General features: G+C 45.1%; 2 protein-coding genes across 3 annotated transcripts in view; both read left to right on the top strand.

Annotated features, from left to right (window-relative positions):
• OTULINL (OTU deubiquitinase with linear linkage specificity like) overlaps positions 1 to 36,025 on the top strand; it is a 340,162-nt gene extending 304,137 nt beyond the window's left edge. Inside the window, exons 7-8 of the mRNA XM_078687595.1 lie at positions 26,123 to 26,392; positions 35,391 to 36,025. Coding sequence (XP_078543721.1) covers positions 26,123 to 26,392; positions 35,391 to 35,573 — 453 coding nt within the window. The 3' untranslated portion in view covers positions 35,574 to 36,025. The remainder of the gene's footprint in view (positions 1 to 26,122; positions 26,393 to 35,390) is intronic.
• Positions 36,026 to 208,770: 172,745 nt separating this feature from the next.
• Positions 208,771 to 573,282, top strand: OTULIN (OTU deubiquitinase with linear linkage specificity). 2 transcript variants are annotated; one of them, XM_078687593.1, is made up of 11 exons: positions 208,771 to 209,024; positions 315,288 to 315,533; positions 442,873 to 443,049; positions 469,795 to 469,995; positions 480,096 to 480,542; positions 497,348 to 497,412; positions 549,160 to 549,257; positions 557,868 to 558,011; positions 561,847 to 561,975; positions 565,142 to 565,411; positions 571,777 to 573,282. In XM_078687593.1, exons 2-11 carry the CDS (start codon positions 315,421 to 315,423, stop codon positions 571,972 to 571,974), a joined length of 1,842 nt encoding a protein of 613 aa, XP_078543719.1. In that variant the 5' UTR covers positions 208,771 to 209,024; positions 315,288 to 315,420; the 3' UTR covers positions 571,975 to 573,282. The 2 variants fall into 2 exon arrangements, with proteins under 2 accessions (XP_078543719.1, XP_078543720.1); XM_078687594.1 differs by lacking the exons at positions 208,771 to 209,024; positions 315,288 to 315,533 and adding an exon at positions 416,556 to 416,701.
• The last annotated feature ends 3,434 nt before the right edge of the window (positions 573,283 to 576,716 follow it).

Raw genomic sequence — 576,716 nt, 5'->3', positions numbered from 1 at the left:
AAATATGGATATGATTCTTATGCCTTTATAAGGATATTATTATTAATAGCCATACAAGGGCATACATTAGGAATATCGAATTAGGGTCCTAGATAGAAATACAACAGTATATACATGTTTTTTTGTAATATGACAATTGTAAGACAATGTTTTCACTTCTCTATGTGATTTAAATGGAAGAATCTGATTGAAAATATCAAATGAAAAGGTTTGAATAAATGAACCAGGACAAATATAAAGTATATATATTTGTCTCTAAAGCTCAAACAATTTAAGCTTTTTTTTTAAGTTTAGAGATTTAGGCGCTCCCCCAGTTGTATAGTCTGAGAAGAAGAAGCATAGATTGAAACCTTTTGAATATAGCTTGTAACTGAAGAACTGTAGATGGGTTTTGATTTGAAGTATTTTCAGATATAATGGTGAAAACAGATCCGTAGAGAATCTATTATCACTTTACCAAGCGTGTTCCCTTTGAAGCATATCATAAAGTGGGGGATCATTAGTTTGAAGAGGGTACTCCTACCAACTTAATAATACACCCTAGATATGTCAAAGTTCACACAGTTGTAGGAGAATCTCTGCTGAACTCCAGGTAGCTATGTCTCAAGCACCAGGCAATTCCCCATAGAAATGTGTTTAAGCACAAATACTACCAAACAACTTGAGAGTCAAGAACACAACACAATAAAGTTCCCAAATCAAATAGAAGAAGTCAGGAAAATGTTATGGCAAAAAGACACCAACATTATCAGAATTGGATAAGGATAAGGGGAGCCAGTGATAACATATTGAGGCGAAAATGACTAAAAGTCATGGTTCACAGTTGACTAGGACCTAGGTGTAATTTTAGACCAACAGCAATGGATTGAAGCTGTGGTAGCCCAAACATATTGCACCAGCCAACGTTTTTACCTTCTGACTTAGTCTGCTTATTAGTGTTTCAAACCCTTCAGTGTGGTGAGGCAAGAAGGTAAAACTGGCAAGGGTCCCCCAAAGTCAGATACTTTGCATTTGAGACCCCACTTAAGTTTTCAGTTTTGGGCCCAAGAGCTCACAGTGGGACAAAGTAGAGTTTTGTAGCTGCTGAGTTTGCTTCGCCACTAGGGTATATTTGCTATCAGATTTTGGGACTTGATAAAGCGTTTTGTGTATGCTACTGTGTCCATCAGGGTGGCATAGTGGATTACCTCCCCACCCTGATGGACTGACCGTCCACCAAATTTAAAGGTGAGTTTAAATGAGTCCTTTTTTCGTTCTCAAAATCCACCAGTAGACCAAGGTAGGAGGCCGCACATGGGCAGAGCTCCATGAGGCAGGATTGCTTCAAAACAAGCCTTTTTTCTTGAGAGCAAAAAGCTCTAACCAGAACAGGCCTGCATTTCATGCTCGCTGAGTGTGCAATATCCCTGGGTGATTCCTCAGCCCCTTGTCCTGGAGGTGACCAAGCCCCAAATTTCTCCAAATGCTGGGAAAGTTACCCCTGGTCGCTTCTGCAACCTTCAGATCAGGCTTATAGGTGTCTCTCCTGCAAGGACTCCTGCAGGGTTCAATTGGCAGTGAATCAATCAGAAAGGGATACGAGGGAAAAAGGCTATATAGGGCAGTCCCCCACTCAACGAATCTCAAACAAGAAGCCCTAATCAGCCTGCATGTTGTGAATCTCAGACTCAGTAATTTAAGGGGCCAAACCTCCTATTGGCTCACCAAGCGGCCAAATCAGGCCAAGTCTGCGTTTACAGGTCCGGACATGCCTTCAAACATAACAACAACACTGTGCACAGAGAATGACACATAAAGAAAATATGTGTGAAAGCAAGGAAAGTACCTCACGGACGTGACACCCGAGGGGGTTCCCGGTCTATGAATGGCCGGTCTACCCACTTCTCATCATCGGTTACTTTCCTTGCAAAGAGGATGAAAAAAGTGCAAGAAGATGTGCACCGAACAGAAAAGAGAGACAAGAAGGGAGTGTACAGATACACTACCCAGTAGGATAGAGACAAGTGTTCAGAAAAAGATTTCACAAGTACCTACACCCAACACCAACAAAACATTAAATCTGAAATAGTGAAGTTTGGCTGGCTGAATCAATTTTATTCTGGTGCTGCCAAACTGCACTGTTTAAAATAAGGTTAGATTGATACCATTCGATGTTGTAATTGGACCAACATGTTTCATTGCCTTCTCATTGGCAATTTCATCAGGGCAAATGGTTGGGTCTCTTATTCTTAATCCTCCATTTGGAAACCTTATGCTCGCAAATACTAGATATACCGTCGAGCATCAAACGGACGGCGTGTCAAAGGATCACTGGTCCGTCTAGGAGACTCCTCAGTGTGAGTCACCGCAGCCGAGTCCCTCCGGCGCTTCCGACGTCTCACCAGAGACTGAGACGTCGGAAGCGCCGGAGGGACTCGGCTGCGGTGACTCACACTGAGGAGTCTCCTAGGCGGACCAGTGATCCTTTGACATGCCGTCCGTTTGATGCTCGACGGTATATCTAGTATTTGCGAGCATAAGGTTTCCAAATGGAGGATTAAGAATAAGAGACCCAACCATTTGCCCTGATGAAATTGCCAATGAGAAGGCAATGAAACATGTTGGTCCAATTACAACATCGAATGGTATCAATCTAACCTTATTTTAAACAGTGCAGTTTGGCAGCACCAGAATAAAATTGATTCAGCCAGCCAAACTTCACTATTTTAGATTTTATGTTTTGTTGGTGTTGGGTGGAGGTACTTGTGAAATCTTTTTCTGAACACTTGTCTCTATCCTACTGGGTAGTGTATCTGTACACTCCCTTCTTGTCTCTCTTTTCTGTTCGGTGCACATCTTCTTGCACTTTTTTCCTCCTCTTTGCAAGGAAAGTAACCGATGATGAGAAGTGGGTAGACCGGCCATTCATAGACCGGGAACCCCCTCGGGTGTCACGTCCGTGAGGTACTTTCCTTGCTTTCACACATATTTTCTTTATGTGTCATTCTCTGTGCACAGTGTTGTTGTTATGTTTGAAGGCATGTCCGGACCTGTAAACGCAGACTTGGCCTGATTTGGCCGCTTGGTGAGCCAATAGGAGGTTTGGCCCCTTAAATTACTGAGTCTGAGATTCACAACATGCAGGCTGATTAGGGCTTCTTGTTTGAGATTCAATTGGCAGTGGCCAGCTGGGTCTTCCAACAGGCGGGAGACATTCCGCTTTTTGTATCCCTGTAGCAGGTTAGAGGAGTCCAACCACTTAACAGTTGGACAGCAGTTCCTCTCCCTAGGTGTCAGCAGAAGTGAGGAATCCTTGGACCTTCTAATTTCCAGCAACCAAGCCAATTTGTCTTCATTCGGGATGTTTCTTCTCTAGTCCAGAAATGTTCAGAGGAAGTGGTGTGCTACTCTGTGTACTAGCTGATTATTGGGCAATTCCCTACATCTAGTGCCAGCTGCTTTCTCACAGAATAGCCACCTAATTTTTCAGCACTTTGTTTTACAGTTTATGTAGACCTTCCTAGAATCCTGGAACCTAAATGATCCTAGCCTCCTTCAGCTCTAGGCGCCTTACCCTTCCCTATAGCCACTCCATTATGGAGATACGATGTCAGAGCTAGAACTGGCCTCATCTCCTTCTGGAGACTCAAAGTCTAGAGTAGCTCTTGGAATTGGTGGATGCAGTTCTTTACAGCCCCATTTGGAATTGCCACTTTAAAGGAAGAGGTGTGATGGCCGACCATCCTCTCCACGCCCAAATAGCTACTGCCTGCTAAGTGGCCAACATTTGTTTCATTTTCAGCAAAGAATGAGGTGTCCGGAGCACAAGTTAGGATGTTGGTGCGGGTATTTTAAGTCCCTACCTAATTTTAAAGAGGACAGACCTGTATTTAACCCGAGTGTGGCTCAGGGCATGTCGCTCTTATTCTATATGTATTAAAGATTTATAGTATTTCCTTCCATCTTAGGCTGCCCACTTGTGAAACATTACATGCATTACATTCTCTGGCACTGTGCCTTCCCTGACTATTTTTAGACCTTCTTGCATTCTTGACAGGAGGGGTTATCTTTAGCACACAATTCTTCAAGCATCCTTTTACTTCATCATTGAAAACTGCAGTTCTTTAATGTAATTGCAAGGCACCCACATTTGTTTAAAAATATCAGTGTGAGTCATGCAGTGATCGATGGCCTATTTAAACTTGAAAAAAGTTGCATGTGATTTCCAAACAGCAATTCTGAAATAATAAGGTTTTTTTCAGTGTCTTTGTAGGATTATATTTATTTGTTGTTTTTTGTAAGATAGTCGTGGTGAAGAGGCGGCTTCAGAGTACTGATAAAATATAATTTGATCACACACTTTATTGCACAAAGCCACCTTTTTTAAAGTATCGCAAGTAATTGTCTTTGACTTGATATCAACTTAATGAGCTCAAATTGTGAATGATAACTTTAACGGTGAATAGCTTGTTAAGTAATCTCTGCATTTCTTAACCAAAGTTTAATGATTATAACGCGAAGCCACGTTTGTTTAATATTGGATAATATTCAGGTCAATAAATATTTATAAATGCTTGCTATTCTTTTAGTTTGTATAATGCCAAAAAACATTTTATTTTTTGCAAATGCGGGAACATAAAGATGTCTATGTACATATGGTTTAGTTATAATACATACATTAAATTACATTCACGAAATCTAAAATACAAATACTTAATCTCTCAGCTTTAATTGTAAAACAGGTGCGTTCCTTTTATAGTGAGAGATATGACACGCCTCTGACGTCAATTCCTATGACTCCACTCCACGTGCCCTCATAGCGTATTGCTTATGCTGAGTAGTTCCTCATACGTTTTTTAGGATGTTGCCCCTGAGGTGTCTCAGCATTTGCTAACCATTGAAAGGCTGTGACCAGCTTGCTTGCCCTTTATAGATCAGCCCATAGGTGTTGTTAGATCCACTATTGCAAAGGTACAGACCTGGAGAAATCACTCCATATTAACTTTGTTGCTTAGGTTCCCGTAAAGATGCACAAAGAGGCACTGGTGTTCATGTAGGTAGCTCCTTTATGAGTAGTAAAGTGCAGTTGATGATAAATACCTGATTTGATTCCCGGACCAGGGGTTGGGCAGCTTCCTGCTCAGTCTCCTCCTCCAAGACATCTTCACATTCACACATACAGAGGATGGCGTCCCTAGCATTCCATATCAACCAAGCAATCCAGGCCCGGCAGCAGTGGGACAGAGAAGAAAAGGACCAGAAGAGCCTGCTATGCCACAGGTGTATGTGGCCATTTGCAATCCAGATACCGGATCAGAAAATACAGTTGAGTAGACTCATTGCTTTGTAGATGAGCATTACGGAGTTGTAAGTGGTACCATTGATGGCACGGGATTACCAGCTCAGTTTACCATACTCACCTGGGCCCATAAACATTCACACCTTGAACCAGTAATCCTGCTTGTCTTCCTGCCTATAAGAATTTTTATTTACTTTAGGACTTATACCTGTACACCATGACTTACCAAATGCTTGTCATCTGTGCTCTAAATCCTAAGGATCAAGGGAGTTAGAATAATAGGTAGATAATAACATTTACCTTCATGAAATAACCACAGACTCGGGTAAGTTTTAAACACGTTATCTATTAAAAAAAAATCAATCCGTGTGGTGGGGATTGAGTGGAGCGCATTTAGCGACTACTACCCCCTAATTTTAACATTCAAACAATGGGGTCGCTCCAAGCTCAGCCCCCCAATGGATAGTGTGTTGAAGGTAACTGATCAGGTAAGGCGGCTTAGATGGGCAAAGATTGACGGGGAAGCATTTTATAAGGAGTTAATGTCACAAGAGATGGCTCAGATTGAGGAATGTCTAGACCCCATGATAGAGGGGAGTAATCTGCTCGGGCCATTTAGCTCAGCGACCAAGTTGGTAGACGGTTTATTAAAGATAAAAGCCCCCAAGAGGAATAACCTGCAGCCGAGGTGGTTTGATAGCAAGTGTTCACAAGGCCTGAGAGACTTAAAATCTAGTCTAAAATTCAAACCCAGAGACAACGATAGAATAGTTCAGAGCAGACGGAAGTACAAAAATGCACTGAAACAAAGAAAGATCACCCTGCAAACGGAAGCCTGGGCAGAACTGAGAGAGGCGGGAGAAAGAAGGGATATGACCCAATTCTGGAGGATTGTTAATAACCCATGTTTTCAGGATAGCAACTCCCCCGGGATTGGGTCGAGCATTTTACCAGAGCAGTGGGTTTCACACTTTGAGGGATTGTATAACCATAAACAGGACACAGATATGGACTGGGCCGGGGATGCTCAACAGGGCCCAGGTATCGAGTTTTCCCTTGCAGAAATAACTGCAGGGATTCAAGGCCCTACACGTAATAAGGCGCCTGGCCCTGATGGCTCTCCACCTGATTTGTACCTGAGTAAAGTAGATCTTTGGGCCCCCATCCTCACCAGAGTGTTAAACACGGCTGGCCAGCATGGTTTGCCCCGCTCTTGGTCCACAGCAGTCATTGTCCCTATCTTTAAGAAGGGCAATAGGGACAACCCACAATGTTACGGACCGATTTCCCTGATAGATGTCTCAGCCAAAATTTTGGGTCGGGTAATCTTGCAAAGGCTCATGAACTGGACTGAAGAACACCACCTAATTACAGACATTCAGTACGGTTTCAGAACAGGGAGGGCCACAAGCGATCAATGCCTCAATCTTTATCTGCTGGTTGCTAAATACACTAAAGCCATCAATGAGGCCATGTACCTGGGCTTTATGGATCTAGCAGCAGTCTTCGATCATGTAAATAGGAACAAGTTATGGTACCTGATGAGGGACATGGGAATTGACCCAGGTCTGATTAATATCTTGAGTGAGCTGCACCAGGAGACAACAGCTAGGGTTCGTTATAACACGGAGGGGGGGAATACGGAATCATTTCCCTGTACAAGTGGAGTGCGACAGGGTTGCATTTTAGCACCCTTCCTGTTTTCGCTCTACATTAATAACCTAGAGCAAGCATTGCTGGCTTTCAACTCGGACTGCCCAAGAGTAGGATCGCGTCAAATACCGGTGCTTTTATACGCGGATGACGCGGTCCTGCTCGCTCGAACACTGAGGGGCCTGCAGTGCCTGATCGATGGTTTTGTAAAGTTTATGGGGACTTTGGACATGTCGGTAAACTTGAGCAAGTCCTTCGTGATGCTGGCTGGTACTAAACTGTGCAAAAGGTTCTCATATAAGATAGGGAACCACACATTAGAAAAGGTGAAGTCTTTCTCTTACTTAGGGTTATTGTTTGATGGAGCACTGCAATTCATATCCTTAGTGGAGGACCGTTGCTCAAAATTAATCTCTACAAACGGTGCCATAGCAAACTATGGACGTAGGTTGGGTGGTTGGTCCCCAGAACAGGTTCTGAACCTTTACAGATCAATAGGTTATGTGAGAGTAATGCATGGGTCAGAAGTGTGGGGCTATGTGAATGTGGAGCAACTGCAAGTCGAGGAAAATAAATATATGAAAATAAATATATGCAAAGGATCTTAAAAGTTTAAAAGTCCTTCAGAGTACCTGAGCTGCAATTGTACATAGCGAACTGGGGAGTCCATTCATCGAGGACCAGATTAAGCTAAGACCCATCATGGCATGGTTTAAAACCTGGTCAAATCCCGAGGCAGCCCTAAGTAGACAAATCCTGGAAGATTGCTTGCACAGGGACAAAAGGCTACATATCCCTTGGTTAAACTATGTTAATACCATGCTGGAGGCTATTGACCGGAAGGATCTGTTCATCAACCCTAACTCCATCTTACCCACGGATAAAATAAAAATTAAGACTCTTATCCGATCACCTCGTGAAGCGCAGATCAGTAGGGGAAATGTCCAAACAATCTGTAAGTGCCCTTAGTCTTATAAAAAATGAGGGCATGGAGCCATACCTGTATTTGGTATATAATATACATGATAGATTCCTAATGACCCGCCTTAGGTTTAACCTATTACCACATTTACGGGCGGATTCTGCAGGTTTCACACTGTCAATTGCGCAGAAGGGTGCCTGCGGCTGCGACAATAGGTCTCCGCAGGACACCCTTCATTTTGTACTTTTGTGCCCTTTTTTTAAGTACCCCAGGTGTAAATATTTGGTAAAAATTCAAAAAAAAGAAAAGTTTAGGCACGCAAAAACGGCTTTACTCTACCTGCAAAGAGCTAATGACCCATGGACCCTCAATTGTATTATGAACTTTTTGAGGCTTGCTGTGAGGTTGAGAAACACAAGAGGAGTCAGTTAATCAAGTAGTTTTAAGTATGTATTTTTATCTGCATGTATTGGTAATTCATGATGATTCTCAGATGTAGTTTAATTCTGTATTTTAACCTTGTAAATATATTTGTACTTTTATGATGCTTTTTAATCATCGAATAAAGAATTACTGACTGACTGACTGAAACACTTTATCTATGCAATATTTTATGAGTCAACAGCCGAAGTAGTGAATAATTATTAAAGCAATAATCTTGCAAGACTTTGAAGATATATTTTTAGACATTGGTACCAGGGAAGGGTGAAAATGGGAAACGGTACAAGGACATACCACACAGATTATATTTACCTAGAATAGTGCGAAGACCAACCCTGGCCATGGGCTGGGACAAGGAAAGGGCTCCCGGCTAACCAGGTGCCAGCAGGACAGGACAGGTGCAGAGCAGGACAAGTATTCTCAGCTAAGTGCAACACCAGCGTCACACTCCTCTCTGCGGTTACACTTGGACCCCGACTGGGTAAATCGATTCTTCTCCCTCAGTAAACCCCGATTCTTCTGTCAGAGTGCTCGGCCAGCCCCCTGCTCTCGATTCTCCTTCAGCATACGTTGGGTCAGTGACAGGTCTGTGCAAAGTCGGACAATCTAACTAACTGAACCTACCTGAGTTATACCATATCCAGGGTAATGTACCACCCCCCAGTGTTGCAAATTCGTGTATTCCCTTCATTTGATTTGTCAGAAAGGCGAGGAGAGGTCATCACACCATGCGAGTATGAGATAATTTCCATTCGATATAGTTGATCAATGTTCCCACCCATAATTTACTTTCCCATGATTTTATTCCACCCAGCACTTTTTATTTCATTTAGTATACCATGTTTAACAAATTTGCAAGTTGTCTTCCTCTCTCCGGGTCATGGGGAGAAGTTCCCAGGCGCATCGCGGGTAAGATGAGCTTTGGCAAGCTTTCAATGTCAGGGCTTCAAGGTTCTTAATGTCCGAGTGCGCATGTACAGCAGATTCAAAATTGAGTTTTCAGACACACTTCAGGCCCAAATACGAGCTAACAATGAATAAAGTCAAAGAGAGACATGTTAGAATACGAAAATAAATGAATGCACTGTATAACACTTATTTCTACTCTTACCCCATTACCTTATTTTAACTACAGCATTAATAGTTAAGCAGGACGAACAAAGTCTAGTTCAAGCAGAAGCAGGTGCATAAATGTGTGAGACATGAAACGGCCATCTTTGATACTAGTGTGCAGCTGCAAGTATTCCCACCAAAAGCAAAGATACATCACACCACGTAGATGTGGCAGATGCATGCGCAGAAAAGTTCTGCGTTTTCGGCGGCCATTTTTAGAGATTTGGATTACTGTTAGTTAAAGCACATAGGAAAGCTTCCCCTAGATACTAAAAATGTCTTATAATGCAAGTTTAGTATTCACAAAACATGTTGGTTAATACATTAAATGTTATTTCGAGAAGATTGAATCCGAGCAAGTTTCTTTATGTATGAAACCTTGCTCCATCACAATTTTCATCAAACCCACGTTGTCAGGCACATTCCTTTTTAAGTCAGCATATTCAGTTGACCCTTTTGGGTTGGCTATTCATTATGGAATCAACAACCCTCGTGTAAGCAACATATTTTCCTACATACACCACTACTACTTAGGCCAGGTAGCCTTACAGGACTCTTGTTCATACTTAAAACTGATTGCTCTAGGTCAGAGGTCTTCAAACTTGTTTGCTCTGAGCCCTCCAAAGCAAAATGTTTTGAAGTCAGGCCCCCCCTCCAAAATGTTATGGCAAGGATTGGGAGAAGGAGAGCTGGGGCTGAGCACAGGGGCGGAGCTCGTGAGATCATTTCATGGATACTTTTCTGTAACTCATAATCTACAATAATATACTTATAATAGGGCAGAATAATCAAACAAAAAAAAGGAAATTGAGTAAAAAATTGGGCTCTCCATAATTTGAGTGTTGTGAGCCTCTCACACTCATGAGTTCCAATGCAACTGCACTAATGATATATGTGGCCCTATGTGGCCCTCAGGAGCAGCCTATCTTATCTTTCACATCTTCCCCATCAATCAAGCTCTGTGATACTTTTTTAAATGTAGCACGGACTCGGGCCAAGGACACTGGAACACTTTTCATGAGCACCAGTTACATTGCATATGCTCAGATTCATTTTTTTTTTTAGACACTGGCCGATTACGTGATTTGCCCAGAATCACAGAAACTTCAGCTGACGCCAGGACTAGAACCAGGTTCCAAATTAGTCTCCTTCCTTTTAGAAAAGAAATGAGCACCAACGGGTGCTCTCACATTTTTGCAGCTCTATGCTACAGAGGAAAATTAACCTCCATACTCTGGTTTTCTCCAGGGAAAAAAGGTCATATTTATGATCCAGTGGATCCCTCAGACCTGATTCACTAATGATAGCTACTGCCTTGCGAAGTGGGCTGTTTTCTCTGCCCTTTGTAAAAAAAAAAACATGTGCCCCCATATTGCTACACCTCCCTTGCTGCCATCTGACGCTCAAACTAAGCTGTCTCCTCTTCTTTAAATTTGCCCTCCAGCGAGCCCTTGCTCCGAGGTCCAATACAACACTGGCTCAGCAAGTGTGCACTGGCCCCTCATTCAATCAAGGACGGATAGTAAAACAGCCATAATTGGGTTTAGTCAGGGGCATTGGAACTCTGGGATTTTGCAGCCATGGTGTTGTCTGTATAATTATGGATTTGCCAATGCCACATAATTCATCTTCTGCTGCATAATCTGTAGATTGTAACACAATTTGCGGTTTCGAGTTCAAAATGGTAACAAAGTATTAATTGTTGCCGTTCAGTAAAAGGTGCTTCGTAAAGGTTAACTGGTCACCTTTCTGTTACTTATTGCTTTACGTGGGCATAAAACCAGTATTGGTGAGTTGAAATGTACAACCACAATGTCACGGAATGTAAAAATTACAGAATAACGAAGTAATACTAACACAAAATGTGCTGTTTTATGCTATATAGTTAACCGTTTTTTGCTACATAATTTAGTCAACCCGGCCACATAATTTGGTCCTCCCCTGCCGCATAATTCTAGAGATTCTGGGTTTATTGGCCTCTCATACTGCTCAACTCTGCAAATGGTTTAGCACCAAACATAAAGGCTGCTTGGGAGCTAGTTTATCCTTAACTAATTGAGTCAGACATCTGCAGTGATTGTATTAGTTGACTGAGGTTTATAGTGTATAAGAATACATTTTCCGTAGATTAGTTAAATGTGCATTTTTTTTATTGAATGTATACGTGTGTTTTTTTCACATACAGTTGCCTGAATGTGAAAAGACTAAGCAGTTACTGAATACATTGTTCTTTTTTGCCACATCTTTGACCCCCTCACCCTACCCTACCTAATTACTGTGCCCCAGGGCTCTCAAGATTACAATTGAACACTTCCTATGCGCTTAACCCTTTGCATATAAATGCAGGCAACCTGGAAACACACCAGAGAAACAATGTAGCTGCTTCCAGACCATCTTCATTTACAAGTTCTTGCAGACACATTTGTGCTCTCCTGGGAACGCAGGGACCCCTGGGAGGCGCGGCACACAGTTTGAAGACCTATACTGTAGGTCTTCACCGTTATGAACTTCTGGAGTACAGGTGAATGCACAGCTGAATGCATGGAGAATTGGAAAAAGGAAGAGTTAACATGTCAGACAGACTGAGAATGAAACCTGATATTTCTCTTTGGTAGCAATTGTTGAAATTCCTGATATTCAGTCTGGGTTTGCAGCTGTAGCAGTTGTCTGGCCTTGTGTAACAGCTGCTGTCAGAGGCCAGGTATATAAAAGAATCTGCATAGCTGTGTTTGAACCCAATTCCAGCACCACAGACTGTATTATGTTATTGATAGATCACACTACTGACCCCAAGCGCTGCAAGCATCCTAGAGCCTTCCGCACAATTAGTACCACATTACCAAAACCAAAACTGCTGCTGGTAGCTAAAAAAGCTGGAAACAAAACTATAAACGGTACAATAATAACCATCATTCGCAAATCTAGTCGGTCTTGTGCTGGCTGCCATCAATTTGGCTTTGTGAAGGCTTTTTTGTTATAGTTTAAAAAAAAAAATCTTGTTTGTTGAGTTGTCAGGCCCTAATAACTGTTAAAAGATGGCTAAAATCAAAAATATGTTTTTGTTTTAAAAAGCACACTTTGCCAAAGTAGAATCCCCGTTCTCCATCTGCCAGCACTTTTGTTCTGCATCCTGCCATTGACTGCTGCATACACTGAACGACTGGTGTAAACATCCTACCTGGTCCATAGAGGGGACTTTGCAGTTCTTCCTTGCCACGTTGTTTGTTTTGGTGAAGCTACCCCCTGCGAACAGGCTTCTGCTCTCCGAATGTCCAGTGTTTCACGTTCCCATTCCATGCCCCATGCAATGTGAGTACTGCCACTTTGTGTGTGGTAGTTATCTATTTGCATGAGGAGCCCTGGAAACGAGGTGGATGAGCAAGTCCTTGATGTCCAGGGAACCCTCCAATACATTTAAGTAGGAAACCTGTTGCTATTGTTTTAGCTGCAATTGAGTGCTTGTTGGCAGTCACTGGGTACCTGATATGGAATTAGTTGTCTCTTTCAATGTTTATGGTTTTAAAACAGATATGAGTATTGACTTAGCTTGATTGAGAGCTAAATTGCTGTAAATATTTTTGTTTTTTGTAATGCCGTTTTGTCTTATGTCTCTGAATTGCATTGTTGTTCATCAATGCCTAAAAACTCTATTAAATTCAGGCATTTGTTTGCTCTGGAAATAAGAATGACAATGCAAATACACACAGAAATACAAAATGTTTGATGTTTCAAGTATGCAACTACCATATATGTAGCATTAATAAATGTAGGGACCTATTCACAAGGGTACATTTACACACATAGCCTTAATCATGTGTCAACTTAATACTGCACCTTGTAGTAACTTTACATGTTTTGCTGCTCATCCCTTTAGAGTATACATTTACTGCTAGCTCCAGACCTCAGTTTCTTCAAAATCATAACTGGGTTGGAGCATGCTAGCACAGGAGTTACAAGTGTAAAGTTAGTACTAGTAAGTTTTCACACATAGGCTAAGATCTTGATGTGGTAACGTATAGAGAAAAATAATAAAGTTGAATAATTATTAAAAATAAAAATACAAATTTAATGTAAAATAAAAATGTAAATTAACTCAGTTATTATTATTAACCTAGAACTAAAATAACATGTTAGTGCACTTTAACTAATCAAATTTAATGTTCGAAAATCGAATAAATAAAATATTAATTTAATTTATGAATATCACGAATATATGTTTTCATCCACCCTCATGATCGTCTGTATTATTAATTTAGAACATTTTGTTAAAATAATAACTTTTAATATTTTTAATAAAACCGTAAATGTTTCATTTAATTCTTTTTAAACTGAAAAACAGATATTTATGCATCTAAGTAAGAAATGTATGTGACAACATGTCCTATAGGGTGTTATTTTAAATCCATCCACCATTATTTTCTATTATGGGAGTGACCTTGTGTATTGCTGAAATTACTCTAATGCTGGAGTATATTTACTGCTGTTTTGGGTCTTTTTTGGCTGTAGTAACTCTGAAAGTGCAGTTTGCACATAGCAATTGGCTTACTCTTTTGTGGGTTGGTGTATGTATTTGCATGTCCCCTCCAAAACACCCTTTACGTTTTCCTATGGGCCTCCTTATCCCTTCCAATGCTGTTGCATTTAATAGTAAGTATTATTTATTTTCTAGCCACTCACCTACGTTCCATCCACATTTACTACTGAAATGTATACCTATATGTGCGAAGACTACCGCAATCGTGGCAGAGACCTCCGGATAGAAAAGATACAAGAGTCGGAAGCGAAGGTAGAGGTTTCCACACATAGGTGTGTGCGTAACATTTTGAAATATCTGAGTAGTACCATTGTAGTGCTATTAAACATTCTACACATGCACTTTATGAATTAGCCTCATAATTCTTAGGCAAAAACATTTTCTATAAAAAATATTGCTACCAGATATGGTCCTAAAGCCCATATTTACTAGTCACGTCAGACTTTACTGATCTAGAACTCAGCTGGGGCTAGCAATTCAAGGTAACACATTAGACATTTAAAATGGAAGACAAAATGAAGGTTACTCTGCAAAGTGCAATATACATAAAATGGAATAAATAAACAGGTATAAGTGGATAGATATTTACAAATCGCTGTAAGAATTAAAAAATACAAAAGCAAACGTTCTTTTATGCGAGTTTTTACAAAGTAAGACTGTCACTTTGAGAGTTTACTTCTGACTGCTTAAAAAGGGGCAGCAGAAATCTACATTGTGGCACAGTAAAAGCAGGGCACAAGGAAAGAGTATGATCCAAATTCTGGAAATACCTTTCCATGACCCTAATATTGCTTCAATTGGTAATTATATCCCCTTAGTAAAAATATGTTTTTCTAATATTATGATCTAAAGACGGGCATAGGTAATGTTTTATCCTACTTATAATTGCTGAATTGGCAATAATATTATTACCTTTAAGAGAATAATAAATTATCTATAGGAAAGTTCCCCTTTTTGACATGGTCACTTTCACTTTTTGCCTGGTATTCGATGAAATTTTGACTGAAGTGCACCGGGTTCCTGCTAACCATGTCTTCAGTGCCAGGACTCTTTCCCCAGAATAAAGTAACTTGCAATTGTTCTCCAATTAGCAAGATCTTTAGCATCCCTTTAAGTCCCTGGTACATGGTACCAATGGTACATAAGGTATGGGGACAATAGAGGCACCCAAGGGCTTTTTTACTGCTATTTTTATAACTTGATGAAATATTTTATTAGTGTCCATTTTTGTTTGTCCGCATTGTTTACTTTTATGGTTTTATAAACCAAATAAAGTATTTTTGGCTTTGACTTAACACTGGAAAAGCTGAACTCTAACCAAAAATGCCTGTAATGGGGTAAGAAAGTTTACAACAAAAAGGGTGCTTGATGTTCGAGACGGTAAAAGATACCTTTGGTGAATTCCGATGCTCATACACAAGTCCTTGCCAGTAGAGAGTGATGCATATCTGAGTGACAGGAACTCAGAGCACCCACTCATGATTGAGGGGAAATGGGGCTGATGGTTAGAGAAACAATAGAAACATTGTTGGTTCGCTAGCAGCTTCGCGTGTATTGATGATTCTTCAGATCGACATCGACTTGCACACAACCTCTCAGTACCATCTAGATAATAGGACATAGGAGACTGTTAATTCTTTGCAGAATGCCCTCCAACCCAAACCCCCACTCCAAACCAGGACTTACCAGGTTCTAGTTGTTCAAAAATACCAGTAAATCTCCAGTAACCTGGAGATCCTGAGAAGTGTATGAGTCAAGGTGGCACAGCGGACAAGCCAGAGGCATTTTAAGGGAGGAAGAACTAAAGGATCACACTAGTCGGGTAGGTAGGTCAGAGGATAACTCGCATGGTTAGACTGCCTTTTTTTTTTTTTACTTTTCAAATTTTTTTAATATTGCAAGAAGAACATCTTCATTGAATTTACATAGTATAACAAATACAGACAAGCTAAACAAATATATACTAACAAAAATGATATCTGAGACAGAGGAAAACCTTATAGAGTTTCAAAAGTATATTTTAGAAGATACAAACAAAAATATAAGCTGGTTTCTTCTAACATTTATATCCTACATTTCACAGTTCAAAGAAAGTACCCCAAATTTTTTCCTTTTTTATCAAAGCCTTGGGACCTCTAAGTCTTGCTAACGAGAGTTCCATTAAATTTATTTCGTTTATCAAAATCCACCATTCAATTACTTTCGGAGAATCCCTTGATATCCAGGATCTAGCTATGACTAGCCTAGCACAGGCATATACTATAGTTAATAGATCATTATACTGGCAATGAACATCTTGAATGTCTAATAAGATCAAATGTGCCGAAAGTGATGGAGTGATAATTTGTTTCCTAGTTAAAACATCTGTTACTCCCTTCCAAAATAGAGTTAGCTCTGGGCACGAAAAAAACATATGTTCAATGCCTGCTGCTTCCATATTACATTTCGGGCATTTTGTTCGATCATTTGATTGATTTCCTAATGTCCAGCTTGATATTCTTTGAGGAGTATAGTACAGCTGAGTAATTGTTCTATATAGCTGTAACCTCAGATTGGAAGATTGGACTACTTGGTTTATTTGACATAATGAAGATGATATCTGTATGGGGTTTATGTTTATTCCCAGTCTAGACGACCATTTGGCCGCTATTTTCCCACTGTCATCTGTTTTACCTGAGCTCAGATATCCATAGCCCAAGCTTATGTGTGATTTTATTTTATCCGAATATAAACATGCTAATGTATCTGAGTGGAACACTTTTTTAATTTTCATCTTACGAAGTACAAAGTCTCGTATTTGAATGTATTTAAAATACATATCATCGTTTAGTTGGAATAAGAGTTTTACAGTATCAAAATCTAGAAAGCCATTTGGACCATGAAAATTCCCCAAAGTACTAACGCCATGTCTGTCCCAGAGATTACCTGTCCCATCTGAGAAGAAACTAGGTAGTCCAGGGTTGTCCCATATTCTAAGCTCAGCGTTATAAAAAGAGATCTTGTCTATAGTCATAATTTGGTCCCAAATTTTCTATGTGTCTAGCTGTCTTGAATTTTACTCTTTTGAAGTAATTTGGGTCGTGTACACGAAATAAAAATGTATTGCAGTCAGGTCCTAGCATATACTGATGGTAGAATAACGAACTCTCGTTTTTCAACAAACTTCGTATGCGACGAAAAAAAGTAGCAAAAAAATATAACCTAAAATCAGGAAACGTTAAGCCTCCCTTTTCAATTGGTAATTCCAAAAGTTTCATAGATCTACGCGCTTTTTTGTAGCCCCACACAAAGCTACTACAAATACCTTCCAATTTCTTAAAAAAAAGTTTATTAAGTTGTAGAGGGATGGATCTAAATAAATATAAAAATTTGGGCAAAATCTTCATTTTTACTAAATTTATACGCCCCACTAAACTAAGCTGTATCTTGTGCCATTTTTTAGAGTTAAAGTAGTTTCCTTTAGCAAAGAATCATAGTTCATTGTTATTACCTTGTCGATATCAGCTGCCAGCTTAATTCCTAAATAAGTTGCGCTTTGGCATAGACCGAGAATAGGGTCCAAAGGTTTGTAATTGGCAATAACCTGCTTCTTGCTTACATTTAGTTTGTATCCTGACACGTCTCCAAAATTGGCGGCCTCATTTATTATTTCTGGAATGGCTCTAACTCTCCGTAGTAAATACAGCTATGTCATCTGCAAAGGCAGTTATTTTTAAGCTCATCCAGCCATGTTGTGTTGGACTGATATTATCTTGAGCGGAAAGTGCGTTTAAAAATGGCTCCAAAAATAAAGCAAAAAGCAGAGGCGATAAAGGGCAGCCTTGCCTTGTTCCACTCTCTATCAAAAAGTTTGCCGAGTCAGTTCCCCCATAACTGATCTTGGCCATTGGGTTGTCATATAGTGAACGTACCCAGTCTATATATTGGCCCTGGATACCGATCTTCGTCAACACCTCCCACAAATACTCCCACCCCACTCAGTCAAAAGCCTTTTCTGCATCTAACATGACCATTTCGAGTGGGGTGAGCGTAGTTGAGGCTACGTCGAATGCTGTAATTGCCGAATTGACATGGGCCGTAGTGTCTCTCCCCATCACAAACCCATGCTGCTGAATATTGACAAGGTCTGGCATAATAGGGGCCAAGCGATTGGCCAAACGTTTTGCAAACATTTTTGCGTCAGAGTTAATCAAAGAGATCGGCCGATAAGAGCCACATTCCTCCGGGGGTTTATTTTTCTTAAGAAAAAAACCTATTTTGGCTATTTTCCAAGATGTGGGAGCCTTTCTTGACTCCGCTATGGAATCGATTACTGACTCTAAGGGGCCGATTATGATGGCGGACGGACCTGAGTCCGTCCGCCACCATAGAGCAGGAGGGAACCTCCGCATTGCCTGCGGAGTTCCCTCCTGTGCAATTAGGATGTGACCGCCACCCTGGCGGTCACATCCTCTATTTTTACCATTGCGGCGGGTGCGGCTTTCAAGCTGCATCCGCCGCAATGGTAAAAATGCATACATTGCATTTGTATGCAGAAAGCGGCAGGCACCGTGCATACAAATGCAGGGGGGTACCATTGGTACCCCCCATGTGCACCCCCCACACCCCCTTCACCTAGGGGGCCCGCAACGGGCCCCCGCAGTGAAGTTACACATGCTTTTCCACGGCGGAAAACCTGCCGCGGAAAAGCATTTTTTAAATCCCTTCCTAATATGGCGGACGGTGTCTGAGAGACACCGCCACCATATTAGAGCTTTTCTGCCGCGGTTGTAAGCCAACAGCGGCGGAAAAGCTGCGGACGGAAACCAGGACCCACCAGCCATCCTAATGTGGCGGTGGGTCTTTGGTGTGTCCGCTGCGGTTTTTCCGCATCCTCCGGGCCGGCGGTGGCTTCCGCCGGCCCGGAGGATGCGGAAAAACCGCAATCATAATAGGCCCCTAAGAGTGGAAGTAGTTCCTGTGAACAAATTTTATATAGTTCCATGGGTATGCAGTCTTCTCCAGCCGCCTTTCCCAAAGGTAATGCTGAGATTGCCTTTTCTATTTCAGTTAATGTGATTTTAGAGCTGAGATGTTTCACGGTTCAATATCTCTTCGTATAGGCATATGTTTATTAAGATATTGAAATATTTTAGCCTTAGTTGGAGCGTTATCTGGCGTGTATAATTTTCGATAGTAATTAGTAAATTGATCTAGGATTTCTTCTGACTTATCGTAGTTACGTTGGTCTAAGCCTTTGATTATTTTAATCTTTGTTCTAGCTTTTTTATCAGCCGCCTTGTATGCCAGTACTTTGCCAATTCTATCCCCTCCTTCATATTGAGCCAATTTGTACTTATGTATTTTTGCACTATATCTTTCTCTTAGAGTCTTTTTAATAGATTATTGTAGTTTTAGCAACTCCATTCTTAATTCTTCAATATTTGTTTTTCCTTGTTTAGTCGCCTCTGCTAGTTGCTGCTCCATTATCAAGATATTAGAAGTGGATGTCTTTGTATCTCTACGATTTTCAGCATTTTTCCTTAAAATATGTTGTTGGGCAAAGCCCCTTATGCTACACTTACAAGCGTCCCAGACTGCGTTAATCGTAGCCGTATTAACATTCAGCTCTATATATTCTTTAATATGCTCTTTTAATAATGAGACAAAATAAGAGTCTATAAATAAGTACCATGGAAAAGTGAAAAGCCGTGCGATAATTTCAAATTCTAATAGTATCGGGTTGTGATCTGATGTGACCCTCGGGCATAATTCCATATTACAATTACCCAAAATTTGGTCAGTTGCCCATACCATATCGATTCGAGAGCAGGATCTATGGGGCACTGAGTAGTATGTGTAACCAGCTATATTAGGGTATTTTTGAGTGCCATATATCCTTCAAGTTATGCAGTCTACTAAGCTCAATAATTGCAGCCCTGACCTTACGCATCCTCCTTGGCGTACCTTGTCCAGTAGAATCTATTTTATAATCCATGACACAATTAAAATCCCCCATGACCAATACCTCCCCCTCCCACTCTAATAGTTCTATACTTAGCTGCTCATACAGTTTAGGATCGTCAGTATTAGGCCCATATACCAAACACAAAACAAGTTTCTTGAGTTCAAATTGAACCTGAGCAATTGCCCACCTACCCCGTGTATCTGATGCAGTTTTGATAATTTCAATCCCCAATCGCTTCTGTTTGAGTATAGCCACCCCCCTAATAGAAGCTCCCAAGGTTGTACAAACCACCAACTCGTACCTCATTTGAGACAGCAGTTTTCTATCTTGATAGCCAATGTGTGTTTCTGTCATAAGCGCAAAATGAGGTTTATACAAATCTACCTCCTCTTGTACCAATCTCCTTTTCTGTTTACCATTGAGACCAGCAACATTCCAAACAAGTAGTCTAATCATAAACATATCTAATATTCATGCATTTAATCTTTCTCTGTACACAGAATTTGACAATAAGGTATGGCTCGCTTTTGTATAGACCATTATTCCTTCTTGCAATAAAAAAAATTCTCCTTTTTTAACCCACCCTTGGCCACAAACCCTCCTACCCTTTCGACCCTACCATCCGACCCATAACCCCTCCCCCCAGTACCTACCAGGAAGTCTACCTCTATCTTCTGCTGCCGCTTGAGGGGCAGCCTATCCGAGAGGTCTCCCCAGGATCCCTGTCACTCCGTATTATTGTCATACGTAGAAGATCAAAAAACAAACCTGAGTGCCCTGTTAAGTTACAATAGACAATTATAGTTAAACGTAAATCTCTTTTTTACCTCTCTCAATCTCCCCTCCCCCTCTCTCTTTTTTCTTCCTTTCATTCCCCTCTCTTTATTAAGTGTTTGAATCCATTTTTGCAAGGAGTTGCTCAGCCTCCTTTACCTTGGTGAAAAAGTAAGTATTGCCAGCTTTCATAACTTTAAGGCGGGCCGGTTCTTGAAGATAAACTATTGCCCCCCGGGACTTAAAAGGATCAATCAGTTTACGCAATCCCCATCTTTTATCCATAGTGGTCTTGCTAAGGTCAGATTTAACAAAAAAAGTTATATTGTCTAATGTCACAGGGGTATTTGGTCTAGCTTTGATTGAGACCCCTTGTCTTAGCAGGTAGTTGCCGAAGTAGACCATAATAGGTCGTGGATATTTGCTCTCTTTATTCCTTAAAGTTGTAGGCAGTCTGTGTACCCGTTGAAGTTGGGAGTCCCAGTCCCAATCAGAAAGATCTGGAAATGGTCTTTGGAAAAGTTTGACCAAGTAAGCCCTGGCATCCGAACCCTCTGACCCTTCGGGTATTCCAAAAAGTCTCAAGTTCTGTCGTCTCTGTCTATTTTCCAATTATTCGACTTTATTCTGTAGTGTCCCTATATCTTCTTTATATTGGCCAGTTTGGGCTGAAGTGTTAGCCAGCGTCTCCTCTACTTCGACCACCCTTTGTTGTAATCCTTCGATCTCCTTTGTGACGCCATTCAATTTATTAGTTACTTCCTGCAGACAATTATGAACCTTAATATTATCTTCCCTTAGTGGAAGAAAATGTTGTTGTGTTTCTTGGCGTTGTGTATCATTAATGTTTTTAAAATTAAGTCCAGGGAGGAGGTATCAGAAGGTGTCTTAGAAAGGTTGGGGGATATAGGAAGTGATATAGTTTGCGGTAAAGTATCAGCAGTGTCAGCAGAAGCGTTGATCTGAGATGTCTCCAACAACCATACCTCTACATCTGGGTCTAACAAATCCACATTTTTGGAGGTGGAGTATTGCAGATTTTTGGAAATATCGGTTTCTGTAGCGGTAGTTCCTGAACAACACAGGGACATATTCTTAATCCCCTCCTTTGGTTGCATCCATTTAAGCAAAGGGGTTTGCTCTCTTGTCAATTTCCCTCCAGCGGTTGTTGATGCTAATATAGTAGTTAGCACAGCAGGTTTCAATTTTTCCCCACCTTTCTTTACTTTGATTCTTAACTTTCCCCATTTCTTGAGGCCCGAGGGGTTGTTTATAGAATAGTCTTTCTTTTCAAGCCCTCCCCCTTCCTCAAAAAGCTCCTTGTATTCATCATTGGAGTCATTCTCTTGTATTTGTAATTCCTCTGGTACCTCCGCACCATCGCTGTTGATTCTCTGCTCTCCCAGACTTAGATCTGATGTTGGTATTTGTACTGGTGTGAGTGCGAGTTTTTTTACTTGTACTTCAATTGGTGTTTTTGTTTGTAACTGAGAAGTTAATATTTGGGAGATAGTTGTAGTTATAATTTCATTTGTGTTTTCTGTATCTGTTATAACTTTTGTTGTATCCTTCGTAGCCATAGCCATAGTAGGAGCCACTGCCATTGTCACTGCCACCGTGGTTGTTCCTGTAGTAGGACATGTATTAGTAATCACATCTCCTTGCTCCACGTCTAGCGCCCTGTTTACTCTTTCTGATTCGCCCAGCTTCCCTATGAACACATCCAGCCCCTCTGATCCACACTTAAGTTTTCATTGGGTGTAACAGCTTCATAGGATATAGCCGCTTCCATTGTTTTATAAGTGACTGTATCGGTAGCAGCAACAGACAAAGATAAAGGGCACCTTGCACCATCTGATTCTAATTCTTTTTCCTTATCATCGTTTTTTGAGGTTTGCAAGAGTGTTTTATCTTTAGAAAGTGTAGAAGGGGTAGTGAGAGGAAAAGGGTGTAGGAGAGCAGGCAGTGGCTTACCAGTCCGTTTCTCTGCAGCAGCCGAGTTCTCAGGAGTTTTTAAAGTAGAGCGTGGCATCCTTGCTACTACCGCCGGCGAAATTGGCTTAATAGGCTTGAAAACCAGAGCCGCTTCTTCTGTATTACCCCCAGGGGGGCATCTTTCGCCACTCTATTCTGCCGCATAGGATTTTTTCGTGTCATCTGGGCAATGGCTTTTCTCCTCCGCACAGTTGCTGTTGCTTTCTCCTCCACGAGCAAGAGGTGAGCCTCTCTCTTCACCGGCAGCCAGCCTTCACCAGCCGAGCGTTGTCAGCTCGATTGATTACCTCAGTACGCCCCCGGGTTCGCACAGCCTCCGCGACCTCAGCAGACCGGCGCAAAAGAGCAATGAAGAAAAATAGGAAGCAGGCAGGCAGGCAGCAAAAAGAACAGCCGCGGCAGCACGACGGTCTGACAGACCCCCACCGAAGCACACCTGAGCACACCGGAGCCACGGAATCAGTAGGTCAGTGTAAGTGAATTGAAGAGAAGAGCCCGCTTCTCCACCACTTGCCGAACATATATTGATATAGAAGTGTAGAAATGTCACCAGAGCCTCCGAAATCTTCGTAAATCAAAGGGTAATTATTAGCGGTTTAAATCGGCGAAAAGTCGCCAGTATCTTTCAGAGTGCAGGAGCCTGCGGGAGTGACCTCTCGGCGGCGTCTTCAGTCCGCCATCTTACCTTCCCGGCTGGTCAGTCTTTTTTCAACGTATGGTTAGACTGTCAATGAAAGAGTGAGGTTGCCAAGCAAGGTAGACACTTCTGGGGTCACCAGCCATTGTGAACACAGCCAGTGATGAATGCGAGACAGAGCAGCAGATCAGCTGCAGAAGATAGGGGGCTCAGGAACCCTTCTCCGGCATACATATCCCACATTTCGAGTCCCCAAAGAAAAAGGAAGGGGTCCCAATTCCAGGATATCTCCTTACACAGTTTTTAAGATTTCTTTCACATATATTTGACTGTGCTGAATACCTATATTGTCAGTTAGGCACTGCAATTCCTAAATCAAGCCCAATTTATGTGGAGCTTCTCAGGTAATGGTAATTTCTATAAAAGGGTCGTTATGTGCCATGTTTTACCCACCATGCTCCTTTTCTCACAGGATGGGTTGCAAACCCTTCAGGAAGCATCACTTGACATCTCTCAGATACTGGCTGCAATTTTGGTGACTAGCTGTATTTGAGGGTGCACACACGATTACAGACCTGGACACATCACACTCTCTCTGTTAGCGCATTAGAACCAGCCTTTACCTCATGCACCCAGCACATGACTGATATTCTATAATATGGATTTCCTCTGATTACAAAATCCCTCTCCACTGAACAATAACATCCCCCTCCATTGTTCCCTGCACACCTAAATGTGGTCTTTGTGAGTTAGCACATTTTAAACCGAATAATTGCACCCTCAAGCACAACAGAGCACTAAAACGATATAATTGGGAAAGCGCTGGTAAACGAACAGCACTATAACACACCAGATCAGCATACACCACAGAAACACCCAGATAAATCCACTATATATATACCATACTTTCATACATATAGCATCTCTCCCTAATTATGAACCTGGGTTGGGATGCATAGATAGCGAACTCTATATTTCAGCTGAATATTGGACAGCGAATGGACAGCCAACCACAAAAACAAGAGAAAACATAGAAAAGTAATTTCGCGAATTTCCTCATGCACGCAAAAGACTACAATACAGCGTACAAAGAATATGCTTAATTCTATTTCGTAGCCAACGACGATAAAACGACATATGATTCACTGTTTTGTTAAATTTTTTTGTTTGAATCTCTTTTTTTTATTTTTTATTTATACATGTTATGATCATCTTATACAAAGATATAGTAGGAGATGTAATTACGGATATGGGCAATACAGACCATGCAAATTATGTTATGTTCGATGTAAAGTCAGGACTGAAGAGCAACAGTCTTCCTATTTCCTCAGACCTCTAACTACAGAATGTTATACACATGTCTGTAATAAAGCTATCAATATTGTTCCTTGGCTCAGTATAAATTGCAAAATTCAATTATATGAAAAACCTGAACAATGTTAATAAATGGAGTCGGTGATTCACAGTTTGTTTCAATGATCTCTCGAATTGGGCAAGTGGTATATAAACAAGAGAAAACCTTAAGCTTTTTTTCAACAATGGATTTAATGGTGGTAGATCAATATAGTGCTGTTTATTTTTTTTAGAGTTTTATATAGCACAAACTAGACCAGAGATATCGGGTATCAGAGCGCTTTACATGGGCACCAGTTTCGTTACAGATGAACACATTCATTTATGTTAGGCATGGTGAGATTAAGTGATTTCCCCAGAATCCCAGGATGTTGACCGTCGTTGCCAAGACTCGAACCCGGATCCCCAGGTCCGAGGTCGACCACTCTAGCCCTAAGTCTACATCCTCTGTTGAATGGTTATAAGGGACTGGTATACATCAGCTATTTTTTTGGCCCCAAACATCTCTCCTGATCTGTTTCAAGTTGCACTAGATTTTTTGCTTGTTTTAATGAACTTTTTGAGGGTCAACATGTTTATTTTAGACTAACTGATTAGTGATGGTAAATTATTGTGGGGCTAAATTGCATCCATTTTAAAACCATTGGATGTTTTAATGTGGGGGTGTCAGATCCCTACCGTCACTCAATTTGAGCTGAGCCCAGGTAACCGAATGTAGCTCAATTATTACATTCAAAAGTGTGCCGCCAATTTACCAAGGTGCTAGTTTTGGCCAAAGTTAGTTTACAAGAACGTGTGTCTCCAACGTTATTTGCAAGTGAGGTGGTAACCTCTGATCCTTATGTAAACTCAAGTTAGCTCAATTTTCAGATTTCCATGACTTGCTGTATCACTGTGCCTTGCAATTTTTAACTGACAAATTTCAGCGGGCCACACCTGTCAAAATTTGCAATGTAAATCAAGCTGTGTATTCCAGTTCATGTGAGAAAATAATTCTACATGAATATTTTCATTTTGCAGAGTAAACCTCTGAATGGCAGGTACTCACCCCATCCAGTAAATACCACACCTCAGGATATTTGTATTTATCAGGTACAGTAAAGATCCAACCCTTTCCCTGCCCACTCTGAATCGGGGCCTTAGTGTAAGACCGCACTGAGGTAGGGCTTCTTCTATATCCCAAATAGGATTAATCCAAAGTGCTGGGTGTGTCCTGTGTAAATCCTGGCTGCTGACAAGACTAGTGACTGAGGTCTGTTGTTACCATGCCAGGCATGCTCATGCTGTGGCCTGGTTTAAACTCAAAGTACAAAGACAACCAAGAGTGCAAACAAGACCAGCCGGTCTTCACGTGTTTCACAAGATAGCTTGACCAGACACAAATCACTTCTAAAGTGATCAAGAAATGTGCATGCCATTTTTTTCTTGTATATGGGGCTTGAGTTATCAGACATGTTTGTTTTCCTTTGTTTTAGTGGAGTGAAATAATTGGAGCCAAAGACCGGGAAGAAAGAGAAATGATGTGCAGCATCCTATTTTCTGACGAGGACAAAGAGTACAAACTTTATGAAGCTGTGAAGTTCCTCCTTCTGTACCTAGTGATGGAGGCCCATGATAACATGATGAATGGGCAGACCGTTCCCAGTTTCTTCAGTGTCCTCTTTGCTCGCGACACATCCTTGGATCCTTTAAGCTTCATGATTAACCACCTTAATCCAGTGGGGGACACAGGCGGTTTGGAGCAGGTACAGTCCATTGCAGTAAATTTTATTTAAAAGATGGTTGCTTGTGTGATTAAGTGTAGCCTGGTGTGGCTACTGGAAAGTGTGTCTAAGGCACTAATTGCAGGTGAGGTGGTAAACACTGGTCCTTATAAGGATAATTCCTATTTGTAAAGCATAAACATATCACGCCTTAGGGTTTCAAGGTGCTTGGGTCCCTCAGGGAGATTAATTGAGCTATTGCCCAGAGTCACATGATGCTGAGCTGAGCTGCCGCCGGGGATCGAACCATGAGCCTTGTGCTCTAGAGTCAGACGCTCTGGCCGCTATGCCACATTCTCCCTTCTGCATACTCCAGTTTGCTCAGAGTTTAGAATTCCGGTACTTGCTGTAAACACTGCACCCTGGGATTTTTAACATGACGGCGTGGTTCCGTCATAACCCCGCCCACTCGTTGATTCGCCCGCACAGGCGGGGATTTAGTGCTGTGTGGGAGGAGCGGCAGCGGCATGACGGCTCCACGCCGTCATGAACACACGCTTACCGTGACTCATGACAGCGTGGAGCCATCATGAGCTCCCAAGGGGTTAACTGACAAATTGCAGCAGACCGACACTGTTCAAAATTTGAATTGGAAATCAAGCTGTATATTCCAGTTGATTTGAAAAAACAATTCTACATGTAGATTTTCATTTTGCAGAGGAAAACTCAGAATATCATGTACTTACCTCCACCCAGGGAATACCACACTCCACAGTATCTGTATTTACCAGATGCAGTAAAGATCCCCCACTTTACCTGTCCACTCTGAATTAAGGCCTTAGTGTAAGACCGCAACTAAGAAATGGTTTGTGGTGTGCCATGAATATATTTGATACATAAAATACTGTAGAAAATGAAGGTTTCAACTCAAGTGTAGACGGTTATTCGCAAAGCTACATGATTCCTAAATTAGTAAGACAGATTGTGTTGGAAAAGAGGTATGATCACTATGCAAACGTACATTTATTTAATGTTAAAAAGAGATCAGTAACTGGGGCAAAAAGTGGTGTCTGGAACGACTTGAACCACTGCTTCTTAATCAGTGAAGTTCCTCTTGTTAGCCTTCCATTTCACTGTTTCTAACTTGTCTTTAGCATTTAAGAAGAGGGCCAAACTCCTCCTTATACCCCTTGCCAATTTTAAAATGCGGAGCCTTGAGCCGAGCCATCCGATCTGTGATGAATCCTACATGTGAAGACCTAAAACAGGCTGCACTATGCAAATGCTTCAAACATGGGGTGGAGCCTGTCACATGATTACCAATAAGGCACAGGGTCAGACTGATTTGCATATGGCCATGTCTGAACTGGGGTGGCGGAGTGAGCTAAAGAACAGTGATGGATTAAACCCAGATCAGTTGACTGGGGGAGAGTGTTTGTATTGTCAACGCTCCGTCCATCACCACCTTTGGTTTTTCTTTTTACATGATTACCAATCTCTTAAAGATCGTACTGGTCTGACTACTTGGGAATCCTCTCTGCTCCTATGGCTAGCTGGGAATATGACTTATCAACTGGTCTCTCTGTGGTCAAATGGTTAACTTGATTGAAATATGTCGGAAAATCTCCTGAAATTCCCATTTGAAAATATTTACAATTCTGTTATCTCCACCATACATATTTTCTCCACAAGGTTACATAAAATATTCCACAGGGTCCCTGACACATGTCTTAGACGTTCTGGTCCTGATGCAACATTTATACACATGGTGTGGTCTTTTACAGACTTACTTTCAACCTGGACAGACAAGATGCAGCTGTTGGACCCTAATATTTGTCTTCCGGGCCTTGTGTCATGACCCAAAAGTGAAAAGATTAGGTGTATGTTGACGGATCTGGCCCTTTTAATAGCTAAACGAGCCATTGCCCTTTGTTGGAAATTGCCACAGGCACCTGAAAGTTAAAAATGGAGAGTGGAAATCTAGAAGTGGGCTCAAGAGAAGGACGTCCCGATCGGCATCCTGCATCTCCGCCAGAAGAGATTGGTAGAGTTAACTGATTGGGAACCTATTTTGCTTAAACTTGACCAAAATCAGATGATAGACCCCCCTGATCTGTGTTGAATTTCTTCCTGACACATGAGGATATATTATGGAAAGGGCACACTGTCCCTATTTGTACCATGGTGCACACTTATGCAGTTGCCCCTGCCGCAGACAGTGCACCCTGTTAATGTTAATGTTAATGTTAAGAATGATTTGTAGAGCGCACTTACACCGATTGGTTTCATGGCGCTATAGGAAAGAGGCAGGATCCGTTACCCGAGAGAACATTAGTTGTAGGCTTGCTTATAGAGCCAGGTTTTAAGTGCTCTTCTGAATTTCATGAGGTCCGGACAAGCTTGGATATCCAAGGGTAGGGAATTCCAAACTCTAGGGGCGAGAGTGTCAAATCTACAGCCTCCTGTGCGCTTCCGTCTGAAAGAGGGGGTGTGGAAGAGTGAGAGGTGGGCAGAGCGTAGGTTACGGGCGGGAGTGTGCCTGACTATCAGATTGTTTATGAATTTAGGACTTTTGCCGTGCAGGGACTTAAAGATCAGACATCCCGTTTTGAAAGTGCACCGTTGAGACATGGGGAGTCAGTGTAGCTTCCTAAGTAGCGGGGTGGCTGGCTGCCATCTGGGTTGACTTAGAATCAATCTGGCTGCATAGTTCTGGACCATCTGCAGTCGCTTTAACAGGTAGAGAGGGATGCCCAGGTATAGGGAGTTGGCGTAGTCCAGATGAGACGGGACAGTGGCTATCACCACCTGGGTGAGGGGTTCTGGCGTGAGGAGATGATGGACCTTTCTGATTCTCCTAAGTTGGAAAAAAAACTTGGAGACTACAAGACCCACTTGTGTTTTCAGTGAAAGATCACTGTTCAGTGTGACTCCAAGTGTTTTTGCCAAATGTGAGGGAAGAGGTGGGGAACCCATCTCTAAAGGCCAGTAATGTGGGCCCCGGTACTTGTGGCTGTCCGCTGTGAGTACCAGCTCAGTCTTACCAGGGTTTAATTTAAGATGGTTTTGGTCCATCCAGAGTTGGATGTACCTCATGGTGGACTGGAAGTCGGTAATTGAGCTCTCAGTGTTGTCTATCGTGAAGAGCAGTTGTAGTTCGTCTGCATAGTTGAAGACCGTCACCTTCCTATCTCTGAGGGACTGAATCCGGGGGAAAATGTAAAGATTGAACAGGTGGGGGGACAGGGAGGAGCCCTGTGGGACACCGCAGGTGATTCTCTGTTTTGGGGCAACCAGGTTATTGAGACGGACGGCTTGGGATCTGTTCTTCAAGAAGGAGCTCAGCCAGCTGGCCGCTGTGTCCCGGATGCCGGCCTGGCTGACACGGTCGACCAAGATAGTATGGTCGACCGTGTCGAATGTGGCCGAGAGATCCAAGAGCACCAAGGCCTGCGGAGAACTGTTGTCTGCGCAGTCACGAAGTGTGTCCAGTACGGCAAGAACGACGGCTTCAGTCGAGTGCGCCGGCCGGAAACCTGCCTGATGGGGCTTGAGGTAGTTGGACTCCTCCAGGAAATCAGATAGGCATCTGGCTACGTGTGCCTCCATCACCTTTGCTAAAAAGGGGAGCAGGGAGATGGGGCGATAGTTAGACATACATGTGGGGTCGGCCCCAGGTTTTTTCAGGAGTGGCACTACTGTAGCCTCCTTAAAAGCTGTAGGAACTTGGCCAGATGATAAGGAGTTGTTCAGGAGGGTGAGGGCAGGATCTGGGAGAGCAGAGAGGCAATATTTTAGTACGTGAGGAGGACAGATATCCGTGGGGGCGCCGGATTTGACCTTAACAAGGAGCTCTTGAAATGTGTCCGTACTGATGGTGGGGAAGCTGTTGATTGTGCATTTGTTTTTGAAGGGAGCGGGGGAGATCGCGTTGGGAAGTTTGGGGATACTGGCTTTGATGGACGAAATTTTCTCCATAAAATAATTATTGAGTGAGTCGCAGAGAGTTTGGGTGGGGGTGACCCCGGGACGGATACTATCTAGATTGGTCAGTGCGTTCATGATAGTGAAAATTTCTTTAGATTTGTTATTTGAGTTGAGGATACGTAAGGAGAAGTGGGCAGCTTTAGCAGAGAGGATAGCCTTCATGTATTCTTTCCGGGCTTTGATGAATCTGAGCTTCATGTCTTGGGCATAGTTCCGACACCATTGTCGCTCAAGTTGGCATTGGGCCAGTTTCTGAGATTTGAGTTCAGTGGAGAACCATCTCTGGGCGTCTGCACGTCGCGCAAGTTTGACTTTTTTAAGTGGCGCATGTGTGTCGCTTGCTGCGCGCAGCCAGCCAGAGAGGTTAGCTTCACATATGTTAATGTCAGGGTGAGGGGACAGGATAGTGCCAGACATTGTCTCAAGAAATTCCGTTTTATCCAACGCGTTCCATTTCCTAGCCAAGCCACCTGCGACCGTCGTGGCTTTCTTGGTGGTTGAATGGGCTAATGTGAATTTAAGTAGGTAGTGGTCGGACCATAGGCAAGGAAGCGTGGCGGGGGTAGTGACCAACGAGGAGTTAGTCCAGATTTGATCTAGGATGTGTCCTTTGTGGTGGGTTGGCAGGGAAACCTGTTGGGTGAAGTTCAGGTTGGAGAGAAGATCAGTAAGTTCACTAGAGTGTGGGCCTTCGCGAGGGTCATTGAACCAGTAGTTAAGATCCCCAATAAGGAGGACCTAGCGTGGCCGATGATCAGGTTTGCAATCTGTTCGCTTAGAGAAAGGAGGTAAGACGGCATGTAGTTTGGAGGCCTGTATACAAGTACACAGACAATGGTGTTGCAGAGGGATTCTAGTTTAATTACTAAGTTCTCCGACTCCGGGAGGTTGAGGCAGGTCAGAACATTTACTTTGAGTTTGGAACGTATATTAGCTGCGACCCCCCCCCCCTCCAGGTTTGACGGGATGGCGATCGGCGTGGAGGATATAGTAGTCTGCGGGAAGTGCTGCCAGGATGTCAGGGGAGGAGCAGGTGTAAGCCAGGTTTCGGTCAGTAGGAGAATGTCAGGCTTGTCGGTGACCAGGAGGAGGAAGATGTCTAGTTGATGTTTGACAAGGGAGCGGGTGTTCCGGTATAAAATGGCTAGGGGTGGGGGCCTGGGCCTAGCCGGCCTGGGGGTGTTTGCAGTGGTGAGATTGGATTGGCCCTTGATTTCCGGGAAGGAAAATCGTTCTGCAAAAAATTCCCATCTTATTGGCCCAGCTACAGATATCATGGGGAGTGCGGGGTAGCTTACATTAGGTTTCTTGAGGTCGTCAGAAGAGTAGGTAATTGGGTGGGCAAAGTGGCTGGCCCCTGGGCCCGGCTGGGCGCGGACAGGCGCAGACGGCAGCGAATGATGCAAGAGGGAAGATTCCCCAGCTAAGGTTGCTTAACCGCATGCGCGCTAGCGCTTTTCCCGCTGCGATTTTTAAAAACCTGCGTTACGTGACGAGCTCAGCTCGTCATCCGCGTAGCGCAGGTTACGCCCTTGACGAGCTGAGCTCGTCATCCGCCCCGAAGGGGTTAAGAGCTCCTGGCCCCGCCTGAGACTCCGCCCTTATCCAACGTGATTGGCTGCAAGGGGGGAAGTGAGGGGGAATCAGCTGGGGTTGACAGAGCAGCCTTCCTGCGCACCGCGAGGAGATTATTTTAAAAGTAAGGCAAATTCTTCCATCAATTCACACATACGTTTTAAAAATGACAGTTTTAACAATTTTCAGCAAGCGTGCCTGAGTAGTATTCAATCGGCAGCGAGTGATGCCAGAGGGAAGATTCCCCAGCTACGGTCGGTTAAGAGCTCCTGGCCCCGTCCCGAGACTCCGCCCTTACCCAACGTGATAGGCTGCAAGGGGGGAAGTGAGGGGATCAGCTGGGATTGAGAGTGCAGCCTTCCCGTGCGCCGCGAGGAGATCATATTAAAAGTAAGGCAAATTCTTACATCAATTCACACATACGTTTAAAAAATGACAGTTTTAACAATTTTCAGCAAGCGTGCCTGAGTAGTATTCAATCGGCAGCGAATGATGTTACAATTAATGAACTGCCTCCAGGGCAGGTGCTGGCTCGTGCTTCCTTGAGGGCAGTGCATTAGTTAAAATTTGGAGCGGCTGCTTCAAAGGTGCTCTGTGTTTCACAGTGCAGGCGGCAACCAGCCTGCACTTTAAAGATGGGCCAGAGATCCCCCTGAGTGACCTCACCTTCCTACAGGGAGTTGTCTGGAGGGATCCATGGGACCCCCTTTCACCCCTCAGGAGGGCTGCCTTCAGGAGGTGTAGTGACAAAGAGTCACATTTTTGTGGCTTACTATTGGTGCACCTCCTAGGGACCTGCTTGCATCTATGCCTGCTTCTATAATATGGCATGGGCACAAAGGCAGAGATTCCCTCATTTGCATGAGGTCATACTCCCATGCAAACGAGGGAACACCTTCTCCCGATAGCACTGGCTCTACATGTACAACAACAATCTTTATGTTAAATGTGTTAGAGCAAGTCCCTCTCTCTGTGAAGGCTGATTGCCAAAAGTGGGGATGAGACTGCTTCGGAAATACTGTATGCCGACGATGCTGTCCTCATGGCCAGGACCTCCATTGGTGTACAGTTGTTACTGGAAAAGTTTTTAGTTTTTATAGACAATCTGGACCCAGCGGTCAATTTCACCAAGTCCTATATGATGGCAGCTGGCTTGTAGACGACTAGAACAAAAAACGTTCAAGGTGGGTAATCACTCTCTGCCCAAAGTACCTGCTTTTTCTTATCTGGGGGTCGTATTTCAGTCCAAGAAAACTAGGAAGGCCCTGAGCGATTATAAGAAAGATGAGTTTGTTAAGGCCAATGCTGATGTAGGTAGCTTTGCTAAGTTGCTGGGGTCCAGGCCCTCTAGATTCCTAACTGAGGTTTATCAGGCTGAGTCTCTAAGATTGTATATGGCAGTGATGTATAGGAATACACGAAAGTAGATAATTTCTAGTCCGTTAAAAATTTGTTCTTAAGGTGTGTGTTACGGGTTACCCAAAGCACCCCCCGCATTCTGTGTGCATGAGGAGTTAGGAGTAAAATTTATAGGAGATATGATCACTCTCAAGCCACAGTTATGCTGGATCAAAGTGTGGACTGGAGAGGAATCCCAGTTGAACAGGCTGATCCTTAGGGACTGTTTGTCTCTTGCCCTTGTGGGCAAGATCCCATAGATTGCATATGTCAAGGATACTTTAAGCAGCTTTGGTAGGGAGGATTTGTTTCATAGCCCTCAGTCCTTGCATATCTCAAAATTTAAGTGGGTAAGGACCATTTTTTAGAGAGTAAGTCGCTATACAGAGAGCAGTCAGAACTGATGACACCCATGGTACGGAAGAACATGTCGTTAAAAACAGTTCAGACAATGGAAACTTATTTATTAATTGTAAATAGGGAGAGATTTTTGTTGACTGGATGTAGATTTAATATGTTGCACTATCTTCTGGCTTCTCCTAGTGGTTGGAGGCCTTCTGGTTCACTAGGTCCTTGTGGCTGTAACAATGTGTCTCCGCAGGAAATCCTTAATTGTACGATATTTTGTCGCTATTTTAGGTTACCCAGGAGAATATTTATCACACCTCTAAAATCCCTGAATTTTGGACAAGTATGGCCTGGTCTTAGAAGGTCTGGGGAGGGTGGAAAGGCTATGGGGGGAAGGTTGCAAGATTGTCCAGAACTCCGAACATGATGACATATCCATATGGGCCAGTGTAGTAATCTCATGTATTGCTGGGTCTCTGGAATTCCCCGGCCTTTGGATAGGAAAACAACTGTCATATCTAAACCTGTGCATCCTTAACTATAGTGGATTGTGTGTACTGTAACTGAGCAGAATTTAACAGAACTTAAAAACAATTATGGCCTGCTCTTATGTTCCTCCAGCTCCTTTAATCTACTGAACAAGTTATTTTTAAAGTCTCCTGCTTGGAGATTCAGGTACTCTGTGCCCGATTAATTCTGTTGCTGCTGTTGGCTGACATTACTTAGGTGGTTTGGGGTTTGCGATTTTCATGGGGTTTTACTGTTGACCTTATGATTATATTTGTAATGTTTTTTATGTGGTGTGTACGATGTTTTATGTTTACGTATGTATTTTGATGCTATGTTCTTTAATGAATATGATTAGAATCAAATAAAGATTTTACACACTATCAATATTGCAGATGGGGCCGCACAAGCATCTACAGCTCCTTCTGTTATACCATTGTGCAAAGGGGCCCAAGAAGCCGTTGCAAATTTCCTTTGCACCCCAGTTCACAATGTATAATAAGGTCCCTGGTGTTTATGCATGATCCCTAGGGGCTATCAATATTAACTTTCTGAATAATCTGTTATCCTGATTCTCCTCAGGATTCTCCATCTGTTTCTTTTAACACTGCACCTTTAATCTATGGCTCTGGTGAAACTATAGAATTGAAAGTCTCACACCCTGCTGCTGTTGTACTCTGTTCATTGTTTCATATGATGCTCTGTTGTTGTGTATTGCATTGTCCATGCTCTACATTATTAAATTATAAATGCACCATTACGTAGTGTGTATAAAAGTATTAAAGAAAGTTGTTTAAAAAAAAAAATAAGGGCCAAACACCTGCTGCTTAATCTTGACCCTGCCCCAAGGGATTTGGCTTGACAGATCTTTACGTTGTACAGTTAACCAAAACAATAGTGACGTCAAGAAGACGCTAGCAAGGCAATGTAGGCTTGTAATGAAGCCCAAAAATCAGGACACTTATAGTATTGCTGTTTACAAAACAGTTGAATGTGCCAGAAGATAAAGTCACCTACTACTAAAGCAAATTCTCCCTAATATTCTGGGGCGCAAAATGTAGATCCCCATCAAAGCAGAGGAAGCATGTATTGGAAGTACATACTGAAAAACACCGTGAAAACTTGTCTACGATGTTTCGAAAGGCGTTCATCATGGTTAATACATATCAAAATACTATTCAATTATTGCCTCAATTAAGAAAGTGTGTATTTGTTTTTCCATCAGATTGAAATGTTTCTTCTTGGATATGCCTTGGAAGTGAAAATACGCGTGTTCAGGCTGTATAAGATTGACACGGATGAATTCCTGACATATTATCCAGAGGAGTATCCGCGAGAATGGCATCAAGTGTCTCTAGTGACTGAAGATGATCGTCATTACAACATTCCAATGTTTCATGAGAAATAAGACAAAGCAGAGAGTGCGCTTAATCCTGGGACCGCCTGTGTTCTGGGTCGCCAGAACTCCTGGGCGGAAATATGAAAGTAGCAGTCTCCTATGTCCTATAGGTACCCAAAGCCCTGCTTGGGTGCCAATGACTATAAGTAAACATCTCTGACTGCAGAATGTCGACTAGGTGCTGTTCTACTTGTGCGAAGACATCTAGGGGACATATTGGCCTGTCTCATATTTATGAAATCTATGAAGCAAATGCTTATAGACTGTGGTTACAGCTAATATTTTTGTGAGTTTGGGCAAAAACCCAGATCTAACTATCTACACAAATGTACATCTTGACTTTTATGAACATTTGTGTGGCTCCTTCATATTTCCTCCATCGTAAATGCTACAAATGCAGAGCTGAACAAAGGCGTCTGGTGTAAATTAGTTAAGATCTTTCAGAGCAAATCTTGGAGACTTTGAGATTTTGCATTTGATGAGAACACAAACAAAAGGCCCAAATCAAAGAGAGACATTGTTTTTTTTCTTTTCAAGGGGAAAAGACACCTATGTGAAACATTGAGACTTTTTAATGAAATAATTACTGTCCCTAAATAAATTCAATAATCACATAAGCATACAAAAGCTCAGCCACACAGATTAAAATAATTGTTCAGACCAAGATTTCTTAAAAGTGGGATTTACTCTGTGAAACACCAAATCTGTTTCTTCCTGTGGAAGTAATGGTGATTTCAATGGATATCTGATTTGGTTTATCTGTATTTCAATAAGAGATTCGGGATCTCATTTTGGGATAGATATTAATGGGAAATCCTCAGATGCAAGAAGCTGAATGCGGAGGAGAATCTATCAGTGGAACTTCCGTCAGTGTAGGGAGAGAACGGCGGATAAGATTCTAGCAGTTTCCTCTGCTAGATTTAGCACTTACTCCTAAATCAAATCATTTACAGTTACTACCCAACCTTTAATCAGGCCTTTTGGTGTACTATGGGGCACCTTTATTCAGAGGTCTTACTTGCATAATGTATGTTTATTTTATTTTATTTTGCTTTATAAAGATGTGTTGATTTATGTTGATATTGAAAAAGAAAAAAAAAAAACAATTTCTAAAGTACCAAAGAACTGGAGAGCATTCAACCAAAAAATAAAACTTTATATTGTTATTAATGAAAAGTAAATCTGTAATTTACAAAGTATGTGGATGGCAACTGGGTAGCGGATTCATAAATAAGGCAGCTTTTGCATTTCTTGATAAAACATACACGGAAAAAAGATACACAAATATTTACCCTCCCTAAACATTTCACAACCAAAATGTTACCTTTTTAAATCTCTAAATCTAGCCAAATTCACTTCTGACAAGTGTTTGATAGTGGCTTTGGTGCACTCCGAACTTTTCGTATGGAAATATTTATGGATGGTAGGCTTTTTGGCAGTCGACATTTTTAAATATAGTTTTGTACATATTTTCAGTCTGTTTTCACATGTTCCCTCACAAACGGATGTATGACATTACAACGCATGCTTTTACATCGCATGCTTTTACAACGCGGTTTTTACAAAGCATACCATTACAACGCATAGTGCTTTTAGGCGCTGGATAGTGAATTGTTTAATTTACTATTCCAACTCCAGTCCCCGTGGATAGTAGGGAAGGTGTTGGATAGTACATTAAACCTAATCCCTATCCTAGAGCGCCCCCCAGCGCAATGCGTTGTAATGGTTTGCGTTGTAAAAGTTGCGTTGTAAAGGCACGGTGTGGTAAAAGTTGCGTTGTAAAGGTTGTTTACCCTCACAAACATTTCCACTGTGCATCATGTAAAACCTGCATGGAGACGGTAATAAATCGTTCCCCACGCCCCTAATGGAACAGTTGCCTTGTCAAAATCATGGACCTTGGTTATGGTCACCTGCTATAAGAAAAAAAAATGATCTTTTCACCTCCAAAAGAGCATATGAAGAGCGACAGTGGTGTTTTTATGTCCGGTTTTATTGAATAAAAATAAGTCTGAATCTACCCCATTTCAGTTCCTGAATTAAGCTGGTTAAATTTACAATAAGGACAATTAGGACAAACAGTAAATAACGTTCCCTTAATTAGTTACTCTGCACTTTGCCCCCTGGGAGGGTTTAACCACATTTGCACTGCCTGTATATGGCCACTCCTTTAACTTTCCAATTTTGCATACGCAAATGAGGTCCTTTGCAGTTTCAACCCTTTCTACACCTCTCTTGTTGTCCGCGCATGCAGTTTTCATATACAAAGGCTATGCATAGGCCATATATTTGCCAGGGATGCCAATACTTTTGAAAATCACTTTTTTAATTATGTTCATGTTGTCCCTTTTGCATCTTGCACATTTTCTGTTCATTGTGCACCAGAAAAAAAGTTGTGTGAATCAGCCCGCAGCTATACATTCCAAGCAAGCTATATTGTTGTCTCATTTCACTGCTAGTTTTGCACTTGTAAAATACGCGCCCATGTCTGATTATGTGTATTGAATTCCGTCTCTTCTCTGTTGTAAATACTCTGCATTTTTGGTATGTACAACTTAAGCTTTATTTGGGTGTTCGTTCTTTAGTTACCAGAAAAACAAGTCTGTAAATGTTAAGACTAAACTTTCTTCGTCCTTATGCCATTTTAGTTTGTGGTGCTATAAAAAATGTGCCAGGTTCTCTGCATAAGTATATAATGTCATGCTTGTCAGTTGCCATGAATTGCTAAGTTAAGATGTTAATAAACAGCATGATGTATAAGTGGTCTCAAAAGCGTCTACCGTTGGCATTTGCTTTTTCCTTTCTTGACATTTTTCTTGAGTTCCCTCTTTACAAAGGCAACGAACCTGGCTAATTTGTCAACGTCTTTAAATTTCTTTGTGGAGCATATTCGGGCTACCTATAATGGTCAAATTTGTCCCGAAGGCGAATCTAAGGGCCATATTTCCGGCATTTCTCTCGTGATCATCCTGTAGTTATACCTTGAGACAAGTGATCCAGTGAAAACCACAAGAACTACAAAGACCTGTCATTTCACCGGGTTTATGTGGCTGTCTCTCGACCTTACTTCGCTAGGGAGAGCCAACGAACTGCAGAAGTGGAGAGTTTGGGGTTCGTGGGCAATATGTCTTGCAGCTGCTGTGGATGGAAGCCAATTGTTCCCAATTTCGTCACAATTTGTTTTCCCATTCTCCAGAATAAGAAAAATAATTGTCAAGACCTAGTCCGTACTCCCTCGGCAACCTGTAAAGTTACTTTCAGGCCCCCATCTTAATATGAACAGATGCTAAGTTTTTCTAAATTTGTGGACCAACATTTTATGGGGGTACGTCCATTCACCACCAAGTTTGTGTTTCTCTTTTTCCTGCACCTATTCTGTAGTGACATGCTTTTTCTAAAATACAATAGTACGGTCGCCGTTTTTTCAACTAGATTTTTTAATAATAAATATATTGTTAACTAATAAAAAAAGAACAATAAAGCTTTGATTCTGTACAATTTGTAAGTGAAAGAGGCGTTTTGGTTCAAGTCGTCATGGAGTAAGTAATTTTGATGTTGAATTCATTGTATGATTGTCACGAAGCGGAGCTTCCTGACTTAGACGAACTCCCTGACTCGGACGGACGGGGTGTCCTTGCTAATGCCTCTTCCTTTCCACCCCGTCCGCAGGATCCTTTTGACGTTTCCTGGATCTCCCCGGCTCTGCCTCAGGGGAGTGTACCTCTGTATCCAGACCCTGTGACGCTAGGGGCATGTCCACCTGCACTCGCCCAATCAGGTCAGACGACGTCACCCGATACTGACCAACCGGAGGAGGCGGGGGCGTTTAAGGAAGCTCCGTTCTGGATTGCCGGCGCGAAACCTTCGGAACGCCAGCTGGAACCCGAGGAGGACGCCACGGAGGAAGCCACGGAGGAAGACGGAGCCGCTGTCGTGGAACCGCTGCTGGGACCCCTGAAACCGAGTGACGACAAGCCAGGAGGCCAACGATACTACGAGCCGCCCCGCCACACTTCCAGGGGAGAAGTGTGGCTCCACAAGGTACGGGGGCGTTTTCAAGGGTTGTTCAAATCACGGGGTGGGACGGGGTAGTCTGAGGGTGGTCACTACCGTCGTATCTTGTCGGCCGCCTACACTCCCTGACTGATAGGTTTGGTGTTAGTAACCTGGTGATCCCTCACTACCCTTCCCTCCTCCCACATTTGTATATGTCGAGCCCAGCCCCTAACGTGGCTGTTTTTCTTTCCTTTTCTTTCCGAGTGAACTCCAGCCCTGTGGTCAACGCCCGCTTCCTCAAGACCGGAACCGAAGAGCCGGACCCTTCCCCAAAGGAGAGGACCCTCGTGCATTATTTGTTTCCCAAGAGACTGTCCTTATTATCCCTGAACTTGTCTCGGTGTTGTTAAACCGAATAAAAAGAGTTACAGACCTGCTTCAACTCGTGACGATTCTCATTCCACCGACCCCGTTCCCCACAAGTGGTGCCGTGACTCGGATCATCCAGTGAACCACGCCATCCGATACAAGATGGAGAATCTTTTGTCCCAAATGGAAGCAGACCGGACTGCGTTTTCCCAAGCTATTCAAACTCAGTCCGATAGTATCCTAAAATTGGCGGAAGGACAAACACAGTTGATGAATGTCATAGGACAGGGAAGAGCTACAGCCCCACCTCCAGGTACTGTCGTTCCATTACAGAAATTTAGCACAGGTGAAGACCCCCTTGCTTTCTTTTTGAACTTTGAAAGAGCGGCGAGAGCTAGTTCCTGGCCAGGTGATAGGTGGCCCTTCTATTTGGCACCGTTGCTGACTGGTGAAGCCCAGGCAGCATATCAGACAGTAAACCGGGATGGAACAACTGCATATGCGGCTGTGAAACAATACATCCTCGATAGGTTGGGGGTAGACGAAGAAACCCATCGATTAAGGTTTCGGCAAGAGAAGGGGTCACCAGGGGATCTACCCAAAACCCTGTTCTTTAAACTAAAGGAGTCTGCCGACTTGTGGTTAAAGCCAAATGATGGGAATCTCGACGCCATTATGAATAAAATATATCTCGAACAATTTATCGAGTCCCTTCCCTATAGTACACAAAGGTGGCTCAAACAACATGCGGGGATAACCTTGGAGCATGCTATCGAGATGGCTACTTGTTATGCCCGGGCTCAGGGTAAGCCGTACATGAAGGAGCCCGAAAGGAATACCAAAATCATTACACCTGTCAAAACTGAGAAACGGTTTCAAAAACCCACTCCTGAACCCCCGAAAATTCGGTTCCAACGACCAGAACTTCCCACTTCAGGGCCTCAATGTTATGACTGTGGTGAATGGGGACATATTGCTCGATTTTGTCGGAAGAAAAAAGACAGAGAAGACGAACCTATGGATGTGAGCTATGCTCCCAGGTCTATCCTGTATGCACAAGAAACCGGAACCACCTTCTATGTACGTGTCCTCTTAAACGGTACTAGTATACGAGCCTTGCTAGATTCCGGGTGCAAACATTCAGTAGTAAGGGAAGAGTTAGTAGACCACCACTCTCACATTCCAGGGAAACGGGTTAGTATCCGTTGTGTCCATGGGGACGTCAGGGACTATCCCGTAGCTAAAATCGCCCTTCATACACCTTCAGGAAAGAAAATGGAAGTCGTAGTGGGAGTTATGGCGGGTTTACCTGAGCCCATAATCATAGGGACTGATAATCCTTCCTTTAGTGCTTTGCTGTTGGAATCCTTACGACGTCTATCTCTGCCCCATGACACCTTGTTGGCCGCAGAACCTTGGGCCCGAGATACTCACTTCAGGACCGCCCAATTGAATGACGCAAGTCTCGCCAACGCATGGCAGGTGGCACGAAGTGGGCAGGATCCAACCACTAGAACGTATCCCACGTTTTTAGAAAAAAACGGGTTATTGTATAGGCTTGCCAAGGCTGACGCTGAACCCCAGTTGCTGGTCCCAATTGCCTTTCGAGAGCAGATACTGTTCTTTGGTCATGCCCATTTGCTAGCTGGCCATTCTGGGGTAGAAAAAACGAGCCAGTCTATACTACGACATTTTTTTTGGCCTGGTATTTATGCCCAGGTTCAGAAATACTGTCAGGAGTGTAGAATATGTCAGAAACGGAATCCATACACTCCACCTCCTGCCCCATTGGTACCCATGCCTATCATAGGGGTTCCGTTTGACCGTATCGGAATGGACCTCATTGGGCCCTTACCCAAATCATCCCGCGGGCATCTGTATGCCTTAGTTTTGGTTGATTATGCTACGCGGTATCCCGAGGCCTTTCCTCTCAAGTCAGCAACGTCAGTAGCAATAGCCCAGAGGCTTGTTGAAGTCTTCTCACGCATGGGCTTCCCGAAAGAGATCGTTACAGATCAGGGCACCCCTTTTGTGTCCCGTTTGATGCAGCAAGTGTGCAAACAGCTCGATATCAAACACATCAAAACCTCTGTATATCACCCCCAAACAGATGGATTGGTTGAGCGTTACAACGGCTCCCTTAAGTTGACACTAAAGAAACTGTTATCGGGTGATGGAAAGAACTGGGATCAGTTACTACCCTTGGCCCTCTTTGTACTGCGCAGTCAGAAACAATCCAGCTTAGGGACGTCCCCATTCGAGATGTTGTTTGGGAGATCCCCTAGAACGCTCCTCGAGATCACAAAGGATAGCTGGGAAACAGAAGGAGCACAAGAAGCTGAAGCCCTGTTGGATTATACTAGACAACTCCAGAGTAGGCTACATAAACTCAGAACCCTAGCTCACGAACACTTAGCGGTAGCACAGACTAAACAGAAAACCCTGTATGACCGTGGTACTAAGTGGAGAGTGTTGGATATAGACGATTGGGTTCTGATTCTGTTACCCTCTTCCACGCACAAAATGAGGAAGGAGTGGCAGGGGCCTTATAAAATCCTGAGGAAAATAGGACGTACCACGTATCTGGTACAGTTAGGAAGAGGCAAAACCCAAATGTATCATATTAACATTCTAAAGAAATGGTTAGGTCCACCCCCACAGTCAGTCAATGTGGTCTCCCCTGCAATTCATACTGAGCATACTGTTGATGCTGCCCCTGTGAATCCCGATTTATCATCGACCCAACAGGAAGAAGTCAGAAAACTACTTTTGTCACATTCAGCAGTTTTCTCTGATCAACCGGGTCGTACTCACTTAGCGGAACACAGCATACCTACTCTCCCAAATACAGTGGTGAAACAGAAGCCCTATCGTATTCCTGAGGCCAGACGTTCGGCTTTCCAAGCCGAAGTAGACGGCATGTTGAAGGCTGGGATCATAGTTCCTTCCCATAGCAACTGGTGCTCGCCAGTGGTGTTAGTACCGAAGCCTGACGGTAGCATCCGTTTTTGCATCGACTTTAGGGCCGTTAACCGGGTATCCAAACAGGATGCGTACCCTCTACCCAGAGTCGATGAATTATTGGAACGCCTTGGGGAGGCTCGGTACATTACCACCATAGATCTCACCAAGGGATACTGGCAAATTCCCCTTGCTCCCAAAGACATGGAAAAAACTGCATTTTCAACGCCATCAGGTCACTACCATTTTACTGTACTCCCCTTTGGTTTACATGGGGCGCCAGCTACATTTCAAAGAGTTATGGACACCCTACTGGTACCTCACCTACAATATGCGTCTGCTTACCTAGACGATATTGTAGTGTTTAGTAAAACCTGGGAGGACCATTTGTCTCACCTCAAACAAATATTGTCCAGTCTTGGGGAGGCCAGTCTCCACATCAATGCGAAGAAGTCCCGGTTTGCTTTCCAGCAGGTAAAATACCTTGGGTATCTTTTGGGCGATGGACAAATTAAGCCCCAGATGGAGAAAGTGGAAGCGATTAACGCTCTGCCTTACCCAACTTCAAAGAAAGAACTCAGGGCCTTCTTGGGACTGGTGGGCTATTACCGCCGGTTCATTGCTCTGTTTGCTAGCCTGGCCGCTCCTCTCACCGACCTCCTTGGGAAGAATACCAAATCTGCTGCTCTTCCTGCGCCCTCTCTAGCACAGTCTTCGGCTTTCCAAGCCTTGAAGGACGCTTTGACTTCCTCGTCTGTCCTCATTTCCCCTGACTTCCTTAAACCCTTCGTCCTCCAGACTGACGCTTCGGGGGTTGGCATTGGTGCGGTCCTTTCCCAGGAAGATGAGACTGGGGCTGAACGGCCCGTGCTCTTTATCAGCCGCAAGCTGTTTCCGAGAGAACAGGCATATTCAACGATTGAGAAAGAGTGTTTGGCTGTTCGTTGGGGTGTTGAAAAACTGAGGTACTATCTTGAGGGGAGGCCATTTGTGTTGTACACGGACCATGCTCCTTTGACTTGGCTTCAGCGCAATAGGGGGAACAATGATCGCATTTTGCGTTGGTTCTTGGCCCTGCAGCCCTTCCGGATCGAGGTCCGTCATCGTAAGGGTGCTTTGCAGGGGAATGTTGACTTTCTGTCCCGCTATCCGATTACCCCCGATCGGGTCAATCCTGGGGGTGGGATGTGTCACGAAGCGGAGCTTCCTGACTTAGACGAACTCCCTGACTCGGACGGACGGGGTGTCCTTGCTAATGCCTCTTCCTTTCCACCCCGTCCGCAGGATCCTTTTGACGTTTCCTGGATCTCCCCGGCTCTGCCTCAGGGGAGTGTACCTCTGTATCCAGACCCTGTGACGCTAGGGGCATGTCCACCTGCACTCGCCCAATCAGGTCAGACGACGTCACCCGATACTGACCAACCGGAGGAGGCGGGGGCGTTTAAGGAAGCTCCGTTCTGGATTGCCGGCGCGAAACCTTCGGAACGCCAGCTGGAACCCGAGGAGGACGCCACGGAGGAAGCCACGGAGGAAGACGGAGCCGCTGTCGTGGAACCGCTGCTGGGACCCCTGAAACCGAGTGACGACAAGCCAGGAGGCCAACGATACTACGAGCCGCCCCGCCACACTTCCAGGGGAGAAGTGTGGCTCCACAAGGTACGGGGGCGTTTTCAAGGGTTGTTCAAATCACGGGGTGGGACGGGGTAGTCTGAGGGTGGTCACTACCGTCGTATCTTGTCGGCCGCCTACACTCCCTGACTGATAGGTTTGGTGTTAGTAACCTGGTGATCCCTCACTACCCTTCCCTCCTCCCACATTTGTATATGTCGAGCCCAGCCCCTAACGTGGCTGTTTTTCTTTCCTTTTCTTTCCGAGTGAACTCCAGCCCTGTGGTCAACGCCCGCTTCCTCAAGACCGGAACCGAAGAGCCGGACCCTTCCCCAAAGGAGAGGACCCTCGTGCATTATTTGTTTCCCAAGAGACTGTCCTTATTATCCCTGAACTTGTCTCGGTGTTGTTAAACCGAATAAAAAGAGTTACAGACCTGCTTCAACTCGTGACGATTCTCATTCCACCGACCCCGTTCCCCACAATGATCTATTGTTTTTAAATCAATTTTACACTTACAATAACCCTGCCATATGTTGCTAGAGGTAAGAAGTGGCAGCCGACCAGGGGCGTTAACTTGGACAAAATCGTAACCGCAACATTATCTTCTGATTGTTCTTTCATTTGAATATCCTTTTGTTAAGGCACAGAGGACCCACACGTGCACCTCTCTTGGTTTTGAAAAACCAAGGACTTGTTGATTCAACAATGCAGCCTCTGGCCGTTTGGAATCCCACTCGAAGAAGCACACATTTTCACATTTGCTTATTCCTTTTGGAGCTCTATGGCCACTTTTACTAAAGTTTTGCACGCGCGGTCTTGCGAGCCAACATGACACAAAAGATACTGGGCCAGATGTACAACGGTTTTGCATACGCAAATGGGTTTGCGAACCCGTTTGCGCATGCAAAAACTGCATGGGGTATGTGCAAACCCTATTTTGCAAGTCACATTTTTTTGCGACTCGCAAAATAGGGTTTTGTGACTCGCTATTAGGAAGGGGCGTGCCCTTCCTAATAGCGTGCGCAACCCTATGTGCAGATGTTTTGTGTCCGCAATGGCCCCCTTCCCCTTTGCAAACACTGGGGAAAATATTTTTTAAGGGCAGGCAGTGGTCCTAGGGACCACTGACTGCCCTTAAATAATGAAACGAAAACGTTTCATTTTTTTTTTAATGCATCCTGTTTTCCTTTAAGGAAAACGGGCTGCGTTTGAAAAAAGAAACTGCTTTATTTAAAAACAGTTCCAGACATGGTGGTCTGCTGACCCCAGCTGGCCACCATACCTGGGAGGGCCTGCCATTCCAAATGGGGTCGCAAATTGCGAGAGGCTCGTTAATATTCATGAGCCTCTCTATTTACGACCCCATTGGGAATCGCTAACAGTGAGGAAAACACTGTTGTACATAGTAAATTGCGCAGGGCAAATTGCAAAAGAGTCTCAATTTGCGAGGCGCAATTTACTTGGTCGTACATCTGGCCCCTTGTCCATTTGCTTACTCATTGTGAACGCTGGTTTTCAGAGAGCTACTGTTAGGGGCAATTAAGTACATACTCTTATTTTTGTTTCTAGATGCATAAACCCTCAAGCCCTTATTTTCAGATTTAGTAAAAAGTGCACTAATCCCACAAATCAAAAATAGAATTACTGCGACCAATAATTGAACTATTGCTGCAATCATGAAAAACATGCCTTAACAGTGTTTCTTAGGGATACTGCTCGCTGCTGATTCCTTACCTTTAGAATATTCCCCAGGCGCCAGAGTGGATCTGGAAACTTGTCACACACCAAAAGGTGGTTCCATGCAACTCCGTGCCGTCTTCGTTCCTCCCCAGAAGAAATGGCGCAGAGCCACATAGAAACTACACCTCTGCACACAAATGTCACTTTCTTCCTCTCCGTGCCTTCTGACAAGGATCCAGAGCTCCCTCCCTCTTTCGCCAGCTGTTGACGATCCCCAAAACAAAATCCAGTGTGCAAGTGAACAATATCCCTCTCCAAAAACTACAGGTTTGAAGCCATGCGCTGACAGCCAAAACCAGAGCCAGTCATGGACCTGCATGAGGTGTGTCTTTGGTGCTTGGGTTCAGGGCACAACTCCAAGTCGTGCGAGGAGTGCATCCGGGATCGCTAAGCAAAGCTACTCATATTCGCTCAAAGACCTCATGCAAGTCAATGGCACAGACCAGCTCTCACTTCTAAAGCTGCTCCACAGAGAAGTTATGGTACAAATCCTCTGGCACTTCGAAGTCCAAGAAGAAGCATAAGAAGTCGAAGCAGGACTCGCACCCATCCAGCCACCCTCTATCTAAAGAGAAGTCGTGAGGGAGTAAAAGGGTCAATCAATCTCACTTCCTATCTCCAAGTGAAGAGACTACTCCATAGTTGATCCTGATGTACCCTGAGTTCCCTGGGCCTTTGGTAACGCCGTAGCAGATCAAGGCCTGTAAGGAGGGCATGCTGCACATCTTTGGCACTTTTCTGTCTTTCTCTGTTGTGCTTTTGGGCCCCAAGAATACGCAGGTGCTCCAAGTTGGATTCCATCCTAGGCACCATCTAATCCCCTTGCTTCCATCTCGGGTACAGCACCATCTCTGGTGCAGAATTTCACCCTGGCTCAGAGACCTGCATTGGTCCATTCTTAATCAACAACACCTACCCCGGAGAAGAAATGGGTCTGGCTCCGATGTTCGGCACCATCGGAGGTGCTCCGTCAAATCCGCTACAGTGCACCTGGTCTGCAAACATGCATGAGTCTGATCCTATGCAATTACTAATGCAGAGGCGTCCTCGGAGAGTCCACTTCCTGATTGGCACTGACTCTGTCCAGAGCTTGCCACCACTCAGAAGATGGTGGGGATGATTTACCCCCACTTTGATTATGCCAACCTTTGCATGGGCTTAATGTAGGCCACTGGGCTTGATACTTCCCTTGGCACAGGGTTGAATTTTCCTATTGAGCCCCAAAGAAGAGTGTGCTTCCTTCACTATACTTATTAGGTGAGCAACTGAAGCCCCGATTCTCCAGATGCTTTCATTTGAAGTCAAGACAAATGTTCCTACTGAGGGTTTGCATCCAGGCCCAGCCTCAACTGAGCCCTGCTTCCGTTCAATGAGGACCTTGTTGATACCTTAATGGACACTTGGTCCTAACTCTGTTCTTGCTCGCAGATGAAAAGAAAGGTGGCCAGACGCCATAGGCCATTTCTTGACTATCCTGTTTCTTTACCTGCAATCTACTCCAGAGAGTCCAGGCCTCCACCAGCAAGATAAACCTCAATTATTTCTCTAAAACCCCCCTCAGACAGGGAGTTGAAGTGGATTGAGATGTTTTGGAAACAAATGTTCTCTTCGTCCAGTCCAGTGTGGGACTCCTGTATGCTTTTCTGTCTCCGCCTCCCCAGAGCTAATTTCTGGAGAAGATTAACAGTACCTGAGCTCACTTCATCCTGGTGGCTCTGGATTGGGGCAGGAGAGCGTGGTACCTGGTACCTCTGGGCATGAGTGTATGTAACCCAATCAGGTTATCACTCTGGGAGGAGCTTCCATCACAGCAGCAGGGCAGGGCTCTGCATCTGAATCTTCTCAATCTACACCTCCATGCATGGAGATTGAAAGGTGGCAGTGGACTACATTCGATCTACCACTTGAGGGTGTTTATGTCAGCTTTGCTGACAGGTATACATCTACAAAGTATATTTACACCAGAAGCTGGGACAAATTTGGGGACTTTTGTGCCGTCCACAAAAATAGACCCTCTACAAGCCAAACTGTCTTTTTATTGTTTGTTTAGTCTTTGGCCCAGCAAGGCCTTGCAGTGGGCACTATACATTGTATTTGTGGGCCTTTTTGGTCTTTTTTTGCATCTGCTGGTCTAATCATCCTTGTTTATACCACCGGTGTGATGCGATTTATTAAAGGTTTATACCACAGGTTCCTTTCCAAATCCTTCAGGATGCCGCAGTGGGAACTTGGTCAAAATTTTTCTCATTTGCGCTCCCTTTGAGCCGATGCATAGCTGCTTGTAGTATCATCTGAGCTTAAAGACTGTCTTCTTCATTGCGTGCGCTTTACAAATCCAACACATTTACATTTACACACATTTACATTGCGATCACTTCAGCTCATCACATGAGTGAGCTCCAGGCCCGTTCAGTACATTCACTGGTTACTCCCTGAGTGTCCCAAACATATAAAGTCCTCAGTAAAGGGAGGGGTCAGGAGCAGAACACCTTTTTTACAATATGAGATTGTGAAGCTTTCTGTGTCCGGAGCTATGGTTCTTTTGAAGCACTTGATTGCCAAGAAGTCTTGCTCTTTCATTTCAAGAGCAGACCTATCTTCTACGTTTAGTCTGGAATGTTGCATGTCTGTAAATAGGTCTGCCTGGCCTGAGGAGATGTTGCTTTCACTGTGTAAAGTATTTGGAAAAAGGAGTGGAAGCAATGTACTTTTCCTGCCATCTCCGCATTATATATAACTTGGCTATCTATAGAGCTCCATCCATCATCTCTTTGTGTTTGCTTTGTTCACCTAAAGTTGGCAGTGTATTCCCAGACATGGGTCCCTTGCTCACTTTTCCACTAAATTCAAGCTAGCCTGGCTGATGAGGGGTGTTACCCCGAAACCAGTCCCAGGATGCTTATTTTGAGTCCAGGGAAGACCTGAAACTTTTCAGACACTCACCCCCAGGCCCCCAGGCTAATGGCATCCAGTGGCAAAGTGAGCAAAAGAACCCACGTCTGGGCATACCCTGCCAATTTAGGATGACCAAAGCAAACACAAGGAGATGATGGACAGAGTGCTGAAACTTTTCAGACACTCACCCCAAGCCACACATCTGGGTTGAATCCATCATCATTCTTTAGCTCACTTTGCCGCCCCAGTTCAGACCTAGCCATATGCAAATCAGTCTTGACCCTGTTCCTGATGGGAACAGTCCAGCCCGAACTGCCAAGTCAGGTCCTCCCCAGACCGGAAACAATCATCCATGGTGTGGCATGCAAAAAAAAATGGATTTAACACAGATCTGTGACTGGGGGTGAATGTTTGATTAATTCACCATTCTGTTCATTGTCCGTTCTTTTTGCATGTGCCACCCTAAGTGGGAAGGATATGCCCAGACTTGGATCCTGTGCTCACTACACCACCAAATTCACGCTAGCCTGGCTGATGAGGGGTGTTACCCTGAAACCGGTCCAAGTATGCTTGTTTCTGGTCCAGAGAAGACAGTGCCTGGTAGGTTGGGCTGTACTGTTTCCATGGGGAACAGGGTCAAGACTGATTTGCATATGGCTGGGTTTAAACTGGAATGGTGTGGCATGCAAAAAAATGATGGATTTAACCCAGATCTGTGACCGGGGGTGAATGTTTGATTAAATCAGCATTCTGTCCATCGTCTGTCCTTTTTACTTGGGAAGGACTTGCATCCTCTCCAACTGATAACCCATTTTCTTACAATGATTATATTTTGTTGTCGTAATGAACTGGGACTCACATTTTATTGTCTGACTCACACTGCTTGTCCATATTTCCACAATTCTTATTATGAAGTAAAAACTTCCTTGTTTTCAATTTAAGATTTAGCAACACTTGTAAACCATTGTAATCGTGGTTAAGTTCTTATGGATGTTTTGTTTGTATATATTCTTTAGAAACCATACTGTGGGTTGTATCAAAAATGAAATATGACAAGCTAACATATGCATGTTGAATAATCTGATGTTTAGAGCTCCAAGTATTTTAAAATGTTTAACCACATACATGATAACCAGGTTGATTTGTATTCTGTCTTCTGCAATAACTTTGCTCTATGGTTTATTGTGACCCCTACATCATTTTCTGTATGCCCTGCATCATTGTTATCTGTAAATAAAATGTATGATCATTGAAAGAAAATGGGTTATTGCAGACGATGCGAGTCCTTCCCAAGAACACTCACAGGACATGGAGCACCTCCACTTCCAGATCCATCCCAACGCAAATGCCACCCTCCAGGGCACCCTTGTTTACATACCTTCCAGACCATGCTCCCCTTCAGTGAAGCCATAGCCAACTTCATCATTCAACACGCTCTTGTCTCAATGGACTACACTCTCCTCTGTGACCTCAATTTCCACCTGGACATCCTCAATGCCCTCAAAACCTCATCCCTACTGGAGAACATCAACACCATCGACTCAAACAAATGGTCACATCTCCAACCTACTCAGCAGGACACACACTCAAATCCATCTTCTCCGCAATCCACAACATCTCTGTCAGCCACACCTCTGAGCCACAATGGATGACCACTCTCTGTCCACTTCTCCTTCACCAAGCCCCGGCAAGCCCTGGCAATCCTTGCAGAAGCTGGAGCAATGTTACTGAAGAGCAGCTCCCCACCTACAAATCCCTCTACAACTCTGGACTTGCATACCTTAACCACCGCCTCTCCTTCTATACTCCCACCAGACATCTATGCTCCCCCCATTGGACCCTGGCCACCATCCCACGGAACCACAAGACCATGGCTTGAGGATGATCCTTCTACTACCTTGCTGTGAATACTTAGAACTCCTTGCCTCTGCACCTCAGGCAAGCACCATCGCCGCCGCAATTCAGGAAGGACCTCAAGACCTGGCTCTTTGACAGAACTACAAATCCATCTCCCCCCCCCCCCACTCTGCACCTTGAGACCCTTATGGGTGAGTAGGCATGATTTATAAGAAGCCTGATTGATTGATTGTGCCTGTAACACCGATCAATATTTATTTAAAAAGTTATTTTCGCAATCACCGTCTTTGCCACACTGTCAACTACAACCACATCCATTAGAGTTTCCTTAGCCCTGAAGTCCATGCCACCCATACAATTCCTGCCACACAATGTATACATTTTACCCTCCTCTTCCCTATTATTCTCCCAATCATGGCAATATTTCCTTTTCCTGACAGCTTTTTCATCTCTTTTACTCTCCATATCTTTGTCACATGGTGTCTTTGGATATCGTTTTATGGTTTTCACACTCCTACTCCCTGTCACAATCTCTGTTGCTACACTCTCCTAATTATATCACCATATATATCCCTGTCATATTTGAGACTTTTATCACATCTTCTACATTGTCACCTTACAATTGCTGCCACAGATCTATTTTGTGTCCACCTTAGTTTTCTTTATCCTCTCAATATGTGTAATACAATGTGGCATTGTTACATTTCATTCTTTTACACTATATATTACTGTGCACTTTACAATTTTGTCATACTCCTAACAGCTATCAAACGTTAGTTTCCTATTACATTGCAGTCTTTCTGAACTTACTGAATGTTAGGAACCTACTTCTTTATATGACTCTTATAGCTTTTCAGACATTCTATATTATTCACTGCATTTATGTTTCTATGTGTTACTGTGTTAGCTGTGTGATGATTGTCAAATATCACGCCAGGGTTGCGTACTGGCACCTACACTCTTCAGTTTGTATGTTAATGGCCTGATAGACTTAATTGTGTCAGGGACAACGATGCCCCACGCCTGGCTACTGGTAGGGTGCCCGCTCTGATGTTCACCTTGTTGCTGTCGCGGACATCCATCGGGTATCCAGCGGGTTTTGGGCGGCTTTGTCTCCTTTTGTGCCTTGCGGGGATTGGAGATCAACTTGGAGAAAACCAAGTTCATGATCTTCAACCCCCCAAGGCACACCCGTCCAAACCCCACTCTGAATGGAACCCCACTTGAGCGAGTGAAGACCTTTATATACCTGGGGGTGACTCTGACTGAGCATTTTACATGGGACCATCAAGCCTCTAAATCCTCTCTGAGACTTGCACAGATCATGGGTGGTGTAGGTAGACTCCATAACGCCTCAACCTTTAAATCGGCTACCTCTGCCCTAGAGATATACAGAACACTGGTTAGGTCTGCTGCTTTGTATGCTGCCGAACTCTGGGGACATACTAATGCATGTAACATAATGAGAGTAGAACAGTCCTTTATGCGACATCTGTTTGGTCTCCCACAAAGCACACCTCTCCTACCATTACGTTTGGACCTGGGTCTGGAACCTATCTCTGACTTGGTGGCTACATGTCCCCTGCTCTATTGGAGAAGGCTCTGGTCTGTCCCGGAGCTTGAACCATTTAGAGCAGAATTCAACACTATTTGGGGACAGCTAAAGAGCAAGAATATACCTTGGCTGGTACATGTCAAGACTCTCTTTTATCAAATTGGCCTTCCCCAACTGTGGGACACACCGGAGGACAGCTGTATGAGGATGCAAAGGACTGTACTGGTGGCAGCTGTAAAATCGTACAATCTTAAATTGTTACATTGTTCTACCTCCCTGGGCAGACTGTCAACTGAGTTCCTTACAATAAAACTCGAATACAGGACGGAGGTGTTTCTGGACATGGTGCAGCCTCCACTAGCAAGAAAACTGTACATCCAATTGAGGCATGGCTCTTTACCGGTAGGGGCACTGACATCCAGATGGGCAAAAACGACAAATGCCAACTGCCCTGCCTGTAATTATGCCAGAGAAGACATTGTACATATCCTTTTCTTCTGTCCAGCATATAGTGAAATTCGTAAATGCTGGATCATCCCATTATGCAAAAATCTTGGTTTTCGACACTGTGCACACGCTTGTAGAGTGCTAACTTATGACACTGCCCCTCCCATTGTTTTTGCCGTCTCCCGGTTTCTATTAGGCATGTGGCGGAGAAGAACTAATTTTATCTACAAGAAATAGCGGATTGTTGCTTTTATCCTCTACTATTTCCTTTGATAACTAAAGTTTAATAACTTTTTAATTCTAAATGTATCTATGTTTTATTATTGTGCTTGTATATATTTTATTGCACTTTTATGGTCTCCGACCGAAATAAAGTTATCAAAGAAAGATTGTCTAATATGTGAGAAGGTGGCCTGTTATATGCTGTCCACTAGTTAAAGTAGGCACCATGTACCATTCCACGCGACCCTTATGATGTGTGAGGTCAAAGATAACCTTTAGGAAGCTATCCTAGTGGTAGCTGTGGAGAGCAATCTTCAGGCTTAATCTTGAAGGAATATAAAGCAGCTTTTTTTAACCAGAATATCACCTCCTTAATGAAAGGAGAACCACACAGTGTTGTATACAAATATGTAGACAAGACTAGGGCACAAAGAACACAATACTGAATCAATAGAACATTTGTAAAAAGCACTATATACAGCCGGCTCCGGGGGAGACAAACCATATACTAAACAAATGGTATAAGAATATCAACTTCACTAGACACAGTGCCTAGAGCACGCAGAATCACTGGGACCCCAAGGAACCACTCAAAGGAGTGACATAGGGAGCCCATGGAGGACGGGTGCAGTGAGGACACACGTATGTGTGCTCCATACAACTCTATGGGAAAGTCGCAGTTGTAATTTTACAAGTTAACAATACTTCTAAGAGGACTTCAAGCAAACCCTTTGGAACATAGGAGGTTCTAAGGCCAACCCACCAGTGAGTACCGAGGTACCCAAGTTACCTATCCCAGAGGAGCCGGGTGCATAGTGGTCAAGTAGTGTCGGAAACCTTCGTTGTTTCCAATGGAGGGATGCAAAGAAGTTCTGCTGCCAGGAGGGTGAAGAGTGTCCAGTGGAATCCAAGCCTGGATTCGAGGTGAGAAGAACCTGAAAGCTCGGTAGTCGAATGCCCACTAATGTCGAGTGCTTCAGGTCCTCAGAAGGGTTGCTTGACTCTGCAGCCACGGGGCCCAAGAGACGTCGAGGATGACCAAAGTCTGGAGGTGCGCTGACCCTCAAAGGATGTCGAGAGCTGAGGAGTTGATGTCGCGCTGGAGTACAAACAAGCCTTGGCAACTGCAACCCATGCAGTCAGAGGAAACAGGATACGGTGTAGACCAGCAAGCTCCAGGGGACTCTCCAACCAATGGAGAGTCAGGGCACATCTGGAGCATCAAGGTAACCCCAAGAACAAACAAGGTGACTCTCACCAGGACCCACGGGCCAACGGACCAGGGATCGCAAAGAGACCTCAAGCAAGTTTGCAAAGTACTAGCCCACACAACACTCGTGGAGTAGAGGCTGGAAATATTTGGTGCAAATACTGCTTGGGTTGCGGCTACACAGAGTCCAATGCACAAGCTTGGGAAATGTCAACAGGCATATGCAAGTGCAAATGTACACGGTGCACAGGGGTTCAGGTTGCACGGTCCCCACGAGGGATACTGATCTCAGAACCGCTGAGAGGGCAGATCAACCTTAGGGACCTTTGGAAACCCACTTCCTGTGCTGTTGAAATGTTTGGAGTCCTGAGGAGCTTGGGAGAAGCAAACCAGTCAAATGCGTATCAGTGCCTGCTTTTGCAGGGGAGTAACTCCTTTACTCCAAGGGAGATTCTTCAGTCGTCCAGCATCGTTCAGGCAGTCGAAGTACTTTGTTTCTTCTTAGCAGAATCATGTCCAGGTAAAATCTCAAGTCCTGTAGCTAGGTAACCAACTTTATACCCATGGGAAGGGGTGGAAAGATTCTGTGGAAGCTCCTAGGGGAAGGGCAGGACAGAGGGGTGACTACACCCATATCCTTTATCCAGTCTCGTGCCAGAGCAGGAGCCAAGGGCTCCCAGAAATGGTTTGAGCTGGACTATGCAGAGGGACAGCAAATGTGCCCCCAATGCAGACTTTCTGGCACTCTCAGAGTGCACCCTTCCAGCCCCAATACACTAAACCCTGTCTGGGAGGTAGTCACACCTCCCTGTGACAGGATGCCTATTGTCATGCCTTCCTCTGCTCGAGCTTGGCTCAGAAGCAGGAGAACAGAATCGTGTCTGTGGCTGGCAGCATCCATTTTGTGCTGCCCGGGCAGTGCTTAATTTGTGCCGGTGCTTTCCGGTGCTTAGCACCGGCACTTGTTTGATAGGGCCGGGTCTACATAACACCACCACCCGTCTGCAACTCTGCATCTGCATGACATACAATTGGTCATACTAGCAGGCAATGTGAATGTGAATGTCAGTCAGTATATAACATTAAATTACCTCAGGCTCGGCACTCATCACATATGTAATAATTTGCTTTAGGCGCCGCAGCGCAGTGGCGGATGGCCTGCGGCCCTTCCGTGTTGCTGTTGGTGGGCCACGGGCACAGGACACTGATTAGGCAAGGGGCTGGATTTGGTTATGTGCAGCGTGCAGGCAGCGTTTGAGTGTATTTTTTTCAGTATGCCACGCCCCGGCACACGTGCACGCACGTCCTCGTTCACATATTAGGGATTCACAGGCAGTTGGTTAGCCCGCCGTGGAGTACAGACAGTAGAAGGCATGGGCCGCCGATTGCAGAAAGGCAGGCAGGCCGGTGCCCAGCCGCCCACCTCCACCCAAAGTAATCGTAAGTAGCAACGCTGCTTTTTTAAATTTATTTTGGACTGGAGCGTGGTGAGTGGCGTTACAGTGTCTGCAACTTCAAATGAAAGTCAAGGGAGTGGTAGGTGTACGCTAGCTCCAGCTTCCGCTGGGTGATGAAGTCAGGCTCTCTGAGGTTAACTTTAAAAGCCTTGTAGGTATACCGTTTGCTTTTTATTCGGCCGGAAATACGTTTATTCTTTTATGTGATCTGTTCGTAAAGGTGTGCATATATCTTCAGTACCCCTGTTTACAATGTATATTGTACATAGGCTATACAAAAGCCAGCCCTGTCGATTTGGTCAATGTTTTTTTCATTTTGAACTATGCGCAACAGATTGCATTTTTTAAGTTGCACCAACGTACTTTTCTTTGATCGAATTTCACTTCTTGTCAGATGTATTCCTGGGAAAGCCAGTGGGTCCGCCTGATGGATTCTTGGGTGAAAGTTCAGCAAAGCTTTTATCTCTATGGGTAGTGTGAGCAAAGCCCTATAATGAGCACCACAACACGCTAAATCAATTACCATTCAAGAAACGTAAAGCCGAGTTGTCTTTCAGACCCTGCTCTCATAAATTCATTCCTTCCCAGCCTTATTCTCCAAGGGGTTCAAGTATTTCTGCAACAGGTGCTGCTTATCCAAAGGGGGTCCTGAGCACAATTGTTTGACAAATCGACATTAAAAGGACTTCTGATAGGAACTCTGGAGCAGGCCGTCAGAATGTTAAGCCTCTCCTTATTCTGCAGAAAAATCACCCCCACGTTAGCAATGCACTTCTATTAATTACGTTGTCTGCGAGTGGTGCCTTTCTACCACTTAAAGATAATGAAAATTCTCCAGCAAAACCCCCAAACCCTACAGGATAAGCCAATCAATGTATTGGTAGAATTTTACTCCGCAGTCTGCATGTATTTGAAAATGAAGAAATTTGGCTCGAATGTCTTATTTCCTGAGGCTAGGCTGCACCTGCCACTGATACCTGTCATCCAGCAGACCAGCCTTTTCCTGGCGCTGGCAGTCAGTAGAGAAGATGTTTGCATGTATCCCTCACCTGGGCCAGTAGGCCTCCCAGGCAGCATTGTGTCATGGCTGCAAGGCTGGGACCCCTTCCCCTAGGTTTGCAGCGGTACCATAAAACATGGCTCCGAGGCCTACTGGGTACCCCTACCATGGAATTGTACTTGCACACGGACAGTGCCGACTACGGAGGCATGATTGCTCAGGGCAGGCCTTGGAGAGTGGACTTCACAGCTCAATTGGTGGAAGTAGGTGGAGCTGAGAGAAGTGGGTGTGGCCTCCTAAAAAAAATTGAGCACCTGCATTTCATATTTTACAAATTAAGCACTGTGCCCGGGTCGAGAAAGCTGGTACCGGGTAGGCCAGTGACCCTCATTTGTCCCTTTGGAAGGGTGGAAACATACCTCCCACATGATTCCAAGGTGTTTGGCACCAAACACAACATGTGTCCAAGCAGCCGTTTTAAAGTTAGCATTTACTGCAAGGTTATAATGCACTTAAACATATATGTCTGGCTGCATAACAGACAACCCCAGAGAATGGTCCCCGAAGGCTGCATAGGGGCTCTGCTCCTGCAGCGGCACCCTCTCACATAAAACCCAGCACCCTGCCTACAGGATTGATAAGGTCTGCCATAAGGGTGACTGATAAGTATTTAAGTGTAATGATTTAGATAGATATAGTGAACCTATATCTTAAGTAAGTGATGCAAGCACCAGCTTACACAGTCTGTGGTAGCAGACTGGTTGTGTCAATTTGAAGGGCCTCTCAGGGGTGGCACAATACATTCTTCAGCCCATGGGAGGCCTCTGGGGTACCTATTGTCAGGCCTCCTCTCAGACGCACCCATACTGTTTGCGCCCTATATACAAAACCCTGCTGGGCACACAGAGAATGTTCAATTTCGTACCGCTCTTGGAGATCCTTGATTCATATGCGGAACTCCAAGATGGCCACCGACTCGAGAGACGAGTCGGCGGTCTAGTTGTTTGTCCTCTCGCGGTTGCATGCGTTCAGGTGAGGCGCGCGCTCCAATTCAACCGCGCACTTCACCTGAGTTCGCGGAGGAAGAGGTTCGTTTCTGCACTTCTGAGGAAGATAAGCTTGAATCCTGTCAGAATTCGAGAATTTCCAAGATCGAGCAATTACCGCAAGTTCGCTACCTTTGTAGAGCTCTAACCTTTCCTTCCCCCCTTTACCCTAAATCCCTTGAGCTCATTATTTTCTCATGAACAGTTGAAGAAAAGACTTACCATACTTTACTGAGGAATTCCCGTGATAAAATGACCGCGCATAATTCAGAGGAAGACAAGATGACAGATAAGTGAAAAGACTGAAGTTAGAATTGTATGAGAGAGAGCGTTAAATGATTTGAGGAGAAAAAGAGATAACAAGAATTGCTTAAAAGAAGTGTAACTACAAATTTAAGAGTTAAGGATAACACTTACCTTGTATAGAAATTCTTGTACAGTGGACAGATATTTCTAAGAAAGAGAAGATAGAAGTTACCAGTTAACAAGAAGAAAACAAAGACAACAAGGAAGAAATATAGAGAAGGTCAACAATAGTAAGAGATGGTAAGAATTTAGGAATATGAGTGAGTTTAAACTAATAGTCAGAACTAGTAAGAGTAATGTACATGTGTTTTACAGAAGCCAATCTCTGAAGACAATTGTTGATAGAAGAAGAAATATAACTAAAACATAACGAAGAGAGGCTTTAGACTTTGGAACATTAGGTAAGAAGAAATAAGGAGGTTAGGGGAAGCCAGGGAGAGTATGAAGGGTATTTAATTCTTTCTTTCTCTTGGTGTATTAGGACCAAGCTACGGTCATTAAACAGAGAAAAGGAAAAGACGGAGAGAACAGTTCCAGAGCAGTCTCTTCTTGGTTTATTATTTTATCCAATTCCCCCTTCCCCCCCACCCCTAGGTCCTTTGGGGTCAAGTATCTACTACTGGCTCTGAGTATTCTTGGGGTGGAGTCGGGAAAAAAGCTTCAGCCTGTTCCTGTGGAAGCTGTGGTAAGAGTTCACTCATAGTTCTGACAGAGTGAAGTGCCCACGTTATTAAATTGCACCTGAACAGGATGGCAGAAGGTATAAACTTGCAGACGGGAATGGTTCTGGAGGCCATTCAAAAGGAACTGATAGCGGTTAGAGAGGAAAATCAGAATCTTAAAAAAGAAGTAGTAAACTCTAGAAAAGAAACAGCAGAATTGGCTCAAAGAATGGGACAGACGTTTAGCACAGGATGGGAAAATTTAGAAACATCATCTGAAGGGTCCAACACACTAACCACGCAAGTTATTCATTCCCTGTCTCCGGTTATCCCTCTAGCCCCCCCGGAACGATTCAGTAGAGATCTCCAAAAGGCGCAGATATTCCTCACCCAATATTCCCTCCATTTTATGTGTCGCCCTTCTATTTTCCCTGATGCGCAGTCAAGAGTGGCCTTTGCCTTGTCATATCTAAGCGGTGACGCGGCATCGTGGTCGATGCCCTCAGTTTCCAGAGATGACCCAATTCTACAAAATTATGAAGAGTTCCAGAAGGAGTTCCTCCAAATTTTTGACAGGAGAAGAATATCGCAAGCAGTAGATAATGAGTTATTGGAATTACGTCAGGGCAATCAGGACCTAGTGGCTTACTTAGCTCAATTTAACAAGTTGGTAGTCGAAACCAATTGGCCAGAGAGCAAAAGAGCAGTGGTTTTCTATCGCGGACTACAGGATGAACTTAAGGATGTATTGGCACAAATGCCCAATAGACCTACTGAGATATCAGAGCTTGTGGATTTGGTCCTAGAGATAGATTTTCGTCAAGAAGAGAGAAAAGGTGAAAAAAGAAAGGAATTTAAATCAACAATACCCAGATTCGATCGAGCACGATCAGACTATATACGAACAGTGGAAGGGCAATCTAATCCTGAGCCGATGCAAATAGGAACTATACGTGTTCCCTTAACAAAAGAAGAGAAAGAACAAAGAAGAACGGAAAATGTATGTATGTATTGTGGTTCAGATGGACACTTTGTGAGAGGCTGTCCAAAGAAACCTAAGACTCAATTCAAAACAAAGGAAAACTCACAGCACCACCGGTAGGAGGAGTTGGACCGGTGGATGCTAATCATGAATCAACTCCGCCTAAGGAACACCAGTTGGCCAATACGCTTCAAGCCTCCTCACCACATTTGGTTCTGTCTATGGTGATTAAGTTTCGGCAAATTACCCTGACGGATGTGTCTGTTATGGTGGATTCTGGAGTCACCGGAAACTTTTTTGACCTAAAGTTTGCAGCGAAAATAGGGGTAAAGGCTATACAAAAGCTTATTAGTGAACCAGTAAGAGCAGTTGACGGCACCAACTTGTCGTCGGGACCAATTGTAAGCCATACTGAGCCGTTGCAGATGATATCTAGTGACGGGCATGAAGAAATTATTCAATTCAATTTAATCGATGCACCCCAGTTCAAGTTCATCCTGGGGCTACCATGGTTGACGGAGCACAACCCAACTATCCATTGGAGTTCCAGAACAATTGTTATGAATTCAGATTATTGCAAGAAGAATTGTTTTAAAAGTGAAGAAAAAATATATGAGAATAACCCTGCACACTCGTTGTGTTTAATGGGTGCGTCAGTATGTGTCATCAACTCTCATGAAATTCCCCAGGAATATCAAGACTTTGAGGATGTGTTCAATGAAAAAGAAGCAGAACAATTACCTCCTCATCGAGTCTATGACTGTGCAATAGAGTTGGAACCTGGCTCCAACTTGCCCTGTAGTCGAGTGTATGCTCTTACGGAAAAAGAACATCAACACCTAAAAGAATACATAGATAAATATTTGGCGAACGGATTCATAAGACCATCTAAGTCCCCGGTATCTTCACCTCTGTTTTTTGTGCCGAAGAAAGAGGGTGATCTAAGAACTTGTATTGACTATCGCGCTATCAACAAGATTACAAGGAAAAAACGTTACCCGCTCCCCCTCATTTCAGTATTATTGGATCAAGTCAAAGGTGCACAGATATACACCAAACTGGATTTTAGGGGAGCCTATCATTTAATCAGGATGAAAGAAGGCGATGAATGGAAGACTGCCTTCAGGATGAGATTCAGACTGTTTGAGTATCAAGTGATGCCATATGGATTGTGCAATGCACCAGCAGCCTTTCAGCACTTTATAAATGACATCCTAAGGGAATACATCGATCAATGTGCAATTGTCTACATTGACGATATCTTTATATACTCCGATGACACACGCAAACACCAAGAACAAGTGAGGGGAGTTTTGCAAAAACTCCGAGAAAACCGACTGTTTGTAAAATTGGAAAAATGCACCTTTCATGTCACAAAGGTGGAGTTCTTGGGATTTTTTCTTTCCCCGACTGGAATGAATATGGATGAAAGCAAAATACAAGCAGTAGCAGATTGAAAATCTCCCACCAGTGTGAAAGAAGTACAGAGCTTTATTGGTTTTGCAAATTTTTATAGGAGATTTATTGGAGAATTCTCTCAGAAGATCTTGCGCCTTACTAAGCTGTTACGAAAAGGTGTTCAATTCAAATATACAGAAGAAGCTGAGAAAGCCTTTAATTCGTTAAAAGAAAGTTTTACTTCAGCCCCAGTTCTTTTGCATGCCGATCCATCTGTACCATTTTATGTGGAAACGGATGCCTCTGACCAGGCAATTGGTGGTGTTTTGTCCCAAAGACATAAGGAAACTGGTCAACTACATCCAGTAGCTTACAGGTCAAGAAAACTAACCCCTGCAGAATATAACTACTCTATTACAGAAAAAGAATTGCTGACAATTAAGGATGCTTTCAAGGAGTGGCAAAAAGAAATAATGGGTGAACCAATTTACCTTTGTAGGTTTGGGCAATGAACAATTGAAGGTAAAGAGAAGCTACAAGGGATTTCGTTTGTTTGCTACTTAAGGTTAATTTTCTAGCACTAGTCTAAAGGGTTAGTTTGTGGCAAATCTGACCCAAATTTATCCATAGGATAACAACACAATTACTTAGATCAGTACAACATTCAAAAAACCAAAAAGTGGTAAGCAAAAGGAAAAGAACACATGGGAAATGTATATTTGAAAAGGTATTGTATTGAATAAATCACAATAATTAATTTACGGGGATGTAGTAAACAAATCAATGTAGGCAAAAAAACCTATGGATAGATGTACAGATAAATCCACAAATCAATACATAACAGTTCATCAACTCTTTTGTTTGTTAAAGTATAGCCAAGTCCACTGCTGAACAAAGGTATATTCTTTGAAAGGTAAATTTCGTTGGAGATGATGATATGGTCGACGTTTCGGTCTTTTGGTGCAGACGTCTATAAGACCATCATCAGGACTAATATATTTGCAAAGGTTGCCCCTTAACAAAGGGCCAGGAGTAGTCAGGCCAAAGGAACACTGAAGTACGTAAATCACCTCGGTGGTTATTTCTGGAACAAGACTTCTTATATTCCAGATCTTACCGCTGTGAACCGATGCTGTCGAGTGGTATCTTGTGACCGCCGTTGCTTGTTAAATCTAAATAAATCGGGTCTTCAGAAGTGGTGTTCTAACTAATGAAATATCGACCACCTACAGCGTAAGATCTGGAATATAAGAAGTCTTGTTCCAGAAGTAACCACCGAGGTGATTTACGTACTTCAGTGTTCCTTTGGCCTGACTACTCCTGGCCCTTTGTTAAGGGGCAACCTTTGCAAATATATTAGTCCTGATGATGGTCTTATAGACGTCTGCACCAAAAGACCGAAACGTCGACCATATCATCATCTCCAACAAAATTTACCTATCAAAGAATATACCTTTGTTCAGCAATGGACTTGGCTATACTTTAACAAACAAAGGAGTTGATGAACTGTTATGTATTGATTTGTGGATTTATCTGTACATCTATCCATAGCTTTTTTTGCCTACATTGATTTGTTTACTACATCCCCGTAAATTTATTTTTGTGATTTATTCCATACAATACCTTTTCAAATATAAATTTCCCCGTGTGTTCTTTTCCTTTTCCTTCAAGGAGTGGCGTCATTATCTTATGGGAGCCAGGCATCAAGTGACGGTTTTCACTGACCATCGAAATCTAAACTTCCTGAAATCTGCTAAAACCTTGACACCAAGACTGCTCAGGTGGTCACTGTATTTCTCTGAATACTATTTTGTGATTACCTACCGACCAGGAACTCAGAATGGAAAGGCGGATGCACTGTAAAGATTTGGAGTCGAAGACAAGAAAACGATGCAGGAGAATCTAACAACTATACCCAGTTCAAAAATAGTCTGTGCCACCACACCTGATACCTTTGGTGAACAGATTACTCAAGTCATGAGTTCAGAAGACATGCTAGAATGGGTCAAGGAAGAAGAAGGCAAAGAAATCCAGCAGCAACTGCCCTTATCCCAAAGGGGCCTTGTATGTACCAACAAAAGAATTACAGGATCAGGTGTTACATGAATGTCACGATAAAATCTTGGCCGGTCATAAGGGAGAGGCAAAGACAGAGGAATTAGTGAAGAGACATTATTGGTGGCAGTGAATGACTACAGATATCAAGAACTATGTTAAGACCAGTGAAATCTGCGCTCAGGGGAAATCAGAATGGCAGGCTAAAAAGAGGCTGTTACAACCCATTCCCACCCCTCCGGGTCCTTGTTATACAGTCACGATGGATCTAATTGTCGATTTACTCTCTAGTCAAGATTTCAATACTATTTGGGTGGTGGTGGATGCATTCACTAAGATGGCACATTTCCTAGCATTAAAAGGGGTACCAACTTCAAAACAGTTAGCTGGTCTTTTCAGTACTCATGTAGTCAAAATTCATGGAATACCTAAGGTCATTATCACAGATCGGGGTTCTCAGTTTATGTCCCATTTCTGGAAGGCTTTTTTGAGAGGATTGGGAATTGAAACCAGATACTCCACTAGTTATCACCCCGAGACTGACAGACGGACAGAGAGAGTGAACCAAGAGTTAGAGCAATATTTGAGGTTATTCCTGTGGAAGCAGGGTGGAGACTGGTCAGACTATTTGTAGGCTGCAGAATTCGCACACAATAATGCTAGGAGTGTCTTGACAGGGTATTCCCCGTTTTATTTAAATTATGGCAGACATCCCAATTCTACAGTAAAAGATGTTGAACTTTCTGTTCCAGCAGCTAAAGATCTAGTTACTCATTTAAAACAGATTCAATAAAATGCTTCCCAGAACTTAGAACAGGCAAAAAAGAAGTATAAAACCTACGCAAATAAGAAAAGGAGAGAAGGCCCTGGGTTGAAAAAAGGAGATGAGGTGTGGTTAAATACGAAGAATCTGAGGTTGAAAGGGAACAGAAAATTCCAGCCTAGATTTATAGGGCCCTATCCAATTGAGAAACTGGTAAATTCAGTAACCTATCGCCTAAAATTGCCTACTAAAATGAAAATTCATCCAGTGTTTCACGTTTCCTTATTAAGAAAGATATCACCAGGGTTACGAAAAAATTTGCCACCAAAATCCATTCAATTAGAGTCCGAAGAAGAATTTGAAGTAAAAGAGATTTTAGACTCCAGAAGACGTAATGGAAAGTTGTATTATTTGGTGGACTGGAAGGGCAATCATGGGAGGTTGCTGCGGATGTTCATGCTCCTCGGCTAGTGAAATCTTTTCACAAGAGATTCCCAACTAAGTCAGGCGAGAAAGGACCTCCTTTGTTGGGGGGTACTGTCAGGCCTCCTCTTAGATGGCCCCATACTGTTTGCGCCCTATATACAAAACCCTGCTGGGCACACAGAGAATGTTCAATTTCGTACCGCTCTTGGAGATCCTTGATTCATATCCGGAACTCCAAGATGGCCGCCGACTCGAGAGACGAGTCGGCGGTCTAGTTGTTTGTCCTCTCGCGGTTGCCTGCGTTCAGGTGAGGCGCGCGCTCCAATTCAACCGCGCACTTCACCTGAGTTCGCGGAGGAAGCGGTTTGGTTCTGCACTTCTGAGCAAGATAAGCCTGAATCCAGTCAGAGTTCGAGAATTTTCAAGTTTGAGCAATTACCACAAGTTTGCTACCTTTGTAGAGCTCTTTCCTTTCCTTCCCCCCTTTACCCTAAATCCCTTGAGCTCATTATTTTCTCATGAACAGTTGAAGAAAAGACTTACCATACTTTATTGAGGAATTCCCGCGATAAAATGACCGTGCAGAATTCAGCGGAAGACAAGATGACAGATGGGGGCGCTAGAGGGCGCGCTAGCTGAATGGCCGCCGACTGGTGAGGCTCCTGCTTCCCGAAATCCTGATCCGGCATTTATCCTGAAGACACTGGTCTGCCACCACAATTTACAGTGCTGAACTGTTGCTAAAGGTGACCCCAACACTCGGTGAAAGTTGGGAGAAAATCGGACATTACATTCCTGAGCTCAGAGCCCACGAACATCTGACCGGGAGCAGCGCTCGCACTGCAGGTCCCACTGCGACGGGCGGCCAACTGCAGGAAAGTCCGTGATCTGTCACGAGGAGTGTGGGCCGGACCCCTGGAAGCACGATCGGCCTGACAAGACTCCAGCCGGGGTGTGCGGTAAGAGCGTTTACCATCGCGGCCATCACCATATCCACTATCAGTATATGAGGCACTTCAGCAGAGGTGAACTTAAATGGCGCAATTCCCCAGGCCGGCTGTCCGCTCTGAGCGTTATATGTGCCTCGATCGAGAGTGCTGAAGCCACGCGGCTGGGCGCTGCAACGTAGGCTGGCAGGAAGAGCCCCATCGCTCCCCACGCTCTGATAGTACCAATGTGCAGTGCTGTCTGCCCCCCCGGGCTCCGTGAAGAACTGCTGACACCCGGAGCAGCAGCGCTCGCTGCAACGTTTACCAGCAGGCTCCTGAGCTGCTCCTGCTTCGCTCCTGCCGTGTTGATTAGGGATGACGGGCGAGGAAGCGGACATTTTGACCGGGCGCGAGTGTGACGCCGCACTGTGCAGACTGCCGGCTCCGGGACTGGCACGCGCATAAGAGACACACTCTTGGGCATTCCGGTGACTACCTTTGCTAAGTCTGCTATCGCCACTTGCCCTGACTGTGTGATTGCTTCCCGGAAAGATAGCGCCCGCCCCTTGCAGGTACCGAAACATCCTGTTCTAACGCCTGGATCTCCTATATCCTTGCCCAGGTCGCACCGAGGGACGGCTGGGATCTGCCACTAGCCCTTACTAAGGGCTGCTCCATCCTGCTGCGGGGCTCGGGGAAGCGCTGGGATAGCTGTACCGCTCGTCAAGCCCTGCTGGGGGTAGCGCCCATTGGCACCACTTGGCGCGAACCTCACTGTGTGCTCGCAAAAAATCAGTGGATCTGACTGACATATTAGACTTGGCCCCTCATAGATCTAAATCAACAGAGATTTACGTTCGCAGGAGTGACCTCTGGGTGTTGAATCTTTTTCCATACAATTGCCTGAAAGTGCAAGACGAACCCCCCCTCCTCTTATAAATGCCTGCAACAAAAGCTAAAGAAGTTCATCAACACCACTGGCACCTTCATCGCCCTCACTGAGTGAGCCAGCCAAAATAGCATACAACCTTCAGCTTTGTCTCCACAACACGTGTGACCTGCGCCTTCAGAAGCCATGGGTAAGCCAGACACATGTCAGCCCAGACTCTCCTTTGGCCAAGTGGCAAAAAAAGGCCCCAAGACGAACCCCACTAAACTGGAGCCGAAGGACACTGCCAGGCCAAGCACGACTGAATCCTCCGCAGACCTGGATTTGCAGCAAATCCTCCAAGAGATGGGGCAAGGCTTTGCTACGATTGTGGATAAAGTGGATCGCATGTCCTCCAGGATGAACGCCATTGTTCACAAGGTAGACCAACACGAGGAACGGTTAAAGGAAGCTGAACGTCGCATCGCAGACAATGATGATACCGCTGCTGCTCATGGCACACAGTTAGCGAGAATGGACAAACTCCTCCGTGTAATAGCTGCTAAGAACGAGGACTTGGAGGCCCGCAGTAGACGCAACAACATCCGCGTTACGGGCATTCCGGAGTCCACTGACACGGGGCGTATGGAGGACTATGTTGAAAACCTACTCAGAGATTCCATAGGGCCAGAATCCTTCTCTGCGCAATTTATTGTGGAACGTGCACACCGATTCCTTGGGCCGAAGCCGAAGCCGGGAGCGCCACCACGGCCCATTATTGTGTGCCTGCTGAACTATCGGGATCGTGATGCAGCCCTCCGAGCGGCACGCACTAAACGACAACTAGCCTATAAAGGGGTTCAATTTTCTATATACCCGGACTTTACACCAATAGAACAAGAGGAAAGACGCAAATTCATCGACGTCAAAAAGAAATTAAGAGCTGAGCAAATTGACTACGCATTACTCTATCCGGCGCGCTTGAGTGTAACACACCAGGGTAAATAACGCTTCTTCACTGATCCACACAAGGTCGAGGAATATTTACGCTCGCTTAGGAGACCCCGCCATGGTGGCACGGACCGGGACAGAGCTCGGAGAGATGATGCTTCAGCTGAAGAAGACGACCAATGAGTGACACTTGAGCTGGCTCTATTGTACCGCCGAATTCACTGGCTGACATTAACTGTGTTGACTCCTAAGTGTACCGAGCCTGGATCCGCTACCTTTACCACATGGCGAGAGGATCTTAATGGTAGTCCGGTGGTAATGTATTTCGGGGCCCGCTATCCTCCTCTGTGCGGAGCCATTGGGGCGACAAGGTGCGAAGGCTCGAGAGGAGGATGGCGGTGATGCGGCCCTCTGGTAGGACCCCCAATGGGTACTCCCCACTATTGTACTTTTTTGCTTGGGGTATGATTGGTTTCTTGTTTGTGGATAGGGGAGGGGGTGGATGAGGGTTAATGGCAAGTTGGGGTTGCTTCAGTGGGAGGAGGGTGGGATTCGTAGAACTGTGCGATTGGCTAATTGTATATTGAAGTTGACTATTGAAAGGTTATGGAATGCAGATTGGATATTGATGCAGGAGGGTGAGAGTAGGAGGACTGGATGCAAGGTGGATTTAGTACACACGTATTTGAGACTATACTATCGCTACAACAGAAGCGACACTTGGTAGCCGACCCTACATACACTTCCTTTTCCCAGGTTAACAGAGATCCCTTGTGACAACACGCTCACATTGCATCCCTGGCTGTTTCAGAAAAACACATCAGGCTACCACAACAATACAGACTCCTCATGACGGTCACTGACTTAAGCGTTCTCACATGGAATGTGCGAGGCCTAGGAGATCCGCAGAAATGGCGCCAGGTGCTGTCATACTTAGATCGACACTCTATTCACATAGCTTTCCTTCAGGAAACACATTTTAAGCCCCAAACTGTTCACACTTTCGCCAACAGATGGGCCCTACATACGGCCTTCTCCTCATATTCCACATACGCTAGGGGTACTGCGATTCTCATAAAAAAGGGCACACCATTCACCCTAGGAGGAACCAAACTAGATACCCAAGGACGGTACTGTATAATGTGGGGAAGACTGGGACGTTTAGCGGTCACCATGGTGTGCTGTTACGGCCCAAATACGGATGACCCCCAGTTCTTTACGGAACTGTGGGCAGCTATTGTTAGCTTGGGACCTCAACACCTACTTTGGGGAGGAGATTTCAACCTTACGCTAGATCCACCCATTGACAGATCACAACAGGCCCCCCACCATTACACCAAGGCGAGGGCAACGATGCTTGCGACGACTAGAGATCATAATTTGGTGGACGCCTGGAGGCACCTTAACATTGACACATACGAAGGTACACACTTCACTGCACAGGCAAAATCCTGTGCGAGGCTCGATTACGTATTTATTTCCCCACAATTTTGCCCTGCGCTTGTAACGGCGCAACACTTACCTAGGACTTATTCTGACCACTCACCTGTAAAGATTACATTGAGGGACACATTTTTTGGCCCTCCGAGAACTGCCTGGCAAATACAACCCACGATGCTTCTAGATAATGCATTTCAGGAAGAATTACGGGAAGAGGCTTTAGACTTTTTTAAACGCAACAAAGACTCAGTGAAGGAGGTGGAAACTATCTGGGATGCATTTAAGGTAACTCTAAGAGGCATCTGCATAGCCAAAGGGTCGGGGGTACTGAAAAGCATATTATCAAGACTTACTAGCTTGGAAACTGAGCTTAAACTCCTTGAAAGATCCCTGGCTGATAGTCCCGACGACGCGACTCTCTCTCAGATCTGAGACAAATTGACCAAATATACTGACGAAGCTACTAGAGAATCCAAATTCAGAGGTAAACACTGGACAGCCCGCCGCTATGGCGAAGGCGAACGACCTGGCAAAGCCCTTGCTGCAACGATTAAAATGACGCGACAACCTAATGTAATATTAGAAATTGGGGGACCATATGGAATGGTGTATAGAGACACTACACAGATTCTTAATGCTTTCGTGACGCACTACACTGCACTTTACACATCCACTAGAACTGGATATCTTCACCTACAGGACTATTTAGAGGACATATCACTAGGCTGGCTGAGTGACGCACAGAGAGCGGTTCTGAGCGCACCTTTTGAACTGGACGAAGTGCGTGATGCTATCATGCCTATGCAGTCGGGCAAAGCCACAGGTTTGGATGGGATTCCAATAGAGTTTTACAAAACCTATATTGACTTCATGGCCCCGGTGTTGTGGGAGGTATATGAGGATGCACCAGAAGTAGGCCATCTCCCCCCGTCCATGCGCATTGCGCTCATTACGTCGCTGCTAAAACCAGGGAAACCTGCGAACAATTGCGATTCCTACAGACCTCTATCCCTGCTTAATTGCGACGTAAAAATACTTGCTAAATTAATTGCCACGCGCATTAATCTTTTACTCCCTACCCTGATACTGCCTAATCAATCGGGGTTTGTCCCTGGTAGAGCGACTTCGCATAACCTGCGCACATTCTTCTCCGTACTAAATACAGTCCATGAAGACTTACCAATGGCGGCTATTTTCCTTGATGCCACCAAGGCCTTCGATTCACTGGAGTGGGACTATGTGTTTCAGGTGATGGAACGTATGGGCTTCCCGGTGATCTTTCTATCTTGGATTAAACTGCTATATGAATCACCTGTAGCCAAAATAACTATTAACGGCAAGTTGTCCGCAGAAATTCCCAACACAAGAGGTACAAGGCAGGGATGCCCCATCTCGCCACTGCTGTTCGCAATTGCTACTGAACCCCTGGCGGCGAAGTTGCGACAACCTCATAACGACAAGGCGTTGAGGTGTAACCAGAGACAGATATTGATATCAATGTACGCAGATGATATCACATTATATGTGCGGGATCCCAGCCATAATCTCAACGCTATTCTAAGGGAGTTCATCCGCTTTGGTAGGCTCTCCGGCATTCAGATAAACTGGAGTAAAATATGCTTATTCCCTCTTACGGCGGCCACACAAAAATTTACGCTGGACTACCCCATAGCCTGGTGTGACAGAGATTTCAAATATTTGGGGATTTGGATAACAAAAGACAGAGATGAACTACTGCGGGATAATTATGGCACGACCATGACCCGTATTATCGATTATATCACGAGATGGATCACCCTGCCCCTGTCTATGGCAGGCAGAGTGTCTTTGATAAAAATGGTGATATTGCCGCGGCTACTTTATCTATTCTTGAATATCCCTTTTTACCCTGGTAGATTTTTTTCCAAACAACTTAGGTCGGAACTTGTTCGTTTGGTGTGGGGTGGCAAGACGCCTCGACTCCAGTGGGACACACTCATTAGACCCTACAATAAGGGTGGATTTGGAATTCCCGATTTTGAATTATATTATTATGCTGCTCAAGCCCACTTTGCCTATTTTTGGTAAAACAGCCTCGATATATGCCCCAGGTGGCAGCGAAACACTGGCTAGCTCACCCTATCCCAATAGAAGGCTCACTATATGCCCCTCCTGAAGGTAGGGATAAAACACCCACAACAGTAATGAGCACGGTCCATGCTTGGGATCAACTGGCAAAAATATTACAGTCCGATATGCTTTACTCGCCTTTACTCCCCCTCGTCTACCACCCGGACATGCCATTACTACAGGAAACACTATTTCGCAAACTGCTTGAACACATACATATTACAACATGGGGAGATTTATACCATGTAGGTACTTTCCGCACTATAGAACATCTATATGATGGTATACAACCGTCCCCCTTGACACCTTCTTGTACATTAGACTACGCCAGGGACTGAAGGCGCTTACGCCGGCCTTTCCTCATGAGCCTCAGGCTTTCGCACCACTGCAACGCATTCTCCAGGATTACACGGCCAAAAAACTGGTGTCGATAATCTACAACACTGTACATACACTAAGGGAAACACCACCGCTTGCGGCTAAATCAAAATGGGATCGGGAATTGGGAGTTACCCTTACAGATAAGCAATGGGAGTTTTGCCTACAACACACTGAGCGAGTATCATCGAGCAGTAGATTTAGAATCATACATTACAAATTCCTACACAGATTATACTATACGCAGGTGCGAATGCACAGATTTCGTCTTCGCGCCGATGACAACTGCGACAGATGTCGTGCCCCAGGGGCTGACTTCTTGCACTTGGCATGGGACTGCGATGGTGTGCAGACCTACTGGCGTCAGGTGTTTGCGGTGATATCTGAGATAGAACCCTCCTCCATCCTAGCTCTCTTGGGCTACGTGGAACAGATACAGGCGATATACCGCAAATTTATCGCCTTGGCTTTCCTTGTGGCTAAGAGAAGAGTTGCGTGCAGATGGGGCAGGGGCAGGGCCCCTAAATTTAAGGACTGGCTACACGATCTCACATACTGTCAGGACCAGATTAACACATATTCTGAGCTGTTGCCGATCTCCTCAAGGCCGGCGGATATTTGGGCCCCATTGCAATGTTACCTACTAGACAGAACTGGCTCTTCTGACGCAATGCCACCACATTCAACATAAACGGTAAGCCCTTCCACAACGAAGCGATGTAAGTGCACGAGAGTGACATGTCACGGTGGGTGGGATTAAGATGCCAAAGTGTATGTAACCACATTCGCATGACCTGCTGGGCGCTACTGACCTGTATGCGATGACATGCATTGTTTAGCTTGTTTTCTCCATGCTTCAAACTCTCTACATCATATTTATCTAAATTGCCTCGTCTTACCCTGGCAGTGTCAGGAATGTTCCTATTAAATATATGCTGACGTTATGGATAATTCAAGATGTTGAAAGACTGTGAAGAGACTCAGAGATGAGCTTAACTGTTTATTGACTTATAATGGTGATATTCGATTGCTTCCCTATGTGATGTTTGACTAAATGGAGATAATGTTGTTTATTGGATGCAACGTGTGCATATGACTGCACCTTTGTGATGTATCGTTAATTACACCTAAAAATAAAGTTTTTAAAAAAAAGACAAGATGACAGATGAGTGAAAAGACTGAAGTTAGAATTATATGAGAGAGAGAGAGTGTTAAATGATTTGAGGAGAAAAAGAGATAACAAGAATTTCTTAAAAGAAGTGTAACTACAAATTTAGGAGTTAAGGATAACACTTACCTTGTATATAAATTCTTGTACAGTGGACAGATATTTCTAAGAAAGAGAAGATAGAAGTTAACAGTTAACAAGAAGAAAACAAAGACAACAAGGAAGAAATATAGAGAAGGTCAACAATAGTAAGAGATGGTAAGAGTTTAGGAATATTAGTGAGTTTAAACTAATAGTCAGAACTAGTAAGAGTAATGTACATGTGTTTTGCAGAAGCCAATCTCTGAAGGCAATTGTTGACAGAAGAAGAAATATAATTAAAACATAACAAAGAGAGGCTTTAGACTTTGGAACGTTCGGTAAGAAGAGATAAGGAGGTTAGGGAAAGCCAGGGAGAGTAGGAAGGGTATTTAATTATTTCTTTCTCTTGGTGTATTAGGACCAAGCTACGGTCATTAAACAGAGAAAAGGAAAAGACGGAAAGAACAGTTCCAGAGCAGTCTCTTCTTGGTTTATTATTTTATCCAATTCCCCCCTAGGTCTTTTGGGGTCAAGTATCTACTACTGGCTCCGAGTATCTTTGGGGTGGAGTCGGGGAAAAAAGCTTCAGCTGTTCCTGTGCAAGCCGTGGTAAGAGTTCACTCTTAGTTCTGACACCTATGCCCTGGGTACATGGTGTCATAGCAAAAAAGAAACTCCCTCACGACCTATAAATACTTTTATCACAGGGAATACCTCTAACCACAAAGGCATACATAAAACATATCTTCACCTTTTTTTGATTTTACTCATTTATTTTATTTTTAAAATCTTTTTTCATTTCTTTATATCCTTTTTCTAAGTACAAAAAATCATTGGATATGCATTGCACAAAAACTCATTGAAGATATCTATCAACAAATTCAGATTATCAGTATATATCTGGTACATAAATTCCACAAATTCATAAAAAACAAGAACAATTCTACTAAACCAGGTAGAGAGCCACAACACACATACTCACACATACATTCTAAACATACAACACATCAAAAACGGACACTAATCATCCTGTCATATTGTATCTGTTGTCCAATATGTGACCGTAGTCATTTGATCTAAATATGGAGAAAATGGCCAACGCGTTTCGGTGGAAGAACAGCAATGGAGACCACCTTCATCAGGACCCGCCAGAAACAATTCAATCATTGGATCTCTAGACCTGGATTTTGAATCTTTTTTATACAAGCTATATCTGTCACAATGTAGTGACTATCTCACTCTTCGTAGGAACACAGAGAAAATCCTTGTCATACTGGATTGACCTTATCGTGTCAACAATCTGATTAGACACTGTCACCTAAGTATACTTGATAGTGAGGGGAACTTTATTCATACTCTTCTTGTCAGAAGTCGGAGGAATTTATTACTTCTTATGTTGCACAAAAGACAAAAGGGACCCCGCTTGTTATATTCCTCATATGGGAGGGGCCCACTCTTCCAGCACAATTTGGAGAAAGCGTCACACTTCCTACTTGGTTGTATTTAGCGATACATTTCGTATGTTCTAGGCGCCACTGAATTTCTTTATAACGACAATATGCGAGATGCTTTTTCAAGACTTTTCTGGGTACATGGTGTGCCATATACTAGGGACTGATAAGGATACCCCAGAATCCAATCTTGAGTGTACGTAAAGTAGATGCATATCAATTTTAGAGAGAAAGCAGATAGACTGGGGTCCTGAATAGCAGGGCCCAGTCAGACTAGTCAAAAAACAGTGTGACATTAGCAAAAATTGGGGGTAACCATAAGAAGTAGATCCTACTTTCCTACAAGATGTAATAGTGTTTATGTTCTTGTACAGGTTTCAGTGCAATGCCTGCATTAGGCTAGAACCTTTGGTGCAATCTTCTTTTACTGTATTTATCCCTCTGTATGTTATCATGTAAGCTGTGGAATGAAGAGCAGCTGTTCCAGTAATTTCTTCTCTCTGGTACGTTCAGCCCAAAGCTTCGAGTACACTAGCCTTATTGGATATTTTACAGTGTGTACTTTGTGAATTGCAGACAGATTCTACGCTAATTAACTTTAATGATAAGTATGCTATTCTAAATCGTGTGTATACTAGTGGTTAATTGTTGTGGTGTGTTTAGTGCAAGAGGTTCCAGTATATCCAATTCTATATACCATGCATGTTGCCTTACAGGACAGATTGTGAGTTTAATGTTAGTTACGTTTTCATTTGAATTTCACAGACACAGTCTTAGTCAGTAAACGTAATGTTAGATTTCTTATAGTACATACTATGGAAGGACTGGTTGAGTTATTCTTCTTGGAAAACAAAAAGTTTAAAATGAACCATAGTAGTTTATTTATGTTGGTCTCATAGCTGCTCTTACAACCTTCTCGATTTTTTGTTTTCTCATTGTGTTTTTGAGTGACAATTATTCCTCCAAAAAATACATTCAAAACTAAAAGCAAACAAAAAGTTGTGTCCCCAAGAGAAAGCGGCCCATTTTGATGCTATGCACAATTAATTCAAAAGAAGCATTTGATGGACTGAATGCTGGACAATGCAAGGATTCACCCCCAGTCACAAGGATCTAGGCTTAATCCATCATTCTTTTGCTCACCACACCACCCCAGTTTGGACCCAGCCATATGCAAATCAGCCCCAACTGCCAAGCCAGGTCCTCCCTGGACTGAAAACAAGCATCCTGGAACCGGTTTCAGGGCATCACCCTTCATCAGCCAGGCTAGGTTGAATCCACAGTGAAGGCAAGCGATTAGTGAGGCAACACACAAAGTAGTAAAATTCAACTTTTGCCACTTTTATAAAATAGAACAGAAAGATACTTCAATTGCAGATGCTTTTTTTAATGAAGAAAACCATAAACAAACAGATGATTTAGTGTTTCCCTTACACGGAGATGCACATGCATCTCAGTTGAAAGAAGAAACATCTGTATCATATGAACAGCTTGTTCTTTCAATAGAAGCTGACCTTCTCTTGAATGAGGCATTACAAAAATGTCCTCCTGCACTTGTGTGAGTGGCAGTGTAGTGATGATTGCAGAATCCGATGATAGGCAATTAACATCTTGAGACTGTTATTAACAATGACCCATAGGCAATAGCAAAACAAAAGCAGAAACCTTTACAGACGTTTGATCCATGTAAAGTTGGAAAATGTTCCAACTTTTATGGAAATTTGTTAGAATGTTTGACTTTTAAAGTATATGACAGTACATTCACTAGTTAACTCTTCAGTGAAACAATTTCAAATATCATATGACATTCAAAATTAAGTTATTTGGACCTAAAGCAGAAATTGAAGTGTCCGCAGTTGAAGCAGATTCTGACAATCAGGTTATAAATTCAGAAAATGTACTTGACTCAAAAATGAAGAAGATTAATTCACATTCAGTTCTACTGAAACATCAAATACAATCTTTTTGTTGTTGCAAATTAAACAAATAAAACATCACATGCTAAGAAAGTAGAGGTCAACTTTAAAATTGAAAAATAATGAGCGATTTCTCTTAGCTGAAGATAATTGGATATGTCAGAAGGCAGCGTTTTCCACAAATACTGTATTATCAAATTGGATGACGATAAAATGTCTACATGAGCAATTTTCAATACTGTATACATTTCTCCCTTTCCTGCTGAACCTCCTCAGCAGCTAAATCTATACAAGATTATAACACTTCAAAATGTGCATCCTTTTCAGGCAATTGTGTGTCTTCAACCTAAAAGCACAACATTGCCACAGAACTACTGAAAGGTTAAAAGGGAATGTTGTTTATATTAATTTGAATTAGAAAGAAAATATTTAAATATTAGTTGCAAGTCTTCAAGTATACAAAGCAACGGTTTACCAACAAAGACAAGGACATCTGACAAGAACTTGTAAGTGTAGACAAAGTTAAGAAAGCTCTTCAGTACTTGAAAGTAGGAAACTGGTACTACAAAGATATCAACATTGATGATCATTTATCACTGGCTATAAGACAAGAGAGTCTGAATTTAGTTCCTAATTTGAAAAGCTAGATTCAGAGAAAGCAGACCATATATAGAAACGCTACATAATTCATACTGGGTGATGTTTTAGAATTATCCCAAAAAAGTGGCAAGCAAAGGGAGAACTGGTTATCATATGGGAAAACGTTTTAGAAGCTCATTGCAGATTTTTTTAATAAGAGTGCTAGTGGGTTTATAGAGAAAGTGTCCAGCAAAAATAGCATTTTGGAAAGCAACATCTTGCATCTCATGGCAAAACGACATGAAACAAAAGAGTATTGGTATCACTGAATTCAACTGCTTTCACTTGGTTTGTAATTCTGAGTTGTCAGACTATGCCTGGGATGACCCCTTTGAGTTTCCAAGGAGTGCAACATCAACTATTGCTGGCATTGCATTTAAGACCCCAGTGGGACCATGCTCAATGATTCAACAGATGTTCGTCAGTACATTACCCACCAATATCTATGCATTGAGCAATTCATAAGCCAACAAACGAATCCCCCACTTGATGAAGCTGAAAATTACTACTGGACGAAATATGAGCAAGCTAGAGGTGCACCTCACGTTTGCATGCTACTTTGGGTGAAAGGAGCACCCAAATATTGAGAACGCTGAGATGAGTTTGTCTTGACTTTTATTTAACAGTATGTGGCTTGTGAAATTAAAATCTCAGGAAAAAAGTGCTATGGCTCTAGACTCCGACATGTTGTAAGTACAGTCGCCCTAGGTGACTATCCAATGGGAAGTACAGCAACAGAAGCCAATTTGGATTTCCAAGGGCTGTATGTTCAAAAGGCACAGTGAACAGCTTCATGTCTGTTGCCAGATACAGTGGCACTGGCAGGTTACCAATAACCAATAGTACATTAAATAATGTGAGGCTCCAGTGTATTTCTGGTAATTTTGTCCAGGTGGAAATTAAACATAAATATTCCATTTGAACTGAACAACACCAAAGCGGTTGCTTACTGTGGGACTTCCTATACTATAATGCCTGAGAAAACAAAAAGCAAGATGTTTGGAAAGACATTTCAATGGAGAAGTCTGTATCTGAAAATTTGTGTAGCATTGGCCTTAAGAGGTTCTCATGTTTTGATATTGTGTCCTATGAAACCTGCGTCTGCATCAGTGGTTCTACGCTATATGAAAAGAGAAAAGTATTCTACAAAATAATCCTAAACTTTTTTTGCAGAAATTCAGCACTTGGGTCACAAAGATCCTGAGAGAACCTCAGTGAGAGACTTCAGTGGTTGTCTAGTGATGCACAGCAAGTCAAGCCTCATAAGTCATCATCTGCTATAATGTTGCACTACAGAGAAAAGGAGAGTTTTCTACATAGCTCTCTTGCCACTCTTGACACTACAGCATTTAGAAGAGCATCTTCCAATTGAACATTAATGTTATTAAAATGCCTTCAATGCAGAGAAAGGCAACATTCAGTCCTTCCTACTTACATGAAAGAGAAGCTTCAACAAGAACAATAGATTGCAGCAGAAGCTGGAATTAAACTATTGGGGCTATGCAATGCTCAGGTGTTGGAAGTTAGGATCTACTTGAAGAACTTCTCATTGAAACTGAGACTGCCATAGCTTTGAATAGGGTGGAAAATTCATTGGAACAAGACACATGAAAATATTTGATATTGAAGCTCTCTTCACTCAACTGAATCAAAAAGAAATTGTGATTTTACAAAACATCACTGAAACAGTGGACTATGGCATCTGGGATGAAACTTGCGAGAGCAACTGTACACATTTTAAGCCTAAACAGAAGTACATAAGTGTCTAAGCAAGTGCTGGAAAACGTTTCATCAGTCAAGTGCTCATAGTCTGTTTAGGTAAAAACAGGCTTTATGTTTTCATTTATTGCTGCTGAACCATCTAGGCTGACTGCTCACAGTATCAAAGAAATCACATAACATCATCTTTTGGTTATGCCAGTGAAAAATGAAAACAAAGTAAAGTAACATGAATTGTCTGGTGATGCTTGTCATGGAGTCCGCAGAGTCCTTTAGAAATTGAAAGAGATCATAATTGATGGTGTTATCATTGTGTAAAGCCTGATGTTAGCTTTCCTTCATCTGACAATACAAAAAGTTCTCAGATCCGATTATGATACAAGGCTCAATGTGTTATTAGAGATTTAGATCTTACAATAAGATCGACAATATAAAGAATTTCATCAATTAATACAGCTTAAAAAAGAGCTACAAAATGTTGAAAATTGTACAACACATTAATTCATTAACTGGGCAATTTATCATCTCAGTTACAGCTTTAGCTGTTAAAATACCATATTTTTTTAAAAAGCGGTTTTAAAAATCTGTTGATACATTTTTAAAATGGGACAAACAAATATAACATGGTCAATGATCTGTACATCACTTACATCATAAGGTACATATTCTTTCCTCTCAAACTGCATTCTGTCATTCATTGGTCACATGTTTTTAACAGTAAACATTTCAGCCTACATACCATTAAGCATCTTCGCAGTCTATGTTCCAGGTTCCAATGCAAATACACATGAGGGACTGCGACCTGACATGATTGAATAATACAATGAAAAGAGATTTTCCTCTACATATTTCTAAATCATTCTCACTGGAACAATTTTCATGGTATGTTTTAAGTGATTTTTAAGGTGAATATAGTTCATACATACTGTAATGCAGCACCTCCTGTCTAAAAGGAGGGGAAGGGAAGGGAGAGAACATTCTCCAACTGATGCCTCATCTAGAGAAACTGTAACACTGTTGCTTTCAATCTGTATATTCAAAGCATAGAGAGAAGGTATATATTCTTGCCATTCCATGCAAGTAATATTATTTAACTTGGGTTTAGAAAAGGAGCCGCTATTCTCCCCTATAATATTCCAAAAGGCTTTTTGATTATTACGTTTCACTGCTTCGGTTTTTTTACCCAGATGTTATCAGAAATAAGTATTTTTTGGATTCTTACCCACTTAGTTCTTCTTTTCAAGTGAAAGATCCAGTTTTTATGTTCCTTAGAGTAAAAGGTGAATTGCCATCTTTTCAAGTGATTAATAAACTTGTTAAAAACAACAAATTATTAAAACTATTTGACTGCCTCATGGATTATTTTACATGAGCAGCCTACCAAAATCAGGGTGACTCTCACAGATGTTTTTATATGCTCCTCAAATACATCTACGGGTAGCCAACCTAATGGGGAAAGAATTTCTGTAATTTTCTTTAACTTTACTGATAGCAACTGCTTATCTTTCTTAGTCCATAACATCTTCCCATTCACTTTTAGGGTTTGTGCAATCAATACAGCTCAGCCCCATACTGTACATTAATCTGGGCAGAATAGATGATTTATTGTGTATTCCTTTTGTATTGTGTATTTCTTTGCTATTTGAAATAATACTTGATGTATGTGCAAAAATAACTCATGTTAGTTCCTGCAACTCATGGGTTCATTTTTGGCAAAGCATGGCAAAGCATGGGCCCGCAGGAAATATCACGTTTGACATGTGCCTATGTTCCATGATTCATTTACTTAAATTGCACGTGGACACGTTCTCGTCCTTCCAACCAAACTGGAACCCCACCCAACCGGCAACTATAAAAGGCTCACAAATTTAATGAGACGCGCATGCGTTTGTTTTCACAATCTCGGCTTACCTGAAATCCTTTTTTGAAGCTCCCACACCAATCCAGACTTCGCTTTGATTTCCAAGGTCCTCATCTGTCTCCATGGCAACGCGGTGACTCTGCAGCTTCCTGGGCTTCAGTCCGGCTCAAAAAACGCTCCAATCTGAAACAGAAAGAAACATCAATACAAGTAAGGCATTTCCTTTTTGGCGCTCGGAGAGAGAGCGCATGAAAGACAAACAAGGTATTTGACATTTGATATTTTATTTTACCTACCTTCGTTTCTTGAAGTTGTTAAGGAAGCAATTCTGATTCCGATCCCAGTTCCATGCGAACAGATAATTCTAAACAAAAGAAAGAAGATAAGGAGTTGCAGACTTTAAACAAAAATAAAACAAAGACTCAGTTGAACATTTTCTAATGTGTACTTTTACATTATTTTAAATTAATTATAATATCATTTTAAGAGGCACAAGAATTATTGCAAAGTAAGTAAGACGCAATACAACAGATAAATACTAGTTGGTGATTATGTGAGAGAGTGACCAGTACCATTGTATTCCTACAGAAAAGAGTACATTTCTGCATAAGCAGCTATTACCTATTTAAGAGAAAAGTATTCATATGGTTTATGGAACAACGCATTTTCTCACAGGTATAATGTTGAGTATAATATTAGATAAAACAAGACGCAAATGACAATCCTATAGAATAGTCAATTTAATGTTATTATCTTTCACATATAGATGTTCGATCATTGAAGAACTGCAGTATAAAGTACCTGTTTACAAACCTCAAGTGGAGAAACAGTTGTATCGCCCCAGAGCGTTTTCTTTCTGTTTCTCTTTTTATTTTGTCCCATTTTCCCCCTTCCCCTGGAAATGTTTTCTTGTCAACCTGTCTTTTACTTATGGTTTAGACAGGCGTAGATTTCAAGGGACATAGAGAACGTTTGTCTCATCTGTCAAGTTGAACATCCTGGATTTCAGGTGAGTAGAGACTTAACAGAAGCGCAAGCCTTCACAAAAAATTAAGTTCTTCTTGAGAGATATGGACCAAGATAACGATCGTATTGATGGCCAAGCCATGGCTCAAGCTCTTAATGAGGACACAAGTCAAGAGCAAACAGTAATAAATATGTTACAAAAAAATTGCAATTTGAAATAGAAAGGTTAAAAGAGGAAAACACAGAATTGCGACATTAGTTGGTCCGATACAAACCAAGAGAGTCTTTATGGGACAACCACTTTCCGAAAGCTTTCAAAACCCCTTTAGAAACAGGAGCTAGGTCCAAGACACCGAACACTTTTATAGCATCAGATGCAGCATCATCAGCAGTGCATGTGACAATAGCGGTCCCTAATGTTGTGCCTTTAGCTGCACCAGAACGATTCTTTGGAAATATTGCCAAATTTAATGTTTTTATTAGTCAATGCCAATTACATTTAATTTGTAAACCACAAGTATTCCCTACTGATGCAACTAAGGTGGCTTTTGTACTTTCTTACCCAGGAGGCACCGCCGCAAATTATTCCATCCCATACACGGATAGGAACGATCCTGTTTTGTATAATTGGCCATTATTTAAAACAGCAATGACTAAATTATTCACCAAGCATACATATGTTCAGGCGATGATTTGAAGGATTCTCTGGCTCACATTGTAGAGTTACCCAATGATTGCTCAATCAATCAGACCTTTTGTAAAGCGCACTACTCACCTGTGAGGGTCTCAAGCCGCTGGCGGGGGGGCTGTTACTGCTCGAATAGCCAGGTCTTGAGTAGTCTTCTGAAGGCTAGCAGGTCCTGGGTCTGCCGTAGGAGGATGGGGAGAGTGTTCCAGGTCTTGGCGGCAGGGTGGAAGAACGATCTGCCGCTGGATTCAAGATAGCCTGGTAGAATGGTGATGGATTAAACCCAGATCAGTTGACTGGGGGTGAGTGTTTGATTTGCTCAAACGCTCCGTCCATCATCCCCTTTTGTATCGCTTTGTTCGCCCTAAGTGTGGCAGGGTATGCTCAGACGTGAGTCCCTTGCTCACTTGGCCACTGGATTCAAGATAGCCTGGCTGATGAGGATTATGAATCCGAAACCGGTCCCAGGATGCTTGTTTCCGGTCCATGGAAGACATGGCTTGGCAGTTCGGGCTGGACTGTTCCCATGAGGCACAGGGTCAGACTGATTTGCATATAGCCATGTCTGAAATGGGGTGGCTGAGTGGGCTAAAGAATGGTGATGGATTAAACCCAGATCAGTTGACTGGGGGTGAGTGTTTGATTTGCTCAAACGCTCCGTCCATCATCCCCTTTTGTATCGCTTTGTTCGCCCTAAGTGTGGCAGGGTATGCTCAGACGTGAGTCCCTTGCTCACTTGGCCACTGGATTCAAGATAGCCTGGCTGATGAGGATTATGAATCCGAAACCGGTCCCAGGATGCTTGTTTCCGGTCCATGGAAGACATGGCTTGGCAGTTCGGGCTGGACTGTTCCCATGAGGCACAGGGTCAGACTGATTTGTATATAGCCATGTCTGAAATGGGGTGGCTGAGTGGGCTAAAGAATGGTGATGGATTAAACCCAGATCAGTTGACTGGGGGTGAGTGTTTGATTTGCTCAAACGCTCCGTCCATCATCCCCTTTTGTATCGCTGGGTGACATCAATTTACAGGGCGGTCACCCACTGCCAGCACCCGGCGGTGGGTGACCGGCCAGGTCCATCCATGCCTGGGTGACATCAATTTACAGGGCAGTCACCCACCGCCAGCACCCGGCGGTGGGTGACCGGCCAGGGCTGGCGGTGGGTGACCGGCCAGGGCCGGCAGTGGGTGACCGGCCAGGGCCATCCATGCCAGGGTGACATCAATTTACAGGATGCTCAGCCACCGCCAGCACCCGGTGGTGGGTGACCGGCCAGGGCCGGCGGTGGGTGACCTCCCGCACCTGGTGGTCTGCGGTGGGCGCTGCAATGTGACTGTAAGGGGGGGTACCAACTGCCATTTCCACTTGCACATTCAAATGTATGTGTTAGCCTGCCCCGCCCCCGCGGAATGCGTGCTCCGCCATTGCGACGCCAGTGAGTGATTAATTTCAAATGATGCACCATCGCGGTAGCGCGCACATGCGGTTGCCGGTGTGTGACCGTGATGGTCCTTGACCATGCAGCAAATGTTATGCACAATTGCAGTATCAAGGATCATCTTCTGTGTTGGGGAAAGGCGTACCCGGATGGCGTGTGTACACACACTGCATGTCTCCGCACACATGTAATGTTTATAGTTGTACATGTGTGTCAGGACATGTCCGGAATACATCAAGAATCATTATGTCATGTCAATGGCCCGTGTCCACATGTGTCATTCATGTCCATTAGTTGCATGTGTGGTCATACTATTACCTTGCCAGTGGTTAACAAAGGCCAGTGATGTGAACCCAAGTTGCGTCAGATGTGCATGGCTATGTGTTGACGTCTTGGTTTTGAGGTCACACGTTTCTATTTGTACACATCTACACAGTACATCAAGGCTGTGTACCCACATTCAGAAGCTGTTGTGAGTGTGTGGTTTGTGTGTGCATGTAGCAATGATGGGGGTATACATGCATTCTGTGTATGCGTGTCGCCTGTTGTATGCCCATGCATGTCATGTGTGGATGCCCAGCATTGCAGGTGGGGTCATGGGTGCATGAAGACAAGGAGGGTGTGTTCCATGTTCGTGTTGTGTGTGCACATCCATGTGTGTCTGTGGGGACGCTTGTCCACACTTGGGCCCTCAGTCATGTGATGTTGGCTGTTTTTTCAACATGTGTGCACGTTACATTGGACATGTTTGCACACAGGATGTTGTTTGTGGGTGAACATTGTGGGTGTAGTTAGCTGTAGTGCCTTATATTTCGGTCACGTCACACATACAATCAGTGTCTGCAACATGTATTATTTGTATTGTGTAGGTCAAGATGTGGCACAGCTGTGCGGTGTTGGTCAATTGACATCTGCTTCCATCTACTCCCACACAAGAGGGCTCCAAATGTCCATCGACCATCCACTGTGCTGGAGGACATGATTGACAAGGAGGTGATCCGCAAATTCCGGCTTGACCGACGGAGATTCAAGTGTCTTGTAGCCCAATTGGAACCTCATCTGCAGCCACGCAGGCCATATCCAGGAGCTATTACACCAACAGCAAAGGTGATGGCAGCACTTCACTTCTTCGCAACAGGCACTTTCCAATACACAGTTGGTCATGCCGGGGAGACGTCCCAATCCATGTTCAGCATGGTACTGCGGGATGTGCTGGATGCCATGATGCATTACAAGGATGATTACATCCATTTCCCACGTCCGGCAGAGCTGGCTGCTGTGAAAGGTGACTTCTATGCCCTGGGCCAGATCCCCCACGTAGTGGGTTCCATTGATGGCACACATATTGGTCTGATTCCACCCCAGGCACGTGAACCCGTCTATCGCAATCGGAAGCACAACCATTCTATCAACGTGCAAATGGTGTGCCTGGCTGACAACATCATCTCCCATGTGTGTGCCAGATTTCCCTGCTCCGCACATGACTCCCACATCCTGCGAAGCAGCATTGTCCCCCAACTGATGGCTAATCTGCATCAAGAACATGCGTGGCTTGTAGGTGAGTGTGCTGTGATGACTACTGTGTTGTATGTGTGCCATGCTGTTCCCACCAATCCTGGTAATGATGTATGTGTCTGTCATCCCCCCACCTAGGCGACTCTGAGTACCCAAACCGTCCGTGGCTGCTAAGCCCCCTACGGAATTCTACTACCCCTGGTGAAATGCGTTATAATGAGGCCCATGGGAGGACACGTTGGGTGGTGGAACGTGGATTTGGACTGCTGAAGTCTAGGTTTCGCTGCCTGGATAAAACCGGAGGGGCCCTGCCATACTCACCAGGCAAAGTATGCAAAATAGTGATTGCCTGCTGCATGCTCCACAACCTGGCCTTACGCAATAATATTGAACTGATCATGGACCCTGCAGACCAACAGGTTGCTCCGCCTCACATCCCACCCATGTCCAATGATGAGGATAGTGGGGAGGAAGAAGGTGTGGACCAGAGGCGTCAGCTCATTGCTCGCTAATTTACTTGAATGTGAGTAACTACCTCTTGTGCTGCTGGTCAATGCGTGATGTATGCTTGCTGGTGATGTGTGATTGTGGTGTGTGAATGCTGCCTGTTCTGGTATGTTCTGTTCGCAAATGGGTGTGTGAGATGGTGTACATGCAATGCTCCCTGATGTGTATCCTGTGATCCACGTAATTAGTGATGAGTGTGGTTTGTGGGATGTTGCAGTACGGTGTGGTGTGATGGGTGTGATTCTGTTTCCTGACCTGTGGTTGTTGTTCTCTCATTATCCCTAGGTCACTCCCACAGAGGCATGATTTTCAATAACATTGATCCCTGCACCTGGTAATGACAACTAATAAGACAAACCTGGGTTTAAAACATGGAGGTCACACAGCATTGAGTGTTTACGTGGTGTTTATTTACAGGGTGTGGATTACTGTTAGTGCATATTTACAAATAGGTGTTGGGGGAAGTGAGAGTTGAAGGTCATGGCAGATGAAAACACCGTGGGAACACCACATTGTGTGATGTACACCTAGTCCAACAGACGTGTGCCAATGCTTGGCATTGTGGGGCAAGATAGTCCGCAGAGTGAATGGCAGGCTCAAGGAAGGGTGAAGTCAGTGGCGGCCTCTCTTTGAGCGGGTGGATGGTGCATTGCCACTGCTCTCAGCTGGATCCAGCCTCGGACGGCCACTCCGTCTTGGAGCCGGAGCGGAGCCAGCTGTGGGGGCAGGTTGTTCAGGGACGACCTCCCTGTCAGTGTCCTCAGGTGATGGTGGCGGTGGTGTTGGTGCCCTGTCCCGCTGGGCACTTGGGGGAGGGGGAGGTGGAGTGGCGCGGGATAACCACTCCCTCCAAAGAGCTGTTTGCTGCCCCATGAGGTCAACAATTTGGCCCATGCGGGTGTCCATGGACCGCAACAGCTGGCAGTTCTGTAGCAAATCTGGTGTGCCCGATCCGCCTGTGCCTGCGACCGCTCATAGGCGGCATGGACTCTGGCGATGGCATCCAGGGTCTCGGTCCCAGGATGGGGTGGGTCTTGTTCCCGACCAGATCTCCTAGCACCTGCACTCCTGTTTGTGAGCTGTGGCCTCACCTGTGTCCTCCCCGTCCACTCTCCCTGCTAGCCTGAGATGTCGATGGCCCATCATCGGACGATGGGTCAGGCAGGGTGGCACAGGCAGGAGTGGTGGTGGTGGTGGTGGTAGCTGCACAGCTCACAATGGCAGGTGTTGGTGTTGTGACACTGGCCAAGGTGGTGGAGGCAGGGATGTCCTGGGAGCCTGATGGCCCTGGGAGTGTGCTTGGGCCAGCATCGTCCTCTGCACCCGAGGTGTCCATGGGATCTTCACCAGAGAGTCCTGGCTGTGAGGGGGGAGACTGGTGCTGGCGGTTGCTGGTTTCGCCTGTCAAGTTGCGATCACCTGAGGGACAAGAATTTCAGAATCAATGCTGTGGAAATGACAGGTTTTTTGTTGTTACATTACAAATTACTATGGAATCAGGACATGGTTGTTGGTGTCATCATGTTGGTGTGGTAGACAGTACTGGGCATTATGGTGGTGTGGAGGTAGGGAGACAATACTTGGATATGTGTGGTCCGGTCCTGCTATTGGATGGTGCCCCTGTGAAGAGGGCTACCTACCTGTAGGTTTGAAGGAGGAGATGCACTGGTCAGCAAATGGTGGGCGGACTCCATCTTGCTCTGGGATGAGACATGGGGGCCTGTTGGGAGTTGAAGTGCTGGTCTCACACCCCCCCACCCACCACCAACCTCCCTGTAGACATGGGGGCCTGTTGGGAGTTGTAGTGCTGGTCTCTCACCCCCACCCTCCCTGTAGACATGGGCCTGTTGGGAGTTGTAGTGCTGGTCTCTCACCCCCCCACCCACCACCAACCTCCCTGTAGATATGGGGGCCTGTTGGGAGTTGTAGTGCTGGACCCACCCCCACCCTCCCTGTAGACATGGGGGCCTGTTGGGAGTTGTAGTGCTGGACCCACCCCCACCCTTCCTGTAGACATGGGGGCCTGTTGGGAGTTGTAGTGCTGGTCTCTCACCCACCCACCCCCACCCTCCCTGTAGACATGGGGGCCTGTTGGGAGTTGTAGTGCTGGACCCACCCCCACCCACCCTGTAGACATGGGGGCCTATTGGGAGTTGTAGTGCTGGACACACCCCCACCCTCCCTGTAGACATGGGGGCCTGTTGGGAGTTGTAGTGCTGGTCTCTCACCACCCCACCCACCACCACCCTCCCTGTAGACATGGGGGCCTGTTGGGAGTTGTAGTGCTGGTCTCTCACCCCCCACCCACCACCAACCTCCCTGCAGACATGGGGGCCTGTTGGGAGTTGTAGTGCTGGTCTCTCACCCACCCACCCCCACCCTCCCTGTAGACATAGGGGCCTGTTGGGAGTTGTGGTGTTGGCTGCTTTGACAACTTGCAAGCCTGGGAACGTAGGAGGCAACATTTGTGGGTGGTCATGGTGGGTGCATTTGAGCCCAGGACTTCACATTTGGGTGACTGTGTGGTCCACATGCATGGATTGGAGCCTGGGAGATGTGTCTTGGCAGTTGTGCAAGGCAGACCATGACAGTGTGATAGTGGTCATTGGTTTGTACTTACCAGCCTCAAGTCCCTCTTCGATTTCTTCCAGGCTCTCAGGGTGCAGTATGCCCAGCACCTTCTCCTCCAATTCGGCGAATGGTATAGGCTCCGGGGGAGTGCCGCCGCCAGTGTGTCGTGCCCGCAGGTGGTTCTTGGCCCTGATGCCTTTCACCCTTACCTTGAGGTCGTGCCACCGCCTCTGGATCTCGTGTTTGGTGCGTGGCACGGTCCCTGACGCATTCACTCTGGTCACTATCCTGTCCCACATGTTGGTTTTGGTTGCCAAGGTGGTCTGCTGGACTAGGGTACTAGGGTCATAAAATCCTGCGGAATCTCCCTGACTACTTATGCCGACGACACCCAATTGGTGTTGTCAATACACAACGATGGAATCTCGGTGGCAGCCAACTTCCAAATGGGAATGATGGCAATAAGCTCCTGGATGTCATCCAACTGTCTTAAACTCAATTCTGATAAGACAGAAGTGATGACATTCGGGAGGCTTCAACCCACCTGGTCCCCACAATGGTGGCCTCACCAGATGCGACAACCACCAGAACCTGTAACGAAGGTACGCAACCTGGGCGTTATCTTCGATAACAAGCTGTCATTTCAGCAACATGCTAATGCAGTGGTTTCTTCTTCCTTTCACACACTAAAAAGGATAAAAAAATTAATCCCATACCTTCCTCCTCATGCAGGCAAAACCCTGGTCAGTACTTTGGTATTCTCCAAAACTGACTACTGCAACGCACTGTTTCTCAATGCACAACAAAAGGTCCTCAATAAACTGCAAACAGTGCAGAATGCAGCAGCCAGGACACTGCTATCCATCCCTAAGTTTGCATCGGTCTCCCCCTACATCCGACAGCTGCACTGGCTGCCGGTGAGGAGCCGTATCAAATTTAAAGCATTATGCATAGCATATAAGGCTATCCATGATCACGGACCCCTATTCTTAAGAAGAGCCTTCCGACCGCTTGAACACACAAGAACCTTGCGGTCATCCTCAGCACATTTACTCATGGTCCCCCGTACAAGAAGGGCCAACTGGGGCGACAAACGCTTCTCAGTGGCAACAGCCATTTTGTGGAACACACTCCCTCTACACATCAAGTGTGCTCCGACCCTTCTTAATTTCAGAAATAAACTAAAAACCTGGCTGTTCCCTGCCTAAACCTCCCTACCCCCCCCCATGAGAGTTCTGCATCTACAGCGCCGAGACACCCAAGGGTATTTGCGCGCTCTAAAAATTGCCAAAATAAATAAATAAAAGATATGGTTCGACATGGATAATTTCATCCACCATGACCTTCAACTCACTGTCTGTGAACTTTTTTTTTTTTTGGGTGCCATGGTGTGTGATGTGCAAGGTGTTGGTGTGGTGGGGTGGGGTGTGCAGGTGTGTGGTATGTAGGGATGGTGTTGTGGGGGTTTGTGTGGTGGGTGTGTTGGTATGCAGGTTGTATGTGTGTTTGTGTGTGTCTGCTGTTTGTGCTATTCTGCCTCTTTGTTGCAGCTATGCTTTGATGCAAAGGATTGTGGTAATGGGAGGGATTCATTTTATACTCTGTGTGGTTGTTGTGTCCCAATGGTTGTTGCCAGTCAGGTGTTCTGTGGGTGTGGTGACTTGGGTGCTTTTGTTTGTGCTGGGGGGGGGTCATTGGGGCGTGTAGTTGTTGGGGGTGGGTGTTTCAGGTGGGTGTGTGTCCTGTTTAGTGTGTTTTCTATTTACTTCCGTCTGCCATTTTAGAATCGGTTTGACGGCAGGGATGATATTCGGTTGGTCCTTCCGCAGGCATGCTCCGTTTGTCGAAGCATTGTTTCCGCGGCGGTCGAGTAAGGTGGTGAGTTCCGTTGGGATGGCGGGGTTATCCTAATCGTGCGGCTGGACCCTCCGCAGTTATTGCGGCGGTTGGGCCTGTTTCCGCGATCAATTCATCCGCGGCGGAGGGTGTTTCTGTGGTACCATTCGCTTACGGCGGTCTTTGGTGTGATCCGTCCGCCGCGGACGGTGTTTAATGTGATCCGTCCGCCGCAGTCGTTTTTTGTTGACAGAAATATCATAATCGCAACCGCGGATTATCCGCGGTGCAGTCGGGAGTATTTTTGCCGCGACCATGGCGGACGGAACACGTTTCCGTCCGCCATCCTAATAGGCCTCCAAGTTTGGTTTATTCGAGTACTATTGTCATGCCCTTTGGCCTGTGTAATGCCCCTGCGGCCTTTCAATACTTTATAAATGAAGACTTAAATGAGTTTCTTGATATCTGTGTAATAGTATACATAGATGACATTCTCATTTATTCCAAAAATAAAAAAGAGCATGTACATCAAGTAAGAGCCATGTTAGCCAAATTACAAGAAAATCATCTTTTTGCAAAATTGGAAAAATGCATATTTAACACTGACACTATAGAATTTCTAGGGTATTTTTTTATCACCGCTGGAATCCTGATGGATCCTAAGAAAGTGAGTGCCATACTGGATTGGCCAGAACCGACTTCAGTGAAGGAAGTACAGAAAGTATTAGGGTTCGCCAATTTCTATAGGCGCTTTATACCCCAGTTTGCAGAAACTGTTGTACAGATCACAACATTATTGCAAAAAGGATAGGTTTTTTCATGGACAGACAAGGCAGCACAAGCTTTTACACAATTCAAAGACAAATTTACATCTGCACCATTACTGAGACATCCTGATCCTGAAATCCCTTTTTTTGTAGAGGCGGTGCATCACAGGTGGCAGTAGGAGGAGATCTCTCTCAAAGAGATACACATGATGGGCAATTCCATCCTGTGGCCTTTTATTCTAAAAAATGACTTCCCGCCGAGCAAAATTACACAGTAGCAGACACAGAACTGCTAGCAATCAAATTGGTATTTACTAAATGGCGACATTATTTAATGGGAACTAAATATCCTGTAACCATTTTTAGTAATCATAAGAATTAGCAATTGTTTAGTTCTGTCAAGGCACTTACACCTCGTCAAAATCTTTTAGTGCATTCGATTTTGTTATTACCTACAGACCAGGTGCAAAACAAATTCAATCAGACATTCTGTCACGACATGGACATACTTCTGAATCCAAGAAAGACATGACAAGTCCTCCTATTATTCCGCCTCACAAAATAATAGCACCCATTACACAAAAAGATTTCATGACCTTAGTAAGGAAGGAACACCTTAACTTAAGAAGAATGGCTAGCAAACCCAAAACACACTATTCAAAACGGTTTATTCTACCATAATACTCTTTTGTTCATACCCACTACTGAGGTACAAAAGAAGATATTAGAATGGCACCATGACTCGGCCTTAGCAGGCCTTCCTGGATATCAAAAAACTTTGGAAAACCGTAAGAAACAATTCTGGTGGCTTTCCTTGGCAAAGAATGTAAAAACGTATGTAGCATCTTGTCCCATTTGTGCCAGAAATAAATCTCTTCATAAAGCATCAGCAGGCTTATTACAACCTTTATCTACTCCCCCATGTCCAAGGCATTCTATTAGTATTAACTTCATTACCAATTTACCAGTGGCTAATGGTTATACAGCCATTCTTGTGGTTGTAGATTATCTGTCTAAAATGGCGTATTTCATTCCATTGCATAAAATACCAACTGCTGTAGAATTTAGTAATATTTTTATGGCAAACATAGTCCGTTTGCATGGCCTGCCATCCAAAATTGTCTCCGATCGTGACTGTCAGTTCACTTCCAGGATTTGGAAAGATCTTTGCAAAACCTAACAATGGAAATAGCCCTATCAACAGCCTTCCATCCAGAAACAGACGGGCAAACGTGAAGGGCAAATCAGACACTACTTCAGACCCTACGTTGCCTAATGACTGAAATCACTAGTGAATGGGATAAAGCTTTACCATTAGCAGAGTTCATTTATAACAACAGCATTCATTCAGCAACACATTGTACCCCATTTTACTTCTTAAATGGATATAATCCAAAGGCTTTGCCAATTTCTGTAGAATCTTCCCTTATACCTGCAGTCACTGATCGTTTCTAAAACTTGCTGGATATTCAAGAAAAAGCCAAAAAGAAATTAAATAACTATAACATTATAATGTAAAAACAGGCAGATAAACATAGAAACTCCGCTACATGTTACCAGGTAGGATATAAAGTCTGGTTAGCCACTAAAAATCTAAATAGTGTAGGCCCACGAAAATTGCAACCACGTTATATCAGACGGTTTCCCATAAATAAACTCATAAATCCTGTCACAGTTGAATTGGATTTACCCCCTGAATATTCAATGTACCCCACTTTTCATGTTTCTTTGTTCAAAATGTATAATCCTGAAACCCAACAAGAACACCCACCTCCTTCCAATCCCATTAATGGACATCTAGAATATGAAGTACGGCGTGTTCTGGACGCTAAAAAAATCAGGGTCCACTTCATTATTTAATAGCGGGGAAAGGTTATTCTGATGCTGAAAATTCATGGGAACCAGCTTCATTTGTTCACAATCCTAAATTGGTTAAACAGTTCCATTTACGATATCTACAAAAACTACGCCATGTAGAGCGTCCTTTGAGAGGAGCGACTGTTAGGGTTTGTGCAATCAACATAACTCAGCCCCATACTGTACATTAATCTGGGCAGAATAGATAATTTATTGCGTATTCCTTTTGTATTGTGTATTTCTATGCTATTTGAAATAATACTTGATGTATGTGCATAAAGAACTCCTGTTAGTTCCTGCAACTCATGGGTTAATGTTTGGCAAAGCATGGGTATGCAGGAAATATCATGTTTGACATGTACCTCTGTTCCGTGATTCATTCGGTGTTCATGACGGCTCCCAGCTGTCATGAGTCACAGTAGGCGTGTGCTCATGATGGTCGGGAGCCGTTGGAACGTTGTCGCTCTACCCATGCGTGATTAATTCCCCACCTGTGCGGGCAAATTAATCAGTGGGTGGAGTTCTGAAGGCTCCCAGCCGTCATGAGCACACACCCACCGTGATTTATGGTGGTCGGGAGCCGTCATGAGCACTGCGGGGCCACGCCCACCCCTAGCCCAACCCGCACCTCGGCAAAATGAACACCGCTGCGAAGTGGTTAAACTGCACCAGGACTTTGTTTCTGTTGAGCCATGTGCAGCACGTTCTCATCCTCCCAACCAAACTGGAACCCCACCCAACTGGCAACTATAAAAGGCTCACAAGTTTAGTGAGACACGCTTGCGCTCGTTTTCATCCCCGCTTACCTAAAATCCTTTTTAGAAGCTCCCACGCCGATCCAGACTTCGCTTCAGATTCCCATGGTCCTCGTGTGTCTCCATGGCAATGCGGTGACTCTGCAGTTTCCTGGGCTTCAGTCTGGCTCAAAAAACGCTCCGACCTGAAACAGAAGGAAATATCAATACAAGTAAGGCATTTCCTTTTTGGCGCTCAGCGAAAGAGCGCATGAAAGATAAACCAGGTATTTGACATTTGCTATTTTCTTTTTACCTATCTTCGTTTCTTGAAGTCGTTAAGGAGGCCACTCTGATTCCGATCCTGGTTCCATGAGAACAGTTAATCCTAAACAAAAGAAAAAAGATAAAGAGTTACAGACCTAAAACGAAAGTAAAACAGAGACTCAGTTAAACATTTTCTAATGTGTACTTTTACATTATTTTAAAATCATTTTAATTTCATTTTAAGAGGCACAAGAATTAATGCATAGTAAGTAAGATGCAATACAACAGATAATTACTAGTTGGTGTTTATGTGAGAGAGTGACCAGTACCATTTTATTCCTACAGAAAATAGTAAATTTCTGCATAGGCAGCGATTGCCTAATTAAGAGAAAAGTATTCCTATGGTTTATGGAACAACGCATTTACTCACAGGTATAATGTTCTGTGTAATATAAGATAAAACAAGAGGCAAATGACAATCCTATAGAATAGTCAATATAATGTTATTATCTTTCACATATAGATGTTCGATCATTGAAGAACTGCAGTATAAAGTATCTGTTTACAAACCTCAAGTGGAGAAACAGTTGCATCGCCCCAGAGCTGAATCTTGCAGAGGGTTTTCTTTCTGTTCCTTTTTTTTTATTTTGTCCCATTTTCCCCCTTCCCCTGGAAATCTGATCTTGTCAAACTGTCTTTTACTTACAGTTTAGACACGCGTAGATTTCAAGGGGCATAGGGAACATTCGTCTCATCTCTCAAGTTGAACATCCTGGATTTCAGGTGAGTTGAGACTTGACATTCACAGCACTAAACAACATGTGATCACTCACAGGAATCATGAAGGTGCATCATCAGGTTTCCCATTGTCGGTAAGAATGAGAATATTGTGGTCACTCCAAATATTATTTATCACTGTTAAACCTAAGGATCAACTTTATCATCATTAGACCTTCAGATTATTTATCACCTTTGGACTAATAACATAATCAATTATCATAGTTGACATTACTGTAAAATGAGTGGAATGTGCCGAAATATCACTTTGTAGTCTCCCATTTAGGACAATTAAATCATGTTCCCTGCTTGGCTCCAGGAGCAAGGACCCTCTTCGATTTGTCCAGGAGCAGAGAGGGAATATGGTGGCAGGTATGTTACGTGCCTCTTCCAGTTCTTTTTACACAAATAGAGAGAGTGAATGATTAGAGGCAGTAGCATTAAGATCTCCCATAAAAGCACTATAGAGATACTACTTGCTGCATAATCATGTTTATATAATGAAAGAACTCACATAATAAATGGTTATTTTCTTAACCTGGTAAGATATAAAGTTTGCCCAAAATAAATGGAACAAGCATTAGAAATGCAATAGGTGTCGGATTTATTTGAGTTAGAGGAATTGGCATTGTAAATGGCAATGTCTTTTCGCCATGTGTTATGGAGTGTATGTATGTAGTGTGTAATGGAATTATGTGGTTTGGATTGGAATTGTAGCAATGGTAGCATGCTGAGTTTTAGATGATTATGTTTAAAAGTAAAGTTTGCAATACTGCTATTGGTACACTAGTTAATTGTGGATTCGTTAACAATTGATGTGTGTAGTGATGGCTGTTGGAGTGCACTGATGGGTGGTGGTGTGTGCCTGGTGAAAGCGTGCACTGACGGCTGGTGGTGTGTGTATGCCTGGTAAAAGTGTGCAGTGATGGTTGGTGGTGTGTGTGTGCGCCTGGTGAAAGTGTGCAGTGACGGCTGGTGGTGTGTGTGAGCTTGGTGAAAATTTGGAGGTTGGACAGTATTATACCTCTACTTGTACTTTGTTCGCTGTTGTAACCTGCACACATGTCACTTTTTCCTCCTGTATTGCACAGTTTGCTACCTCTTGTATTTTTGTTTGCTCACAATTGTCCCTTTTGCGCCTTGTAACTTAACGTTTGCTGTTGCACTTTGTTCACTTGTAATTTTCTCCTCATGTATCATTACTGTTCCTATTGTTGGAGTTGGAGGGTGTAGTTGGAGAGTGGACTTGGAGGGTGTAGTTGGAGGGTGGACTTGGAGGGTGGACTTGGAGGGTGGAGTTTGAGTTTGAGGGTAGTCTTTGAGTTTGAGGGTTGAGTTTGAGGGTAGAATTTGAGTTTGAGGGTAAAGTTGAAGTTTGAGGGTAGAGTTGGAGTTTGAGGGTAGAGTTGGAGTTTGAGAGTAGAGTGTGAGGGTAGAGTTTGAGGGTAGAGTTTGAGTTTGAGGGTAGAGTTTGAGTTTGAGGGTAGAGTTAGAGTTTGAAGTTAGACTTTGAGTTTGAGGGTGGAGTTGGAGTTTGAGGGTAGAGTTGGAGTCTGAGGGTAGAGTTGGAGTTTGAGGGTAGACTTTGAGTTTGAGGGTAGAGTTGGAGTTTTAGGGTAGAGTTGGAGTTTGAGGGTAGAGTTGGAGTTTGAGGGTAGAGTTGGAGTTGGAGGGTAGAGTTGGAGTTTGAGGGTAGAGTTGGAGTTTGAGGGTAGACTTTGAGTTTGAGGGTAGAGTTGGAGTTTGAGGGTAGAGTTGGAGTTTGAGGGTAGATGTTGGAGTTTGAGGGTAGATTTGGAGTTTGAGGGTAGAGTTGGAGTTTGAGGGTAGACTTTACGTTTGAGTGTAGAGTTGGAGTTTGAGGGTAGAGTTGGAGTTTGAGGGTAAAGTTTGAGGGTAGAGTTTGAGTTTGAGGGTAGAGTTTGAGTTTGAGGGTAGAGTTTGAGTTGGAGGGTGGAGTTGGAGGGTGGAGTTGGAGTTGTAGGGGGTGTGTGGTGTTAGGTGTGTGTGTGTGTGTGTGTTGTGTGTGTTAGTGTGTGTTGCAGATGTGTGTTGGGGTGTTCCTGTACTGCTGGGACCAATGCTCTTGTACTGCTGGAACCAGTGCTCCTGTACTGTTCCATGCTTCTGTACTGCTGGGACCAGTGTTCCTGTACTGCTGGGACCAGTGTTCCTGTACTGTGTGTTCCGTGCTTCTGTACTGCTGGGACCAGTGCTCCTGTACTGTTGGGACCAGTGTTCATGTATTGTGGGTTCCGTGCTTCTGTACTGCTGGGACCAGTGGTCCTGTACTGTGTGTTCTGTTCTTCTGTACTGCTGGGACCAGTGCTCCTGTACTGCTGTCACTCGCTCTGCTGTCACTCTCTCTGCTGTCACTCTCACTCTGCTGTGTCTCTCACTCTGCTGCGTCTCTCACTCTGCTGTGTCTATCACTCTGCTGTGTCTATCACTCTGCTGTGTCTCTCACTCTACCGTCTCTCACTCTGCTGTATCTCACTCTGCTGCCTTCCACTCTGCTGTCTCTCACTCTGCTGTCACTCTCACTCTGCTCTCACTCTCACTATGCTGTCACTCTCACTCTGCTGTGTCTCTCACTCTGCTGTGTCTCTCACTCTGCTGTGTCTCTCACTCTGATGTCACTCTCACTCTCACTCTGCTGTCACTCTCACTGTGCTGACACTCTCACTCTGCTGCAACTCTCACTCTGCTGTCATTCTCACTCTGCAGCAGTGTGAGGCGTGCAGCAGTGTGTGGCGTGCAGCAGTGTGTGGCATGCAGCAGTGTGCGGCGTGCAGCAGTGTGCGGTGTGCGGCGTGCAGCAGTGTGCGGCGTGCAGCAGTGCGATGCGTGCAGCAGTGTGAGGCGCGCAGCAGTGTGAGGCATGCAGCAGTGTGTGGCGTGCAGCAGTGTGTGGCGTACAGCAGTGTGAGGCGTGCAGCAGTGTGAGTTGTGCAGAAGTATGTGGCGTGCAGCAGTGTGTGGCGTGCAGCAGTGTGTGGTGTGCAGCAGTGTGTGGCGTGCAGCAGTGTGTGCAGCAGTGTGTGGCGTGCTGCGTGCAGCAGTGTGTGGCGTGCAGCAGTGTGTGGCGTGCAGCAGTGTGTGGCAGGCAGCAGTGTGTGGCGTGCAGCAGTGTGTGGTGTGCAGCAGTCTGCAGTCACTCTGCACTCACTCTGCAGTCACTCTCACTCTGCACTCACTCTGCAGTCACACTCACTCTGCACTCACTCTGAAGTCACACTCACTCTGCTCTCACTCTCACTCTACACTCACTCTCACTCTCACTCTGCACTCACTCTCACTCTGCACTCACTCTCACTCTGCACCCACTCTCACTCTGCACTCACTCTCACTCTGCACTCACTCTCACTCTGCACTCACTCTCACTCTGCACTGCACTCACTCTCACTCTGCACTCACTCTCACTCTGCACTCACTCTCACTCTGCAACCACTCTGCACTCACTCTCACTCTGCACTCACTCTGCACTCACTCTCACTCTGCACCCACTCTGCACCCACTCTCACTATGCACTCACTCTCACTCTGTACTCACTCTGCACTCACTCCACAGTCACACTCACTCTGTACTCACTCTCACTCTCACTCTGCACTCACTCTCACTCTGCACCCACTCTGCACTCACTCTGCAGTCACAATCACTCTGCACTCACTCTGCACTCACTCTGCAGTCACTCTCACTCTGCACTCACTCTCACTCTGCACTCAGTCTCACTCTGCACTCAGTCTCACTCAGCACTCTGCACTCACTCTCACTCTCAGTCTGCACTCACTCTCACTCTGCACTCACTCTGCACTCACTCTCACGCTGCACTCACTCTGCAGTCACTCTCACTCTGCACTCACTCTGCAGTCACTCTGCACTCACTCTCACTCTGCACTCACTCTGCATTCACTCTCACTCTGCACTCACTCTCACTCTGCACTCACTCTCACTCTGTACTCACTCAGCACTCACTATCACTCTGCACTCACTCTGCACTCACACTCACTCTGCACTCACTCTGCACTCACTCTGCACTCACACTCTGCACTCGCACTCTGCACTCACACTCTGCACTCACACTCTGCACTCACTCTGCAGTCACACTGCAGTCACTCTCACTCTGCACTCACTCTGCACTCACTCTGCACTCACTCTCACTCTCACTCTGCACTCACTCTCACTCTGCACCCACTCTGCACTCACTCTGCAGTCACAATCACTCTGCACTCACTCTGCACTCACTCTGACTCTGCACTCACTCTGCACTCAGTCTCACTCTGCACTCACTCTCACTCAGCACTCTGCACTCACTCTCACTCTCAGTCTGCACTCACTCTCACTCTGCACTCACTCTGCACTCACTCTGCAGTCACTCTCACTCTGCACTCACTCTGCAGTCACTCTGCACTCACTCTCACTCTGCACTCACTCTGCACTCACTCTCACTCTGCACTCACTCTGCACTCACTCTCACTCTGCACTCACTCTCACTCTGTACTCACTCAGCACTCACTGTCACTCTGCACTCACTCTGCACTCACACTCACTCTGCACTCACTCTGCACTCACACTCTGCACTCGCACTCTGCACTCACACTCTGCACTCACACTGCACTCACTCTGCAGTCACACTGCAGTCACGCTCGCTCTGCACTCGCTCTGCACTCACTCTGCACTCACTCTCACTCTGCACTCACTCTGCACTCACTCTCACTCTGCACTCACTCTCACTCTGCACTCACTCTCACTCTCACTCTGCACTCACTCTGCACTCACTCTGCACTCACACACTGCACTCACTCTCACTCTGCACTCACACTCTGTACTCACTCTGCACTCACTCTCTGCACTGCACTCATTCTCACTCTGCACTCACTCTCACTCTGCACTCACTCTATGTGGAGAAGTGTGGCTCAGGGGTTAGAGGCGGCAGACCTGGAAGCTGAGATCGGTCCTGGACCAGGGTTCAATTCCCCGCCTCGGCGGGTCTTGGGCTAAAAAATTCCACGGACTCGATAATTCTCGCTCCGGTGCCTACTCGACTCACGGGTTCACACTCTGCGACTCTGGGCAATAGCTTGCTTAATCTCCACTACGGCCCCTCGCGGTGGGATGCCTGGCTTTCACCTTGTGGCTACCCTGCCGGGGATATCTCACAGGGGAATACCAGGACGGGTTCCCTAAGCAAGCGCCGTGAGACCGCTTTGCGGGGGTGATACGTGCGCTATATAAGAAACCACGTTTACGTTTTTACGTTCACTCTCACTCTGCACTCACTCTGCACTCACTCTCACTGTGCACTCACTCTGCACTCCCTCTCACTCTGCCCTCACTCTCACTCTGCACTCACACTCACTCTGCACTCACTCTGCACTCACTCTCACTCTGTACTCACACTCACTCTGCACTCACACTCTGCACTCACTCTGTACTCACTCTGCAGTCACACTCACTCTGCTCTCACTCTGCACTCACTGCACTCACTCTCACTCTGCACTCACGTTGCACTCACTGTGCATTCACTCTGCACTCACTCTCACTCTCACCATGCACTCACTGTGCACTCACTCTCTGCACTCACTCTCTGCACTCACTCTCTGCACTCACTCTGCACTCACTCTGCACTCACTCTCTGCACTCACTCTGCACTCACTCTCTGCACTCACACTCTGCACTCACACTCTGCACTCACTCTGCACTCACAACCAGGAGGTAGGGAGTCCATGCCCCTGCTTCCATCACAGCCTTAATTCGTCCCTATGCCCTGAAACATGCCCCGCGTCGTGTCACCGCACTGACATCCCCACAAGCACCCATCTCCCTCCCTCACCAGCACTTGTTTATTATTTTAATCAACGCGCCCCCAGACCCCTCCCAACCAACATTGCTCCGAAAGCAAGCACACTCCCACTTCCCGAGGCCCCTCGCCCTGCAGAACTTTAGTATCTTTAAAAAAAACAGTCTGGAAAGCATATTCCTCCCTTCTCGCAGCCCCCTCCCCAAACACATCATGGTGCCCGAAAAGCACTGTTAGGAACAGCGTGTAGAGACGGCCTGCCGGAGCGCGGGTTCCCCGAGCTGTGCCAGGTTTGCTCTGCCAGGGAAGGCTGATGTTTTAGTCGACACGAGCATCACTCGCGGTACAACGTTAGAAGTTTCCACTTAAACACAGCTGCCGAAAAGGGAAATGCAGACTCATACCACGTTGTTTCGAACATTTAATAACAAAAGATTGCTTTCACGATTCTCTTGTAAAAAAAAAAAAAAAAACGTGAGTGGTGCGCGCCACTTCGAGCATATGTCTTGAATTACCATGGCCATCACGGCCGCGATAATTCAAGATATATGGCCTTGAGTGCGCATAACAGACAGCAATAGGCCATGGGCAGAGCTACACATCCGCCCATGGCCTATTGCGTGTTCTGTTTTAAAACTAAACGCACGTAAAGGCCAATGAGAATGGACCTTGGGAATCCACAAGCACAAGCGTTGTGGAATCCAAGGTCCATTTTCAAAAGCCCTGAGAAAAGGACTCTGGGCTACGCCCACACTGCTTACGCAGTGTAGGCTAGGCCCGAGACCTAAAAAGAGCAGTGACTTAAATTCTGCTCTGGAAATTCAAAACAATATGATAAATTCTGTTGAAGATAATATACCTGATATATCCAAGTGAAGTGTCTGGACAGTAGTGTGGCTATACCACCACTAGTATGGCCTCTCTTTGACTTAATAGCAAGACGGCTAATCACATATTAATTTTCAACCTCAAAAGCAGCAGGTGTCCACGTTTCTTGTAAACCGAATACCACAGGACTTAATACATCCAAATTCTGCATTTTCCGCAGGTTATTCCACCAACCAGCTATATTCCATGATGCAATTTTTATGGAGTGGATCGCACAAATAAACACCTCCATTCTATACATTTAGGGATGTCACTTTTTCATTATTTAACCAACCTGCTACCCAAGCCCATGAGATACGTCATAATTTTTCAACCTCAAGACAGATTTGTAATTATTGAATGAAACCACCGTAGAGCCGGCTGTGCAAGAAAATAATGTTCATTTTGTATTAGTGGCCTTCTCTACCTGTAAAACAGAACATTCCTCAATTAGACTTGAAATAGTCAAATAATGTTTCCCACCCACAGGCAAGACCTTGGGCCAGATGTAGGTATCCAAATACCGGTCGGTAACGGCTGAAAATACCGATTTTCAGCCGTTACCGACCGGTATTTGGATACTGAGATGTAGGGCATTAAAAAACACAGATTCTGTAAATTTACCAAATTGGTAAATTACCGATTCGGTAGAATTACCGATTCTGTAAAATTACTGAATCTGTGTTTTGAGATATAGGTAGCACTGTAAACAGTGCTACAGGGCTTTAAGGATTCGTTATTTACCACCAACTATTAGTTGGTGGTAAATAACGAATTCCTTTGTAAATGCAAATATGTGCATTTACACCTGTGCCATGTGGCACACATACATGCCCTTAGGGCCCTTAGGGCATGTATGTGTGCCACATGGCACACAAGCACTAATCAGGGGTGCAACAGGGTGTCAAAGTGACACCCTACCACCCTTGAATTTTCGGTAATTACCAATTCGGTAATTGACATTCAATCCTATGGGCCTCCAGGCCCATAGGAATCAATGGCAAATATCGAATCGGTAAATACTGATTTGGTAAAAAATACCTAATTATTACCTACATCTAATTTACCGATTCTAAAATACCGAATCAGTCAAATTCGGTATGTTAGAATCGGTAAAAAAGATTTACCTACATCGAGCCCAGTTTTTAAGAGGGGAAGGTACAATATTAATTCCTTGTGACATTACAAAATTAGTTGTTCAAAATCAGATTCACAATAAATTTCGACCTAAATGTAACCCTTGTTTTCTTCTCTAATAGTGTGTCTAATAGTTCCACAAATTCTAACTAACTACTCCTTACCAGCTTAGGTTGGTTTATCTGACACAAGAGATTCAACAAAAGAGATCAGTTTACAAAGTAAGACTGATCCACAAATAAGACAATAACGTCCAAAGTTATGATTTCCTCCTTTCTCTTTTGTGCTTTAGTCTGGTAAGTTTGGAGATATTGAGGGCCATTTTCCACAACGTCAGATAATCTATGATGCACAAAAGCAGGTGAAGTTGAGTACAGAGCAACTGAAGAAGCTATTGTTTCCTTTTTAAATTGTTCGAGTCCCAATGTGGATAAGCGTTTGGTACAAAGTTCTGCAGATCAAAGGACATTATTTCAACCTGATTATCTAAGATAGTGTCTTTTTGGTCACATACTCCAGCTCCTTGGTGGTATTAACCTACTTAGTCTACTTGGATCACAAAGGTTCTCCGAAACCAAAAGTTGTCTGCGAATTCTCAATGACAGCAGTAGACTACACCCTTTCCCCAGGGTCTACTGAGGTCACAATAGAAGAATGTTCCCCAGGAACTTATACTTTTCTAGCCCCTTTTTGTTTAATCTTCCCTGCTTTCTTTTGGCTTTTTCCCCCATATTTTCTTTGTTTGGGAATTACGACTGGAACCAGTGGCTTTTCCACTGGCACTTCCGATTCTTATTTCATTTTTAAGAATTGGAAAAATGTTATATCCCATTACCATTGCATTGAAGAAGGGCAATATTTGCCTAAAGCTGCAGTGGAAAAAGTGAAGCCTCCATAATGAGGAGTTCACCAGTAAAGATGGATCTACTTCCGGCATTAATTTATGTGTGAGTGTTGCCATTTTCGATATTTGACAGCCAACTTGTAGTCCAATATTATTCTTTTGAGTAAAGATAACTTGGACAGTCTGCTTACCAACTGGTACATCAACCCCCCTCAGCTTTCATTGGAAGTTCTTTTAGGATTCCTGATAAGATGTCCAAAATATGATTTGAACTGTCTGTCGTTTTTCCATCAGATGTATAATAGAGGACAAAATTCTCACAAGACATTGGAGTGTTCTTGAGAAGCAGGCACAGTCACCAGGGGGATTCACTGATTGAGTTAAACATAATTCTGATGCCACAGATAGATGTAGCCCTGATGAAACATTAATACTAGGTGTACTACAAAGGAGTTCCATTGACTTTCTCTTTCTCTTTCTCTGTGATAATGACACTACTCTCTCAGAAATATTTGAACTTGACACAGAAGAAGTAGCTTTAAACAGTGACTTCTCCAGTAGAGTATATTCTACCAATAAAGAGGTGTCTCTAGAGTGGTCAACCTGTTGAATTGTCTAACTTTTGTCATGCAGACAATCCGATGGATCAGGTGTTTTCTTGCCACATAAGGAATCATTTACACCTTTTATAGGTAGAAAATCAGCTACTGCCTTCGGATGTTCTTTACCAGATCTCATGAAATAAAATGGAATGGTTGACTTCTCCTTTAAAATACCCAGATGTGGTGACGGGATTTAGCATGCGTAAATGGGTTTGTGACCCATTTGTGCATGCCAAATCCTTGTGTGCCATGTACAAACACTATTTTGTGAGTTGTAAATAAATTTCGACTCACAAAATAGTGTTTTGCAAGTCGCTATTAGGAAGGGGCGTTCCGTTCCAAATAGTGACCCCAAAGACATGTATGAATGTTTTTCAATGGCAATTGTGGTAGCAAAACACTCGCAAATTACCACCCTCTTCAAGAGGGTATGCACTCGCAAAAGGGGAGGGGTCCCCAGGGGACCCCTTCATCTTTGCAAATGCAGGAGAAGATATTGTTTCATTTTTCTTTTTTAAATGCATCCCGTTTTCCTGAAAAAAAAAACTTCTTTATTGAAAAGCAGTCCCAGACATGGAGGTCTGCTGAGCCCAGCAGGCCACCATCCCTGGGAGGAATAGCCATTCGTAATGGGGTCGCAAATTTCAAGTGGCTCATTAATGTTCATGAGGCTCGCATTTTGCGACCCAATTGGGAATCGGAATCAGTGTCTCTGAAACTGTTGTACATTCTAAATTGCGACTCGCAATCGAGTGCAAATTGCTAGTCGCAATTTAGAATTGTCGTACATCTGCCCGTTAATCCTTAATGGATTTGATTTGGTCCTTTGACAACACCTTGTAGAGATTAGTCTCCAATATCTTAATTTCTTGCTGTCACAATGTATACAGACAAATGTAGAATGTATATAAGCAAAAGATGACAGAACTAAGAACTAAACAGTTGAATCTGCTTTCCAAGACTAAGGTAATAGCACATGTCTCTCAAAAAACAGAACGCTTACTAAGAGGTCACCCAAGTTCTAATCAAGCTCAACTACGCTCAAACTCCTTCCCACCAGCTATGTATGAACAATCCTCCACTGCGACTAATGGCAAGAGAGAAGTATTTTGGATCCAATTCACTACCCGCAGAATGTTGGAATACCAGAATACTTGAAAAGGAGTGACAGTCAACCTGCAAGTCACACCAGCACATAGGCCGACCGCATCTCCAGGGGACTCTCCCCTTCCCTCATCCTAGTATGCTGATATAAGATGAAGACTTTAGAATGGCAAACAGCCCACAGCTGACCTTCCTCTTCCTACTGCAACCCCAGTTAGGCACTGAGTGAGCACATCCAAAATCCCGATCACTCAGCTCGGCTACTAGCTGCCAAGCTACCAGCCGCCCACTGCCTGTCCACCTGCTTGTGGCTCACGGCTCATGACCGCACCTTTAACTTCCTATCTTTGGGCTCTGGGGCTCAAGGATGGTGGCAATGGCTTGGGCTCATGCTCAGGCTTGGGCTTAACCTCTCTTGGTGGTCTCACTTAACCTCTCTTGGCGGTCTCACTTGACCTCTGTTGGTGGCTCTGGGATTCCGCCGCTTGTTGTTCGCATGACCATGGGCTGCTCTACTGCGCTCGTTCATGACACATCACATCCGTTCCGGGCATCTAATGTGCTGTCACTCACACACTGCTTGCTTGTCAGCCGTTGGTGCCGAACTTAGACCATACAGCAGCTATTAGGATAACTGTCACCAGTGCACAGCAGCCTGCTCCGGCCTCTGCTCTCACCAGCTCAGTACTTGATCAGGAGGCATTCCTTATAAATTAGTAGGTTGTAGGTTTTAGGCTGTAGGCTGTAGTTGGGCTGTGATTAGACTGTAGTTGGCCCCTGATGAAGTTGATTTGGGCTGCCTAGTGCTGAACACTGCCGCAGCTCTGAGGATAGATGACAGAAAGGATGGGAGATGGTTGGAGGGAATCAGGTTGAAAGTGTAAATTTTGGCAGGAGGGTGGTTAATTGTCGGCAGAGCGCAAGCCGCACTGGACTGACTCCGGCCACTTCCGTGCCCCTGGCAGTAAACTGCAGCCCCTAGGGCCTTGCATGACTCCCAACACTCTGGCCACCGGGGGGTTGTAGAGTATTGGTTTGGCAGCTTCTGCTAGCGGGCTAAAGGGAGATCACATCAGTGTACCAGCAACACTGGTGGACAAGAGCCAGGGGGGACTCGCCGAACAGATGACAGTAGAGCTCTTCCCTCACTTTCTGCCACCGAGGCTGGGCTATCTTTGCTCGCTAAACACATTGATATTGCTACCATCTTTCAGGGGTCAATGAGTGTAGAAAGCTCAGACATCAGAGATGTAAGCCCAAGGTAGAGGAGATTGGCGGCGTACCCAGATGCCATAAAAATCAGCTTAGCTCCTTTAAGTGAGTCGTGCCACCACTACCCTGGACCTCTCAGTGCCCTGCCGAATGCACAGGGCTGCGAGGCTCGTGCACTTGTGCTTCTGGTCAGTAATAAACATCCCATTGCCATGAACTTAACCAGGACAGCAACATCTACAAGTGTTCTCCTATTGCTGCAAAATATCTTCCAGAAGGTTTTCTTCAGCAAGGACAGCAAGCTGGAATGCAGTGGATGATATAGTAAACGATTCTCTTCCATTTTATTTTTGGGCAACAGACTCCTCATGTTGTGCTCTTAGGTCTTTTATGCATGGCAGTTTTACCAAAGCAGTATTTTCCTCTGTTTCCTCTCCTGAGCTTCTTGTCACACAAGGAGCATGTTAACTATTTTGAAGCACTTTTTTCCACTTTGCGTTTTAGTAAACGCGTGCATGATTGACTGTAGTTTTTGGAGCCTTACACTTCCATTCTTTGTAACCTTTGCGGGAGTAATTGGCAAGGACTTTTTTTTAACCAATCACAAAAAGTATTGTCCTTTGTGTAATCAAGTGTGGCAAAAAGGACATCCTGGATTGTATTCACTCAGCAACACAAGTCTTATAAAACACCTATTTGCTATAAAGCACTCTGAATATTCCAAAGACCAAAAGACAGGCAGATGAAGAAGCCACCCCAAGGCGTTTTGAAGTCAAGAGGAGTGTGACCCTCAGTTGCAAAAATGTGCAAACTTTTGCATAAAGTACTAGAAGTGAGTTAATTAGTAGAGCAGCATCTGCATGTGTTCTCTTCACTGATTGACCACCGGTATGCAAGAATAAACTCTACTTAAACACAACACTATTTAATGTAGTTTACAAAATGACCAGGCCTTTTTGCAGATGCCCCCTCTTTGGACCCATTTGGATTACTAGATGCTGATTTTTTACTCTGCCAGTGCACTGAAGACTGCTAACAAGGCCCCAGTGCCAGTGCTCTCTACCTAAAAAAGATGTGTGTGATTTGGTAACCCAAACTGGCAAAGGACTTTAACCCCCTTATAAGTCCCCTTTCTATGGTGGCCTGCCATTGCAAAAAACACTACGGTAGGGGGGGACCTAAGGGGAGTTTAAAGACCATGCTCTGAGTACAATCCCCAAGAACCTATCAACAACAGAAGTAACAGAGGGTCTCAAAATAAAGTGCCCGAAATTAACAACAGGTTAACCACAACCAAATGACCACAGTGATATACCACAGAAGTTCTCAGCAGAATGCGAGAAATACCCATCAGTCACCATACGGATCCGCCCTTCATCATTTGGGATTTTATCCGTACCACCCGTCTGAGAAAATCGGTGCCACACACAAAGGTCAACCCGGTGGTAAGGGGGTTCCTAAGTGGATGGTGGCAAAGACAGTGAGGTATGCCACTCGATGTTGATGAGTGGACACAAACACGGGACTGGGGTGTGCAGTGTAAAAAAGAGTGAAAGGGTGAAGAAACCAAACTGAGAGTGCATTAAAATTGGTTTGAACAAAGGCACTTAATAAGAATTTATTCGGTGTGTGCCTGACATACCAACGTTAAAAATCGATATGACCCAAGGCTGTCAAGTTATGTGGACGGCCTGGGGTGAGAAATGGTCAACTAGTTTCTGCAAATAAGCGACTTTTGTGTCATTGCGTTCATCAGGACCAACAATAAAATAAAACTACTGCACCAAGTGAATTTAATAAAGTGAAAGAAAGCACCGGGAGAACAGAAAAGTGAACATTATCACCTGAAAGCTCCGGGTGCCCTTACAGTCTGGGTTAATCCCTCGATCTGTAAGGTAGACTGGCCTCACCCCACCTGGCAGCGGCTCAGGGGAAGATGAAGCACCGCTCTCTCCGTCGGTACTTCGGGGCCGGCGTCCTGGCCGTCTGGAGAGGTGGACCTCTCCAGACGGCCAGGACGCCGGCACCCGGAGCTTTCAGGTGATAATGTTCACTTTTCTGTTCTCCCGGTGCTTTCTTTCACTTTATTAAATTCACTTGGTGCAGTAGTTTTATTTTATTGTTGGTCCTGATGAACGCAATGACACAAAAGTCGCTTATTTGCAGAAACTAGTTGACCATTTCTCACCCCAGGCCGTCCACATAACTTGACAGCCTTGGGTCATATCGATTTTTAACGTTGGTATGTCAGGCACACACCGAATAAATTCTTATTAAGTGCCTTTGTTCAAACCAATTTTAATGCACTCTCAGTTTGGTTTCTTCACCCTTTCACTCTTTTTTACACTGCACACCCCAGTCCCGTGTTTGTGTCCACTCATCAACATCGAGTGGCATACCTCACTGTCTTTGCCACCATCCACTTAGGAACCCCCTTACCACCGGGTTGACCTTTGTGTGTGGCACCGATTTTCTCAGACGGGTGGTACGGATAAAATCCCAAATGATGAAGGGCGGATCCGTATGGTGACTGATGGGTATTTCTCGCATTCTGCTGAGAACTTCTGTGGTATATCACTGTGGTCATTTGGTTGTGGTTAACCTGTTGTTAATTTCGGGCACTTTATTTTGAGGCCTGCCATTGCAGACTTCAGGAGCAGTGCAAACTGCTTGAACACAACTTTTCCCTCACCATGAGTGGCAAAGTCAATGCACTCTTTTTAATATATGACAGTCACCAGTAAGCCCAGGAGGTAGGGTGCATTATATTAAAGGAACGGAACCATTCTAATGCCGTTCCTGTCACCCCGACCTCTTCTAGTCTGGTCAGTAAGATGTCATAGTTGACCGTGTCGAAAGCGGCAGACAGGTTGAGCAAAATAAGAATGCCAGATTGTCCCCTGTCTGCCCGCAATCGAAGATCATCTAACACGGTCACCAAAGCAGTTTCTGTTTTGTGACAAGGACGGAAACCAAACTGGACATCATCTAACCTAGAGTTAGATTCCAGGAATTGAGACAAAGTTCTGCTGACCAGAAGTTTGATGATTTTAATCGGATATGGTAAGAGAGAAATTGGTCTATAGTTACCAGCACAGGTCGGGTCGAGTGTCGCTTTTTTCAAGAGTGGGGTAACCACCGCCAACACGCTGGTACTAATCCAGAGGTTAAAGAACTGTTACAAATCTGGCTCAAAATGGGAAAGAGCTCAAAACCCAATTCCTTCCAAAGTTTGTGTGGGAGAGGATCTTAAGGGGAACCTGATGCCACACCCAAAACAATTCTATTAAAGATCTCCTCTGAGAAAGGCTCAAAATGATTCAGGGAGGTCAGAGAATCTGACTCTACCCCATTTACCTTTCCTCTATTTTGTGGCCCATCAGTTTCCATGGTAAGGCCTTCTTTCCTAGAAACATTAGTCGCCTTCAGGCCATCAATGATATTGCTTATTATCTCCATAAAGAAAGTCGCTAAGTTGTGACACAACGCTTGAGTAGGCGGGATTGTGGATTGCGTACATTCAGGGACCGTCATATCCTTAACTATTTTGAAAGATTGTTATGGATTGATTTATAGAATTTAAGATAGTATTAGCGAAGTATTCTGATTTTGCTGAATCAATTGCCTTCCTATAGTCCACTATTGCAGCCTTCCATGAAGATTTATCCACATCCGAGTAAGCCTTCCTCCATTTCCTCTACGCTTGTCAGCAGATCAGTTTTAAGGGTTTAAGATGATCATTATACCAGCAGGCCGATGGCCTACCTGTCTTCTTAAAAGTCTTTATGGGGGTGATCTGTTCTAGCCTAATTTCAATCTGGTCACAGAAATCTATATAGTTGTCCTCCCCTGACCCCCCATTATTAAAATCCTTATCAAAGGAGAAAACCGGGGATGAAATGATCTTATTCTTTAAAAGTCCCTTCCAATCTCTACTCTTTAACGCCATTACCTCCCTAGTGGTTCAGCGTACATTTCTAGGGTCCAGTATCTGAAATTTGACCAAATAATGGTCGGACCAGCCGACCAGAAGGATTTCAACTACTCCCAAAGCCTGTGCTTTAGAGAAGATCAAATCCAGTGTGTCCCCCCTTATAGGTGGCTTCATTGATGCATTGGCCTAAGCTCAAGCTTTCACAAGATTGAATTAGATTACTGTAACCCAAATCCAGATTTCCATTCAGCCACAGGTTAAAGTCGCCCAGGATAATTAAATAAAAATGAGTAAAAGCCATATTGCAGATGCCATCCATCAGTCCCTGCATATGAGATGAGCTGACTGCTCCTGGGGGTCTATAACAAATAATGCTTACCAGTAAGCAACCTTTATGGTCTTTTAATGAGAAGCCCATAAGTTTTAAGCAGCCCTCTCATTATGACATCCTTCCTCACAAAATCAGCCTCAGAGCCAGCCATCTCCTCAAAATGAGGTATAGAGATCTTATCACTCACAGACTTACCAATCTGTCTTAATACTTCGCTGGAGTAGCAGATTTTTTGGGTAAAATCATCCTCTTCATCAAAACGGGCAGCATTGCCGCCGCCGAGCGCGGCCAGTGCGCTGACGGGCACAGACGGGCATGCCTTAGGCACGCCCGCTGCGCGGCCACGCCAGCTTGCTACTTCAGTAGGTATTGGGCTAAAAAAAGACTAGACTGCTGACCCTCAAAAGACAGCAGGTCTCTCTAACAGGCAGGCACCGCGAGGACAGTCAGCAGCCTGAACAGTAAAATAGTAATAAGCATAACGAAAATGTTAAAATAGTTGGGGAAGGTTTCTTTTATAAAAAAAGCAGAGCGCAGATGTGCAAATTAACAATCACCCCACCACACAGATCTAATCACGTAGCTATGCTGCACGGCCACGCCAGTGTGCTACTTAAGTAGGTATTGGGCTAAAAAAAGACTAGACTGCTGACCCTCAAAAGACAGCAGGTCTCTCTAACAGGCAGGCACCGCGAGGACAGTCAGCAGCCTGAACAGTAAAATAGTAATAAGCATAACGAAAATGTTAAAATAGTTGGGGAAGGTTTCTTTTATAAAAAAAAGCAGAGCGCAGATGTGCAAATTAACAATCACCCCACCACACAGATCTAATCACGTAGCTATGCTGCACGGCCACGCCAGTGTGCTACTTAAGTAGGTATTGGGCTAAAAAAAGACTAGACTGCTGACCCTCAAAAGACGGCGGGTCCGCTCTAACAGGCGGGCACCGCGAGGACAGCAGCAGCCTGAACAGTAAAATTGTAACAAACACAACGAAAATTTGAAAACAGTTGAGGAAGGTTTCTTTTTTTTTTTTTTAAAGCAGAGCGCAGGTGTGCAAATTAACAATCACCCCACCAAACAGATCTAATCACGTAGCTATGTTGCACGGCCACGCCAGCGTGCTACCTAAGTAAGTATTGGGCTAAAAAAAACTAGACTGCTGACCCTCAAAAGACGCCGGGTCCGCTCTAACAGGCGGGCACCACGAGGACAGTCAGCAGCCTGAACAGTAAAATAGTAATAAACACAACGAAAATTTTAAAACAGTAGATGGAGGTTTCTTTTTTTAAAAAAGCAGAGCGCAGATGTGCAAATTAACAATCACCCCACCACACAGATCTAATCACGTAGCTATGCATGGTTTTACAGGGAGGTTACTAGGTATCTCTGTGACCCCCAAACCGGAGGACTCAGGATGAAGAGGGGCCTGCTAGGGGCCCCCAAATTCAGTTTCCGACAGCCTTTTCGTATCAGACAGCCAGAGTAGGAAAGGCTGTCAGAATCCGACATCATAATCGGTCGGTCGGAAACACTGTCTGTAGAGCAGTAGGAATTGGCTCAGACCGACTCAGATTCTCCCAGTACCGGTCGGAACCAATTTGGAATGACTAAATGGTTTCCCTTCCAACCACAAGCATTGTAATTGGTCGGTCGGATTTGCTTCCAACTGAGTCAGTCGGAAGGGTTTCAACACATTCTAGGAGATTCTGACTGTCGGCCAGAGGCTTTCTGACCAACTTCGTAATGAGGCCCAAAATGTTTGCCTTGTAAATTGTAGAGAATGAGTTTCTATGATATCTTCGTGCTACCCCTAAAAGTGATTCAGTATATGTGTGCACACACAGAGTTGGGAGTTGCGTTTCTCACAGATCTAATAATGTTGCAGCCCATTTTACTATAGCATAAAGTCTGGACTTCAGAACATACTGGCTAAAATCATGCCATTATCAGGAATTGCCTCAAGTCGATGTTATATTTGCGCATGATGTGGTTGATATTTATCAAACGTTTCTTTCATGATTATATTGAGAACCCCGAGAACTTATCAGTAGAAAAGCTCTGAAAAATGAAGGTATGATGCACCCGGAGAATCCTAGATGACTATCAAAATTACAAAGCCAAGTGTTTTAAAAAATGAACTCATTTTAACAACGTTTGAAATGCAACCTTATTTTAAAGTTGTATCAAACCCTAGGCATAGGTTTCTCTTGACCCATTTAAGACTGACTAGTTTACCTAAAATTAATGATTGGTCTATAAACCTAATTAATTGTCCTTGCGATTGTTTGATGGCACAGAACACAATGCATGTAGTTCTTTTTTGTAAATGTTATTGTAATTTTAAGGAAGACCTACATTTTACCACTTTTACGTTCGCTCAATTTTACACAATGTCGCCTTGCTTATTTTTATTTGCAATCATTGCCTATGATGGATATCTGTTGCTGTATGTCATCTTTTTTGTGGGCTGTTTTTTATGCTCGAAAGAACATCTCTTCTGCCCTTGTTTAGTATTAGGGATACAGTGTAAAAGATATTAAGTGGCTTGTGATGTAATAACTTTTTTATCAATGTGTAAATGATTGTGCTTTTATAATTTTATTATGTAATCAAATAAAGTTTTGAATTGCTATGGGTGGCCAACCACTGCTCAGCACATCCTCTGGCCAAACACCATGAAGATTAGATGCAGAATCTGGCCTCTGGTGAGGATTGTTACCATACTAGGTCAACCTCTGCATTCATAGGCTATATGCCTGCCTGTGGGGATATATCTTTTTCAACTTTTTTCTGTAGGCTCCATAGGTGAACTTTTTATAAATGTAAGTTCTGTAATTGGATTTGTTTAATAGAATTTATTTGGCCATTGCAGGAACGTGGAGTAATATGTGGCAATGCTGGTTAGGCTTCATCATGCAATACTCTCACAATACCCCAAAGATAGTCTTTGGATTCACAATAATAAATACTTAGCTCAGTCCTGGTAGAGTAACATGTGTGTAATGATGGAAAGCTAGTAGTTGACGTGTAGCTTTGAGGAATATTTATTAGTCTTAGTTGCAGGATGGTATGCAAGTACAGTAGACCCACCATGAGCAGCCTGCCTGCTGCTCAGTTCATACTCCAACTATCACACCTCATCAGACAGGCACCACAGCAGTCCATTCATCATCACCACACCAACATTCCATGGGGGCCTGTTGGGAGTTATAGTGCTGGCCTCTCACCCACACCCACACCCACCCTCCCTGTAGACATGGGGGCCTGTTGGGAGTTGTAGTGTTGGCCTCTCACCCACACCCACCCTCCCTGTAGACATGGGGGCCTGTTGGGAGTTGTAGTGCTGGCCTCTCACCCACACCCACCCTCCCTGTAGACATGGGGGCCTGTTGGGAGTTGTAGTGCTGGCCTCTCACCCACACCCACCCTCCCTGTAGACATGGGGCCTGTTGGGAGTTGTGGTGTTAGCTGCTTGACCACATGCAAGCCTGGGAACGTAAGAGGCTACATTTGTGGTTGATCATGGTGGGTGCATTCGAGCCCTGGGGTTCACATTTGGGTGACTGTGTGGTCCACATGCATGGATTGGAGCCTGGGAGATGTGTCCTAGCAGTTGTGCAAGGCAGGACATAACAGTGTGATGGTGGTCATTGGTTTGTACTTACCAGCCTCCACTACCTCATCTATTCCTTCCAGGCTCTCAGGGTACAATGTGGCTAGCACCTTCTCCTCCCATTGGGTGTATGGGATTGGATCCATGGGAGGGCCACCGCCAGTGTGGTGTGCCAGCAGGTGGTTCTTGGCCCTGATGCCTTTCACCCTTGCCTTGAGGCCGTGCCACCGCCTCTGGATATCGTGTTTGGTGCGTGGCACGGTCCCTGAAGCATTCACTCTGGTCACTATCCTGTCCCACATTGTGGTTTTATTTGCAAAGTGGTCTGCTGGACTAGGGTACCGAACAGATGTGATTCTACACAGATGATTTCATCCACCATGACCTTCAACTCACTCTCTGTGAACTTGGGGTTTTTGTTGGGGGCCATGGTGTGTGATGTGCAAGGTGTTGGGGGTGTTGGGTGTGCAGGTGTGTGGTATGTAGGGATGGTGGTGTGGGGGTTGGTGTGGTGGGTGTGTTGGTGTGCAGGTTGTATGTGTGTTTGTGTGTGTCTGTTGTGTGTGATGTGTGCCTCTTTCTTGCAGCTGTGCTGTGCTGTGATGCAAAGGATTGTGGTAATGTGAGGGATTCCTTTTATACTCTGTGTGGTGGTTGTGTCCCAATGGTTTTTTGCAGTCAGGTGTTCTGTGGGTTTGGAGACTTGGATGCTCTTGTTTGTGCTGGGGGGTGTGTCATTGGGGCGTGTAGTTGTTGGCGGTGGGTGTTCCAGGTAGGTGGGTGTCCTGTTTTTTTGGTTTACTATTTACTTCCATCCGCCATTTTTGTTTCGGTTCGACGGCAGGGGTGATGTTCGTTTGGTCCTTCCGCAGCCAAGCTCCGTTTTTTTATGCTTTTTTTCCGCGGCGGTCGTGGACGGTTGTGAGTTCCGTTGGGATGGCGGGGTTATCCTAATCGTGCGGGCGGTCCCCCCACAGGACTGGCGGAGGTTGGGCCTGTTTCTGCGGGCGTTGCGTCCGCGGTGGATGGTTTTTATGTGGTACCGTCCACGTGCGGCGGTCTTTGGTGTGATCTGTCCGCCGCGGTCGGTGTGTGCTGGCAGAAAAATCCTAATCGTACGGGCGGTTTATCGGCAGTGCGGTCGGGAGTATATTTGCAGCGACCATGGCGGTCGGACAAGTTTCAGTCCGCCATCCTAATCGACCCCTTAGACCATACAGCAGCTTTAAGGATAACTGTCCCCAGTGCACAGCAGCCTGCTCCAGCCTCTGCTCTCACCAGCTCAGTACTTGATCAGGAGGCATTCCTTATAAATTAGTAGGTTGTAGGTTTTAGGCTGTAGGCTGTAGTTGGGCTCTGATTAGACTGTAGTTGGCCCCTGAAGAAGTTGATTTGGGCTGCCTAGTGCTGAACACTGCTGCATCTCTGAGGATAGATGAAAGAAAGGATGGGAGATGGTTGGAGGAAATCAGGTTGAATGTGTAGATTTTGGCAGGAGGGTGGTTAATTGTCGGCAGAGCGCAAGCCGCACTGGACTGACTCCGGCCACTTCCGTGCCCCTGGCAGTAAACTGCAGCCCCTAGGGCCTTGCATGACTTCCAACACTCTGGCCACCGGGGGGTTGTAGAGTATTGGTTTGGCAGCTTCTCCTAGCGGGCTAAAGGGAGATCACATCAGTGTACCAGCAACACTGGTGGACGAGAGCCAGGGGGGACTCACTGAACAGATGATAGTAGAGCTCTTCCCTCACTTTCTGCCACCGAGGCTGGGCTATCTTTGCTCGCTAAACACATTGAAATTGCTACCATCTTTCAGGGGTCAATGAGTGTGGAATGCTCAGACATCAGAGATGTAAGCCCAAGGTAGAGGAGATTGGCGGTGTACCCAGATGCCATAAAAATCAGCTTTGCTCCTTTAAGTGAGTCGTGCCACCACTACCCTGGACCTCTCAGTGCCCTGCCGAATGCACAGGGCTGCGAGGCTCGTGCACTTGTGTTTCAGGTCCGTAATAAACATCCCATTGCCATGAAGTTAACCAGGACAGCAACATCTACAAGTGTTCTCTTCACTAATTAACCATCACTCTAATGAGAGGTTAATGTGAACTTAAACACAACACTGTTTAATTTAGTTTACAAAAATGACAGTAAGAAACCAGGCCGTTTTGCAAATGCACCCCCTTACCTACTTGGATTCCTAGATGCTGTGCTTTTATCCTTTAAGTGAGTCTCGCCACCACTACCCTGGACCCCTCCATGCCCTGCTGGATGCACAAGGTTGTGAGGCTTGTGCACTTGTACTTCCGGTCAGTAATAAACACCCTGTGGCCACCACTGACCCGCTTCTGTCACTCTTGGTTACAGATATAAGAAGTGGAAACATCAAAGGATACAACTGATTCTGATAGACTATTTGGATGCAAATATGTCACTGTGTTTTGTGAACACCTTCTAAGAACATATTAGGATACTGTAGCAGTCTCACTAAAGTATGTATTATTCTCTATCTGGTCATGTGCTCATTAAAGCCTATTATGTCACTGTCATGGTGATGGAATGTGATGGTTTAAACTTGAAGGGACGGTTGTTAGTTGTCCCTGGAAGCTGTGGAGACAGAAAGTCATTAAACCAGATGTTCTCACACTTACCTGTCTCAGTTTGATTACTTCAGACACACTAAGTGGATGCAAATATCTATTTTTGTGTTTGGTGGCCTTCATCAGTTGACTACGATGAATGTGAAGCTAGTTTTCAGCAAAGTTACTACACAGATGTGTAACTCATTATGCAGCATTGAAAATGTAGACATTAGGTTAAATTAGGTTAAAATTAACTAAAAACATTACACTGGTTACAGATATAAGTTATGGAAAGATGATACGACGCATCCAGATTGGCATTCTCACAGAAGATGGCAGCTGAACCGAACTGGATTTTTATTGAACGCTATGTGACTTATGAAATTGCAAATACTAGCATATATCAACACACATTTATAGACAAAGCAAATAACATTTAAATGTTTTATCTAAACCATTACGTTGGTTCTTAAATTAACATTTTTGTTGATCTATAACCTATTATAATGTTTGGTGTTCTTATTGTTTTTGGGGGGGACAAAAGACAAAACTGCACTAGTTGGAAGTGACTAGTAATTGTAAAATAATCTAATATGGGAACAATTAAATGGGGTGTTTAGGAACTACAATAAGAAAAGCTGCCTTTTTAACTTTTTTATTTGTGCAAGTTTTTCATTTACATATAAAGAAATGAATCACTAAGTTCAGTATCTCTTACTCCCCTGTTCACCCTCCCCACTCTGATTCACACAGTATATAGATATTTCCATTCATTTTCAAACATCTGCAAGCAGTGCACGCACTGACAACACTAGAGCAGTGCAGACTGTAATTGTACACATTCCTGCCCCTAGAGCTGCCCGGTTTTGTTCCCCACAGCTTAAAACGTTTTCACATACCATGAAGTATAATCCAACTCTTTTGAAGAAAGACTCAATGACTTTCTCCTATTGCTGCAAAATATCTTCCAGAAGGTTTTCTTAAGCAGGGACAGCAAGCTGGAATGCAGTGGATGATATAGTAAACGATTCTCTTCCATTTTATTTTTGGGCAACAGACTCCTCATGTTGTGCTCTTAGGTCTTTTATGCATGGCAGTTTTACCAAAGCAGTATTGTCCTCTGTTTCCTCTCCTGAGCTTCTTGTCACACAAGGAGCATGATAACTATTTTGAAGCACTTTTTTCCCACTTTGCGTTTTAGTAAACGCGTGCATGATTGACTGTAGTTTTTGGAGCCTTACACTTCCATTCTTTGTAACCTTTGCGGGAGTAATTGGCAAGAACTTTTTTTTAACCCATCACAAAAAATATTGTCCTTTGTGTAATCAAGTGTGGAAAAAAGGACATCCTGGATTGTATTCACTCAGCAACACAAGTCTTATAAAACACCTATTTGCTATAAAGCACTCTGAATATTCCAAAGACCAAAAGACAGGCAGATGAAGAAGCCACCCCAAGGCGTTTTGAAGTCAAGAGGAGTGTGACCCTCAGTTGCAAAAATGTGCAAACTTTTGCATAAAGTACTAGAAGTGAGTTAATTAGTAGAGCAGCATCTACATGTGTTCTCTTCACTGATTGACCACTGGTATGCAAGAATAAACTCTACTTAAACACAACACTATTTAATGTAGTTTACAAAATGACCAGGCCTTTTTGCAGATGCCCCCACTTTGGACCCATTTGGATTACTAGATGCTGATTTTTTACTCTGCCAGTGCACTGAAGACTGCTAACAAGGCCCCAGTGCCAGTGCTCTCTACCTAAAAAAGATGTGTGTGAATTGGTAACCCAAATTGGCAAAGGACTTTAACCCCCTTATAAGTCCCCTTTCTATGGTGGCCTGCCATTGCAGACTTCAGGAGCAGTGCAAACTGCTTGAACACAACTTTTCCCTCACCATGAGTGGCAAAATCAATGCACTCTTTTTAATATATGACAGTCACCAGTAAGCCCAGGAGGTAGGGTGCATTATATTAAAGGAACGGAACCATTCTAATGCCGTCCCTGTCACCCCGACCTCTTCTAGTGTGGTCAGCAAGATGTCATAGTTGACCGTGTCGAAAGCGGCAGACAGGTTGAGCAAAATAAGAATGCCAGATTGTCCCCTGTCTGCCCGCAATCGAAGATTATCTAACACGGTCACCAAAGCAGTTTCTGTTTTGTGACAAGGGCGGAAACCAAACTGGACATCATCTAACCTAGAGTTAGATTCCAGGAATTGAGACAAAGTTCTGCTGACCAGACGTTTGATGATTTTAATCGGATATGGTAAGAGAGAAATTGGTCTATAGTTACCAGCACAGGTCGGGTCAAGTGTCGCTTTTTGCAAGAGTGGGTTAACCACCGCCCGTTTCCAACATGTTGGTACTAATCCAGAGGTTAAAGAACTGTTACAAATCTGGCTCAAAATGGGAAAGAGCTCAAAACCCAATTCCTTCCAAAGTTTGTGTGGGAGAGGATCTAAAGGGGAACCTGATGCCACACCCAAAGCAATTCTATTAAAGATCTCCTCTGAGAAAGGCTCAAAATGATTCAGGGAGGTCAGAGAATCTGACTCTACCCCATTTACCTTTCCTCTATTTTGTGGCCCATCAGTTTCCATGGTAAGGCCTTCTTTCCTAGAAACATTAGTCGCCTTCAGGCCATCAATGATATTGCTAATTATCTCCATAAAGAAAGTCGCTAAGTTGTAACACAAAGCTTGAGTAGGATTGTGGATTGTGTACATTCAGGGACCGTCATATCCTTAACTATTTGAAAGATTGTTATTGATTGATTTATAGAATTTAAGATAGTATTAGCGAAGTATTCTGATTTTGCTGAATCAATTGCCTTGCTATAGTCCACTATTGCAGCCTTCCATGAAGATTTATCCATATCGAGTAAGACTTCCTCCATTTCCTCTACGCTTGTCAGCAGATCAGTTTTAAGGGTTTAAGATGATCATTATACCAGCAGGCCGAAGGCCTGCCTGTCTTCTTAAAAGTCTTTATGGGGGTGATCTGGTCTAGCCTAATTTCAATCTGGTCACATAAATCTAAATAGTTGTCCTCCCCTGACCCCCCATTATTAAAATCCTTATCAAAGGAGAAAACCGGGGATGAAATGATCTTATTCTTTAAAAGTCCCTTCCAATCTCTACTCTTTAACGCCCTTACCTCCCTACTGGTTCAGCGTACCTTTCTAGGGTCCAGTATCTGAAATTTGGCCAAATAATGGTCGGACCAGCCGACCGGAAGGATTTCAACTACTCCAAAAGCCTGTGCTTTAGAGAAGATCAAATCCAGTGTGTCCCCCTTATGGGTGGCTTCATTGATGCATTGGCCTAAACTCAAGCTCTCACAAGATTGAATTAGATTACTGTAACCCAAATCCAGATTTCCATTCAGCCACAGGTTAAAGTCGCCCAGGATAATTAAATAAGAATGTGTAAAAACCAAATTGCAGATGCCATCCATCAGTCCCTGCATATGAGATGAGCTGAGTGCTCCTGGGGGTCTATAACAAATAATGATTACCAGTAAGCAACCTTTATGGTCTTTTAATGAGAAGCCCATAAGTTTGAAACCTTCGACTTCGTCAATATCCAATTGGGCGAAGTTCCGGGTTTCCTTAAATATAATCCCAACCCCACCTCCTCGTTCCCTGGTTCGAGGTTTGTGTTAAATTTTATACCCATAAGGGCAAGCCAGGCCTAAGTGCACCTCCATTCCCGGAAGTGTCCAGGTTTCAGTCATATAAAGGACGTCTAGGCAATGCGAGTCAATCAATAACTGGATCTCCACACAATGTTTGGGTATTGATCTAACATTAAGCAGCCCTCTCATTATGACACCCTTCCTCACAAAATCAGCCTCAGAGCCAGCCATCTCCTCAAAATGAGGTATAGAGATCTTATCACTCACAGACTTACCAATCTGTCTTAATACTTCGCTGGAGTAGCAGATTTTTTTGGGTAAAATCATCCTCTTTATCAAAACGGGCAGCATTGCCGCCGCCGAGCGCGGCCAGTGCTCTGACGGGCACAGACAGGCATGCCTTAGGAGCGCCCGCTGCGCGGCCACGCCAGCATGCTACTTCAGTAGGTATTGGACTAAAAAAAGACTAGACTGCTGACCCTCAAAAGACAGCAGGTCTCTCTAACAGGCAGGCACCGCGAGGCCAGTCAGCAGCCTGAACAGTAAAATAGTAATAAACATAACGAAAATGTTAAAACAGTTGGGGAAGGATTCTTTTTTTAAAAAAGAAGAGCTCAGATGTGCAAATTAACAATCACCCCACCACACAGATCTAATCACGTAGCTATGCTGCACGGCCACGCCAGTGTGCTACTTAAGTAGGTATTGGGCTAAAAAAAGACTAGACTGCTGACCCTCAAAAGACGGCGGGTCCGCTCTAACAGGCGGGCACCGCGAGGACAGCAGCAGCCTGAACAGTAAAATTATAACAAACACAACGAAAATTTGAAAACAGTTGAGGAAGGTTTCTTTTTTTTTTTTAAAAGAAGAGCGCAGGTGTGCAAATTAACAATCACCCCACCAAACAGATCTAATCACGTAGCTATGTTGCACGGCCACGCCAGCGTGCTACCTAAGTAAGTATTGGGCTAAAACAACTAGACTGCTGACCCTCAAAAGACGGTGGGTCCGCTCTAACAGGCGGGCACCACGAGGACAGTCAGCAGCCTGAACAGTAAAATAGTAATAAACACAACGAACATTTTAAAACAGTTGATGAAGGTTTCTTTTTAAAAAAAAGCAGAGCGCAGATGTGCAAATTAACAATCACCCCACCACACAGATCTAATCACGTAGCTATGCATGGTTTTACAGGGAGGTTACTAGGTATCTCTGTGACCCCAAACCGCAGGACTCAGGATGAAGAGGGCCTGCTAGGGGCCCCCAATTTCAGTTTCCGACAGCCTTTTCGTATCAGACAGCCAGAGTAGGAAAGGCTGTCAGAATCCGACATCATTATCGGTCGGTCGGAAACACTGTCTGTAGAGCAGTAGGAATTGGCTCAGACCGACTCAGATTCTCCCAGTACCGGTCGGAACCAATTTGGAATGACTAAATGGTTTCCCTTCCAACCACAAGCATTGTAATTGGTCGGTCGGAATTGCTTCCAACTGAGTCAGTCGGAAGGGTTTCAACACATTCTAGGAGATTCTGACTGTCGGCCAGAGGCTTTCTGACCAACTTCGTAATGAGGCCCAAAATGTTTGCCTTGTAAATTGTAGAGAATGAGTTTCTATGATATCTTCGTGCTACCCCTAAAAGTGATTCAGTATATGTGTGCACACACAGAGTTGGGAGTTGCGTTTCTCACAGATCTAATAATGTTGCAGCCCATTTTACTATAGCATAAAGTCTGGACTTCAGAACATACTGGCTAAAATCATGCCATTATCAGGAATTGCCTCAAGTCGATGTTATATTTGCGCATGATGTGGTTGATATATATCAAACGTTTCTTTCATGATTATATTGAGAACCCCGAGAACTTATCAGTAGAAAAGCTCTGAAAAATGAAGGTATGATGCACCCGGAGAATCCTAGATGACTATCAAAATTACAAAGCCAAGTGTTTTAAAAAATGAACTCATTTTAACAACGTTTGAAATACAACCTTATTTTAAAGTTGTATCAAACCCTAGGCATAGGTTTCTCTTGACCCATTTAAGACTGACTAGTTTACCTAAAATTAATGATTGGTCTATAAACCTAATTAATTGTCCTTGCGATTGTTTGATGGCACAGAACACAATGCATGTAGTTCTTTTTTGTAAATGTTATTGTAATTTGAGGAAGTGCTACATTTTACCACTTTTAAGTTCGCTCAATTTTACACAATGTCGCCTTGCTTATTTTTATTTACAATCATTGCCTATGATGGATATCTGTTGCTGTATGTCATCTTTTTTGTGGGCTGTTTTTTATGCTTGAAAGAACATCTCTTCTGCCCTTGTTTAGTATTAGGGATACAGTGTAAAAGATATTAAGTGGCTTGTGATGTAATAACTTTTTTATCAATGTGTAAATTATTGTGCTTTTATAATTTTATTATGTAATCAAATAAAGTTTTGAATTGCTATGGGTGGCCAACCACTGCTCAGCACATCCTCTGGCCAAACACCATGAAGATTAGATGCAGAATCTGGCCTCTGGTCAGGATTGTTACCATACTAGAGAGGGCAGTCAACCTCTGCATTCATAGGCTATATGCCTGCCTGTGGGGATATATCTTTTTCAGCTTTTTTCTGTAGGCTCCATAGGTGAACTTTTTTTAAATGTAAGTTCTGTAATTGGATTTGTTTAATTGAATTTATTTGGCCATTGCAGGAACGTGGAGTAATATGTGGCAATGCTGGTTAGGCTTCATCGTGCAATACTCTCACAATACCCCAAAGATAGTCTTTGGATTCACAATAATAAATACCTAGCTCAGTCCTGGTAGAGGAACATGTGTGTAATGATGGAAAGCTAGTAGTTGACGTGTAGCTTTGAGGATTCTTTATTAGTCTTAGTTGCAGGATGGTATGCAAGTACAGTAGACCCACCATGAGCAGCCTGCCTGCTGCTCAGTTCATACTCCAACTATCACACCTCATCAGACAGGCACCACTGCATTCCATTCATCATCACCACACCAACATTCCATGCAGAATGCTTGACTGGCTGAGCAGCCAGGACCCAAGGTAACAGGGGAAAAGCATGGATGCATAAGCAAGATATAACAATGTGTTAAGCATTTCAACATGGATGATAAGTAACTCACACGTCTTGAAAGAAATCAAACACCAATTTAAAGGAATAACGCAGATTTTGGTCTTAATTTTGACACCAAACTGAACAAGATCAGTGACATATAATCGGAGTTATGGATTTTAGAACAAAACATGAATCAGAGAAATTCAATACTGCAGAACTTTTGCATTGCTTGTCAATGGGAAAAAGTGGTAGTGACAATCAGTCACTTGCCGGTTGAGTTGGTGGAACTGATGGAAGGTAAAGGTGATGTGGGTCCCAGGACCAAGCCACAACAGTCAGTTTGATTTTACCATGTTGGAATTTTAAACAAATGTGTTTTCCCCTTTCTCGTCTTCTTTACTCTTACTGAGCACCATGGCTTTCAGACGCTCTCAATTTCTCAAACTATATCTATACTAATATAATAAAGAGAGAGCCCAAACCTTTGAGGCGGGTAATCTCAGGAACCACAGCACCAATCACAACACCCAATACAGCGTTGGAAAGGGCATTTGCAGCAGAAGGACATAGGCTATGCAGACTCCCACCATATACATTTAAAAGGTAAAAGAGCAGCGTCAGCAAAGTAGTCCCTTGTGGGCGTGTCTGCGTTGTGCTGTGGGCGTGTGCTGTGGGCGTGACAAACGCTGGGGGCGTGTGGTACGTTCCGCCCTTCATGCCATGTCTCGTATCGTGTGCTAATCCCACCCTGCTCCCTTTAAATACCCCTGCACCTCATAATCATAACCCACCCTTACTCCTTAAAATACCCCAACACCCTTAAACACTAACCCATCTTAACCCTATAAATATACCCTGTACCCCAAAACCCAAACCTATCCCTAAACCCTAAAAACACCCCTGTACCCCAAAACCCAAACCTAGCCCTGAACCCTATAAATACCCCTGTACCTCAAAACCCAAACCTACCCCTGAACCCTAAAAATACCCCTGTACCCCAAAACCCAAACCTAGCCCTGAACCCTAAAAATACCACTGTACCCCAAAACCACCCCTAAACCCTAAAATACCCCTGTGCCCCAAAACCCAAACCTAGCCCTGAACCCTTAAAATACCCCTGTACCCCAAAACCAAAACCTACCCCTGAACCCTAAAAATAACCCTGTACCCCAAAACCCAAACCCTAAAAATAACCCTGTACCCCAAAACCCAAAGCTACCCCTGAACTCTAAAATACCCCTGTACCCCAAAACCAAAACCTAGCCCTGAACCCTAAAAATACCCCTGTACCCCAAAACCCACACCTACCCCTGAACCCTAAAAATACCCCTATACCCCAAAACCCAAACCTAGCCCTGAACCCTAAAAATACCCCTGTACCCCATAACCCATACCAATCCCTAAACCCTAAAAGTACCCCTGTACCCCATAACCCAAAACTATATCTGAACCCTTAAAATACCCAAACACCCCAAAACATATACCTGAGTACCCCAAAACATATACCCCTATACCCATACTTACCTTATCCAAACATTAAAAAAAAAACATGCTTTTACCATTCATGCATTTACAACGAATTTCGTTGTAAATGTATGCGTGGTAAAGGCATATAAAATGTAATGCCATGCGTTATAATGGCATTGCGGAGTCATGGTACTTTCGTAATGAAAGTATGCGGAGTGATGGTATGCGGAAAGAAAGTTGCGGAATAATGGGTGTTTACCCTCCCCCCGGTAAGTACATTGGTGGCACAGAGGCCCACATCTCCAGAAAAATACTGATATTTTTTCACCAACCATTTGAAAAATGCACAGGTCTCTCTCATTGATGGCCAGCACCGACATACACTTTTAGAAACACCTCCGCCACAAGTTCTAGAATTGCGAACTTTAGAGCTGGGGAGCTACGTTTGAATCTCGGCATCAGCTCAACATCCTGTGATTCCAGGCAAATCGCTTTGTCCCCCTGTGCCTACCACAAATGAATGTGTTCTTCTGTAATGTAAATTGTGCTCATGCCATGTTGTCGAGTTCGCGCTATATAATATTGCAAGGAAAAATAAAGTAGGGAAACTCGAGTTCACACACTACTGAACGTGCACTCTTAAGTGCATCAGCAGTGCACTGTGAATCGGAGCGTTTCACAGGTTTGTCACAGATAAGAAATGCTATCAAAATGAAATCCTACAAAACAATATACTACTGGCCGGCAGCAATTCATACCCGGGCAAGGTCGGGACGGGCTGCTAGTATATATATATATATGGACATATTTGAAAGGATTTATAGGGCTATTAACATATATAAAGTATTTATAGACATGTTTAGGCACTTTTTATAAACTTTTAGAAATTTTTACTCTGCACATTTTTACAATGTTTTATGATTGATTAGAGGAACATTCCCTTTTTCGGTCGAGCCAAGCATTGCAGCGCATGCGCAATATTCAGTATGGTGTGGAAGCTTCGTGGAAGCTCCGCCCACTCTCCACCCACCTTTTCCATTGGCTTAGGTCCTAAACGCTTCCTTCTGATTGGTTTAGGCTTGTTAGTCCCGCCTCATGACGGACATGTCCTCATTTGTATCCTTCCATGGCTACTGGCCCCTTTACCCCAAGCAATATTTTCTTCCCGTGCCCCCCTCCCGCATAAATGCGAGTCCTATTGCATTGCAAATGCTTGTTATTGCAGTGAGTGCTCATTTTGTGGGCTTGTCCCGTTTACATTCTTTTTCTTTGGATAGTTGGGCTTCTATCCTTACTACACTTGCTGCTAGCTCTGCCCCGGAAATGACGGCGGTGTTGTTGCTTAGCGTTCTGGGATGGCTGGTCCCTCGTGCAGCACCAAGGCAGCTGCCTGTGTCTCTACTGCCAAAAGGATATCTAAGAGCAGAAGCCGCAGGTTTGGGCCGATTTCTCCTGTGAGCATTCGGAGATCATGAAGCCGTCAGTCACTGTCTTGACACGGGAGGGGCGAAGTAACATCCTCCACGCCGTGCAGGGTTGTGGGAAAGTGTTCTCTAACCCGCTGGCTCTCAATATCTTGTTAAAAGTCTCGGTGTTCAGGTGTGCTGTCTCCGTCTAATTACTAGTTTATGTTTATCATCTCAATATTCTCCAGTTCTGCCCCCCTCTTACTACATTTTTCTATCTACCTGTGTCCTGACCCAGCCGGGCTGTGCCATCCACCATGCTACATTACACTCATCCTCTTAACTCTCAGAGGTGGAGACCTGCGCCAGTCCTGCATTAACGAGCTGGTGGCCCTCGTTTCTCTAGTGTCCCCGTAAAACAACCTTTTTCAACTGTTTTTATAGCCATTAAGGATCTCTTCTCCCTTAATTTGTGTGACTCATGTCTAAAGACCCTTTTAAGTCAGTTATACGTTTACACTCCTCACTTCACTCGTTCTAAATACTGAAAGGAAAGGATGTAGTCTGATGGCTAGAGGTGCCGACTTTGGTGCTGGAAACCAAGTTTTTTTTACTGTATATGACTATTACATGTGAATTGTCACTTTTGGAACTAAAATAATGTGTTTAAGAGTCATTTTCCTGCCTAAAATCAGTCAAAATAGAAGCTTCCAAGTAGGAGGAAAAGTCTGTAAAAATCGAAATTTTGGTCACTGTGAGGCTTTAAAAAGTGGTTATTCAACGTGAGGCACGACCCAATTGACATTTTGCATCATTTTTTGTACAGTCCAAAACTTCAATTTTCTGATGAAAAACAATGGCCCCAGACCTGTGTAACTTTCTCCAAATGATTTTTTAATGTTTAATCTTTTGACTGTAAATCACTACAGCATGTGAATGATCACTTTTGGAACTAAAATAATTGTGTTTAGAGTCATTTTCCTTCCCGAAATTGGTCAAAATAGAAGCTTATGAGCAGGAGGAAAATACTGTAAAAAAGGAAATTTTGGTCACTGTGAGGCTTTAAAAAGAGGTTATTCAACATGAGGCACAATCTAATTGACATTTTGAATCATTGTTTGTACAGTCCAAAAAAATCAATTTTCTGTTGAACTTTCTTCAGATGGTCAGTAATGGTGATTTTTGAATGCTTAATCTTTTGACTGTAAATGACCTTTTCATGTGAATTATAACTTTAGGAACCAAAATAACTGTTTAGAGTCATTTTCCTGTCCGAAATCGGTCAAAATAGAAGCTTCTGGTTAAGAGGAAAGTCTGTAAAAATGGGAATGTTGGTCACATGGGAATACGCTGAGGACACTGCACTACGTGGGCCTTTAACGGATCCAGCACTACATCCACCTCTGGTAGCCTTACCCATGGAAGTGTTAGACAGAGATCCAACATGCATTCTTGTCCACAGAGCAAGCAGCGGAGAACAGGCAAAACACAATCAATCCAGACTGGTCGGAATGATAGGGACCAATACTCGCTTAGCTCCCGAAGTCGAGGTGTGCCCAGATGGAGTACCATGCGGTCACGTTACCGTCGCTCCAAGGCATTTTTTCCATCTTCTTTGTGACTGGGATGTCTATCGCGCAGGAGAACATTTTAAATCAGGCTTCCTACTTCCCACTACCAGCAGCAGGATTAGAAGAAGCCCTCCAAAAATGCTTCTACGGAGTATATAAAAGCTGGAATCACTCCAAAGACTGTCTGAAAGGTGCTTAACAGTCCAGAACCTATGGTCTTAAATAGGTGTACTATACCCTTTATATCAGACATGTTAAAGATACACTGTACCTTTTTTCCAAAATGGAAAGGGCAGTTAGTTCATACCAGTGCCTGTATCTCAGCTGAGGACTTTGCAACCTGAAGATCAAAAGTCTCTCGGGCTGAGGTTAGGGGCACATCTTTCTGTAAAGTGTGGCTTTCATTTGGCTCAGAGTATCAAACCGTATAAAGGAAACATTCAACGAAGGCCATAAAGGTGCCTCCCTGACTGTGTGGGTCTGTGGAAACAATACTTGCATACAGCAAGTAACCCTGGAACTTACTGTGACTAGATATGCGATGCCTGGAAGCATCCCCCAACAACCTTGATCATTCAGCATTAAGAAACTCCCATTTTAGCCAGCCTGAACACTGGATTCCTCACAGCAGCTGGGGACCCTTCTAAATGACAGAATAAGTTTGCCCCTGAACCATTACAAGCCCCATGAAACATAATATCCTGGCAAATGAGAGATCCACTCAATGAATTTCTCGCAGTCTGTACCTCTGAGAAACACTTCAGTGTCCCCATTCCTCCATCTAAATCTATACGGTAATCCCCAAGACACATGGATGAAGTCCTTACCCACGGCTTCATATCTGCCTACCTGGTAGTGTTCTAGTCAATATTGAAATTGGAAAGTTGCGACAGGCAATGTTGTATGGCCATGAATTAACCATTCTATGGACAGTGACTCTGCCACGGCGAAAGGTAATTGGTCTAATTTCTCAATGTGCAGCATTGTATATTTTGCATCTCTTTGTGCCATTCTCGTCTGTCTCTCTGATAGATTATATGTGGAGAATAGAGACGTACAGACGTACGTATGCTACCCTCATTGACCGGGCTAACAACAATTCCAAGGAAATCTTTGCCATTGTACACAGTTTCGTAACCCCCCCGAGCCCAGGAGGCGGTTGTCCCCTCTTCTGACAACTGGTGTAATACTTTAGTGAAGCACTTTAGGGATAAGATTACGGACATTCAAGAATCCTTTCTAAAAATCTCCAAGCGAACTTGACTGTCCCGCTGGGGAGTCAGGAGAGGGATTCAGCTCATCTTCTCTCGGCTTTTAGTCCGGTGGACTTATTGTCCTCGCTCAGAATTCTCGGAGCATTGAAATCGGGCTCACCTAAGGATCCTTGTGCGGCTAGGCTCTTGGCCGAGGTGTCTGATACGATCAACCCGGAAGTCAATCTACTGGTTAATCAGTCGCTTCGTGAGGCCTGTGTCCCGCCTTCTAGGAAGCAGGCTCTTATACTGCCTCTTCTTAAGAAGCCGACCCTGGACCCGTTGCTTCCTGCCAATTACCGGCCTATCTCGCTCTTGCCTAGTTTGGCTAAAGTGTGCGAGAAGGCAGTTACTTCTCAGCTTACCAATTATGTTGAAACGGCAGGCCTGCTGCACCCTGCGCAATCGGGGTTTCGTGCTTCTTTCAGTATGGGGTCAGCATTGCTGGAGGTGGCGGAGGCTATACGTGACTGCCTGGATGCCGGTGGGAGAGCAGCCTTGGTTATGCTGGATCTCTCGGCGGAATTCGATACGGTGCCCCACTCCCTCCTTCTAGCTCGCCTAACAGAAATCGGCATTGTGGGTTCAGCATGGAGCTGGGTTAGATCCTTCTTGGAGGATAGATCACAGCAAATATGGCTGCCCCCCTGTGCCTCGGCGCCCACGCCTCTGTCCACTGGTGTTCCGCAGGGGTCCTCACTTAGCCCCCTATTGTTTAACATCTATGTGACTCCGCTGATTTATCTGGCGGAGTCCTTGGGGGCTAAGGTGATGGCCTATGCGGATGATACGCAGCTTTTGTTCTCCTGGAAACGGGGTGATGTCTCAGTCAGTGCGGTGCAGCACTGTCTTTCTTCTGTGTTTTGTTGGTTGGCAAGTGCATAGTTGAAGTGTAATGAAGAAAAATCGGAGGTACTCCTGTTCGGCTAGTTTCCAGGGGATTTTAGAGCCAGGTTGTGGCCGCCTGACTATCCGCGCCCCATGTCAGAGAAGGGTCTTGCCAAGAATCTGGGGGTTTGGTTTGAGGAAAATTTAAATTTTGCAACCCAGGTGAATAAGTTAACAGGGACATGTTTTGGCACCCTGAACATTTCTGAGGAAGTTTCTCCCCCTCTTGCCTACCGGCGCCAAAGATACGGTTGTCCAGGCTCTGATCTTGTCCCGCCTGGACTATGCTAACGCCCTCCTGGTGGGATGTCCCGGTTATTTGACAAAGAAACTGCAGGTAGTCCAGAATGCGGCGGCCAGATTACTTCTGGGACTATCTTCAAGACAGAGTGTCCGCATCCACCTACTTCACCTGCACTGGCTCCCAGTTGAGTCCCTGCTCAAATTTAAAATGCTGTCCATTGTCCATCGGGCCCTGCATGGGTTGGGCCCGATCTACCTGCAGAATTGCTTTGTCTTTTACAAACCGGCTAGACAATTTCGATCCTCTGATCAGTTTTTCTTTTTTTTTTTTTTGCAGAGTTTTATATAGCGCGAACTAGAAACGAACCGAATCAGTTATCAGAGCGCTTTACATAGCACCAGTTACGTTACATGAGGACACACTTTCATTTTAGGCACGGGACAGATTAAGTGATTTGCCCAGAATCACAGGGGGGTTTTGGCGTCGTTACCGAGACTCGAACCCAGATACCCAGGTCCGAGGTCTAGCGCCTTAGCCGTTAGGGCAACCCCTCTTCCCAGTTCTTAATACAGAACCCTCGCTTTAATCGCCAGAGGCTGGGCGTGTGTTCTTTCACCCGCAAAGCAGGCCTAGCCTGGAACGCACTTCCATTGGCCCTTAGGAGGATGCAGGTCCCGGTATCTTTTAAGAAGAAATTAAAAACGTTGCTTTTTTGAGGTCATTTGATGAGAGTGTGGTAGGCTTTCTGGAACTAGCGCCGGGATACTTTGAGTAGCTGTGCACTCTACAAATTCAATATAACATATTGCCAGGGCACATGACCAGAGTGCAATTATTGTAGCATCCAGCTTAATAATACAATGGATCATAACTGTGACCGCCCGTGTTGTAAGATGAACAGATCCTGTTCCATTATATCTATAGCAGAAGATGCAATGCAGTTAATAAATCCTGGATGCCAGTGTGGTCATACCATTGTCAACCACAGCCAAAGCCTTTTCTAAGTCAACCCTGCCATCTCACCCAATGTCTCTGCAGCTTCCTGGTGAGAGATTTTCCAAATTTCATTATAGATAGTGTATAAGAAGCGTTTACGGTGTGGTTTCTGGGGACCTAGCAAAAATCCCTTAAATCCATGTCATCTGAGAGTAGGGACAAATGTTGTTTTTACCTGGGAGACAGTATTGAGGTTCTTAGCCAATCTAGGCACTGTAGGATGTCACCACCCCCGGATCTTCTTGTTGTACATAGCGTCAGTAAGGCCTATGAATACTAAACCATTCGGTGGTACCCTTGAATCTTGACTGACACCTATTTGTGTCAATAGGCCAAACCAACCATCCCTACCAATTGGGGCCTGTCGAATTGTATGAAACACCATGTATGATGTCATCTAGTGCACCCTCACCATTTGTTGTATAGTTTTGCCATCCCTCAAAGTGTGTAAGTGAGGTAATATGAGGTGTGTTCAAATCCCTAGTCTTGGCTAACCCAAGACAGGAAGTCTGTTGCATAGTGTTTTTCAGGAAGATAATTTGTTGTGGTATGAGGTATGCTCAAAATAGTGCCTCAGTTCCCTGAACCTGCCATTCCTTAGTACCCCAGACTGATTTTATGTCTATGGTGCCTTTCCTTAAGTGGAAACCCTGTTCAGACAGTTGGGCAATAAAGGATGCAGAGTATATCTGTTTCGTATTAGTAAGCATATTTTTCTTTGCAGATGTAGGTGCAAGCTTGTACAAATATGAGCGTGCATGTGATGTATTAAACCCCGAACAATAAGCAAACTTTTGTACAAATATTTGTGACCTACCATTTGGTGGCATTGGGCAATGTTCCCATTGGTGGTATGTGAAAGCATTATGTGGTGCACTTGTTTTCTGCAGAAAATGATTACCATAGTGTTGGTAACAATACATGGTGTCAAAACATTTAATTTTTGCAAAATACTGCAGTCAATTCTAAATCAGACAGCATACTATTTACAGTTTCAAAACCCCAATCGTCGGAGTATGTACTGGACGTGATGATATCATTTAAAGAAATTTTAAATATATGTGGTATTCCTAAAAGTTCAATGGGAGCAAATGCATCATATGAAACCCTGTACCAAACTATTTCGATCAGAAACTAGAACTGCTGTAATGTTCACATAGGACAGGTCTCTCTGTTCACAATGAGATGATGCATGAGGTTTCAGTATCAAGTTCACATGTGATACTGCAGAGTGTTCTGGGAGATAGTGTCCATTCATGAGCAAGAAAAAGGCTGTCACCAAATCTATCCAGAAGAGTAGGAACAGTATGCCTGTTGCTATCCAGAGATGTAGCCATGGTGAGACTAGGTATGTCTTTTTCAGCCAAAGGTAGAAATCATGAAGTTGTTCTTTGCGGGAAACTGGAGCTGGCGGTGACTCAGGTTCACTTGGATTTAGAAAAAAAGTGTTGAAATAAATGAAGTAGCCAGATGCAGTTTGATCTATCTTTGTAGCTCAGCAGGTTTTGTTGAAATTGCAGATGTCTCCTGTAAAGGCATATTGATGTAGATATCGGTGGTAGGCTGAAATTATATCTATGTTTCATTTGTACTTTGATATTCAATTTCAACAGGAACAAGTTCCATTTCATTGCTGGTAACTCCATTACTACGTATAGAAGACTATCCAGGAGCCCACGTGGCCTGCTATTGAATATCAGCCACATAGTGTGGTTTGATCAGATCAATGAAGACAAATCTGTTTTCTTTTTTACCAGCAAGAGGGGGAAGAAGTACTGTTCTAGTTCCTTCAACAGCCAGGACAGGTACACCCGTTCTGTATGATGGTCCAAATTCTTTCTTGTCCACAATGTTTTCTCTGACCAAATCCCTGACTTTTGGGATCCAGGCAGGTGTTGCCATTAATGAGTTTACTTCCCCAGTGGTGCTGCGTTTTACTTTGAAATTGCTTTGTAGTGCCCGGAATTCATTAAGTTCCTGTAAGGCAGCCTAACGGTTATCGATGTCAAATGGTTTTTCACCTGCCACTGTGCTGCCACAATCGAGGTCAGGTACCCATATTCTTGTACCAAATAGCACTTCATAAGGAGTACGGCCTCCTAGGGAACTTCTTGGCATGTTATTAAATGCCCACTGAACCCCATATAGGTGATTGACCCAACGGCCACCCAAGCCAAATACCCTTGCTGTTAAGGGTTGCTTTTCCCTTTGGATGATACAGAGAAGAGTACCCCAATTCTATAACCAAACTTCCCATTGCTTCCTTGTAAGCCTGAGAGCTAAACACGGGGCCATGGTAAGAATGTAATGTGGTAATTGCATATGTCCCTATGAAGACTCACAAATCCTTTATAACAGTTCAGGCGTCAGGCGTCAGCCGAGCGCTGAGGCCAAACCCACAGGAATCTAGAGCATGAATCCACTGCCACCAAGATATACTTGTAAGCCCCATCATACTGTAAGGGGCCGCAGTGGTCCAAATAGACTCAAGCGAGTGGTCTGTCTGATATTAGTAGAGGTATTTGCGGTGGACGTACTATGGTGGAATCCTTCATCTGCTGACATATGTCGCACTTAAGGACAAATGCTTTGGTCTGTTTTGTTAAACCTGGCCACCAATAGCATTGTTTCAATAGTGAAACTGTCACAGTAATCCCTGCGTGCGCTATGCAGCTAGAACAAAACCTAATCTGCGATCCATGTTTGGTATTACTCTATCGCCACTCCTGGAATTTGAGCATACAGAATACTTTGCGCATCTAACTTGTAGGAGTAAATGAGTGGAAAGTCTTTCAATACAGCTGAGCTGTATTTGCGTGAAGCAATGACAGATACCATTATCTGTCTGTCTATTCTCGTGCTAGAACGAGTAATTGCAGGTACGGCAGCAGTTTGCGCTGTCACATTGGCGGCTTCATCATCCCATTAGTTCCCTTCAACGTGAACGCCATCACGTTGATGACTCAGCATGTGTATTAAGTGAGCTCTTGGCAAGTCTCTTTTCAGTTCTGCCACTTGTTCCCACAGCAATTTGTGCTTTATTGTGCAACCTTTTGAGTCTTTAAACCCATTCTGGCCCCATTGTAAGACTGGACACAGTAAAATGGTTCCACACTATAAGTATGGGGAACTCCCCATCTGTATTTATCAGTGCCAGTAACAGGGCTTTCATTCTGCAAGCTGTGCTGTGCAGTCTCCCAGAGACTGCATCTTCGTACTGCTAGGATGGAACTTGCCTTACTGCATACGTCCTTTTACAGCTGCACAAGCTGCGCTGCGTTACTATTTACTTGCTATGGCAGGCAGAGCAGAACCATCAGTGTAAACAATGTATTCATACTGATTCAGATGCATTATTTCATTCGGGAGAGGATATTCTTGTTCGTACTGTAGAAATGATTGTGCTTTTAATGTAGAATCAACTTTTTAGTCTCCATCTGTTGCAGTGAGAGAATTAGCCCATTGTATCCATTGCAGATGTAAAGCTTTTCCATTTGGAATGCTTGCCTTTGTAACAGCCTCTAAGGCTGGTACTTGTGTTACGACAATTATTCGTTTCCCCTGAGCCCATGCTCTTTCTCTCACTACGGCAGTCTGTATGCTGTCAGAATTTTTACTGTAAAAGCAAAACGCATTTCAGCGTTTTGTGTGCAAGTGTGATTTGTATGGTATCAGTACTGTTTCACCTTCAGTGAAGGTCAGAAAAGTGTACCAGATTCACCCACCATTACACAGATCACCAGATTTGTGGTATTTACACGTGTATGTAGGTGTTTGGAAGTTATCATGTCAGCTTGTAAGGAAATAAGGATATCCGTGTGTTCCAGTGTCCAATATTGAATTGAAAAATCAGGTCTGATTACATCGTAGAAAGTTCTTACTTTTTCTGCGTAGTCCAAAATGTATGTTATGCCAAAATTTAGGAATCCCAAAATGGATTGTATGTTCTGCCAAAATTTAGGAATTCCAAAATGGACTGTAAGGTTTTCAGAGTTTTGGAGGTTGGAGCAGCGCACACTTTTCTAAAAAGTTAGATACTAGGCTTTTTCCTTCATTCAATAACTCGGATCGCAAAAATAGGACATTGAGGTGGGCTATTTTCGATTTTTGTTTTATTTAGTTTGTAGCCCTCAGAGGCGAATCCCATAATTATGTTGCTCACCCTGGTCAAATGATCCAATAAATTATCATCCATCAGATAAATATCTTCTATATAGGACAATGCCTCCTCATCAAAATTTTGAAGTAACTCTGTTGCCCTAGCTGAGAACAACCTGGGGCGATTTTCATACCCTTGGGGCAGTCTACAAAATTGACCCTGGGAGCCTAAGGCTGAGACTGCTGTCAAATACCTCCTTTCAGGCGCTATATTTTGGCAGAAGAATCCATTTGAGATATCTAGTGTTGTTTTGTATTTTCTCTGCACAATGTTATTCATTAATGTGGCACTGGGTGCATTCCGTACTGCAAATGTCTTTGAAGTTTCCTAGGGCAACTTCAATCTATGTTTAAAAATTCATCATGAAAATGGTTTCAAGAGAGGAGACCGTCACTCAATGTACAAAAATAAAAACATTTGTTTTATTAAATATTTTTTACATCAAATATAACATATATGACTTATTATAACAGAGAAATCACTATATAATTCTACATGCATACTGCACTCATTCTGCATACATACAGATCACATTGGTGTTTGAATTATTTAAAAAAAATTGTATCATTTGATTGGTAAAGATTGTGCATGGGTGGTGATACAGTATACCAATGTTGATCATAATGCATATATTGAATCGTTGTATGTGTCAAAAAGAGATGTGGCAGTAATTCATCTACATGCATTTCGGCAGTAGTCTGCCTTCTTCAGGAATGCCACTTCCCAAATATTTCTTTGTTAGGGATATAGTAGTCTGAAGTAGATAGGGTTTGTTCTCGATGGCGGGTTGTCACTTAATATGCGGTTCCCATTAAGTGATAAGAGTGAGATCCTAAATATATATAATCCAAGGAGCCAGAAAGGTGCTACTAAATGATGAACAGGTGTAATTTTATAGCGGGATTTCTATATCTCATTATTCTGTAACAAGATTTCTATTTGTAACCTGGTCCTGGATCAAATAATATAGTGTTCTGCACAGAGGAGGATGATCCTTCTAGTGAGACACGCTACTGCATCAACTCGCGCTTCTGTGTACCATCAAGGTGTCCACATGGTGTCCGGACTCATTAGTAGCAGGGGTCCTCTAATCTTTGCAATTCTGCAAATGTCTTTGTGCATGTATCCAAATGTCTATAGTCTAAAACTAGACGGTATGAATTGTCAGGCTTCATTACATGAAACAAAGTATTATTCATTGGAAAGGTACAATATTCTATGCCCCCCTGGTATTCAAGTTGATCTAAGATATCCCTGGCTATTTTCTTTGCTTCTTGTTTTATTGGGTACTGTTTCTGTGGAGTTGGAGTCGTTTTTACTGCGATTACATGGTGAGGTGACTCAGCATCCTACCCTACATGATTGGGGTATAATGCAGGACCTAATTCTACCGCCCACTCCTGCACTTATGAATATTTTAGTGATTTTAGAATAGGGTCAGAGAAAGCTGGTAAAATTGCAGTTACCCCTTTTAGGCAATCCATAACAAACTCAGGTAGCCAATCTTTTTCAGCCAAAAGGATGTCATAGCCATAAGTCAGGTTCTCCCAAAAGAGACCTTTAATTTGTCTATGTTTGTCCCCCTCCAGTTGAAGAGTTATTTAATGTAACTGATGTGGGACACTTACCCTTGTATCAGGTGTTTCCACCGTGATATGTTCATTCAACCTCGCTGTCACCAGAAATTCCATCAGGTTCTGGCAAGGTATTGTTACTTATTCTGCACTGTCTAGCATCGTCAGAACCCATTCCCCATTCAGAAGCTGAGTCCTCAGCAGCCTGGGCATTTCTTATTTTAAGGCCAGCTATTCCTTCTTTTAAATTGAGGTTTTCATTTTGGGTTATCTTCTTTTTTGATATTATAGTCCGAAGTACGATGTGTATCTCAGGACTTCGTACGTTATTCTGATCTGTGTTCTGACAGTCCTTCCCTCTCAGAGTTTTTTGATGAACCCTCAAAGGGACGAGAGGGAGGTGTATCAGTATCCTGATACCTATCAGGTTTTTTAATGTTATTACAATTCCTAAAGTTGTACATCCTTTCGGAGGGCTCCTGCTGAGGAGACCCACCTATTGATTGTGATCAATTATCTCTACTCTTTTGTTTTTTATTATCCCATTTATTTTTGGAAGAATAAAGTGCTTGTTTGGTGTCATCCTTTTCAATACCACCCATGAGTTGAGGTTTTGTTGCTCTAGCTCCTAAATTAACTCTACCTAATTCGGCATATGTATCTTCGATAATTTTAGGTAATTCATACTCTTGTTGTACAGGAGTGAAATCCCTCAAGCATTGGCGTATCACCACAGCTGATGCCTCCCCTTTTATGTTTGCCAACATAATCGTGGATGCTGGGGCAAAATTTCCTAACTATTTCATACCTAAGTTCAGAGCAGGTTCTGCTCCATACTCATTCTGTATCTGTCTAAATACATCTGGTATCACTGCCTTCGAACTTATACCATGAGTCTGGTATAGATTGCAGCGAAAACTGTACCCCAAGTGGTACAATCCTCTATCAGAGGAGCTATCCCTATTGGCAAGCTGTTAGAAATGGGGTAGCGTGGTGCAGAGCGGGCGGCCAAACTCCAGAGGACATGTGTGAAGCATCCACGCAGTACACACAGGCGACACACAAGGCACACCACAAAAAGAGACCACACCAGTTTGGGTGAAAACAATAAGTGTATTACCAGATCAACACAGTAGAACGTAATCACAGTGGCATGTAAACGGTGCCAGCCGGCACTGGGTAATGGGTTACTCGGATACTATTTACAGGGCAGCGCCCAACGGGCCGCTGCCCGAACCATCGCTGGTACAGTTCGGTGAAGGGAAGGGTGAAGGACAAATGAAAAAGGTAAATTCAACAGTCTCAATCCTGTAATGAAGATACCAGGCATAAACATTAGGCAGACTCCATTTACAGTGGCATAGCCTTAGCATGGAAAACATCACCAGAGGACATAATGATCCTGTCCTTAGACCTCAACATAGGCCTTAGGCACACTCCTTGGCATGACACATGAGCAGGGGCCCAGGATAACACATCAGGTCAGTACATGAACTCACTATGCGCCAGCCGGGAAAGCAAAACATTAGGCATGTTACACATTTAGCATGAAAGCAGCAGGCCTAGAGACACATGCGCCATGTTTGAATACACTCGTCGTAACACTAGCCGTATTACACACTAGGCAGGAAAACATCCGGTTAGGCAGGAAGCATGAGTATAAAGCCTCAGCCACCCCTTGGACATATCAGGGGCCTACATAACCTTTTCCAGATAGCTGGGGGAGTAGTCTAGGTCAGGGAAAAACTAAGGGAGTCAGAGGGTTACTAGCTAGGCTCGCCCTCCAGTCATTAAAGTCAAAAAAAGGTTTCTGTTTCCAGATACCTGAGAGCCTTGCTAGAGGAAAGGACAGCCACTACTCAATGGGGTTGGCTGTTGGGATAGTGTATCATATGTAACAAAGGAAAAATTGTTCCTTTTTTAGGTGTCCCCTCACTCACCGGGGTTGCCCCACGGTGACATGCTTCATCATTGGGGCCATCCCAGTCCTCTACGGGCTGGGGCGTGCTACGACTTGCGGAGTTACGTAGGAGCACTTAAAAGGACTATGTGTGGTGCATGTGTATTTGTGGGGAGTGGACTATGTGATGAGTTAAAAAATACCTGCCCAGTAGGTTACTAATAAACTTTATTCTGGCCTCTAGGTGGTAGTATTAAAAACGGGGTAGGGAGATAGGCTATCCTAAACTTAATGTGTTCAGAAGTACCTATCAACTCCTAAGTCGACATGTTTCGTGCATACCCCAAGCACTTCTTCGGGACTACACAGGGACCAGCCCTGTGTTCGCCACTCCTTACTCTGTCACTGAGATATTTACAAAAAGGGTTTTAAGCTGCAGCAAACTCTGTTAAGTGCATGCATTTATACCTACGTATTTTGTTCCAAAAACACGTGGTTCCTGAAAGATAGAAAACAACTTTAAAATTCAAGGGGTGGTTGGCCCCATTAGTTATCACACACAGTTTTTTACAGAAGTGATGTACTCTGTGAATTCGGACCCGGACTCATTGGCCGTGCTTGTTTTCATGCACGAAGACGTGATTGATTTCGTGCATTTTTCGAACGTGATTTTTAACAAAACACCTATCGCAGTGTCACACCCATACATTCAACAGTCATACACACTCATACATACTTTCTTATGAGACCTAACTGGGCCCCATGGAGTCGGAGGGGTATCGGTATCCTCGCAACTCTGATGAGAAAGAAATGGAGTTGTTAAGTCACCCAGTACTGTTCGTTTTCTAGGCATTTTCTCCGTTTCAAAAATCGGCATTCCTTCGTGCCCTATTCCACTTACTTGTGCTCTGGTTACCTCCTGTATTCAGGCACCTACTCTTTCTCCCTCCGGTCCGGATGTTATCGGACTGGAGGTTCCGTGTTGTTTAAATGCTGATGCCATTCGCGGTATCCCAGCGCTGTCGAGGGAACGCCCTTTGCGCACGCTAGAGCGTGTGTTTCTCTACCCGTGCCCCGTCTACGTGGCGGCCATCTTGGGGGTGTCGATCTTCGCTAATAGTCGGGATTAGGTGTCTAATGTGACTATTATCGCGTTACGACACCTCTAAATCAATTTAGGGTGATATACAAAGTACTTGCCATATTATCAGGGTTTTTACCCGCCGTGTTTGAAAAAAGTGGAAATAAGTTCAAAAATGAACCGATTGAACTGTCACCAATATCTCATGGTAGTTTATAGCTGGTAAAGTACAGTATTTTCAAGGGATCATAACCTTCCAGTGGTGGATTCAGCCACACAGGATAATATTTCATCAGTGATTGTACAGTTATTGCCAAAAAATGGTAAGAACTATATATACATGAGACTTCGTGAATTTCACATGTACCGGGTCTGGTTTTATAATGTTTACATGTGTCTTTTATGTAAACTGTCCCCAGGGAATGTCGTCATTCAATCCCACGATATGGGAGCGAAGTTTAAACACCCAGCGTTGCTCCTTTTCTAATAGTTTCTTTTCCATGTCAGCATGGGGTGGTTGGGTTTCCAGCACCACCCAGCGCATATCGTTGGGTGTGTGTGCTTTTTCCAAAAAGTGTGTTGTCATTTTGGTGTTCGAGTGTTTGCACCTAAAGTTGCTGCGATGTTCAACCATTCTGGTGTTAACCTTTCTGGTTGTCATTCCAATATAATGCAAATTGCACACACATGTGATCATGTAGACAACTCCTGATGTATTGCAGTTTGAAAACTGTCTTAACTCCCATTTGAGGCCTGTATTACAAATCACCTGTTTGGTGGTTTCAGTCAGGTGGCACACGCTGCAGTTGGAACATGGATGGTGTCCAGTTGGCAAGGGGTGCATACGTCGGACTGGGCCTTCCATAGATCTAGGGCGTGTGTGCACCATCAAGTCCTTCAGGTTTTTCCCTTTCCGATGACTGAACATTGGTTGGGTGATGTTAAGACCCCCGCTGTTCAGAGTTCTCCAATGTTTCTTCACGATCTTTGTCACCTGTTGTGAAGCTACTGTATACGTGGTGATGCAGATGGGCCTTCTTTCCAATGGATTTGATGGTGGTTCCTTAGGTTTGGGCTCCAACAATGCATCCCTGTGGTTATTGGATGCCCTTTTCTTAGCTTTCTGAACAATCTTTTTCGGGTATTGTCTCTGATATAGTTTGTCGCATAATTCCTTGGCCTGCATTTCATAGTCACATTTTTCTGAACAATTCCTTCTTAGTCTCAGGAACTGCCCAAATGGCAGGTTTTCACGGAGTTGACGTGGGTGGAAGCTCTCAAAGCTAAGTAGGCAATTTCTAGACGTTGGCTTAAAATGTGTCGTAGTTATTAGTGTCCCTTTTTCTGCCTTAATGTTTAGGTCTAGGAAGACTAGATGTTCACGGCTCATTGTGGAGGTGAACTTCAGGAAAGGGTCCTGGAGATTCAGCCAGTTTAGGAACACATCTGCCTCCTGCTCAGTTCCATTCCAGATGAGGATGACGTCATCGATGTAACGTCTCCACATCTGGATTTTGGTGGCATGGGGGTTGTCTGTATTCAGGATCTTTTTTGTCTCTAGCCAGTGCACATACAGTCCCGCCACGCTCGGCGCGAATGTGCTTCCCATGCTGGTTCCATGGGTCTGTTTGTATATAGTTTCCTGGAAGAGAAAGAAGTTCTCGGTTAGGGCAAGGCGGCAACATTCTAGCACTACATGCCTAGGTGTTTTGTAATCCCATTGGTTTTCGAATAGAATGTCCTCTAGGATCTGTAGGGTCTCTCTGTGAGGTAAGCTTGTATACAGGCTCTCTACGTCGAGACCTATTAGTATCTGTATGGAGGGGTCAAAAGGTAGGTCTTTTAGGAGGCACAGTACTGATTTTGTGTCCTGTAGGTATGTTACTGTCTTCTGTACCAAAGGTCTCAGGAAAGCGTCCGCAAACTTAGACAAAGGCTCAAGTATTGATCCTATGCCTGAGACGATTGGTCTTCCAGGTGGTTTTTCCAACCTTTTGTGGATTTTAGGGATAGTATAAAAATACGGGGTCCTAGGGTGTTTGTTTTCCAGGAAATCTGCCTCCTTTCTAGTTAGCCAGTCGTTGACCAGACATTCTTCCACCATCCCAGCTATCTCAATCCTTAGGCGTTCTGTTGGGTCTGCCCTCAGTACCTCATAATTTCTTTGGTCTGCCAGTAGTCTCATGCATTCCGTCTCATAGTCTTCTGAGTTTTGTATAACAATTGCCCCGCCTTTGTCGGCTGGTTTTATTGTTATTGTTGCATCGTTGGCTAGTTCAGCTATGGCTTCCTTTTCAGCTCTACTGGTATTATAAAAAGTATTCAAAGCCCTGGTGTCCAGATCCATTACATCTTTCAAAATTGCCTTTTCGAAAGCCAGTACCTCAACTGGTAGGCTATTCGTGGGGGGGGTGAAAGATGATTTTTTCTTTAGTCCTGTGTCACTAGTAGTTCCTATAGGTTGTGGTTTGTCTTTGAAAAAAACTTGTAATTTTATGCTGCGTACAAATTCCTTCAGTTCACAGTACAGCTTGAATTTATCCAGGGTTGTGGTCGGAACAAAACCCAAACCTTTTTCTAAGACTCTCTCCTGAGCTGGTGTCAAAATTTTGTCAGAGAGGTTTACCACTAGGCTTAGATGTTGCTGGTTGATGGAGGACATTCTATTCGAAAACCAATGGGATTACAAAACACCTAGGCATGTAGTGCTAGAATGTTGCCGCCTTGCCCTAACCGAGAACTTCTTTCTCTTCCAGGAAACTATATACAAACAGACCCATGGAACCAGCATGGGAAGCACATTCGCGCCGAGCGTGGCGGGACTGTATGTGCACTGGCTAGAGACAAAAAAGATCCTGAATACAGACAACCCCCATGCCACCAAAATCCAGATGTGGAGACGTTACATCGATGACGTCATCCTCATCTGGAATGGAACTGAGCAGGAGGCAGATGTGTTCCTAAACTGGATGAATCTCCAGGACCCTTTCCTGAAGTTCACCTCCACAATGAGCCGTGAACATCTAGTCTTCCTAGACCTAAACATTAAGGCAGAAAAAGGGACACTAATAACTACGACACATTTTAAGCCAACGTCTAGAAATTGCCTACTTAGCTTTGAGAGCTTCCACCCACGTCAACTCCGTGAAAACCTGCCATTTGGGCAGTTCCTGAGACTAAGAAGGAATTGTTCAGAAAAATGTGACTATGAAATGCAGGCCAAGGAATTATGCGACAAACTATATCAGAGACAATACCCGAAAAAGATTGTTCAGAAAGCTAAGAAAAGGGCATCCAATAACCACAGGGATGCATTGTTGGAGCCCAAACCTAAGGAACCACCATCAAATCCATTGGAAAGAAGGCCCATCTGCATCACCACGTATACAGTAGCTTCACAACAGGTGACAAAGATCGTGAAGAAACATTGGAGAACTCTGAACAGCGGGGGTCTTAACATCACCCAACCAATGTTCAGTCATCGGAAAGGGAAAAACCTGAAGGACTTGATGGTGCACACACGCCCTAGATCTATGGAAGGCCCAGTCCGACGTATGCACCCCTTGCCAACTGGACACCATCCATGTTCCAACTGCAGCGTGTGCCACCTGACTGAAACCACCAAACAGGTGATTTGTAATACAGGCCTCAAATGGGAGTTAAGACAGTTTTCAAACTGCAATACATCAGGAGTTGTCTACATGATCACATGTGTGTGCAATTTGCATTATATTGGAATGACAACCAGAAAGGTTAACACCAGAATGGTTGAACATCGCAGCAACTTTAGGTGCAAACACTCGAACACCAAAATGACAACACACTTTTTGGAAAAAGCACACACACCCAACGATATGCGCTGGGTGGTGCTGGAAACCCAACCACCCCATGCTGACATGGAAAAGAAACTATTAGAAAAGGAGCAACGCTGGGTGTTTAAACTTCGCTCCCATATCGTGGGATTGAATGACGACATTCCCTGGGGACAGTTTACATAAAAGACACATGTAAACATTATAAAACCAGACCCGGTACATGTGAAATTCACGAAGTCTCATGTATATATAGTTCTTACCATTTTTTGGCAATAACTGTACAATCACTGATGAAATATTATCCTGTGTGGCTGAATCCACCACTGGAAGGTTATGATCCCTTGAAAATACTGTACTTTACCAGCTATAAACTACCATGAGATATTGGTGACAGTTCAATCGGTTCATTTTTGAACTTATTTCCACTTTTTTCAAACACGGCGGGTAAAAACCCTGATAATATGGCAAGTACTTTGTATATCACCCTAAATTGATTTAGAGGTGTCGTAACGCGATAATAGTCACATTAGACACCTAATCCCGACTATTAGCGAAGATCGACACCCCCAAGATGGCCGCCACGTAGACGGGGCACGGGTAGAGAAACACACGCTCTAGCGTGCGCAAAGGGCGTTCCCTCGACAGCGCTGGGATACCGCGAATGGCATCAGCATTTAAACAACACGGAACCTCCAGTCCGATAACATCCGGACCGGAGGGAGAAAGAGTAGGTGCCTGAATACAGGAGGTAACCAGAGCACAAGTAAGTGGAATAGGGCACGAAGGAATGCCGATTTTTGAAACGGAGAAAATGCCTAGAAAACGAACAGTACTGGGTGACTTAACAACTCCATTTCTTTCTCATCAGAGTTGCGAGGATACCGATACCCCTCCGACTCCATGGGGCCCAGTTAGGTCTCATAAGAAAGTATGTATGAGTGTGTATGACTGTTGAATGTATGGGTGTGACACTGCGATAGGTGTTTTGTTAAAAATCACGTTCGAAAAATGCACGAAATCAATCACGTCTTCGTGCATGAAAACAAGCACGGCCAATGAGTCCGGGTCCGAATTCACAGAGTACATCACTTCTGTAAAAAACTGTGTGTGATAACTAATGGGGCCAACCACCCCTTGAATTTTAAAGTTGTTTTCTATCTTTCAGGAACCACGTGTTTTTGGAACAAAATACGTAGGTATAAATGCATGCACTTAACAGAGTTTGCTGCAGCTTAAAACCCTTTTTGTAAATATCTCAGTGACAGAGTAAGGAGTGGCGAACACAGGGCTGGTCCCTGTGTAGTCCCGAAGAAGTGCTTGGGGTATGCACGAAACATGTCGACTTAGGAGTTGATAGGTACTTCTGAACACATTAAGTTTAGGATAGCCTATCTCCCTACCCCGTTTTTAATACTACCACCTAGAGGCCAGAATAAAGTTTATTAGTAACCTACTGGGCAGGTATTTTTTAACTCATCACATAGTCCACTCCCCACAAATACACATGCACCACACATAGTCCTTTTAAGTGCTCCTACGTAACTCCGCAAGTCGTAGCACGCCCCAGCCCGTAGAGGACTGGGATGGCCCCAATGATGAAGCATGTCACCGTGGGGCAACCCCGGTGAGTGAGGGGACACCTAAAAAAGGAACAATTTTTCCTTTGTTACATATGATACACTATCCCAACAGCCAACCCCATTGAGTAGTGGCTGTCCTTTCCTCTAGCAAGGCTCTCAGGTATCTGGAAACAGAAACCTTTTTTTGACTTTAATGACTGGAGGGCGAGCCTAGCTAGTAACCCTCTGACTCCCTTAGTTTTTCCCTGACACGTTGCAGCGCGCAGCTGCGGGAGTGTTTTTAGACACCTATATAGTGACACACACCCGCGTTCCAGTCTGACACAAGTACCTACTGAAAAAGTTCAAGATGGCAGAGATCACAGGGCTCTCCTTTACAGAAGATGAGGCAGATAGAATAATAGCCTCCATGCTCCCCCATTCAAGCACTACCTACAAGGATACTAGTGAATCCCAACAGAGTTGGGATGAAATAACAGAACTTAAACGCAATCTAGTCAAAACCATAATACATGGGGTAATGATGAGTGAGTATCATAGGGCCAACGCAGCACCGCGCGGCCTTATAGTGAATAACGAACCTTTCATATTTCAAGATGACCTCGTTTTTAAGAAAGATTGGTCACTGATAAGCTGGCATTGCACCAGGGACTGGCTAGTCCTCATTGTAAAGACCGCGGCACGCAGAGCTGAGGCGTTGAAGGTGCAGATCCAGGACCTGGAAGTTAAACTAAAAACATACCAATCACCGGCAGAACTTAAGAAAAGGCTGGACGAGCTAAACAAGTCAATGACTGAATTCGAGATATCCCTGAAAGACACTAAGTATACTAAATTTTACAAAGATAAAAAAACTTTTTCTCATGAAAAGGTGTACCCATACATTAAAGCCGAGTATGTACTTTCTGGGAGGAACCCAGGTTACAACAGTGACAGCGGAGCCTCAGACACAGGATCCGACTCCTCTGATAACAGTTACAATCGCAACCAACCGCGAAATAAACGAGGCAGAGCGGGGAGAAGAATGAACAGGGGAAACAACTGGCAACCCTACCAAGGACCACCACCGCAGTTCTTCTATGGACCCCCTCCTTTTCAGCAACCATACCCACAACAACCTTTCCCATTTTGGGACAATGCCCAGATGTCAGGAATACCACAACAGCCTTTTTTAGGGAGGGGCAAAAAACCAGGCCGAGGCAAAACCAGAGGACAGCAAGTCCAATGGGCCCAACCTCTGGAAACCAACAGAACACACACAAGGAGCCAAGGACCGGTAACAACACCATCAACCAGCAACATCTAAGCCTAGTGGTAAACCTCTCTGACAAAATTTTGACACCAGCTCAGGAGAGAGTCTTAGAAAAAGGTTTGGGTTTTGTTCCGACCACAACCCTGGATAAATTCAAGCTGTACTGTGAACTGAAGGAATTTGTACGCAGCATAAAATTACAAGTTTTTTTCAAAGACAAACCACAACCTATAGGAACTACTAGTGACACAGGACTAAAGAAAAAATCATCTTTCACCCCCCCCACGAATAGCCTACCAGTTGAGGTACTGGCTTTCGAAAAGGCAATTTTGAAAGATGTAATGGATCTGGACACCAGGGCTTTGAATACATTTTATAATACCAGTAGAGCTGAAAAGGAAGCCATAGCTGAACTAGCCAACGATGCAACAATAACAATAAAACCAGCCGACAAAGGCGGGGCAATTGTTATACAAAACTCAGAAGACTATGAGACGGAATGCATGAGACTACTGGCAGACCAAAGAAATTATGAGGTACTGAGGGCAGACCCAACAGAACGCCTAAGGATTGAGATAGCTGGGATGGTGGAAGAATGTCTGGTCAACGACTGGCTAACTAGAAAGGAGGCAGATTTCCTGGAAAACAAACACCCTAGGACCCCGTATTTTTATACTATCCCTAAAATCCACAAAAGGTTGGAAAAACCACCTGGAAGACCAATCGTCTCAGGCATAGGATCAATACTTGAGCCTTTGTCTAAGTTTGCGGACGCTTTCCTGAGACCTTTGGTACAGAAGACAGTAACATACCTACAGGACACAAAATCAGTACTGTGCCTCCTAAAAGACCTACCTTTTGACCCCTCCATACAGATACTAATAGGTCTCGACGTAGAGAGCCTGTATACAAGCTTACCTCACAGAGAGACCCTACAGATCCTAGAGGACATTCTATTCGAAAACCAATGGGATTACAAAACACCTAGGCATGTAGTGCTAGAATGTTGCCGCCTTGCCCTAACCGAGAACTTCTTTCTCTTCCAGGAAACTATATACAAACAGACCCATGGAACCAGCATGGGAAGCACATTCGCGCCGAGCGTGGCGGGACTGTATGTGCACTGGCTAGAGACAAAAAAGATCCTGAATACAGACAACCCCCATGCCACCAAAATCCAGATGTGGAGACGTTACATCGATGACGTCATCCTCATCTGGAATGGAACTGAGCAGGAGGCAGATGTGTTCCTAAACTGGCTGAATCTCCAGGACCCTTTCCTGAAGTTCACCTCCACAATGAGCCGTGAACATCTAGTCTTCCTAGACCTAAACATTAAGGCAGAAAAAGGGACACTAATAACTACGACACATTTTAAGCCAACGTCTAGAAATTGCCTACTTAGCTTTGAGAGCTTCCACCCACGTCAACTCCGTGAAAACCTGCCATTTGGGCAGTTCCTGAGACTAAGAAGGAATTGTTCAGAAAAATGTGACTATGAAATGCAGGCCAAGGAATTATGCGACAAACTATATCAGAGACAATACCCGAAAAAGATTGTTCAGAAAGCTAAGAAAAGGGCATCCAATAACCACAGGGATGCATTGTTGGAGCCCAAACCTAAGGAACCACCATCAAATCCATTGGAAAGAAGGCCCATCTGCATCACCACGTATACAGTAGCTTCACAACAGGTGACATAGATCGTGAAGAAACATTGGAGAACTCTGAACAGCGGGGGTCTTAACATCACCCAACCAATGTTCAGTCATCGGAAAGGGAAAAACCTGAAGGACTTGATGGTGCACACACGCCCTAGATCTATGGAAGGCCCAGTCCGACGTATGCACCCCTTGCCAACTGGACACCATCCATGTTCCAACTGCAGCGTGTGCCACCTGACTGAAACCACCAAACAGGTGATTTGTAATACAGGCCTCAAATGGGAGTTAAGACAGTTTTCAAACTGCAATACATCAGGAGTTGTCTACATGATCACATGTGTGTGCAATTTGCATTATATTGGAATGACAACCAGAAAGGTTAACACCAGAATGGTTGAACATCGCAGCAACTTTAGGTGCAAACACTCGAACACCAAAATGACAACACACTTTTTGGAAAAAGCACACACACCCAACGATATGCGCTGGGTGGTGCTGGAAACCCAACCACCCCATGCTGACATGGAAAAGAAACTATTAGAAAAGGAGCAACGCTGGGTGTTTAAACTTCGCTCCCATATCGTGGGATTGAATGACGACATTCCCTGGGTACAGTTTACATAAAAGACACATGTAAACATTATAAAACCAGACCCGGTACATGTGAAATTCACGAAGTCTCATGTATATATAGTTCTTAGCATTTTTTGGCAATAACTGTACAATCACTGATGAAATATTATCCTGTGTGGCTGAATCCACCACTGGAAGGTTATGATCCCTTGAAAATACTGTACTTTACCAGCTATAAACTACCATGAGATATTGGTGACAGTTCAATCGGTTCATTTTTGAACTTATTTCCACTTTTTTCAAACACGGCGGGTAAAAACCCTGATAATATGGCAAGTACTTTGTATATCACCCTAAATTGATTTAGAGGTGTGGTAACGCGATAATAGTCACATTAGACACCTAATCCCGACTATTAGCGAAGATCGACACCCCCAAGATGGCCGCCACGTAGACGGGGCACGGGTAGAGAAACACACGCTCTAGCGTGCGCAAAGGGCGTTCCCTCGACAGCGCTGGGATACCGCGAATGGCATCAGCATTTAAACAACACGGAACCTCCAGTCCGATAACATCCGGACCGGAGGGAGAAAGAGTAGGTGCCTGAATACAGGAGGTAACCAGAGCACAAGTAAGTGGAATAGGGCACGAAGGAATGCCGATTTTTGAAACGGAGAAAATGCCTAGAAAACGAACAGTACTGGGTGACTTAACAACTCCATTTCTTTCTCATCAGAGTTGCGAGGATACCGATACCCCTCCGACTCCATGGGGCCCAGTTAGGTCTCATAAGAAAGTATGTATGAGTGTGTATGACTGTTGAATGTATGGGTGTGACACTGCGATAGGTGTTTTGTTAAAAATCACGTTCGAAAAATGCACGAAATCAATCACGTCTTCGTGCATGAAAACAAGCACGGCCAATGAGTCCGGGTCCGAATTCACAGAGTACATCACTTCTGTAAAAAACTGTGTGTGATAACTAATGGGGCCAACCACCCCTTGAATTTTAAAGTTGTTTTCTATCTTTCAGGAACCACGTGTTTTTGGAACAAAATACGTAGGTATAAATGCATGCACTTAACAGAGTTTGCTGCAGCTTAAAACCCTTTTTGTAAATATCTCAGTGACAGAGTAAGGAGTGGCGAACACAGGGCTGGTCCCTGTGTAGTCCCGAAGAAGTGCTTGGGGTATGCACGAAACATGTCGACTTAGGAGTTGATAGGTACTTCTGAACACATTAAGTTTAGGATAGCCTATCTCCCTACCCCGTTTTTAATACTACCACCTAGAGGCCAGAATAAAGTTTATTAGTAACCTACTGGGCAGGTATTTTTTAACTCATCACATAGTCCACTCCCCACAAATACACATGCACCACACATAGTCCTTTTAAGTGCTCCTACGTAACTCCGCAAGTCGTAGCACGCCCCAGCCCGTAGAGGACTGGGATGGCCCCAATGATGAAGCATGTCACCGTGGGGCAACCCCGGTGAGTGAGGGGACACCTAAAAAAGGAACAATTTTTCCTTTGTTACATATGATACACTATCCCAACAGCCAACCCCATTGAGTAGTGGCTGTCCTTTCCTCTAGCAAGGCTCTCAGGTATCTGGAAACAGAAACCTTTTTTTGACTTGGAGTAGTCTCGGTAACAGTAGTAACATTAGACCGGAACAGGTTAACAGGGGCAACATTTCCATTAACCCAAAAGCAGTGTTTGCAGGCGCATGATGCATTCAGATGGGCTGGAGGTATGTTAGCAGCAGGGCGTCACACCTAGCATTCGCATGGGCCACCTTGGGCATAAAGTGGGATACAGCAACCTGAGCATACACAACATTAGGTCCAACAAAGCAATGCGTTAGGCGGGAATCATGAGGCAGGGAATCCCCTTACGCTTACAACCAGCCGGGGAGCTATACCTGACATAACCTCAGCATTCAACCACCTTATGCTGTCAATCTTCTGGTGCCTCGCAAGTCCAGGCACTGTTTGCCCCCAATCGTTGCCACTACCCACTGTCCAGCGGGCAGTGGTGTCACGTAAAGTTAGTTCAGGGTCCAGCTGGAGACCCTATGGGCCCCACACACAGGTGGCTGCTGTTGCAGCTGCCCTTCCAGTCGGGCCAGCTGGGTACAGTAACTCAGGCCAGCCCGAAGAACATGGGGGGGTCCCTATTCGGCGGCTCTCCAATGACCAAGACCCCCACAACGAGCACTGGTCCCGGGGGGGCAACAACCCTGTGCCCCGACACACCCCCCGACCACAGACTGACTGAGCCCCCACTCACCGGGCCCTCCTGGGCTCTGCTCCTTTCGGCGGCAGGTGGGCTCTGCTCCTTTCCGCGGCAGGTGGGCAGGCTTCCCTTTCCAACCGGGAGTCCCACGGTTCACTTGCAGCACTTTCTTGGAGGGGGGGAAGGCTGGGTAGGCTCCAGCACCCCTAGAGCTTCCTCCGGCCCTGTTCCTGTTTCATGGGCAATCCCCCGTCACCGGCGATCTTCTTACTTCGCTGTCCGGCGTGGGGGCACTGACCGGCGGGGTTTGCTCCCGCTCCGGTCGTCTTCCACAAGCGGGACTCCCTCATCACCACGGGAGCCCCATCTCCTTCCAGCTAGGACCCGAGGTGGCCACCTTCGAGTTGGTTGTCCTCAAGAAATTAGATCTTGCTCTACGCTTCGTACCTAAGCCATTATACAATTTAAATAAGGAAGAACACCAAGCCTTACTTTCTCTCTCATCTAATGAGAAGTTAACCATCAAAAGTTGTGATAAAGGTGGTGGTATTGTCATTTTAAACTCGGCACAGTATGAGACAAAGATGCTTGAGATGCTCGATGACCGCGCATTTTACTGTCCTGTAAAATCTGTTTCCACCTTGAATCTATCAAAAGAGATACGATCTCTAACAAAGCAAGCCCTAGAAGATGGACATATTTCTGTCAAAGAATATGATTTTTTAAATCACAATGATGGAAAAGTGGCATGTGTATATGGATTGCCTAAAATACACAAAAATCAAAACAACCCCCCTTATCGTCCCATTGTCTCGACCATAGGAACAATAACAGAACCATTATCCAAATATGTGGATAATCTCCTCCGTCCATATATTCCAAATATTAAGTCCTATATCCAAGACACAGGACATATGATTGCCCAAACTGAGGGGTTGGTCTTCAATCCTGCACACAACTTATTAGTTACAATGGATGTAGAATCTTTGTACAGTAACATCCCAATAGCAGACGCCATTGATACCACTTCTTGGTTCATTGAAGAACAACACATCCCATGCTAGAAAACTTTTGTGTTGACCTGTCTAAAAATAGTTCTCACTGAGAAAATGTTTTGTTTTGGACCTCATACCTACCGACAAACAAAAGGAGTTAGCATGGGTGCATCTGTTGCACCATCTGTTGCTAACATATTCATGGCTGCCTTTGAGAAAAAATTCATTGAGAATGATATTGCTCCCTTTTTCGAATCTGTCTCCCATTGGTCCAGATATATCGATGATATATTCTTTGTCTGGACTGATGGGAGGGAAACTCTTGCAGAATTTACTGCATGGATTAATGCGGCTGACCCTAATTTAAAATGTATCACTCATGTCAGCGCAGAGAAGGTTGAATTCCTGGATATAGTCATTATGAACGACCGTGGAAAATTAAAAGTTGATCTCCACGTTAAACCCACTGCCAGGAACACACTTCTACATTACAAGAGTTTCCACCCCAGATCACAAAAGGATAGCATTCCTTTTTCGCAATTTCTGCGAGTGCGACGCAATTGCACAAATCTTGCAGACTTTGATAGGCAAGCCCAGATTATGAGATCGAAATTTATTGAAAGAGGTTACCCCCACCGGCTGGTGAGGCACTCTTACATGAGGGCTCGCTATTACGATCGGGATTGCCTTCTTAGAGTAAAAGAACCAAAAGATAACAAACAAGTGGTCTGTATTACTAAACACTCCACGGTGAATGCCAAAATTAAGCAAATAATTAGTTCTAGTTGGCACATCCTTAATAGTAACTGTACAATAGAAGAAACATTAGACAGACATTTGCACACAGAAGGAATAAAAACATTAAAGATTTCATTGTTCATTCTAGGTTCACAAATTCCACAAACCAAGCTAGTTTTGTCCAAAGATCTATCCTTACTAACAATCCTATTAAAGGAACAATGCCATGTTCCTCGTGCATATCATGCAAGAATATCATTGCAGGTGAAGAATTTGAGCACAATGGACACATTACAAAAGCTAAGGAGATGTGGAACTGTAGATCTTCTAATGTCATTTATTTCATACAGTGCCCATGTCTCCTTGGGTATGTAGGAGAGACGTCCAGAATGATTCAGACCCGTTTGACCGAGCATCGTTCCGCCATCAAAACGGGTAAAATGATTGCCCCCCTGGTGAAACATTTCACCGAACAGAAACATAGTCCCACGGATTTGAAATGGCGTATACTAGAAAAAATACATACTCCAGACTCGAAGGGTGGGATGCAAGTCAGAAAAAAGAGAGAGGTTTATTGGATTTTTGTTTTTGATACCTTTCGCAATGGCCTAAACAACGAAATTCCTTTGGAGAATGCGATATGCTAATTCTTTCCAGTTATCGTAGACTTACTGACATTATACAAATTACATGTCTCAGTACTCTTTTTAAGTCTGTATTCTGAGTACAAATTTTATGTCAAAGCACACTTTTTGAGCTTACATTCTTAGTCTGCTTTTTATAATGTCTTTTTCCTTTTATTCTGTTGTCTATGTCCATTATATATTTTTATTAGACATCCAGCTTGTAGCATATCATGATACATTGTTCTTCTATTGTGTCGATATTTGTGTTTTCAGTCTGTTTTCTTTTTCTATTGCCATTTTCGTATTCATTGTTTGATCCATCTCACGTAACAATCTGTTCGTATCAGACCAGAATACATTTCATTAAATAACATGTTTGTATCAGACTAGAATACATTGTTTCTTTCTTATGTCATTAACAGTGTTTATAATCCACTGTTTCTTTCCATTAGTTCTTCCGTAAACGTTTAGTCAGCAGTAGATCAAACTACATTGTCCTTTTATTATGTCGTTATCAATGTTCTTAGTCGGTTTTCTCTTTTTGCATTCTTTGCTATCATTGCAACATGACCCACACCTGGGATCTTGTTAACTTCCGGGTATATATTTTGGTGCGATATCGTCATGAGGTTGATATCGCCACACGCAAATCCTTCGGAACCCCGTTCCTCGTATTCGGACGCTAGATACACTCATCATTCTTTATCTCGGTAGGTGTTAGTATCCTCGTAGAATCCGTTTGGCTAAGTAAATGGGCTGCTCCTTGGTTTTTGGCATTATTTTTTATCGTTTTTGTCTTGTTTTATGCCAACAGAGAATTCCCCACATCAGGAGGTCTTTTCCAGATATTTAAAAGTATCGTCCTTTTTCTATATAAGGTACGTTACTACTACCTGTAATTATCCCAATTTCCAATGAGGGAACCCTTGAACACGCTGGGTTTTCTGACGATATACATACATGTGTATTTGTTCTTTATTTTTTAATAGATTTTAAAACGTCAACGTCAGCGTTCCGAATTGCGAGTGCGGTTGAATTCATCAGCTAATCAGGTACCTTGGATCCTAGCTTGAATTAGCCATTAGAGGCCGCATATTGCACACATGAAGAGGGTTCTAGCTAAATGCACATGTTTTTCTTTATAGAACTCAACCATATAAAACATCGTTGAAAAATTGAGCTAGGCTGATTTCGACAGTTGATCAGGTACTTATGATTGTAGTCCGAATAGGTAATCTATTAGAAGCTGCACATTTGATCCTTGAAGAGGCAATATATATTTCTCTCTAATGCACATGTTTCTTTTTAAAGAATTTTAGCCACATCAAAATATCCATGAGACATTTTCATTTCTACTGCCGTACTTGAGATAATTTCCGGTACGAAGGTAAATATTAGAAACAAAATATGAGTTACAAATACTATGTACCGTTATATATATTTATGATTTACAGTGCACTGATAGCAGCTATAATTTTTAACTTTGGGATGCACTTCTATGCAGCGTTCTTTGTATACAAACTTATCACTTATACTTATTCTCTATATCTAATCATGGTTTATTTCCGGTTCCCAGAATTACTCATTTTTCATCTAAGAGCCTGAGACCTGCATCCTAAATAAAATCATCGATAATCGTACTAGCTCTACATTACGTTTTAGAATAAGGTGAGCATAATTAGGAAATCAAGGGAGACATACGTTCCGCATATTTAAGTTAGAATCCTAATAGTATGCATAGCACCATCGACCTTATAAAATAAATTAGCATATTCATTAATTGTAGATTCTCCAATTTGCATCATATTTAAATTAACTTGTTCTCGATTATTTTGAGGCCTTGACCCAACTGATCGTCTAATAAGTGGTTCCTACACATTGATATTATGAGATCAAAATTATCCCTTTTCCCTAAATATTAGGTATTAGTTTTTATAATTGAGTTCAAAATTGTTTGTCCTTCCATAAAAGAAAGTGAACCTAGAGACACCGTGCCTTATTCCGATCTCTGTTAGTACTATCTATTTCCCTGTCTCTGATTATTCCCTCCAAGCAATTTTTTTTCCCCCAGAACTGGGTTTCCTCCCCAGCTCTTTAAATGTACAAGGAAATGGAAAACCCACTTTGGGTTTACATCATTGATGTATATTTGACATACGCATGAGGTTATCAGGACGTCACAGGTTTAGGTTATTTTTAATGTTATAGAAATGTATTTGCCTTTTACATTTTAAGTTTAGATGATAAATTTGTTCTTTTTATTTTTAGAATATACTGTGGCTCCTCCAGAAGAAGGCGCTGGTCGCCGAAACGCGCGATGAGAACAATATATTAATTCTGCCACTTTTTATATTTGTGATAATCTTGATAGTGGTTTGTCAATTGATTTATTTTAAGTTTGAATTTTCATGTATTGTGATGCATTTTTTCAAGGTCTTAATTCAGATTGTTCAGTCTAAAACCTTGGCTGTTTTTAATATGTATAATATTAAATGTTAGAAACTGATCCTGTGTAGTCCCACCTCTTTGTTATTTGTTAGCTTGTCATTTTGCAATACCATAGTGCCTAGGTTGTTTTATTTCATTCATTTTTCCCTGACCTAGGACTGGTACATTTGTTCCTTCAGGGGGTCCTTGTTACTTAATCATATACTTACCCACAGCTTGTCTGTGCAGGGCTGTTAGTAACTGCAATTTAGTCTTTGTTCCATTATTCACATGTTTATTCTTTGATACCATAGTTAATGTGATCCATTTCCTTGTTCATTTCCACTTTCAGGGTCCTTTTGCCTTTTGGCATTTTCTCCTTTTCTCCCCGTCACCATGGCCCTCAAGAAAACCTTTGGGTTCACTGACGAAGAATTTGAAATACTTGTAGGTACGTCCTCTGCATTTGGAAGTGCCACCAATGATTCTAACCGCAGTAATGATGATAGTAGGAAACTTACTGATCTTAAAAAGAAATTGAAACGCATTGAAGCCCATGGTGAGTTCATGCTGGCATATCTTCGGTTGGGTATTATTCCAATCGGTCTCCGTGTACGTAACATTCCTGGTCTGTTTGTACACCATAGGATCTTTTTAGAGAAATGGAGCATGATTGCCAGCAGATGCTCACGTGATCTCATGATCCTCATTGTAGAGACAGCAAAGGAACTAGCTGCTGAGGTTAGAAGTGAAGTAGAGGAATTAGAAGATAAAATCAAGAAAATAGGTAATGTTGAAGAAGCCCTGAAAAGAATTGAGGAGTGTAATAAAGAACTAGAATCCTTCTCCAATTATCTGGAAAAACGTAAGAATGACAAACTCCTAAAAGACAAGAAATTCTGTACTATTGATAATACATATCCTTATCTTAATATTGATTTTTATAAGCAGAATCACTACACAGAAGAAAGTAAGGGCCAACAACAGAGAGTTAACACCTTTTCTGAAACCTCAGAGTCTGAAAATGAAAATAATGAAGCTTATTATGAACCTGAAAACAATCATAACCAAGCCCAAGGAAGACGTAACCAAAGGCAGCCTTTTTTAGGAAACCGTGGGATGAATCGAGGGCGCCCGAGGGTACATTTTCAGAGAACAAACCGAGAGAATTACAATCCTCAGTATCATCACCAACAAGAGGAGCCCCAGTTTGTCCGGGAAACCAGGAACCGACAATACTGGAAGCCAGGAATGTAATTCCAATTTTTTACTTATCCAATACAGAATTAGATGATCCAAGTGTTAGGTTACTGTCTAAAGGACTTTCCTTTGTCCCTCATTCTACAGTTAATATCTTTGAACTTTACTGTGACATTATTTCCTTCATTAGAAAGATTTCTTTGAAAAAATTCTTTGTATCCAATCCATCTACTGATATTCAACATGTAACTACAAGACCTGTCAGTCTCCCCCCTACATTTAGTCCATCTCTTGAACAGCTAGGACCCGAGGTGGCCACCTTCGAGTTGGTTGTCCTCAAGAAATTAGATCTTGCTCTACGCTTCGTACCTAAGCCATTATACAATTTAAATAAGGAAGAACACCAAGCCTTACTTTCTCTCTCATCTAATGAGAAGTTAACCATCAAAAGTTGTGATAAAGGTGGCGGTATTGTCATTTTAAACTCGGCACAGTATGAGACAAAGATGCTTGAGATGCTCGATGACCGCGCATTTTACTGTCCTGTAAAATCTGTTTCCACCTTGAATCTATCAAAAGAGATACGATCTCTAACAAAGCAAGCCCTAGAAGATGGACATATTTCTGTCAAAGAATATGATTTTTTTAAATCACAATGATGGAAAAGTGGCATGTGTATATGGATTGCCTAAAATAACAAAATTCAAAACAACTCCCCTTATCGTCCCATTGTCTCGACCATAGGAACAATAACAGAACCATTATCCAAATATGTGGATAATCTCCTCCGTCCATATATTCCAAATATTAAGTCCTATATCCGAGACACAGGACATATGATTGCCCAAACTGAGGGGTTGGTCTTCAATCCTGCACACGACTTATTAGTTACAATGGATGTAGAATCTTTGTACAGTAACATCCCAATAGCAGACGCCATTGATACCACTTCTTGGTTCATTGAAGAACAACTCATCCCATGCTCGAAAACTTTTGTGTTGGCCTGTCTAAAAATAGTTCTCACTGAGAACATTTTTTGTTTTGGACCTCATACCTACCGACAAACAAAAGGAGTTAGCATGGGTGCATCTGTTGCACCATCTGTTGCTAACATATTCATGGCTGCCTTTGAGAAAAAATTCATTGAGAATGATATTGCTCCCTTTTTCGAATCTGTCTCCCATTGGTCCAGATATATCAATGATATATTCTTTGTCTGGACTGATGGGAGGGAAACTCTTGCAGAATTTACTGCATGGATTAATGCGGCTGACCCTAATTTAAAATTGACCACTCATGTCAGCGCAGAGAAGGTTGAATTCCTGGATATAGTCATTATGAACGACCGTGGAAAATTAAAAGTTGATCTCCACGTTAAACCCACTGCCAGGAACACACTTCTACATTACAAGAGTTTCCACCCCAGATCACAAAAGGATAGCATTCCTTTTTCGCAATTTCTGTGAGTGCGACGCAATTGCACAAATCTTGCAGACTTTGATAGGCAAGCCCAGATTATGTGATCGAAATTTATTGAAAGAGGTTACCCCCACCGGCTGGTGAGGCACTCTTACAAGAGGGCTCGCTACTACGATCGGGATTGCCTTCTTAGAGTAAAAGAACCAAAAGATAACAAACAAGTGGTCTGTATTACTAAACACTCCACGGTGAATGCCAAAATTAAGCAAATAATTAGTTCTAGTTGGCACATCCTTAATAGTAACTGTACAATAGAAGAAACATTAGACAGACCCTTGTTTGCACACAGAAGGAATAAAAACATTAAAGATTTCATTGTTCATTCTAGGTTCACAAATTCCACTAACCAAGCTAGTTTTGTCCAAAGATCTATCCTTACTAACAGTCCTATTAAAGGAACGATGCCATGTTCCTCGTGCATATCATACAAGAATATCATTGCAGGTGAAGAATTTGAGAACAATGGACACATTACAAAAGCTAAGGAGATGTGGAACTGTAGATCTTCTAATGTCATTTATTTCATACAGTGCCCGTGTCTCCTTGGGTATGTAGGAGAGACGTCCAGAATGATTCAGACACGTTTGACCGAGCATCGTTCCGCCATCAAAACGGGTAAAATGATTGCCCCCCTGGTGAAACATTTCACCGAACAGAAACATAGTCCCACGGATTTGAAATGGCGTATACTAGAAAAAATACATACTCCAGACTCGAAGGGTGGGATGCAAGTCAGAAAAAAGAGAGAGGTTTATTGGATTTTTGTTTTTGATACCTTTCGCAATGGCCTAAACAACGAAATTCCTTTGGAGAATGCGATATGCTAATTCTTTCCAGTTATCGTAGACTTACTGACATTATACAAATTACATGTCTCAGTACTCTTTTTAAGTCTGTATTCTGAGTACAAATTTTATGTCAAAGCACACTTTTTGAGCTTACATTCTTAGTCTGCTTTTTATAATGTCTTTTTCCTTTTATTCTGTTGTCTATGTCCATTATATATTTTTATTAGACATCCAGCTTGTAGCATATCATGATACATTGTTCTTCTATTGTGTCGATATTTGTGTTTTCAGTCTGTTTTCTTTTTCTATTGCCATTTTCGTATTCATTGTTTGATCCATCTCACGTAACAATCTGTTCGTATCAGACCAGAATACATTTCAATAATTAACATGTTTGTATCAGACTAGAATACATTGTTTCTTTCTTATGTCATTAACAGTGTTTATAATCCACTGTTTCTTTCTATTAGTTCTTCCGTAAACGTTTAGTCAGCAGTAGATCAAACTACATTGTCCTTTTATTATGTCGTTATCAATGTTCTTAGTCCGTTTTCTCTTTTTGCATTCTTTGCTATCATTGCAACATGACCCACACCTGGGATCTTGTTAACTTCCGGGTATATATTTTGGTGCGATATCGTCATAAGGTTGATATCGCCACACGCAAATCCTTCGGAACCCCGTTCCTCGTATTCGGACGCTAGAATACACTCACCATTCTTTATCTCGGTAGGTGTTAGTATCCTCGTAGAATCCGTTTGGCTAAGTAAATGGGCTGCTCCTTGGTTTTTGGCATTATTTTTTATTGTTTTGGTCTTGTTTTATGCCAACAGAGAATTCCCCAAATCAGGAGGTCTTTTACAGATATTTAAAAGTATCGTCCTTTTTCTATTTAAGGTACGTTACTACTACCTGTAATTATCCCAATTTCCAATGAGGGAACCCTTGAACACGCTGGGTTTTCTGACGATATACATACATGTGTATTTGTTCTTTATTTTTTAATAGATTTTAAAACGTCATAGTCAGCGTTCCGAATGCGAGTGCGGTTGAATTCATCAGCTAATCAGGTACCTGTGATCCTAGCTTGAATTAGCCATTAGGGGCCGCATATTGCACACATGAAGAGGCTTCTAGCTAAATGCACATGTTTTTCTTTATAGAACTCAACCATATAAAACATCGTTGAAAAATTGAGCTAGGCTGATTTCGACAGTTGATCAGTACCTATGATTGTAGTCCGAATAGGTAATCTATTAGAAGCTGCACATTTGATCCTTGAAGAGGCAATATATATTTCTCTCTAATGCACATGTTTCTTTTTAAAGAATTTTAGCCACATCAAAATATCCATGAGACATTTTCATTTCTACTGCCGTACTTGAGATAATTTCCTGTACGAAGGTAATTATTATAAACAAAATATGAGTTACAAATACTATGTACCATTATATATATTTATGATTTACAGTGCACCGATAGCAGCTATAATTTTTAACTTTGGGATGCACTTCTATGCAGCGTTCGTTGTATACAAACTTATCACTTATACTTATTCTTTATGTCTAATCATGGTTTATTTCCGGTTCCCAGAATTACCCATTTTTCATCTAAGAGCCTGAGACCTGCATCCTAAATAAAATCATCGATAATCGTACTAGCTCTACATTACGTTTTAGAATAAGGTGAGCATAATTAGGAAATCAAGGGAGACATACGTTCCGCATATTTAAGTTAGAATCCTAATAGTATGCATAGCACCATCGACCTTATAAAATAAATAAGCATATTCATTAATTGTAGATTCTCCAATTTGCATCATATTTAAATTAACTTGTTCTCGATTATTTTGAGGCATTGACCCAACTGATTGTCTAATAAGTGGTTCCTACACATTGATATTATGAGATCAAAATTATCCTTTTTCCCTAAATATTAGGTATTAGTTTTTATAATTGAGTTCAAAATTGTTTGTCCTTCCATAAAAGAAAGTGAACCTAGAGACACCGTGCCTTATTCTGATCTCTGTTAGTACTATCTATGTCCCTGTCTCTGATTATTCCCTCCAAGCAATTTTTTTCCCCCAGAACTGGTTTCCTCCCCAGCTCTTTAAATGTACAAGGAAATGGAAAACCCACTTTGGGTTTACATCATTGATGTATATTTGACATACGCATGAGGTTATCAGGACGTCACAGGTTTAGGTTATTTTTAATGTTATAGAAATGTATTTGCCTTTTAAATTTTAAGTTTAGATGATACATTTGTTCTTTTTATTTTTAGAATATACTGTGGCTCCTCCAGAAGAAGGCACTGGGAGTCGAAACGCGCGTCGAGAACAATATATTAATTCTGCCACTTTTTATATTTGTGATAATCTTGATAGTGTTTTGTCAATTGATTTATTTTAAGTTTGAATTTTCATGTATTGTGATGCATTTTTTCAAGGTCTTATTTCAGATTGTTCTGTCTAAAGCCTTGGCTGTTTTTAATATGTATACTATTAAATGTTAGAAACTGATCCTGTGTAGTCCCACCTCTTTGTTATTTGTTAGCTTGACATTTTGCAATACCATAGTTCCTAGGTTGTTTTATTTCATTCATTTTCCCCTGACCTAGGACTGGTACATTTGTTCCTTCAGGGGGTCCTTGTTACTTAATCATACACTTACCCACAGCTTGTCTGTGCAGGGCTGTTAGTAACTGCAATTTAGTCTTTGTTCCATTATTCACATGTTTATTCTTTGATACCATAGTTAATGTGATCCATTTCCTTGTTCATTTCCACTTTCAGGGTCCTTTTGCCTTTTGGCATTTTCTCCTTTTCTCCCCGTCACCATGGCCCTCAAGAAAACCTTTGGGTTCACTGACGAAGAATTTGAAATACTTGTAGGTACGTCCTCTGCATTTGGAAGTGCCACCAATGATTCTAACCGCAGTAATGATGATAGTAGGAAACTTACTGATCTTAAAAAGAAATTGAAACGCATTGAAGCCCATGGTGAGTTCATGCTGGCATATCTTCGGTTGGGTATTATTCCAATCGGTCTCCGTGTACGTAACATTCCTGGTCTGTTTGTACACCATAGGATCTTTTTAGAGAAATGGAGCATGATTGCCAGCAGATGCTCACGTGATCTCATGATCCTCATTGTAGAGACAGCAAAGGAACTAGCTGCTGAGGTTAGAAGTGAAGTAGAGGAATTAGAAGACAAAATCAAGAAAATAGGTAATGTTGAAGAAGCCCTGAAAAGAATTGAGGAGTGTAATAAAGAACTAGAATCCTTCTCCAGTTATCTGGAAAAACGTAAGAATGACAATCTCCTAAAAGACAAGAAATTCTGTACTATTGATAATACATATCCTTATCTTAATATTGATTTTTATAAGCAGAATCACTACACAGAAGAAAGTAAGGGCCAACAACAGAGAGTTAACACCTTTTCTGAAACCTCAGACTCTGAAATTGAAAATAATGAAGCTTATTATGAACCTGAAAACAATCATAACCAAGCCCAAGAAAGACGTAACCAAAGGCAGCCTTTTTTAGGAAACCGTGGGATGAATCGAGGGTGCCAGAGGGTACATTTTCAGGGAACAAACCGAGAGAATTACAAGCCTCAGTATCATCACCAACAAGAGGAGCCCCAGTTTGTCCGGGAAACCAGGAACCGACAATACTGGAAGCCAGGAATGTAATTCCAATTATTTACTTATCCAATACAGAATTAGATGATCCAAGTGTTAGGTTACTGTCTAAAGGACTTTCCTTTGTCCCTCATTCTACAGTTAATATCTTTGAACTTTACTGTGACAATATTTCCTTCTTTAGACAGATTTGTTTGAAAAAATTCTTTGCATCCAATCCATCTACTGATATTGAACATGTAACTACAAGACCTGTCAGTCTCCCCTCTACATTTAGTCCATCTCTTGAACAGCTAGGACCCGAGGTGGCCACCTTCGAGTTGGTTGTCCTCAAGAAATTAGATCTTGCTCTACGCTTCGTACCTAAGCCATTATACAATTTAAATAAGGAAGAACACCAAGCCTTACTTTCTCTCTCATCTAATGAGAAGTTAACCATCAAAAGTTGTGATAAAGGTGGCGGTATTGTCATTTTAAACTCGGCACAGTATGAGACAAAGATGCTTGAGATGCTCGATGACCGCGCATTTTACTGTCCTGTAAAATCTGTTTCCACCTTGAATCTATCAAAAGAGATACGATCTCTAACAAAGCAAGCCCTAGAAGATGGACATATTTCTGTCAAAGAATATGATTTTTTAAATCACAATGATGGAAAAGTGGCATGTGTATATGGATTGCCTAAAATACACAAAATTCAAAACAACTCCCCTTATCGTCCCATTGTCTCGACCATAGGAACAATAACAGAACCATTATCCAAATATGTGGATTATCTCCTCCGTCCATATATTCCAACTATTAAGTCCTATATCCGAGACACAGGACATATGATTGCCCAAACTGAGGGGTTGGTCTTCAATCCTGCACAAGACTTATTAGTTACAATGGATGTAGAATCTTTGTACAGTAACATCCCAATAGCAGACGCCATTGATACCACTTCTTGGTTCATTGAAGAACAACACATCCCATGCTCGAAAACTTTTGTGTTGGCCTGTCTAAAAATAGTTCTCACTGAGAACATTTTTTGTTTTGGACCTCATACCTACCGACAAACAAAAGGAGTTAGCATGGGTGCATCTGTTGCACCATCTGTTGCTAACATATTCATGGCTGCCTTTGAGAAAAAATTCATTGAGAATGATATTGCTCCCTTTTTCGAATCTGTCTCCCATTGGTCCAGATATATCGATGATATATTCTTTGTCTGGACTGATGGGAGGGAAACTCTTGCAGAATTTACTGCATGGATTAATGCGGCTGACCCTAATTTTAAATTTACCACTCATGTCAGCGCAGAGAAGGTTGAATTCCTGGATATAGTCATTATGAACGACCGTGGAAAATTAAAAGTTGATCTCCATGTTAAACCCACTGCCAGGAACACACTTCTACATTACAAGAGTTTCCACCCCAGATCACAAAAGGATAGCATTCCTTTTTCGCAATTTCTGTGAGTGCGACGCAATTGCACAAATCTTGCAGACTTTGATAGGCAAGCCCAGATTATGAGATCGAAATTTATTGAAAGAGGTTACCCCCACCGGCTGGTGAGGCACTCTTACAAGAGGGCTCGCTACTACGATCGGGATTGCCTTCTTAGAGTAAAAGAACCAAAAGATAACAAACAAGTGGTCTGTATTACTAAACACTCCACGGTGAATGCCAAAATTAAGCAAATAATTAGTTCTAGTTGGCACATCCTTAATAGTAACTGTACAATAGAAGAAACATTAGACAGACCCTTGTTTGCACACAGAAGGAATAAAAACATTAAAGATTTCATTGTTCATTCTAGGTTCACAAATTCCACTAACCAAGCTAGTTTTGTCCGAAGATCTATCCTTACTAACAATCCTATTAAAGGAACGATGCCATGTTCCTCGTGCATATCATGCAAGAATATCATTGCAGGTGAAGAATTTGAGCACAATGGACACATTACAAAAGCTAAGGAGATGTGGAACTGTAGATCTTCTAATGTCATTTATTTCATACAGTGCCCGTGTCTCCTTGGGTATGTAGGAGAGACGTCCAGAATGATTCAGACCCGTTTGACCGAGCATCGTTCCGCCATCAAAACGGGTAAAATGATTGCCCCTCTGGTGAAACATTTCACCGAACAGAAACATAGTCCCACGGATTTGAAATGGCGTATATTAGAAAAAATACATACTCCATACTCGAAGGGTGGGATGCAAGTCAGAAAAAAGAGAGAGGTTTATTGGATTTTTGTTTTTGATACCTTTCGCAATGGCCTAAACAACGAAATTCCTTGGGAGAATGCGATATGCTAATTCTTTTCAGTTACCGTAGACTTACTGACATTATACAAATTACATGTCTCAGTACTCTTTTTAAGTCTGTATTCTGAGTACAAATTTTATGTCATAGCACACTTTTTGAGCTTACATTCTTAGTCTGCTTTTTATAATGTCTTTTTCCTTTTATTCTGTTGTCTATGTCCATTATATATTTTTATTAGACATCCAGCTTGTAGCATACCATGATACATTGTTCTTCTATTGTGTCGTTATTTGTGTTTTCAGTCTTTTTTCTTTTTCTATTTCCATTTTCGTATTCATTGTTTGATCCATCTCACTTAACAATCTGTTCGTATCAGACCAGAATACATTTCATTAAATAACCTGTTTGTATCAGACCAGAATACATTGTTTCTTTCTTATGTCATTAACAGTGTTTATAGTCCACTGTTTCTTTCCATTAGTTCTTCCGTAAACGTTTAGTCAGCAGTAGATCAAACTACATTGTCCTTTTATTATGTCGTTATCAATGTTCTTAGTCCGTTTTCTCTTTTTGCATTCTTTGCTCTCATTGCAACATGACCCACACCTGGGATCTTGTTAACTTCCGGGTATATATTTTGGTGCGATATCGTCATGAGGTTGTATCGCCACACGCAAATCCTTCGGAACCCCGTTCCTCATATTCGGACGCTAGAATACACTCATCATTCTTTATCTCGGTAGGTGTTAGTATCCTCGTAGAATCCATTTGGCTAAGTAAATGGGCTGCTCCTTGGTTTTTGGCATTATTTTTTATCGTTTTGGTCTTGTTTTATGCCAACAGAGAATTCCCCACATCAGGAGGTCTTTTCCAGATATTTAAAAGTATCTTCCTTTTTCTATATAAGGTGCGTTACTACTACCTGTAATTATCCCAATTTCCAATGAGGGAACCCTTGAACATGCTGGGTTTTCTGACGATATACATACATGTGTATTTGTTCTTTATTTTTTAATAGATTTTAAAACGTCAATGTCAGCGTTCCGAATTGCGAGTGCGGTTGAATTCATCAGCTAATCAGGTACCTGTGATCCTAGCTTGAATTAGCCATTAGGGGCCGCGTATTGCACACATGAAGAGGCTTCTAGCTAAATGCACATGTTTTTCTTTATAGAACTCAACCATATAAAACATTGTTGAAAAATTGAGCTAGGCTGATTTCGACAGTTGATCAGGTACCTATGATTGTAGTCCAAATAGGTAATCTATTAGAAGCTGCACATTTGATCCTTGAAGAGGCAATATATATTTCTCTCTAATGCACATGTTTCTTTTTAAAGAATTTTAGCCACATCAAAATATCCATGAGACATTTTCATTTCTACTGCCGTACTTGAGATAATTTCCGGTACAAAGGTAATTATTAGAAACAAAATATGAGTTACAAATACTATGTACCGTTATATATATTTATGATTTACAGTGCACTGATAGCAGCTATAATTTTTTAACTTTGGGATGCACTTCTATGCAGCGTTCTTTGTATACAAACTTATCACTTATACTTATTCTTTATGTCTAATCATGGTTTATTTCCGGTTCCCAGAATTACCCATTTTTCATCTAAGAGCCTGAGACCTGCATCCTAAATAAAATCATCGATAATCGTACTAGCTCTACATTACGTTTTAGAATAAGGTGAGCATAATTAGGAAATCAAGGGAGACATACGTTCCGCATATTTAAGTTAGAATCCTAATAGTATGCATAGCACCATCGACCTTATAAAATAAATAAGCATATTCATTAATTGTAGATTCTCCAATTTGCATCATATTTAAATTAACTTGTTCTCGATTATTTTGAGGCATTGACCCAACTGATTGTCTAATAAGTGGTTCCTACACATTGATATTATGAGATCAAAATTATCCTTTTTCCCTAAATATTAGGTATTAGTTTTTATAATTGAGTTCAAAATTGTTTGTCCTTCCATAAAAGAAAGTGAACCTAGAGACACCGTGCCTTATTCTGATCTCTGTTAGTACTATCTATGTCCCTGTCTCTGATTATTCCCTCCAAGCAATTTTTTTTCCCCAGAACTGGGTTTCCTCCCCAGCTCTTTAAATGTACAAGGAAATGGAAAACCCACTTTGGGTTTACATCATTGATGTATATTTGACATACGCATGAGGTTATCAGGACGTCACAGGTTTAGGTTATTTTTAATGTTATAGAAATGTATTTGCCTTTTAGATTTTAAGTTTAGATGATAAATTTGTTCTTTTTATTTTTAGAATATACTGTGGCTCCTCCAGAAGAAGGCGCTGGGAGTCGAAACGCGCGTCGAGAACAATATATTAATTCTGCCACTTTTTATATTTGTGATAATCTTGATAGTGTTTTGTCAATTGATTTATTTTAAGTTTGAATTTTCATGTATTGTGATGCATTTTTTCAAGGTCTTAATTCAGATTGTTCTGTCTAAAGCCTTGGCTGTTTTTAATATGTATACTATTAAATGTTAGAAACTGATCCTGTGTAGTCCCGCCTCTTTGTTATTTGTTAGCTTGACATTTTGCAATACCATAGTGCCTAGGTTGTTTTATTTCATTCATTTTTCCCTGACCTAGGACAGGTACATTTGTTCCTTCAGGGGGTCCTTGTTACTTAATCATATACTTACCCACAGCTTGTCTGTGCAGGGCTGTTAGTAACTGCAATTTAGTCTTTGTTCCATTATTCACATGTTTATTCTTTGATACCATAGTTAATGTGATCCATTTCCTTGTTCATTTCCACTTTCAGGGTCCTTTTGCCTTTTGGCATTTTCTCCTTTTCTCCCCCTCACCATGGCCCTCAAGAAAACCTTTGGGTTCACTGACGAAGAATTTGAAATACTTGTAGGTACGTCCTCTGCATTTGGAAGTGCCACCAATGATGCTAACCGCAGTAATGATGATAGTAGGAAACTTACTGATCTTAAAAAGAAATTGAAACGCATTGAAGCCCATGGTGAGTTCATGCTGGCATATCTTCGGTTGGGTATTATTCCAATCGGTCTCCGTGTACGTAACATTCCTGGTCTGTTTGTACACCATAGGATCTTTTTAGAGAAATGGAGCATGATTGCCAGCAGATGCTCACGTGATCTCATGATCCTCATTGTAGAGACAGCAAAGGAACTAGCTGCTGAGGTTAGAAGTGAAGTAGAGGAATTAGAAGACAAAATCAAGAAAATAGGTAATGTTGAAGAAGCCCTGAAAAGAATTGAGGAGTGTAATAAAGAACTAGAATCCTTCTCCAGTTATCTGGAAAAACGTAAGAATGACAATCTCCTAAAAGACAAGAAATTCTGTACTATTGATAATACATATCCTTATCTTAATATTGATTTTTATAAGCAGAATCACTACACAGAAGAAAGTAAGGGCCAACAACAGAGAGTTAACACCTTTTCTGAAACCTCAGACTCTGAAATTGAAAATAATGAAGCTTATTATGAACCTGAAAACAATCATAACCAAGCCCAAGAAAGACGTAACCAAAGGCAGCCTTTTTTAGGAAACCGTGGGATGAATCGAGGGTGCCAGAGGGTACATTTTCAGGGAACAAACCGAGAGAATTACAAGCCTCAGTATCATCACCAACAAGAGGAGCCCCAGTTTGTCCGGGAAACCAGGAACCGACAATACTGGAAGCCAGGAATGTAATTCCAATTATTTACTTATCCAATACAGAATTAGATGATCCAAGTGTTAGGTTACTGTCTAAAGGACTTTCCTTTGTCCCTCATTCTACAGTTAATATCTTTGAACTTTACTGTGACAATATTTCCTTCTTTAGACAGATTTGTTTGAAAAAATTCTTTGCATCCAATCCATCTACTGATATTGAACATGTAACTACAAGACCTGTCAGTCTCCCCTCTACATTTAGTCCATCTCTTGAACAGCTAGGACCCGAGGTGGCCACCTTCGAGTTGGTTGTCCTCAAGAAATTAGATCTTGCTCTACGCTTCGTACCTAAGCCATTATACAATTTAAATAAGGAAGAACACCAAGCCTTACTTTCTCTCTCATCTAATGAGAAGTTAACCATCAAAAGTTGTGATAAAGGTGGCGGTATTGTCATTTTAAACTCGGCACAGTATGAGACAAAGATGCTTGAGATGCTCGATGACCGCGCATTTTACTGTCCTGTAAAATCTGTTTCCACCTTGAATCTATCAAAAGAGATACGATCTCTAACAAAGCAAGCCCTAGAAGATGGACATATTTCTGTCAAAGAATATGATTTTTTAAATCACAATGATGGAAAAGTGGCATGTGTATATGGATTGCCTAAAATACACAAAATTCAAAACAACTCCCCTTATCGTCCCATTGTCTCGACCATAGGAACAATAACAGAACCATTATCCAAATATGTGGATTATCTCCTCCGTCCATATATTCCAACTATTAAGTCCTATATCCGAGACACAGGACATATGATTGCCCAAACTGAGGGGTTGGTCTTCAATCCTGCACAAGACTTATTAGTTACAATGGATGTAGAATCTTTGTACAGTAACATCCCAATAGCAGACGCCATTGATACCACTTCTTGGTTCATTGAAGAACAACACATCCCATGCTCGAAAACTTTTGTGTTGGCCTGTCTAAAAATAGTTCTCACTGAGAACATTTTTTGTTTTGGACCTCATACCTACCGACAAACAAAAGGAGTTAGCATGGGTGCATCTGTTGCACCATCTGTTGCTAACATATTCATGGCTGCCTTTGAGAAAAAATTCATTGAGAATGATATTGCTCCCTTTTTCGAATCTGTCTCCCATTGGTCCAGATATATCGATGATATATTCTTTGTCTGGACTGATGGGAGGGAAACTCTTGCAGAATTTACTGCATGGATTAATGCGGCTGACCCTAATTTTAAATTTACCACTCATGTCAGCGCAGAGAAGGTTGAATTCCTGGATATAGTCATTATGAACGACCGTGGAAAATTAAAAGTTGATCTCCATGTTAAACCCACTGCCAGGAACACACTTCTACATTACAAGAGTTTCCACCCCAGATCACAAAAGGATAGCATTCCTTTTTCGCAATTTCTGTGAGTGCGACGCAATTGCACAAATCTTGCAGACTTTGATAGGCAAGCCCAGATTATGAGATCGAAATTTATTGAAAGAGGTTACCCCCACCGGCTGGTGAGGCACTCTTACAAGAGGGCTCGCTACTACGATCGGGATTGCCTTCTTAGAGTAAAAGAACCAAAAGATAACAAACAAGTGGTCTGTATTACTAAACACTCCACGGTGAATGCCAAAATTAAGCAAATAATTAGTTCTAGTTGGCACATCCTTAATAGTAACTGTACAATAGAAGAAACATTAGACAGACCCTTGTTTGCACACAGAAGGAATAAAAACATTAAAGATTTCATTGTTCATTCTAGGTTCACAAATTCCACTAACCAAGCTAGTTTTGTCCGAAGATCTATCCTTACTAACAATCCTATTAAAGGAACGATGCCATGTTCCTCGTGCATATCATGCAAGAATATCATTGCAGGTGAAGAATTTGAGCACAATGGACACATTACAAAAGCTAAGGAGATGTGGAACTGTAGATCTTCTAATGTCATTTATTTCATACAGTGCCCGTGTCTCCTTGGGTATGTAGGAGAGACGTCCAGAATGATTCAGACCCGTTTGACCGAGCATCGTTCCGCCATCAAAACGGGTAAAATGATTGCCCCTCTGGTGAAACATTTCACCGAACAGAAACATAGTCCCACGGATTTGAAATGGCGTATATTAGAAAAAATACATACTCCATACTCGAAGGGTGGGATGCAAGTCAGAAAAAAGAGAGAGGTTTATTGGATTTTTGTTTTTGATACCTTTCGCAATGGCCTAAACAACGAAATTCCTTGGGAGAATGCGATATGCTAATTCTTTTCAGTTACCGTAGACTTACTGACATTATACAAATTACATGTCTCAGTACTCTTTTTAAGTCTGTATTCTGAGTACAAATTTTATGTCATAGCACACTTTTTGAGCTTACATTCTTAGTCTGCTTTTTATAATGTCTTTTTCCTTTTATTCTGTTGTCTATGTCCATTATATATTTTTATTAGACATCCAGCTTGTAGCATACCATGATACATTGTTCTTCTATTGTGTCGTTATTTGTGTTTTCAGTCTTTTTTCTTTTTCTATTTCCATTTTCGTATTCATTGTTTGATCCATCTCACTTAACAATCTGTTCGTATCAGACCAGAATACATTTCATTAAATAACCTGTTTGTATCAGACCAGAATACATTGTTTCTTTCTTATGTCATTAACAGTGTTTATAGTCCACTGTTTCTTTCCATTAGTTCTTCCGTAAACGTTTAGTCAGCAGTAGATCAAACTACATTGTCCTTTTATTATGTCGTTATCAATGTTCTTAGTCCGTTTTCTCTTTTTGCATTCTTTGCTCTCATTGCAACATGACCCACACCTGGGATCTTGTTAACTTCCGGGTATATATTTTGGTGCGATATCGTCATGAGGTTGTATCGCCACACGCAAATCCTTCGGAACCCCGTTCCTCATATTCGGACGCTAGAATACACTCATCATTCTTTATCTCGGTAGGTGTTAGTATCCTCGTAGAATCCATTTGGCTAAGTAAATGGGCTGCTCCTTGGTTTTTGGCATTATTTTTTATCGTTTTGGTCTTGTTTTATGCCAACAGAGAATTCCCCACATCAGGAGGTCTTTTCCAGATATTTAAAAGTATCTTCCTTTTTCTATATAAGGTGCGTTACTACTACCTGTAATTATCCCAATTTCCAATGAGGGAACCCTTGAACATGCTGGGTTTTCTGACGATATACATACATGTGTATTTGTTCTTTATTTTTTAATAGATTTTAAAACGTCAATGTCAGCGTTCCGAATTGCGAGTGCGGTTGAATTCATCAGCTAATCAGGTACCTGTGATCCTAGCTTGAATTAGCCATTAGGGGCCGCGTATTGCACACATGAAGAGGCTTCTAGCTAAATGCACATGTTTTTCTTTATAGAACTCAACCATATAAAACATTGTTGAAAAATTGAGCTAGGCTGATTTCGACAGTTGATCAGGTACCTATGATTGTAGTCCAAATAGGTAATCTATTAGAAGCTGCACATTTGATCCTTGAAGAGGCAATATATATTTCTCTCTAATGCACATGTTTCTTTTTAAAGAATTTTAGCCACATCAAAATATCCATGAGACATTTTCATTTCTACTGCCGTACTTGAGATAATTTCCGGTACAAAGGTAATTATTAGAAACAAAATATGAGTTACAAATACTATGTACCGTTATATATATTTATGATTTACAGTGCACTGATAGCAGCTATAATTTTTTAACTTTGGGATGCACTTCTATGCAGCGTTCTTTGTATACAAACTTATCACTTATACTTATTCTTTATGTCTAATCATGGTTTATTTCCGGTTCCCAGAATTACCCATTTTTCATCTAAGAGCCTGAGACCTGCATCCTAAATAAAATCATCGATAATCGTACTAGCTCTACATTACGTTTTAGAATAAGGTGAGCATAATTAGGAAATCAAGGGAGACATACGTTCCGCATATTTAAGTTAGAATCCTAATAGTATGCATAGCACCATCGACCTTATAAAATAAATAAGCATATTCATTAATTGTAGATTCTCCAATTTGCATCATATTTAAATTAACTTGTTCTCGATTATTTTGAGGCATTGACCCAACTGATTGTCTAATAAGTGGTTCCTACACATTGATATTATGAGATCAAAATTATCCTTTTTCCCTAAATATTAGGTATTAGTTTTTATAATTGAGTTCAAAATTGTTTGTCCTTCCATAAAAGAAAGTGAACCTAGAGACACCGTGCCTTATTCTGATCTCTGTTAGTACTATCTATGTCCCTGTCTCTGATTATTCCCTCCAAGCAATTTTTTTTCCCCAGAACTGGGTTTCCTCCCCAGCTCTTTAAATGTACAAGGAAATGGAAAACCCACTTTGGGTTTACATCATTGATGTATATTTGACATACGCATGAGGTTATCAGGACGTCACAGGTTTAGGTTATTTTTAATGTTATAGAAATGTATTTGCCTTTTAGATTTTAAGTTTAGATGATAAATTTGTTCTTTTTATTTTTAGAATATACTGTGGCTCCTCCAGAAGAAGGCGCTGGGAGTCGAAACGCGCGTCGAGAACAATATATTAATTCTGCCACTTTTTATATTTGTGATAATCTTGATAGTGTTTTGTCAATTGATTTATTTTAAGTTTGAATTTTCATGTATTGTGATGCATTTTTTCAAGGTCTTAATTCAGATTGTTCTGTCTAAAGCCTTGGCTGTTTTTAATATGTATACTATTAAATGTTAGAAACTGATCCTGTGTAGTCCCGCCTCTTTGTTATTTGTTAGCTTGACATTTTGCAATACCATAGTGCCTAGGTTGTTTTATTTCATTCATTTTTCCCTGACCTAGGACAGGTACATTTGTTCCTTCAGGGGGTCCTTGTTACTTAATCATATACTTACCCACAGCTTGTCTGTGCAGGGCTGTTAGTAACTGCAATTTAGTCTTTGTTCCATTATTCACATGTTTATTCTTTGATACCATAGTTAATGTGATCCATTTCCTTGTTCATTTCCACTTTCAGGGTCCTTTTGCCTTTTGGCATTTTCTCCTTTTCTCCCCCTCACCATGGCCCTCAAGAAAACCTTTGGGTTCACTGACGAAGAATTTGAAATACTTGTAGGTACGTCCTCTGCATTTGGAAGTGCCACCAATGATGCTAACCGCAGTAATGATGATAGTAGGAAACTTACTGATCTTAAAAAGAAATTGAAACGCATTGAAGCCCATGGTGAGTTCATGCTGGCATATCTTCGGTTGGGTATTATTCCAATCGGTCTCCGTGTACGTAACATTCCTGGTCTGTTTGTACACCATAGGATCTTTTTAGAGAAATGGAGCATGATTGCCAGCAGATGCTCACGTGATCTCATGATCCTCATTGTAGAGACAGCAAAGGAACTAGCTGCTGAGGTTAGAAGTGAAGTAGAGGAATTAGAAGACAAAATCAAGAAAATAGGTAATGTTGAAGAAGCCCTGAAAAGAATTGAGGAGTGTAATAAAGAACTAGAATCCTTCTCCAATTATCTGGAAAAACGTAAGAATGACAATCTCCTAAAAGACAAGAAATTCTGTACTATTGATAATACATATCCTTATCTTAATATTGATTTTTATAAGCAGAATCACTACACAGAAGAAAGTAAGGGCCAACAACAGAGAGTTAACACCTTTTCTGAAACCTCAGACTCTGAAATTGAAAATAATGAAGCTTATTATGAACCTGAAAACAATCATAACCAAGCCAAAGAAAGACGTAACCAAAGGCAGCCTTTTTTAGGAAACCGTGGGATGAATCGAGGGTGCCCGAGGGTACATTTTCAGGGAACAAACCAAGAGAATTACTAGCCTCAGTATCATCACCAACAAGAGGAGCCCCAGTTTGTCCGGGAAACCAGGAACCGACAATACTGGAAGCCAGGAATGTTATTCCAATTTTTAACATATCCAATACAGAATTAGATGATCCAAGTGTTAGGTTACTGTCTAAAGGACTTTCCTTTGTCCCTCATTCTACAGTTAATATCTTTGAACTTTACTGTGACATTATTTCCTTCTTTAGAAAGATTTGTTTGAAAAAATTCTTTGCATCCAATCCATCTACTGATATTGAACATGTAACTACAAGACCTGTCAGTCTCCCCTCTACATTTAGTCCATCTCTTGAACAGCTAGGACCCGAGGTGGCCACCTTCGAGTTGGTTGTCCTCAAGAAATTAGATCTTGCTCTACGCTTCGTACCTAAGCCATTATACAATTTAAATAAGGAAGAACACCAAGCCTTACTTTCTCTCTCATCTAATGAGAAGTTAACCATCAAAAGTTGTGATAAAGGTGGCGGTATTGTCATTTTAAACTCGGCACAGTATGAGACAAAGATGCTTGAGATGCTCGATGACCGCGCATTTTACTGTCCTGTAAAATCTGTTTCCACCTTGAATCTATCAAAAGAGATACGATCTCTAACAAAGCAAGCCCTAGAAGATGGACATATTTCTGTCAAAGAATATGATTTTTTAAATCACAATGATGGAAAAGTGGCATGTGTATATGGATTGCCTAAAATACACAAAATTCAAAACAACTCCCCTTATCGTCCCATTGTCTCGACCATAGGAACAATAACAGAACCATTATCCAAATATGTGGATTATCTCCTCCGTCCATATATTCCAATTATTAAGTCCTATATCCGAGACACAGGACATATGATTGCCCAAACTGAGGGGTTGGTCTTCAATCCTGCACACGACTTATTAGTTACAATGGATGTAGAATCTTTGTACAGTAACATCCCAATAGCAGACGCCATTGATACCACTTCTTGGTTCATTGAAGAACAACACATCCCATGCTCGAAAACTTTTGTGTTGGCCTGTCTAAAAATAGTTCTCACTGAGAACATTTTTTGTTTTGGACCTCATACCTACCGACAAACAAAAGGAGTTAGCATGGGTGCATCTGTTGCACCATCTGTTGCTAACATATTCATGGCTGCCTTTATGAAAAAATTCATTGAGAATGATATTGCTCCCTTTTTCGAATCTGTCTCCCATTGGTCCAGATATATCGATGATATATTCTTTGTCTGGACTGATGGGAGGGAAACTCTTGCAGAATTTACTGCATGGATTAATGCGGCTGACCCTAATTTTAAATTTACCACTCATGTCAGCGCAGAGAAGGTTGAATTCCTGGATATAGTCATTATGAACGACCGTGGAAAATTAAAAGTTGATCTCCACGTTAAACCCACTGCCAGGAACACACTTCTACATTACAAGAGTTTCCACCCCAGATCACAAAAGGATAGCATTCCTTTTTCGCAATTTCTGTGAGTGCGACGCAATTGCACAAATCTTGCAGACTTTGATAGGCAAGCCCAGATTATGAGATCGAAATTTATTGAAAGAGGTTACCCCCACCGGCTGGTGAGGCACTCTTACAAGAGGGCTCGCTACTACGATCGGGATTGCCTTCTTAGAGTAAAAGAACCAAAAGATAACAAACAAGTGGTCTGTATTACTAAACACTCCACGGTGAATGCCAAAATTAAGCAAATAATTAGTTCTAGTTGGCACATCCTTAATAGTAACTGTACAATAGAAGAAACATTAGACAGACCCTTGTTTGCACACAGAAGGAATAAAAACATTAAAGATTTCATTGTTCATTCTAGGTTCACAAATTCCACTAACCAAGCTAGTTTTGTCCAAAGATCTATCCTTACTAACAATCCTATTAAAGGAACGATGCCATGTTCCTCGTGCATATCATGCAAGAATATCATTGCAGGTGAAGAATTTGAGCACAATGGACACATTACAAAAGCTAAGGAGATGTGGAACTGTAGATCTTCTAATGTCATTTATTTCATACAGTGCCCGTGTCTCCTTGGGTATGTAGGAGAGACGTCCAGAATGATTCAGACCCGTTTGACCGAGCATCGTTCCGCCATCAAAACGGGTAAAATGATTGCCCCTCTGGTGAAACATTTCACCGAACAGAAACATAGTCCCACGGATTTGAAATGGCGTATATTAGAAAAAATACATACTCCATACTCGAAGGGTGGGATGCAAGTCAGAAAAAAGAGAGAGGTTTATTGGATTTTTGTTTTTGATACCTTTCGCAATGGCCTAAACAACGAAATTCCTTGGGAGAATGCGATATGCTAATTCTTTCCAGTTACCGTAGACTTACTGACATTATACAAATTACATGTCTCAGTACTCTTTTTAAGTCTGTATTCTGAGTACAAATTTTATGTCATAGCACACTTTTTGAGCTTACATTCTTAGTCTGCTTTTTATAATGTCTTTTTCCTTTTATTCTGTTGTCTATGTCCATTATATATTTTTATTAGACATCCAGCTTGTAGCATACCATGATACATTGTTCTTCTATTGTGTCGTTATTTGTGTTTTCAGTCTGTTTTCATTTTCTATTGCCATTTTCGTATTCATTGTTTGATCCATCTCACTTAACAATCTGTTCGTATCAGACCAGAATACATTTAATTAAATAACCTGTTTGTATCAGACCAGAATACATTGTTTCTTTCTTATGTCATTAACAGTGTTTATAGTCCACTGTTTCTTTCCATTAGTTCTTCCGTAAACGTTTAGTCAGCAGTAGATCAAACTACATTGGCCTTTTATTATGTCGTTATCAATGTTCTTAGTCCGTTTTCTCTTTTTGCATTCTTTGCTATCATTGCAACATGACCCACACCTGGGATCTTGTTAACTTCCGGGTATATATTTTGGTGCGATATCGTCATAAGGTTGATATCGCCACACGCAAATCCTTCGGAACCCCGTTCCTCGTATTCGGACGCTAGAATACACTCATCATTCTTTATCTCGGTAGGTGTTAGTATCCTCGTAGAATCCGTTTGGCTAAGTAAATGGGCTGCTCCTTGGTTTTTGGCATTATTTTTTATTGTTTTGGTCTTGTTTTATGCCAACAGAGAATTCCCCACATCAGGAGGTCTTTTCCAGATATTTAAAAGTATCGTCCTTTTTCTATATAAGGTACGTTACTACTACCTGTAATTATCCCAATTTCCAATGAGGGAACCCTTGAACATGCTGGGTTTTCTGACGATATACATACATGTGTATTTGTTCTTTATTTTTTAATAGATTTTAAAACGTCAACGTCAGCGTTCCGAATTGCGAGTGCGGTTGAATTCATCAGCTAATCAGGTACCTGTGATCCTAGCTTGAATTAGCCATTAGGGGCCGCGTATTGCACACATGAAGAGGCTTCTAGCTAAATGCACATGTTTTTCTTTATAGAACTCAACCATATAAAACATTGTTGAAAAATTGAGCTAGGCTGATTTCGACAGTTGATCAGGTACCTATGATTGTAGTCCGAATAGGTAATCTATTAGAAGCTGCACATTTGATCCTTGAAGAGGCAATATATATTTCTCTCTAATGCACATGTTTCTTTTTAAAGAATTTTAGCCACATCAAAATATCCATGAGACATTTTCATTTCTACTGCCGTACTTGATATAATTTCCGGTACGAAGGTAATTATTAGAAACAAAATATGAGTTACAAATACTATGTACCGTTATATATATTTATGATTTACAGTGCACTGATAGCAGCTATAATTTTTTAACTTTGGGATGCACTTCTATGCAGCGTTCTTTGTATACAAACTTATCACTTATACATATTCTTTATGTCTAATCATGGTTTATTTCCGGTTCCCAGAATTACCCATTTTTCATTTAAGAGCCTGAGACCTGCATCCTAAATAAAATCATCGATAATCGTACTAGCTCTACATTACATTTTAGAATAAGGTGAGCATAATTAGGAAATCAAGGGAGACATACGTTCCGCATATTTAAGTTAGAATCCTAATAGTATGCATAGCACCATCGACCTTATAAAATAAATAAGCATATTCATTAATTGTAGATTCTCCAATTTGCATCATATTTATATTAACTTGTTCTCGATTATTTTGAGGCATTGACCCAACTGATTGTCTAATAAGTGGTTCCTACACATTGATATTATGAGATCAAAATTATCCTTTTTCCCTAAATATTAGGTATTAGTTTTTATAATTGAGTTCAAAATTGTTTGTCCTTTCATAAAAGAAAGTGAACCTAGAGACACCGTGCCTTATTCTGATCTCTGTTAGTACTATCTATGTCCCTGTCTCTGATTATTCCCTCCAAGCAATTTTTTTCCCCCAGAACTGGGTTTCCTCCCCAGCTCTTTAAATGTACAAGGAAATGGAAAACCCACTTTGGGTTTACATCATTGATGTATATTTGACATACGCATGAGGTTATCAGGACGTCACAGGTTTAGGTTATTTTTAATGTTATAGAAATGTATTTGCCTTTTAGATTTTAAGTTTAGATGATAAATTTGTTCTTTTTATTTTTAGAATATACTGTGGCTCCTCCAGAAGAAGGCGCTGGGAGTCGAAACGCGCGTCGAGAACAATATATTAATTCTGCCACTTTTTATATTTGTGATAATCTTGATAGTGTTTTGTCAATTGATTTATTTTAAGTTTGAATCTTCATGTATTGTGATGCATTTTTTCAAGGTCTTAATTCAGATTGTTCTGTCTAAAGCCTTGGCTGTTTTTAATATGTATAATATTAAATGTTAGAAACTGATCCTGTGTAGTCCCGCCTCTTTGTTATTTGTTAGCTTGACATTTTGCAATACCATAGTGCCTAGGTTGTTTTATTTCATTCATTTTTCCCTGACCTAGGACAGGTACATTTGTTCCTTCAGGGGGTCCTTGTTACTTAATCATATACTTACCCACAGCTTGTCTGTGCAGGGCTGTTAGTAACTGCAATTTAGTCTTTGTTCCATTATTCACATGTTTATTCTTTGATACCATAGTTAATGTGATCCATTTCCTTGTTCATTTCCACTTTCAGGGTCCTTTTGCCTATTGGCATTTTCTCCTTTTCTCCCCCTCACCATGGCCCTCAAGAAAACCTTTGGGTTCACTGACGAAGAATTTGAAATACTTGTAGGTACGTCCTCTGCATTTGGAAGTGCCACCAATGATTCTAACCGCAGTAATGATGATAGTAGGAAACTTACTGATCTTAAAAAGAAATTGAAACGCATTGAAGCCCATGGTGAGTTCATGCTGGCATATCTTCGGTTGGGTATTATTCCAATCGGTCTCCGTGTACGTAACATTCCTGGTCTGTTTGTACACCATAGGATCTTTTTAGAGAAATGGAGCATGATTGCCAGCAGATGCTCACGTGATCTCATGATCCTCATTGTAGAGACAGCAAAGGAACTAGCTGCTGAGGTTAGAAGTGAAGTAGAGGAATTAGAAGACAAAATCAAGAAAATAGGTAATGTTGAAGAAGCCCTGAAAAGAATTGAGGAGTGTAATAAAGAACTAGAATCCTTCTCCAATTATCTGGAAAAACGTAAGAATGACAATCTCCTAAAAGACAAGAAATTCTGTACTATTGATAATACATATCCTTATCTTAATATTGATTTTTATAAGCAGAATCACTACACAGAAGAAAGTAAGGGCCAACAACAGAGAGTTAACACCTTTTCTGAAACCTCAGACTCTGAAATTGAAAATAATGAAGCTTATTATGAACCTGAAAACAATCATAACCAAGCCAAAGAAAGACGTAACCAAAGGCAGCCTTTTTTAGGAAACCGTGGGATGAATCGAGGGTGCCCGAGGGTACATTTTCAGGGAACAAACCAAGAGAATTACAAGCCTCAGTATCATCACCAACAAGAGGAGCCCCAGTTTGTCCGGGAAACCAGGAACCGACAATACTGGAAGCCAGGAATGTTATTCCAATTTTTAACATATCCAATACAGAATTAGATGATCCAAGTGTTAGGTTACTGTCTAAAGGACTTTCCTTTGTCCCTCATTCTACAGTTAATATCTTTGAACTTTACTGTGACATTATTTCCTTCTTTAGAAAGATTTGTTTGAAAAAATTATTTGCATCCAATCCATCTACTGATATTGAACATGTAACTACAAGACCTGTCAGTCTCCCCTCTACATTTAGTCCATCTCTTGAACAGCTAGGACCCGAGGTGGCCACCTTCGAGTTGGTTGTCCTCAAGAAATTAGATCTTGCTCTACGCTTCGTACCTAAGCCATTATACAATTTAAATAAGGAAGAACACCAAGCCTTACTTTCTCTCTCATCTAATGAGAAGTTAACCATCAAAAGTTGTGATAAAGGTGGCGGTATTGTCATTTTAAACTCGGCACAGTATGAGACAAAGATGCTTGAGATGCTCGATGACCGCGCATTTTACTGTCCTGTAAAATCTGTTTCCACCTTGAATCTATCAAAAGAGATACGATCTCTAACAAAGCAAGCCCTAGAAGATGGACATATTTCTGTCAAAGAATATGATTTTTTAAATCACAATGATGGAAAAGTGGCATGTGTATATGGATTGCCTAAAATACACAAAATTCAAAACAACTCCCCTTATCGTCCCATTGTCTCGACCATAGGAACAATAACAGAACCATTATCCAAATATGTGGATTATCTCCTCCGTCCATATATTCCAATTATTAAGTCCTATATCCGAGACACAGGACATATGATTGCCCAAACTGAGGGGTTGGTCTTCAATCCTGCACACGACTTATTAGTTACAATGGATGTAGAATCTTTGTACAGTAACATCCCAATAGCAGACGCCATTGATACCACTTCTTGGTTCATTGAAGAACAACACATCCCATGCTCGAAAACTTTTGTGTTGGCCTGTCTAAAAATAGTTCTCACTGAGAACATTTTTTGTTTTGGACCTCATACCTACCGACAAACAAAAGGAGTTAGCATGGGTGCATCTGTTGCACCATCTGTTGCTAACATATTCATGGCTGCCTTTGAGAAAAAATTCATTGAGAATGATATTGCTCCCTTTTTCGAATCTGTCTCCCATTGGTCCAGATATATCGATGATATATTCTTTGTCTGGACTGATGGGAGGGAAACTCTTGCAGAATTTACTGCATGGATTAATGCGGCTGACCCTAATTTTAAATTTACCACTCATGTCAGCGCAGAGAAGGTTGAATTCCTGGATATAGTCATTATGAACGACCGTGGAAAATTAAAAGTTGATCTCCACGTTAAACCCACTGCCAGGAACACACTTCTACATTACAAGAGTTTCCACCCCAGATCACAAAAGGATAGCATTCCTTTTTCGCAATTTCTGTGAGTGCGACGCAATTGCACAAATCTTGCAGACTTTGATAGGCAAGCCCAGATTATGAGATCGAAATTTATTGAAAGAGGTTACCCCCACCGGCTGGTGAGGCACTCTTACAAGAGGGCTCGCTACTACGATCGGGATTGCCTTCTTAGAGTAAAAGAACCAAAAGATAACAAACAAGTGGTCTGTATTACTAAACACTCCACGGTGAATGCCAAAATTAGGCAAATAATTAGTTCTAGTTGGCACATCCTTAATAGTAACTGTACAATAGAAGAAACATTAGACAGACCCTTGTTTGCACACAGAAGGAATAAAAACATTAAAGATTTCATTGTTCATTCTAGGTTCACAAATTCCACTAACCAAGCTAGTTTTGTCCAAAGATCTATCCTTACTAACAATCCTATTAAAGGAACGATGCCATGTTCCTCGTGCATATCATGCAAGAATATCATTGCAGGTGAAGAATTTGAGCACAATGGACACATTACAAAAGCTAAGGAGATGTGGAACTGTAGATCTTCTAATGTCATTTATTTCATACAGTGCCCGTGTCTCCTTGGGTATGTAGGAGAGACGTCCAGAATGATTCAGACCCGTTTGACCGAGCATCGTTCCGCCATCAAAACGGGTAAAATGATTGCCCCTCTGGTGAAACATTTCACCGAACAGAAACATAGTCCCACGGATTTGAAATGGCGTATATTAGAAAAAATACATACTCCATACTCGAAGGGTGGGATGCAAGTCAGAAAAAAGAGAGAGGTTTATTGGATTTTTGTTTTTGATACCTTTCGCAATGGCCTAAACAACGAAATTCCTTGGGAGAATGCGATATGCTAATTCTTTCCAGTTACCGTAGACTTACTGACATTATACAAATTACATGTCTCAGTACTCTTTTTAAGTCTGTATTCTGAGTACAAATTTTATGTCATAGCACACTTTTTGAGCTTACATTCTTAGTCTGCTTTTTATAATGTCTTTTTCCTTTTATTCTGTTGTCTATGTCCATTATATATTTTTATTAGACATCCAGCTTGTAGCATACCATGATACATTGTTCTTCTATTGTGTCGTTATTTGTGTTTTCAGTCTGTTTTCTTTTTCTATTGCCAATTTCGTATTCATTGTTTGATCCATCTCACTTAACAATCTGTTCGTATCAGACCAGAATACATTTCATTAAATAACCTGTTTGTATCAGACCAGAATACATTGTTTCTTTCTTATGTCATTAACAGTGTTTATAGTCCACTGTTTCTTTCCATTAGTTCTTCCGTAAACGTTTAGTCAGCAGTAGATCAAACTACATTGTCCTTTTATTATGTCGTTATCAATGTTCTTAGTCCGTTTTCTCTTTTTGCATTCTTTGCTCTCATTGCAACATGACCCACACCTGGGATCTTGTTAACTTCCGGGTATATATTTTGGTGCGATATCGTCATGAGGTTGTATCGCCACACGCAAATCCTTCGGAACCCCGTTCCTCATATTCGGACGCTAGAATACACTCATCATTCTTTATCTCGGTAGGTGTTAGTATCCTCGTAGAATCCATTTGGCTAAGTAAATGGGCTGCTCCTTGGTTTTTGGCATTATTTTTTATCGTTTTGGTCTTGTTTTATGCCAACAGAGAATTCCCCACATCAGGAGGTCTTTTCCAGATATTTAAAAGTATCGTCCTTTTTCTATATAAGGTACGTTACTACTACCTGTAATTATCCCAATTTCCAATGAGGGAACCCTTGAACACGCTGGGTTTTCTGACGATATACATACATGTGTATTTGTTCTTTATTTTTTTTTTATTTATTTATTTATTTATTTTTTTTCCAAAATCTTTATTGCACCTTTGAATTTACACAGCTGTAGGCCTACAACCCGTCCGGGCTGGCCGCCATCACAATGATATAATCAACATGCAGTAATATTTACTTAAAATCCGGATGTTACGACATTTACAGTACATTACCACTGCTTTAGAAAAAAGGCACCACTCAATCATTGTTCTTTATTTTTTAATAGATATTAAAACGTCAACATCAGCGTTCCGAGTTGCGAGTGCGGTTGAATTCATCAGCTAATGAGGTACCTGTGATCCTAGCTTGAATCAGCCATTAGAGGCCGCATATTGCACACATGAAGAGGCTTCTAGCTAAATGCACATGTTTTTCTTTATAAAACTCAACCATATAAAACATTGTTGAAAAATTGAGCTAGGCTGATTTCGACAGTTGATCAGGTACCTATGATTGTAGTCCGAATAGGTAATCTATTAGAAGCTGCACATTTGATCCTTGAAGAGGCAATATATATTTCTCTCTAATGCACATGTTTCTTTTTAAAGAATTTTAGCCACATCAAAATATCCATGAGACATTTTCATTTCTACTGCCGTACTTGAGATAATTTCCGGTACGAAGGTAATTATTAGAAACAAAATATGAGTTACAAATACTATGTACCGTTATATATATTTATGATTTACAGTGCACTGATAGCAGCTATAATTTTTAACTTTGGGATGCACTTCTATGCAGCGTTCTTTGTATACAAACTTATCACTTATACTTATTCTTTATATCTAATCATGGTTTATTTCCGGTTCCCAGAATTACTCATTTTTCATCTAAGAGCCTGAGACCTGCATCCTAAATAAAATCATCGATATTCGTACTAGCTCTACATTACTTTTTAGAATAAGGTGAGCATAATTAGGAAATCAAGGGAGACATACGTTCCGCATATTTAAGTTAAAATCCTAATAGTATGCATAGCACCATCGACCTTATAAAATAAATAAGCATATTCATTAATTGTAGATTCTCCAATTTGCATCATAGTTAAATTAACTTGTTCTCGATTATTTTGAGGCATTGACCCAACTGATTGTCTAATAAGTGGTTCCTACACATTGATATTATGAGATCAAAATGATCCTTTTTCCCTAAATATTAGGTATTAGTTTTTATAATTGAGTTCAAAACTGTTTGTCCTTCCATAAAAGAAAGTGAACCTAGAGACACCGTGCCTTATTCTGATCTCTGTTAGTACTATCTATGTCCCTGTCTCGGATTATTCCCTCCAAGCAATTTTTTTTCCCCCAGAACTGGGTTTCCTCCCAAGCTCTTTAAATGTACAAGGAAATGGAAACCCCACTTTGGGTTTACATCATTGATGTATATTTAACATACACATGAGGTTATCAGGACGTCACAGGTTTAGGTTATTTTTAATGTTATAGAAATGTATTTGCCTTTTAAATTTTAAGTTTAGATGATAAATTTGTTCTTTTTATTTTTAGAATATACTGTGGCTCCTCCAGAAGAAGGCGCTGGTCGCCGAAACGCGCGTCGAGAACAATATATTAATTCTGCCACTTTTTATATTTGTGATAATCTTGATAGTGTTTTGTCAATTGATTTATTTTAAGTTTGAATTTTCATGTATTGTGATGCATTTTTTCAAGGTCTTAATTCAGATTGTTCTGTCTAAAGCCTTGGCTGTTTTTAATATGTATACTATTAAATGTTAGAAACTGATCCTGTGTAGTCCCACCTCTTTGTTATTTGTTAGCTTGACATTTTGCAATACCATAGTGCCTAGGTTGTTTTATTTCATTCGGTAGGCTTTAAAAACCATCCTCCACTGTAGCGTGGCACTCCTCCTGTACAGCAGCCTTTACTCCTGCAGTGGGGCTTTCCCTAGCCCCGGGGACAGCATAGAGGTTTCAGTTGGGTGCAGGGTCCAGCACGCAGGCCATGGTGGCAGTATCCCCTGGCAGCAGGTCCCCTCACATTCATGTCCCTGCTCTGTCTCAGCACATGGTGGCACAGCCTCTTTATTTATGAGCCCCTCACCCCACCTCCCAGACAATGCCAGTAGCTTCTAGAAGCTTCTGGGGAAACTGGTTCTAACTGGTTCAGGGGGAGGAGTAGAGCACCCTGGGTGCAAGGCTTTCCCTTCAAAAGCTGGGATGGCTGGGAACCAACAACTAGACTGCTAACCCACCACAGTAAGGTGGCACAACACACAGCCCAGTCCAACACAAGTGGATTGTTAGCATCCTGTGTTTTTCTTGAGGGCATGTGTGTGGGAACACTGCCTATAACTGTGTGATTTTCTGAGCTATCCAGAAAGGCATTTGCTTGTGTATGGTGGGCTTATACCAATAACTGTGTTCAGTGTTTGTGGGGTGATTTTAATTGCAGTCCCTTGTAGTTGACCTGCTGGTGTAACCCTTGTAGGTTGAAGTGTGAGTATATGTAGGAAAGTAGGATTTGCTTTAATGGTTATTACTACTTTTTGCATGATGTAATGCTGTTTCTGACTAGTCTGACTGTGATCCTGCTAACAGCACCCCAGAATCAGTGCTTTCTCCCCTAAATTGGTATGGTAAGTACTTAGGTACATTCCAGATTTGACACTGATGTACACTAGTCCCTAGTATATGGTCCAGGGCATAGGTACACCAGGGGACCCCTATGGGCTGAAGCATGCATTGTGCCACACATGGGAGACCACTTAATTTGCAACTACAGGCCTGCCTTTGCAGCCTGTGTAAGTTGGTACTAGCACCACTTACGGAAGATATAGGTTACCTGATGGAGATGGCTCTTTTTGAAGGGTTGTCCCTAAACTTTTGCTTCCTCTTCCTATTTTTTTCTGACCTGCCACATTTTTTCTGTTAGTTTTAGGTCTCTGGGCACTTTATCATTGCTGATCAGTGCTAAAGTGCATATGCTCTCTGAGTAACTTGTGTTATGGATTGGTTTTTCCTTGATTGGCATATTTGATTTACTTGTCAGTTCCTAGTAAAGTGCACTGAGTGTGCCAGGGCCTGTGACTCAAATGCTACTAGCGGGCATCCAACACTGATTGTGTCACCCACATGAGTAGGCCTGAAAAGGTAACTCAGACCTGCCACTGCAGAGTCTGCGCACAGTTTGTAACTGCCATGTCGACTTGGCAAGTGCACCCACTTGCCAGGCCCTACCCTTCCCTTTTCTTACATGTAAGTAACCCCTAAGGTAGGCCTAAGGTACCCCTGTGGGCAGGGTGAAATGTTTGTGAAAGGTAGGAAATGCCCTGATGTGTGTGGCAAGTCCTGATAGTGAAATACTGGCAATTTCGTTTTTCACTATGGAAAGGCTATCTGGCCCATAGGAAAGCATGGGAGGTAATTTATAACATCTTATAAATATAACTTCCCATTGGGACCAGGTAGAAAAATAAAGTTTAGTATGCCTGAACTCAGAATCTAAAGATACATCTTTTAGTAAAGGTGATTTTTACGTTCTGTGTTTGAAAATAGCACTTTTAGAAAGCAGGTGTTTTCTTGCTTAGCCATCCTGTGTGCCTCTGCTAGGATTTGTATTGATTGTCTGGCTTTGGATTGACAAGGTTCGGGGAAGTGCATTCTCTTAGACGGCCACCAGGGGGTTGATGGGTGTCCTGCCTTTCCTGAATGAGTCAGGGCTGGGCTGAACAGACCTGGGCTGGATTCAGAGTAGTGGGAGGAGGTTTCACTAGCACCTGAATAGGCCTGGTCTGCATTAAGAGTGGTGGAAGAGATTACCCTTGCACCTGAATAGGCCCTGTCTGCCTCTGACAATGCTGTCTCCACCTCCTGCCAGGAAGCTGCACCAGAGAGGACATAACTGGTTCTGGCTGGGCACAGACACTCTTTTCCTGAGAAGACAAAGGATTTGGGGCTATATAAAGTGGGTCCCAAACCCCTAAACTTTAGAACTCTTTTGGACCAAGATGACTGCCAAGAAAGAGAGCTGGAGAAGCAGTGAGGAGGAACTACAACTTTACTGAGTACTTTGCTCTGTTGGCCTGCAGTAGCTGCTTCTGTCTTGGGCAGTGAAAGGACTGGACTGGACTTTCTGCAATCTATTCGTGTAAGTTTCTCCATGGGCTTGAGGTAGAGCTCGACCCCTGTTCAAGAAGTCTAAGGAACAGCAAAGACTTCAAGTTCTTCTGCCCTCAGCACTGGGAAATGTGTGTTTTTTGCTGCTGTCAGGGGACACGGTAATGCCGTTTGCACAGGCACTCGATTAGTGGCTCCCGGGAGAACTACATTTCCCAGCAGCCTCGGCGGACGTCTGACATCTGACGCACCACCACACGTGATATCGGAAGCTCCAGGATAAGGCGAGGCAGCGGCAGAAGACGCTGCCGATTATTCATGGAAGTCCAGTTCGGTCGCTGGCCAATTTTTTCAGTTAACCTAGTTGGGTAAGGGTGCCATTGGCACCGCTTGTCTCATTATTCTAGTTGGATTACAGAAGGCTTATCTATACCTTCGGAGCACATCTCGTGTTGGTGCTCATAACCTGCTTTCCCTACGTTGGCGAGCTCATCACAGTTGCAAATGTCCACAGAGCTCTTGTGAGGGAAATAGAGGTACTATTGAATTTTGTGATCTTTGATTAACTTTATGCTTATACTCCTCTTGGCGGGAGGTTCTCCTTTGGTCTTCCCTGTTGGCGAGTCAGGATATTGGGCTCATGCAGTGAAGCAAACATTGGCCTTCTTAGTATTGGGCTAACGCTTTCGAGAGAGTGACTGTCAACTCTCAACTTGGTTCTTTTGTTTATCCTGGAAGTTTTCCTGGATACAGTTATTTGGATTTGCGTTGCTACACAGACTACCGTTAACTGATGGTACTACTGAAACTTTCTTGCTTCCCATGTTTGTGTCTTATGTAACTCACCATGTCTGCACCTTCTACTTTTACCCCCACAGGGGTGAAATAAGGCAGGTGATCCTTCTGAGCTAGATGCCCTCCTCATACTATATCAGGGTGGGTGTTGCATGTAAGAAAGGAAAGGTACACGTAACAGACGCATGAAGGTTAGACAGGTAGGATGGATTGTTAGCCTCATATATGTTTTTTGTGTTTTCTAGTATATGGTTTGAGGATTTGTGATTACATGCTCAGCACCCCTGTCAGCCGGGAACATTTTCTTTTTTTACAGGTCAGTGGAAGTATGGGTACAGTTGAGCATTGTGGGAGTAGGGAGATATTAGAAAGGTTTAGCTGGTAATTTGTTCTTTTGTATTTTACAGGTCTCCCTCCCCGCTGTCCCCATCCTTCCCTTCCCCTGCTTGACGACCATTTATTCTGTTTGTGTTCATATCCACTGATAACCGACGAAGAAAAATGGGGTCTTATGGAATTAAAGACCTACTTCGAGTTCAGTCCCCAACCTCAACATATGAACTAACCAGAAAAACCCGGGGTCTACTCAATTTCTACCAATCTACAAAAAGTATGACTACAGTGATTATGAACTACTGTCTACACAAAGAGAGTTGCAGAGTAGAAAAAGACCCTTATGAGTGGTTGGATTCCCATCAAACACGTAACCTTGATCAGACTTATCATCTGGGTTTCCATGCTTCCATCCACTTACTCTCTTGATCATAGAGGGGCCAACCGTGGATTATGCCATAAAGGGGGTCTAAAGAACAGACCAAGAAAAGCCAATCAGGTATACAAAGACCATGTAGAAGTGGTCCTTTCCAACGGTGTAAAGTGGGAATATTAAGTGCAGTGCAAAAAGTGTAAGTGAAATTTAAAAAGGATTCATACCAGAGAAATATCTTTATTACGGTATCTGCTATAATCCTAGTTAAAAACAGTGCATAAAGGCAGTTTCATACATCACTGCCTATTTATATGGTCAACATGTTTCAGCCTTTAGGGACTGTTAGTCCCTGGCTTTCATCAGGACCTACTTTTTAGTTTGCAACTACATATATATTCAATGTGTAATAAGTGCAAAAAATGAACCACAGAAGATCCTAAAATTATATCAATGAGGATTGGAATCAGTACAACCTCACATACCAAGTGTGTATCCTCTGTATCCACAGGGTATGAGTGCACCTGGAACAAAAAGATCATAAATAATAACACACAGAGTCACACCACAACACCAATTTCACGCAAAAGACTGGTAGATCATACTGAGGTGTAAAACATTTACAATCTCCAAATTACAGCAACCTTGTAATCCACAAAACAATAAATGTGTCTTGCTCACCCGTAAGATACGAGTAATGGGCCTCCCCTCGCCTGGAAACAACTCAGGTATGCGAGACCCCGCTCTATAATGTGTGGAGACAAAGAGGGGAGAGAGCAACAGTAAAGAACAAATCTTGTAGTGCATTTTTTGAAAGAGCCCCTTCCTGATAATTAAAATGCCACAGTTATACACCTACATTGTCATAAGTACAATGAAGTGGAGCAACTAACTAACACCTGTAGTGTATAGTATTACTTGGGCAATACGAAGGTCAAAAGTTAAAAAAGGGAGTAGAAGAAGAGTGGGGTTGGGGGGCAGAAGGACCGGCTTGAAAATAGGAGGTAAAGAAACAACATTCTAGTATGCAGGTCTACTGGAGTGAAACCCCTTTGATGTCATCTCAGGAATCTGTAGGATAGATCTGATGCCTGGGTCAGTGGTTCCCTGTGGCCGGTTTATGCATTAACGGAACCAGAAAACAAACACCTACGCCAGTATTTGGATAAATACTTGGCTTTGGGATTCATACGTCCTTCCAGTTCATCAGTGGCCTCTTCGTTATTTTTCATACCCAAGGCTAACGGAGAGCTTCGGACGTGTATTGACTTTCGCACCTTGAATGCCATCACCATATGTAACTAATACCCTCTCTCATTGATATCTGTATTGTTGGAGCAGGTGACAGGAGCTGTGGTATTCACAAAATTAGACCTCCGTAGAGCCTACCATTTGGTGAGGAAGCATTAAGGAGACAAATGGAATACGGCCTTTAAAACTCGGTATGGACTATAGTAGTATCTAGTGATGCCTTTTGGACTCTGTAATGCGCCTGCCGCATTTCAATTCTTACTCAATGACGTCCTATGAGCATATTTGGATTAGATAGTCGTAGTGTATATAGACGACAACCTGATCTATTCAGCAAGAGAAGAATATCACATACGGCATGTGGGATTGATTCTACAAGCCTTAAGAGACACCATCTATTTTGCAAAATTAGCAAATGTGAATTTCATGTTTCTATGGTCGAATTCCTAGGAGTGATGCTCACGCCCACTGGACAGAAGATGGCAGAACGGAAAGTGAGAGCAATCACCAAATGGCCATGTCCTAAGATCGTGAAGGACATTAAATGTTTTGTGAGGTTTGCAAACTACTATCGCCGCTTTATATCCCAATTCTCCAACAAAGCAGCACCCCTTATAAGATTGACTAAAAAAAATACCTCTTTCCAGTGGACCCAGGAGGAGCAGATGGCGTTCGACACTCTGAAGGAAGCGTTCATCACTGCTCCTATCTTGACACATGCCAATGCAGCCTTGCCATTTATCTTGAAGGCTGATGCCTCAGATGTAGCGATTGGAGCCGTGATCTTCCAAAGAGATGCCACTACAGGACAGATGCATACGGTGGCATTCATGTCTAAGAAACTGAACAGTGGCGAACAAACTATACCATAGCAGAGAAAGAATTGCTAGCTATAAAAGAAGCTTTCAGGGAATGGAGGCATTGGCTGCTTTGAGCTCAACATACCGTCACCGTGTATACGGAACACCGCAACCTCCAGTTTCTAAAAACTGCCAGACAGCTTACTCCCAGGTCATTAAGATGGATGGTGTTTTTTGAGGAGTACAACTTTATTGTAACATTTCACCCTGGAGTTATGAACAAAAAGGTGGACGCCTTATCCAAGCAAGAGTCCACAGTGGTATAATTACAAAGCCCTGAAAGAGAGCCCATAGACTCGAAGAATGTGATAGTAGTAGTCCACAGTGACACCTTTCTCAAAGACGCACAAGTTCAGGGTATCTGAGCATGACAATCACACAATCGCCTGTAAAAACTTTCGTGCTTCTACCGATCCAGGACACCCTCCTTGCCATCAAAATATGCTGATGGTCTTTAATGTTAGACCCTATATGCCTACACATCCAGTGTACCACCTTATTAATCAGCTGTGCCGGAGATTCCTCACATAAAGCAGTATGCATTGGAACGTCAGTCAGTACCACTGTATAAGGGCAGCATGCTGGCGAGAGATCTATAGCAATTAAACTGGGGTACTCCTGACAGCTAACAGAGATCTCTCCTTCATTTGATGTTGCCCAGTGTGCTCCCTTAAAGTCCTTTCCTGCCCTCTCTGCTGCGACATGTGGATACCCTCGGTCACTGTTTCAGCCTCCCTTAGCCCTAGGTTCCTATTGCACCCCCTCAGATTGAGTTGTCTCGAGATTTGGTGGGGTTTCATAAGCCGTGCTAGTGCCACAATTTCCAGCTCGTGAGTTACGAGGCCCTCCCATGGATTCCACCTCGACCAAGCCGCTCAGCACTGGTAATTCAGGGGCCAGGAGAACCCCAGCTGTGACTCGATTTCACACAATTACAATGACAGACCCCATGAGTAGTTGGTAATATACTTGACTTCTCTAGCTCCAGCAATTTACCCTCGATTAACATCAACTTGTTTAGGAGAGGGTTTAGGAGGACAGTCACCATTGTTTCCAATCTTTTCCAAAATTACGGTTTCCAGTCATAAGACTCAAGGCCGGTCCTTTATCGGGGATTTTAGTCATTGGCTGTTTCATTTTGGACTTTTGTTTTTGCTTCTGTCTTTACAAAGCACTTCCCCTCGTGAGTTTGGCAGGCGGCTCACAACTGCCTGCTACCAGTGCTCTTGCCGGGCTATCCATCCTACCCCTCACTGTGACTTTAGATCTGGTCACCACCTTGCTGGTAGCCACGCCTGACACGGTTACCGTGGGGGTAGTTTTGGCTAATACTGAAGGCACCCCATGCACAGTCGTTAAAGGAGCAGGGAAGTTATAAAAAGCCTCCTTGTTCTGGGTAGAATTGGTGCTGTTAGACTCATCTATATCTACATTGATAGTCTCTACTGCACTTATTGATGGTAAAGCAGCAGGGGCCCCAACTATATTTAGGCCTGCAGGTTCGGGGTGGATAGTCAGTGTTTTGATGTGACACCAGTGGTGATTTAGCCATGTTAATACCACCTAGTGATGATCTTTTTTGGGCTGCAAGAGAATCCAAGGAGAGTCTTTTCTCCGTTAGCTGAATTTGGTGGGTCAAAAGTGACTCAGCCCTGGTCAGGAACACATCCAGAGTCCCCACAACCCCACCTCCGGATAGTGTACCTGCAGCTTTACGTGTACTCATATTAGGCGATCGCCAAAGACACTCAGTAAGCTTAGTGAACGTCCGCGTAAAACTATATGTAGCTGTGCCTCTGTGCTGGAAGTTTGTACTCACTGTTAATCTTCAAATTAAAGGGTCCTGGTCCAGCCTGGCCTCCTCCGGTCACTGACGGGCAAGGACAGGCCTGCCCTTGGTCCTGCGCGCGTCCCATGCTGCGGGAGGCCGACTGGGTTCTTATCGTGCCTCCAGGTACGGGAGATGACGTCACAGCAGACGCCGCCCCGGGGATGCTGGGAGATGAAGTCCCCTGCTGGCTGTTCCCCTCACAGCAGTGAAATGCAGCAGTTTGCAGCCGTTCCTCTCACGGCGCGGTGCAGCAAACAAGGAGCAAGAGCTGATTGCTGTTCCCCTCACGTCAGACAGGAAGCAGGGCTAATACCGGTTCCCCTCACAGTGCGATGTGCAATGTACTGGATTCAGGCGTTCTAAGTGGATTACGGAAGGATTATCTATACCTTTGGAGCACATCTCGTGTCGGTGCTCATTATCTTCTTTCCCTACTTTGGCGAGCTCGTCATGGTTGCAAATGTCCACAGAGCTCTTGCAAGGGAAATAGAGGTACTGTTGAATTTTGTGATCTTTAATTACCTTTATGCTTATACTCCTCTCAGTGGGAGGTTCTCATTTGGTCTTCCCAGTTGGCGAGTCAGGATATTGGGCTCATGCAGGCAAGAAAACATTGGCCTTCTTAGTATTGAGCTAACGCTTTCGAGAGAGTGACTGTAAACTCTAAACTTGGTTCTTTTGTTTATCCCAGAAGTTTTCATGGATACAGTTATTTGGATTTGCGTTGCTACACAGACTACCGTTAACTGATGGTACTACTGAAACTTTCTTGCTTCTCATGTTTGTGTCTTACGTAACTCACCATGTCTGCACCTTCTACTTTTACCCCCACAGGGGTGAAATAAGGCAGGTGATCCTTCTGAGCTAGATGCCCTCCTCATACTACATCAGGGTAGGTGTTGTATGTAACAATTGAAAGGTACACATTACAGACGCATGAAGGTTAGACAGGTACGCTTGATTGTTATCCTCATATATGCTTTTGTGTTTTCTAGTATATGTTTTGAGGATATGTGATTACATGCTCAGCACCCCTGTCAGCCGGCAACATTTTCCTTCTTTACAGATCAGTGGAAGTATGGGTACAGTTGAGCACAGTGGGAGTAGGGAGATATTAGAAAGGTTTAGGTGGTAATTTGTTCTTTTGTATTTTACAGGTCCCCCTCCGCACTGTCCCCATCCTTCCCATCCCCCGCTTAACCACCCTTTAGTCTGTGTGTGTTCATATCCAGACTTGGGGCTGTTGAGAGGTGGACCCTTAAGAGCATCAGTTAAATCCTGAGGATACGTTCAGGCCAGGGACAGCTGCAACAGAAGAAAAAGCAACCCGCCGCAGCTGCCGGCTCCGTGTCCTGAAGGCACAGCAGAGGGCACCGCCGCATCGCGACCCTGGTCTCACCAACGACGCCATCTGAAGCTGCCACTGAGCCGCTGCTCGCACCGCGACCTGTGGGCACCGCCTCGCTTCACAACACCACCTTGGTATCCCCGATGATGCAGCTTCATGCTGACATCAATGCCGCTGCTTGCACCGTGGTGTGAGGGGACCGCTCGTAAAGTTACACAATGCACCACCCTCATCCAACATCGCAGACTTGGCCTTCCGATGCGATTGTGAGGTTACTCCAGTGGTGCGCAGTGTCCCTGAGGTGTATTGGGGAACTATCACAGGGGATCATATTCCACGTAGTAGGGGGGACACTCGGCTGACTCTAGATGAGAGATGCAGGGAGGGGGGTTCCCCCATGATAGAAGCCCTGTTAAGAGAGTATGGAAACCTGCAAGAAGAGTATGGGTTGAATGGGTTGAGGGACAGCACAGTCAGACACTGTCTCACCAGTCTTGTGAGAATGATGTGGGGTACTTTTATGAGACACTGAATGGTTGGGTGAAGGGTAGTATGGTTAACACCTGTGTGGGGGGGGGTGTGATTTAGTTGTTCGAGAGCATATTTTGAGTCCCTGTTTTCAAGAGCTTTGCCAACCACCAATGGAGTGTGACTTCTCTGACCCCAGGGAGCTTGCACTGGAGGCAGACCTTTTGGTAGATTCCAGAGGGTCTGGAGAAGCATCTGGGGTGATCCTGAAGGAGGTGACTTGGGTTTTCCCCGACCAGGTGAGGTAGGGGAGGTTGGTAGTCACCCAGATAGGTCCCAGTGTAGTGGGATAGGTGAGGGGTCCAACATCCTCTCTCTGAGGAGAGGATGTGGAGGTAGGTTGAGTCCAAAGGTGCCCGAGACCCCATCCCAGGGCCTGGTTGGCTCCATGAGGAAACATGAGGAGGGGAGGCCTAGGCTGTAACCCATGGCCAATCCATGAGGAGGATCCCAAGGTGTCAGGTGAACTGGGGGGGTACGACTGTAACCAGCGTGCCACTGGCAGCACCGCTCCAATTGGGAGGGTGCATAAAGTAAAGTAAAGTCCACATTTGTAAAGCGCACAATCACCCGTAAGGGTCTCTAGGCGCTGGGGGCCGTCGGGAAGATTAAGCGAGCTATTGCCCAGAGTCACATGGTGCTGGGCTAACCTGCCGCCGGAGCTGGGGATCGAACCGTGGTCCCCAGATTCCAGCGTCAGTCGCCCTGGCCGCGGCGCTACAAAGAAATGGATGACGGGGAATGCCATCCCCAGTGGAAGGGCCATTGGGTCAGGGGTACACAGCTGAGGTCAGAGCACCCCAGGACTGACCCTGGTAAGGCCACTTCTGGCCTGTAAGGTAGACAGGAGGCTGGAGACCAGCGCCAGGTAGACTCTTGCACAGCTCATGAGGAGTGTGTTTCCCTTGGGGGGTTGGTGTACTCCCCCAGATGTCCTGGGTTTCCACGCACAGGTCCAGCCTAAGGGTACAGACCCTGGGTTGGAGGACCAGGTCAGGGTGTCCCCCATACCTGGAGGAAGGGGCAACTGTTTACAGTGCTCCTGCTGGTTTGTCTTCTGGGGGCCACTCCAGGTGGGAGGATACAGAGCCCCAGGGAGAAGGGTCGGGTGTGGAGAAACCACCCAGTCCTATGTCCAGCCTCTGGGTACAGATCCTGGGCTGGCGGACCAGTTGCAGAATAGCATCCCTAAACTGGTGGGAGAATTGTGCAGACCACCTGCCACAGGTGCCCTGCCAATTCTGGAGTTGAGGGGGATTGCTCCCAGTAGGGGTATGCAGGGTGTGGAAGAGCCTACTCCCGTCTCCTGTCTAGCCACAGGGTACAGACCATGGGCTGGTGGTCCAGTGTCAGGGTGCCATACCTGACTTGGCAGGAGGAAGAGTGGAGAAAGGGTGCCAGGCACCTGGGGCTACCACCCCCCACTCTCTGATGCCACAGAGGTTAAGGAGGCCTGAAAAGGCATAAGGTCTGGCTCTCATCACTGACAGCTGTCAGTGGCCACTGTGGCTTGCTGTCCTGGTGGACAGAGTTGCCCCGGGAAGGGGGACAGGAGTCACGCCCTGAGGGTGGAATGCGCCACACCACTGTGTTGGCCATGCGGGTACTGTCTGCCTGTTGGCACACATCTGTGAGCAAAGTAAGTTTAGGCGCTGCACAGATGGGGTCCACAGGTGAGGAGAAGGATTCCCTATGGGTTAGCTTAGTGGGCCCTGAGAGTATGGATAGAGGGATCCAACTGGGTTCAGGGAGGCATAGAACGGGAATAAAACCCTGCTGTTGCGGGACAGGTTCCATGTTCTATCGCCCCAAGCAGGGAAGTCCACTGAGGTATGGATTGGTCTACCCTGGTTTAAGGCTGGAAGGGGGTTGTGTTGGAGATGCCCATTTTTGTAGGGTTATCCCCAAATATTTTTTCCTGACCTGCTGTTGTTGGTTTTAGAACTCTGGGCACTTTATCACTGCTGATCAGTGCTAAAGTGCATATGCTAATTGTGTTATGGATTGGTGTTTCCATCATTGGCATATTTCATTTACATGTCAGTCCCTAGTAAAGTGCACTGAGTGTGCCAGGGCCTGTAAATCAAATGCTAAGAGTGGGCCTACAGCACTGATTGTGCCACCCACATGAGTAGCCCTGAAAAGGTAACTCAGACCTGCCACTGCAGAGTCTGCGCGTAGTTTGTAACTGAGTGTCGACTTGACAAGTGTACCCACTTGCCAGGCCCTACTCTTCCCTTTCCAAACATGTAAGTCATCCCTAAGGTAGGCCCACGATACCCCTGTAGGCAGGGTGAAGTGCATGTGAAACGTAGGACTTGCCCTGATGCGTGTGGCATGTCCTGATAGTGAAATACTGCCAATTTAGTTTTTCACTATGGAAAGGCTATCTGGCCCACAGGAAAGCATGGGAGTTAATTTATAAAACGTATAAATATAACTTCCCATTAGGACCAGATAGAAAAATAAAGTTTAGTATGCCTGAACTCAGAATCTAAAGATGCATCTTTTAGTAAAGGTGATATTTACATTCTGTGTTTGAAAATACCACTTTTAGAAAGTAGGTATTTTCTTGCTTAGCAATCCTGTGTGCCTTTGCTAGGATGTGTATTGACTGTCTGGCTTTAGAGTGACAGGGGTTGGGGAGGTGCATTCTGTCAGACGGCCACCAAGAGGTTGATGTGTGTCCTGCCTTTCTAGAATGATTCAGGGCTGGGCTGAATAGACCTGGGCAGCATTCAGAGTAGTGGGAGGAGTTTTCACTAGAACCTGAGTAGGCCTGGTCTTTATTTAGAGTGGTAGAAGAAGATTTTCCTTGCACCTGAATAGGCCCTGTCTGCCTCTGACAATGCTGTCTCCACCTCCTGCCAGGAAGCTGCACCAGAGAGGACAGAACTGGTTCTGGCTGGGCACAGACACTCTCTGCCTGTGAGGACAAAGGACTTTGGGCTATACAAAGTGGGACCCAAAACCCTAAACTTTAGAACTGTTTTGGACCAAGAAGACTGCCAAGAAGAAGAGCTGGAGAAGCTGTGAGGAGGAACTACTACTTTGCTGAGTGCTTTGCTGTGTTGGCCTTAAGTGGCTGCTTCTGTCTTGGGCAGTGAAAGGACTAGACTGGACTTTCTGCAATCTATTCTTGTGAGTTGTTCCAAGGGCTTGAGGTAGAGCTTGCCCCTGTACAAGAAGTCTAAGGAACAGCAAAGACGTCAAGTTCTTCTGCCCTTATCACTGGGAACTCTATGTTTTGTGCTGCAACAGAAGAAAAAGCAACCTGACGCTGCTGCCAACTCCGTGTCTTAAAGGCACAGCAGAGGGCAAATCCACAACGCCACACCACAACCCTGGTTTCACCGACAATGCTATCTGAAGCTGACACCAATTCGCTGCTCACACTGTGACCTCAGGGCACCACACTCCTCTCCGCCTCACTTCACGACGCCACCTTGGAATCCCTGATGACACAGCTTCACGCCGACATCGCCGCCGCTGCTTGCACCGTGGTTCGAGGGCACCGCTCGTAAAGTTACATGACACACCACCCTCATCCCACAACGCAGCCTTGGCCTACTGATGTCAGCGCCATGGACTCCAGTTTGTCAGCCGATGACAGAGCTTCAGCAACGACAACACAGCTGTTTGCACCACAACATGCCAGCACCACGACGACCACCGCATCACTTCGCACCGCGACCCTGGTCTCACTGACGACGACATCTGGCACCGCCATCGAGCCGCTGCTTGCACCGCGACCTGAGGGCATCACACGCTGCACCGCTGCACTTCGCACGGTAGCACCCGATGCCCGCTGACGCCAGCGCTCCGGACTTCAACCGCAAGGAGTTTGAACTGCAATGCGAGTGACTTCAAGGCCCCGACGACTCCTGCACTGACCTCTGGAACCGACGCCTGTGGACGCTGTGCTTTCAGAAGCTCAATGAGAGGTTGCCAATACCCTGCATTTCTAAAGGTACTGTATCGCGGGTCTTCCGGACACTGTAGCTGGCCCGCGACACAGCGGTCAGCCAGAACCGTTTGGATTTGTTTGTTCACAACGCCGTGATAGCCCCAGAGGGAGTTATCGACTTCAAGGAACTGTTTTTCATCGTTATTTGGATAGCTGAAGATTTCTAAGTACTGTATTGAGGATTTTAACCGTTTTTTGTCTTGTCCTCAGTATATAAAAATATTGGATGTTTTTCTAAAATGGTGTGGTGTCCTTTTGTAGTGCTTACGCTGTATTACTGTTGGTTATGTGCAAATGCTTTACACGCTGCCTCTAAGATAAGCCTGACTGCTCGTGCCAAGCTACCAAGGGTGTGAGCAGGGGTGTTTTTATGACTGTAACTACCCTATCCTGACTAAACGGTCCCAACTTGGACAAGGTGCAAACCATTGCCAACTAGAGACTCCATTTTCTAACAATACTGGTTATCTAAGGTCACTGCGCTAAAACCTATAGGTCACCCTTAGAGCAGGCCTTTCAATCCTGAAGGCAGGGTGATTGGTTCTAAGTGTGAGGGTGCTCCTGCATGAGCAGGGTGCCTCTACGACCTACGGAGTCCATTTTCCTGGATTGTGAATGTGAAAGCCATATGACATATAAAGGGGCACCTCAACATTATGCGGGGACCATCTCGAAACGGGCTACAACGAATCCTATAATGTTTGATATCAAACATTTTGGAATCATACCCCCACACCGTAAACGGTGTGGAAGGTATGATTCCATGCACCGTACAGTTCCTTTGGAAGGCCCTCAGTGCGCCCAGTACCAGTCTTCCAGACCTGGACAGCAAGCCAGGGCTGCTGCTGGCTAGAAACATGTTTCTGCCCTCCTGCTGCTGAGGACCCAAGCTTGGGCAGGGGAAAGCAGAACAATAGGTATCCTGTCATAGGGAGGTGTTACCACCTCCCTAAGACCGGGTTAAGTATATTGGGGCAGGGTGGGAGCTTGCCTGCGCCACATAGTCTGCGTGCAGGGCACACTTGGGGCCCTCTATGCATAGTCCAGTTCGAACCAGTTCAGGGAGCAGTCGGCTCCCGCTCTGGTGTGAAACTGGATAAAGGACAGGGGAGCATCCCCACCTTGTCCAGCTCCTCCTTTGGGAGGGACCTCTGAATTGTCCCAACCCTTTCCTTAGGGTATTTAAGGGCTTACCTGTGGGTGGGTCCCTAGATTCTTCGTGGGACAAGATTAATTTCAGACACTACTTCTTCTTTGACTGTCTGGGCACTCTGGACTTTGCTCTGCGCATCAATTCAGCAACTAGGAAGACTTCTGCAGCTCCTGATGTCATTGCCCTATCGTCTGCTGCAACGCCCATGCCTGTGCCCTACTGCAACGTACATGCCTATGCACCATGCAGTAACCTTCCAAAGCCTGTGGGCATCCAAGACACCTGAAGGAATCTCCCTTGAAGTGAAGGAGTCCCTTCTCTGCATCCACAGGCACCACAACTAAGCTGACTGGTCTGCTGATCCTGAGCTACCATGGACTCTGAAAGGCTCAGCAACACAGGTCACAATTCTTCACATCTATCGAGGCCTGCCCTGTCCTCTCACCAAGTTTGAGGCCAGTAACCCTCATCAGAGCTGCAGGAACCAAACCCCTGTGCACCGTATTGACTTGTAATTGCAAAGGCTTGTTGGCTTCCTTCCATCAAGATCTTCGGGCTCCAAGTAACCCCAACCTAAAGCATCTACCAAGATCTTCCTCCTGATCGCATCTCTTGCATTGTGGGCTTGCATCTTTGATGAGCTGCTCAAGGTCCTCTAGTGCCTCTGGCTTATGGGTCCCCTTGAGGGTCATCTTCATATTCTTTGGGCTTGCCTGATTGCTCGGAGCCTGCCCTGACTTCCCTGCTTGTGGCGAGTCTCCTGGGCCTAGTTGGTCTCGACATTGCACCTTTCTCGACTTCCACATTGGTTGCAGTTGCCGAGGCTTTTTGTTGCTCCCGCCGGACACCCACCCCTCAGCTCTCGACATCCAATGTGGTACAACTCGTGTAAAGCTCCTGGTCTTCTACAGCATTGCCTGGTCTACACAGCAGCATAGCTAAGGCCACCATCAGCTCCCCTGCAGCACCCAAGATCGGTGGGCATTCAACTTCCGTACCTCCTGGTCATTCTTGAGTGGCATAGACTCTGTTCCTGCTGCTTGCAGGTTCTTCACATCTTGAATCCACCTTTGGGTTCCACCGGACACTTTCATCTTCTCCAGCAGCAGCATCTTTCTGAAGTCCTCCATTGGAATCGAAAGCGGTAACCGACACCACTTCACACCTATGCACCCGGCTTCCCTGGGGCAAGTACCCTGGTTCTCCAACCTTCTGTCTTCCACATGGTTTCTTCAGGGTCTGCTGGGAAGGGTCCTTATTCTTCAAAATTGCAACCGTGACTTACCCATTGACTTGTATTGATCACGCAGTCTTTTCCCACTTAGCACACGACCACTGTGAGGCTCCTAGTTACTTACCTTGGGTGGTTCCTTGGGTCCCCGACACTTCTATGTCTTCTGGGCACAGTCTAGACTCGAGTCGTGGTTCGCATGCCACTAATTTAGTATATGGTTTGGTACTACCCTGGTGACCGCTGTGTAGTAAGTGCTACTTACCTGTTTTGTATCGTAATGTATTGTGTGCATTGTGTATATCTCCAGGTAGGAGAAATCTGTGCGTGTTAGTGAGTGTCTTATAATAAATACATATTTTTATAACTACACTGTGTGGTTCTTCTTCACCTAATCTATACTTATAAGATTATCTTCTGGTAAATCAAGCTGCTTAACCTTCCTTCTGAACTAAGCATGGTGACTTCTCACCACAGCTACCACTTATAGACCTTTTTAAGGTTGTCTAAGACCACTAAAATCACCATAAGCGTTGTCTGGATTGGTGCAGGGTACCCACTTACATAAGTGTGCATCATATACCAAGTCAGCTTCTCACAGTGTTCTCATAACAAACTTTGTCAGATTTCTGTAAAGTTTTATTATTTCTTTGTGAAGTGGACATAAGTCTGCTACTGGCATTGTGTCAATGTCTGGATGCGGTGTGTAAGCTGCTAGGACAGGCCAAGTCGCTCCTTTTCTGCTGAGCAGACCGAGTCTTACTTTTTCTGTGGTGTGTGGGAGGGTGCCTTTAAACCAGTTTATGCTCCTGAAAGGTGAGGGGGACTTATATTTCCTCGTATCGACAATATTCTTCCGGTGTTTCATCTGGAGTGTAAGTATGCAAATTATTTGTGCGTGCATCTGCAGGTGTGAATTTGACCCAAGAATAAAATAATTCTGTCCTGAATGACTTGTGTGCCTCAATTACAATTGTTACAGTCCTAGCACCTTCTTGTACCCCTTCCCCTGCTGCATTTGCATGTAATGCTGGCACCGCCTTGTCTTCATCAGACATTGCTGAAAGAGCTTCAAGGTAACTGAGATAAGGTTCATGCACAATAGCAAACTATTGCCCACATGCATAAAAAAAAATTGCATTCGCAAACGGTGCGAATCGCAAAATTCGGCCGTTTGCGAATGCAATTCATAGATTTGGGATGCATTAACCTTTTTTGCATTTTTCGCAATTTAAGAAATCGCAATTTATTTGCGATTTCTTAAATTGCGATTGCATTTAAGAAATCGCAATTTTGCGATTTCTTAAATGCAATGCATGGTTTTTTTAAGTTAAAAAAATCGCAATTTGGAAGTGGTAAATTAACATGAAGTTAAACTTCATGCTAATTTACGAAAACTTTCAAAAATGCACAAAAGTGCATTTTTGAAAGTTTCATTTTAAACACACACATGCCCTTTGGGCATGTGTGTGTGAAAAATGTACTTAAAGTTTAATTTCAGGGGTGCAGGGGGGAATGCACCCTTGAAAATGCATTCTCATTTTGTGATTCCTTAATTGCAAATCGCAAAATGAGAATGCCTTCCAATTGATTCTTATGGACCTCTAGGCCCATAGGAATCAATGTAAAGGGATTCCTTATTTGCGAATCGCAAAATTAGGAATCGCAAATAAGGAAAAATAAGGAATCGCAAAAAAAATTGCGAATTTTTTATGCAATGCCGTCTGCGATTCCTTAATTGCGATTCCTTAATTTTCGCAATTAAGGAATCGCAAACGGCAACAATGATGCATGTGGGGGTATAATCCTTCAAGCTTGAATAAGCCTACAGTCAATACATAGGATATGCCTACTCAGCTGCTGCAGATCATTACCTTCCTACTCCAGACGTCTCTGGGTATATGTGAGTAGGGGTCTCTGAGAAAAGCACGACGGAACTACTCAGATTTGACTGTTAAATAAGAACCAAATCAACGTTGGCGGCGCCATGTCGTGTAGCTCCTAATCTATATAGGATCTGCGCGTTTAGACAACATAAACTGTGGGAGTGGTGTCCAGACCGTTTCCAGACACCCCCACCTGATATGCCCACCTGTATACCAGCTAGCTCACAGTGCCACTATGAACTCCTCTTACCAAGGAGAGAATAGTTTCTGGCAACGATCGAATATGACAACCCTGTCCCCTCTGGGATCATAGAAACAGTACAGACTTTTCGCTCAGTCACTCCTGCTCACTTTGACTCAGAAAGATAAACAGAACAAACAATGGTGATGTTTTCAATAAGCATTTATTGACCCAGCGTCATTCTAGTGTAAAATATGTGTGCTGCAACGACCATAAGACAGGAACAGATCATAACGATTATAAGCACCAATAGAGTAAATGGATGGTAGATTTCTACCATAGTGCTAAAACAATGGACATACGCAGGTATATAGATGCATGACAATACTAATGCGTACACCTATGATGCTAACCCTAACTAGATGTACATAAATGTACTTAGCAGGTATGTAGGTGTAGAGCCAAGAATCCCCCTAGGATAGAACCAATCCCATTACCTGGTGGGAAAAAAATGAAGGACCTTATCTTGGTCTGGAATGAACACCCCACAAGGGATGTCAGACCACTGCGTGCTTGAGTATCTGCGTGCAAGAACTTCAGCATCTCGCATCAGTGTGTCAGCATTGAAGTCTTTCTCCTCTGCCCGCCCCAGCTAAGATATGGTGTTTATATACCCAAAAGGTACCCTCAGGGGTTCTACCTTGCTATGTCATGTTGGCCAAGGATAACGAAAGTGATGACCCTTATACATAGTTATTATCAATGCTTGAAATGGACAAATATAAATACAGGAGAGTACCTCCTTGTTTCTGAGAAGTGCTTGTACTCCCCAATTAAAAGTATTACATTTCTCTTGGAAATGCCGAAACTCTCCCTCTCAAAATAAAACAAGCATTTACAATGCAACGGTCTCGGCATTGCAAAAGTTAGAGCTATTAGCATTGTACATGAACGCGATGTGATGCAGCCATTAAGAACATGACACACGAGGCCTCAAGGACTTATTTATAAAAGATTTAAACAAGAAAACTTTAAACAAACAGGTAGAAATGCACAGTAAGTAGCACAGTGTAAATGACTGGTGTGTGTGAGACCACTATATATCCAAATATTTTGTGACACGCTATTTGTATGATAAACTGGTGTGCATATCACCGATGCATGCACATTGAATAATAAGTATGGACTTACTGCTTGTAGATAAACAGGTGTGTAAGTCACTGCTGTAACTCCCAGCAATAATTTAATTCTGGCTCTGGTGTGCAGAACACCACAGTATATGCTACCAAATGGCTTGTGGCAAGCTGTTGATAAATTTAAAGGGTGTGCGTGTCACCGCCGAGCTTGTAACCAATAGCAGCACAATGTAATATTAAATGAAGACGTGGGTAACGCAGCTGATAAGCCAGCGTGACACTGTCATAAGGCTAGTAACACATTCTGCCTCTAAAACCTGGTAACGCGCTTTGCCTCTTTAAAAGTTAATTGCGGTACAAGATGATACCATACAGCCAGTCACATGCTCTGCCTCTTCAAAATGTAATCGGAGCAAGAAATGCTGAGCCTTTAAATTTATTAAACACCACCTCAGAGCAGACTCCAATAAGTGCACAGTGATCGCGGGGAGGGGGAAAAAGTGACGCGCCCCACATGCAAGTTTCAATTAACACAACTCTGGATTATTTGGCAAGTGAAATGCTGCCACAGCTTGCAAACGGGTAAAGTTCACGCTATGTAAAATCGCATAAATAAATGAGCCCAGCAGCCTCACCGGAAGTCAGGCAAATTCGCCTGTGACGGGGGCGGGGCTGCATCCGGACCGGAAGAGAAGGCGGAGTGAAAGCGTCTCGCGACGCCAGAAGGAGAGCGGAGTCCCTCAGAATTCACCTGGTAAGTTGAAAAGGGCTGGGGGGGGGCTCGGTTCCCTCGTTGTGTGTGTGTGTGCGTGCGCGTGTGTGTGTATGCATGTGTGCGACGGTGGGGGAGAGGGGGGGTGCACTCGTGTGTGTGTGCGCGCGTGTGTGTATGTGAGCTGGGGGGGGTGGGTGTCTGTATGTATGTGCGTGGGCGCTTGTGTGTGTGTATGCGCATGCGTGTGTGCTTCTCAGGAGACAGCGCCTGGCCGCAGCGCTCGTTCGCGTGCGCGTGTCACTTTGAAATCGCTTTCAGGGCGATGCGCGCGGCCAGGATTGTCTCCTGGGAAGCACACATGCCGACAAAAGAGCTTCGGCGGAGACGCGCTTCCGCGCGTTCAGCCGAGCCCTAAAAAGTGCTGGTACTCAGTAACGGACACTACCAGCCTATTTAAAGCACTGGTTATTATGCAGAAGACGGTAGTCCTGCTGATTCTGAGAATTCTCATGCATAATAAATTAGACTAAAGACACAATTTAGGTAACAGGTAAGTGGGCGCTCAGCATATAATTTTGGCTAAATTAAATTCTTATATTTATCTTTATTCTTTATGCTACTAGGCAAGAATAGGGAGGTTACCTAACTCCCTAACAAGTCTCCTAATTCTAGGGGATCACAAGAAAGAGATATTTCTTGCCGAGCACAAATTAATCACATAGCATAGATTACACCATATATGAGTTAAATTCCTAAATCAGGTATTTGCTCATCAATAGATATGACACTTAGTCCAGATTTATTCTCAGTTCAAAGTTTCTCAATTCACAATAGTCTTTATATTCAGAACAATCTTGCGAATAAAGTATCCAATTCGAGTCATCACATCATGGTTCAAAATTCTAATATATAAGTCAGCTCCAAATCAAATTTTCACAACGTAGTTCTATACTCTTAAAGTAAATCAGCCAAATGGATCAGCCAACACGTGTTTCGTTGTAACAACAACTTCCTCAGGGCTGTAATCCAAAGAGACAAAGTATAAACTAAAGAAATAGTTATACTTTTCAATCTTTTTATGGAAAAATTATATACATTCTAACACCTCCTAAGTGTAAGTAAAGCACAGAGTTACCAATACGTCAGTGCAACAAACATAAACTTCAATGTGGATCCCAGTGTCATAAAGTAAAGCACGTCATAAACATTAGGGTCTATTGCCATTCAACACTTCTCCATGTTTCTATTAGTAGACATTGTTCTAGATTCATCTCTCTAATATTAAAGAGTTCTGAAACAGTACGAGGGAGCCTTTAACTCCGCCATGGCTATCTTCGCCAATTGGAACATTATTTATTACTCAATTCTAAGGCACACAAGTACTAAGATTACCTTGCTATAGAATATATTATCCATAGACAAAAACAAGTCTTCCACGTCTTTATAACCAATTTGTTATATAGGTTATCTTCTAAGTCCTAAAAGATAAACGAGTATATCAGCATTATTCTATCTCTAATCTCAGATACTAGTAGCATATTATTGCCACCAAGGTTGCTTACCAGTCAGAATATGAGTCTTGATATTTATTACAATCTTGGGTAAAGTAACTTGTAGTCAGCACGACTTCATTTTCATAATTTCTTTTCTTTTTTGCATTCTATAAAATATAGATTTTAAAATTCTAAATTAAGAGATGTTCACCGTCGCTCTAGTGTAGAGCCGGTTTTTTCAAGGTTATAACTATATAAATGCTCACCCAATTAGAGAAAATGTATCCTGAGATTTCTTCAATCTTATTTCACAGTCGTCTTCAATTCTTTAATTCTGAGTTAAATTATAAAAACTATTGTTAGGTCTGTACTGACCTAACAATAGTTTTTATAATATATTTTATAGAATGCAAAAAAGAAAAGAAATTATGAAAATGAAGTCGTGCTGACTACAAGTTACTTTACCCAAGATTGTAATAAATATCAAGACTCATATTCTGACTGGTAAGCAACCTTGGTGGCAATAATATGCTACTAGTATCTGAGATTAGAGATAGAATAATGCTGATATACTCGTTTATCTTTTAGGACTTAGAAGATAACCTATATAACAAATTGGTTATAAAGACGTGGAAGACTTGTTTTTGTCTATGGATAATATATTCTATAGCAAGGTAATCTTAGTACTTGTGTGCCTTAGAATTGAGTAATAAATAATGTTCCAATTGGCGAAGATAGCCATGGCGGAGTTAAAGGCTCCCTCGTACTGTTTCAGAACTCTTTAATATTAGAGAGATGAATCTAGAACAATGTCTACTAATAGAAACATGGAGAAGTGTTGAATGGCAATAGACCCTAATGTTTATGACGTGCTTTACTTTATGACACTGGGATCCACATTGAAGTTTATGTTTGTTGCACTGACGTATTGGTAACTCTGTGCTTTACTTACACTTAGGAGGTGTTAGAATGTATATAATTTTTCCATAAAAAGATTGAAAAGTATAACTATTTCTTTAGTTTATACTTTGTCTCTTTGGATTACAGCCCTGAGGAAGTTGTTGTTACAACGAAACACGTGTTGGCTGATCCATTTGGCTGATTTACTTTAAGAGTATAGAACTACGTTGTGAAAATTTGATTTGGAGCTGACTTATATATTAGAATTTTGAACCATGATGTGATGACTCGAATTGGATACTTTATTCGCAAGATTGTTCTGAATATAAAGACTATTGTGAATTGAGAAACTTTGAACTGAGAATAAATCTGGACTAAGTGTCATATCTATTGATGAGCAAATACCTGATTTAGGAATTTAACTCATATATGGTGTAATCTATGCTATGTGATAAATTAGACTAGTTGTTGGAGAAAACCACACAACATTTATGCAGCACCTAACTAGTAAGGTCAGCACAAACCTGTTATGTAGTACGATGTCACGGTAAATATAGGTGAAAGGTTAGGTGACTACCCAAGCCTATATTAGGGTACATTATAAATCATAACAATATGCCAAGCCAGGGCTTTAAGTGGGCTGGGTTCTGCCGGCGCTGAGCACCAGCAGTTCTTACAAGCAGGTGCTGAGACAGGTCCCTATCGGCCTCTCCATCTTTACCTTCATGTGGAGAAAAAAAAAGCTTAGCTCTGCAATAGTACCATCCGTTACTGCTTTTGATATAACTTTAAAGAGACTAATTTTTTCAGTTTTATATAGTGCAAACATAAGCACCAGTTACATTACACAAGGACATATTCCTGTTCAGAATCACAGGATGGGGAGCAGATGTGAGGCTCGAACCTGTTTTCTCAGCTGGAAGGTTGGCTGCTCTAGCTTTAGCCACAACCTCTCCCACAGGAAGTGTAAATTTTTCATTATTATATACCAACAAAGTCTTCGTTGTTGCTCATTTATCTTATGCAACTAACAACCATTGACAAAGCCAATAGTCCCGGCTTGTTGTAGGTGTAATGTTACGTGCTGTATTATATATTTGGGTGCAAGTACCGAAGCAGCAAAACTCCAGTGGGGCTGCATACTATGCTGAGCACCTATTTTTAGCTTAAGTTTCACACCCTCAATACAACGGCCACGCCCCTATGAGAGACCCCTAGTTTTATCATCCCACTAAAGCCCTGTGCCAAACGTTTGCGATGTCTTATTTTGGTGAACGTGTACAGGGATAGGAAACCCAACAGCAGCTGCTGCTTACTAAATCAAATGTCGATGTTAGTTGCTGGTTTCCCAGCCCAGCAGGAGAGACCACGGGCTATGGGACTCTGATGTTTGTCTGTAGCCTTGAGTTTACAAGCAGCCTGCAACGGCTGCCTGGTGCCCGGCCTGCCTCTGGGGAGCGGAGGGCAAACGGTGCAAAGGTGAAGAGGCTCGAGGGACAAGGTACGTGTCCGTGCTGTCTGTCTGCGTGGTGCGCGTGCAATCTCAGCTCAGCTGCCATCCATCCGAGTAGCATTTTTCACGGCAAAAGGAAGCAGAAGAAGAGAAATCGAAAGTGAAGGACTGCCACTTCCTGTCAAAGTGAAAACAGAAAAAACAAGATTAAACGAGCAGCTCTGAGTGAGCACAGTGAGTTGAAAGGAGGGACGTTGTCCGAGGTAAGAAAAACGTTTCCTCCTATATGTGCTGTTTTCTTTGAGGCAGAGCGGCGTCTTTGATGAACTATTTATTTGTTCATATAACTCTCACACAGTCGGGCTCAGTTTCACAACATCTGTGAACGTGACTCACATTACATGCCAAACAACAGAGAGGGGTTTTTAGGCATATAGTTACCCTTATTTACCTGTTCGCTGGCATCACCGGGACTAATATTAATTATTTTACTTGCCGCCTTTAAGAAAAAAGAGTTTGCTTGTATTTGAGCAAGTACAGTGAAGGTTAAGAGAGTTTGCTTGTATTTTAGCAAGTACAGTGGAGGTTAAGAGAGTTTGCTTGTATTTGAGCAAGTATAGTGAAGGTTATCGCCTCGCCCATTTTCTGTACTGTCTTTCAAACATCGCCATTATGTCAGCTGTAAAATGTCACCTTTACTCCGAGCACCTTTGCGCAAGTGGGAATTCAGGTTGAAGATAAACTAGGCAGCAGCTCCCTTCTCAGCCTGTATTCAGAAAATTATAAGTGTGTTCTCTGCAACCCCCTCGGCTCCTCTTTTATGTATAGATGACAACTAAAAAGTGTTTTTATAATATGTGTGAAAATTACTTAAAACATCCTGCCACAAAATATATTTATTTCATTTTAAATTGGATAATGAAAAAATACCATTGGTCGTGCAAAAAGTATAATTTAAAAAAAGCAAAAAAAAGACATAAGAGAATTCAGTCAAAAAAAGAAAAAGAAAAGGAAATAGCGAGCCAAATGAGAGACAGAGGCCAAACAAGCATTGTTAATTCCAATAGGTCAGGCTATGAATGAAAGTTCCCTTTGTGATATTAATGGGTTTAGGCACTCAATAAGTAATTGTACATGTACTGTGTCACTCATCTTTGCTCTCATGCATACATTATTAAACCATTCACTGGCTCATTCCTGCATTTGTTCTCTGACTCAACCACACTTAAACACATTCAACAACATGTGCTCGATAAAAGAATACATGTGGAAAAAAGAAAACATGCTGCCGCCTAAACAATAAGGAAGCTAAACGTAGCATTGGGTGTCTGTCTTGCAGCGGTATTGTAAAAAGTCGATCATTGTTTTATTTAAAGTTCCAACATGATCTTCACATTTAGAACCAATATGTTGGTCATCATGGAATGGTAAACAATGATACACTGTGAACATCAGCATTCTATATTGTACTTCCTGGTTTAGAACAAGTGGCCACGTGGGATGTGGCGCACTGCAGATTACGGGACCGCCAAGTGAGCTATCCTTTGGCAAACCCATTAGCACTGTTGGAGAGCTGTAGTTTTCTTTTAAGAAACATTAAAATATAAAGAGAAGAAACTAAGGCATGAAAGGGAACTCTAAAAGGAGAACATTGAAAACTAAATGATTAACCAACTAGCCATGACACTGAAGCACACTTCTTTTTATGTGGATATACACATGTGTTCAGAAAATGCCACCATTCATAGGATAAGAGAGCATTTGACTGATGTGGACCGATCTATTATCCCATGCAGTACACTGTCATGGATGGAAATACAGTGTAAATGAAACTCAGGCAGACCAATGGCATACAAGAGCTGAATCAAAGGCCTTCTCCATATCTTTAATCATTTTTTTATCACAAGATCTTGTCAAACAGCCAAGAAGAGATTCTAGCAAGAATTGTTACAGTGCAAATCTTCTAACCCTAGGCTTGTCAGAGGCGGTAACCAACACCAAAATCCTTGCCTACAGTGGTAATCTGTGACATTTCATGTCCTGAGCTTAAGTTTTCCCACAAGGCAGCCATCAGGCACACAGTCATAACATTACATAGCACCCATGATTACAGTTGGCAAAGCAAAATATGATCTCTCATAAGAGAGCCTAACAAAGATTCTGACAGCGCAAATCTTCTATACCCACTGTTTATAAGAGTGGGTAAACATCATCAAACTCATTGCCTACTATTGTAATCTGTGAGATTCCGGTTAACAAAATACCTGTATGTAGGCTTTAATATAGACTAATAACAATCCACACCTAAAAGCTTATTGTTTAAACACATGGTTTTCACAATAAGTAAGTAAGGCTTACTTGCTTTTTTTATCGCTGTTCATTTCAAACAAATCACATCCAAGGAATCTGTCATGACTTTTCATAGTGAACCCATAAGGCATCTAGCCTTTACCAATGGCTTGACACTATAGACAACACAGGCTACCGAAGTGTGTGTAAATTGGCAATCATCTGGCATACATTTATAAAATTACAAATATGTACAAAAAAGTACAGTTGGCAAAACAATATGCAAACCCTCTCAACAGAGCCTTTCAAGAATCATCACAGCTGAATGCTACTCCCGCTATTGTCAGAGTTGGTGACAAACACCAAAACACTTGCCTACTACGGCAATCTGTGAGGTTACACGTACCCAAATACTTTTCTACAGCCTGTAACATAGTGATAGCAATCTGTGGTTAGTGGCTTGGCTTTCAATATGCTTTTCATCTTTTCACAATATATAAGCAAGGCTCATTGTCTTTGCAATAACTTTTCATAATACACAGACTGGACTTAAATCATCTGGAATAACATTTACCTTCACATCAACACAACCTACAGCTGTTATCAATGGTTTATCACCATAACCATCTCAGGCCTACTGTACTGAGTGTAAGTACAACAAAACCCTCACCTACTACAATAATCTATTAAATTCATGTTACAAAATACCTGCCTATGGGCAAGCACCTGATGGCACTCGCTAAGCTCTGCCGGCCAATGCCAATAGGGGGCTTTGGGCCTCTAACTTTGAGCTTTATTATACAGCAACCTAATTGCAGAAACAAGGCCACCATTGATAACGCCCAGGACGGGGTGCGACGCGGCCTAGACCTGCGGAGAGACTTTTCTCCTGTATGCAGTGGATAAGCCCCCGGGGATCTACAGTGCCTAGTCGCAGTGTGTGCGTTTGCAACAGCCAGCGGGGAGGCGCGGCGAAGGTGTGGGGGCTGAAGGGCCGGGGTGCTTGCCCGCTGTAGAGACTCGATCTGAGACCTGAGACGACCCCCCCCCCGGAACGGCTGGAGTATCAGACAGAGGTACTGGGTGGCCCAGTGGACTGTGCCTTGAAAGATCTGGAACGAGCTGCACATATCCGCGATACGGACTGCGGGCCCCCTTGGGCGTGGACGCAGAGCCGGGGTTGGTGCCTCTCGTTGAGGCTCAGAGGTGGTGAATTCCTTCGCACACTCCGGGGTGCCTGAGCGGACGTTGGCATAGAACGGCAACAACTGGGGGCACTGTAGGCAGAGGTCTGGGATACGAGACACGGGGAGATTCAGAAGAATCCGGCCCTGACCAAGGAGATCCCTGTGGGTGAGAGACAGCTCTGCTGGGCAAGATGGGCAAGAAGAACATGGACCCCAAGCCCCCCAAACAGGGCACCTTGGACCGGTATGCTGTGGCCCCTTCTGTGGCGGAGGGAGAATCGGCCGGAGCAAGATCAGACACGGTCCTCCTGATGAGCGCAATACAAGCGTCTTGTGATGCCATACAAGCGTCTCGTGAGGCCCTGGAAAACAAAATTGGAGAGGTGGGAACGGAGGTGACGCTCCTGCGGCAGGACCTCCGCAATCTGGCCGAAAGAGTGACGGCCTCGGAGACCAGGATAGGGGAGACGGAAGACATCATACAGGACCTGAAGAAGGGCCTGGTGGACCAGCAGGCCTCACATAAACAACTTTTGTGGAAGGTGGATGACACGGAAAATAGGGCGAGACGCAACAACCTCCGCTTCGTAGGCTTTCGAGAAGGACTTGAAGGGGCGAACATGGCAGAATTCCTTCACTCCTGGCTTCTTCGCACATTCCCAAAAGACAAATTCTCCACCTGTTTCGTCATTGAGAGAGCACACAGAGCGTTGCAGGTGAGACCTCCGGCCGGGGCGCGGCCACAACCAGTCATTGCCCGTTTCTTGAATTTCTTAGATCGAGACATGATCCTGCGGGAAGCTCGGAAGCTCGGGGATATTCGGCACGAAAATGCACACATAATGATCTTTCCGGACTATAGTCAAGAGGTACAGAAGCAGCGGCGCTCCTTTGACTCAGTCAAAGCCAAGTTGAGAGCCCTCCAAATACAATATATGCTGTTATTCCCTGCAAAGCTGAAGGTGATGTACAAGGAGAAAACTTATTTTTTTCACTCTCCAGAGGAAGCATGGCAGTGGCTGGAGGAGCGCCCTCCTCTGGGGCGGCAACTGGCAGGGGAGCGGAGACCACCGGAGCGGGACCGCCCTGAAGGAGGACCCCGTGGACCACCGCAGCCACAAAGAACGAAGCTGAGCCGAACCAACCGAGATGTGGCAGCTACCCATACCCTGTATCTGGATCACTGCGGAGGAGGCGGCGGAGTTCGGTCTCCCTTGACTCGATTCGCCTGACGAGCTCCCGCTTTCGCTGCCTGGTGGAGAAGACGCGATCGGAGGAGGTGGCCGAGCCAGGTGGTACTTCATCCTAGGGTGAAGACCTGGAGGGGCACTCGTTGCACTCCTTGGTGGCAGCCATAAAAGACATGGAACAGGGTCAGACGCAAGATTCCGCGGTCTCGCAGGGGGACCCCCAGGACTCTAATTCGTGATGAAGGGACTGTAAAGGTCAAGCCATGAGTAAACGAAGTGTCCAGGAGCATGCACATTGAACAACCCCCCCCCTATATTTGTTGGTTTGGACTGTACTGGATTGATTTTTTTCTCGTTTTACTTCCTTAATTGCATGCCTCTGATTATGTCCTCGAGTGAATCTCTTGCAGAGGTGTAGAGCAGGCGCATTACTAGTTGGGGTAAAGGAGGGGTGGGCGACAGACCTCCTTCACCTGGACGGCTGTATCTCTGTCTTTATGATGGTGATGGGTCTGGACGGGGGAATGGGGTGGGGAGGGGGGAGTTTATGGGGTGAACTAGCAGGAGGTTTGGGAGAGGGAGGGGAGGTCCAAGGGATTGTTTACGGGGGGGGGTTCATGGTTATGGTTATTTTTTCAGGCTTGTTGCAGATGGAATTGTTCATTATACCTGTACACCCTACACCGGGGCCCTGTGGCGCATGTCCTGACCCAGTTTGATGTCCCCTGAACTGGTGGGTGGCCCCGGGATGGAGGCGCACAACACTGGAACAGTCAAAATCCTTGCATGGAATGTAAACGGCTTGGGCACTAAGAAAAAACGAGGATTGGTTATGGCCTTTGTTAAAAGGATGGCCCCAAACATAGTACTACTCCAAGAAACACACTTACATGGGACACAATGTGGTTTTCTAGCTAGAGGGGCATATAAGGTACTGCCCCATGCGGGATTCACATCGGGCTCCAGAGGGGTGGCCATTTTAGTTAGGAAGTCCCCCCCTTTTACAGTCACAGACACTTGGACGGACACACAGGGTACATACGTGGGGATGACCGGGACGTGGAGACGTCAGAAGATTATTATTATTATTGTGTCTTTTATAAAGCGCACAGCTACCCCAACGGGGTGTCCCGGCGCTGATTGAAGGTGAACTGTCTCTGTGGGTGGGGAATTACGAGCAGAACAGAAAAGTTTTCAAGGATTTTCGGAATTCATGTTCCGAGTTACTTCTACGAAGATCCAGGGGCAGTTTATTCCATCTCTGAGCGGCTCCTAGCTCAAAGGTTTTTCCTCCCGCTCGGGCTTTTTTTAATCTTGGGGTGGTCAGCAAAAGTTTGGTGTTGGATCGAATGGCTCTCGAATTAGAGTAGGGCCGAAGAGTAGAACGTAGATGGGCAGATCCAAAGCCCTTAGTAGTACGATAGGCAAGTGTCATCGCCTTGAACTCTATACGTTTGCTCATGGGGAGCCAGTGCAATTTCCTCAAATATGGGGAAATATGCTGTCTTCGGGTGAGGCCACCAATTAATCGTGCGGCAGCATTTTGGACCATTTGAAGTTTCTGACAGAGGCTTTTGGTAAGACCTAGATACAGACCATTCGCATAATCAAGATGGGAGATAATGAGGGCGTGGACAATGGTTTTCCTGTTAGCACACGGTAGGTAGTTAATAAAAAAAATTTAAGGTTCTTATCTTGTAAAAACAGGCAGCTGAGACAATCTGGACCTGATTTCCAAAAGATAGTTTATCATCCGAGCGAACTCCTAAGTTTCTGACAGAGTCCTTTGGGGTGGGGGCTTGGCTCAGATCTTCCGGCCACCACAGGTTCGAGCTAAGTGGAGATGGCTGATTAAAAAAGAGCACCTCCGATTTACCTGCATTTAATCTTAAAAAGTTAAGGTCCATCCATTTTGCAATGTCTCTCAGGCAGGTTTTGAGGGGGTCAAAGGCACTGGAAGATGGGTCTTTAAACGTAAAGAGCAGCTGAATGTCGTCCGCATAGGACGTCGTTTTTATGCCTGTGCAAGAGATCAGTTCTGCCAATGGAGAGAAGTAAACATTAAATAGGAGAGGGCTTAAAGACGAGCCCTGGGGGACCCCCCATTTCAGTGGCCTAGGTGTTGAAGTGTAGGGAGGGGTGTGGACCTGTTGAGTTCGATTAGACAGGAACGAGCCGATTCACTTAAGGACCTTGCCCTGAATTCCAATGGCCCTCAGTCTATTCAGCAATAAAGAATGAGAGACGGTGTCGAATGCTGCTGATAAATCCAGCAGCACCAATACCGCCCTCGATCCCTGGTCTAAGGTCCAGCGCACAGAATCAGCCATCTCGATGAGGGCCGACTCTGTACTGTAGCCCTTGCGGAAACCATGTTGGGAGTCATGGTAGAGGCCATTGGGCTCGATGTAGCCGGCAAGTTGCTGATGGGCTAGCCTTTCTAAAATTTTGGCCGGGGCTGGGAGGAGGGATATCGGTCTGTAATTGGCCAGATCCTCTGGATCTGCATTGACCTTTTTTAAGATGGGGACCAGGAACGCATGTTTCCAAGCCTCCGGGTAAATCCCGGAGCTTAAAGAGGAGTTCCAAATGGAATTGAGGAAGGGGTTGAGAAAGGAGGCTAGTGCGTTATAGTGTTTAGCAGGCCACGGATCCCCTGGGGAGCCCGACCTGCATCTGAGTAGCTCTTGAAGGGAGGACTCAATTGAGATTTTAGCAAATTCTGTGAGAGCAGGGCCCACAGAGTGGAGCGCTGCCTGTGTCACGGGGAGGTCAGCCTCACCTCTAGTCGAAAAAGATGCATGGATCCGAGCAATCTTATTCTCAAAGAACTCTGAAAGAAGAGTACAGAGTTCCTGAGAAGCAGGTTGCTTACGGATCAGAGCTTGAGGATCAGTAAATGATCTTACTATCGAGAAAATTTCTCTAGGGGCATTACTAGCTTTATCAATCTTCTCGGCTAAGAAGATTCTTTTATGCTTTTTGATCTGTTTCCGATATTCCTTGAGGGCTTTACGATAATTAGATGTATTGTCACTGGAGTAATCCAAACTCCAACGCCTCTCCAGCACCTTACAAGCGGACTTTAATTGGCGTAATTCGTCCGAGAACCAAGGGGCAGCTGGGGAGGATCTGAATGTCTTAATCGGCCTGAGGGGTGCCAAGGAGTTGATGGCCTTACAGACCCATTCGTTAAAGTTAAAAATACGTGAATCCACGTCCACGGTCGGGGGAGGGTGGTCATCTTTAAGATGGACTTCAAGAGCAGATGATGTAATTTTGCTCCAGTTTCTGCCAAATTCCCTAGGGGTGGAAGGGGGTCTGTCCCTGCGAGTCATAAGGGTGGAGAATGGAATTAAAAAATGGTCTGACAATATGACTGGAATAGGGTCTTCAATTCTCATACCTGTGAGATTGGAACAGATTAGGTCCAGTGTGTGTCCGGCTCTATGGGTAGGATGTGTCACTAACTGGGACATGTCACAGGCGGAAAGGGTAGATAAAAGATTGGAGCTCATAGAGCAGGACGGGTCTTCTACATGCAGATTACAGTCGCCAAGGACGGTGTCATTGGCATAGCGGGTACAGGCTAGAGTGATGTATTCTAACAGTGCCTGAAGATGAATGGGGCTGGAATTAGGCGGGCGGTACAACAGCAGGCCCGCAAAAGAGACAGACGCTGAAAGGTTGATACAGAACGGGAGCCCCTCAATACAGTCAATTGGGTCAAAATGGTGGGAGGTGATGGTCCATTTATTTTTATGAATAATTGCCACTCCACCATCCCTTCTCCCGCTATGGCGATTAGCGCAAATAATACTGAAGCCATCCGGGACCTCCAGAGTGATCGCTGGGTTACATTCCTCGTTTAGCCAAGTTTCGGTTAAAAACAAAAAGTCCCAATCATTATCTAAAAGGGATTGCTGTATGTCGAGGGAATGGACCTGCAATTTATCAAGGCGGCCTTAATAGGTATTGTCAGGGTAGGGCCACGTGAAAGAGGCAAAGCAAGGGACTTATTGGGCTCCCGTAGATTCATAGAAGAGAACCCACAGTGCCTACAGGTTATCCGGGATTGGCGGGATCAGCTCGGGTGTGAGAGCAGCCCATAGGGAGAAGGGCAAGAATTTTCCACCGGGAATAAGTAAGTATGGTCTGGCTAGTGCAGCGGGCAGCGTGCCCGGCCCCGGCCGCGTTCTGGTCGCGGACGGGCGCAGACGGGCTTCCCTCTGCGCCCGTCGCGGCCGGGTGGGTGGGACCATTTTATGCTCTGGAGGGCGGGGGAGGTAAAAAACTAGACCTCCACCCCCAGCCTACCTCCAATATGGCCGCTGTGCTTCCTCTTCAGCGCCTAGTCGGCTGAGGGGAAGAAGACCTCCAATCATGTAAGCGTCAAATTGTAGGCAGGCAATGCTAAAAGATTAAAACAATGTGCTAAGTGGCAAGCAATATTTTAAAAAATCGGGTTCCTACGTCTCCGGCTTTCCGCCTCAGAGACTAGTATCACGGGACAATCTGAAGATCACGGTCCTGTCAGTGTATGCACCCCCTAGGTTGCAGGCTAGGACCCTTGCGGGGGTGGTTGACATTATTCTGAACACACCAGACACTTTACATATTGTGTGGGGGGGGGATTTTAATGATGTGGTACACCCCCCTCTGGATAGGTCTGGGGGACGGGTGGGCTCCTTGGTACGGTCCCCTTTAGCGCAGTTTCTTGACATGGTGGGGTTAACGGACGCTTGGAGATGGCTTCATCCGGATGTTAGGATGTACTCTTATTTTTCGGGGGTGCACAAGGTGTATTCCAGACTGGATTACGTCTTCCTACCCCGTCGTGCGCTTGATGTAGCTTGCCGGGCAGAATACTTAGCACAAGGCATCTCGGATCACTCGCAGGTGTTGGTGACCATGGGGTCGAGACTCGGGATGAGGAGTAAGAGTTGGAGATTGGCCGCCTGGGACCTCCAGAATAAGGACTTGTTGTGGGGATTAAGGGCAGATGTGAAAGTGTACCTAGCGGACAATTTGGGCTCAGTGCAGTCTGGGGTGACGATATGGGAAGCTCTGAAGGCAGTCATGCGCTGTAAAGTACCCAACCGGGTAGCAGCCGAAAAGAGAAGAAGGCAGGGTGAACTGTGTGACCTAGAGGCCCGCATTTTTTGGCGCGAGCAGCGCCATGTAATGAATGGGGGGGGGGCGCGTTCACTACAGCAAGTGCTAGATGCCCAACAGCAATATAGAGCCCTGACGGGTGACGAAGCCAAGACGCAGGCGCGAGCGACCTTGCACAGGCTTTATGACGTGGGGGACAAATCTGGGAAACTGCTGGCGTGGCTCAGCCATAGGGAGCAGGAGGCGAGGTGGGTAGACCAGGTGGTGGACACTGAAGGCCAAACCAGAAGAATGGATGAACAGATAGCACAGGCATTCGCAGTTTACTATGAGCAGTTTTACGAGGCTAGGGACCTAGGCTCGACAGACAAGATCTGTCAGTATTTAGACACAGTCGAGACCCCCAGTTTGGAAATGGAGGCCTGAGAAAGTCTAGAGGCAGAGATTACAGTAGCTGAGCTGAGGGAGGCAATAGCTAAACTGCGCCCGGGGAAGTCTCCTGGTCCCAATGGGTTCCCTGCGGAATTTATTTTTAAAACGGCGGACCTACTCACTACTCACATACTGGCTTTGTTCAAGGGCGATAGAGGAGGGAACGCTCCCCCTGACCTCCGTATGGCCACAATAATACCTATTTATAAGCAGGGTAAGCCGCCAGGGGAGTGTGCATCTTACCGCCCTATATCGTTGCTGAATGTAGAGGTAAAACTCCTAGCGACAATCCTGGCGTTGCGCCTGAGAAAGGTGATAACAGAGCTGATACACCTGGATCAGACGGGCTTACGGCTAGACAGGGTAACTAGACACAACTTGAGGAGGACTCATAACTGGCTGATGGAGTTGTGTGACCGCAGGGATCCCCATATATTTCTATCCCTCGACGCCGAAAAAGCGTTTGACGCAGTGCACTGGCCATTTTTAGACAGAGTGTTGCTGAAGTTTGGGTCCGGCCCGAAGTTCCGGAAATGGGTTAACCACCTTTATACCGATCCACGAGCGAGGGTCAAGGTCAATGGAGTGCTATCAAGAGATTTCCCTATAAGAAGAGGGACCCGTCAGGGGTGCCCTTTGTCACCACTTTTATTTGCTCTCACCATAAAAGTAGTGGCGTGTGAAATACGGCAGGATAGACAGATAACGGGTTTTAGGATTGACCCAGTTGATGAATACGAAGAGAAAATCTCGTTATACGCGAATGACATCCTGCTATACATCACAACTCCGGAGGTCTCGGTACCGTGTTTGTTCACTTTGCTGGGCCAATATGGGTCACGTTCAGGCTATACTATCAATTGGCACAAGTCGGTTCTATGCAATCCCAGGGGTGAGAGCATGGAACCTGCCTTGCCCGCGGAGCTACGGGTGACGACTGAGGGGTTTACATACTTAGGGATCTTTATGACGAAGGACCGCTCTATCTCGTACGCGAAGAATGTCCATCGAGTTCCCACAAATTTTGTAGAGGACGCGCTCAAATGGAAGGCCCTCCCCCTCACAACCTTAGGACGGGTGGCTATGTATAAAATTGATTACCCTACCACGGTTTCTGTATGCGTTGCAAAATGAGTACTTCCCCCTTCCTCGGCAGGTATTTCAAGAGATAAATGAGGGGCTCCGGGCACTGCTTTGGTTGGGGAAACAGCCCAGGATAGCCCTCGAGACCCTACAGAGGAACCAATATAATGGGGGGATTTCCCTACCCAATATTGAGGCATACTATTGGGCGGAACAACCCGCCGATAAATGACTGGCTTCATGCCCCGGTGGATCACCCCACATATAGATTGGAACGGAGAAAGCTGGAGCGTCGCACATGTCTACACTACATATATGGTGATAGGGGTAGAAAAACGCTATTGTCCGTGACACGGGTGACTATAGAGCTGTGGGACAGGGCGACAGGAAAGATTGGTTGACGGCACAAACCGTCGAGACAAACCCCGATATGGCACTGTACGTGGTTACGGGAGCTACATAAGTTGAGAGGGTTCGAAAGGTGGGACGACATAGGTATTTCGGTATTGGGTGAGCTGCAGAAACAGGGAGCTTTGAAATCCTTTCAGGTGTTAAGGGCGGAATATGGTTTGCACCACACTCAGTTTCTGAAATACGCTCAAGTACGCCATGCCTGGCATACGGTAGAGACGCTTTCGGGCTCCTTGCTGGCGTATGCTCCACTGGAGGGTTGTCTACTACAGGATCAGGATGGTTTCTCTGACTTACAAAACCCTGCTTAACAATATGCCGGACGGGCTGGTGAAATTAAAAATTACATGGGACTCAAACCTGGGGGAGATGGACACACTTGACTGGGAGACTGCCCTGATGCACCCTAGGGAAATGGCAATGAAATCACGTCTCAGACTCATCCAATTTAAAATTCTCCATAGGGTTTATTATGATAGGTATCGCTTGCATCGGATGGGACGGGCCAATGATCCTAACTGTCTACGCTGTGGGCATGCCCAGGAAAACTTTTATCATACCATCTGGGACTGTGGGATCCTTCGGAGCTACTGGGCTACGATACTAAGGGAGCTTGGTGAGATATTGGATACAACGTTACCATTGGAACCTAAATTGGTTTTATTGGGGATAACGAACGGAGTGGATTTGACCAGACCCCTTTTAATTTTTCTAACACTAGCCCTAGTGGTGGCAAAGAGGAATGTGGCCCGGGCCTGGGGAGCTCCAGACCCCCCGAGTTTAGACGAATGGAGGAGGGGAATGGATACTTACATGGCAGCCGAAAGGGTCACATATACAGCTAGAGGCTGCCCGAAGAAGTTTAATAGGGTGTGGGGGAACTGGCGACGTTACTATGGTTTTGATGGGGGGCTTTAAGAGAGCGAGAACTGTTCTGTTGGAAGCTCTGGCGCTTAGTGGTGGGATTTGGTTACAGCTGCATGCTTCTGAAGTAGATGGCATATTGTCGTGTGCAGATGAAGCGGTATGCTTTGTGCAACGCCGGAGATGGAGGGTGGTGGGTGGGGGATGGGTAGGGTACGATGGACAATTTTATGTGACATGCTTGCTATGTTTCTAGGGTTTGAAAATGCAAATAATATTTTTTTTTTAAACTGCATTTATCTCCTGATCCATGTTCCCCTGTTGTGTGCATGGGGGCCTGAGTATGTTGTGGAGTCAGGCTCCAGGGTAGGTCCTAGTTTGGGTGTTGGAAATCTCAGTATTGCATGGGACTGATGTTCATGAGTGGCACGGTCAGAGCTGCGGCCCTCCTGAGCGCCTCGCCTGCCGGGCCCCTCATTAAGATAGTTGATTGCCTTTGTCCTATTGCAGAGTGGCCTGGTCCCTCCCTGTCCAAGTGGTTTGTAGTGGATTGAGGGTAAGCATGCTGGTCATCCTCCCCCATTCCGGATACCATGACAAAGTGGAATTGAGGGCATGGGTGACACCTCATGATACTATGCTATTAATCTGTATAATACTGCTGATCTTGGCAGTTTGTTGACTGGAAAGTGACAAAAACTTTAATTGTGAAACTCCACTGTGTTTGCTCTAGATCAAGGCTTGGGTCCTAGACTGTTTGTTGTGATTGTATCACTTTTCATGTTTTCGAAATCAATAAAGATATGGAAAACAAACACCAGCCTACTGCTTTAGCACAGTGTAATAATCCATTCTTAAAAGCCTGTTGTGTAGCATATGCTTTTCGGATTAAGTAGGACAGGCCTCCTGGATTTTTTGTAATGTTTCATAAACAGATCAAACCTACGAAATCTGGCCTGACATTGCTCAATGAACCGATGAAGCCTATACCCTTTACTATGCCCAACCACAGCCTATTCATATGCACATAAACTGACAGCTGCCATCATGCATATTGTTATAGAATTACAAATACGTAGAAGAAGCAAAATAATATTTATCAGCAGAGCCTAACAAGAATCATCACATTGAGAACCCCCAGGGTTTGACACAGGGTGACCAGCAACAAAACCCTTGCCTCCTTCAGTAATCTGTGAGATTACAAGTAACATAATACTTGTCTGTAGCCTGTAACATGATGTGCTACACCAACTGTTAAAGACTTAATGGCTTTACCAAATGCTTTTCACTAAAAAGAAGCCACACCAATTGCCTTTGTCGTAACATTTCTTAAATAGCAGACCAGACTCATGGCATCGGATGTAACGTTTCCTAGTGTACCACTCACGCCTATAGCTTTTCACCATAACCAGCTCAGGCCTACAGTATACAGCACTTTTCCACAAGGTTACCATCACATACACAGTAAGAAAATTAGAAAAGTATACAGAATCATAGTTGACTAGGCAAAACACTATCCCTCCTAAGAGTACCTAACAAGGATCCTCATGGACCATACCTTCTATATCCATTATTTGTCAAACAGTGTAACCAGCACTAAAACCCTTGCCTACTATAATAATGTGTATGATTTAAACAAAATACCTATGTGCATGCTTTAATATAAATATAAAGTAATAACAAACTACACTTAAATGCCTATTGATTTTAACTTATGCTTTTCGCAATAAATACGTCAGGCCTAGTGCCTTTATGATACCACTTCCTAATAAACAGATCAGGCCTGGAGCCATGATCATTCTCGTGCCACCATAACCAAGTCAGTTCGGCTGTGTCAAGTATAAGCTTTTCTACAAGTCAAAGTGTGCAATACAAGCAATCTTTTTCGTGGATGAACACAAATTCGCCCATTCAAATCCTATACTCGGAAAGTAACATTTGGGTGAAGTGTATGCCCCTCTCTCAGTAGTACTCTGAAATCTCATTCTTTTTGATCACATAAGGTCAAGCAACAGCTGCACTGTCAATGCAGATCTAAACATACATGTACATTAGTGTTGCTGTAAGCATACCATAGTACTCATGAACACATAAATGCAATTTGAAGCATTAAGTTAACAATGGAAGAAGAAGATGCTGGTGATCCAGCGGTTCACCTACAACATATACTCCTCTACCATATACTCACCTGGGCCCATAAAACTCACTGTGGTAGAAACCGCTGGTCGGTTAAAGGGGTTTTCCGTTTAAATTCGCAAACTGTTTAGGATTAGTTTATTCAATACCTTTGTCCATCTCGACCTAACCTTCACAGATCAACAAGTTCTTTCCTCTGGTCGATGGACCATTAGTTGAACTAGTTGATGGTGGTAATTAACATAACTTCAACTTTAATTTATTATGAGTAAATAACCACAGACTCAGAAAGGTTTAAATCTTTAACTAAATTAAATGCATGTTAACAACTCAAATACACTGCTGTCACCTTCATTCATTGGAGAGAAAATCAATTCATAAATCACCATACATATGCCTCGGACTCATGCAATAATCAATACTCCGAGAGAAAGAGGACAGAGAGAAAAGAACATTCAGCAAATAATGAGTAATTATAGTTACCAAGGATAGTGTGGAAGACCAACCCCCTGGCCAAAGGGCTGGTAAGGGTCCCCTGGGATAGGTCAGGAGACAAAGACTTCAGGACAGGAATCAGGACAGGATAGTTGATCTCTCCAGTATACCGATGGTTGTGCCGCACCCCTCTCTGACACTCTCTTCTTACTCGAGATTCTTCTGCGATCTTCTCATCTATCCCAATTAAATTAGGATAGAAAGTTCTGCTTCAGATTCTGCAATAAGCTCCCTCCTCCCTTCACTGCACTCCTTCAATCCTTCATCAGCAACTCTAGCATCTCCTAACAGTCAGCTTCTCTCACCGACAGCAAGGCTTCATCATCTACATTCAGCAATTTTTCATCTGACTAACTAACTAAAGCTATCTTAATTATGCCTTTCGTTCTGAATATTTCACGCACTAAAGTTTCAATATTGTAAAAATATTAAATCTGATTGCTCAGGCAAGGGGGGTTCTTCATCACACCATACTTCCATGTCACTAAAATGAGTTCAACTATTGTTCGTAAACCCATCCCCGTATTCTGTATTCATAAATTTCGTTCCCATACACTAAGACTATCAACATAGAAACACTTTAAATTGATCATGAATGTCTTTCTTCATTGCTGAACTCTTCACCATTCTGTTTCCAGGATGTTGCTCTTGGCCTTTGGCTCCCATTCAACTGAATAGTCATGGCCTTCATGGCTTCACTCAGTAGGCATGTGTGAACTTCGCGTCACTCATTCAATACAGCTACGCAAGATAAGCCCAAATACGCACTAATGAAAAAAGTCAGAAGACAGATGTTACTTTAAAAAATAAAGTGTTTGCACTGTATGCCACCCACCTCTACTCTATCCCAGTTTATTTATTAATGTATTTTCCCCGCAATAGCATTAGTAAAAACCATTCAATTTAGTTCAACAAGCAGATGCCATGCACATGAGTCTTCAAGACTCCATTTTAGTATCTTCTGCTCATGCGCCAGAATTTCCTTCCAAGCGTTAGCACTTCATCGTACGTAGATGTAGTTGACGCATGCGCACAACAGTTTTCCCGTTTAATGTTGTAATAGTCCTTCTTTATTGTTATCCGCTTTAGTACACACGTAAGCAATCTTAGCTAAGCCGCGTGTTCATGTGGTGCGTATTAGTTTTCACAAAACATTTTAATTACTTTGTTAGTGAGTTAAACGAGTCGATTGCTTCCGAGCAAGTCGCTTTTCTACGAGTCCTTGCTCAATCACTGGTATTGTAATACATCCTTCAAGATTGCCGTCCACTATTTGTGCTGCTACCAGAAAAAAACAAACGTTATAAATTATCTGATTATCTAAGACACTTTAATTGCATTACAATGCCTGCCCCAAAAGCTCAAGGTCAGCCAGCCATTCTGCTTGTTGCTCAGGCAGCTGAATAAATAAACAAAATAATCACAGCTGTGTGGTGGGGAAGCACTTTTTTCTGTGGATGATCACAATATTTGCCCAAACAAAACATGTGCCCTTGTCTACCAATATGTGGATGGAGCTAAAGCCCCGCCATATTGTACACCTGAAAGTTCCTTTTTATTTTGATCACATTACACCAGGTGACTGTTGCACTTTGAATCCAGACCTAAAAAGCAACATTTTAAGTGAAATTATTGAGTTTATCTTGTATCTAATCAAATAATTTTGAACCAGTAGGCAAGCACTATCTGGCCCAGCTGGACAGCATTTTGCTTTTAAAGGCAATAAAGGCAAATTTGAGAGAGGCATTCAGGTAGTATGGACTGAAATGGTTCAGAGGAGGGTTTGGCAGGCAGTGTGCAAACGTGGGACAATTTAGAGGGCTCACAAAATGGTTACCCGGAGATAAAAGGGTTTTGTAGCATGAAAAAGGTATAATTCTAAGTCAGGACCAGAAGTGACGATTACACATTCTTTGTTCACCTATTTAACTTAGCAGCCTTTCACAAAGTTTAACAAACATTGGAATAAACTACATTTCCCAGGATTTCTTAAGAAGACATCCAAATCATCAAGCTGATCCAAGTCGCAGTCAGAAACTTCAGACATAGGAATAAGGAAGCCCTAATGTTCTTCTTTCTTCGCTACTCAGCAGCCAGTTATGGGCATTCTCATTACGAACCTAATGTCTGTACCCTTTCTTGGTTGGTTAGGATGCTTCCCCTCCCGCGATATCCCTCAACTGTTGTGTACTCCAAAGTAGGTCTGGGAACAACAATTTGCTGGTATAGAGGTGTAAAAAAGAAACATTCTGCGTATTTACTGTTAAGTGTTTTTTGTGGGATCTCATGTTCTTTTCCATGACCCTTTAATGGTTGAACACGCTACAGGTTACCACATTGGCACTCCAAGCAGAGCATAGCCAGTGGCATAACAGCACAACCATGAGGGTTTCTTCCTCAGTGCAGCGGGTCCTGGTCAGTGAAGGGCGGAGGCTGGGATCTGCAGTGACTTTGTGCAGCAGTCTAGAAGTACTACTGACGTGCAAAGAGCTATGGTGTTCTTCCTTTTTTAGCAGCGGGCATAGATTCCCATCTGCTGATGAGGAGTATCAGATACTTTCAACCCTCACAAACAATTTGCACCTGCAATGTTCATTTGTTTTTGGGTTATTTTTGGCATTTTCCTCACTTTCTCCCCTGGGTAAGGAGAGTGGTGGGAAAGAAGCACGCATCTCAGTGCCCAAGGACTGAAACAGCCCAAAATGCCTATGACAGGTTTGAGCAGTTGTTTTAATTTCCTTGTAGGCACCTGGGTGTGGCTTTGAAAGTTATCTGGCTCCGTCTGAATGGGGGGCCATCTTAAAAAAAGGCAACCTGGTTTATGATTGATCCTTTCTCCTTTTAAACAAGTTGGTGCTGCTTTAGAAGTTGCCTTTCTCCATCTAAATTGGACTCCATCTAAGAGAGATGCAGCTCTTTGTATACTCCTTTTATGATTTACCCTTTCTCCCCTTTGAGAAGTGTGTTTTTAGTTACCAGTATTTCACGCTGCACAGGCTAGCCTGCGATTTGCGAAGGGGGTTACTGGACCCCAGTTACCTTTAATTTCCCACACCATTTTTCTCGGTCAGCGCTGAAAAAGCATTGTGCTTGGCACGCCCTTCTCCATGACGTGCTATTTAGGGCATTTAAGAGTGCGTCTGTACAGCCTTTGAGAGGTTTGTACAGTGTTTTCAATTTTCTTGTAGACACCTTAGTGCTGCTTTTGGAGTTACCTGGCTCCGTCTGCATCAGACACCACCTTACAGAGAGGCAGCCCTTTTTTATAATCGTTTTATGATTTATCCTTTCTCCCCTTTGAGTTGTGTGTTTTTAGTTACCAGTATTTCGCATCTCGCACAGGAGCCTGCGATTTGTGTAAAGGGTTGCTGGACCCCAGTTACCTGTGATTTCCCCCACCATTTTCCTCAATCGGTGCTGCAAAAGCGGTATGCTTGACATTGTTGGAGAAGTCCTGCGAGTCACTTCTGACGTTTCCTCTTGAAGCTGCAAACTCCCAACTCCCTCCAGGATCAATTAACACAATCAGGAATACAACTCTGACTGAGTCAACTTTTCCCTAAGGGAAAGGGGAAGTGGAAGAGAAACTAACAACATATAAATAAACACTGGCTTCTGCTGTTGTTTCCCGAGAGAGTGCTCCAGGCCGTGATCTTCCTTATGGATGCGTTACTCAAGTTCCACGCAAAACTGTAGTACAAAGTTTTACAATTGATTACCCATCAAACTAAATTTCCTTAGCACAAGAAATAATTAGTCATTCCAAATACTGACCATTCTTTTAGTGGCCCTTGTTCACACTCTATCTGAAGTTGATTTTGCACAGTCTCAATTACAAGATACCTTTTGAGAAATATTACAAGTCAGTAAAACTTAACCCCCTAAAAATGAGTTAGTTTGTTAATTTGTATTAATGAACTGAACTTTTAACTTTAATGCAAAAGTCATACCTGAGACTTCTGTTAATCTTCAATTCCTTGGAAAATCTGCAGTAGGAAGATAATCATAACAACAACCTACTCCAATAAACAGTTGCACATTTAGGATTTTTCCCAGAAAGCTTTCTAGGAAAATTAACCTTTCTTTTTTGAGCCTTATTTCTAGATTCCTATTTACAATGTTTTAAAAAGAAAACTTTACAGAGAATGCACAAATGGAACTTGCTTTTGCCGCCAAGGCTTGTTTGTTACTCAGTCTGTCTAGACAATAGTCTCAATTAAATGTTCTTTAGACTATTAAATAACATTTCAAGTTGTTCTCTTGACTTGTCAAGGTTTGTTTTTTAAGTTAACTGGCAAACAAACTATTTGCCTTTTTCTTAAAGATTTGAAAGTTCAAAATTAAAGGAGAAACCTTTTCTTTCACACGGAGCTCAAATTGTTCTTCAGTTCTTAATTACAGAAGTAATTAATCTTACTGTCCTTTACTTGCTTCTACGAAGCACACTGGAGACTCGAACCGGCTTCCTGGGGATGTCCGCGTAACTCGATATCTCTGCTGACTGACACGGAGAGGAAACGTCGGGTCTTCGTCTTCAGAGAAACCCGCGTTTCCGCTGTCTTTCTTTAATTAAATAACGGGACACGACTTGGGGCTGATTTAAGGTTTAAGCTGACAGGGAATGCTGAATTTAGAATAGGGAGAGGGTCTTCAGGCTTTTTCACGAACCACAGGCTCAGGAATCAGAAGCGCCCGTTAGAACAGCAACGAGACGAAGCGCCGAGACGTTGGAAGAGATGCCCATTTAAAGCCTTTTCACTGTCACGAGAGCCAGCGCAAGCTCAATTCCATGACACCTCAAATCACTTGAACAGCGCGAGCCTTTCTCATGACGAGCTCACAATCTGACCCAGCAATAAGCATTGCCAAATGCAATTCAAAGGCTGCTATTTACATTAACTGAAATTAAAGGTTGCATACAAAAAACAATTCCAGTGTTTCTTTTAAAACAAATAATTGAACTTTCTTTTTTCATTGGTAATTTACAAAATCAGAATTTCTCTGAATTAAACAAGACGACCGGTAACACCCCTAACAGTTCCTCCCCCCAAAGGTCGTCTCACAGGTCGAGGTTGTCAGGATGTAAAGCATGAAAAGACCTAACAAGTCTAGGAGCATGAACATTCTTTTCTGGTTCCCAAGATCGTTCAGAAGGATCATAACCCTTCCAATCAACCAAATAAAACAAGGTACCCCGTACTCTCTTTGAATCTAAAATAGATTTAACCTCATATTCCACATGATCACCTATAACCACTGGTGGTGGAGGATTATCAGGTCGAGTAGAAGGTTCAAAAGGTTTCAAAAGAGATACATGAAATACAGGATGAATAGCATACTCTTCAGGCAAAACTAATTTTAATGACACAGGATTCAAGATTTTCTCAATTTGAAAAGGCCCTATAAACCTAGGTTTCAACTTTCTGGGACCTTCCAACGGAATATTTCTTGTAGATAGCCAAACTAACTGACCTTCCTTGTACAATGGAGAAGATTTACGATGAGAATAAGCTGTTCTTTTCATAGTTATCTTACTTTTAATCCACTGTTTTCTAGCCTTTTCCTGAATATCAATCAAAGATGTCAACCTGTCAGTAACTGCAGGCATGGATTGTTGTTCCTCAGGTAAAAGAATTGGAAGAGATCTAGGATGTTGACCCGTGAGAAAATAAAAGGGAGAACAACCTAATGCTGACTGTGTGGTGTTATTATAAGAAAATTCCGCCCAAGGCAAAACTTCATCCCAATGACCAGAAGAAGTTGTTAATAAACAACGTAAACCCTGTTCAACATGCTGATTAACCCTTTCAGTTTGACCATCAGTCTGTGGGTGAAAAGAGGAAGACAAAGCTAACTCAATTCCCAGTTGTTTGCTAAGTTGTGACCAGAATTTTGATATAAATTGAGGACCTCTATCGGAAATTATCTTTGAGGGAAGACCATGAAGTTTTACAATATGAGATAAAAACACAGTACTAAATTCTGCTGCAGTTGGAATTTTGTGTAAAGGAATAAAATGTCCCATTTTAGATAACAAATCAACCACTACAAGAACTGTAGTAAAACCATTAGATTTAGGAAGATCTGTAATAAAATCTAGACTGATAGTGTGCCAAGGTTGAGGAGGAATAACCATTGGATGAAGTAATCCCATTGGAACTGCATGTAAAGCTTTTTGTCTAGAACAAATTGGACAAGCTTTCACAAATTTCTGAATAACAGAAATCATTTTTTCCAACCAAAAATGACGCTGACATAAATCCAAAGTTTTATTAATACCAGGATGTGCAGCAATAGCCAAATCATGATTCCATTGCATTACCTTATCTTGTAAATTTTTAGTGGGGATAAATAATTTACCATTGTGAAAAAACAAACCCTCTCTGTTTGAGTTTCCTTTCTTAGATAACCACTCATGAATGTTATAAGTTTTTAATTCTTCCTTAATAGAATCTAAAAACCCTTCTGAATGAATCTCCGCAGCAATTTTCTCTTTAGGCAGAATACTTGGTGGTTCATTTACAGAAATTAAATCTTTTTCACAAACCAATCGTGAAAGTGTATCTGATAGCAACTGCTTATTTCCAGGTCGATATGTAATTAAAAAATCAAACTCACTAAAAAACTGTAACCATCTCATGTGTCTGGGAGTGAAAGCCTTCACCGTGGAATAAAATTGTACATTTTTATGATCAGAAAATACAGTGATAGTATGTTTTGCCCCCAAAAGATGATGTCGCCATTCCTGAAACACATCTTTAATAGCTAAAAGTTCACGTTCAGCAATTGTATAATTCTGCTCAGCTAACAAAAGCTTCCTTGAGAAAAAAGCAATTGGGTGTAAATGACCAGAAATTGAATCTTTTTGAAGCAACACTCCACCAATAGCTGTCTGCGAAGCATCAGCTTCAACAAAAAATGGCCTATCAGGATCAGGATGAACTAAAATCGGAGCAGAAGTAAAAGCCTTTTTCAAATAAGAAAAAGCTTGATCAGCTTCTTCAGTCCAAGAAAAAACCTTTCCCTTCTTCAGCAACTGAGTAATGGGAGTAACTATTTCAGAAAATTTTGAAATAAACCGCCTATAAAAATTGGCAAATCCTAAAATTCTCTGTGTGTCCTTAATTGAAGCAGGAATTGGCCAAGTTAAGATAGCTTCTACCTTTTTTGGATCCATATGGATTCCCTTAGGAGACAAACAATAACCAAGAAATTCCACCCTGGAGGCATTAAAAACACATTTTTCTAATTTTGCAAACAATGAATGATCTCTCAACCTCTGTAAGACCGCTTGAACATGCTGCACATGCTCCTCAGAATTTTTTGAATAAATTAAGATGTCATCAATATAAACTATGCAACAGACATCCAACAAGTCGTGCAAAAACTCGTTGATAAAATATTGAAAAGCTGCCGGGGCATTACAAAGACCAAACGGCATAACAGTGTATTCAAAAAGACCAAATTTCGTGCAAAAAGCGGTCTTCCACTCATCTCCTTCTTTAACACGAATCAAATGATATGCTCCTCTAAGGTCAAGTTTGGTATAAATACTGGAACCTTTAATTTGATTTAAAAGTACAGGAATCGGAGGTAATTGATATCTATTTTTAATTATTGCTTTGTTTACAGCTCTATAATCAATACAATCTCTGAAATCTCCAGACTTCTTAGCAACAAAAAAGAGTGGAGACGAGACTGGCGAAGTGGAGTGACGGATGAATCCAAGTTCTAAAAGTTCATCCAAATATTTCCTCAAATAATCGTTCTCTGGTTCCGTTAAAGCATAAATTCTGCTGCAAGGTAGAACAGCTCCAGGAACTAAATCTATTCTACTATCATAAACTCGATGAGGTGGTAATTTAGTTGCTTCAACCGGATCAAAAACTTTAGAAAAATTCTGATATTCAACAGGAAGCTTATTATTTTCAGAAGTCAAGGTAGCGCAAAAAAGAGGCATTACCGGATCTCTGGTCTCCTGATAGCAATGCAATTTACAAAAAGAAGATTCTAAGGTAACAGTTCTTTTAATCCAATCAATTCTTGGATTATGTAACTCCAACCAAGGAATACCCAAGATTACTCCAAAAGTTGGTGCATCAATCAGGTCAAAAACCACATTTTCAGTATGTCCATTGTCAGCCACTAAGGTTAACGGCTCAGTATTAAATCGAATCATCCCAGAAGATAATACTGAACCATCTACAGCTCTCACAGGCTCAGGTTCTTTCTTGGCAACAAATTTCAGATTTAATTTATGAGCAAACTCAATATCGAAAAAATTCCCAGTGGCCCCTGAATCCAAAAGTACAGGAATACTATGCCTTTGTAATGTGGTTAAAATAAAAACCATCCGTATTGTGAAATGTTTGGGAATATGTGTAGTTACATTAGTAACAAACTGAGAGATCTTAGAAGAAGATTTACTCGAGGAAACGATCTCAACTTTCCTCGAGATTTCTAGTTTTCCGACGGAGTTGATGAAAGGGTCTCTATCACTAGGGCTTTCTTTTTAGCAGGTTTAACTGTACAATCCTTAGCAAAATGCCCTGACTTGCCACAATATAAACACAAGTTACCCTTTAGTCTGCGTTCCTTTTCTTCTGGAGTTAAAGGTCCCTTAAAACCCCCCGACTGAACAGTTTCAACTAAAGAATTCTTAACCTCAGGCTCTTTTTTCTCAACTCTAAATTGTGAACTTCTAAAATCACTCCTCGTTTTCTCATTTTTAAGTTCACCCAACCGGTGATCAAGCTTTACTACAAGATCCTGAAATTCTTTAAAATCTTCAGGCAGATTAACTATATGTGCTAAAGAATCTTTCAAGTCATCCTTAAGGCCCCTATAAAACAAAGAAACTCTTTTCTCCTCGGGCCAATGTGTCTCGGGTAAAAGTCTATTGAAGGTTGTAATATATGAAATGAGATCCTTAGTCCCTTGACGAAGATTCAGTAACTCATTATCTGAAGCCTGAACTAAAGTATGTTTAGCAAATAAATTGGACATGGCAATTTTAAAATTTTGGAGATTATGAAGCAAAGGGTCATTATTATCAACCAACGGCATAGCCCAATTTGCAGCCACTCCCCCAAGATAAGAAATTATAAATGCTACTTTAGCTGTGTCTGAAGAAAAAATCTGGGGTTTACACAAAAAATGCAACTGACATTGACTAAGAAAGGTGGCAAATTTTCCACTATCTCCAGAAAATCTCTCGGGATTAGCCAATGGGACTGAAGCTGGGGTAACTACCGTGACTTGAACTGGTTGACTACCAGACTAATCTACAGAGGAACATGACTGTTGAGCATCAGTTCCAAACCTAGTTGGCGCTAAAACTGGTTTTCTTTCCTTGGTAGGATCCCTCCATACTGAAAACCCTGCCCTGGTTTCATCTAACTCCTGACGAAGCGATTGATTTTCCAATCGCAAATTCTCCAATTCCACATTCATTTTCTGTACCAACTGTGTTACCTGTGGAATATCCATGAGGGTGAGTTTACAACCCAAGAGGAAACGATTTTGTTAAAAGGTAGGCTTCGTCTTCTGTTGGAGAAGTCCTGCGAGTCACTTCTGACGTTTCCTCTTGAAGCTGCAAACTCCCAACTCCCTCCAGGATCAATTAACACAATCAGGAATACAACTCTGACTGAGTCAACTTTTCCCTAAGGGAAAGGGGAAGTGGAAGAGAAACTAACAACATATAAATAAACACTGGCTTCTGCTGTTGTTTCTCAAAAGAGTGCTCCAGGCCGTGATCTTCCTTATGGATGCGTTACTCAAGTTCCACGAAAAACTGTAGTACAAAGTTTTACAATTGATTACCCATCAAACTAAATTTCCTTAGCACAAGAAATAATTAGTCATTCCAAATACTGACCATTCTTTTAGTGGCCCTTGTTCACACTCTATCTGAAGTTGATTTTGCACAGTCTCAATTACAAGATACCTTTTGAGAAATATTACAAGTCAGTAAAACTTAACCCCCTAAAAATGAGTTAGTTTGTTAATTTGTATTAATGAACTGAACTTTTAACTTTCATGCAAAAGTCATACCTGAGACTTCTGTTAATCTTCAATTCCTTGTAAAATCTGCAGTAGGAAGATAATCATAACAACAACCTACTCCAATAAACAGTTGCACATTTAGGATTTTTCCCAGAAAGCTTTCTAGAAAAATTAACCTTTCTTTTTTTAGCCTTATTTCTAGATTCCTATTTACAATGTTTTTAAAAAGAAAACTTTACAGAGAATTCACAAATGGAACTTGCTTTTGCCAAGGCTTGTTTGTTACTCAGTCTGTCTAGACAATAGTCTCAATTAAATGTTCTTTAGACTATTAAATAACATTTCAAGCTGTTCTCTTGACTTGTCAAGGTTTGTTTTTTAAGTTAACTGGCAAACAAACTATTTCCCTTAAAGATTTGAAAGTACAAAATTAAAGGAGAAACCTTTTCTTTCACACGGAGCTCAAATTGTTCTTCAGTTCTTAATTACAGAAGTAATTAATCTTACTGTCCTTTACTTGCTTCTACGAAGCACACTGGAGACCCGAACCGGCTTCCTGGGGATGTCCGCGTAACTCCATATCTCTGCTGACTGACACGGAGAGGAAACGTCGGGTCTTCGTCTTCAGAGAAACCCGCGTTTCCGCTGTCTTTCTTTAATTAAATAACGGGACACGACTTGGGGCTAATTTAAGGTTTAAGCTGACAGGGAATGCTGAATTTAGGATAGGGAGAGGGTCTTCAGGCTTTTTCACGAACCACAGGCTCAGGAATTAGAAGCGCTCGTTAGAACAGCAACGAGACGAAGCGCCGAGCCGTTGGAAGAGAAGCCCATTTAAAGCCTTCTCACTGTCACGAGAGCCAGCCCGAGCTCAATTCCATGACGCCTCAAATCACTTGAACAGCGCGAGCCTCTCTCATGACGAGCTCACAATCTGACCCAGCAATAAGCATTGCCAAATGCAATTCAAAGGCTGCTATTTACATTAACTGAAATTAAAGGTTGCATACAAAAAACAATTCCAGTGTTTCTTTTAAAACAAATAATTGAACTTTCTTTTTTCATTGGTAATTTACAAAATCAGAATTTCTCTGAATTAAACAAGACGACCGGTAACACCCCTAACAGACATGCCCCTCTCCATGATGAGCTATTTAGTGCATTTTGGAGCGTGACCACACCCAGCGGGCGTGCCGCTGGTGTGCCCAAGGCGTGCCTAAGGTATTTGTATTTGTGTTTATATAGTGCATAAATCACCCGTAGGTCTCGCTTGGCAGGGTATGCTCAGACGTGAGTCCCTTGCTCACTTTGCCACTGGAGTCAAGCAAGCCCGGCTGAAGACGGCTGTAATGCCAGAAACCGGTCCTGGGAAGCTTGATTCCGGTCCAGGGAAGACATGGCTTGGCAGTTCGGGCTGGACTGTTCCCTTGAGGCACAGGGTCAGACTGATTTGCATATGGCCAGATCAATTAACTGGGAGTGAGTGTTTGTATTGTCAACGCTCCGTCCATCACCACCTTTGGTTTTTCGATGTTGAATCTAATAACATAATGGTCTGACCATAGAACGGGGACTATTTGATTGATCTCGACTTTTGCTGAGCTTGTAAATAGGAGATATAGTGCATGGCCTGCCTTGTGTGTGGGGCCAGTGGCTAACCTATTTCGTCCTAACGAGTTAATGCTTGTGATAAGATCACTGGTGTGGGGATCTTGAGTTAGTTCTGCGTGATAATTAAAATCCCCTAGTAAGATCAAATTACCGGAGTCCAGGACATGTGGGGCTATTATCTCCATGAGCTTGTTGATGAAGTTGGTTTTAGTGCCGGGCGGCCTGTAGAGGAGGGTAACTTCACATTGCTCCTTGTTTTCCGTCATTAGGGTGGGGAAGCTGGGATTTCCATCTAGATTTTCTTGCTCATCTCTAGAATCCCAAACCAGGTCGACTGAACCTTTTTCCCTGTTCTAGAAGAATAAAAGGAAAATTGACAACAGCTTTGAACGACTTCACCATCAAATCCAAATTAAACTCAAAGGACCACTGGCTACGAACTGAAGTTTCGAAGGTTTATTACAAAGCCAAACATAGCTGGACATACAAACATCTCAACAAGAGGTTCAGAAAATAAACTGGCACTAATACAAACTCATAACCAACAAAGTCAATTCGAGTACCATTAGGCAACCAAGAGCTGTCCCAGCTTGTAATTTGGACTGCATTTACAAAAAGAAAAATAAGATGATTAGTCTGTCCCTACGCTATTCTAAGGTTACATCCCTACAGCGGTGAAGACTTTCGAAGAAGTACATTCACTTTCTTCAGGTAAATAGTCTAACTGTCGCTCTAAGATGCTCCTTCTTACACCCTACTCTGCCCTAAGTTTCCCAAGACTCTCTCTCTACAGCTTTCTACATCCTGCTCCGTCCATTCCCTGACTAAGCTCTGCTCTCCACCCTCGGGAGCTGTCCCTAATACAAAATCCCAAAAACAGTTGACATGCCCAGAGGTACACCCCTCTGGCAGGTGAAGATCTTCGGAGTTTATCAGCCTGGCACCTTTCCATCCAGCGTCCGTTGGTGTGTCCTTGGGTCCCAGGCACCTTCCTCGCTAAATGTTGCACTCCCAAATTCTTTGGCAGCTTTTCTCCATTCGCGCTTATAATCCTAACTCCTAAACAATGGACTCTTCAACCTAACGAGCCTTGTGGCCTTGCACCTGCAAGCTGAAATACATGGGAACATCTCTGCAAACATTCGAAGTTACAATTCAACATTTTGCTGAGGACAGCTTCTTCCCCGAAGAGAGAAAATCTTTCCTTCTCGACTAAAGCTAACAACAAAAAAATACAGTTAGGCCTCTACTGGCTTTCACATGTCCCAGGCCTCTGCACGTTTAAAGACATTTCTAATACAACACAACATTACATTTCGTCACTATGGAATATTAATCCTGCTTTCAATGCAAGCACTACCCTTCATATTAGAAGCCTATATTAATTCACTCCTCAATAACCACGTATACATTTTAAAAGCATTTCATTAGTAATACGACATTTCACACATGATTATACTCCTACATTAGGTAACACGACATTTCGATTAGAACACTACATTAGTCTTTAATTTATAACCACATCACTACATATCGTGCTGATTCTTAGCCTACATTATAAGTCTAAACTACATTAGTAGAACCTCTAAATATGTGGGTGCTGACTACTCTGGATTATGGTTCACCCCTACAAATTTCAAGGGTGACGGTGCACATTTCACCCCAGTTGGCTAGGATTGTGTCGATGACATGTAATTTGGTATTTGTCCTATAGACAATTGCAATGCCCCCTCCTCTTTTCATGGTTTGGTCCAGTCTGAACATCTTGTAGTCAGGAGGCAGGGCTACAGAGATGTCAGGTGAGGATGAGTCTTGGAGCCAGGTTTCTGTCACAAGAAATAGGTCTGTTTTTTCAATATCTAGCATTGACCATATTTCTAGTGCGTGCTTAGGGAGGGACCCTGCATTGCAGTATAAACAAGTTAGGTGTTTAGGTATGTGCGATAATGGTTTGCCTTGGTTGTGGTTTGAGTTGCTGGGCGCAGTTATATATTGCCGACTAGGTTGGGAGTGTTCCTGATCTGGGGCATTTGTTTGCGAAGGACAGGGGGCAGTGTTTAATGAATGGAGCTCCTGACTCGTATATTGTAGTATGGCCATCTGCTATCAGGGAGAAACAGCTCAGGAATGAAAAATGAGCAAGGTGCCTGGCGACTGGCGAGGGTCAGGCGCGGACGGCGCAGACAGGTTTGCCTATGGTGCGCATTCGGCGCGCCGCTGCGCGCATCCGCTCGGCGCACTCGCTTTTGAGAAGGGAGTGGGCGGGACCGTAGCAGCAGTGTGTGGAACGCTGACCACACACTGCCCTTGCGTTCCACACAAGAAGGGAGTACTGCCTCGGCGGTCCAAATGGTGTTTTAGCCCCTCTGTTCAATCGGCACAACCCGCGACGGACCACGGGACACCAAGGACACTGGAGGTAAGGGCAGTAATGCGGGTGAAGGTGCAGGTATCCAGAAGGTGCAATGTGCAATTTATAATTTTAAAAGTTAAAATAAACAGCAGTCGGGCTGGGACTCGATAGGAATTTCCGCGCTAGGGCATGTTCTGAAGGGCACAACGCTTAAATCCTTTCAAGAACTTAGTGTGGAATTTTGTATGCCCCGAACGCAGTTCTTTAGATATCTACAGTTTCGGCATGCCCTTGCACCTGCACTGGAGGGTAAGACTCCTTGCCCGAATTCAGCCCGCTAGAGGCGAAGGTGTTCATGGGGGACTTGGGGGAAAAGAAAATATCCTGTATATATCAGACACTAGTCACGCACTGCTCTTCCAATCTGCAGACACTACGGGATCACCGGGTGAGGGATGTGGGGGAACTGGAGGAAGAGGATTGACGAGAAGCCCTTGAGTCCCCCAGAGGTGCGGCTATTGCCATGCGCCTGCGCTTAATACAGTTTAAGTACCTACATAGAGCTTACTATACAAGGGAGAGATTGTGGAGGGCAGGCCTGATTGAGTCTCCAATGTGTCTGAGATGTGACCATGAAGTGGGTGATTTCCTACATACAGTGTGGGGCTGTGATGGCCTGGTCAGATTTTGGACCGGGGTGTGGAACTGTCTAACGGAGGTGCTGGGATGGGACCTCCCTCGTACCCCAAAATTGGGACTACTTCATGTTCTTGAGGGGGTAGGTGGTAACATCTACAAGAGACACCTACTCCTACTGGGCCTTACAGTAGCAAAGAGGGATGTGGCTCAGGCATGGAAGGACCCCAGAGCTCCCAAAGTGGCTGTGTGGAAAAAAGGCCTTGATTTCTGCATGGGATTGGAGCGGCCAGTATTTCAAGCCAGAGGCTGCCCCAGGAAACACTATAAAATATGGAAAAGGTGGGCGGACTACAGGGGTCTATGGCTGGAACCTCCGGCACCGCTGGGAGACGCAGAGGGGCAGAGGTGATGGGAACATGGGGGCGATGCTATACACACTGTTTTATGCATAAACAAATTTGTTTTACAGGAACAGAGAGACGCTGTGCAGGGGGGCAGGGGAGGGGGTGGGCCAAGGTTGGGGGGAAGGGGGCAGGGGCTTGGAGGGCAAGTATTATAATGTTAAATGAATCGCTGACTATGCTGTACTGTACTTGCTGCAGCTCCTCCAGGGTACTGAGTGCTGTGTCTTCTATGCAATTTGTCAATAAAAAGAGTTGTTAAAAAAATAAATAAACAGCAGTCGCTATTAGTTAAAAAGCTGAGCGAGTCAGTGACCTGGAGGTTTGTTAAAATCACGCATTCGCTGCAGTCCTAAAAACTTGTCTTGGGGACTAAGGTTTATTTCTGTGCTGGTTTCGATGTGCTGCCCGTCTGCACCCGTCCGCTTGGACCGAGCCTAGGATCTATCCCCCTGGCCATTTGTAACTGCTGGGATCGCCCCTGAAGACCTATTCAAAGGATGCACTCTGAGCACTTAAACCTCCAGGTAACAACCGGAACTGTGCGTTTCTGAGACCCGCTGCACCAGAAACCATTCAATCTTGCTGCCACGTTTGTAGCACAAGAATTATTTACTTTGGAACCAAGGGGAGGACATATACAGACTACCAGAATAGCAGAAGGGATTAATAAAGATGAGGCACTGAGTCGCAAAGTAAGATATGCTTTGATCAAGGTTAGGTCATAGTTTAAACACATGCAGAATTTTCTGAGTTTATTGATGCACAACAAGCAATTTCGTTTTTATCACTAAAGCCTGGGCCGACCAGACCTCAGTCCCAGGGATTACAATGGCGGTACCTACAGTACCCCATTTTTAGACTAGATAGACCCCACAAAAAAGGAGGAGAAATAGCAGTTATTCTGCGTGACTCCTTCACTGCGGTATTTATACCAACTTCATCAGATGTGTACAAAGCTCTTCTGTTCAATATTGAACAAGTCGAAACATATTCCTTTAATGGACTTGTGATTTACCCCGCCAGGGCCCAGAAGCCCTTTCACCCATGTCATAGAGTCATTTTAGAATCCTCCACTACTAAATCAGATTTTACTCTGTTAGAAGAGTTCAACTTTCATCTTGAGAATAAGTTGGACTCTGATACAGAACTGCTGGTTGACAACATGAACTGCTTTACTTTTGTTCAACTAGTAGCCAGTCCTACACATTTGGTGGGGCATACACTAAATGTTTACCAACAATCCCTTTTTCTCATGCCCCACCATGCTTCCCTTAACCTGGACAGACCATAATGGAGTCCTCTGGGAAATAATGCTTCCCAATAAATCCCCTCTTACTAAAGTGGCCAAGAATTTTTGTTGTCTCCCATGCATTGCCGAAGCTGAGCTAGCTTCTTGCTGGCTCTAAGCCAGAAGAAACTCACAATATGAATACAATGTCTGTAAAGTTTTTAGGATGGCTGCATGCTGCGGTCACTTAATCGGCTCCTGCTCAACGGAAAACAATCAGAAGATGCAAGCCTAGCGTACCTTGGTTTAACACTCAAATCCTGTTTTGCAGTACAAGAAACTTTTATTGGCCAAAAAATCTGCCTTCTTCACTGAAAAAAATAAGCTGGCCAGTAATACAACATTTATTTTTTATAAACTACAATGAGTTCTGTTGGGCGAAACAATTTCTCAACAGGAATCAGGAATTGTGAAAAATGTTGACTGCTCAACATTAATAACAAAGGGTCACAAAATGATCCCTTTGAGGAAGAAAACAATCTTTTTTCTAACAAAATGCATCAAACAAAAAGAAAACTTCAAGCACAACAAACATGCTGTTTTTTGGTTAAATATATTAATTGTCATATATCCAACATGTTTATTTTTTTATATATAGCTGGTGGTCATAACACACATAATATATACAATCAATTACAAACACATATAATTAGTGAAAAATGATATAATCCCAGTGTTCACACACAAAACATGTTATACAATGAAAACATATAATGTCCTGTGCCCAAAGTTTTATCAGGTTATTCTAATCTCTTCCTTTTATATCATAGAATATCTGACATTCTGCCCTCTGTCCCACTCGTTTTGTGTCGTTCTGTCCTGTGTTCCACTCGTTTTTCCCTTGTTTTTGGTGCCCTTCTGCCCTCTGTCCCACCCGTTTTTGGTGCCCTTCTGCCCTCTGTCCCACTCGTTTTGTGCCTTTCTGTCCTGTGTTCCACTCGTTTTTCCCTTGATTTTGGTGCCCTTCCTCTCTCTGTCCCACTAGTTTTTGGTCTCCTTCTGCCCTCTGTCCCACTCGTTTTTGGTGCACTTCTGCCCTCTGCCCCACTCGTTTTGTGCCTTTCTGTCCTGTGTTCCACTCGTTTTTCCCTTGTTTTTGGTGCCCTTCTGCCCTCTGTCCCACTCGTTTTTGGTGCCCTTCTGCCCTCTGTCCCTCTCGTTTTTGGTGCCCTTCTGCCCTCTGTCCCACTCGTTTTTTGTGCTCTTCTACCCTCTGTTCCACTTATTTTTGGTGCACTTCTGCCCTCTGTCCCACTCGTTTTGTGCCTTTCTGTCCTGTGTTCCACTAGTTTCTCCCATGTTTTTGGTGCCCTTCTGCCCTCTGTCCCACTCGTTTTTGGTGCCCTTCTGCCCTCTGTCCCACTCGTTTTTGGTGCCCTTCTGCCCTCTGTCCCACTCTTTTTGTGCCTTTCTGTCCTGAATTCCACTCGTTTTTCCCTTGTTTTTGGTGCCCTTCTGCCCTCTGTCCCACTCTTTTTGTGCCTTTCTGTCCTGAGTTCCACTCGTTTTTCCCTTGTTTTTGGTGCCCCTCTGTCCCACTCGTTTTGTGCTTTTCTGTCCTGTGTTCCACTCGTTTTTCCCTTGTTTTTGGTGCCCTTCTGCTTTTTGTCCCACTCGTTTTGTGCCTTTCTGTTCTGTGTTCCACTCGTTTTTCCCTTGTTTTTGGTGCCCTTCTGCCCTCTGTCCCACTCGTTTTTGGTGCCCTTCTGCTCTCTGTCCCACTTTGTTTTTCCCTGTTTTAGTGCCTCTTTTACGTTCTGTTCCGCTCGTTTCCCCAGCGGCTGTGGCCTTTTGTTTAAGTACTTTAGCACACGCTGTGTTTGGAAACTGACTACCCTTTTGTTAGTAAACGCGGGGAAGACTGTGGCCTTTTGTTTAAGTATTGTGTATTACCTGTGAAGGGGCTCTGATTAACAGCAATATTTAAACAAAAGGCCACAGTAAGCCCCGCGCTCCCACATAACCACAAGCCCCACCACCCCACCCCGCCTCCTTACCTGCACTCCTTACGCCCGCTCCGCCGCCACCGCAATCAAAAGTGCCTGATGTTCGCGCCGCTTGCCTCTTTAAAGCGGCCGGGGGCGCGACTCTCCCGCAGGATGTCCTGTGTGCGCGCTCCACGCGAGGCGGTGCGCCGTGACGTCGGGGCAGGTGTGCTCGCGCCCTAGTGGGAACGTAGCCTGCAGCACTTCTTTTACAGATCTCCATTGAAAGCATCGACAAAACCCGACAGGAAAAGACACCTATGCACCCGGCTTTCCTGGGTGAGGTAACTCGAGTACTCCGGTGCTCCCGTGGGTATTGACACTCCAAGTGTCCTAGTTTAAAGGGGTTTTGTCGTAGTCCATCCAGAAGTGCCCTAAAACAGTAACTTTGTAACTTCTTCGTTCTCCATTATAAGTCAATGGTAACTCGCGACTGTGTTCACACACTGCACGCGTCTCCCGTGGGTCTCCTACTTCCTAACATTTGGTTGTTTAGTGTGGCCCCAGCGATTCCCTAGGCCCTAGGCCTATTCACTATTCCTGAAGTGGTTCTTATACCACTTACTTAGTATATGGTTTGTGAGGCCCCTAGGGCATAACTGTATTTGTGCAACTTATCGTATGCTAATTGAGTAACTTGTGAAGTACTTCGATCTCTGACCTCATAAAGAGTGCAGAGCGGTTGTGTTAGAAATAAATACATATATATTTGATATATACCTTGTGTGGTGTCCTTTCATTTGGTATTCAAGGGATTATAATTGGTAAAACAGCTTGCTTTACATGCTCTCTGAAGTCTTAGCCTATGACTGCTGGTCCATGCTACCACTAGGATAGCTTGTCTATAAGGTTGACTTTACAACCACCATCAATAAGGGTCGTTTAGACTGGTGCAAGGGGCCCACTAGAGTAGTGGACATCATATGCCAGGCTAACTTCTCACATTGGTGTGCAGCAGATGGGATAAGAGCTTGCTGTTGTTTTACCATATAATCATGAGATATCATTTGAAAGGGAAGTATGACGTTACAACGCAGGCTATTACAACGCCTGCCTTTACAACGCGGTTTTTACATCGCATACCATTACAACGCATAGCGCTTTTGGGTGTTGGATAGTGAATAGTTTAATTTACTATTCCAACTCCAGTCCCCGTGGACACTAGGGAAGGTTATTGGATAGTAAATTAACCTATTCCCTAGCCTAGAGCGTCCCCCAGCGCAATGCGTTGTAATAGTTTGCGTTGTAATGACCGCGTTGTAATGGTAGTGCGTTGTAAAAGTTTCGTTGTAAGTGATGTTTACCATTTGAAAGATCACATTAAGGTACCTGTAGGTACATATAAATCAAGTTCTTATAATACTTTAAGTTCTACTGAACTTAGCAGTTGTAGAGGAAAGGGCTTAGCACACCCTGACTACAGCTCCTAGAGAGGTTCTAGTAGGAAACCATTTAGTGTAGGTAGGTGCACACACCACAACTCACTAGAAAATGTCCTTGGAAGCAGGCCCTAGTGGACTTCTTCAAGAAGCCCCCCTGAGGGTGCCCTCTAAGTATGACTCATTCACTTTTAATGAACTTAGAAGCCTGTGTGCCGTCAGAAGATTGAGACAAGAACAGAGTCCAACCTTTAACCACCTGATAGACATCTTAGTGGCTCATGACATAGAAAATACATCAGACACAGATAACCATGGTAGTAGAGAGGGGGCCATCCATCCACAGAAGAGAATGTTGGGGAAGATCCAGCATTATCTGATGAGGAGGTGGATGCTGAACAGGATGAGGTTGATGAACCTATCCTGGGCAACACACGACTATCTGGGCGTGGAGAGGGCCTTGGTGGGCCCCCTCCTAACCTACCAAGTAGGCCTACCCATATGCACAGAAGGCACATGTCACTGTCCAGTGGCTCTGAGCATTCTGATGACTCAGTAGGATCTGATGCCTCTGCCCTAAGGAGGATGACTCCCCTTGAGAGGAGAGAGCATAAAACTAGGATGAAGGAAGTAGATCTTAGGATCAAGAGGCACTGGTGGCAGCAATATTCCTAGAGATAGGGAAAGGTCTCATGACCATAGAAACCTGAATAAGATTGTCCCTCCCTATCAGGTTGGGGATGACATCCACAAATTGATAACTGCTTTGGAGAGGGCTTGCAAAGTACATCAGGTACCCCAAAGTCAGTGGGCAGTAATCTTAAGGCTCTCTTTTGCAGACAAAGGTAGAGACAAGCTCCTGACAGTAAGTAAACAGGATGCTGACAACTACTATGTCCTGAAGAGTGCTCTGATAGATGGGTTTGGCTTAACCACTGAGCAGTACAGGTTGCTGTTCAGAGATACCCAGAAGACACAGACTGAGGACTGGACTGACTTTTTAGATTGTGCTACTAAGCTCTGGAAGGCTTTTTGCTGGGCAGTAAAGTTAATGACTATACAGGATTGTATAATTTGATCATGAGAGAACAAATACTTAACAACTGTCAGAACCAGTTATTGCATCAACACCTGATTGCCTCTGATCTGACCTCTCCCCAAGAATTGGGAAAGAAGGAAGACAAATGGGTCATAACCAAGGTGAAGCAGAAGGTACAGAACCAAGGTGGTGATCAGAAGAAGCAAGACCAAAAGGGTGGGGAGAAAGCAAAAGACCAGAAGTCTTCGCCAGGTCCCCAAAAAGCTTTTACTGGTGGGGGTCTCCAAAAGTCTAAAAAGAAAGAAGGTCCATAGAAACCATGGTGCAATTTTTGTAAGGTTAACACTCACTGGTCCAGTGACTGCACCAAAAAGGAGGCAGCTCCAACCACCATTGCCCCTAAGGCAAATGTTCCCCCTAGTACAGCTAATAGTAGTGGTTCTCAACAGAAGGGTGTAGTAGGGTTGACCCTGGGAACTGAGATGGATTCTGGCCTAGTCAGAATATCAACTCAAGCTATTCTTGTCTGTGATGTGGACATGGCTATGTCCTCTACTGTGAGCCCCAGTAACTTGGGTAAGTACAGACAGACTCCTTTAATTAATAACAAAGTGGCTCAGGCCTACAGGGACACATGTGCAAGTGTCACAATGGTGACACCCAACTTTGTGGACCCTGGACAGATCATAGTTGACAATTACCTAGTGACCAATGCAAGCAATGTCACTACCACCCATAGTATGGCAATTGTTAATTTCTCCTGGGGAGGGGTAACTGGCCTCAAAAGAGTTGTTGTTAGTTTAGACCTCCCTGTAGAATGTTTGTTTGGCAATGACTTAGAATCTTCAGTCTGGTCTGAAATGGAGTATAGGACTCATGCAGAAATGTTAGGTATCTCAGCACATGTCCTTGCTGTGACCAGGTCACAGGCCAAGAAGTGCAAACCTGAACAGGCCCTGTATCCTGAAACTATGGACCAGTTGCCTACCAGGAGGAGAAGCAGTAGGGTTAACGCAGTGCCTTCCCCCTTGCCTCAGACGAGGATCAGCCTTCCAATGAAGCTGATTGTGAGACTCAAGAAGGAACTGTCCTAGAAGAGCTTGAGCCTGATCAGGTTGAGTTTCTTGGGACAGGGGACCTTCAAGGGCAGATCTGGGGCAGGCGCAGTTGGACTGCCTTTCTCTTGAACCCCTCAGACAGCAAGCTGCTGCTGTGGCTGCTGGGAATGCCAATGGTACCCATGTAGTGTATTGGGATGAAGGGCTCTTGTATTAAGAGGCTAGAGACCCCAAGCCTGGTGCTTCCAGTAGGTTGGTCATACCTTTGTCATTCAGGGGCTTCCTTCTTACATTAGCCCATGATATTCCCCTTGCAGGACATCTTGGCCAGAACAAGACTTAGGACAGGCTTGTCCCTCACTTTCACTGGCCCCACATGTCAGAAGACACCAAGGAGTTTTGTCGCTCCTGTGTCACCTGCCAAGCCAGTGGCAAATCTGGTGGCACCACAAAGGCCCCCCTAATACCACTACCTGTGGTGGGGGTTCCCTTTGAAAGAGTTGGGATTGACATTGTTGAACCAATGGATCCATCCCCCAACAGCATCTGGGCACAGGTTTATTCGGGTGGTAGTGGATCATGCCACCAGATACCCAGAAGCTATTCCCCTAAGGACCACAACATCACCTGTTGTTGCAAGAGCCCTCCTGGGAGTTTTCTCAAGAGTGGGTTTTCCGTAGGAGGTTGTCTCAGACAGAGGTGCAAACTTTATGTCTGGATATTTTACTCCTAAGTGGAAGGAGTGTGGAGTGAACTACAAGTTCACCACACCCTATCATCCACAGTGCAATGGTCTGGTGGAGAGATTCAACAAGACCTTAAAGGGCATGATTAAGGGTTTACCTGAAAAACTTAGGCGAAGATGGGACATCCTTCTACCCTGCCTTTTGTTTGCTTACAGAGAGGTCCACACAGAAGGGGGTTGGCTACAGCCCTTTTGAACTTCTGTTTGGGCACCCTGTAGGAGGGCCCCTTTGTCTGGTGAAGGAAGGATGGGAGTTACCTCTCAAAGCTCCAAAGCAAGACATTGTGAACTATGTACTTGGTCTCCGCTCCAGGATGGCTGAGTATATGAAACAGGCATCCAAAAACCTTGAGGCTAGCCAGGAACTCCAAAAAGCCTGGCATGACCAAAAGGCTGTGCTGACTGTTTACCAGCTAGGGCAGAAAGTGTGGGTATTGGAGCCAGTGGCCCCAGCAGCACTCCAAGACAAATGGTCTGGACCCCACACTATTGTTGAACAGAAGGGAGAGGTAACCTATTTGGTTTTGATCTTGGAACCCCCAGGCAGAATTTTCGGAGTTTATTGATGCGCAACAAGCAATTTCGTTTTTATCACTAAAGCCTGGGCCGACCAGACCTCAGTCCCAGGGATTACAATGGCGTTACCTACAGTACCCCATTTTTAGACTAGATAGACCCCACAAAAAAGGAGGCGAAATAGCAGTTATTCTGCATGACTCCTTCACTGCGGTATTTATACCAACTTCATCAGATGTGTACAAAGCTCTTCTGTTCAATATTGAACAAGTCAAAACATATTCCTTTAATGGACTTGTGATTTACCCCCGCCAGGGCCCAGAAGCCCTTTCACCCATGTCATTGAGTCATTTTAGAATCCTCCACTACTAAATCAGATTTTACTCTGTTAGAAGAGTTCAACTTTCATCTTGAGAATAAGTTGGACTCTGATACAGAACTGCTGGTTGACAACATGAACTGCTTAACTTTTGTTCAACTAGTAGCCAGTCCTACACATTTGGTGGGGCATACACTAAATGTTTACCAACAATCCCTTTTTCTCATGCCCCACCATGCTTCCCTTAACCTGGACAGACCATAATGGAGTCCTCTGTGAAATAATGCTTCCCAATAAATCCCCTCTTACTAAAGTGGCCAAGAATTTTTGTTGTCTCCCATGCATTGCCGAAGCTGAGCTCGCTTCTTGCTGGCTCTAAGCCAGAAGAAACTCACAATATGAATACAATGTCGGTAAAGTTTTTAGGATGGCTGCATGCTGCGGTCACTTAATCGGCTCCTGCTCAACGGAAAACAATCAGAAGATGCAAGCCTAGCGTACCTTGGTTTAACACTCAAATCCTGTTTTGCACAGTACAAGAAACTTTTATTGGCCAAAAAATCTGCCTTCTTCACTGAAAAAAATAAGCTGGCCAGTAATACAACATTTATTTTTATAAACTACAATGAGTTCTGTTGGGCGAAACAATTCCTCAACAGGAATTGTGAAAAATGTTGACTGCTCAACATTAATAACAAAGGGTCACAAAATGATCCCTTCGAGGAAGAAAACAATCTTATTTCTAACAAAATGCATCAAACAAAAAGAAAACTTCAAGCACAACAAACATGCTGTTTTTTGGTTAAATATATTCATTGTCATATATCCAACATGTTTAATTTTTTTTATATATAGCTGGTGGTCATAACACACATAATATATACAATCAATTACAAACACATATAATTAGTGAAAAATGATATAATCCCAGTGTTCACACACAAAACATTTTATACAGTGAAAACATATAATGTCCTGTGTCCAAAGTTTTATCAGATTATTCTAATCTCTTTCTTTTATATCATAGAATATCTGACATTCTGCCCTCTGTCCCACTCGTTTTGTGCCGTTCTGTCCTGTGTTCCACTCGTTTTTCCCTTGTTTTTGGTGCCCTTCTGCCCTCTGTCCCACCCGTTTTTGGTGCCCTTCTGCCCTCTGTCCCACTCGTTTTGTGCCTTTCTGTCCTGTGTTCCACTCGTTTTTCCCTTGATTTTGGTGCCCTTCCTCCCTCTGTCCCACTAGTTTTTGGTGTCCTTCTGCCCTCTGTCCCACTCGTTTTTGGTGCACGTCTGCCCTCTGCCCCACTCTTTTTGTGCCTTTCTGTCCTGTGTTCCACTCGTTTTTCCCTTGTTTGTGGTGCCCTTCTGCCCTCTGTCCCACTCGTTTTTAGTGCCCTTCTGCCCTCTGTCCCTCTCGTTTTTGGTGCCCTTCTGCCCTCTGTCCCACTTGTTTTTTGTGCTCTTCTGCCCTCTGTTCCACTTATTTTTGGTGCACTTCTGCCCTCTGTCCCACTCGTTTTGTGCCTTTCTGTCCTGTGTTCCACTAGTTTCTCCCATGTTTTTGGTGGCCTTCTGCCCTCTGTCCCACTCATTTTTGCTGCTCTTCTGCCCTCTGTCCCACTCGTTTTGGTGCCCTTCTGCCCTCTGTCTCACTCTTTTTGTGCCTTTCTGTCCTGAGTTCCACTCATTTTTCCCTTGTTTTTGGTGCCCTTCTGCCCTCTGTCCCACTCGTTTTGTGCCTTTCTGTCCTGTGTTCCACTCGTTTTTCCCTTGTTTTTGGTGCCCCTCTGCCCTCTGTCCCACTCGTTTTGTGCTTTTCTGTCCTGTGTTCCACTCGTTTTTCCCTTGTTTTTGGTGCCCTTCTGCTTTTTGTCCCACTCGTTTTGTGCCTTTCTGCCCTCTGTCCCACTCGTTTTTGGTGCCCTTCTGCTCTCTGTCCCACTTTGTTTTTCCCTGTTTTTGTGCCTCTTTTACCTTCTGTTCCGCTCGTTTCCCCAGTGGCTGTGGCCTTTTGTTTAAGTACTTTAGCACACGCTGTGTTTGGAAACTGAATACCCTTTTGTTAGTAAACGCGAGGCAGACTGTGGCCTTTTGTTTAAGTATTGTATATTACCTATGAAGGGGCTCTGATTAACAGCAATACTTAAACAAAAGGCCACAGTAAGCCCCGAGCTCCCACATAACCACAAGCCCCACCAGCCCACCCCGCCTCCTTACCTGCACTCCTTACGCCCGCTTCGCCGCCACCGCAATCAAAAGTGCCTGATGTTCGCGCCGCTCGCCTCTTTAAAGCAGCCGGGTGCGCGACTCTCTCGCGGGACGTCCTGTGTGCGCGCTCCACGCGAGGCGGTGCGCCGTGACGTCGGGCAGGTGCGCGCGCGCCCTAGAGGGAACGTAGCCTGCAGCACTTCTTTTGCAGATCTCCATTGAAAGCATCGACGAAACCTGACAGGAAAAGACACCTATGCACCCGGCTTTCCTGGGTGAGGTAACTCGAGTACTCCGGTGCTCCCGTGGGTATTGACTCTCCAAGTGTCCTAGTTTAAAGGGGTTTTGTCGTAGTCCATCCAGAAGTGCCCTAAAACAGTAACTTTGTAATTTCTTCGTTCTCCATTATAAGTCAATGGTAACTCGCGACTGTGTTCACACACTGCACGCGTCTCCCATGGGTCTCCTACTTCCTAACATTTGGTTGTTTAGTGTGGCCCCAGCGATTCCCTAGGCCCTAGGCCTATTCACTATTCCTGAAGTGGTTCTTATACCACTAACTTAGTATATGGTTTGTGAGGCCCCTAGGGCATAACTGTATTTGTGCAACTTATCGTATGCTAATTGAGTAACTTGTGAAGTACTTCGATCTCTGACCTCAGTAAGAGTGCAGAGCGGTTGTGTTAGAAATAAATACATATATATTTGATATATACCTTGTGTGGTGTCCTTTCATTTGGTATTCAAGGGATTATAATTGGTAAAACAGCTTGCTTTACATGCTCTCTGAAGTCTTAGCCTATGACTGCTGGTCCATGCTACCACTAGGATAGCTTGTCTATAAGGTTGACTTTACAACCACCATCAATAAGGGTCGTTTAGACTGGTGCAAGGTGCCCACTAGAATAGTGGACATCATATGCCAGGCTAACTTCTCACATTGGTGTGCAGCAGATGGGATAAGAGCTTGCTGTTGTTTTGCCATATAATCTTAAGATATCATTTGAAAGGGATGTATGACGTTACAACGCAGGCTACTACAACGCCTGCCTTTACAACGCGGTTTTTACATCGCATACCATTACAACGCATAGCGCTTTTGGGTGTTGGATAGTGAATAGTTTAATTTACTATTCCAACTCCAGTCCCCGTGGACACTAGGGAAGGTTATTGGATAGTAAATTAACCTATTCCCTATCCTAGAGGGCCCCCCAGCGCAATGCGTTGTAATAGTTTGCGTTGTAATGACCGCGTTGTAATGGTAGTGCGTTGTAAAAGTTTCGTTGTAAGTGATGTTTACCATTTGAAAGATCACATTAAGGTACCTGTAGGTACATATAAATCAAGTTCTTATAATACTTTAAGTTCTACTGAACTTAGCAGTTGTAGAGGAAAGGGCTTAGCACACCCTGACTACAGCTCCTAGAGAGGTTCTAGTAGGAAACCATTTAGTGTAGGTAGGTGCACACACCACAACTCACTAGAAAATGTCCTTGGAAGCAGGCCCTAGTGGACTTCTTCAAGAAGCCCCCCTGAGGGTGCCCTCTAAGTATGACTCATTCACTTTTAATGAACTTAGAAGCCTGTGTGCCGTCAGAAGATTGAGACAAGAACAGAGTCCAACCTTTAACCACCTGATAGACATCTTAGTGGCTCATGACATAGAAAATACATCAGACACAAATAACCATGGTAGTAGAGAGGGGGCCATCCATCCACAGAAGAGAATGTTGGGGAAGATCCAGCATTATCTGATGAGGAGGTGGATGCTGAACAGGATGAGGTTGATGAACCTATCCTGGGCAACACACGACTATCTGGGCGTGGAGAGGGCCTTGGTGGGCCCCCTCCTAACCTACCAAGTAGGCCTACCCATATGCACAGAAGGCACATGTCACTGTCCAGTGGCTCTGAGCATTCTGATGACTCAGTAGGATCTGATGCCTCTGCCCTAAGGAGGATGACTCCCCTTGAGAGGAGAGAGCATAAAGCTAGGATGAAGGAAGTAGATCTTAGGATCAAGAGGCACTGGTGGCAGCAATATTCCTAGAGATAGGGAAAGGTCTCATGACCATAGAAACCTAAATAAGATTGTCCCTCCCTATCAGGTTGGGGATGACATCCACAAATTGATAACTGCTTTGGAGAGGGCTTGCAAAGTACATCAGGTACCCCAAAGTCAGTGGGCAGTAATCTTATGGCTCTCCTTTGCAGACAAAGGTAGAGACAAGCTCCTGACAGTAAGTAAACAGGATGCTGACAACTACTATGTCCTGAAGAGTGCTCTGATAGATGGGTTTGGCTTAACCACTGAGCAGTACAGGTTGCTGTTCAGAGATACCCAGAAGACACAGACTGAGGACTGGACTGACTTTGTAGATTGTGCTACTAAGCTCTGGAAGGCTTTTTGCTGGGCAGTAAAGTTAATGACTATACAGGATTGTATAATTTGATCATGAGAGAACAAATACTTAACAACCGTCAGAACCAGTTATTGCATCAACACCTGATTGACTCTGATCTGACCTCTCCCCAAGAATTGGGAAAGAAGGAAGACAAATGGGTCATAACCAAGGTGAAGCAGAAGGTACAGAACCAAGGTGGTGATCAGAAGAAGCAAGACCAAAAGGGTGGGGAGAAAGCAAAAGACCAGAAGTCTTCGCCAGGTCCCCAAAAAGCTTCTACTGGTGGGGGTCTCCAAAAGTCTAAAAAGAAAGAAGGTCCATTGAAACCATGGTGCAATTTTTGTAAGGTTAACACTCACTGGTCCAGTGACTGCACCAAAAAGGAGGCAGCTCCAACCACCATTGCCCCTAAGGCAAATGTTCCCCCTAGTACAGCTAATAGTAGTGGTTCTCAACAGAAGGGTGTAGTAGGGTTGACCCTGGGAACTGAGATGGATTCTGGCCTAGTCAGAATATCAACTCAAGCTGTTCTTGTCTGTGATGTGGACATGGCTATGTCCTCTACTGTGAGCCCCAGTAACTTGGGTAAGTACAGACAGACTCCTTTAATTAATAACAAAGTGGCTCAGGCCTACAGGGACACATGTGCAAGTGTCACAATGGTGACACCCAACTTTGTGGACCCTGGACAGATCATAGTTGACAATTACCTAGTGGCCAATGCAAGCAATGTCACTACCACCCATAGTATGGCAATTGTTAATTTCTCCTGGGGAGGGGTAACTGGCCTCAAAAGAGTTGTTGTTAGTTTAGACCTCCCTGTAGAATGTTTGCTTGGCAATGACTTAGAATCTTCAGTCTGGTCTGAAGTGGAGTATAGGACTCATGCAGAAATTTTAGGTATCTCAGCACATGTCCTTGCTGTGACCAGGTCACAGGCCAAGAAGTGCAACCGTGAACAGGCCCTGTATCCTGAAACTATGGACCAGTTGCCTACCAGGAGGAGTAGCAGTAGGGTTAACGCAGTGCCTTCCCCCTTGCCTCAGAATGAGGATCAGCCTTCCAATGAAGCTGATTGTGAGACTCAAGAAGGAACTGTCCTAGAAGAGCTTGAGCCTGATCAGGTTGAGTTTCTTGGGACAGGGGGACCTTCAAGGGCAGATCTGAGGCAGGCGCAGTTGGACTGCCCTTCTCTTGAACCCCTCAGACAGCAAGCTGCTGCTGTGGCTGCTGGGAATGCCAATGGAACCCATATAGTGTATTGGGATGAAGGGCTCTTGTATTCAGAGGCTAGAGACCCCAAGCCTGGTGCTTCCAGGAGGTTGGTCATACCTTTGTCATTCAGGGGCTTCCTTCTTACATTAGCCCATGATATTCCCCTTGCAGGACATCTTGGCCAGAACAAGACTTGGGACAGGCTTGTCCCTCACTTTCACTGCCCCACATGTCAGAAGACACCAAGGAGTTTTGTCGCTCCTGTGTCACCTGCCAAGCCAGTGGCAAATCAGGTGGCACCACAAAGGCCCCCCTAATACCACTACCTGTGGTGGGGGTTCCCTTTGAAAGAGTTGGGATTGACATTGTTGAACCAATGTATCCCCAAACAGCATCTGGGCACAGGTTTATTCGGGTGGTAGTGGATCATGCCACCAGATACCCAGAAGCTATTCCCCTAAGGACCACAACATTACCTGTTGTTGCAAGAGCCCTCCTGGGAGTTTTCTCAAGAGTGGGTTTTCCGAAGGAGGTTGTCTCAGACAGAGGTGCAAACTTTATGTCTGGATATTTGACTCCTATGTGGAAGGAGTGTGGAGTGAACTACAAGTTCACCACACCCTATCATCCACAGTGCAATGGTCTGGTGGAGAGATTCAACAAGACCTTAAAGGGCATGATTAAGGGTTTACCTGAAAAGCTTAGGCGAAGATGGGACATCCTTCTCCCCTGCCTTTTGTTTGCTTACAGACAGGTCCTACAGAAGGGGGTTGGCTACAGCCCTTTTGAACTTCTGTTTGGGCACCCTGTAGGAGGGCCCCTTTGTCTGGTGAAGGAAGGATGGGAGTTACCTCTCAAAGCTCCAAAGCAAGACATTGTGAACTATGTACTTGGTCTCTGCTCCAGGATGGCTGAGTATATGAAACAGGCATCCAAAAACCTTGAGGCTAGCCAGGAACTCCAAAAAGACTGGCATGACCAAAAGGCTGTGCTGACTGTTTACCAGCTAGGGCAGAAAGTGTGGGTATTGGAGCCAGTGGCCCCAGCAGCACTCCAAGACAAATGGTCTGGACCCCACACTATTGTTGAACAGAAGGGAGAGGTAACCTATTTGGTTGATCTTGGAACCCCCAGGAGCCCCCACAGGGTACTTCATGTCAACAGATTGAAACCATATGTTGACAGGGCAGACATGGGCTTGTTCATGGCTACAGATGAGGGACAGGAGGAGGAGAGTGACCCTCTCCCAGACCTGCTTTCTCAGAACCCTGATGATGGTTCAGTTGAAGGTATAGTCTTGGCAGGCAGCCTCACTGACCAACAGCAACAGGATTGCAGACAAGTTCTACAGTCCTACAGACAGTTGTTTTCACTGACTGCAAGTCAGACTACCTGGTGCACTCATGAAGTGGACACTGGGGACAGTCTGCCTGTCAAGAGTAAAATCTACAGGCAATCTGACCATGTCAGGGACTGTATCAGGACAGAGGTCCAAAAGATGTTGGAGTTGGAAGTCATTGAGCCCTCAGAGAGCCCTTGGGCCAGTCCTGTAGTCCTTGTGCCTAAACCTCACACCCAAGATGGTAAGAGAGAGATGAGGTTTTGCATGGATTACAGAGGCCTAAATGCTGTCACTAGGACAGATGCCCACCCAATAATAAGAGCAGATGAGCTCATTGACAGATTGGCTTCTGCCAAGTTTTTGAGTACATTTGACTTGACAGCTGGCTACTGGCAAATCAGACTACCTGATGATGCAAAAGCCAAAACAGCATTCCCAACTCCAGGAGGTCATTATCAATTTGTGGTAATGCCTTTGGTCTGAAGAATGCACCTGCCACATTGCAAAGGTTAGTGAACCAAGTCCTCTCAGGTCTGGATGACTACTGTGTAGCTTATCTTGATGATATTGCTGCCTTTTGCTCCACTTGGGAAGATCACCTGATCCACCTGAAGAATGTTTTGGAGGCACTGCAGAAGGCAGGCCTAACTATCAAGGCTACCAAGTGCCAGATAGGGCAGAGCAAGGTTGTGTACCTGGGCAACCTGGTAGGTGGAGGTCAGGTTCAACCATTGGAGAGCAAGATCCAGACCATAAAAGACTGGACTGCTCCCACCACCCAGACACAGGTCAGAGCTTTCTTGGGCCTGACTGGGTACTACAAGAAGTTTGTCAAAAGTTATGGGTCCATTGTGACACCTCTCAATGACTTAACTTCGAAGAAAATGCCAAAGAAAGTTCAGTGGACAGTAAGCTGCCAAAAGGCATTTGATGACCTGAAGCAGGCCATGTGCACTGTGCCTATTCTGCAAAGTCCAGACTACTCCAAGGAATTCATTGTTCAAACAGATGCTTCTGAATTGGGTGTGGGTGCTGTTCTCTCACAATTGAATAAAGATGGTCAAGACCAGCCAATAGCTTTTATTAGCAGAAGGCTGACCCCTAGAGAGAAACGTTGGTCAGCTATTGAGAGGGAGGACTTTGCTGTGGTTTGGGCCCTGAAGAAGCTGAGGCCATACTTGTTTGGTACTCACTTCGAGATTCAGACAGACCATAAGCCCCTCTTGTGGCTAAATCAGATGAAGGGTGAAAATCCCAAACTGCTTAGGTGGTCCATTTCCCTACAGGGGATGGACTGTACAGTGGAACATAGACCTGGGACTGACCATGCCAATGCAGATGGACTCTCCAGATATTTCCACTTAGAACATGAAGACTCAACTGGTCAAGGTTAGTTTAATGTCCCTGCGTTTTGGGGGGGGGGGGTAGGGTTGTGTAGGAGAGTGGGGTCTGCTTCCTATGGTCACCCCCACTTTTTGCTGTGATTCTCTGGTTTTTCTACTTTAGTGTGGCTGTGGACCTGCTAATCAGACCCACAGCCCAGCTGTTCTCTCTCTAAATTGATACCATGTACTTTAGGTACATACCTGATTGGGTATTGGGTCACCTTTGTGAGCCCCTGTATAGTGTACCATAGGTACCCAGGGAATAGGTGCATCCAAGGCCTACCAGGGGCTGCAGCATGTATTATTCCACCCATGGCTGGCCATCCAAACTGACACCACAGGCTGATCACTCAGCTTGGGTAAGGTGGTGTAATCACCCCTTACTTAGATATAGTATAACTAGATCTACCTTATATATAGACACATAGTAACCTATAAGTCACTCCTATGGCAGGCCTTAACAATCCTGGAGGCAGAGTGCTTGGTTTTGTGTGAGAGGGTGCCCTAGCATGAGCTGAGCCCCTCTGCAGCTTTCGGAACCATGTCCTTATAGCTGTTCTATGATATAGCCATACCATACACTCTTAAGTGCATTATAATCCTCGCGGTTAATGCTAACTTTGGTTTGGCTTTATCAAAACAACGCGTGTAAGGTGTCAAACACTTTGGAATACTACCCCCCCCCCCCGCCAATTCTAGCCACGGGGGTAGCATCCCACCCTTCTAGAGGGAAAAGACATGTATGTTACTGCTGTACCCGGTTAAAGTTAAACAGAGCCTCAGCATCACAAAATGGATGCTGCTGCCGCCGACACAAGTCTGACCTCCTGCAGCTGGGGGAAACTCCAGGAAGGGAGACCTGGACAATAGGTTCCTCCCCAGACAGCCTGTAGTGTATTGGGGCAGGGTGGGTTGAATGGAAAGATGTTTTTCCAGACACTGCCTGGGGCACACAAGGTGCTCCATGCAATGCCCGGTTCAAACCAGTTGCTGGGGCACTCCAGCCCCGCTCTGGCATGAAACTGGACAAAGGGAAAAGGGTGTAACCACCGCCTTCTCGGGTCCACCCATAGGAGGGACCTAGCAGGTAATCCAGCCCATTTTCTTAGTATAAAGATAGGTACTGTGTCCCCAGGACTTAGATTATCCTGGAACGAAACTCTGAAACGAAACTCTTGGACCTTCGACGTTCTATTTCGACTAGAAGACTGAAGACATCTCCCTTGTGGTCAAGGAGTGACCACCCTGTGCAAACAGGCACCACCAGTAACTTGCTGGTCTGCTTTGTCGACGCTCCCGACGGATCCCAAAGACTCAGCAACTAGACTCTCAGACTTCTCTGACTCCGACCCACATCCACAGCAAAGCTGAGACCCGTGGCGGACACGAGAGACGTAGGACCGGATACCCTGGACATCCTGCATTTTGCTAACAGTGCAACTACCGAGGCATCCTCGCAGTTGTGCATTGGGGTACGAGAAGCCCCAGACCCGAGCGCCATTTGCACTGAAGCTCAGCCCTCCACACTCCACGAGTGCCGCGTGGAGCCCGCTCTTGCATTTCAGCTCAATGCGTCTTCCCGGTTGCTAGCCCATTGGCTAGTGAGCCCCCTGAAGACAAACCTTTAAAACCAAACTGCTTTCCTGGTTGCTCCAGGCTTGCTTCAGCTTCCCTGCAAAGGAGAAGCTCCCCAGACCTTGCTGGTCTGACTCGAAGCCAATCTTCACTTCCTGCGTGGATTGCGTTTGCCAAGGCTTGTTGGGTCGAGTCCAGATACTGACACTGCAGTCAACTAGATCCTTCGTTGGACAGCTCGAATCCAGTTCCTGGTTATCGTCGACATCTCCTGGTCCTCGTGACTGCAGAGACAAGCTTCACCTCTTCACCTGATTTCATCGCAACATCGCCTGGTTCCTTCCTGGTCACTGGCTAGTGACCCAGACTCTGTCCCCTCTGCTTTCAGGTTCTTCAGTTCTTCGATCCACCCTTGGATCAACCCGGACACTCTTCCTTTGGCCGCCTGCAGCACTTCTTTTGCAGATCTCCATTGAAAGCATCGACGAAACCCGACACGAAAAGACACCTATGCATCCGGCTTCCCTGGGTGAGGTAAATCGAGTACTCCGGTGCTCCCGTGGGTATTGACTCTGCAAGTATCCTAATTTAAAGGGGTTTTGTCGTAGTCCATCCGGATGTGCCCTAAAACAGTAACTTTGTAACTTCTTCGTTCTCCATTATAAGTCAATGGTAACTCGCGACTATGTTCACACACTTCACGCATCTCCCGTGGGTCTCCTACTTCCTAACCTTTGGTTGTTTAGTGTAGCCCCAGTGATTCCATAGGCCCTAGGCCTATTCACTATTACTGAAGAGGTTCTTATACCACTTACTTAGTATATGGTTTGTGAGGCCCCTAGGGCATAACTGTATTTGTGCAACTTATCGTATGCTAATTGAGTAACTTGTGATGTACTTCGATCTCTGACCTCATAAAGAGTGCAGAGGGGTTGTGTCGTGTTAGAAATAAATACATATATATTTGATATATACCTTGTGTGGTGTCCTTTCATTTGGTATTCAAGGAAAACAGCTTGCTTTACATGCTCTCTGAAGTCTTAGCCTATGACTGCTGGTCTATGCTACCATTAGGATAGCTTGTCTATAAGGTTGACTTTACAACCACCATCAATAAGGGTCGTTTAGACTGGTGCAAGGTGCCCACTAGAATAGTGGACATCATATGCCAGGCTAACTTCTCACACTGGCTGTTCAGTGACAACTAGCTATTGTTTAGTTATCTATTTACCTGTCATTGGTAGTGCCAAGGCACCACCCGGCATACGATACGCTCTACAACTTATACAATTAAATAATAAAATTAAAATAAAGAATGAGAATGGAGCAGCTGTCGGAAGGCCGGATTGGCCTTGTTAAACATCAGCAAAGTATAGGTTTCTTGCAAGGTCCTGTTGTATGCTAGAAATAATTGATTGCAAAATGGCTCTGCTTTAGCTAAATTTGTGAAGTACCCCAAAATGAACCCTGCATAGCCAGGGGATAGGTGTAAGGACCGTTGGTCTATTGTATTCTATTCAGGGCACCACACAGGATACATCACTGATTGCACAGATGCACTGATCCAACTGGGTGCTGCATTTGTGCATACATGGCAGAGGCTGCATAGACACAGCCTGAAGGTCTTGACTCTGGGGTGGAAAGAAGGCGGCTCAAATGGGTTTGAAATAGCTACAGGTGGCTGAAGAGAGGTTGGGTTGAGATGAGTCATGGAGAAAAGCAGTGGCTCCACCGATCAGTGTAAAGAATAAATAAATCAGTTTCAGAGATCCCTGTTAGGATGGCTAGGGTTAAGAATATAAATGACTCAAAATGAATGCCAGACTGATACTGAACTTTTTTGATACTGGTCTGTGCAACGCCCTTGCGCTTTCCACTTATTTCCCTTCTTTCATGCAACCCACTGTGCACCCCAGAAGCAGTCAGTGTAGTATCCTCTATTTAAAGGCATACCGACTTTTAGAAAATTAAAAATAAACAGCTGGAGTATGAGAGCATTGAGGTAACTGAGGTGGGTTCAGGATCGGCCCGTAGATGTTAAGTGCAGATATACGGAGCCCCATTCCGCAGGCAGGTGTAGTTACTTATGACTTGCAGCAGGTGGTTGCTTGGGTAGGTGTGGTGGTGTGTCCTGAAGAAAGCCTTTTATTTTCTTTCCTTATTGTTCGCCATCTGCGGTGAGATTCTTGAGACGGGATGTGGAAAAGTGGTTGCGAGTGTAGGAGGAATTACTGCAGCAAATGAATATATAATTAAAATAGAATTGTGGCAAGAAGAGCACCTACTGGACTTGTGAAGAATGGAGAAAGAACTAGCATCAAATCACACACTTAAGTCTGGTAATGTCCATACTTTGTCTAAGACTAAAAAGGGGAGTATAGTATTACTTACAAACAAGGTGACAGGAGTTGTCAAATAAAGCAGGCTCCATAGATATCACAGTTGATACTTCAGCAGATGACAAGTTACTGCTGTTTGTGAAGAGAGAAGCAGATGCTTGATCACCTCTATCAAGCTCTCTTAGAAATGTTGTTACAAAACGTTTTATTCTTCTAAGGGGCGTAATCTAAACAAAGTTTATCATTTCCTGGTAGATAGACATGTATATCAGAGATTAGTAATTTAGGAGGGCCCTAGATTATCCTCATTGCCTTGCTTACGACATATAATTCATGATGATATTTTGGAATTCTCTTTTACAACAAATTGAGATAACTTTTTTATAACTGTTTCTAGGTTACCATGTTGCACCATCATTATCATCATCAAGCCTAAATATAAATCCAACAACTTCTTTGTTACTATTAGATGTGTTACTGTTGATGCAGGAGTACTTATAAGGCATTCTAGAGGCATTGGTAACAGTGGATAAACACCAACAGACTCACTCCAATCTTCTGCAGAGTATAATGGGTGAACTCCAAAAACAAAATATCCGTCTACCTCAACTGATAAGATCTGTAAATAAAGATCCAAGTATTGTTGATTGGAATTGTCTTAAGTAATGCTGAAAAATAGTAGAATGCAAGAGAACAGAATATATATTTTGTACTGCCCAGTGATTTTTAAACCCAGATTTTAAAATAATGATTGCACAAAATTATCCTCGAATTATCACTTGTCATTCTGGAGACAGAAAAGGAAACAGTTTATGTTAGCACAACAATGGAAGAAAGTGTCAACTGCCCAGACCTAAAAGGTCTAAAAAGAAACTCTTTACCCAAAAATAAACAAAAGTAACAACTACGATCAACACTGCCCTCCCCCCATCCCCCATGTGGGGCAACGAATGATGGAACGCCATCTAAAATTGCTAGGAAATCTGGAAAGAAGGCACTCCAGCAATAGTTATCAGATAAGAACAGCCTGTCTTTTATAAAACAAAATAACTTTACCAAAGTTTAGAAACAAACGCCCTTAAGCAAGAATGAATGTTGACAAATTAATAAAGACCCACATTTCTAAAAGGGGTTTTATACCTTAGTTAAATGAGCATGGCCCTTGTACAATCTGTTTATCCTTGAAGGGAAAAAGCAAGGAAAACGTCATCCTTTAAACAGATCAAGGCTTCTCTATTTGTTTGAAGTAACATTTGATTGAGGGAACATCAGTTAAGTTGAATTGAAAGCTGTGAGCTTTTTATAACAGAAGAAGCGAGGAAGTTAACAAAAGGGGAGTGTAATTCACCTTTTACTGTTAATTTAATGTGTAAGGTTGAGTTTGGCATAAAAGCTCTTGGCATAACGTGTGTAGATCGACAATAGAAGTCCATCCAGTAATTAGTAAAAGTGCCCATACACTAATTCAACATAAAGGTTTGGTTGAAAATCATGTATGCCTGCACTCACAACAGGTATTCAACAAGTGTCTCCCAACATCTGAGCAACTCGGTTTTTTTAGGGTCCAGACGAATGCAAATCGAGAGAATTTACAAATTGTTTTAGCTAATGACTTTGTGTCAAATTTAAGAACCCTATCATTTTGTGATCCTAATAACCGCTTTTCATCATTATCTAACCACATGGCTTATCTAATAAAGTTTGGTCCCAGACCTTGCTTTGGCAGACCCTGTCATTAAATTAGTTGTGAAACATCTAGGATGGAAGGCAAGGCAAAGTGAGGTCTCTAAAGGAGGAAGGTGGGCCAATGGAGAATTGGGACTATGTGTAAATTGCCCAGAGCTAACTGCTGGGTGCTTTGCATTCAAACGTAAAGTGGACAAAATCTCACCAGTGAGGTGCATGAATAGATTAAAAGGCACTCACTTCAAGATGCTAGGGGAATTGCCAAATTACTTTTGGCACTTCTGTATGGGCAAACTATGGGGTCCATTAGGATAGCGGACGGACAAAATCCGTCCGCCATCCTGTCGAGGGCAGGTACCGTCTGCCACAAGGGCGGAGGCACCGTGCCCCCAATTAGGATGCAACCGCCACAGTGGCGGGTGCATCCCACATTTTTAACATTGTGGTGGACGGTGCTTAAAGCACCGGCCGCCTCAATGTGACAAAAGCATGTCGTGCGTTTCACAGCACAACATGACAGGCACCGCGCGGTGCCTGCCATGTTGTGCTGTGAAACGCAGGGGGGTACCATAGGTACCCCCATGTGCACCCCCCCTTCACCCTGGGGGGTCGCAACGGGCCCCCAAAGCAGGAACCGTATGCCTTTTCGTGGCGGCATTGCCGCCACGGAAAGACATTCCCCTCAGGCCATCCTAATATGGCTGGCGGTGTCTGATAGACACCGCCACCATATCAGGCCTTTTCCGCCGCTGTCGCAAGGCGACCGCGGCGGAAAAGCGGCAGACGGTCTTCCCGTCCGCCACGGTCCCCCACCATTGTAATATGGCGGGGGTAAAAAGGTGGTGGACGGGCAAGGATGGCGGACGGATCGCCACGGCCTGCATGGCGGTGGCGATCCGTACGCCATCCTAATGGACCCCTATGTCCTTTATAGCGGAATTTCAGCAGGTCAGCTGAGTATAGTAGCGAACTTGATCTTAAGAATCTTGTTGCATGCCAGTGATTGGAGATTTCAAAAGTAGGTTTTGCTGACCTTTATGGAGTGGTGGGGCCAGTATGAGTTGATACTGTTTGCCTCTCACCTCAATCATCAGCTTCCCTGACCTTTCAGTTTGAGCCCAGATCTGGAAGCAGTAGAGATGAAAGCTTTTCTGCAGGACTGAGGAATAAGTTATAACTATGCTTTCCTGCCATTTGCAATGATATCAAGGTTGGAGGCTCAAGTACAGAGGCAATTAACACACTTAGCTTTAATGAACGGACTACAGAGGGCCCAGGTGTGGTTCCCAATGCCTCCGGAACTAGTTGTAACTTTATGCAAGGTACCCCAGCTGATGAACTAAGTGTTGCTCCATCTTATGGCTTGGAGGATTTTAGTGGTAGATGGACAGTTTGAGGGCTTTTAGCACAAGCTGGTAAATGTATCCTCAAAACCTGGGTGGCTCGGATGATGAGGTACTCTAGATCAGCCTGGTGTGGGTTCTTACATTGGTGTATTGTACAAGGCCTGAATCCCAAGGAGAATGACATTGTTCACATTTTAAAGTTCTTATCAGAGCTTGCTGGTGCTGGAATGGCTAAGAGGACCATTAATTTATTCAGTTGTGCAATGTCATCTGGGCATGTCCACGTGGGTGGTAAGCCTGTAGTTGAACATCCGATGGTTTGTAGGGTATTTTGTAGTATTCATCTCTCCTGACCTCTAGATACAAAATACTCCCAACTTAGTGTTATTAACATTGCCCTGAATGTGTTGCTGACAAGGGCACCAAATGAGTTCCTTTCTAGGAAAGTACTGTCAGGAAAGCTGGCATTGTAGCTATGCTTAGATTCATACTGAAGAGTGTCTTGTGTAAGGGTGCCAGATTTGTTGGGTAGAGTGTTTACCCTGAATGTGGAAACCTTTAACTTTGTGAATAAAACTACGTTTAACACCAGTGTGAGCATTACCTGACTTTTGCCATATACACCAACGTTGTGCTTGGTTCATTCTATTAGGCACTACAGGATATGACAAAGGGTATGAGACATGGACCATCTCCTTATTTGTATCAAGAAACCATCTGTAGCATTGTCTCATAGTATTGACATCTGGAGAAACAAAGGCTGTGTGATGTGGAATATCAACATGCGGGCTGCTGACTGGTCAAATGACTCAACCGTTAAAAGGTTTTATTTTAAACTTGTGGTGGAAGGAATTTCCTTGAAACTAAGTACCTCTTGAACATGCTTAATCCTTAGCTCCTTTTGACATGTATTGTACATTTGTTAGCTGGTGTGAAGGGACATTTCAATTAAGATCTCTTAAGTATATGGAGGTGAGAGTTATCCAGCCCCACAGTAAAATAATTTCCACTGTATACCCACCAGAGGTTATGTTGCTTATGACATAATTATAATTTGTATATTCTATGTGGTTTATGAAAATCATTTGTAATCAAATATTACAATGTTGGCTCTCTGTGAGAATTATATGTTGGCTGATGCAAGATAAGTGTACAGATGGTGTCTATCTGTCATTGGTAGAGAACATTATTTATTAGAGATCAGGGAGGTAACTTTGAAGATACTGGGGAACAATTTATGGGGTTAGTTTTGTGGTTGTTTTTTCAATCTATTTTGTTCAGCTGTAGGACTCCATTTGAGGGAGGAGGTAGGGTAAAAGGAAAGTGCCTGGTTTGGGTTTTTTCCTGGTTGGTAGGATAAAGAGCAAATTATTACATATATTGTGAGTGTTGAATTGGTCGTAAGCAGGCAAATCCAGCTCAAGAGATGCTGAACCGATAGGACATCATTTATACAAAATAAAGATGATTGTGATCAAGAAGTCAGTGGTGGGAGCAAGAGGAAAAAGACAGGGAGTCAGTTTGAGTAATTAGACTACTTTCTTTGGGCTATTCTTGGGCTGTTGGGGAGATTGTTCTTCCTGGGAAGTTAAAATGGTGGGTACGTTTGGAGATGTGTTATGCATTTGTGAGGTGTTATTTTTACGTATCATGTAATTGTTCAATGCTTTTGGGTGTGCAGACCAGTTCTATTAGTGTCCTTTTCACTTTAAATTGTTTGAGATGTTGTGGTTTCGCAAAGCCTTGTTCAACCTGCCCTCGGGATGGACCCATCCCAGGATCTGGCATGATTCTAAGCTGTGGTCGCCCATAAGCCCTACAGCTTTGTGCTCAACTTCTGGCACTTACCTCTTTAGCCCGCGAGCACACACAGGTTTTTTATCACACCGATGGTGAGTGGACATGCGATTCGTGTGGTGAGGGGTGCTCATGTTGATCACTGCATGTTTTCAGTAGCACCTTTTGAGGTCCATTCATTGTTGAAGACTATAAACAATGACATATATTGCAGTATATTTTACGCACAGTAAATGCCTTTAGTGTCTATTTTGGTAATATGGGTCATCTATTCGGGCAATTGGGCAATAGCATGGAATTTGCTCTGTGTGCTTATTATTCAGAAGTGCATATTACGGTGCTAACAGTGTGTATGGAAACACAACCTAGGTTTGACTTAGCCTCCATTTACTCGGAACGCCAAGTTTATGCAGTTGCCTCCTCCTGTTTCCACACCCTTCGCATGCTCCGCTGAATCTTCAGATGGATCCCAATCAACACCAGAAAGATTATCACACAGGCCCTCGTCACCAGCCGCCTCTACTCCAGCAACACTCTCTACGTCTGAATCCCCACCCAGCTCCTCAGAAGACTCCAGACCATGCAGACTCATACTAGACCTCTCCAAACTGACCCACATCAATCCACACCTCAGAAACCTCCAGTTGCTCCTCATCCAGAAGAGATGCCAACTCAAGATCCTCACACATGCTTACAAAGCTCTCCACGACCAAAGACCATCCTACATCAACCAGTGACTGAACTTCCATCTGCCAGCAAGACACCTGTGTTCTGTCTCACGTGCCCTCACAAACACACCCCTGCGTCTGACACAGCCGCAGTTGGGCCGCTCCTTGTCCTACATCACCACGAGGACCTGAAATGGCCTGCCTCTCCACCTCTGAACAGCACATCCCCAGTGCACTTCAGAAAGAAGTTCAAGACCTGGCTTTTCTACAGAGACAGTGCACCGTCCGTGCCCAGATACCCCTAGGGGTGACAGTGCTGCGCTTTACTAATACTGATTGATTGGCTTGGAGTCACACTGTACATTTTGGACTGACGTACTGTGATACTGCCAATCACACCCTGCTTGTTCAGTTGCTCTATGTGCGTACCTTTGAATGTGGATGGTTGTGCACTCTGTAATACTCGTCTCTGCAGACTGGGCATTCTTTATCCATTTTTAACAATACGTGGTGTGGACTGGTGCATTTGTTCCCTTATCTCTTCTGAGAGTGTTTGTCTTACCTATGGGGTAAATCTAAGGAATATAGGTGACTGTTAAGATTACCTCGAACGTGGATTGTCTATATACGAGGAATGTTGACTCACCTTGTTGGACAACACACAGGTCAGCATTGTTGCCTTATTACACTAAAGGCTCAATTTCTTTGATTTACTGGTTATAGTTAGACGGACGGCGCTGTTTACCGAGACTCACGTCTTTAATACGTCTGGGTCGAAACGTAGACATACCAATAGAGTTGTCTTTTACACTAATGTTAAATGATGATTCTTTGGGGGCATTGAACTTATTGGTGATTTATTGTGAGAAACCTTGTTGCTTTTCTGAACACTTATGTAAATATGTGAGTACTGTGTCACACACCGAGCACTTTCTTGCACATTGCGCCGTCTGCACAATTGAATAGCATTTGCTTTTTTATTATGAATAACACAGTATCATCAACCCAATTAAGGGCATTTTGTCTGATTAAGCCATTCCACCACCCTACCCCATTGTTATTAATTATCTTTGGTGGGCAGATCGTAGAATTAATGTCACCCATAGGACCATTTGAGAATATGGACCACCACGGCACCGTACTGAATGAAAATATGCAGTGGGGGGAAGACCCGATTGAACATTGGATCTTCTCGTGCCCGTTGGCTTCTGGCACTGTAGTGCTCAGGCAGCCTGCGACACCCCTCCTTACACAACTGGTAGGAGCTACTTTGAAGCACATTGGGTGCATGTCTGCCCTGGTGTCTGGCAAGCCCCACTCCCCAAAAGTTTCAGGTGCTTTAAGGAAGTGGTAGACCTTCTAAAAAAAATTAAAACCTTCTAAAACCTTTGTTTTTCATTAATATATTATTAAAGTCGAACTAGCAAATTAAATGGGGCACATGTCTTATAGCTAAGTCGCTTTTGTATGCTGCTGGATAGCGGTTTAAGAGGAACACAAAGCAACTAATTGAGTATTTCCGAATCAAATTAAAAATACATTGTGACCTAGACATTAGGGAAGCTGTAGACAGGGCTGCAGACGGCTATTTTACATTACAAATTGCAATATGATATCAGACTCCTGTTGCTGGATTCATTCTTGGTTTCCTCTGAAATTGATGAGGTTGGTAATGGAAAGGCCAGGAATAGAACACGTCCTGTGCAGTGTTCTCCCAGGAGGCATGCTGCAGCTTTGCAGGTTTATTAAATGCATGCGGAATTCAGTAAACATAGAAACAGTGACAACAACGAAAACACAAAATGCAAAAACTCCTCCGAGGCCAACCTGGAGCTACGAGCAGCTGTTCTTGTTGGGTCAAGATCAAAGCACCAGAGCGGCATTTTTGGACGACATATTGGTGTGGATGAGAGAAAGAGCGATGGATGCTCTTTATGGAAAGGCTTGAAGCTAATCCATTCCACAGTCGCACCTACATAGACTCGCTGCGGGGCCTCCCACCCCGCACCCCCCCACAGCCAGGCCAGTGCACCATCTCCTCATGTCAATAGTCCCCGTGCGTGTTTGTAGAAAAATGTAATGAAAGAATCTCAGGCGGGTGTCGTGTTTTAGGCATCAGGCACAGGCAACTAATTGTCTGCCAACAAAGATTCGGTGCATTGTTTAATGTAAAGACGGGATCAGCTGAAACCTTTGGGTTAAAATAGTAAAGGGGTTTTAACAGTGGTCGAAGTGGGGGGAAAAAAAGTAGGGGAACTGTGGGCAGAGCATCAGGGCGTGGGAATAAACAGAGGATTGGGTCAGTGGGCGGAGTCAGAGTTGTGGCTAGAAGGAGCAAAACATGCCAATTTTTAGAATAGTTGGTATTTCACTGACCAGTTATACCTTAACACGTTATTTAATGCAACCAATAGATACACGTTTATTTGAGGTTTAATATATGAATTATTGACATTAAAATACATTTACAATGTGGGTATTTTTTCAATCACAGAATGTCTAAAATACGCTTTTAAGTGGAAACATAAGCCATTTGTCTCCGAGCCATGCAGTTTCTTTCATCAGCACTTCTCTTCCCTTTTTCAAACCATTTCTGAACATAAGATTTGGGTTTAAATTCTATGACAGGAGACCCTACGTTATGGAGAGCACTATTGTTTATATCATTCTCTGCACCACGGTCAATGCAAAATTGTAGTCCTACATTTTGTATGTGCTTCACGCAACATGTCATGAAGCCAGCATTAGATACCTCTTATTTCCTGTTATTGTATCTAGACATAGCACACAAAAGTGAATATATACACCTAATACAACCCAGACATGTTGGTTTTGCAGATGCTTTAAGCAGTATGAGATACAACTATTATATTAGTAGTTGGTAATTACTACTCGAGGTAGTTAGCATTGAGAATTGCAAATGTATCAACTCTGGAATTATCAGTGTAGGAAGCTGGCTCTGTGTACACTATACCTTACTTTGGTAAAGTATATACAGAGTCCAGTGGATCCCCAAAGGCTTACAAAGGTAAAAGTAGATAATACCGTACACTTTATTTGTGGTAGTATGGGCGGGCAGTAATGCTTTATCAGAGGGTAGTGGTGAGCATTTATTGTACACACACAGGCAAGAAATGATAGCACACACTCAAAGAAGAAACTCAGACCAATTGTTTGTATAAAAACACTTCTTTTATTGTATTTTATTAAGCAGGACTTAGTAATGGAAAGTTGGTACAATGCTTAAAAACAGTTGTATTTACTTTTGGATTTCTTTGTGATTACTTTTTAGGTTACTTTTTCTACTTAATATGATATACGTAGAAATCACACTGGGACATTTCCTAGACAAAGGTAAGTAAAACGCTTTTACATTAAAAACACAGTTACTTAGGTTTCCATACACACACAACTGAACATTGACATTTTTCAGAGAAAAACAGTCCATGCAATCCTATGGAGGAAAATTTGGTTATCGGTTTGCAGGTAAGTAATCGGTCTTGAGGGCCTAGTTTCAGGGGATAGAACAAGGAATCCCAAGGGTCAAGAAAGAACTCAAAAAGCACCCTCAGCGGCATGAGGGCAGCTGGGTGCAGAGTGCTGATGTCCAATGTTAGCCTATGGGGCTAGGGGGGGCCTTTGGTTGGTGGCTGCTCACGGGTAGGCTACTCGGTCTTGGGAGCCAAGCTCCTAGGGTTACGGTCAGGGCTAAGGGGGTCCCAGGTCAGCACTAAGTCCACAACACGAGCAGTTGCCGGGGCGGCCGAGTACAAAGTGCTTAGGATGGGTCGGGAGCTCAATGCAATCCTATGGAGATTGCCTGTTTTGTTTTTTAGCTGCAGGCTCGGTCCAAGAAGTCTTCCAGGAGGAACCAACAGCTGGACAGGTAAGTTTGAGGGCTCAGAGATGTAGGTCCACCTCAGGTCCTCTTCTCCAGGGTGCAGGGCAGCCGGATGTAGGGGTACCTTTTGAGGTCGGATTTCACCTTACCAGGCCACTCAAGGTTGCGGGGGGGGTCTCCGTACAGAGGCTGCAGGCAATGTCAGGGAGTCCTGGAGTGGTCAACCCATGGAGGATTTGGACTCTGGAGCGCTGGGGGACCTTGCTGGGACTGGTGGGCTTCTTGGACTTGGGCAGAAGGCGACGGGTGGAGTGGTGGTTCCAGGCATCGGGTTTCTTTGTCTTCAGCAGGCTCAGATTCTTTCTTTGGGGATTCTTTTGAACAGAGTTGCTGTTCCCAGGATATCCTTTGTTGAAGGCAGTCAGTCCTCCCAGGGGTTCTGGAGGTGTCTGGCTGCAGGACAAGTATACTTCTGGCGCAGGACCTCTGGAAACTGCAGATGGGCTGGTAGGGCTGGGGCCAAGTCAGTTCCCCTCTGCTGTGCATCTTCTTTCGTCCTTCTTCGTAGGTTGTGGGAATCTCACTTCTGTGTCCAGGGCAGCCCCCAAATCACAGTATTTAGGGGGCATTTTAGGGGTCTCAGACTAGTAAACAATAGGCTACTGACCTTGGGGTGACTGCACCCTTGGTGTGATCACCCCACGTGGGGGAGTGGGCACAATCCCTAACCCTGATTGGAGAGGGCCTACCATCTACAGGAAGGCAGGCACTGAAGAGTGGGCTTCACCCCGCCTCCCCCACCTGGCGTTGCCAGAGGTGGGCACATCTTCTAGGCTGTCCTAATTTTGCCCGCCTGTCTTCCTGCCGAAAAGGAGGTGAGGCAGGAAGGAGGACTGCTCCTGATAGCAGGAGAGGCTGGAGGTGGCGTTGCAAAGGCGGCAAGGCCTTTGAAGCTCCCCTGCCACAGATGGCTCTTCCTGACCTGTGGGAGGTGTGAACTCCTCCATCCAGGAATCACTTTGTTTCTGGCCTCGGAGAGCGAAGGCTCCCACCCCAGGGGCCCAGAAACTTGTCTTGTGGTAGCAAGCTGGTTTCTACCAGCCAGGGAACCCACCAGAGGCCCGTTGTATTTCAGGTGGCATCTCTAAGATGCCCTCTGAGTGTAATCTAGAATAAATCCCACACTGGCATCAGTGTACCTTTCTGCACAAAACAACCCTTTTTCTATGTGTGCTGCACATATAGAAAGAGGAAAAAAACAGGGAGAAATAAAGATATTTCTCCTTGTTGTGCCTCCCTTGGGGAGGCATAAGATTTTGATGCATTCTCAGGTTAACAAGCCCTTGAAAATATGGTAATGTGTCAAAAACCATATAAGTTGAGTGGAAATACCCACTACAATGCATTCCTTGTGCAGAGTAAGGCAAAGCAGCGATTTGCGCTGTGTTGTATTACTCCATATTTATGAAACCATTCAATGCCAAGCAAAGTGGCATTGCGTGGCTTCATAAATATGATTTTCCATGGTGGAAGCATGACGCAAGGCCCTCGTAAATATGGCCATTAGTTTGGTGTGCGTGCAAATCATGCATTGCCGATCCTTGGTGAGTTGCACTACTACTGCTGGAACAAGGCCAATGGAGGCTCCAATGGGTAAGGCCGACTGGCCTCAAGTGTCCTGTAACCTCAATGACAATGTCTCTGTTCATCTAGGTTGTGCTGCTTTGTAGGCCCGCCTGCAAGACTGGAGGTGAACCTCAGTATAGATTGTGGTGGAGAGGCCTTCAAGGTTAACCCACACTGGCCTCCAATAAGGTCCACCTGCTGGTGCTAAGAGACAAGGGCTTCTATGATCTACGGTCCAGTGGGGAAATGTGCTCCCTCAGGATAGTGGTCTGGGTGACTGGTCATAATGCCTGATCCTGGTTCCCCAGTTCCAAATTTGGTAGCTCTGGTCACAGTTCAACATTCTCTCCCCCCTGAACACCTGTCTGCCCCACTGAGGGAAACATGCACTGCCTTCAGTTACAACCCAATTGTGCCCTGTTATAAATGCCTAGATGTGACTCAATTCAATTTATGCACCGCCTAGAAAAAATAATAACATCCTGGAAAAAGCAAACACTCATAGGGAATGCAAGATTTTGTAAAGCATGCGAAATATAAGCATGAACAACATGGTTACCTTAACTCTTTGATAAACAAAAGAAGACGGCCAGCAGTAGCCTACTGTCTGACGTTTGTGATAGAGTGGCACCTCATAGGTTTGTTAATACAACTCTCACACACCAACCTGGTTGGTGTCATGCTTCACCATCATTGGGTTCCAGCCAGGCAGCCGAATGCTACCTGGCTGTGCTGCGACACCTGGTTTACAGTGGAGCGGGTTGTTTTTTAAGGTGGTGTGATGTGCAAATATGTGTGTGAGTTTACTATTAAAAATACCTCCAGTGTACTACCGTTTTAAAGCACCAAGGTTAGGGAACAGTCTGCCACAAATTCCACCCTGGAGTCCTCTTCCTTTTCTTTTGGCGTCATCAGTCTGGGCGAGGGCGGGCCGCCGATGCATCCTGAGGTGACAAATTGTATTAGTCACAGTGGGTTGCAGGCAGGTAGCATCGTCTAATTGAGATGTAAATCATTGCAGCAGCAGGGGCATCATTGGAAGCCACTTGCTCATGCGGCTGGACGGCTCCTACAGTGTTGCTGGGCAGGCCCCTTCCCACAGACACAGAGGGGAAGGGGGAGGAGGTCCCACAACTGCCGAGGCCGTTCTCAATGTGCACCAAACAGGGCTCTAATATTTCTCAAGTGTGGACCATTCCCCCGTCCTGGGACGCATTTTAAAAATAATGAAGTAGGGGAACAGACTTAGTTAAATTAAAAAAGTAGGGGCACGCCGTGCCCTTCCGATTCCCTCCACTTCTAACACTGGGTTTTAAAGTAAAACAAAACACACGGACTCACATGATTGGCATCGGTTGTTGCCCCTTGGGTAGGGGCGTAGCACAGGCCACTGTGGCGGGGGGGAGGAATTACCCATCAGGGCGGTTTTTTTCAGCCCAGGGCCAATGAATATCTGTGAGTTATGGGGGAATCAGGGGGCTCCTCAACACATTTTGCAGTTGGGCACATCTTTTTACGTTACACCCCTGCCCTCTCGCCATGTCATGATGGATATTTCTGGTGCAGTGAATTCATTTAAACGGATATTTCTGTTCGTTAGTGCTTTATTTTCAGTCAGTACAGCGCTTAAACAATGTAAAAGGGTTGCCTCTTCGTGTTTCTGAGTTCTCTGTGTCATACTTAACATGCCTAATGAAATAGTGCTTGCCCATAAATCGTACTGTGGCTCTTGCAGGTGCCTTAGGCACAGAAGCGGGTAGGGCCATTACCCTGGCCCTGTGCACTGCCAGACAGGCCAATACTGCCTGGTGGGGGACGGATTCCACTTCAGACTGCTCTACGTGGCTACATCAACTGTGGGTGCTGATTGGAATGGCATAAGTCTCAGCGGCTTTAAAAACTAAAATGGCCTTTTTGATACAATGTGGGGTCCACACATAATATTTATGTCCCAAGAATTTAAGGAACTTACCTATCTCCTCCTAATAAGGTCTAAGGCTATCTTCCAACCTGGTTCTTGTATATGACCAGCCGAAGCTCTTCTGATCACTACCACCTGCTCTTAAGGAACCACAGGCTTCTGTTGCAATTGTATAAATGATGGATAATTGAGGCATAATAACAGATCCTTCATCTGAGGCATGGGTAAGGAAGGCATGGACTTGCCCAACTTCCTTTTTTCTGTTCATGTTCATTCTCTCCCCGTCACCCCCTTCCTCTCCACCCCTCGTTATACCCCTTCTACACCCTTAACTTTCTTCCCCACAGGCCAGTGGTTGAAAGTTGGTGTACGTGCTTAAAACTTTACGTTCAAATAACAGATATGAACCATAAAGAACAGGTGCACCAATGTATTCACACATGATCTAACATGACTGGCTACCATATCATGCCCCCGGCACTCTGGGTAATATTATTAAAACAGCAGGCACTCCATGGGGATTTATTTATCTTCAATTTTTAATTCACTATGAATAGTTTATACGATGAAACCACCTTTCTTAAATCATTTCATTTGTAAAAAGTCCAGTGAAAAACCCGGAACAGGTATGACGTCGGATTTCAATTGCATTACAACATACAAACTATCCTAAGTACGTTACCAAAAAGTGATTCAAATTTACAAATAGAAAGCAAAAGAGAGCTCCATGTCTTTCTCACATGCCTCGATGCAGGACTTTATGTGCTCCGGCCGATGAGCTGTCTCAACTGGATGCAGCACCTGCAGCCCACACATATCACAGATGTCGCCATGCAAATATGCGCAGTTCTCGCCCTATCTGCATTCTCCTACTGCTGCATAGGGGCATAGCTGTTTCTTCAACTCTGGGCTGCTCTCCACATGGTCATGCTCATCCTCCGTTGCTTTTGCTTGCTCAGGAGCTTCTGGAGCAGATGGTGTGACTGGGGCACGTCCGCAATGGGGCTGCCCGGGTACAAACTCTACTGCGTTGACCCAGTCTTCAATGCATGGCACCGACACAGTGTGTTGGGACTTTTCCACTTCAGTCACAGTTGTGCTCTGCTCTGCAGTTGTGCTCACTTCAGGACACAAGACCTGGTTCAACACTGGGACAGATGAATCCACAAAAGTCCTTCCATCAAGTACCAGCTGCTGGTCCTTTATATGCTCATATCTATCCAGTAAAAACACAGGCGGTGAGATCATGCAACCCGGCAGTCTGCACTGGTTCCTGTAGGCGCAGCACCCTGGCCGGTAGTACCTGCAACTCATCATGGGATGACTGCTATAAAGACCGTGGGAGTGGCAGCAGTTGTCATTCTTCTAATGAAACTCAATGTAGGAAATACCTGCAGGCTACCTGGCGGGTCCAGCCTCCCCCTGGAGGGACGCCCATTGGACCCAAAGGGCTTACCTGTTTTACCTATGTTTGAGTCGTCGCATTCTCCTACTTGAGTTGTGACCGACCCTTGTGATGGCGGCAGGGGTTGCGCTGGGATTCTCAGATTCAGTGGTCAGCAGTTAGAGTTGCTGGATTCACGGGGTCGATGCAGCTCTGGCTCTTCTGCTTTTAGATTCGGAATAAACCCCAGCTATCCATTTAGTCCATCCTCTGCTACCAACTGGAAAGGCGGGATTTTACCTCTAGAGTCTGCTTGTCATTCTCCAGAATCCCGTCACAGGTCGACTAGACCTTTTTACCTGCCATAGAGTGAATTAGGCAATCTGTCATACGAGAATAAACAATTTAGAAATCCCAATTGCTTCCCCCAAGAACCACTGACCAACTAAGTTTGAAAAGTTTATTATATAACCAAAAATAACTGCAGGTACAAACACCTCAGCAAGAGGTTCAAAAGGTAAACAGGCACTAATACAAACATAATCCTACGGAAAAGTCTCAGGCAACTGATGAACAACACCAAGATCAATTCCAGGACATTCAGACTGAACAAAATAGCTATAACCTGGGTTCTGGTACTCATCGGAATAAAGGACATAAATCCAGGTTAATCTGTCCCTACACTACTCTAAATGACATCCCTACTCAACAATAGCCCAACCTAACCAAAGGTGTCAGCAGTGGTGACTTCAAAGAAGTTCACTCACTTCTCTCCAAGGCTAGAGAATCCTCAGTCATAGCTAAGCTATTTACCAAGACCAACCACTCTCTCTGACTCCTCAGCCCATCTGCTCTGCCTCCACCCTCGGGGTGCTGTCCCTAATACGAAACCCCAAAATGTGAATGACACACCTTCAGGTACGCCCTCTCCAAGGTGTCGATTACATGAAGTTTTCCCTTTTGGCCTTCTTCCATCCTTGTCCGTTAAACGTCCTTGGGTCTCAGACTCTCTGTCGCTTCCAGTTGTATCTTCAAATTCCTGGTCTACTCCTCCATGTCTGGGTCTAGCATTTCTAACTCTCATACACAATGGGCCCTTCTACTCTACAATCTACTGGGTGATGCACCTGCAAAAGAATATACGCAAATAGGCTCACATTCTAATAACATTGCAACATTTTCTAAAGCCTCTTTCATAAGCATTTCTACCGTTTATATGATTAAGCAAAACATTTTCACACAGGCCTGCGCCATTTCCATGAACTAGGCCTCTGCTAGAGTTTTAGGCCTCACGTTTACATGAACAATTCTCTGTGTTCTTCTAGGCCTTCAACCTTAACGACAAATGCATTTTCTCTATATTCGACTAATTATTGAATACATAAAGCATGATCACATTTCAGTTAATCAATCTGAAGGCACATTAGTAAATCAATTAAACACTCTTCTTAATAGTAAAAGATTTCATTTCAAAGCAGCTCTATATTGCAGCAAATATGAATTTGCATCTTGTAACGTTGGTTCTGCACATTCTCTGATACCAATTTACTTGAGTACTTGTCATACATTGCATCTAAACATGATTAAAAGTCCTCTATATATATATACGGGTGCTAACTACTTGTACATATGCTGCACCCCTACAAATTTCACTGTAAATGGCGCTCTCTCAGTTCCCCCCTTTGATGACCCGTGTCATCACCACCCACACATCTTCCTTAGGGTAAGAACCAACTAAACTGAGCTTGTGGCCATTTTCCCTCGTTTGAACGATTCTAACGCTCTCAGGCTGCGATATTGACTATCCTGCAGCCTTTCCATTCGCATCTCTTGCGCTCTCATTGATCTCGCCAACCTATTGGACCTGTACCACTTGTACAATCTTACCAAACCCCACAATCCAATCACACATGCCACTGCTATGATAAGGGGCTTCAGTACAAATCCAAGAAAACTCTTTCCCAAGTTGGCAAACCAGCTTCCAACCTTCCCAAATCCCTTGCCAACCGTCTCCCACGCATTCTCTTGCGTCAAGTCCTCTATTTCATAATGGATTGCAGTAATGTTGCTTATATATTTCTCCAGATCTTTAGAGTTGTCTGGTATATAAGTGCAACATTCTTGGACCTTCAAACGTTTACAGACCCCGCCCTCTTTTGCTAGAATGACGTCAAGAGCAAGACGGTTCTGTAAAACCATTGTCCTGATCGACAACATCTCACCCTCAACCAACACCAATGACTTGGCAGTATTCATTGACAATTCATCCACAACAGTTGCCAGCCGCCGTATCTTTATGTCATTCAAAATGACACCCAACATAGGTATCGCTGCTCCAAACACATCTCCCACAATTGCTCCAGCACTTTCCCCTCGCTTTCCCCTCCTTTGAGACCCTCCCTCTAAGAGTGCAAAATCTTCCGTATGATAAATCTTGGGAAAGATGATTGCTAGGTAACAAGTTCCATACCACTTCTCTGGCAATCTCACATACGCATTCCTTCCGCAGACAAAATACACAGTAGGAATCACCTGAACCACGCTCTTCAAGAAGTCCTTTGTATAGTATTCTAAGGTGAAGGTGTGGTCACACGTAGTCTGACCCACATACACATTTTCATAATACGTCTGTGGTCTATGCAGACACAACTTCCCTTTCTGTATTTCATCTAGAGCTATTGGTCCATAACTCCCTCTTGACTTATGCTGCTTCTCTTCTTCGGTCCAATCTATCTTTCCTTGCCCTGAATCTCGCAACTTTTTCTGTTTCGTGTACCTATCTTCTACCTGTTCAATGAACTTCTTTACCGTATCTGATAGCAAACATGTCAAGTTGTGTCGGTGTGCATACGGGGTGTCTAGCTCTCGAGTAGGAATGAAGAAATATCCAAGTCTGTCTTCTGACTTATAATAGTCCCACTTGTTCAAATGCTTGTAGTTCGGGACTTCTGGTAACACAGCATCGTAATTCGAAAAGAAATATTCAAAGTGATTTCGCCCATAAAGGATACTAATCAGCAAACTACAGGATATTCCATATGTCAATGGAAGGTGATGGTATCTAATACCCTCATCTACTGAAGCTGGTAACTGCATGCACACATAACAGTCCTTCGCATCCATCGCCTCAATATATTCATACAACAGCTTTGCATAAGCATTCTGCCCAAAATTTCCTTTAGACAGATCAGTGTGTAGCCTACGGCTTTCTGCAGCTAGTATGGCTTTCTCTCTTCGCTCTCTCTCTCTTCTTTCTGGCTAGGAGTGGTAGGTGTCGACGTCCCTACAGCCTTCTCTACCTGTTCGTATGGTGCAAAATAAGAAACTAAAACTACTATAGCTATAAGGAGTATCACTCCTCCTAAAAGAGTGCCTACTATGCATTTGGCTCTACGATTCGGGTTTCCAGATGCCATGATCTCAGTACAAAGTAGTTCGTTCTCAGAAAGCACCCAAAAGTTTTTTTCTGTGCTATTTGAGTCTCTCGAACCACCTTGAAAAGCGGAAAGTCCCGTTCCAGTTCTTCTTTGGTTTCAATGACAGACAACCTTAACCCTTCTCCGTCCTCTATGGAAAGTCCCTAAATTTGGTCTTCTTCCGCTCGGCTCTAGGTTAAGTTCAACAGTTATTCACAAAAGTCTTTTCAAAAGTTTTTCAAAGCAAATTCAAAGTCCAAAGTTCTCAATAGTCTATGATTATACTTGATCCGATTGCTTGCAACACATAATCTAAAAGTTCCATGCGGAGCACGACTTCATCATATGCTGGCATGTCGGGTACAAACGTAGGAAAAATCAGTCTATCCAGGAGTAAATCACGTATCTTGCTCAGGAGAGGGGGATTGGGAATGGTGAGTGTCAGTTTACCTTCGATTTCAAGTCCAGGAACCAACAGTATCACTTCCAGCTTAACATTTGGGATCGTGCTGGTCACTGCTACTGACCTCACCCTCCCGGACCTCAGTACTCCTGGCATTTGTAAAAGGGTAGGTCCACTCTGGAGTGGCGTATCTTTGGCAAGGTACTCTCACCCTCCTTGACCTTCTCGGACCTCCTTGCTCAGCTCCTCGCTCTCCCTCTTCCGGATCTGATTCTTCGGACACAGGGGCAAGATCCGTTTCGGAAGCCAATCTCACATTCATTCGCCTCCGTCTCTCGGGCCAATGATCCCCTGCACTTCTTGCCCTTCTTGTTCTCGTTCGCACACCCTGTTCGTCTCCACTGTCGACCTCTCCTGCGCTCAGATCGCCTTCTCCGCCACTTCCTCCCTCTGAGGCAGATTCTGTGTCACTTTCGTCTTGGCCGTTTCCTGCTTGATCAGGGGAGTCCCCGAGTTCTACAGGCACCCCCACAGCTTGACTTGCTCCCTCTGATGAATCCTCTTCTTCGTTATTATTTTCATCTACGAGAGGAGCTGTTCTCTCCTTGGGTGCTGGGACTCGTCGGGTGTGAGAAGCATGGACCCAAGTTGGCAATCCACCGCACTTCACAGCAGTAGTAGTGACTAGGATCACTTGGAAAGGTCCTCTCCAACGTACGTCCAGGCAGCTCTTCCTGACGTGCTTCCGCACCAGGACCCAGTCACCAGGGCACAGGTCGTGACAAAGGTCGCTAGAAGCCGGAATTTCAGCAGCCTGCACCTGAAGAGACACAGAACGCATGACATCAGAAAGTCCTCTGCAATAGTCAAGAATCACATCATCTGTGATATTCATCAAGGCAGTTGTAGGAATAGATGGCAGTCTCATAGCCCTCCCCATCAGCACTTCATGGGGCGAGAGCCCTGTCCTTCTGTCTGGGGTACTACGCATGCTCATTAGTACCAATGGCAAGGCATCGGGCCACTTCAGGGACGTGGATGAGCACACTTTTGCCATTCGAGCCTTCAAAGTCCCATTGTCAATTCAATTTAAATTCTTTATTCGGTACTTAAAAAGACACCATAAAAGCACATATACAATATACACACAATATTATCAAAAATATTTTTCTGTTAAAAAGAATAAAAATTCGAGTTTTAGCTAAAACCATATTTCATTAGTCTAGTGTGGAAAGGAAATTATTTTCACGGGGTCAGGTGATGCTAAAATCCAATTTCTCTAGTGTTCCTTAACCGCAGTGCTAACCGGATAAAGTTTATGGTACAAAATAGTGTACGAGCGTCTTCAGCTTCCTGTAGGAACTTCAAGGCCAAGTTTGCTTGTCTCAACTTTGATTCTTTCAGAATCCCCACTAAAAACTTGCGTCTTGGGACCAAATAAAAGGGACACAATAAAACAAAGTGAAGGGTATCCTGTGGAGACCTATTGTCGCAGCCGCAGGTACCCTTCTCCTCCACTGTGTGGGTGAACCCAGCAGGAACCGCAAATAGATGATGGAGCATGTTAAGTCTGAAGCGAGTCATATAATAACGATCCTGAGCATTATACATGACCCCCAAATATGGTTCCATTCCTTGCTTCGCTGTAAGTTTGCAATAGGATGAAACAGTGGGTTTGTGACTTTCTCTCTCAGCCCTTATTATCCCTAACCGTTCTGGAAAAAGTTTTTTTACCATTGTTTTGCTCTCGATAGTTATGGATTCTGGGGATGTGAAAAAGTTGATACAGGCAATTTCTTCTAGCGAGTCCTTAACGTACTTCAACCAGGGGATATTGTGTCCTTTTTCACGTTTGAGGCAATCCATTATAATTTGTCTTGTTAAAACAGCCTCAGGGTTAGTCCATATTTTAACCCAAGCTAGGAGAGGTTTGATTTTAATCCGGTCTTCTATAAATGGCTCTCCGACTTCCTCATGGATGATGTACGCCGGGACGCTCTGGGGCAATTTCAGGATCATTCTCAAGAATTTATTTTCTTCTACCTGTATTTGCTGTACTTTGTTATCCATGAAACCCCATACTTCCGCACCATAGGTTACCTTCGCACAGCAGATAGATCTATATAAATGTAATATTTGCTCTGGGGACCACCTTCCCAGTCTTTGGCCGTACCCCATAATGGCTCCTGTTGACGCTGCCAGTTTTGTTGTGTGTTTCTCCACCAGAGGTTTGAAATTTAGGTGGTTGTCGAACAGTACCCCCAAATATGAAAAGGTCTTGACCTGGTCCATCTTGTGTGGTCCAATGTGATAAGTAAAGTTCCCCTTTTTGGTTGGCCCTGTTGACATAATATAGGATTTTTCCAGGTTTGTCGATAAATCCAGTTTGTCCATGAATTCGACAAAACCATCAATCAGCTTTTGTAATCCTAGGGGGGTTCTGGCCAGCAATACGGCGTCGTCGGCATAGAGTAATACCGACACTGCACGTTGGCCAATTTGGGGCGAGTCCACCTGGAATTTGAGGAGTTCTTTTTCCAGGGAGTTAATGTATATGGAAAAGAGGAAGGGAGCTAAGATGCAGCCCTGCCTTACTCCACTGGTGCAGGCAAAGGGATCGGTCTTATTTCCCTCTTGGTTGTACCTCACGCTTGCAGATGTATTCCAGTGTAGAGATTGAAGGATATCCACAAGGGGTTGATCCACACCTAGTTCAATCAGTAATGACCAGAGCTTTCTTCTGTTTACACGGTCGAAGGCCGCGGAAAGGTCCATAAACCCCATAAAAATGGACCCCTTCCCGGCAATGGTATATTTTGCTGCCAGAAGATACAAATTCAAACACTGGTCGGTGGTGGATCTGCCCTCCCTGAAGCCATATTGGATGTCTGAGAGGATCTGATGCTCCTCTGCCCATTCTTGCAAACGGTGTAAGATGACACGCCCCAGTACTTTCGCAGTCACGTCAATGAGGGAAATAGGGCGGTAGCATTGAGGGTCATCACGGTTCCCCTTTTTATAAATCGGAACTATGGTTGCTGTTGACCATGAGCGAGGCAATCCTGCCACCACTGCCTCATTCAAAACCCTCGTTAGCAACGGGGCCCACAGATCAATTTTGCTTAGGAAGAGATCAGGAGGTATTCCATCCGGACCGGGTGCTTTATTTTTGCTAAGCCCTACTATTCCCATTTCAACTTCTTTCATGGAAAAGTCCAGTTTTGCAGGCTGTGTTAGTCTTAGTTCGTCCCCCTGAGTTGAATATCCTGTGTGGTTATAGAGGCTCTGAAAGTGATTCTGCCATTGTTCTGGTAAAATGGTATTCGTTATTTTTGGTGCTCCTTGGTCCTGGAAGCATGGGGTATTAATAACCTTCCAGAAGCCTGAAGTGTCACGCCTTTCAGCAGCGTCCCTTAAGTCCTCCCAAGCTTGAATTTGTAAGTTCTTTTTACAAGTATTCAAAGCTTTTTTGTATTCAGACCTGTTCTGTGCTATTATAAGCTTGTCCCTTGGTTTAGCATGGAGGCTAAGTTTCAATTTTTTGTGCGCCTTAGTACAGAGGGAATCGAACCAGCAGGGGGTGGAAGGCACTTTGAAAGTTTTGGAGGTCGTTAGAAGGTTGTTTACGTGGCTTGCAATTTCTTCAAATGCCCTGACCACTAGGGCTCCTTCCACCCTTGGATCAAGGCATATATTTATTGCATTTAGACCCTCTGTTATGAGTTTTTTATAAAATCTATCCCCATCAATCCTGGCCCACTTGATTCTCCTTCCTTGATCCACTGCCTTTTCTATCACGTCAGTGCTATTTGGGCCTGTTTTAAGATCAAACCCTTTTATGGAGAGTATTACCGGGTTATGGTCGCTAAAGATGCTAGCGTCTATTGCAGTTTTACTGATGTTTCTTTTTAATACGGGCGAGACTAAAATATAATCGATATAAGACTGACAACCTCTACCTCTGAATGTTGGGTTGAGGTCTCCATTTTCGCCCAACTCTACTAGATCCAGAGTTTGGATCAAGTCGTGCCTTTTCGTTAGTCTCTCGAGGTCCCATCCCTCTTTCACATGAGCAAAATGCGGCCCTTTCGCAATGGTGCATCTTGACCAGTCTTTGTTAAAAGGTTTTAGATTGTCACAAAGGTGACAGTTAAAATCCCCCAAAAGTATTAAACTTGGGGGGTTTGGTGTCTTATTTAGATCGAACAGTCTTTCTAAACATGAGTCCAGTTCATTGACAGCTGCACCCTTTGCCATTGTTCCAACAGCATTATACCAGTTAAGTAAAAAAAGGTTTAATCTATTGGAACAAAACCTTACTACTTGTAAGTTATAAGAGTTCCAGTTCAGATTCAACCATGTTCCCTGGATATGTAAATTAACATAAATTACTAATCCTCCACTAGCTCTCCCTGATGATACCTTTTTGGCCGGAACAAAGAAACTTTTATATCCCTCTAAGGTATAATCATTTGGTTCTACAACCCATGTTTCCTGCAGGCATATAATTTGGAATTTGTTTATCTAAGTAAGCCATTCTTGCGATTCAAATTTTGCCGCTAGTCCTGCTATGTTCCAGGATACAATATGTAGGTTTTCATGAGTATCTGCTCTAAGTTGTTCTGTTAGTCCTCTTAATGAGTGCACTACCTGATTTACTTCTGTAATTCGTGTGTCAGTACGAGATAGTGGACTGCTATTGGTAACTGATCTACTTTGTTCAGTGGTTATCCTACTTTGTTCGGTGGTTATCCTATAGTCTGGAGGTACTATCGAGTTGCATCTTCCTCTTCTGGACTTTAGAGTCTTTTTACCACCTCTCTTGCTGTCTACAAGTCCTGTCCTATTCACAACCCCCGTTCCCATTCCTATTGTCACCCGTCCTTCTTTCCTTGGCCTTATGGGTGTGGACGGTGAATATACCCATATGTGTCAGTCGACCTCTTCAAGTGCGTTAAACCTATTGTAGTGTGCGTGCTGCATTAGAAAGGGATCATAATTTGGGGTCACATAATTTGGCACTTGGTTTGGCATTTGCCACTGAGCCGATCTATATTGCGGTTCCATTTGGTAAGTCCTATTTGTCGGGAATCTATTTCTCTGCACAGGTCTTTGAGGTGCGTAGGGGTAGAAGTAAGATAAGTGTACAGGGTGAATTTGTGAGTGAGCACTGCTGGGTGCATTGCAGATAAAATTAACAGCTGCAATGTCTCTAAAATTCACTGTTATTATATCCCCTGCTATAGTTTTTGTTCCTCTACCAATCCACTCCCCCCTTCTTACTGAGAGGATTTCTCCATAAATGTTGGGGGGTAGTGGTCTGTGTATTTGTAACCACTGTGCACATTTATTTTTTAACTCCTCTTGTGTTTCCCTTTTGCCCTCTCTTAAGGGTGGAACTCCTGTCAACACGACTACGAAGGGCGAAGCTTCAGGGGGGAGATTAATTGTCCTAAAACGGGTTACTGTTTTGTTTTCTATGGCCTTTGCTGATGAGGTCAGATTTGTCTTGGCGTTAAATTTCGGCGTTTGATCTCTATTTCCATGTGTTGTTTGAACAGTTCCTTGACTCGGTTTATTTGATTGGGGAATTTTTTGTCTGTTGGTTTTGCCATTATTTGGTGATGTGATATCATTTTGTACATCTGTTATATTCGTTTGTGGTGCTCTGGAGGGGTTATTTGAAGGCGGATCAGTTGTTGGAACAGCCTTGTCTTTTATTAGTTTTGTTGTTGGGTCCCCCTCCTGTCTTGCTGTTGTTGTTGGAACGCTGTCTTGTGCTGATTGACCTTTGGGGCCAACAACCTTGTTGTTTAACAGGGATGTTAGCCTGTCGATTTTGACCATGAGAGGTTTAATTTGCGCGGTAATGGTGTGTTCTAAGTCCATTTTAAGGTCAGCCACCATGTTGGTAATCCAGCAAGGTATTCCTGGTGTAGTCGGGTTTGTGGGTGTCACCAAATTATGATTAGAGGTTTTGCCTTGGCCTTTTTTTTCTTCGCATTTTGAAACTTCCCTGGGCCCTTTATTTACCATGGTGTTTAATTTCCTCTCTTTTTTTTGTTTTTGTGAATCCGTTCGCTCTCTCCTGGTTTCAGTGGGAGCCTGGGCGCACGGAAGGTCAACAAAAGAGGAGGAAGTAATAGCTAAACTAGTGCTCGGGTCTTCTGCGGGGTCTAGGGTTACTTCAGATAGATTGATGATTGCTTCCTGTGTGTCTTGGACAATAGTCATGGGTGGTAAAGACATCCTTCTTTCCGTATTTGCAATAGCGTTAGATACCGCCCCTATTGTTTGTTTCAACATCTTGTCGATGGCGGTTAGTGTTGGGAATGGTTGCGGTGATGCAGTTATGGATTTTTTACTTGATCTTAATGTAGGCATCTTTGACATTTTTTAACTGGCTTCCTCATAGTATATCAGAGGAGAATGCAGTGTCCAATAGCTTAAGTTATCTGAGAACTATAATGCACAGGCAAATACCTTATTAACTCGATGCCTTAGGTGACGGTAGGGGGGTGACCCAACCCAGCCTCTTCTGGCCGATGAGGGCCGTAGAGGGCCCGCCCTTTGCCCGGGCTTAGCCCCGGGCGTCCCGCTCGCGTCCCGCGACGCTGGGGGCTCGCTGTTCTTATCGCCCCTCCTGTCACGTCTAGCGTGTCAGGGAACGCGCCGCCGCAAAGCCTGCCGGGATCTGTAGTCCCAGAGCGGCGGCGCGGCTGGTGTCGTCGGTGTCAGCTGTCCTTTGGCGTGTGGCGTGATGCTTCTGCCGCTCGTGCCCTCTTGTGCCTCGCTCCTCGTTAGATTCAGTTAAGGCTCTGTCTCTGGTTTACACTGCTTCCCCCCGCTCCACCGAGGGCTAGCTGTTCTTATCGCCCCTCCTGTCACGTCTAGCGTGTCAGGGAACGCGCCGCCGCAAAGCCTGCCGGGATCTGTAGTCCCAGAGCGGCGGCGCGGCTGGTGTCGTCGGTGTCAGCTGTCCTTTTGCGTGTGGCGTGATGCTTCTGCCGCCCGTGCCCTCTTGTGCCTCGCTCCTCGTTAGATTCAGGTAAGGCTCTGTCTCTGGTTTACACTGCTTCCCCCCGCTCCACCGAGGGCTCGCTGTTCTTATCGCCCCTCCTGTCACGTCTAGCGTGTCAGGGAACGCGCCGCCGCAAAGCCTGCCGGGATCTGTAGTCCCAGAGCGGCGGCGCGGCTGGTGTCGTCGGTGTCAGCTGTCCTTTGGCGTGTGGCGTGATGCTTCTGCCGCCCGTGCCCTCTTGTGCCTCGCTCCTCGTTAGATTCAGGTAAGGCTCTGTCTCTGGTTTACACTGCTTCCCCCCCGCTCCACCGAGGGCTCGCTGTTCTTATCGCCCCTCCTGTCACGTCTAGCGTGTCAGGGAACGCGCCGCCGCAAAGCCTGCCGGGATCTGTAGTCCCAGAGCGGCGGCGCGGCTGGTGTCGTCGGTGTCAGCTGTCCTTTGGCGTGTGGCGTGATGCTTCTGCCGCCCGTGCCCTCTTGTGCCTCGCTCCTCATTAGATTCAGGTAAGGCTCTGTCTCTGGTTTACACTGCTTCCCCCCGCTCCACCGAGGGCTCGCTGTTCTTATCGCCCCTCCTGTCACGTCTAGTGTGTCAGGGAACGCACCGCCGCAAAGCCTGCCGGGATCTGTAGTCCCAGAGCGGCGGCGCGGCTGGTGTCGTCGGTGTCAGCTGTCCTTTGGCGTGTGGCGTGATGCTTCTGCCGCCCGTGCCCTCTTGTGCCTCGCTCCTCGTTAGATTCAGGTAAGGCTCTGTCTCTGGTTTACACTGCTTCCCCCCGCTCCACCGAGGGCTCGCTGTTCTTATCGCCCCTCCTGTCATGTCTAGCGTGTCAGGGAACGCGCCGCCGCAAAGCCTGCCGGGATCTGTAGTCCCAGAGCGGCGGCGCGGCTGGTGTCGTCGGTGTCAGCTGTCCTTTGGCGTGTGGCGTGATGCTTCTGCCGCCCGTCCCCTCTTGTGCCTCGCTCCTCGTTAGATTCAGGTAAGGCTCTGTCTCTGGTTTACACTGCTTCCGTCCCATTGATTTGCTCCACTATGCCAGAAGCCTGTGGTCTATAGCTACAATGCAGTCTCTGGTCAATGTTCAGGGCAGAGCAAAGCATCTTCACAACTTCGCTATTAAAGTGTTTTCCTCTGTCCGATTCCAAAGAGGTCGGAACCCCGAATCGTGGCACTAGCTCCCTCAACAACAGTTTTGCTACTGTGAGTGTATCGCACCTACGAGTGGGATATGCCTCAACCCATCTAGAAAACACACACACAATCACCAAGACGTACCTGAGGCGATTGCACCTCGGCATCTCGATGAAATCTATCTGCATCCTATAGAAAGGTCCGCCGGACCTCCCAATGTGACTCAATGTGACAGGTGTTCTTTTCCCAACATTCAGCTGTTGACAGGTTACACATCTCTGACATACTGCTTCTGCGGCCTGTCTAAATTTTGGGCTGTACCACGTTTGTCTGAACACACGCACCATCGCATCCCTTCCCAGATGCACAGGACTATGTATCTGTCGTGCCATTGCACTCACCAACTCATTCGGTAACACAGCTCTTCCATCAGCTGAAACCCACATGTCCAAATCTCCCTTGACACAACCAGCCGATTCCCACACCCAGCTGTTCCCATGTGTCTGCCACCTCAAGCATCATGCTTAGTTCGGTTCTTTCCCTTGGTCCCTCAATTGTTTGTTCCGTAAAGGAATATCCCTGCTCTGCACAATAGCGTGCAACTTCATCAGCATAACGGTTCCCTTGTGTCACAAAATCCGTTCCCTTTGTGTGTGCTGTGCATTTTACCACGATACAGAAAAGGGGGGTGGTGATGACCAGAGTGTCTGAATTAAGCAGACCACTCTTACCCAGTCCAAAGATCAGGGCTTGATCCATCACCGTTATTTATCTCACTGCCCCATCCCAGCTCAGAACCTGGCTATATGCAAATTAGTCTGTCCCTGGCCCAGTGCATCATGGGAACAGGGCAGACCAAACTACCAAGCCAATTCTTCACCAGAAAGGAGACAAGCTACCGGGGACCGGTTTCTGGCATTTCAGCCTCTTCGGCCCGGCTTGCTTGAATCCTGATGGAGCAGTGAGAAAGGGACTCATGTCTGAGTATACCCTGCCACACCTATAGTGGCCAAAAACGATACAGAAAAGGGGGTGGTGATGAACAGAGTGTCTGAATTAAGCAGACCACTCTTACCCAGTCCAAAGATCAGGGCTTGATCCATCACCGTTATTTATCTCACTGCCCCATCCCAGCTCAGAACCTGGCTATATGCAAATTAGTCTGTCCCTGGCCCAGTGCATCATGGGAACAGGGCAGACCAAACTACCAAGCCAATTCTTCACCAGAAAGGAGACAAGCTACCGGGGACCGGTTTCTGGCATTTCAGCCTCTTCGGCCCGGCTTGCTTGAATCCTGATGGAGCAGTGAGAAAGGGACTCATGTCTGAGTATACCCTGCCACACCTATAGTGGCCAAAAACGATACAGAAAAGGGGGTGGTGATGAACAGAGTGTCTGAATTAAGCAGACCACTCTTACCCAGTCCAAAGATCAGGGCTTGATCCATCACCGTTATTTATCTCACTGCCCCATCCCAGCTCAGAACCTGGCTATATGCAAATTAGTCTGTCCCTGGCCCAGTGCATCATGGGAACAGGGCAGACCAAACTACCAAGTCAATTCTTCACCAGAAAGGAGACAAGCTACCGGGGACCGGTTTCTGGTATTTCAGCCTCTTCGGCCCGGCTTGCTTGAATCCTGATGGAGCAGTGAGAAAGGGACTCATGTCTGAGTATACCCTGCCACACCTATAGTGGCCAAAAACGATTTTACCACAGCTATCTCTGCAGGTCTTTGCAAGGCCTCCAGCAATAACCTGATAAATTCACCATTTCTGATTGGGGAGCCCGATGATGTCATGTAACCCCTCTGGGACCACAACTGGCCAAAGTCATGAACCACCCCAAATCCGTACTGGCTGTCCGTGAATATGGTGATCTTAATGCCGTTGGCTGCTAAACAGGCGCGTGTCAATGCAATTATCTCAGCCACCTGTGCAGAGTGTACTCCTTCCAGGCAGGCTGCTTCAATTACTCCAGAAATAGTGCAGACAGCAAAGGCTGCTCTCAACTGACCAGTATTGTCTCTTACACATGAGCCATCCACAAAATAAATTTCATCAGGGTCTGTTAATGGCACATCAACAATATCCGGTCTAGGCTTGGTGCATAGTTCAGTTACATCAAGACAATCATGGTCTTCCCAATCATCTTCTATATCATTCGGCAATGGTAACAAAGTAGCAGGATTCAAGACAGAGCACCTCCTAAGAGTCACATTCTCTGCAGCAAGTATAACCTGCTCGTAGCGTATAAGCCTGTTGTTGGTCAGGTGCTGCGTCTTGGTCCTGGTCATCAACAATTCCACAGAATGAGGTACATGCACTGTCAGTGGATATCCCATCACAATACTTTCACACCTTTCAATGCTGACACCTGTTGCAGCAACGGATTTGAGACATCCGGGCAACGCTGCGGCTACTGGATCTAAGGTAGCCGAGAAGTATGCAACTGGTCTACGCACTCCTCCATGATCTTGCACTAAGACTGCCAATGCACACCCCTCCCTCTCGCAGCAGAACAATGCAAATGATTTGGTGTAATCGGGCATTCCCAGAGCTGGAGCGCGACACAGGTCCTCTCGCAGCTCGAGAAAAGCCATCATACAATCTGTGTCCCATGGTACCGGATCACTCACGTCCTTGTGCGTCAGTTTCTGCAGTGGTTTCGCTTTCAGAGAAAAGTTAACAATCCACTGTCGGCAGTAGCCAACCATGCCTAAGAACATCCTGACCTCTCTTTGAGTCGAGGGCACACTCATTCTCATGATAGTCTCAATCCTGTCAGGTGACACCTTTCTCTTTCCCTTCTCTATTCTGTGACCCAGATACTGCACTTCTTGCAGGCAGTACTGTAATTTACTGGGAGATACCTTGTGTCCATTCTTCCCCAGATGGTTCAACAAGGCAATGGTATCAATCCTACAAGCATCTTCGGTGTCTGACGCAACAAGGAGGTCGTCTATGTACTGCACAAGAACGGAGTTCTGCGGCAGTACTAGACTCTCAAGATTCTTTTTCAGCAATTGATTAAAGATCGATGGGCTCTCTGTATACCCTTGTGGGATACGACACCATGTTAAAACGCGACTCTCTATTTTAAATGCGAAAAGAAATTGGCTCTCCTCGTGCAACGGGATAGAAAAGAAAACCTGACACAAATCGATCACAGAAAACCATTCAGCTTGGAACGGTATCTGAAACAGTATCACTGATGGATTCGGTACCACTGGACAGCATGGAACAACTATGTTGTTAATTTTTCGTAAATCCTGCACAATCCTGAACTTCCCACTTGGTTTCTGCAATCCCATTATCGGAGAGTTACAGGGACTTCCCATAACCTCCTTCAGAATTCCCTGTCTAACCATGGACTCAATCACAGGTTTTATACCTTCCAGTGTTTCTGGGGTCAGCTTGTACTGGGGAGTTCGAGGAAATTCAACATTCTGTCTCACCTGAATTCTGACTGGCTCTACCCCCTTAATCAGTCCAATCTTCTCTCCTGTGAAGTCCCAGACTTCTGGGGAGACCGAGTCTCTCAAGTCCCAAGGGAGTTCCTCCACAGTTATAGCAGGGTACAACTCAATGCACGTATGCGTATTTGCAACCTTAAAATCATCATCATCATCGTTAGTCTGTAATTCCACTCCCTTTGGGGTACAATAGATGGTGCAATTAAGTTTGCACAAAAGATATCTTCCTAACAGGCACACAGGACTGGAATCACACACCGCGAACTAGTGTCGGTCACTAAAACTTCCAATCTTAACAGGGACTGGCTCAGTCAGGGGGTTTGTCATTCTTCTATTTGCGACTCCTACAACTTGGATGGTCTGTCCTGAAAGGGGTAAGTTGGGGACCACCGCAGACCGCACAGTGGACCGAGAGGCACCAGTGTCAACCAAAAATGTGGTGGGATGACCATCTACATCTGCCTCTACAAAAGGTCCTCTCTGATCTACCTCCAGTACAGCTCCTAGAGTACAGCCCTCCTCCCCATCCACATACCATCCTGTCACTGGATCAAATTGGTAACACTCGTCCCCTTCCACTATGAAAGGCATCTGCATATATACCTTGCTACCTGTTGAAATCTTCGGTGCCTGGGGAACTGGAGCCCTAGGGGCTGACGTCCCCCCTTTCGTCGTCTGGGATTTGGTCACTGTCACCTTCCGTACCGGAGGGGCTTGTACTTCCTCTTCCTCCTCCTCCTCCTGTACCTGATTGTCAGGGTTATGGGGACACTCGCGTCTCCAATGCCCCACCTCGTGACATTGATGGCACTTGGTCGTCTTTTTCAGGGCCTCTATATCTATCCTAGGTCTCGGACCTTCCTCTCCGTCCCTCTTCTGCCCCCCTGATCTCCTTCCCATGGTGCCATTGCCTGACTGACCCTGTCCTCCCGCTTGCATCTGTACTAACATCAGTTTGTCCTTAAGCTTCTTTGTCTTCGAGTCTATCTCGTCACTGCAATATCTCGCGTACCTCAAAATGTCATCCAGGGGTTTATTTTGCCAACAGATCAGATGTTGCTGTATCATAAGGCAAATATCAGGCCTTAGTCCTAGGACAAATTTGGATACGAACTGTCCCATATCCTTTGGGTCCATCACATCTAACCCACTGTACTGCTTAAAGATCAGCAATAACCTCTCGTAGTATTCATGCACTGTCTCTTTTGGTTCCTGTCTTGTCCGATCTATTTTCACCCAGTCTATGTCCTGTGGTGGTACCTTAGTCTTCAGCCACGTGATCGCCTGCTCATACTTTGCCATTACCCTGGGTGACGGCCCATTCGTGGCAGAATCTCGTTCTGGCTCCGCGGTGGGCCATTCAACACTAACCTTGCACGCTATCCACAAGTCACTTGGGACCACAATGTCAAACAGTGTGTTCAAATCGATCCACAGCTCCTTTGAGATTTTCACAAACCTCTTCACCTGTTTGTACCATTCCACTGGACTCTCTCTCAATTTTGGGAATGTGTTCGTAAAGGCAGCCAGATCTCCCCTACTCCAGGGTACGTGTACATAGCCTCCATGAGCCACCTCCCGCAAGGGGTATGCCTCTGCATGCATCAACCCTCCTCCTGGAGATGTCTCCAGAACGCTCCTTCTAACACTCTTTCTCTTTGACCACCTTTCCTCCCATTTCTCCAGAGGGGACCACGTTTGTATTCCCACAATCAGCTCCCTGATGTGAGTTTTTAATCCGATCACCCTCTTTTCTTCTAGATCTTGATCTGAATACTGTAACCGGTGGCCACTCTGCAAAGCTTTTGTTTTTGTCAAATCTACGCTGTATTTATTTGCCAATTCCGAGAGTTTCTCATGAGCAGCCCTAGCCCTTCGTGTAACATCCTTCGCTACAAACAGTAGCTCATCTGGTTCGTATAGTTCAATTCTCTCTAGTGGCAAAGTACCTTCCACTATTTCCTCCACTTCTGTTTTCAACCTCAGCACATCTATTCTTCTCGCAGCCCTCAATGTACCTTGGCTAGTAGTTCCATTAGAGCCCCTCCCGCCACTGTCCTGAATTTCTTGTCTGTTTTCCTCAGGTGTGTTAGGGGGAACCCTTCGGTTCTCCCAGCCTTCTCGAACCCACTCCTGCCTACTATCGCTAGAGGTGTGATGGGACGCCCCCCTATTCCCCACCCCTTCTCGTTCCCACTCCTGCCTGCTTTCACTAGGCGCACAGTGGGATACCATCCTTTCTTCCTGGTTGTCAGACCCGAAGACATTCCTGGGTCTATCACTCTGAGTGTCCACAACCGTTTCCCACGTTCTCAAGTCTGGCCTTAATTCTCTCATCGACCTCGGCCTTGGTCCCCTCAGATCCATCGGTCCCCTCCAACCCATCTGTCCTTCCGAGGAGTCTGCCGATGCCACCAAAGGTGTACTTCTGTCTACTGGCGTTGGCAACTGCCTCCACCCTTCTTCTGTCCCATTACTCCTGTCTTCACTGGTGCATCTCTCACTCCCCCTTTGCAACGGATTCTCGACATGTTTCTGCTCTGGGTTGTACACTGATACTATGGGACCTATGGTAACAGGTACCGTAAGCGCATCTGGAAATTTCTGTGAGTGGACACCCTCTTCCACCCGAACCTTCTGCACTGTAAATCGCCCCACTACTCTCGTCACTGGGGAGGGTGGAGGTGCTTTTTTTCCCTTCACTGGATAAAATATATCCTCTGAGGTGCTCTTATCACTCACCATTTTGACCCCACCATCCCCATCTGAATGTTCCCCGCACTTGGCTGACATTGGCGTTCCCCCCAACTCGGAATTGTATGGAGGTGGTCTCTCTGCCAACATCCTCTCTATCAGGCCATCGTCTGTCTCGCTGTCCTCATCCTCGTCTTCTGTATTTCGCCTCTGTGCATCTAGCAACGGGTACAATCTATCCCCTTCTATAGTCTGTACCCTCCATCTCTTCTCCATGGCACCCATCTCGCATCTTGGACCGCCTTAACTGATCGTTTCACTCTTTCTTGCCGCCTATCTCTGCCCCTGTCATGGGCAGCCCTGATCCATGCATTTAGCGCTTCAAATTGTGTTGGTCTGGGCAAAGGTCGCAACGCAGCCATTATCGCTTTCAGCTGATATAACACTTCTAGTCTAAACGTCCCGTATTTAGGGAAGGTCAATTCTTCATTTCCATCTGTCATCTTACACCAGGTATCAAGCCACAATATGGTATGCAACCCAACATTCGTAGCCATGTAATGAGCTGGAGTATCCTCGGGTGGAGCCTCCTCCCCACCCCGAGGTTCTATCTTGTTTTCGCCTTTGAAACATTTCCGCAACACCTTAAAACATTTCATGATGAAAACCCAAAACGTTTCCTTGTTCCACAGCGCTTGTTTACTTCCTGATGACAATCCACCAATCTCAGCGCGGCTTCTCACTAACCGCCCTATCTCAGCGCGGCTCCACGCCAACCGACCAATCTCAGCGCGGCTCTTTCTGACGTCACTCGCCTCCGTTTCGCAGCAGTTCCCCTCCTCTCTCCGTACTTCTCACGGTCTCGCATGCGTCCCAATCATACACTGAAAATGATTACTTCCGACCAAGCAACCACGTCCCTGACTGTACGGCCACAGTCTATCTGTAATTGTCACCCAAACTGGCAAATGTCTGTCCGCGAACGACCGGACAATCGCCTCACTGATAGGTTACAAACTCACAGCAACTTCCGACCAGCGTCCGTTACCCACGCACTCACACATTCGTTCCCCCTATCTCGGTCCTGCGGGCGATTAATGGTACCTCATAACCCCCTTAACAATGGTCGACAATTACTATGGGTGTTCGATACACCCGGACCACTTGGACTCTCCCTGAGCCCAAGATTTTCACTGGTTGCGCGCGCTCACAACCTGTTCCACTTTCACACTACAAACATTCAACTCCGCAAGACAATACAACACACAATGCAACATAACACCGCAATCTAGCAACGCATGACCCTTTTCATACTCACTCTCCTTCGACCTGCTGCTTTCTGCCGCACTGTCACTCTCCGTCAGTTTCCGTGGAACGCCGTCCTCCATCCGCGATTCTCTGGACACTCATCCTTGGTTCTATGGGCCTCGGGGAAATCTCAACCTACTTCTGGATTACCCTCACTCTAGAAGGTAAACCATCCTACTCTGCTACCAACTGGAAAGGCGGGATTTTACCTCTAGAGTCTGCTTGTCATTCTCCAGAATCCCGTCACAGGTCGACTAGACCGTTTTACCTGCCGTAGAGTGAATTAGGCAATCTGTCATACGAGAAAAAACAATTTAGAAATCCCAATTGCTTCCCCCAAGAACCACTGACCAACTAAGTTTGAAAAGTTTATTACATAACAAAAAATAACTACAGGTACAAACACCTCAGCAAGAGGTTCAAAAGGTAAACAGGCACTAATACAAACATAATCCTACGGAAAAGTCTCAGGCGACTGATGAACAACACCAAGATCAATTCCAGGACCATCAGACTGAACAAGATAGCTATAACCTGGGTTCTGGTACTCATCGGAATAAAGGACATAAATCCAGGTTAATCTGTCCCTACACTACTCTAAATGACATCCCTACTCAACAATAGCCCAACCTAACCAAAGGTGTCAGCAGTGGTGACTTCAAAGAAGTTCACTCACTTCTCTCCAAGGCTAGAGAATCCTCAGTCATAGCTAAGCTATTTACCAAGACCAACCACTCTCTCTGACTCCTCAGCCCATCTGCTCTGCCTCCACCCTCGGGGTGCTGTCCCTAATACGAAACCCCAAAATGTGAATGACACGCCTTCAGGTACGCCCTCTCCAAGGTGTCAATTACATGAAGTTTTCCCTTTTGGCCTTCTTCCATCCTTGTCCGTTAAACGTCCTTGGGTCTCAGACTCTCTGTCGCTTCCAGTTGTTTCTTCAAATTCCTGGTCTACTCCTCCATGTCTGGGTCTAGCATTTCTAACTCTCATACACAATGGGCCCTTCTACTCTACAATCTACTGGGTGATGCACCTGCAAAAGAATATACGCAAATAGGCTCACATTCTAATAGCGTTGCAACATTTTCTAAAGCTTCTTTCATAAGTATTTCTACCGTTTATATGTTTAAGCAAAACATTTTCACACAGGCCTGCGCCATTTCCATGACCTAGGCCTCTGCTAGAGTTTTAGGCCTCACGTTTACATGAACAATTCTCTGTGTTCTTCTAGGCCTTCAACCTTAACGACAAATGCATTTTCTCTATATTCGACTAATTATTGAATACATAAAGCATGATCACATTTCAGTTAATCAATCTGAAGGCACATTAGTAAATCAATTAAACACTCTTCTTAATAGTAAAAGATTTCATTTCAAAGCAGCTCTATATTGCAGCAAATATGAATTTGCATCTTGTAACGTTGGTTCTGCACATTCTCTGATACCAATTTACTTGAGTACTTGTCATACATTGCATCTAAACATGATTAAAAGTCCTCTATATATATACGGGTGCTAACTACTTGTACATATGCTGCACCCCTACAAATTTCACTGTAAATGGTGCTCTCTCAGTATTTCTCTTCACAATGTTTCTCAGTACACCGTTTACTGCTGTGTCTGAACCTAAAGTAATTTATAATTCCCAAATAAACTTTAGAAGCTCTGAACCAATACGTCCAGACCATGGAAGGTTGGCGGTGGCATTGTGTGGTCCATGTTGTCAAAGTGATATACATTTTACACATCCAAATATTTATGGAAATTCTGCAATGGCTCGAAACAGTAACAGACTATGTGACCATAGAGGAAGGATGTTTCAATATTCTAGAAAGATAGTGTATAAGAGAATACCTTAGCCAGGCTCAAATTATGTTTGCAGAGCTGCCGTATTAACACCAAACCATCACACAAAAATACATCCAGATGAACCATGCAGGCACCGGATCCTCGCGCCTAAAAGCTCGATGAATCAATTTGATGTAAAAAATAAATAAATAAAAGCATCGCACGGGACCGTTGTACAACACAAGGTCGTAGCTCCATGAAAAAATTCCAGTGTGATCGAACTAAATGGCTTCTCAACCCGTAAAGTTTGCAGCTGCGTAAGGTCAGACAGTGTGACTTTGCGTCTTGGTGCAAAATAGTGAAGTCACTAGAACGTGAGCAGAGGGCCTCTACACATGTCTAGAAGACAGACCGCAGCCTTCAACACTGAGCCGGACGTAGGCATATTGATGTGACACTCTAGCGAGCTGTGCCTTGCTGTTCGCAGGGATGACAAAGTAGTGAAGACACATTCCAGTAGCGTCATCAACACCCCGCCTTTGCCGCTTCAGCAGGTGTGGGGTGCTTGATGGGCCTCCTGTCTGCAACTCGTCAGACAAAGGCTCATAATTAATGTGAAAGGGTGGGAGGGTGAGTAAGTGAAGGGATGGATTTGTGGGTGATGGATGACTGGATGAAAGGGTGGGTGATGGATGAGTGAAAGAGTGAATGGATGGGTGGATAAGTGAACGGGAATACAAATGATCAGTGAGTGAAAAGATGGCTGGATGACTGAAAGGGTAAATGGATAGATGGATGAGTGGATAGATGAATGGGTGGAAGGGAGGATGGATGAGTGACAGGAGGCAAGCCTGTCTGCGCCCGTCCGTGCCTGAACAGGACCAGGGGCCAGGACCCATGCCCAAACGCAGCACTTATTCACCCAGTAAACAATGAATTAGCTACGCAAACTCAGGCCTCCCCCTGAACCATGCTGTGACACTGGTTGGCAATTTAGCAGCTGGTCTGAGGGAGTTCAGGTATGCAAACACTGTAACCTCCAGCTAAAAGTCCTAGGCAACTACAACTCGTGATGTGCGAAGCTCTCGAGTAGAGAATAATTCTTGGAAACTAGGCCTAATTAATAGTTGCTCCATCTGGAAACACAAAACTGAAATTCGTCTGTTGCTGGAGAAGGGAGACATTGGCGCTTTGTTGATCACCGAAAGCTGGCTCAATGATAGTTCCACTCCAGATATTCTAATAGCCCGACCTCCTGGGTTTCAAATTTTCAGACAGGATCGCACACAAAAGGTGGGAGGTGGTCTTGCTATCCTGATGAAAGAGGAATATAAATGCATCATTAACCCCCTCCCCAATCTAGATTGTGAATGCTGTCAATTTACTATCACTTTCACTCCAAAATGTACCTTCTTAGGGCTGTTAGCATATAGGCCCCGGGGTCCTTGTGGAGGGTTTCTAGACAGCCTAATAGACACTTTGGCCAGTTTTATGGTGAAGAAAGCCCATATCACCATTTTAGGAGATCTACATTTTCACCTTGATGATCAGAATCTCCCTAATGTTAAGAGGCTGCTGCAAGATCTTGGGGGGATGTGAGATCTCTCATGGGAAAGACCAGGCCAGGCTCCCCACTAGATCCTGCTCCACCCCAATTACTCTGCAAGGGCATCGAGGATTTGCTTCCATCATTAGTGGAAATTATTAATCTCTCATTAGAGGCAGGCGAAGTCCCAAAAGCATGGAAACACGCAATAATCAGACCATTATTTAAAAAAATCCAATCTGGGTCCAGCTCAACCGGGAAATTATCGACCTATATCACTTCTATCACTAATTGGTAAACTAACAGAGAAACATGTAAATGGAGCTCTAGCAGAGTTCCCTGAAACAAACTTCTGCTTTCAACCTACGCAGATGGGCTTTCGTGCACAGCATAGCACGGAATCGGCCCTGCTAGCTGTGTCTGAAGAACTAAAAATGTCCCTGGATCATTGCAGCTCAGCCGCTGTACTTCTCCTATATCTTGGTGCGGCATTTTACACTGTTGATCATTCCATTCTAAAAAACAGACTGAGGGAAATCCATATCCGAAATAAAGTTTTGGAGTGGCTTGCATCCTTCTTAAAGGGCAGATCCTTCCAAGTCACGGAAGCCAACCTTTTTTCAAAAATAATGCCACAGGGCTCCTCGCTCAGCCCTACATTGTTTAACATCTATATTGGGCCGTTGGCTGATATAGTGAAGGAGTTCGATATCTCTATGATAGACGGAGTCAGCATTGGTGACGGTTTTGGATGATCTTCGGACACGTGCCGACCAAGGTCGAGCAGCCTTTTTAGTGCTGCTCGACATGTCGGCCGCGTTCGACACGGTCAGCCACACGATCTTGATCAGGAGACTGGAGGAAGTGGGGGTGTCTGGCTTGGCCCTTGACTGGTTGGTGTCTTACCTTGGTAATAGGCACCAGGTGGTGGCCCTGCCACCCTTTAAATCTAACATCAGAAGGGTTGGGCAGGGCGTGCCTCAGGGGTCGGCCATCAGCTCGATTTTATTCAATCTTTACCTCCGTCCCCTGATCAAGCTGATAAAATCTTTCGGCATAGCAGTCACCAATTACGCTGACGACACCCAACTTATCTTCTCGTTTGAGGGAAAGGAGGCTGTGTCACAAGAGATCTTTCACCGTTGCATGACTACTACGGCGGAATGGTTGAGCCACAACTCCTTGCAATTCAACAGCTCCAAAACCGAGGTGTTGCACTGCTCAATGGATCGCACCCCTAGGCCTCTTCCACAGGATTTTTGGCCTCCTTCTTTTCAGGGCACTAGTTTACCGGTTGAATCCGTTCGGAACCTGGGGGTGATGTTCGGTTCCAACCTGCAGCTGGACGTGTCCGTGAATAAAACGGTGGCCACCTGTATGGCACTGCTTCGTACGCTGCGGAAGATTCTACCCCTGCTCCCTGTGCAGGTCAGGCCAGAGGTAGTGCGGAGCATCGTCTTAAATAGGCTTGACTACTGTAACGCACTACTTCTGGGGGCGCCTACGACCCTGGTGGGAAAACTGCAGCGTGTACAGAACTTTGCTGCCAAACTGGCCCTTTCGTGCCGACGTTCTGACTCATCTGCTATGGCACTTAGGGATCTTCACTGGTTGCCAGTCCTTCAGCGGATTGATTTTAAAGCCCTTTGTTTGGTATTTAGGGCCCTTCATGGACAGGGTCCGTCTCCACTGCAGGACTTGTTCTCCTGGTACACCCCGTCCAGATCTCTCCGCTCGGCCTCAGCTTGTTTGGTAGTAGTTCCCAAGATTCTGAGGACCCGGATGGGAGGTCGGTCCTTCAGGTTCACCGCAGCGAGACTGTGGAACTCTCTACCGCTGTGCTTGAAAAGTATGGGAGATCTCCCTTCTTTCAAGAAAGCTCTAAAAACACACCTCTTTCCTAGAACAATGTAAGCTGGGCAGTAGCTGGAAACATCGTGTATGGATTACAAAAGTCTAAAGCGCCAGGATACCCGTTGGGTGACAGCCATTGCGCTATACAAGTATGCCAATACATACATACATACATACATACATCGTATGCAGATGACACACAGCTGGTGGTCTCTCTTGACTCCAGAAGTAATGACGAATCAGATCGTCTAGCACCATGTTTGGAAAGGGTTGTGGAATGAATGACAAGCAGCTGTCTGAAGTTGAATGGGGACAAAACCGAGCTGATGGTCCTCAGAAAAAAATGTGGTCCCTCGGCCTTTGATCAACTGGACTAACTGTCTAGGTATGTCATCAGTCCCAGCTCTACTATCAAAAATCTTGTCTTCTGGCTCAACAGGGACCTAATAATGAAGACCCAAGCTAAGAAACTTGCAGGGACTTGCCTTGGGTTACTCAGAATGCTCTGTACGACGCTGAAGCTTATCTCTATGCACCTAAGAAAGTCAGTATTTCATGTGCTGGTCACCTCACTTGTCAACTATGGAAAGTCCCTTTACCTGGGGGCACCTAAATATGCCATCAAAAAACTCCACGTCATTCAGAATGCGGCAGTTAGACTTCTGTGTAAGGTCCCAACACAGGAACCAGTGGGAAAGCACCTAAGAGCATTACACTGGCTCCTGATTGAGGCTAGAGTCAAATTCAAGGCACTAGGCCTGATCCACAAAGCCATACATAACAAGTGCCCCCGTAAAATCAGAGACTTGGTGAGCTTATATGTTCCCAACAGATGCCTTAGATCATGCGCTGAATGGTTACTAAAAATCACTAGAATCAAAAGAGCCAGATGAGGCGGTAGATCCTTTGTGCAACTGGAATTCACTTCCACGTGAACTCAGATTTCTGGAAACTGAATAAATCTTCTGAAAAAAGCGTAAGACTTGGCTGTTCCAGCAGTGTCTTTGAACTCCCCTGTGGCTTTTTCACCGTTTCTGACTTCCAGCGCTGGGAAGCCCTTGGGCAGCTACGCTCTTTATAAAATCCTATAACATAACATAACATAACATAACATAACATAACATAACATAACATAACATAACATAACAGGATGAATGTTTGAGTGAAAGGGTGTGTGGATGGATGGGTGAGTGAAAGGGAGGATGGATGGATGAAGAGAAAGGGTGGATGGAATAAAAGGGTGCATGGATGAGTAAAAGTATGAATGATTGAAAGGATGGATGAATGGATTGATAAAGGGGGTGGATAAGTGACTGAGTGAAAGGGTGGATGGGAGGATGGATAGATAGGTTTGATGGCTAGGATTGAAAAGGGATAGATAGGTTTGGAAATAGATGGGCAGACTAATGGATGGACAGAAGGAATAGTGACAGACTGAATGTGGGATGAAACATTGAATGGATAAACAAATGTGAAGATGAAATGGTGTTTATCATCGGATGGATGGAAGGATGAAAGGAGGGTCTCAATGGCTTGCCTGGCGCCATAAGAGCTTTGGTTCAAAGTGGGGACTATTTTAATTTTATGGCTACTCCCTTTCACACTCCGGTATCTAAACTGTACTATTTGCAACTCTGGCAGACTGCCTCCACCACCAAGAGGTAACATGAGCGACCATCCCAAATCAAATGTTTAACTCCCCAAACCCCCTTTGGAATACTGTACCCACAGAATTCAAACGCACCCATGTGAACAGTCTACACATTTCCCGCTTAGGACAACAAAACTAAAAGGGTGCCAAAACAGAACTACACAAATGTCCTTGGCACCATGGGGTTGCGGGCATTGGTACATTCAATCCACAACCAAATCATCCAATTTAATTTCTTTAGCAGAGCAAAGCCACACCCAGGCTTTGTAATAAGTGTACTATTCCAATGACTTGGCTCAGTTAGGGATCTTCCAGAGATGGGCAGTAACCCAGTAGGTTGCACTTCAGATTAAACCTCTTCTCACACTCCAACTCCCGGATTGACATTGCAACTTTCATTTCCACTCACAACACGTTTCTTATCATCCCACAACCGCTAACTGGATGCCAATTGTCTCTTAGGTATACTTCAGCTCCACCCGAAGATTTGATTACATCTGGACAAACTACATAGATGCCATGTCTTGCCATTACTTAATTTAACTGAGATAGTAAAAATGTGTTCCACCTGGTAAGGTTTTGAGAACTTGCTGCCACCCTTCTTAGGTGTGACCTGCTTTTTCACGACACCTAATCTCCAACTGAGAACTGAGCGTTCCACACAACATGCTGCTGATCAAAGTATTCTTTAGATACAATGTATGCTCTTTTCACATTTCCTCTGACAACAGTAGCAGCACGTTTCAGCAGCTCCATTTGGCTGCATCTAACAAGAACGAGTCTATATGGTTAAACAATTTTGTCGAACAATTGTTTTGGGTGTTAAGCAGTGTTTTCGAACCTTTTGAGTCCTCTGGACCCCCCACTGAATCATTGTTGGAATCCGGGTACCCCCACTGAATCATTATTGGAATCCGGGTACACCTACTGAATCAATATTGGAATCCGGGTACCCCTACTGAATCATTACGGGAAGGCGTGGCCCTCGGCCTAAGCATCTTTGATGATTTGAATTGCAAAGCAATATACAAATCATACAGAGATAAGCATTCATTAAAAAAATACACAATTGCTGAAATATTTTATTTAATCTAAACATTTTAAAATAATCAGCATTTTCATTTTCATTTGAAGGTTGCAGCTTTTCTAAATTCAGTTTATGTCTCTCCTCATCCATTCTATATTCTGTTTAATGTATTAGGACTGCTCCCGCAATGTGAGGCTGCAAACTTACTTTTTAGCCTCCAATTTTAAATTCTTTCACATTTACTGGATGTTTTAACGTTTCTATTTTGCTTCTTTATATACTCTTTATTAATCTGTTACAATTTAATTTTCTAAGTAGTTGTGGACCCCCTGAGTAGCCTTTGCAGACTCCAGGGTTCCCCGGACCACACAGGTTGTGAACCACTGGTGTAAAGTATTACAGTGCAGTATCAAATACAGTATCCAACTGGTCATAATTACCAATACCTGGCTACATTAAATAATAAAGTAATACAGTTGCAACAAAAAGACAGAAAACCACACCAGTTAAAGGAAAGATCTGCATGGCTGACACAGGCTCCTCCCCATGAACACATGTTTATTGGAAAATTTCCAGTCTGGGGTGAAAGGAGGTATTGGGGTAATCGAAACAGAAAGGGGGTAGACAAAGTACACATTCGACCACAGACTGAAGCAAAAGTCAGAATGGTTAAATCAACATTGATCTTATAAGGATGGAAATAATGAAAAAATCAGAAATAGTAAATGGAAAGTCTCTGAGTACTACTTTACCTTTAAAATGCTTACAAACATGCGAACAAACACTGTAGGAGATTGGAATCTAACCAGTGTAATATGCCATTTTAACTCTAGGTACCATGAGTCATCCTCTTTGCTGTAATAGAATACTAGGAGAAAAAAATGACAAATTTAACTCTTAGACCCACAGTTCTCGAAAAAAGGTCCCCAATTGTTTTTAATTTTTGAGATTCACCTTTCAGTCTGTAAATTAGAGGTTTAGGATCAGAGACTTTTGTAGGCTACATTCCATTACTTCAGGGGAGTGAAGAACACTCACCAGTATTTAGAATTCTTTGCCAGGAGGTGGAGATCTCTGCGTCTTTATCAGCTCTCTATAGTGTGAACGGTCTGATGTCCATTGACTGATTTGTCAGCTAGGCTGTCAGTCAAATGTTTCCACAAGCGGAGCCAGCAGCACCCCAGCTCTAAACAGAGTTGCGGTACCACGAGTTTGGAAGACAGGGTAATCCATCATGTTTTCGGCACAGTAACCTGTTGGGTCAGCCCTAAATAAGCCCTTTAGTCTTTCGTTGGACCCTACCAGCAACATTTCAGCTATCCATTATCCCATAGGTTGGTGAAATGGGGGTGATGCATTAAATAGGTCCATTGTACTTAGCTGATGGGCATCCATTCAAAATGGTCATGAGCAGTGTGTGTCACCGGACCGTTTTGCATCCAGGGAGGCATGGGCAGAATGATCGCTATCAGTTTTTGACACAGATTCCTATATTAGTCTAGTTTGCCCACAGACAGGACATTAGGGTTTCGTTACCCAAACTTCGCTCCACAGATTAAATTTTTTTAAAAGACGACTATTACATTTTTTGCTTCTAAGTGAATATTTTTGCCAAATCCCTTTCTCTACACCCTGAAATGGAGGGAAAGCGTCACATCCCAAAAAAGGATTTTTTAAATTCCACCAAGAGTGTTACTGGCCAAATGTGCTTATAAAGCACCACTTTTCGCTAAATTCCTTCAAAAAACCACGGCCTGGATCTTTCAAGTTCCTCTTGTCCTCTTCGTGCTCTTGCGGAGTGGTAGGGAGTTGGACAAGGTAGGAGTGAACAAACTACTAGCTGACAAGGTTACCACCAACACTGCCAATCAGGAAGTCAGGTCCTTTAACCCATTGGATGGAGTATGGGATAGACCGGTAGAACCAAGTTACCATCCTTCGTGATAGACAGACTTCAATAACCTCTACTACTATTTTATGTGATCTAACCAGTGTAATATGCCATTTTAACTCTAGGTATAATGAGTAATACAAATTGCAATTCCAGTATAGGTCATCTCATTGTCCTTTCAATCTGCACATTTTTTAAATAATAATTTAACTGAACATTGGAATGTTGGAAGCTCCATTGAAGACAATGAAGTGGCTCTGGGGCAATAATTGCTGGTATAAGCATTCTATTTCAGCATTCCGATATTTGTCTCTTTGTTTCTCCCTTTTTAATTCAGAACATTATATCCTCAGTAGGTTTAATTTTGTAATAGCCTTATAGCCCTTCTGCCGTGGACGTTACGTGTTGCTAATGGTCTTTTCCCTCATTATAGGCCCTCATCTGTGGCTTATAACTCAGGTTCAGGGCCTTTATCAACCGTTAAACCCTCATCAGCGGATTATATAGCTATATTAAGATTTTCTTAAAAAATAATGAACAATAAACAGAGATAAACTAAACATTTTTCACCTTAGAGTCTCAACAATTTATCACATAGTAATAATTCCACTGAGTACAACAAGTAGAAAAAAAGAATCATATTAGGGAACATTCATAATTAATTCTCCAAAATAACAAATACCTCTATGTATTGATTTTAACAAAATCAATAATTAAACGTATCTGGTAGTTTGGCTTTTGAGTGCATCATAGTGTTCACAAGGAAGAAACAATGGCTAGTATGGGACCACCAAGCCACTTGGTGAGAGAACCTGAATTTAGATGGGTAGCATGATGTGCGTAAGCCTGGATTGTGCAGTTTCAAGATATTTCTAGAGAAATGGCCTAATGTTTGCTGGTGGAAATCCAGCAAGTGGATTCTTCTCTCGATTTATTACTTCCACCAGAAATTACTGCATTTGCCCTTGCCACCTTACTCTAAATCAAGGCCAGGGAGCATTGGTGCTCAAATATTCTGCTGCATGTCCTTTTTTGCACATTCGTGTCCTACCACATGCACCCCTAGTGAAGACTAGGCCTGGGGCAATATTATGCATTTCATAGTTTGCATCGGGCACACCTATCAAAAGGTGCGCCCAGTGCAATCAAGGAAAGTGTGCCTTATTACGGTGAATGCGCTGCTCCCAGGGCAGCTGCGATGTCATGCTGCCTTGGGGGCAGCGCATCGTATTTTCACAATGCAGGCAGCACCTGCCTGCACTTCTACAGGTGCTTAGAGAACCTGCCTGCAAGGGGATGTCTGGGGGTCCATAGGACCCCCTTCCCCCCCAGAGAGCTGCTCTCCGGTGACGCTCGCACAGTGCACCACCGTTTAGGTGGAACACTGTAAGTGCACCCCCTGAGAGCTCCTTTGCCTCTGTGCCTGCTTCTGTAATACGGCACAGGCATAGAGGCAAAGGTATTCTCTCATTTGCTTAGAGAACACCCCCATGCAAACAAGTGAACGCCCTCTGAAGGTAGCGCTGGCGCTTTAAGTGCGCTACCGGTATTACTGAAGGGGACGCACAAGTGCCTGCGCCCCTTCTGTAATATTAAATTGCCCCTGGGGGACTGAAATGTCGGTTGCGCCCCCAGGGCACTTACTGTAGTATGGCCCGGGTGTACTTGGTTGCTAACATGCTCTTTCTAAAGCAAGAACTGTTCTAAGTAGGTCCAAAAGGGACAGTCCAAGATAGGTATTTAGCAAGGCCATTAAAATGAAAATTACTTCTATTTAGATTCATCAAATGTAAATATATCCTATGTGCCTACCCTGAAAATCAAAAAGAACATTTGATGGACAGAATGCAGAACAAAGTCATACATTCACCCCAATACAGAGATCTTGGCCTGAATCCATCGTTTTTTTGCTCCCCATGCCATTCCAGATTGAACCCAGCCATATGCAAATCAGTCTTGACCCTGCGCCCAATGGGAACAGTCCAGCCCAAACTGCAGGCGAGTTTTTCCCTGGACTGGAAACAAGCATCCTAGGACCGGTTTCGGGGTTTCGCCCCTCATCATCCAGGATAGTTTGACTCCAGTGCCATAGCGAGTACGGGACCCACGTCTGGGCATACCCGTCCCACTCGGAGTGACAAATGCAACAAGAAATATTGGATTCAAGCTATCCTGGCTGATCAGGGGTGAAACGCTGAAACCGCCAGACGTGTGGAGTTTGAGTCTCTTTGCATTGCCTTTAAAATTCTGAAATTCTCCTCCCCTGGCATCTTGGCCAAATTGCTCTTACCGTACAGACCTTCTCGCCAACTCCATTCCCTGGGTCAACATTTGGCGGTCGTTTCTACGGTGAGGAGGGTGCACGCTGGTGGGCGCCCCTTTTGCACACTGGCAGCCAAACTTAGGAGCTCTCTTCCAATGCATATCCGTATTATGAATAATTATTGGGCTTTCCGTAAGGCTATCAAAACACACATTTTCCACTGCCTTAGGCCCGGCTGCCTCTTCCTTGTGGTCTCCTCAATATGCTGTTGTCCGCGCTGGGATGCCCCTTTGCTGGGGCAGCTCTGCGCTCTATAAAACTAAATAATAAACAATAATATGGCCAGGTCTAAACTGGGGTGGCATGGTGAGTAAACCAGGACTCTTGACTGGGGGGGAATGTTTTGATTTGTTCTGCATTCCGTCCATCAATTTTGTGTCTTTTGCTTACTTGCACTAGTGCACCGGGTATGCCCAGACGTGGGCCCGGGCTTACTGTGCCACTGGATTCAAGCTATCCTGGCTGATATGGGGTGAAACCCCGAAACCGGTCCTAGGATGCATGTTAAACCACAACACTTGACTGTTGTTGAATGTTTTGATTTGTTCTGCATTCCGTCTATCAATTGTGTGTCTTTTATCCTGAAAACCAAGCATGGATCTGGCTGTTCTGGACCTAAATTGAACACCTTTTGTCTAAAGTGTAAGCTCCGTAATTCTAGATATCCAGAATCAATACCTTTTTTTACATAAGAAGTTTCTGGTATACATTTTAATGGTTCTCAGAGGATTAAAGGCTAAGTCAGCTATGCCAAAATCTAAACATACGAACCTCCATCTATGCACCTAGGATCTGACACAATATGCTCATATGGTTGGTTGAAGAAAATCTGTGTGCACGCCAATCATAGTCTGAAAATGTTTCTTGACAAAACAAAAACATTAATGGTCTGTGAGTCAAAGAGTGTTGACAGGGCAGTGTTTCCCCAGCACTGGTTAGTGGAGCAAGCTGTTTGTGCTATGGCAAGACTCAAATATATACACTGGTGCACAAAGGCTTCGATTTGAAATTTGTGATTAAGTCTTAGAGAAGATGCATTAGCAGGTATCTAGCATGAGCTTCAGTTATAACTAAATATGTTCACATTGACTTTTTAGCAAGCTAGTTCTCATTTGTAGGTCGAGCCTGGGCAGCTCATGTGCTTCTCTGCGGGGCATGCTGTATTGAGGCATGGCATAGAAGCTCTGCCCATTTCCCGCCCATCTTTTCAATTGGCTCCTGTTACTGTCCTTTCGAAATCGTTTGGTTTTCATTCGTAAATAGGCTTAGTAGTCCCTCCTTGCTACCGCCTTGTCTGCATTTGTAACCTCCCATAACCACTGGTCATTTTACTTGAGTTGGTACACGGTCTGCTTTATCTAGTCGATGAGCACTATTTTCTTTAATGATCTTCCCTATTCCACCCATGACGATGCAGCAAGCCGGCACCTTTTATATTGTTATTAGTCATGTGTTTTTTCACTTCCAGAGCAGTCCTCTTTAACTATAGTGGCCCCGCTTATTTAGTTAATTAATTGGTATTTTTTGTGTGAGTTTTGGTTTTATAGGGGTAATGTTTGGAGAGTAAATTAATTGCTATCTGTTTTCATTTGTTTTTTAATTAATAATATTTCTTTAATTGATAGTTAATTATGTTAATTATGGAGGTACATTTTTAAAAAATGTAGATGTCTTTTGCGAATTGTGCAGTGTTATAGGGTAGGAAATAAAAAAGATTACATTTATGTAATAATTCATGTTTTTGTTTATAAATAGTCTCTCATTAAAAATAGTTATTTGTTTGTAAATTATTTAAAAATGTATTTAATATAATATTTCTAGGTATTTGTCATATCTATTTAACATAATATGTTTCTATTTTTGTTGGATTTTAAAAATATTTTTTATATATTTTTCATTTTATTTTTTAAATATTTTGTGTTGGTGATATTTGTTTGTTTTTAATTTTGAACTAACTGGAGTGGGAACATTAATTTTTACCCCACTGCTATCCAACACTTTCCCTAGTATTGCACTAACTGGAGTGGGAATAGTATTTTCTACCCCTCTGCTATCCAACTTTTTTTATTAGATTTTATGTTATTGGTGTATGTATATACATATTTATTTGTAAATTTTCATATATGCAATTATAAAATAAATTCAAATTCATAGTTTATTAATTGTTTTAAATTAAATATATATATCACATTTTATATACATTTTAAATTAAATTTATTTGTTATATGTGGTGGAGGGTATATTACATCTAATTTATTTTTTTAAGTTAATTGTATTATTTAATATATTTAATATGATTTTTATACATATATTGAAATCGACAATTTGTACAACTATATTTTTTACTTCAATAATTTTTTCTCAATATTTTTTTACTTACCATTATAAATATAGGATGTCGATATTTTTGGCATCGATATTTATACCTCGATATTTGTGTATGGGGATATTTTGGGGTTGATATCCTGTCAGTGAACCAAAGCTTTCTTTATATATTTATTTGTATTCTTTGTGTAAAAGTGCCCCATACGTGCTTTTACTTTAACGTTTGCAGTGCCCCTTTCTTTGGACGCTGCTCACTGTAACCTGAATACGGTGTGCAGCGCTTAAAGAAAGGGGCACAGCCAACATTAAAGTTTTCTCGCATCTGGGAGAGTTTGAACTATTAGCATTAGAAACGACAATGCCTTTTATATATGTGTCGTTTTGAAAAACACATAAATAAAAGGCATGATCATTTACTATGCCAATAGCTTTAAAGTGTGCAATTGTGAAACCTATTGCATTGAAAATACTTGTTATGCCTCGGCAGCCAAGAGATGAAGACTGCTCAATGTCACAGACATGCACTTCCTCTGGGCAATGTTAGCATGAGCAAGAAAACACGGCTGAAGCAAGTTACAGTGACACTCATTCGATTAAATATGGTTTTACACTTTTACACCATCTAGACTGCCCCAACTCTTCTCCAATTTACGAAAGAGCTGAAGAAAGAACTCTGATTTTGTAGTATATTGTCGCCATGACAGTGACTAAAATGCTTTATCACTTGTCTTGGACTTACCAGACCTGGGAACTGCCCCGACCACAAGCTCCACTGTACCCATAGAATAAAATGGGAGGCAATACATCAGTCACCAGGGAAGCTGTCTGCATTATACGCAGCTGTAGTCCCAGCCTTAACAAAATTAAGTGAACTGGTCTCAGGAACACCCACTCCTGACTTATTTAAAGAAATCGCAACATTGCACGTAGGGATGACATCTAAATTAGCGGATGTTGTCCATCCAGAGATGCATACTAAGAGGAACAAAGTAGCCATCCACTCCTGGTCCAATGACAGCTGCCGCAAGGCCAAACAGGATCTATTGGCGACTATAAAAGCCAACAACAAATCACTCGTCAGGCTAAAGTGGGTGTTGTATAAAGAGATCATACGTCTAGCAAAAGAGGAGTGAGAACTGAATAGATGGGAAGATGTAAAGTGAGGGCAAACTAGCAGTAGAACCTAACAAAGCCGCTGAAGTGTGGGAAACACACTTTCAGGCTCTCTACACCTCCAAGGAAATTCAGGGTTCCTATCTCCCCCCAGCACCATCCCTGTACTGGGATAACTGCGAAGAAGCGTCGCAGTTCACTCTGTCAGAGGTGGTAAAAGCAATAAACAAACTCTCGCCCAGCAAAGCTCCTGGACTGGATAAGAATCCGAGAGATCTCTTCCGGCACGAGCCAAAAATTTGAGGACCTTATATATTTACCCTATTCGATGCCATCCTGAAGGGTATGCCAATCCCCGAAACCTGGGCAGGAGCAGAAATAGTCCCAATTTTCAAAAAAGGTTCTCCTCTCCTACCAACTAATTACAGACCGATTAGTCTGATTGATGTGGCACAAAAGCTCTTCGCAAGACTTATTCTTGACCATTTACACCGTTGGATGGATGACCATGCGATCCTAAGCCCATATCAGGCTGGCTTTAGGAAGAACACTTCCACAATTAACCACATTTATAGGTTACAACTAATTCTGTGGAGAGTGGAGGGTGGAAGCTTAAATGTAATTTTTGTGGATTTAAAGTCGGCCTTCGACTTAGTGCCCAGAGGAAAACTGTGGGAGGTACTTATAGAAATGGGGATTCCCCCTTATCTCCTGACTATACTTGTTAGATTACATCAGAGGTCTTCAAACGTTTGTCGGCCGAGCCACCCTATCTAAACCTTTTTACACGTCAAGCCCCCCCACCGCTACCACCATGTGACAAAAAAGTTCTGATAGCTGGCCCTCTGCATCATTGATGGCCATTCCCTCCTGCAGAACCCAGGTCGTATTGGGCAAATAATATTAAATAAAGGTAGAGTGTTTAGTAAACTGAAGTTTTGGTAGTCCATGTGCTTATTCTAAAGTTCAAATGAAAATACTCCAAGAAAATAATTTGCACAAAAAATTACATTGGTGCTTTATTTTTCACATAAAACACAAAATTTAGGATAGATTAGCAAAAACACTCCCAAAACACAGGTGTGGGAGTGCATGTTTTTCTCCACAGAGACAATGTGTTAATGGATTCTTGCTTCTGCCATACTTAGGTTGAGCTCCACTCTTAAGCAGTGCCTTGAAACAGGAGTGCTCACAAAGTTTTGTAATATATTTTTTGCAGTTTTATATAGTGCAAACATGACCCAAAGGTATTGGAGCACTTTACAGGAGCATATTTTACATTACACAAGCACACATTAATTTTTTGTAAGCACAGGGAAATTAAGTGATTTGCTCAGAATCACAGGATGTTGAGGAGACATCCAGAATTGAACCTGGTTTCCCAGCTCTACAGTTATCAGCTCTGGCTGTTGTGCCACATCCTTGCCCCTAAACAGAAAAAGAAGTTCCACATAACATGCTTTCTGACACAATTGACAAATTGATTATGTGGTGTATGGCCAGGTGTTGCCATGCTTCCGGTTTTAGACGTCACATGGCTTGCGGAGAGCTCCAGTGGGCAGTCTCCCCTGTGAGCTGTCCCATTTCAATCTCTGCCCTCCCTGCAAGTTCCAACAGCAGCTAGGGCCGTGGGGTCTGATTGCATTGCTAAACACTGATAATCCGTAGTCCCCCCTTGTCACTCACCTCCACGCACACATGGCTGAAGAGCATGGGTACATGAGGCAGGTCACAACAGTGAGATATGTTATGGACACAGATTTTATCAGAGAATTGACAGTATCTGAATCTGTGGTGGCAGCCATGTCAAAGGCCTTAAAAAACATACTGGACCTCCTGTCTGACCAGTTTCGACTTGCAAAGGGTCGCAGTTCGGACACACCCTGTGGGTGCAGTAGGGTCCCCAAAGTGTGGATCAGAGATAAGACAAATCCAGAACAAAGGCATACTCTTTTGACAAGTTTCAGTTGTGAAGACCAGAGGGATTAGGTAGCTGCTGGGCCCAGTGGTTAATATTGACCAGATAAGGGTGCCGCCCATAAAGGGGCTTCTGACTAAGACCTGGGGGATACAAATGCCTTTACATTAGGTGTGCAACGCCCAAAGGGCTCAAAGCGCTCAAAGGGCATTGTCATGTGTGTCAGCCCGGCATGAGACAGCTTCTCCGGGCACACATACAGACAGTTTTGGAGCTACCAGCCGCACCTGAGTACTTCACAGGTCTTTAAAAGACAATTTCGCGTTAACAAGGCTTTGCTTTTTTTAAGCCTTCTTAGAGCCCCTGAATGTCTACTCTTCCTATTGCTGGACGAACTAGCCCCCCTCCCTAACTGTTGTGCCTCTGGCCTCTGACCTGTGACTCCAGACACTCTCAGCCAAGCCCAGCTCGCAAAGGTGAAGTGCGCGCCCCCCAGAAGGGATGCTGCGCCCCCCCAGGGGGGGCGCCCCACAGTTTGAAGACCTATGTTCTATAGGCATTGCGTTGAGTGTTCCCACACAGCTCCCATGTTTTTTACACATTCCCAGATTTACAAGGACTTCTAAACATGGTAATGATTAAAATATGCTCCCACAGAGAGGCGTAATGATGAGACCTCTTTCTATATGTGCTGAATTCTGCAGCACATATAGAAAAAGGAAAAAGCCTCTCAGTATTGTTTTTGTGCAGGAAGGTGCCCCTTCCTACACAAAAACAATCCTTACATGGGTACCTGTGTTGGTACTAGGCTGACAAATTGGCACCAGCACCACAGAAAAGGATAAAAATGCACCATGCTGGATAAATACTGCACATTCCTGCACTTTCCCAGTAACACAGGGCAGCGCAGCAAGGTGGCTTGCTGTATTGCCCTGCACCACTAATTTCATAAATATGCCCAGAGGTATGTAATTAGATACAGAAGTCATCCGAGAAACCTGCTTAATATATTTTCCGTATAGATTTTAAATTCACATTGTGAACATTACCAACACAGAACATGTGGACGCAGCAGACATGCAGCTGCACACTTCTCGCAAGACATTTTCTGCTCAAAACAAGTATCCTACCATTGTAAATTGCGAGATCAGTGTAAGCATAGGAAAAACAGAAATTAGATAATATGCACTTGATAACTCAAGTTGCATCAAATTACAGCGGCGTTTATACAAATTTTGCACAGGCTGTTTAGATCTTGCTGTACCCTGCTCAGGCACATGCATGTACTGTTATCACACACTTTGTGAAGAACAGGGTCCTATAGTAAGACTGACCCAAGGTCAGACAGAAAGCCATCTACTCAAGCAAAGCAAATAATTTAAAAGTCTCCATTTCAATAAATTCTGTACCCAACATCTACCTGTGCTAATTATTTCGGTCTTCTCCCATCCTTATCCGTCATGGTGCCCCTCATCTTGAGACAGTCTGTTAAAAGCATAAAAGCAAAGTTTTACTCTGCTATTAATTTCTGCTCTACCTTTGTGACTGGGATTTAAAGTCATGATCCAAAGGTGGGCCAGAACCTAGATTGCTGCATGGCCTAATCAGAGAGGAGTGGTCTTCGTAGCATACGGAAACATAAACGGCAAAAGCATTATTCACGAAAAATAAACTCCGAAATATGATACCCAAGTTTCGACCTTACTACAATTCCACCTACACAAATATCAACTGCAACCTACTTCACCATGAAGCACTTGCTTCCAAATACACCAAGATCAAGTTACTGTAATAATTTAACACAGTCGTAAATTGCAATTTACATCTGTTCAATGGAATTTAGCACTTTAATACAGCCGCACCCGAGTACTTCACAGGTCTTTAAAAGACCATTTCGAATTAACGAGGCTTTGTTTTTTTGTCACCCCTTCTTAGAGCCCCTGAATGTCTACTCTTCCTATTGCTGGAAGAATTAGCCCCCTGTTGCACCTCAGTCCTCTGACCTGTGACTCCAGACACTCTCAGCCGAGCTCCCAGCAGCTGGAGCTGCAGCAGCCCGGGCTGAGACACACGCACGAAGGTGAAGTGCGCGCCCCCCTGAAGGGATGCTGCGCCCCCCGAAGGGGGCGCGCCCCACAGTTTGAAGACCTATGGATTACATGATGCAAATTTTGCCCAGGTAATATGTGGGAAAGGAGGAGAAATGACAGCGCTGTTCCCAGTCGACAGAGGTGTAAGGCAGTGCTGTGTGCTCACACCGACCCTGTTTTGCCTCTTTGTCAACGCACTACTGGTCCAACTTACTGAGGTGAGGGAAAACGATGCACCCAAATTGGTAGGCACTAAGGTCCCGGCAATCATGTGTGCCGATGACACCCTCTTAATGTCCAAATCCCCTATGGGTATACAAAGGATTTTGGACTGTTTTGCCATCTTTTGCAATAAACGGGGATTAGAGATAAATACTCAATAAACCAAGTTCATAGTTTTTAATCCACCTAAAACACTTTGTCCCAACCCCAATTTAGATTGCACCAGACTGGATAGGGTGACGGTATTCGAATACTTAGGGGTCACACTAAAAGAAAACATGGAGTAGGGCCCACAAATTGCCAAATCCAAACTCAAGTTAGCTCAGAGGTCTGGAGGAATCATTAAATTATTAAGAAATTCCTCCTACAACCCTGCAGGCCCCATAGCGGAGATTTACAAGATGTAAGCCAGAGGTGCGACACTATATGGGGCAGAATTATGGGGGCATTGCTGCTGTCAAGATCTGAGTAAAGTAGAAAACAGCTTCATGAGGCAAATTTTAGTTCTCCCCTCTACCACTGCTCTTATCCTACTTTGGCTGGACTTAGGGATCAGACCAATTGGGGAGGAAATAGGACTGAAACCCCTCACGTTCTGGCGCAGATTATGGGTGACACCTGAGTTGACTGTCTACAGAACGGAACTGAAGGAGATACTGAGTATTCCTGGTGTGGCAAAAATCCCCTGGTTTATTCACCTAAAAAAAGAATGTACCAGGCTGGGCAAACCAAGCCTGTGGAGTAACCGAGAGGAAGCTTGCCCTTCAATCTCCCGTTCGGCACTAGTGAGTGGCTATCAAATGAGCAAGCTAGCACAGATGCATGGGAACCCGTCCACTGGACAACTGAAAGCTAAGTTCCTATCCTTGAAGGAGGAATATTTATTTGAGCCTTTTTAGATGATATCTATCCACCCCTGGCAAGGAAACTTTATGTTCAGTTCAGACTGGGTACCCTCCCGCTCCGCGCCTTTTCCAGTAAATGGACGGGCGCGGTTCGGAGGGAGTGCCCAGCCTGTAGCTGGGAAGAAGAGTCAGAGCTCCATGTCATCTTTTTCTGCCCTGCCTATAAACCAGCAAGGAAGTCTTGGCTCGTTCCTCTGTGTAGGAATTTAGAGTTCACACACTGGGCAGAAGCATTCAGAGTTTTAAAATACGATACCCTTTGTATTTGCCGTATCGCGATGTTTGACCTCCATGTGGCATAGGCGCTGGAAGTTTGTAGACCAGACCAAACAGCAATAAAATCAACTTTGCAATAAAATAAACTGAGGTTTCCTAAAGAATCTTAATTCTTCTATATTTTTAGTTTCTAAAAAGGAAAAAAAACACTTGTATAAGTCACTGTCTGGTTTTATTCTAGTCATAACGTGATATAAGGAACTGACACTGTATGGCTATCCTACATTTTTAGACAAATTTATACTATCTGGACCATCACTGTCAATATTCATGGGTTTTTATCAGGGCCTTGCTTTACTAAACCAGTGCCTTTGTCTTTGTAATTAGTCAACCTACACCAGATTAGGAATTATTGTATATATGTGATGCGCCATGGTAAACTTGTTTTTATTGATCGAACTATAGAGGTGTTGTAATTAGATCCATGTAAATAACCATGGTAACTACTGTATAATTCTAACCGCCTTGAATTTTAATGTACTGTTTTTTCTATGTAAGCTTTTATGGTCGTTCAACCGAAATAAAGTTTTTATGATGATGATGGAAGAACTCTACATCAATGCAGTGACAATCCTTTAACCATCTACTCCTCCTGTGACATGTTGAGAGTATCTCTGCCTTTGACCCTGTACAGTGCTATGCTGCCTTGTGCTAGGTTTGCACTATAAAACACTACATACCTAGATACGTACATACTTATGCGTATATCACACCTGTTGGCATCTGGGAGCTCTTAAGTCATTGGGCTGGCTTGCCAGGGCAAGTGTGTCAACTTTGCTAGTGTTCCCAACGTTTACTATATATTCTCATGCTACAAATTGCTCAATATTAATGCAAATCTTACTGTTGTTACTTCTTTAGCCCGGAAGATGGAGAAACGCGTGTCGTGAGTGTGGCTCTTTGGAGGTCTGATACCTTAATGATGTGCTACGAGGGTGAAATGTTTAGGGAGAGAAATTCTCCACTAATTTGAACACTGCAACCTAATAACAACATGGGAGGCACAGAGTCGATGTGCTGCATGAAAAAGGAGTATCGGGTGGTCAGTCCTGAAGAGAAAATCTTGATTCCTGCAGACTTTCCTGATGTGCCCAGCAGAACTACAAGGTATGGAATTTTCGAGTTCTAAAACCTAAAAAAAATTCCCTTGAGGTTGCATGCTATACAATTCACGGTTTGAAGTTATATCATGTACTATATTTTAATAAGAAAACAAAACGCAGTTTAATTAATTTTGTCAAAGTTCACCAACTTGCAAGCAGATTTGTATCTACCATAAGTGCTAAACGATGTAGCTGTGGATTTTTTAAAATTAATTTCATGCTTTTTCCTTTAAAACATATTCAACATACATTGTTGTTCATCACTTTATAGAAAGAAAATCAGTTATTTACTGCAGCAACTAATAGAATAAGAAAGTATAAGGAACAAAACTACAGGCAAGTTCAGTCTAATGATTTTCAAATTTCTCCCAGGGTGTACAATTTCAGCAATACTATTCTGAATACTTCCTTATAATGATTTCTTCCCTGTAACTTCTTGCAGTAGATATGCCAAGGGGTCATAAAGCCTCTTCTCTTGTTCACCTCCTTCTGCTACTTCTACTCTTTCCTCCAAAATGTATCAGTGCTTTAAAGTTCCATACAAAGACTTTGTTTACGACTGCAGGGCAAAAGTCCACTCTCTGCAAGCAGAAATTTACACAGAGATTGGATTCTATATTTTGTGGTACTGCATCACTGTAGTTTTTTACAGACAAATTGCGGCAGGTCTACTGAAATGATTCGGGAAAAAATGTGTGGAAAAACTCATATCAATGTTGAATAAGGTGCTACAAACACCTTTTTACATATTTTCCTTGTTTTCCCTTGTCAGAGGCCCAGAGTTTTGACAAAATTAGAAGTATGTCCTCGATTCACAAAGGTAAATGTACATGTGTATATTTAATCATGTGTAGATCTACTACTACACATAGGTGTAACGCTCCACTCTTGGGCTAGTTACCTTTTCTGAGTGGAGATTTACATCTCGGTGTTAACCAACATTTCCCTGCCATCTCAAATGAGGGGTGGAGACTTCTACAATAGAATTTATGAATGTGAAGTTACTATTAGTAACTTTTCACCTGTCTGTTGGTGGAGATCTGCCTACGGAAAAGTATAGGATATTTATGAAATGTAATTATTTCTAAAAATATTTTAATATATAAAATAAATTAAAAATATTTATTATTAACCTGGAATTAATAAAACACAACTGGCCAGGACATCAAAACATCAAAATAAAAGTGTCCTGTATGATGAAATATGATGAAATAATTTAAATATATTGATTGTATTTATAAATCTTATTTTTGTGAACAATAATTTTAATAAATAAAGGTTACCCACTTCACTAACAGTGTTTTTTCCATTTAATGTTTAGTAAGGTTGCTAAAAAGTTATACACATTTGAACACATTTTTACTTTTTGTTTAAAGTAAAAGAGTTTAAAAGTGTAATTTTCCTCACTTAGGGCCAGATGTAGGTAATCCCCGATTACCGATTCTTAAATACCGAATCATACCGATTCGGTATTTAAGAACTGGCAATCGGGATGTAGGTATATTTACCGAATTAATTACCGAATCGGTATGATTCGGTCATTAATGAATCAGTATTTACCGAGTCTGTAACTGCCATTGTTTCCTATGGGCCTTGAGGCCCATAGGAATCAATGTCAATTACCGAATCGGTAAATACCGATTCGGTAATTGGGGGAAATATTGAAGGGAGGCAGGGTGGCACTTTGACACCCTGTTGCACCCCTCAATTGTGCATGGGTGCACTTGTTGCTGACATACATGCCCTTAGGGCATGTATGTCTGCATCATGGCAATGTGAAAAAAGCAAAAAAAATGCTTTTAAAATGGTTTTCTTAATTTACCACCAACAACTAGTTGGTGGTAAATTAAGAATTCTTAAACCCCTGTAGCACTGAAAACAGTGCTACCTACATCTGAAATTACAGAATCGGTAATTTTACCAATTCGGTATTTTACCGAATCGGTAAAATTACAGAATCGGTAAAATTACCGATTCTGTAATTTTACATGCCCCTACATACCAATGTCCAAATACCGGTCGGAAACGGCCGAAAATCGGTATTTTCGGCCGTTTCCGACCGGTATTTGGACACCTACATCTGGCCCTAAGTGTATTACATTTATTGAAAGGTATGCATTAATTTATTGTTCATGATTTTACTATATATATATATTTATTTTGATCAAATATATGATCATTTACATCATAAATATCAAAACACATCATATAAGTAAAACAATTAAAATTACAGTACAATACATCATTTTAAAATAAAATAGCTTTAAAACGTCCCATAGCATAGATAGCAGCATTATAGGTTTTTAAAAACAATCAGTATTTTGTCATATTAAGAACAATTCATGGCACAGTTCCAAAGAATGTGTTTATTACTCATTATCATGAGTGGGTCACAGAAGCATTTTTGGTTAGTTTTGATCTCTTCCACCAAGCAAACAGTAAGTATCTTGAAATAGCAAAAACCAGCCATCTGGTAGTATCAGACATAAAAATTCTTAACGTATCATTTGGACGTGTGAAACATAATAAGCGACATACAGAGAAAATCCAGTGTTTCCGATGATCAGCATAGGTCGGACAGAAAAAAAGAAAATGTACAAGGGTCTCAGGGGAAGCATGACAGTGGGGCATACTGGCAGTATAGATACATTTCCCAGGTACTTCTTCTTGAATTTAGAGGCAATGAACCATACCTAAATTGGATATATAGGGCTCTTTCCTGGGGTGGTTCAATGGCATCCATAAACAGTTCAAAACCAACCCATTCTTTGAAATCTAGAAAACTAGAGGTTAAAGTACCATGCGTGTAACATTCTATATTTTGCCAGTCTGTGAACTTCCAGACCCTTTTTTAAAGTAGGAGAACCATTGATTTCCTTATAGACCCTGGATCCTCCAATAGGGGCCCCAACCCTAGCTTTAAAATCCAATCCTTAAATCATATTAAGCCATTTAATACGACCTGTTTGTCTTTGCAGAACAATTAGATCTTCCGGGGACTTCCTCAACAGAACCTGAGTGTCACTAGTCCAAATACTAACCCAGAACATAAGCGCCCTGAGAATAGCAAAATGGCTGATAGGTCTGAGGCCAAGATGGAGTCTAAGTGGCAAGAGGGGAGTATTTACAGGAAGATTCAGTATTGCCCTAATGAATTTGTTTTCGGCAAGGACCAGGTCTTTCAAATTTTCCAGCCCCCATAGCTCCGCCCCATAGATAAAGAAAGGGGCACGCCAACATTATTATATATTATATATATATATATATATATATATATATTCACTGAAAAAACCATAGGTTATAGACCATATATAGTTAGGAATTAGCATTTACAAAACCTTGAAAATTCACTGAAAAAACCATAGGTTATAGACCATATATAGTTAGGAATTAGCATTTAAAAAACCTTATTTTACTCACACAAAACCATTGAAATTCCATATATAGTTAGTTGCACTAACTATATATTGCGCACCCGCAATCCACTGCTGATGATGTCACATATTACATCATTCATGACATGGTCAGTGACATCACTGATGACATCACTGATGACATCTCAAATGACATCACTGATGACATCTCACTTGACATCAATGATCACATCACTGATGATATCATTCATGTGACAATACAATGCATCTCCTCACATTTTAATATAACCTCTGTTTCACCCAGTGTTAAAAACAGAGTATAATTTTTGAAACCATTGACACACCAATACTAGTTACTACATACGTACTCACTGATTCCTACGTCTACACACACATTCACTCATTCACCCATACAATCATTCATACATACAATCACTCATGTTTACAACACAATCATATGCACTCATACACCTATACAGACACTCACACTCTGCCACTCATCCATGGAGTTACTCACACACCTAGTCAGTCCTGTAAAGAATCAATCACACTTCCATTTTCTACTCTATACAGTTAAACATAGAGCACCTTACGTTTTCAACCATATACTAACACATACTTACTCTCTTATACAATCATTGATACAAGTACACATTGATCTGTACAGAGTCACACACCTCCCATCCAGCCACACACACACTCAGTCTCCCATGCAAATACTTGGGCAATCAATCAATAACCCATATAGTTACTCATATAGCTACTGATCAACACATGCAGCAGTTTACAGAACAACAGACATAATGATGCACAAATTAAGACAGTTTAGTCACTAACCCATGCACTCAGTGAGACACATTTAATCACTCACTCATACATTCAGTCATGCACCTACTAAATCCTTCGTCCAGACACTTATACATCCACTCATTCTTCAATATGTAAGACATATTTTAACTTTACAGAAACATAGTCACTGGATGTTGTCATCAGTGATGTCATCAGTGATGTCATTTGAGATGTCATCAGTGATGTCATCAGTGATGTCACTGACCATGTCATGAATGATGTAATATGTGACATCATCAGCAGTGGATTGCGGGTGCGCAATATATAGTTAGTGCAACTAACTATATATGGAATTTCAATGGTTTTGTGTGAGTAAAATAAGGTTTTTTAAATGCTAATTCCTAACTATATATGGTCTATAACCTATGGTTTTTTCAGTGAATTTTCAAGGTTTTGTAAATGCTAATTCCTAACTATATATGGTCTATAACCTATGGTTTTTTCAGTGAATTTCAATGGTTTTTTAATAGCAAATATCATAAGCTGTCGAATGTCAAGTACGTGGTAAGAATTTTTTTTTTCGTGTTTATGCACACTGATCTGCTTTGATTGCTGCCCCCCACCCCTCATTTCTATTAGGAGTACTCTCTCTTTGCAGATAGTGAAGGGTAGTTAACGCAGCCCTTTCCCCCTTTGTAATCCGTCGTGCCTGCTTCTCTCTCCATTTGATTGATTGTTCTCTTTGGTTCATTCTCTATTTACAAACAAGCACAGAGTCGCAATACTCTGTTTAGTCTTTGCAGATAGCGAAAAATCGTGTAAAAAAACAAAAGGAATCGAGCAAAATCAGTAGGCCACTAATGGGATCTCTTTTGACCTCGCTAAAATAGAAACATTAGGAACAACCTGTTGAAAATAGCAATGCGTATGTATATAAGCGGCGTTCATTTGTGTTCACAGTACCCCTTGTTGATTGTTTCAATCGAGCATTGAATTGTTCGAAGTTAATTCTCTTAACGATCTTCTCTACCTGCAAACGAGGAAGAATAGGAATATTCTATCTCCCTTTGCAGATAGTGAAGGGTAGGTAACGCAAGCCTTTAACACGTCGTACCTATTTCATTCCTCATTGATTGATTGATTGTCCGAACATTGACTGTTTGGGAATTAGTTCTTTTTGGAGGTATTCCCTGTTTGCAAATAAACGTAGGAAAATCTTTGCAAGTAGTGAAAGGGTACGTAATGCGGACCGTTCTCCCCCGTTGTAATCTGTCATGCCTATCTACTCCCCACTGATTGATGCACCTTTTTCACCCGGACCATTTACTAGAGATACGTCATCTGGCCCGACCAGAGAGCACCCCTAGTGAAAAGGACATATGCAATAATAACGAAGTGATCACTGTATCCTGTTAACAGAAACTTTACCATGAAACAACCTGGAAAGAAAAAAATAGGAAAACGAAAATCAGTAGGCCACTGATGAACATGAACTTTTATTAAACAACGAACAAAGAAACGATAACATAACGTAATGATAAAACCTATTAATGTCCTAGAAACAAGAAAACGTTAAAATATGCCAGTGGTGAGAGACCAGAAAAACAGTAAGAGAAACCAAATCACCCCTCGCTGTCCCACCGCCTGCCACGCCAAAAAAATCGATAGACTAGGGAAAATGCAAGTCAGTAGAACATCCACCCCCACTCTGGAAACTTCCAAGGTGGGGCAGGGTTCCGGCTACGCCCAGCCGGGAGCAGCCCATATAAGGCAGGTCCTGCTGCCACGCCTCGGCCAGGAGATCCTAACGTAGGGTGTAGCCGGAGGAGAGGCCGAGACCAGCGGGACCCGGCCAGGGGATTGCCTTTACAACGCTGAACAGTTGCAGGGGGGGGGAATGTCTCCTCGACCCTCCCCTCTCTCTCCCAGTCCGGCCGCGGTGGCCCTTGAGAGTTGCAGGTAGTCCCGCCACATGCTCTTCCGGTCCGACCACCAACGGTCGGGGGGCCGAGGCCGACGGGATCCGGCTGCAGCCGATAAACCAAGAAACCCGTTCATGGGGCCAGAGCCAGGGGCGTCCGGCCGACATCCACCGGAAGCCCGGCCCGAAGACGGACGGGACACTTCTTTCTTTTATAATGGCTGCGACAACACTGGAGGGGGATGTCTTGCACATGCCTCCGACCCCCCCCCTCGTCCTCATCGCCTGGTCCGGCCATAACAAATCTCAAGCGAGACGCCGTGGGGTGCACTGGGAGGGAGAGACGGTGCGAACAGGCCTCTCCCGCCTCCCCAGGTGGAGGCTTCCCAGCTGCACCCTCAGCGCTCCAGGCGGTGGCATCCTAACAACTACAGTGCTGCACAGTTTCGGAACGACCTAGATAACGGTTCTTCCACTGTGGCCATGCTGCAACGTCTCGCCCGGCAGGGTGGAGCCCGTCCGCTCATGTGACCCCGCGATCGCCGGTAGCTGCCGAACTCTCAAAATGGCGGTCGACCTGGCAAGAGCGGGCCCAACATAAAGAAATGGCCCGGTCACTGGTTGACTCCACCACCGTAGTCCTCCACGACCTTGAAGATTCTAGAGGAGCCGCGGGAGTCTCCGACCCCCGATGGGGAATGACTGCCATGATCGCCCGTGGAGTGACGAAACTGTATCCGCGGGACGTCGGCGCTCCCATGCTGGCGCCAGCCTCACTTTGAATTACTACAATCCTGCAGACCTTACTTCCGGTGAAAGCACAGTGTGACCCGGTAGGAAAAATTATTGCACCCCCTCCCCTTTTTGACTGATAGTTCAAACCACCGATCCTTTCCTTTGCCCTTTTAACGGAACTTTGGACTGCCTCCCCCTCTTTTACATTTTCTAGAGAAAACAAAACATTAACCACTACATTAGCATAGCAGTTGACACCAGAACTGTTTTCAAATTGAAAACCAACAACATCTTCAACAGAATCCTTTTTGTTTCTGCTGTGACCCTGCTACAGCACAGGCATTGTCCCCAGCAGTAATTCTGCAATGCCGGTAAGAATAGCTGTGGTGCCTACTGGACTCACTCACCCCCGCGGCGCCCCACGCCGTTTTTTGCTGGGCGGCAACTTACTAGACATCACTTTCGTGCCATCTAGATTTCAGCGCGTTCTGCTGCCTTGGAACTATTCGCACAACAGACCGCTACTGACAAGAATATTTCATTATTGGTGCTGTCAATTTCAATAAATCTATTGGATAATTAAAAAGAAATTGCCACGGTCTCTTCGTTGTTTAAATGTTTTTACTGTTTTTGTTTTGTTGTATATATTTATATGTTATTAAAGTTTTATATTCCTACTACTTTGTTGGAGTGCTATATATTTTTAATGTGACACATAATTGTAAAAACTTTGATGTACAAAGAGTCATTCCTGGAATCTTCCGCTTCAGGCTCGGTCCCCTCCCCAATCACAATACAGGATGGTTTTCAGATAGTAGGAACGCGTGTGCTGTGACGGATCACATCGGGTGTGGGCCTTGATCTACTATAACTCCTTTGAAGAGGGGTGATTCTTTACAGCTGGGGCCATAAACTACATCTGCAGGGCTAGCTGATAGCCTAGGACCGGCCTGGACATTCGGACACAGAGGAAGAGGAGTGTCAGAGGGTGCGGTAGTGAATAGGGCGAAAGGGAGGTGTCGGGCGGGCACAGAGTGTGATTCTCAGGGAAGAGCAGCGCAGATGGGGGAAGGTTTATTGCCCATGCATAAGACAGAGAGCGGTGGTGACCAGTGCCTGGGGGAGATGCTTACGAGGGTGAGGAGCCATGCTACGAATCGACAGCGTGCAGAGAGTGGGTCTGGTCAAGACATCTAAAATGGCTGCCGTGCACGACAAAAGTGTGGCATTTCAAAAAAGGCAAGATGGCGCAGACAATGTTTTTCAACACTTCCTCATTTCCTTCGAATCGAACGTTAACAGACGTTGGGGCATATTACCAAAGTTAAGCGATATTTATCGCTAACGATGCTTACCAACCAATTTTTTACCACTAAGCATCGTCAGAAATTATCGAAGATAAACCTTACTATTATCAAGGTTTATCGCAAATGCGATAATAAACGGCCGCAATGCATGAATATCGCTAAAAAGTCAGCGATATTCATGCATTACCGAGCTAATACTCTTAGCCATGTTATCCACCTCCCATTGGATAACATGGCTAAGAACTGCTCAGGGCAGGTGTTACTTTTTGGAGATATTCGCGCTTAGCGCGAATATCTCCAAAAGTTGGTAATAGGAGATAGATATCTTGCATGTTGTAATGCAAGTTATTGTGGTATATGGAACTCATACCATAATCTCTCAGGAAAGCAGAAACTGATCCTTTTGGGACCGCCTAAAAAGGCCTAGGGGGTGAGGAGTACTCTACTTTGCCCCCTTTTCACGTTCCGAACTATTTTATTTTACTCTCTTCTGTAATTACACAAAATACCAGCGATAAGATGCATCGGAGACACACAGTGAGAGAAAGGAGGCCGGAGATGAAGAAGACATGTCAAATACACATTGGAGATAATATAGTGGCAGAAGGGAAGTAAATATGAGTAAACTTACCATGTAACATAAAAATGTTGCACTCTATACTATAAGTCTCATTTTATACTACAATCACTTCGCTACAACCTCATAAATTAAAAATAAAAATAAATAATGTCTCAAACAATTTTTGATTTCTAAATATAAATTTATTCTTCAGAATTTTCTAAATTTGAAACAACTAGTAACATGTCCTCATCAGTAATTTCCTCTTCAATCATCTCATCTGGAATCTCCTCATTAAAAGTCTGCAATGATGATTCTTGTAACTCTATGGTCTCCAAACACTCGATAAATTCGCCATCAAGAGATTGATCAAAAAAATCATTCAAGTCATCTCCTCCTTCTGACAATATTTCATTATTGGTGCTGTCCATTTCAATCAATGTAGTGGAATCATTCAAGTCATCTCCTCGTGACAATATTTCATTATTGGTGCTCTCAATTTCAATCAATGTAGTGGAATCATTCAAGTCATCTCCTCCTTGTGACAATATTTCATTATTGGTGCTGTCCATTTCAATCAATCTAATGGAATCATACAAGCCATCTCCTCCTTGTGACAATATTTCTTTATTGGTGCTCTCAATTTCAATCAATGTAGTGGAATCATTCAAGTCATCTCCTTGTGACAATATTTCATTCTTGGTGCTGTCCATTTCAATCAATCTAATGGAATCATACAAGTCATGTCCTCCTTGTGACAATATTTCATTATTGGTGCTCTCAATTTCAATCAATGTAGTGGACAATTCAAAAGAAATTGCCACGGTCTCTTCATTGTGAGCCATTTTATTTTGAAATTGCTTGCTGTAAATTGCAGAAAAAAATAATCACTTTCATTTATCGTTTTTAGTAATACATAATATAAAACTAACTTCATCAAGTATTTAGTATAACAGAAGGACTGCAAATAAATAACAGAAAACATTTTTCAAATTATCTTCAAGTGTACAACATAGTTCCCCTTACAAATTAACAACTCGCCTTTTTAAAAGTAGCAGAAGTGTTAGTACTGTGTAAATCAAACACCAGAAATTCACCACCAAAAATTCCTCACAAATGTACCTCAGACAGTAGTATCACAAAATGGCTGTGGTTTCCTCTCATTTGACATATATACATAACCAATTAACTTTCATCACACACAAATACAAAACCAAAGTAACATTTTAATTGGTTCTAAATTTCAACACTTTCAAATGTGTTTTCCCCATGCAATTTTCCATAGGACATTTACATACGTCTACAGCCTGAATGGCTGAACGGAATTACACCAAACTTGGCAAAATGGTACATCAAACCTAAGAGGTCAGGAATGATCTACTATGCCCCCTTATGGTCATTTCCCCCTTCGCTTTGGCCTCCTCTTGTCTCTCAATCCTACCGAGGGACAAGATGGCGGCCGCTACGGACTGTTTGGAATGTTGACAGACGCCGGAGAACCAATCAGCTTCGCAAAGCTCCGTAACGCGAAAAGTACGCGAAGCGGAGCGCTGTTACAGATATATATCTTTTTTTCAACGTTAATTTCTCAAAATCCACTGGAGCACATATATTGAGACCTAGCAAAGGCACATCGGGCTACCAGTCCCTAATATTTTGCCAAGTTTCGTGCAAATCCATTCAGCCGTTCGATTATTATTATTTTTTTTTTTTTTTGCCCCGCGGGGCCCTTTTAAAACCTCCACATCAAACCTAGGGGGTCAGCGAGGATCTACTATGCCCCCTTATAGTTATTTCCCCCTTTGTTTTGACCTCCTCTTGTCTCTCGATCCTACCGAGAGACAAGATGGCGGCCGCTACGGACTGTTTGGAATGTTGACAGACGCCGGAGAACCAATCAGCTTCGCTTCACAAAGCTCCGTTGCGCGAAAAGTCCGCGAACCAGAGCGCTAACCGGTCCGCTGTTACAGATATATATCTTTTTTTAAACGTTAATTTCTCAAAATCCACTGGAGCACATATATTGAGACCTACAAAAGGCACATCGGGCTACCAGTCCCTACAATTTTGCCAAGTTTCGTGCAAATCCATTCAGCCGTTTGGGCTAAAAGTGAGGCCAACCGCCCTATGGAAAACTCAATGTTAAAAACACGTTTTGGGACCCCCCTTTTTTCTCGGCCCCCACTGGACGAACCCCCCCCAAATTTTCAAGGGCTGCTCAGAAACAAAATGTGCCATTTTCCTGAAAATTTCAGCCGATTCCGTCCACAAACGCCAAAGTTATTAGACATAGAATTTTCAAAAAACCCATAGAGAAAAAATCCTAACTATATATACCTACTGGCGACCGCCAGTAGGTAATATATATATATATCTTTTATTTTTTATTTTTTTGGGAATGATAGATAGCAGGCGTACTCGCCACTGCATCACAGAATCATGAAAAAAATCATACTTGTTCCGAAATCTTTGTGTGCTGGCACTTGATGGCCTTTTCCTTTATGAAGTTGTTTGTTTGGATTGAATTAATCGCTGGTCCGTGCAGTTAGCAGCAACTCATTTGGAGATATTGGCACAGGGTAATGGTTATGATGAATAAATATATTCATTTTTTTTTTTTATTTTACAGAGTTTTATATAGCTCGAACTTGACCCGAAGGTATCGGGTATCCAAGCACCTTACATAGCTCCATTTGCGTTACATGAGGACACATTCATTTTCTGTTGTAAATGTCAAACTCATCAGTAGTGGCTTCTACCGGATGGAGGAAGCGGGGGGAGAATAAAAAAGCACTTACCTGGATACGAACGGCCGCTGCCTCTCCTCATTCATCTTCTTCCTGCCTCGAGTCCCAACAGCGGGCTCCCAGACTCCACAAAGCCAATAACAATGCTGCTTTCACCATGACAGCACCGTCGTTATTGGTCTGTGCACCGTGGTTTAATACAGGCTCAATACAGCCGGTGGAGAACATGCAAAGTGCGCATGACTGCTTGGAAGGCTTGAGACAGCCGGCCAAACTGTAATGTGCGCTTAAAGAGTGCCACCATTCCTCCCCCCTGCTCTAACCAGCCCTGACATGCATGAAACTGAGCCACTGCAGTAGGAAAAATAAAATGATAATAAGGTTGCATTATTATAATTTTATTTTTCCTTTTTGAGCTGCTCAAGGAGCAGTGGGGTGACGCTCATCCGTCTTAGAGGAGGAGTCGCAGCTGAAACTCATTTAATTAATTTTAATTAGTTTCTTTGGGATGTCATTTTAATTCCCTGTCTTCAGTGTTTTCTATGGGAGTGTGTTGCTACACCACTGGTTGGCTTGGCCATGCGTTTTGCTTGGCAAGGCTGTGTGGAGTGCATTGAAGTCTGTTTTAACACTTTTAGAGGTATAGTAACTTTAGAAGTATACTTTGTGCAGTTCAATTACCTTACTCTTTTGTGTGTGAGTGGCTCTAAGGGTGGGTGAGTGGTTGTGAGAGTAGGCGTATGGGTCTGTGAATGGGTATGTGAGTGGTTGTGTGGATGAGTGGGTGTATGAGAGGTTGCATGGGGATATGAGTTGGTGTGAGAGTGGGTCTGTGGATGGTGTCATCGGTGATGTAATTTGAGATGTCATCAGTGTTGTCACTGATCATGTCATGAGTGATGTAATATGTGAGGTCTATAAGCCGTGCTTTGCGGGGGTGTAACTTAGTTAGATCAGGTAACAATAACTGCTAAATTTCTATGGTTTTGTACAAGTGAAATCTGAGCCTAACTATAACGTCCCTGTGACCTTTGGTTTTATACGTGAATGTCTATGTTTTTTTAACTAGTAGTCGTGTTTGCCGAGTGGTAGAGAAAGGGTGCTGGCCTCCGACCAGTTCTTAGCAATCCCGCTGTGTAGGACTTACTAGTGGTAACAGTAGGTGAGTTTGGTGGCCAAGGACCCTCAGCATCGAAGAGGACTTCATCCCCCAACTAAGAGTGCACCAGGAGTTGCATTTGCAGAGTAGTGGAGAAAGAGGGCAAGTCCTCCGACCAGCTCTCAGCAATCCCGCTGTGTGGGACTTACTGGTTGTAACATGAGGGGTTCTTGGCCCCCACGTACCCTCAGCATCCAAGGTGACATCATCCCTCAACCAGGAGGTGCGTTTCCAAGATTGGTGGAGAAAGGGGGTGGGTCATCCGAACAGTTCTCAGCAATCCCACTGTGTGGGACTTACTGGAGGTAACAGAAGGGGTTCTTGTCCCCCAAGGACCTTCAGCATCCTCCAACCAGTAGTGCACCACAAGACGTGTTTGCAGAGAGGTGGACAAAGGAGGCGGACCTTCAATGAAATCCCTCCGTGTGGGACTTACTGGAGGTAACAGGAGGGGTTCCTGGCCCCCAAGGACCCTCAGCATCCAAGGGGACTTCATCCCTCAACCAGTAGTGCACCAGGAGGCACGTTTGCAGAGTTGTGGACAAAAGGGGCGGGCCTCCAATGACCTCTCAGCTATCCCGCTGTATGGGACTTATTGAAGGTTAAAGGAGAGGTTGTTGCTCCCCAAGTACCCTCAGCAGCCAAGGGGACTTCATCCTCCAACCAGTTGTGCGCCAGGAGGCCCCTTTGCAGAGTGGTTGATAAAGGGCATGGGACCTCTGGTAACTTCGCCCGGGCTGGCCGATTTTTTTATGTTCGCATGTCCCCCCCTCCACAGGGCAGATTTGGGCACTGGGGACCCCATCTCCCAAAGCCCGTCCATATCTGCTGGATGCCCTCAGGGCACCCAGTCTTCCCTGGGACAGTGGGAATCCTGAATTCCCCACGGTTCCTTCCGGCTTCCCGCCTACTGCTGGAGCTGGCATTCCTTTCAGACATATAAAGATGCTTTACATGCAGCTACCTGCGTCTGAAAGCAATTTTGCTACACTTCCAGCACGTGGGAGCATTTTGCCAGCTCTCGCTTTCTGGAAGTGGAGTGTTTGCTGGGACTTGGAAGAAGCAGTACAGCTCCCCCCAAGCTTCAGCAGACAGCTATGTCCCAGGGGTGGACACCATGGGACATAGGAGCCTGCCATGGGAGGTGGCCGTCCACAGGGCCATCTATGGCTCCAGGAGAGGGTCCACACAGCTCTCCTCCATTGCACTGCTTAGCCCAGGGGAGGTGGCGGTTCCTTGGTCTGCGGGGAGCCTCATAGCCCCCGCATTAATGTTCTATTTAGCCCCATGGAGATGGTGGTCCATGGGGCTGCAGGGGGCCGCATGGCCAACCCCCGCATTAATTTCAGATTTGCCCTGAGGAGGTGGCAGTCCCTAGGGCACGGTGGTTTCTGCGCAGGCAACCCCACATAAATTAAAAACAGTGCCCTGGGGATGTGGCGTTCCCCGATGCTTTTATAAGCTGAAGGAGTTAGGTTATGTGCGCCCCCCTCCTATTTATACTTCTTCGTTACCCAGGACCTGGCCTACCCTGGGGCTCAAGATTACGAAAGCACGGGAGGCCCGCGCTTCTGTTTTTTTTCTTTTTTTCGGCGGGAGCCACGGATCAAGCACAACTTCCGCTTAAATGTTTTTTCTAAAAATGCTTTTTTTGCCCTGCGGGTTCCCTGTGTGTGCCCCCTTCCTCAAGAGGCCTAGGGGGTCAGGGTGTTCCTTCCCTGCTCACTTCCCTTTTTTTAGGTCTCGCCCAGCGCAGCGCACATGCGCTGCTCTTGGAGAGGGCCTCTTGTAATCACTGCAGCCATTCACGCTTTCTGAAAGCTTGTGCGTCTGCTTGTCAAATTCTATTGGCCTTTGCGTGTGGCTTTCAAAATTTGAAATCCCGCAATTGGCCAAAGGCGGGTGCATGTACCGCCTTCTCTCTAAATGTTAACTCCCCTGGCCTAGGGAGCTCAGAAGCGAGCAGCAGCGCGGCCTATGTGTCAGCTGCGTTCCTGACGTTCCTTGTCTAATTAGCACAGTCGCTTTAACTTTCATGGCCGCGTTCCCCAAAGCCTTCTAATCTTGCATTTCTGAGCAATGAGGGCATTCGGGGTGAGGGTGCGCGTATTCGTTTATTTTTTTTGTCCTTTTACTTAGGGTTGGCGTGGAGGAGAGGGTTAGCTTTTTAAACTGAGTAGTGAGGGCTCAATTAAAAATACGGCCATAATTTATCGTAAATGGTGAGTTTCACAGAACCGGGCCAATGACTTAATGAGCCGCGCCAATCTTCTCTCCTGTTTCAAATGCCATATTGTGCTGACGGATTGCACACTGGTGTGGAGGCTGGGGCGACAATGCGGTGTGTTAATGATTAGGTCGGTTTTTATTTCACTCTTCACTGCCTGAACACTGAAATCCTTGTGTCATTTAGTTGAGAGAGGCCTTCTTCAGGGAGAACGCCCCTCCCCCCTTGCCTTGCTTGGAATAAATGGCTGTAGCCGGGCCCTTTATCATGCGCGGAGTGACGAGCTCTCCCTTTATCTGCGCCAGAATGCAGTCTGTAGTGCTTATGATGTCATCCGCGGTGGCCTCACTGGGAAATCATTTGTGCTTTACTTATATATTGCCGAGTTCGATGAAAGGAACTTTGTTTGAGCAGACTACAACTGTATGCGAGAGGCCAGGGCTCTAATTTGTCATTTGCTCCTGCTGTGGGGGCATTTACGTGAGGATGTGTGACGTGAAAGAAAGGGCAGAATCTGAGCGTGTAAGGTATCCTACGGTACCTTCTGTTGAGAAGAAGAAGGACAAACAATGCTCCAGAAAGCACAAGAAACGGTATTGTGATTTCGCTTCCGTTTATTTATTCCTAGTAGATCGTTACAGCATCTACACACAAGTCAGGTCTACAGTTGAATGACATAATGGCATCCCAAACCCCCTTATAAACAGGCATGTAATATTGAAACATATACTCCCCGCGAGCCCAACCACTGTATACACTTGAAGGAATACACAAAGCCTAACGGATAACCAGCGTGTGTCTCCTCTTAAAAATATTGTAAGAAAACATCGCACATACATACACACACACGAGCACGCAAGAAAAGTACAAACCCAGATCGCACGCTCGCGTGCATGCAATACCTTCTTGCCAGCACAAACCACTGGGACCGTGGGATGGTCCAGCATAACCAGGAATTCGCCAGAAAATTTAAATAACCCGCACTTTGAACCAAATCTATATGGTACCAAGCAAGTGAAGCAAATGAGCCCGAATGTCCCCATAAGAGCTCTCTTGTGTCTTCCATCAAAGCATCTATACAGTCATCTTTTCACTTTTCTACCCACCCACTGATATCCACCACTTCTCATTTGCATTCTGCCATCCATTAATTCTTTCATCTGTCATTCAATCTTTTACCAATCCATTCATTCATCGGCCATTCCATCTATACATCTGTTCACACTTCCATCATTTGTTAAAACATCATCTGTGCATGCATCAATCTGTACATTCATCCACCCATCATTTGACATACCCATTCATAAATAAAGCCTTTTATCCGTCAATTGATACTTTCATCCATCTAGCCATCCTCTCAGATTTCCATTTACTCTGCCCACCTTTCATCCATCCATCCATCCATCCATCCATCCATCCATCCATCCACCCACCCACCCACCCACCCATCCATCCATCCATCCCATATCTCCTTTCACACTCTCATCTATCTATCTATCTATCTATCTATCTATCTATCCATCCATCCATCCATCCATCCATACATCCATCCATCCATCCATCCATCCTTCCATCCATCCATCCATCCATCCATCCATCCATCCATCCATCCATCTATCCATCTATCTATCCTCCCAGATTTCATCCTTTCACACATCAATTCATCCTTTCATTTCCTTTTACTGCCATTCTTTAACCTACCCATTCATCTATTCTCACCCACCCATCCTTTCACCCACACATCCATCTCTCGCCCACACATCTACCCATCCTCTCACCCACTCATCTAACCACCCTCTCACCCGCTCATATAACCATCCTCTCATCCATTTATGCCTTCCTTTCACCCACTTATTCAACCATCCTCTCACTCATTCATTATTCTATCCACCCACCCATCCATCTTTCACCCACTCACAAATGCATACTTCTAGCCACCCATTCATCTTTTACCCACTTAGTGGGCCATCTTTTCACCCCTCATCCACCCATCCTCTCACCAATTTATTCATGATTTCATTCACCCACTCATCCATATATCCTTTTATCAACCCATTCTTTCAGCGGCTCATCCATCCATCCTTTTTCCCCTTTTCTACACCTAGCCCATTTTGTTTCTTCTTTATAGCGTTAATGTTGCTCGTTTATCTGCCAAGTTGCAGACAGAAGAGGTACATATAGAGCCCCACTACGCTCTAGTTGCTAAAGTGGGGGGTTCACAATGTCAATGCAATAGATCTCTGATCTGTGGCTGGGAAGCTGGGGCGTGGCCTTTGGGGATGCTGCCCACCGGTTTTTGGCGGCTGTCTCTCCCGTCTCCTTGTAACCCTGCCCCTCCTTTCAGCAGAGGCTCTTATTTCATCTCAGCCTTTCAGTCTATCCTTGTGGCACTCCCCACCACCACTCCAGGCTGTCTCTGCACTCTCCTTTTCACCCTGCCCCTTCCTTCACTAGAGTCTCTTCTTCTTACCGGTCTCCTCCAGTCACTTTACACCTTCAGTCTCTCCTAATGGCACTCACCATGGGCTGTCTCTCCCTCTCCGTGTCACTCTGTCCCTCCTTTCACCGGAGGCTCTCGGCTTCTTAGTGGACTCCTCCTGCCACTGTCTTCTAGTGGCACTGCCATCTTGTACTACACGGGCAATCTCTCCCCTCGTCATTCTGTCCCTCCTTTCAGCAGAGGCTGTCCTTTTCTCAACCAGTCACCAGTAACCTCATAGCTTGTGTGCTGCATGGCTAAACACTTATAAGATCCCAAAGGCGAGACGTATTGGCTATGCCAATGTTTGTTTTACGTCTTTTGTGGAACTATACTAAGGCTGATTCCCAGAATGGCTGCCAATACTTTGAATGGTTGGCAGCCAATCAGATCTCAGCACGAGATCAGGAGGATTTGCGGACCCTTCTCGTCCCTATACATATAAATTTGGATTTCAGCTAATTTCTCTAAACCTACTGACTGGATTTACAACAAATCACAACAAGCATTTACAATGCAATGGTTTCGCCTTTAGAAAAGTTAGAGCTATTGGCATTGTAAATGACAAAATTTGTATTTATGTGTTGGTTTTGAAAACAGATAAATAAATGGCATTGTCATTTACATTGCCATTAGCTTAATCTCTTGCAAATGTGAGACCTTTTGTACCCTACGGACGAGCTCAGCAGACAGCAATTACTACCACACACACACACCCAGAGCCACACACACACACCCAGGGCCAGCCACACACACCCAGAGCCAGCCACACACACCCAGAGCCAGTCACACACACACACCCAGAGCTACTTGGATAGGCCCCAACCCTTTAAGAGGTTTGCCCAGCCCCTTTTAGAGCACCCCCAGTTTTCCCCCCACTTAAAGCCCTGGATAGAGAGATGGGAACGCTGTCAGACAGACCATGGATGAACGACTGAGAGACAAACAAGCAAACATACTGGTTAGCAGGCAGAATGATATGCAGAATTACACAGACGGACAGAAAGACAGGCAGGCTAGATGACAGACAGAAATTCAGACTATTACCAGATTGGCATGTTGGAAGACGCTGACAGGCTAGAATCCAGAGGTACAGGCTGACACGTGCGATGACAGGTTGATTGACAGGTGGATGGATTTACCTACCAGTAGAAAAGCAGACTTATAGAGAGACAGAGTGACGAGTAGACTGACATGTCGTGTGACAGAGAGACCAATAAGCAAACAGTCCTGCAAGCAGCGAAACAGGCCGCCCATGAGAAGGATGACCGAGTGACTGGCAGACAGGCGATTTGACAAATTGGCGGACAGCGAGACAAGCATTCACGGGGGTGAGGGGACAGTCTGGCCGACATATAGAGAGAGGCCAGTGAACTGACAGACCGGCACGCAGACAGACAAATAGCTAAGTAAAAATGTAGGTACATTTAGTTACTTACAGGCGGACAACTAGAGCCAAATTTCGGGGGGAGGGGGGTATAGGGACTGAAAAAGTTTTCGGGGGGAGGGGGGTATAGGAGCTGAAAAAGTTTTCGGGGGGGGAGATGGTAGTGGGGTGCGCGTGATTAGCTGCACTGCTAGAGAGAGGGATGGATATTGGTAGCGTGAGCTGGGCAGGAGGCGCGGCAGGGTTCTGGGACGGGTTATCTAAGAGAGGACAGGAGTCTGGAATGCTGAACCTAAATACCCCATTTGTCAGTTGGCCCGACAGACAGGGGAATGCAGGCCGACAATGGGCAGATTCCCTGGCCCGCTCCCGCCAGGTTAAGGGGAAGGAGGCCGCCCGGGGAGTGCAACCCGCTATTGCCAAAACAAACAGTGCTCTTTGGAGGAGAGAGAACAGCATATTGGCGGACAGCGAGACAAGCGTTCACGGGGGTGAGGGGACAGTCTGGCCGACATATAGAGAGAGGCCAGTGAACTGACAGACCGGCACGCAGACAGACAAATAGCCAAGTAAAAATGTAGGTACATTTAGTTACTTACAGGCGGACAACTAGAGCCAAATTTCGGGGGGAGGGGGGTATAGGGGCTGAAAAGGTTTTCGGGGGGAGGGGGGTATAGGGGCTGAAAAAGTTTTCGGGGGGGGGTGAGATGGTAGTGGGGTGCGCGTGATTAGCTGCACTGCTAGAGAGAGGGATGGATATTGGTAGCGTGATCTGGGCAGGAGGCGCGGCAGGGTTCTGGGACGAGTTATCTAAGAGAGGACAGGAGTCTGGAATGCTGAACCTAAATACCCCATTTGTCAGTTGGCCCGACAGACAGGGGAATGCAGGCCGACAATGGGCAGATTCCCTGGCCCTCTCCCGCCAGGTTAAGGGGAAGGAGGCCGCCCGGGGAGTGCAACCAACGGCCCGCTATTGCCAAAACAAACAGTGCTCTTTGGAGGAGAGAGAACAGCATGCCGGCCATACCTTTGCCGTTTACACAACACACGCGGGCCGCGCCTAACTAGGACACGCGGTGACGGTTGACTGGGGCGCGTGTGCTCTGCTGGGACTCTTTTAGTGTGGAAATCCGTGCTGCTTTAAATAAGCATTCATCCTTAGGGAAAAAACTTCAAACAAATGACACTGTGGGACCAGGAATGTTGGTGTGGCAGTGAAAGAATCTCGTGGGCCCACATGCAAGCAAAGAAAATTAGTCATATTGCATGGATTTGTAGTAAAAAATAATCAAGCGGCACTTCAAACGATCGGGAAAGCGAACACATTGTAAAACAAGAAACACGGACAGCTGGGGGGGGCGGGAACGGACAGCGGGAGGGGGGGGCGGGAAGGCAAAGAAAAACAAGCACTCACCTGGACTTCCTCCGGCAGCGGTCGGCCGCGGAATGGCCAAAACAAACCTGGACGCCAAAAAAAATAAACCCCGCCCACCGCCGCACTGACGTCCTAAAAGGGGCTGGATGAGAAAAACATCCCAGGAACGCCCACGAATCGCCTCGGTGAATGACGGATGCCTCTGTCTTCCAATGGCTTGCCTCCATTTATGGAGCTAGCCAATGGAAGAAGGGGCGGATTCAAGCCCCCATACTGTAAACAAAAGTTTTCGCCTGGGCGGGGCACTGCTTCGCAGTGCTACGGCCCAGGCGAAACCTAAAAAGGCTCTTCCCTGGACTAATATCTACCTTTCTGCCAAATTTGGTGTAATTCCGTTCAGCAGTTTGGGCTGCAGCTATGCCTAAAGTTCCTATGGGAATTAACATTGGAAATACATGGTTTTTTAACCAACCCCCACCCTTTTTTGCTTGGCCCCCTGCTTGACGTATCACCACAAAACTTTCCTTTGCAACAAGAATTACTGGGGAAGGTGTTTTTGGAAAATTTAGACGCCAAAGATATAGGCAAGTCAGAAAACACTTTTCCCATAGAAACTAGGTCCTAACTGTAACTACCTATATGTAATACTTACCCAAGAGTTGCATTTAAAATGCATGCGCTTTTATCATTCATGGTTTTACAACAAAATTACGTGGTAAAGGTATATGCATTGTAAAATCCTGTGTGGCAAAGGTAATGCGTGGTAATGGCACTTGCGTTTTAACAGCCGTGTTTTAATGGTAATGCGTGGTAACGGCTGCGTTGTAATAGCTGTTTCCCACCAGAATTGAGAGTACAACTTTGTTTATGGAATTGATTACTATAACAGATGTTACGTCTCCTGCTCAAAATGTTTTATTAGTCAACTGTAAACACAAGAAGGGGAAAGGGAAGGAAGAGGCTGGGAAATTGACTGAGAAATTTAACAAAAAGAAGCTAAAGGTTATAGGTGTGGGAGCACATCTCACTTGAGAAACGCTAGTGCGTGTCCCGCCATTGATCGTGTCTGTGCCAAATGTTTGAAGAAAGGGCATTTTGCCAGGGTCTGTAGATCCTTGGGTATGATGAGCACGCACAAGCAAAATACACAGGTTCAAGGCAAGCAATGTAGGAAGCTGGCTCTGTATATACTATACCAAAGTGAGGTATAGTGTGCACAGAGTCCATTGGAACCCAAAAGGTAGGCAGAGGTCAAGTAGATAGCATCTCACTCTCTATTTGTGGTAGTGTTATCTAGTAGTAAGGCTTTATCGGAGGATAGTGTTAGGCATTTGTTGACACTGAATTTTGGATTATACCATGACTGCTTGAAGAGTCTGATCATAGCATCTCTTCCAGCATGTGCAATTCCATGGAACGTCCTTGCCATCTGAGAAAGTAAACAATCTGGCATCGCTGGTCTCCCATCAGTATATACCCACACTTCATCTTCTGCTCTCTTCTCACAAGTGATGTTATCCAAATTTATTTTTCTTCTTCACTCGCTTCTTCCTGTAACTGCCTAATTTCATCACATTTGTCCAAAGTGGAAAACATTAAGTGGCAATTTGTATTTTTTTCTCCAGCCCTCTGTTTATTGAAATTGAATTTTGTGCACAGAAACGAGCCACTTGGTCTGCGTATCTGTTTCCGTTCGTTACATAGTCATTTCCTGATATATGTGCTGAACATTTAACCACAGAAATCCTTTTGGGCAGTTGTAATGCATCCAATAAATCCTTCACATTTTTACTGTTCCGGATTGGGGATCCTGAAGAAGTCCAGAATACTCGTTGCATCCACAACTGACCAAAATCATGCACCACCCCAAAACCATATTGACTATCAGTGAATATGGTTACTCTCAGATTTTTGCCAATTTTACATGCTGTAGTCAGAGCAATTAGTTCAGACATTTGAGCAGAATTTACCTATTTCAGACAGGATGCTTCAAGAACCATAGACACTGTACATACCACATATGCAGCATTCAATGCACCCTTTTAATCTCAGACACGATCCCTCCACGAACATCACACTATCTGATTCTTTTAGTGGTATATCCTTTATGTCTTGCCTTGGTTTCCTGCACAATTCTGTCACATCCAAACAATCATGATCTGCTTCATCCCTTACTTCTTCACAATTTGAAGTCGGCAACAAAGTTGCTGGATTCAGTGTTGTGCCTCTCGTCACTGTCACATTTTCAGCACTCAAAATCACTCTTTCATATCAAGTCAGCCGACTATACATCATATGTTGAGTTTGAGTTCTTGTTAAAAGAATCTCAACAGAGTGTGGCACATATACCTTCACTGGTTGTCCGATAACAATTGCTTCACTCTGCTTAAGACTCACACAGATAGCAGCCACTGCTTTCAAACAACCTGGTAACGCTGCAGCAATGGAATTAAAAATAGCAGAAAAATATGCCACTGGACTTCGTGCCATTCCATGTTTTTGTGTTAAGACTGAAAATGTACATCCATCTCTCTCACAGCAGAATAATGCAAAATCGTTTGTATAATCTGGCATTCCCAATGCAGGTGCTCGACAAAGACTATCTCGCAATTCAATAAAAGCTTTCATACCCTCTTCATCCAACTCAATCGGATCAATCACATCTTTATGTGTCAACCTCTGTAAAGGTTTTTCAATCAGTGAAAACCCACTGATACATTGTCTGCAGTATCCAACCATTCCCCAAAACATTATTTCCAATGTTAATTCCCATAGGAACTTCTTTTTGAGTCCGAGGCGGACTCATTTGTAAAATCACATTGATTCGGCCTTGCGTTACGTTCCTAACTCCTTTCTCAATTTTGTGTTCTAAATATTGTACCTCTTTTTTACAAAATTTTAATTTTGCTGAAGGCACTTTATGCCCACTTTCTGCCAAATGATTCAGTAAGGCAATAGTATCTGTCACACATGCCTCTCTTGTTTTTGATGCCACAAGCAGGTCATCAATATACTGCCTTACCACTGAATTTTCTATCATGATCTATGACTCCAAACACTTTTTCAAAATCTGATGGAAAATCGAAGTACTCTCTGTATACCCTTGAGCAACTCTGCACCACGCCAAAACACGTCTCCGAACCGGAAAGCAAATAAATCTTGGCTATTCTGATGTAAAGGTATCGAGAAAAATGCTTGACACAGATCAATGACTGTGTACCATTCTGCATCACAAGGAATTTGATAAAGATTCACTGCTGGGTTTGGCACTATTGCACAACAGGGTACTCCAATCTTATTAATTTTCCTCAAATCTTGTACTATTTTATATTTTCCGCTTGGCTTCTTAATCCCCATAATAGGTGAATTACAAGGACTACATAGTATTTCTTTTAAGAATACCTTGCTCAGTCATTTGATCAATTACAGGAGTCACTCCTGCTGTGATCTCAGGAGTCAACCTGTACTGAGGTGTGTTTGGATAAATTGCACCTGGTTTAACTGTAACCTGAATAGGATCCACACCCTTCATCAAACCAATGTCCTTTCCTGTAAAATCCCATACATCAGGTCTTACTGTACTTCTCAATTCTGCAGGTAAATATTTTTCTGTAAGCAGTGTCCCTTGCTTTGCTAACATCATTTTAAAAGCAACATCCTCATCTGGTGTTTGAAAAGCAAAACCATCTGGCTTACAATAGATGGTGCAGTTCATCTTGCATAGCAAGTCCCTACCTAAAAGGTTCACCAGACTTGTATCACATACCACAAACAGATGCATGTCTCTGAATTTTCCAATATGAACTTCTGTTGGTCTTGTTATTGGAGTCGTAATATATTTATTTGAAACTCCCACAACTTGGATGGTTTCTCCAGAGAGGGGTAGGTTTGAAATTACTGCTGCTCTCACCGTAGAACGGGTAGTGCCAGTGTCCACAAAGAATGTAACATCAATCAATCAATCAATTATATAATTTGTAAAGCACACTACATACCCACAAGGGTTTCAAGGCGCTGAGGGGTGGGGAGGAAGGGGGTGCTGTTGCTACTGGTCGAACAGCCAGGTCTTAAGTTGTCTCCTGAAGGTTAGAAGGTCTTCGGTTTGTCGTAGGATGAGGGGGAGGGTGTTCCAGGTCTTGGCGGCACGGTGGGAGAAGGATTTGCCACCGGCTGTGGTTCTAAGGATGCGTGGGACGGTAGCCAGGGAGAGGTCTGCGGAGCGGAGTTTCCTGTTGGGTACGTAGAAGGAGAGTCGACTGTTGAGATAGGCTGGGCCGGTCTTGTGGAGGGCCTTGTGTGCGTGGATCAGGAGCTTGAAGGAGATTCTTTTGTCGACAGGGAGCCAGTGCAGGTTCCTCAGGTGGGGGGTGATGAGGTCGCTGCGTGGGACGTCGAGGATCAGGTGTGCAGAGGCATTCTGGATTCTTTGCAGTCTGTTGATGAGCTTGGTCGGGGCTCCGGCTTAGAGGGCGTTTCCGTAGTCGAGTCTGCTGCTGACTAGGGCCTGGGTGACTGTTTTCCATGTGTTGTCGGGATCCATCTGTAGATTTTGCGGAGCATACGGAGGGTGTTGAAGCAGGAGGAGACAGCGTTGACTTGTTTGGTCATGGTGAGTTTCGAGTTGAGGATGACTCCCAGGTTGCGTGCGCGGTTGGTGGGTGCGGGGGGTGTCCCCAGTGATGCGGGCCACCAGGAGGCGTCCCAAGCTGAGGGGTTGGGCCAGAGGATGAGGATATCTGTCTTGTCTGTGTTCAGTTTAAGGCAGCTATCCTCCATCCAGTCGGCAACGGCCTTCATTCCCTGGTGGAGGTTGGATTTGGCGGTGAGGGAGAAGATCAGTTGCGTGTCGTCGGCGTCGGAGATTATGTTGAGGTCGTGATGTCGGGCGATGCGTGCGAGAGGTGCCATGTAGACGTTTAACAGCGTCGGGCTGAGGGGGGATCCCTGTGGGATGCTGCAGATGATCTCGGAGGCTTCGGAACGGAACTGGGGGAGGCGGACTCTCTGGGTTCTGTCATAGAGGAAGGAGGAAGTCCAGTCCAGGGCCTTGTCTCGGATCCCTGCGTCGTGGAGTCGTGTGCGGTGGCAAACGGTGTCGAAGGCGGCTGAGAGGTCCAGGAAGATGAGGGCCGCCGTCTCGCCATTGTCCAGTAGTATCCTGATGTCGTCTATGGCGGCGATATGGGCTGTCTCGGTGCTGTGGTTGCTGCGGAAACCAGACTGGGAGGGGTCCAGGATGCTGTTGTCTTCGAGGTAGCGGGTGAGCTGGATGTTGACTATCTTCTCGATAACCTTAGCTGGGTACGGAAGCAGGGAGATGGGCCGGAAGTTTTTCAGTTCGCTCGGGTCCGCCTTGGGTTTCTTCAGTAGGGCGTTGATCTCGGCGTGTTTCCAGCTTTCAGGGAAGGTTGCGGTACGAAGGAGAGGTTGATGATGTTGCGTAGGTGGGGTGCGATGGAGCTGCCGGGTTTGTTGAAGATGTGGTGTGGAAAAGGTTCAGACGGCGAGCCGGAGTCGATTGTGCCCATGGTCTTGATTGTGTCTTCGATGCTCACGTTGGCCCAGGTTGTCAGGGTGTCGTAGTCGGTGGGGTGAGGTGGTTACGGCGTGTTGGGGCCTGTTAGGGTTCCCGGGGGTTGAAGCTATTGTGGATGTCGGCGATCTTCCGGTGGAAGAAGGTGGCGAGAGAGTCGCACAGGGCTTGCGACAGTGGGATGTCATTGGCGTTGGAGCTGGGGTTGGAGATTTCCTTCACGACGTTGAAGAGCTCCTTGCTGTTCTGTGCGTTGTTGTCGAGGCGGTCTTTGAAGGAGGTCCTCTTGGCGGTCTTGATGAGGTGGTGGTGGTGGTTGCGGATGGCGTCTTTGTGGGCTGCGCGGCTGCCCGGCGACTTCTCGTTGTGCCATATGTTCTCCAAATTCCGGCAGGTGCGCTTTGATGCTAGGAGTTCTAGGGTGAACCAGTTGGCTCTCTTGCTGGTGTCTTTGAGGGTTTGTTTTTTCAGCTGGGCTAAGGTGTTGGCACAGTCGTCCATCCATCGTCTAAGGGTGCGCACACCATCGTCGGGGTTGGTCGGTGGGTTGAGTGCGAGGTTTGTCTGTAGTTGTACATCGGTGATTTTGCCCCAGCAGAGTCGGGGGATCTGTAGGGTGCGGTGATGTGCAACGGATTTCCGGAAGGTGAAGTGGATGCAGTGGTGGTCGGTCCAGGTTGGTTCGGAGATGTGGCTGAAGGAGACGTGTGGGCTTGAGGAGAAGATGGCGTTGAGCGTGTGTCCGGCGATGTGGGTCGGCAATGTGACGAGCTGTTCGAGTCCGAGGTTGGCGAGGTTGTCTATCAGGGTAGAGGAGTTGCTGTCGTTGTTGTTCTCCAGATGGAAGTTCAGGTCTCCGAGGAAATTGTATTGAGTGGCGGTCAGTGCGTGCGTGCTGATGAAGTCGGCGATGGCGTCGCAGAATGGTGGTCGGGTCCGGGTGGTCTGTAGATGAGGGTTCCTCTTAGGGTGGTCTTGGGGTCAGTGTGGATCTGGAAGTGCATGTGTTCGGCGGTGCTGAGAGTGCCGTCGGTGTTTGTTGAGACCATGATGGTCTTCTTGTGGACGATGGTGATTCCTCCACCGACTCCGTTGGTGCGGTCTCTGCGGGCGATCTTATATCCGTCGGGGATGGCTATGGTGATGTCTGGGGAGGAGGCTTCGTTCATCCAGGTCTCGGTCAGGAAGGCGACGTCTGGAGATGCGTGTCGAGTAGGTCCCAGAGCTCGACGGCATGTTTGCATGTGTAGTGGGTGTTGATCAGGATGCATCAGAGCTGGTTGTGTTTTGTTGTGGCGGGTGTCTCTGCGTCTTTGATGCAGGAGAAGCTGCAGTTCTGGCAGGCGAAGGGACCGTGGGTGCGCTTCGGGGTGGCTCTGCAGCGGGTGGGGGTTCGTCCTGGGTTGAGAGCGATGAGGGTGCTGGCGTCGTAACGGAGGGGGTCTTCATGGCTGGTGCGGGGGCCAGGAGATCTGGCGCTGGGCGCGGTCCAGGCGCAGACGGGGACAGATGGGCTTGCCTTAGGGGTGCCAGCGGGGCGCCCGCTGTGTGCGGCCACATAGCGGCCGCCATTTTAAGAGGAGGTGGGAGGGAGGAGCAGCTGGGAGGCGGGAGGCAGGGGTCATCGAATGGGCGCTACAGTGGGAGGGAGCGACCTACCTAGCAAGGTCATTACCTTTCACCTTTCCATCAACAAAAGGACCTGACTGATCTACCGCTAGAGATGCGCCAAGCACGCACTCTTCCTACCCCCTCAGGCACCGTCATTGAGATGAGTCTGAATCACTCACTGAACATTGCAACAAATATTGTGAAACCACTTGCACATTTTGATTCTTACCAACTTGTTCACCTGTGTGATATCCAGCATTCACACTGTATCTCTGTACTTGAGCATTCACATTATTTAGCATAGGAGCTTGAGGCACCTGTACTTTTTGTGTCTGTGGTGTAACTACCTGCTGCTGTTGTTGGTGTTGTTGATTCACAACCACCTCATTCTGCATCTGCGAATTGAAAGTTTGATTCATTCCATTATTTTTCTGTAAAAATCTACACGTATTCCTTCAATGTACAAACTTTACGCACGCATGAGAAGGACATGTCTTTTTCATTTCTTCTCTACTCATTTTACCTCTACCTCTACCTACCTACTGTCCATTTTGATTTTGCCCTTTCATCTGAAAATCTGTTTGGGAACCATTGTTTCCATTTTTCTGTTCTGCCACTTTCACCTGTGCCCACATCATCATTTTCTCTTTCAACTTTTTATGCCTTGATTCAATATCATCACTACAATATTTGGCATATCTCAGAATCTCATCAACTGTTTTACTCTGCCACCAAATCAAATGTTGCTGAATCATGTTACTAATTTCAGGTTTCAGTCGAAAAACATACCTATATACAAAATGTCCCCTATCTTCGTCACCTATACTCTCGAAACCACTATACTGTTTAAACACCTGTAACAACCTCTCATAATAAGCATGCACTGATTCTTTAGGTTCTTGTGTTGTCCTGTCAATTTTAACCCAATCTGTTTCTTTTAGAGAAATCTTACTTGTCAGAAAAGTGATTACATGATTATATTTTCTCATCACTTCTTCTGACGGTACTCCTGTTTTCACATCTGTAGGATATTCTTCCTTAGGCCAATCAACAGTAATTTTACACTCAGTCCATAAATCAGCTGGAACAACAATCTCAAACAAACCATCTAAATCTTTCCACAAAACATTTGAAACCTTAACAAACCTTTCTACCTGTTTATACCATTAAACAGGTTTCTCCCTCAACCTGGGAAAATCATTCGTAAAGGATAATATATCCTGTCTTGACCAAGGAACGTGAACATATCCACCACCTGGAACTTCTCTCATTGGACATACCATTTTAGCCTGTTCTGTTTCTCTCAATGGAAATAAAGACACATTTTACTTGCAACCAATTCTTCCTTCTTTTTCGCCCATCTGCCTTTCCACCATTCTAAACCACCCCATTTTTTCAAAGTATTCATTAATTATTTTATTTGCAATCATTTGTCAGACCTATTCAAACTCTCCAAGTCTTTATCAGTAAAATCCAGTCTATACATTTTCTGCAGAACCTTAGACTTCTCTATGTCCACTCCATATTCCTGAGCAGCTTCTGCCAACCTCTTTGCTTTCCATGTAAAACTTTTACACAACAACTCATCATCACATTATTTACTTAATCTTTCCGGACTTATAGTACCAATAATCATTTCTTCCAGATCCACTTTCAGCGTAGCTACATCTATAGTCGATTGAGACTTTTTATTTTCCATTCTTCTTATCCAGTCATCAAACTCCTCTGGCGAAGGACCCGTTGAACTCCCTGACACTGGAGTCATTCCTCTGACATCTTGTACTATCTTTCTAGGATCAATCTGTACACTTCTCTTAGGTGTTTCAATCACATGTTAACTAACTGGAAGATCAATCAATGAAGTACTCGTCTCAACTTGTTCCGATCCACTAACATTCCTGGCATTATGCACAGGAACTGTCAATGCATGTTCACACGATATATTCTGACTCTCTTCATGCAATGGAACTATAGGACCAATTGTTACTGATACGATAATGCTTTTGCATTCAAACTCATCTGATCAGTTCTCTGAGTTTACTCCTCTCTCGCTTTACTCAATATATCAATCTCATTCTCCTGCAACACTCGAGTACCTGATGAAACTTGTGCAGCTACCAGAACTTGTGAAACCTTTGAAGCTTGTGGGGCTTGTGGAACTTTTGCAACTTGTGAAACCTGAGGAACCTGTATTTCAATTAGTGGTGCATTTGGAATTATTTCCCCTGACCTTTCCTGATATGGTGGAGGTCTCTTTAATAATATTCCTTCCATTAATTCATCATCTATTTCATTCAGGTTTATATCTAGTTCTGAAGTCTCTGGGTTATTCTTTGTATATTTACATTTACCTCCAGTCTGATCTTCAGCAACTATTACTGGATATAATCCATCTGCACTCACATCTCTCCTCCATTGTTTCATTTGATCATCCCATCTTGCCTCAGAATACCTCATTATCATTTTTCTGTATTTTACTCCATTCCTGTCTCTCAACCTTTTATATGCCTCATGTTCATACTCCTCGGGTGCTTCGTACTGCGTAGGTCTAGGATTTGGTTTCAATGTATTCATTCGTCCTCTCAAGTTCTCCAAAATCCTTACATTAAATGTACCATGCTCTGTAAAATCTAACACTCCATCATCTTCTGTGTAACTCATCCAATTCTCCAGCAGCTTCGTCTCACTCCTGTGATTAAGTATACAGACTCTGAAAGTCTCAGAATACCTTTTCTCTGATGCAGGACGGAGCGCGTAGAAACCCGGCACTCTTCTCAATGTCCAATACAGCAGAGCACTAATGAGACCTTCTGTCTCACTCGTGGCAACTCTGAGGTCTCCTCAGAGTTCAGGAGGTTTGGAAACAAAACCCTGTTGTCAGCTACACACGAAGGTGTTAATTACGTAGCACTTATTTCAACAAGAAAATAATAAACAGGGCATCGGGAAAAACTCTTGCTTGCGGGAAACATCTCGAGGCTGTTCTCCGTCAAGGATCTTCTGATTTGGAATTACGCACGTCCGCCGACTAGCAACACCTTTTTTAAAGCCCCATGAGTCAATGTTTCAGAACTACAGAATCCCTCTTGCATCATGGGAGTTGTACTCTGTAGAACCATAGAGACAGGAAACGAACAAAAGAAATCCTCACAATTTTGTACTCCGTTCCCGGTTTGGGAACCCCTGCCTCATATATGTCTGCCATGAAGGTGCAACAATCATATTTCCTGACACATTGAGAGTGAAGTTTTGACTGTTAAAACATTTTTCAAGGATGGTGAGGATGGCCTAGTTATGGGCTCGTCTGTTGGGTACAGCCTGGTTCTAGTGACACAGAGTGCCCATAACTAGGGCAAAACCGGTCCTGGTTGCTTGTGATCTGGCTCAGGGAGGACTGAGCTTGGCAGTTCGGGCTGAACTATTCCAATTATAGTAGGATCAAGACTGATTTGCATATAGCTGGGCCCAAACTGAGGTGGCATGGTGTGCAAAATAACGATGGACTGGGATGCGGCCCAGAGTGATTACCTGTGACTGAGATTAATTCAAGCATTCCATCTGTCACTGTTAGTATACCTTAATTTCTAGTAATGCAGGAATCCCAGCAGCCTCCGTTTGTTTTTATGTTTGAGCAATCTCCCAGAGGTTTGAATTTTTTTCAGACATCACATCCAAGAGTGGCAGAGTATCATGCTGGCGAACAGTTGCTGAAGACATTCATAGTTTAGGTCCTACCCCGTGAGTCTCAGAATGCAAGCTAGTGAATATCAGCTATATGTCTGTATCTGTAAGGTCAGAAATAAATGCATCATTGGATTACAAAAGCCAAGAAATACCACAAAGTAAATGCTGCCCATTGATTGAGTTCTTTTGCTGTGCTAAAAATGCATGTGTTTTAATTAAAGACTCTGAGTTGCACTCCTGCTCTTGCTATGGTGAAAGGTTTGGCCCTTTGCATTCACCCCCACACATTCAGTTGCCTGTCAACTCCAGTGGAAATACAGTTAGCTCTGTAGGTTCTGCTTGGTTTCACAATGTCGATTTGGAAAGGGCCTTGCTGCATGCTGGGCCTTTCTGAGAACCCCTCCCCCTTTTCATTATAAACTGATTGTAAACAGAGGATAGTAGCCCCTTCTGTACAGCAAGACTAAAGGCTATGGGAGGCTGCCCTCTGTAAATAGTGCTGGTCATGTTGTGCAATTTGTGACACCAGTGGCGGCTGGCATGTACTGAGGGTAGGGGCAGGGGTGACAAAAAAAGATGATAAATAAATAAATAAATAAAACAGACTTGCCTTCCTCCGCGATGTGGCATCCTACTCCTTTGGTCTTCTGGTGGGCTCCCACGCGGGACTCAGCAAACTTCCCTAACCAATCCTGGTGCTGTTCTTACCAGCATGAGAGCAGCGCCAGGATTGGAGGGAGAGGCCTCACTTGGCGCTCTCAAGAGCACTGGAGGCCTGAGTTTTCTCTAACCCAGCTGTCTAAGACAGCTAGGTCAGAGATTTTTAAAATGTGCATGTCTGGCTGGCCACCGCATTTTAAGCCCACAGGTCCCTGCTGCCACTCGGCAGCACTGGCCTCGCCCCGCTCTGACACTCAGTTCGGGACAGGTTGGTTGCAGAAAAATAAATGGCGATAAATAAACTTTATTACCATTTCATTTTTCAGCTCTAGTTGAGGCTTTTTAGTGGGGCGACGCTCCTTCTCTCACCCCTTCTCTCACCCCTTCTCTCACCCCTGTGTGACAACAGGGCACATTCAGAGGCACCCTACCCTCACTTTATGTCTAGAGCAACAACCCTCATGCGGTGAGGAGTTTTCTTAGTTTCAGTTACACCTAGGCCCAACACCAATGTGTCAGTAAAAGGGCATCAGCAGTCCTTTTGTTCGACTCTCATCCTGGCTGGGGGCTAAGTGGACTTTTAACACGTTGATGCCAGTGCCAGCCAACAACAAAGACATTCAGATTGTCACTTCACAGTGGTAGAGCTACAGCGCTATTTGGAGGCTGGTTTAGTTTACTTTATGTGCCCCAGAAATGCCAGATCATTCTATCACTATGTACAATTACATTAAAAACCGTTTATATAGTATTTACTAAAAGTATTTTTACCATCAAATGGAACCCTGTTCACTAATCTTACAATAATTAAATATTGAGAAAATAGTAAGGGTGTATAATTTACTTATGCCTTGCAGTTTGCATGCAACTCATCGAAGACGGCTTATAATTCAGTGAGCTATTTTACAAGGACTATGCCTTGTGATTTGCAGGTAACCATTGGATGTTTTCAGCATATGCAGTAATCCACTGAGGTGGCTATTTAATAGACAGATCTGTGACATGTATGGTAATCATTTTGTTTGCTGCAGGAAATAAATCCTCTGTGCTATTTGATGAAGACGCAAGACCGTAATTAGACTGCTCAAACATGTAACTAGACTGTTGGAGATTTCTGCAGTAAGTGCATTAACCACCAGAGTTAGGGAACTGTTATTTTACTCTGGAAATTTCTATGCACAGACAGATCTAATCAGGTGCCTTAAACTGAGATATTTTAAAATGTAGAGTGTTTTTAACAAATTAGGAAATACAGAAAAGATTTACTTTCACATGTGTCATTGTTGCCAATTTCTTTGAGGCAGAGTTAAAAAAAAAAGTATGAGGACTGTTGAATTCAGTTCTGATGACTGTGATCCTTGAGAGTCCAGTACCTTTCCCTTGCCTCCCCTTGACCCCCAATTATGGGACCACTCCAGAGAAATGTGTTCTTCCATTTCCAACACAGATTATGTATCTTTCCACTTAGGGCAGGTAGATGCAATTCCACACTGCTTCACAAAACAGCTGCATGTAAAGGCATAGCATTTAAAATAGCTTTTAATACATTGGATCCAAATTTTGAAAAGGCAGCCGCTTTTGAGGTATCATCTCAGTGGTATCTGGTAAGTTTATAAAGGTTGCTTTGAAATTCACATACAGCATTAATCCAGCTTCAAGGGCTGGCCACACAAAAGAAATCTTGACGATGACATAAATAATGCATCTCTTCGGATGGAGACGTATCGTACACTTGGCTTCACAAAGCTCATGATGTTGTGCCTACAAAGATGAACCCACCTCTTAGCTGTGGTGAAACCTCGAAGTTTAAGTGCAGTGGAAGTCAGCATGCAACTTATGTTTGAAATGGGGTTTCTGGTTGTCAGAGTATGCACCCTATACAAGCAGGAACCACCACTCTAGTCATGGCAAGCTAGATACACACAACAAGATAGCCTGTGCTCACCCTCTGGTAGCTTGGCACAGAGCAGTCTGGCTTATCTAAAGAGGCTATGTAAAAAGTATTTGTACAAAACACTCACATACACAGTAACCCAATGAGAGCACCACAGAAATAGTTCACACAGGATTAGAAAAATAGATTATATTTTTATGAGTAAATCAAGACCAAAACAACAAAAATCCATTGCCCGGAACTGTAGTTATGAATGTTTAAAGAATAGATAAAATAGTAGTGCTTAGAAACAAATAACGCTTAGGGGTTATTTGAGGTCACGCTGAACTGGGCTACATCCATAGTTCAAGCTGACCGCGATGGGTGGCAGGCGGGCTGCAGGACTCATGAGGTCCCGCTGAAAAAGTACATTGGATGGAGAAAGCGTCAGCGTCGAAGGCTCGCTGTGTCGGTTCCGATCCATGCGTGCGATGAAGGCTTTGTCGGCAAACCCCTTTATGTTGCAGATACTACATCGTCGTCGAGCAGCCCTGCTCATCGTCATCGAGCCACACAGTTTGTCGAAGTGATGCCGTCAATCAGCTTCTGTATCGGCGCCAAAGGGCAGTGCTTCAGTTCTGATGGGCGAAAAGTCATCACTGTGTCGATTTTGATGGTTCTGTACAGCAGAAGTCACCTTTCAAGGGCCCAGGACAGGATTGGCACCACTTGGCAGTGCAGGGCCCACAGATAGCAGAGTCCAAGTGCTGTTGCAGGGGTGAAGGAATTCTTTGATGGCCCTGAGACTTCAGAATTGGGGGCAAGCCAGCAAGCCCTTGGAGTCACTCTCCCTTCAAGTGAGATGTGTCCAGTCCTTGTCCTCAGTAGGCAGAGATCAGCAGGCAGCAGGGCAGCACTGCAAAGCAGAAAAGCAATTCTTCAAGAGCAGCAGTAAAACAAAGTGGGCAAGAGTCTATACTCCTGGCAGAGTTCTTAACAGGTCCAGGGGTGTACTGTCTTGGTAGGGTAAGAGCCCCAGTACTTATACCCAGTTGTGTCTTTGAAGTGGCGGTTGAATTATAAGCAGGCCCTTGAAGTGCACAGGTCCTTTCATCTGGGCCCTGGTTCTGGATTATCAGTAGGTGGTAATTGTAGGAGAGTAGGGTCTGCAATCCTATGATCACCCAGATTTTTTGCTTTTTGCTGCACTGGTTTACGACTTTCCCTGGCTGTGGGCCTGCTAATCAGACCCACAGCCTAGCTGTTCTCTCTATCCAAATTGTACCCAGGTACTGAATTGGCACTGGGCCCTCTCCAAGTCCCTGTACCCAGGGCTGAGGTGCACCCAGAAGTCTCCCAGGGGCTGAAGCACGTATTGTGCCACCCCTGGATTGACTACCTAAATCTGACACAACTGGCTGCACGACAGCTGGGGCAAGGTGGTGTACTCACCCTTTGCTTTAGATATAGTATACCTATATCTAACCCTAAAATGGACACACAGATCTCCTATCAGTCACTCCTATGGCAGGCCTTAACAATCCTGAAGGCAGAGTGCTTGGAATCGTGTGAGATGGTGCTCTGGCATGAGCTGAGCCTGTCTGCGGCTTTCGGGATCTATCCCTTAGCCGTTTCCATGATATCGCATACCATATACTCTTAAGTGCATTATAATCCTCGCGGTTATGTGCCAACTCTGGTATCGCTTTATCAAAACATGTCGAGTAAGGTGTCATACGAATTGGAATACTAACCCCTCGCCAATTCTGGCGACGGGGTTAGCATTCCACCCTTCTAGAGGGACACGACATGCCTGTAACCTATAACCCGGTTAAAAGTCAGACAGAGCCTTAGCATCCACAAAATGGATGCTGCCACCGAGACACAAGTCTGCCCTCCTGCTGCTGGGAGTCCTCCCAGAGCAGGAGATAAGGACAAAGGGTTTCCTGCCAGGGGCGGTGCCAGCACCGTCCCAGACAGGGTTTTGTGTATTGTAGGTAGGCAGGGCTTTAGAGGAAGGTGACTGCAAGTAGCACCCCGGTGCTCACTGTGCATAGGCCGGCTTGAACCAGTTCCAGGGTCACTCCAGACCCTGTGCTGGGGAAAAGCCCGCCAAGGAAGTGGGTGTAACCACCCCCCTCCTAGTCCCACCCATAGGGCAGGACTTAGTCGCGTGCCAGCCCCTTTTTACAGGATAAAGGTAGAGACTGGCCCCCTTCCAAATCAGATCATCTTTGAATCCTGAAACTACTTTCTGCGAAAGGAACTCAAGACTTCTTCCTAAGATTTCTCCCTTGTGACTAAGGAGTAGTCACCCTGCACCCGCAGGCACCATCTACAGAACACTGCGGTCTGCTGCACGTCCTTCCTCCGGAATCCGACTGCCCAGCTCGACGAGACCCGGCTTCCCTGGCACCTCTGACCTCTACCCACCTCTACAGCACAGCTGAGAACCGTGGGTGCGACGAGACCTCGAGGGACCGGCCATCGCCAAGACTGCACGACTTCTGCACAGCAAGCCCGCCGAGTATTCCACTGGTGAGTGCTTTGGGGTCCGAGAAGCCCCGACTCTGAGCAGCTCCAGCTCCGAAGTGCAGCCCCCCAGCATCTCCACGATCTGCGTGGGGCCCTTCTGCTTTCCGCTGCTCACCGCGTTGTTTGGCTACTAGCCCGTTGGCTTGTGGCCTCCCTGACGACGCCCGACGACATTTCTACTGCTGGTCTGGTTGCTCCAGACTGGCCCTTGCTCCCTTCCCGAAGAGGAGCACCCCGGACCCTCCTGGTCCACTCAAGACGCCATTTTGAGTCCACCGCGTGGGCTTGAATTAGCCAAGGCTTGTTGCCCAATCCTGGGTAACTTCGACGCCAACGACTTCATCCTTCGTGGGACAGCTCGCACCTCCCTCCTGGTCGCCGACAACGCCTCCTGGTCCGAGAGACTGCAGAGCCCAGCAGCGCCCACTCACCTGACTGCGGTGACTTCGCCCGGTGCCATCCTGGTGCCCACTTAATCACTGGCTAGTGATTCAAGAACTTGGTCCCCTCTGCTTTCAGGTTTTCTTCTTCCTTGATCCAGGCTTGGATCCATCGAACTTTCCTTCACTGGTCGCCTGCCAGCAACTTCCTTCTTCCAGGCTCCTGGTCCGGCAACGAGATCCCCGACGTCTTTTCAGACCTATGCAGCTGCAGCCCCTGGGCTAGGTAACTTCGGCACTTCGGTGTCCCAGCATAGCCTCACTATCCTAGGGTCAGGATCCACTGTCGTTTTCTTCCTACCAGGTCGGGTTCGCCCGTGAACACTAACTTTGTGAATTCTAGCTTCCATAGACTTTGTCCCGCATCCCGCGTGAGAGTGCACACTCTGCACCCGAGTCCCCTAGGTCTCCTAGAAGTAATCTAACGATTCCCTAGTCCAGTCCTAGCGATTCCAAAGCCTATTAGAACTGTTACTTACCTGCTAGTAATTCGCATTCCACTTTTAGTGTATATGGTTTTTCGTGCCCCTCGGGCATCTGTGTAACGTGCTAACTTAAAAGTATTTTCGTAAGAGTTTTGTTGTGTGCTTAGCACCCTGCCCTCATAAAGAGTACAGGGTTGTTGTGATTCTAATAAATACATTGTTTATTTTCATAACACTTGTGTGGTGTCCTTTCACTGGGTGTTCAAGGGGTAATGTGATGGTAAAACAGCTGGCTTAACACGCCCTCTAGAGTCTTAGCCTTAGACTGCTCGTATCCATGCTACTAGGATAGCTGGTCTATAAGGTTGACTTACAACCAATCATCAATAAGGGTTGTTTGGACTGATATATAGTGATCACTAGAATAGTGAGCACTGCACATCAGGCCAACTTCTCACATTGGTGAGCAGCGGTTGGGATTTGAGCTTGCTGTTGTTTTACCACACATGCCCTAAGAATATCTTGTGAAAGATCACATAAGTACTAAAGGTACATATAACTTAGCTTAGAATACTCTGAGTTCTACTGAACCAGCTGTTGTAGCTCCTAGGGCCTAGCACACCCTAAACTACAACTCTAGCAAGGGATCAGTAGGCAAACATATAGTGTAGGTAAGTGCACCACTTACACCTCACTAGAAAAGCATGTCGACTCAGGGGGACTCTGCTGAGACTCCCCTGGTCAGTGTTGACCCTCCACAGGTCACTTCAAGATATGCAGCTCTCAATTTTCAGGAGATGAGGCAACTCTGTGTCTCCAGGAAACTGAAACAGGGGTCTAACCCCACCCTACCCTTTCTGATAGGTCTCTTAGAGACATATGATGCCAGAAAGCTCTCTCAGTTACATGAGAGCATGCCAGCCTTAGAGGGAACCTCTGGGGATCCAGACCTCCCCAACACTGATTCAGCAGTTGAGGAGGAGGATGAGGAGGTACTCTCTGGGGATGAGGTAGACAAGGGTCTTGAGGTAGTCAGAAGGCTAACTAGGACCAACTTAGACTTACTTGGGCTAGGATCTGGGGGCCCCCCAGTACTAACCCGAAGTGGGCCTAACCTTGGAGTTAGGAGAGATAGATCTCTTTCTAGGGACTCCAATAGATCTCTGCACTCTAATGCCTCTTCTCAGGGGAGAAGGAATCCTCCACAGAGGAGATTTACTTCCCCTCAGAGAAAGGAGCATGAAGCTAGGATGAGACAAGCTGAACTGAGGATTGAAAGGGAAGAAATTGCCCTGGCCAAAGAGAAGCTTGCCCTGGCAAGAGAGCAGCAGATGAGTGGGCTAGCTCCCACTGGTGGCAGCAATCTCCCAAGAGATAGAGAGAAGGGTTTAGATACTAAACACCTGACTAAAATAGTGCCCCCCTTTAAGCAAGGGGATGACATCCAGAAATGGATGGCTGCTCTGGAGAGGGCCTGCACTGTGCAGAACATTCCCCAGAGTCAGTGGGCAGCTATACTGTGGCTCTCCTTTGATGGTAAAGGTAGAGATAAGCTCCTCACTACAAGAGTGGAGGATGCTAACAATTACCAGGTCCTGAAGAATACACTGGTTGATGGGTTTGGTTTAACCACTGAGCAGTACAGGTTGCTGTTCAGAGACACCCAGAAAACTCAGTCTCAGGACTGGTCTGATTTTGTGGATTGTGCCACTAAGGCTTTGGAGGGCTGGTTGCTGGGTAGCAAGGTTACAGATTACACAGGATTGTATAATCTGATGATGAGAGAACAAATTTTGAACAATTGTCAGAACCAGTTGCTGCACCAGCACCTTGTTGATTCAGATCTGACCTCTCCCCAAGAATTGGGAAAGAAGGCAGACAAATGGGTCAGGACAAGGATCAAGCAGAACCAGAACCAGAACCAGGGTGGTCAGAAGAAAGCAGACCAGAAGGGTAATGTTAAGAATGAGCAAAATGACCAGAAGTCTTCACCAGGTCCCCAACAAACCAAAGAGGGTGGGGGTCAGGCTTCCCAGAAGAAGAAGACTCAAGAAGGCCAGTCAAAAAGGTGGTGCCAGTACTGCAAAAGTAAATCTCACTGGTTTAGTGAGTGCACCAAAAGAGGAGGAGGACAAACTCCTGCCACTACAGCTCCTAAAGCAACTGCACCCCCTAGTACAGTCAGTAGTGGTAGTGTCACTCCCAAGGCATTAGTTGGGTTAACCTTGGGTACTGAGGGGTCTGACAACTTAGTTGGCACACTCACTCAGGCTGTCCTTGTCTGTACAGGGGATATGGATATGTCCCCTGAAATAAGTCCCAATACTTTGGGCAAATACAGGCAGACACCTTTGATTAATGGCAAAATGGCTCAGGCCTATAGGGACACTTGTGCCAGTGTCACCATGGTGACACCTAACTTTGTGGACCCTGGACAGATCATGCCAGGTACTGATTTCCTGGTGACCAATGCCAGCAATGTCACTACTAGTCATAGTGTGGCAATTGTAGCTTTCTCCTGGGGTGGAGTGAAGGGACAAAAGAAAGTTGTAGTCAGTTCAGACCTCCCAGTTGATTGTTTGTTGGGCAATGATTTGGAGTCATCACAATGGTCAGAAGTGGAGCAGAGGACTCACATGGAGATGTTAGGCTTGCCAGCACATGTGCTTGCTGTGACTAGGTCACAGGCCAGAAGATGCCCCACTGAACAGGTGCTGGATCCTGAAATTATGGACCAGACACCTCCCAAGAAGAAGAGCAGTAAGGGTAAGGCTTTGCCTTCCCCCTTGCCCCAGGTTGAGGATCAAGTCTCTGAGGAGGCTGATCTAGCAGAGCTGAGGGAAACTGAGCCTAAAGAGCTTGAACTTGATCAAGTTGAGTTTCTGGGCTCAGGGGGACCCTCCAGAGCAGACCTGGGGAAGGAACAGTTGAGCTGCCCTTCCCTTGAACCCCTCAGACAGCAGGCTGCTGCTGAGGCTGCAGGGAATGCCACAGGTGCCCACAGGGTATACTGGGAAGATGGACTCCTGTACTCTGAGTCAAGAGACCCCAAGCCTGGTGCAACCAGGAGGCTGGTCATCCCCTTGTCTCTGAGAGGTTTCCTTCTCACCTTGGCCCATGAGATTCCCCTTGCAGGTCATTTAGGTCAGACAAAGACTTGGGACAGGCTTGTCTCACACTTTCACTGGCCCCATATGAATGAGAATACCAAGGAGTTTTGTCGCTCATGTGTCACTTGCCAAGCCAGTGGCAAGTCAGGTGGCACAACAAAGGCCCCCCTCATACCACTACCTGTGGTGGGGGTTCCCTTTGAAAGAGTGGGGATTGACATTGTTGGTCCAATGGAGCCCCAGACAGCATCAGGACACAAGTTTATACTGGTGGTGGTGGACCATGCCACCAGGTATCCTGAGGCTATTCCCCTTAGGACCACTACAGCCCCTGTAGTGGCAAGAGCCCTAGTTGGAGTGTTCTCCAGAGTGGGTTTCCCTAAGGAGGTCGTTTCTGACAGAGGTACAAACTTCATGTCAGGATATCTGACTGCCATGTGGAAGGAGTGTGGTGTGAACTACAAGTTCACCACACCCTATCATCCACAATGCAATGGGCTTGTTGAGAGATTCAACAGGACCCTGAAAGGGATGATTCATGGACTACCTGAACCTCTTAGGAGAAGATGGGATGTCCTGATCCCCTGCCTCCTGTTTGCTTACAGAGAGGTCCCACAGAAGGGGGTTGGTTACAGCCCTTTTGAGCTTCTGTATGGGCATCCTGTAAGAGGACCCCTGTGTTTGGTGAAGGAAGGATGGGAGAGACCTCTCAAAAAGCCTGCAACCAACATAGTGGACTATGTACTTGGTCTCCGCTCCAGGATGGCTGAGTATATGGAGAAGGCATCTAAAAACCTTGAGGCCAGCCAGGAACTTCAAAAAGCTTGGCATGACCAAAAGGCTGTACTGACTGTGTACCAGCCAGGACAGAAGGTGTGGGTGCTGGAGCCAGTGGCCCCAGCAGCTCTGAAAGACAAATGGTCTGGGCCCCACACCATCATTGAGCAAAAGGGAGAGGTTACCTACTTGGTGGACCTTGGAACTCCCAGGAGCCCTCTCAGAGTGCTCCATGTTAACAGGCTCAAAGCATATGTTGACAGGAAGGACATGAGCTTGCTCATGGCCACAGATGAGGGACAGGAGGAAGAGAGTGACCCTCTCCCAGACCTGCTCACTCAGAATCCTGATGATGGGTCAGTTGATGGTGTTGTCTTTTGTGGCAGCCTCACTGAACATCAGCAACAGGATTGCAGGCAAGTTCTGCAGTCCTTTCGACATATGTTCTCTCTGACACCCAGCCAAACTGATTGGTGCACCCATGATGTTGACACTGGAGACAGTCTGCCTGTCAAGAGTAAAATCTACAGGCAGCCTGATCATGTTAGAGACTGCATCAAAACTGAAGTGCAGAAAATGTTGGAACTGGGAGTCATTGAGCCCTCAGATAGCCCTTGGGCTAGCCCAGTAGTTCTAGTGCCAAAGCCTCACACCCAGGGTGGTAAGAGAGAGATGAGGTTTTGCGTAGACTACAGAGGCCTCAATGCAGTCACTAAGACTGATGCCCACCCAATACCAAGAGCAGATGAGCTTATAGATAGATTGGCTTCTGCCAACTTCTTAAGCACATTTGATTTGACAGCTGGGTATTGGCAAATCAGGTTAGCTGAGGAAGCCAAACCTAAGACAGCATTTTCTACCCCTGGAGGGCATTATCAATTTGTGGTAATGCCCTTTGGACTGAAAAATGCACCTGCCACCTTCCAAAGGTTGGTGAATCAAGTCCTCACTGGGCTGGATGACTTCTGTGCAGCTTATCTTGACGATATTGCTGTCTTTAGCTCCACCTGGGAGGATCACCTGGTCCACCTGAGGAAAGTGTTAGAGGCCCTGCAAAAGGCAGGCCTCACTATCAAGGCCACCAAGTGCCAGATAGGGCAGTCACAGGTTGTATACCTGGGCCACCTTGTAGGTGGAGGCCAGGTTCAGCCACTGGAGAGTAAGATACAGGCCATCAAGGACTGGACTCCTCCAATCACCCAGACTCAGGTTCGAGCTTTCTTGGGCCTGACTGGGTACTATAGGAAGTTTGTCAGAAATTATGGGTCCATAGTGACCCCCCTTAATGACCTGACAAGCAAAAAGATGCCAAAGAAAGTTCAGTGGACAGCAAGCTGTCAGAAAGCATTCAATGACCTAAAACAGGCCATGTGCACAGCACCTATCCTCAAGAGTCCAGATTACTCCAAGCCATTCATTGTCCAAACAGATGCTTCTGAGTTGGGTGTGGGAGCTGTTCTGTCTCAACTGAATTTTGATGGTAATGATCAGCCTATTGCTTTCATTAGTAGGAGGTTGACACCCAGAGAGAAAAATTGGTCAGCTATTGAGAGGGAGGCCTTTGCTGTGGTCTGGGCCCTGAAGAAGCTGAGGGCCTACTTGTTTGGCACTCACTTCACCATTCAGACAGACCATAAGCCCCTCTTGTGGCTAAATCAGATGAAGGGTGAAAACCCCAAACTGCTTAGGTGGTCCATTTCCCTACAGGGGATGGATTTTACAGTGGAGCATAGACCTGGGACTGATCACAGCAATGCTGATGGGCTCTCCAGGTATTTCCACTTAGAGCAAGAAGACTCACCTGGTCAAGGTTAGTTTATTGTCCCAAAGTTTGGGGGGGGGTCATGTAGGAGAGTAGGGTCTGCAATCCTATGATCACCCAGATTTTTTGCTTTTTGCTGCACTGGTTTACGACTTTCCCTGGCTGTGGGCCTGCTAATCAGACCCACAGCCTAGCTGTTCTCTCTATCCAAATTGTACCCAGGTACTGAATTGGCACTGGGCCCTCTCCAAGTCCCTGTACCCAGGGCTGAGGTGCACCCAGAAGTCTCCCAGGGGCTGAAGCACGTATTGTGCCACCCCTGGATTGACTACCTAAATCTGACACAACTGGCTGCACGACAGCTGGGGCAAGGTGGTGTACTCACCCTTTGCTTTAGATATAGTATACCTATATCTAACCCTAAAATGGACACACAGATCTCCTATCAGTCACTCCTATGGCAGGCCTTAACAATCCTGAAGGCAGAGTGCTTGGAATCGTGTGAGATGGTGCTCTGGCATGAGCTGAGCCTGTCTGCGGCTTTCGGGATCTATCCCTTAGCCGTTTCCATGATATCGCATACCATATACTCTTAAGTGCATTATAATCCTCGCGGTTATGTGCCAACTCTGGTATCGCTTTATCAAAACATGTCGAGTAAGGTGTCATACGAATTGGAATACTAACCCCTCGCCAATTCTGGCGACGGGGTTAGCATTCCACCCTTCTAGAGGGACACGACATGCCTGTAACCTATAACCCGGTTAAAAGTCAGACAGAGCCTTAGCATCCACAAAATGGATGCTGCCACCGAGACACAAGTCTGCCCTCCTGCTGCTGGGAGTCCTCCCAGAGCAGGAGATAAGGACAAAGGGTTTCCTGCCAGGGGCGGTGCCAGCACCGTCCCAGACAGGGTTTTGTGTATTGTAGGTAGGCAGGGCTTTAGAGGAAGGTGACTGCAAGTAGCACCCCGGTGCTCACTGTGCATAGGCCGGCTTGAACCAGTTCCAGGGTCACTCCAGACCCTGTGCTGGGGAAAAGCCCGCCAAGGAAGTGGGTGTAACCACCCCCCTCCTAGTCCCACCCATAGGGCAGGACTTAGTCGCGTGCCAGCCCCTTTTTACAGGATAAAGGTAGAGACTGGCCCCCTTCCAAATCAGATCATCTTTGAATCCTGAAACTACTTTCTGCGAAAGGAACTCAAGACTTCTTCCTAAGATTTCTCCCTTGTGACTAAGGAGTAGTCACCCTGCACCCGCAGGCACCATCTACAGAACACTGCGGTCTGCTGCACGTCCTTCCTCCGGAATCCGACTGCCCAGCTCGACGAGACCCGGCTTCCCTGGCACCTCTGACCTCTACCCACCTCTACAGCACAGCTGAGAACCGTGGGTGCGACGAGACCTCGAGGGACCGGCCATCGCCAAGACTGCACGACTTCTGCACAGCAAGCCCGCCGAGTATTCCACTGGTGAGTGCTTTGGGGTCCGAGAAGCCCCGACTCTGAGCAGCTCCAGCTCCGAAGTGCAGCCCCCCAGCATCTCCACGATCTGCGTGGGGCCCTTCTGCTTTCCGCTGCTCACCGCGTTGTTTGGCTACTAGCCCGTTGGCTTGTGGCCTCCCTGACGACGCCCGACGACATTTCTACTGCTGGTCTGGTTGCTCCAGACTGGCCCTTGCTCCCTTCCCGAAGAGGAGCACCCCGGACCCTCCTGGTCCACTCAAGACGCCATTTTGAGTCCACCGCGTGGGCTTGAATTAGCCAAGGCTTGTTGCCCAATCCTGGGTAACTTCGACGCCAACGACTTCATCCTTCGTGGGACAGCTCGCACCTCCCTCCTGGTCGCCGACAACGCCTCCTGGTCCGAGAGACTGCAGAGCCCAGCAGCGCCCACTCACCTGACTGCGGTGACTTCGCCCGGTGCCATCCTGGTGCCCACTTAATCACTGGCTAGTGATTCAAGAACTTGGTCCCCTCTGCTTTCAGGTTTTCTTCTTCCTTGATCCAGGCTTGGATCCATCGAACTTTCCTTCACTGGTCGCCTGCCAGCAACTTCCTTCTTCCAGGCTCCTGGTCCGGCAACGAGATCCCCGACGTCTTTTCAGACCTATGCAGCTGCAGCCCCTGGGCTAGGTAACTTCGGCACTTCGGTGTCCCAGCATAGCCTCACTATCCTAGGGTCAGGATCCACTGTCGTTTTCTTCCTACCAGGTCGGGTTCGCCCGTGAACACTAACTTTGTGAATTCTAGCTTCCATAGACTTTGTCCCGCATCCCGCGTGAGAGTGCACACTCTGCACCCGAGTCCCCTAGGTCTCCTAGAAGTAATCTAACGATTCCCTAGTCCAGTCCTAGCGATTCCAAAGCCTATTAGAACTGTTACTTACCTGCTAGTAATTCGCATTCCACTTTTAGTGTATATGGTTTTTCGTGCCCCTCGGGCATCTGTGTAACGTGCTAACTTAAAAGTATTTTCGTAAGAGTTTTGTTGTGTGCTTAGCACCCTGCCCTCATAAAGAGTACAGGGTTGTTGTGATTCTAATAAATACATTGTTTATTTTCATAACACTTGTGTGGTGTCCTTTCACTGGGTGTTCAAGGGGTAATGTGATGGTAAAACAGCTGGCTTAACACGCCCTCTAGAGTCTTAGCCTTAGACTGCTCGTATCCATGCTACTAGGATAGCTGGTCTATAAGGTTGACTTACAACCAATCATCAATAAGGGTTGTTTGGACTGATATATAGTGATCACTAGAATAGTGAGCACTGCACATCAGGCCAACTTCTCACAGTAATCATCCCTGTGTGTTAGAAACAGGACACTGCCTATTCAGGGCCTATTCGAGTGGTGTGGCTCACTGGTTAGAGGCGGCAGACCCGAAGCAGAAGTCGGCCCGGGACCAGGGTTCGATTTCCGACGCGGCAGGGTCGTGGACCAGGGTCAGCGGACTCGATAATTCGCGCCTCGGTGCCTACTCTAACCAGGGGTCCCACTCAGCAACTCTGGGCATTAGCTTGCCTAATCTCCACAACAGCCCCATCAACGCCGGGGATGCCTGGCTCCACCTTGGGGATTCCCAGCAGGGACCATCCCACAGGGAAAGGCAGGACTGGTTCCCCAGCGGTATACAGCGCCAGGACGCCGACTGGCAACAGTGCGCTTTACAAGTATACACATTAGATTTACAAGTATACACATTACATTACATTACATTACATTAAGTGTCAGCTCCCCTCTCTTTTCCTGCCCAGGAAGAGCTATCAGAATGCATATGAATGCAGATGCATTCTCTGTCACACCTACCCTTCCTGTGTTTGTGGCTGTCTAGAAGTAATGCACAAACTGTAGCTGCCACCCTCCCCAGATGTGTATTAGAGACAGGCTGTCAAGCACATAGAGCAGTAAGATCAGAGAAATGCCCACTTTCTAAAAGTGGCATTTCTAAAACAGTAATGTTAAATCCAACTTTACAATTAAAGAGAATCTATCATTACCATTCCAAAGATATAACCCTTGATGCAGTTACTCCTTTCTGATCACGAATTACAGCTTTGAAGTGTTTTATGGAGTTGCCAAAGCTAACCTATGAGAGAAGTTGACCTCTCTGTAGCGAAAAATGAATTCAGGTATTTGTCACTTCTTGGTCATGCAAAACTTAACAGAACATGTTCTACCTCTTATTTACACAGCACACTGCCCTATGGGTTGCCTAACACCTACCTTAGGGTGTCTTATAAGTATTACAAAGGAGGTTTAAGGTTTGGCAAGCAGTTTTACATGCCAAGTTGAGTTGGCAGCCAACTGCACACACAGGCCCTGCAATGGCAGGCCTGAGACAGGTTTGAAAGGCTACTTGTGTGGGTGGCACAGTCAGTGCTCAAGACCGGATGGGCCGTAGCAGGCACCGGGCAATTTCCTGGTGGGCCGATAGGGTGGGTGCCAGTTTTGGGCTGTTGGAGCCATTTTTTCTACGGGGGCCGGCTTTGTAGCCGTGCCTCAATATCAGCCCCTGCACCAAAAGTTGGACTATTCCCATGAGCAACAGGGTAAAGACTGATTTGCATATGCCGGGTTGATGAGGGGTGTTGTCCCAAAACCAGCTCCAGCATGCTGGTTTCCGGTTCAGGGAGGATCTGGCTTGGAAGTTTGTGCTGGACTGTTCCCATGAGGAACAAGGTCAAGACTGATTTGCATATTGCTCAGTCCAAACTGGGGGGGTGTGGTGAGCAAATGAACAATGGATTAAACCCAGATCATTGTGACTCGGGGTGAATGTCTGCATTGTTCAGCATTCCATCCATAATTAGTTACTTTTACTTTTGTCGCCCTAAGTGGGAAGGGTATGCCCAGACATAGGTCCCGTGCTCAGTGCGCCACTGTATTCAAGCTTACCTGGCTGGTATGGGGTGATGCCGGAAACCGGTCCCATGATTAATGTTTCCGGTCCAGGGAGGACCTAGCTAGGCAGTTCGGGCTGGACTGTTCCCATAAGGAAATGGGTAAAGACTGATTTGCATGTGGCTGGGTCCAAACTGAGGTGGCGTGGTAAGCAAAAAAGCGATGGATTAAACCCAGATCTTTTTGGCTGGATGAATGTTTACATTGTTCAGCATTCCGTCCATCATTTGTTCATTTTGCTCCTGTACCAAAAGCAGTAGCAGTGTTTTCCACCAGCGCTGCAAGCCCACTAGTAGCATTTAGGTTACAGCCCTTGGGTGTATACATGGTAGCCCACTTTACAAGAGACTTACAAGTAAACTAAATATACCAATTGTGAATACACCAATGTCACCATATTTAGGGGAGAAGCACATGCGCATTAGCACTGGTATTCAGTGGTAACATGCTCAGAGTCCTAAAGCCAACCAAAAGAAGGTCAGAAAAAGAGGAGGAGGAAGGCAAATAGTTTGAGGTGACCCTTCAGAGAGAGCCATTTTCCAACAGCCTATATTTGCGGTCACAATTATAAGAGGCCATAACTGGATATGAATAGTCTCAAGGGACTGCAGGAGACAGACGAGGATAAGAAGCTCAGAACAGCTCCTTGCTTATTAAATCCATTATTGTTAAATATACAAATTCTTCAGTGAAAAGTTTCAATTTGCCTTTCCACTGACATTGTAAGTAATACATAATAACTACTCACTACCAACTATTCAAAGAACAGACTCACAAATAACGCATTGAATAAATCGAAAAGTATATTCCAAACCACACATTTGTGCATAAAGTAAACACCGCAGACATAATGCATACGCACTCTGCAATGGACACACAACACATACAAGCCATATAAATACTACATACTACAAGAGCATGTGCACACCATGCCACATAGGAAAACACATGTTCGAGGCATGTGGGCTGCTGAATTCATATCTGTGCATAGATCGCCGCCTAGTGTTGGGTCCGGATGATTGCACATTGTTGTCCTGGAAGAGTCTTTGAAGTATCACGAGATAGGTGGCTCCTCCCCTGGACTACAGTGCGCATGGGCATCCTTTCCATCCTAGGATTGTTTTTTTCCGCCATTGGGTTCAGATGTATTTCTAACGCGGAGTTCAGAATCGATTAGAAACTTTTAGAAAAAGGCCAAAAGGCCTTCGGGGTCGTCGGTATTGTTATTCGATCGGTGCCGACAACTTTATTCCTGTTGTTTTATACTCAGAACGTCGAATCGGGCCGCGTGGCCTTTTCGACACCAAGGGATCTATCGTCGATGGAACGAAGTCCATTCAAAAGATGCCCCAACTGTAACTCGAAATTTCCACACATAGATAAACACCCTGTGTGTAACAAGTGTTTATCTCTTGAACACAATGAAGCCGACTGCTTAGCTTGTGCGCAATTTCGATCAAAGAAAACACTTCGGGTTCGTAGAGCAGCGAGGCAGACGATGCAGAAGCCAGCGCCTGAGCCGGAAAATATCTTTGAAGACGACGAAGAGGTCGTCGAAGCTGAAGACTCAGATCAGCAGTCTGAGCAGGGGTCGGATCATGACTCCAACTACTACATCGACGAAGAAGAAGAAGACATCGTCGAGGTAGGGGACGACGATCCAGGCATCGGAGCCGTTGAAGACGACTCCGGCGAGGACACTGGGCCAACCGTGAGTACGGAGCCCAGTACATTTACTGAGACGCTTCCAGAGGCACAGGTCGAAGTATCGCCAGAAGGCCTTAGCCAAGATCAAAACATCGATTCTATAACCCCGCATATTAGCCCGGCTGAGAATATAAGACAAGAGCCATCGGTGCAACATCACCATACTGTGGTAAAATTGAAACCGAAAGTCATGGAAGGGAAACAGAAACCGAAACTGATAGACTTTACAGTCTTCGGACCGAAGGGTGTGGATCCATCGGAGCCTAAAAAACACAAAATGGCCGTCGACCCGGCGGGGTCGCATATCAGGGTTGTCGAGCCGAGAGCCAGTACACCCATGGCCATGCCTAAACTAAAGGCTGTCGAACCGACAAGATCGTTGTCGACACCAGGCAACACAAACTAAGGACTCCAGCTGAAGATGGTTGTCGATCTGAAAAAGGACGTCAACAAACCAAGGCCGGTGCACACAAAGACACTCAAGCCGAAGGCCAGGATCGAAACAAAGGGGTCGGTCGAGCCGAAGCAGCAAAGCATCGCTCCGAAGCAGCAAGCTCCGAAGACGACACGAGGCAAAAAAGTGGTTATCGAACAAACGAAAGCGGTCGGATCGATGACAATTACGGCACCGAAAAAGTTCATACAGATTAAAAAGACTGTTGATTCACAAAAGTCCCTTGGACCAATAAAATTTGGTCTTCCAGCACACATGCGGCCAAGAGCTCAAGCACCTGAAGAGCAAGAGCCCTCGGAAGATGAACAGTCAAAACTGTATGTTGACCCCGATACTGGCAGACTTACCATATTAAAAAGGAAAATCAGACCAGACACTTACGCTGAGACCTTAAGGATACCACTCAAAAAGAAAAGAGACTCTTCGACATCTCCAACTCTCTTTGAGCCAATCAAACCACATGTGCAAGAGACTTTTACATATTCTCCAACATGCACAGATGAGGATGTGGAATATGAGGATAATGAATTGTACAATTATCCAGTGGGCAATGACCAGGACAACCAAAATCAACCATGGTCTGACCCTGTAGATCCTGCAGACTCTCAGCCCATTCAAGACAATACTGCATACCCTGTTAAACCTTCGCCTACAGAGGACACAGCTGCTTTCAATGCATTAATAGAAAGAGCAGCATACAATCACCACGTGGAAATGCATGCAGACCCCATTGAGGAAGACTTCCTCTTTGACACTTTCAACACTTCTGAAAGAGCAGTAAAAGGGGTGCTTAAACACGCAGGGGCTATATTCAAGGAAACAACCAGGGCACGAGCCATTAACCCCAGGATAGAGAAGAAATATAGGCCAGCACCAGTGGACCCTACATACATTAGCGGACAGCTGCCTCTAGACTATTTGGTAGTATCCAATGCACGTAAAGGTGCTAATTCTCAGACTACTGGCGAGGCTCCACCTCCAGACAAAGAGTCTAAAATTCTGGAGGCTTCAGGCAAAAGGGTAGCTGCTCAAGCAGCTAACATATGGAGAATTTCAAACACACAAGCCCTGTTAGCCAGGTATGACAGGGCACACTACGACACACTAGAGCAAATTCTCCTGCATCTACCTGACCTTTATAAGGAACAGGCAGAGTTCCTAATACAGGAGGGAAAGCTAATATCTAACGCCTCCATCAAATGTGCGCTAGATGCGGCAGACACAGCAGCCAGGGCTATCAATACCAGTGTCATGCTCAGAAGACATGCGTGGCTCCGCATCTCTGGGTTTAAAAATGAGGTTCAGAGCACTTTACTTAATCAACCAGTAAACCCTGATTTTTTGTTTGGCCCTAATGTGGACACAATATTAGACAAAATGAAGAAGGATACCGAGACAGCCAAGTCTATGGGAGCCTTGCAGTCACAACAATACAGAGGCGGCTCCTTTCGTCACTCCAGCAACAGAGGAGCTGCAAGAGGGGGCTCAACACAGCAAACCTCATACAACAAGGGGAACACGCAAAACACCTACAACAAGAACAGTAGAGGTGGATACCGTGGCAATAACAGCAAAGGTAGAGGACGAGGAAAGAACACCACCAGATCCAATACCAAACAGTGTCTTCTTGTCACTACCCCCAGACCATGTAACACTGGTCGGGGGAAGATTACAGCAGTTCCTGATGGTCTGGGAAAACATAACTACAGACAGGTGGGTAAGGCGCATTATCCAGCATGGCTACTGCCTAGAATTAACCTCCACACCACCCAACATACCTCCAAGACACCGTTCTATGTCCGCAGAACACCTACACTTATTGCAGCAAGAAGTCATCAGCATGCTACAAAAAGGGGCCATAGAACTAGTACCCTTAGAACACCAGGGTACAGGGGTGTACTCACTGTACTTCCTAATCCCCAAAAAGGACGGGTCTCTCAGACCAATTCTGGACCTCAGGCCCCTAAACCAATACATATTATCAGAGCATTTCCACATGCTCACTCTACAGCAGGTATTACCACTGTTGCGTCAAGGAGACTTCCTCGCAACACTAGACCTCAAAGACGCATATTTTCATATCCCGATACACCCAGCACACAGGAAATATCTCAGGTTTACATTACAAAATCAGCACTACCAATTCAAAGTCCTTCCTTTTGGGGTGACAACAGCCCCAAGAGTATTCACAAAGTGCCTAGCGACAGTAGCTGCACATCTCAGAAGACAGCATATTCATGTCTATCCATATCTGGTCGACTGGCTCATACAAGCACAGTCAGCCCAGCAATGTGCCAGCCACATGTCACGCACTATTCACCTCCTGCACAGTCTAGGTTTCTCGCTGAACCATCTTCAGCCTGCCCACGTACAACAGTACCTGGGAGCAACTATAGACACTCTGGCAGTAAAAGCACAGCCAAATTCTGCCAGGATAAACAGCATTCAGACGCTGATCCAAAGGTTCAGGCCCCAACACTCACTACCAGCCCGAGTGTTTATGCAACTAATAGGCATGATGGCTTCATGCATTTTCATAGTCCCTCACGCAAGACTACACATGCGTCCGCTGCAAGAGTGCCTAGCACGGCAGTGGAACCAGGCTCAAGGACAATTAAACAACCTAGTGTTGGTGACCAGTCGAGTATACAACTCTCTGCATTGGTGGAATCCACAAAACCTTTGCAAGGGACGACTGTTCCAAGAGCCTGTACCACAAATAGTCTTAACAACGGACGCATCCCTAATAGGGTGGGGAGCCCATGTCCTCCACCACACAGTGCAGAGCTTATGGACCACGCAGCAAAAGAAAATGCACATCAACATACTGGAGCTGATGGCAATTTTTATGGCAATGAAAGCGTTCAAAGTACATCTGTGCACCAAGACCCTGTTGATCCGGACGGACAACATGACTGCAATGTACTACATACAGAAACAGGGAGGAACACACTCTCCACAGCTGTCACATCTAGCTCAGAGCATGTGGAAGTGGGCCATTCAGAGAAATTTTTTTCTCATGGCGGAACACCTCCCAGGCAAGGACAATCAAATAGCAGATCTGCTCAGCAGGCACAGCCAGCAGATACACGAGTGGGAGATTCATCCCACAGTGCTTCAACCATACTTCCAACAGTGGGGACAACCAGAGATAGACCTGTTCGCCACAGAAGAAAATGCAAAATGCCAGTACTTCGCCGCAAGGTACCCACACCCGCAGTTTCAGGGAAATGCGATATGGATGACTGGTCAGGCAAATTTGCCTACGCTTTTCCACCAGCACCGTTGATACCACTAGTGGCACGCAAACTGCGCCAGCACTCCATGACGGTAATCCTGGTTGCTCCAACATGGACGAGGCAACCATGGTACACCACGTTCCTAGAACTTTCCGAGGTGCCTCATCAAAGACTAAAACTAACACCCACTCTCTTAACGCAGAGCCATGGAGACATTCAGCACCCAGATCCGCAGCAGCTGAACCTTGCAATCTGGATCCTGAAGTCCTAGAGTTCGGCTACCTAAACTTACCTCCTGACTGCATGAACATTATCAAAGAGGCAAGAAGACCTACCACAAGAGCATGCTATGCGGCAAAGTGGAAACGTTTTGTCATTTATTGTAACAACAATGACATAAACCCACTAGACGCATCAACTCAAACTATCATATGCTATCTTTTGCACCTACACCGCTGCAATCTAGCCTATTCATCCATACGGATACACTTAGCTGCCATAGCAGCTTACCTTCAAAACAGGCAGCACCTTTCGCTTTTCAGAGTGCCTGCAATTAAAGCATACATGGAGGGGCTCAAACGAGTCATCCCCCCAAGACACCCACCTTCACCTGTCTGGAACCTAAACGTTGTTTTAACCAGACTAATGGGACCACCTTTTGAGCCTTTACACTCGTGTGAAATACAATTTTTAACATGGAAGGTGGCTTTTCTCGTAGCGATTACTTCGCTTAGAAGAGTTAGCGAGCTGCAAGCCCTAACTATTCAAGAGCCATTCTTCCAAATTCACGCAAATAGGGTCGTGCTTAGGACAAACCCAAAATTCATGCCAAAAGTGGTATCCCACTTCCACATCAATCAAACAATAGAACTACCAGTGTTCTTCCCAAATCCACAGTCAGTACCTGAAAGGGCGCTACACACACTAGATGTTAAGAGGGCTCTCCTATATTACATAGACAGGACAAAGGATTTCAGAAAAACAAAACAGTTGTTTGTTGCCTTTTCGCCACAACACAAAGGCAACCCCATTTCTAAATCTGGGTTAGCCAGATGGATAGTTAAGTGCATTCAAATATGTTATCTTAAAGCGAAACGCACTTTAACAGTTCCCCCAGGAGCGCATTCTACACGCAAGCTGGGGGCATCCATGGCTTTCCTAGGAAACATTCCTCTAGAGGAAATATGCAAAGCAGCCACATGGACTACCATACATACTTTCACAAAACACTATTGTGTGGATGTACATTCCAAACAGCAAGCTGCTGTAGGACAGGCTGTTCTAAAAACTCAGTTTCAGACTGCTGCAGCTGGCACAGGTAGCCACCGCTAAGAGAGAGACTGCTATACATTCTATGCACAGATATGAATTCAGCAGCCCACATGCCTCAAACGGAATATGCTACTTACCAGTATGCATCTGTTCTTGGCATGTAGGGCTGCTGACATTCATATCGCCCACCCTCCTCCCCGGTGCCTGTCGCAGTTGTAGCATTCATTCATTCTTACTCTTACTTTCTTGCATGGACATCTCTTACTGTACCACACTCCATCTCTGCCACAATGGCGAAAAACAATCTGAGGATGGAAAGGATGCCCATGCGCACTGTAGTCCAGGGGAGGAGCCACCTATCTCGTGATACTTCAAAGACTCTTCCAGGACAACAATGTGCAATCATCCGGACCCAACACTAGACGGCGATCTATGCACAGATATGAATGTCAGCAGCCCTACATGCCAAGAACAGATGCATACTGGTAAGTAGCATATTCCATACAAAACATGCACTCATGTACACACACGTTAGTACAGGTAAAACTCATCAGCACACAGAATGTGTAAAATAAAATGCTGTGGAAACCGACAAGAAGCTGAGGTGCTCAATATGTGACCAACTTACACATTTGTTGTGCGCATGCATGCACCACAAGTCTCAGAGTCCCTTTCAGAGGGCCATGCAGGGGCTACTGGGCCCAACCGTGTTGGTTGAGGCCTTTTACTTCTGATGTCCCGGAGTCCCACCTACTATGGATCCTGCTCCACTAGGTAAGTATCCCTTCACTTGAATCTCAGTGGTAACTGTGGTCGAGCAGTCAAGGCTCTCTTTGGGGGCGATGTAAATACAGGTCAGAGAATATGACTCACGGCTGAAAGTACAGACAGAACAAACAATAATACAATGGGAAGCCAAATAATTGCTTTCATTAGAAAAAACGTTGTATTTTATTTGTACCTCTACACTTGCAAAGGAGTACAACATTCATTAGGAACAACACTCTCCCCCTTGAGGTCGGGGCTCTAGTATATGTCTGTCAAATCCCTGACCCACCCTCCTTCATGAAACATGTTCAGGATTGTTTCGCATTCTCTGGTGGTCACATCAGGTAATGCAAACTATTAGGCCATGCTCAAGAGTTCTCTTTTGGCTCCTCTGGTTTTCAGTCAAAGCTGTCTATGGTGCTGCAGCACCTTCAGCAGTGAATCCCCTCGGGCCCCAAAGGCCTGGTCTCAATCTTACCGCTCTGGCAGTGTGGCATTGTTCAGAGGTGCAGCAAGTGCACTCTCCTGGGGCACTCCCAAGTCCGGATCCTGTAAGGCGAAGTCAGGCCACTTGTGATGGACATGGCAGTACCCAGTGGCGCAGGCAATAACTGTTAAGCAACGGTGCTAGTTGGTTTCCAAGCACGCCTTGACCCCCAGTCCAAGTCACAGGCACAGGTTGTGCCGAGCTTGCCCTCCTCAGACAGCCCACCTGGTTGCTTGGCAGCTGACACATTTTTTGGGACTCATCGTGTAACATGTAAGCTTGCGTTCTCAAGCAGAATCGGCCCGTTTGCGAATGCAAAAAACACTTTCCCCATGTATCGAACACTATTTTGCGATTTGGTAACCTGTTACTGAATCGCAAAATTGGTCTGCGGTCGTTTATTTGGAAGGGGCGAGTTTAGGGCATCCATTCCAAATACCGAATGTGGGAATGTTTTGTGACAGTGAATGGGGTCGCAAAACATTCACATTTTACCACCAACTTCAAGTTGGTGGTAACCCATTCGCATACGGGAAGGGGTCACCAAGAGAGCCCTTCCTCTTTGGGAATGTATGCAAGAACCTTTTTTAAGAGCAAGCGGTGATCCCACGGACCACTGCCAGCTCTTAAAAAATTAAAAGTGAACTGTTAGAACCGGGGTCTCTAGTTGGCAGGGGTATGCACCCTAGTCCAAGTAGGGACCACCGCTTCCGACAGGGTAGCTTGGCGCAAGCAGGTAGGCTAAACGCAGGAGGCAATGTGTAAAGTATCTGTGCAACACACAACCACAGTAACACAGTAAATCACACGCAAAAGGAACACCACACCGGTTTTAATGTAAAAGTGAAAATATCTTTATCTGAAAATGATGCAAGATTAAAAAATAGTAAGACTCCACCTATGGATAATCACAGGTTTTCAGTAATAATGACTTAGAGGAAAGTATCATCAAGGGAAATGAGTCTGTGGGCTCTATTCCAAAAATAGGCGGGTGGAAACTCTCTCTTAGATGGGAACCATGGGGGCACATCTGAAAGAAACAGGTTAGTATTAGATTCCTTACCTTAGAATATCCCCAGGCGTCAGACTGGATCCGGAAACTTTTGCGTAGCAGTACCCTTGCGCGTCGGTAGGCGTCGTCTGCGGCTCCCGTCTGTCGTTGGCGCCGGGATGACGTCGCCGGAGTACTTAGACGCCGCCCTCGCGTGCTGACGTCAGTTCCTATTTTTTCCGCGCCAGCCAGCGCCGATCCGGGAACAGTGGTACCCTTAGTCAATTTTTGACTAAACTTTTTCGATCCTTTTGATAATTTTTTTCGCAGTCGAACGACTCCGACGGTGCCGGTAGGTATGCCCGGGTTTAAGCCCTGCGTCGACTGCAACCGACTGATGTCGGTTACCGACCCTCATCGCCGGTGTCTTCATTGCCTGGGGCCCGACCACGATGACAAGTCGTGCCCCGACTGCCAGGCCTTGACGTCGAAGGCTAGGCGGGAGCGGTCCCGCAAGCGCCTCGAGCTCTGGCAGTCGGCCCCACGCCGTTCGAGGTCCCGGTCCGGAAGGAGGTCGAGGGACCGATCGTGGGGCCGGAGTTATCACGGCTTGGAGGATCGACACCACTCCTCGAGCTCCAAGTCCTCAGGTAAGAGGCACAAGAAGTCGAAGAAGCAACATCGCTCTTCCGACTCCCCCCGACGCTCACGCGACGCGGCCGGGGGTTCGGGCGACACCACACACGCGGCTCCGCCGGAGCCGCGGGAGTCGCGGCCTGCTCCATACCCGCCGATCCCTGGGCAGAACGTGATGCCGGAGGAGATTGACTCCTTCCTCACCGCCACGGCCTCACTCCTCCGTCGGGTTCCGCGGCGCCTTCGGGCCAAGCGGCCCCGACTTGGAGCCCAAGCTGGCCGGGTGCTTCGGCCCCAGCGCCGTCGGTGCCTTCAGTCCTGGTGCCGCAGGGGACTTCGGTCCCGGCGCCGCAGAGCCCCGCTGGGTCCGGATCCGGGTCGTCACCGGTCGACCTTACGACCTCGCCGGTGCTGACCCCTAGGGTGTCGCCTCCGGCACTGTCCACAGATGACGTCGTCCCCAGTCCCCCCCCCTCGGTCCGGTTCCGACGCCGGAGCGGCGTAGCTTGACGCCGCTTTCAACGCCAATGGGAGATTTCTTCTTCTATGATCCGGCCCCATCATTTGACCCTGAGTGCCAGGAGATGGGTGGCGAGGCGGATTGGGAGGGGTCTGAGGACCCTCAGGCACGTGAGTGTCAGTCTTATCAGGACTGGGCAGGTGAGCTAGGGGACGCCAGTGGTCTGGACAATTCGCCAGACACTGGTTTTGTCTTCCCTCCTACCGTGGCTTCGGAGGTGGGGGCTGCCTATAGTGTGGTGTTGACGCGGGCGGCCAAGGCCTCATCCCTTGAACTCCCCGTCGCGGCGTGAGGACTAACCTCCTCACTGAGGTCCTTAAACCGCAAGCAAGCTCTTCGGAGCCTCTGTTGCCGTTTAATGAGGCCTTGTCTGACGTTCTTCTGGGACCTGGTCCAGGCCAGCTACAGGTCCCCCTGTAGATAGGAACATGGCCAGACGCCACCGCCCGGCTCCGGGCGACCCTTGCTTCCTGTCTACCCACCCCACTCCCGAGAGCCTGGTCATGCAGGCCTCTAAATCCCAGACCGCATTCCCGACGGCTCCCCCGGATCGGGAATCCAAGAGGTACGACCGGAGCACGTAGTTGTGACGGACGCGTCCCTCCAGGGCTGGGGAGGCCACATGGGAGAGGCAGAGATCAGAGGCCTCTGGTCTCTGGCGAAGTCCCAGCTCCATATCAACCTTCTGGAGCTGTGGGCGATCTGGCTTGCACTGAAAGCATTCCTCCCCTCTGTCCGGGGGAGTGTAGTGCAGGTGTTCACGGACAACACCACCGCCATGTGGTACTGCAACGAACAGGGCGGGGTGGGGTGGTGGACCCTATGCCAGGAGGCTCTGTGCCTCTGGCAGTGGCTGGAACATCAGGGCGTGACCCTGGTGGTTCAACACCTGGGAGGACGAACTCAGCCGTCGGTGCATGATGGATCACGAATAACGTCTGAACTCAGACGTGGCGCAAGGCCTCTTTCAGCAGTGGGGAGAGCCTTGGTTAGATCTATTCGCCACCGAAGAGAACGCGCAATGTCATCAGTTCTGCGCGTTGGAATTTCCAAGGAGGCACTCGCTCAGAGACGCTTTTCATCGTGAGTGGAGTTGCAGTCTGTTGTACGCCTTTCCGCCTATATCACTTCTGCCCAGAGTGCTGAAGAAGATCAGGCGCAACGGGGCCCAAGTCATCCTTGTGGCTCCGGACTGGGCAGGGAGGTTCTGGTATCCCGAGCTACTCAGCATGTCTGTCGATCCCCCGATTCGTCTGCCCCTTCAGGAGGACCTTCTGTCGCAGCAGCAGGGGACGGTCCTCCACCCGAACCTGTCCAGTCTTCACTTACATGCGTGGAGATTGAGCGGCGGCAGTTGAGGCCATTTGACTTGCCTCCTGAAGTCTGTAATGTCATTCTGGCGGCCAGGCGACCCTCCACAAAATCATTATACGCCTGCAGGTGGAACAAAATTGTGGCATGGTGCAAAGAAAAGGCTGTGGATCCCCTTTCTGCCCCTCTTTCAGAGGTTCTCCTCTTTCTTCTTTCTCTTGCCCAGCAGGGCTCTGCTCTGGGCACTCTGAAGGGCTACCTCTCGGCCATTTCCGCCTTCTTAAGGCTTCCTGATCATCCCTCTTTGTTCAAGTGCCCGGTTGTAAATAGGTTTTTGAAGGGCATCACTCATATGTTTTCTCCAGTTCCTTTCGTGATGCCTCAGTGGGACTTGAACCTTGTTCTAACTTTTCTGAAGGAAAAAGCTATGTATAAGAACTGACGTCAGCGCGCGAGGGCGGGTTCTTAGTACTCCGGCAACGCCATCCCGGCGCCAACGACGCCGATGACGGACGCTGAGCCGCAGACGACTAGGAGTACTAAGACCCCGCCCTTGCGCGCTGACGTCAGTTCTTATACATAGCTTTTTCCTCGCCAGAAACGCAGAGCCATGATAAAAACCAACCCTGGTGCCATGAAACTAGGGCCCTGAAGGGGATGACCTTAACCCTAGATATCGGTTCGCAGAACAGGGATGATGGGTAGGGCGGTGAGAAATCTAATACGAACTACTGTTTCTTACAGATATATCGTTACCAAAGGTAAGTAACTTGTGCATCTGAAAGAAACAGGTTAGTATTAGATTCCTTACCTTAGAATAGATACCCCAGCAATACAAACCCCGGTGGTGGGTCTGCGAACCAATGATCACACCAGAAAGTCCTGGAGAACGGAACGGCCAAAGAAGCCATCTCTCCGGACTTGGCTGTCCAGGCAGTAGTGTCTTGCAAACGTGTGCAGCGAGGCCCACGTAGCTGCCTGACATGTCCTGCAAGGGGACTCCCCGGCCCAGGGCAATAGTAGCCGCCGTGGCCTGTGTGGAATGGGCACGAAGCCCCACAGGAGGCTCCTTTCGAGCCCAAGAGTAACAAGCCGTGATACACAAGTCGACCCATCGAGAAATGGTTAGTTTGTGCACCGCCCGTCCCTTCTTAGCGCCCACGTAACCAACCGACGCGCAAGGGTACTGCTACGCAAAAGTTTCCGGATCCAGTCTGACGCCTGGGGATATTCTAAGGTAAGGAATCTAATACTAACTACTGTTTCTTACAGATATATCGTTACCGAAGGTAAGTAACTTGTGCAACAGTTCCTCCTGTGACGTAGGTTGTACCATGTTTGCAATATTAACCAATACAAATCACCTTGGGGGGGGTGCGGTGGGAACAGTCCTCTATATCCAATGTCAACTTGGTGTTGTAAACTGGCTGGGCTTCCTCTAAGAACAATACGGAAATGCGAGTGCACTAACGGGTCCTATGCACCGATCGTGAACAGCAGTCCAGTTGGCCCGCAATGGAATGCCGGCAGTTCCCCGCAGCTGGCTCTCGATAAAAGCCCAAAAGCGAAGCAAGTTCAAAACACTGACCCGTATTTAGTCTAATGCTCCACGTGGGTGTAAGCAGGCCCGCTTTCAAATGTCCATGGCCCCCGGCAGCCTTGTTGTTCAATTGGGGCAGTCCAGATCTTCACAGCACCGCCCACACAGTCTCCCGCCTCACCCCGTCCAAGGTAACTCCACAGCCAGCAGCTTAGCGCGCGAGCTAAGCGATTACCTTTGATTGGGCCAAGCAGGCACCGGCGAGAAGCTACTCTGTCCTCCGGGCACTTGACCCTCGTTGCGCCGCACGGGGGAGGCACGGGACAGTCCTTACGGCGCCAAGCACGGTCGCGCTCCAGGATGAGCCCCTCGTTGCCGGGCAATACTCCCGCGCCTGCACTAATCCCAGCGGCCCCCGCTCTGACGTCAGCGGGGCTGCGCACAGATTTCCTGGGTCTCCCGGGCCTACGGCGATGATTCTTGCACCGATTTTGGTGCGCCTGGACTAGGGCCTGCAGCTGTGACTTCGGGGCTAGCAGAACTTTTAGTTTGGGATGCGGTCTGGTTGGCAGCAGCGATCTTTGGGGAAAACCAGCACGTTCCTGTCACAGGCGCTCCCCAGTCACAGCGCTTCACTGCCACAGCGTCTCCCGGCCACGGTGCCTCTTTGCAGCAGAACTTCTTCCCCACAGCGGTTGCAGTCTATTACTTGTCCAAGAGCCCCGGCAGCGGCGGTGTTTACCTGGTCACAGAGCTCCTGCCTCACAGCGCTTGGCAATGCCTCAGGGGTCCCGGGCGGCACCTGTGGTTGTCAGGATTACATTACTTCATCCCTTCACAGCACTACGATGTGAAGTCAGATCCTGGGCGGTGGCGGTGATTTAGGGGTGAATGAAATAGCCTCACACACCCAGTGCTGCAGAGGCAATTCAGGCAGTCAAGAAACGTGGTGATTCTTATGAATTACCCACCAGGTAGAGGAGCAGTCAGCAGTTTGTGGCGGAGACACTCTGGTGATGTTATTCCTGGGTCCCCCTGGCAGGGCAAGATCAGCAGGCAGGCAGGGCAACTCCGCTAGCTTGGGGCAGCAGTTCCTGGGAGCAGTCATCCTCAGCAGTGTAGTAATCCTCCTGGCACTGCAGTCTCCAGTCCTGCAGAGAGTTATGCTGGTCCAGTAGTGTAACTGGGATGTGTAGCCAGAACCCTCCCTATTATACCCTAAGGTCAGATGACCAAGAGGGATGGCACCTTCTGGAAGAATCCAGGGGTAGGAAATTTCTGGAAAAATCCAGGAGGCTCTGAGGTGTTCCCTTTCCTACCTGTCTGTCAACAGGGACAAAAGGCTACAGTTACAAAAAGTCCCAGAACATGCAGACTACTAGTATGCAAATGAAGAGTAGGTCTCACTGCAATAGCAGGGCCTATGGCGGATACACTAGTGTCACCATGCTTTTAAAGGAGAGCACCTGCACCTCAGCACTGTTTAGCAGTGGTAAGAGGCCCAGAGTCCTAAGTCCAACAAAAATGTGGGGTCCTGTGGGAGGCAAAGAGGGCAAAAAATGTAGGGGAAGACCACCCTAGGGCTGACAGGTCTAACATGAACTATACATTTTTTTTTTCTAAATGCAACCCGTTTTTCTTTAAGGAAAATGTGCTCCATTTAAAAAAAAAGATTGCTTTATTTTAAAGCAATCACGAACATGGTAGTCTGCTGACCCCAGTAGGCTACCATCCCTGTGATTTGAGTGATTTCTAGGGGGTTGCAAATTGCGACACACATTACCACATTAATATTAAGGAGGTAGGTCAATTTGCAACCTCCTACAATTTGCTAAATGAAACTCTTGGAGTTTCATACATTTGTAATAGCGATTGCCTAATTGCGATTCGCTGAATATCTCGCAATTAGGTAATCGCTAATACAAATGTTGATACATGTGGCCTATAATGTGATTTAGGGTCTGGGCATTTGAAGTTTTATGTTAGGGTTCTACTATTTTTCATCTTCTTTCATGAAAGAGGTCTGCCATAGCTGGAACAACTCCGAAGCCGATTGCCCACAACGCAATTCATGGTAGTGACTAAAGTTCACACCTGGATGTCGGACACAGTGAAATGTGCCTCAAACGGTTAATCCCAGACCCCCAGCCATACTCTTTATGATTCTCTTATCAACCCCTTCTCCCTTCTGAGATGTGTCCAGGCCCCTTCCTTGTGATCCATCACTGAATCAAAGAGCAGTCTTTTGAAATGCAAAGGGAATCCATTCTTTTCCCCTCAGTGTGACCCACCCAGCTCACAGGAATGCAGCATTCCACAAATCTGTCTGAGAAAATTCCTTTCCTCCTCATGTCTTTACCAGGCGGGCCTGGGCTTCCCAAAATGGAAATCCGGTTCCTCCATACAATATACCATGCAGTCATATTTACTCAGTGTGTGCTCTCTGCACACTTACTGTCCAGCACTAACATCTCCATGGCGTGTACATTTACCTGTACACATGCATTTAGTATGCACACTGAATCTGTGTGCATTATTATTAACCTCTTCCATGCTCATGATGGCTCCCGGCCGTCATGAGTCACGGTGGGCGTGTGCTGATGACGGCCGGGAGCCGTCATGACCACACCAGCGATCGGAATGTTCAGCACTGCGGCGGAATTCGCGCCGCAGTGATGAGGTTAATGAAGCTTTCCTATATTCGACCAGGATGTGCTTATTTTAAAAAACATGCACAGCCAGCACACACACTCACTATGTGTGTGCTGCACAACTCTTCATCCTTCATGTGTTGTACTTCACACAAGCACACTTACACCCGTACGCAGTCCCTGCGAACGTACTACACAGCACTACATCTCTCATGTAATATGTTCATCTTAGGCATACCTACACCCGCACATATACTAAATACATATCAACTGCACAGTACTGCACCATCCTTGTACTGCCCTTGCCAGCCACACATACATCCACCGTAGGGTCACCACTCCTGCTCTGTGCAGCCCTCCACATCTACCTGATGTAGGCCAAGGGTGAGTTAAGCACACAACATCGTAACTTTAAAAACAGCTGAGAGAGCCTGTAGGCCACACTCCAGTGACAGAGGGTAAAAAAGTCCTGGTCACTACTGATGATCGCTACACGTTATGCTGCCACCACCATGCTTGTGCTGCTTAATGCCTGGCGAAGGTGGTAGCTGTCCTTCACTATGAGGGTAGCGCTTTGGGGGCCTGTCACAGTCCAATAAGACTGCAATACATGAGAAAGGCCTATATACATGTTTTACCATGCAGAGGACTTTTCCGACCCAGCAATAATTGTGCATAAGTATGCCACATATACATAGCCAATCCTAATAATGTACAGAAAACAGCAAAATACAACATAAACAAGCTTGAAAGGAAATTGAACATTGTTCCATGGTCTTGATGTGGCTAACTAAACAGAGAACTAAATACTTCTCAATATAAAAGGTGTCTACAAAGAAACACAAGCAAAAAATTGATGTAAGCTCTGACTGTCTGAGAGCTCACATTGAACTATCCACACAAATTTGAGTGGGCATTTCATTGGGAGATGCAATAAGTGGTAAATTAAAGAGTCTTTACTGAGTTATTCAGCAAAAGGAGCAGGAAGGTAAAAGCTACCTCCAGATCCCAACAAAATACCTGCCAGTATATGGCTTCCATGTGGAAATACATACCTGCATTGATGCAGTATAATCTTATTAAGATACATTTAAGTAATGGAACCTCACATCGTCCGATTTCTTCGGTACAACGTTATTACTTGTGACATTAACCCGAAGGCGTCTCACCAGAAGCATTGGCAACTTCCCTGCTCTTGCCACTGGTCCAACTGATCTTCCCAACTCAGCAAATCAGGCATTTAAGCACATACACTGGGCACTACAGACAGACCTCATCAGAGTACACAACACTGTTTCCATCTCACATTATAAAATTATACTATTTTCTCTCACGCCAGATGGCGGCCGCGTAGGACTTGAGTCTCCACTCCTTCGCTAGCCACCCCTGTAGGGAGCCACATTTGCGCTGTGTGGGACCCGGAGAACGGACTGCAGGAATCGGGTCCCGGCCAGAAGACTGCTGGCACCATTGGAGGCATAAGAGCCATGCAGTTCTTGCTGCACCGACTCCCTGGTGGCAGAGAACTATGACAACACTCCCAAGATGGCAGCGTCCCCATGGTGAAGTTTATGCCAGCCAGCCGTGGAGAGAGGTGGCGGTTGCCTGGAGGGGAACGAGGGATCCCTTGAATGCTGCAGACCCTTAGCGGGCGGTCGTTGGCCCTGGTAAAGACGGCTGCTGCACCTGAGGCTTAATTGGGGTGTGGTGGCCAGGAACTGTGGACCTGCTGCCTGGAGGAGACCAGGACAAACTGCACTGGGGGATGGTCTGACCAGTACCATGACAGGCAGGGGCTGAGCTCGTGCCATGGAGCGTCAGTGCCGCAGGGTCCAGGCCACCACCAGATTAATTGAGGTAGCCAGAAGGCTGTGGACAACAAGTGGGAGTTGTGGCTTCTGGGGGAGAGTGCAGGGGATGCCACAGCCATGCAACATATTGCTAGAATGTCTAGACCGGTGGCCCCAGTCTCCCAGCAGATGGCGCCATGCTAGCGCATGTAGGAGAAACAGCCATTGTATGAAGAGGCGTCTAGCTGCACCACCAGCCTACCCCGTGGCATGAGTGGCGGAGGCTACAGGCTTACGCTCCCCTCCTGAAGAACTGACCTAGCAGCCGCAAAGGGGGAGATCCCAGAGCTACAGCAGAACTTGCAGGGGGTGACTAGAGTGTGGCACTGGCAGGAGGGGGTCGGTCCCTGTGAAGAGTCAGCCACCATCCTGCAATCTGAGGACTATTATTGGTTCAGCAAGGGGAAAGGAGGAATACTCACTGAAAGATATGCTTACCCGATCGGTAGGAGCTGTGGCAGAGGAGGCCCACCTGTTGTGACTGTCGGGCCACAATAGAGGGAGGTGAGGAGGAAACGCCATTGACGAGGATGTTTGTGGAAGCACTCTTCGCCTCCCTGCGCAAGGATATCCAGGCTGTAAACCGTGAACTAGCATAGGACCTCAGGAAGGTCAGGCGTGAGATGGCGGAGATGGGCGACAGAGCGTCCACGCTTAATGATAATGAAACCAGACGGGGTGAAGTGATTGAACAACTAAAGCAAGAAGGCCTACACCTACAAGAACAACAAACAACACTACAGGCCCACACAGAAGACTTTGAGAACCACTCTGTAATGCTTGTAATTTTTCACAATAGGACACACCTAAGCTTCTCCCTTTCTCATCAGGCACTTTTTGCAAACACGCAACCACTTGTGCTGGCTCAGCGTCAACTAAACACACATTCCAATTTTCACTCAGCCCAGTGCAATTAGCCCACTAATGGGCAAGCATACCATACGGGGCTACCTCCCACCCAGGTATTTCAATTGTTATCTGGGAATCTGCCTTCCTTTTTCTGGAAAACATTTTTCTTAATTTTCGCATCCTGCAAGTGACTCCAAAAATGTAATGCTTGTAATTTTTCACAATAGAACACACCTAAATCCTGCACTCCTGAGAGGAGGTAAATGCACGGCTGCACCTTTAAATAACACACGTAAAACACCACCCCCGAAAGAAGCGGCGATAAAAAAGGACCCAGCACTCTCTTAAGGCAAGGCACAAAAACAAATTCAAGTGCATTTAAAGTGACACACATATTTATTAATTCAATATTTTGGAAGAGTAGGCAAAATATATTGGTTAATGCAAACTCCCAAATATCAAGTAACTCAAGCACAAAACCAGAATAATATGTAGCATATATATACATGTAGTAAAGAGCAAAGAAACTTAGAAATTATGTACACGAAGTAAGTAACACCTCACCGATGGATCATGCAACATCCTTTACAATTAAAGCTGGAAGAGCCCTTCGACAGCCCAGGAATGAGTTCGATCAGGACTCAAACCCAGATTATTTTGTGGCAGTACGTCTACTCCACAAATGAGCTGCTAGCTACCGGCGAAGACTCCCCGCTTTTAATACCTTTTACTAAACGTGAGGCGAAGGTTCTAGAAACCTCACCCTTCTTACGTTGCGAAAAACCGAGCTGACCGTACTGGTCTGTGTCAAGGTCAAGACAGAAATTGGGCAGGCCTCTGTATTTTGAGTCTGAGACAGCTGTACATTGTGAGAAGTTGGCCTGGCATATGCTGTCCACTAGTTATAGTGGGCTCCTTGCACCAGTCTAAACTACCCTTATTGATGATAGGTTTAAAGACAACCTTTATTGAAAGCTATCCTAGTGGTAGCTATGGAGAGCAGCCTTCAGGCTAAGTCTTGAAGGAGTGTAAAGCCGCTTGGTTTACCAGATCATAACCTCTTGAATGACCAAATGAAAGGAGAACCACACAGGGTATATATAAAATACATGTATTTATTACTAAACACTCTCTACTAACCTCTTTGAGATTAGAAAACAAGATACACATTATCAACATGATAGAACTTCAGTAAATAACACAATATAAAATGGGCACTGCGGAGAGGACTTGGAGCAAACCCTTTTAGACTTAGAAGGTTCTAAGGCCAGCACCCATGTTAGCACTGGAGTGCTCGTGTTACCTCACCCAGGGAAGCCGGGTGCATAAGGTGCCAAGTGGTGTTGGGAATCGTCGCTGTTTTCAATGGTGAGTTGCTGCAAAGTCCTGCTGCCGTGGAAAGGAAAAGTGTCCAATGCGATCCAAACCTGGATCAAGGTTGTGAAGAACCTAAAAGCAGAGGGGACAGAGTCTGGGTCACTTCAGGGTGACCAGGGGCACGGTACACCAATGCCCACCAATGTCGGGTGTTTCAGGTGCGATGAGGTGAAGCTTGACTCCGCTGCCACGGGGACCAGGAGATGTCGAGTGCTGGAGGGGTCGGTGTCTGGATTGGAGACCAACAAGCCTTGGCAACAGCAACCCACACGGTGAGAGTAATAAGGCTTCGGGATGGACCAGCAAGGTCCAGGTGAATCCCCAAGCAATGGAGAGTCAGGGCATGCCTGGAGCAACCAGGTAAGCCCGTTCAAAGTTACAGTACCCTTCTCAGGGACCCACAAGTTGACGGACAAGGGATGGCGAAGGGACCTCGAGAGGAATCACACAATACCAGCCCACGGGACACTCAAGGAGTGTAGGCCAGTAATCTTCGGTGGCATAACTGCATGGGGTCGGGACTACAAGTAGTCCAATGCACAGCCTAAGGGATCGCCAAAAAGCATATGCATCTGCAAATGGTCACGGTGTCCAGGGGTTCGGGTTGCATGGTCCCCACGAGGGCTTTGGATCTCAGGTTTGCTGAGAGCACAGATCGGCCTCAGAGAAGCTTGGAAACCCACCTCCTGTGTTGCAAAGTCTTCGGAGTCCTTCAGGAGCTGCGTAGTTGCAAACCGTACAGATGCGTCTTTGGTGCCTGCCTTGCAGGGAACTAACTCCTTTACTCCAAGGGAGATTCTTCGGTCATCCAACGAAGTGTAGATAGTTGAAGTTCGGGGATTCTGTAGCAGAGTTTTGTCCAGGTAAATCTAAAGTCCTGTAGTCAGGGGTTCCTATTTTATACCCAAGGAAGGGGTGGGACAAACTCTGGGGACCCACCTATGGGAGGGTCAGAATAGAGTGGTGGTTACACCCATATCCTTTGTCCAGTTTTGTGCCAGAGCAGGGGCTGGTAGCCCCTGCAACCGGTTTGAACTGAACTATGCACAGGGACACCAAATGTGCCCCCAGAGCTGACATCAAAGCACTCTTGGAGTGTACCCACCCAGCCCCAATACACTAAAGCCTGTCTGGGAGGTGGTTACACCTCCCTGTGACAGGAAACCTATTGTCCAGCCTTCCCTGTGGAGTTTCGTCCAGCAGCTGGAGGACAGACTTGTGTCTGTGGCTGCAGCATTCATTTTGTGATGCCAGGGTTCTGTTAAGCTGGTACCGGGTGTACCAGTGTAGTCATATTTCTCCCTCTAGGAGGGTGGAATCATACCTCTGCTGCCAGAACTGGTGGGGAGGTATGATTCCAAGGTGTTTGACACCAAACACTACATTTTTCATTGCAGCCATTCCAAAGTTAGCATTTACCACGAGGTTATAATGCACTTAAGAGTATATGGTTTGGCTGCATTACAGAACAACCCCGGATAACAGATTCCGAAAGCTGCAGAGGGGCCCTGCTCATGCATGGGCACCCTCTCACACAAAACCCAGCACCCTGCCTTCAGGATTGATAAGGCTGCCAAAGGGGTGACTGGTAGGTTTATATTTGTAGTGATATAAGTTAGATGTAGGGAACCTATATCTAAGTAAGGGGTGCAAACACCACCTTACAAAGGCTGCTGTTGCAGACCACCTGTGGTGTCATTTTGAGTGGTCTCTCAGGGGTGGCAAAATGCATGCTGCAGCCCCTGGGAGGCCTCTGGGGTACCTATGCCCTAGGTATAGGATACCATATAATAGGGACTTATAAGGGTACCCCAGAATCCAATCTGTGGTGTACATAAAGTACATACAATCATTTTAGAGACGAAGCCGCTAGGCTGGGACCCTGGATAGCAGGGTCCCCTAAGAAGCAGATCCTACTCTCCTACATACATTCCAATAATTCCGCTGGCAACAACAATCTCTGCCCTGAAAGATACCAAGCATGCATCCCGCACAACATGTTCCAGTTCACTCTGATCGGTGAGGAGCAAAGCAAGTTAAGAGCGAAAACATCCCCTCCCTACTTTGCAGCTAGGTGCGAGCACAGAAAATGAAGTCTGTTACACAAGATGGAGTCAGCACAGAAAATTGAGTCAATTATGCCAAAGGAAATTCAATGAAATAGGGTATTTTTTAGGGCGCACAGCTATTCAAGTTAAATTGTCCTGGCGACTATGGTCAATATATCATTCTCAATATCATTACACACCCGTGCAGGAATAAAAATTGTGCAATTGGACAGGGTGCACAGAGTGGGACTCGCAAGGGTCAAAGGAGTCCGTCCGCCTGACAGTCTTGCCTGCATGAATGATTTCCAATTGAAAGAGATTATTCTGCACAGGGAGGGGGGTGCACAGCCTGTCCTTTTCCAAGGCCACAAATTAGTGTTATAGCTTTAGCATTATATCTAACTCTAAAGAAAACTAGAGCCTTCCACCCTGTCATGACATTTCTCAGGGGCAAAGGGGGTCTCTTACAATTGGGCCCATCCATTTTGCCTTATTTTATGCTGAGAAGATACTCAACATGAACTTAAAGACCTTGTAGAGGCTTGCAGACTCCTAAACCTACCAAATGAGGCGGAGGGAAGGTCACCACGCAGACCCCACAAGAACGAGGGTAGACAGCACAGCAAATGGAGGAGAGTTCCAATATCAGCCAACTGCCTGCAGCCAGACCACGAAATCATCGCACAGGAGTGACAAGCTGTCATTGACAGCCTTTCCAGTGACCCGGAGTGACAAGTGTCCAACTAAGACCTTTCCTCGTCCTTCTGTGGCTGGCATGGATCTCCTGCTAAGTTAGTAGGAATCTATCTGGCTTTTTGGGTGGTAGTGGCGAGGAGGCAGATAAACCCGCAACACACCCACGGTTGCAAACTTGCCAGAATTCAGCCCGGGAACACCTCTTGGGATTTTTAGGGATACTACCGGATCAATAGTGGACTAATTTGTTTACGTTTTATTTGAGTTTATGGTTGAGGTTTACGTTAGTTACGAACTCACTCCATTGTAGAGACCCACAAGTGCATTTGGAGTCCCTTCTCACTACTGGCCTGCTGGTTCTCAACAGCGTCAGTGCCTGGTACCATCTTTGCCATCATACCCGGGCATGCACCTGAAATGCAGCCTTCCTTTACACTTGCCCACAATGAGTTGAAGATTATCACCCTTAATGTGAAAGGGCTGAATAACCCGGTCAAACGTTAAGTGATTCTGTCTTACCTCAAATATGCTGGTAGGTATGTATACTTGTTGCAGGAGACTCACTCAACCCCAGGTGACTGGCATAGGCTGAAATCACGACACTTCCCATACCAGTATTTCTCCTCCAACCCTACAAGTCATTGCGCCTATAGCACATCTGAAACCGCTTAAATCTCCGGTTCAAGATGGCTTCTTGGCCCTCTACTATGAAACGTTCTGCCAGGCATTCACTCCGTATTCTCACTAGAGTCTTTAACTCATTGGCAAGCACGGGCACTCTCCCACGCACCATGCTGGAGGGCTTCATTTCCATCATACCCAAACTGGGAAGAGATATAAAGCAATGCGACTCATATCAGACCATTTCGCTCAATAATATAAATTCCAAACTCTTTGCCAGTATCCTAGTGCCACTTTTGGGGCCTCTAATGCTGGCTCTGGTAGACCTCAACAGGGGGGGCTCCTCCGTAATGGCGGAGGAGTGCCACCTCCCTGCTAAAAGATGAAAAATAAAAAGATAATAAAGGCATTTTAATATCATTTTATTTTTGCCTCGCCTCGTTGGCTGTCAGAGCGAGTCTTCCCAGGGGCAGGGCCAGGTCATCCTCTTGTGTCAGGCATGGCAGCGGGAACAGTGGTGGTCACTTTTAGGTGTGCATGCCTGTTGGAAACCGGCTATTTCGGGTAGGCTAAGGCTGATGCCAAAGCCAGGCCGAAACCACCATTCCAGTCAGGGCAAGGAAGTCACACGCCAAGATAACCCCTGCTCGCCCTCTAGGTAACATGGCGCGGGCAGTCTAGGCTAAACTCGGAGGCGATGTGTAAAGCATTTGCGTCAGCGCACAACAGCAACAACATACGAGGTACACCACAAAAGAGACTCCACACAAGGTTATATTAAAATAACTTTTGTATTGTCAAAACATATCAGATAGAAATTACACATGTACATTGTGCCAACGGGCACGGCAATATTCACAAGGGATTATTTACAAGACAGGGCCACATGGGCCACTGTCTGAATCAACACTTTGCAGATATAGAAATACTTGTCAGAAATTAGAATAAAAGTATATAAACTTCACTGTAACACAAAGCAACAGTTATAGATCACACCCAGTAACTACTGGGAACAGGTAAGGACCACCTACGCAACCCTACACTCCTTGGGAGACTGTCACGCAGGGGACCAGGACCTCACTAGGACCACCTGTACTAAAAGAACAACCACCTAAGGATGAAATCCACTTGGGGGTATAGCTCAAAACACACTACCCATGATGCATGAATATACATTCAGAGGAGTAGGAAAGAAAGAAAACACATGATGTATAGACCTACACATTCAGCGGTGTTCAGGACAGAGCACATGATGCAATTAAAATACAGTCAGGGGTGCAGCGCAAGAAGACACATGATGACTAAACATTCAGAGGTGTAGCGCAAGAAGAGAAAGACACATAATGCATGAAACATTCAGGGGTGTCAAAGTAAAGCGATAGCGCAAGAATCACATGATGTCTAAAAACATTCAGAGGTGTAAGATCAAGGTGCGTAATCATACTAAATGAATTACATTTCCTAGCACCACATCACAATGCGCCAAACTCACATTAGGCAAATACTATCACATGAGCCACTACCTGTGGCAGTCCCTAGGCCAACTGGCCTTGTTGGGGCTCAGACGCCCTGAGTCTCAGTGTCAGGGTGCCAGTCTCAAAGTACAAAAAGCCTAAACGTGGCAGGTGCCCACAAAGTGCTGGGCACCTGGAGAACAACAAACTTGCACCAGGGCCCTCACTGGCCCTTAGGCGCCAACTGCGCCACTGCTGGAGCCACACAGGCTCTGGGCATATCACACATGCCCCAGACGTTGGAGCCACAAAGGCTCTAAAGCACCATGCCAACCGTTGGAGCCACACAGGCTCTTAAAACAATGATGCCCCCAGGAGCCTCACCGGACTCTAGCCCTCACACTCGGGGGCAGGAGGGGACGAGCACCGACAATATGCCCCGAAGCCCCCCCCTCTCGGATATGGCCCTCTCGGGAGCCAAACGGGCTCTACACACCGTTGGGGCGGCCCGCTGCCATCCGGGGCCGCCCTGTAGCAGTGCCTCTAAACCGGCACCAACGCGAAGCAATGCGGGCCCTCAAGAGCCCCTCGCGGGCTCTGTGCTCACGGTGGGGCGGCCCACTGCCATTTGGGGCCGCCCTTCCTTGGTGCCTCGACCGGCACCCCGAGAACCCATCTGCTCCCTCACGGAGCAGCAGCATCACGGAGCCCCCCCAGCCCTCTTGACTCACCAGGCTGTTCTCGGCGGGGGCTCCTCTTCGCCCGGTCTCCCTCCCTGGGACCGGGTCTCTTCACCGGCAGCAGGCGGGGCTCTCCTTCGTTCGCGGTGGGGCAGGCACCGCCAATGTGCCTCGCGCCCCCGCCGCAAGTCTCCGCCTGCTGCTCCTCCTTCACTCGGGGCTCCCTCTGCACACGGGAGCCCCAGAAGCCGACCACACGCCTCTTCAGAGGCCGCCGGGTTCCCTCAGATCACGGGAGCCCGGCCGACCCGCCGCCATGCTTCTCCTCCGCCTCATCTCCCCCAGGTCACGAGCGATGGGCCAATCCCATCGCGGCTCCTTCGGCAAGCCCCCAGTGACGCGTAGCTTCCTCGGCCAATCGGAGCGCGGCTCCTGCCGAGGGACGGCCAATCAGGTCGCGGCCCCTTCGTGGCTTCGTCCACGGCCGCGCACAGGCAGACGGCGGCTCCTGGACCCCTTTAGGCCCCCGGGCAGCGGCAATCACGGCGTGGGCAGCCGAAGTTAAATAACACTAAGAATAAGCGAAGTGGGAACTCGCCAGGCGGGCAAAGCGCTCCTCAGCGCTATCATCAAAATAAAGCGCTCTTCCAGGGCTGCCAGCACCAAAGCGCTTTCAAGGCGCTAGAACACAAAGTCCCAAAGTCCTTCCAGCAATGCAGCTCCACCATGCTGCACAAAGGTCCCAGAGAGTCTCAGCGGGCTAAGCAAAAGTCCCCCCATCAGCCCAGGCAGGCAGAAGGGTCCCCCAGGAGTCCAGGAATCCAGGTATCCAGGGGCTGGGCAGCGCCCACCCCTGGTAGATCCGAGTCAGCCACAAGAGCCAGGACAAGAACATTTTGGAAGGAGACACCGTCCCTTCTTATACACAGAAATGCCTTTGAAGTACTTTGAAGCTTTCGTGCAAGGGGCCCTGAGTACTGGAATGTTTCTGGTTTACGTCTCCCTGACAGCTTCAGGGCCAGAGGTGACAGTAGGCCGCCCGGATGGAGAGCCAGCAGGGTGGGCGACAGGCACAGCCCGGCACCACCAGATGCTCTTTCCTCCCATCCCTGACAGCAGAGGGGCCTTTCATCTACCCCCTCCTCCGGGGCCTTGCGGACCCTGCAGACCCTGTTCTACTCAAACCAGACAGTCCATCTACCAACAGGCCCAGGCATGCCTGGGCCAGGCCCATCAGCCAATCACGTGCTAGCAGACTCACTACACAATTATGCCAACTTCTAAAAGTGGCGCTTCTAGACTACACACAGCCATGCCGCATATACCATTCTGCAGCATTCATTCTCACGAGTTCATACATATCAAACTCGACCCTGCACTCCCCATGCATCAGGAATCTACCATGGGCATACATATTCCCAGTCATTCCTATGGGAGGGCAGGTCACTCACCATCCATACACAGAAAGCACACGCACTTTACACTGTACCACAGTGAAAAAGTGCGCAGAGGCCTACAATCACCAATCCAGGTTCCAAAAACAGGCTAGGAAAAAGCAAAAAGTCACGGGGTAGACCTGCCCAAAGGACCGGGTCCAACACATCCCCCTTCCAGCCAAAACGCAGGGTAGACCAATCAATACACTGATGGTCTTCAATGCTTTGGGCGACAAAACCACGGAGACGGGCCTGCAGGGCAGGGCCACCTTACAGTTTTTCGCCACTCGGAACCCACAGGGATTTCCCTCAAAAAAAACTCTCTGACACAACTAGGATACCCCACTGGTACACACTAGTCACCCACAGCCAGGACCAGGCCCTAGGCCATCCAAAGATCACAGGTCCTAACCAATCCACAGAGTGGGGGCAGAAGCCCCTGGCACACAATAGCCAATCTCCACTCTCTCCCTCAGGGTAGCTACACCACCACTGATCCTACAACCTAGGGACCACACCCCAGGCTGACTAGAGGTCACGGGCAAGCATGCCCCATCCTACCTCTACTCCACCAATGTTAGAACTGGGGGTCTCTAGTTGGCAGAGGTAAGTACCTTAGACCAAGTAGGGACCCTGGCTTCCAGTCAGGGTGAAGGAATAACCCTCACAGGGAAGCACTCACCAGAACACAACTCTCCTACCAGATCAGGACCTCACTCCGTCACTGGTCTATCACCTGGAAACGATTCCACTTCTGAGGTACAAAGCACACAGCACCAGTCCCTCTTCAAGCAGGTGGGGGGACACAGCACACAGCAAAGCCCCCTTTCCTCTACCTTAGTGGAAACAACAAACTGCAGGTGGGCCCCAGAACACACAGCAAGGGCCGCCTCCTCAGTCTCTTCAGTTGATCCACTTTAGTAGAGACTCCTCTTGACCTAGAAGTTTCCTAATCTCCCAACCTAGGATTTACACCCTTAAGTTGCACCGGGGTCAGAAGTACACCGTCCTTCTGCACCCCCTTCCAGTTCCACTATCACAGGCACAGTATGTCTCAGGCTAGACAGAGCACACGCCAGCGGCGTAGCAGTGACACACTCTCCTCCAGTATTCCCTATCACAGGCACAGTATGTCTCAGGCTAGACAGAGCACACGCCAGCGGCGTAGCAGCGACACACTCTCCTCCAGTACTCCCTATCACAGGGTGATTCTCAGTATGTTCCAGGCTAGACAGAGCACACGCCAGCAGCGTATCAGCAACACACTTTCCTCCAGTACTCCCTATCACAGAGTGATTCTCAGTATGTTCCAGGCTAGACAGAGCACACGCCAGCGGCGTATCAGCAACACACTTTCCTCCCACCGGGGTCAGAAGTAAGGACACCGTCCCTCTGCACCCCCCTCCAGAGTTCTGCACCATCCCACCTTGGAGCGGTACCCCTGGAAGCCAACAACCGGTCAGGACACTGACTACAGATGCCCTTCCTTCCAGGTCAGGCTGAACCTGAACCTGGCCTCCCCCCTTCTCGGGGAATAACCTCCAGAGGCCCCACAAATGGTCAAGCACTCTAGACGGTCAAATGCCCAGCGAACCAGGACTTCTGCACCCTCCACTTAGGAGCGGTACAGCCCAACACTAGGACCGCCGGAGTTCTGATTACAGACACTCCCCGTCCTCTTGACACAGGAAGATCCTCCTCAAATGACTTAGAAGTACAGCCTAGGCCCCTGACCTGGCGCTCCCTTAGGGAACCCTCCAGGCCCCGAGACAAGGTTTCGGGCCAATGTGGGACACACCGTCCCACACTCACTCCGCCTCCACTGAGACAGGACGTGAGCCCCTACACCCCTACCATCCTAATGGGACATAGCTGGGCTACACAGGAACCTCTTCACCTACACAGGATCATCAGATACACAAGCCACTACTTTTAGAATCACTCCCTAATGTCTCTGCACGACATCCAGCACACCGCCAGACATCCACCTTCTTGTCCAATGCCTCTGCAGGACGTCCTGCACACCACCAGAGGTACACCTCACGTGCAAGCTCCTTAAAAAAAACTCACACGAACTCCTCCAGTTCAAGACACCACTCATCCACACACTCCCCCTCCAGACTGGTGAGACAGTTCCTCACTGCCTCTGACTCTCAACCTGTCACTCTCTTACTGAGCACCAGGCACCATACTCTGGGAACTGGGAATGGGACTTCACGCACTGGACACATTTAAGCTGCCACCACTGGATCCTACCATACTGGGGAATCCAGACACACACACTACACTCAGGGAATAACCACCCTCCTGAGCAAGCAATTTCTCCTCCACCCTCCCTCTCTTCCATCTACCCACACAGGGACAGGAATAGGGATTGGACACTGGACCCAGCAAGGGATTCCTAACCTATGGGAACCTCCCCTATCTACTGGCGTCCCACCCTGTCATTTTCTCTCATCTGCCACTAAACATAAAGCGCAGGAACACCATCTGAAAATGACACTTTTGAGGAAAAATAAAATCAAAAACAATAATCCCAAATATGTGACTATCTGAAAAACGCAGAGTTTTTGTAATGTAGCCAGTTGTCGCTATGGCACTGGGCAAATGCAAGTCCAAATCCGCACCGCTGAAACACCAATGTTGGAAACCGGCTATTTCGGGTAGGCTAAGGCTGATGCCAAAGCCAGGCCGAAACCACCATTCCAGTCAGGGCAAGGAAGTCACACGCCAAGATAACCCCTGCTCGCCCTCTAGGTAACATGGCGCGGGCAGTCTAGGCTAAACTCGGAGGCGATGTGTAAAGCATTTGCGTCAGCGCACAACAGCAACAACATACGAGGTACACCACAAAAGAGACTCCACACAAGGTTATATTAAAATAACTTTTGTATTGTCAAAACATATCAGATAGAAATTACACATGTACATTGTGCCAACGGGCACGGCAATATTCACAAGGGATTATTTACAAGACAGGGCCACATGGGCCACTGTCTGAATCAACACTTTGCAGATATAGAAATACTTGTCAGAAATTAGAATAAAAGTATATAAACTTCACTGTAACACAAAGCAACAGTTATAGATCACACCCAGTAACTACTGGGAACAGGTAAGGACCACCTACGCAACCCTACACTCCTTGGGAGACTGTCACGCAGGGGACCAGGACCTCACTAGGACCACCTGTACTAAAAGAACAACCACCTAAGGATGAAATCCACTTGGGGGTATAGCTCAAAACACACTACCCATGATGCATGAATATACATTCAGAGGAGTAGGAAAGAAAGAAAACACATGATGTATAGACCTACACATTCAGCGGTGTTCAGGACAGAGCACATGATGCAATTAAAATACAGTCAGGGGTGCAGCGCAAGAAGACACATGATGACTAAACATTCAGAGGTGTAGCGCAAGAAGAGAAAGACACATAATGCATGAAACATTCAGGGGTGTCAAAGTAAAGCGATAGCGCAAGAATCACATGATGTCTAAAAACATTCAGAGGTGTAAGATCAAGGTGCGTAATCATACTAAATGAATTACATTTCCTAGCACCACATCACAATGCGCCAAACTCACATTAGGCAAATACTATCACATGAGCCACTACCTGTGGCAGTCCCTAGGCCAACTGGCCTTGTTGGGGCTCAGACGCCCTGAGTCTCAGTGTCAGGGTGCCAGTCTCAAAGTACAAAAAGCCTAAACGTGGCAGGTGCCCACAAAGTGCTGGGCACCTGGAGAACAACAAACTTGCACCAGGGCCCTCACTGGCCCTTAGGCGCCAACTGCGCCACTGCTGGAGCCACACAGGCTCTGGGCATATCACACATGCCCCAGACGTTGGAGCCACAAAGGCTCTAAAGCACCATGCCAACCGTTGGAGCCACACAGGCTCTTAAAACAATGATGCCCCCAGGAGCCTCACCGGACTCTAGCCCTCACACTCGGGGGCAGGAGGGGACGAGCACCGACAATATGCCCCGAAGCCCCCCCCTCTCGGATATGGCCCTCTCGGGAGCCAAACGGGCTCTACACACCGTTGGGGCGGCCCGCTGCCATCCGGGGCCGCCCTGTAGCAGTGCCTCTAAACCGGCACCAACGCGAAGCAATGCGGGCCCTCAAGAGCCCCTCGCGGGCTCTGTGCTCACGGTGGGGCGGCCCACTGCCATTTGGGGCCGCCCTTCCTTGGTGCCTCGACCGGCACCCCGAGAACCCATCTGCTCCCTCACGGAGCAGCAGCATCACGGAGCCCCCCCAGCCCTCTTGACTCACCAGGCTGTTCTCGGCGGGGGCTCCTCTTCGCCCGGTCTCCCTCCCTGGGACCGGGTCTCTTCACCGGCAGCAGGCGGGGCTCTCCTTCGTTCGCGGTGGGGCAGGCACCGCCAATGTGCCTCGCGCCCCCGCCGCAAGTCTCCGCCTGCTGCTCCTCCTTCACTCGGGGCTCCCTCTGCACACGGGAGCCCCAGAAGCCGACCACACGCCTCTTCAGAGGCCGCCGGGTTCCCTCAGATCACGGGAGCCCGGCCGACCCGCCGCCATGCTTCTCCTCCGCCTCATCTCCCCCAGGTCACGAGCGATGGGCCAATCCCATCGCGGCTCCTTCGGCAAGCCCCCAGTGACGCGTAGCTTCCTCGGCCAATCGGAGCGCGGCTCCTGCCGAGGGACGGCCAATCAGGTCGCGGCCCCTTCGTGGCTTCGTCCACGGCCGCGCACAGGCAGACGGCGGCTCCTGGACCCCTTTAGGCCCCCGGGCAGCGGCAATCACGGCGTGGGCAGCCGAAGTTAAATAACACTAAGAATAAGCGAAGTGGGAACTCGCCAGGCGGGCAAAGCGCTCCTCAGCGCTATCATCAAAATAAAGCGCTCTTCCAGGGCTGCCAGCACCAAAGCGCTTTCAAGGCGCTAGAACACAAAGTCCCAAAGTCCTTCCAGCAATGCAGCTCCACCATGCTGCACAAAGGTCCCAGAGAGTCTCAGCGGGCTAAGCAAAAGTCCCCCCATCAGCCCAGGCAGGCAGAAGGGTCCCCCAGGAGTCCAGGAATCCAGGTATCCAGGGGCTGGGCAGCGCCCACCCCTGGTAGATCCGAGTCAGCCACAAGAGCCAGGACAAGAACATTTTGGAAGGAGACACCGTCCCTTCTTATACACAGAAATGCCTTTGAAGTACTTTGAAGCTTTCGTGCAAGGGGCCCTGAGTACTGGAATGTTTCTGGTTTACGTCTCCCTGACAGCTTCAGGGCCAGAGGTGACAGTAGGCCGCCCGGATGGAGAGCCAGCAGGGTGGGCGACAGGCACAGCCCGGCACCACCAGATGCTCTTTCCTCCCATCCCTGACAGCAGAGGGGCCTTTCATCTACCCCCTCCTCCGGGGCCTTGCGGACCCTGCAGACCCTGTTCTACTCAAACCAGACAGTCCATCTACCAACAGGCCCAGGCATGCCTGGGCCAGGCCCATCAGCCAATCACGTGCTAGCAGACTCACTACACAATTATGCCAACTTCTAAAAGTGGCGCTTCTAGACTACACACAGCCATGCCGCATATACCATTCTGCAGCATTCATTCTCACGAGTTCATACATATCAAACTCGACCCTGCACTCCCCATGCATCAGGAATCTACCATGGGCATACATATTCCCAGTCATTCCTATGGGAGGGCAGGTCACTCACCATCCATACACAGAAAGCACACGCACTTTACACTGTACCACAGTGAAAAAGTGCGCAGAGGCCTACAATCACCAATCCAGGTTCCAAAAACAGGCTAGGAAAAAGCAAAAAGTCACGGGGTAGACCTGCCCAAAGGACCGGGTCCAACAATGCCAGTTTGGTCGCTCATCATAGGCCGGCCAAACCGTCATGCACACTTAGGTTTCTCCAACCCAGCTGCGTGGGACAGCCAAAGGAGAAATGCCACAGGCTCCAGGCACTGTCTGAGTGGCAAACCAGGCCGCTCCAACCAATCCCAGCACTTCTCCCATGCTGGCAATAGCCCTCCCAGCATGATAGAAAGACCTCAATTGGCATCTGGTACCCTAAGCAGTGTGCTGTCAGAGTCGGGGATTGGTACAGAGGAGCAAGGCTGCAGCCGTCGGGGGTTCAGGTAAGTGCATTTTAACTCATTTTGTATTCCACTTTTTTTGCATTCCCTCCACCGCCACTGGACTCCTGATCAATTGGGGTTCATCCCCCATCATCAATGTGGTGATAATACCAAGCAAATCCTCCAACTCATGGATAAAGCCAAGTACACCCAACGGGAAATAATGCTTCTGGTTATTGTTGCTGAAAAAGCATTTGATCTGGTGGATTGGCCATATTAGGAGCAGATGCTAGTGCACTTCGGCATCAGCAACAAATATCACACCTGTATCCTTAGCACCTATGGCGTGCCTCGTGCTGTTGAATGAGTTAATGGGGTTCTATCTACCCAATTCCGCATTGGCAGAGGACCGTGACAGGTCTGTCCTTTGTCGTCTCTCTTATTTGCTCTATACATAGAACCAATGGTGAAGCAGGTTAGGGACAATATGAGTACTGTGGGTGTAAGGTTTTGGAGGGGGGAACATACTATTAGCCTCTATGAGGAGGATGTTATAGTGGCCCTCAAGGACCACTTAAAAACCCTGCTGGCCCTCATGGATGAGCTGGGCAGTTTGGCAGGCCTCTGGCTTCTATGTTACACTCCAGAAATCACAAACCCTCATTCTCTTGATCTCACCTCCCACGCAGAAACAGCTGCGCGGGCAGACTCTTTGGGGACATCAATAGGACTGCTGATCGCTTCCACCATAGTTCAAGTTCAAGTTCAAGTTCAAAAGACCTTTATTCGAATTTCATAAAATTCATAAAAGTACAGTGATTAAAAAACAACAATTCATTTGTATTATACATTAGTTCAAAAGATTTCATAATAATAATAAAAATAATAAAAGTACAATACAATTATACTATTTTGAGGCTAAATTCAGGGATTTTCCATCGTTTTGCGCACTCTTGTATCAGTCTCAGAAAAGTACTAGTACGGAAAAGTAGTTCATCTGAATCCAGCGAAACCAGCATTCTATAGGACTCCTTAAGTGTCAGTGGTCTATATTTCTTAAAATACGGAGTTAAAAACCATTTAATATATCTCACATAAAATTTGCAAAAGAATAGGAAATGCAAATCATCCTGTAAGCTGACATCATCGCACAGGCAAGGTCTATAGTCAGAACTATGACAATAACCCAAGGGAAAAGACAGCAAAAATTTTACTGAACCCGCCCTTAAACTCCCAGCTGGTCATTGGTAGAGAGAGATAAGGCGGGAGTGGTTCCCTACACAATTCATTTCCCAAGTATTTTGCGACAGTTGATTTTGATGATTCTCTTTCCATCCTTTCGGAATTATAAAGTGCATACAGTGCATTTCTGACCTCAACTTTATCCTTGGACTCGATCCACCATAGAAGAGACAGTGGCCTCCAACTATCGCGCCTTGCTCCGGCTGGTCCGTGCAGACCTTGCGCACTGGAAACACTACTGCCTCCCCTGGCTTGGAAGGCAGCCTTGAAAATTACCATGCTCCTGAGGGCTCTATTTCACTTCCGGACCCTCCCTTTGCCCCTCTTCCCCTCCCAGCAGGCATGCTCTAAACCCCTCTATGCTGATCAACCGCTCTGTTTGGGACAGACAGAGGCCATGCATGAACCGTGCTCAGATTCTCCACCCAGCCTGGGAAGGGAGTTTCAGTGTGCCTAGCCTCCTGCACTACTATCAGGCTGCACAGCTATGCTTCCTGGTGGAGTGGGGCTGTTGGATAGGGCTATAATGGGAGACAGCTTTTGAAAATCCCTTGGTTAAAGAGAAATCAGAGAGCTTAGAGCCTGTACTCTTTTACCGTTACTAGAGTCACTCTTGGGGTGTGAGAATGCGCCTCCACCCGCCAGGACTTGACCTCATTCCCTTCGTCATTGAAGTCTATCCTGGGAAACTCAGAGTTTATTCCGGGCATTCAACCAACAGTGTTCACAGCTTGGCAGGCGGCCTGCTATAGATCTATCGGTCATGCGTTTGATTCTGAAGGACTTGTACGTTTTGAACAGCTAAAGGCTGACTATGGCCTGCTGGAGACAGAACGCCTGCCGAACCTGCAGGTCCATCACTGGGTCACCCACCAGCATATCCAGAAGGGGGCGCAGCAGGCTCTCAAACCCTTTGAAAAGTGGCTACTGTCCAAGGAAGGTGAGCAACACATTGATAATGACTTATATGCTATCTTGCTACAGCCTCAAACAGCAGAAATGTATGGGCCAGAAACGGTGGAAGCTAGGGTTGGGACGTAGCCTGACTGAGAAGGAGTTGGGGGACATTTACTGCAGTGCGTGTCATACGGTACACAACACTACAAGCCTAGAAGGGGCCTCTAAAATTGCCACATATTGGTATCTTACGCTTGTTAGGTGACACAAGGCAAAACCCACCCGCTGTGCAGACTGCTGCAGGGGATGTGGCACCCCAGGGGCCTTGATCTACCTCCTGTGGCCTTGTCCAAAATGTACCAGGATGCAGTCCTGACAGACATAAGCAACTACTGTGACACACAGCTGCCCCGCTTCCCAGTGTACATTGTCCTGGAGCTTCCCGTTCCCTTAACCTTTTCCCTCAAATCTAGGAGGGGGTCGATATATTGGCTTGGCACTGGGAACAGCGCTACAAGGAATTCTCTCACTTTGGGGTACAGAAAAACTCCTGACACATATTGATTAGCTCCATAGAAAATGGTGCACATTGGGTATGGAGTGCCTGACTCTCGCAATGACCCATCAGCAAGCTACCTATAGAGAGGTGTGACATGTACAGAGGGGAGTGGACGTGAGTGGGGTAGCAGAGAAGCAGTTGGAATTTTGTTCTGATTGCTTTTATTTTTCTTCTTTCTATGCGCCCCCCAGGTAAGGGGTCTTATAGCACCTGGATTCATGTATCATTTTGCAAATGTTAATAATAATAATAAAAAGATTTGAACCATAAAATGGTACTTTAAGTATGAAAGTAAAAACAGTGCCGGCCCCTAATGAGAAGTAACAAAATCCACATCCCCAGTACACTCCACTGCACATCCTATACACAATTCAGAATGCAAGATCATACCTTAATGTACAACAACCCGACTTCTCCACCCCTCTTCAGCACACCTAAAAGCATAGTAAAACCTGCACACATGTGCCTATTACACCAAGGAACACAACCGCAAAGTAGACCAACAATATAAAGTCCATCAATCTTGTGTCAGCTGTAACTACATGTCAAAGAAATGACAGCACCTTATACCCTGCAATTTATTTTGGTACTGTCCATAAAAATATACAGACTACCTAAATGCTTGCTATATATCTCATGCATTCCACCTGAAACTGCAAAGTATAAGAAAGTGAATTATCAGTTCGGGTGGATGGAAGTCCACCACAAGTAATAAAGTCACTAACCTGTTAGATCCAGTCAAAGATTTCAACAATTAAAACATGAGCTCAAAACCTGTTAGATATGGCATAGAGCAAAAAGGCTTGACTTAAAGAAAATGTATAAAGTACCAAAACAGTAAATACCCCAAAGACACAACACAATTAAAAACAACTCCAGTTTATAACGATAGAGAAATGTAATAAGCAAAATTACAGTAATTCAATACGGAGAACAGAAGATTCAAATTTTGAATGATTATAGTTAAAAAAAAACTGCCAAGGAAAATAAACCGCCCAATGAAAGTCAATGTCGCCTACACTAAGTAGATTGGTCTCGGTGACAGTATGGGAGCAAAAAGTCAAATTTGGTCTCAGTGAAAGTACGGGAGTCAAAAAGCAAAGAACATTTCAAAGTCCCTCTTCAGAAAGGGAGTTTGTCACTTGTTTGGAAGAAAAGTGTTGACATTTCTTCTAAGTTCAATGCAGAATGGGACCTTGTCAAGAAAAATCTCAGTTTCTTGTGTTGCAACTGAAACTGAAGTCACCGCCGTGGAACTGAAGGCTCCATGGCTGAAGCAGTTTGGTCCCACTAGCGCTCTAAAGGTTTGGTGATTTCTCACTGAAAATTTTCTAAGTCCCAACACAGAATGAGATTTCATTGTTTTTTCAGAGGTGCAGGACTTTTTAGCCTGACGAATCGGAAAATTAAATTTGACACTGTGGAACTGATGGTTAGGTCCCCCTGGAGCTCCAGACAAAAAGTTTTCAAACTTTCTTCTGGTGCCAAAACAACCACAGGAATGCACTTCTATGTCCACCAGGACCTCTTAAGAGGCACTTCGAGGCTCTCAGAGTACCAGGCGGAGGCCAACAGCAGGGTCCAACCCAGGTACAGTTGCTACTGGTCAGCTGGGCCCTTCATGAAAAGGCCTCTTGCAGCTTGTTGTGTTCCTACAGCCACACATGAGGTCAGCCAACTGACCTTTTGAGTCCACTTCTTTGTCCTGGGTAGGTAGGAGCAGGTCCAGCCCTTCAGGTGTCATGAAAGTCCTCAAACAGCAGGTGCAGACCTTCTGTTCTTCCACTGGTTCAGGAAATGTTCTTAGGTGGTGTATTGGGGTGCCATATTTATGCATGGCACAAGCTAGTCGTGGGGGTGATTTCTTTCTGTTCCCTAACTAATTGGGTAAAAGTTACCACTGGCAACCCTATCCACTTTTGAAGCAGTTTCCGTTTGCCCTACTGCAAACAATCCCACAGTGCACCTTATTCCCAAAATCTGAGATGGGGAACCCTTCCCCCTTTCTGTAGCGCCTGTGTGAACACCAATAGACGTGGCCAGGGTTACGGGCAGTCCTCTCCTCTGTGTTCACTCAAAATTGGTTCTAGTGGTAGCTTTCCTCCCAGGCGAGTTTGGTGCCAGCCTGAGTATAAGTACAAAGATTGTGCCTTTCCAGATATCAACTGACATATGCTTATTACTAGGCAGGCCCAATTGAAGTTAATGACATTCCTGGGCCCACCCAAACTGATCTTCCTGCCAGACAAAGAAAAAATGCTCCTGTTGGGACAGAAAATTACTATTCGTGATAATGCATGTGCATCCCCTTCTCTAAGTATCCCAGCTATTCTGATGTCTGGATCCCTAATGCTGATTTTTGCTGTCATGGGCAAACATTGATCATGCATGTGTGCCATGACTTGGGCCTGTCCCAAAGCGCTACCCTCATAGTGGTGAAAGGCTACTGCCTTTACCAGAAGTTAAGCAGCCTGAGTTCTGTGGTGGCAGCATACTGTGCACCTTTAACTATGCCGATAACCTACAATTAATGTTCACAATCGACAACTCTCCCCTATCAGTCTCTGACTTTCAGTCTACCATGCTGTTCATCCGTCACTGGATGGACTGCAATCACAACTTCTGGGGCCCAAACTATTGGCCAAGAGAACTAGGACTCCCCCCAGCCCCCTGCTCCTCCGCCAAAAGCCTTGGTGTCACAATAAACAATGAGCTATCTCTAAAAACCCATGTAGGCTCTGTGATCTCCACCTGCTTCTTCCAACTGCGTATGATTAGAAAGATAAGCAGGCTACTTGCCTAAGCAGCTTGGATACAGGTCTTGATAGCCATGGTTCTGTCACACCTAGACTACGCCAACGCAGGTTATCTCGGTATGCCACTTTTTCTTACTAAACGGTTACAGATGTTACAGAATCAAGCGGCCAGACTGATTTACCAGCAACCTAGGTGGCAACATGCCTCCCCCTCCTGAGGAAGCTTCACTGGCACCCTATTCCTCAAGGCTGCTCATTCAAAGTTGGCTGTCTGGTGGTTAAATCCCTGCATGGCCGGAGCCCTAAATTCATAGACAGCCTTATATCACGGTACACCCCTTCACGCAACCGCTGCCTGGCTCACCTCCAACATTTGGCAATCCCTACCTTAAAGCTGACGCGACAAGGGGGTTGCAGGTTTGCAACTCTGGCTCCCAGACTATGGAATTCCCTTCCTCTGGAAATCAGGTCAAGTACGGACTTATTGAGATTTAGAAAATCCCTCAAAACATGGCTGTACATCCAGGCCTACGAATAAACTGCCAGAAACAAATAGGTTCTTTTTATCCGTGTGTAGTAATTGGGTGGGTCCACGCTTGTAGGATATTTTCATAATAGTCAAATGATGTGTGGTCATGTTTAACTGTCGCTACAGAAAGATATGTTGTCTTGCTTCTTAACAGTTCACAGAACTTCATAAGACAAACACTGGCAGATTGATGCAAGCGACCGGTTATTTTACGCATATTCTTCTTATGTTGAAAACGGTGCCAGTTATTATTAAGAGCAGAGGCTTGTTGCTAGAAGGGCTTACAGAGAATAGACTCACCAGACGCTTGAACAACTGGCTGCTGTGGGCGACCGGTGTCAGGTCACTGGTGGGGTCTCGATGCCAGTTGTGGTGCCTTGTTCAACTTCAGAAAATCTTGTGCCATAAACTTGCTTGTAGTCCTTGTAGAGGTGAGGTGACAGAGAGGTAGGTTCGTAAATAGGATCGTCACCAAAATAATGTAGTAATTGGGTCCACGCTTGTAGGATATTTTCAGGTAGATTTATTGAGCAGTTAGGTTGAGTCAGATACAAGCTCAGTAGGGGACTTAAGGGGACCCAGGGGAGACCCCACCAGGAGCATCCATACAGGTGCTCAGCCCATCCAACTGTTACTATCTAGGCAAAGCACCAACATTCTGACAGCTGCACTTATGAACATTCCATAGATGGTAGAAAGGCATCACATTGGGAATTACAGAATATTACACCGTGTCACTGGAGTGAGGCCATCAGGGGCACTGATTTTCGGTTAATGCTGCGAAGTGCATGTGTGATGTACATGTGCTTGGTGTATGTGTGCCTGTGAATGGTATACATTACAGGGTTAATGAAGTACTGTGCAGTGAGTGGAGGTTTCTTTTGTAAACATTTTTATTGATTTTCAACACACACATTCCCCTCATTATTATGGCACATTATCAATCGGGGCACATTCCTTGGTTCATTTGCAGGAATATTAATTTTCCTCTGTTGAGCTTGGGTTCCCATCATAATCACTGTCGCATTAGCCTTCCCAACCTCCCCAACTTCTGTCAATGACTGCACTGTTGCTCACGTTCAATAACATCACGCTACATTACACTGTCCAAGCTTGGGGCCCCCTTATTAATTTGCATCTCCCTCCCTCTCCCCCTCTTGCCCTATCCACCGGTGTGCTCCAATTAATCTAAACAAGAATTATCAATCACCACCATTGTGCAAGGGTGCGCGTTTCTCCTATTTTATTAGTACTGCACTCCGACTCATGCCATTCCTGTCCCCACTTCCATAACTCAACAGCATCCTGAGCCTCGTTATAAGCCGTGTACTCAGGTAATCTCCTGAGGGGTTTCCATGGAGTCAGTGTCTGAGTCCGGCTCTGGCAACATCAGCGATACCACCAAGGCTTCCCATCGCTTTTTCGTTGTTCGCTCCTCTAGCCTGCTGGAGCCGAACCATACTCTCACTGGCCGCCCAGGTCGCAAACTTCGCCCTCCACCGCTCCATGCTAGGACCCAGCTTGGATTTCCACTGTCTTGTTAGTTCCCTTTTAGCTAGTTGCAACCCCAAATCAATTAATTTGCCTGTGACCTTTGTTCACACTGTATGCGGAAACCAGTGCAGTATAGATGTTCCCATGTCGGGTTCAATCTTCCTATCCTTCACTCCGCACAAAACATCAACCACCTCTTCCCAATATGTTCCGAGCTGTGGGCAACTCCACAGCATATGTTGGTTGTCTGATGCATGCAATTGGCACCAGGGGCAACAAGCTGTATCCACATTAAAGTATTTATGTATCTGCTCTGGGGTTAAATACGCCCTGTGTATGATATAGCAATGAATAAGTTGGAATCAAGCATTCCGCGTGCTCTTCCATGCCCTTTCCACTATTTTAGCCCAAGTTGTTTCGGGAATATCCTTGACCAGGTATGGCTCCCACTTTTCTCGCAAGTGATTCAGTGGTTGCAGTTCCTCCTCCACCATTCGCCTATACAGGCATGTCACTGCCTTTACCGTCCTTGCTGCCATCACGACATATTGACATGCCAGGGACGTCCGTAGTTCCGATAACCCTTCCCCCCAGTGTTTCTGAATCGCCGACACTAGAGCAGCATCCAGCAAGAAGTCGCCCCTGGGTAAACCATACCTCTCTTGCAGTGCCTGAAAAGGAAGAAGGACTCCCTCCCCGCACAGGTCCCCAACCATTTGCAGCCCCAACTCCTCCCACTCTGCCAGTGCTGACCAGTCTCCTCTGTGCGGGAGAGCCGTGTACATGCCCAGGGGTATCTCCGGTGCGTACGGGCGACTGGTGCTACCCCTGCGCCTGCTTCTATTCCAGCACGCTCTCAGTGCTTTCTCCTCATACGTCAATGAATCCACTCGCATCAGCTGGCCAAGAACAACAAAGGACAGAACATGTCGTGGGAAACATCGGTCCACTGTGCTATCTGGGCCCCGGAACTCCAGAGCTACCACCTGCATAAGCCACTGCAACTGGGCTGCCAAATAGTACAATTCGAAGTCTGGAACCGCCCATCCTCCCTCTGCCCGCGGTCTCATCATGGTGTTCAGAGCCACCCGCCACCTGCCGCTCCCCCACAGAAATCCCCCCACCATGGACCGAAGCGTCCTGAACACCGAGCCGGGAATCCAGATCAGTAGCGTCCTAAAATATTACAACAATCTAGGCAGTGCTACCATTTTCAGAAGCGCTACTCGCCCTGCCACCGAAAGTGGCAGTGTACTCCAAAATGCCATGCTCCCTTTGATCCCTCGCACCGCTCTGTGCACATTACCCTCCAAAAGATCCGCCTGCCCATGATAGATGTTAGTTCCCAGGTAAGGCAGGCAGCAGGGCTCCCATCTTGTTCCGTCCAGGCTAGCTGGGCTCCCCATCGCCCGATGTACCGGGAAAAGGCAAGTCTTCTCCCAATTCACTCTCAACCCCGAGACCTCCCCAAACTTCTGTAACAGCATCGTCGCTCCCGTTAATACCTCACCAGAGGTTGCCAAAAATGTCAGCAGATCATCTCCATAAAGCGATATGTAGTGCATGTCCCCACATATCTTCAGCTCGACATAGTGCTTCCCCGATCTAGCCCGCACCGCCAGTGGTTCTATCGCCAGCGCGAACAGCAGTGGAGAGAGCGAACAACCCTGTCGTGTTCCCCGCCCCACTGAACAGGAGGAAGACACCATTGCTCCCGTCTTCACACGAGCCGTTGCTGAATTATATAGTATTTGAGTCCATCCCGCAAACGCCTGCCCCAGGCCTATCTTGCGCATGACCTGGAAAAGAAATGGCCATTTCAGACTATCAAAAGTCTTCTCAATGTCTACCGAAAGAATCAGAGCAGTTGAGGGCAGACCATGCTTTTCCTCCAGAATTAAAAGCAGCCGTCTCACATTAACAGACGTGTTTCGCTTAGGTATAAAACCCGATTGAGCTCAATGTACTAGCTGCGACATATATGAGAGTAGTCGGGATGCTAGGATCCTGTTCAGAATTTTGTAGTCTGTTGTCAACAATGAGAGTGGACGATATGTCTCATGTCTGTAGGTTCCCTTCCTGGTTTCAAGAGGGGTATGATAATAGCCTCCCTAGTGGTCACAGGCAACTTCCCCGCCCTACTTGCCTCCCGATATATCACTTGTAAGCACAGGGCCAAACAATCCACGTATCTGGAATAAAATTCTATGGGGAGACCGTCGACCCCAGGCGTCTTGTTACGGGCCATATGCTTAATCGCGCTCCTGATCTCTCCCACCGTAATCTCGCTTCCCAGCAGGTCTTCCAGCTCTTTACGCAAGCTTGGCAGGGCCACTCCCTCTAGATAATCCCCTATGCCGTCAGCACCCTGCGTTAATTGGCTACTGTAAAGCCCAGTATAATACTCCAGAAACAAGCTATTTATCCCCAATTGTGTGTTCACCATGTCCACTGTGGGAGCTGTCAATCCCAGTATTGGTGACCCCCTGGGAGTCGGGTTAGCCACCCACGCCAGCAAGGTGCTCGATTTGTCCCCCTCTGCATTTATCCTTGCCCTGTATGTCTTATAGTCAAAGGAACGAAGTCTTTCCATCTGTACTGCCACTGCCTCTCCAGCCTCCAAAACCTCATTCTGCGCCCCCTGATCCCCAGATCGGGCTCTCTCCGCTTCACGCAGCCGGCCCCCCGCTTTCTCTAGGTCGATCAATAATGTTTTCCTTACCCCTGTCATTTTGCTAATACAAATACCCCGGACCACAAGCTTAAACGCATCCCATTCAAGTGCCGCCGACGTTGCCGTCCCCTCGTTCTCCTCAAACTAGTGGTCAATACCCGTCCCTAGCTCTTCACAAAAAAACGGGTCTTCCAACGAGTCCGGTCGGAGCCGCCAGGTCGGTATAACTGCCCTCTCTCGGTTCCATCGCATCCGCACTAGCAACGGGTTGTGGTCCGATATCGTTCTGGCCAAGTATTCGCTGCCTATAACCTTAGAATGGACATCGGGGTACACAATACTGCATCTAATCTCACATGCAGGTCATGTAGGCCAGAATAGTAAGAATAATTCCCCTCCTCCAAATGCTGCGCGTGCCATGTGTCAACCAGCCCCCAATTAGTTTGCCACGCGCTTCTTGCCTTGGATATTCTATGTACTGGAGCGCCAGAAAGCGGGGGTGGGATCTGTCTCTCTCCACATCTGCTATTGAGTTGAAATCTCCGCCCATTATCATTGCATTAGCTAAATATGGCGCTAGACTCCCCGATAAGCTTTAAAAAAAAGAGGGTTGGTCCACATTGGGGGCATATACGCTACACAGCGTTACATCCACTCAATTTAGCCGCCCCAGCACCACTACGAACCTTTCCCCCCGGGTCCACCAATTGTTGCATTGGCTGGAAAGGGACTCCCGCTCTGACCCACAACAAGACACCCCTAGCAAAAGCTGAGTAAGTCGTGTAAAATAATTGACCCTTCCATCTCCTTTTCAGGGCTAGCCCCTCAGATCGGTTAATATGCGTTTCCTGAAGGAGCGCTATGTGCACCCCCCGCCGCACCAGGTAAGCATGCACCTTGTGGCGCCGCTGCATTGTATGAAGCCCCCGTACATTCCAGGTAATACATTTCAAATCATGTAATGTCCCCATTTGTCAGGCACTCCCTCCCTCGCACACATCCCCCACTTAGGAGCACACCGGTGACTCTAACTCCCCCCAAATGCTTCCCAAACCCTCCCCAACTCCCTCCCCCCAGACCAGGTGCTACAACATTAGAACCCATCCAAACTAATACACAAAATGCTTCCACAAAAGCCCCTAGGGAGCTACACCCGCATAAGCTTACGGGGAGTAAGCCCTAACCTTCAGAGAGTCGGCCTCCTAGTAAACCACCACCCCGCGCTCGACCCCCTTGATGTCCGATTAGCTCCCTCAGAGACTATATAGCAGCGGAACTTCCTCCACATGTTTGCAGCTGCTCCCGCCTGCCCCCAATCCTCAACAACCAGTCCCCAGTCAACCAGGTCCATAGCGAGCCCCCACACCACAGCCAAGCGCTCGCTTATTTCACATCCCACGTTCAGCCAGTTCTACATCATCCATCTACGATCTCATCCGCCGTCACATGAGGTAATTTCAGACTTCCCGCAACCGACTGTTCATTGTCCTTTTCCAGAGACCCCCCTTCCGATTCCGTCTCTGCCGGAGACGCTACCCTCTCCTCTTGGGAGATAGCCGTGACGGCCTGCAATGCAGCCGCACGCTCCTTCTCTGTCTGTGCCTCCGTTGGCTTCTGGGCCGCTGGTTGGCGTCGCCGATTGTGCCGCGGCCTGCATGGTCAGGGTCCTTCTGTAACTGTATTTGCGCCTCATCCTTCCCTTTCCAATGCCCGCATTATACATCTCTAGCCAGTCCCAGTCTTCCTCAGGACTATCATGGAAAGACATCTTGTCACCCACAGTTATCTTCAGATGAGCTGGGAACATCAGGGAGTATTGATTGCCCTCATCTCGGAACGCCCACTTGACAGCCACAAATGATAACCTTTGGCGCTGAACCTCAAGTGTATAATCCGGGAACAATGTCACCTTACTGTTGCCCACTGTGTACGGGCCCCGGTCCTGGCCTTGTTCAGCAGAAGATCTCTATTCTTATAATGTAGCAGCCTAGCCACCACTGGTCGAGGCGGTCTCCCAGGGGCCAGCGGCTTGGCCGGCACTCTATGGGCTCTCTCCAGAGTAAAGAAGGATGACAAACCCTCCGGAGCGACGGTCCCCTTCAGCCACTCCTCCAAATAGTCCACCATGTTGGACCCTTCCGGACCTTCAGGCAGTCCCGCCACCCGGATGTTGTTTCTTCGATTCCTCTCTTCAGCATCCTCCGTTCTCCACTCTAGGATCCGCAGCCTGTTTTGAAAATCGGTCATCTGTGCTTCCATCGACTTTTGAGCCGGCTCCAGGACTTTTATGGCCTCCTCCGTTTGTTTCACCCTGTCGGCCAGTTTGGCGTGGTCCGCTCGGAGCAATCCTAGACCCTGCGTCATGTGCGCGATGTCCAGTTGTAGAGCCTCCCTGGTGTCCGTGACGGCTTTTAGTATTTGATCAACCTGCTGCTGCAGCATCCCGTCCGAGCGTTGCTGCGACCCCTCGCGCGACTCCGTGGTAGTTGTGTCTTCTTCCTGCTCCGCTGGTGCCCCTGTTTGCTTCCTTCTAGGCTTCCCCATGTTTGCTCAGGCCACAAGATCCTTTGATCCATCAGGGTCTCCCCTAGGAATCATCTCCCCTCAGCAGCCTCCTGCTGGACTTCCACGCTTCAAGAAGTGAGGCCGTCCCTGTCACGTCCCTTCTCTCCCTCTCTCAGGGTTGAACGCCTCGTCTGGGCTGCCCTCCTGGCCCGGCCAGTGGCTGCTACTCCGCTATACCAGCTCTCTTGATAGACCTCACTCTAGCTGGGCAACTAAGGCACTGCTCCACCAAGGGGACCCAATCCAGTCCAGTATCCACCTTCAAGTGCCTCCACCGCCACCGCTTCGGAGTGGAACAATCAATGACACCACTTCCAAAGTCAGCTCAATAATCCCAACCACTTCTCCAGTGGGCCCTTAGTTGCTCACTTCATCCTCCACCAGCAGTCCACAGCACGACCTCCTCCAGCACCCACTCTTAGCGTCACGCCTGGGACACATCCGCCCAGAGCAACCACTGGTAGTCAAGTCTACCGCTGCATATCCAGCCTCCTTCACCCCAGCCTCCAGTGTCCCAAGGGAACCCCTCCGGCACTCGTGCTCATCGTTATCTCTCCGTCTACTGGTCGCCTTTTCCAGCTCGCCTACATATCAATATGGGGGCTCCCCAGCAACAGGAGACCATCCATTTCACTGTTACTCCAGGAGAGCGGGCGGCCCTCCCAGACTCCTCTCAGTGCTTCCCAGTTGCCTCTGCAGTGCCAGTCTGTCTCACATTGGAGGTGACGCCGCCGCCCCCCGCCGTGTACCTCCCGAACACGAGCCAAGAAGGATCCCACTACCACCCTGGCAGGCAGTATATTATGAGGACTAGCAGTTGCTGTTGCTTCACCAGAGAACTGCCAGGGCTTCAGTAGGCTGCACTACTTCTGCCGCTTTGATCCTTATATGTGCGACTCCTGCCACTGCGGAATCCCGTTGCGGCGCCTCAGAAATGCCCGGCAGCCGCGGCCGCTCTAGAGATGCGAGTCAAAGCTTCTACTGTGCTGTAGACAGTCCAGCGCCCCCCGCAGCTTTGTTTTACTGTTTCGCGGCTTCTGCTGTGTTGCAAACACTGTCGGCGGCTCCTGCCGCTTTGGGGTGCTGTTCTGCGGGCTCTGGCAGTGACTCCTGCCGCTTGGATATGCTTGTCCGCAACTTCTGCCGCGTTGCGGAATGAGATAGCGGCTCCTGCCGCTTTAAATTACTTTCTCGCGGCTTCCGCCGCATTGTGGACGCAGTTAGCAGCACCTGCCTCTCTGAAGTGCTTTACGCGGTGTGTTTTCCGCAGCTCCTGCCGTGTCGTAGAGTCAGATGGCGGCTCCTGCCGCTTTGTGGCGCTTTACGTGGTTTCAACCGCTCTGCGGGCACTTGTGGCGGCTCCTGCCACCTGGGTACGCTCTCGGCAGCTTCTGCTGCGTCGCAGTGTCAAATGGTGGCTTCTGCCACATTACCTGTAACAAGTAGCGGCTCCGGCTGCTTCGAGGCTCCGATTTGCACCCTGCCTCGCCCTGGAGACTGCGGGATCCCGTGACTCCAAACGAAGCAGCGGCACAGCGAGCTCAGCAGAGGAGCGGGGGCGGTGCCGGGCACGAGCGTCCTCCAGCCGTCGCCCACCGCTTCTACCCCGCGGCCTCTCTTGTCATGCAGCTGCGGCCGGGTTTCAACATCCCCGCCACTCCGCCCAATAATCTCCAGGTCGCCCCTTGGCCTCTCTAGTCCAGTGGCCGCATCATCCGTGCCACCATCTTGGGGTCTTCGCCTTATTCCTGCCGCCTTCTTCTTCCCGCTGTTTAGGGTGCCTCCTGGATCTCAGGGCCCCCCGTCCTCCGCACAAGGTCGGTGCTAGTCCAACAGGCAACTTCCGGTCTCCTCCACGACACCATCCAGGGTTCTCATAGCCATCCTGCAGCGCCACCACCAGGAGCACCACTCCGTCACGCCGCCATCTTAGGAATCCAGCCAGTTCCCGATCCAGTCAAGCAATTCCTCGGTCGCAGCACGCCCAAACTTTGCAGCAACACCGCAGGAGCTTCCAGACCACTGTTGCCTTCCCCTCAAGTGCTCGGGGGCTTCACATAGCGTCCCGTATCAGGATAAGAACCAGGGTCGGCGCGGAGCTCAGCGCTCAGCCGTCTTCCCCCATCCGTCTCGTGGCCATGCCCACAGCAATGAGTGTATGTTATATGTATGTGCTGGTTATATGTGTGCCTGTGAGTTTTATAATACATGAAGGATGCAGTACTGTGCAGTGAGTGTATGTTATACGCATTTGCGGGGTGTATGTGTGCCTGTGTGTGGTTCAATACATGACGGATGTAGTGCTGTGCAGTGGGTATATGTTATATTAAATTGCAGGGTGTGTGTGTGTGCCTGTGAGTGGTACAATACATGAAGGATGTAGTGCAGTGTGTGTATGCTGTATACATCTGCTAGATGGCTGCGTGCCTGTGAATGGTAAAGTACATGGCTGGCTCCAGGTTCCATGTTGGGAGACCCAGGAATGCATGGTGAAACGTGAGAAGAGTAGTTAGAGGAATCCAACCCAGACAGATTTGTTTATTGCTGCATTTCTGAAAGCTGAGTGAGATTCACAGGAGAGAGGGAGAGCCAGGCTCTCCTAGTACATTTCAAAGTGTGCTCTTTGATTCAGAAAGAGGTCAAAATGAAGGGGCCTGGGCACGTCAGGGAGGAGATGGGACTGATGAGTGAATAAGAGTAGGGCTGAGGCCCTGGGATAAACTTTTGGTACAAATATCACTGTGGCTGACATCCAAGTGTCAACTCCTAGTCACTCCCATGGCTTGTGTTTGGGACTATCAGCTTTGGAGTTGCTCCTGCTGTGACAGATGGCTTTCTGGTGGAAGAAAGGACAGAGGATTGGGTACTTAACAAGGAAGCAGACCCCCAACATAAAGACTCAGACTCTAAATCACATTTGGTGTCAGGAAATGTACTATAAGAAGGGGAGCTGGACCATAAAAAGGGGAGCTTGAGACCCCAAAAATTGTCACCTGTGAAGCAGCGCTTTAGTCTGTGCACAGAGGAGAAGCACTATAAGACTTCTACGTGCGACCAGGAATGGGGGCCATGGACTGCTAGTCTCCCAGCTAGGTGAAAGGACATCGCTAAGAGAATCCAAGACCAGCTGCCGTGGAGCACAATGCCTTCCTGCTTTCCAAGACCAGTGTGCCCTGTGAGGGAGAGGAGAGCATTGGAAAGGAGCAAGGCAGTGGTGTATTAAGCCAAATGGATTCCATAAGCGAAGTGTGAGGAGACAACTGCTGCATCAATCAGGTAGTTGCCCTGTGCAGGGAATGTTGGCTACCTTCATATGCCAGAGGATGGCTGGTGTGAAGTGAGCCGTGATCGTTGCTCAGCTAAATAGGTCATTACCCATTTGCAATGAGGATGCAGTAACCCTGTGTGGCAGGAGTGGCCACCATGAAGAGATTGTCGTAACAAGGGGGCCATAGCCGGTGTGCGGTAGGAAGCCGGCGACTGTGTATCCTAGAACTACCTGCTGTGAAGAGATTGCTGTGCTGAGTGGGCAGTAGCCTGTGTGCCGTGTTGAGCCAGTGACCCTGTATGCCAGGAGGGAGCCACCATGAGGAAATCTGCTGTGCCAACTGGGTCAGAGTCTGCGTGCAGTAGAGAAAGGGTGACCCCATAAGCCAGAGGGTGCCACCAGGACCAAGCAAGAAGTGTGACCTAGTTGAGGTCATCATTGGATGAGACAGATCACTGTGATGACACCTGTGGGCCTACACCATAAATGAGGATCCGAGTCAGAACTTTTACACTTCCCCCTCTTCCCACCCCTCAGTGGGAAGGATCAAAGAACTTAGCCAGCTTGGAGGAGCCATGAAAAACCTCCAGTCACTGTGGCTGCTTGACCAGGTGTGAGGAACTTGAGGTCTGCTGAGTGCAGCCCACCCGGGGTCAGTGCAAAGAACTTATCGGAGACATGCGATGCAGCTCCAAGGCCAGTGGTGGTTGTGCACTCATAGGGCAGTCAGGGTCTTCCACAATGAAAATAGCTTTTAGAGGCTTGTCACTGCAGAGACATGGCAACATTACATTTCTTTTTGTCTCACTTTTGAATTCCATGCCTCCGCCTTGTGGGCTACAAAGCCTACATAGCAGTGACTTATTAATATTTAAGAGGAAGATTTTTCCTCTCAAAGGAGTTATTTTGACTGGTCAGGCAGTAGGTTTAAACTGTTCTTTGTTGTGTGTTAATGTTAAGAGCAGCGATTCTTAACCTGTGGTCCAGGGACCCTGGGGGTCTGCAACACTTACTCAGGGGTCCACAACTGCTTAGAAATTAAATAATATTAACAGATGAATAAAATATATAGAAACAAAGAAGCAAAATGTAAAACCGAAAACGTTAAAACATTCTGTAAACGTACCATTGGAGGCTAAACTTATGTTGGTATCCTCGGATTTATTTGTGGGAGCAGTGCAAGTGCATCCAACAGAAATAGTATGGATGATAGGCAGCCTCAATTGAAAGCACCAACCTTCCCATTAAAATTTAAAAAACGTTTTTTGATTGATGTGTTTGCGAATTAAATAAAATGTTTCAAAGTTTTTGTTTGATGAATGCTTGCTTCTGTATTTTGGTGTGTTGTTTTGCAGTTCAAATTATTAAAATTGCTAAGGCTGGGATGCCAGGCTCCCAGTAAATATTCAGTGGAGGTCACCGGATCCCAATACTGATTCAGTGGCGGTCCCCAGATTCCAATAATGATTCTGTGGGTGTCCGGGATTCAACAAATGATTAGGTGGGGGGTCCAGACAAGTCAAGAGGTTAAGCAGGGCTTTAAGTGGGCCGGGTCTCACCGGTGGTGAGCACCGGCAATTTTTTAAAGGGGGCCTCGACACGGGTCCCTATGGGCTTTGTTTGGAGCCCTAGCGAACAGGCGGTCTTTTTTTTCCAGGCCTGCAGTGACAGCAGGCACATCGATGTGTGCGTGCTCACACTGTTCACTTCTCACTAGTGGAGAGGTTACGGCATGACGTCATGCCAGGTTAGTGTTGTAGAGGAAGGGAACTCCTTTAAAGAGAGTCATTTTCTCTCTGGATTTCCCTTCTCTATTTGAAACTCAGGAGCAGCAAGATTGTCGTGGTGTCACCAGAACTTTAAGTGGAATCTTTTTCAATATTATATGCAAGCCATAGTTGCTGCTTATTTATCTTATGCAACTACCAACCCTTGACAAAGCCAATAGTCCTGACTTCTTGTAGGTTTGATGTTACTTGGTGTATCATATACCTGGATGCAATGACAGAAACAGCAAAACACAAGTCAGGCGGCACACTATGCTAAGCTCAGATTTTTTCGTTTACGTTTACGTCCTTAATTACATTGGCCACTCACCTTTGAGAGACCCCCCCCCCCCGTGTTTTAATCCCACTTAAAGCCATGAGGTTAAGTACCACCAGTTTAGAGCATTCCCAAGCTCAGTCCTGTCAAGCGTCACGCAACAGGTGTGACGCTCACGCATTTCAGTGCGGTGATCCGCATCACCGCACTGAAATACAATGTCACGCATTTTGCCACCTGCTGCCAGGCGAGCCACCAGCGGCGCCTGTCACTGTGCCCGTGGCTCTCTGCTGCTCAGAGAGAGGTGCGCCTGCTTCCCTCGTGTCCCACTGTTAACTAGACTGGTGCAGCTTTCAGCTCTGAGAGCGATACAAATGTATCGAAAAGAGTGCGTCACGGTCACGTCCGCCCGGAACAGGAAGTTAGTAAAGCCGCGGGTAAATCTCAGAGTGCAGGCTGCCTGCTGCTCACAGCCTCTCTCATGCCATGATGGCAGGAGGCCGCCAGCCTCCAGCCGCGGCCGCAGGGGGTCCGGCCGCAGCATGAATCGATTGCAGCGCGGGTGAGATCGGCTGCCCCGGCGGGTGAGTAAGGTCTGCTGCCCACAGGGCGAGAGAGCGAGAGAGCCAGGTCTGCACTGCAGCGCTAGATGGGTTATGCAGCCGCAGGTCGGTGATAGCGGTTAGCCGCATTTCTATAGAAGTCGTTAGGCAAGGTGCGGCCCGTATGAAGAATCGCGCCACAAAGTTCCTAAGCAGTGCCTCGTTTGAGTAATGAGTGAATGTTAATTCCCGCTTCCCTTGCTTTGTAATGCTTGAACTTCAAAAGCCGATATTGTCAAACTATGTAATTCGTTTAACGTCTCAGTACAGAAATGTTATGCTCTGCCCACTGCACTGTTTATCAGGACCCCCGCATCGCCCCTTACTTCGTGGTGTATGTTCCCTTGAAATGTATGTATGCCGTGAAAAGAAATGGACGTATAACGAGTTTTGCTCCGAGTCATGGCCTGCACTGGTATTTTTTAACTGTTGACAATAAATATTTCGTTGGTGCGTGCTTCATTGGCACTCCAAGGGGAGAGTGAGCAGAAGACGGTCCCTTGCTTTAATTTGCATAATCTGTCACTGTTCACTAAAATAGTTAAAAGAATGTTGTTGTTTTTTACTTTTAATTATTGGCGTGATAATCAATATTATTTTGGTGTCATTGACATGGAGTGCCCTAGCGGTGCAAACGCCATCGCTTAGCTACAACTCATCATAGTATTGTATAGCCAGGCCTGAATTGCAGCTGTTGATCTTCCTGTGTCTTCGACATTGCACAAATATTCACGTTCCATTGCTTGTGCTGGATACTCGTTTCCATGTGTGTCACCCTCTTCCCAGTGATACAGCATTCCTCCTGTCATGCCAGCTTCTTTGCAATTGTATGACTTTCTTCCTTCCTCATTCTTTTCATAACATTCTTGATCCCTGCGTCCGTCCGGTAGTTCTCAGATACAGTGAGGTAATAGCCTGGTGCCGCCCTGAGTTCCAGCTGCGAGGGTTTCCTTTAAAGTGGGTAAGTGGGTAAAGAGTTGATTTGGGTTTTGTAGAGCGCAGCTTCTGCCCATGGGTTTCTTGGCGCTGCCATCTGCTTGAAGGTAAGAGAGGTGCCTAAAGTCTGGCAATAGTCTGACCTACAAGGGTAGAGTAAACAGACAGGTTTTAAAGAGTTTTCTGAAAATAAGAAAGTTAGGCTGATTTCTCAGATACCATGGCATTTGATTCCAGAGACGGGAAGTAGCATGGTGAAACTTGTGCCACCCCAGGAGGCTTTGTGAATTAACAGAACGGACACGTTCCTAGATTGGCTGATCGAAGCGATTTATTAGAGTGTACCGGAATATTTTATTTTTTAGAAACGCGGGGCCAGAGTTATTAAGCGTTTTGTGTGCCATGCAGAGCGCTTTGAAAGCTACTCTTTTTCTTTTTTTTATGGGGAGCCAGTGTAGTTCTTCTATGGCTTTAGAGATTGGTTCATATGTCTTAATATTTTTAACAGCTCTGACTGCGGTATTTTGCAGTCTCTGAAGTTTTTAAGATGCCCTGCTGAGCACCAACATAAAGGGAATTATAATAGTTCAACTTTGATAATGCATGATAAGTGACCACTGTTTTCTGCATGTCAAAAGGGAACAAGCATTGGCATAGCCAATAGGTCTCGCATTTGGGACCTTATAAGTGTTTAGCCATGCACCAGTTGGTGTTGTTTCACCAAGGATATTCTGCTGCATAACTAAATACTTTTAGGGTCCAAAAAACGAGACCTATTGGCTATGCCAATGCTTGTTTTCTTGTACCATAGCCATGATTTTCTTCTGAGCTGCCACCGGTCTGCCCTGTTACAGCTGAGAACTGACTGTACATCACATAGCAGTCTGTCTTCCCACTGACTGTAAGCTGTGTTAGTAGTTGCTCGCACCTGGGTCAGGTGATTGTGAGAACCACTGGTGCTTGCCAACATAACTTCTCAGTGCACCAAGCATCACGGAGTCAGAAGAGCCTGTGGTGTATCTCTGTGTGACAAACTGTGAGTGGGGTGATGGTGCCACCAGCAGGGTTTGGCAGGTAGTGGGTGGCATGCAGGACCAGGGAACACTGCTCAGTAATACAACTTGTGGATTATGTGACTCGTCCTTGTTGCTAAAATGGGTTTAATTTCTGAAATGTATATATTTCTCTTGTCTTCATTGCTAGATTTTGCTCGCGAGAAAATGTCACTCTTAGTCGTTGAAATGTCACTCATAATTACACTGAAATTAAGAAAATGTCACACATAGCAATCTGAAACCTTGGCAGCTATGCAAGCTATGGGCAATTCTTCATAGAGACCGCTATGAAATAGACATTTCCAGCTTCTAGTGTGTAGGTTTGTTGTTATCTACACATACTGCTTGCAAGTACCCGTTTCCTTCTCTGTAACGAACATTTGGTTTTATGTGACAACTATAATTACCAGTCAAACATGGCCGCCAAGCTTGCATATCGCGAGGGCCAGTGTGTCCTCTTTTTCTGTTGCCTTTCATCACGTTCTGACAGACACAGAAACGGAGCTGGAATGTAACTGGAGCCTTAGTGAAAACGTACAATGAAGTCCGGTACGTAAATGCCGCTATCTTAAAATTGACTTTTCCCTATCTACCAAGGGTTCAAACACAAGTAGCAGCACAAGACAACGCATTTTCGAGTTTATTCGTCAATTATTGAAATTATTGTGGAATCATGTGAAGGCTCTCTCTATTTACATTTCTTTCTAAAAAATGTTTTTACAAAAATAAATATCTCTTCTACAGAGTCACGCATTAATTGAAACCGTTAGTAATGTTTAAAGTTCCCTTTTCTCATTGTAAAGACTAATAGGCGTGCTAACAGTCGTGCCAATCATCAATATTGTCTTGTTTCAAGATGGAAGCTCGCCCTTGACGAAGCTTCGCATAAACGTGTGCATTGTGCTTTCCATGGGTATCGGTGGCTGCCTTTGAGTAGGTGGCAGGCAGATCTTTGACGGCGGATGTCGCCCAGGGAGCAGAGAAATCGACGGAAGGGGAAGCGGGGAGGGGGCAGAGGAGTGCGAAACAGCAACTCTAGGTAAGCCGTCCAGATGGAGACCTAGCTCTGCCATGCCCTGCAGTCGCAGGCCCATGCCAATGCCACGCCCATCCCTGCCAGTTTCAATGTACTCATCTGAATGTATGTGGCATCCGAAGCCGATACCGTTTGTTCTAAATGTTCCGGGTGTAGTGAGTGGTGTTGCTGGGTGCTATATGTCGCGCTATAATAGTGATTACTTTTACAGTGCGTAGGACCCAGTTTTGTGATTCCGAATGACAGTTGGTGTTTACAACCATTAATTAATAGCCATATCTTTTGAGGTGTGTGCTGTATAAGCCACCACGAATTAATAAAATGAATGAAAGTCAGCCGGTTGCAGTAGCTACTGATTTATTAAGTGAAATACCACCCCAGCATGAGGTGAGGGAGAGAGGACAGGACAGGAGGTGCGTCTGGAGTGGCATGTCATCAGCTGGCGTCTGTCAACATTCCAGAACGCTCAGCTGATGAGGGAGGGAAGGGAGGAGGGATGGGGGTGAGAAGGGACATAACAGTGAAATGCAATCACAGCACATCTTCCTCCTTGAGGAACAAAGGAGAATGGTTAAACAGTTAGTCACAAATATAGTCCTTGAGTCTGCTAGGTGGCACGACACTGCGACCACATTTCATGGTAGTTGGTTCTACTCTCTTACTGACCGGTGCATGCTCACTGCAGTCAGTTGTGGCAGAACGGAGGGTGCCCTCAGGATCAGAACCTACAACATCCCTGTCATGAAAACACCCTCTGTGGCTAGAAGAGGCTGAACCCTGTGTGTCCAATGCCACCTCCGTTTTTTCTTCATCATCATCCTATAAATCCATTCTACCACCTCCTACGTTTCTGCGTTTACCAGTTTCATCTCCACAAGTGCTGCTGTTCTTGCCAGGGGCTAATCTCGAGAAATGCCACACTCTACCATCGCTGAGTAAGGCAGAGTTACAAAACACCTTCTCGACCTTAAGTGGTTGAGAATATCTATTCTGCCCATGGCTATGAGTCTGTTATATTTCACACAAACCATATCACCCGCAGACACTTGCACAGGTTTGCAGCTATGTTTTCTGTCGTAGTGGTTCTTATTATTTATCTGTGTCCTTTGCAAACGTTGTTTGACTGTGTCTGGCGACCAGTCTGCCCTCTTGGCAGCTGTTTTCCAGCCAACTTTGTCCTTGGACATGGGTGTCTTTCCTCTCATTAGTTCAAACGAGCTATGCCCTGTACCATTACATGGAGTTATGCGATATGCCCACAATGTCTTGCCTATTTCATTTCTCCATGCTAGGTTGTTGGTGGTTGCAAGCTGCAAGATTCCCTTGATGACCCGGTTAAACCTTTCCACTGCACCATTTCCAGCAGGATGGTACATGGAGGTGCTCTTATGTGCAATATTATTTCTCTTCAAGTAGCTACCAAACATCTCTGAGGTAAACTGGGGGCCATTGTCACTGACCACACATTTGGGCAGCCCTTCTCTAATGAACACCTCATCAAGGAATTGCAGCACATTCTGTGTATCAGTTATGTCCACAAATCCCACTTCAGGCCGCTTTGAGAAGTGCTCAATAATCTCTATGACATAGACCTGTTCCCCCTGATCAGAAATGGGTCCCATGATGTCAATACCAATCCTTTCCCATGGCATGTTGGGAGAAGGTAAGGGGTGGAGTGGGGGTCTGTAAGTAATCTTAGACATGTCAGAATTGTTGCACTGCACGCAGTCTCTAACTACTCTCTCGGTTGCTAGATCCACACCTGGCCACCAGTAGAGATTCCTGATTCTGCTTTTGGTCTTGCCGATGCCCAGATGTCCCTCATGGCATAATTCTAGTATGTGCGTCTTAGGAGGTCTTGCCTTACCACTTCTTAAGAGTAATCCCTCTTCAATTGATAGTTCATCCTTCACTTCCCCGTAGGGCAAAAATTCTTTCATTACTTTTTTTTTTTACTGGCCATCCATTTGTTACCATGTCACACACAGTACTGAACATCAGGTCTGTGCTAAGCTCAGTCATCCATTTTTCTAGTGAAATGCCATGTAGTTCCTCCTGCACACTGGCAACCCAGAATCTCTCATCCGATTCCCCACTGGTTTCCTGGGATAAAATTGGCATTCTGCTCAGGAAATCCACAACTACATTCTTAACACCAGGTACGTATTGTACCTCGTAATTATAATCAAACCGTCTTACTGATAGTCTTGCTAGTCTCAGAAAAGCTGTATGTAGTCCCATTGTGGGTAAAACCTTAGTGAGGGGTTTGTGGTCACTTCTCAATATTATTTTGCTGCCCCACACGAACTGTCGGAAGTGTTCCAATCCCCATACACATGCCAGGCATCACGTTCAATGACAGAATACCTTTCTTCAGTTGGTGTAAGTGAACGTGAGGCAAATTCTATGGTGCATTCTGTTCCCTTCGAATCTTTTTGAGTTAGTACAGCACATAAACCCTTTCCACTTGCGTCTGTTGTCACTATACTTTTCAGTGATGGATCAAATCCTTGTAAGGGTGGTGCGGCGCATATGTCTTTTTTTAGCATGCAAAATGCCTTCTGGCATACTTCAAACCATACAAATTTGTTTTTGTTTCTCAATAACTGTCTCAGTTCATAAGTTTTTGATGAAAACCTCTCTATGAATTTGGAGTAAAAATCTATGAGGCCTAGGAAGGAGCGAAGTTCACACTTTTTTTTGGGCACAGGTGCGTTGGAAATGGCATCAAGGAGTTCTTTTTTTGGTTTGATTCTCGACTCTGAGATTGAGTGCCCCAAGTAGGTAACTTCAGAGCATGCACATTTGCATTTGCTGTATTCGGCTGAGAGGCATTTGTTCTCAAGGATTTCGAACACTTGCATCAATTTTCTGTCGTGTTCATATTTACTTTTGCCCATGACAAGTATGTCATCTTGAAATATCAAAATGCCATCCACCCATTTCAATGTCTCCTGCATCAGCCTTTGGAACGTGGCATCAACCAATGCTAGCCCGAATGGGACCCGCTTAAAACGGAAACATCCGAAAGGAGAGAGACAAAATTGGTCAGGCTTCTGCTTTCAGGGTGCAAAAGGATCTGGCGGTACGCTGCCTACAGGTCTATTGTTGAGAAAAAATTGATATCCTTAGTAGAAGCCAGCATCTCATTGATACGTGGGAGTGGATATTGGTCTACAAGGATGCTCTCATTGAGATCGCAGAGGTCAATGCATAATCTCAACCGTCCATCGGGGTGTTTTACTACCACCATGGAGGCCACCCATTCAGCTGATTCAACTTTTTCTATTATGTCATCTTGCAGTAATTTCTCCAAATGTTCTTTTACTCCTTCTCGGATGGAGAATGGAATGTTTCTAACTTTATGTATCACAGGGATGGCACCATTTTTTAAGACAAATCTTATGTTCAAAACCTTAAAAATGACCAATGGATTCAGTGAACACCTTGGGGTATCTGCGTTTAACCTCCTTGCCAATTCCTTCTTCACACTCAACAACGAGAACTGGCTCTTCGTTGTTTGGGTTTAGAATAATGCCCAGCTTCCCTTGGTCCAGCCACCCCAGTACTGATGGACCAGACTTGGATATGTAAAGTTTGCATAAGTCTTCTCTCCCTTTGAATGTGAATTTTAATCTCCTAAAGCCATCCAATGAATGTCTTCATTGAGATGTCTGGGGGCTCCACTTGTTCACCCAGTTTGGGGAGAAACTTCTCTTTCCACACTCTGGAATTTACGATGGTATATGTTGAGCCTGAGTCCGCTAAAATAGACACATTTACGCCACCAATACACATATCACACATTGTATTTTTCTTGACTGACCCCTCATCATTCCCTTCTACATCTAAAACACAGACATGATCAATGTTTAGTACAAACATGTTCGTTTTGTCTTCATCGGAAAACTTTGAACTCGTTTTGTTCTCATTTTCAACATATTTCACCTTTTTGGGTGATCTTTTGTGGCATACCTTTTGAAAATGGCCCATGACACCACAAAAGGAGCATTTATAGCAGGGCAATTTCGGTCATTGGCTAAATGATTCGAACTGCCGCATCTGTAACATTTTCTATTGGTGTTGCTCACATTTTCAAATTTAGTGTCATATTTGGGTTTGTTTTTGTAAGAGGATTTGGCTTCCTTGGGTTTTCTCACTCCCACTCTGGCAACAATGTTCTCCTCTTTCTTTTCTTTACTTTCAGCTATCACGGCTTTAGCGCATCTGCCAGTCAGTTCTGCCCTTCTTACGATATCAATTACATTTTGTAGTGGATACTCTCCCTTGGCCCACAAGTTGTCTTGAATGTCAGCATTTGAGCCCTGCATTACGATTTGGTCCCGGATGAATTCATTGTGCAAGTCCCCAAATCGGCACGTAATGGCTATGTTTTTTTAATGCTGCGACGTAGTCATCTACAGACTCATTCTGGCCTTGCTTCCTATGGAAGAACCTGTACCTGTCTACACCTACACAGACTGTGGGTTTGTAATAGGTATTTAGATCATCAATGGCGTTTATGTAAATATCCCCCTCATCTGCAGTCCTTACCTTCTTATTGATTCTCTTAAAAACTTTAATACCACCAGCACCTAAACAGTGCATTAACAGTTTGTATTTCCTTTCTACCTTTAAGTCTTCCTCCTCCTCTATTGTCTCAATAAAATTAATGAAATGTTCTCTCCACTCCTCCCATTTGACTGGAGGGTCACCTCCCCCAGCTAAGAATGATGCTGGTGGTGCCAAATTCAACAGGTTCCTGTGGCCATATTCACTGCAAATTGTTTGAATATGTCTGATGAGATTAATGCAATCGAGGTGATGTGGGATTTTAGAGGAAAAGTACCTTATATCAGTTAGCTGTGCCAATCAGCGCAGATTGCCACTAACAAGGCTTCTCCTTGAAGTTTCTTAGCTGCGCTCTCAAGCGCACGTAAGCTGTGGCACATTGGAGGGCAGATCAATATCGTCGGCTGCCGAAGATTATGCAGGAACTCTTCTTGCATCTAGGACACTAAGTGCGTGTCCCGTGACAGCGCTGTGGAAGAGTGGTGCGTGTTTCACGTCGATGCATTGTGCTTAATGCACCGAAGATGGCCGCCGACGTTGATGATGCGCTGCGTCAGGATAAGCTGATGTTTGATGGATGATGCCGTTGGCAGCTGACGGTTGTTTGGAGACGTTTGATGCTGGCGGTTGCTGTTTAGTCAGCGGTGCGCTCTGTTATTATTTCCAAGTGCGAAGCCGTTGAAGGGTGACGGTTGCCCAGTGGCAGTTCTTAATCAGCAGTTACAATTTCAGTCAAAGTGCACTTTAAAAAAAAAAAAAATGTTCTCATTAATGTCGAATCAGTCTCTTGCACTACGCCAATCATGCATGACTTTTTTTTTGGGTGCGCAATCAATCAGTACATAAGCGCAGAGTCAAATCTTGTTTTGATGATGGAGCGGAGTTGAATTCCTCGTTCAGCGCTCCTGACGGCTGTTTCTCCTGCGTAATATTCTTTCATGTCACAATACACTCCTCTCAAAATTTTCCTTGTTCCTGGCCTCGTTATCTTAGTTTGAATGTCCCTCGGAGGTTGTTCCATTCAGTGCTTGACAGTCCTTGGGTCTTCAGTTTAACTGAGGGTTGTACGTGGGTTCTGCTGTGTTGGCCCTCGTCGCCAACTTGTAATTAATGAAAGACCGCAGGTTGCAGTATCTACTGATTTATTTGGTGAAATACCAACACAGCATGAGGTGAGGAGGAAAGGACAGGAGGTGCGTCTGGAGTGGCAGGTCATCAGCTGGCATCTGTCAACATTCCAGAACGGCCAGCTGATGACGGAGGTAAGGGAGGTGGGACAGGGGATGAGAAGGGACATAACAGTGAAATGCAATCACAACAATTAATAGCCATATCTTTTGAGGTGTGCTGTAAGCCACTAGACTGATCGTTATTTGTTGAATGTCAAATTAAATTTAGATTGACTGTTGGAGGTATTTGATGTGTTACTACCCTAAGATCTAAAAGTGCTTTGTAAAGCGAAGCTGCCTTTTACTTTTTATATTTTCTCCAACTTTTGTTTGCTGCTATTTAGCTACAATTTGGGTGGAGTATTGTCAAGTCCTTATGGGCAACTAGTGAATGACACTGTTGTGACGACGGAGCCCAAACTCCTTATTTATAGTCGCATTTATATAGCTCTTACTAGCCCTGTGTGAAGAATAGTCTCCAGATGGTAAGATGTGGGTAATAACTTCTTTAATAGCAGAAAGGTAACAGCGACACAGGAGACAGATTCCTCCACTTCCAACCAGAACCCACCGTCTCCCACAAATTTTACCTGGCTCCACATTCTGCAAACCTCACGCAACCCACATGCGACATATACCACAAGCCAATACCATACACCTTCCCCCTTCAAAAACAAAACACACAACCCCCAAATGATAGACTGAAAAACAACAGGAACATAAACCCCACAAGAATACACAAGACAAAAGACATGTCTACAACAACAAGATCACAAATAAGATCAAAAATAAACCAGAATCCTCCTCAACCAGACCTCTTATCCCAACTTGTAATCAGCAAAACAAGCAGGAATCCTCCTCAACCTGCTACCAGGACTCAAAATTCCAGCATCAAGATTGGATTCGTGACTGGCAGCCTCTACCAATCCATCATTCCTACCGCTCAACTCTACACCACTTCTACGCAACTCTACACCACAATCCTTCCCCAACATGTAACCACTACACCCTTCCTCACTTGGTACCATACCACACGGAACACTATTCCGACCATTACAAAGACTCAACTGATGAAAATTCCATCTCCTACCATCTTCCAATTCAACTGCACTACCCAAAACCTTCCGCACTTCCAAAGGCCCTGACCAAACAGCTTCACCTTTCAAGACACCTCTTGGGTTCCTCACACAAACCATCTGACCTCCATGAACAATAGGCCAACGGTGATTGCCACCACAAGAACAAACAGTGCGCTCCTGGAACTCCTTAACCTTAGATTTAATTTCTTTATCAAGCACACTTCCCTTGGACCTCATTCTATTATTCTTCTTCCTCAACCACCAAGGAACCAAAACAGTTAAGTTTCCTCCCCCTGAACACCTCAAAAGGTGTTTTACCAGTCACCGAATGAGGAGTAACACAATATACCATACGTCTCTCTTGCAAAGCCTTCCTCCAAGGTAACCCTGCACTTAGGGCCAACTGAATTGCTTCTTTGACCACCCTATTAAAGCGTTCCACCTGTCCATTCCCCTTGGGATGATATAATGATGACCTTATATGTTTGATATCCATCTCCATTAAAAATTCTCCATCTTGTCCGATTCTAATTGGGAACCATTATCCGAAACCAAGATCTCAGGTACACCTTCCCTTAAAAACACATCTTCCAAAAATTGTCGCATCTTGTCCGATACCAATTGGGAACCATTATCTGAAACCAAGATCTCAGGTAATCCTTCCCTTGAAAACACATCTTCCAAAAATTCAATGACCACATCTGTAGTCCCATTACTGACCATCCTTACCTCCGGCCACTTGGAGTAATAATCAGTTAGTACAATAGCACAACAATCCTTCGCTGACATTGCTGAAAATGGACCCATAAAATCAATAGCAATTTTTTGCCATGGTCCCTCAGGCAACTCTACCATAGTCAAAGGTATACACAAGGGTTTAGCAACCTTAACACTAGCACAGCAAATCTTGCAATCCCTGACCCAACGATCCACCATAGAATCAACACCAGGCCGCAAAAAACATTCTTTAATTCTTCTTTTGGTACTTGACATACCACCATGACCCTTGTGACTCCTCTCAATGATACCATTGCGCATGCCCAATGGAGGCACAATCTTTTCCCCTCTCAAAATGATACCATTTGACAAACGCAACTCTTTCTTAATTTTCCAAAATACAGGACACTCTCCTCTTAAAGCAGATTCCCTCGGCCAACCATCCATAATATACTTCTCAACCTCTCCTCTTAAAACAACATCCTTGTCCATCTCATGCAACCAAGATTCTTCAGACAGTGTATTACACACTACCGCTCCCTTATGTTCAATAGGCAAAATATCCTTGAAGGTAAAAGCAACTTCAGACTCATTTACAGCCACCCCATCAGTAGGAATTAAGCTTGGCAACCGTGAAAGTCCATCAGCAACCAGGTTTTCCTTCCCAGGAATGTATTCAATTTCATAACTAAACATTTGCAATTTAGAAGCCAGACGGGCCAACCTAGGAGTCAAATTCCTCCCTCCTTCAGGTCTCAAAATGTTCACTAATGGCTTATGATCCGTACAAATCTTGAACTTCCTCCCCCACACATACATATACGAAATCTTTCAGCAGCCAGCAATTCTTTGTCAATCATGGAATAAACCTTTCAGATGGTGTTAACGTGCGAGAAGCATATGCCACCACCGATTTCTCATTCTTAGTATGATGTGAAAACACAGCATCAATTCCATAACCGGAAACATCCACGGATACCATCTAGAAAGGGTTACGTGGAGGTAGAGGATATATTGAGAGGTATAGGGTGCTCTAGCATTATGTGTACCTCCTGCCAGTTTGTGTATCCATCGTCTGGTTATGGAGTGACAGGAGCTGGGGATGAGCATTCATTCTAGATAGTCACAAGGGGGGTAGAGGTGTTTCCTGCCTTTCCTGGGTGACTCATCGCTAGGCTGACTAGGCCTGGTCTGCATTTAGAGTGGTGTGAGGAGTTTTTTAGCACCTGAATAGTCTATATCTCCTTTGTACAATGCTTTCTCCACTCCCTGTGGTCAAGCTAGACCAGGGAAGATCTAACTGGTTTGTACTGAGCTCAGAAACTCTAAAGCAAAGAGAACATTGGGACAAAGGGGTATACGTATGAGACCTTAAACCCCAGGACTTTAGATGACTTATGGAAACAAGAAGACCCTGCAATGAAGAAGAAGCTGTGTGACGAGCACCGCTTTTTCTGCGTGATGGGCGGGTTGTCCTACAATTGTTGCTTTTGTCTGTGGGCAGAGGAAAAGGACTGACTCTATTTGCCCTGCTGTGGTATCCTGCTTGGGAAGTTCTAAAAGGGCTTGTGTGTGCTTTCCTCCTGTTAGAAGTCTCAGGGAATTCAAAGACTTCAAGCAAGAACCTTGCTTAATCCAAAAGCAACCTGCCTGGAAGGAAAGCTATATGAAGAGTGCTGACCATGATGCGTATGGGATGGACTGGCCTGCAGTTGCTGCTCCTCTCTGGAGCAGAAGTACCAGTCTGTTCTTCATCTTAAAAAAAGAGCAGCGTGTGTGGGGTGCTTTGGCAGAAAAGTGTTGGTGGAGCACTTTCCCCCTTCGGAAAGAAGTTGCCTGGGTCAGCGCGAAGTGATCGCTCCATTCTCGCTGTTTGTGCCTAAAAGTGTGTGATGAGCGCTTTGTGAGACAGCATTTCCCCCCGACTGCAGTGTCCCCTGCACAACTCGTGAGAGCTGAGCCTTGGTTTCGAGTGCGTGTTGCGTGCCTTCCTCCTTGGGAAATCACTCCGTAAATGGGGCCCGCAAACATCTGACTGGTGGGAAAGCCACCGGCTCTACACACAAAGAAGCCTGTGACTCAGCTAGGCTGCGGGGGCGCTCTCAATGTGTCACAATCCTGGGGAGGAGCACCTGAAGATCAACGCCTCTGGCCGGGGCACCGCAGGGAGCTGTGAGCGGCATGGGCACCCCTCCTGTTTGCCTTGTCAACCACAATGCTCTGGGTGCACATGCCATTTAAGTTAATGGTGTAACCCTATATCCCTCAGGACCTGGGTATTGACAATATAGCAAATAATTCGTCCTGTCGGGTGATGCAATTGCTGTGATCAGTTACTATTACTGCAAAAGGAAATCAATATCTTAATTGGTGATACAATTAATGTAAACATTTCCAAATAGCAAGGAATAAAACTTTTTTATGAAGAGATCACACCAAAGCAGAGAATTTTCAAAGGCAAAGTCTTAATTACTTTTCAATTTGAACAAATAGAGGCTGTCACAGATGCAACTAAATTGTTCATATAAGAGTTGTGAAAATTAGTGAAATATGGTGATCAGTGAAATGGTGGAACACTATATACAAGACATACAAGAGTGACATGAATAGATTAAACTCAAAACAATTCTTCTACATATGTACTGTCTGATGCTTTTAACATGAATCCTAGACACATTAATGACTCTGTATTGGGGTCATGGAAGCTGTGTAGACAGGTAAACTATTAACGTCGACGTTTAGACCCTGTTAGTAGTGCAATTGTGATGCATCAAGGGTGGGTCTTCCTCAGGACTGTGAAGGGCACAATTCGACAGCCAGAGATCCTGCAGCTGTTCAGGGAAACAAAGATTGGAAAAAAACAATAATGTGTAGCAGAACACATCCACCACACGGTTGGGCTCCGAGATCCGATGGTGGATTGGAAAGTAAGGGATTGAGTCAATCAATTTTAAGGTAAACAAATCCACCATCCGGTTGGAGTTTCATCCATCAATGCGCAAAGGAAAGTAGACCACCACCAGCAGGTTGGTGTCTTAGAGGAGAGCTGCAGCTCACACAGTTTTAAGTAGGTCGAAGTTCAATACGGGATAATTAAATTGTCCCACCCAGAAGGGTCAGAGGCCTCAAAATGATTCCAGCGTCAGCCGTGCGTCAAGCGATCTCTCGGTTGGATGGTGGATGTTTTTACCGCAAAATTGATTGACTCAATCCCTTATTTTCCGATCCGCCATCGGATCTCGGAGCCCAAGCGGATGGTGGATGTGGATGTGTTCTGCTACCCTGGGCCCAAGTACTGTTGGTGATTCACATGCTTTGTCATAACCTGCTTTGTGTTGTTGCACTCATGTGAGTATTCCTGTTTGCAGTTCCTTATTGTGTTTCTTTTTCCTTGCCACGTAAACAAGTACTATTTTAGGGAGTACATAATATCCACAGTAATGGGTTTTGTGTTCATGACGTGTGCAACCTATAAGTATGTACTTTATTTCACTAACTGTGATGTTATAACAATTGCCTAGTTGGCAAAGTGATTATTGGTCCTTTTAATTGTGGTCTATATGTTTTATATACAATATATGAGAAACTCATATATTACTGTGTGGAGTCTCTTTTGTGGTGTATTTAGTGGGTCAATGGTGTGTGTGTGTTGCATAAACACTTTACACATTGCCTCTGGAATAGGACTGACTGCTCTGCCAAGCTACCAAGCGTGTGAGCAGGAGTTGTCTTGGGTGTGTAACTCCTTTACCCTGACTAGAGTGGTGGGTCCGTGAGATCGGGTGTAAAATGTAAAGTGCTTGTCTAAACGTAAAGGCCCGTCCAGCCTTTCTTGCTTGAAAGACAGGGACTGTTACAACATTCTGCTCAGAACAGTGTTTCTAACACCGGGAAACATCCACTGCAGGCTCAAAGTCAGAACGAGAGCCCTGTTTGCATCGTCGGTTAAGGAATAGTGAGCACGTTCCCCAGGGCAGGGCTGAACTTATGGATGTGACTCTCCCAAGATAGCCACCACTGGGGCTTCAAGGAAATATAGTCCCTGTGGCTATTCTGCCCTGAAACCAGGAGAAATGAAGATCAGCAGTTTATTACAAGGATGGGCCAGCACAGTAGTCGTAATTCATACAAAACTAGTACCTCGAAGGGACATTCATGTGCAGAGCGACCACCAGCGTGCCACAATAGCAGCCTCTTGGACTACCCCACAAGGCAGGCTTGTATTGGCATGAGACCGGGTGCATGGGACAGTTATTTGTGCTTTGAACTGCCACTTGCTCCTGCTATGGGGCTGGATGGGGCTGGCCCTAGACCATGGACCGCCACAAGCCTGACAAATTTACAATTCCTTAGAGGTAAAATGTGATATTTCTACCGGTTCCCAAGCAAGAGTCATCACTTAATTAATGTATTAAGGTAACCCAGTGTTAAACTGTGGGAGAGGTAGGCCTTGCAGCAGTGAAAAACACATTTAACTGTTTCATTATCGGGACATCTCTCCATTATTCAGTTAAATTGTCATTCATGTTTACTTCCTGTCAGCTAACCGCTAGGAAGAATGTTTTCGAAACCATCAGAGCTGTTATCTGCCCACGGTGACCTGGAGGCAGTTTGTGCTATTCGTGCTAGAGTTCAAGCCATGCCACCAATCGACCTGCATCAGTCCCTATCACTGCCATTTTATTTATCTTGCCCTTTTAAACTGCCTGTAAAAATTCAACTCCTCTGCTTGTGTCATGGGGTTACACCCGCACACCCGGAAAGCGTAAAAGTACAGCAACTTGAAGGAACTCTGAATTCTCTGTGTAGATAAAAACGGTGGTTCATCAGTGGAGTCTCATCTGCTTATTATCCGTATACACACCGCATTTATTGCACCTAGACGCAACTCGTGTGTACCAATCTTGAGATGGCTGAACATTAGAACTTGCAAAGTTGCGGTGGAGGAATGCTTAAGAGGGGAGTCGCGCCAACTGTCAACATGATTTTAAATAAATGCATGAAGGCGACTGCAATAATGTTGAATGCAGTGACAAAACAGCACGAGGATTTTCAACAGCACTTTTTTACTGCAGTTTGTGGCTGGCTTTATGCACCTGAACTTTAAGGGATCAACTGAATCACGATTGTTTATTGTTTTATTGCACTTGCACGTTTACTGATAACATGCTTTAACACCTTTGCGTCAGCTTATCACAACAAGGTTGACTAGTGGATTATACAGCCGCCGAAGACCAGCTTGTTTGTGACATGCACTCTCTAAATCAGCGTCAAAATATTACTTCGGACAGTATTGTGACTCCCTGTGACTCTGCTTAGGCTAGGAGATCAACTTTACTATACAAGCCTTGTATTAGTAGTGGCTGATCACCATTTGATGAACTTGAGGGGAACGGCTTCTTCTTGTACTCTAACAACCTTCTGATGTGTACCTTTTTATCCAGCCGCAATCTATTTGATTACCAAAAGACTGTGAAATTATTTTTAGGTCGAGCTGGCGTTGGAGCGCGAAGCGCTCCCGCCAGCGAGACTATAGTCACCTTCCTCCCTGTCAAGGGAGTAACAGCTGTGAACGAGCCCGATACAGACCTGGGCACGAGCCGACCCAGGTCTGTGAACGTGCTTCAAGGTTGAGCAGCTTGTGCACGTTTGTTGGACGTCAGGCGCTGCAAGCCCGCCAGACCAATTATCCCAGCATGAAACTCTACTTCCTGAGGCCCACAAGACCAATTATCCCAGCAGGAGTCTCCACTTCCTCAGGCGCCGCAACAATTATCACAGCATGAGACCCACTTATCACAGCATGTCAACAGGCGCCCCAGGCTGCTGGAGCACTCAACTATAATTAATGTGCAGTTGAGTGCTCCAGCAGCGTGGGGCGGCTCTCTGCATGCTGTGATAATTATCACTTTGGGGCCTCATGCTGTGATAATTAGGGCGGCATGCTCTATTTGCAGCACTGAACATTTTCAAAGAAGGCCAAGCAGTGACATTCATTGGAGACACTCACCCTCACCCCCTCACCCCCTCACCCCTCACACACCTCCTCACCCTCACACACCTCCTCACCCTCACCTTCACACCCCCTCACACACACCCTCACATACCCTTACCAGCACAGCAAAACACAACACAACACAGCACAGCAAAACACAGCACAGCACAGCAAAACACAACACAGCACAGCACAGCAAAACACAGCACAGCACAGCAAAACACAGCACAGCAAAACACAGCACAGCAAAACACAGCACAGCACAGCAAAACACACCACAACACAGCACAGCACAACACAGCACAGCACAGCAAAACACAGCACAACACAGCACAGCAAAACACAGCACAGCACAGGACAGCACAGCACAGCAAAACACAGCAAAGCACAGCAAAACACAGCAAAACACAGCACAGCACAACACAGCACAGCAAAACACAGCACAGCACAGCAAAACACAGCACAACACAACACAGCAAAACACAACACAACATAGCACAGGACAGCACAGCACAGCACAGCACAGCAAAACACAACACAGCACAGCAAAACACAGCACAGCACAGCACAGCAAAACACAGCACAGCAAAACACAGCACAGCACAACACAGCACAGCAAAACACAACACAGCACAGCAAAGCACAGGACAGCACAGCACAGCAAAACACAGCAAAACACAGCAAAACACAGCAAAGCACAGCACAGCAAAACACAGCACAGCACAGCAAAACACAGCACAGCAAAACACAGCACAGCACAACACAGCACAGCACAGCAAAACACAGCACAGCACAACACAGCAAAACACAGCACAGCAAAGCACAGCACAGCAAAACACAGCACAGCATAGCAAAACACAGCACAGCAAAACACAGCACAGCACAGCAAAGCACAGCACAGCAAAACACAGCACAGCAAAACACAGCACAGCACAGCAAAACACAGCAAAGCACAGCAAAACACAGCACAGCACAGCAAAACACAGCACAGCAAACCACAGCACAGCACAGCAAACCACAGCACAGCACAGCAAAACACAGCACAGCACAGCAAAACACAGCACAGCAAAACACAGCACAGCACAGCAAAACACAGCACAGCACAGCAAAACACAGCACAGCAAAACACAGCACAGCAAAACAGCACAGCAAAACACAGCACAGCAAAACACAGCACAGCACAGCAAAACACAGCACAGCACAGCAAAACACAGCACAGCAAAACACAGCACAGCAAAGCACAGCACAACCAAGCACAGCACAACCAAGCACAGCACAACCAAGCACAGCACAACCAAGCACAGCACAACCAAGCACAGCACAACCAAGCACAGCACAACCAAGCACAGCACAACCAAGCACAGCACAACCAAGCACAGCACAACCAAGCACAGCACAACCAAGCACAGCATAACCAAGCACAGCATAACCAAGCACAGCATAACCAAGCATAGCGTAATAAAGCACAACAAAACATAGCATAACAAAAAATAGCATAACAAAACACAACAAAACATAGCATAGCATAACAAAACATAGCATAGCATAACAAAACACAGCATAGCATAACAAAACACAGCATAACATAGCATAGCATAACAAAACACAGCATAGCATAACAAAACACAGCATAGCATAACAAAACGCAACATAGCATAGCATAACAAAACACAACATAGCATAGCATAACAAAACACAACATAGCATAGGATAGCAAAACTAAACAGAGCATAGCATAACAAAACAAAGCATAGGATAGCAAAACAAAACATAGCAAAACAAAACATAGCCTAACAAAACATGGCATAACAAAACATGGCATAACAAAACATGGCATAACAAAACATGGCATAACAAAACATGGCATAACAAAACATGGCATAACAAAACATAGCATAGCAAAACATAGCATAGCATAGCAAAACATAGCATATCAAACACAACAAAACATAGCATAACAAAACAGCATAGCATAACAAAACATAGCATAACAAAACATAGCATAGCAAAACAAAGCATAGCATAGCAAAACACAACACAACACAACACAACATAGCATAGCATAACAAAGCATAGCATAACAAACACAACAAAGCATTGCATAGCATAACAAAACAAAGCATAGGATAGCAAAAAAACATAGCATAGCATAACAAAACAAAGCATAGAATAGCAAAACAATACATTGCATAGCATAACAAAACATAGCATAACATAACAAAACATATCATAGCCTAGCAAAACATAACATACCAAACACAACAAAACATAGCATAACATAACATAGAAAAACAAAGCATAACACACACAACCACACACACACAACCACACACACACAACCACGCACACATAACCACAACCACACACACAACCACAACCACACACACAACTATCTATCGATCTATCGCCCTCACTCTATCTGTCTATCGATCTATCGCCCTCACTCTGTCTATCTATCGCCCTCACTCTATCTATCGGCCTCAGTCTATCTATCTAATCACCCTCACTCTATCTGTCTATCTATCGCCCTCACTCTATCTATCTATGGGCCTCACTCTATTTAATCGCCCTCACTCTATCTATCTATCGCCTTCACTCTATCTTATCGCCCTCACTCTATCTATCTATCGCCTTCACTCTATCTTATCGCCCTCACTCTATCTATCTATCGCCTTCACTCTATCTTATCGCCCTCACTCTATCTATCTATCGCCTTCACTCTATCTTATCGCCCTCACTCTATCGCCCTCACTCTATCTATCGCCCTCACTCTATCTATCGCCCTCACTCTATCTATCGCCCTCACTCTATCGCCCTCACTCTATCTATCGCCCTCACTCTATCTATCTATCTATCGCCCTCACTCTATCTATCTAATCGCCCTCACTCTATCTATCTATCTATCTATCTATCTATCTATCTATCTATCTATCTATCTATCTATCTATCTATCGCCCTCACGCTATCTATCTATCGCCCTCACTCTATCTATCTGTCTAGCTATCTATCGCCCTCACTCCTATCTATCTATCTATCTATCTATCTCACTCACTCAATCTCTCTATCGCCCTCTATCTATCGCCCTCCCTCTATCTATCTATCGCCCTCACTCTATCTATCTATCCCACTCACTCTATCTATCGCATCACCACAGCATCACTCAGCACCACCACAGCATCACTAAGGGGCACCACAGCATCACTAAGGGGCACAACAACATCACTATGCGCTACCACAGGATCATTGAATGCCACAGCATCACTAGTCGCCACCACAACATCTCTCAGCCCCACCACAGCATCAATCTGTGCAACCATTTACCAACAACTGGGTCAAATATGATCTCTCAATGTTTCAAGCTTTATTACAAATGTCACAAAAAGAGGTTAGTATTTCACTTCTGTTCTTGGATTTTCGTCACAATAAAATACACTGAACATATTCTTCACAAAAGTTATTTACAAAAGTTTAAGCTATTGCCATTATAAATTACAATAACTTTTATTTAAGTATTAATTATTTAAAAAATTCAAAGCCATTGTCAAAGCCATTGTTATTTGTAATATACATCTGTTAGACGGGGACCTGAAGGGTCGGCCGAGCACAGTGATCGCACAGACAGGTAACTTCCCCCCCCCACAGATGGACACCACACAAAGATCAGGGTAACACCTTTTATAGGCACTTCTGGTAGTAGAGTGGTATGATACAAGGCGTTCAGGACACGATGATCCTCTCAATTCTAGTCTCTAGTAAGGGAAGGGGGTAGCGGGACAGTCTTGGTACCCACGGGTACGGAGGTGTAACGGTGATAGCTCACAATCCTCGAGCTCGGTGTTCGGATGGGTCAGACCGCGGCCGCGCCGGCAGGGCCCGAAGAGGTCGTAGGTGGCAACGGGCCGCGGCAGCGCCAGCAGGTCCCAACGAGGATGAAGGTTACGACGGGCCGCGGCAGCGCCAGCAGGTCCCACGAGAATGGAAGTTTCTACGGGCCGCGGCAGCGCCAGCAGGTCCCACGAGGATGAAGGTTGCAGAGGGCCGCGGCAGCGCCAGCAGGTCCCACGAGGATGAAGGTTGCAGAGGGCCGCGGCAGCGCCAGCAGGTCCCACGAGGATGAAGGTTGCAGAGGGCCGCGGCAGCGCCAGCAGGTCCCACGGGGATGAAGGTTGCAGAGGGCCGCGGCAGCGCCAGCAGGTCCCACGAAGATGAAGGTTGCAGAGGGCCGCGGCAGCGCCAGCAGGCAGGGCAATAGTTCACAAGGCAGGGCTGTGGCAGCGCCAGCAGTCCGTCAAGGATGAGTTCTTCTCGGTGTCTCTCGACTCCAGGATACAACTGCCTTCCTGTCCTGGGGCTGCCTCAGTTATAGGTCTGGTGCCCTTTGATGTCCGGACCCTCGCTCTTGGAGGTCGGGAGGTCTGGGATGGAGGACTCCAGACACCCAGCAGGGGGGCGGAGCCAGCGCCCAAGGAGGCTGGGGGTGCTCGGCACCTGGCGGGGGAGAGCCATCGACACTTCGTACTCCCATTGACCTGCCAAGTGGGCCGTTCACCTCCTGGGTGGAGGGTGGTGCCGGGATGTCGGGGCCTGGCCAGGCCCAGGGTTGGGGTCGGGCTGAGGCCGCGCGGCCGCGTGGTGCCGTGTCCAAGATGGCGGCTGGGCTGGGCAATGGTGCTGACGGTGGCCCGGGCCCTGTCCTGCGGGGAGGGAGCGAGCCCTTCATGTGGCCTGTCCAACATGCGTCCCCCCCCAGCTGAAGACGGGGAGAGTCACCCATCTTCTTGGGGACTTTCCTCGTCGAGGCGGAAAAAGCGGGACAGGCCATCCGCGTTGGCGTGGTCTTGGCCAGGGCGATGTTCCACAGTGAAGTCCATCCCCTGCAGGGAGATAGACCATCGCAATAGTTTGGGGTTCTCCCCCCGCATCTGCATGAGCCATTGCAGGGGCCGATGGTCCGTCTGTACCCGGAAATGGGTTCCGAAGAGGTATGGCCGGAGCTTCTTGAGGGCCCATACCACCGCGAAGGCCTCTCGCTCAATGGTGCTCCAGCGCTGTTCTCGGGGCAGTAGGCGTCTGCTGATGAAGGCCACTGGTTGGTCCACTCCTTCGGGGTTCAGTTGGGAGAGGACGGCCCCAATACCATGGTCGGAGGCATCGGTCTGCACGATGAACTCGCGGCTGTAGTCGGGGGCCTGGAGCACAGGAGCGGTGCACATGGCGGCCTTCAGCGTCTCGAAGGCTGCTTGACAGTCGGGAGTCCAGTTGACTCTTTTTGGGTGGTTCTTAGACGTGAGCTCCGTGAGGGGCCCCACAATGCTGCCATAGTCCCTTACAAACCGCCGGTAGTATCCGGTGAGCCCCAGGAAGGCTCGGACCTCGGTTTGTGTCTCGGGGGGTTGCCAGGACTGAATGGCAGCTACCTTGAGTTGGAGGGGGGCCACCAGACCGCTCCCCACTTGGTGTCCGAGGTAGGTCACGGACCCCTGGCCGATTTGGCACTTGCTGGCCTTTATGGTGAGGCCGGCCTGTTGGAGGGCCTGCAGGACCTCTCTGAGGTGGTGGAGGTGATCCGCCCAGTGGCGGCTGTATACCGCGATGTCGTCCAGGTAGGCGGCGCTGAATTCTTCGAGGCCCGCCAATACCTGGTTCACCAGTCTTTGAAAAGTGGCTGGAGCGTTTTTCATGCCGAAGGGCATCACTCTGAAATGGTAGTGCCCATCCGGGGTGGAGAAAGCGGAACGTTCTTGGGCTCTGGGGGTGAGGCCGATCTGCCAGTAGCCCGCTGTCAGGTCGAAGATGCTTAGGTAGCGGGCTGCCCCCATGCGGTCGACTAGTTCATCTGCTCGGGGGATAGGGTGAGCGTCCGTACGGGTGACCGCGTTCAGCCCCCGATAGTCAATGCAGAACCGGAGTTCAGGGGTGGTGCCCGGGGCCGCGGCCTTGGGGACCAGGACGACCGGGCTGGCCCAGGGACTGTCCGAAGGTTCGATGACTCCGAGGGCGAGCATCTTGGAGACTTCTTCTTGGATGCATGTACGTACCCGATCCGGTACTCGGTACGCCCGGTGTCGAACAGGAGGACTGTCCCCCGTGTCCACGTCGTGCAGGCACCAGGAGGTGACTCCGGGTGCGAGAGAGAACAGGTTTGCGAACGGCAGCAGGAGGGCCCGGCAATCTTGACGCTGCTCTGGGGTCAGGGCCTCAGAGAGTCGGACCCCGTCCACCGAACCATCTCTTTCCCGGGTCCTCAGTAGGTCAGGGAGGGGCTCGGAGTCTCCTTCCGCGCCACTGTCGGTAGCCATCAGCAGGCTGAGCTCTGAGCGCACGAAGTGGGGTTTGAGTCGGTTGGCGTGGAGGACCCGGAGGGGGTTCCGGGGGGACTCCAGGTCGATGAGATAGGTGACGGGGCTCCTGCGCTCGATCACCTTGAAGGGCCCCGTCCATTTGTCCTGCAAGGCACATGGTTCGATGGGGGACATCACCCATACCTGCTGACCCGGTTCAAACTCGATGGAGGAGGCATGTTGGTCGTACCACTTCTTCATGTCTTCTTGACTGGCCTCCAGATTGGCTTTAGCGATCTCCCTGAATTTCCGGGTCTGATTACGGAGGGTCAGGAGGTATTTGTAGACGTCCGGAGGGGTCTTTAGGGGGGCCATTTCCCATTCCTCCTTCACTAGGCTGAGAGGCCCGCGAACGGGGTGTCCGTACAGGAGTTCGAAGGGGCTGAAGCCGAGGGACTTCTGGGGGACTTCTCGGTAGGCGAAGAGGAGGCACGGTAGTAGCACGTCCCACTGGCGGCGTAGGGGTTCTTCCAGCCCCATGATCATCCCCTTGAGGGTGCGGTTGAACCGCTCGACCAGCCCGTTCCCCTGGGGGTGATAGGGGGTGGTGAATCGGTAAGTGACTCCGCACTGCTGCCAGAGGGATTTCATATACTTTGAAATAAAGTTCGTACCCCTGTCGCTGACGACTTCCCGGGGGAAGCCCACTCGAGAGAAGATCCCCATCAAGGCTCGACCCACTACTGGGGCTGTTATCGTACGAAGGGGGACCGCCTCAGGATAGCGGGTAGCGTGATCCACCAGGACCAGGATGAAGCGATGTCCCTGTGCTGTTCGGGGGTCCAGAGGCCCCACAATGTCTATTCCCACCCTTTCGAACGGGGTGGTCACCACGGGGAATGGTTGTAGGGGTGCCTTGAGTTTGCGGCCGCTCTTCCCACTGGCCTGGCAGGTCGGGCAGGACCGGCAATGGTGGGATACGTCATTTCTCATTTTGGGCCAAAAAAAGTGAGTCACCAGGCGGTGGTAGGTCTTGTCTTGGCCCAGGTGCCCGGCCAGGGGGACATCATGGGCTAGGTTCAACAGGAAGTCTCTGAAGTGGAGGGGCACCACTAGCACTCGCCCGGCCCCCAGTTCTGCGATTTTCTGTTCGCTGTACAAGAGATCATTGTCCCAATAAACCCAGTGGGCCCCGGTGGTGTCTCCTTGGCTCTGGGCGAGCGCTTGCTGTCGCAATCCCTCGAGGGAGGGGCAGGTCTTTTGCTCCTGCCGGAATTGTTCCTGGGTGGGCCCCCCTTCTTGACGCCACTGAGCCAGGTCGGGAAGCTCGGGGGGCTGTGTGGACCCCTCTGGGGTGGGGTCCGGGTGGTCGGTCTGGAGGAAGTCTTCTTCTGGAGTGATCGAGGGCGGAGGTGCTGCCCATTCTGGTTCTTCTGGTCTAGGGATGGTGCGGGTGGCCATGGACCGGGTGGTTACGCACGCCCAGTCCGGGAGACCCAACATCCCCAGATGCTCTCTTCTTTCCACAGCGGCCCACGGGGAGCTCTCGAGATCGTTCCCCAGGAGGCAGTCTACGGGGGCATCGTCACGGACAGTTACTTTCAGCATGCCGGACACTCCTCCCCATTCGAAGGGGACGCAGGCCATCCGACACAGGCTCTCTGAGTTATCTGCCGATCGGACGGGGCAAAGTACGTTTGGTAGGATTTGTTCCGGGGTTACCAGGTGACAGCGGACGGCCGTCACACTGGCCCCGGTGTCACGCAGGGCCTCGGCCTTGCGCCCATTGATGCTCACCCATTGGCTGTACTTCCGAGTGTTGGCGGGCAGGGGAGTCCGCGGGACCATGTCTCTTCCTCCTAGGCATGCCAGGGTCATGGCGGCGGGTTCCCACTCGAACTGCTCCGACTCATAGGTCTCCGTGTCTTCGGAGACTTGTTCTTCTCCCAGGGCGGCGGCCGCAATTTGGCGGGGCCCGGGGGCCTGGTTCTTCGGGCAGGTCGGGTCACTGGCATAGTGGCCGACTCGCTGGCATCGATGACACGTCACGTTAGCTCGGAACCCCGGGCGCATCGGGGGGTTTCCCCGGCCTGCTGGGGCCGGGGTGGCGTTAGTGGGTGCGGTCGGGGCGGCGTCTCTGCCCCGGCCCGGGCCTCCTCCTCCTCCTCGGGGACGATGGTGACCTTGGTTGGTTCTGTTCTGCTCATTCGGCCCACTTCGGGCCACTCGGGTGCTCTCCCACCGGTCAGCCTCGGTGGCGAGCTGCCGGGGTTCAGTCAATTTACTGTCGAGGAGGTGCTGCCTGAGCTCGACAAAGCAGTTGTTGGAGAGGTGCTCCCACACAATGAGATTGAAGAGTTGTTCGTAAGTGGTTACGTTGTTACCCTTGATCCACCCCTCGAAGGCTCGGCTGAAATAGTTCACGTATTCCAACCACGTCGTACCTGGGATCCGGGTGCAGTTGCGGAACCTCTGGCGGTACATTTCGGGTGTAAGTCCATATCGACTGAGGAGGGCGGCCTTCATGTGGTCATAGGACGTCATTTGATGGTCCGGAAGTTGCAGCAGGGCATCACGACCCTCGTTGACGAATCTCCCCCATAGACCGGCTCCCCAGTCACTTCGAGCGACTCGGTGGGCGGTCATGGCAATCTCATAGGCCTTGAACCACTGCTGTATGTCGTCGTGCCGGTGATATTCTCGGACCACATCCTTGGGGATGTGGACCTTCTGCTCGGTAGGACCCGGGGAGTGCGGTTGCTCGGGCACCCCTAGGTTTTTGTTCAGTTTGCGTATTTCTATCTCCGCTAGTTTGCACTCGTGCTCGTATGCCAGTCTTTTTTCTTCGAGGTCTCTCTGTCTCTGTTTTTCCTCTCGCTCTTCTCTGAGCCGTAAGTGTTCTAAGTTTATTTTTTGTTCCGCCAGTTTCAATTCTCCGTCTAATCTGAGTCGTGCCAAGTCTAACTCGTGTAATCTATTTTTTTCCCGCTCTTGGATCTCTTCATGGGAGGGGCCTGTTCTCCGTTCCTCCGTCCGGGTGGTGTTGACTTCCGGGGCTGCGGGGTCCCGGGGGGTTGCGGTATTTGTCTCTGTCCAGGCCTCTAGGGCGTTTTTGAAGTCTTCTTTTGTGCTTAGCCCGGTGGTAGCAATGCCTAAGTCCATGCAAAATTGTTTGAGCTCTCGGTGGTTGTATTCTTCCAGCTTTTCCATCTGGAATTTCTCCGCCGATCCGTTCTCTTTGGTCGTCATTGTGGTTTTAGTCGTAGGGTGAGTTACTGTCTGTACGGTACGCGTTGGTTCGGATCGCGCCGCTAGCCACCAATGTTAGACGGGGACCTGAAGGGTCGGCCGAGCACAGTGATCGCACAGACAGGTAACTTCCCCCCCCACAGATGGACACCACACAAAGATCAGGGTAACACCTTTTATAGGCACTTCTGGTAGTAGAGTGGTATGATACAAGGCGTTCAGGACACGATGATCCTCTCAATTCTAGTCTCTAGTAAGGGAAGGGGGTAGCGGGACAGTCTTGGTACCCACGGGTACGGAGGTGTAACGGTGATAGCTCACAATCCTCGAGCTCGGTGTTCGGATGGGTCAGACCGCGGCCGCGCCGGCAGGGCCCGAAGAGGTCGTAGGTGGCAACGGGCCGCGGCAGCGCCAGCAGGTCCCAACGAGGATGAAGGTTACGACGGGCCGCGGCAGCGCCAGCAGGTCCCACGAGAATGGAGGTTTCTACGGGCCGCGGCAGCGCCAGCAGGTCCCACGAGGATGAAGGTTGCAGAGGGCCGCGGCAGCGCCAGCAGGTCCCACGAGGATGAAGGTTGCAGAGGGCCGCGGCAGCGCCAGCAGGTCCCACGAGGATGAAGGTTGCAGAGGGCCGCGGCAGCGCCAGCAGGTCCCACGGGGATGAAGGTTGCAGAGGGCCGCGGCAGCGCCAGCAGGTCCCACGAAGATGAAGGTTGCAGAGGGCCGCGGCAGCGCCAGCAGGCAGGGCAATAGTTCACAAGGCAGGGCTGTGGCAGCGCCAGCAGTCCGTCAAGGATGAGTTCTTCTCGGTGTCTCTCGACTCCAGGATACAACTGCCTTCCTGTCCTGGGGCTGCCTCAGTTATAGGTCTGGCGCCCTTTGATGTCCGGACCCTCGCTCTTGGAGGTCGGGAGGTCTGGGATGGAGGACTCCAGACACCCAGCAGGGGGGCGGAGCCAGCGCCCAAGGAGGCTGGGGGTGCTCGGCACCTGGCGGGGGAGAGCCATCGACACTTCGTACTCCCATTGACCTGCCAAGTGGGCCGTTCACCTCCTGGGTGGAGGGAGGTGCCGGGATGTCGGGGCCTGGCCAGGCCCAGGGTTGGGGTCGGGCTGAGGCCGCGCGGCCGCGTGGTGCCGTGTCCAAGATGGCGGCTGGGCTGGGCAATAGTGCTGACGGTGGCCGGGCCCTGTCCTGCGGGGAGGGAGCGAGCCCTTCATGTGGCCTGTCCAACAACATCTAAGTCACGTGAATACAACACATATTGCATTACAAATGCTATAGGTGTCACAAGTTATAACTATTGGCATTGTAAATGACAAAGCTATTATTTTTGCTATTTTCAAAACCAACACATATATAAAAAATTTGTCATTTACAATACCAATAGCTCAAACTTTCCTAATGCGAGACCTTATGCATTGCAAATGCTTGTTTATTTATGATACCAATGGGCTGCCTGATATTTACTGCACCAGAATCTTAACGGATTTTGATGTCAGAACTATGTATCTTTTTTCAGTGTTGTAACTTAATTTAGTCACAAAAGGATGTGAACTTATTGTATTTTGCTGTCTTCTCTGCTGCTTTGCATGTACAACTGTTGATTGTCCTTTTAGTAAAGTATAATGAGACCGCGTTCATCACTGTCTAATCGCCGTACAGTTTGTTATTTTGACATGTATAGTATTGGTTTTTAACAGCTGCTGATGTTAGATCGTGTGCTGTTTTTATATATTTCCTTTTATTTTGACATATTTTATCTGATTATTTGCAATGATTTTGATTAATCGTGCAAAAATAAAAGAACTTTAAACTTTACTTCCTCACACCACCGCCTACAGCACGGCAACGGATAAGCCATTTTTTTGTGATTGGTTCTCTTCACTGTTTGTTTGTAGTTAGATTTTCCAAATATGCGGATATGCCTTTAACACCTTCGCTGCGGCAGCTATTCCGCCGCAGCGCTAAGGGGGCGGGGGGGCGCGCGGCACGCCCATGCTGGTGACGGAACCGCTCCGTCACCAGCCTCGGTTGAGCTGTGCTCATGACGGAGCGGTTCCGTCATCCCCGCCTGCTCAATAGAACGCGCCGCGCAGGCGCATCGAGCGGGCCATGACGGAACCGCTCCGTCATCAGCACAGCTCTACCGCAGCTGATGACGGAGCGGTTCCGTCATCAGCGCGGAAGGGGTTAAAGTAGTCCCCGTGAGACCTAGGGTGAGCAGTGGCGGCTGCTCCCGGGAAGCAGCAATGGGGCGGGGAGGGGTAAGGCTGGGGGGGTTTAAAAAAGCAAATTAACTTGCCAGCCAGGGCCTGCCGCCTCTCCTCCGTCCTCTCCATGGCTTCTTCTCGGCAAACAAGAAGCGATGAGCACTAGGTTCCCAGGCTCCCCATAGCCAATAACAATGCTGCACTGCTGCATTGTGATTGGTCTAAGCGCCGTGGTTTGGCGCTCAGCTAAGAAATGGAAGCCTTGGCATGTTCTCCACCGCTAAGTGCGTGTGAATGTTTGGCCGACCCGAGACAGCCGAGAATACTTTTATGCGCACTTAGTGAGTGCAAACTACTCCTCCTGTGCTCTGTCAGCAGAGCAGATCAGCCCCGCTAAGACGCCGCAGCAGAAACAAATAAAATGATAACGTTCAATTATCATTTCTTTTTCTTTTTTTACTCTGCAAAAACCAGGGGGGCAAAGCCGCCACTGAGGGTAAGTAGACCGATATCTCCTCTCATTTTGTCTTCATTTCGTGTTTTTAACTGCTTTCTGCAATAGATATTTTTTTACTATTTGTTCTGCCAACATATGCTCACAACATTTAGATGATATATATATATATATATTACACTTTAATGTCTGTTATGTCTGTAATAAATGAAATATCAGGCTTGCCAAGGGCTGAATTCTTGGCTTTGCCAATGCTTGTTATAGACTTGGACGGAATTTGGCTCACACAGTTTCGGAGCAGTATTTCATTTATGAAACTGGGAGTGCCTTAGAACTCATCTTCTTTGCTTAGTTTAGTTTACGTAGACCGTATAAGTGGAAGCATGAATTGTAAAGGTAACGGCTGTCATTTGCTTGCCCTTTTTTTTCTTTTTCCCCCACTCAGTCGTGATGGGCTGGTCAAACATCCTTCAAAAGAGGAAAGTGTAAAGCTAGTCGAGGAACAACAGGAAGGAACTCACCAACTGGACCCAGAATTTTTGACTTGTGCCCGACATACTCCATCTAGCGCCATAAAAGAAGCGAAGGAACAGAATTCTGAAGGAGTCCATCCCATTAAAGGGTATGTAGTACACCTAGGACTGGCATTTCTAATGATGAGATTATGTGCTGATGCATGTAAGGCAAGTACTTTTTCCTTATTAACTGCTGACAAGGTAGAATGCAGTCTAGTTTCACATTTACATTTCATCACAATGTATTCATTATGTATAGAGATTTATATTGTTGTTTACCATACTGATGACTCTAAGTTTCTTTTTTAATGAGATGATGCGAATTAACCTTATTTATGAGGCAAGACGTCATTGAGCATAGTCTGTTCTGTAAGCACCAGAGCATAAGTTCTATGGGTTTTCATCATCTTGTACCTATCAATGTTAACAGTGGCAAACATTTAAATGTTTATCAGTTTCCAAACATACAAATATATAAAAAGATCCAACAACATTTATGGTCCTTTCAGTTTTCATAAGCAAATAGCTATCGTAGTAGTATTTACCAAATTTCCAATAACCTGAAAATATCTTGCATGTTTCCATCCTAAGTTTTTTCTGAAACCGTGCCAGCAGGACTGAAGGAAAAAGCCAGTGCAATCATAGCGGGTGTAGTCCGGCAGCAGATGTTTAGACCCGCACTCTTCAGTTCTTTTTTTGCCCTGTTTTTCATCTCCAGTTTTTTCATCTCCAGAATTTTTTTTTGTATTCACCAGACCCAAGTGATATATGCCATATGGTCATTGTTGGATTAGGAATCTTCTTGTTTTGCTCTTTTTGTTACACAATTCTTTTTTGTCATCATTTTGGTTGTAATATTTGTATACCGTTGTGTGGTGTGCAGGAGCACATGGTGTATAACATTTTCTACCTCCTCCTCCTCATTCTGATGCTGCAGTCTCAAACAGAACATGTGCTAGCTTGAAACCCATTCAGTAGGTGCCTCCTCTTTTGTTGTTTTTTACATTACGCTGATTTTGTTTAGTATTAATATGTGAACCCTGCCATATTTTTTATTTCAATGAAATCAGGCTATTGCTTCTCGCCGTCATTCGACCTTCTGCATAGTGATCTTTCAACATCCTAGCTTGCAACCTTAAGGGGGTTTGCAATTTTCCCTCCCCAGTATAGCTCCTTGTAGTACTCCCTTTGGAACAAGGTAGATTTTCTAGTCTCCCTGCTGGAGTTTGTACTACATGTTGTGGCTTGTGCCCTCCATTGATGTCCCTCTCAACCGGCATATCTGTCAGTCGGAACCTTGTCTTTGCAAAGGACACACAACTCGTGTTCCATAGGTGCTCCAAAGGTACACCCGTTTATGTCCATCTGTACATCTGATGGCAGAAGATGCAGTTTGCTGGGACTCTTTTTTTCCGCTGGTTCTAGTCTATATCACTCTTGCTTACTTTAATCTTAATGTTATAGAATTGTGCCACCTATCTTTCTTGGGTCACAGTAGATTTGGTCTTAATGCTATTATTTGCTAAGCCCCTATTTTATGTATGGCTCCAGTTGTATGCTCTGCCTGCCGCTGTCTAGAGCCTAATAATCTTAGCTGTGCACAGATGAATAAAAAATGCATTCCACGCCATCTGGGGGAATGTATTAACCTGATTTTGCTTCAAACTGGGACTGTATGTTTCTAATGGAAACATAGCTCCATGCTGCTTATGAACATGACCTCATAATGGGCTATTTAAGGGGTTATAAAATTCCCTGTGTAACAGGACAGGCACGTGCAAGCAGGAAATCAGTGGTTTGGCTCATATAATGTTCTGTGATGATCTTTCTCTGGAAATGTTGCTGTGTTATTGCCAAAGTTACCACATATCGGCATTTCACTTAATCTTAGACTATTTTACTCCCCATTCCACGGCTGTGTGAAATTTCTTATAATCTGAGGTCTCATTTACCTAGTTGCTATTTAGGCCATCAAGTCTTTGTTGTAGGAAATTTCAATATTTGGGTCAACGACTAGGTCTCTTCTGTGGTCACCTGCCTATCCATCTATGGTCTCCTCCCTACTCGCCAAGCTGGAGGCCTGTGCCCGATCCATAGAAAAACCTTACGGGTGCTCTTAACTGTTCGGTTCCAACTCGCTTCTTGCGCCGCTAGGTCCAGTATTAACAGCTCTACTGGACCAGACCGCCATGGCTTTGTACAACAAGAAGCACATGCTTGTCCTTTCTGATCACAAAGAAATCAACTGAATGTATGGACTGCATGACTGCAGTGTGTATTGGGAACCCACACAGCTGAACTTCGTTCCTTTCATCTTTTAAGAGTGTTTGCTATACAATACAAATTTTCCTCAAGCCTTGAAAAATCCGGAGCCTTACGGCATAAGACAATGAAACAAGTGTGGTCTCTATTGTCCCTTATGCAGTGGACCATCTTTACAAAGACACACAACTAAATATTGATACATTTGATTATTCAACATTAAACTCCGCAATGTTTACTGGATGCTTTATTTACTAATTTTAAGCATATTCATAGATCTGGTACCACAACTATCGAAAGAAGGAGATTAAATATATTCCGATTACTACTGTATGATCTGGGTACTACTAGTCACATGTTACACTCCTGGAACGTTACACTGGGATAGCCGTTACCCTGTGTTAGACCATACTACTTCCAACAATTGGTCATTATGTGGTTTTAAGCTTTTTAGGTCGAAAATCCATTCTCTCTCCAAATTAATGCCAATCAGCCTGCATAAAGTATGCCCAAAGAGGCATATGTGGGCGTTTACACCCTGTTGGATAGTCTGCCGGTCGCCTGCGGCACCCATGCTATGGCTCTCACTCTCTTGGCAGAGGACCATCCGCTCAATTTAAAGAACCTTTCTTGCCTCATATGGATCTCTGTGTTGGAAAGGAAGGGAGCAGTTACAGCTCCCTTTTAAACACTGAAGGTTTGCTGAAAGGATGGCTTGTTTAAAGCACTGACTTTACAAACTTTTTTATATTAAGAAAATGAACACCCCAAAGCATTTGATCAATGTGTCACTACAATAAACAAATGTCTTATGTGTAGTTTTTTAAAACTCTAAATGATGCACTCATTACCTTCTCAATATTAGCTGTTCCAGAGTTTGAGAAATTTACCAGAAATAACCCAACTCTGCAAAAGGATAACATCTCTTCCATAAATAGAGTAGACTTGGGGCAGTTCTTTTAAAACCATATTCCAAGATCCTCCTACAGCAAAATATAAATAGAGAGAGCGCTAGACCTAAAACGAGAGAACGACCAAACACACGCGCTCCTTTAGTTGTCATGTCTTTGCATTTTTCACCTTGCGGAGTACCGATCTTCCTTTCAGTGAAAACATATACATTCCCGTCAGAACGTCTGCTAAACCGCAACCTGTCATGCATATTTTATTTTGTGAAGTGTAGACGTAACGGCAAAAGAAACAGTCACTGACCAGTTCTCTATATTTTTGCAGTCCTAAAGTCTATATACTTTTGGAAGAGCATGTCATAAATTGCCTGGTCAGTGGTCGGAATTATTCCACTCTCTTGAAAGTTTAAACACTTTCATGCTTCTAAAGTTTGGAGTAAGGAACTCTGTGGCAAAATAAATCAATTCACTGGTTTATGAGTGGCCTGGATGAATCACGAGCTTCATAATTGAGAACAAAATGGAAAAAACGAGCAGCCAATACTCCTGTTCTGGGGAGAGAGAGTGGAGTGTCCACGCACAGAAATGTTTAATAGATTAGACAACAGAGTTTCAGCAATATTTCTGAATAGCCCTGAGCAGCAACAGCACTATAACCTTTTTTTCTTTTTCTTTTTTAAACACTACTTTTTTATGGACGCCTTTATTTTCTTGGCTCCAACTAGTAGAGGGCTTTGGTCTTTCTTTGGCTTACAAGCATTTAAGAGGGCTCACCATAAGTACTAATTGAGTCGTATTCTTGTTTATTTCATTTCATGTGAATTTTATTGAGCAATTTTTCAAAAAACAAAGAACAGAGAGAAAAGAGCCATCAGAGAATAAAAAGATCCAGTTTAAGATCAACAATTCATGTGGGTAACATCCTGGAGGGTTGATCGTGATCTGAGGGTCTAAGTTGCAAAGCAAAATCCAGGAAACGATGAAAAATAAGTGTACACAAAATATGAATATTAAAGAAACCCAAAGATTTGTGAGATGCCGTAAAGCAAAAAGAGTAAATGAAAGGAGAAAGGGGTGACCATAGTAGGTATAGAGAAAGAACACTTGTAACAATTTGTAAAATACATAAAGGACGTAGCATATACGAGTGCCAGTTCATTCCAGGTCATAAGATTCAATCAGACCAAGGGTTCAACCCATGGATTTGAAAGGAATTGGTATCAGTTTTAAGTATCTCTCATTTTTGTACCCATAGGACAGTGGACCTGTGTATAAGAGTATAGGGGGTGGACAGCAAAGAATTACAGTGGTTTGGGAGTGGCAAAATAGTTATCAAGGGAGTACCAAATAAATGTATTGCATTTAATCCATGGGGAGTTTTGTAACAAGGTGTTATCAGCCCCTCTCAGAAAGGAGTTCCAGTTTAGCCAAGGGCGGAAGGAGGTGGGGGCACTATTCTTCCAGTTAGTGAAAATAGATTTGCAGGCAGCCGTAAGAAGTGAATCAATTAGTAGACTGTTTAGGGATCTGATGTTCGGATCTAAAAAAAACACAAGTAGTGTTAATAAAGATCGCTCCAGAAGGACTCCGCAGATAGAGTGGATAAAGTTAAACACTGAATCCAAAAATGAACCAACCGTACAGTAAAAGAGAAGGTGGGGAAGATTTCCCATCGGGTCATTACAGTTCCAGCAACTTGGAGTGTCTCTTAGGGAGAGTTTATGGAGGCATGCCGGGTTCCAAAAGGTCCTGTGCAATAGCCATAATTTCGTCTGTGCAAGGGATGGGGATATCTTATATGGGGCAACTGATCTCCAAATCTGATGCCAAGTTTGTGGCGTGATCGTTTAGTTAGGATCCCATTTAGGTTGTAGCCTAGAAGATGTGGTAGAGTATTTTTTTTAATGAAATGGTAGAGCTTGGAGCCTGTTGGCCTGATTTATTATAGAATAGGATGATCTTGATGAGGGAAGGGTCGTTGGTTGAAGGATTTAGTTTAGATAGAGCACCCATAAGTTTATTATTTTTTTTAAATCTATATTTTGCAGCTTGAAGCGCTTTTTCACTTCTCTAAACGATAGCGTATTTTGGGAGGACCCTACGTCTTTCAGAAAGTTAATGCCCTTAGAAGCCCAGTGAGACCAGCGGGCTGGGGAGCCTTGGATTCTGATTTTAGAGTTGTCACATTGGAAGGCCATATTCGAATTCGAGATCGGGATTTGTAGGATTTTGTTGAGTTTCAAGAAGACCCTTTTGGTGTTATAAAAGATGTATTTGCCTGAGGTCGGGTGTTTTGGATTGTTGTAAAGAAGAGAGATAGGGTGGAACTCACCTAAGATCTCCCTTTCTACCGCTAGCCATGTGGGAGTATAGTCCAGAGATTGGGTGAACCAAAGTGAACCCTGTCTGGCCAGGTAGGCTGTTTCTGGATTCCCAGTGACACCCTGTTTCAAAACCATTAGCAGATCTTTGCAGCTGTCAGTCCAGTTCTTCTCTTCATAACTCTTTCATGTTCCACCTGACTTGCATAGTCATTATGTTGGTCAATGCCAACACCACTCTCAAAAATACTTCTTTGCATCATAAGGACCTAATTACAATGTCAGTTGGAAAGCCTCCCACCAACGTTTGTAGTTTTAAAGTCTGACCGCTGTATTATGATGACGGGGGTCGGAGATGAATATGGCCGGGGAATCTGACGCAGTTCCGATGGTCTCAAGAAGCCCCCCGGCCAGTCGGAAAGGCCTCTTAGTCTCTTAAGGACGACGGAAAGGCCGTTGGGATTATGATGTCGGTTTCTAACAGCCAATCCATGTCTGCCTTTCCCACATGGATTGGCTGTCGTAAACTGACTTTGGGGGCTCCTAGCAGGGTCTCCTTCCCCCCTGGCCCTCCACATTTGGCCCTAAACATCCCTGCACCATGCGGCAGGCACTGTGAGGTGCCTGCCACATGGTACAGCCATTTTGGGAAACACAAATTTTTCTATGGGAGCTTATCCTGCGGGCATTTTTCTGCCATCCGCACAAGCTGCCATATACAAATGGATGTTTCTGACTGCACTGTGTGCAGTCGCATTCAAACCCTACATTGTAATCAGGGCCTGAGTGTCAAGGACATTATGCCCCAATTTATTTGAGATAAGCGATTGGAGTAAGATCTACATGTTTCACTTGCTTCGCTAGAAAGTATAAGATGACAGTGACCCCTCTTATCCAGTCACCCACTTCAAGTAGCCTTTGCAGGCATGCTTTGAGAAATACATTTTTCTTCCCCTCCATATCAAGGAAAGCCTCATCTTGAACTGCTTTGGATAGAAATACTGGACAGCTCATTTGCAATTAATGTCCCCTTGGATAAATCTATACAAGGGGCCAATATATATCCTTGTTGACAAAAATTAACGTAACATTCGGGGAACACAGGGCAAACAGGTGTCTAGGTCGTGGGAGTTGAGGTAGTTTTCCACTGGTGTCCTAGCATCCGTCCTACTAATGCTCTGCAAACTGGGCCAAGTACAACCCATTTCTGCACTTGTCTCTCAGGATAGCAAAGGAGAGCAGTCACAGGCTTCTCAGAGAGGTAGTGTTGGGGGCACACACCCGACAACTAACAAAAACCAAGGGAAAAAAGAACTTTAGTTTACAGCCAAGTGCTGGTCTTTTAGAAAAAAATATACTTTTTAGGTCTTGCCTGACGTTAGCAGCGCGCATGCGCTGCTCTTGCCATGCGAGGGCATTTTGCAATCGATATGATTTCAGACGGGTGCTTTAAGCCACGCCCTTCTTTTCAATTGGCTCGTGCCCTCGTTTATGTAAAACGAAGGTGCGGGATTTGCAAGCGGGGTTTTTGGTTTCCTCCTTGTTCACTTTTAGGACGGCCCACTTCGATTGGCCCACCATGTTCCTGTGACGTATGATGGCTTCTAACTGGCCGTCTGTTTGCTTCCCGTTCGCTATCTGTTTGCTTTCTGTTTGCGTGTTTTAGTCTTATTTATTTATTTTCTGAACTAGTTCCATTTTAGCTGGAAAACACTTTAAAACTTGAAACCGAATGGGGCAAGATGGCCGCGGCTGGACGGTGCTGAGAGGTCGCACTCACCCCTTCTCCCACACCGGGATGTAACAACAAACCGGACCATCCCTTGATGTCCCTGATGTCCTTTACAACCTGGGTTCATGCGAGCCTGCTTACTGGATTAAGGGGCTTTGATATTGACGGCGACATCTTCAGTAATACTTCCGAAAGACTAAGGAAGTGGCTTGCGTCCCTGATACAAAAGATCAGCTGCAGCCGGGCACAAGTAGAGACAAAAACGAACACATTTCTGAAAGAAGCCGGCTTGATAAGGTACCAGCAAGACGCGGCTAAGATGCGTCCTCCAAAGCCGGAGAGAGGGCAAGGCAAGGAGAAAGGGCAGGCGGCTCAAGTCCTGGTTAGAACTGCTGCTACAGCGGGGGTTAATGAGACGGCGATCAACTTGGATGGCCCGCCACTCTCTTCTGGGGCAGTACGGAAGAACATCGTCCCCCCCCCCCCCGAGAAAGAAACCGGAGCCACGAGGAAAAGTAAACACAGTAGGAGGGCAGGGAAACGCAGCGGCTGCAAGTGATACAGACGTGACAAAATCATCTGACAAGGAAAGAGACAAACCCAAAAACAAAGAAGCTCCCCTGCGGCAGTCTACCTTAGTAGGAGTTTTCTCTCCAAGGATCTCTGGGCTGAGCGAGGGAAACACAAACAGCAGCAGCGGTGTGTCTGAAGTCGGCAAGAGCGACCGCGAGGACGCTGAGGGCGCAGGGAGCGTCGAACGCAGGGTTGCTAAGCAACCCCAGCCCAGCCCTGGACGGCAAAATCAACGATGTCAGTACTGCTGTAAGCACAGAGACGCTACCCGATCAGACAAGCGCTCACAGCAGAAGAAACTCGACGCCAGGCTCAGTGACAGGCCTAGTAATCCCAGAAGGTGAGACGAGGCGAGGCTCACATGAACTAGGCAAAACAGATATGTTGGGAGCCATAATGATGGAAGTTGAGCTGGGCATGGGGCAGAAAACTGATAAAACATGGGGGAGTGATGCAAGTTTGATGGAAAAAAACACAATAAGCAGTAGTAAAAAAAACTACGAAGGGAGGTTAAATATGAAAGGGGGGAAGGAGCCTCAACAGAGGGAGAGTTCTTTTCACCCAATGAGGATACTGAAACGGATCAAACTACCGAGGGCAGTTCTGATGAGCATGCAAGTTCAGGATTAAGTACCTCTGGTAAAGACACGACTAGAAAAAAATTGAAAAGACTATCAATGTTAAGCAGGCGCCACACTGAGACACCATCTGGGGCTGGTAATCGATTAACATGGGATTACTCTGCTACCTCTCTAACCTATTCTGAGGAGAACAATACGAGGGAACTACCTCCTGAGGCTACAGCGCAATCAGCTCCTTTTGATATTCTGCTCAACACCCTAAAGCAAATGCAAACCGAAGCAAGGACAGAGAGCCGGAGAGCGAGGCAGGCTTCGAAGAAAATACAGAATACAATGAGGAAGATGAATAAACTATATGATGAGATTGCGGATAGAGTTACGGAGGTAGAGGAACGCACAGGCAAACTAGAGGACGATGTCGGGAACTGGCAGACCTTTCAAACTACGCAGGAAAAACTGTCCGAAGTCTTCCAGTGGAAACTGGAAGATTTTGAAAATCGCCAGAGGCGAAATAACGTTCGTCTTTTGGGTGTGGCAGAAGGGCTCGAAGGACAAGATACAAGACGCTTTGTGGTTAATCTACTAAAAGGTGCATTTCCCGAGTCCGACTGGCATTGGAAAAAAGAGATACAGAGAGCGCACAGGTTCCCCTTCACAATGAAGAAAGCCCAAGGAGGAGGGGGGAGCGGTCAGGGGAACCTACCTCGGGCGATCCTTGTAAATATAGGGAACTACCTGTTAAGGGAAGAAATTATTGAGAAAGCTAGACCCGACAACAGGCGTACAACAGAGGGTGTTACCTTTTTTGCCAGGCCCGATTTCTGTCATGCCACAGTAGAGAGAAGGTGGAGGCTAAGACAAATGATAGCGCCTCTACAAGCACAGGGTTCAGAAGCATACCTTCTCTTTCCACCGAAGCTCAAAGTAGTAACGAAAGGAAGAACAAGATTTTTCTTGTCGGAGATCAAAGCCCAACAGTTTCTAGATGAGCTAAAAACCCAGAAGGGTGGGTAATAGAACAACGTAACATTGGTTAGACGACATTCGACTAGGGGACTAGGGGATTATCACTGGGTGGCAGGATCCCGGGTGGGAGGAGGGTGCGATTGGCACTTTCCAAAAACGGTCACACATAGGTCTCATTGACCTATTTGCCAGAAAAGGGGGGGGGGAGGGACTAGAAGGGGTGGGAGGGGTAAGGGGGGTTAAAAGGGGGTTGAAAAGGGGACAAAAATCGGTTAATTTCACTGAACTGTTTCAGCACATTGTATTTTTTACTTCTATGTCAATATCTGTGAGTACACTTGGTATGTGGTATATAAAAATTGCAATGGGTACTAGAGATGTAGGAGTTATTGGCTATATCTTTCTGAACATTCTTCTAAGTGGCTGGGGGAGATGCCTAGGAAATAAGAAAAGATGTAATGAGCTGTAGAATCGCGAGTATCAATGTGTGTGGGTTAAATGAGCTCAATAAGAGAAATAAGGTGGCAGCACTGCTGGGCGTGTTACAATTGGATTTAGTATGCCTACAAGAGACCCATGTAGAGGTGGCACAAGCCTATCTTTTAGGTCAACTAGGATTTACTGTTTTAGCCAACTCAAAACAAGGTACAAGGAATAGGGGGGTGGCGATCCTAGGGAAAATCAGGGATGTGGTAGTAAATAAAAAACAGGAGGATGAGTGGGGGCGTTGGGTCATGTTGGATTTGACATTTAGGGGAGAGAAATTTACACTAGTAACTATATATGGGTCAACGCAAGATGATCCCGAGATATTTCAATACTTAGACTCGGAGTTGGCAAACTGGCCTGAACCGATTGTGTTATGTGGAGATTTGAACATACATGATTTTAGGAATCCTCTACTGCAGTCAGGGACTCCCTATTCAGGGAGGAAAAAAAGAACTTATAGGGCATTATGTGATCTGGTTAGTAATAACTCCCTGTTTGATCCTTGGATAGAGCTACACCCAGCCATAGATGGTAGCACATTTTACTCTGCCCCACACAAAGTGATGGTTAGGTTGGACTATTTTCTAATTTCTGGGTCCTTCATTAACGCAACTGCAATAGAAAAATATCCCCGCTTAATCTCCGATCATAGCCCTTTGGTTTTAACTATTAAAATAGGCCAAGATAGGAGGGAAAAAAGGGAGTGGACATTTGAAAGGGCACTACTGCAGGAGGAGGGGTACAAAGAACACATGGGATCCTGGATTAGAAGCTACTGGGACATCAACAGGGGTACTGCCAGCTCGGGGATGGTTTGGGACGCTTTTAAGGCTGGGGTAAGGGGGGAGACCCTGAGTTACGTGTTAGCTACAAGGGCAAAGGAAAAAAATAGGATGACGGAATTGAATACGAAACTCCTTGAGGCGGAGAGGGGACTGGGTGAAGCGATTCATCAACAGCTGTCTCTGGAGCCACTCTTATTGAAAATGGTGTCACTTAAGGCAGAAGCCACAGAGTATATGTCAACCAAGGCGGTGGGGAAATACCTGGCTAAAAAAGAGGGGATATATGAATTTAGTGAAAAAGTGGGGCACCTATTGGCTGCACGTACCAGGCAGCGAGCGGCTGCAGCTGACATTTTGGAGATGATAGATCAATATGGAAATCGAGTAGTAGGGGCGGATGGGATTCGGAAAATTTTTAGGCAGTTCTACGCATCGCTATATAAAGAGGATACGGAGGGGGATTCTCAAGAAGTAGAGAGGTATCTGAGAGGTGTGGTTCCAGTAGGTATTTCTCCAGAAAGCAAGGAGTTAGAGGAGCCGTTTAAGAAAGAGGAGTTCATAGAGGCACTAAATCTCCTCCCTTCTGGTAAAGCTGCAGGCCCTGACCAGCTACCTGTGGAATTTTATAAAGTTTTTCTCGATGTGCTAGGTATGGACATGTTTGACGTTATGAGTAAGGCACAAATGGGGGAAGCAATCCCTAATTCCTGGGGGGGGGCGGATGTAGTGGTGATCCTCAAAAAAGGGAAACCCGCAAAACAACCAGGATCATATAGACCAATCACGTTAATGAACGCGGACGTGAAAATTTACTCTAAAATCCTGGCTAGAAGGTTGGCAGGAGTTATTGAAAAATTAGTTGTCAACTCCCAACACGGGTTTATACCAGGCAAGGGGACCACACAACATACGAGGCAGGTATTAACATTCTTTGATGCAGCTAGTATCCCAGGAGACTCTATGGCAGCAATTTTTTTAGATGCTGAAAAAGCATTTGATAGTCTCTTGGGAGTATCTGTGGGGGGTGTTGAGGTGGAATGGCATTGGCAAGAAATACATCAAAGCAATGCAGACACTGTATAAAAATCCTACAGCTAGAATTAGGGTGTGTAGGGGGCACTCAGAAGGAATCAGTATTGAAAGAGGAACAAGGCAGGGCTGTCCGTCGTCACCTCTTCTATTTGCACTATATTTGGATCCCTTTCTGCGGCGGCTTGAATTGAATGATGGGATTTCTAGGATGAGCCTGAATGGGTGTGAAGTTAAAACACTGGCATACGCGGATGACGTGGCTATTTTAACCCCATATCCAGAGGAGGCGATGGTGGAAGTAGAGAGGGAGGCCGAATTTTTTGGACAAGTCTCCGGGTATAGCTTAAACAAAACTAAGACTCAAATAGTGTGCAACAGATATGCACAAAATGGACAATACGGAGTAGATCCAAGAGTGGTAAAATCTGCAGTTTATTTGGGGGTGGAGATATCTGCGGATTTGGAAGTAGTAGTGAATAATAACGTGGCTCCCCTACTTGTGAAGGTAAAATCGGATTTAGAACGGCTTAATAATCTACACTTGTCCTTGGTGGGATGTACAAATGTGATAAAAATGCTTATACTCCCAAGATTTTTGTACTTTTTTAGGGCAATTCCGCTATTCTTTGAAGCAAAATGGTTCTCAGCACTGGAAAGAATCCTCAATAAATTTATTTGGGCCCATGGCAAAACGCGCAGAGCTTATCGGTACATGACACTTCCCAGAGAAAGAGGTGGTTGGGGCGCACCCGATTTTAAATTGTATTATTGGGCTGCGGCCATTCAATATATGCAAGGCTTAATAGGGGGGGGAGAAGATCCAAGGGTATGGGATTGCTCTTCTAGAATTTATAAGGCCGTACTTGGTGAAGAGGTGGAAAACTGCTTCATAGCTTGTGTGGAATATGGGCGTCTTAAAAGGACTAGATATAAGACGGAGGAGGCAGGAGTTAAGATATGGACGGCATATATGAAAAAAGTGGGACTAGGAAGGTTCAATCGATATACGAGGTTGTTTAAAAACAGGTCATTTTCAGACGAGGTGTTTGGAGACATAACAATGGAGAGGTGGATGCAAAAGGGGGTAGTAAGCATTGGAGATCTTTGGGGGTTGCAGGGCTTAGTCACTTTTTTGGAATTGAGCACTAAGTTTGGATTGAATAATAAGGATTTTTTTAAGTATTTACAAATTAGGAGTTTTTTGGGAAATAAGCAAGGTGGGTTGGTTGGGTACAATAAAGTAGAGATAATGGAAAAAATAAGAGTAGGGGGGGATTGCTCAATAAGAAGCCTATACGCCAGCTTTGTGTGTGGTATGCAGGATGACTTGGATAAATATAGTGAGAAGTGGGCAGAAAAGTTAGAAGGGGAACCAGGGTGGTTCCAGGACTCTCTGGACTTAGGGCGCACAGTTCTTTGCTCGGCGTCACAGCATTATAAAACTATATATTCCCTCTACTACACACCAGCAAGGATAGCGAAATGGGGAGGGACGGAGGGTATAACCTGTCCGCGATGCAATTCAGGAGATGCGGACATAATACACATGTTCGCGCTATGTCCACAGTTACACACATTGTTACGAAACTTGGAACACTTCCTAGAGACTTCATTGAAGATTAAGCTGAAACTTAAGCCAGTGCATATACTCTTAGGAATAATACCAGAAGAAGGGGAAGGGTACCAAGAGTTTTTTTTTTGGCTATGGCAGTATATAGATTGTGTATTGCTAGGTCCTGGCTAGACCCTAACCCCCCTTCACTACAAGTATGGCTGGCTAATTTATTGTCCTCATATAACATGGAAAAACCAATTTATGCAAGGAAGGGCAGGAGGGGAAGGGAAAGAGGGTTGCGTATTTGGAAGCCAATAGCAGATTGGCGTAGTGGGATAGGATAGGATACAGTTGGAGAACAAAAAAAATTGGACGGGAATTTGAGGAACCGCTTTATGTTCTTTGTTATCTTTTGTTAACTGCCTTTAACTGTGAATTACATAGGCTGTGTATGTACTAGTTTCTTTTTTCCCTTTTCCCCTTTGTAAATGAATAGTTTGTATATTATTGTGTACTATGTTCTACCAGAATAATGTGCTGGATTGTAAAAAAAAAAAAAAAACTTGAAACCGAATGATACCGACCGCACTGGTTTTTCCCTTTTGATATGCGTTGGTCTATTGACAAATGTCCCTTCAGCCTTGGTTGCTGCTATTCATCGCTGCATAGTGTTTGGCTGATAAACAAACTTGTTGATTGGCGCGAACATGGGGAATGCAGGCTTGTTGTGGATTTTATTCCGACCATCAATGCCCGTTTTACAGTTTGAGCACAACGCCCGAGAGGAAGCCAGTGTGACTGCTGATGTCAATCTTGTTTTGTTTTTGAATTATTTTTTATTACAATGGCACTTCCCTACTCACGCAGCTGCTAAACAAAATGCAGTAATGTTGTAAAACTTGTTTTAGTATATACACGTGTGAAAATAGTTTTTTTGTTTTTAAAAACTTTTTATTAGCAAGAAAATCAGGGTATAATACATTCACATGACACAGCTACATGGCTGTAATCATAGCTTCGAAGTTCGGCGACATTACATACTCCAATAACACCTGTCGTAACATAAACATTTCAGCTAACTTATTTCCATGTTCATTCCACTCCTCTTTTTCATTATTCAGACACATCGTCTATCCCCAGTGCAGGTGGGTCACAAATGTAAATGTAAATGTACAGGAATTTATATAGCGCAAATCACCAAGCGGTTTCTAAGCGCTTGCTTAGGGAACCCGTCCTGGTATTCCCCTGTGAGATAACCCCGGCAGGGTATCCGCAAGGTGAAAGCCAGGCATCCCGCTGCGAAGGGCCGTTGTGGAGATTAAGCAAGCTATTGCCCAGAGTCGCAGAGTGTGAACCCGTGAATCGAGTAGGCACCGGAGCGAGAATTGTCGAGTCCATGGACATTTTAGGACTCAGGACCCCGCCGAGCCGGGAATTGAACCCTGGTCCCGGGCTGACCTCTGCTTCCAGGTCTGCCTCCTCTAACCAGTGAGCCACACTTCTCCACAATATAACCTCTAAACTTGTTCCATGCTCCCCACACTTTTTCCCATTTTCGTGGACATCCACAGTGGATAAAGACCGCCTTTTCCGCCACCATGGCCTCATCCATGACTTTGCACCATTCCCGGAGCATAGGTGTTTCCCCCGACCCCTACAGTTTAGCAATATTGCGTTTAGCAAATGTGATTCCTAACGTCACCCAGTCCTGTGTCTGATGCGTAAGATCATTGGGTTCCCACATATTTAACAGACATTGTTTTGGGTCCGGTAATATCGATATTTCTACCGTTTGTGATACAGTTCGCATTACCTTAGCCCAGTAAGCTGCAATTTGTGGACAGTGTGAAAACAGTTTTAATAATAAAGCAAGGGGTACGTTTTTGAGCCAGAAGTTTGTGTTTCGAATTTAAACTATTGACATCCAAGCTATTCCAGGCAAATGTGCAGTAGGGCTAACTTTACCAGCACTGAAATGTGCATTTCTTACAATTTGTCTATGCCTGCTGCTTGCTTTCTCTGTAGTTGCATGTCCCACAGTCACTGCAATACTATTTGTTGTATAAGCAAGGGGTAGTGAAGCTGGTTGCCATTTTGGGTTGGTGGGTCTTTTAAGGGGCAAGTTGTGCTTGGGACTAATGTCGGTGTGGTTTGCACAGGCTGTTTGCTATATGCTGAACTAGGATTTGTCACTTTTACCTTGTAAATGTTTCCCCCTCCCTGATTCTCCCCTCCCCCGTGCACCGTTGGTGTTTGGTACAGTCGTGGTCGCTGCTCTGTGTCCTGGGCAGCATCAGGATAATATTGTAATTTGGGTGTGAAGAGGGAGCATAATTAAAAGGACCACTTTGTGTTGATGACTTACAACTTCAACAAGCATTTGCAATGCAATAGGTTTCGCAAGTACACAATTTTGAGCAATTGCCATTGTAAATGGCAATGCCTTTTATATATGTTTTGGTTTTTAAAAACCTAAATAAAAAGCACTGTCATTTACAATACCAGTATACCTTGTAGTGCTCTCCACACTTTCCTACATTCAAAAGAACACTAAACTCATCCACACTTCATTCCTTCTCCCTATTTAATACCGGTGCACCTTTCTTCTGCCACATGGTATTCTAATCCTCAGTATAGTTCATTAACCGTCATGCTATTCTTCTAATAATTCTCCTACCCAAATCTTAAGCACTGCCCTCTCCTTCTAAACTATACTTTAAACTACTACACAACTATCAAATACAGTTCTGAAAGCATAAAATCACAACTTATCACAAACATACACTGATTAATACAAAGATATAAAACAATACCATTAGCAAAGCAAATTGCTTTAACTTGAACAAAGGGGACACCTATTGCATTTCCAATGCTTGTTGACCATAGTAGTCATCCCAGCGAAAAACTGTAGCGTTGTTGTGGTCCAACAATTGATTTAGTTACTGTATATAAAATTGTACTGTTACAACTACTTACAAATATTACTCTATACACCAAGAAATCCTTTTGTGGTCTCCCTTCCTTTATTCTCCCCCTCCTTCGAGTGATTTATACTATCTCTATAATTGTCCTCCTTAATGATTTCCAGTTGAGACACTGTTGCTTTGTCACATACTCCACCCGGTCTCTCCTGGGTTAACGGGGTTACTCCTGTACTTTATTTTTACTGGCTCATGTAATGCAGCATGGTTGGCACTAGAAACAAAACACGAAGCTACTTTTGATGTCATTAGATTAGGCATCTGTGTCAGACTAGCTGCCACCTTGAGAGGATCTGATCTTGCTCTCAGTTTAACAGAATGTTGCACTTCATACCCGTAGCCAGCTGTTCAATAAAGACCGCAGTTAATGTAAAATTTCTGGTTAAAAGAGCTATTCCTGTTTTGAGTGCAAATTGTGGACTATCCCCTGCCTACCTGTCAGTGCTCTAACCAGATTTGCTTTTGTCTGGAGTAGCCACTAATGGATTAATGTGCGAACGACCATGGCAGTCTCTGAAGATGGACTCTTCCATGTAATGAAGCAGTATGCCGTCACTCAGGACAATGGACACCCTTGTCACCCAGTGGCTGTGTTGTGGGCTGAACCAGCATAGGAATGACACCCCAATGGCTGAAGTGGGCTGAACCATTGCCTCACTGTATGCATGCTAACTGTGGGCTGATTCAGTGTGATGGGCCTTTCCAGTAAACAATAATCTGAAGGTGGCTGGTTCAAAGCCTCTCTATATGTGTTATTTACCCATCTTGTATTTTGTTCTTTATAACATATGAGTCTGGAGATACAGCTAAAGCTGTCTTTAGCCCAGACCTAAAAACTGGATGTTCTACATATTGGGGTTAGTTAGTTTACCCTCACAGTGAAATAAAATCCCAAAGCTAATTCTCTTTGTAGTCCTGACTAGACATTTGCCATACAGGCCTAGGTGGATTAAAATTGTTATTTATCACCTCTGCTAAGGAAAGGGCTAAAAACACACTTCAACATATGTCCTGCTTTGTTTTTAAAATCTGACTTAATGGTGAAATTAGATTTTTGATACCTTACGCAGAAAAGTTACTTCGTGGAAATGTACTTTAGGCTATCTGAGCCAGAACTGTCTTAACACCATTTCTGCCACTCATCAGAGCTCTAAAGCAGGAGTACACATTCTTGGCCGGAAGATCTAATGACCCTGGCTCGAAACACAATGCCATTCCTCTGAGCCCAGGAAGGCAAATGGTTGTAACTCCTGACCACTCAGCGGGGATTTTATATCTGGGAGTGGACAGGAGCATTTGGCAGAACAGAGGGCAACTCTAGCGCTGCCTTGTTTGCCTTGGAAATGCTAGGGAGGGCTTCTCCTATTCATTCTCGGGACCTTCCTGTAGAGCCAGACTAGGAGGGAAAACCAGTTTTGACCCAGTTAGGGCAGTAGCCAGAAGCTGAAGAAAGTCCTGTTTGATGGCAACTGGGTCCTGCCATGTTGGAACAGGGAAGCCTGGGTCCCAGTAGAGCAAAGCTGAAGTTCTTCATAATTTAATCAGGAGACTGCAATAAAATAGTTAGGACTGAGTAGTAGATTTTCCCCAGTCACTGGCCAATGCACAGGACAAATCTGGCACCTCAACCACCACGTCCTCCGAACATCTCTGGACCTGGGAAAACTCTTTCTGAAGGAGAGGGTACTACTGGAAGAAGACTCCTGACATCCGAATCCTGCTGGAAGTATAGGACTCGCACAAAGATTTGAGGACTCCTGACTCCTGAATCCTGGCTGGCACCCAGGGGCTGAAATTACTCTTCAAGGGTCAAGTGGTTGGCCTCCCGTTTTCTGTTTCATAAAAACTTTAAGCAGAAGGTTTACTGACTCCAAGATGACCCAGCTGACAGAAAAAGGACTAGACCCTGAAAGAGATCAGGCTGGAGAGAGACCCAGTGCCCACAAGCCTGCCATGAGGGGTTATGGGCTAACACACTGATTACAAGAAGCTTCCAAGCAATTGGTGGCTAAGTGTGAATGTTAAACCTTTGACTGGGGCATCCCGCTTGGTGTAGCTGAGTTGGTCTGAAATTGCACTTGTAATGGCCATTAGCCCTCCCAAGGAAGACTCATAGAATTTCAATGTAGACTTGTGGAATTCACATTTGTCCGAGTTAGGTGTGAGGTTGGCATTGAGTAATGCGTGGCACACTCGGTCTAAGGCTTTGTCGTGTTCCGTTTGATTTTCTCCGAAAACTAGGATATCGTCACTGTAGTTAAAAGCACTGATATGGGGTCAGGGGTGTCGTTCCCTTTCAATAGCTGTATTCGGAGCGCGCATGTCCATACACAGGCGTACCTTGTTGTCTTGTCCTTTCTTGGGCACTACCACCATTGGTGATACCCACGGAGTGGGCCCTGTGGACCGTTCAATGATATCGGTCCTCAGCAGGTCTTGTAATTCATCATCTACTGCTTGTTGCAAATGAAATGGTACCTTCCTGTGGTGTTGCGCTATAGGTGGTATTTGTTCGTTGATATGTAGCTTGACTTTGAATTGGTTGAGTTTCCCAAGTCATTTGAAGAGGTTCGGGAACTTGTTGACCATGTCCGGGGAATCATCTACCATGTATAGAAGTTCGACGAGCTTGAGGCGTTCTGCTGCCGGCAGACTGAGAAGGCATTCTGCTGCGTCCGGACCTTCAACCACGTGGACGTAGGCTTGAATCTGTCGGTCATTATAGGTTAGAGTCGTGCTGAATCGTCCCAGGCATGGTTGTGGTTTCCTGGACATCCAGGTGTAGACTCGAATTGCGGTTGGCTCCAGTTTTGGCCGGGGTTTCATGCTTTGATATTCCAGGGCACATATGTAGTTCAGGGACGCTCCTGAGTCCAGTACAAACTTGGCGGGATGATTCCCTATTTGAATGTCCAGTTTTGGGTATCTTGTCAGTCTGTCAGGATCCGACACCATGCATATATATTCATCGCTGTCCTGTGAGACAGGTGTGAGAGACGATGATTCCCGGGACTTCGACCTCTGGGATCTGTATGAGCTGGCTGATTGGACGCTCGACCTCCACGAGCGGCGTTTACTTCCTTTCACTGCTCTTGCATGGTGATGAGTTTCTGAATTTGACTTGGTCGTCCTTATCTCCGATCGTCGTGTTTGACAGGCTGCTTCGAAGTGGTTTTCTCTTCCACAGCGGTGTCACTGTTGTCCGATGGCGGGGCACTGTCCTGAATGGGGGTAGTCTTGTCCGCACCTATAACATTTCGAGGCTGGTCTGTTTGCCCGACTGCTTCGACTTCCGTTGCGCGAAGACGTCCCCCGGGAGGTCTGCGTTGATCTTCCTGACTTGCGGTGATCCGAACGGCGCTTTGGGTCTGTGTGAGACCGCATTCGAAACACTTGCTCCCTTTTCTCAGACCTGTTGGCTTCCATCTTCTTAGCATGGTCTTCCGCTTGATCGTTTATGCGAGTAAGTTCCTCTATTTCTTCGAGCGTGTAGTGTCAGGTTCTACTGACATTCTGGGCTCAGATGCAGGCTTTCCAGGCCAGACAGTGCTTTATTTGCTGAGATTTGTGGTGATTTTGAAGTTCCTCGGAAGCTGCCTGACTTTAAAATGGCCGCCGGATGAATGCCAATTTTGTCCTATGTCCGATAAGTGACTTAAAGATGGCCGCCGGAGGGGACATGGGTTTCTATCTTTAATATTGGCTCCAGTGTCTTTGCCGCTTTTCCCAAGGGTGGTCAATATTTTAGACTCACCCCTTTGTAGCTCCAGTCTTCGTGGCACGGCACTCTTTTGTGTCTCGGCGCGCTGAGGAAGCTGTTTTTCAGCTGCACGTTCACAGCGAGGGGGCAGCAGCAGTGGGTTGACAGTATCCCACCCTCGTCGCCAGTGTAATGGCCACTAGCCCCCCCAAGGAAGACTCGACTCGGGAGCTCGATAGCACACTTCTTTATTTTTTAAGTGCCATCGCCCTCTTGTCCTCCTACCCTCTTACTTTCTGTCCCTCCCCTTTCGCCTCCGCCTGCCCTGTCCTAACATCAGGGTCAAGCAAGGCGACACGACAGCACCCAAGTCCTGTCCACCGTGAACTGTTGTGTTTCCGTAGTGCGTCTCAATTCCTGGGCACTTTGTGTCTTAAAACGTTAATATGCACTATCTTCAGTTCCAGTTAACCTATGTTCGAGGCATGTGGGCTGCTGAATTAATATCTTAGCATAGATCGCCGACTAGTGTTGAGTCCGGATGTTTGCACCTTGTTGTCTTGGAAGAGTCTTTGAAGTATCACGAGATAGGTGACTCCTCCCCTGGACTACAGTGCGCATGGGCATCTTCTCCATCTTCAGATTGTTTTTCTCCGCCATTGGGTTCGGCTGCACTTCGACAACTCCAACTTCGGGACCGAAGTTTTCCAACTTTCTAAGGCCAAAAACCTTATACTTTCAACGGTATTGTTTCCGCTCGGTATCCCTCGACTCGACAACTCTTTCCTTCTATCTCTGGTAGTCGACGTGGGCCATTGGGCCTTTTCGATGCCACGTGGGCCTCCTGCCGATGGAAAGGACCCCGTTCAAAAGATGCCCACAATGTCGATCCAAGTTTCCACATAGCGACAAGCATACAGTATGCAACAGGTGCCTATCTCCGGAGCACAGCGAAGAAAACTGTCCAGCTTGTGCTCAGTTCCGGTCGAATAAAACTATCCGGAACCGAAGAACTGCTCGACAAGAGTTGCAGCGACAGGCACCTGAACCGGAAAACATTTTCGACGACGTGTTTCGTCGACGAAAACCATCTCTCCTTCAAATCATTGAAAACATCTGTATACATAATATTTTATATTCATTGATTCTCTCATGAAAGAACTTTTTATCGTCATTTGTTATTTCTGTCTGTCATTGATTATCCTCATGACCATTTTTATCAATTTTATCTAATTAAATTCTCAAATGCTAATTTTGTGCTTGATTATTATCATTTTTTATTAATTTGTTATCACTTGAACTCTGCCAGTATACTTGCTTTTGCCTGGGTACGTTATTTTTTCATAAAGAGAAATGAGGGAAAGACACCACATTTAAGAACACTGGCTTTTGTACAGCCAATTATTGAATCTATATTTGAACAATTTCCTGGGCACGGAGGGTTACCGGGCTCCTAATTACAGAAACAGCGGCGCTCTAATTACTGTCCTGTAAGTGCCTGCCCGTCCTTTGGTGCGTTTCAAGCCTTCTCTCCTTTCTCCCCTTTTAAATGGAGCTCCTTTTCATGCCGGCGGCCCTTGTGTGAAGGCGAGACAGCAAAAGCCGTTTCCGTACCAGATCTAACAAGCCGAGGCTGAAACGGCCACAGAGAGATGGAAAAGTTTACAAATAAAGCACATCATTTTCAGTTAATAAAAACGAGAGGAGCGCTCCACACTACCACGTTTCTCCGAGGCGAAGCAGAAATGCCTCGGAGAAACGCACTTCATTTTTGGGATTCAGGGGCGTGTTTTTCCTTCTCTCCTCTTCCCATTGGCTGGAATGTAAAATTCCAGCCACTGGGAAGAAGAGTGAAAGAACATGAAAAAACACGCCTCGAATCCCAAAATGACGGGGCTTGAACTGACAGACGCCCCTCTCCTCGAATGGCTGGCCTCCGTTTAGGAAGCCAGCCAATGGAGAAGAGGGGCGGGTTCAAGCCACACTCTCTAAGACATAAAGTCTCGGAGCGAGACTGCGCAAGCGCTGCCTTTTGCTAGCCAAGACCTAAAAAAGACTTTGGGACATCCCCTTCTAGATCTTTCACACATCCTCCTTTCACTCATAACATGCCTTATGTTCCATATTCTCCTACACCGCCACATTGTGATGAGGGAGACGACATGGGTGAAGACCCTCAACAGGATTTTATAGACCAAGATGATCAAGGAAACCAGGATCACACATGGGACGATCAGAATGACCCTGATGATCCATATGATACACAACCCATACCCAATCCCTCGCCATATCCCACAAAGCCATCTCCTACTGACGACACTGTCGCTTTTAACCAGTTAGTTGAGCAGCTCAGTATCATGGCGTAAGCATGCACACTGACCCTGTAGAGGAGGATTTCCTATTTAACACCTTCCCAACATCAGAAAAAAGTGTACGTATACTCCCTATGCTAAAGGGAGTACTAAAGCACGCTCCAGACCTCTTAAAAGACCCAGCCAGAGCGCGTGTCCTCAATCCAAGAATTGAAAAGAAATATAAACCAGCCCCTACAGACCCCTCTTATATCAAGTCTGTTACCACTAGACTCTCTAGTTTCTAATGCTAGGAAAAGGGCAAATTCGCAAACAGGTGATGCCCCACCCCACACCCCCCCTCCTGACAAGGAGTCAAAAATCTTAGAAGCCTCAGGGAAAAGAGTGGCCTCTCAGGCAGCAAATACCTGGAGAATTGCCAATACACAAGCTCTCCTATCACGCTATGACAGAGCACACTATGATGAACTGGAGGGATTATTACAACACCTACCAGAACCCTATAAGGCAAAAGCTGATAACCTAATACAGAAGGGAAATTCATCACTAACGCATCCATAAAATGCGCCCTTGATGCGGCTGATACAGTCACTAGGTCTGCCAACTCTAGTGTGTTGCTACGCCGGCATGCCTGGCTCTGCATCTCGGGTTTTAAAAATGAGGTGCAATCTACCATACTCAATCAACCCATTAACCAGGATTTCTTGTTTGGCCCTGCAGTTGATACCATCTTAGAAAAGATGAAAAAAGATACTGACACCGCTAAGTCCATGGGTGCACCTCAATTTAGATAGTCTAGTAGCTCCTTTCGTCGCTCCTCTTTTCGAGGCTCAGGCAGAGGCAACACATCCCAAACCTCTTCAACATTTAAAAGTACTACACAAGGCACCTTTAATAAAGGCTCTAACAGAGGAGGTTATAGAGGGAACAATAACAAGGGCAGAGGACGTGCTGGTAATAACACCAGAGCCTCCACCGCCAACAAACAGTGACTTGTTCACACTCCCTCCAGACCACTTAACACCAGTCGGAGGCAGAATACCACAATTTCTACCAGTCTGGAACGCCATTACGACAGACAGGTGGGTGAGACAAATTATCCAGTATGGTTACTGCCTGGAACTCACTTCTACTCCACCCAACATACCGCCCAAACACCGTCCAATGTCCAAAGAACACATCATGCTGTTACAACAAGAGGTGCTATCCATGCTGGAAAAGGGTGCCATAGATCCAGTACCTTTTCAACATCAAGGGACAGGAGTATTCTTTCTATACTTCCTCATTCCCAAAAAGGACGGATCCCTCAGACCAATATTGGACCTCAGACCTCTGAACCAATACATACTTTCAGAGCATTTCCATATGATCACTCTACAACAAGTACTCCCACTACTCCAGCAAGGCGACTTCCTTGCTACATTAAACCTCAAAGATGCATACTTTCACAACCCTATACACCCAGCTCACAGGAAATACCTCAGGTTCACAATAGAAGGTCACCACTATCAATTCAAAGTTCTCCCCTTCGGGGTAACTACAGCACCAAGGGTTTTTACAAAATGCCTAGCAGTAGTAGCAGCACACCTCAGAAGGCAACACATCCATGTGTTGCCCTACCTCGACGATTGGCTCATAAAAGCCAACTCATACGCACAGTGTGCAAGCCATACGTCGCAGAAAATCCAGCTACTGCACAGTCTAGGATTTTCCCTAAATTACCCAAAATCACATCTGCAACCCTCCCACATACAACAATATCTGGGAGCAACAATAAATACCTCAGTGGCGAAGGCATATCCAAATCCAGCCAGGATAGCCAACATACAGTCTCTCATTCAAAGATTTCAGCCACAACACTCCCTGCCAGCTCGAGTGTTCATGCAGCTTATAGGCATGATGGCCTCCTGCATATTTATTGTCCCTCATACTCGTCTTCAAATGCGTCCCTTACAGGAATGCCTAGCACGGCAGTGGAACCAAGCTCAAGGACAACTAAAAGACCTAGTGTTGGTAGACAGTCGCACTTACAACTCTCTGCAGTGGTGGAACCCACAAAACCTTTCCAAGGGGTGACTGTTCCAAGAGCCAGTTCGACAAGTAGTATTAACAACGGATGCATCACTGACAGGTTGGGGAGCCCATCTCCTTCAATACACAGTCCAAGGTCTCTGGACAGTCAAGCAAAAGACACTACATATAAACCACTTAGAGTTACTAGCAGTATTTCTAGCAATGAAAGCCTTTCAGAAATACTTGTGCAACAAGGCTGTGTTAATCCAGACGGACAACATGACAGCCATGTACTACATCCAAAACCAGGGAGGGACACACTCTCTGCAGCTATCTCACCTAGCACAGAGCATATGGAGGTGGGCAATTCCAAAGAATATTTTTCTCTTGGCAGAACACCTCCCAGGGATAGACAATCAGATAGCAGATCTACTAAGCCGACACAGTCAACAAATACACGAATGGGAGATTCACCCTCAAGTTCGACAACCATTCTTCCAAAAGTGGGGACATACAGAAATAGATCTGTTTGCCACAAACAAACTCAAAATTCCCTTTCTTTGCCGCCAGGTTCCCATACCCATTGTCACAAGGCAATGCGATATGGATGAACTGGTCAGGCAGATTTGCGTATGCTTTTCCACCAACCCCACTGATTCCATTAGTGGCACGCAAACTAAGGCAACAGTCACTCACAATGATTCTGGTTGCTCCCGCATGGGCAAGACAGCCATGGTACACGACGCTCCTAGAACTCTCAGTAGTTCCTCACCAAAGACTGCGCCTTTCGCCACAATTGCTAACACAGAACCATGGAGAAATCAGGCACCCAGATCCCAATCAGATGAACCTTGCGATCTGTCTCCTGAGGTCTTCTAGTTCGGATATCTTAACTTGCCTCCAGACTGCATGAACATTATCAAGGAAGCAAGGCGTCCCACTACCAGAGCATGCTACGCAGCTAAATGGAAAAGATTTGTAATTTATTGTAATAATAACCAAATCAATCCATTAGATGCCTCCATCCAAAACCTAATCTGTTAACTGCTACATCTTCAAAGATGTAATCTAGCATACTCATCCATAAGGCTACACCTTGCTGCTATAGCAGCATATCTTCAAAACAGACAACCAGTGTCCCTGTTAAGAATACCACCTATCAAAGCTTTTATGGAAGGACTTAAAAGAATTACCCCTCCAAAGCATTCACCTTCGCCAGTCTGGAACTTAAACATAGTACTTACCAGACTCATGGGACCACCCTTCGAACCACTTCATTCATGTGAACTACACTTCTTAACATGGAAGGTGGAATTTTTAATTGCCATTACCTCCCTCAGGCGAGTGAGTGCGCTACAAGCACTAACCATTCAGGAACCCTTCATGCAAATACACCAAAATAAGGTAGTGCTTCGTACAAACCCTACATTTATGCCAACAGTTATCTCCACTTTCCACATCAATCAGTCCATAGAATTGCCAGTTTTCTTTCAAAACCCGCAGTCAGTGGCTGAAAGAGCTCTACACACACTAGACGTTAAAAGAGCCCTGCTATATTACGTTGACAGAACTAAATCATTCAGAAAGACAAAGCAACTATTTGTTGCTTTTTCACCACAACATAAGGGTAATCCCATTTCTAAGACCGGAATAGCCATATGGATAGTTTAATGCATTCAAATATGCTATCAAAAGGCAAAGCGCACTTTAACAGTTCTCCCAAAAGCCCACTCAACGCGCAAAATGTGGGGGCATCCATGACTTTCCTAGGAAATATTCCCCTAGAAGACATATGTAGGGCAGCTACATGGTCTTCCATACACACTTTCACTAAACATTACTGTGTTGACGTTCAAGCTAAGCAACAAGCTGCTGTGGGCCAGGCTGTACTTAAAACTCTTTTTCAAACCACTGCAGCTGGTACAGGCGACCACCGCTAGAGGAGAAATTGCTATACAGTCTATGCTAAGATATGAATTCAGCAGCCCACATGCCTCGAACGGAAAATGCTACTTACCAGTATGCATCTGTTCTTGGCATGTAGGGCTGCTGAGATTCATATCAATGGATGCACGTAAAGTAACAAAGAAATTTTCTTCTGTTCCACTTCAAATTCATCCGGGAATAATAAGGACAGACAAGTGTTGGTTGTCAAGTGCGTTTTTCAGTTATTATAGTAGGGGAAAAAAACAAAAATTATATCTGAAAAATTAACCGTGACATGGTGATTCTGGAATCCTTAGGTCACTCATTCATTGCCCCAAAATGTGGATGAAACGTCTGCTTTAATGAAAAACATGTCAAAATAAATTCCTTTTTTCTAACAGGGGAACGGATCTTAACATGCATTTTGTTCCAACCGGTCTGAAATTTTAAGTGTGCCCTTGTTAGCATAAAAGCAAATTCTTACGATCTTTGGTGTTCAATTTGATTGTTTTATTTGTTCCACTTCCATGTCTCTCTACCTCTCCTTTATTGTGAGTGAGCACACCCCAGGTTTGATCCTCGTCACCGAAGCTGCAGATATAGTATAAACTGCTGGACTAGTTGGCCTGGCTTTTTCTGACTGATGTTATTGTCCTTAATATCAACACTTGTACACTGGTTTTGCCATTTAATAATATGTTGAAAAACCTTTATAGTGTTTTCCCTGAAAATGTCCCAGCCCCTGTGGTGAACAGTAATAATGGATGGAGAAAGAGTACAACTGAAGAAGAGGCAATAGCACACAAAGCACACAGCAGTCAAGAGGCACAAATCGCATCTCCTTGTTTGACTTCTCATATTCCTCCAGCTAATCACAAGCGATGTTCTGCGGATGGACCCCAAAATCATTCACCTGGGTAAGGTTTTTGTGGTATCTATGACATTGTAGGGCAAATTGATTTTGAAAAGTAAATGAGGCCTCAGTAGTTTTTGAATAATATACTTCAATCATAAAGTATCAATAGAGTTATATAACCCATTTAGTAAGAATAGCCCATATATTCTAATTATTGTACAGCTGATAGGGTTCAGAGATGTTTGCTCTAGAAGTAGTAGTTAAGCTTCAAAAACCAAAACGGTATAGAGGCACCGGCCTGTCACCACATTGAAAACTTAACGAAACAGCCACGTTTGTAGATTTCTTTAACAAAAATGTCCAGGTTCTGCCCCTGTCCTACTTAACATGCTCACCAGCAGGATGAAAGGATTCCAATGAGAAACATTGATCTCCACACTTGCAACATTGGAAACTAGCAGAGAAATTTCATTTCATTATTTCATTATTGAAAAACCTTTAAAAAGTCACTTTCCTATTATGAATTTGTGATCAAGATGCATACTCTTGAGCTCTCTGCAGTGGAAGACACTTATAACCTTTCATAAATATGTGTTGTGTTCCTAAAATGTTTACAACATAAGACCTGCAGTCAAGCTGCTTACATCCTACATACCTCTTGTTCCTTTTATTTTTGTGTAAAGGCATAAGGGTTGTCTGCAGTGGAAGCCTTTCAATGTATCAGAAGCCTTAGGTTGTACATGTTAGCTACAGCACCACCATTTGAGCAAGGAATCATCCCTTTGAAGCCCCTTGGCTTTCAAAGTCAGATTTGCAGAAAAGCTAAACCTTTGGGTGGCATACTAACTACCCTCAGGATGAGAGAGGTATGTGGCCTGAGATTCAAATCAGCCTATCGTTTGGGGTCCTCATGTTTCACTAACCATTTATTGGAGTAAAAAGTGCGTTGTCATTCTACCTTGACCATACAAGAGCGTTCCGGGTGGACGAACAACACTTCGTTTTTTGTAGCAAAAAAAGAGAAAGGCCATGTAGAAAAGGACCCTCTCCTGATGGATTGTGCTCTGCATTAAGATTTGCCAGTACTGACCAAAATGTAACCCCCTGAGGGTTTACATGCTCATTCCACCAGAGCCAAGAATGTGCCCGCTGTGTTAGCACGTGTAGTCCCGGTCCTGGACATCTGCCAGGGAGCAACATGGGCGCCTCTGCACACGTTCAGAAAACCCTGCTGCCTGGACAGTCAGGTATGTTGGAATGGGCACATTGTCCTTCAGCCCTGCAGGACTTTTAGGTTTCTAATTGTTACGCAGACCCACTTCTGGGGAGGTACTGCTTGGGTATCTATTCTAAGGTAAGAAATCTGTGGCTAGACGTCTCTGTCAGATAAGCAAGTTACTTAACCTTTGTTAACGCCTTATCTGGCAGACACTATCTAGCCGTAGATTCCAAATCGACCCACCTGTCCTCCCTGCTATGAGAGCGGACTTCTAGGGACATGGTTTTTCCCAGTTAAGGGCCTGAGCTTTCCACACCAGTGGCCAGTGTTCTTCATGGATCCATGCTTTGGCGTGAAAAGCCATGAAAAGAAACTGGCATCAGCACGCGGGGTGGTGCCTATATAGGAACAACGGACGTCACTTCTGCGCAGATGACGCAACGCGGAGTCACTTACCGGTGTGCAGGGCTACTCATCAAGAAAAATGTCCGGGTTTAGTCTGATGCCTGGTGATAATTCTACAGTAAGGAAATCTGCAGCTAGGTAGTCTCTACCAGATAAGACGTTACCAAAGGTAAGTAACTTGTTCGTTTTGGACAAATCCTTAACTGAGGACTTTTGATGGGTAGATCAACTTTCTGGCTCTCAAACAAAACTTCTGAGGTGAATCCTGCTACTTCCGTTATAGTGTTTGCTTATCTATTTCTATTTTCTCTCTGCTTCTGTCCTGGGACCTTGACTTTTCAGTAATTGTAGATGGATCATTAGACCTGACCATTACACCTGACCCAGCTCCCCCCAATGAACGTGCAGTTGTACCACTCTTGTGGCAACGGTTTTCCTTGTTCCTGCTTAGTTTGTCTGATTGCCTGATTACTATTTCCTTGACTTCTCCTTGATTTTTCTGCCTGTTTATTTTCTGTTTTTCCCTTTTTTTTCTAGTTATTGACCCTCTTTTTTTTCTACTTGTTGCCCCTCAATTTTTAGGTCAAGCCTGGGCAGCACATACGCTGTTCTGGAAGGCATGCTGTATTAATGTATGGACGTGAAGCTCCTCCCAGTTTTTTCATTGTCTTGTGTCATAGTCCATTGTAAACTGTGGCTTTTCATTAGTCAATAGGCTTAGTAGTCCCTCCTTAGTGCCACCTTTTCCCATTTTGTAACCTCCCATGAGGACATCCCTGTTACATGTGTGTTGTTGCTCGTAGGCTTTAATTACAGCCTCCGAGCACTATTTTCTCTTAAGAGCTCTGTCTTGCCTGCAGTAAAAGGGAAAGGCAGAACACACTATCTCCTAATGCATTTGCAATGCAATAGGCCTCGCGTTTGTGAGAGTTCAAGATATTGGCATTGTAAATGACAATGCTCTTTATTTATCTGTTTAAAAAAAAACATGAATAAAAGGCATTGTCATTTACAAATCCAGTAACTCAAACTCTCGTAAATGTGAGACCTATTGCATTGCAAATGCTTGTTGCCCCTCGTTTTTTCGGCTTGTTGCAATTCGTTTTTCTGCTTGATTTCCCATGTTTTTGCTCTTTCTCCCACTCGCTGCCCGTTTCCCGTCTGTGTCCTGCCCCCTTCCTCCTGCAAAGACCTACTTTTCTCCTCATTTTTGTTCTACTTGTTGCCCCTAATTTTTCTGCTAGTTTTCTCTCAATTTTGGTTTTTCTCCTGCTCTTTGCCCATTTCCCGCCTCCCACCTTGCCCCGCTCACCGTCTCCTAGCTCCCCATGCTCCTCCCATGACCTACTTAATGGAGGCCAAAGCACGGCCGCTCAGCAAGCTGCTACTCCGCACTGCCCTGTACGGTAGAACCTTTCTCTTGCTCCAGTTGTACCTTCTTCTGCACCTGCACAAGCACGCCACACCACAAAGCACCGTGCTGACCTCTTGCCACACCACACCAAAAGTGACACACCGACTCCACTGCACCTACTCCTCAAAACATGCTCTATTTGCAGCACTCCATCCACATTATGAGACTTCATCACCGCCCACGACATTGTTTTCCTCACCAAGACCTTTCTCAACCCCTCACCTGCCACAGACTTTGCCACAGCAATCCCTGATGAATACAATATCCCCCCCCCCCCCGGGCTGCACTAAGGAGGAGGAATAGCCATCACCCGCAAAGAGACCATACGCGGTGTACCACCGCCACTGACAAAACCACCATCCCCATGGAACACCACCTCTTTAAACTACACTGGCAACACACCCGTCGGAGGGACCCTCGCATACCGACCCCCCCAGGCCCACGTTCCAGCTTCTGCAACACCATCGAATACTTTAATGCACCCCTGGGCTTAGACTCCAAGGACGACCATGGCGATCTGAATTTCCACATCGATCACCCCAATGATAAAAACACTGCACACCACACAGATTGTCCACGATCCCACGCACACAGCAGGACACATGCTGGACTCCATATTCACATCTAGCAACCTAGTCCAGTATAGCCACGTCACAGAACTCTCATGGACCGATCATTACATCATCCACTTCAGCATCTCCAACCCCCTCACCCCTACCCTCCAGATAACCTGGGCTCCCCACTGCAGCTGGAACAAAATCTCGGAGACCAACTGGACGAACGCCCTAAACACCTCCAACCACTCCACAACACCAACCTTGAACAGGGATTTAAGAACGTCGGTGCCTGGATCGCCAGATGTGCCTACAGCATTATCCCTATCAAGACCAACAATCTGAGAAAATCCTCCAAAAGGGCCAGCTGGTACACCCGAGAACTCAGAACAGAGAAATGAGACCGCAAACAGCTGGAGAGGAGATAAAGCACCTGCAAAAGCACCTCTGACATGGCAGCCTTCAAGTCCTCCCTCAAATTCTACCACCCCCTGTTGAGGGCAACAAAGAAGACAGCCCTAGCGACACGCATTGAAATCAGCAGCTGCAACACCAAAGAACTTTTCAACAACTTTAAGGAATACTACAATCAGGCAGCCAGCAAAAACATCACTACCTCGCATGAGCTGTGCTACAAAGTTGCCAACATCTTCCATGACAAGATCGCAACCATATATAGAAACTTCGAACCCCAACCTACAATTACGGACTTCTTCGACAGACATGGCACCACCGCGACTGACACATACCACATACTGACAACCTGTAACCTTCTTTCCATCCAGGACACCACCTCCACCATGAAATCCATCAATGAGATGTCCTACAGACCCATGCCCACACCACATCTTCAATCTTGGAAACCAAAGGATTGGCCAGGAACTCCCCACCCTGCTCAACGCCTCAATCACCACTGCAACATTTCACGACACCTGGAAACACGCTGAAGTCAGGACACTTCTCAAAAAAACCTTCACAATCCCAGCTAACTTAAACACTATCGGACAATATCCCTGCTCTCTTTTCCACACAAGGTTATGGAAAAGATCATCAACAAGCAACTCATGACGTACCTGGAACGGAACCACCTACTTGAAGCTTCCCAATCCGGCTTCCACAGCAGTCACAGCACAGAGACCACCCTGATCACAGCCACTGATGACATCGAACCATCCTCGACTGGGAAGAAGCAGCTACTCTGATCCTTCTCGACATTTTGGCAGCCTTTGACGCTATACCTCACCACACGCTGATTGCTAGAACCACCGCATTGGCATCGAAGAGGATGCACTCAGGTGGATCACCTCCTTTATCACCAGAAGAACACAGAGGATCCACCTCCAACTTTTCACCTCTGAACCCAAGAAGATTACCTGCACTGTCCTCCCGGGCTCATCCCTCAGCCCATGCTGTTTAATGCATGCATGATTCTGCTGGGCAACCTTGTCAGATCGCTCGGTCTCAACATAATCTCCCACGCAGATGACACCCAACTCATCGACGACCCCACCATCACCAGGACCAATTTCCACAGATAAATGACGAGCTTTGCCGACTGGATGAAGAACAACTGCCTGCAACTGAACATGGACAAGAAGGAAGTACTGATCTTTGGCAAAGACCACGCTCTCACTGACGCACCTGGCAGCCCTGCCATAGTACCCCTAGCCAAAGTATTTTGTTCAAACCAAAGCACCTGGCACTATGGACATTAGGCTTAAAGTCAATGAAGCTGGGCTTGGGGGGGTGTCTGATAACAATGTACGAGTTGCTTAGCCTTCAGTAGCTCACAATGATTTCCATTGTTATGTTATGTTATGTTAAAACGGGTCTTTTATAGCGCACGGCTACTCCTAGGAGTGTCCCGGCGCTTTGACGAAAACCCGAGAAAGAAGAGACCGGGGCAGATGCAGGGCAAACAGGAAAATGAATGGGTAAAAAGCCATGTCTTCAGCTCCTTCCTAAAAGCCAGTAAATTACTGATTTTCCTGAGGGAGACGGGCAAAGAATTCCAACATCGAGGCGCCAGGCATCGAAAAGAGCGATCTCCAATTCTAGCCCGCCTGATGGAAGGAACAGAAGCCATAGCCAAAGAAGCCGATCTCGGAGTTCTAGAAGGCACGTAGAAGGTCAGGCGCCTCCTAATCTATCTGGCCCCTACATGGTGTAGCGCCTTAAAGGCAAGAGTCAGTGCCTTAAAAGTAATCCGTCTAGAGACAGGAAGCCAGTGGAGCTTTTTAAGCAACTCCGATGCACTCACTCTTCGCTGAAGGCCATAAATGGCCCTTGCGGCGGAGTTCTGCACCACCTGAAGGCGCGTCAGAAGAAATTTTGGCAGTCCCAGGTAGAGCACATTCGCATAGTCCAAGCGTGAGCCTATCAATGCCTGCACAGTAATCTTTCCATGCTCAAAAGACAAGATTGGGAGGAATTTCCTTAACATTTTCAAAATGCCAAAGCATTTCCCTGTAAGTTCCCGAATCTGAGGCCCAAATGAAAGGCCATCATCAATCTGAAACCCGAGGTTCTTTGCTTTGGAAGAGGCGTCTGCCGGAGGGCACATGTCCGGAGGCCACCAGGCCTTCCATCTAGGATCAGTAGAGCAGCCAAAGAAAAGCAGTTCTGATTTATCGGAATTACATTTCAGACTGTGCTGTTTAAACCAGTCAAAGACCGCCCCCCAGACAGCTTCTGATCCGCATACCGTCAAAGTCAGAGCCCTTTGTGCAGGTGAAAAGGAGCTGGGTGTCATCAGCATAGGCCATGGGCCAGCTGGGCCATTGACCAGATGTAGCTTCCACTATAGAAAAGGTTGTAGACTCCTGCTCCAGAGTTTGCATCTCAGTTAGTAAGGTATACGAAAGGAGATTGGCTGCACTGATGATCAGATTCCCAAATCAAGTGTACAGCATCAAGAGCTCAGAGATCAGTCCTTAAAGGATTTATCCTCCAGGAAAATCCTGGGTTCATTAATCACAATGAGGTCTTGGGGATCCACATTGCCATGGAGGCAGCCTATCATAATGGCTCTGTGTAAAGCATTACGTATTTGTAGTTTCTTAAAGTTGGAGAGCTTGTCCCAGTTTTTGGTCTAAATCAAGATTTCAAACCATATAGAACGCTGCTGCCAGACTTAACCTCCCACGGCAAATCCACATCACACCCCACCACCGGCAACTCCACTGGTTCCATGTGCAGAAGAGCTGCCAAAATTAAGCTGCTGACCCACGGACACAAAGCTCTACACAACCAAGCCCCCCCTACCTTAACCAACACCCTAACTTCCACCATCTAGCGAGTAGACTACACTCCCCCTCCCTATCACTGGCCCATATTCCCTGCAGGAGCAGAAGTGGAGGACGCTTCTTCTCTTACATCACAGCAAAGACCTGGAACAGCCTCTCCACTGAATTCCAGAACCTCACCTCCCTTCCGGAGTTCGAGAGAGCCCTCAAGAACTGGATGTTCGAATGAGCCCCCAGGACCCTCAACCGCCTGGATACCCTATCACGTGATTAGCCGCGCTATACAAATCCTGATTGATTTGTGGTCGGCAGCATATACCACCCACAGACCATGAAAATGCCAAGTCGTTGCCAGTTGGGGGATCATAGTTTTCCCCCAGCTTGACCCGAAGAGGAGAGGAGTTGGCCTAATGGCTAGGGCGGTCGACCTCAAATCTGGGGAACTGGGTTCGAGTCTCGGCAATGACGCTGAACATCCTGTGATTCTGGGCAAATCACTTAATCTCCCCGTGCCTAAAAAAAATTCAAGTGTCCTCATGTAATGCAACTGGTGCTATGTAAAGCGCTCTGATACCCGATTCGGGGCAAGTTCGCGCTATGTAAAACTCTGTAAAAAAAATAAAATAAAAAAAATGATTGGATATCACAAAGGACCATTGTAAGAACAATCATTCAAAATGTTAGTCATCCTGTCTCGTTACTGCATCCCTTGTGGTGGAACTATAGTCAATGGAGCTTTGGGTCTGAAGGACTGTCTCTGTAGACTTAACAACTCTAGTGTGGCATGGTATTTTTTCTTATAACATGCAATTTAATATCCCCAGCATGTATTAAGTAGCTCTTGTGTGAAAGCTGCACATTCTGCAAACTGTTAAGCAAAGTTTAAATTAACCATCCTTTGGCAAAAGCTGACTCATGTTGGACGTGTATAGATCTTTCTTATGCATGGCAAATGTAAGACCTAAGCAAACACAAGGACATGATGGACGGAGTGCTGAAACTTTTCAGACACTCTCCCCCAGTCACAGATCTGGGTTGAATCCATCATCGTTCTTTAGCTCACTTTGCCACCTCAGTTCAGACCCAGCTATTTGCAAATCAGTCTTGACCCTGTGCCTCTTGGGAACAGTCCAGCCCGAAATGCCAAGCCAGATCTTCCCTGAACCGGAAACAAGAATCTTGGGACCGGTTTCGGGGTAACACCCCTCATCAACCAGGCCACTTGAATCCAGTGGCAAAGTGAGCAAGGGACCCATGTCTGGGCATACCCTGCCAATTTTGGGCGAACAAAGCAAACACATAATCACCTATTTGTTGTTGTATATATTTGTCTGCACTGTAAAACGCGCTGTGCTCACAACTTAGAAAGTGTCCTCGAATCTCGGGTCTAAAGAAGAGGCTTAATTGAACCTTTTTTTAGTGTTTGGAAAACCCTGATGCTGAGACATTGCATGGGTCGTGTGCATCTGAGATTTTGATAGCTAATGTTGAATCTCTTGTATTACCACTGGACGTCCATATTCAAGAGGTTTATTAAGGAGATTATCTCCATTCTTAAAAGCTAGTGGTACTGTATTAGTAACTATTTTAAAATTTCTCTTTTCGGGGACAGTTCCAGCTTAAACTGTTTTTGGTGAAACATTTAGCATGTTTCAAACAAGAAATCCACAGTTTATAAATAAGCCCTGCAATATAGTTAAACCTTTACTTAATGTTAATACTGAAAAGGTGTTGATCTCCATTGCTATGACTATAGATAATAGAATAGCTGTTCTTTCACAAGGAGCAAATGCTAGTGATCTTCAAGGAGAGAGCAGCTTCTATGATGCTTTTACAGGGCTATGAAACATGGCTATTTCTGAATGTATTTTGAAGCAAGTAACTTCGCATTGGCATTTAGCTGCTGTTGTGTTCCATTATGTGTAGAGTGGGCTGGCCAATTATTCAACACAATAAAAGTAATAAATATGTGTTAATACTGTTCAATAGAATGAAGTAGGATTTAGAGAGGGAAGAAAGTTAAAGGTAATAACGAAGCTAGGAAATGCATTACTTTGATACAAAAAGTTGTGTGGTGCCCCCCAGATATCCCAGAAGGTTAAATAATTAATGGGAAAGATTCGTCCAATTATGTTATTAGGTTTCCCAATTTGTCTTTCTCAGATGATTCATGTAAAAGACAAGCTGGACTAAGCGTTATATTCTTTAGTCTGCTGAGATAGTGTCTTTAGAACTTGAAGTAGTGTCAGGTTGGAGCAGAGCACGGTGACATTTCTTTCTAAATTTGTGTTTTAATGTGTGCAGAGCAGCACCTAAAACACTCCAAACATTCCTACTGAAATAAATATGGCTACATCAGTCTTTATGCCACTTTTCTAATGATGTGGGTAGTTATAATAAAACTTGAAGTGTGTATATATACATATATGTGTATATATATATATATATATATATATATATATGTGTGTATATATATATATATATATATATATATATATATATAACCACATACCTGGTATATTTAAGATAAACCGCAAAAATTCTCTGAGGGCCTACTCGGAGATGGTGGCTATATGGATGTTGATGTGAAAAATCTTGTATATTCAGAACTGTGCATTGTATAACAGTGAGGGTGTGACTGTCTATTGGGACAGTTGCTATGTCTGCTGTTAGATTCGTTTTACAAAGTGTGGATTTGGCTATACTAGAACTCTCTGGGCATTAAGTAAATGCAGTACCTACAGGACCATAAATACTAAATGCAAGATTGACGGAAGAGCCCAAGAAAATAATGGTTGCTTTCCTAGAACTTTCGGGAATCAGATTCTCTGCAATTGCACATTGTTCTAGAAAAACTAAGGATGCCATTGTAGATTATATAATTTGTTGATAAAATGAAGTTTGCTGTCTAAATGTAGATGTATTTTAATAACTTTTTTTCATGCCTTTTCTCTTTTTACATACGTTTCTAAAAAGAATTGATTGTTGGTCTTGTTTGCAAACTATAAACTAATTTTGATGCCCAAGTCCTTTTTCGCCTAAGAAGGTTTTTGATGTATTAAATAATTTCTTCCGTGATAGGCACCTTTGACCAGTTTGCCAAGTTCTTTAATGTGAATTGAGTCCTTTTAGGTGCTTTTTATAACTTTCTCAAAATGGAGTTGCAGTGCTCCATAATATTTTGTGTGGTTGCAAGAGGAGGGAGCAAAACAGTTAAATATCAGAATTGTAACTGTCAAATCCTTTTTTGGTGAAGCCGAACACTGTTTGCCCTTTATAATCTGCAAATGTACGTGTCACATCCATATCATGTATTTTTCAAAGCCAGCCCAAAAGACCTCCACGTGGGACAAAAGCTGTTTCGCGTACAGAAGATGCAGAAGGGACAGAGAAGCAGAAGAGCCCTGCCAGCGATGATGAACACACCTCTAAAGACTATAAGCCACAGAGAGACATCTCTAGTGCCTCTAGAAAGAGCAGATCTGACAAAGAGGTTCAGCATGCCTTGGAAAACAATCAACCAGACTGTGATGTTCCACATGTTGCAAAGAACATTGAACCAGCGAGAGAGCTTGCCTCTAGAAAGAAAGAACATGATAAAGATATTGAAGATGAAGTCAAACCCATTGAAACCATGCCCATGCAACCAGCGGCTGTCTCTGAGGCCAAAGGCAGAAAGCAGTCCTCTGGAATTCCAGTGGCGGGGGATAACTGTGAAGAAAAGATTTGCAGTTCTGGGCTTTCTGCTGAAAAGGAACAGGAGATAGATAGGTGAGTGCTTTTCTTTGATGGAAGTTACAATCTTTGCATTTCTGAAATCTTAGTAAGGAGCATCAAATGTTAGGTTCCTCTTTACTTTTCCTTGTGATGGGACAGAGTAATCCCAAGTTGCATTAGTAGACATGTCAAACTGTGGATGCAATATTTTGAACACATGCAAACAAATCTATATTTCCCAGCTCTTCCGCCTCATTTAGATTTTCATTTTTACAATATGTGTTTTAACTTTTGCTCTAGTGTCTTTCATGAGCATTTCAAATGATTAGTCTTTGCTGACAAGTAAACTCTGTGTTTTGGGTGCTCCATTCTTTGGCAGCTTGGTGTATGTCTGAACCAGATTGTTATGTTTTTTTGTTTTTTTATTAAGACACATTTTTATTTCCTTCTGATAATATACAAGAGTCTAGCACTGATTCGTTAGCTAAGAATGATATATATATATTTTTAAGAAAGGGAATGGTCATTCAATCTTGCCTTTTTACCTTCCAACAATCCTTTCAGTCCAAACCTTGCCTATGGAGGACCCCCTAGAGGTGAATGGATGCTGGAAACGTATCTTAAAAAGTGACAGACTGCCCCTTAAGAGTGTTCTACTAGGTTAGTCGTAGACTAACCTAGTAGGGCCCACTGCTCCGAAAGGATCAATATCTCTAGGGGGATGGGTCAGGGATGTCCCTGTTCACCTATCCTTTTTGCCCTGTATATAGATCCGCTGGTTCGCAGGATTTTGGGGTGCGACAATATTATGCCAGTGGCTTTTAACGGGTTCGAGACCAAACTACTGGCTTATGCCGACGATCTGGCTGTAATTTCCCCTGAACCAGTTGGGGCTATGGCAGCATTCACGCGAATAGCAGGGGAATTTGGTCATTGTTTAGGGTATCTCCTGAACGAGAGCAAGACTCAAATAATTTGTACTGATAATATTAGTAGAGTCGATAATAGATATTCGGACTCAGCAATATATCTTAAAGTCGGGGTTAGCTCAGCAACAGGTTCAACTGTTAAAGATAATTTTACCTCACTGTTAAAGTCAATGGTGACAGATCTGAAAAGAATAGACGCCTTACATCTGCCTCTAATAGGAAGGGCAAATGTATTGAAAATGACTGTTTCCCAAGATTTTTTATCTCTTTCGCTTTATCCCATTCCGAGTAGAGGAACGTTTGATGAAGTCAATGGAGGTAATCTTTATGAGCTTTGTTTGGCAATATGGCAAAACTAGGCGTTCAATGAAGTATCTTTCCCTACCACAGGAAAGGGGAGGGCTAGCAATTCCGAATCTCAGATTCTACCATTGGGTCTGCATGTTAACTCAGATGGCAATACTATTTGTCCCGGCCACAAATTTAGCGGATACTCCTTGTGGTAACCAGAAACCCCTCTCCATCTATGAACTTCTGTTGGGCAGGGAAGCTCTGGGACTTCTACTGCGGAAAACGAAGCGGCGTTATTTTAAGAAAATGCGGTACAAGGTTTTGAATGGCGCCTGGGGGATAAGGAAATTGGTGCAAAGATCATTGGCAATACCGAAAATTAACTACTATCTGCCTCTCTGGAAATCCAGTATCTTTCCACAATTCAGCAATGATAGAATGGGGCAGATCTGGGAGCAACAGGGAATTAAAAGTGTGGGTGATATTTTTGATGGGGATACCCTCATGACGTTTGACAATATTCAACGAAAATATGATATCCCGGCTAACCAAGCGTTTAAATTTTATCAGATTTATAAAACTTTAATTTCTATAAAACCACGTATCTCTCCAGGGGGCAGAAATACTATGATGGCCTACTTGTTAAATGGTGGCAATAAGATTAAAATGGTAAATAGGTCCCTATTGGTAGGGATCCAAGATGACTTCGAAAAATGTGAAGCTGCCAGGACATTAAAAGTGGGCGACCCGGATATCGACGCGGATGAAGCCTTGCAACTAGATTGCACAACACTATAAAACTCTTTTTAATTTATACTTCACACCAGCTAAACTGCATCAATGGGGCAAAAGGGAGGATGACAGGTGCCCTAGATGTCTGGAAGGGCCTGCTAATTTACTGCATATGTTTCATCACTGTAAAAAGTTGAACACAATCCGAGGGGAGAGTGAGAGGTTTTGGGAGGGGCTGCTAGGTGTGAAGATCAACCTATCCCCTACCCTAATGATAATAGGGAGCGACAGTAATCTGGGGCTAAACAAGGAGGATGAAGCTCTTGTTTTTATTTCTGTTGCGGTCCTCCGGATTCCTATTTGGGCAGGCTGGAAAGATACTGTAGCACTTTCCTTCCAGATGTGGATGGCTAGACTTCTGGGGATACATAATATTGAATCTTCCCTATACGAGCATAATGGCATGAAAACACGTGAAATGGGGCTGAACATCTGGGCCCCCATTAAGAGATGGAGGGATTCCCGTGTAACTTTTAACATGCTCTTCTAATGTATAACAATGGATTTTTTTAACTCTATTTTTATCCTGAAATAATGAATTATGACTCCTTGTTTGTCTATGCTTTTATAGTTCTTTAGAAAGCCTGTTTCCAATTGATATCTTCTATACTTGTATCTGCTTTAAAATTATGTATATTGGATTTCTCAACAATAATGTAATATCAAAATGTATTTATTAAGATTTGTACCAGGTATTTAACATTAAAAAAAGGAATTAATAAACATGTTCTTCCTCTCTTTTGATCTGCAACGTCTATAACAACTAAAATAATGTTCCTATAATCTTCGCACTGCGATCAAATGTCTCTGCTGCACCAATATGTTTAGTCTCTCCCTTGTTGTAGAGTAATTGCAAACCAAAGATTTAGCTTTCATCACATAAGTATAACAGAATGCAATCTAAATAGTTAAGTCTTGTAAAGGCCCTTGTGATGAAGTCAAAATAATAAAAGCATTTTATGCACTGACATCACACAAAAAAAAAGGAATCAAGAATACTGGTTTTGCAATTTTTTAAAGAACAGTCCTAATCTAAAGACTCTTAAGGTGTGGTCTCACAAGGATTAGCACTTTCCTGTTACTGTTCAATCTGTATATGATCCCTCTTCCAACCCTGATTCACTCATTTAGGTTTCTACATTTTATGTACACAGATGGCACACAATTTCTGTTTAAGATTGAAGGTGGTCTTAATTCACGCATCTGCATAAGTGCACGGTATGGCTTTTTACAGCAAGTTTATTCATGGGTGTTACAATTAAATGGGGCTGAACCTTTCTTTCAGGGCATCTTAAGGGTGGGACCTTCCCTTTGGCCACCTATCCTAGGTGACAATCTTATGATGGCCCTTTAAAGATTCTGGGAGTAAAACTTGATTCAGTCTTTATCAGTTGCTCTCTTGAAACATGTGGAAATACTCCAATTTTACGGTACTAGTGGACCTCAGTATTCATGTGAACTCTCTCACAGATACACTTGGTCAACTCCTTATAGAAAAGATGTCATTTTGGGATTTGCAGCAGTTTGTTACCCACCTCACTTGCATATCGTGCCACATCTTGGATACCGTTTCCTCTAACTGCCAAGTCTGGGTGGCACACATTAAACCCTTTGTCTGGTCTGACCATTCCCTTATCAACGTCAATTGGTTTGTGGCTCATTGCCCCCATGGACGTAGGAAGTGTTACTCTTTACCTCGTCGAAATTGCGACACAGTTTTCCCCTCGGAATTCAGCCTTGCCTTGGGCAAACATTCTACTCACATGAGCAGGTACATTAAGGTTGATGTCTGATGGGTCATTGCTCGCTTATACGGTCAACCAATTGTATTGCACCCATCAAACCCAGACACCCACCCCTCCTAGCAAAATGACAGTCTGCTCCTTAGTTCAATGAGGAGCTCGAGAAGCTCCGAAAGCATTCTAAGAAACTAGAACAAAGCTAGAGGCTTCAGTAACTCCCAAAGGATAATTCAATCTATAAAACAGGCTTTAAATACATATCACGTTGCAGTTAAGAAAGCCTTATCTGACTTTTTCACAGCTCAGATCCAAACTTCACACAATAAACCTGGTAAGGTTTTTAAACTTGTTAAGAAATGTACTCTACCTGATGCCCTACTACAGCCTTTAACACCCTCTCTTAAGCTCTGCACCTATCTTTCGAATTTCTTCAACACTAAAATCAAATCTATTGCTGACTTCCTACTACTGGCACTATGACACTCCAGGGGGCTGTACCTTCCCCATGTTGCCATGCGCTACAAGAGTTTGCTCTATTTCGCTGGAGGAATCTGCTCGCGCTCTCAGAGCGTGATGATACTCACCCCCTCATATTCTTTTTTTCCAACAGTGAGTCCATAAACCCCCCATTAAATCAGCTATTAAATCTGTCGATTAGGTCAGCCACAGTCCCCAGCGGCTGGGAACAGGCCAAGCTCATTCCTCGCTTTAAAAAAAAAAACAATGGCAGAAAAATCTAAGCTTGCTAACTTTTGACCAATCTCACTGCTGCCAGCCTCCGCCAAGATACTAGAAAAGCTCATTAATAAAACAACTTTCAGCCTACTTAGAACAGAACAAGTTACTTTGCCCTTCTTACTAGTCGGGCTTTCTGCTGGGCATAAATACCGAGACAACCTTGCTGGTCGTGGCTGATACGATTCATCTAGCGGTGGACAGGTAGAGATGCAGTTGGCCCTGATTCTCCTCGATCTATCTGCGCCTTTTGACATGATCTCACATACTACACTTCTGCAATGTCTTCGTGCCATAGGTGTCTGCAGCTCTGCTCTGACCTGGTTCGGATCTTTTTTGAGACAGATCCCAATCTTTCTGGATGGCTCCATCCGCCTCCGAACCAGATCCCATGGGCTTTGGGCTTTCACAGGGTTCTTCTCTGATCCCCACATAAGCCTCAATATATTTGATCCCAGAATCATTTGGAGTACAAATAGTATCTTATGCCTATGATACACAATTGCTCCACACTCTGGATAAAAATGCCCTCAATGCACCGAACAATTTTAAGGTATGCACGTCCAGAGTGTTCCAATGGATGCGCGATGGCTGCCTTCAATGTAATACCAGCAAAACAGAAATCCTGTTCTTTGGGATCACACCGCCCAGCTGGGACAATGACCTCTGGCCAAATGATGTCCCACCGCCTCCTACCCCTACCACCTTGGATAGCAATCTGGGGGTGAAATTTGATAGCACTGCATCTTTTGCCCTCCAAGTGACTGGGATAGTAGGTTGATGTTTTGGACTTTTAAAGCTGCTAAAAAGTTCCTTATCTTCTCTCCCTTTTGCAGCAAAAAACTTTGATCCGGGCCCTGATCACCTCAAGATTGAATTACGCAAACTCTCTATATTGGGGTCTGCTGGTCCATCTCTTGAAGACGCTGCTGGGCTTCTGCTGCAACTCTCCAGGAGAGGCCACATACAACCTTATCTGAAAGAACTACACTGGCTGCCTATCAAGGACCATATAAGGTTCAAAGGGTTGATTCTGGACACACACAGCCTTCTACCGCACGGGTCCTCAGTATATGTACAACAGATTTATTTCCTATCAACCTTCCAGGTGATATCGGTACTTTAACTCTTGTGGTGGTTCCTTAATTCAGAAGGAAAAAGTCGGGTGGCAGCGCTTACTCCTACCTGATTGCAAAGGAGTGGAAAGCCCTTCCGCAACAGCTCCGTGCCACAGAGGACATGCAGGCCTTTAAGTGTTGTCTCAAAGCCTGGCTCTTTGGGTCTGCTTTGTAGACTCACATGTTAGTAAGGGAATCGGATTTACTGCCAGCGCGGGGATACTTGCTGAGTAACTGTTGCCTTCTACGAATCCCCCTAATAATAATCAGACTATTCTCATATAATTTTCATTTTTGGGTGCTAATGGGCATCCGTCTCTTATCTCACACAATTCAAATCGCTTGTGTGTTTCTGAAGCAGTAAGGCTAATCTATTGCAATGCAATCTATCTTGATTTACCAGGCAAAGCAGTGAATAAACTGCAATTAGTTCAGAACTCTCTTGCAAGAGTTGTTTTGAAGATTATACATGAAACCATTGGCAGTAGGGTCTTTTCTGTAGAAGCCACAAATTACTGGAATGCCCTCTCATTTCACATACAGAATATCTCCTCACTTTTGTTGTTTATGGAAGGAACATTTAAATATGTGGCTTTTTTCCCTGCTGTATAATGTTGGTGGTTTAAGAGTTCCTTGCTGTCTCTGTTTCAGCCCAAATACTTAATCAGAGCCATGATACCTTTTGACGTATGCCACTTTAATCAAATGCCACAAATTAATACATTAAAATATTCTGCATCACCAGGAGAAGGCAAGCTGCAAAGTCAATATACACAAAATGAAAAAGAAATAGATGTATCAGAAGATATGGTTTTCACTAGTTTAATTTGTTGTATTTGAGACATGAATGTGGTGAAAATATTTATTTGTACGAAATATGATGCCCTTACTCCAACGTTTAGGGTATGCAAACCTTGTGGGACCAACGGGTCAACCGGTGGTAGATTTCAAATGATGTCTACTTTTCCAAAATGCACAGTTTTGCTAGGACGCAGGGTCTGTCAAGCTGGCAGGACACTTGTTGAATTTTAAACAGAAATGCATGCTTGCAGGTCTGTCCTTCCTCTTCACTTCATCACTTGTAAACTCAAATGAAATACTGTTCTCTGGGGAACTTTGTAAACGTAGTTTGGTATAACCCATAATCCCCATTTTATACACTTTTTGGAAACGTATAGTATTCTTTGGATTTGCTTTGCGAAGGGCTTCCCCAGCAGAAAAAAAGCAGGGACCCGATTCACAAAAGTAATCTGAGAAAAAATACTAACGTAACGGCTTTCGGTATTCACAAAAGGCATTTAGGAGTAGTAAAGTAAGGATTTTGTCTCAAGTTTGTCTTAAGTTTTGCTCTTAAGACAAAATCCTTACTTGAGTTAAACTTAAGTTAAACTTAAATTAGGATTTTGTCATAAGACCAAAACTTAAAACAAACTTGAGGCACAATCCTAACTTTACGACTCCTAAATGCCTGTTGTGAATACCGAAAGTCGTAAAGATAGGATTTTTTCTCAGATTACTTTTGTTAATCAGGCCCCAGGTTACTTGTTAGTGGGAGTGTTAAAAACAACATAATGTGCTACAGTAACATTTCTCCCGTGTTGTCAGATTTATGTACAAAAAATAATTATAATAATAATAATTAGTAGTCCCATTTTTCACAAGGAACTTGGGAGAGTTAAAAAACGACACCTAGCTAACATTTGATCATAGGGTTTGTTCTGTATGCAAACGCCAATATACTTTTCACCCAAAAATCATTATACAGTTGCAAGACATTATGGATTGACACAGAAACGTACTGTTCCCAAAATGCCTTCCATTCAAACAGCATTACTTTACACAGAGTCCAAATTTTCCTTGGGTGGAGACCTCAACCTCCGAATGGATGGGAACCTAGACAGGATCTCAGACCATGAATTTATAGGCAATAACTCTCACACATGAAACTATGCTTCAGCAATAATAATCTAGTAGATATCTTGCGACTATACAACCCCACAGAATCCAACTATACCTTCTGCTCAGAACCATAACCCTCTTTTTTGAGGATAGACCATATTCTAGTGTGCAAATCCCAACTCCAGCTCGCCCACACTCCAAAAATTGGAACCGATAGCGGTGTCCGACCATGCATACGTGACCATTCAACTGCCCCTCAATGGTCTAACACCCCCCCCACCTAGACATTGGCGCTTAAATTACGAACTACTAGATGATCTTCACAGCAGAACAGAAAATGCAAAGACCATTGAAAACTTCCTCAGAGAAACCTCCCCTAGCAACACATCCCCCACTATAAGATGGGGCGCCCTCAAATTGACCCCGAGAGGCATGATAATCCAGCTCATGTCTGCCAAAAACAAAGATATATCTAACCATTTTAAGACACTGGAGACTGAGATCTGTTCACTAAACTCACAGCTTAGGCACACCAAATGCTCAGCGGTCCTAAATAAGCTCTGATCTTCAAAACACAAATACAACCAAATCCTTAGTCGGACATCCCTTAAATGGATCGATGTAGTGAATGCTGAGAGACCCTGCAAAAGCAACCGAGCAGGGAAAACCTTGTCCAACTTTCTAAAATATACTAAAAACGAAAGTCTCATAGTTGCATTATAAAAACACCAATGGTGTGATCACATTGTCAACCCATGGTATTCTTGACACCTCCATATCTTTCTACACCAACCTCTACAACTCCAATACCCCCACTTCCCCTTTGGCAATTAATGATTATCTGGAATCCTGCCACGTCTTTAAGCTATCACATCTTTGACGATGAAATCAGGACTTCAATGCAGCCCCCTAAAACCAGGAAAGGCCCAGACAGCTACTGAGCCAAATTTTATAAGGTTTTTTATCTGCGAAGTCTCTGGTCCTCTTGACATGGTTTTCCACCGATACACCTCCTCTGGGAGCATTACTGGCTCTGCTATTGAAGCCACAATTGTGGTAAAGCCAAGAAAAGGGAAGGAACCACTAAACTTTAAAACCTACAGGCCATTTTTACTTATAAACATTGATTGTAAAATCTCCTCTACACCCACAGACTAGAATCGGTTATTCAGAACCTGATAGCAAACTCACAAATGGGTTTTCGCAATGGGAGGCTACCCGCCGACATCAGAACATTCTGCTGTGTCCTAGAGAAGGCCGCAATATCCCACTTTCCAACCGTGGCCCTTTCACTAGACGCTTGAAGGCTTTTGACAATTCTCCTGACCTTTCCTACAAGCCATCCTCCATAAATACAATCTTGAAGATGACCTTATCCACATGATTATGGCCCTTTACTTCAATCCGAAAGCAAGAGTCTGAGTCAGTGGGCACTAATCCCATCCCTTCAGCCTTTCCCATAGCACTTGCCAGGGCTGCCTCCTATAAACCCTACTCTTTTTACTAGCCATCAAACCCTTAATCATTGCATTCAGAGATAGTGCAGGTATTTTGGGCATCCATTTCCGCTCTGGCAGGTAAGCGGTGGCAGCTTACGCAGACGAGGTGCTTTTGTTCACCAAAGTTGCCCCACATGCTATCCCAATTATCATGCAAGAAATAGAGATATACTCATTACTATTATTATTATTATTATGACATTTATTGAGTGCACTGTTACCCGTGGGTGTCCTGGCGCTATGTGAAATCTTGCCTGAGGATCGAAACCAAGGTCATGCTAATCCGCAAACAACCAAGTTTTTAAAGCTTTTCGGAAGGCCAGAAGGCTCGACATACCTTTCGGATACAGAGGAAGCTGATTCCTAGCTCTGGCTGCATTAACTACAAAGCTTTTTACACCCTATGTGGCCTTTTTTTACAAACAGCACATAGACCAGTTTGGCGTCGGATGAGCGTAAGGGTCTATTTGGAGTATACCAGTCCAGCCGCACTTTTAGATAGGCCGGTCCTGCTCAACAGGTCGTGATGGACCGTGTTGAATGCTGCAGAGAGATCTAGCATAATCAGAGCAGCTTTGCCACCTTGATCTAAAATAGTCCGAATCTCTTAGGTGGATTTCAAAAGTGCCGCTTCGGTACTGTTCAGACATGGCTATATGCAAATCAGTCTGACCCTGTGCCTCATGGGAACAGTCCAGCACGAACTGCCAAGCCATGCCTTCCCTGGACCGAAAACAAGCATCCGAGGACCGGTTTCTGGCATTACAGCCGTCTTCAGCCCGGCTTGCTTGAATCCAGTGGCAAAGTGAGCAAGGGACTCACGTCTGGGCATACCCTGCGACACTTATGGCAGCCAAAGCGGTACAAAAGGGGGTGGTGATGGACGGAGCATCTGAACCAATCAAACACTCACACTCAGTCAAAAGATCTGGGTTTGATCCATCACTTTTCTTTAGCCCATTCAAGCAAGCCGGGCTGAAGACGGCTGTAATGCCAGAAACCGGTCCTCGGAAGCTTGTTTCCGGTCCAGGGAAGGCATGGCTTGGCAGTTCGGGCTGGACTGTTCCCATGAGGCACAGGGTCAGACTGATTTGCATATAGCCATGTCTGAACTGGGGTGGCTTAGTGGGCTAAAGAACGGTGATGGATCAAACCCAGATCTTTTGACTGGGTGTGAGTGTTTGATTGGTTCAGATGCTCCGTCCATCACCACCCCCTTTTGTACCGCTTCGGTACTGTGTCCCCTCAAAAGCCTTACTGAGTGCGGTCCAGAGCTTGTGTGTGTTCCAGAAATTGGCTAAGTTGCGTATTTAAATGTCTCTCGATAATTTTAGCCGGTATCTGAAGTCTGGATATTGGCCTGAAATTATTAGGATCTTTAGTGTCAAGATTCGGTTTCTTTAATAAGGGCAGAATAGAGTTTTTTCCAGTCCAGCTGATTATAGCCCTCTCTATACATTAAATTAAAAATGGGTGTCAGGACTCGAGCGACTGGCTCTGCTGCTAACTTTAGGATCGCTATCGGACAAGGATCCGAAGGGGACCCGGATTTCACCTGCATAAAGAGGTTAGCAGTTTCTGTGGTTGTGAGCTTGGCAAAACTGTCCAGTACCCTTTCTCATCTAGATGCAGGTCATCCGCTTGGCCCGCCATAGTCTTTGGGGTTACATTAGTGAACGTGGAAAAGATAGCATCCACTTTCGCATAAAAGAAACTGGCCAAAGTTTCACAGAGCGCCTGGCTAGGTGTACATGTAATAACCACTGGGTTGGCCAGGCTGGTGACTGTATTAAATAATTCCCTAGTTGAGTTATTAGCTCTATTGATCTTCATGGAAAAAAATAGAAGCTTTGCCTGATGAGTCTGCTGTTATATATGGCAAGACCCCGTTTATACTCCTCCTTATTGCTATCCTTGTACTCAGTTCTATATCTTCTCTCCAGTTGTTTACAACTCAATTTTTTATCCCTGAGTTCCTGTGAGTACCAAGGAGCCGAGGGTTGCCGTCTAGTGGGATAAAACTTTTTTTATAGGAGCAAGCTTGTTCCCTGCTGTTTCTAGCCAGCAAATGTAGGAACGTGTTGCCTTTTCTAAATTTACAGGGCGGCGTAACTACGATCTTATTAAGTATGTCGCACAAATCCTCGGCCACTACTTTACTCCACGCTCTTTTCTCCAGTTTTCTTTTTTGAACTGGCTTCTGAGGGTGGCGGTCGGGAATATTAAGTTTAAATACCACAGCCTTATGGTCCGACCATGGTAGCGGAATGATATCAGTTACTCGTAAATGTGGATTGTTAGAAAAAATGCCATCAAGTATATGTCCTGCCTGATGAGTCACATCTGTCACCAATTGCTCTAAGTTACTACACTTCGTCACGTCTAGCAATTTGGCTGTGTCTGGATCTGATAACATTTCTAAATAAAAATTGAAATCCCCTAAGATAGTATAGGAGCAAGCCATTATACCTGTTTCCATAAATTTGCCCACCTGCTCAATGAAGTGGCCTCTAAGGCCTGGTGGTCTATAGACAAGTGAGCCTTGGAAGGTATACTGGGAAGATAATGGAAGGAGGAAACTAGCACCTCGCAGCCTTCCACCTCACCGGGCTAAAGGAAGAGATAAGGGAAGAATGGTATATAACCGCAAGTCCGCCCCCTCTTCCCTTAGGCCTGTTCAAAGTGTAGCAAACAAAATTAGGAGTCACCGCCTTGACCAGGTCCGGGCCGGAGGCATTGTCTGTCCAGGATTCCGTAATAAGAGCTATCCTAATGTTTTCATCTTCAATGAATAAAGAACTCTCTGTGCTGTGTTTAATCAGTGATCTGACATTCATCAGGGCACATTTTCAAGTTATAGTACCTGTGTCATTCCCCAACTTTACAAATGGATTTCCCGCCATCTCTAAGTTGTAAAACAGTAGCTTTGGGATTTATGATCCCACACCCTGGACAAGCTTTGTGGAGCTCCTGGAGCTGAGAATCGGGGTTGATACAAGGGCATGACTGTGTATTGGTATTTAGATTGAGATTCTTTAAAAAAAGACCAACGTAACTAATTTTTAGCTTATTACCTGTGCTCCCCTGGCCAGAGGGGCTGGCACTGGGTGCGGTCCGATCACGGACAGGCGCAGACGGGCTTGCCTTTGGCGCGCCAGATTACGTTTAGATGACGTTAGGGACCAAAAGCATAGCCCGCTGACCCCTCTCCACACTCAAGATGGCGGACCCGTGTTCCCACCACCGGACCACCTGTGCCCGTAAACGGGATTACGGGAAGTTAAAATGAGGTGAAGATCTAAAAAGAAAAGCTGTTGGCAGGATAACAACAGTCTTCAACAAGTTTAAAATTACTGTGCAAATTTCGCTAAATTAGCAGCTAACACACATAACTCCCGGCTGAGCCTCAGGAGAATCACATGCTGGCATTAGTGGCAGAATACTCCATAAACCAAGATGAAATCAAAGTTTTCCCCCTTAACATCGAATGTACATCATCCATATTTGGCGACCTTGGTCTACATTAGCAGCCGAAAGCTATCAAGTCCCTAGGTGTTTGGTTTGGCTGGGATCTGAAACAATCTGTTGATCTCAATGAGCAGAAAACACTCACCAAAATTGAAGAACTCCGTAACACCTGGTTCTTTAAGTTCATCACTTGATGGGGGACATTTGGACACTATCAAGATAATGATTGCCCCACAGATTAATTTGACTTCAAGTATGCTCTCGGTCACCCTCTTCCCCTCCTTCTTTAAATCAATAGATAAAGCCATTTCTGACTTCATAGGGTGCGTGGTGGCGTTTACCGCGAGAGAGCTATTCTCCCCCTTGGCTTGCCTCAAAATCTAATTTAACCTACCTATACCGCTCTCCTCCTTCCTCTTAATACACAATCTGTCAAAACTTCCTGTGGAACACTCCAGACGTATTGTAACAAATAATGTGGCCTCTCTCCTACTTCTAGATGAACCATTATGTCATCGCACATATGGTTCCACCATAGCCTCCCTATGGCAAAACTGTGTAGTTGAGCTAGAGGGCAAAATAGTCTACTGGGAAGCGTGGGCTAGGATTAACTCAGTAAACGTGCAAACCCCATTCCACTCATCTTTGCAGCGGAGTTCGATCTCCCACACATAGATTTCTATAGATTCCTGAGGTTGAAAGGTGCATTGAGCAGGTTGAAGCCTCCACATCACCCATACCTACTAAAACTCCTGGGGAAACTTAGAACAGAGGGCCACACCGCTTCACATGTATACAAACTCCTATACACACCCAACATCCTTACACTGCGACTCTTTACCCGTAAATAGGGACAGCACATACATTAAATACATCAAGCAGATTTCACAGACAAAGGGTGGGGTAAAATTTGGAAGGTCAGAAGAAGAAAGTCCCTGTTAGAATGTGGCAGACTTGGATCGCTGGAGAGAAACTAAGGGGAGGTGGAAAAGTGTATCTTCTATTACAATTGGGTATATCACAAAAACACTCTACCTGGCTCTATGGGGTATGCAATACCCAATTGTAATAGAAGATACACTTTTCCACCTCCCCTTAGTTTCGCTCCAGCGATCCAAGTCTGCCACATTCTAACAGGGACTTTCTTCTTCTGACTGAATTTCCCCCTCCCTGATATATATCTCTCTGGGGAACCTCCCTTTACTTTGAAGGGTAATATTTGGAAGTCAACCTTTTTGGCGACAATCACACCAGCTTTTGCTCAGTCAAGGTTCTGATCAATTCACAATACTTACTGGACCCCCTCCAGACTACATAAACTGGGGCTATGAGATTTGGACTTCTGCTGGAGATGCTAGGAAGGCACAGGTGACATACAACAGATGTTCCTTAGCTGCAAAATGTCTCACCTGCTGTGGTCGAGAATACTATCACTGATGCAGGAAGTCTCGGGTCAGCAAAAGAAATCGACTTCTTAACGACAGCACTGGACATCCACCCAACCCCCATTCCTCCAAAATTAATGAAAATTGTATTTATTTTATTTATTTATATTGGAGTTTTATTTAGCGCTTACAAGACCCGAAGGGTATCAGAGCGCTTCACAACAGCAGAACATGAACAGAAACATAGGCATTCAAGCAGCAAATCATGAATAGAGACATGGGCATTAGAGCAGCATAACATGATAGAAGCATAGACATTAGGGGACAATGATTAGAGTCCAGAGTACTGGGGGTCGCATAGATCGGGTTCATTGTCCAGAGGCAAAGAGGTGACGGTTGAGGAGAAATTCTTTTAGTTGTCTCTTGAAGATCGTGAAGGAGGGATTAGTCCTGATGTGGGTATGGAGAGAGTCCCAGATTTTCGGGGCGTTCCCAGAAAAAGAGCGGGAGAGGGCTTTTTGTTTAGGTCTTTTGGGGGGTTCAGAGGAGCGAGTTGGAGCTTCTTAGATTTCTTGATTGACCTGCTTTAGTGAGTTTGGCTGCGAGGCAGTCCTGTTTGCCTGTATGTAGTGCTTTATGGGTGAGACAGGCAGTTTTGAAAGCGCATTGGGCTTCGATGGGAAGCCATTTTTGGTCTTGTAATGCAGGGGTGATATGGTCACATTTCTTGGTCCCAGTGACCATTCTTGCAGCTGCGTTTAGGGTGGATCTCATGGGGGCCATGAGTGTTTTAGCTGTCCCAATTAGTGTGGCATTTCCCTAATCCAGTCTGGAGATAACTAGAGATTGGGGTGCGATTTTAAGGTCATTGGAGGGTATGAAATGTTTGATTTTGTTGAGTCTTAGGTTGTAGAGGGCGCCTTTGGCTGTGGAGTTAATGTGGGGGCTCATGGTGAGACTTGAGTCCAGAGAGATTCCTAGGGATTTGGCTGAGGTGGCTGGAGTAAGTTTACAGTTGAGAGAGTCGAGGTTGTTTATCCATTCTTGGATTTTAGGGGGTTCCTCATGATTGGAGAAAACAAAGATTTCGTTTTTTTCTTGTTTGAGTTTGAGGTGTTTGAGTGTTAACCAATTTTCGTCTTTTGTCAGTGTGGAGTTGAGTCGGGGGATGTCATTGCGGCAGAAGATCTCGAGGTATAGTTGTGTGTCGTCAGCATAGAGGTGATAGTCGATATTTGGTTGTTTTAGAATGATAGTGAGCGGTTCCATGTAAATGTTGAAGTGTGTGGGGGAGAGGACTGAGCCTTGGGGGACACCTCGAGTTGAGGGGGAGGAGTCGGACATCGTGTTCTTGATTTTGATGAATTGGGAGCGGTTATGTAGAAAAGAGGAAAACCATTTTAGGATATTACCATCTGCTCTGATGCGTTTTTGTAGGGCGTCTAAGAGTAGTTTGTGGTCTCCTATGTTAAAGGCAGCTGATAGGTCGAGGAGGACAACTAGGCAACGTTTGTTTGAATCAAGGGAGTTCTGAATGTCATCGGTTATGTTCAGTATGGCGGTTTCTGTGCTGCATCCCTTTCTGAATCTGGATTGTTGTGAGTCAAGTAGGTTGTTGGATTCCAGGTGTTGGTTCAGTTGGGCGAGAACACATTTCTCCAGGATTTTGGCTTGGAATGGAAGGTTGGTGATGGGCCTGAAGTTTTTGGGGTCATTTGGGTCGGCATCTGTTATTTTTTTAGAAGGGAAGTGGTTTGGCCTTGTTTGAGGCAGTCGGGCATTAGTCCATTGTTTAGGGAGCTGTTGATGATCTTAGTCCACAGTGGGGATAGGGTGAGGTTGAGGTTCTTAGCCAGGGAGGCGGGTAGAGGGTCAGCAAAGTGGTTGGAGGGTTTGGAGTTGGTAATCACATTGGAGATGTCCTCTTCGGAGAGAGGTTTGAAGTCTTTCCAACACTGGGGGAAGATGAGGGCTTAGGGTGGAGGTAAGTTATGTTGGTTGACAGAGGAGGGGTCTCGTCTTCTGGGAGTATGTCATAAACTGGGGTAGAGGTGGGTTTGGTAGTGGGTGAGGAATTGGTGGGTTGGCGTTGAGGGTGCCGGACAAAGGAGAGCTCGATATTGTTGATTTTGTCATCGAAGCAAAAATACTGCATTACTAGTGAATCCCATCTCATTGGGGAGGACTAATACTATACTGGAAGATTGGAAAGCAACATCTCCAAGCTCCTTTGACAAATGGTGGAACCTACTATTCTCGATCCGGGGGATGACCATACACTACATTCTAAAATACACACCTCTGCTGGATCCAGACATCTTTGGGATGTCCTAGACAAATATCTACAAGAAAACAAACCAACCCAAACTCGCCTCAAGTGCTAACCCTACTCAAAGGATTTATAAAAGTCTATTTCCCGTCTATTTGGGGCACACACCTGAATGACGCCCCTGGGACAAAGCGTGAGCCCATCCCAGTGTAGCCTCCCTTTCAGGCCATCTTCCCCTTGCCTGTCCCTCTCTCTCTCTCTTCCTTTCAATCTTGCTTTCCCTACATTCCTATCTCACTCCCTATGAGCTACTCCGTATGCCATGTTACACTCCAGTCGAACCAGGCTGCATAGTATAACAACGCAGAACCTTTCACTTCATCCTGAATGCAGATCTTGCTGTATTTTTAGGTCTCCCGCCATGCTTGTTTAGGACTCCTAATCAACGCTGTTTGTCCCTTCAGATATATTGTAACAGTAGTGTATGGTGTGTATGTGTATGGTATACCTTTGTTACTTTCTTTGCCTTTTTTATATGAGAATAAAAACTAATTGAACAAACGAAAGAAATGACGCATGGTGATTACCAAGTCATAAATTGATGGGACATCTCATCTAGCTTTAGTGAGACTGCATAGTTCAGGCAATAGAAGCGATGTATTCTCTGATATGGGCGAGGGAGGCCAACAGTTAATAGCGCTGAAGTCTTTTTTTCTTTGTTAACATCTGCAGTGAAGAAGACATTTACCGAGATGAAGAGGAAATTGAGAAGGAAGGCGGCAAGAAAGGCCCAGAAGGTGTCGTAAACTTGCCAGTTACTTTGGCTTTCCATATTTAAGTTTTTTTTTCTCGAAGAAGTTTCATTTTTCTGTATTTTGACCTTGTTATACAATTGCTTGTTGTTTGTAGTCATTTTTACGTCTCGTCTGCAAGCAGTGTGTGTGTGCGCTATCGCTTGGCGCCAGTCTTTTGTATCTAAAAAAACAAGACAAAAAAACCAAACTTCTTTGCTGCCTTCTAATTAGGCAGGGAGTGCGAGGTATCACTTCATTGTGTGTGGAGCTTGTACGAAGTATACATTGATTTAAGTTTTAGTGTCCGTCTGAGGTGAGTGAGGTACTATTTTTTTTTTTCCATTTTGAAATAGTGCAGCCTCAACAGACCCAAAGCTATTGGGGTTTTTTACTTGAGCCTGCATCCCTGACAGTAGCTCCACACCTTTCTTCTCCCTCCCACCCACTCCTCCATTTAGTTTGGGTTTCATCACTCGTGGATTCTTGACTTTATTCATTTTTATCCTTGCCACCAGTACAGGGATCACAGCTGTTCTCTGCACCCATCAGGCATCCCTCTCGCTGCTGTCGGGTCTAACTGAACACTACACAGTTTTTTTTTTTTATATAAATTCTTTTTATTGAACAACCCAAATAAAATGGTGATTGCATACAATAAGTCATTACTAACATCCGTGTTATAGTTTCGCAATCAGGCAGAAGTTTTGTACATTATAATAGTGGACAGAACAGGATGGTCGCTGTTTATACACATCAAGGTGTTAGTGGTTTGTCAAGGGGGAGGACAATTGGGGGCTCACACACATTCCCCTGATACATATTCCATTTAGTCCAGAGCGTTATCCATTTTCGGGGACAGCCACGTGCTACATATAGTGTTTTCTCACGTATCATACCAGTCCATGTCCTCCTTCCAGGCGTTAAGTGTTGGTGGTGTTACCGCTCCCCAAAGGTGGGCGATATTACGCTTAGCTACCATCTGGCCAAGCGTTGCCCAGGTTTTGCCCTTGGCGTTCACATCCGTGGGTTCCCAAACGTTCAAGAGACATCTTTTGGCTTCAAGTCGAATTTCCACCCCCCATTCTGTGCTTATACATTCATGAACTTTTTTCCAATAAGTTTGGATTAATCGACACTCCCAGAGTATGTGTAGAAAGGACCCCTCCAGGCCGCATTGCCTCTTGCATATCCCCTCTTCACTCCTGCCCGTCAGCACCAATCTGTGGCTGGGGAGCTACACGATATAAAATCTTTAATTGGATCAGCCATAGTTTCGCTGAGATGGCGACCTCCTTAGGGGAGGAGAGTGCTTCCTGCCATTCCCCGTCGTCCATTTCTAGGCCATCCCGCCCCCATTTCTCCCTCAGTGATATTAGGGGATCAGGAGTGTTGTGTATTAGCTTTTTGTATGTGAGGGAGATAGCTTTGTCTGGCAGGTATCCTTCAAGCAGTCTATATTCTAGAGGAGAAGACTCCGGGAGGGACGATCTCGCTGGAATGTTGGCTTTAAGGGAGTGCCTGACTTGTGCATATCTAAAGTATTCCGAATCGGAACACTACACAGTTAGTCTTTGTGTTTGTAGGACTTGCCACATTTATCCACTTCTCGGAACCTATGTGATTACTCTCTTATCCAACTTGCACTTATCACTCCACCTGTTGGCGGCTATGCCTGCCTGCTACAATTAGAATACAAAGAATACGTGGATGACATCTTTTCCATCAAGAAAAGCACATGTGTGGGACAGAGATGTAGAAAGGAGCATAAAACGACATTTATCAATAATCCACCTCACTCTCATACTACCTATCTCTTTATGTCCCATTTAAAGACACCTATATGTCCAATTTACTTGATCTTTTAAGCGCTAGAAGTAGTCAAACGGTCTGATTAAAAATGTATCAGACGCTAGTAGGATTGTCATTAAAAGTACAGCAACTCTTCTTAGAAGTTCTGGTACTGCAGCATTAGAGTATAGAAGAAATGTGTGTATTGTGGCATTTATAGTATATCTGTCATATTTGCAAAGTGCTGCTGCTGTGTCATAACCAGGTTCACTGGAATTATGGGGAAGGGTTGACTAATAAGGCTTTTACAATTTTTATTTTTTTTTACTTTCAACCATGCTGCTGTCCAACATGGCTAAAAATCATTGGTAAAGCCAATAACTCATGCATAGGTGAGACCTTTTGACAATGTCAGTGGTTGTGTTTACGTGTTTACTCAGCCTAGCAAGTTTCTGTATTTTTGAGAAATGTTTCCTGATGAATGCTTACTACAATTTGATATCCTGCTCGTTGGGGACCAAAACATTTGTAAGTTTCTGACTATAAATTGTTTCATATAATGTAGCTGTTCTTAACTTTTTGACTACTGTGGACCCCCTACTGAATACACTACTGGAAGCCGGGGACCTAAGCAGTTTCTATGATTTGCACCTCAAAATAATTGCACATAAACATCTATACATCTAATCAATGCATACATTATTAAATATATTGTTTGATTCACAAGCAAAGATCGAAATTGAATTTTAAAGGTTTTTCAAAAGGTAGTCTTATTACTAAAAGACGAAGAGATAAGCCAGACTCTAGCCTATCACTTTGTCTTATTTTCCTCTAAAGCATGCTCTCTTTTTGTCTGCACATAGCATGGCTGCTTTAATTAAGGACACCAATCATCCATACTAGATTCCATTTGCTGTACAAGGTGGGCTGCTGCAGCCGCTTCCTGCTAGCCAAGCTGTGTATATGGTGTAAATGGGTACGCTGTTGCATTCATACTCTTAATCTTTCTAACCTCGTTGCCGGGGCAAACCCCATTGATTAATTAATTGTAAGTGTGTTATCCAACAGTGATCCTTATGATCTGGTAATGCTATCCCACCATTGTAAGATGAGCGCTGAAGCGTTCGGAGGGCTATATGGGGCACCCCTCTATCCCATAAGAACCTACTTGTTGTTTTGTCTATTGGTAATACTAAATGGCATGTTTTGTAGGACATATAGGAGTTTAGGTAGCGTGATCATTTTAAAAACCATAGTCCTCCCAAGTAAAGACTGTGGCTACCTTCTCCAGCATGCAACATCTGCCTGGTAGCTTCTAAATTAATGGTTAGGAACTTTGTCTTGTCTAGGGTTACCACTGTGCCTAGATATCGGAATCCTGTCTTCTGTACCCTGAGCTCACTGTAGAGGTTGGCCAAGTTATTCCAGGGGTCCATAGGGAACATAATCTACTTTCCACAGTTTATCCTTTATCTAGAGTATTTCCAAACTGACAAACACTGAGTGAGCCACTGGAATGGCCATAGTTGGGTCTTAGAGGTACAGTAAAATGCCATCTGCATATAATGAGTTTTTCTGCCCCTGTTCCAAATCCTCTGGAAATCCTGCAATATGCCCTCGTACTCTGATCCAGGACACCAGCGGCTCAGTACAAAGAGTGAAGTGCAGAGGTGAAAGTGGGCAACCATGCCTTGTGCTGTTTCCCCGGGGATATGGGGCCAATGTGACATCATTGACCCTAACTGCTGCTGTGGGGTTGTCGTAGAACAGGGCCAGCCAGTTACGGAAGCGAGATCCAAACCCAAATGCGGTGAGAGTCTGGAGCAGGAACATCCAGTCAATGGAGTCGACTGCTTTCTCCGTGTCAAGAGAAAGTATTGAGAGTTGCTTCCCATGTGTGGCCCGCTGTGGTTAGCCAGTTATGCAATCTCCAAATGTTTTGGCACGTGGCTCTCCGCAGCACAAAGGCGGTCTGGTCCTCGTGTATAATTGTGGAAATTCCCTTTACCAGCTGATTGGTCAGCATTTGGGCCAGCACTTTCCTCCAGTATTTAAGAGGGAGATTGGTCTATAAGAGCTGCATAGGGTTTTGGGTTATAGCGTCATGGTAGAGGTCCATAGGGAGCCTTCTGTCTTTATATGCCTTTTTGAGCATGTTTAGCATGTGCTGGCTAGTAACTGCCGACAGACACTTGTGAGGATTCGAGATGTAGTTCCTGTAGGAATTCGGCTATTTCTTGGGCTGAACCCATCCGACATCCTTCATATAGTTGTTGGTAATATCTGGTAAATTCTTGGGCTATGTCCAGTCTGTCATAGGAGTCCATCTGTTCTCCTGCAGAAATTCCCGAACCCATCTATACTCTTCCTCTCTTTTACTCAGGCAGCTCTGACCTCCCCCTCCACCCGTGTTTCCTGATCGAGGGCTTACAACTGCCCACTTCCAAACTCTGGAAAGGTCTGTCGCCGCACTTAGCCAACTCTGGTAAGGTCTGGGACCCCCCCCCATCTCCCACTCCGATCCCAACTCCTACAATAATGTGCATGTACAGTTAGACCGCACTCCAATGCTATACTGTCGTGGACTGTTCCTCAGCATGTCGGCCATGGGCCCAGAGAAGGCATTCTGTGTTGACCCATGCCGGACCAGGGCGTTAGCGTATGGTTGTTTCGGGCAGGTCTTGGCAGGGTCTCCCCACCCTGCCTCACAGGGAGCTTTCCTGGTCCAGGGTGTGGGGAGGGTCTTTCCTGATTATCCCCAACTTCTGTTGCATTCTGTCAGACTATCTAGGGGTCCCTCTGTATTGACTTATGTCCGTGCCTGATGAATCTTGGGATCCCCACCCCATGCAATTTTGACTAGCACAGGAGAGAGTCCTGAGCCTGCTTGTGCAGCCCCTCTGCAAGTGTTCTGGCTTGGCCTCCCCCCAGCTAGGGGAGGCCAGTGGTCTAGACACTTCGCCTGACACTGGTTTGCTCTCTCCTCCTTCCATGGCTACAGAGGATGGAGCTACTTATGCTGTGGTGCTGCGCAAGGTGGCCAAGGCCTTGGGCCTTGAGCTCCCTGTAGCGGCCTGAGGACTAACCTCCTCACCGAGGTGCTTTAACCACCAGTAAGCTCTTCGGAGCCTCTGCTGCAGTTTATTGAGGCCCTCACTGACGTTCTGATGGGCACTTGGTCCAAGCCCACCACAGTCCCTCCTGTGGATCGGAACGTGGCACGCGACCCCTGCTTTCTGTTTACCCACCCCACCCCTGAGAGTCTGGTTATCCAGGACTCCATGTCCCAAACCTCCTTCCTGACCGCACCTCTGGACCGGGAATCCAAAAGGATGGAACAGTTTGGCAAGAAACTGTTTTCCTCCCTCAGTCTAGGGTTGCGGTCCATTAATACCGCATGCCTTTTTGATCATTACACCCACTCTCTGTGGGATACGGTGGCGGACGTGCTGCCCCAGTGTCCGGAGGAGGCCAGGACACGGCTCACCCAGGCTCTTGCTGAGGGGCGGAATGCAGCACTTTATTCCATTCGATGTGGACTTGACACCACGGACTCGCTGGGCAGATCGATCGCAACGACGGTGGTGATTCATCGTCACGCCTGGCTGAGGTCCACAAACTTTTCAGGGGATGTCCAGAGCACACTCATGGACATGCCTTTTGATGGCCGTCGCCTCTTTGGCGACGAGGCAGATATCGTGCTGGAGCGCTTTAAGGACTCCAGGGCTAAGGCCAAGTCCTTGGGCCTGTCGGCCCAGCGCCAGCAAACTTCTGCTTTTCGCTTCTTTCGTGGCCAAGGAAGGAGCACCCCCGTACGTTCGTCCAGCTACAGGCCGCAGAAACAGCCTCAACCTGGTCGCGGACGTGCGTTCTGCTGTGGCGGAGCACGGGGACAGAGAGCAGATCAGTCCACATCCGCTCCCGCAGCATCTGCCTCAAAGCCTTCCTAGTGCGAGCTTTCAGGCCCATTCCACACCAGTGGGAGGCAAAGTTTGCCTTCATCTGCTCCACTGGCATACCATCATTTCGACAGGTGGGTGCTGCAAATCGTCCGAAGGGGGCTACCCTCCCCTTCAAGACGACCCCTCCAGCCATGCCACTGCAGTACCACCGCATGTCGGAGGATCACTTGCAACTTCTGCAGGAGGAAGTTACTGCCCTCTTGGCCCAGAAGTAGGACGGCGTTGTTACTCCCACTACTTTCTGGTTCCCAAGAAGGGCAAAGGGGGCCTACGCCCTATCTTGGACCTAAGGAGCGTCAACCTCTTCCTCTGGAAGGAGAAGTTCAAAATGCTGACGTTAGCTCAGGTTTTGGCTGCCCTAGACCCTGGAGACTATATGGTAGTGTTGGACTTGTGAGACGCTTATTTACACATCCCCGTCCTGCCAGCCCATCGGCGTTACCTGCGGTTCACGGTAGGCCACGAGCACTTTCAGTTTACCGTGCTCCCCTTCGGCCTCACCAGTGCCCCTCGGGTATTCACGAAAGTGATGGTGGTGGTCGCAGCTCATCTGCGCAGTTTAGGGGTTCCAGTCTTCCTCTATCTCGACGACTGGTTGTTGAAGGCGGGGCTCGCTCCAGACAGTCGTCTCTAACCTCCAGACTGCGGCCGACCTCCTGCACTCGCTGAGGATCTCCATCAACGTGCCAAAGTCACATCTGAGTCCCTCCCAGAAGCTCCTCTTGATCGGAACGGTTCTGGACTTGGCGCAGTTTCAGGTTTATCCTCCCAAGCAGCGGGTTTGGGATATTCAGGCTCTGATTCCGATCTTTCAGCCTTTATCCCGAGTTTCAGTCAGGATGACCCTACGGCTGCTGGGGAAAAAATTTGTGGCATGGTGCACAGCAAAGGCTGTGGATCCCCTTTTTGCCCCTCTTTCTGAGGTTCTCCTCTTTCTTTTTCCCTGGCCCAGCAGGGCTCTGCTCTGGGCACCATCAAGGGATATGTTTCAGCCTTCTTGAGGCTTCCTGATCAGCCTTCCCTTTTCAAGTCCCCTGTTGTAAATAGATTCTTGAAAGGCATTACTCACATGTTTCCTCCTGTTCCCTTTGTAATGCCTCAGTGGGACTTGAACCTAGTGTTAAACTATCTGATGTGTGCTCCCTTTGAGCACTTCATAACTGTCCTCTTCGTCTTCTGACTCTCAAGACTGCTTTCCTGGTTGCCATCACCTCTGCCAGAAGAGTGAGTGAGCTCCAGACTCTTTCTTCTAAGCCTCCTTTCCTCTCTGTCCATCCGGACAAGGTTGTTCTGAGGACTCGTCCTTCTGCCTTTCACATCGGCCAGACCATTACCTTGCCCACCTTCTTTCTGCCTCTACATCCTTCAAAAGAGGAAGAGAGGCTCCACCATCTGGACCCAAAACGTGCGCTTTCCTTTTTCCCTAAACAGCACACAACAGTTCTGGGTGGATGACCAACTTTTTGTTGGCTACATAGGCGCTAAGAAGGGACAGGCGGTGCACAAAAGGACCATCTCTCAGTGGGTCGTTTTGTGCATCAAGATCTGTTATTCCTTGTCTAAAAAGGAACCTCCTGTGGGACTGCGCGCCCATTCCACTCGGGCCATGGCGGCTACTACTGCCTTGTCCGAAGAGACAGCTTCTTTGGCCGTTCGGAGCTCCAGGACTTTCTGGTGTGATTTTGGTTCACAGATCCACCACCGGGGTTGGAATTGCTCGGGTATCTATTCTAAGGTGAGGAACCTAACACTAACGTGTTTCTTTCAGATGTACAAGTTACAAACCTTCGGTAAAGATATATCTGTAAGAAACATTAGTTAGTGTTAGATTCCTTACCGCCCCACCCATCCTCCCAGTTCTGCGAACCGATAGGGTGGGGCGGTAAGGAATCATACACTAACTAATGTTTCTTACAGATATATCGAAGGTAAGTAACTTGTGCTTCTGTTTCACTGCCTGAGACGATTTCCGTTGGGTTCGGACTTTTCTAGAGAAGGCCAGAAAGATCAATATGTGGGACCATTTATAGACTAACTCACGAGCTCATCTGTCTGTGTCAAAAATGGTATATGCAGCAATTAGGGGTCTTAGGAGGGAGCCTGGAGGGGGCTTCTGCATGATCACCCTATTGGCCCTTTCTATTCCGAACCATGAGGACAACACTCCACCAAGTATCCAAGAGGCAGTCCAGTCTTCGAGACGTTTATCTGGCGGGGTGGGGCCTGTCTTTTCTGGGAAGCAAACAAGCCCCAAGTTGTTTTGCCTGGAGTGTTTTTTGAGATCTTCAGCCCCTTTCTCTAGGGTTTTAGCTAAGTCACATTGAATCGGAGTCTGATCACGTCCTCCTCCAGGGAAGGGAGCAGATCTTCAGCCATGGAGACCCTCCCCGCCATTTTTCTGAGATCCTGACGGAGGAGGGTAACGTCCACCCCCACCTCCCCCAATTTAGATTCTACTGCCAACTGGGAGGACTGAATTTCCTGGAGGATCATGGACTATCTATGATGTCAGGTTTCTGTGGTGCAGGATTGCTATCAGGGCCTTGTAATTGTCCCGTCTTTGTCTGGGAGGATGGGCCGTGGCCCTGTTCTGTACCCCCATTGAAACAATGAGACCACTCTGTCCGGTGAAGCCCAAGTCAGACCGGGTTAGGGTTATGCAGGTGGAAAGATCCCTCGACGCGGCTCCTCCAGGTCTAGATACAGTAGACTTCCCCGAGCCCTCAAAGGGGTCGCCAGTACGTATTCACTGTCTACAGATCATCAGGCCTGCAGAAGAAACACTGGGCCTAGGCCTGCCAAATTGTCCACCAGCCCACTTGCGCCATTAGCAGTCCCCATGCTACGGGCAGCTCATGCAGCGGTGGAGACTGGTTTAGCCTCCTGCACCCCGAAGGAGGAAGTGTACAGCTGTTCAGTCATCGGCCCCAGGGCGGGGGGCTCCCTCCAACCCCCTTCCTATAGGTCAGTCTCCAGTAGGTCTCTTGCCCGGCCCGCTTGCACCATCAACGTCCCAGGGGATGGGCAGCATGAGCAGCCGGGGCAGCAGGCCCTTCCACACACCAGGCTCCGAGTTCACTGGCAGGTCAGAGATCCAGAGTCTCCAGCAGCGGAATGGAAGAAGGGACCTGCAGGGTCCCCAACCCACCCGCAGACCGTTTCACTCCCCCGAGGTCACAGCTCCACTACAAGCTGACTCAGTCCAGTCTGTCCTGTGGTTCTATATATCCCCTCACTCAACGGGCTGTGTTGTGGGGGTGGGAGGAGACATGCCCTGGCAAGTGCTGTCACCCCCATCTCCACCTGCATGGAGCGGCCTCCAAAGTCCTCCGCTCTTGGCCACATCGCCCGGCCCACACTTCAGGGCCGGCCGGTAATTATACAGATAAGTATGCCGCTCGCAGCCTTTTGGGAATCACTCCTGTGAACTTGGATCATTTTTAGCTATTTTAATTGCTGGCTAACTTTCCCTGCACCTGAACAAACGAGGACCGGGGACCAAAGCGGACGCTACCGGGGCCGGGACTGCGAGAGCCAGGGTGCACAGCGCTTGAAGATCACAGCGCACCTGGTGTCTCTTCCCGCCCCCAGCCCTCCGCCCTTGATTGCATCTTACCAGCTACTTAAGGCTCGCGGCCCCCGCTCCGCGGGTGCCGCTCGCAGCCTTTTGGGAATCACTCCTGTGAACTTGGATCATTTTTAGCTATTTTAATTGCTGGCTAACTTTCCCTGCACCTGAACAAACGAGGACCGGGGACCAAAGCGGACGCTACCGGGGCCGGGACTGCGAGAGCCAGGGTGCACAGCGCTTGAAGATCACAGCGCACCTGGTGTCTCTTCCCGCCCCCAGCCCTCCGCCCTTGATTGCATCTTACCAGCTACTTAAGGCTCGCGGCCCCCGCTCCGCGGGTGCCGCTCGCAGCCTTTTGGGAATCACTCCTGTGAACTTGGATCATTTTTAGCTATTTTAATTGCTGGCTAACTTTCCCTGCACCTGAACAAACGAGGACCGGGGACCAAAGCGGACGCTACCGGGGCCGGGACTGCGAGAGCCAGGGTGCACAGCGCTTGAAGATCACAGCGCACCTGGTGTCTCTTCCCGCCCCCAACCCTCCTATATCAACGCACTGGTGAGCGCGCACGCGGGACGCGCGCGGGACACAGCCCGGGGCTAAGCCCGGGCAAAGGGCGGGCCCTCTGAGGCCCTCCGAGGACTGAAAGGACTGGACTGGCGGTAACCCCTATTGTATTATTAGACTATTGCTGTTGCCACAAAGCCGCTATATATATTTGTTTGGGTTGTTTTGTTTAACTCTTGTCATTGATAGTGCATTGGTTTATCGTAGGATTATTGTGATTTATAGGGGTTAGTATTTAAGCAGTGGTCCTCCACCTTTTGCCTAGAGTATTACCGACAGTAAAGTGTTGGGTTTATTAATGTCTTCACGGACAACTCGAAGCCAGGTGGGGGCAGGGATAAAAAATATCAAAACTAAAAAATTGACTAATACACTGGATAGTTTTATCCTACGCACTAACACCCTAATTGACGAAGGTATCATTTTGATGGAACGGAGGGTTTCCCAAGATTTGCTTCATGCCAAAAGATCGTCATTGGGTAATATAGCCCTGGCTCGTACTCCGACTAAAGATTTGCCCTTACCAGTCACGCCTCAATTAAAACCTACTCACGTGACACCAGTACTGACTATGGCCCAGCCCCAATGCATAAATAAACCCTCGGTTCCTTTATCACTAGTATCCCCAATCGAGTCTGTTACCCCCACTACTTCACTGGTTACCGATGTTATTATACATACAGTTCCTCTGGAGTTACAGGGGCTTCCTGTAGTAGGTTCAATATCCTCCCCAAAATTAACAGCTCCTGAGGTGCTTAGTGATATTGTACCCTGTTTGGAGAACATAGCTTGCATGGGAACCGGTGCACAGGAGGGAGGGTTAGGTGTGGATGCTACAGTTGATACAGCTAGGATACATCGTGTATCGCACCCCCTGCCCCTAGAGTTGCCAGATGTAACTGTATCGGATTCTAGCATAGATAGCATTCTTAATAATGGTAGCCCTGATGTGTCTGCAGAGAGTGAAGAGGATGCGGACGCGCCCTTTTTTGACTCCCTAGCGGATCTTATTAGGTCTTTACTTTCGCCCCTTGAAGTCAGACTCCAGGGCATAGAACAACAACTTGGAATTATATCAAAGGAGTTGGAATGTAAGGGGGGGGATAAAACCCATGTAATCCAGAAGAATACACTCGGTATATCGGGAACTTTATTGCCAGTGGTCAAGAATCCTTTAATAGTACCTACCCAGCAAACCAAGACCTGTCCATCTGCCTCAATTGTAGAGAAGGGCGGTAAAGTGGTCACTAAACCAGTCTCTGCAGAAGTTAAAAAACCCCCGGTGAAAGTAGATCCTATCGCACCCAGCGCTACTTCTCTCCTACCCTCTGTAAAGACACCAAGGGCACGGCGGAATATTAGTTTACCATCTGACGCATGCCCATTTGTGATTGTGCTAATTGGTGTCCCTGAGCTAACCCCTGATACCCCTGAAACTTTTTGGGGACTCAAAAATAAAGTCTGTCACTGGCTGGATAGGAACTTTCCACCACCCCCAAATATTAATAAAAATATTCTTATGGTGGAGAGAGCTCCATGGGTTGGTGAAAAAAAGAAACATCTTAAAGGCGATTGTGTGGTGATCACATTTGAAGACCCTTGCATAGTAGAGTTTATTTCTTTAGGGCATCACCGTAACACTGACTCAGGGATTCTTGTCAAACCTCTGTCATATTTCTATATGCCTGCGGGTAATCACGATAATAGATGGAGTTGGCTTAGGGCTACCACGCATGAAACTGGTTGGAGGAGACCTGAAACTCAAGGGGACCAGCGCTATAACAACTGGGGAGGGGCTGCTAGCGGCGACTGGCAAGAAGTACGTAGAGGGAGAGGTAGAACTTATAATGGGGGAAATAGGTTCAAGGAGGGATGGCTGGGTCCACAGCTGGATTATCCTATCCAATGTTATAACCGCTTCAACGGCCTGGAGGAAGTCGATTGACTTACTAACGGGTCCATTGAGCGTTTGGGAAGAGGGGTGTTGCATCCCTTACTGGAAGATCAAGCAAATCTGCCTGTAGATATAGTGGCCAACGCTGGCTTTAGTTTAGACACAATTGAATCCCTGGTAGTAGCTGGTAACTGTACTCAGGATATAGTTTCCACAGGACAATTGGAAATTAAGGCACTGGGTTCTTCACTTAATATTTTATCATGGAACATTGCTGGCTTAAAGAAAAACGTAGCAAATCCTGATTGGAACACCTTTATTAACCAATATGATATTTGTATGTTTCAAGAAACATGGTGCAAACTCCCTGAACACATGAATGGTTATTCTACCTTTTATGTTCCAGCTGTTTCATTGGGGAGAGGGCGCCCTTCTGGTGGGTTACACATCTGGGTAAAAATATCTCTGAACTGTAGTGTCACCTCCAACAAGTATGTTTCTAATGACATCTTGCACATCACTTTAAAGAACAGTGTAGGAGGCCATAGATATGAAATCTTCTGTATCTATGCTAGAGGTCTCCAGGGAGGGCTTGCTTCTCCAGTATTAGAACTGTTGGATGAGGAGTTGTCCAAACTCCCGGCCAGATCCAAAATAATAGTCGGGGGAGACTTCAATTGCACGTTCGAACCGTTAGATATGGAAGAAGAATCAGGTCCCAATGTAGTAGAAGGAAGATCATTTATACCCCCCCTAACTCTTAGCCCAATCAAGAAATGGTCATCTAGGGTCATTCAGTTGAATGCCTTGGTGTTAGATTACAATCTTTGGGCTCTTAATGGCCGTACAAACTCTGATCGCGAAGGAGCGATGACCTTTAATAGGCTGGGGTGCCCCTCTCGTATTGACTACATCCTTTTAGATGAATACTCCTGGCCTGACTTAATCGATATGGTGGTTAGGGAGTCTTCCTATAGTGACCACAACCCCTTATGTATGCAACTTAAATGGGTAAGTGGCCGGAACTCTAGACAGGAAGTGGAGATGATAACCAAAGAGGTCTTCCCTGTAAATAATAATCGGAAGCTAAAATGGAATGTGGTCAAATGCGACGAGGGGAAGCTACAAAATATCAAAGACTTGGTATCTAAAGAAATTAGTAGTTTGGCAGCCTTAGAGTCTGTTCCAGTTAATCTAGCCGATCCTAGTTTGTCGGTCTCCTATAGTAATTTAATAGGTAAAGTGGGAGCCCACTTTTGTAAGAAGCAACCGGAAAAATCCCGCCCTAACGGTACCAAACCAAATAGTAATCCATGGTATACGAGTAATTGTAGAAGTAAAAGGGAAGCAATTACTAAAGCAATATGTAGTAAGGACTCTGTGGCCGTCCGGTTAGCCAGGAAAGATTATGCGTGCAGTATAAAATCTGCCAAAAGAGAATGGGAGGAAGAGCATTGGCAACAGTTGAAAGAAGCAGCTCGTGGTAAAAATACTGTTGCCTTTTGGAAATTAATTAATGCTCTAGATAGAAAGGGAGTAGGTCCCATTTTAAATCATATTACGGATCAGGAATGGTATTCTCATTTTTTTAAACTATATTGTGAGGAGAATGTGGATAGCTTGACATTATTATCAGCTAATATCCCCGAAAGTACGCCTCGTGGTAATTTTATTTACAACACAGATCCATTTTCCCAGAGAGAAGTACTAGATGCTATCTCTAAATTATTGCCTGGGAAGGCCCCAGGCCAAGATGGTCTCCCAGGGGACTTGTTAAAGTACGAACCGAATGTGTGGGCTAGATACATATCTAATCTGATGAATTTGATACAAGCTGGTCATCCTGTTCCCGATTCCTGGAAAGGTGCTGAGGTAATAACCATTTACAAAAAGGGCGATAGGGACGACCCTTCCAATTACAGACCGATAAGTCTGATAGACATTATTCAGAAGGTGGTTGGAAGGGTGATCATAAACCGTACAGAAGTATGGCTTGTGGATAAGAGTATTTTGTCCCATTTCCAGGCCGGGTTTAGAAGCAATATAGGTGCAATAGACCAGGTATTTAGATTCTGTGCAGTCTGTTGGAAGTCAGTGTTAATTACTAAGGGTAGTCTATACCTGGCTTTCATAGACTTAAAGACAGCTTTTGATGTGATTCCACGGAATAAGCTCTGGTCGGTCTTATCCAATATGGGTTTCCCTAGTTACCTCCTACAATTCATTATTAAACTCCATGAGGGGAATTACGCCAGGATCCGTTGGGGATCCCAGGGTCAACTGACAGAGAAGATCCCGGTAAATAGGGGAGTAAGGCAAGGGTGTGTGATGGCCCCAACCTTGTTCTCCCTCTTTATTAATGGGGTTGTAGCCCATTTGAGGGAGGATCCTGCTGATGCCCCCGTCCTTGCAGGAGAGAAAACACCCACTCTCCTCTTTGCCGACGATACTCTGCTCATGTCAAAATCCCCCATGGGTTTGCAAAAACTACTCGATCGTTTTTGCAGTTTTTGTATAGATAGGGGGTTGTCAATAAACACTTCAAAAACAAAGCTGATGGTGTTATCTAATAAAAAGAAACATAGGAAGGTAAACCTCAGGCTGAATGACACCCCGTTGGAGGTGGTAGAGGAATTTGATTACCTTGGGGTGAGACTTTGTAATAACTTGAGCTGGTCAGCCCATATCGCCAAAATGGTTTTAAATCTCAAAAGGGTTGCAGGAGTAATTCTTAAGAACCAGCGTCGATCTTTCAGTCGTCCCATAGCCCCCACCCTGGCAATTTATGAAGGGAAAGCATTGGCAGCGGCAGTTTATGGTTCAGAACTATGGGGGGCGGAAAATACAAAAGGTTTAGCGGTGGCCGAGAATAAGTTTATTAGAGATATGGTCTCGCTACCCTTATCGTCCCCTCTGAAACCTCTTTTTCTTGACATGGGTAAAAAATCGGTTGTTGATCTAGTGCAAATTCGCCCCTTGTTATTCTGGGTTCGTCTTAGAAGGACCCCAGAACTTTATAATTATGCTCAGGTTCTGGATGAGCTGATTAGTCTAAACGTAGCAAACAAAATCAAATGGCTCAACAATTTAAAGAGGCTTGTAAAATCAATAGGTCTGGAGGAGAGTTGGATCTCGCAACTGCCACCCCCAAAAGCAATTGTCAAAAAACTTTATTGGGATTGGGTTGTTGCCAAAGAACACATGAATCCAAACTGGGGTCATTTAACTAGTACCTTCCTTGATCACAAGCCCCTTAGGAAGTTAGAGCCCTTTTTGGATTTCATCCAGGTCCCTCGTGATAGAACACTGTTCCTGAAACTCCGATATGGTATTCTACCCCTTAACACATTCAAGGCAGGTTGGAAGGGATATAGAGGAACAGAGTACAAATGCCCAGGTTGTTCCTGCCCAAAAGAATCCTTGGGCCACTTCCTATTTGCATGTGTAGCCTACAAAATACCTAGAGGAAGGTGGTTGAAACCTGTCTGTAGGAACCTAGGGGTGAGGGATCATAGATTAGCTATGCGTATTTTTTTAACAGACGTTTCTTCAATGTATATGGTCTGTGGGGTGGCTAAATATGTGGCGAATGCTTGGCTCATTAGGTCAAAACTTGTACCCATTGTCTGAATTGTTTTATGTTTTGTTTTATGTACAATTTATTATGGATTTACTATGGATACTGTATATGTACTTTTATGAAATTTTGTTTCGAATAAAGTATTTTCAAAGATAAGTATGGCCGAGGGGGTCCCCCTGCTCCTGGTACTTTCCTCCGGAACCAAGCTTGCCGGTCTCCCTTTGCCAGTGGCCCCTGGTGCGCAAGATGAAGAAGGATTCCAGAAGGGCTCACTCAGCCATGCCCCTCCCAGCTGCTTTCCTGACAGGTTCCTCCAATCTACCCTCTAAAGGTTTCTATCCCAAAAGGGCACCTTCAGGCCTGAAACCAGAACTGATGGTGTGTCACTTCTGTGTAGTCTGTTGGTACTGACATTGCCCAGAGACACTTCAATACATGTCCAAAGCTTTACCAGTAGGTTTTTTTCAGGAGGTCTCTGCAATAAGAATCTTCTTCAGGTAAAGATAGCGTAGCCTTAAAGTCCCTTATAAGTGACTAAACTGTATAAGAAGCAAATGTATTGCTGTGAATCATGAAGGTAAAGGCCATTTTGACATTTCGAAAGGATGTTTTAGCATTGCTTAATATTAAATTGGAAGACAGTGTGTCTTTCTGTGGCCACAACTGTCTTAGTCCTAAATCTTGGAAGAGACCGAGATGAAGTGTATCTGTGAAGTCATTGTCTTTGTAGCATCTGCCATACATATTAGACGCTGAGGGACTAGAATTTTTCTCAACGCCTCTTCCAGTACCTCCTTTCTAATATGCTTCCCTTTCGATTCGATATTGGTGCTATCATGTATGTATTTATATAACATTATTTATGGAGCTCAAACCCAGGCTTAAAGCCAGTGAGCGCTGACAGTAGTCCAGAGGTAAGAGGGAGATGCAGGCAATATGAGTGTTCCTAATGTGCTTGAGGATAGGGTTCATAAAGGATTCATTTATTTTGCCCATCTCAGAATATGATTCTATCACCCTCCTTATCTCAGCAAGATAATTTTTTGGTTTGATCGTTTCTTCTACTAAGTACCTGAGCTGGTCCACAGATAAAGCTGGTATCACTGAAGCTATTGCAGCCGTTGCCAATGAAGGAGATACATCTGTTGCACCAACGGGTTATGTATAGAGAGATGTATCGACCAGACGCAGTGCCAAAGCCATACCTGTATCTCAGGTTATTGAAATATGCAGATGCAGAGGTAAAAACGCTTTCTGGAGTAGGGACACTACCTTTTATGTTAGCATGTTTCATGTTTGTGTCAGTAGTCTTCCTTATTGTGGGAGTGTGACCAGGGCCTTCCTTATAAAGGGTTACTTTTTTCTTTTAGCTCCCTTGCTAACTTTAGCAAAAAGCACCCAATGACTTCTGAGCACAGTGACATAAAGCCTACAGTATAGAAGAGTGCACTTAAACCATTGTCTGTCCCTATAAGTTTACCTGGCAAGGATAATCCTGTTAACCTGGCACCTCCCTGCTGCTTAGAGGTCCTCCAATATTAAGTGCTGCTACTTCAGGTACACCAGTTGGACTGCCTGACTTCCTGACATACCTGGTCATGCATCAGAAGAGCCCCCCCTAGTCACCCAAGGAAGATTCAGGAACGCTTTCTAAGGAAAAAACTTAATAGGTGAATGCTAGCACTAATCACGTAATTGGCATTCAGAGTTCATTGTTTTCTTTTCTCAATGTGTGTGTGAGGCAGAGACTAACCATGCTCAAATCAGCATTGTTCAGTTCCAACAGAAATAGTCCAGCCTGAACTGGAGAAGGAGAATGTAGCCTGATTAATTCCTTACCTGTTATCTCAAGGTGCCACACAGCATCCAAAACCAAAAAAAAGTAGACCCCACCGCTGGTAGTCACAGACTTTGAAGGGGTTAGTGGTAAAATCCTGGGCTCCTGGCTACTGTAGTCATGGCTACTCTTATTGCACGTTTTAGACCCATACAGCCGAGAAACCTCCAGAGTCTGTTGCATGCCATCATATAGACTCATCTAATGCCACCTTCTGCTGTTTAATCTTATGTTTGAGAATATGGTTATTTTTTTTTAAAAAGCAATGGATCTGCATTAATCAGAGAAAATGTAAACATCTTTGGTTCTGCATGTTTCCATACAAAACCTCCCAACATATATCTAATTCATGATCTGATTTTAAGGCGGTGGTAATGAGCACTGAAAATATTGGTGAAAAATAATTACAGTTATATTCAAATCTAACTTAATCAAGTTGGGATCGTTCCACTGCAGAACTGTGGGAAAACATTGTACTGAGAAGTTAAAATCTATTTAGCTTCATTCAATAAATGTTAGTTGTTTGACTTTTGCTGGAGAAACTGGATGATTAATTGGTGTGGATCATAGTCCACAACAAGTAATAACATCACTATTCTTGTTCGGTACAGTAAAGGTTTCAGTAATTTACACCTGAGCTCAACCTCTGGTAGCTATGGCACAGAGCAGACAGACTTAAGAAAATGTGTAAAGCGTTTAGAAGTTCCAAATCAGTTAAAAATTGAAGAAACAACACAATAAAAATCCAATAAGGGGAACCAGTGATATGGATTTTTCAAGTGCTAAATAAAAATAGGGCTGCAGGGGGGCATGGCCAGCAGCCGGTGAAGATGGCCTCTAGTTGGAGTGGCTCTGGCGCCGTTGGCCCTTATCTCGCTATTATCCTGACATTAATCTGTCCACAGGTGCTCTGACCCTGCGTAGCTGTTCCTGGAGGCGACTGGGGAACATATAGACCTGCCCTGGTGCCTACAGAGCCGGTAGGAGCGGCCGACATGGGTGCGGCCTAACGCTGCGAGTCAGCCACGGACTTGTGTAGATCTGCACCCGGCTCCGAGTAGGTAGTTGCAGTCATGTGACCTGCGGGCGCATCGCACAGCTGAAGACGGGCGCAACCCTTTCCAGCGGGGGAGGCCCCTAAGCAATGGTGGATTGAGTAAAGCGGTCACCCGGCCTGACACGGACTGTGAGGACCGGCGGTTGCTCGAGGTGAGCAGATCTTCAGAGGGGCCCTTTTGCAGGACAAATCTCCGGCTGGTGGTCCACGCAGCACACTAACAAGCCGGGGCATGAGGCGGAGGAAAGCAGTGCTGATTGATTGAGCTGCAGCCCTGGGTAATCATCCCGGTACTGGACTAGACTGTGTCCCCCCCCCCCCCTCCTCTCCCCCCCCCCCAATAGGAATCTCTACAATAGCAGCAGTATTGAGGGCAGCCATTTTGCCAGCACAGTGGGACCACTACCCCGTCCACTGACTACTCCGAGCTGGAGGTGGGAACAGTACAGGAGCCAAACACTTCGCAAATACGATCACATAAGACATTACCGGGGTCCGGAGATCTTTCTGGGGCCCTCATTGTACTCGTGAGTCGAGGGGGTCCCACGAGGGCTGAAGTCTATAGCGGTGAGGCCGTAGACCTGAAGCAGCTGCTCTGAGCTGCCCAGCGACGCTGCCCTATCGCTGCACCCTCAGAGATGCCTTCATCAGCCAGACTCGAACTTTGTCACTCTGAAAGAGGACCGTGAGCGGCTGTGGTTCTGTGACAGGGTGAGAAAGCCGACAGGCCACGCGGTAACCAACGTGGTAAGCGGCGGTAAGTACCCCTGGTTGTAGTTTCTACGGTCGCAACCTGAAAATGGCGACAAATAAAGGCAGCCGAACTGGACACCAACAAAAAATTGATAAATTTGCTCTACAAAAGACACATGATGGGGGACAGCCTGCGCTTGGGGCGCAACAAGACCCCCAGCAGAAAACGGCAGAGCAAGAAACACCCAAGCTTCAAGATGTTTAGGCGGCTATCAATGGAGTCCGCACATCACTCGAGAGTCGTATTGACTCGGTATCTACGGACATCTCCCTCCTTAGAGCAGACCTACGTAAAATGGATTTTCGGATGAAAGAAGTGGAAGATGCCACACAAGAAATCGGAGGGGACGTGGCCGCGCTGAAAAAGCAAGTCTGTGCTCTTCATTAAAATACCATGTATATGGAGATTCAGCTTGATGGTTACGAGGGGAAGTTACGACGCAACAACATTCCCATCCTTGGGGTGCCAGCAAAGGCGGAGGGCCCAGCAGCAGACCTCTTTGTTGAAGACCTGGTAACCAACCTCCTGCAGCCTAAAAACCTCTCCAATTATTTCTCTATGCGAGAGCCCATCGCATTCCAGGGGGTAAGCCCAAACCTGGGGCGCCAACACGGCCCATCCTGACAAGGGTGTGTAATTCCGCGATCTTGACATTATCCTCCAGAGGGCCCAAAGTGCCCCACCTCTCAAATTCGATAATAGCACTATCACCTTTTTCTCTGACTTTACTGCTAAAGTTCAGAAACAAAGACTCTCCTTCTTGGAAGTCAAGAAAGCTCTTAGGGAAAGGGAATTCAAATATGCTGTTCCCGGCAAAGTTACTAGTGGAAGCGGAGGGTAAAAGCTGGTTCTTCATGGATCCTGCGAGGGAGTGACTGGACAGCTGGCGACGTGTAGGAGAAGCAGGACGGCAAGATCGGAAAGAACGATGAGCATTGATGCACACTGTTAAGAGTTAGGTCGCGCATTTGCGCGGTGGCCCTCGGGGAACGAGATCCCCGGAATATCCGTGTGTGACCCACACTCGGTCCCGCCTCATGGACAATTCTATAGAGACTCCTACGGGCTTGCATTATATGAGGTGGTCCAGCAGGTGAGATGAGCCTGCTGTGGACAATCTGACTATGTGTTGGGCGAGGGCCCCCCCACTCCCACAGCTGGCTGTGATGGAGATGCACCGACCTGTGGCCTGAGAGGTCGCTCTCTGGGACAGTGATGAGTATATTCTGGTGTACCTAAACGAGTTCCTGTGGTTTCGAATTTTCCTTATGTTTAGCGGGTTGGGAGGCATCGGTTGAGCCCACGGTTCCCTTTATTGCAGGGGTGGGAGTGCGATGGGCACTCTGCACTCTTGTTGAAACGGATCACATACTTCCGTTATGCAGGGTGGGGGGTGGGGGAGTTTTAGGTGGGCAGGATGGTTGGTTGGTTTGTTATTTTCGTATTATACTACAAGGCAATGTACAACTATTGTCTCGATTGAGGCTTGAATTAGATGCACTCACGATTTGTAGTTACACACTACATTCCCGGGCAGATTTCTCAGTCTCAGGGTCTGTTGATGTCCACCTGCTGACACATTGGAGGTGGCACGGTATGCCTACCCATTAGAAACGGGGTCACCATAGTCTTGACAAAAAGGGGTTATCATCACTGATAGGCATGGATAGCCTATATACCGCTGCCCATGTGTCCCAAAACTGAGCTCAGGTTCCTGACTTAGAATGTGAATGGACTGGGGGATAAACTAAAACGGGGCATAGTTCTTCAATACCTAAAGAGACAGGCTCCAGATCTCACCCTCTTACAAGAAATCCACCTAATTGGCAACACATGTACGGCCCTCAGTAGATGGGCATATCAACTAATCGCACATCCGGGTTTCACTTCGGGTTCCCGTGGGGCGGAGGCGCTCCTACGTAGGAACTGCCCCTATATGGTAAAGATAAAATGGGTAGATGAACACTGCAGGTTTGTGGCAGTGTCCGGCTCTTGTGAGGGGAAGACACTTAACATTCTTTCGGTATATGTGCCCCCCCCCCCACCCCCGGCTCTGCAACAGTCCACTCTGCGAGATCTTGAACTTCCAATTGGTACGCTGGTTATTGGAGGCGACTTTAATCTTGTGGCCGACGGTTGGATTGATCGCATTTCCCCCCCCCCCCCCCCCCCCAATTAGTGATCCTGTCTCAGGGTCCAAATTAGCTACCTTTTTATCAGCCCTCTGCCTTGTTGACGTCTGGCGACATTTTCACCCTACCACTTCACAATTTACCTTTCACTCTGGTGCACACAACAGCCAGTCGCGAATCGACTATATGCTCACGCACATGCATGACCTTCCTGAATTCAGCGAAGTGTGCTGCCTGGCTCGGGGCATTTCGGACCATTCCCCTATCTTCACTAAAAATAACATCGGGTTTCCACACTAGTTACACGACTCTGACCATAAATTCGTGGGCTCCCAAGATACCCATTGTCAATGCAGCACTGATTCAGGACACTGAGTTGTATTTCAAAGAAAATGTTGGCTCAGCCCAGGTCCTCTGGGGTGCCTTTGGGGCTGTCGTGAAGGGAAGAGCCCTCGCCCTTATGACGTGTCATAAACGAGAACTGATGAAGCGTATAGACCAACTGGAGTTGGAGGTTCTCCAGGGTGACACCGCACTGGCACAGTCCCACAACATGGCTGCGCAGCAGCTACTGGCGTCCAAGACACTAGATTACAAACAACTTCTCACGGAAGTGGCAAATGCAAAACAAAAAATCTATTTACCACAAGGTCAATGAGCATGGGGAACGAACGGGCAAGCTTCTGGCCTGGCTAGAAAAAAGAGAGCAAGCATCGAGATGGGTGCATCAAATAAATGGACCCAACGGGGAAGAAATCACCAATCCTCAACAAATAGCGGAAACATTCGCCACTTATTTTGATTCAGTGTATACCTCTACTGCAACGATCTCAGCATCTGAGGCTGGGGAATTTCTCTAGACCTTCAGGGTCCCCTCTCTGTTGTCAGAAGACAGGGATTCTCTGGAGGGAGATCCCACAGATGAAGAAATCCAAACGGCCATTAGGGATATCCATTCGGGCAAGGTTATGGGACCCAACGGTGTCCCAATTGAGTTTTTTAAATTGGCAGACTCTAAACTATCTCCCCATCTATGCCAATTGTACTAAGAGAGTTATGAGCAAGGGGCCTTACCGGAGGAGGTCCGACTTGCCACAATTGTGGTTATCCACAAGCCGGGTAGGCCACCAGCTGATTGCAAGGCATATCGACCCTTTTCTCTGCTCACTACAGAGGCTAAAATACTCGCAAAGGTACTGACCAACAGACTTCTCCCCCTGCTCACCGGCCTGCTCCATCCACACCAGTCCGGTTTTATGCCGGGCTGCAATACCGCTCTGAACCTCCGTCGTCTACATGGTGGCTGGGCAGACAACAGACGATCAACGAGGATGTGGCCCTGTTGGCTCTGTATGCTCAAATGGCCTTCGATACCATCGAATGGAGCTATTTATTCGCGGTTCTAGAAAGAATGAGTTTTGGGCCCCATTTTGTCAACTGGATCGAGCTGCTGTAATCTGGTCCTACCGCCCAAGTGGTGGTGAACCAACACACATCCAGAAAGTTTCAATTGGCCAGGGGAACCCGGCAGGGATGCCCTCTTTTGCCTTTAATTTTTGCTATAATACTTGATCCCCTGACGATCTGGGTGATGGCTGACCCCCTGGTCTGTGGCCTCAAGTGGACTAATGATCACGTGGACAGAATTTTGCTATCCGTGGACGATATATACTGCTATATAGGGCTTCGCTTACACCCACCCTACATCGTATCCTCCGTATCTTTGGCAACCACTTGGGCTATATAATAAACTGGTCCAAATTACAGCTATATCTACTACATGGTTCGACATAGCGAATACCAAAAGGTAACCAGATCCCAATTACACGCTTTTGGTACCTAGGCATTTGCATTACAACTGATTCCTCCCGTTTTTATGACATGAATCTACAGGGCCCATTGACGCGCTTACACTCTGATGTTAAACATTTGAGTACTCTCCCGCTTACTCTCCTGGGACGTGCTGCCCTTTTTAAAATGTTGGCGTTATCTCGTTTCCTCTATGCGCTACAGAAGACCCTCAATAGGATCCCTGACTCCTATTTCTCCAATATAGATAGCTCCATGCACGATTTACTGTGGGATGGTTGAGCTCCAGGCACTACATGAGCTATCGGCGGGGTGGTATGACGGGGGCATTACGCTGCCGGACTTACGGCGGTATTACCAGGCGTCTCAATTAGTGGTGATCAACTGTTGGGCGCATGGGGATATAGAAGATCTGAGTCTCTGCACCAACTGGTGGCTCATGGGCCAGGGCCTTTTTAATAGAGCACTCTACACAAACCCCAATTGACTGGACCGACAGCACGCACAATCGAAATCTGGCATAGAGTTAACAAAAAATTGGGCTAGTACAATAGAATCACTCATGCGACCCCCTTGTGGGAACCTGATCAATTGGGACACTTAAGTAACTCTCCCAGCTTCGATAAATGGGATCTCATCAGTATATCTAGGGTAGGGGACCTTTAGAATTCTAAGGGACTGGTCACTTTTGCCATTCTACAGAAGGAGTACTACCTTGCACAAACTGAAACCTTTCAATATTTGCAGATCAGTCATGCACTTAAAACAGCAATACCAAGGGACAACTTACCCCCAGAGGCCTCACCGCTTGAAGATAAGTTGCTACTCAACCCTATGGATAAAAAAGCTATCTCCCACACATACAAAAAACGGATTTATAATCAACCGGACCCCATGACACGCCTATGGCAACAGTGGGAGACAGATCTGGGAGAGCTAGATGAAGACGATTGGCGCAACGCCCTTGCTTTGCCCAAAGAGGTAGCAATCCCCATGAGGCTGAGACTGGTCCAGCTTAAAATCTTACACCGCATCTATTTGGCGGCTGGGGTATTGGTTAGGATGGGAAAAAGGACCGATTTGTTCTGTCTCAGACAGTGTCACCAGGAGGGAATCTTCTTTCACACAATCTGGGATTGTCCGGTGGTCCAAGCATTCTGGAAAGCTACCACCGTACAGTTGCAGACTTCGGGGGTGGTAAGACTCTGACGATATCCCGGCAGCTTTTTCTGCTGAACATTTTGGAGGCCACGGACCTCACTCCGACCGAGAAGTCATGGGTTTTGCGGTGGGCACTTGCTAAACGTAATATTGCACAGCTGTGGGTGTGGGAGAGATGCCGTGTGCCTGAAACTGGGCTGCTGACATGGATAGAGCAATGGTTGCAGCGAAGGACGTTTTTAAGCATAGAGGATGCCCCCAAAAATGGGATCACAAGTGGGCTGCATGGAACACACACAGGGGGGAGATTTGTCTATCTCCAATGAAGGACCTTCACCATGGCACATCTAGATTAAAAGATTTGCTGACGGAGGTCGAAGCTGTATCAGATTGAAATGCACAAGTGGAAGTTGTGTGTACAAATAGATATGTCTATTTTGGATTTAAATGAGGTGCCTTTTCCTTTATGAACAAAATGCTTAGCCATGCTTGTTGTTACGATTCAATAAAAAGTTTATACAAAAAATAAAAATTGGGCTACAAAGCACCAACCAAGGACTGGTGGTTGTGCTCAACCGAGTCATGGGTAAGTTTTCGGGCCGACCTTGATTGAGCATGGGTCGGATACTAGGTGTTCCCCGGTGGTGAAGTTAATTAGTAAAGTCATTTTCCTGGGTCGACAGCCTTCAGTGAAAGCCAGCAGTTGTCTGGTATGAAACAAGTGGGCAGGACATCAACAGATTCTGACATTGAGATGGCACCCTGGCGAAACTAGGCTGGAAATGCTCCAGCGGGAGAAGTCCAAATCCTTTCCGTCCAAGTGTCTCTAACGTCGACCGGTGGTCTCCTTTGACGGCGTCGCTGATGAAACTGGGAAATGAGAAGGGCTTCTGCGTCGATAGATTGCAGCATTGAGAGAAGAACATAGTGTGAGCTACGGCAAAAATGCTGGCAGGTTGGTCCCTGTTTCTGGTACTCCAGGAAAAAGGTTTTCAAAACGTTTCTAAGTCCCTAGTCTTTAGAGTTAGGCAGGAGGCACAGTGACACCAGCCAAGGGTCCCAGTACCTCAGTAACAATATTTATAGGTCAGGGCTCACTCCACAGAAATCACCACAAGGGTCCAGGACAGGTCCCGTGGAAACTTGTCAGCGCTGCTCTTCAGGAAGGTGGGCTTCTTTCACCTTTGTATCCCTGCAGCTTAACAAGAGGTCAGCCAGCTGACCCTTGGGGTCAACTTCTTTGCCCTGGCTACAAGTGGGAGCAGGTCAAGCCCTGAGTGCTCCTCGCTGGGCTAAACAGCAGGTGCAGTCCTTCTTCTGTCATCCACATATCGAGTAGCGTTCTGAAGAGGGTGCCCAATGGCGCGACACGTATGCCTGGAATTAAACTGTAGGTGGGGATGGAACCTGGCCCCTCCCTAACTAATAGGGAAAAGTACCCAGGGTTAACCCTACCCACCTTTGCAGCTGTTTTTGGGTACCCTACTGTAAACAATCTCACATTTCTTGTCTCTGACTAATACAAAGATAGCATAATCTTTCTTCCCTTATGCAGAGCTCCTCTACCTACCATAGAGGTGTGGCTAGGGAAAAGACCAACCCCTCCTTTTTGATCACTTTATAACCAGTTCTGAGGTTAGGTCATCTCCCACTGGGATGGGTGCCTGGCTGACTAGGAGGACAAATAATGAGTTAGCTACATCTGCTTGTGATAGGGTAGGCCTCTTTGAAATTACTTATGTTCCTGGGCACAGCTCAGGTGTCAGTCTGTCAGAGGAACATGACTCCTCACCACACCCAAGGCCTTCGTCTCAGCTCTAGAAGCAAGACTACACCTCATCAAGATGCTATTCAGCGTCTGGGTGACAGTTGAAAGCTCGTGCAAATGGGCTTCTAAGGGCTTTTGGTAGGTAAGAGGTGACATTTTCTTAAAGTCTCTTTTGTACAATATTTTAGTGCAAATCTGACTTTGCCAATGAATTGGGCTTGTAATACATGTTTTAAAAAGCCCAAGAATTAACTTTGTAGCTGCAAACCAAGAAAGGATTGGGCTTGTAATAATACATTTAAAAAGTTCAAGAATAGACATCGTAGCTGTTCTTTAAATGGAGAGATAATATTATCTAATGTAATATTGTATTGCCTGTGAAATTGCTTGCCTTTGAAATTGCTAACCCTGCTACAGTGAGAATAGCTTTGGGCGCCTTGCCACTATAACGAGTGCTTTACTTCAAACATATTATCAACTTTTCAATACCATGCAGCCTTCCTTATTGGCCATTATGCCTCCTTAGGGTAGAGATGACTTGTGAATATTTAAAAGTAGGGTATAGGCCAGTCAAAAGGGGTTATTTTGACAGGTTGAATTGGCAATTTTAAATTGCATAGAGAAGCTACAGTAGCGGCCTCTCTAGCAGTGGCACAATGTGTGCTGCAGTCCACTAGTGACGTTTAACTTACAGGCCCTGGATAAACTTTGTACAATATAATTTGAACATACAGGTAAGTTAAATATACCAATTCTGAGCCAAATGTTGATATGTTTTAAGGGGTCAGAGTATACGGCCAAGTGCAGAGTACAAAACAGCTGTAAAATCCAGCAGAAATTGGGGGTGACCACTCAAAAACTGGCATTTTCATAAACAGACCATGCAGATTTTGTCATAGATGCGCTGCACTGCCATATTCATGGGTAATTATTTGCTTCGTAAGTGACCGTAACAATAGACAACAATATTGAAATTGATGACATTGGGTTAGAACCTTTGTATAGTCCTGTGGCATAAATGGTTTTGAAATGTGCATGAGCTTTGCATAATTTCACTATATACAAAAGACACATTTCTATTCCCTCGGTTTACACTTACCATAATATCCCACAGTTGTCATTTAGCAACATTATAAAACTTGAAGGATTCATATACCAACCCTTGATTAAAATTTATCAGAGAATTTCCAAAGTGTGAGAGGGTATGGAATGTTAGATGTTGTCCCCAACAGGTTTTAAGAATTCCCTCCAATTGTTCTTTCTGTTATCTTGTATTTTCAGAAATGAATCCTTCTTACACAGTTACATTTTCCTGACCTCTGACATCTAATATCTGACAGTTAGGACTATCTTAATGATTAAAACCCCTAGATCTTTAGCAATCATTTTTTTGCCAAAAACTCCCCTCTCCATGCCAGCTTCAGCTCCCAAGCCTTAACAGGTGTTACTCTGGTTCATCAGTACCTGAACACAGAGATCAGAATATCAAGGGCCACTCTTCACAACCTCACATATCGGTTGGTTAGAATCGCGTTGTTTAGCGAGTGCCTCCAAATGAAAAATGACAGAATTCTGCCCTACTGATTTGTTAAAAGGAACAGTAGTGCACACCAGTGCCATGTTATTGGTTGTTTAACTCTTATAACTCCAGGGAAATACACCGCCAGTCTCACACTGTCTGTTTCTTTCTGTGTGACACACCCATATAGTGCATAAGATGAAGTACAGATGAACATTCATAGACATCCCCACAGTAAATTTGCTCATAGAGAATGTTGTTCTGAATAAAGAGCATGTTTTTCTCATGGATGAGTGGGTTTGTTAGAATAGAAAGTGTAAGTGTGTGTTTTCGTTCTAGTCTGTCTTTGTCACACCCAAAAACTGGATTATGTTTGGAACCACTCATCCTCCTTTTTCCTGTCCATAGAGATACTGGGCTCTTGTTAGAGCAGATGCCATACATCCCACTACCTATAGGACAAGAAGTGATCAGGGCTAAATAAGATAGAGTTGCACTGATAACCTTTTTCCATAATAATATTGGCAATCGCTGAGGTGCTCTGTGAACCTATAGAGGCCCAGGGCCACTGCCTCAAATCCTTTGATCTTTAGGAACTCAGAGGCGACTTACAATACAATATCCATTGTTTCTGATGGATACATCTGCCTGTCGATTCCTCACTTTTTAAATTACCTCATTTGCAGCATTCCACAGAAACTTTTCTCCATAGCTCTCCCACGTCAACAAGGAAGTCCAAGATGAACGGCTCCTTTTCGCAACCCTGCGTGATGGCATTGGAACCATAAGAAGCCCTTGTTGGCGTGGTGACGTCAGTGCCACCCATTTTTTTCCGTGCCTTCGATACGAATATGTGAACAGACAACATTTCCAAAAGCGTACACAGATACCAAGAAAGAAACTGGAAATTCTAAAACTTAGACATTTCCTAATGACAAATACTACATCATTTCAATTATTTCATAATAAAATGCATGTTTCACATGTTCATCCTTTTTAGGTATAGACAGGTAGGCAACGGGGAGGCGAGTGTGTCAGTGAGGAATCCACAGGCAGATGCTGTATCCCCTAAAAGCGTTGCCGAAGGTAAGTAACTTGTGTGATGGATACTTCTGCCTGTGGATTCCTCACCTTTTGAATTGAATCGCCAAGCAGTCCCGCTCTCGGAGGAGGTTGCCCGCCGACTTATACCGAATAATCCTGCAGCACCGAACGTGCAAAGTGGCCATCACTCCTCACCTTCGAGTCTAAGCAATAATGCTTTGCGAAAGTGTGGAAGGAGGCCCAAGTTGTCACCTTGCAGATGTCTACAACCGGGACACCTCTAGCTAAAGCAGAAGAAAAAGACTTACCTCTGGTGGAATGAGCTTGAATGCCTTCAGGAGGCTCCTTCTTGTCCAAGGCATTGCAGATCTTGAAGCAAAGGATGATACACCTGGACGGTGTTCTCTTGTGGACTGCCTTGCCCTTCATCTTGCCCACATGTCCAAAGAAGAGTTGGTTGTCTAACCTTAAGTGCTTTGTCCTGTTCAGGTAGAAGCTGAATGCCCTCTTAGAGTCCAGGCGGGGAATTCTCTCCACCTCCTTAGAAGGGCGAGGGGAGGGTAGGAAGTAGGTAAAGTGATAGATTGCCCTAGGTGAAAGAGAGTCACCACCTTAGGCAGGAAATCAGCTTTGATCCCAAGAACCATCTTATCTGCATGAATTAAGGTAAATAAGGGCTTAGAGGTAAGGGCCGCAATCTCACTAACCCTCCTGGCAGAAGTAAGTGCAATCAGAAATATTGTCTTAAATGCTAGAAACCTCAATAGACAGGGGTTCAAAGGAAGACCCCATCAAGAAAGTAAGGACTAAATTCAAATCCCACTGAGGCATGATCAATGGAGTGGGAGAAACCTATTAGTGAGACCCTTAATGAATCTCATGAATAAAGAAGGTTGGTCTGGTAAGCAGAGAAAGGCTGACTAGGAAGACAAGTAGCCTTTGACTGTTTCTACTGCACAACCCTGTTGCACTAGGGAAAGAGAAAAACTGAGAATATCAGACAAATGGGCTTGAAAGGTATCAATCGATGTCTCTCCACACCATTTCACGATCTGGCCTACCTACCGGAATAGACCGATTTAAAAGCCACCACATCCTGCAAGAGAAAGAGGAGAACTCAGGTTGCTCGGTTCAATCTTCAGGCATGAAGGTGCAGGCTCTGGAGGTGGGGGTGTAGAACCTGCCCCTGCAACTGCGTGAGGAGGTCTGCCCTCAAACTGAGACTGACCGGAGGGTGTGATGAGAGGTAAAGTAGGTCAGTGTACCACATCCTTCTTCGCCAGTCCTGGGCGATCAATATGACTTTGGCCTGGTGTTAGTGAATCTTCATGAAATTAACAAAGGAGTGTATTTACGAAAAGGAAGAAGAGCAAGCATGTATTATCATTCACAGTATGAGTTTCCTGTGAAGAGAACCAATTTAAGGTTTTTCAGAAGGCCCTCACTCACCAACCTAGTTGGTGACATGCTTCATCATCGGGCCCCACCAGGAGTAGCCAAATGCCACCCTAGTGTGCTGCAACCCCAGTTTACTGCGGAGCAGGTTAAGTGATTGGTGAAAAGTGGGTTAGTGAGTTAAAAATGTCCAGATTGTGTCAAAAATTTATTTTATTGATTTTGCCAATCAGACATGAGTAAAAACAGAAGTGTAGGATAAAGGACTACATTAAAAGTCCAGTTTTATCCCAAGGGTGTGGTCAACATGTTTCTGCCTATGTGTGAGCATTTAGTCAGGCTTCCATCAGGACCAATAAAGTGTAGTGATGAACCCCGGCCGTATGGGCGCGCTAAGGCCCACCCTGACCAGGGGTTACTAGTGTTAAAAAGTTTATTAAAAACACAGAGTGTAGATTCCTTCAAAATTAGAGTGGAACCGAGTTTATTCTGGTTGGAAAAAATGACCGACAAACACATAAGAACAAATAGAGACTAAAGCATTATTTCAATATGCTCCTAGAAGTTGTCATCATTACAATAATCATGCTGGTGTGCTCTTCCAGGCAAACTTTTAACCGTATCAAGGACACGAGTGTCACTAATAGTGAACTCGTGCGCATACAGGACTATCAACATAATCCTCGTGAAAAGGACAAAGGACAGCCGTCCCCTGTCTAGCCTAAATGGTGTGATAGTACAATTAAAAATAACGGGCAAAAGGTGTCTCAATTCCCTAATAACATTACTGCATAGCAAGTGGACTTTAGAAAATAAACACTACCACGGTGAAACAAACTAATTAGTTTAAGTTTAAGTTTAAAATTATTTATAGAGCGCACGTTTACCAGCGGTTTCTTGGCGCTAATGCTAACATGGTCCAGGGCTAGAAAGCAAGGGGGGGTGATGGCGTGTTACTCAAGGAACTTCTTGAACAAGAAGGTCTTGAGATGTTTTCGAAATTGGGGGTACAGAGTGATGGAGCGGAGTTCAAGGGGAAGGGAATTCCAGAGGATCGGGGCAAGAGTGGCAAATTTTGAGCCTCCCCACTTCTTTCTCCGGTAGCATGGGACAGTGAGGAGGGACTGGGAGGACGAGCGGAGTTCCCTGGTGGGAACGTAGGGAGTGATCTCAGAAGAGATAAATGCAGGTGCCACGTCCTGGCGTGCCAAAAAGGTGATAGAGGCGAGCTTAAATTGGACCCTGGCCAGCACAGGGAGCCAATGTAGCGTTTTTAGAAGAGGGGTAGAGTGGTGAAATTTTGGAAGTTTGAAGGCCAGGCGGGCCGCCTGGTTCTGTATCAGTTGTAGGCGGCGCAAGCTATATGCGGGGATGCCGGCATATAGGGCGTTGCCGTAGTCCAGGCGGGATACCACCATGGCCAGAATGATAAGTTTGAGAGCGGAAAAAGTAAAGAAACGGGACACCCTGCGTATAGTGCGCAGTGCAAGAAAAGAAGAAGACACCACAGAGCTAACCTGGGAGTGAAGGGTGAGTTAAGAGTTGAGTTTAATGCCCAGGGTTTTAACAGAGGAAGAGGGTACAGGAGAAGGGCCAAGGGAGGGGGGCCAGAAGAGGGGAGACCAGGGGCTGGATAAACCACCCGTCAACACCAGTTCGGTCTTGTCGGGGTTGAGTTTAAGGTGATTGTGGTTCATCCAGTCCCTGATGTGGAGCATAACAGATTGAAAGTTTAGGATAGAGGAGGGAGAAGAGGATAGATTGAAAACCAGCTGGAGGTCGTCCGCGTAATTAAAAACGGCGACCTCCATCTGTTGAAGAGAAAAGATAAGCGGGGCAACGTACAGATTGAATAAGAGGGGGGAAAGGGAGGAACCTTGGGGGACCCCGCATTGAACTTTCCGGACGTCCGCTGTAAAGTCACCCAGGCGGACGGCCTGGGTGCGGTCCCTCAGGAAAGAGGAAAGCCAGACCAGAGCGGTACCCCCGATCCCCGCCGCCTTGATACGGGACAGCAGAATGGTGTGATCCACAGTATCAAAGGCGGCAGAGAGGTCGAGGAGCACAAGGGCCTGGCGCTGGTTGGTATCCATACCCTCCCTGAGGTTGTCCAGGACCGAGATGACAACGGACTCCGTAGAGTGTGCGGGGCGGAAGCCGGCCTGGCGGGGGGCAAGAGCCCCATGCATCTCCACGAAGGAGCTCAGGGCGCAGGTGACGTGGCGCTCGAGGACCTTAGCCAAAAATGGCAAGAGGGAGATGGGGCGGAAGTTGGCGGGGACGGTGGGGTCTGCCCCGGGTTTTTTTAGGATAGGCACGATAACCGCAGACTTCAAGGGGTTTGGGACTATGCCCTGGGCAAGAGAACTATTAAGGAGGTGGAGGGGGGGGTCAGGGCAAGTAGAAAATATATGCCGGAGGATGTGAGCAGGGCAGGGGTCAAGCAGAGAGCCAGATTTAACCAAGGAAACTAAAGAGATCAGAGATTCCTTAGTGATGAGGGGGAGGGTGATGAGCTCACCCTTGGGAGGGGGACATTGGGGATCCATGAAGGAGGGAGAAGGGGGAGGGATGTTGGCTTTGATGATCGCAATTTTATGAATAAAGTAGTTATTGAGGGAGTGACAGAGGTCTTCGGACGGGACGGGCTTGAGGGTTGTTCTGTCCGAGAATGCTAGGTTGTGGATGATCGTAAATATCTCTTTGGATTGGTTATCCGCGGCGAGGACTTTGGAGGAGAAGTAAGATGTTTTAGCCTCCAAGATGTCTTGTTTATATTGGGCGAGAACGGTGGTATACTCCAGTTTTAAAATGGGGCAATAATTTCTCCTCCATGCCCGCTCCGCGCGGCGTACTTTAAGTTTGGTGGCCTTAAGCTCTACGTTAAACCACCGGTTGGCATCCTTCTCGCGCTTGGAGGTGATAAGTTTGAGCGGGGCGACGGAGTCGCAGCCAGAGGAGAGCCAATGGTCGATGGCCTTGAACTGGGAGAGAGTGGAAAGACCCTGCAAGGAGGGAAGGGAGGAGGTGAGAAGGGAGGAGAGATTTTCCGGATTGACTCGGCCCCAAGATCGAACCCAGGTGTTTTTGGGGCGGGGGGGCTTAGCTGGGGGGTGGGTAGGAAGGGAAAATGAGATCAGGTAATGATCAGACCATGAGCAGGGCGAGATGGAGAGAGAATCCACAGGGCAATTCAGGGACCAGATCTGGTCGAGCGTGTGACCTTTGATATGAGTGGGGGAGTGAACGAAAGATGTAAAGTTAAGAGATTGGAGAGTGTCAGAAAACTCCTTAGAGGACGAACATTCAGCAGGGTCAGAGGGCCAGAAGTTGAAGTCGCCAAGAAGTAGGATAGCAGAGTTATTGACTGTAATCGTGGCTAAAACGTCCAAGAAATCGGAGAGAAACTGTATGGGGGATTGAGGGGGACGGTAGGTGAGGAAGCAGGTCAGAGGGGGAGAGGTGGAAGTGGTGCGAATCACCAGATATTCGGAGGTCGCAATACCGGGCAGGGATAGAATTTGAAAGGGGAGATCGGCACGTGCGATGACTGCCACGCCACCCCCAGCTCTGCCGGTAGGGCGGTCGGCCCTAAGGGCATAGTAAGTGGCCGGTAAGATGGATAATAGGGCGGGGAGGGAGTCATCGCAGAACCAGGTCTCCGTTAGGAAAAGGAGGTCTGGGGCGTGAGTATCCAGCAGGACCGAGAGCTCATGCGCGTGCGCGACCGCAGACCGGGTGTTGAGATAACACGCCGTGAGGGCTTTAGGGGTAGCAGGAGGAACAATGCTGCAAAGTATAGAAGAGGGGCTGACGGTAGGATGGGGGATGTGAGGGGAGGCGGTAGGGGCAAGAGCAAGGGTGCGAATGCGAGAGCATGTGGAGGCAATAAGGGGCCAAGGACCCTGGAGGCTGCGCAGTTGGTCCGCAGGTTAGTGCTGCTGGGCAAAAGACGGGCCACAAAGGAAAAAAAGGTTTGGTTCTTACAAAAGGTACAAACAATCAATGCACCATGGGTCACGGGAGGGAGGTGGTAGCGAATCGGCACACCCTAGGAAACATGATATGAGGAAGGGATAAGTAAACGAACAAGCAATGACACAGGATTGTACTTAGCTGCTGATCGCTGTAGTCACGCCCTTTACGCTAGGCACCCGTTTGGAACCTGCATGCTCCCTCTCATTACCGCACCCCGACGATAGTCCAGTGTGGAATGGTCCGCGTTTATAAAGCCGGAATACAAATCGCCAGCGTTCATGAAAGCGGGACTCGTCATCAGCGTGACTAGGGGGGGTGTGGATAGGAAGGACCAATCGCGGGCGCCACCGCCTACGTCGAGGCGGGAACCCGGCGTGTCATAGGAAATGGTGTAGCGTCAGCCCCAAAGTAAACCAATCGCAAGCGTCAGTGTGTCTTTTGGCACTTGTCTCCCCAATCGCAGGCCAGAAGAAACCAGCATTTGCAATGCAATAGGTCTCGCATTCATGTTCGTTTGAGCTATTGGCATTGTAAATGACAATGCCTTTTATTTATGTTTTGCGTTTTAAAACATAAATAAAAGGCATTGTTACTTACAATACTAATAGCTTAAACTCTCGCAAATGCAAGACCTATTGCATTGCAATCCAATAAAATCCAGTCAAAAGCAATATCCTAAACTTGGTACTAGATACAACAATCACTTTTATACAACTAGAAGATCCTTTAAGAAAGTTTTTTCTTTGGCTCTATTTTCGGAGAATATACCATGTCCATCTTCGAAATCAGCAACCCCTGCGTCAAACCAGCCTGTATACAGCGGGGTTGTCGCAAAAGCCTGCATGAATGCGTTCCTTCTCAAGCTTAAACCAGCAGCATGGTCCCCAGTATGCCTCGTGCTTTGGTATGACATGCACGTTCACAAAGCAACATTTTTCGTTGCTTTAAATTTTTTATTTTTTTATTTGGAAATAAAAATATATATAACAGCTGCAGATCCAAATTTGAAGGAATGCTTTGCTTTAACACAAAAAAAAATGCTTTCCGAAACACTGTCTGTGTGAATGCCTTTTAGATCGAGCTTGTGTTAAAACCGAAGAGGAACAAACTGTGTATTAAATGCAAGGGGCACTATTTTAGAAACGTTCAGAAGTGTCCAAATAAGTCTGCAAAACTGCCTGCAACCACAGAGGCAACATCAAAAGGAATTAAGAGAATGCAGGTTTTATTTTTTAATACATGCCTTTAGCCATAAGATGGCTTTCCCATACAAGACATGGCATGGTTTGTAGTGCCCCAATTCTCTTCCTGAATGTCGCACACACTTACTTCTCAAGGACGTCATGCCTCCCTTGCCGCTGCTCATCTTTCTGTTGTGCACTTCCAAGCCCACGATCTGGTGGCATGTGCTGATGGCAATAAAAGGTGCAGTCTCCCCCACCAAATAATAGAGCCCTACCTCATACGATTGGGATCTGGAACAATTAACTTTTGGTGAAGAAAGAAAGTAAGAAACAGTGGAAAGAGCAGACAGAACAACGAGAGCACATAAGCATTATGAATTAGTCATCAGCTAGGCTGGATAAAGAGACAGAACTCATCTGAGTAGAGGCAGAAAGTAAAGTACCAGACATATAAAAGAAAGAGCAGATAGGAAGAGGCGAGACAGCAGCCAAGCAAGGGACAAGTCATATAAAGGAAACCGCAATTATGAAGATGGAGAAAGCAGCCAAGCAGGTAAGAGAGACATCCAATGGACAGATAAACCACGCATGCAAACTCCTAGAATAGCCTTTGCCAGGCTATACTCTAAGGGACTGACGGATGCCGCTTCCCGCGAGACACTGCATTAAAACGTCCAGCGCTTGAAATGAAAACATATGCACTTCTTAAAGTAGTGTAAACAGAGAGACGTCTGACAGCACTGACCGGACAAAAGCTGCCTCAGCCACCAACTTTAGAAACCATGTTATAACAGTGGGCATTTCAGAAAGAACTAAAACTTAATGATGTTATTGCTAACAACCGCCTCGTATTTGGTATCCACAAATGTGACTGATGAGTTTCACCCAAACAACACTATGTGCAAAGCGGAATCCTGAGCTTCCACCTGCCACATGCTCTCGACCACTGTCTGTACAAACGCAACAGTGCCTTGGCTGAAACACGCCTTAAAAGTAAGCTTCAGATTTACTACAGGGAAAGCGTGAAACAAAGCAAATAGGAGCCAGGCATACCTGCACAAACGGCTCCTTGCCCGCCCCAGCACAGTAGATAATTTTAAGGTTGATGGGCATTGTCCGACTCCTCATGGCTGCAACGGAAGCATTGCTGTCTGCACTATGTTCCTGGTTGCCTGCAGACTTATGTTCACCGTGCGCGCGGTTTCCTCACTTTCTGAAAGCACTACTGTGTTTAACCAGGCCTGAGGCGCCACCCGAAAAAAATCTAGATACCCCTGTCTCAGCCATGATTAGGCAGCGGTCACCGCCTCCGTCTATAAAGTCTACGCACACAACATGGCGGCCGGTGGAGCGAGATACGAGGTTGCCCTAGAGGATCAGCGCCATCACACGCGGAGGCGGTCATGCCCGAGAGACCATGAGGGTGAGAGGGCTGCAACAAAACTGCAAGAACCAACCGAACTCAAATGGAAATCCGGACTATAGCCGCCTCAGGCACAGAACGTGTCACGAAGTAACACGTAGCATGCAACTCTTACAAAAACCCATATGGTACCGCTATTCGAGGTGAACGCGCGGCCTCACCCTTTGTAGAATGGCATAAGGACTGTAACAGTGCCTCGCCTGTTTAAGGCGAGAAATGAGTACGGTCTTGACTCCCGTGATGTCCAGCCCACTACGCTTTAGCTCGGACTTAAGGTCAATGACTCGCAGCTCGGTGATCTTCTTACCCTCGGAGACAGCGGCCGCCATTTTGCAGATGTGCGAGAAGGAGAGAATGGAGCAAGCCACCGAAGAGCGCGAGTATGAAAAGCGGCGTCGCAATGCGCGTGCGCCTACTACGTAGCTAACCAGCTAGAAGCTGAGGAGAAAAAAAACCAAGCTGAGTGAGGAACGCCGGGCGCGAAACAGCGCGGTGAGAGTGCACAAGATGCAGTGCCGTGAGCGTGCACATCGGCGCACGCTGAAAATTGTCGGAGAAGACACGCCGACCTCCGAGTCTGGCTGCTGTGAGGACACGCAAAGAGCCCGGTGAGTGTGGGGGTGTGTGAGAGGGAGGGGGGTGTGTGTGTGTGTGTCTGTGTGTGTGTGTGTCTGTGTCTGTGTCTGTGTGTGTGTGTGTGTGTGTGTGTGTGTGTGTCTGTGTGTCTCTCTCCACGGTCTAGGCACAAGCTGTTCACTGTGAAGCGCGTTCACAGACCTGGGTCGGCTTGTGCCCAGGTCTGTATCGGCTCGCTCACAGCTCTGACTCCCTTGGCAGGGTGGAAGGCGGCTATAAGTCTCGTTGGCGGCAGCGCTTCGCGCTGCAACGCCAGCGAGACCTAAAAAGGGGGAAAGGAAAAATGACGTGAGTTGTCATAGTAATGACACCGCAAGCTAAAAACGCTACTATTCTTACAGGATCAAGGGGCGATGTGGTGCGAGGAATACACAACTCGTCACGCCCAATAAATGGAGCAACTGATAGTTTAAGAACAATGAAATAAATGGTAGATACATTTACAACAGCAAAACCCCAAAACAACCCAATTACTGGGTCAATGCTGGAAAAGGAATGCTACGCTGTACTTCAAAGAGGCACTTGCCTACGTCAGTAGGTATTGGCAGGCGCACATAATGTTGAATTAGTCTGTACTGAAAATTATCATAAAAAAACAATCTGCAAAGGAATCCAAGTCATGGTAAGCCATTCATAGGAAGAGAAAGGCGCCTATAAACAGAGAGGTTACGCGTGGTTGGGTGCACCATATAAATAGTAGAGAGTAGTGAAGAACAGCAGTGCACAATGCAACTTGTAAATAAGGTCTTAGGCTCATTCCATTTTACTGGATAACCCGAAAGTAGCAGTCCAAGATCAAGATTTTTAATCAGAAGAAACAGTGGGGTCGACAGGAGATTAGTGAATCTTCCTCAGAACTCGAGGAATCAAGAGTATGGGAGGAAACAGGTAAGGAAGCTCAGAGCCTCAATCTAACTGAAACGCATCCTCCAACGCTCCCTGCATCGAATACTAAAGATGCAGAACGACAAGCAGTGCGCGTTCTCGTCAGTGGCAAGCCGGTCCAACCAAGGGAACCCCCACATCCTGAAAATGTGATGGACCGCCTCCGGATGGAAATGCCACTCGTGATCAGTCAAGTACTGCCGACTGAGACTGTCCGCTTGCACATTCAGCACTCCGGCCAGATAATAAGCAATCAAACAAATCTGATGGTACTGAGCCCAGTACAACCCTACTCCTCCCTGTTTGTTGATGTACCACATTGCAGGAGTGTTGTCCATCAGGACCTGGACCAACTGACCGCGAAGGGAGGGGAAAAAAGGCCCTGAGAGCTAAACGTATCACCCCCAATTCTAGATGATTGATCTGAAACCATCTTTCCTCTGGAGACCAAAGGCCTTTGACCTCCAGATCCCCCAGATGAGTTCACCACCCTAGAGTGGGGGCATCTGTTATTACTTTGGCCACCGGAGAAGGAGGTTGAAATGGCTTCCCTTGAGACAGGTTGTCCGAAACACTCCACCATAACTGCTCCGCTGCAGTGTCTCTGGAGATTCTGACCACCTCCTTGAGATCTCTGTTGAGTTGAAAACACTGCCTGCAAAGGCACCACTGGAGTGCCCTCATGTGCCAGCGTGCATGTTTGACCAACAGTATGCAGGAAGTGAACAGACCGAGCAGGCGTTAGATCTTCAGGACTGGAACAGACGCTCCGCTCCCTCTTGAAAAATTGGAATCAAAGCCTAAATGTCTAGAATCCTCTGAGGAGGCAGGAAAACATGATTCCCAGGCATTTCCAGTGCTGCCATATGAATAGGTTGTGCTGAGAGGGCACCAGGTGAGATTTGGGTACATTTATCGAAAAACCCAAGTCGAACAGTTGTGTTGTTATCTGCAGGTGATGAAGCACCAGCTCTAGCGACTTTGCCTTGAGCAGCCAGTCGTCCAGATACGCAAAAACGGGAATCCCCGATCTTCTGAGATGCGATGCTACCACCGCCATCACCTTCGTGAAGACCCGCGGAGCGGATAAAGACCGAATGGAAGGATCGCACACTGGTAGTGTTGTGATCTCACCGTAAAAAGGAGATGCTTCTGATGCGACTTCAGGATGGAATGTGAAAATATACATCCTGTAAATCGATTAACGCCATCCAGTCTTCCTGCTGCAGCACCAGAATAACCTGAGCTAGGGTCAACATCTTGAATTTCTCCTGTTTGAGGTAAAAATTCAAGATCCTGGGGTCTAGGATCGGTCTCTATCGCCCATCCTTTTTGGGCATCCTTGACCCCTTTCCTGCTCCGGAACAACCTCTATGGCACCTTTCTGTAGCAAAGACAGAACCTCTTGTTGCAGGAGCAACAGATGGTCCTCCTGAGCACCAGACCTGGTGAGGGGGGAAAGAAGGGGGAAAACTCCTGGAGTAGAAGGGCATATCTATTTTCTACAAGATCCAAAACCCAGAGATCTGATGTAACATCTCCAATTTCATAGAAAATAGGCCACCTGACCTCCCACGGGACAAACATGCTCCAAGATGGGGGATCTAGAGCTGTTCCCTGCAGTACCAGATGGGGGAACAGGAGAGGAGGAGGAGGAGGAGGAGGAGGAGACTTGCTGACGAGCTGAGCCTCACAGGCAACCTCTACCTTTCCCTCTGTATGATCTATACAGAGGATTCGCCTGTTACTACTGCTGGGCCCGAAAGGAAGGAGTCTTGCCAAACCTGCGAAATCTTTAAAAACAAAAGCCTCAGGGCTTATACTGTATACCCAACAATCTAGCTGTGGCCCTACTATCCTTAAAGAACTGCAGTGCTGAGTCTGCTTTAGTACCAAAGAGGCGAGACCCATCAAAAGGCAAGTGCTTGAATATAGCCACTCAGCAGACACATTGCATTTGTGGATTTTAAGGTCATACTGGCTGAAGAAAACACTTTTTTAGCTGATTGCTCAATCCTCTTAGATTTCCTATCTCCAGGCGTGGATGGGGAAGAGCCTGTAGATTGCTTAGTAGAGCATGATGCCTGAACTATTAAGCTCTCAGGGGATGGGTGTTGCGATAGGAAAGCCGGATCCCCAGGTGCTACTTTGTATTTTCTTGCAACCGATCTGGACACAGCAGGGGCAGTCATAGGAATCTGCCATACCTCTAAAATGGACTCAGTCAAAGCCTCATTAAAGGGAAACGGAGACTCTGTTACGATGTGGGAGTGGGAAGAACTTCTGTCAGGATGTTAGACTTAAGCCCCACAGTAGGTAATTGCACTGGTAAGAAAAGACCTCCTGTGATGGAAGGCCTTTCGGAGTTCCCACTCCGTAGATATATCTAAACCACTAGCCTCCTGCAGTCCCTCAAATTCCTGCATAGGATCAATAATTTCCCCTCTTCAGCCTCTTCCTGCTGCTCCTGGAATTCTTCCTCCTCCAGCAGTTTCTGTGCTTCTCTTTGGGATCTCATCCTGGGTATCGGCGATACAAGGTGTGGCGCTGGTGACTCCAGGACCGGCGTCGATGGAGGCTCCACAGGAGCAGTGGAGGGCGTCAGGCGGGGCCGAGTCTGCGCTAGACCAGAGCCAGATGGCACCGGCGAAGACTCCAACCGTACACGTCCTTCGACGGAATACACCCGCGTTGAGAACATCGACGTCGGGAGAGGCCAACTTCCCGGGGTCATTGGCATGAAAGGCCTGTATTGTACCTGAGCAAAATGAGTTGGTAAACCTCCCAGGTTGAAGGTAAGCAGTCCCATGGGGCCAACTGGCGCGCCAGCAGGGTTAGCCGGTCTGACAAACATGCCATACATCGCATTCAAGAAATGCGAAGGATCCATTCCTAAAGCCAGAAAGGGTGGGTACAGATCCGGTGCCACTGGTTCATAAACAGCCTGAGGAAGCTGCTTGACAAGCTCCGGTTGCGGCACAGACGACCCAGGAGCCGGGTATAGAGAGGCTGGAGGATAAGACGTTGCTTCTTTTGGCACCGGAAAACCTCTTGAAGCCAGAGAGTGTGCCAGAGTTACCTGAGGTGAAGGGGAAGGTGAGACCTCATCCTCTCTGTGATGCCGGAGTACTGGGGACCCCGACTTTGGGGTCTTCTCTTTAGAGGAACGATGTCTGGAACCATGATGTCACTTCTTGTGTTTCCGTGACGTTTACCATGATGTCACTTCTTGTGTTTCCCCGACTTCTTTGAGGTGTGAGGAGTCAGAGACTCAGACTTCGATCTCATCCTTCTTAGGCCTTCTTCTGCTTCTTCGCCCTAGCCATGAGTAACTTGGCCTCCCTCTCCTTGAGAGCATTCGGATTCATGTGTCAGCACGAAGAACACCCCTGGACTTTGTGGTCCGACGAGAGGTACCAAAGGCAATCATCATGGGGGTCAGTGATGGCCACATTCCCTACAAAGCTTGAAACCAGACTTTTTCTGGGCAGCCATGTCACTGCTACAATTTCAGGAAGAGCCTGCAACAATGAAACTCTCAGAAATGGAGAGCCCTGGGAAAATACAGGTATGCGTCGACCGCGCTGAAAAAAGGATCGATTGAGCCCTTACAAGCCCATTTGTCTGATATTCTCAATTATTCTCTTTCCCTAGCGCAACAGGGTTGTGCAGTAGCAACAGTCAAAGGCTACTTGTCTGCCTTGTCGGACTTTCTCTGCTTACCAGACACACCTTCTTTATTTAAATCTCCCATAGTCCTTAGTTCCTGAAGGGCCTCACTAATAGGTTTCCTCCCACTCCATTTATCATGCCTCAGTTGGATTTAAATGTAGTCCTTAATTTCTTCATGGGGTCTCCCTTTGAATCCCTGCATAGCTGTCCACTAGGGTTTATAACATTTAAGACAATATTTCTGATTGCAATTACTTCTGCCAGGAGGGTTAGTGAGCTGCAGGCCCTTAGCTCTAAGCTCCCATTTACCTCAATTCATGCAGATAAGATGGTTCGTAGGACCAGAGCTGCTTTCTTCCCTAAGGTGGTGTCTCACTTCCACCTAGGGCAATCTATCACTTTACCTACTTTCTATCCCCCCCTCACCCTTTTAAGGAGGAGGAGAGACTTCACTGCCTGGGACCTAAGAGGGTGGTTAGCTTCTACCTGGACAGCACTAAGGACTTGAGGTTAGAAGACCAACTCTTCATTGGATATATGGGCAAGATGAAGGGCAAGATGAAGGGCAAGGTTGTCCACTGAAGAACACTGTCCAGGTGGATCATCCTCTGCATCAAGATCTGCAACACCTTGGCCAAGAAGGAGCCTCCTGAAGGTATTTGAGCTCATTTCACCAGAGCTAAGTCTTCTTCTTCTGCTTTAGCTAGTAGTGTCCCTGTCGTAGACATCTGCAAGGCGGCACCTTGGGCCTCCCTCCACACTTCCGCAAAGCATTATTACTTGGACTCGGAGGGGAGGAGGGACGACCACTTTGCACATTCTGTGCTGCAGTATTTTTTGGTATGAGTAGGCGGGCACCATACTCCGAGAGCGGAACTGCTTGGGGATTCAATTCAAAAGGTGAGGAATCCACAGGAAAATGTATCCATCAGAAAAACAATTTACTTACCTTTGGTAACACTTTTTCTGGTGAATAAACTATCTGCCTGTGGATTACTCTCTGACCCACCCGCCGCCCCGTTGCCTGCCTGTTTATACCTAAAAATAATGAACATAGGCATTTTATTACGAAATACTTGAAATAGTGTAGTATTTGTCACTAGGAAATGATTTAGAATTTCCAGTTTCTTTATTGGTTTCTATATACTGTGTATACTTGTGGAAATGCTGTAGGTTAGACTCTGTATTGGCCTTGTCACAGGAAGTCCTTGTGTAATATTGAGGTCAGTCATTCCGTAATCCTTCTTTTTTCTTTGACCTGCATTAGTTCTAAATGTATTCTATTTAGATTACGGGAGTGTGGTTAAGGTGGCAACTGTGACTTTTCGAGAGAGATTTATACCAACTGGAGTGACCTCATCCTCCACATCCAACCTTGACTTGGTGGGTATTTTAGACCGCCATGTGAGCCAGGGCCCACAAAATGGTGGCACAAAACAGGTGAGTTGTTACTATTGGTGGCTGAGGCTGGCAGCCATCACTCAGTCTTTCTTCCTACAGGTCACTTTATGCTGCTGCATCATCGATTAGCAAGTTAGAATGTGATGAAGAGTGACCAACATGGTTGGAAGCCTGTCACACTCATGTGAGTGGTGCGGAATGCTCTACAGGCGGTTGCAGGGTGTTGTCACGCACACATGAGGTGTGCGTGATGAAGTGCAGGCCGTTGTGTGAAACCTGTCGCCTGCTGTTTGTAGGCACTTGCTGTGTTAACTCAGTAAATCCTGCCTCATTTTCGGAATGTGACAAAAGAGGAGCAGAATCTAGTGCTGTGGTTTATAGCTTGGCTCAAGAGAGAGTGCTTATGCATGAACACTCTCCCATTTCCCTGTGGTCATTGATATCACTAGTGAGCTGTAAAAGTTAATTACAGGTAACTATTGACACGGGGAAGGATTTGTTAAATAGTTGAAATCAAGCGTACATCTTTTATATCTAACAACTCGCCATTTGGAAAAAGGAAACTGCTTTTGACTTTATGAAATTGATGTTCATGCTGTAGTGATTGTATCTAACCCTTTTTAACATCGAGCCCCCCCCCCCCCCCCCCACCACCTTGAAATTGAATTGAAATTGAGTGGTATTTATATAGCCCAGGGCTACCCGGAGGCATCCCAGCGCTTTACAGAGACAGAGGCAGATGAACAGAGCGGGTTAAGGGAACAACAATGTCTTTAAGGATCTGCGGAAGGATAGATGGTTGGGTTCAGCTCGAAGGAAGTGCGGGAGAGAGTTCCAGAGTTTGGCAGTGTGCAGGGAGAATTGACAGCCTCCACTTCTGGCTTTTTTTGGTTTTACGGATGGATGCTAGGTTTGGAGATTTGGTTCGGAGGGCTCTGTTGGACTCATACCGCTGGATGATGTTGTTAAGAATGGGGGGGCCTCGGTTGTGGAATGATTTATGGGCAATGCATAATGATTTAAATTTGATTATTTCCCCGACTGTAAGCCAATGGAGGGATTTCAGGGCTGGTCTGGCAGATTGCATTTTGGGAATGTTAAGCAGCAATCGTGCAGCGCGATTTTGGGCGGTCTGTAGCCTGGAAATAGTGGCCATCGGGGTCCCCAAATAAAGCGCGTTTGCGTAATCCAGCCTGGACAGAACGAGGGCCTGTACCATGATCTTTCTGGACCTGAACGGCAAGATTGGAAGGATTTTGCAAAAGATTTGGAGGAGACTGTAGCATTTAGCGGCGGTCTTCCGTGCCTGAGACTTGAAGGACAGGTCCTGGTCCAACCAGATGCCTAGACTCTTTAGCTGGGTTTTAGGAGTGGGGGCCTTGCCTAAGACAGTGGGCCAGATTTCTCTCATGTCAAGTGGGGAGCGAATTCCCAAGACCATGATTTCGCTCTTGTCCCCCGTTCGTTTCAAAAAGGAGTCCCTCATCCAGAAGGCTATCTCTTGAAGACAAGTGTATAGGCCTGGGAGGTTGCTTTCCTTTTTGTTGAATCCGCTCACCAGCTGTGTGTCATCCGCGTATGTGACAATGTGGACTCCAAAGGCGAGGGTACGGGTATATACGTTAAAAAGAGTAGGGCTTAGGAATGAGCCCTGAGGCACACCACAGTGGAGGTTTTTTTTTTTTGAGGTTACCCATTATGAAACACTTGGAAAGACCTATTATCGAGAAACGACTGGAGCCAAGCCCGAGCGGTTCTGGAGACACCTATGTTGCTAAGCCTATGAATTAGGATGTGGTGGTTGACGGTATCGAAAGCCGCGCTGAGATCAAGGAGCAGGACTACCGCTGTGCCACCCGAGTCGACTATCTTTCTAGCTTCCTCCACTATCGAGAGCAAGGCTGTTTCTGTTTCCTGGAGTGGCCGGAAACCCGTCTGTGTCTGGCGGAGAAGATTGTGTGTCTCTAGGAAAGAAGAAAGTATAGTTTTGAAGTGTTTTTCAGTGATTTTACTTATCCCGGGCAGAAGAGAAATGGGGCGGTAGTTTCCTAGATCTGACTGGTCCAGGGAGGGTTTCTTCAGCAGGGCCTTTACCATGGCTTCCTTCCAAGCAGGGGGGACCACTCCTGATGCGAGTAAGGTGTTAACTAAGTCTAAGATCACCGGAAAGACTACCTCCGCTACCTGGGAGAGTAGTCGTAGGGGAACGGGGTCTTTGGGGGAACCACTTTTAACTCTGGAAAACAGTTTTTCTAGCTCTGGCTCTAGCTTCTGACAAAAATGTTGTGGAAGCTGGTACTCTGCATCATTGAGTGCCATTCCCTCCTTCAGAGCCCAGGTCATATAAAGTAAATAATATAAATAAAGTAAGAGTGTTTAGCATACTAGTTGTGCTGCGACATTTAACATCTACAGATCTGATGGCAATTGAATTTGTTAACAATGGAAATAATATTGGAAACGAAGGAACTCTTGCAACATGGAAAAATGAAGAGACTGTAACTGAAATTTTACAAGAAATCACCAAATTTGAGGAATGGGGAATATCACTCATTATCCCAGTAATCCAACGATATCCGTCTCCATTTATTTCCAAAATAAAAAGTCCAGGAAAAAATAAAGTTCCCTCGATACTAAAAGGTGCAGAAGGGGAAAATATATCTCAACAAAGGAAAATAAAGCAGGGATTGCCCGCAAAAGGATGGACAGGAGAATGAAATTATAGTCTAACCGGAGAAACAGCAGCTCCCACTACAAAAATCCTATCCTGGAACATCGCAGGGGCAAAAGGAATCCTACAGGACAAAGGAAAGATAGCATCCTGGGAAAACTATGAAATAATTATGCTACAAGAAACCTGGCTGAGAGCTCCGGTAGCTGTCCCATGTTGGACAGGATATCATGTTAATGCAACACGAACGCAACAACACGGAAGAGCAAAAGGGGGTCTTGCTGTTTACATCTCAACATCATTAAAATTCTCGACAACTTAGGTGCTATCAACAACTCCAGCCATGCAAATAATAAGAATGGCCCTGGGCACACAATCAGGGGCAAGCACTGTTATTTTAATCAACATCTATGCTCACCCTAAAACCAAATTAAAAAAAGATCTCTTCAAGAAAGTCTTAGATGTCATCACAGAATACCGCTGTGAACACCCAACATGGGAGATAATTCTCACCGGGTATTTTAATGCAAACTTATTTCACCCTCAAGAAAAAGAAGAAGATAACATCCTTGTAGCAAACGGAATCTGGGCTGTAGAAACGCAGCAGTTTCTTGAACAAAACCGTAATGATAAAACAGGCCAGCAATTGATACGAGAACTTGAACATCTGGGAATGCGTGCCTTAAAACGGAAAAATAAAACAAGATAGACCTGCCAATTGCACTTATATTGGCCCACGTTCGAGCTCAACTCTGGACTACACAATAGTAACTCTCCCACTTGTTAGGCAGACAATTAGCTTTCAAATCAAATGCTCAGCTGATAGTGATCACTCAGCACAGCATATCGAACTTAAAATAACATTGTTTAAACATCGAGAAGCCCCAGCCATTGAAGGGGAAATATCAACAAATCATTTGAAACATCTACGGTGGACATGTAACACCCTACCGGACATCGCTTTAAAAGCCAAAAATCTAATGATATCACTTGAGCTAGAAAATAAAATAGTTTCAGAAACATGGACCGTTTTTCTGGAAAAACTAACTGATGCAGGTGTATCCAACAAATGCACAACTAATAACCGAAAATATACCAATAATAACCTGAGCCAAACATCACAAAGCTTGAGAAAGCACTTAAGAAAGGCCCTGCGAAAGGCTCAACGTCTGAGTCCGCGGTCAAAGATATGGGATGAAGTACACCTATTAAAAAGGAAATACAAAAAACAAATCTGGATCGATAAGAAAACCGAAGAAAACAACTTTTGGACAAAATTGTTATATAATGCAAAAAGAACTGATGCTAGGGCATTCTGGGGCCTTGTAAATTCCATGAATAGACATTTTAAAACTATCAAAATTGTCCTGCGTTACTGAGCACGCATGGGTACAGCATCTAATCTCTACTTTCTCAATAAATACTAAGGACCATCCATTCACAGTCGTGACGAAGCCAAATGAAAAGCAGAAAGAAGATGCATCTCAGTTGACAGCACCCTATGCTGAAACAGAAATACTACAGATCATAAAAAAAAGTAGGCTTGACAGTGCACCGGGTCCAAATGGTGTTCCACAGGCAATTTATAAGCAGGACCCCAATTTCTGGGCATGTAAGATTGGCAGCCTGTTTCAGATGATCAGTACTACTAGTAGAATCCCAGAAAGTTGGAGAGGTGGGATTATTAACCCAATATATAAAGCTGAAGATCGCACAGATCCTGCAAATTATCGCCTGATCGCGTTGATAGATGCAGAGGCAAGATACTATGCATCCTTGATTCTAATTGACCTGATAAACTGGTCAGATGAAAAAAATAAAATTTCCCATGAATCAGTCGGGGTTTTCGACGCGGCACAGGTACAATATCAAATATATTAGCAATAGGGCTAATTGCCGATAAAAGCCTAAGACGGCTACGGGCACTGCACCTATGCTTTGTGGATTTTAAAGCGGCCTTTGACCGCGTCAATCGACATATATTATGGGCCAAACTTAAGCAACATGGCTTACCAGACACACTTTTAAACCCAATCATCGACCTCTACACTAATACCTGGATGCAAGTTAAGATTGCCGATGGTCGGAGGCTCACACGGAGGATCCATACTAATGAAGGGCTTAAACAAGGCTGTGTATAGGCCCCGTACCTTTTCAATTTATTTATGGCTGACTTAACACCAAGGCTAGACGGGGTCAATTCCCACCCACCACGGCTGGGTACACTGCCACTAACACACTTGTCCTATGCAGACGATGTTGTACTTTTAAGCCATACGAGAATCGGATTGCAACGATCAATTCATGAGTTAGCCGTTTATACCAAAATAAATCTAATGGAAATAAACATTAAAAAAACAAAGATCATGATTATAACAAACTGCCGACCGAAACAGCCAACATTTATAATTGACAACATCAAGTTGGAAGTAGTTGATAGCTACAAATATTTGGGCTTATACTTGGACCGAAGGTTTTCATTTGCTACGCATCAGGAAACAATTGAAAAGAAGGGAACTGCTCTACTGTTTGCCTTTTGCAATATTCTAAAACGACTAAAAGGCCCATCGTTTGCCCCACTTCTTGCTGTTATGAAAGCAAAACTACTTCCGACTATTACATATGGAAGTGTGGTTCATCATGGGAAAAGTGCACCATTATTAGACAAAATACAAACACGAGTCTACAAAAGAGTATTCCATCTGCCATGTGATGCCTCGCCAGCCCAAGTACGCCTGGAGTTTGGATTACAACAATAAGAAATACACAAAAGGTACGAGACAATCACATTTTGGTACAAAATCTGGTTGAATCAGAATCTAGCTATCAACTCCGCACTCTGGGAAGCGCTGCAAAATGATACAAAATCATACTACGCAAAGTACTTTAATTCTTCATTGAAAATAACCAAGATGGAGGCTCTCTGGCAAAGGAAACTGCCATGGACATCTTTTCAGATGATTATCAAAAAAGCGGCAAAAGCTCGCTCATTAATTGAAGATAAAGCAACCTTAAGCCGACGTGCGCATGCATGGATGGTCCTACAAGAATATACCGGGCCTGAGCCAGCAGCATATCTGGCCTTAACATTTCCGCCCTATCTGAAAACTAAGTATATGGAGTTGCGCATGGGGAAATTGCCGTCTAATGCCGATCAACTGATCTGGAGGGCCCCAGGCCGAAAAGATTGCGATCTATATGGAGCAGCAGTACAGGACTTTGCGCATTTGATATGTATCTGCCCAGGGTTAGGGCGCTGCCGTCAGGACTTGCTTAAGAGAAAGTTTAATGAAAAATGTATACGTACCTGTAGATCGGCATTATTAAGGAGTATGAACTCAAAGGACCCACAATTAATTTGTTATATAATCAAATTTTTAACCTATTTTGAGAATCTGAAGAAAGAATAATGTTGCAATATTAGCAGATCTTGAAAAAAATTGCAAAATGTTTCTTAAGCTTGATATTAACTGACTTCATCTGATGACGTTATGGAACATTGTAATGGTTTTAATTAACTACACAATAAACTATTTTTACTTACTTTACTTACTTGTAGTGCTTGTGCTTAATATAAAGGTCAAACAAAAAGTCTCCAAGAAAGAATTAGCACCAAAAATTACATTGGTGCTTTATTTTTCACATAAAACACAAAATTTATGATAGATTAGTAATAAAACTCCCAAAACACAGGTGAGGAGTGTGCCTGTTTTTCTCCACAGAGACGGACAATGTGTGGATATATTCTTGCTTTTGCCATCCTCAGGTTGTGCTCCACTTCCAGTCTTGAGCAGTACCTGGAAACAGGAGTGCTCGCAACATTTTGTAAAATATTTTCTTCAGTTTAATATAGAGCCAACATCACCCAAAGGTATTGGGGCGCTTTACAGGAGCATCTTTTACATGACACAGACACATTCATTTTTTGTGAGCACAGGGACATTAAGTGATTTTGCCCAGAATCACAGGATGTTGAGCAAACACCAAGTATTGGCTCCCCAGCTCCGCGGTCATCGGCTCTGGCTGTTGCGCCACATCTTGCCCCTAGACAAGATATCAGAAAAAGGGAGCCTAAAAGAAGTAATGGCACAGCTGATCAAGAAGTGTGTGAACGCATAAGGTCTCTGATATTTCTTATGTGTGCCTTTTCCACACCAAAAAACAATATTTTCTTTTAAAAGAACACGTGACCAATAATATTGAGCAGGTACATATTTAACATTTGCTCATAATGCTAAACATGTTGCTCTTAGAGAGGAAAGCCTTATTTCTAAGATGGCACCTAGCTAAACAAAAGAGTCCTTACCATGTGCTAAAAACAATGCCTCTGATGCACTACTATGGATGTGCTGTCTAGTAGGCTAAACGATACACTAAACTGTCACTAGAATGAGGAGTGACATGTTTACTCTGCTGGGGAACTGTAAATAAATGTTTTATAACAGTGTTTGAACAAGCTCTGCCAGGCAGGTGTACTCCGAATCCAGAGATAAAAAGATAGAGGTCATAGAGCGTGATCTCTAATTTATAGATTATGTAGGTAAATAAACGCCTCAACTCAAGTAAACGTGTTGTGTGCTAAATGCCACATGCAGCTGGATGCCTATCATAATTCCCTACAAACTGACAGTGTTTCCTCAATAGTACAGGATTGAGCTAGTTCCCAGATCGAGGGGGACCCGGTGAAATGTTTTATGTCTCCTTAAGATAAGATGAAGGAAAGACTAACCGTTCTTGAATAGTTTGCAAGATTCCAGCCCCACTTGTCTAAATCCTGCCTTTGATCACCTTCCTGGTACAGTTTCCTGCTAGGAATGTTTCCTCCCTGGAAAACGTGTATTTCCACACTTTATTGGGAGTGCCGGCACAGCCTGGGTGTGCTGGAGATAAGACTCCAGTCACTGCCCAGCGGAGAATATTATTTTCCATTTTTGTTTTTGGATGAAGGTAACAATGAGGAAAAGACAAATAAATATTCCAAAAAACTGGACAGTGTGCCGCAATGTTAACCTTACAAGTCCACCATGATTTTGTTTGTCGGACGGAGGCAACCCCCCACACCATAAAGCCAGGTGCAGAAAAAGGGCAGTCACCATGATAGATTGTGAATTGATTGATATTAGTTTATTGTGGTGCTTGATCTTTACTTGGCTACATCGTAACAAAGATGCAGTTCTTCTTTTCCGTTGTTTGTCAGACACGAGAGAAACAATGTGCACACAGAGGTAGGCCCAGCACTGCTCTGTCACAGTCTATTGGCACCCAGCCTACACTATCCTTTCTAAAGATCAGGACTGAGGTCTGCACTGAAGAGACTCCATGCCGGATGAGTGGAAGTAGGCAATTCATCAGAATGCATATGTACAAGGTGTGAACACCACAAGAGCAGCAGCTCGAGCTGAGACACACGGCAGCAGGGGGTAAATCACTTTCAGCCTTACGTGGCGTTTTGAGCTGAAAGCAACAATGGCGCGACAATAGAAGAGAAGTGGAGGGGTGGAGTGCGCCCCCCCCCCCCCCCCCCTCCCCGGGGATGCTGCGCCCCCCCCCCCAGGGGGGCGCTCTCCACAGTTTGAAGACCATTCTGACATCTGAATACACTTGTAAAAAAACATTTAAATTAGTCTCCGTATAACCATTACTTTCCCTAGCATTGCATTTCACGTTTTGCTTTGCTTTGACTTTAGTGATGTTCTGCTATCAGTTTTCAAATGCTGACAACGTATTTCAACATACCTGTCACTATTCTTACCAAAGTAGGCATATATGATAGAATTGCAGCATTGTTTTCTCCTGTAATGATGTGAAATCCTTTACTGCATAAGAGCATCACGGACATTTTTAAAGAATTGTGATTTGGCTAAATAACAGTATAGGTTTTTTCCCTGTAGGACTTTTTTTTTATCAGCTATGTTAACATTTGTCCAGACAGAGACTAGAATTTAAAATATCACATTTGTTCCACGGACTAACCTTGTATTCTTTCGTGAAAGAGCTACTGTGGCAGTTATGCATTCAACTTTTGTATCTAAACTTGTGTTTGCTTTTATGTTTTACCTAGAATCAAATAAGGTGGGTTTGGCTCCTGAAATGGATATTATGGAATACTGCCATAAGGAATGGAGAGGACAAACTGCAGTTACAAACCTAATGAAAAAGGTGAGTGTAGTCCTATTATTGTCATACTAAGCACAAGTGTTATTTAGTTACAACATACAGCTAAATGGGACTTGAGTGCTCTCTCTTAAGGCCTGGAAAACCCACCCTCTTGTGTTCAGTACACAGAGTGCAGGCTTTGAGTCCGCTCCTTACACTCCACTGGTTTGTGAGGGTGCTATTTCTTGGATAATCTGCATGGAAGAGAGGACGCTCCAAGCTAACCTCCATTACTGGCTCAATATTACCCTCACCACTCATATAATTTGCATCTAGGAATCCTGGCAGATGACACCTTTATATTTTGAGGATTTTTCTTCCTTGTTTACAGCATGCCCCATGCTGGTCGTGCTAAGGGTGGTTTACAGATGTTGTTCTCCAACCTATTGCCTGTTGTCATTAGAAGATCTGTCACGTCCAGTCCTTACTATCAATTTGTGCGGTTGACCTTTAAGGAGGGAGTCTGATGTGATTAATATGACTTATTATAGCAATGTGTTTGATTCTACTCGTGAGTTCGTCAGAGCTCTGGCAGCTCACCTAGATGAGTTGCTATTGCAATTTAAGCATGCATGTTCAGTTGTATGGGGTGGAGATTTTGATATCCAAAAATGTAGCCATCTGGCAAGAAGTGTCTGTGGTTTTGCCAACTGGGCCGGGGAGGGTACCCTACATTTTAACACCGTGGGCATGGTAAGGGCTTAAATACTCTGATTCACAATTAGGAACTATTGCTACTGGAAGATTCTCAATTAGGTAATTCCTAGACTCATACATTTGTGGGAAAGGGTGCTCATTCCACAAATTACCTTCTAATGATTAGTTCTACTGTTGATAATTTCGTTTTTAATATCCTAGCCAAAACCGGGTCATCTGTAAGACAACGTTCGTTTAACCACACCTGTACACAGGTTTCTAAAAGACTGAGGGCTGCTTTACGTCATGTCCCAAGAGCTAGTGCCACTGTCAAACTTTTAAGGAAACACTATATTGAGGCTTTAGCAGCTAGGAAAAAGAAGTTAAGCGAAAAAGCTTGGCTGAATCTAGTACAGGCTGCGAAGACTAACAATATTACTTTGATTTAGAATACTGTAAACACCCTAATTTTGATAAGTGATTATAGTCTTGATCTAACATCACCCGTTCCCTCACAAGCGTGCGTAGGCCACTTCGAACCAATTTTCAACCCTTTAATCAGTAGTGAGTTCTCTATTCGCTATATATAGATGGACCAGAAAGGAGTCCCATTCCTATGATCAGTTTGATCTTGGTCTTATTGTTGGATGAGGTCCTGGGTGTAATGCACAATCATGCTAAAGGGTAAACTCCTGGGCCCGATGGTGTCCCAGTTGATGCCTTTATAGGTACGGGCCAGCTGTAGGCCCAACACTTACATGAGTTTTGAATGCTGCGTAAATGGGTTTTGTATCTCCTTCATGGGCTAAATCCATTATTGTGCCTTTATATAAGAAGGGTGATAGATCTAACCTGAAGTGCTAGCGTCCTATTTCCATCCTGGATTTATCCATGAAACTCCTCAACAGGGTTGTTTAGCGGAGACTGGATGACTGGGCAACCAAAAGTTCCATCCTTTTGGAGGTCTAGTATGAAGATGAAAAAAGTCTTTGAGGGTGTGTTTAAATTCTTTAGCAAAATTGGTTGTCGACCCATCAAGGAAATGATCACCATCTATAAAGCGAGGGCAGTAGCTGCTGCCACCTATGGTGGGGGCCTATGGGGCAGCATGCCTAGTAGCCCTTATCAGGCTGAGGAAAGTGCCTTTTTAAGGCTTATGTTCGGTAACCCCCCTCTTCATAGTCTACCATTATACATAGGGAAGTAGGGCTGAGCCATCTGAAAAATATACTGGTGCTTAAACCTATTTCTTTGTGGCATTCAATCTGGCTCAAACCTGAGACCAAATTAACAAAGGCAATCATACAGGATTGTCTAACGCTTGATTATGCTCTCAAAATACCATGGTTGTCCTTCATTAACAATATTCTTAGGTCAGTATTTGGCTTTTCTGGGCTTCAGGACCAGGCTAGGATGCTTACGCTCGAGAAATCGGCGGTGAAGGCTATTTTGTTTGATGCAAGGGCAAGAAAGAGAGATTTTGCTGATGAGATGCCACAAGCATTTACATATATGTCTAATGCTCTATTCGAGGGCTTTCAATCTTATTTGACCTGGGTGACACTAAGCAACATTGTTTTGTTTTGACCAGACTACAGTTGAATAGTGTACACCTCCAGGTTTCCTTTCCCAAGACTAATTAGTGAGCTATAAGTCCTGTGTGACAGAACCTCAGAACTGAGCACTCTGCACTTGATGCTTTCTCGTCTGTTTTATCTTGACTTAAGGAAGCACTTTCTAAAACCCATTTTTGTTGCATATGATATTAGGGATCTCAAAGCTGTCATACGTTTGTTGTGCACTATGGAGTCCCGTTGCCATATGTTATAATGTTGCTTCTCATATTTGCAAAGCAATACGCATTAGGTAAAGAATGTCTTATATATTTTGACACTGTATTGTTAGCTTATAATCAAGCCTTGGATGTATATTTTAATATTTTAAACTATTTTTATGATGTATTGTATTTAAGATAAATGTGCTTTTATGGCCTACGGGAATAATGTCCAAATAAAGATTTTTGAAACTTGAATGAGGCAATGTGTCTTCAAAGACTAGATTCAAAGCAGCATTTCAAAATACAGTTAATATGTAAGGACTGACTCAGAAAGGGAATTTGAGACCAGTAGCTTAGGGAAATCTTGAAGGTTTATTAAAACATTAAAGTGCAATACAGAAGGCAAAAATATAGTCAGCTGCAATAATTCAGTCATCAGAAACCAACTGCCATGAACGTTCTTAGCATTTTGAATAAATGCAGCAATGAACAAGTCTGGAAAGTAGATCAGGTCAAAATATGCAGCAAATCAATAAATCGGGGAGCATCCACACCACTTTAGAAACAGAGTAAAATGTGATATATAATGTAAGAAAAAAATGACAAAACTCCAATCAGTGGAACCCGAGATATGTAATTTTAGAGATTTCAGTGAAAATAGTGCTAGAAAGCACAAAGCTCCAACTGTGGTTATCTGGTCGTGTTAGTCCGGGACAAAGTCGCAAGTTCCGGTTTTGTAGCAATGGCGTGCTGGCCAGCTACAGGGACCCAGTAGGTCCTGCTAAACAAAGTTTCTTAAATACTGGTTGTGGAGGCATGCGCAGTCCCCCATTGCAGATACGTCGAGCAGCAGAGGTGATACAAGGTCCGGTGTGGAGATGTCATGCAGCAGCGGTTTCAGGAAACTGTGATGCGAGGGCCTGTGTCGTCATTGAGGATGCCGTTGACTAGAGGCTTGCGATGCTCAGTCCTGCGTCGAGGATGTGTCAAACAGCAATGGACAGATGAGCTGCGGTGTTCTGCTGTGACCACAGCTGGGCTGGTAAACCACCTTTAGACCAACTTCCTAGGGTCCAGGACTGAGGTGGCACTACTTGGGAGAGCAGGGCTCACAGCTGGCAGAGTCCCGATGCTGAGTTCAAGGTTGTTGGACTGTTCTGTCCACGAGGTTCTGATCAGGATGCCAGCCAGCTAGCTCTTAGAGTCACTATGAGGATCCTGGGTTCAAGATGCAGGTCCAGTCCTCCTCACTCAGGCAGGAGGGCAGCAGAGTGGCAGTTCTTTTTGTAGCAAAGCAGCACAGCTGACCTTCTGAGGCTGCCATGGGTCCAGGTGTGTACTGAAAAGTTGGGTCTGAGAGTACATTATTTATAACTGTGCCACTTTGAAGTGGGAGATGGTTCTTGATGTTTCCACCCAGCTGAGATCTCCGTCATCCCCTTCCTCCCTGCTGTTGGCCCCAATTTGTCTGGTGTCACAAAGGACTGGTGACAAACCTTTTGTGAGTGTGTCTAGGCAGAGCCTTTGTGATGTAGAAGTGTGGTAGGTGACCACTCTTCCCCCTTGTTAAGTCAGAGCCCATCATGCCAACACAGAGTCTTCCTTTGTCTCACTGTCTTGGAGCAATACACAAAGTCCTGCACCTAGTCACGTGAACCAGAAACAGAATACAGGCACCAAATGGTTAGTACAAAAAAATGACAACTTTCTAAAAGTGGCATTTTCAGAATGGTGACTTAAAATCTGACTTTACCATTAAAGAAGGCTTTGACTCACAATTCTTAGAACCCCAAACTTGACCTGTCCACCTGCTCCCAATTTAAAGTTACCACCTATTACATTTAATGAGGGAACCCAATATTGACCTATGGTAGAGGCTAGCCAAGTTAAGAGTTAAAAATATTTTTAAGAGTTTTTCACTACCAGGACATGTAAAACTTAAAAGTACACGTCCAACTTTTGGAATACATTGCACACTGCCCTCTGTGCTGTTCCGGGCATACCCTAGGGATGACTTCTACATACTAAAAAGGAAGATTTTGGCCTGCCATTGCAGCCTATGTGTCCAGTTTTATACTATCATTTTGACCTGACAAAATAAACCTTTGGCTAGGCCTAAGCCTTTTCTTTTTAATACATATGCCCCCCTAGAATATGCCATGAATCGCCCATAGGGCAGGGTACAGTCTATTTAAAATATTGGACATGTACGTTTTTCATGTCCTTTTAATGAAAAACTCCAAAATTAATGTTTCACTGCTGTGAGGCTTATCTCTCACATATGATAACATCTGGTTACCTTATTACATTTAAAAAGCAATAGCTTTTGATTGCCAGTGTATAGTAAAGTCCTGTCTGGTGTCTGATGATTTGTATTTTGAAACCCTGTTTAATGGTAAAGTCTGATTTAAAGTCACAGTTCTGAAAATGCCGCCTTTAGAATGTTCCAAAATTTCCACCAAGCACTCAAGGTTATTAAATCAAAGTCCACAGTAATAAAGTCAATTTCTTCCAATTTTTCTTCTCTTTATTCCATCATCCAACGTAATTCTCAAAACACAGCCAACACGTGTTTCGTCTTGTCAGTCTCAGTCTTCTTCAGGGCTGCAAACAATACAATAGCCATTGTTCAGACCATAATTCTATAGTTTTACAATATCTACACTAAAATCAAAATTCACCGAATTTTATGTAAAAAAGAAAGTAAACACAAGAAGGTACCTGTCACCAAGAAAAAGCCAAAAGCACCCAATTGTGACAGAAAAAATTGCCAAGTAGGCAGTACCAAAGTTTGAATCCCATAAACAAGAAAGATAGTCCGGTATAAGCGGAGTAACAACACATACCCCTCAAGCTTCCAATTCTTCTTAATAGCCACAGTAAATAATTCTTCAAGTTTTTCTAAAATTTAAGGATACCCTGATCACAACCAATCCTTCGTAATAAAAGTAAATATGGAAATCCATGCAGGATTAAGTAACTCACCAACAAGCAATACTGTGAGTCTTGTAGCACGAGTAAACAATCTCTTCATCGTTATATCAACAAATCACTTGACATGTAACCTTCACATGACTATCAGCAAGTAATCAATCCACTCTGTAAATATAAAATATTTAAAGCCTTAAAGTACCATCTATTCTCTACAGTGTCCGTGAAAACGCGACACTCCACAACACCCAATTCACAGCCACAGTCTTACCTGTGAATGGTGATAAGTATATTCGTCCACGTACAGGGAATCAATAAGTAATCTTGTCCGTATACTGAAAAAGAGAGCAGCCACCGCTCAGTATTCAGCCATGTACTCAAACATTTAAGCGATAACTCAAAATTAATATTAATAATTTGTGCTAGTTTTTTTACGAACTGCACTCCACACTGGGGTAAGACTCACCGCATATCAGCTGTGACCTAGTCAGAATAACTTCACGTGCTACGCGGGCGCCATCTTTCAGTAGCATTTTATAGTAGTATTTTCGGCGCGCCATCTTGGAGTGGCTAATGTGTAACCAACAACCACTGTAGCAATAATAATAGTACCAAAAATCGAATAAGTAATGCGGAGAAAGTAAATAATACTTCAACTCTCAATTACACATGGGTGAGTACGCCACATGTATATAACTTAACTCAAGGCACTACTTGATTAAATACTACCGTAAACAACCTACTTACGTTACTCTGTCATCTATTATGACACGTAAATAATAATTATAATCTGCACTAACAGTAAAATAGCAGAAAGTCCTTAGTAATAAGTCCAGCGTTACGAAGATACGTGCTTGCATCGGGTCAGAGTAATCATATAGTCATTGCGAACAGTACGAAAATTGCTCAAAGCAGCACAACCAGGAAGGGGAAGGATAGGTTAAAGGACAAAGGATAAGGGACAGATCACAGTATTCAATGAAAGGCTATAACCATATCAATAACAAAGTGTAAAATACCTCACAGATACGTAATCTATAATAACATTCAATTCTTCGCAGATTACATCGGAGCAAATACTTATACAGTATTACATGTTACAGTTTATTCATTCCCTAGATAGAATTCAAATTCGTGGTCAATGTTTAGACCAAGTTCAATAGCTTTAAGTTTCATCAACCACAACACCTCTCTGCGTTGCAGTTGTAACTGTCTATTCCCACCTCTGGGATCACGTTTAACGCGATCAATCCCATGGTAGCTAAACGCCTTTAGAATGTTGGTGTGTTCTTATCCTCACTATAGCTTGCCTTCAGCCTGTTCCTGGGTCACATAGCTAGTGGCTGTTGGTCTTTTTGTGTTCCTCCTAGATCGTTTTACAAAGGAGGGTCTCGGTGTTAGCAGGATGGGCCATCTCTGACTTGATAGGGAGGTGGATCTGTCACCTACCACACTCATTACAAAGGAGCTGGCTCAGCTCACACACATAGGACTTCACACTAGCCTATTGTGCCCCCAGCCACAACGGGAACGGGGCAGGTAGGAGGGAAACTCCAGAAGCTTATCCCACTTTACAATAGGCACGGGTATAAATGTTAGACACTTGGACACAATTCTTCAGGTCGCTTCTAGACCTGTGGAAGACACAGTTGAAGGACTGCTCTGCTGTCCTGCTACCTTAGGAAAAATGATTGAATCTATAACTTGAACCTAAGACTACCAAACTGTCTCCAACAGCTAGTTAGCTGGCCTCCTGTTCTGGACTACAGGCACATAACAGACTCCTCTGCCAGGATGCAACACAATGCATCTTGAAGCAAGACAGCAAATCGCAGCTCCAGTTCAGTGGCCTCGCATTAAACGAACCAGCGAGACGCGTCTCAACGCAACTACTGGTCCAGTTTGACGCATCTCAAAGCCAAACTGGGCATCTTCGCATCTAATTAGTGGCTTATCAAGCACTGACCTAGCCTACCACTTCTCTACGATGCCAACTTGCCCAGCTCATTGCATCTCTATGCAAGTCCTCGCATCATCGATGGCTCAATCGACCTCGGATCTGCGTGACACATCTCGTTGCAGCACTTCGCACCACAGCTCTTGTTGACAGCTCCTTGACACTTGTGCCGCACAGGCCAACATAAGGACTTCACATCTTGACGCGTCAGGACACAAGGTATTTTTAACTGTGGACGGAACTCCGTCCTGTATCCTGCCCTCGCTCCATCGCAGTCTTTATGACTTTGACACGGTCCACTGAAAACAGATAACTACAATTGGCGCTTCTTGCTTTTAAGGGCTGTTTTTCCCCAAAACCTTTCAAACTGCATATCTCCGGGACTACTAATCAGACTTTTTTTGTTTAGCGGTCAAATAATTTATTACATATTACTCTATTTTTCTAAATTGGTGTACATTTTTTCTTGTGTTATGATTTTACTTTATTGCTGCATGAATACGTTACACATTGCCACTAGGTTATGCTTGATTGCTTTTGTGGCAATCTACCAGAGGGTTAAATACAGGTTAATTTAGTGGTTTTTGTGGTTCACCCTGACGAGGATTGTGGCTGTTGCTTGAGTAGGATTTCAATCAACAACCCATTTTCGCACTTGGCGTTTCCTTCCATGTCCTTGGAAATGCTTCAACTGGAATTCATGTTAGGTATTTTACATTTGTAAAGTACACCCAAAGATCAGGCTTGTCACATTCAATTCTTCACCTCTCAGGTGCATTATATGCAAAAAGCCATCCTTTTTTACTGCAAGACTTTTTGGTACACCTCATTGCAAGACATATTGCTGGGGGTACCTAAGGTCTGCTCAACGTATGATTCCAAAGTGGAGAAGAGACCTTTTAGTATTTGAAGCATGAAATTTAGCAGGCCCAGCAGCTGCACTTCCCCTGCTACTGGTAGCTGCTAAAATTCATATTCCGGGCAAATTCAAGCTTCGGCAAAGCCAATAGAACTGGTTTCTAACTGAAAATCAAATCACACCTATTGACGTTGCCAATATTAGTTAATTTAGGGTGGGAAAAGGCAATTTTTGTGTGGACATGGAAGCTGAGGGGAAGCTTAGAAGCAGAGTTTAGTAATTTTACTAGATGAAGCTGTAAGTTTCAGAATGCTTTATTGTTTCACTGTGTAGTTGATTTCTGAAAACCATTAGCATGTATAAATAGGGTATCCTCTTAAAGGTGCGGAATTGTTTGTGTAAATTCAGTAGGATTTTGATGCCATGATTTTGCACTTTTTATGTGGTCCACAGGGTTATGAAGCTGTGTCGCAGGACTTCACTTCTATTCGGAGAGTGAGAGGTGATAACTACTGTGCTCTGAGAGCACTACTTTTCCAGGCGATGAGTCAAACAACAGAACTGCCACCATGGTTACAAAATCCAGATTTAATTGAGGTATGCATTTTTCACACAATATCCAGCAGTACAGGAGGTGTACACTAAGGAAATGTCACCAAAGTTAGATCACCAACAAATGTGGACTAGACCCATAGGTCTTAGATACCTTTAAAGGTTTTGTGCACCAGCAGACACCAACCCCTACAACAACAATATCCCCATATATATCCTTAACTCATGTGCGGTGTGTCAATATAAAAAGCCAGGATTCTGTGTTGAGGCATCACCATGCATTCAACAGTAGAGTTTAAACATTTCACTGGTACCACAAACTACATATTTGCCTTTGTCTTTAAAAGAAGCCATCTCTATGGGCTCTGACAATCATTCAGTAGCATAAAGTACAAGACAGTGTACATTACAGTGAAACTCTTAATTCTATCAGTAACTAGTTGCCCAGTTACTACAAAGCCCAACAATTCAATGGGTCAAATCACTTCAAAGTCACACCACAAGGTCAGGTGCTGGACTGCATTAAATGTTGCAAAATCTCTCCCAGAGTCATGTCTGTGAGACCCAAGGTGAGTTTGGATGGGTAAACATCACTTACAACGAAACTTTTACAACGCACTACCATTACAACGCGGTCATTACAACGCAAACTATTACAACGCATTGCACTGGGGGGCGCTCTGGGATAGGGAATAGGTAAATTTACTATCCAATAACCTTCCCTAGTGTCCACGGGGACTGGAGTTGGAATAGTAAATTAAACTATTCACTATCCAACACCCAAAAGCGCTATGCGTTTTAATGGTATGCGATGTAAAAACCGTGTTGTAAAGGCAGGCTTTGTAATAGCCTGCGTTGTAACGTCATACATCCGTTTGGATGCCATTTTGTATAATTAGGGCGGGGGCACTTCTGGGGCCTCTGCTGGTCCTAGCAGTCCCCTGGAATCAGTTAAACACTTTGTGGTGCTCCTGCTCTTCCTCAGGTGCCATGAAGACAATATTCCAATTAGTGCCCACCGCACTATGGGACAGAATTTCAAACCAAGGCTGTGTTTCGCTTCCAACTGGAAGGTTTTGGTGCAGCTGCTGTGATGGTCCTTCTTTTTTACCTCTTATGTGAAGTGGCCTTGTAGGGTACCCACGCACTGAGCGGTATAGTCTGGCACTGTGCCAGCCAAAGAACTGTGTTCATGGTACTGGTAGTGAAGCAGTCTTTCTCTACTGTTCCTCTCTTGCTGCTGATCTGGTCTTGTGTGACTCGGGTTGGGGAGAAGGGTAGCTCTGATGGCTTTGCTTGTGGTCTGGGGAAACCAAAATGGGCAACTCAATCAGGCTTAGAGGCTCCTGGGGCAGTATGATTGCTGGTGGCCCCTACCTCAAAGATTAAGTTCTAAATAAGTGTGACTGTCCTTACTTTCTTGCTGATCCCCATGGGGGCCCATAATGGCCAAGGACATCCTGCGATGAAACAAAAGATTACACGTGGTATCTATTTTACTCCAATGGTGCCCCTGGTCCGTAGGTCATTGTTGCAGGCACTGACAGCAGAGCACCCAAGTGGTTTGATAAATAAAGGTATCTCTGGTCTGTTCCTAATGGAGTTTTTTCCATTTGCTTCTGGTAGCACAGTCCAGCACCAGAAGTGTCCCTATGGAGTCTCCTTGCCCTCAGGTTTCTAGTGCTGCTTTCTGTGGAAGGCTCATTCTGTAGTTATTTACACCTCTGGACAATACTTCTTGCTCCACCTATCAGCAGTGCATGTAAGAGGTTTTGCACCTGCTCTCTTGCTCTCCTTTGCTTTTCTCTTGACCAGGGGTCTTCCTACAGCAGTACCCCATGGTCATCATTGCAGACCTCTCTCCCTGTATGCCCCTCACCTTTATAGTGTCCCTGTGTGTCCAGCAAAAGCTTGTAGTACCCAGAAGGGGGACCCCATTCTTTAGGATTCCTAGCTAGCTTTCTTTGCAGTTTCCACAAAAAAGAGGTGGGTAGCTAGTGCTATTAGCTCTGGAGATAGAGTCCAACAAAAGTCCAAGAAATAAGTCAGTAACCTCCCTCCACTCCTACCTTGGGTTTATCCATGCTGTGGGTCAATCCTTCTGATTGTCTGTGCTTCTCAAAGGTTCTTCACTGTGTAGGGGTTAAAAAAAATGGAGGTGACGATTTCTAAAAGGTAGGACTCCCTACCCAGTCCAGAGATGTCACTTCACCCACTACCCCTGATTTGTATTTCCAGAGAGAAACCTGTAGGCTGTCCAGCTCTCTGCACAGCATTCTGATGAGATTCAAAACTGCATTTTGGAGGAAAATAGGGAAAGACTTCTTCTCTAAACGCCAGATTCCCCCTAGTCAGATCTAACTTCTTCCCTTCACTATCTGTCTCAAAGAAATCCCTACTGTTTACTGGCGACAGAGTCTGTCTGTCTGTCTGTCTCTCTGTCTGTCTCTCTGTCTCTCTGTCTCTCTCTCTCTCTCTCTCTCTCTCTCTCTCTCTGTATCTCTCTCTCTCTCTCTCTCTCTCTCTGTATCTCTCTCTCTCTCTCTCTGTATCTCTCTCTCTCTCTCTCTCTCTCTCTCTGTATCTCTCTCTCTCTCTCTCTCTGTATCTCTCTCTCTCTCTCTCTCTCTCTCTCTGTATCTCTCTCTCTCTCTCTCTCTCTCTGTATCTCTCTCTCTCTCTCTCTCTCTGTATCTCTCTCTCTCTCTCTCTCTCTCTCTGTATCTCTCTCTCTCTCTCTCTCTGTATCTCTCTCTCTCTCTCTGTATCTCTCTCTCTCTCTCTCTCTCTCTCTCTCTCTCTCTCTCTCTGTATCTCTCTCTCTCTCTCACTCTCTGTATCTCTCTCTCTCTCACTCTCTGTATCTCTCTGGTGTTGAGCTGGGGGCAGGTCAGTTGGGATCGAGTGTGGTGCGTCTCTTCTGTTGATCGTTGTAGGAATGCAAGTTTTGTGACGGGGTGCTGAGTGCTAGCGGTGTCTCAAGAGAAGTGGTAGGCAGAGCAGGAGAATGCACATTTGGTGTTTGTCAGGGCTGTCTCTGTGGAGAGATGCTTCTGGGACCCAACGTTGAGGATGGTGGTGAAGTCGTGTTTTGGGCTGCCCTGCGATGATGAGCGACCAGGGAGTTCTAGCTCGAGATTGGCACGGATGGCCTCATACTGACTTGCCTTTGGTGCGCCTTTGACATTCCAGCAGTGCTCCTGCTGCTCACATCCACCATTAAGAAGTGGGAGGAGAGCAGTGGGGAAGTGGATGTGGCTAAATGGGGATGGGCGTGCAATAGGAGTCATGCGTAAGGCTGTGGTAGATAAGGGAGCCGGTCAGAGTGCAGCACAGGGGTGTCCCAAGGTGGGTAAAGCAGTGACATGCAGCAATGGGGCACAAAAGAAGAAAAATGAAATAGAGGCAAAGGTGGTGGCAGAACAAAGCGAAAAAAGCTACGGAAAGTGCACAAAAGAGGAAAGTGGTGGCCAAAACTTGAGGGAGTGGGGGAGCGAAAAGAAAGTAGTAAAAAGCAGCAAAATGCTCAAAAAAGGAAAGGGAACAGTAAAGTACACAAAAGAGAGGAGAGATGGCTAACACGTGTCAAGAGTGAGAGTATGGAGGAGCGAATAGAGAGGCAGAAGGTGGCAAAATGTTTTCAAATGAAATAAACAGAAGGGCAAAGGAGAGGGGAGTGGAGGAGCGCAAAAAAGACAAAAATTGATAAAAGAAAAGAGACTGGTAAAAGTGTGAGAGGGAGGAGTGCAAGTGAAGAAAAATAAAAGTGAAGAAAGCGCAACCAGCGTAGAAAGAGAGGTGGTTAAAAATAACTGGTGCTCTGTGCATAATGGCTGTCAAACAAGTGGCTAATTTTGTTCTTCCTCTTCCATACATATAGATGCCAGCTAAGCTAATAAGCACGTATGACTGGATCAAGCAGTGGAAACTTCGGTACAGTTTTGATGAAGAACAAATGAATCCCCACCTTGAGCAAATCAGGCAGAATCTGGAATTGCTAAAGGAAAAGGTGTGTATTGAATCCATGTTCATGGATTGCCCAAAACTGATATCAGTAAGGCGGATGATTTTAAGGCCACTCTTTTTAAAATATGGAATAAGCACAAGGTTGCAAGCAATTGAGCTACTTACGGATATGCAGTTCTTAGAGTGTGCAATCGCCTTGGCGAAGTTTATACAAGTAGCCAAAAGATTTCTTATGGAACAATGAAATGAAATAGGATGGTCTAAGGTGTGATACATTGATGGAAATAGAAGGTCTGTAATCATTTTATGTATTGAAGTTTTTAGGTATTTTACCCCTATAGTGTGTTATTACAAAAAATATGTTTTTATGAGAACATAATAACATTGGTTTTTAGGCATTTTATGAATTTTAATCATTGTATTTTTATTCTGTGATATGATGGAATATGTAGTTTAAAGGCCAAATGGTCATAATAAACTTATCTTTTGATTGATTGATTGAATCCATGTTCAGAAAATATTTATTGTGTAGCTTTACATCTAACAACAGATCTGCTCTCCAAAGTTGGTCCATTTGGTATGTGTCTATAATATATGTCTGAGCACCCTGAGACTCGACTGAATGCTTTGTGACTCATTTCCATTCTGCTCTATGAATAGCATGTGTCTTCAGTCGTTATTTCTCTTTGATGTTGTTGTCTTGCAGACTTTAAAGAAGTTTTAACAGTAGAAGAGGAAGCCTGTGAAGCCTTGAGCTTTTTAATGTAAAGAAAATCCCCGTGATTGCTTCTTTTCAGACAAGAGCGCTTAGCCCTATGATTTCTTGGTGCATCCTGTAATTTGATGCTTCTTCCAGGCTCTTTTTTAGTGACAAATAGTAGTGAACATTCATAAGGTGTTTTGTATAAGCCATCTGTCTTTGGGTTCAAGATTCTTAAGTGGCATGTGTTGCTGGTTCACCTGAATGCTTTTATTGGTCCAGGAGTTCACCAGGGTTGGTGAGCTATATTCAAAGGTGATGCGATCCAAGGCTCTTCAGATCTGTTCAAAATTGGGACCTTGCATACATTGCTCAGTTCTGCATAGCAAAGCTAGACTTCAGGTTTGACAGGTGTTGTAGCGGGGTCAGTGAGTGATACACCGTCATACTCTCTGGATATACCTTTGTAAATCTTTTTAGGTGAAAATGTTGGATCAACCCTCTTTTCCTTGGGACACTTGTAACACTGCAACGGTAATGGTGGATGGCCTATTCCATGCAACACTGTTCATCCGTCTTCTTCATCTTGCCCACCTTTTGCTGACTCATAATCATCCTACTCGAGAAGCTGCCTTGTAGAGTGAATAGTCAGGCTAACGAGTTTGTTTTCCAGGTAGTATGATGGTTTTGGTCACATTTCAGGGAGAACAAGTCTATTTTTCATGCTGATCAAATCCTTCCTAGGTTAATGGTTCAGGCGCCTTTGTTGTTGGGGCAGTTTTGTAGTATACAATGTGAATAATATTTGTGATAAACAAAGGTATGATTTGAAAGTCCATTATATAGAAGCAGCTTGTGCAGGGTTTAGAGGGCTTCATTCTCACGTGTAGTCCCTCATTTGCATACTAAGTTGCACTCTCTCTTGGGTGCCTCCTCGCCTCGTCCTTGCATGGATCCTGGTTGGTCGAAACACAGACATTTCTTTGTTCCTTCCACAGGGCATACTTCCTGCTGTCTAGACTGAGTCCGGTTATGCCAGGTTCTCAAGGAAATTTGCCACACAATCATTTCGTGTGACCTGGCGTTCTTTACCTTAGACTTATTTTCGTTAGGTTACTTTATCCATTTGGGAATGTGAAGTAATTTTTGTTATTCTGCTGACAATCAGCTTATGGAACCTATGTCTATAAATTTGGCTCTAAGCATTCTATGCCACAACTTTGCTATGGAGTACTTTCCGGCCAGGGTCAAATTATCCTGCATGGTATCCAAATTAGTTGTTTTGGAGTGCAAAGTTTTTCACACCTCCCTTAAGTGTTTGTTCTCCATTACTAAGAAGGAGGCTCCTGTAGGGTTGTATGAAGCATAAGGGTTGTCTTATGTCACTGGCTGAATAAGTCGGCATAATGAGTACTGCAAAAATCGTATGGATGCACAGTGGAGGGCCATTAATGCTTGATGTAACCTTGAAAAGTAAAAACTGGTATAAGAAAGATGAAGGAGCTAGTAATGATCCAATAGTAGGCTTCTTCAATTCTTCCTGTTATGAATCCTATGTTCCCTCTTGCCAACTTTCCCTCATTTTGTTAACTTATCATGCATCTGGAACTTTGCAGCATCAGGAAGTAGAAGCAAAAATTACACACAAGGGTTTTCATTCAAAGGAAAGAGACACAAAGTAGTTCTTAGGCTGTAAAAGAGAGCCTCTTTTTGGCCAAAGAAGAAAGAAGGCTCTGGATGTGCTACTAAACAAATGCTGTTCAGGTCTATGGCCAATTTAATACAGTTTTTGCAGTTTACAGTTACTAGGCATTCCCAGCCTGATGACTGGGAATGATTCAAGCATGTTTTTATATAAAAGATATCGGCGCTGGAGAACTGGTTTTACAGGTAACTAATTTCTCCTTTGACAAGAGGCATGTTTATCAAAAGCCCCGACACTGGCTTTAGTATTTCCAAAGTAAACAATCTGTGTAGACCACACACGCTTTTTGTATTTATCACATCGCTTGTTTTTGAAGAAGGCATATACAGCATCTATTTCCATACCTTATCTTAGAGTGCCTGTAATAAACGTAAATATTGGAAGCTGCACAGTCAGTAAATCAAATTTGCGTTTTTGCTCCAAAATTAGCAGAGTCAATTACTGAGCAATGAGTGAGGTCTTAGTTGGCAAGACAATCAGTTATTAAAACAGGAATTATTATTGAGATAGGTCCTGCAGAGCACACTGTATGTGGCAGATAATAAAAAATCAACTCAGAAGTAAGTATGGATGTAGCAGACATGTCTAAAGATGACCACATCTTGGGGAACAGATATATGTATTTGCAGATATCTTGTAAATGATCTAAACGTAGGAATATATGAGGTGAAATGTATCTTCATATATGACACTTACTTTAGAACCTGATTGTTTGCATGTTTTTTATTTTAATCTCCTTGAACATGCAACCTTGCATTTGGACAATGACAAATAATGCTTTAACAACACATATTTTTGTTGCAGTGGCAGACACTAAGTGAAATAGACATCCCGGCAGACAAGCAAGCAGCGTGTGATGACGTTTTTCAAAATGAACATGAAGCTTACTGCCTGTACGAAGCTGTGAAATTTCTAATGCTGAGCAAAGCCATTGATTTATATAATGACAACCTGGAGGGGAAAGAAGTACCAATGTTCTCCTGGTTGCTTTTTGCACGCAACACCTCTAGTAATCCTCAGGAGTTTATGGAGAACCACTTGAATCAAGTGGGATACACAGGAGGCCTTGAACAGGTAAGGCTTATCCATCTTTTTGTGGTTGGTATTTGGGTCAAATAATTTTTTTAATGAGGTTTATTTTTTGTCCCTTAACTGCTGGTTGCCATGCCTGATATTATAGTGAGCAATCATTTTACTACAACAGCATAGTCTGCTGTACTCCTCTCCTACCTTCACAACCAAGGGAAAACTGATGCATGCAGCCTGGAGCAACATCCTACTTTTGCAACCGATTGAGAACACTGCTGCGAGCAGCCTGAATCTGGAATCTTACCATATCATCTGATTGGTAACACAGTGGATTGCAGTCAGGATCCTAGCTTCACAACTCATTGGGAGTACTGTGGAATGCAAGCCTGAATCAGGATGCAGGTATTGGCTTTCCCCAAAAATTTAAATACACCTTCAAATTGATTTATATGTGCCCATCTAAAATGAAGCATCTTATCCTCTGACGTAGGCTTCTAATATCTTTCTTCATTGGCTGCTGCTACAATAATTAAGACGCTGGTGTAGCTTAAGTTTTCTATGTGCTACGAAATGTAGCCATTAAAGGTACCAATTCAGTTATTCAAAAAATTAGAAATAACTTCAGAGGATTACAGTGGGGTAAAAGGCGTCTAGTATTCATGGACTAATTTTATAGTTTGCAGCACACTGGGGGAGAACGCATACCTGCCTTCCAATATTTTTACTGGGCTGCACATCAAGCAAAATTGAATGTCTGAGCATAGGCAAGTAGGGAATAACCTATTAGACCCACTCTTGATTGAAACCTAATGATCTGATTGTAGAAACGGATCTAGGTATTCAAAATGGCAGACCTGTGGCCGAAAGGGGTACTAAAACCATTTACGCAACTTCATATAGAATATACCACCCAAACCTGTTTCTTGGGTAGCCACTAATACCAAGATGTGTCATTAGGATCCAGCTGCTGTCATTGTACATCCTCTATGTGAAGCCAGTTGGGGGTAGCAGGAAGGCAATTTAAGCCTCATATGCTATGGTTGGCTGGTTGATATTGTGCCAAAGGACCCGCTTAAAGTTTCTGATAGTCAGCGTTGCCTTGATTGTGCTGTGATCTAGCGCCTGTAGCACATTCGCTCTGAAAAATCAGTACAAACTGGAAATGATTATTCCGCTAACCCCTAATTTCAATGATTAATTGGATCAGGTCAAGCCAGTATAGTAAGGAAATGTGTCCGCTTGATAAAGGATGTGGGCCAAAGCTACATTTTACTTGACTTTTACAGCTTACCAGCTAAAACTTCAATTGCATAAGCATTCTATTAAAGATTAGTGCCTTACACAAGGAGGAGGAGATTGGGAGAGGTGGTGATACTCCAATACCTAGCGTGCGCTAGTTTTTCTGCCACCAGACTGTTGGTCTAAAATGTTCCTAATTCAGACCAGATTACCAGATTTCTCAGTCAGATTCCTTAGCCAAGATTTGGACAGATCCCTTAGCCAAGATTTGGACAGATCCCTTCAGTCTACTTAATTAACTTTCAGGTGCCACAGAGAAGTGATGATAGTGCCAGTTTGTTTGCTTTCTGCAGAATTGTCTACAAATATCATAGAGCTAGTAATGGCCTTTGTAGTGTTAGATTCTCTTCTCCTTACAGCAAGTTTGGGGTTACTGGTCCTCGCGGAATGACCTATGGTCTGTGAGCATTTTAAAACAGGGAAAAAGAAAAATCCAAAAGTGGACACACCCTCACTCACATGATGGTCTGCTTTATCATTGGGCTTTTCAACTGTCTCCCTAGGACATTTTTACATTATTCCCCCGAGAGACAGCTGGATTTCTGCACTTATGCCACACCATACAAAGCCCATGGCAGCAGAGAAAAACACCTTGCTGATGCAGCCAATACAGCGCATACAGTGAAAATCTGTATTTCTGAAGGCTGCCAAAGATATTTTTTGTAGCCCCAGTAAACATGGTACTACAATAGTCGAGCTATTTTCTTCTCACTAGGCTCCCTAAGTTCATGATCCCCCTCAAAACCTCCTTGATATTAACGCCTTCTGTCACTTTCCTGGCGTGATGCCGGTACGAACGCCTTTCTCACCACTTTAGAGCATACCTGGTGTTAAAAATGGGGTTCCTGGTTGGTTTATGGAAGTGACCAGGCCAGGCAGGACTCCCCACCAGCTAGATACACACTAAAAGATAACCTATGCATACCCTTTGGTAGCTTGGCACAGAGCAGCCAGCTCATCTAAAGCAGCAATGTGTAAAGTATTTGTGCAAAACACACAGTAACACAATAAATATACCACAAAAAGACTCAGCACAGGTTTAGAATAATAGAGAATGTTTAGCTGAGTAAAACCAGACCAAAACGGGAAAATAATCAATCAGTAGAAGTCGAGATATGAATTGTTAAAAGTAACTGCGGAAACTGTGCTTAGAAGTCACTGGCGATCAAAAGGTTACTCGACGTTGCGATGGACCGGTGCAAATCCATAGTTCAGGCCAACTGCGATCAAAGGCAGGCCGGCTACAGAACCCGCGCTGGGCCCGCTGAGAACGTGTAGCAACAAGTAGGGGAAAGGATGGGACCAAATGCGATCCAGTCGGGCTGAAATTACCATTCACAAGGGAAGGAATGGAAGGTCTCGCCACAGTCTCAGCCCCAAATGTGGAGACAACAAGGAGGTGACTGGGCTGTTCCTAGAAGACGTGAGGGAGGGAGAGAACCGGTGATGTAGATGGAGGGGGAGGGGGAGAGAAGGGAAGTGCCGGTCACGAGGGAGGGGTCTGTGCTCAAGTGGACAAACACCCCTGGGTATCCAATGTGTTGGATTTAGTTGCCTCACACACCCTTGCGAGTGTCATGCTTCATCATCGGCGTTGCTCCTCGTCGGGCAGGCGGTGCAATGCCCAACGGGCTCACCTCAAGGAGGGGCTCTTTGTCGGAGATCTTCTATCCAACTGCCTTATGGTGAAGTGCGGGTGAGGGGCCAGTAATAAGTAGAAGGTGCGGGTGAGAGTAAAAAGTAGCTCAGGGTACCGGAGACAATTTTATTCTGGTGGTCCCCTGCCACTAGTAAAATCAGGGATAGCCAGTATTCATGGGAACAAAGGTTTCCCAGTGTGAATCAAGGCTAAAGGTGCAAAAATTGTGGTCAACATGTTTCTCGCATCTAGTTTATCAACTGCGATTCTTCAGGACCTATATATAAAGAAACCTACAATCTACTAAAACATGATCTAATCAAAAGTATCAGTTTAAACAAGACACATCTGTTGTACTACCTGTCTGACACTGTTCCTACCTAGGGGTTAGGATTGCGGGGTGTCAACAGTACCCGGCGGATCTGGCATCGGGCCTGAAGCCAATGTATTTGGGTTCTAGAAGCCTGTGCCGTAGCCTTCTGCGCCTACCCTTCACGCCGGGTCCGGAGTTGACTATCCGGACCCGGCGTGAAGGGTAGGCGCAGAAGGCTACGGCACAGGCTTCTAGAACCCAAATACATTGGCTTCAGGCCCGATGCCAGATCCGCCGGGTACTGTTGACACCCCGCAATCCTAACCCCTAGGTAGGAACAGTGTCAGACAGGTAGTACAACAGATGTGTCTTGTTTAAACTGATACTTTTGATTAGATCATGTTTTAGTAGATTGTAGGTTTCTTTATATATAGGTCCTGAAGAATCGCAGTTGATAAACTAGATGCGAGAAACATGTTGACCACAATTTTTGCACCTTTAGCCTTGATTCACACTGGGAAACCTTTGTTCCCATGAATACTGGCTATCCCTGATTTTACTAGTGGCAGGGGACCACCAGAATAAAATTGTCTCCGGTACCCTGAGCTACTTTTTACTCTCACCCGCACCTTCTACTTATTACTGGCCCCTCACCCGCACTTCACCATAAGGCAGTTGGATAGAAGATCTCCGACAAAGAGCCCCTCCTTGAGGTGAGCCCGTTGGGCATTGCACCGCCTGCCCGACGAGGAGCAACGCCGATGATGAAGCATGACACTCGCAAGGGTGTGTGAGGCAACTAAATCCAACACATTGGATACCCAGGGGTGTTTGTCCACTTGAGCACAGACCCCTCCCTCGTGACCGGCACTTCCCTTCTCTCCCCCTCCCCCTCCATCTACATCACCGGTTCTCTCCCTCCCTCACGTCTTCTAGGAACAGCCCAGTCACCTCCTTGTTGTCCCCGCTGAGAACGTACCTTGGAAGGAGCAAAGCATTGACGCTCAGGGCACAATGCTTTGATATTTTCTATGTAGTTGGGATCTTGCATCGTCATCGAGCTTCACTGAGGTTAAGGCAATGCGTTGTCATCGAACCATGCAGAGAGTCATCGTTGGGCTGCGCAGGCTGCAGAATCGCTGTCGTTGAACAGCCTTGGCATCGGAGGGCAATGCGTCTGTACAGATCGGCGCAAAAGTGACAGTGTATTGGTTTTGTAGCAAACCAGCTGTAGAATCCACTTCTGAGGCACAGAACTTGGAGAGGGCACCTGAGGCAAGTGTAGGACTCGCAGAAGGCAGAGTCCAGCAGCATCAGTAGAATTACAGGAAGTCTTTTGTGTCCCTGAGACTTCAGAAAACAGGAAGCCAGCCATCAAGCCCTTGGAAATCACTTGGAGGGAAGGCAGAGTCTAGCTCTCTATCGGCTGATCCAGATAAGCAGTCCAGTTGAATCCTTAAGGCAGCACACCCGTCCTTCTGACAGAGGTTCAGTTCAAAATCCTTGTGCATTTTAGAGTTGTTTTGAAGTCATCCCCTACATCAAAGGGACCCAGTACTTATACATAAAAGTGCCTTTGGTGTAGGATTTGACTTCAAAACAGCTCTCTGAAATGCTCAAGGATCTCTTTCAACCACGTCCTGTTTTTCAGGCTATCTGTGGGAGGGAGTTGGGGGGAATCAGTGCTTTGTGTGTGGACAGGACACGACCTATTGAAGATTAATTAATAATAATAATAATAATACATTTATGAAGCGCAACAACTACCTTAGACAGAGGTGTACTTGCACTATAGCAGGCAAGCAGGAGAGAGAATTTGGCGGAGGTCTTGCTCTGGCTGAACAGCCAGGTCTTCAGCGCTTTCCTGAACTCCAATTCAGATTGTATTAGGCGAAGTTTAACCAGAAGAGAGTTCCATAATCTGATCACAACCATCGTAAAATATCTACCACCAGTGCGTGCGTGCCTTTGCATTTCGAAGTACGCAAAGCAAAGTCTGGGAGTTCGATCTTAATGAGCGCGTTTGAGATAGGGGAGAATTTGTTTCCTAATATAGCTGGGACATTTGCCTCTCAGTTTTCTCTGCGGTAAGCTTTAACTAATTATTGTTCAACCAGCTGGAGATGTCCTTGAGACATCCACTGAATCTGGAGAAGGAGCTAACTGAGTGGTTCTTGAAGGAGAATACCAACTGGGTATCGTCCGCGTAGGAATTAGCTTTTATTTCCCATTTGGCAATGAGCGAGAAGAGGGGAGCCAGATATACGTTAGAGTAAAAGGCTCAAAGAAAGATCCATGAGAATGCAGATGAGTGTTCAGAATGTAGGTAGATGAGCACTCAGAATGCAGATGAGCCTCCCCTTTCACATCCCCAACCTGCACAGCCCCACTTCCCAGCCAACTCATTATGGCATATGACAAACCGAAATCCACCTGAGCATATCTCAAGCCTTATACAATCCCCACAGGTCTCGCACATTTACACCAATTGAAGAAAGCACCTGAGAGACAGACTCCATCTTAGATGAACTTCCACTGTGGCTGAATTGCCGTACCAAACTAGACAACTCAGAATACAACACTTGGATGAAGCAAAACAGTAGACTTACATTGGATCAGATTGTACTATAACTATAATCTGAATTTGGCACGTGTTACCAATGCCATTCCACTCCTTACAAAATTGAATTCCCATGTGCTAACTAAATTCACCCGTAATACAGTAATAAGTAACTCCACCCACTCCCTCTTTTCATCCTCACTACACCACTTAAAATTGATGGGAGCATTATTTGAGGATAAATATTTCTAACACTGGGCTCATTTTAATCAGTCGTTTATGCACAAATCTCTAATCCATGTAATTATTAAATCACAAGCAATTGTTTTGACACACCTGGGATGCTAAATTTGAAAGCACTATAAAACACTTTAAATAAGTAAAATGTATTCACCAAATTTCAAGTAATAAATAGTATAATTGTTAATGGGGTACATAGCGTTTACAGAATGTTGATTTCAAGGAATAATTTTCATGATGAATGTTTAATGTCTGTATAAAACATTTTGAACGCCCATTTCTCCAGCCTGATTACTCCGTTTGTCTCTTTCCAACTGTTAATGTTGTTAAAATAAACAGTTTTATCTTTTCCATCCTAGGTGGAAATGTTCCTTCTTGGATACACAGTGCAGCACACAATCAAGGTGTATCGACTTTACAAACATGATACAGATGAATTCATAACTCTTTACCCCAACGACCAGGAAGACTGGCCTGTGGTATCCCTTATAACTGAGGATGATCGGCACTACAATGTCCCAGTCGGAATTCTTCAGACGCAAGAATTGGAAACATGATTTACTCCTGAAAATAAACACCTCTACTTTTTTCCCCCAAACCCAGATTGATTAAAGTGCACTGTACCCTCTTCATTGGTGTGGATGCTAAAATAGCCATTAACAAGTGAAACACTGACATTGTGCATGACCTTCATTTCAAACCTTTAATGTTTAATGATTCCAGTTTCCTCTGACGTTTTCACCCCAACTAGGATGAGCAACAATACAACATACACAAAATAATTTAAGGATACAAAGATTCGGACATTTTTGAAGAATCCAGTTTGGAAAATGATTTTTGCTGAGTTGAACGGTCTTGAAGTTCAGTATAGTATGAATTGTGGCAAGGGTACATTTCTATTGAGCATCTTATTTTTGGGCTGGTGAAAGCTTCCTCATTCGTTCTTCCTCTTACCCTCACTTAAACACAAATTTCCTTCGATGAATACGCTGGACGCCATGATCTTATGTACAGTTAGGGTGTTTGTGATCTTGTACTGGAATTTGATCCTTTGTGTGAGTGGGATCCGTATGTAGAGTGCTTAGGTGCCCAGTTTGTATGCAGTGTAAGTTGTGTTTGCAAAGGTCAGCTATATTTAATGTCTGCTGCTGCTGTTTAGAACAGTGGTTATGATGTTCCCTAATCAATAGGAAATTTCTTTTAATCTTTAATATCTCCTCTGCTACTGCTGTCATGCTAAACTGTTGAGTCCTTGTGCTGACATGGTAAGCTGCTGAGTCCCACAGGATGGCACATTCCATTGCTACTATTCTTGTTTCTTCGCACATTTGTTCTGTGCTGAAGCATTGAATCTCTGTTTCTACTTCTGTGAGAAAGTTCAATAGTGACTAGCCCGTCATAGAATCAGTTTTAAGATTTGATGTTCCCATCATAACCTTTTGCAGTAGCCTTGTACAAGATATAAGCATTTCCTAGGCTTTCCTGACGACTCGCTTTTTCTGGTGACCATATCATTGGTTTGTTTCACCGTCTTACTGCAGAATGCCTTGCTTTCATTCTCAGTATTCAGTTCATACTTTTCAGACAGAACAAAAATACTCTATTTTGGAAACAACTTTGTGTCGAGGTTTTTCAGGTAAGGTATTGGGAAGATCGAAAGTAATTTATTGTTTTTGTGTAATGTACATCTTTAGGACAAATGGGTTTCAGCGCTCGATAGATCAGACGTTGACTCTGATGCTTTCTAGTGCAGCAGGTCCTCTTCCTGCTCAAGTAGGAGGTTTTATTTCCATGCACAACCAATGATACTTTATATTAACATCAATGGCATGAAGGATGTGAAGTAAATACCTGGTTCTCTCTTGTTTGTGTTGTTTGTCTCATTTGTTGGTCATACTGCACTGCTGGTTCTTTTTGTCTGCGCTTGAATTTTTTGCAGTTGTAACTCAGCCCCCCCCCCCCCCCCCCCCCTAATCTTTTTCCTCATCCGACATTTACTGAGAGCAAGAGAGGGAAAAACTAAAAAAGTGATAAGTCCGTCAGAAAAAGAAGGGACCTGACCTGCAAGAGTGCTATAAAGGGGCAGGGAGGGTCTGGTAGTGGATTAAAGAGGATGGGGGTAGATTCAAGACTACGCAGCCTTGAATTAGGCTCCCTGACAAGTAATAGCACAGCCCATCAGCTTCTGAGCAGAGTTTTGAAGTCTGGCACTTATTCTTTTACAAATTAAGCACTTCTTGCTGCAAACCTCTCAGTAGTTGAAGTTTTTAATTTCTCATGTTGGTGTGGATGAGCCTGCCAGGTGGACTTAATCTTTATCAGTTACCCAAATTTCAGCTACCACAAGTTCTCTCCCATGTTTATGCTTAGGTAGTGGAATGCCTGTGAGGAAGGACCCGTAGATGAGAGACTCTAATACATTTTAAATTAGAATCGTGCCCTGGCATTGTCTTGTGGCCATTTAGCACCCCCTAAACTTCATGTTCTTCCAGCAGCAATTTGGAATGGGGCACTAACTGCCCCATTAAGTTTCATGATTTAGATGGAACCATTTAACAGTATTGAGGGGTTTCTGTTATGGTGAGCATCAGCTAGTGCTGGGCATGTAAACTGATATTTCGTGTCATACCACCTTTAGTGTTAGTTGGTAACATTTGGCTTGATGGCCTCATTCATCAGTTGATGTTCATTACCGGATTCTCACTTGACAACAACCCGTCCTTCAAAGAACGCATTGCCAAGAAAACAAGACAGCTTGGTACCAACTCTTCTTGCCAGCAGAATTAGCACATCTGGCAACAAAATTAACTACCTCAGATGGACATTGCTTCATTAGAAGCTGGTACATCACCAGACTGGAAACAAGAAACTCAGCGAAAGAGAAACTGAGAAGATTGTTTTTCACTGTATGTGAGCCCGAATAGTAGAACAACATCTGCACTGGCCCTAGCCACCTGAAATTTAGAAAGGAGCTGAAGACTCCTCTCTTCAGAAAAACAATAGATTTCCACTTGATAAAATCGTGTCCCTCAAATGTTCTGCCTTATCGTGAATGGGGCTTGCAATCTTGTTTAGCACTCCATTGCTCTCTCACTAGGTGTGCGCCATCCAAATACCAATACCCATATTTATTTTGTATCCAATGCCTGCAAAATGTTGCTTCTTCCTCCTGGTTTGGAGCTGAAAAAGTGAGGGTTGGGAACGTCAATATATTCCTAGATCATGCATTGTTCAAGTACAGCAGAGTAGAATAGCGTGTGTGATTGATAGGTGTACACCTGTTGGTTCTACTCACACCAATCGACTCCATGCCTTTGTAGGCTTACTATGTAATACTTTCTACCAAACAGCTGCTGCTAAGTTCTGGATAGAACAGATGTATTGCAACTCAGTGGAACTCATTTACTGACAGTCGTAGGATCAAAGCGTAGTTAATATGTTAGAATTCAAGCCTTTCATGTGAGCAGATTCTCAGACAAGGCGCGCAGCTCTGCTCTGGCCAATGGATGGGATTTTGTACCAAGGATTTGGTTAAAAGCAAACAACCTTATCTCCTCGCTGATATTAATGATCCTTCGAATAATTCTCTCTCTGGGTGGATCCCCAGAACATTTTTCAAGAGAAAACGTATTTGCTTCGTTTATTAGGTCTCGCCTACCAATGCAGTGCCATGCGCTGCTCGCTTAAGCGAGACTTATTGTTGCCGACTCGCTTAGCGAAGTGGGACAGGAGAGGTGCACGAGCGTGTAAACACATTGGAAACACATTGGAGACATGCGCTGTGAACGCGCGCTTTTGGAGACATGCGCTGTGAGCGTGTACGGCGGCGTTAGCAGCGTCTCTTCTCGCGCTTCCCCACGCTTTCACTTTTGCGAGCGAGGGTGCCTGGGCAGCCCATGTGCACGCTCATGGCGTCTTGTTGACTTAGGTTGCGTTTCTTTTCCAGTTCGTTTGGTCGCACTTCTAGCGTCCCACACTCTCTGCTCTGCTCTCGTCCTCCTACGGGTCTGCCTCGGTCCGCAGATTACAACTCCCTTCGCTGCCTTGGAATAAGATCTCCGTTCCTCCTACACCGGCCTCCTACACAAACTGCCAGCCATCGCCGCGATTACACTGCAAAGAGGCGGTGTGGGTGGAAAGCAGCGCAGCCCAGTTGGGGAGCAGGCGCGAGCTCAGGCAGAGCGGGAGAGGTGGGGCCCGTCAGACGGTGGCTTTCTACGCAAGAGAGCCCCCAAAAGTGAGCCTCGACAGTTGGCATTTCCCCCTGGGCACTCCAGTGACTCGGAGCCTCATGCTGAACACATCGTCCCACACTTCTTGCAGGGCAGGCGGCACAGAGGACTGCAAGCGGGCGTCAAAATCGAGGCGAATCCGGGGGTGGGCGGGCTGGAGGTCATGGGTCTGTGTTGTGGGTATTGTATGGCCCTGAGGGATGGTACTGAGCATCAGGGTGTGGCCATAGTTTATGGGGATTGTTGGATTAGAAGGAAAGGAATCCACACTCTGTGGAAGCATTGTCACATTCCCACCCAGCTAAATGACCTTGTTTTAAAGGTATTTTACATTTATTTTTTACTTCGCGTCTTTCAGTAGCAAATGGGGAGCTCTTGGGGGCATGGGTAAGAGAAGGGGTCACTCAGGGATACCTTTGGGAAGATCAAAGGCGTGTGATGTAACTTCCGCTACATATCCTTCGGGATCTTGTTCGCGCTATATAAAACTTTATAAATAAATAAATCTATCATGTTAATTTTCTGAACGGACATCCATATTACTAGCTATGGTATTTACACTTTTCCTGTTCACTTGACAGCAGAATCTCAGTCAGTCCACAGACGCAGTGACAAGTGTGAAAGTGGGTGAAAAAACAAGTGGCGATGGATCTGAGTAGATAGGGCCGAATAAGGCTATTCTTGCTGGACAGGCGGCTGCCTGACAGAGCGAGCGAGAGAAGGGAGAGTTTGTAAGTAGACACCTTTGTAAACTGACACCTGGTTTTATGAATACAGTTTTTGATGTTTCGGTCTGTATGTATTTGAATTTCTGTTCTTCTCATCTAACTGGCAGTCGTCCACACTTTTTGTGGATTAAAATTTTAAGTTGCATATAGTATAGTATGAATTGCTTCTAGACGCTTCAGAGAGCTGCCTGCTAGCAGCTAGTTTGTGTTTATTTCGACTGACCCAGGAGTTCTTCATAGTCTCTTCAGGGGTATGAAGCGATGCGTGCATTATAGAATAGAATACCATGCAATAAAGGCCCTCGCACCACAGAGATATGCACCATAAACATGAGGAGC

This window comes from Lissotriton helveticus, chromosome 4_1 (genome assembly GCF_964261635.1).
Source record: "Lissotriton helveticus chromosome 4_1, aLisHel1.1, whole genome shotgun sequence".
NCBI classification, from domain to species: domain Eukaryota; kingdom Metazoa; phylum Chordata; class Amphibia; order Caudata; family Salamandridae; genus Lissotriton; species Lissotriton helveticus.
The sequence above is the reverse complement of the archived record's forward strand: the minus strand, read 5'-3'. Positions and strand labels throughout refer to the sequence as shown.

Excerpts from the sequence above, each read along its gene's own strand:
- OTULIN (XM_078687593.1), top strand. The coding sequence starts at position 315,421 with ATGGGAGGCACAGAGTCGATGTGCTGCATGAAAAAGGAGTATCGGGTG. Across the intron at positions 443,050-469,794 it reads GGAGTCCATCCCATTAAAGG|TGTTTTCCCTGAAAATGTCC; the intron begins GTATGTAGTACA and ends AAACCTTTATAG. Across the intron at positions 549,258-557,867 it reads TTACAAACCTAATGAAAAAG|GGTTATGAAGCTGTGTCGCA; the intron begins GTGAGTGTAGTC and ends TGTGGTCCACAG.